This window comes from Schistocerca cancellata, chromosome 2 (genome assembly GCF_023864275.1).
Source record: "Schistocerca cancellata isolate TAMUIC-IGC-003103 chromosome 2, iqSchCanc2.1, whole genome shotgun sequence".
In the NCBI taxonomy this organism is placed as follows: domain Eukaryota; kingdom Metazoa; phylum Arthropoda; class Insecta; order Orthoptera; family Acrididae; genus Schistocerca; species Schistocerca cancellata.
Window position 1 is genome coordinate 295,193,263 of NC_064627.1, and position 495,748 is coordinate 295,689,010.

General features: G+C 40.4%; 2 protein-coding genes and 1 pseudogene across 2 annotated transcripts; 2 read left to right on the forward strand and 1 right to left on the reverse strand.

Moving 5' to 3' along the window:
* Positions 1-187,489: 187,489 nt before the first annotated feature.
* On the forward strand, positions 187,490-188,650 carry LOC126153537 (uncharacterized). The gene has a single exon (XM_049916078.1). The coding sequence runs from the start codon at positions 187,490-187,492 to the stop codon at positions 188,648-188,650; it is 1,161 nt and encodes a 386-aa protein (XP_049772035.1).
* A 46,608-nt stretch (positions 188,651-235,258) lies between these two features.
* LOC126161662 (uncharacterized) lies at positions 235,259-486,425 on the reverse strand. The gene is made up of 11 exons (XM_049917657.1): positions 486,289-486,425; positions 438,736-438,775; positions 408,097-408,317; positions 401,052-401,262; positions 378,459-378,727; positions 349,694-349,817; positions 313,136-313,374; positions 308,411-308,567; positions 267,425-267,643; positions 253,589-253,816; positions 235,259-235,859 (listed from the first exon to the last, which is right to left on the reverse strand). Exons 1-11 carry the CDS (start codon positions 486,346-486,348, stop codon positions 235,627-235,629), a joined length of 2,001 nt encoding a protein of 666 aa, XP_049773614.1. The 5' UTR covers positions 486,349-486,425; the 3' UTR covers positions 235,259-235,626.
* LOC126164341 (5S ribosomal RNA) lies at positions 282,726-282,843 on the forward strand (annotated as a pseudogene).
* Positions 486,426-495,748: the final 9,323 nt, after the last annotated feature.

Consider the following 495,748-nt stretch of genomic DNA (forward strand, 5'->3'; position numbering starts at 1 on the left):
TTCTTTGTAACGTCGGAAAGCACTACAGCTTTCACCTGATTCTGGTTCCTTTCTCCTTCCTGTTCTAGATACAATTTAATTTCTTAACGTACACAAGACAAGTGACATACACATATACAGGGTGTTACAAAAAGGTACGACCGAACTTTCAGGAAACATTCCTCACACACAAATAAAGAAACGATGTTATGTGGACATGTGTCCGGAAACGCTTAATTTCCATGTTAGAGCTCATTTTAGTTCTTCCACCTACGCTTAATGGAGCACATTATCACGATTTCATACGGGATACTCTACCTGTGCTGCTAGAACATGTGCCTTTACAAGTACGACACAACATGTGGTTCATGCACGATGGAGCTCCTGCACATTTCAGTCGAAGTGTTTGTACGCTTCTCAACAACAGATTCGGTGACCGATGGATTAGTAGAGGTGGACCAATTCAAAGGCCTCCACGCTCTCCTGACCTCAACCCTCTCGACTTTCATTTATGGGGGCATTTGAAAGCTCATGTCTACGCAACCCCGGTACCAAATGTAGAGACTGTTCGTGCTCGTATTGTGGACGGCTGTGATACAATACGCCATTCTCCAGGGCTGCATCAGCGCATCAGGGATTCCATGCGACGGAGGGTGGATGCATGTATCCTCGCTAGCGGAGGACATTTTGAACATTTCCTGTAACAAAGTGTTTGAAATCACGCTGGTACGTTCTGTTGCTGTGTGTTTCCATTTCATGATTAATGTGATTTGAGGATATGTAATAAAATGAGCTCTAATATGGAAAGTAAGCGTTTTCGGACACATGTCCACATACCATATTTTCTTTCTTTGTGTGTGAGGAATGTTTCCTGAAAGTTTGGCCGTACCTTTTTGTAACACCCTGTATACTAAGAAAGGGTGTGAATTATCCTAATAAACTATCAGATGTTACAATAGACGATCACTGTAGCAAAATTGCTTACAGTTTCTCGGCAATATTTGCGGCCGCGCGGAACAGAAAACGGCACGTACGACTAAACAAACGAAATTTGATTTCTTAATCTATGAAGAACATACGCTACATACATACATAATGTGAAAGCGTCTAAATTATCGTACAGAACTGCATTGTCACAGGTTGCAAAAGGCGAACGGTGCAGCAAAATACTGCAGTTTCTCAGCAGCACTTGCGGTCATGTGAAACAGAAACGGAACGCACAGCCAAGTAAAATGTAATTTGATTTCCTAATCTACAAATTACACTTGACACAGTTGTGATATGACGAAACTACTTTCGTCTGGCCATTACTGTGGGTTATTTGATTGGCGTGGGAGCAGGCTCACCAAACTAGAGCACATGAATTATTAGTCCACTTTATTACATGAACGAACAAAAGATTTTGTTAACTTTATCACATTTTCTTGCCACAGGAGTACTGGATAAATTACAATTGTCACTGAAAATGAAAGCATCACACGACGCACTAAGTAATAAATTGTTCACATGAGTTAAAATGTTCGACATTTACAATTGAACAAGTTCTTCTGAAATTTTAACATCTGTCATTAAAACTTCCTGGCAGATTAAAACTGCGTGCCCGACCGAGACTCGAACTCGGGACCTTTGCCTTTCGCGGGCAAGTGCTCTACCATCTGAGATACCGAAGCACGACCTACGCCCGGTACTCACCGCTTTACTTCTGCCAGTATCTCGTCTCCTACCTTCCAAACTTTACAGAAGCTCTCCTGCGAACCAGGTTTTGTCAAAAGAACCAGTCTTTTGGGAGAGGACCCCTCCGGTCTCAGAAGAAGTTGCATCCACAACTATAAACCGTTAATCATAAGAATAAATCAGATGTAAACATTGCACTATGTATTCTTTAGCGTTTGCTGAAATCTCATTGGATTTCCGTTTCACGTAGGACTGCAGCCAAGCTGTGTCGAATACTGTCAAGTACGATAATAGGAGTACGTATCGTGCTGTGAGCACGATACCGACTTAACGGTAGCAGGGACAACAGCTTTACCAGCGTATTTAACTTCCCAGCACTGGCCCGTCAGCTGGTACAGCTAGCATGTGACCAGCTGTAGTTCACACGTAAAAAGAGGCGAGCAGAGAAGTAATGCGGATACGAATGCCATTTAATTTGTAAGCAGAATGAAATAATACACTGCAAATCTCCCACAATACGCTCCTTAGACGTCTAGACGAAAACCACAACAGGTTATCGTTTTTAGCTAATATACTACTGTAATTAAAAACAAGAATGATGAAAATTCCCGACTTAACCGTAGGGTAATTCTTCTGCATAATATGTGTGTAACGTAAGAGTATTGAAGGATTTCACCGCATAGGTAACTGAAGCCACTGAAGGTATTACTTACAGTCAATCGTCAGGTAATCTCTTAGCTCCTTCCTTATCCGAATCCGCGAAATACATTTCAGTTCTGGAAGTGTCACCTGCTACGTTGATAACGAGCCTATCAACAACACAATCCAAGAAGCCAACCAGGTGCAGTATTGTCTCTTCTTCTTTTATGACGAGCCGTTCTACAGGGCTATTACAAATGATTGAAGCGATTTCAAAAATTCACTGTAGCTCCATTCATTGACATATGGTCACGACACACTACAGATACGTAGAAAAACTCATAAAGTTTTGTTCGGCTGAAGCCGCACTTCAGGTTTCTGCCGCCAGAGCGCTCGAGAGCGCAGTGAGACAAAATGGCGACAGGAGCCGAGAAAGCGTATGTCGTGCTTGAAATGCACTCACATCAGTCAGTCATAACAGTGCAACGACACTTCAGGACGAAGTTCAACAAAGATCCACCAACTGCTAACTCCATTCGGCGATGGTATGCGCAGTTTAAAGCTTCTGGATGCCTCTGTAAGGGGAAATCAACGGGTCGGCCTGCAGTGAGCGAAGAAACGGTTGAACGCGTGCGGGCAAGTTTCACGCGTAGCCCGCAGAAGTCAACGAATAAAGCAAGCAGTGAGCTAAACGTACCATAGCCGACGGTTTGGAAAATCTTACGGAAAAGGCTAAAGCAGAAGCCTTACCGTTTACAATTGCTACAAGCCCTGACACCCGATGACAAAGTCAAACGCTTTGAATTTTCGGCGCGGTTGCAACAGCTCATGGAAGAGGATGCGTTAAGTGCGAAACTTGTTTTCAGTGATGAAGCAACATTTTTTCTTAATGGTGAAGTGAACAGACGCAATGTGCGAATCTGGGCGGTAAAGAATCCTCAGGCATTCGTGCAGCAAATTCGCAATTCACCAAAAGTTAACGTGTTTTGTGCAATCTCACGGTTTAAAGTTTACGGCCCCTTTTTCTTCTGCGAAAAAAACGTTACAGGACACGTGTATCTGGACATGCTGGAAAATTGGCTCATGCCACAACTGGAGACCGACAGCGCCGACTTCATCTTTCAACAGGATGGTACTCCACCGCACTTCCATCATGATGTTCGGCATTTCTTAAACAGGAGATTGGAAAACCGATGGATCGGTCGTGGTGGAGATCATGATCAGCAATTCATGTCATGGCCTCCACGCTCTCCCGACTTAACCCCATGCGATTTCTTTCTGTGGGGTTATGTGAAAGATTCAGTGTTTAACCCTCCTCTACCAAGAAACGTGCCAGAACTGCGAGCTCGCATCAACGATGCTTTCGAACTCATTGATGGGGACATGCTGCGCCGAGTGTGGGAGGAACTTGATTATCGGCTTGATGTCTGCCGTATCACTAAAGGGGCACATATCGAACATTTGTGAATGCCTAAAAAAACTTTTTGAGTTTTTGTATGTGTGTGCAAAGCATTGTGAAAATATCTCAAATAATAAAGTTATTGTAGAGCTGTGAAATCGCTTCAATCATTTGTAATAACCCTGTATATCCCTCCAGCGTTCGGCTGCATGCGCTAGTTCCAGTACGTCTGACAGCTAAGCAGTCTGTTTACTGCTCGGGACAAATCCCACAGCTTGGCTCCAGATCAGTTCTGTTGGGTACATTGGGTACATATTCTAATGGTACAGTAGCAAACGTAAAAATGCAATATTTGTATGATGTGCTCGATGCTGTGAAAATGATTGTTTTTCATGTTTCTACGATATTTATCTACCTCTGCGATATAAAACGATGGGCATAGTCCAGATGAAGAGGATTTGGTTTTCATTTCTGCCTTAAAAAATTAAATTGTTATATTTTCTTAATTTCAAAAACATTTTATGAACCGGAACAGTCTTCCACAAAACATCAATAATTAAGAATTTGCATTTGAAATGGAAACAGAAATTTCGCATCCAATATGTAATTAGAAACAGGAAGACGTACATTATTCATAAAAAATGATGAAGAGTTTTATAATTACGAGATGTAGGTATTTCAAATTGAACAAGAAAAAAAAAGATACTCATGAGGTTTGAACCAACGCACAATTATTCGCGTGTTGGGTATAGTCAATTACGTTACCACCTTCGCTACACATTCAACCTACATTTTGTTAACAGTTACATTATATACAACCCGGGAAAACTTCAAAGCCGATTATCTCCGTAAATTTATGAAAAACGATAAGAACAGCCTGTTTCTCGGCACTTTTTAACTGTGTTCCACGCGCATGTTTCACTACGGAACAGAAAGCAGCCTCAGCCGTTTTCATACTGCGCATTAACAGGGCGACAATCAGAGTACAACGCTGCAGAGGCTGTGACTGTACACGATTTTTGAAATAAAAACTACGTAGCTGAAGCGTGATTAAGAAAAACGTTGAGGGCTGTTAATACATTTGAATATCTTAAAATTTCATTTAACGTAACTTAGTAATAAGATATCTAATACAAAAGTAGGTCCTTAGGTCCTATTTCCAAGAGCGTAACAACACCAGTGTGTGTGCTACGGCTTCTGACCAATGATCGCGTTTGTGTTTGTTTACATCAGGTTTATTCTTATGATGAACGGATTATAACAGTCCTCATCTCGATTTCAGTCAACCCATGTCCAGACGAAGGAAACAGTGCTTCATCCTGACCTTCGTACAGCCGTTTGCTCCACCACCACTGAGGTCACCTCCAGGCCCCCAACAAGTCTATTGTCAGATCTGCTATTCAGCTGCTTTTTCTGTGTAATTGACCGTTTCCGTGTGTGTGAACAAAAGACAATCGCGTTCTGCGCCATCGAAAGTACATGTAACCATGAGGAAAATATGGATATACAGGCTGCATCAGGGGGAAAGGTACATGCTTTGAGGAGTGATAGTATTGGTGATTCTGAACAAAACACTTCAAATGAACATATGCCCTTTCTTTACCAGTACTTACGTGCGAATGCAACCAAACTGACATTATGTAATGTAAAGGGGAAAATATAAAAATGCAGTAAACGAAGCAGGCGAAAGGGAACACAAACGTCTAGAAATGAGATTGGCAGGTATAGCGAACTGACTAAGCAGGAATGCCAAGAGGATAAATGCAGGGATTTAGAAAGTTGTATCACTAGGGGAAAAATAATACCGCCTAAAGGAAAATTAAAGAGGCCTTCGGGGAGTAGAGAAACAGCTGTATGAATATCAAGAGATCAGATGGAAAACCAGTCCTAAGCAAGGAAGGGAAAGCTGAAAGATGGAAGGAGTATGTAGAGGGTCCATACAAGGGAGAAGTACTTGAGGGCAATATTATAGAAATGAAAGAGGACGTAGATGAAGATGATATGGGAGATACGACACTAAGAGATGAATTTGACAGAACGTTGAAAGACCTCAGTCGAAACGAGGTCCTTGGAGTAGACGACATTCCATCAGAACTACTGATAGCGTTCGGAAAACCACCCACGACAAAACTCATTCACGCTCCGATCCGTAGAACTCCGATTTTGTTTTTCCTGATAACGACATCCTCCTGACTAGTCCCCGCCCGAAGATCCGAATGGGGGAGTACACTGGTGTCCAAAATTGAAGCAAAAACGGGAAATTTGCAAGGTTGCGTGTAGTTTGCCACGAAACAGTATTAACAGACAATAGTAAAGTAGAAACAATGTAAAGAATACAGAACGTAGCCTAAAATATTCTTCGTTTATTCGAACTTAGATTTGAACACACATTCCGACAACTGATCAATGTGGTCATTATGGGGTGTGACCACCTCTGGCAGCAACGTAGGCCTGACAACGACGAGACATACTGTGAATGATGTCATCAATCTCATTTTGAGTCAATTACGCCCATTTTTTCTGCTGCGTTGCTCGCAAGTCATGGGGCGTGGTTGTCGGATGCTGATGTGATGAAACCTGTCTCTGCAGTGCATCCCAGGCGATCTCTATGGGATTCAAATTGGAAAGAGCGAGCAGGCCCGCCATGCGTGCAGCATCTTCCGTTTCCAAGAAAGTATCAACCACCCTTGTCCTATGAGGTCGAACATTATTGTCCATCAATACGAAGTGTGGGCTCACAGTTCCTCGCAACAACCACACGTGAGGTCCAAAGATCTCGTCACGATACTTGGCAACCCTTAAACCTTACAGATTCACTCGTACAGTTTCATGGAGAGTTGTTCGAGTGGTTAGCATAATCCTTGCCCACGCCATTACGGGGATCCTCCCCGATATCGGTCTCTTTCCACACTGTTTGGGTCTCGAAATCGTATTTCACGTTCCCTCTAGCAGCGAATCCGTCGAGAATAAATCTCCAGACCAAATCGGGATTCATCTGTGGGAAGAACATTGGCCCACTGTTCGACTGTCCAGACGGCTTGTTGACAGCTCCCTCTAGAGCATCCCTTCTGTGAAGACACTTCACAGGTACACATACAGCAAGTCTCCGACAATTCTGCCAAAGCTTTCTGTACACCGTTTGCCTCGATACAACATGTCCAGTGTATGCTGCGAGGTCAGATGCAGTACTAAGGCGGAACCGTCGTGTTTTTACAGCCAAATAACGGTCTTCTCTATCTGATGTCGCACATGGTCGCCCCTGCCCTGGTCTCTGGGATACAGTTTCGGTCTCTGTAAACTGTCTCCACGTCTGAGAAACAACAGAACGATTCACTTTAAGCCAAGTTTCAACTGCTCTGCTTCCATTCCTCCTACGCCTCTCCGCAGCAGTCTGCTAGGCGTCTTCACTATGCCATACTGCACCGTCTGTGACTGTGCACACAGCGATTGTGGCTATGGGACCACCCGATGAATACCACCCCGTTTGATGGGTGCCGTGAATTCATCGCTGGCGCGGTTGTCCGTTGACCGGAATGCAATCTTCGTGCAGAACGCCATCGTACGGACATCTGTTGACAGTTGGCTTCATCATATCGTGACTTAGACACAGGATGAGGAAATAGCGGTTTGTTGCTTTAATTTTGGACACCAGTGTGTTTCACCCGAGGAATTTTTCACCCAAGAAGATGCCATAATCATTGAACCATACAGTAGAGCTGCATGCCCTCGGGAAAAATTACGGCTGTAGTTTCCTGTTGCTTTCAGCCGTTCGCAGTACCAGCTCAGCAAGTCCCTTCTGGTTGTTGTTACAAGGCCAGATCAGTCATTCACCGAGACTGTTGCCCCTGCAACCACTGGAAAGGCAGCTGCCTCTCTTCAGGAACCACACGTTTGTCTGGCCTCTCAACAGATACCCCTGCGTTGTGGTTGCAACGGTACAGCTCTCTGTATCACTTAGGCACGCAAATCTCCTCACCAAACGGCAAGGTCCTTGGTTCATGGGAGGAGGGAAGTTTTCGTACATTAACGTGCATTTAGCTTACCCCCCCCCCCCCCTGTTTTGATTAATTTCCTCGGAAACTGTTAAGAACAGCACATACGTTCATATGACTTTTTTTTATATCAGAATCGCTATCACCTCTCAAATCATGTACTTTCCTCCTGACTCATCTTGTATGAGACAAAACAAGCAAACGAGAAAATATTATGCTCAGCACAGTGTATTAAAAATTGGACGTGTGTGTACAGGAGAGCACATGGAAATAATATAATTAGACAAGAAAACGAAAACTGATGAATCTGTTAAATAAAGCGAAACGCTTCAGCTCCAAACATAATATAATATGTGTGCAGAAACGGCATAGTCTCCATAATACACTGACGGGAAAAGATCGCAACACCACGGTGCGACATAAACGAAAGTTGGTAGGTGTGTTCCTACATCTGAGATGTCTACTTACATTTCGCACCATTCACATAAGAGCTGTGATAGTAGCGCCACTCTGAGGATGCAAATCAGGTTTACTTTAAATACCCGCACCGAGTCTGGACCTGATGAGCCGAAGTTAGTGAAGAGTGCCTCTAAGGCGACAAAGGCGCCATTATCAACACCTCACTGACAAGGGAACCTCCCCATCGCACCCCCCTCAGGTTTAGTTATAAGTTGGCACAGGGGTAGGCCTTGAAAAACTGAACACAGATCAATCGAGAAAACAGGAAGAAGCTGTGTGGAACTACGAAAAAAATGAGCAAAATATACAAACTGAGTAGTCCATGCGTAAGGTAGGCAATATCAAGGAAGATATGAGCTTGCGAGCGCCGTGGTCCGGTGTGGTTAGCGTGAGCAGCTGCGGAACGAGAGGTTCTTAGTTCAAGTCTTCTCTCGAGTGAAAAGTTTAATTTTTTATTTTCAGACAATTATCAAAGTTCAGGCACTCACACATAGTCAACTTCGCTCTCCAAAATTCCAGGACATGTTCAGATTTGCTTGGACATATGCAGGATTAGACGGTCTACACACGGAAACATTTGAAAACGTAAAAAACATATGTTTTGACAGAGCGCAGGGAAAACTGTGCGACTGCGAAACTGTTCCATTCATTTGTTACAGTTTATGTGACAAACGCTTATGTTTTTATCACTTTTTTGGGAGTGATTATCACATCCACAAGAAAACCTAAATCGGACAAGGTAGAAGAATCTTTTTACGCATTCGCCAGGTGTGCAAGTTAGGTGGGTCGACAATATATTCGTCATGTGACGCACATGCCGTCACCACTGTCGTATCGAATATATCAGACGTGTTTTCCTGTGGAGGAATCGGTTGACCTATGACCTTGCGATCAAATGTTTTCGGTTCCTATTGGAGAGGCACGTCCTTTCGTCTACTAATCGCACGGTTTTGCCGTGCGGTTGCAAAACACAGACACTAAACTTATTACATTGAACAGAGACGTTAATGAATGAACGGACAGATCGTAACTTTGCGAAAATAAAGAAAGTAAAATTTTCACTCGAGGGAAGACTCGAACCAACGACCTCTTGTTCCGCAGCTGCTCACTCTAACCACGGGATCACTGCTCTCCTCAGCTCACGTTCTCCTTGATGTTGCTTATCTTGCACATGGACTACTCAGTTTGTATATTTTGCTTGTTTTTTCATAGTTCCACACAACTTCTTCCTGTTTTCTCGATTGATCTGTGTTCAGTTTTTCAAGGCCTATCCACTGTGTCAATTTATAGCTAAATCTGAGGGGGGTGCGATGGGGAGGTTCCCTTGTGAGTGTGAACGACGTCGTGTAATGGGGCTACGAGAAGCTGGATGTTTCTTTTGCGAGACTGCAGGAAGACTCGGCAGGAATGTAGCCACTGTACATGACTGCTGGCAGAGGTGGTCACGAGAATGTGAAACGTCCCCTTAGAAAAATTTATGAATTACTGTGCTGGTAAACTCCTTACGTTATTTGCTTTTCAAACAGCTGAGCAGAACTTAACCTACTCAGACATTTCTCTGTTTACTTATTCTGATCATCACTAAACTGACACACAATATATTTAGTGCAACGCAATGTGACTTTCAATAATCCCTACAAAAGAAACCTCACAAAAATCTTCGTTACTCGAACTACTGAAATACAGCGAGCGCCAATACTGCCAGCCAAATAAAAGATTCTAACTACTGAAGGCACTAACTACTGATAGGCATAGTTAGCAAATGAAAGATTTTGATAGAGAACAAACAATGTATTTACCTTAATAATGTTCAAAAATCATCATATATATATATATACAGGGTTTTACAAAAAGGTACGGCCAAACTTTCAGGAAACATTCCTCACACACAAAGAAAGAAAATATATGTGGACATGTGTCCGGAAACGCTTACTTTCCATGTTAGGAGCTCATTTTATTACTTCTCTTCAAATCACATTAATCATGGAATGGAAACACGCAGCAACAGAACGTACCAGCGTGACTTCAAACACTTTGTTGCAGGAAATGTTCAAAATGTCTTCCGCTAGCGAGGATACATGCATCCACCCTCCGTCGCATGGAATCCCTGATGCGCTGATGCAGCCCTGGAGAATGGCGTATTGTATCACAGCCGTCCACAATACGAGCACGAACAGTCTCTACATTTGGTACCGGGGTTGCGTAGACAAAAGCTTTCAAATGCCCCCATAAATGAGGTCAGGAGAGCGTGGAGGCCATGGAATTGGTCCGCCTCTAGCAATGCATCGGTCACCGAATCTGTTGTTGAGAAGCGTACGAACACTTCGACTGAAATGTGCAGGAGCTCCATCGTGCATGAACCACATGTTGTGTCGTTCTTGTAAAGGCACATGTTCTAGCAGCACAGGTAGAGTATCCCTTATGAAATCATGATAACGTGCTCCATTGAGCGTAGGTGGAAGAACATGGGGCCCAATCAAGACATCAACAACAATGCCTGGCCAAACGTTCACAGAAAATCTGTGTTGATGACGTGATTGCACTATTGCGTGCGGATTCTCGTCAGCCCACACATGTTGATTCTGAAAATTTACAGTTTGATCACGTCGGAATGATGCCTCATCCGTAAAGAGAACATTTGCACTGAAATGAGGATTGTTGGGTGAACCATTAGCAGGAGTGTACCCGTGGAGGCCAATCAGCTGCTGATAGTGCCTGCACACGCTGTACATGGTACAGAACCAACTGGTTCTCCCGTAGCACTCTCCATACAGTGACGTGGTCAACGTTACCTTGTACAGCAGCAACTTCTCTGACGCTGACATTAGGGTTATCGTCAACTGCACGAAGAACTGCCTCGTCCATCGCAGGTGTCCTCGTCGTTCTAGGTGTTCCCCAGTCGCGAGTCATAGGCTGGAATGTTCCGTCCTCCCTAAGACGTCGATCAATTGCTTCGAACGTTTTCCTGTCGGGACACCTTCGTTCTGGAAATCTGTCTCGATACAAACGTACCGCGCCACGGCTATTGCCCCGTGCTAATCCATACATCAAATGGGCATCTGCCAACTCCGCATTTGTAAACATTGCACTGACTGCAAAACCACGTTCGTGATGAACACTAACCTGTTGATGCTACGTACTGATGTGCTTGATGCTAGTACTGTAGAGCAATGAGTCGCATGTCAACACAAGCACCGAAGTCAACATTACCTTCCTTCAATTGGGCTAACTGGCGGTGAATCGAGGAAGTACAGTACATACTAACGAAACTAAAATGAGCTCTAATATGGAAGTTAAGCGTTTCCGGACACATGTCCACATAACATCTTTTCTTTCTTTGTGGGTGAGGAATGTTTCCTGAAAGTTAGGCCGTATCTTTTTGTAACACCCTGTATATATATCAATGACATCCAGTCTTACAAGTTTACTCTTTCTGATGGACACACGTCCAGATTGTCCGCTCTCAAAACTCTGACATCTCTCTTCCCCACATCCACCACTGCTGGCGGCACATCTCCAACTGCGCAACGCTACGCGCTGTTCACATCCAACTGCCCAACACTACAATAGCAAATATTCCAACAATGCAAACCAGCCACAGACTGCACACAGCACAGCCAGCGATTTTGATACAGAGCGCTACGTGGCGTTACCAACATAAAAACGTAAACAGCCTACTTACAAATGTACGGTCGCAAGATCATGCTTCGGAAGGCCACGTGGCACTACAGAGATAGAATACCATCGTATTCGGCGTACTGGCTCTGGTTGCATGTGCAGCAGCAATTTGAGCAGCAGTTGCCACCACAGTGACACATCAAACGGTTACAAATCGGTTACTTCAAGGACAGCTCCGAGCCAGACGACCTGTAGCGTTCCTCCCACTGGCTCCAAACCGCCGCCTTTTGCGACTTCAGTGGTGTTAAGTGAGAGCTCATTGGTGGGCAGGGTGGAGGTTGTAACGGAACATATTAAAGGCTTTACTGTACCGAAGTATGCGATACCCTCCAAATTCAACCAGTTTAACGAGTATTTATGATTATAGAAAAGTTATTGTGTATGTTAACAATGATTGCGTAACATGTCTCCATAAACAGTCAACCCATTAAATTATTCTGAATAACTAACCCACACAAAAGTTAATATCACTTGATCACTGATACAGCAAATGTCATCATGTAAAAACACTGAGTTCATCTTAAATAATTAATATGAAGTACGAAAAATAGTGTACAACTTAGGTATTTTGGATCTCCTTAAATAAAAATCACCCAGTGAAACCTATTTGTTCACTAGGAGCGGTTTCACTTAGTATTCACGAAATCAATCCTGTTTTAGACGAAAACCAATGTATTTCTTAATAATTCATGTTAATTACTTATTTATGCAAATTAGAGAAGTCAATTGACAAACTTCTAGAAAACGGACTTTTTGTAACAAAAGAATTATTCTGTCAAGTCAACAAATCTGTCTGTCATTTTAATAACATGTTAAATTATGTCACTCGATGCAAATTAATAACTTTTCTGCACAAATTAGGATAACAGATGTACATGTGACTTGTAAACTATATCTCTTTTTAGTAGTTCTTTGACAATGTTATAAATACGAGCAGCAAGAAGGGTCGAGAGGCAGTCGGAATGTCACTTTGGTACAGTGTGTTAGTGTGTTATTGTTTGAGGTGGATAAACAAGGCAAAGAACATGTAAAGGAAGTTGTGTTGTGTCATAGTCTTTGGTGGACAGTGGAATTAAGATGGCCACCAGAGAAATAAATATTTGAAGTTTACATATTTGTTGGTTTCGTTCATCCTTTATCATCAAAAGCACATAAAAAACACGGGACCTCATGTTTTTAACCCTAGACAACCAGAGTTAGAGCCAGCGTCAACATCGAGACACAGCAGCGATCCAGCAAGCAGCAGTGATTACTACAATGCATTGTAATGGAGCCAACCTAACATCAAGTGCTAACAAGCTCCGTAAATGGGAGTGAAATAGTGCGATTATAGCAATTAGCAATATCTACGACCAGGCAACCATTACAAGGTCTTTTGTGTTTTCTGATGACGGCTGGTTCTGCCTCGGTGACGGTGATGACCGTGTTTTGGTTACATGGAGGCCAGTTGAGGGCCTGCAAACAACCTCCTACAGCTGGAGTTATGGTCTGGGGTGTGATTTCGTATGACGACAGGAGCACTCTCGTGTTTATCCCACGCAACCCTGACTGCAAATTTGTAAGTCAATCTGATGATTCGACTTGTGCTGCCATTCATGAACAACATTTCAGGGGGTATTTTCCAACAGAATAACTCTCGCTCACATACCGCTGCTATAACGTAACATGCTGCCTTGGCCTGCTCGATCACCAGCTGTCTCCAATCGCACACACATGGGACAGCAGACTCAACTCCAGCGTCATCCACAAGTGGAGTTAACTGTCCCTCTATTGACCCACCAAGTGCAACAGGCATGCAACTCCATCCCACAAACTGACATGCACGCATTCAACATTCTGGCGGTTACACCGGTTATTAATATACCAGCAATTCGCATTTGCAATGGCTTATCTCGCACTTACCTTATACTGTGATCCTGGATTGATAATCAATCAAATATGTTAGCTAGACAAATGTATTGCCGAAATTCCCTTACTCTACATTAATTACACTACTGGCCATTAAAATTGCTACACCACGAAGATGACGTGCTACAAACGCGAAATTTAACCGACAGGAAGAAGATGCTGTGATATGCAACTGATTAGCTTTTCAGAGCATTCACACAAGGTTGGCGCCGGTGGCGACACCTACAACGTGCTGACATGAGGAAAGATTCCAACCGACTTCTCATACACAAACAGCAGTGTTGACCGGCGTTGCCTGGTGAAACGTTGCTGTGATGCCTCGTGTAAGGAGGAGAAATGCGTACCATCACGTTTCCCACTTTGATAAAGGTCGGATTGTAGCCTATCGCGATTGTGGTTTATCGTATCGGGACATAGCTACTCGCGCTGGTCGAGGTCCAATGGCTGTTAGCAGAGTATGGAATCGGTGAGTTCAGAAGGGTAATACTGGACGCCGTGCTGGATCCCAACGGCCTCGTATCACTAGCAGTCGAGATGAAAGGCATCTCATCCACATGGCTGTAACGGATCGTGCAGCCACGTCTCGATCCCTGAGTCCACAGATGGGGACGTTTGCAAGACAACAATCATCTGCACGAACAGTTCGACGACGTTTGCAGCAGCATGGACTATCAGCTCGGAGACCGTGGCTGCGGTTACCCTTACGCTGCATCACAGACAGGAGCGCCTGCGATGGTGTACTCAACGACGAACCTGGGTGCACGAATGGCAAAACGTAATTTTTTCGGATGAATCCAGGTTCTGTTTACAGCATCATGATGGTCGCATCCGTGTTTAGCGACATCGCGGTGAACGCACATTGGAAGCGTGTATTCGTCATCGCCATACTGGCGTATCACCCGGCGTGATGGTATGGGGTGCCATTGGTTACACGTCTCGGTCACTTCTTGTTCGCCTTGACAGCACTTTGAACAGTGGACGTTACATTTCAGATGTGTTAAGACCCGTGGTTCTACCCTCCATTCGAGCCCCGCGAAACCCTACATTTTAGCACGGTAGTGCACGACCGCATGTTTCTGGATACAGAAAATGTTCGACTGCTGCCCTGGCCAGCACATTCTCCACTCTCTCACCAATTGGAAACGTCTGGTCAATGGTGGCCGATCAACTGGCTCGTCACAATACGCCAGTCACTACTCTTAATGAACTGTGGTATCGTGTTGAAGCTGAATGGGCAGCTGTACCTGTACACGCCATCCAAGCTCTGTTTGACTCAATGCCCAGGCGTATCAAGGCCGTTATTGCGACCAGAGGTGGTTGTTCTGGGTACTGATTTCTCAGGATCTATGCACCGAAATTGCGTGAAAATGTAATCACATGTCAGTTCTAGTATAATATATTTGTGCAATGAATACCCGTTTATAATCTGCATTTCTTCATGGTGTAGCAATTTCAATGGCCAATAGTGTATTTTTTGGTGTTGTGATTTTTTCCGTCAGTGTATTTGTAAAATAGTGACTGCTGAAGAGAGGTTTCAAAAATAGAAAGGCAACATGGTATCTTAGGGTTAAATCTCATATCGACACGATCCCATTAGAAACGGAGCAGAAGCTTTAATTGTGGAAGATTCGGAAGGACATCGTCCGTTTCTATTCAAAGGAAACAAACTGGCGTTTTCTTAAACTAATTATCAATACGCAGAAACTAGCTACAGGGGGAATTTAGTCAACACTTCATATTACTGCAATATAAAGTAGGTCCCTAAGTTAAACTGATTATCTGTGTCGGTCTTTTATTATCATAAACAGTCGCAGTTTCTTAGCCAGAGACCAACTTGGATGGCATAAGGTTTGTATCACTAGCACACAAATATTTGTTAATACCTGCTCGATGCCTGAATGATAGCCCTACTGACTCGAAACATGTTGCTGGCAAAAAAAGGGTCAATTTTCCTTTAATTTACGTCTATGGTCACAAATTTTTTGTTAACAGATTACCGGTTTCGGTCTTTAATGACCATCATCAGATCTGCAGCAAAAATGGGAAAAACATAAATACACTCGCAAACTGTATACAGCTTAAGAACAATACATAGACTATAATGAAAAGTGGTACTGACAAAATTTACATTTGTGCGCTTTAAATATTAAGAGGCATACCTGTTTCAAAAAAACGAAGTCCTAATGTACTGCAGCCATAGTGGCATGGTCAAATGTTAAATGCCTAATCAGCACCAGCATCGTCAAATACATATAAATAACATCACATGCACGTGTCATGTGGTCAGTAGTATGTTGTTGTTGTTGTGGTCTTCAGTCCTGAGACTGGTTTGGTGCAGCTCTCCATGCTACTCTATCCTGTGCAAGCTTCTTCATCTCCCAGTACCTACTGCAACCTACATCCTTCTGAATCTGCTTAGTATATTCATCTCTTGGTCTCCCCCTATGATTTTTACCCTCCACACTGCCCTCCAATACTAAATTGGTGATCCCTTGATGCCTCAGAACATGTCCTACCAACCGATCCCTTCTTCTGGTCAAGTTGTGCCACAAACTTCTCTTCTCCCCAATCCTATTCAATACTTCCTCATTAGTTATGTGATCTACCCATCTAATCTTCAGCATTCTTCTGTAGCACCACATTTCAAAAGCTTCTATTCTCTTCTTGTCCAAATTATTTACCGTCCATGTTTCACTTCCATACATGGCTACACTCCATACAAATACTTTCAGAAATGACTTCCTGACACTTAAATCTATACTCGATGTTAACAAATTTCTCTTCTTCAGAAACGCTTTTCTTGCCATTGCCAGTCTACATTTTATATCCTCTCTACTTCGACCATCATCAGTTATTTTGCTCCCCAAATAGCAAAACTCCTTTACTACTTTAAGTGTCTCATTTCCTAATCTAATTCCCTCAGCATCACCCGACTTAATTCGACTACATTCCATTATCCTTGTTTTGCTTTTGTTGATGTTCATCTTATATCCTCCCTTCAAGACACCATCCATTCCGTTCAACTGCTCTTCCAAGTCCTTTGCTGTCTCTGACAGAATTACAATGTCATCAGCGAACCTCAAGGTTTTTATTTCTTCTCCATGGATTTTAATACCTACTCCAAATTTTTCTTTTGTTTCCTTTACTGCTTGCTCAATATACAGATTGAATAACATCGGGGAGAGGCTACAACCCTGTCTTACTCCCTTCCCAACCACTGCTTCCCTTTCATGTCCCTCGACTCTTATAACTGCCATCTGGTTTCTGTACAAATTGTATATAGCCTTGCGCTCCCTGTATTTTACACCTGCCACCTTTAGAATTTGAAAGAGAGTATTCCAGTCAACATTGTCAAAAGCTTTCTCTAAGTCTACAAATGCTAGAAACGTAGGTTTGCCTTTCCTTAATCTTTCTTCTAAGATAAGTCGTAAGGTCAGTATTGCCTCACGTGTTCCAGTATTTCTACGGAATCCAAACTGATCTTCCCCGAGGTCGGCTTCTACTAGTTTTTCCATTCGTCTGTAAAGAATTCGTGTTAGTACTTTGCAGCTGTGGCTTATCAAGCATATTGTTCGGTAATTTTCACATCTGTCAACACCTGCTTTCTTTGGGATTGGAATTATTAAATTCTTCTTGAAGTCTGAGGGTATTTCGCCTGTTTCATACATTTTGCTCACCAGATGGTAGAGTTTTGTCAGGACTGGCTCTCCCAAGGCCGTCAGTAGTTCCAATGGAATGTTGTCTACTCCGGGGGCCTTATTTCGACTCAGGTCTTGCAGTGCTCTGTCAAACTCTTCACGCAGTCTCGTATCTCCCATTTCCTCTTCGTCTACGTTCTCTTCCATTTCTATAGTATTGTCCTCAAGTACATCGCCCTTGTATAGACCCTCTATCTACTCCTTCCATCTTTCTGCTTTCCCTTCTTTGGTTAGAACTGGGTTTCCATCTGAGCTCTTGATGTTCATACAAGTGGTTCTCTTATCTCCAAAGGTCTCTTTAATTTTCCTGTAGGCAGTATCTATCTTACCCCTAGTGAGGTAAGCCTCTACATCCTTACATTTGTCCTCTAGCCATCCATGCTTAGCTATTTTGCACTTCCTGTCGATCTCATTTTTGAGTCGTTTGTATTCTTTTTTGCCTGCTTCATTTACTGCGTTTTTATATTTTCTCCTTTCATCAATTAAATTCAATATTTCTTCTGTTACCCAAGGATTTCTATTGGCCCTCGTCTTTTTACCTACTTGATCCTCTGCTGCCTTCACTACTTCATCCCTCAAAGCTACCCATTCTTCTTCTACTGTATTTCTTTCCCCCATTCCTGTCAATTGTTCCCTAATGCTCTCCCTGAAACTCTGTACAACCTCTGGTTCTTTCAATTTATCCAGGTCCCATCTCCTTAAATTCCCACCTTTTTGCAGTTTCTTCAGTTTTAATCTACAGGTCATAACCAATAGATTTTGGTCAGAGTCCACATCTGCCCCTGGAAATGTCTTACAATTTAAAACCTGGTTCCTAAATCTCTGTCTTACCATTATATAATCTATCTGATACCTTTTAGTATCTCCAGGGTTCTTCCATGTATACAACCTTCTATCATGATTCTTAAACCAAGTGTTAGCTATAGTTAAGTTGTGCTCTGTGCAAAATTCTACCAGGCGGCTTCCTCTTTCATTTCGTAGCCCCAATCCATATTCACCTACTACGTTTCCTTCTCTCCCTTTTCCTACACTCGAATTCCAGTCACCCACGACTATTAAATTTTCGTCTCCCTTCACTATCTGAATAATTTCTTTTATTTCATCATACATTTCTTCAATTTCTTCGTCATCTGCAGAGCTAGTTGGCATATAAACTTGTACTACTGTAGTAGGTGTGGGCTTCGTACCTATCTTGGCCACTATAATGCGTTCACTATGCTGTTTGTAGTAGCTTACCCGCATTCCTATTTTCCTATTCATTATTAAACCTACTCCTGCATTACCCCTATTTGATTTTGTATTTATAACCCTGTACTCACCTGACCAAAAGTCTTGTTCCTCCTGCCACCGAACTTCACTAATTCCCACTATATCTAACTTTAACCTATCCATTTCCTTTTTAAATTTTCTAACCTACCTGCCCGATTAAGGGATCTGACATTCCACGCTCCGATCCGTAGAACGCCAGTTTTCTTTCTCCTGATAACGACATCCTCTTGAGTAGTCCCCGCCCGGAGATCCGAATGGGGGACTATTTTACCTCCGGAATATTTTACCCAAGAGGACGCCATCATCATTTAATCATACAGTAAAGCTGCATGCCCTCGGGAAAAATTACGGCCGTAGTTTCCCCTTGCTTTCAGTAGTACTACTGCTTAAAACAAGCTGCCGTACAGTAGCCACAAAATATTTGTGTTGTAAGTTCACCAGATGTCGCTAATGTCGGCGTACACTAGTTTTCAATAATTAATTGAAACAGCGAAAATAAAGGGGGATACAAAAGTTGAAGTCTGTAACAAGCTTATAACGTATAAAAGGCATTACAGTAATAAAAAGCAATAAAAAGAACACGACAAAAGTAATATTGTTAAAAAGAGGAAGAGTTAAAAAACAGTGGTTGACACGTGCTCTAGTGCCAATATTCTAGATAATGACATATATATTAAACACCGTTGATAGTGTACCAGGTAATATTAAACAACCGTAAAACAAATCGCTAAAGGAGCCACAAATGAAAGAAAACAGTGCTGCACATAATCAGCGCCCTCTATTAGGGCTAACGCCAGAATTCCGCACAGGCGGGAAGTGGTTGGAGGAACGTGACCGGCAGAGGGCCTTCTCGTACCCTGCGGTACTCCGTTGCAAGAAAAGAATGATAAAATTCCGCAACAGTGGAAGGTCCACATTATCTGATTAATGTAATCTATGAAATGAATAGAGAAGGAACAAGAACATCCTAGAGTCATGCGTAAAACGTATGAAAACGAAGTCGGCCGGCCGGCCGGCCGAGCAGCAGCGAGCCAGGCTTCCGGCGGCGCTCCCCCCCCCCCCCCCCCCCCCCCTTTCGTCCACGGCCCCGGCCCCGTCCGCGCCAGCAGCAGCAGCAGCATTCCTGCCAGTCGTCGCCAGCGCCAGCGCCAGCAGCGTGGGACTCTGGTCTTCATCCGTCTTCGTTTGTCCCCAGTTTTTTCCTTTCCTTTTCGTCCTGTGCATATTTGTTTATCTCTGTCGTCATGTCAACCACCACCACAGCCATAGTTTATACTTCCCCCTCTGCCGCCACCACCACCATTACTTGGTGTGCCCAGTCACACCCCCCTCTTTCCATCCCTCCTCTTCACACTCTCCCTGCGCCCTCGCTCTTTGTCGCCCCCTCTCCAGCTTCTTCCTCTTGCTCCTCTCCCTCTGATCCTTTCCCCCCCACTCCCCCAGCCTGTCACTGCAGCTGCACTCTCCCCATCGCCTTCGCCATCACCGCCACCACCGTCTCCGGCGCCGACTGTTGCGTCCACGCCGGGACCTGCCCCTTCCCGCCACCTCCCTATAGCTCCCGTCCCTCATGTCACCACCCACCCTTCTGCCGCCGTTAAACGCCCTAGTGGCACCACCACCTCCTCCGCTCCCAAAAAGGCCCCGCCCCATCCTCCTTCCCCCTACCCCCAGGATGCCATGGATGTCTCCCCACCTGGCCCTGCTCCCTCCGCCTCCTCCTCCTCCTCCTCCTCCTCCCCCCCTCTTTATACAAATACCTCCTCTCCCGTCCCGATCCTTCCTTTCTCGAGGCCCGGAATCTCTCCCTCCTCCTCGGCCAACACTTCCCTGGTGCCCCCATCTCTCTCCTCACTCCCAGATGGGATTCCGTTCTCATCTCCTCCCCCAGCCCAACCCGCCATACTGACATCCTCTCCCGCCTCCCCGTCACCCGTTTTGGCCCCAATACCTCCCTCACCCCTGCTCCTTCTCCATCTCCTACCCGCCAACCCCAACCCCCGCGTCGCCTGCCGACCCTCACCGCCGTGATCACTCTGCTCAGTCCGTCGATCATGGAGGAGGACGTGTTGGCGGAGCTCAAGGCACATCCCTCGCTGGAGGTGCAGGCGGTCCGCCGCATTTTCAACTCGGCCGGCCCCACCCGCCTTATGCAGGTTTTCTCCGAGGACACCCCCTCCATTGACCATCTCCTGAAGGAGGGTGCCCACCTCTTCAACCAGCGCTATAAGGTCGACCCCTCTCCTTCCCATCCTCAATCCCTGCGCTGCCAGAGGTGTCTGCACTATAATGCACACCCAACAGCCGAGTGCCGCGAGGCCCCCACCTGTCCGCATTGTAGGCAAGCGCACTTCCTCTGGCAGTGCCCTAACCTTCAATCCGCTCCCTCTTGTAATACCTGCAATCTCCCCCATCCCACCTACTCCCAAAAGTGTAAAGCCCGACCCCCTCCAGCCACTCCTGAACTCACCATCCCTGTCCGTCCTCTGGACGCCCCCACCCCTCCTGACAATTCCCTTCGTTCCCCCCACCGCTGAGGACATCATCAGGTTCCTCACCATTGTCCTACAAAATGTCCACCCTTTCCAGCGCCCTCACACCCTCCATCAGGTCTCCCTCGCCGCCCGTTCCATTTTCCACTTAAAAATGTATGCCACCTACTCCAACAAACAGGCCCATTTCACCTTCTCCCATCTTGACACCCTGTCATGGCGCGACAGCACCGTATCCTTTTCAACAACATCCGCTCCCTTCCCACCAACAAGAACCTCTTGCTGCACACCTTTGCCACCCACCGCGTGGATGCCTTCTTCCTCAATGAAACTTTCCTCCAACCCCACCACACCGTTCACACATCGCCCTACCTCCTTCATCGCTCCGATAATCCCCTCCCGATTGCGCGTGGTGGAGTTACCATTGGTCACCACTGCCAGATCTCAGTTCGGCTCCAACCTCTCCTTCCCGACCCCACCGAACACCTGATCCTTAGTCTCTTCTTCCCCGGCCTTACCGTCACCTACGCCACCATCTATGTCCGCCCTAACGTCCCTATTCCCTTCGACTTCCTCTCCCACATTGACCGTACCTTCTCCTCCTACGTGATCGCCGCCGACCTCAACATCCATAGTCGTTCCGCCGCCCAGTTAAGGCGGTGGTATCGGTTCCTCTCCTCCCTTCAAGGCGGCCTCATCCCCATCCCCCAGCACACCTGTCCCGAATCCAACTCCACTTCCGATGTTATCCTTTCCTCCCCTAACCTCCTTGGCCACATAACGGTGGATGTCCTGGAGCCTATTGGTAGCGACCATCTCCCTATCCTCCTCACCGTTTCAGACGGTCGTCGCCCCCACCCCGACCCTCGTAATGCCCCTCCCTCAAAGTACGTCCATGACTATTCCCGTGCCAACTGGAATGCCTACCGGGATACCCTCTCCACCCACGTCGATAGCCACCTCTTCACCTACGACCACCCTGACGATGTAACCCATGCTGCCTCCTTTCTCCAGCAGACCTTGTCTGAGGCCATGGAGGCCCACGTCCCTACTGTCGCCATCCACCCCCACTGTCCTACCTTATCCCCACAGGCCATCCTTCTCCTCCATGAATCCCGCCGTCTGTACCATGCCTTCCTCCACACGCTTGACCCGGACACACTCCGACGCCACCGGCAACTCCAGCGACACATTCGAAATTTGCTCGCGGCTAAGAAACGCCGGGACTGGCGACAGACAAGCACCCGTTTAAATGCTACCCTACCTATAAACGCGTCCAAGTTCTGGTCAGCCTTCCGTCGCCTTACTGGAACTAAACCCTCCCCCTACTATCCTTTTCTCCATGATGACTACCCCTTCCCTGACACCCTTAGTAAGGCCAATCACTTTGCCTCTTACCTCTCTGATGTCTTTTCCATCCCCGATGATCCCCAGTTCGATTACTCCCTCTTCCCAGAAGTCCGGGATCGAACTGACACCTCTGTCCCTCCCCTCCCACCTGGTTTCCAGTACTTGGACAACATTGCACACACGGAACTCAATGCCCCTATCACTACACAGGATCTCATTGCTACACTCTGCACGAAATGCAACACTGCTCCTGGTCACGATTGTGTCACCTACCGTCACCTTCGTGAAGCTCCTGTCTCTTTCCTCTCCACCGTGGACAGGCTCTACAATGTAGTCCTGTCCGCCAGTTACTACCCAGACCTGTGGAAAACCTCCCGATTCCTGATGTTCCTTAAACCTGGTCAACTGCCATCCGCTGTCTCCTCCTACCGTCCCATCAGTCTTACCTCGGTCTTCAGCAAGGTCCTGGAATCTATCCTCACCCACCGCATCCACCAGCATCTCTGCCAGCACCGCCTCCTTCCCTTTACCCGGTGTGGCTTTCGGCTGTCCTTCTCCTCCGATGACCTTCTCCTTCACCTCACTCATCTCCTTTCCGAACAGCTTACTTCCTGTCGCTCCTCGATCTTCGTCTCCCTGGACCTCGAACGTGCTTATGACCACATACGGCATTCCGGTCTCTTCTTCAAGCTCCAAACCTTCGCCCTTCCCATTAACTACGTCCGTCTGTTTGGCTCCTTTCTCTCCCACCGTCCTTCCTACATCACCATCCATAACACAGATTCCTACACCTTTTTTCCCTCCGCCGGTGTGCCCCAAGGCTCCATCCTCTCTCCCCTTCTGTACCTTTTCTATACGGCGGACATGCCGCCGCCGTCACCCCCCATCCACCTTCTCCAGTTTGCTGATGACACCGCCTTCCTTGCCCTTGCCCGCACCCTGCAGCGCTCCCAACACCTTCTCCAATCCCATCTTGACCAGTTCACCGCTTGGTGCAACCAGTGGTTGTTCAAGGTCAATCCCTCCAAAACCCAGGCGATCATTGTAGGCAAAACCACCCCTTCCTTCCACCTCCTTGATTTCTGTCTCACTATCTATGGCTGTCCTATCGCCCTCACCCCCACCCTTAAGTACCTTGGCGTCACCCTCGACTCTCCTGGACCCCCCATCTCCAGACAATCCAAGCCAAGGCACGGTCCCAACTCCGTCTCCTCAAGCTCCTTTCCGGCCGTACGTGGGGTCTGGACCCCTCCACCATACTCCACACCTATAAATCCCTCATCTGCCCTATCCTTTGTACGCCCATCCGGCCTGGATCTCCGCCCCCCCTACCTTTCCCTTCAAATCCTTGAACGTCATTCTCTCCGCCACGCCTATCGCATCCGTCTCCTCTCCCCCACGTGGATCCTGTACGATCTCATTCCATTCCCCCACCTCCTCCTTTCCCTTGAAAGGATACGGATCCTGTAAACCTCCCGCAAACTTGATCCTCCTCACCCACTTTTCTCGCCCATCCTCTCCCGCCCCCACCCGCTGCCGCCCCTGTATTCCTGCGTCCCACCTGGTCTCCATCTCTCCACCCTCCTTACCCTCTACCAAGATGGCTTCCGCCAGCTCCCCCTCCCTGATGATGTCCTCCTCCCCTCCATCTACCCCTCCTATCAACTTTGATCCTCCCCCCACTTCCTGTGTGCTTTCCTTTAGGCACCCTCCCTCCCTTCCCCTCCCTTCTCTTTCCTTTTACCCCCATCCCCCTTCCTCCACCCCTCTTCACCCGGGCTTCCCCTCCCCCTTTCTCCCTTCCCCCTCTCTCCCCTGCCCAAGGCATCTCTGCTCTCCCCTGTCCCTCTCCAACCCCCCTCCTCTCTTGGCAGGTCCCCGGACTCGTACACGCTCAGTGGACTTTCGCGCCGGAGATCATCGCCATCAGTGTCTCGTGTGTGTGCCTTCGTTTTGTGTTTCGTGTTCTTTCGCCGTCACGCCTCCACTGTTCACGTGTGCCGTCGCAGTCATCCGTATTATGTGCCCCGTGTCAACATGTGTTAGTGTTTTTTCTCGTCCAGCGTGAACGGCTTCATGTTTATTGTTTTTTGTATCTACATTTTTTGCCCGCCGTTTTTATTGTATTGTCTGTATCACCTATATGTCATATTATTGTACCACTTAAGGCTGAAGAGCAGTGTAATATGCTGCTGACAACCCACCTGTATGAGGTGATTAAAATTACAATAAAGAGAAAAAAAGCAGTGATTAGAGTGCGTACGATGCATCATTGGAGCCCAGTGGTGGATCCGGAATCATGATATTCATCGAGCCTTAAGCGAATCTTACCTCTTAGACATGGTCAAGGAGAAGGCCCGAACCTTATTTCGGAAGTTGGATATGATAAGCGGCAGTATACCACAACCCGCAACAGTAGGTACGGTAGAACCCTTACGCAACCACAAATATAAAGTACCGAAGGCGATAGTATTTCAGCCTCCGTAAATGTTATCCCATTCTCCATAATTTAAGGACATAAAGTCCTTTAGCACTTCTACACACATGTTTTTAAGCACACACCAAAAGCAGTGAGTTAAAGGACCCTTCTGTGTGCCCAAACTAAAGCTGAAAGAAGAATAAATAAATAAAGCGAAAATTTTTGCCCTTTCCATTCCCTACAGAAGTAAAAATCAGCGAAGTTAATCAGACTTCAGCACCACCACCACACACTTAGAAAAAAGTGATTAGAATAAAACATTGTCAAATAAAAGCAAAGCAGGTATTGGGCACAAAGTCATTTTGCTAGTTACGCAGCTTTGTTGGTTCTCTATTTGATTGCTTTATAAATTTCAAGCTCCTTTAACAAATTAAGAGCACGACCTTTATCCACTCTGTGAAGAATACGCATACAACTCTCATTGCTTCCTATGGAATGACCAGTATCAGATAAATGCGGTCCCAAAGCCGTGGCTGTGAGTGTTCTTTATACCTTAATTTAAAAGAGCGGCCTGTTTGACCGATATAATATTTATCAGTTGTTGCTGAAAACATGTAATGCCTAATGTGGAAGAACAGTTAATAGCTCCGATGATAGTGGTTTGCTGACAGTCCACTGAAGTAATATCTTTTCAATCTACTGTCAACAATTACGCTCAGTGCATTTTTGATTGACGTTGTCTCATTAACTAATGGGTTTGAATTCCAGTTCTCTAACGAAATGGAAAGAGCAAAGCCTGCGCCATATCAGTCTACATTCGAAGAAGGGAGAGATGGCGCCTCCTCCGAGCCGTGCAGGCCTTCCTAAGGGTCTGCAGGCGGTGCTACTGCTGTGTGCCTTGTCTGGGGTGTCCCCGTTTCGCCCTCGTGGGTGTCTGCTCGCTGTCTGCTCCCGTCTCTACAGTTTCTCTGTCTTAGCAGTAATTCTGTACCTCGGCCCCTGTGCGTTGCAAGACTTGCATCGCTCAGTAAATCAAAAAGCGTGGCGTCGCTGGTTCTTACCAGGTTCAGTCGCCACTTTATTGATCTCCATTGCAACACCTGCTGTCATGCTTCACTGCTGGTATCACTGTAAGAAAACATTTGAGGAGCTGATTGAAGATATTCACGTACCAGAGACAGTGTTTGGATATGTCGTCAGGCCAGAAGACGGGAAAATAAAGGTTTTCCTTATTACTGTGTCATTTTTGAGTTTCTTCGCCTTAATTGCTAGCATCGGCTACTGTTACATTCGAAAATATATATTTCTTTTAATTGTCCTTGTTGACAATTCTGTTACATTTCTAGTCTTACTCCAGTTCTTGGTACTTTGTGCGACCCTCTCTCGAAACTTCAGATCTCTCAACTTCGCGCTAGTGGCAGATCTCCGTTGCGAGTGTTTGCAGCACAGACGGCTGGACTTAATAAGTCTGTTCAGAAGATCTGCAGGCCACTCCGTTTCCACAGTGAATCAATTAAATCTCGCACAGAGACACTTAGTAACACCACGCAAACGATTACTGGAGATTCAAGTTCACCACATGAAAATATGCTGTATTACCTCCTCTTTGAATGATGATTATACATTCACAATCGCTGCATTTGTAATACAGAATCTTCTAACAACCACAATATTTGTGTTCTGGGGAATTTCACTCTTTTTGATGGAATATGATGTATTTGTACTTGAAATTCCATTTATGATATTCGTCATCACAGTATTAATTCTACAAGTAATGTGCTTAGTTGTTACCTGTCAAGTGACATCATCGGAAGCAAATAAGACAGCTATATTCGCCGAAGCATTACTCATTTGGAACAACGCAGGTTTGTAGATGTACACTTTATTATTGCAACTGTGCTATATTATGTGTTGTTAACGGTATGGTGTTGGAATAGGTAATATGTTCGGTACAAAACCAGTGATTGCAAAACTTACTTTCAACTTTGGTACTCTGATTAGTGGCATATTGATATGCTCTTCAGTGTGTGACTTTATACCCACGAGTGACGTTCTAAAAGGTTCCTTCGGAAGTAAAGCTGGCTACTGCGACTCGTTAATAGCAGGAAAACACGACTGCTGTCAAGGATCGATAGAGCAGAAAGAGTTCGAGGACAAGTTGGACTATGTTTTATGACACGCTTGAGGTCAGTGAATCCCACAATCTTTAGATGATTTGTGCTATATTTGTTAAGATGATGTGTCACATTACAGGGTACATATACATAATACGTTTGTCTGTTCGACTACATGTTAGCCATTAACAGATTTTTAAATACTGTAATGTACTGGATTTACGGACAAAAACACTGCTCATGCTATGAGTGAAAACTATATGAAGTAATTCAAAACGTAAAAAGATTTGGATTTTATGCAACACACTCTTATAGAGGAACATAATGAAGTATTCATAACAAAAAGACTGTAAAAATTCGTCTGTTGCACTACACATGTTCCTAGTTTTTCAGAATAAGTTCCCGCATCACATAGAACAGGATAGACGAAAGATTATTTCGTGTCGCAACCCGATAAAATGTAAGCAGGCCACTGCGACAAACTTCTCAGCGAGTAGGAAGCAAGATCGAGGCAACGTGGACAGACGAAAATACTGTTGAGAGCGAACGTTACGACTCCAAGTAACTTGAGCTCACATCGGTAACGGTGGACGAAACCAGAATCGCCTTGCACAACAACAGATGAATAAACAGAGATTCGGATCAAAGGCCAAGTCCAGAAAATCTCGAAAAAGGCTTCGATGAGGAGACGTGAATTGCCGATCCACCCCGGAGCCGGTTATTTACTACAAGTTCTTGTAGAGGTGTAATGGCCTTCCCATGCAATCATGGAGTTGCGGATATCGCCGCCGCTCTCCAAATCGATCCACATGGTGGTGAAGAACCAGAACATTAGAATTTCAGTTCAGATTTTATATTTTATTCGCTGCCTGTCAGACATTTAGTGCTAATGGGCATACGACTGAAGGTTTTTGGGGTTGCATACTGAACTGCTCTCTTATTTCACAGACAGGCTTTTTATATTAACGAAATAAATAGAGTTTTGTAATTAATTTGTTTAAAAATATATTTTTTGTGTTTTGAAGACGGTACAGATATAAAAATCATATTCATTGACAGGCAGTGTTTGAGGTAGTTCCACTGCCATAGTTACGAGCATCGTTGTTAACTTCAAATTGTATTGAATTGTCTGTGAAAAATTTAATAAATGAATACATTTATTTTGAAAATGCGATAAAATGTATAATTCAGGAAGAACATAATTGAATGTAACTTCGGCTGGATAATACGAACTATTCTCGTTCCTTCGCTTTGCACGATACAAGTAAATACTCTCTTTCTTCAGAGCTACCCAATACTATAGCAGAATAGGAGTATGACTCTCTTCCAACCTACTGGTGAGGATCACTGCTGACTCAGGCATTGGGGACAGTCTCCCGAAGCATCACTTTCGATATTTTGGGTTCGAAGCTATTACATGACTGTTGTTGTTGTTGTTGTGGTCTTCAGTCCAGAGACTGGTTTGATGCAGCTCTCCATGCTACTCTATCCTGTGCAAGCTTCTTCATCTCGCAGTACCTACTGCAACCTACATCATTCTAAATCTGTTTAGTGTATTCATCTTTTGGTCTCCCTCTACGATTTTTACCCTCCACGCTGCCCTCCAGTACTAAACTGGTGATCCCTTGATGCCTCAGAACGTGCCCTACCAACCGATCCTTTCTTCTAGTCAAGTTGTGACACAAATTTCTCTTCTCTCCAAATCTGTTCAGTACCTCCTCATTAGTTATGTGATCTACCCATCTAATCTTCAGCATTCTTCTGTAGCACCCATTTCGAAAGCTTCTGCTCTCTTCTTGTCTAAACGATTTATCGTCCACGTTTCACTTCCACACATGGCTGCACTCCATACAAATACTCTCAGAAACGACTTCCTGACACTTAAATCTATACTCGATGTTAACAAATTTCTCTTCTTCAGAAACACTTTCCTTGCCATTGCACGTCTAAATTTTATATCCTCTCTACTTCGACCATCATCAGTTATTTTGCTCCCCAAATAGCAAAAGATCATTTACTGGTTTAAGCGTCTCATTTTCTAATCTAATTCCCGCAGCATCACCCGATTTAATTCGACTACATTCCATTATCCTCGTTTTACTTTTGTTGATGTTCATCTTATATCCTACTTTCAAGACACTGTCTATTCCGTTCAGCTGCTCTTCCAAGTCCTTTGCTGTCTCTGACAGAATTACAATGTCATCGGTGAATCTCGAAGTTTTTATTTCTTCTCCATGGATTTTAATTTCTACCCCGAATTTTTCTTTTGTTATCTTTACTGCTTGCTCAATATACAGATTGAATAACATTGGGGATAGGCTACAACCCTGTCTTACTCCCTTCCCAACCACTGCTTCTCTTTCATGCCCCTCGACTCTTATAACTGCCATCTGGTTTCCCTACAAATTGTAAATAGCCTTTCGCTCCCTGTATTTTACCCCTGCCACCTTCAGAATTTGAAAGAGATTATTCCAATCAACATTGTCAAAAGCTTTCTCTAGGTCTACAAATCCTAGAAACGCAGGTTTGCCTTTCCTTAATCTATTTTCTAAGATAAGTCGTAGGGTCAGTATTGCCTCACGTGTTCCAACACTTCTGCGGAATCCAAACTGATCTTCACCGAGGTCGGCTTCTACCAGTTTTTCCATTCGTCATTACACGATTACATCGCTCAAAATCGGACATCTATTCCTCGTGGGAGATCGGTTATCCTTGTTGAGATTATCGTAATTCATGCAGAATTGTACTGGCTCTCGTGTAAATATCCCAGTAGGTTGGTTCTCGCCTTTAAATTTTGATGTTTTCTTAATTAAATATCGAGCGAGGTGGCGCAATGGCTAGCACACTGGACTCGCTTTCTGGCGGACGGATCGTCCGCAGCTCGTGGTCGTGCGGTAGCGTTCTCGCTTCCCACGCCCGGGGTCCCGGGTTCGATTCCCGGCGGGGTCAGGGATTTTCTCTGCCTCGTGATGACTGGGAGTTGTGTGCTGTCCTTAGGTTAGTTAGCTTTAAGTAGTTCTAAGTTGTAGGGGACTGATGACCATAGCTGTGAAGTCCCATATCGCTCAGAGCCATTTTTTTCGGGAGGACGACGGTTCAAACCCGCGTCCGACCTTCCTGATTTAGATTTTCCTTGATTTCCCTAAATCACTTGAGGCAAATGCCGGGACTGTTCCTTTGAAAGGGCACGTCCGTCTTCCTTCCCTAATCCGATGGGACCGATGAACTCACTGTTTGGTCCCCTCCCCCGAATCAACCAACCAGCCCAATTCAAACTGCGCCTATCTGCCAGACCATGTCGATAAAACGTCCAGAATTCGAGAGACTCGATTTTTTCCCGGTATGCAGTTAGCTGGTTATTAAGAAGATTTAAAGAACTCCACTCTCCTATTACAAGATAAGCTTAGTTTGACCTCAGTTTGCTTATTTCGTGATGTACTTCATATTCATGTATAGTTCTGGATTTATTTGCTGCCTGACAAAAAAGTGAAGCACCCATAAGGGAATAAAACTTCATGGCTTGATAGGGTGTGTGATGTTATTTCCATGATTTAAATGCCGAACCAGATTTGCAAAGAACTTGGCTGTACGAACCCGCATATTAATATTGACATTGTGCTCCCTCTGGCTGGGATGCTTGAATCGGTCATAAAGTCGTTTTATCCACTCCTGAGGCGAGACGACCCACAAGTGTAGTAATTTGCTCTTCGTGTCCCGCTACTGGCATTGTGACAGAAAAGAGTCCGAGCTGGTTCTATTGGGAACAGATGTGGCGACCTTGGCCGCAGCTATACCTCGACATCTTGCAGGCAGTTGATAGAGACACGTTGCATGTATGGACGAACATTGCACTGCTGAAAAGTGGCACCACGATACTGTCGCACGAAAGTTAACACATGATGACGCAGCATGTCAAAAACGCAGCGTTGCGCCGTCAGATTTCCCTCGACCACTACCAGCCATGCCTTGAAGTCATACCCGATGGCTCCGCACATCGGGACGCCTGAACATTAGAAGCCCGGGATCTCTCGCCAGGTCGCCGCCATTGTCAGCGACGATTGTCATGCGGGGTAGTGGAGAACCACAATCCATCCTTCAACACAACGTGGCGCCACTCGGCAGCAACCCATGCTTCCCAGTCACAGTCACGACATCACAGTAAACGCAGACGTTTGTGTTGAGCTAACGGTAGCCTACGCGTGGGCCGGTAATTCCCTAGTCCGGCTCCTTCTAGTCTTCTGTGAATGGTGTGGGATGACTAAATGCTGCAGATGATGCTTTGCTTACTCTAGGATGGCAGGCGCAGATATGAACGGGTTACGACGTGCTTGGAGCACAATACGGCGATCCCCCTTTGCCGTGGTCAGGCGTAGTCAACCAGAATCTTGACAGCGAGTATGCCTGTCCCCACGTTCCTATGCTATCCAACATCAGGCTACTGGCACGTTAAAAAAAAAAAAGGGTTCAAATGGCTCTGAGCACTATGGGACTTAACTGCTGACGTCATCAGTCCCCTAGAACTTAGAACTACTTAAACCTAACTAACCTAAGGACATCACAACATCCATGCCCGAGGCAGGAGTCGAACATGCGACCGTAGCGGTCGTGCGGTTCCAGACTGTAGCACCTAGAACCGCTCGGCCACCCGGGCCGGCTGGCACGTTTAATTGCACGATTCGACCAACTGGAAAAATGGAGATCCACAATGAAGCTCTATTACGTGCCGGTAATGCTGTCCCATACGCGTCATCCCCTTGCCCTTTACATTGATTACTCAACATCTAATGTTTCTCACAGCCCTTAATACCTTACTAGACTTGGCGATAGCACGAAATATGAACAGCATGAACGCAGTTTGGCGGCGATTCTGCCAGTCACAGAAAAGTGAAACACTAATCTTTTATCATAAAGATTCAATCTGCTCCAGTTGTATACTTTACAAATCGTGTATTTGGATAAAATCATACGCACGACCCGGATTTCAGGACATAAATCCCATCTTCAGGCGCTACATAAAAAAAGAAAAACTAGGAGGGATTTTTCATACAATTAATTAACATTAAAATGTTCTATACAAGTGTGAACATCAGGTTATACCCTGATTCATACCAGTCGTGAAAAAAAAGTCCAGCGAATTTATTAAGTATCACGTGAGATGCCGTGCGGGTAGGGCACAAAAAAGTCCTCCGAGTCAACCAGTACCACATCGTGTAAACGCGGCCAGACCGATAAAACATGAATGTAACAGCAAAAAAGAAGAAAAAAAAAAGTCCCCAGCCTAATGTAACCTATGAACCAACTGCGAATGACTAGACACGTGGCATGGGCTTAACAAATTAAAATGAAGACGCAAAAGCCTTAGAATGCCAATTTATGCACCTCAAAAGTAGCTTACTACGTTAAGTGCCAGCGCGCCGCATATTGTGGAAGCCCAGCAAGACTCGTCGGCAGACAGCCGCGCGAAACGCAATGAGCTCCTGTGGACGCATATACGTGGTCGCCACTGGAACTAATATCGAGGGCCGAGGGACCACCGAAAAAGTCATAATTAACAAGAAGGCCTCACCCGCACGTTTGCTGTCAAACTCCACCGGGTATTAACAGCGCTAAAAGCACCTTCCTTATGCATCGCATAAGTACAGAGAAAACAATAAAAGCAAGACATGCATTGTACGATGCAGAACAGATGGTGCACGTGAACCAAGTTTCATTGACATCTGACAATGTATTTTGGATGCTTTACTTTTTCTCTTAATTGCGACACCTTTAGACTACTAACGTCCAGTGCAAAATTCTTTTGAATGCCAATTTTATTGGTCGTGTTCATTTCTGCTATAAGTGTGTTGAAGTGCTTAAGTGAGCAGTGATATTTTTAAGGGTTGGGGCTGGTTGTGTCGTTGGAGAATGATTCGCTATCTCGTGATTTTTCAGTACTAATCTAGATGCAACAGTTTCAGAAAACGTTCTACTAGCATCGATCAATTTTAGTTGTTATATTATTCTTTCATGGGGGGGGGGGGGGGCTTATATAGATCATGACATTTTTAAGTGTTGCGGGTAAGATGTTCCTCAGAGAATGATTCGGTAATCTGACTTCTGAATCATCTCGTCGCATTTTTTTGCAATGTTTGCAGGGTTACATCTGTTTGTGTCTTAGACAAATTCGAATTGTCCCACAAATCCATGTGTTTCAGAATCTGCAAAATAACTGATTCATTTGTGTCTGTGATACTAATTATTGGGTACTACAATCGTATTTGTTCACTGTGCGTCAGTTCTAATCACGTTGCAACTGAAATAGTTTAAGAGTGTGAGTTGTGGGAATGGTAAGCTAGTGAGCACACTCTCAGAAAGAGTTTCACAAAATTTTTTAACACAAACTATTTACATAAGGCACACGCTGCTAACCTGAGCATATGTAATTGTTCAGTTAAGCACTTATAAAATAGTTGTTAAAATGCATGCATGCCCAAAGGAACTTTGCATCGTAATCAGAATAACACAGGCAATGCAATATCGTATTTATCTGCCGACACCGGCCAAGCGACTTTTCAAGTACAATGTCTGACCTGTGCGGGAATATACATAATGGATGTACGAGTTCAGGTCGTAGACGCATGGTTGACGACATATGGAATTTTGGGTTTGGTCGTGAGTCGTGCACGGATAGCCAAATGGTAAGGCGACCGCTCGCGATAAGCAGGAAATCCGGGTTCGAGTCCCGGTCCGGCACAAATTTTCGTTGCCGTCATTCCATTCTACTGCAGATGATAGACCTTATTCGCAATTGCGAATTCATTTCATGTGTTTCGTAATGGCTGTGGTCGCACAGTGCCTGTTCCTCCCGACAGGCATGCATGTCCCAAGGAACTTTGCGTTATAATCAGAATTACACAGGCGCTGCATTATCGTACTTTCCCATTAGGCAGTTGAAGAATACGTCAGGATCTGCCAACCAATAATAAGTTACGATTGTTTTCTTAGGAAGTGTGAGACAAATCCTGCACTTGCCTGCATTGAATACATTCTCTTGTCTGCCTACCTACGCACCATCTAGCTAATGAGGATGGGGAAATAGGAAGGTGGGATTCACTGTTATTCGCAATGGGCGTATAGAGGGAAATTTTATAGACCTTCCAGTTGCTTTCAAAAACCTTACTGCACTTTCGTTAGGGTAAGAAATCAAAATTTATAGATAGCGGTCATCACCTCGTGTTGTTGTCTTTGAGCAAAAGGTATTAGGCAAATCTTCAGTGTTTTATGTCTCACAATATAAGCTGAGCATTCTACTGATGTAGCTGTGGTGTCCAGCAGTGAGGCTTGACACTTCATGTACTGACAACTCTCCCTGCCGTAACGCCACAATGTTAGCACGGTTTATCCTTCGAAAGACGTTGTTGTTGTCGTTGTTGTGGTCTTCAATCCTAAGACTGGTTTGATGCAACTCTCCATGCTACTCTATCCTGTGCAAGCTTCTTCATCTCCCAGTACTTACTGCAACCTACATCCTTCTGAATCTGCTTAGTGTATTTATCTCTTGGTCTCCCTCTACGATTTTTACCCTCCACACTGCCCTCCAATGCTAAATTTGTGAACCCTTGATGCCTCAGAACATGTCCCACCAACCGGTCCCTTCTTCTTGTGAAGTTGTGTCACAAACTCCTCATCTTCCGAATTCTATTCAATACCTCCTCATTAGTTATGTGATCTACCCGTCTAATCTTCAGCATTCTTCTGTAGCACCACATTTCGAAAGCTTCTATTCTCTTCTTGTCCAAACTACTTATCGTCCATGTTTCACTTCCATACATGGCTACACTCCATACAAATACTTTCAGAAACGACTTCCTGACACTTAAATCTATACTCGATTTTAACAAATTCCTCTTCTTCAAAAACGCTTTCCTCGTCATTGCCAGTCTACATTTTATATTCTCTCTACTTCGACCATCATCAGTTATTTTGCTCCCCAAATAGCAAAACTTCTCGCTTCCCGCGCCCGGGTTTCCGGGTTCGATTCCTGGCGGGGTCGGGGCTTTTCTCTGCCTCGTGATGACTGGGTGTTGTGTGATGTCCTTAGGTTAGTTAGGTTTAAGTAGTTCTAAGTTCTAGGGGACTGATGACCTCCAATGTTATGTCCCATAGTCCTCAGAGCCATTTGAACCATTTTTGACAATGGAGGTCAACTGTTTCCTTCGTTTCTGAATTGACTGAATTACTGTGTTCCTGAGGTCAATGGAGAGTTGACAAAGAAAGAAAGAAAGAAAGAAAGAAAGAAAACCTATCGCGTTATGAGAATGGTGTAAAGCTTATTTTGAGCCATGTACAATCTAACCAACACAGTATGTGACGCTTATTTCTACAGGCGGTGGCAGTGAAGAAATCTCGCAGCAGCTACGCCAGCTGTCGCAGCAGGTGCGTCACGGCCCCGTCACGTTCAGCGCGTGTTCCCTGTTCAACGTGGACGGCAGTTTGCTGACGGGATACGTCACTGCGGTCGTCACATACGCCGTCATACTCACACAGTTCAACACAGGAAGCTGTTAACATTGTTCACATTCAAGGCTGCAGTGTTTGTAAAACAGAAAATCATATTGTTGTTAATAACACGCTCCTCGTGAAACCTGTCTAGAAAGCTGCAAAGCCAAGTAGATATACTGCTTGAATACAGTCAGCCCATTAGCTGAGTGATTAGTGTTGCATTTTCGTATAAATTATTGTAGATAAATTTACATCTCTGTATGTAAAATCTCTTATTTCTCTTCATCACTGAAGAAAGAGACGTGTTTCATTGTATCAGGTACTTTACAACCTGTGATGCGACATATCAGAAGCAAGAAACATTCTATATAGTAGAATAATGAATTAATTTCATTATGTCTCATGCTACACACTAACTGCTTTTAGAAATAGTTATTCATATGAGTGTTATCATACTAGCCTTTTGCAAAAAATTCAGCAAGGCTATTTCTTTAAAATGGAGTAATAAATAAACATGGCCAGTTCATATAATTTAGTCACCACTACAATAAATTTCGTCTAGTTTCTTTGACAGATCTTTCAAAATAAAATTTAATTACTTTATATGTTCTGTTCATATCTAAGAATTACTTTCATACTGATGATAAACAGCATCAGAAATTACTAAGAGGAAACATGTATATTTTTTAATTTGTCTGGAATACAAGATTACATTCAGAGTTACTATCACTTCAGCCAAACACAAACACTCTTCCAGAATTCTTGGTCACTTTTGTCCCTTTGGTGGCCATCGCTTCTGTAAGAGCATCTGGTCGGCAAACTCTCTGCCACGGGTGAAACTCTCTAAAAGACCACATCTGTTTGTATGCAGGAGTTCTGAAATATTTCTTACACATGTGGGGTCTTGGACTAATTGTTCGAGGCTGTTTCCAGAAAATGTATGCAGTGATACTTTACAAGGCTACGTGTTAATATTGTCACTAACATATGTGTAGCTGACCCAGTTGTTACTGGGATGTTTAAAGTCACTGCTTACTACGACCATCTGCTTGGGGTATTTTGGTGCAATCAATTTAAGACTTTCTCTGATTGAGTCTACAATCAGTGTGTGAATCTAGTGTTCGATAGAAACATACGAAATCCGTACAGCAGCTTGGATTACACTTTTACGTATTAGCTCGCAATCTGACTCCTTTTAGACCTTGCTAAATCTAACGTTATTGGTTGTTGATATATATACTCTTATCCACAGATGACTCTAATCTATTTTCCAGTACACGTTTTAAGTGTTACCGAAAATTTCCCTAATCTCTACGTCTGTTTTTAACAAACATCCACTTCCTTGAATGATGTGGGGGAGGGGGGGGAGGGGGGAGGGGGGGGGGGGGACCGCAGATGTTCCGACAGTTAACAACTAATATTTTCTGCTTCACACTAGGAGATTTGTCATCAGATCTTTTGACATAATTCCTTTATATGATGGATTTTGTACTGGTGGTCTCGGGGAGTTGCTCCAAATCTAAAGACAAGTGTATCTCGAAGAATTTACGGCTCGTCACAGAACCGACAAAGTTTCTGGTTCATACCGTCCACTCAACTCCGGACTAGATGTCTGCAAACAGTGCTAGGAGCGATGCCATAAATTGACTGCTGTGCAAGTACCTCGCAAGTGAGACTAACTGCCCTTGCCAGATCCGAGCATGAGTGAAAGAAGAGAACTGAAGCCACTGACTCCAATGAGACTATTTTCAAAGTCGTAAACTACCTAGGCTGTGACGGTCCTGGGTATGAAGACTGGAAAGTGTCAAAGTTTTTGCTACCTACCGCCACACTTCACAGTTCACATAAATTTATCTAAGTGTAGAGATAAACTGTAAATGTCGTGTGAGTTGGGCCTCCCGCCAGGTAGACCGTTCACCGGGTGCAAGTCTTTCGATTTGACGCCACTTCGGCGACTTGCACGTTGATGGGGATGACATGATGACGATTAGGACAACACAACACCCTGTCACTGAGCGGAGAAAATCACCGACCCAGCCGAGAATCGAACCCGGGCCCTTAGATTGACATCCTGTCACGCTGACCGCTCAGCTACCGGGGGCGGACGTCGTGTAGAGATGATGCAGATCTTTGTTTCTCTCACAGTCGATCTCGTTAGGTCTGGGATGTCATTGGAATGCACCCTTTGAATTAACACTCTGCTTGTCGCCTTTGTGGATGAAAGACCTGTCGGAGCCGCTTCAGGGACCGTATGTGTTGCACGCCACACGCATTGGAGTTGGTAACGAAAACTTTCATCGCCGTTACGCTTGCTGTGAAACCACTTCAGCCTGTCTTTCATTATTACAGGAGAGCTCAACAATGTTACGTTCTCTTGCGATACTGACTTGCAGCCATGTATTCAAGATACTTCCTGGCAAGTATCTGGGAGCTATATTGCAGAGCCAGTCTATTTAGCAGTTATTCTTATTCCTCATGCTAACTATAGAGAGAAACTGAGGTCACAGTTTGACAGATACGATGTCCTTTAAAAAATGTACTTGTGAGTCTGTACGTAAACGGCGATTTCTGGTCCTGCACTTAAATCTTAACTTGTTTAATGACAACTTGGTAATTCAATGTGTGTACAAACCCATATGGATGTCCACATTTAGCGTGTCCTCATAATTTACTCTTCCTTTGTTCCTCCGTGCTCATCGTAATACTAGTTGCAGTATGACTTTGTGTAGATCGTATCTCAGTAGCATGTAGTGTTGCATCGTGTGTTGTCAGCTTTGGCAATATAAGCTAATGTGAGTATTAATGTCTGAGTTGTAACTTCAATGTCTTTGCTGTTTTTCGCATTAACACATAGATAATCTAAGTTGGTGTAATGTTTGGTGCAGGTCGAGCATAATTTTACTTAATTCCATCCCTATCACATCCAATGATGCCCTTCCGTGCATTTGAAGCTGTGAACTTCACATATAATCACGTAGATAAAATAGTTTCATTCAGCTCGTAAAGAAGTTCACCACTGTACGAGCACCACAGAGAAATTCCCTTGCGCATGCCACAGGTCCTGCATGCAAGCCATCACACTTCAGTGCATCAGTAAATAAACTTTTGATAGACGTCGTGAATAGGAATGCTGTGCCGATTCGGGATCAAATATGGTCTTATATGACAATGAAAAGCCCAAGTGAGCTAGAAGATCCATGAAGTCACAAGCCACATCCTCTTATCTAAGACATCATCATCACGTGACAAGCCTTGTCCCCCTTATCTATGACATCATTCACATTTCAAGAAGCCACGCTTCATTTCTTGGAACGCTGATGACCATTCAATTGAAACAACCATCACATCCTAGTACTTCACTGATAACTGAAATGCCACAGACAGTTACAATGTACAATGTAGTCCCAGAGCAGCCATCTTGGCCGTCCTCTGAAATTTTAAACGGTATGATTTTGTGTGGTATGTTGAAAAGCACTTATACCAAAAATAATGTGAAAGGTATAGAAACAGAAGACCCTCGTAAAGAGTAGAAATGAGCCCAAAGTTCCAAAGTAGGCCCAAACAAAAAGAAGAACAAGAATAATTATAAAGAGTGTAACTTGTAGTATTTATAAATCTAAAATAAGGCAGAGAACACACACACACACACACACACACACAGTGCCGTGAACTAACTTAGAGGTTAATCAGAACCTGTGAATGCCCAGAGTTCATTAGCTGTACTATACTTGACACTAGACCATCAAACTAAACATTTCCCACATCAAAACCGTTCTGTGATGATTTTCAAGTGTCACAGGGCTGAGTCAGCGTCTAAAATGTTTGCAAGACTACGTCTGCAACACAAAAGTGCAGTGTTTGTCACGTGTTAACTTTATTTCGCCCACACACAAATACATATCCGTTAAAATTGCTGCCTAAAACATGGTTCAAACTCTCAAATTAAATATGCCAATACTATTTTAATGCCTAAATAGTTACAAAACACAGGCCAAATAGGCATTTGACATTTCATGATTGGGTCTAAAAGCCGCGATGTACCAAACCAAACCTGACTGAGTTTATAATTGCGCAAAAGACATGTTGGCTAAAATACTATGCTAAGCGGCAAGCATACACACAGTCTGAATTATTGGCGGTTGCTGGAAGAAAGCAATAAATTCCATTTTTAGGCCTCCTGTTGGTGCAAGGCACAGTGGACACGCAAATTATACATTTTCACATCTAAATTGTTATATGCTGTTTGTCAAGTTTCCTAGTGTTTATTCGAGGACTAAAATGTCTGCAAAAATACGTCGGCAACACATTGTTTATGTCAGTGTAATTTCCTCATCTTGTCAAAGAAAAAAATTATCAACACCCACAGTGTTTATGTCAAGTGTTGTACGGCTAAAATACTTAGAAAGTTGGGATTTCTATCTGAAAATTTGTTATTGGTTGTTCTTAGAACTAAGTGTCATCATCTGACGTCTTTATAAGTTTTCGCTAATGATTCACCTTAGGAAGCATCATTTTAAGTGGGCGGAAGACAGCGCATCATGCCCTACATTAGAAAAACTTCATCGATGTTATTAACAGGCTACTTTTTATTTGTATTTGATCTATATCTATCTGAGGTTATGTACAAAACAATCTTTCGGGGAAGGCTGCAATATTTACTGACCAGAATTACTGTACCAAGTATCTCTAACAAGCTTACGGAGTGTATTTCTTATAAACAACTAGTAAATAATACAAAAAATCTAATCAAAATACGCAATGTAAAATTACAAAACATAGCCAAAAGACGAACCAACTGAGCAAACATCATTTTAGCAAAGAAGGCAAAAGGTGTTTTGATGGGATCTTTATTGTAATGTAACACTTTAACTGCATGTTTTCGTAGTACACAAGCACAATTTTATAATACAGGACGAAATGTTTGCTTACAACATGACCAAAGATAGTGATGGAAGAAGACATATGGTAGATGAATCGTAGCCAAAGACAACAGTACAGCAAGACAGATGCGATAGGCCCCTATCTCGAACCTCCAGTCTTTGCAAACAAAATAAAATTATCTATTAAAATAAGTAACAATTTCACACACACACACACACACACACACACACACACATATGGCACAATATCATAGCTTAATTATTCTGTGGACACTAGATCATTATACCACTCTTTGGAGTAAAATCTCAAATTAAATATTTCTACATCTAAATTTTCTGCTGTATTTATTAAAATATATGTGGCTTTGTTACTGGCTCTTCTGAAATGAATTATATACTAGTGGACGAGCGTATTCCGGTATTTGTAATATGCATTAGACTTCTCAGAATATATAAAAATTGGTTCTATAGCATTGCAAAACACACATGGACTTACAGCTTAAAGAGCGCTTGTCGAAGAGAAATACGAAAATAATGTTATTCCCAAGATACTGGAACTGACAACATCTTGCGCTCCCAAAAAGCAGTTTCAGCTAGTTCACCACTCATACCTACATTTTACCATGTTTCGTATGCATTTAGCATAGCAAAATTTTCAGAACGAGGATAAACTGTCACTCAGTTGTTAGTTGGTTTTTGTTGTTATTGTTTTTTTATTACGATTTTATTTTATTTCTGGATTTAAAGTTATACTTCCCATGAATCACACCACAATATTTTTATTTAAAATAAATATTTTACTTTGAACATAATGACTTTTGGAACATTAATCTGGACATAACGGTTTCTGGAAATGTTTTGGTTTTAAAATGATGGGTCAAATGAAAAATAACAGACATTTCATAATATTTATTCCTGTTACAAAATTATCAGTGACCAATAGAAAGAATGAGATAGTACATATCTACTAATTAATTTATTGAATAACTGCCATCGGCTTTATATTATAATAGCACATAATTATGAGATCACTACTTTTTTGCATCAAATACTGATCTGCTCCTCAGCCTCATAAGATAGCTCTCCAACATCAGATTCTTCATTCAGTTCAGCTCCAGACTGTTGTTTGAAGACATTCTTGCAGACTAATAGTTCATTAATGTCGATCCAACCTGACCCATTGCGGTTCTGTAGAAGTGCTGTTACATTTTCCCTGGAAATGCTTTGACTGATTGATATTAAGTACTGAATTTCACGTTCCATAAATATAAAAAGTTACAAAAATCCCTTTGTCATGTGGTCTCTCTGTTAGATGTCTTAATTACTCATACCGATAAAAAAATCTCGTTACACCCATACTAAACAGTTTCGTTATCTCCAAAAAGTCCTAATTCCAACAAATTTACATTGGTACATGACTGTCCATCTGTCCATACGATGGTTAAAATTGGGATCTGAATTACACAAGGGACTGTGTAACAGAAGTAATCAACATTATCGAGTCACATAGGCAAGTGAACATACAGAAAGAAAATGAGACAGAGGAGGACACAACATCTAACAAACGCTCTCTCGGCAAATCTGGTACCCTAGAAATCCGAAACATCTTGGCAGTGCCACAGTGCTTTCTTTGTAGCTAGTGGAAACACGAATAACTGTTAATAACGTATACAGTGTGCACTGACGACGCAGAAACACAAAATACTGAAACTTCCTAGCAGATTAAAACTGTGTACCGGACCGAGATTCGAACTCAGGACCTTTGTCATTCGCGGGCAAGTGCTCTACCATCTAAGCTATCCAAGCACGAATCACGCCCCGTCATCACAGCTTTACTTCTGCCAGTATCTCGTCTCCTACCTTCCAAACTTCACAGAAGCTCTTCGCAGTAATTTTTATGGATGAGAGTACGCCATGTCACTGGGCCACAATTGTTTACGACTGATTCATTCTGACAATTCGAGCAAATGATTTGGCCATCCAGATCACTCGACGTGCACTCCATCGAACATTTATGGGATGTAGTCGGGATGTAGGTTTGTGCACAAAATCCTGCACCGGTAACAGTTTCGCAATATGGACGGCTATAGAGGCAACATGACTCAACTTTTCTGCAGGAGACGTCCAACGATTTGTTGAGTCCGTGCCAAGTCGAGGAGCTGCAGTACACAGTAGGTCCGACAGGATATTGGGAGACATCCCATTACTTTTATGACCTCAGTGTGACTTAGTGTTCCATCTGAAGATGCTCTAATTCGTCCGAAACTACTCGTAACAGTCAATAAAACGTTATATAGGCTGCTCGTTCGTTACACGATTGCTTATAACTATGATATGTTACCTTTAAAACTGGAATGCTGATGTTTGCTTGGATGTGAAATTTAACTTCTCACCTTAAAAAAAAAAAAAAGAAGAAAAGAAAAGAAAGGAGGTAGTTATTCATAGCTATGTTACTAAATCAAGGCATGATATGCAGCAGGCAGCATCATTCTTGCAGGGGACACCCAACGACTTGTTCAGTCCATGACACATCGAATTTCTGCACTCTACCGGTCAAAATGAGGTCCGACACGGTATTAGGAGATATCCCATGACTTTTATCATCTCAGCGTATTGTTTTCTGTCAATTAACTTAGTTTTTTGTTTGTCTGCATCAGTTTCGTTTTTGTAGCTTAATTTAGCTACATCCTATCACTCTTTGACAATCTTTTGGCATCACTATAGCCTCCACTGGTGGTGGAATTCTAGTAACGGAGACGGAACACTTACAGCGACAGAGGAGATCATTCTTCCCTGTAATCTGCAATAATTGCAGGCAACGATTAGCATCATTTTGGCATATTGGACCGTTAGAAAGGTGAGCAAAACGAAATAAAAGTCATCTCCTCTTGGAACATTAGCTTGATACAGAATTCAATCTGAGTTTTAGTGCAAAGTGATTTTACTGGCAGGCTCCAGTGTGCCAGTCATCAGTGGTCGCTATGTGTACAGATGTAACTTACTAAAAATGTGCAAAATTGATTTGCAAGGTCGACAATCACACCAGCGTGTGTACAAACACTGAAGAGGCATACCATGTGAGATTGTGGCCACGACCTCCATAGTAAAGGGGCAAAGTGAGTTCTACACCACTTTCCATATCAAACTAATATGCTAACTAATTAAACTGAACAATTAAACAACCCTCCCCTCCATCTCTCCTCCTTCTATTGTTCTGCTAAGTGGTTTATGTCCCCCTTGGGTATGATATATAGCTCCCTGGGAGTTAATTTATGATACTTTGGGTAATCTGTCCTTCTGAGAAATACCCCACCCCTTCCCCTCCCCCTCCCCCTCCCCCTCCCTTACCCTTCTGGGGAAAGAGACAATTTTTTTCTCATCACCTTCAGAGTTCAGTTCTGAGCCACTTTTTCCCCTCCTGAGAAATCCCACAGACCTCCCTCACTTCTGCCCTCCCCACCCCATCTGCTAACTGGAGGGAAAAAGACTCAGTAGTGCTGAGCTGCTGAAGAGGAAGGATGTAAGGCACTGTCTTTATTTACTTTTGACAGTGTTATCCTGCTGCTGAATTGTCCTACAACCACTCCTACCCATCCCACATTCCACCCCCCCCCCCCCCCCGACCATCCACTTTCCATACCCATCCCCCAATCCCCTGGCACCCAGTTTTTCCAATTGTGCGTGTGTATGTTCACCTCAGAGTTTGAAAACTGACTGCTCTAGTCCACATTGCCGACACCAGAGGGTGTTCGAAACTGTCCTACAGCTGAGCCCCACTTGTGTGGCGAGAAAAAGGCTGGAGAGGAAGGTACTGTCTTTATTTTGGCAGGAAAATGTATTCGATTGATGCGATGTTGGTGTTGGACAGAAAGGAATTTCTGCACGAGCAATGCAAAGATGTGACAAGCATAGGAGAAATACATTTCACCAAATAATAGTGATGCAGTGGGATGGACTGAAGACGCACTTCATAAACCAAAAACACTACTGCATGTGATAGAGCTGTACATGTTTTTCGAAATGGCCAGTGAATCCACAGTGCAGGAGACAACTTCGTTCTATTCCACTATGCCAAACTGAACGACCCAGAGGTACTCGTCTTGGTGGATGGGCTCAATTGGGGATGCTTGAAACGATTTTTGTTCCCATTTCCGATCAAGTATGTGCTCTAGTCCACAATACCACTCGAAATTGGTAGGGAACTGTCGTACAGCCGCAGCTGGAAGAATTGCCCCTACTGATCTACAAGTGTATAACTGCTGAGGAACTTGCACACAGATACATGGTAAGAGAGGATGGGACAGCAAACTATCATTGAAATGTAGGAAGGCCAAACACACTACCACAACTGACAAAGAATGCTTCATTGCTCTAATTACACATCAAAATTGTTATGACAAAAGGCCACCACTCGTAAACAGTGGATCATAATGCAACATGCACACTAGAAATCGAGAAAAGTCATTGTTATAACACAACTATCACAGAAACTGACCCAAAGGGACCTCTTCAGGAGAGAGTGGCGGTACTGGATGTGTGCTCACAACAATGTGAGGATACTGACTGAGCAGCTTAGAACCAGTTTTGCCTCCCCTACTACCTCTCCTTGTCCCTCCCTCTCCACCCCATATAGGTTTTCCAGGTCTGTTCTATCCTGCTGCTGATGCTACACAAATAGATACATATGTTAGCCGTGATATACTGTTTCCAGTCTGCAGAAATCAGTCCCAGAAGGACAACAGACTCAAGAACAGGACACTGCCTGCAAACCGTGAAACATATTTCTTGGAAAGAATGGCCCATCTGGAACAATAGCGAAATACCTGACTGTCCGTCATGATGAGGAACTGAAAGGTCAACAGCAGTATGCTTTCAAAAGTTCTGCATGTGCTAACGGTGAAAGTGGTTCTCGGTGAAGTAAAATCAGTCTCACGTAGGAAAAACATTGAAATAATACGACCCGCATATATGACATACGCACAGATTTTTATACTAGCTGTCTCACTCTGCACCGATCTGCCCCACTCTGCACCTGACAGGTAGAGAGCAGTGCCCCGCACTTGCAGTCCTCTGCTGCTGCACGTGGTTATAGCTTGTCGTTGCTCTCATCGACCTACTTCTTTGGGTAAACTGTATGAAGTCTGTCTGGTAGAGGTTTCAGATGCTTCACTGTACCGAATAACAGCTGTGTGTGTGTGTGTGTGTGTGTGTGTGTGTGTGTGTGTGTTTGTGTATTCTAATATACACTCCTGGAAATGGAAAAAAGAACACATTGACACCGGTGTGTCAGACCCACCATACTTGCTCCGGACACTGCGAGAGGGCTGTACAAGCAATGATCACACGCACGGCACAGCGGACACACCAGGAACCGCGGTGTTGGCCGTCGAATGGCGCTAGCTGCGCAGCATTTGTGCACCGCCGCCGTCAGTGTCAGCCAGTTTGCCGTGGCATACGGAGCTCCATCGCAGTCTTTAACACTGGTAGCATGCCGCGACAGCGTGGACGTGAACCGTATATGCAGTTGACGGACTTTGAGCGAGGGCGTATAGTGGGCATGCGGGAGGCCGGGTGGACGTACTGCCGAATTGCTCAACACGTGGGGCGTGAGGTCTCCACAGTACATCGATGTTGTCGCCAGTGGTCGGCGGAAGGTGCACGTGCCCGTCGACCTGGGACCGGACCGCAGCGACGCACGGATGCACGCCAAGACCGTAGGATCCTACGCAGTGCCGTAGGGGACCGCACCGCCACCTCCCAGCAAATTAGGGACACTGTTGCTCCTGGGGTATCGGCGAGGACCATTCGCAACCGTCTCCATGAAGCTGGGCTACGGTCCCGCACACCGTTAGGCCGTCTTCCGCTCACGCCCCAACATCGTGCAGCCCGCCTCCAATGGTGTCGCGACAGGCGTGAATGGAGGGACGAATGGAGACGTGTCGTCTTCAGCGATGAGAGTCGCTTCTGCCTTGGTGCCAATGATGGTCGTATGCGTGTTTGGCGCCGTGCAGGTGAGCGCCACAATCAGGACTGCATACGACCGAGGCACACAGGGCCAACACCCGGCATCATGGTGTGGGGAGCGATCTCCTACACTGGCCGTACACCACTGGTGATCGTCGAGGGGACACTGAATAGTGCACGGTACATCCAAACCGTCATCGAACCCATCGTTCTACCATTCCTAGACCGGCAAGGGAACTTGCTGTTCCAACAGGACAATGCACGTCCGCATGTATCCTGTGCCACCCAACGTGCTCTAGAAGGTGTAAGTCAACTACCCTGGCCAGCAAGATCTCCGGATCTGTCCCCCATTGAGCATGTTTGGGACTGGATGAAGCGTCGTCTCACGCGGTCTGCACGTCCAGCACGAACGCTGGTCCAACTGAGGCGCCAGGTGGAAATGGCATGGCAAGCCGTTCCACAGGACTACATCCAGCATCTCTACGATCGTCTCCATGGGAGAATAGCAACCTGCATTGCTGCGAAAGGTGGATATACACTGTACTAGTGCCGACATTGTGCATGCTCTGTTGCCTGTGTCTATGTGCCTGTAGTTCTGTCAGTGTGATCATGTGATGTATCTGACCCCAGGAATGTGTCAATAAAGTTTCCCCTTCCTGGGACAATGAATTCACGGTGTTCTTATTTCAATTTCCAGGAGTGTACTATGGAAGGATGAGATCCTGCTGTACAGATGGTGGAGGAATAGATAGTGGATGAATTGTACACAGATCACTTACACCTTGTGGAGTAACACACTGCATGTCTGCCTAAGTGTTTCCGTTCTTAGCAGTTCACCTGCTGTAATGTTCGCTCATTTATTTAAAAAAAAAAGGTGACGAATAAACACCAGCACTTTTTCTTCTGGATGAAGTATTACCCTTGAGAATTCTCCAGATGTGATTCATATGCTTACTACAACGAGTATTGCACCTGAGCCGTGGTGAAAATTGCTGTTTTGAAGAGCACGCCGCAGCGCGTAGTGTGAAGCAGTCGCCCTCCGTTTCTGGCGGTGGCGCCGCTGTGGCAATCGCAGCTTTGGTGTCTCCCTCTGGTGGGAAAGGGGAAAGGTTGCCTGTTCACGTGCATTTAAGGGGCGCTATGAGCTCGCCAGTCACCCATTCGAGGGTTGGATTCCCTCACTTCCTCATCAAGGACTCGCACTGCCTGGGCTACTCTCAGGGTGTATCTTCGGCGTGGAAGAGCTCCAACTGTGCCTGTCGCGTTGTTGCACGTCTGCACGCCGTCACTGCTGCCCGCCGCCGCCGCTGCCGCCGCCGTCTGGTCGCCGTCGCCCGGTGCTTGCCGCCGCCGCCGCTGTCGCCGTCTTTTGGTGCTCGCCGCTTCTTCTGCCGCCGTCTTTTGGTGCTCGCCACTTCTGCCGCCGCCGCTGCCGGTGTTCGCTGCCGCCTGCAATCATGGACGCCCCAACTACCACCATCATCTACACCTCCCCTTCACCTGCCCCCACTGTAATGTCATGGAGTGCTTCCTCTGGGATTAACCTGTCTCATCCACCTCCCCTACTCACAGTCTCGTCCCCATCTATCTCCTCTCCATCACAATATCCCCACCTGTACGTCACTCCTGCTCCTACCCCTGCTACTGCACCTGCTGCTGCTCCTGCTCCTGCGTCTGTCCCTGCTCCCAACCCCCCTCCCGCTCCCGTCGCCCGCCGATACGACTTTCCCCCTCTCCCCCCCCCCCTGCGACTACCACTGCTTCCCCTGCCAGAGTCTCCACCCGCAGAGCCACAGTCGCCGCCACAGAGCGCCCTACCCTCTCATCCGGTGCTACTGCCCCACAGGAGGGCCCTGCCTCCCACCACCTCCCCATCCATCCAGTCCCTCATCCCTCCTCCCAGGCAACACCCGCCAAAAAAATCTTCCAAACGGCCCAGTGGCGACCTCTCCTCTACTCCCTCATCCAAAAAGCCACTGCCCGCCCCACCTCCCGTTGACCCCGCTATGGATACCACCCCACCTCCCTCCTCTCCAGCCCCCTCCCTGTATACCTTTGTCCTAGCCCACCCTGATCCGAAATTCCTGGATGCCCGCACCCTCACCCTTGAAATCCAGAAGTACATCCCCAGTGCATCCATCACCCAACTTATCCCTCTCAGAGACTCTGTTCTCATCAAGTCTCCCTCTCCATCCTTCCATACTGATCTCCTCTGGCACCTTCCCCGCATCACCTTTGGGCCCCACGCATCCCTCACCCCATTCCTTACATCCTCCTCTCCTTGTCAGCCCCAACCGCCTCATCGTCCGCCGACCCTCACTGCCGTCATCACAAAACTCAGCCCTGTGGTCACAGAGGCTGAGGTGTTGGCGGAACTGAGTGCCCACCCCGCCCTGGAAGTCCGCTCTGCCCGCCGTATTTACAGAGTCCGCCTCCTCCATCAACCACCTCCTCACGCAGGGAGCCCTGATTTTCAACCGCCGCCACCCTGTTGGCCCATCCCGTTCCCCTCCTCAATCCTACCACTGCCAACGTTGTCTTCTGTACAATGACCACCTCACCCAAAACTGCAAGAACCCACCCACCTGACCCCATTGTAAAGCCTCCCACTTCCTCAAACAGTGTCCCAACCTCGCCTCCCCCCCGTCCTGCAACACCTGCAATGAACTTCGCCCCACCTATTCCTCCAAATGCAAAGCCAAGCCCCCTCCCACCAACCCTGAACTCACTGTCCCCGTTTGCCCCATTGACCCACCCATCCACCCTAACAATTCCCTCCGCCCCCCTACAGCAGAAGACATCATCCGGTTCCTCACCATCGTCCTGCAGAACATCCACCCCTTCCAGCGCCCCCACACACTCCAGCAGATTTCCCTTGCCGCCCGCTCAGTTTTCCACTTAAACACCTACGCCACATACTCCCACAACCAGGCCCACTTTACCTTCACCCGCCTAGACACCCTCGTTTAAGCCCCTCTCTCTCCTTCCCGCACCCTTTTCCTCCTCAACCTCATGGCGCGTCAACAGTATCATATCTCCTCTACCTCAACATTCGCTCCCTCCCTGCAAACAAATACCTCTTCATGCATACCCTCTCCCAGCACCAGGTTGACTCCTTCATCCTTAATGAAACCTTCCTCCAACCCCACCATGTTGTAGGCATCTCCCCTTATCTCCTTCACTGCACTGACAATCCCCTTCCCCTAGCCCGAGGTGGGGTCGCTATAGGCCACCTCAGGTATCTCCCTGTCCGGCCACAACCCCTCCTCAATGACCCGACCGAACACCTTCTCCTCAGCCTATTTTTTTCCCTCCCTCACCGTCACCTGTGCCACTATCTATATCCGCCCCGCAGCCCCTCTCCCCTTTGACTTCATTTCCCATGTTGACCATACCTTCTCCACCTATGTGATCGCCGCTGACCTCAACATCCACAGCCGTGACCCTGCCACCCTTTGGCGGTGGCATCAGTTCCTTGCCACCCTCCATGGTGACCTTGTTGCTCTCCCACAGCCCACCCTTCCTGAAAGTAACTCCACCCCCGATGTTATCCTCGCTTCCCCCAACCTCCTTGGTCGCATTGCCGTTGATGTCCTCAATCCCGTCGGTAGTGACCATCTCCCTGTCCTTCTCACCATCTCCTCTACCCGTCCCACCGCTGCAGCCACCCATCGAGCTGCCTCTCCAAAGTCTGTCCATGACTACCACCGTGCCAATTGGGATGCCTACCGGGAATCCATTGCCTTACAGGTCGAAAGCCACCCCCTCACCTTTCACCACCCTGATGACATCACCCATGCCTCTTCCTTCCTTCAGAAGACCATCACTGACGCTGTGGAGGCTTATGTCCCTACCAAACTCATCCACCCTCACCGCCCTACGCTTCTGCCACAGGCTGTCCTTCTTCTGCGTGAATCCCGCAGGCTCTACCGCTCCTTCCTCTGCACTCATGACCGGGTTACTCTCACCCACCACCGGCAATTACAGCGACATATCCAGAACCTCCTTACAGCAAAGAAAACGCCGGGACTGGCGCCAGACATGCACACGCCTCAACTCCACCCTCCCTGTCAACTCCTCCAAGTACTGGTCAGCCTTCCATCGCCTTACTGGTAGCCATCCCACCCCGCATTACCCCATCCTCCATGACGATCGACCCTTTCCTGACAACCTCAGTAAGGCTAACCATTTTGCTTCCCACCTATCCGAAATCTTCTCCATTCCTGACGATCCCCATTTTGATTACTCCCTCTTCCCCACCGTCCTTGACCGCACTGACACCTCTGTCCCCCCGCTCGCCCCTAGCTTCCAGTAGTTGGATCGGTTACCCCCCTCAGACATCAACACTCCCATCACCATGCAAGACATCACACTCGTCCTTCGCTCCAAACGCAACACTGCCCCTGGTCATGATGACGTCACGTACCGTCACCTCAAGGAATCCCCTCCATCCTTCCTGTCTGTCCTTGCTACCCTGTACAATGTCCTCCTCTCCACTGGATTTTACCCTGACCTGTGGAAGACTTCCCATGTCCTGCTGTTCCCTAAACCTAACAAACCCCCCTCTGCTACCTCTTCCTATCGTCCAATCTGCCTCACCTCCGTGTTCAGTAAGGTCTTTGAGGTAATCCTCTCTCGCCGTATTCATCGCCACCTTTACCAGTACCGCCTACTTCCTCTTACCCAATGTGGTTTCCGGCCTTCCTTCTCTGCCGACGACCAGCTCCTTAACCTTACCAATCTTCTTTCCCTCCAACTTAACTCCCGTCGCTTCGCTATCTTTGTTTCCCTTGATCTCCAGAACGCCTATGACCGTGTCTGGCATCCCGGGCTCCTCTTCAAACTCCAGACCTATGCTCTCCCCAACAACTTCGTCCATCTCGTTGCTTCCTTCCTCTCCCATCGTCCCTCCTATGTGACTATCCACAATTCCAACTCCCGTACTTTCTACCCCTCTGCCGGCGTGCCCCAAGGTTCTGTCCTTTCCCCTCTCGTCTATATCCTGTACACTGCTGATATGCCCAAACCGCCCCCTCCTGTTCATCTTCTCCAGTTCACTGATGACACCGCCTTCCTAGCCCTTTATCCTACCCTTCAATGGTCCCAACGTACCCTCCAAATCCACCTTGACCAATTCACCGCTTGGTGCAACCAGTGGTTCCTCCGTGTTAATCCCTCCAAGACCCAGGCGATCATCATAGGCTGCACCACCTGCTCCTTCCGCCTCCATGATTTCTACACCATTTATGGCCGTCCTATCCGCCTCACTCCTACCCTCAAATACCTTGGCCTCACACTCGACCGCCACCTCACCTGGACTCCCCATCTCCTTACCATCCAAAACAAAGCTCACAACCGCCTCCGCCTCCTGAAACTCCTGTCCGGCCGGACGTGGGGTCTGCATCCTTCCACCATCCTTCACACCTACAAATCCATGATCCGCCCCATCCTTTGTTATGCCAGTGTCACTTGAATTTCCGCCCCTCTCCAGTTCTATAAAGCCCTCCAAATCCTCGAATGCCATGCACTCTGCCTTGCCTTCCGCATCCGCCTTCCATCCCCCATGCGCATCCTCTATGACCTCATCCCCTTCCCCCACCATCTCCTTTTCCTTGAACACATCCGCACACTATATATTGTCCGCCGCCTTGATCCCCCTCACCCCCTGGTGTCTCCCTTCCTCTCCACCCCCAACCAGTTGCGCGCCTTTACCGTTGTGCTCCTCCCTCTCTCCATCTCCACACCCTCCATCTCCTTTCCCAACACAACTTCCACAGGGCTCCCTCTCCTCCCCCTCCCTCCTTCTGAGCGGCTTTCCCCCCCTACTCCCCCTCCATCTCTTGTGCCTCCTTTCAGTGTCTCTCCGCTCCCTCCTGCCCTGTCTTCCCTCTTCCTCTCCCGCCCCACGTGTCTCCTGCCTCTTCGTGAACCCACGGTTGCCCCTCCTCTCTTCATCCCGCCGCTTCCCCAGCTGCCCCATGCTCTCCCCTCCTTTTCCATCCTCTCTGACCTGTCCCTCGGCAGGTCCCCACCTGGTAGTTTTATTCTTCATCGTGTGTGCTCCAAGTGGGTTTTAAGTGTGTTGTTTCGGAGTGTTTTTAATACTGTGGCCAACTCTTAATCTGTGCATGTGCATTCAGTGTCTTCTCTGTGTTTTAAAAATCGCCAACTGTGTTTTTTAACTTTCTGGTGGCTTTTTTAACTGTTCCCCCTGAACGTCTACATGTCAGTGTATTTTTACCTCCATTTTCTCCCCTTACTCTGGTTTATGTTCCCCTTTTTTATCTCCTTATGTTTGTATCACCCATTTTATTCTTGTTTTAGTTGTCGTGTCACTCAGCTGAAGAGCGGCGGATTGTGCCGCTGACAGCCCTTCCCTGCCCATATGGGGCAGGGGAATGAAATCACAATAAATAAAAAAAAAACAAACAAAACTCGTCAGTCAGTCAGTCTGTGCCAGTCTCTCGTCTGCAGCATTTGTTGGGCATTAGTGTCTGTCTGTCGTTCGGAGTGCTAGTATGTCTGTCGTTCGGATCAACCTTTAAAGCCAGCAAAATGAGAGTGTTTCCACTCTGCCAGTAAGAGAACTAAGCGAGTGGTCGCCCAGTCGGGGCTTAGTTCCTGCATCTGAGTCTGCGCGTTAGGCTGTCAGTCTGCTCGAGTTTGCTCTGGCAATGGTCATTGGCGGTTGGATCGATCGGTTGGTCTCTTCTCAAAATCCTCCATCACACAGACTAAAATCTCTGCAGGGATGGCAGCAATTTCTTGAATGATTGCATTCTTCAACTCATCCAAATTTCGTGGTTTGTGGTTATAGACAAAGTTCTTAAGGTACCCCCACAAAAAAAAAGTCACACACTGACAAGTCGAGAGACCTGGGAGGCCAAGGAACATTGCCAAAACGTGAGATAATCCGGCCAGGAGACGTGCGTCTAAGAACTGTCATTGAAGTGTTTGCGGTGTGCGATGTTGCCCCATCCTGCTGGATCCAAACGCGTTTTAAGGGGATTCGTCGTCTTCTTAGTTCTGGTTTCAAGAATGTTTCAAGCATACGAATGTAACGAACGGAATTAACAGTAACTGTGGCCCTGTTCTCTTCAAAAAAATAAGATCCAATAATGCCAACAGAACCAAGATCACACCAGACTGTTACTTTTTCTGAGTGTAGAGGACGCTGGTGGATAAGGTGTGGATGCTCTGGAGCCCAGTAACGTAGGTTTTGCTTATTCATGGTCCCGTTTAAATGAAAATGAGCTTCATGGCTCATCAATAACATTTCATTTTCATTCGATCCCAAAATCACTTGCATTTTGTAAGCGAAGTCTTCTTGTACAGCAAAATCAGTTTCCTTAAGTTGTTGGACAATGAGCATTTTGTAGGGATGGAATTTTAATTCTTTATGCAAAATTCGTCTAACCGATTCACGATTGATTCGTAACTCACTAGCATGACGTCTAGCTGACCGTCCTGGGCTTCTGACTGGCGCTTGCCTTACCCTTTCAACATTTTCTGGTGTCGTTACTCTGCGTCTCGGGCCAGAATGCTTCTTATCCAGTATGTTTCCAGTTGATCTGAAGTTTTCCACCCATCTGAGGATTGTGTTACGGCTCGGAACAGCTGCATGTCGACTTACATTAAACCGCGCACGAAACAATCGCTGCGTAGCAATAATAGACTCACCACTTTTCACGAAACTGTCATAGTCAAACACTCGACGTTGCAAGTCCCACTGCTCCATAGTGACTGAGTAAATGAAATGGCGTCTTGTGTGGATCAGAACTATCCCCACCACGACCACCTCCCACCACCGTGCGCCAAGTACTACGCAGTTCAAAACCGTCCGTCTCCCGAGTGTCACCCTGTATTTAATAGGGTGAAGGGGTGTACTCTAGAGATGTGGTGTTAGGCTGAAATTGCTGTATTATCCTGCACGTGAGAAAAACTACCTGAGACCAGGACATCTTTTTGTGCAAGAGGAATGCTACCAGAGCTGTGGTGTACTGTAAACGGCAATAAGACTGTTGGCCGGCCGGAGTGGCCGAGCGGTTAAAGGCGCTACAGTCTGGAACCGCGCGACGGCTACGGTCGCAGGTTCGAATCCTGCCTCGGGCATGGATGTGTGTGATGTCCTTAGGTTAGTTAGGTTTCAGTAGTTCTAAGTTCTAGGGGACTTATGACCACAGCAGTTGAGTCCCATAGTGCTCAGAGCCATTTGAGCCAATAAGACTGTTACATCTCCTTTGTCTACTGATTGTGGTGGTTACTCCCTCACAAGAAGATGTTGCTTCTTTGTGTGCACTTATCTGCAGCATAATGTGTGTGTGGTACCTTATTGTATCAGCTATCGAAAATATACAAGTCAGTTTTTTCTTCGCTCTATTTCCTCATGCGACATAGCCGCATACCACTATTACTCACGATATGCACGGCCGACATGGAAATGCGATTGAGGGTAAGTACGTTACCAACTTAAAAAGGCGTATAAAAACCGTAATTTCCCAAGCGACGGAAAAACAGTCTCCAGACTTTGTTCTAGTTGGTTGATAAGCAGCCTGAATGGTGGATGTACACTGATGATGCCTTCCTGGGACACCAGAATAGTAGAAGGAAGTAGTCTTATCATTTTAAAGTTTGTCACTGTAGTGATTAGGGTAGGAAACCTGCGGGGTGGTTGGATGTCTGACGTTGTACAAATATATCCCGCAATACAGTATTAAGAGTGTTGCATTCCGCACAAATAATACTTCGGGAACCATGTGGCTTTAACAATATAGCATTTTTAGGTGCAGAACCGCGTAATCATCTGAATGTGCGTTTATGCTCTACAATCATTTCTCTCAGCCGGTACCTTCCTGGTACTGACTCCGGACAGTGAAATAATACTTCAGAATTGATTGCACGGTTGATTTACGTGAAATGTTTCAAACTCCATCTGGCTGGAGCTCCATCAAGTATAAACCGCACGTTTCTTCTTAACCGTCTGTTATACCAACGCAACACTCTCATGTCTACTATACACCGATGAGAGGAGCTCACCTCCTCGACAAGCACGCATCTGTGGAGATCTTGTGCTTTTGGATGGGTGCCGTGGGTAAGATTGGTGTTGCAGGGAGGATTGGTTAAGGACAATGTGGGAGGGATCCGTCAATATCCGACTTTATCGTACGAATGCGATAATACTCTGGGGCGCCTATCCACAGAGGCAAATATCGTAAATTATGCACTATGATCGATGCGCTGGAAATATGAAGATAACTTCTTTGCATCGCTGTAGACGCTGTCTGGTGTACTTTGGTGTACATGGTCGAATGGATGTATTTCACAGTCATCTAGTTGCATTCGCAACCTATTATATGATACTTGCAAAATAGTAGAGGGGTGATTTAGAGATGATGCAGAAATTGGGAAGCATTCTGCCGTGTCATTGGCTGGCATTGAAATTACGGAACAACTGATATACTTCGAAGTATATGACCCAATGTATGTACTGCACAGTCATCTATCTGCTTTCGCAATCTTGCGTCTGGTACTTGCAAAGTAATGGAGGGGTGATTTAGCGGCCGGCCGTTGTGGCCGAGCGGTTCTAGGCGCTTCAGTCCGGAACCGCGCTGCTGCTACGGTCGCATGTTCGAATCCTGCCTCGGGCATGAATGTGTGTGATGTCCTTAGGTTAGTTAGGTTTAAGTAGTTCTAAGTTTAGGGGACTGATGACCTCAGACGCTAAGTCCCATAGTGCTTAGAGGCATTTGAACCATTTTTTTGGTGATTTAGCGATAGCGCAGACATTGGGAAGCATTCTACGGTGTCACTGACTGGCGTTAAAATTACGAAACAACTGGATATCTGCTACTTGTCACTGTGGAGCATGGGAATAAATGTCGAGGTCATCACCTTCAGACGGTTGTTTGGAGGCGTTCCTCAATGCTGCAGACTCGTCCTATTTCCACATGCTGCGACGCCCTCTTCATGTTTTTATTTTTCTTTTTTCTTTTTTTTCATCAATAAGACAACAGTACCTCTTTTTATTCGTATTACCTTGGGCGTTTTCTGAAAAGCACGCCGGGACAGTAATCATGAACATGACTGCAAAATGAGGAAACAATGCTCTTTGAAACGAGACACCGAGACATCCACTACGCTGTCGCTGTGGAATATAACTGTACAGGTCATCCATCACCTTTGGATAGCTGTTGGAAACGCTCTACAATACCGCAAACTGTTCCAGTTTCCATACGTTGCGATGTCTTCCACATTTTTGTCAACGAGAAACATCACCTCCCTGTTTTATTTGTATCAACCTGTGTGTTGTGGGAGCTGCATAATTTATACCATGTGACGTTCTGCTTTCAGTGAGAGCCAAGGTACTGAAACGTATTAATGTCAGTTTAGCGGCAGCTGACACAGGCCTCGAAGTCATGGTAGAAAAAACAAAGTGTATGGCGGTGTACACTGATTGGATGTGTTACAACTGTAGAAAACACTGTATTAAATTGCTTATAATGGATCAATATAGGAAACGTCTCGTGTGACTGATAGTCTGTTGGCTATGGTCTTCCTCCGGAACATAACACAAAACTTTGTGCAGATCTGTGCAAAAGACTTCGGGCAATGGTCTCCATCTTTAATGGAGCGATACGTGTGTATGTAATATGCTCGACGACAGCATGCAGACAGTACTTGTTTTTCGATATATCGTAAGAGAAAGATACGGTAAAATTTTATAGGAGGTTCTATTACAAGGAGTGCCAAAACAGGTTGAAGTTTAGATGCAGATAGTTCTCTTAAAACTACATCGATATTTGCTCATAAAACTAACAGAAATCGGCTGTATCTACTCTCGTGGAATCACGACTGTTTTTATTCCTATCGTCATTATTGCCTGTTTGAAAAATAACTGTTACCGCACGTCCTATATTATTTCATACTTCATAACCTCTAATTATAAAGTAGACACCACTTGAGTTATAGCTCGTTGTGGAACCGAGAAATGATAATTCTTTTTTTTTTAGCGACATTTGAGTAGTTTGCGTGAAACAGGCTGTGATGATCAAATTGATTAGAAAACTAGAACACGACAAGCTGCGGGTGTGTGGTAGAACCTTTACAGACATGTCGGTAGAGGTGAGTTGTGCATCAAAAATGTAAGCACCCAGATGGTAATTAGTTCCGATGTAACGGAACAGAGAGACACGTGGTAAAATCTTATACGGGGTTCTGTTACAAGACAGGCTCTCATGATTTGTTTCGTAAACGTCAATATGATATAGTGTCACGCTGGTAAGAGGGGATCTGCCATAGGGGACAAAACAGCTATGTCCTCTTGAATTACAGCTTGCTGTTGTTGAATGTAAAATGATTGTGGTCTTTTCTCCAACATCTGAGCAAATGGCGTGCAAGACTGTACTCTCTAATGTTGTTTCACATGTGTGAAATGTTTGTCATACATACAAACAGTCGGCCGGTGTGGCCGAAGCCGGCACGGTAGCTCAGCGTGTTCGGTCAGAGGGCTGCGTGCTCTCTGTAATAATAATAATAATAAACTGAGTCAAGGAATCAACGATCATCTTGAACGGATGTCTTGTGACGCCCACCCAGACCAAACGCAACGAACTATATGGGGAAAAAAGCGGTTCTAGGCGCCTCAGTCTGGAACCACGTGACCGTTGCGGTCGCACGTTCGAATCCTGCCTCGGGCACGGATGTGTGTGATATCCTTAGGTTAGTTAGGTTTCAGTAGTTCTAAGTTCTAGGGGACTGAGGAACTCAGATGTTAAGTCCCATAGTGCTCAGAGCCATTTGAACCATTTACATTCATGACTTACAGACACTGACTTAATGCGACACACGTTCTCAGGTCATGTAATTTGTCCATCGAGTTGAAAGAAATTGCTTGATATAGGTGTTTCTTCTTTGGAGTTTAATTCTAACTGTTTCTTTACTCCGATGATTGTTTCGAAATAACGAGGTCATTCTGTGGTGGTAGGTAATTTTCGCAGCAAAATAGTTGAAGTTTTTTCCTGATTTTACGCAAGGTGGACATGTCTCTGCTGAACATCTGTGATCGGTGGTGGTGCACTTCGTTGGATGTAGCAAAACGATGAGATGCAAATTGTATCCTGCAGTCGAACGTAAAAACTATACCGATTTTGGTCATAAAACTAAAAGAAAGCGAACTGCGCCTATTTTCATGGAAAGAGAACATTATCGTCATGATTGTGTTCTCTTTAATAGATGCTCGATTATAAGAGATGTGCTGTCGTTAAATACACTTGTTCTCCATCACAGAATGGCGGGCTGCTGAGGGAGGGGGAGGCGGATCTACTGCGGATGGCCGCTCTCCGATTAGGGGTGGGGTGGTCCTGCTAAATCTTCCTTTTGTGTTGGCGAAGGGCCTTCGCCTCAAGGCAGGAATGGTACTGCCAGTGACCACACAGGATGACCGTCGGCCTGGTGAGGCAAGTGACCGTGAAGTGGTGGCAGTGGGCTGCAGAAAAACCGCAAAGCGCTCGGTAGGGCAGCTGGCCGTTTCAAAAAGTGGTCTGGAGCGTTCTCCGGAATTTCGTTGTTGTTCCAGAGGGGTCCAGTCATACCGAGAAGTACGTTTAACAGATTGCAAGAAGGAGTTGCGTTGATGTTAAATAAAAGTGTTCTCCATCGCAGAACAACAGGCTATTGGAGGTGTTGGGGGGCATGCCTAATCCGTGTTGGGGTGGGACACTACGAATGTAGTGTGTGTACATACAAGGTGAGAACGTGGGTCTCGCGGGAGCCGTGCGCGAGATAGTCCCTGCAGTCGCACTGTCCTCTGTGCCCTCGGTGACTCGGATGGATAGAGAGTCTGCCATGTAAGCAGGAGATCAAGGGTTCGAGTCCCGGTCGGGGCACACATTTACACCTGTCCCCATTGATATATATCAGCACCCGTCAGCAGCTGAAGGTATTAATATATAATTCCAATTTCAATTTAATCTGTGTGAGGTCGCTGATGCAGCGGCGCCACCTGACCAGGAGGGTGGAGTGTGGGGCTAGGCAGTGCCGCTATACTTCAGATGAACAAGTTGCACTTGGGGCGGGCATCAATTTATCTCCTTTTGTTTAGTTGGCTATACATACTTTTGTGCTGGCGAAGGACCATCGCCTCAAGCGGTCAGCGTCTTTGGGGGTATGGTGGACGGCTGGTTGTGGCCAGCGACTGCAAACGGATGGCTATTGGTCGCAGAAAAACCGCTCGGCGCTCGGCCGTAGCAGTTGACCGTTTGAAAATGCCTGTGTCCCACTGTAGGCGGAGGAAGCGATGGAGGGGGAGGGATCAGCGGAGGTAAGAGGGGCCTCTAATTTTCGACAGTGATCGTACATTGAGGAGAACGCAAGTTTAACTACCGCACCCCTTGCAATCTTTTAGGATGACCATTTTCCCCAGTACATGTATTGCATTGGTTACGTGTTCTGTTTTTTTTTTTTCACGGCAATTTCGATGTGTAATTATAATAGTGGTGTATTGTCCATCAGTAGTGGTAACGTGTATTGGCCTCGATTATCTGGGCTGCAAGGTGATTGTTGAGTAGGCATCTGTAGCGAACTCTGATGTCAAACAGCCCTCAGGTATATGCTTACGGGTAATATACTTATTAATCTCCTCTCTGTCCAACACCAGCATCTCGTCAGTTGAACACATTTCCTGTCAAAAAGAATAAAGATTGTACCTTATACCCCAGCCTTTTTCCCGCCAGCTTGCAGGTGGAGGGTACAGCGTGAGTGCAGCTGCCACTAGTCTGAGTGAAATTGTGAAATGTCTTCCCAGCGGGATAATACCAGTTGTAGGGCATTGTCAGTTTTTAAACTGTTTGCGGCTTTAGGCAGTCCTTTGTGTAGTACTTCCATATAGTTGTGTAATCAATCCATGGGGGCTTAATTAAATAAAAATGCAAATAATTTGAATTTCTAGTTTTAGCTGACAGTCCGGTTATGCTGTCTCGTAAACAGTTGGCCCTGACTAGTATTAGTACGCAATCTGACTGCATAGAATAACAACAAGAAATGCAACAAAACTTCCGTTAACACAATTAATTAATTAAGTCCCCAGCAACTATAAAACGTACGAAACCAAACCACAAGTATAAATGTTCTGTGTGTGGAAGTGTGACTCAACGTACACATCTGGCACGGTTCTTCTCCAATAAGACAAGAAATTTCAAGTACCATTTATATTGAAGTAATTAAAAAAAATAGAAATACTATAATTGCACAAGAAAACCAGAATTACACTCTAATACAAGAAAACAAGCCAGATGCTTTGTTGACTGAACCTGTAATGACGCATTATTTAAGACATTGAAATAATGAAAAGAAAAGGGAATTTTTTTACCTCATATATATTGATGAAAACCACTCTGATCGTTACAATATCTCCATTTTGAACAACATCTGCGGTCTAGCCCATCAAAACTGCATAAAACATGGGACAAGCACTCTCCACTACGACATCTCGACAAACACTCTCCACTACCACCTCTCGACAAGCACCGTCCACCACCGCATCTGCACAACAACTACTCTCCACGACGACTTCACGACAAGAACTGTCTACCACTGCATCTCGACAAGAACTGCCCACCGCAACTTCTCAATAATCACTGCCAGTGGAGGTGGCGGAACAATACTCTCTGGCGCGATCTCTGGCGCTGTGGCTCAGTATAGCCACCTTTCATATGCCCTTCCTCCACGGGCTAGAATTTGATGGTATTTTTGCCAGCATTGGTGGTGAAAATACCACCAAATTCGTCCAAAAAATACAAACAAAAATAAAAGATAATATTAATACGTAAATATCACATAACTAGATAAAATTTTGGCTTTGCACTGACCTTTCAATAACCTAATATATAAAATACAGTAATCAATACAAATTCTTTCATACATGTGACTTTACATAATAGTTTACACAAGTATTATGTGGTTAAACAATTCAATCAATAGTGTCAGCACTAACGAATATGTGCAGGTAAGAGTCTCATAACATTTCACAAACAGTAATACACAAAAAATCAGTTTATACAAATATTCACATAAATGATTTCCATAGTTCAAGAAACAAGTAGTTGACAGTTCCAGCAGTAGCACCCAGCAATGGTCAACAGGTGCAAATACCAACAAGTGACATTATCTCAGTAGAAGCAGTCCATCTGTGGCACCCAGCAATGTTGAAGAGGTGCAGACACCAACAAGTGACATTATGCCAGTAGAAGCAGTTCCATCAGTGGCACCCAGTAATGTTGAACAGGTGCAGACACCAACAAGTGACATTATGTCAGTAATAGCAGTTCCATCAGTGCCACCCAGCATTGTTGAACAGGCGCAGACACCAACAAGTGACATTATCTCAGTAGAAGCAGTCCATCTGTGGCCCCCAGCAATGTTGAAGAGGTGCAGACACCAACAAGTGACATTATGTCAGTAGTAGCAGTTCCATCAGTGGCACCCAGCATTGTTGAACAGGTGCAGACACCAACAAGTGACATTATCTCAGTAGAAGCAGTCCATCTGTGGCACCCAGCAATGTTGAACAGGTGCAGACACCAACAAGTGACATCATTTCAATAGAAGCAGTTCCATCAGTGGCACCCAGCAATGTTGAGCAGGTGCAGACACCAAGAAGTAACATTATTTCAGTAGAAGCAGTTCCATCAGTGGCACCCAGTAATGTTAAGCAGGTGCAGACACCAACAAGTGACATCATTTCAGTAGAAGCAGTCCACCAGTGGCACCCAGCATTGTGGAACAGGTGCAGACACCAACAAGTGACATCATTTCAGCAGAAGCAGTCCATCAGTGGCACCCAGCATTGTTGAACAGGTGCAGGCACCAACAAGTGACATTATCTCAGTAGAAGCAGTCCATCAGTGGCACCCAGTAATGTTGAGCAGGTGCAGACACCAACAAGTGACATTATGTCAGTAGAAGCAGTCCATCAGTGGCACCCAGCAATGTTGATCAGGTGCAGACAGCAACAAGTGACAGCATTTCAGTAGAATCAGTTTCATCAGTTGCACCCAGCAATGTTGAACAGGTGCTACAGCTACAAGTGACACCATTTCAGTAGAAGCAGTTCCATCAGTGGCACCCAGTAATGTTGAACAAGTGCAGACAGCAGTCCATAATATTCACTATCACTAATCACACTGTTCATCAGAGTTTATCAGCAGAAATTAAACATGTCCTAGTGGCACCAATCATGTAGAAAAAGTGCAAGTAACAGTCCATAATATTCACTATCACTAATCACACAGTTCATCAGCAGAAATTAAACATTTCTAAGTGTCCCACATCAATGTTGATCAGGTGCAGGTGTGAACAACAGTTTGAATGCACACACAATTGCTTTTACAAAATTATTCTCAATGCTCTTACACTAAACATACAAATTATAATAAACACACAAATGATATCAGATAATTGTCATATTAACTATTACAAATGCACAAATATCAGTAAACCTATAATATTTATGTGTGTCAGTGCAAGCCACAACAAACAAGTAAAATAATATTTAGGAGATAGGTCGGTACCAATTATTTGGGATTAGGAAAGGAAAACACACAAAACACACTCACTCATTTTTCATCCACATTAAGTACTACTGTGTAATTGAATAGTGTTAACTGTGTAAATGCAATTCTGTCCAAAATTTGATGTTCATCATGTGTATCAAGTAGTAGCGGCAGCAATGTATAACAGTCAATAATAGTTAGTCAACATCATAGTCATCATGTCAAGACCAATGTTTGCCAAGCCAAATCAACTGAACAACTGTCAGTGTGCTAAGTTATGCAAATGCTTCCTCTCCCAAAAAAAAAAAAAAAAAAAAAAAAAAAGATGTATATACTGCTTAGTGATTTAACAAAGTGTGTGTGTAGACAATCTTCTTTCTACTTGAGTGTTCTAGTCTGCCAACTTCATCTTCCTTGTTCCATATAAACCAACAAAAAAATATGCTCCTCACTTACTTTACCTCTTATCCACCAAAGCTCCAATAATCATCAGCATCACATAATCTTAATACTTCAATAATACCTCTTACGTCGATACATATAAAACTTGTCATCAATATCATTTACCTTACCTCTTGTCCACCAAAACTCCAATAATCATCAACTTCACACAATCTCAATACCTCAATAATACCTCTTCAATATGTCGATACATATAAACCTTATTACCAATATCATTTGCCTTACCTCTTGTCCACCAAAACTCCAATAATCATCAACTTTACACAATCTCAATACCTCAATAATACTTCTTCAATACGTCGATACATATAAACCTTATTACCAATATCATTTCACTTCAATAACAACTCTTTTCTCTAGTTAGTCTCCTCGAACAAGTACAGATAAAATCCTAGTGCAAACTTCAATTCATCATCCCATACAATCCGAAGACACGATGTCCACTCACAACCTCTGTGTAATCCATCTGAACCAAATCTTCTACTCATTATGAATTATAAAATACATTTTGGTTACCTTGTCCATCATTAAATAAAAGAAATGCATACATGACCTCTAACAGACTTTAGTTCGAAGAACTCTCAGTACTAAAGTACGATTACGGAGTGTGAATGATCATAATATTTCACAGTGTGTACACCACTTCCAGAATCATGGCAGAAGCAAACATGTGGAGTATTTTTTGTGTCAAGTGTCACTTGCTATTTCAATTGCTCACGAAGAATGCAGTGTAATAACTGTCAATAGTCTAAACCTAGTGTTGGTATGTCATGTCGTTAGCTTCCTTCCTATTAGCATAAATTTATATAGCTTCCATAAAACCTCCAGCTCATGTGACTTCTATGACGTTTCTTGTACTAATGTCGTTCGTCGAATTATAGCAGTTCATTATCTTATCTTAAAAATATAAGGCACTGAGCGTAAGCAAAACATGCAATAGCGAGTAAATATACCAGTAGAGAACACAATGTCAACAAGTGGATGCAGCACAATCCCTACAACGAGGCTCTGCCAAGCAAACAATCTATAATTAATACCACAGTGTAACCTAAACTCTATGTTCGTACACAGTATACAAGCATTTCTATATGCTAATTAAAGAGTAGTTATGACAACAAAACAGAAATGTGTAAATATGCAATCTATACACAAAGCAGCAAGTATATATCTTACATAATAAGTAAGTCATTAGCATCATGTCACCATAAGCAAATAAATGTTCATATGTAATCTTAATAAGTAAACATGAAGGCGGAAGCAGATAAATCGCGAAGTATAAATTACATACATAGCCATATCAGCACAACTCATCAGGTGACAAATAAAATTTAAAAAAATAACAGCAGGCACATAATGAAAAATATGACATCAGTGAAAAAGCACAGCAGCCAAGCGATGCATAATATACACAAGTAACAACCCTGTTCATTAATAAAACATTGTAAAAACCACCAATGTACGTAAGCATGTCGCTTCACATAGAGCATAAAAATTAACACAAAGTATAAATCACGTAATCGCGAGCAGCAAATTATGTATAAAGTACATACCTAAGTAGAAATATGTTACCTGAAAAATAAACTCAATTAATAGTTACCTTTATAGTTTATTACTTTCTTCCTCGAAATTACATTCCTCCTGAAATTTTCTCGATAGCAATTCTTCTTAATGTAGGACACGCAGAGAATTTACCTGTAGTTCTTAAAGATTTTATACAACTGTATCCTGGAAAAACTGAACGTTAATAACATAAGTTATCAAGTCACTATAGCTTTAGACTGTATTTAACCGCAGAAATTAGACTTTGTATTTGTCTACGGCTATCAGTGCATTTGCACTATGCACTCGATCAGCTGTAGGTAAGCGTAGGTAGGAAGTAATTGTTTGCGTTCAAGGCTCCCTTGTGCATCGCGCGGACTGACTGTCGCTTTGTGTATGTGTTGCCGCTAGAACACGGCGCGGTATCCCTGTGTTCTCTGCGTGTTTACGTGTAACTGTTAATTTTCTCAAAAGTATGTCATTCCACAAAAATTTTAACGTTCGATGTATGATGTATTTCCTTAGAGAGCCGTGATTTAAGAGTTTCTACTTCAACAGTGTTATCATGAATAGTTTTTCGAACTCTATATGGACCATTATAAAGCAGAAAAAATTTGCGACACAAGCCTTTTCCTTTGTGAGACAAACGGTGAGACTTAATTAACACCTTTTGACCAACTGACAAGGTTTTTAAACGACCAGGACGTTTAGCTGATTTCTCTCTTCTAGCAGCCGCAGATGCAATATTTTGCAGAGCCAGGTTCACAACTTCAGAATGCCGCAGTTTCCGTGTGGGCGGAAAAGGAACTATTTCAGAAATGCGATTTGTTGGTGCTTTGTTTTTTAATATCAGTATAGGCAGTAAAGAAGTTGAGTCATTAGGAACTTCATTCAGAATGTTTTGAAAAATATGAAGATACTGATCCCACGTTCTGTGATTCTGATGACAATAAAGACGACACAATTTATTGATTTCCTTCATCCATCTCTCTGAAGCGTTAGATTGAGGGTGAAAAAGTGAAATGAAAATTGGTTTAATCTTACGACGCCGTAGAGTACGAAGCCAAATTTTAGAACGAAACTGTGATCCATTATCTGATATAACCTTATCAACATGACCCACTTCTTTAAGAAAATGTTTGATGAAAGCGTTAGATACTGAACGAGCTGTTGCTTTGCGTAAAGGTGTAAAACACACATATTTTGATGTCAGTTCCACTGCTACGAAAATGTACGCAAAACCATTAGTAGAACGAACCACTGGACCGAACAAATCGACTGCAGCTATGTCCTTTAATTTCGCTGGAATGATAGGAAACAACGGTGCTCTGTGAGAAATAGTTGGCGGCTTAGCCTTTTGACATAATTTGCATATGGCAAGAACAGATCGAATACGTTTTTCCATATTACTGAAGTAGCAATTTTCTCGTAATTTATGAAAGCATTTTCTGGGACCAAAGTGTGCATGACTGAAATGCGTATACCAAATCAGTTTATTAACCCACTCATCAGGAATACAAACTAACCAAACAGAGTTGTCGACCGATTTTCGTTTAAAAAGAATATCATTGCGAACTAAATAATGCTGTCTAATCGCTACGCTTTCCTTTCTCCTCCACTTCTCCTTAATGTCCTTCCAGATTGGATCCTTATTTTGCTCCTTAGCGATGTCCTGGAACGAAGAAGAAATAAAATTCTCAAACGCAACACCTTGAATATACATCAAACAGTAATTGTTTCCTTTGCAGTCCTCTTCAGCACTTTGTTTCAAACCCACAGGTGCACGTGATAAAGCATCAGCAACAATATTTGAAGAACCCTGTATGTAAACAATACTAAAATCAAATTCCTGTAGATACAACGCCCATCGTGACAATCTTCCCTGAGTTAATTTTGTTGACATGAGAAATTCCAGAGCTCGATGATCGGTGTAAACCTTAGTATGTCTGCCATACAAAAATATGCGAAATTTTGTGAAAGCCCATACAACAGCCAAGGCTTCAAGTTCCGTAATCGAATAATTCTTTTCTGATTTAGAGAGAACACGACTTTCAAATGCAATAGTTTTCTGTACTACAATGCCGTTTTCTTCTATCTCTTGAAATAAGTGTGCACCGAGGCCTTTGTGTGAGGATTCCGTCGCCAAACAAAAATCTTTAGATAAATCTGGGTGTCAAAGAAGTGGAGCAGCAACTAAAGTATCACGAAGTTGTTCAAACTCTAATTGAGCTTCCTCATCCCAACAACAATTATAATTTTTTCCAGAAAGTTCACATAAACGAGGTGTGGCCAAACTGTCCAATCTAACAAAGCGTCTAAGAAAATTACAGACACCATGGAAACTACGAACATCACGTTTAGTAGTAGGAACAGCATAATTACGAATAACGTCTAGTTTCTCTGAATCAGGAAGAATACCTTCTGTAGAAATAATATGACCAAGAAATTTCACCTGAGAACGACCAAATTCAGATTTTTCCAAGTTCACTGTAATGCCAACTCTTGCAAAAATACGTAATAATGATCCAAAATTCTGTTGTGCTCACTCCAAGAACGTTTAGCAATAAGAATATCGTCAACATATGAAGTAATATTGTCACGAAGATAAACAGGTAAGATTTCATTTAAGCTACGAATGAATGCTGCTGAAGATACAGCAAGTCCAAACGGTAATTTCCGAAACTGGTAACAGTTACCAAAGGCTAAAAAGGCAGTGTATTTTCTACAATCAGGGTGGAGTTCTATTTGCCAAAAACTTGCGCGCATATCAATCGTGGATAAAACTTTAATTCCATGGAAATGTTGAAGAAGTTCATCTAAATTTTGTGGACGGTCAGTTTCAGGAATAATAATATTATTTATCTGTCTGGAATCCAGAACCAAACGAATTGATCCATCCTTTTTAAGAACGACATGTAATGGGCTGGTATAAGGACTGACTGCTGGCTCAATAATGCCTTGATCTATCACGTATTGAAGTTCACTCTTAACCTTGTCTCTGTGAGCCAAAGAAATAGCGTACGTTTTCCCCCGAAATGGTGTGTGTTCTTTTACTTTAAATAAATATTGTAAGCCTTGTCTAGTTCCTGTGTGATGACTAAACACTGTAGTATGTTAAGTCAAAATTTGGTGCAGTTCTTCTCTTGCAACGTCATCTGGCACTTCAGCTTTCTTAACCTTCTCATTAATTAATTCTTCGCTATTAATTATATTATCCATCGCGTCTCTGTATCTAATGTCATTGTCATGAATAAACACACTGTCGTCATAATGCTCAACGAAAACACCAGAAGTAAGAAACCTTAAACATTTTGTATCTGATTCAGATCTTGCTAAACACTCGAAAAATTTCAAACATTTCGGCATTCCGGCAACAGTCAAATTCACACTTCCTTCTTTAAAGTTCAAAATTGCTTTATGTGCGTTAAGAAACTCCATACCTAATATAATTTGTGTGTTGAGTAATGGAACAATAATAAAATTAGCAGAAAATTCGTATCCTTGACAAATGAAATTTAAGTTGGTCTGTTGTTTGACTTCCACACTTTTTCCAGAAATAGCGCCTCGAATTGTAGTTTTAGAAATAGGTAACACAGGACAAGCAATAGTTCTTACACATATACGAAAAACTGATTCACTAATGACATTCAATGGGCTCCCAGAGTCTAAAACTGCAGTGAACTTATTCTTACCCACACATACTTCAATAACAGGATGTAAAAATGCGTCTACATTATTTTCCTTTTCGTCTAGCAAAATGTCTCTTATGTCTTCCAGGCGTACGTAGTGTAAAGTCGTAGTGTCATTACTTTCTGAACCGTCTATATTGCTGCCAGAAGCCGAAGCTACAAGTCATTGTCGATTGTTTGCGTCACGTCTTTGATTATTCGCGTCATTTCGCGGATCAATTTCTACGATTTGCACTTGTCTCTCTGAAGTTCTGTCACGTGGAGGATGCCACTTAGGTCCATCCTGTCTGTTAGATGCAAATTCTTGGTTGTGTCTGTTATTAAAATTTCTGTTTTCCTGTCTGTCTGCATAACTACTTCTTGTGTAATTTCGACTGTCACTTCTGAAATTACTGTTAGATCTACTACCCTGGTTATTTCTGTAGTAAGAATTTCTATTATTGTATGAATAACTTCTGTCTTGATGATACCGATTACTGTTTCCGTATGATTGATCATTCCGGTAGGAATTACCGTTATAATAATTGTCTGTGTAATTTCTGTTAGAACGTCTGTTATTGTCATAAGGCTGGTATCTATTGTCCTGTCTGTTACGTCTGTCATTCTCAAAGTTACCCATATAACGCCCGTTCCGATCACTATCCCTTTTCTCTGAAAATCTATTGCAGTTACTGTTACTGTAAAAATTACAAGAAGTCCCGTCGTCGTTGTCATACTCAAGTTCTTGTAGCAAAGTCTTAAAAGTCTCAATGTCGTCTTTACATCTTCCGGCTAAAGCAATTTGTCTTATGGATTGTGGCAGCTTAGTCAAACAAATGCGAATTAATTCAGTCGGGCTATAAGGGTTGGACAGGAACTGATTCTTTCGAATCATGTCTTCAAAGTATTCTGGCGGCGTGCGGAACTCAGACTGTTTAAAATTACGCTGCATAATAAGACTGTGTTTGACTCTGTCTTGCGTGTTTTCGGACCAATATGCCGATAGAAATGCATGATAAAAATCATTCAGATTATTACAATCTCTAATAAGTGCGCGCATTCGCGTCGCCGGTTCGTTTTCTAAATATCCACACATAAATTACAGTTTGTGACTTAGTGGCCAATTTGGTGGGAGTGCGTACATAAATTGATCTAACCATGAACATGGATGTATGTCATTCTTAGAATTGCGGAAGATCTTAAATTTCTGAAAAGTTAAGAAGTGTTTATAGTCAAAGTTTTCTCCTCGTGGCGACAATGACCTACCGCGTCTGTCCCAGTCCGAATGTCGATTATTGTCAAGTTCGCGCGCCTGGCGCTCTCTTGTTGCATCCCGTAAATGAAACAAATTACTTTCTTCAAACCCCTCTGCTATCTGTGATTCTAAATTTCTTCTACTGTCTTTTCCTACAATTTCGCCTTCGATTTGTTTGACTTGCTTTCGTAATGCCTCAACTTCCCTTTTAACGCGTTCATTAAATTTTCCCTGATTTTCAACATGCTTATTTATGTTCTGGTACTCTTCGGTTTCTGAAAATGGCAATGGAGCTGTATCATCTGAATCTCTGTCCCCATTTAAGCTAAGACTTGTCAATTTATCTGAAATCTCCTCAACTCTTTCCGATAAATCACCTATTTGTTCTTTCTGTTTATTTACGTCTTCCGTAAGTGTCGCGACTCGGGTTTCAGTATTGACACATTTATTAGTTAACTGTTCATATTGTTGTGTTAGGTTATTTAATTTGTCATTTGGTACTGATTCCTCGATTCTCTCAAATATTTCTTCCTTATCGTGTGCACGTTTTAAATTTAACTCTGAAAACTTTTGTACTATCACGCGATCTCTTTCTTCCTGTTCTCTATCCTGTTCCTTTTGTCTAATATCTACTGCAATTAATCTATTATTGTGAGAATTCAAAATCGGTTGTACTTCTTCTCTAATTTCTTTCTTTAATTCATCTTTCATGTTTTTAAAACATGTCCCTAATCGTGAGTCTAACCGTGTTTCCATTGTTCCCATATCAGTTTCTAACCGTGTTGCCAATGTTCCCATCTCTGTTTTTAATTCAGATCGTAACTGTGATCCCAGTGAGTCTAACCGTGTTTCCATTGTTCCCCTATCTGTTTTTAATTCAGATCTCAAAGTTCCCATCTCGGTTTTAATTGTTCCTATTTGTGATCCCAGATTTAATATTGCACCCATCAACTGCTCCATATTAGCCGGTTCGAAATTCTTTTCGCCCCTAGCATTTCCCGCAAAACTAACTTCCTTGTGCATAGCCATAAAGCTATCTGTGTTCGATACTATTTCAGAATCTTCTATCGTTAATCTCGTATTCTGTGAATTTTCTGATTGAGAAAAATTTTGAAATGGTTCCGGACTATTTTCCCGACTTATTAAATTGTTTTCTACTTCATTATTCATCATACTGTTCTCCTGTGTTGGCGAGTTCGCCATGTCCACAATTTCGTCATTCTGACTATCCATCATTTTTGCCTTCTTCATCGATCGCGTAATCATTTACAAAATGTACAAAACTCGTCACTATATGAAAATTACACACAATAACACTATATCTACAACAATATCATTCACACGAAATGCTTCCCTCAACCACGATTAACGAACAACTGAAATCTTCCTAACTGCACAAAATTGTCAAACCCGTATACAAGATAACAAAATTAAATTCTGCAAGAAATACCATTAGAAGAATGACAATTACCAAATCTACACATGCAATATAGACTACAATTACTAAACTACAAATTACTACAACAATACTACTGTCTCCTATTTTTACAATCAGAAGAATTCCAAGGGACGATCCTGGCGGGGTCGCCACGTGCATGGGGGCTTAATTAAATAAAAATGCAAATAATTTGAATTTCTAGTTTTAGCTGACAGTCCGGTTACGCTGTCTCGTAAACAGTTGGCCCTGACTAGTATTAGTACGCAATCTGACTGCATAGAATAACAACAAGAAATGCAACAAAACTTCCGTTAACAAAATTAATTAATTAAGTCCCCAGCAACTATAAAACGTACGAAACCAAACCACAAGTATAACTGTTCTGTGTGTGGAAGTGTGACTCAACGTACACATCTGGCACGGTTCTTCTCCAATAAGACAAGAAATTTCAAGTACCATTTATATTGAAGTAATTTAAAAAAAATAGAAATACTATAATTGCACAAGAAAACCAGAATTACACTCTAATACAAGAACACAAGCCAGATGCTTTGTTGACTGAACCTGTAATGACGCATTATTTAAGACATTGAAATAATGAAAAGAAAAGGGAATTTTTTTACCTCATATATATTGACGAAAACCACTCTGATCGTTACAATATCTCCATTTTGAACAACATCTGCGGTCTAGCCCATCAAAACTGCATAAAACATGGAACAAGCACTCTCCACTACGACATCTCGACAAACACTCTCCACTACCACCTCTCGACAAGCACCGTCCACCACCGCATCTGCACAACAACTACTCTCCACGACGACTTCACGACAAGAACTGTCTACCACTGCATCTCGACAAGAACTGCCCACCGCAACTTCGCAATAATCACTGCCAGTGGAGGTGGCGGAACAATACTCTCTGGCGCGATCTCTGGCGCTGTGGCTCAGTATAGCCACCTTTCATCAGGACCGATCTGCGTGATTAATTTCGGTAATTAGTATCGATCTAAACTTCGGTTTCCCAAACAAAATAAATAAAGTACACTAACCTAACCTTCCTTTCCTGCACCTGGACAGCTTCCATGTGTTAGGGGCTACACCTGGGCTTCCCATCCAGAAGGACCAGGGTTTGAGTTCCAGAAAGTGCACAGCCTTTTTTAATTTCCCACCAATTCCAAACGCCTCTGGTGGTATAATTGTGTTAGGGAGGTGCACTTGGGCTTTCCGTGCGGCAGGACCAGGCTTAGAGTCCCGGAAAGGGCACCAACACTTTAAATTTCTACCAATTGCTGGGAGAAGAGACATTTTCCTCAACTTTACATTTTTCATCAACTTAACAATTTTATCAGTTTTTCCATAATCATCTCATTTTATCCAATTACTCCAGTTCCAAGCTACTGGTCTGCACGACTTCTCACGTCAGTAAAACGTCTCATGGTGTCATTCTCATGATGCTATCAGCCAGTGACATTGCAGCGTGGTTCTCAGTTTCTGTATCACTCTAAACCACCCTCTCCATTTCTTTGCGAGCGCTATATACATGTGGACATACTGTGAACCCTGTTACCCTGCCTACATCACATGACACAGATACTGTTTCGTAGTTTGGGAAATAGCCAGCAGCAGAGAGGAGGTGCAAAAATTGCGTTCCTTAGCCGGAACCCTTTTAAATTCGGCAAGATTTTATTACGATTGGCCACCTATCCCTATGTGGATTGGAATTGCAAAGTGTTCTCGAAATCGTAGGTTTAAGTCGGAGGCTGAAAGATTTCACGAACAGCTCTGATGATTACCACCCCAACAAACGGAGCACATCCATAACAGCACTCTGTCCTCATTTCGAAACGAGCTGCTCCTTCGCTGAACCTATCGGCTGAGTATCCTTAGCGAAATTGTGGATGGTCTCTTTCTATGCATCTCGTAACTCTTTCTCTGTCTTTAATCAACCCTCCCTGCAACACTGTCTCCGATTTAATTTATAACTGACGAGAAAAAGTAGGCCATTATACCCTCTTCATTTGACCCCTCGTGAAGGAACATCTTTGGGATGTTTTGGAACGCCGACTTCGTGCCAGGCCTCACCGACCGACATCGATACCTCTCCTCAGTGCAGCATTAAAAGAAAAAAGTATTCATTGCACAAAAGCGTGTGGTCAGAATGACAGCTGGAGCCAATTCAAGATCACCTTGCAGACTTTTATTTAAGGAACTCAGGATATTTACAGTACCTTCGCAATACATATATTCACGTATGAAATTAGTTATTAACAACCCATTGTAATTCAAAAATAACTACAACAGTAGAAGAAAAGATGATCTTCAGTATTCTGGTTTAAATCTGACTTTGCCACAGAAACGGGTGAATTATGCTGTCACAAATATCTTTGGTCATTTGCCAAATAGCATTAAACGTCTGACAGATAGTAAGCAAACATTTAAAAACACATTAAAATAATTTATGAATGACAGTTCCTCTACTCGATAGATGACTTTTTAGATATGAAGTAATAACTGAAAAAATTTAATTGTATTGTGCAAAGAAAATTTATGCTAAACTGACAAATTCCACATTCTTACGAAATGTATTCATGATCTATGGAACAAATATTAATGTAATGTAATATAAGATTCGGTGATGACATTAGAATCCTCAGTGAAAGTGAAGAAGAATTATAGGATCTGTTGAATGGAACCAACAGTTTAATGAATACAGAATATGAATTGAGAATAAGTGGAAGAAAGACGAAAGTAACGAGACGTAGCAGAAATGAGAACAGTGAGAAACTCAACATCATGACTGTTGATCACAAAGTACACGAAGTTAAGGAACTCTTCTACCTCTACAGCAAAATAATCCATGATGGACAAAGCAAGAAGGATATAAAAAACAGACTATGACTGGCAGAAAGGGCATTCCTGACCAAGAGAAGTCTATTAGTATCAAACATAGGCTGTAATTTGAGAAAGAAGTTTCTGCAAAGGTACAATCTGAGCGCAGCATTGTGTGGTAGTGAAACATGGACTGTGGGAAAAATGGAACAGAAGAGAATCGAAGCATTTGAGGTATGGTGCTACAGAAGAACGTTGAACATTACGCAGACTGATAAGGTAAGGAATGATGTGGTTCCCCAGAGTATCGGCGAGGGAAGGAATGCGTGAAAAACACTGACAAAAGGAGAAACAGGGTAATAGGACATCTGTTAAAACACCACAGAATAACTTCCATGGTACTAGGAGCAGCTGTAGAGAGTAAAAACTGTAGAGGAAAAAGGAGAATGGAATACATCCAGCAAATAATTGAGGACATAGGGTGCAAGCGCTACTCTAAGATGAAGAGATTGACACAGGAGAAGAGTTCATGATAGGCCACATGAAACCATTCCTCATGTAGGAGTCTATGAATGCAACCCTCAGATGCATGCTTACAGGGAATAGACCTATTACACTCCTCTCTGTCCAATCTTGTCAATTGAACACATTTCCCCGCCAAAATAAAGACAGTACCTTCCTCTCTAGCCTTTTTCTCGCCAAGTTTGCAAACTCCGAAGGAGTTTGCACGTGCAATCGGAAAATGTAGGGGTAGCAAAAAGTGTGAATATGGGGCAATGGAAAGTGGGGGCGGTTGGGGGCGGCTACAGGACAACCCAGCAACAGTGTAACACTGCCAAAAGCAAATAAAGGCAGTACCTTATACATCCTTCCCTTTCAGCAGCTCAGCATAGACTGAGTCTTTTTCCCTCCAATTTGCAGATAGGGTGGAGAGGGCAGAAGTGAGGGAGGGGAGGGGAGGTCTGAGGGGCTTCTCAGGAGGGAGAGAAGTGGCTCAGAACTGAACTCTGGAGGAGATGAGCAAAAAATTGTCCCTTTTCCCAGAGTGGCGATGGAGGAGGAGAGGGAGGGGAAGGGGTGGGATGTTTCTCAGAAGGACGAATTATCCCCGGGAGATCGTAAATCAACCCTCAGGATGTCATAAACCCACTTTGATTTTAACGTCTCGTCGAGGCTGTTAGAAAATGAGCATAGAGTAGGTCTGAAGATGTTATGGAACGATTTCAATCGCGTCCTACTCAAAGGAACAGGTCCTACATTTTTCTTAAAAGATTTAGCAACAACACCGAAAAATCTGTCTGGGTGGGGTATCTAGTTAATACGATTTATATCGATATATAGAGCAATCCAGTTTTTTAAAAACCTTTTCGATGCCTAATTAAAAACCCCATCGCAGGTAAAAAATGTGTGTATATAAAAATATATATGTGTGTTTGTTCAAAATCGTGTATCTTCGAAAGTACTTGACCGACTGCTTTCAGATGTTGCCACGACTTTGCATCCTTATATATATGTGTGTGTCTATGTGTATGTAAAACTTCTTGTAAGAACTTTTCCCTGTTATTAAATTTACAAAAAATTATACATACATATATTTTAAAAATAGGTACATAAAAACACTAGCATATTCCGATGCACTGTTGGCTCAAACTTGCAAAGCATTTGGTCAAAAACTTCCGGAACAATTTCAGTTTCTATATACGTGCAAACACAGATGTTCGTTTCTTCAAAACCTCAAATCTCCGAAAGCCCTTCACCGACTGCTTTGAAATTTTTTACACAATATTGTATTCCAATACTTACGTGTTTTTACGAGTATATTCCTACGGAGACGCCATCTCGTGTACGAGTAATATACACTACTGGCCATTAAAATTGCTACACCAAGAACAAATGCAGATGATAAACGGGTATTCATTGGACAAATATATTATACTAGAACTGATATGTGATTACATTTTCACGCAATCTGGGTGCATAGATCCTGAGAAATCAGTACTCAGAACAACCACCTCTGGCCGTAATAACGACCTTGATAAGCCTGGGCATTGAGTCAAACAGAGCTTGGATGGCGTGTACAGGTACAGCTGCCCATGCAGCTTCAACACGATACCACAGTTCATCAAGTGTAGTGACTGGCGTATTGTGACGGCCACCGTTGACCAGACGTTTTCAATTGGTGAGAGATCTGGAGAAAGTGCTGGCCAGGGCAACAGTCGAACATTTTCTGTATCCAGAAAGGCCCGTGCAGAACCTTCAACATGCGGTTGTGGATTATCCTGCTGAAGTGTAGGGTTTCTCAGGGATCGAATGACGGGTAGGGCCACGGCTCGTAACACATATGAAATGCAACGTCCACAGGTCGTCGTTGAGTACACCATCGCAGGCGCTCCTGTCTGTGATGCAGCGTCAAGGGTAACCGCAGCCATAGTCTCCGAGCTGATAGTCCATGCTGCTGCAAACGTCGTCGAACTGTTCGTGCAGATGGTTGTTGTCTTGCAAACGTCCCCATCTGTTGACTCAGGGATCGAAACGTGGCTGCAAGATCCGTTACAGCCGTGCGGATAAGATGCCTGTCATCTCGACTGCTAGTGATACGAGGCCGTTGGGATCCAGCACGGCGTTCCGTATTACCCTCCTAAACCCACCGATTCCATATTCTGCTAATAGTCATTGGATCTCAACCAACGCGAGCAGCAATGTTGCGATACGATAAACCGCAATCGCGATAGGCTACAATCCGACCTTTATCAAAGTCGGAAACATGATGGTACGCATTTATCCTCCTTACACGAGGCATCACAACAACGTTTCACCAGGCAACACCGGTCAACTGCTGTTTGTGTATGAGAAATCGGTTGGAAACTTTCCTCATGTCAGTACGTTGTAGGTGTCGCCACCAGCGCCAACCTTGTGTGAATGCTCTGAAAAGCTAATCATTTGCATATCACAGCATCTTCTTCCTGTCGGTTAAATTTCGCGTCTGTAGCACGTCATGTTCGTGGTGTAGCAATTTTAATGGCCAGTAGTGTATATGTAATAAAAGGGGAAATGTTATAAAACTGTTGATGCTGATTTGTTCAAAATCGTTAATCGCCAAAAGTTCTTGGCTAATTGCCTTGAAATTTTGACACGATGTCGAATTCTAATATGGGCTTGTTTTTAGGTACCTAAGGTTTTAATGTATGTATGTTTTAATACATATAAATATATGTATTTAATATATAAAGGGAAAACATTCTTAGCAAAAATCTCAAAATGTACCTTTCCAATTTAACTCAAATTGTTTCATGTAGTGTAATAAAAGTTTAGACACAAATAGAACATACACTTTTTAATATATAAATTTATATATATAAAATATACAATAGTGAAATGTTGTTAGCAACAAGGAAAGTTGTATTTATAGCTTGTTGGTTTATAATTAGAATGCTGCTACAGAATCTGAATTTTCAGCAGTATTGAATAAGGCTCAAGGTCAGAGAGGGGGGGGGGGGGGGGAAGAGGAGATAGGGAGAGGGGTGGGAGAGAATGAACGTAGGAAACGGGAAAGAGGAGATGGATAGAGAGAGAGCAGCAAGAGATGGAGAGAAGGGGGAGGAGAAGATGAACAGAGAAAGGGGAAGGAGGTGATGGACTGAGGAGGAGAGAGGGGGCAGGTGGAGATGGAGAAAGATGAGAGAGGAGAAGATGGACAGAGTGGGAACGAGCAGGAGATGGACGGAGAAAGTGGGAGGGGGAGATGAACAGAGACATGAGAGAGAAGATTAGGGTGTACAACCAATTCCCATACGTACTAGAAACGTGTACTTTCTCCTTTCTTTTCCATTTAAGCAGGCTCAACCACAGCAAAGGGGGGAGAATAAAGCTAGTAATATGATAAATAACACACTAACAACGTGACTAGCTGAGGAAAACAAGTATAACCTAAGGTGCAAAAACAGTTGGTAAACTGCGATACTAACAAATTAGTTGATACTCCATTAATGAAATTCTCTTTCAGTCTCCTGTCAGCAGTTACGCTCAATGCGTTTTTGATCGACATTGTCTCACTAAGTGATGAGTTTGAGTTCCAGGTCACTAACGAAATTCAAGAAGCAAAGCCAGTGACATGTCAGTCCATATTCGCACAGCAGAGCGATGGCGTCTCGTCTTCGTCCCCTGCGCTGTGCAAGCTTTGTTAACGGCCTACAGCCGGTGTTGCTGCTGTCTGCCTTGTCTGGAGTGTCCCCGTTTCGTCCTCGAGGGTCACTGCTCGCTGGTTGCTCCCGTCTCTACAGTCTCTCTGTCTTAACAGTAATTCTGTACCTAGACTACTGTGCGATACAACACGTATATCTGTCAAGAAATGACGAAACATTGCACCGCTGGTTCTTACCAGGCACAGTCGTTTGTCTATTCAGCACCATGACGACACCCATTGTTCTACTTCAGTGCTGGAACCGCGGTACGAAAACGTTTCAGAAATTCATTCAAGATATTCACGTACCAGGCAACCTGTTTAGACGTGTCATGGGACCAGGTGACGAGAAACTAAGGATCTTCTTGATTACCGTGTCCTCTTTAAGTTTCTTCGTTACAGTTTCAAGCATCATTCATTATTCTACTTTACAATTCAACGTTATTTTAGCTATCTTGGCTAACAGTTTTGTTACATTTCTGGTCCTACTTCAGTTTTTAACACTTTGCGTGGCCCTCTGCCGAAACTTCAGATCACTCAACTACGCACTAGTGGCATATTTCCGTTGCGAGGATCTGCAGCACGGACGGTTGGAGTTATTAAATGTATTGAGAAGATTTGCAGGCCGCGCTATTTCCACAGGGAACCAGTTACATCTCACACAGAGACTCTCGCTAGCTTCACGTAAACGACTACTGGAGATTCAACTTCAGCACATGAAACTAAGTAGTATCACCTCCTCTTTGAATGACGACTATGCAGCGACGATCACCGTATTTCTAATACAGAATTTTATAGCGATCGTAACGTTTCTGTACTTTTTAATTACACTGTTTTTGACAGAAGGCGATATTATGATGCTTGAAATGGCAGTTACTATATGCAATACAGCGGCATTAATTCTACAGATAACTTCGTTAGTTGTTACCTGTCAACTGACGTCATCAGAAGCAAACAAGACAGCTACATTCGCCGAAGCATTACTAACGTGCAACATTGCAGGTTTGTAGACGTTCACTTTACTGTTGTAAGTGTGCTATGCAAATGATCCTAATGGTGTGATGTTGAAATGAACTAAAGAGTTGTTGGTTATACGTTACGTAGAAAAAACAGTGGTTGTGAAACCCGCTGTTAAGTTTTGCTCTCCGACATGTGGGCATATTATGTTAGCTAATGCTGTTCAATGTGTTACCTTACATCCATATGCTACTTTCTAAAGGATATCTTCTGAATTAATGCTCGCTACGACAGCTACTGTGTTTGTCATCGTAGAAAAACAGATCTGCTCTCATGCGTCAATATAGTCAGAATGTATTCGTGGACTGGTTAGGGCTATACGTTACGAAGCACAGTATGTTAGTTAGGTTATTCCATGTTACTTAGGTCATTTGTACCTTATCAGTCATAGTGTTAGACCACTTTGCAAGGTATTATGCATAATATGTTTGCCTATATGACTATATGCTAGTATCAACCGATCCTTAAGTACTGTAATGTATTAAATTTACATTCAAAAACGTTATCGTTAATACTGATTAAGTAAAACATACGTGTATTTATCCAAAACATAAAAACATTTGCGTTTTTATTCAACACTATCTACTAGTGAAATGTAATGAAGAAACCGCCACATTAAATCTATTAAAAATCTGGCTACACAAACTCTTAGTTCCTCATTAACTATTCGCACTGTAAGTAACCTCACACAAATTAGGCCGGTCACTGCTACAAACTTCTTAACGAATAGAAATCAAGTAGAATCGTTCGGCAGTCAGCTTCAAATGCCGGTTCTCTAAATTTTCTCAACAGTGTTTCTCGAAAAGTACGTCATCTTCCCTCCAAGGAGTCCCATTTGAGTTCCCGAAGCAACTCCGTAACACTTACGTGTTGTTCAAACCTGCAGGTAACAAATCTAACAGCGCACCTCTGAATTGCTTCGATATCTTCTTTCAGTCCGCCATGGTAGGGATCCCAAGCACTCCAGCAGTACTTAAGGAGAGGTCACACCAGCGCTTTGTATGCGTCCTCCTTTACAAGTGAACCACTCTTTTCTAAAATTCTCCCAATAAAACGAAACCTTCCCTACCACAGTTTTTACAAACAAGATATGAACTAATCATACAATGAAGACTTTCACGACCGGATGGTACTGTTGTTGATAATTCTTCCGGGTTATATGTCCGTGGTCCATGGAATACTTCTATTCCTAACGTTTCGTCCAATACTACGTTGGACATCCCCAGAGGTATGGCTGGTCTCGGCAGGACTCAACAGGACCAGCCATACCTCTGGGGATGTCCAACGTAGTATTGGACGAAACGTTAGGAATAGAAGTATTCCATGGACCACGGCCATATAACCCAGAATTTTCAACAAAGATACGAACTGCCGTGCCACCGTTTGCGCCGAGTATTTATATCCTGTAAAATGCTAACTTCTATCCCCAAGTGACGTGTTCCCCACAACTCATGGAGTCATGGTGGCCGAAGGCCGAACTACAGGGGGTGGAAAAAAAACACTGAAACACGAAAAACACACATATTAACATGGCTAATACGGTATAGGAAAATCATTGGCGTTTAAAGCAGCTTCCAGCCGTCTCGGAAGGACAAATACAGGTTATTTATGGTTTTCAAGGAAGTGTTATTTATGGTTTTCAAGGAAGTCTTATATTCCTGCAAAATAGTGGCAATTTCAGATAACGATGATGGATGTGGGTAGCGATCACGCATCTCTTTCTCCAAAGTAGACCCAAAAAGGGCTCAATAATATTGAGATCTCGTGACTGCCGTGGCCAGGGAAAATGCGAAAATTCATCCTCGTGCTCATACAACCAGTCCTGAACAATGGGAGATGTGTGAACAGGAGACCTGACGTCTTGGAACAGAGTAACACCATTGGGGGCCAAACATAATAGCACAGTACGGATCTGATCAACCAAAATGGACACAAAGTCCTTGACCATAATACGATCTGGGAGAGTAACCATGGAACCAATCGAATACCGCGATATGTTTGCGAAAATCATCACGGAACTCCTGCCACGTTTCTCTCTTGGCACCACCTAGTCTGCATCTCAGGCTTGCGTTGGCGACCGCCAGACGTAAACTCGGCCAGAGCTTGGAAACCGTGTGAAATAAGACTCATTCGACCAAAAGATGTTCGTCATTTGCTCCATAGTACACTTCTTATGACTTCGGCGCCACGTTTTCCTGTTATGGGCATTTGCATCACTGCTGTGTGGTTTGGAGATTCCACCTCGCCCTGTAGTGCCCAGCTCAGTGAGCAGCCTGCGTGTTGTTTTGGTGCTGACGTGGTTCGCGGCTGCTACATTCAGTTTTGCAGTGACTTTGCCAGCTGTCGTCTTCTTAATTTCCGTCACAATTCTCTTCAATGCCAGTCTTTCACGATAATTCAACGTACACTTTCGTCCAAACTGTGATTTAGCAGATGATGTTTTTCCTCTTTCCCTTTCATGAAATACCAAACACTTCGGTCATGTTGGTTACAGAAGTACCCAACATACGAACCCTAACAATTTGCCAATGCCGGCCGGAGTAGCTGAGCGGTTCTAGGCGCTTCAGTCTGGAACCGCGTGACCGCTACGGTCGCAGGTTCGAATCCTGCCTCGGACATGGGTGTGTGTGATGTCCTTAGGTTAGTTAGGTTTAAGTAGTTCTAAGTTATAGGGGACTGATGACCTCAGCAGTTAAGTCCCATAGTGCTCAGAGCCATTTGAACCATTTTTGAGCTTACATAGGTCATCATGGTTGTAAGTGTATGGTATATGGTGTTTCATCAGAGACCGATACGCTAATCTGTTCTTATCACTTAATCATCTCAACATATTAGTCGGCAATACTAGTAGCTGTGGTAGCAGTTGCATTTGTTTCTATTTTAGATTTCGTAATACGCCACAGTCCTGTACGTTCAGGATCCACAAAATAAATATGTATGTGTCTCTGGTAATAATTGTGAAGTAAGAACTTGTTTGTTGATCATCTGTCCATTCTAATCACTTTATCCGTGCAACCTGTGGATGTTACAGTTATTACAGATTTTATTTTACGTCAGAAAAGTAATGTTTTGGATTGTGTTGGTAAACGACAGGTTTAACAAATGAAGTAAACTACTCTCAAGAGCAATACAGATGGAGCTGCATAGTGCAACTTCCTAGAAAATAGGGACACACCACGAAGATCTCAGTATAGTCTATCATGTGGAGCTCACTTCGTGATTTTATTTTGCCTCATGATGGTAATGTAAAAGTTACGCGTCATTATATGTCACATATATGTCTGTGTTGTATTGACAGTTTTCTGTAAGTAACAAATAATTTCTATAAGTTGTGACATGATTACGAAAAAGTTTCCAGCGACCCAGGAAAATATTTGCTTTATTGTAATTCCGGTCTTGGATCACAATGTTTATATGTAATCAGATTATTAATTTGATCAGTAATGATCATCTTCAGACCTAGAAAATGTAGGCACATATAGATAGCTTAATTTACACAACAATCCTAACTATACGAAAGTAAATCAGACAAAAACTATAAAACAACTGCACAACATTTCCATATCTCAGTAAAAAGGTGTTACATTAGACATATCACGCTATATTGTGTGATGGTGCAGTCAAGATCAATAGCTATTTCGTCTTCGTCAAACAAATAACTTAATGGTATGTAAAGAGCACTACTGGACCGTACATACTGCCCTCGAAGACAGACCCACCCAATAATACTGTCGTGCAGAGGCAAGAAACATGCCTCCATCCAAACCCACTAGATGTCGGGATTGTTTTCACGGTTTCAAAGAAGTACATCCCTTATACTCAACTAAATAAAAATTAGTTCGCTAGCGGGCTTAAAATTACTTTCGGCAGCGGTTAGAGGTATCTGTAGATGACATCTCCGCAAAACAGAACTCACTCACCCCCTTGCTGAACCCGTCGGGTGGCATTGGTACCGGGCCCTCTCCGTAATCTACAATGACGATCATCAAGCGTCAGCCACCTTGGGCTATGTAAACAAGGTCGTTAATGCACTCCTGTGTGGTGGAGCACGACGGGAAGGAAGTCTGTTAGAACATTGTTGGAAGAAAACATTTTCACCGATAGAATTTTAACAGTAGAAAGAGAAGAGTTGATGGCATAAATATCGTTATCAACACTTTGCGCCAATAAAATGTGTTAAATTCCAATCTGCTCAGCCATCTCTCCTGTAATGAGGACATGTGACTCTGTTAATGTTGACCTGTCTGTTGGGTGATGCTAAGTCCAGCAGTTCCATTGGCGCTATTACAGACGTGGATGAAATGAGCTGACAAGAGTCTTCGTCCTTTCCCTTTTCTCGTTATCATTAAACAAAGGGAAGATACCGCAGTACTAAACATACCCATTTACAGTCATTTACACTCGATACATACACTTAAAATACAGCTCTTACACACAATGTGGGAAGGGGCCAAGATGTGCAGAGGAAGAAAACCCTTTCTGTTTACACTGGTAAAATCTCTAGGTGTCTCGGCATAATAGATCTCATGGCGCATGTTTATTAGCTGACAGACAAATCCTGCATATATAGCTGAAGATAACCCAGATTCAATTCTGTTGTTCACCTTCTCACATACCACAGAACTAGGTGGGAGGGGACTAAGCAGGTAGCATTGTCGATCGAAATGAAAGCGTAGGAGACAAACTGATCGTACAGAGGCAGCTGCATACTGTCTGAGCTGATACAGCCCATCAAGTTTCCTCCAAAACTATTGCTGCGCTTTCCTCTGGATAACTTGGAGTCGTAATTTGCGGGTACTGAACATCGACTTGTGCTTTTGACCACAAGCAGCTACTACAATACAGACCTTCAATATTTTTCTCTATTACGATAGGAGCTGACTTGTTGTACCGATATTGTTCTGGTGTCTGACAGTGCCATTGGACACTTCCTGTCATGACAACCCTTCATGCCATAATGTCACATTGTGTGCACACTAAGTTTGAAACGACCTTTCGATATATACTGACAGACTAAACAGTGGACCCAAGCCACATTGGTCATTTCTCAATTGGAGACTGTGCACTCTAGTGAACCACACTGAAAATGCAGATCCATTTTTCCTGTCATCACTGACTTGACTGACTTAGAGTACTGCTATGGCCAAAAGGGTATCGAGAAAGAGATTATCAGTTTAAAAAAAAATGTATGCAAGTCATGAGGGTGGTGCAGAACATGTCTTGAACTGTGTACAGTCTGGTCACCACAGTCTGTGACATTTATTTGTGCAGGTGGCGGCCGCGAAGAAATTTCCCATCAGCTACGCCGTCTGTCGCAGCAGGTGCGTCACAGCCCCGTCACGTTCAGCGCGTGTTCCCTGTTCAGCGTGGACGGCAGGCTGCTGACGGGATACGTGGCCGCAGTCGTCACATACGCCATCATACTCATGCAGTTCACAACAGACAGCTGTTGACATTGTTCACATTCAAGGGTAGAGTCCATGTATAGCGGAAAAATCGTGTCTTTCTAATAGCATGCACGTTGTGGAATCTTTCAAGAAAGAAGCAGAACCAAGTAGATGTACCGCTAGAGTACAACCCAACTCAGTGTCTGTTTCACCGATGAAGGAAAAAACAATGTATACTAGGCAAGTCTTGTTGGATAGTTCTGTCACCTATCCTAAGCGAGTGAGTTAGCTATGGAAGATTAAAAATTCATACCAATGTTGTCCACATTTAAATTCTCTGTAATTTGTATAAATGGTTCCTTAATAACGCTAAGGCCAGTTGTTTCCCCCTCACATCGCCAAAAATTAACTTCAACTTTCGAATTATCTGAATGACTGTCTGAGTTGATATAGCCCTCCAATAAAGATTGAGAACTTAATTTCCATGTACAGCAACATTTTCTTGTCATTTGACACCCAGCATTTCTGAATGTTGTCCTTATGATGCCGCATCTACTCTTCTTTTGTGATATTATGCATTTGTTGTAAACCCATCACTTCATTAGCTTGCAAAACTTTGGATATCAATATTCAATAACTATAAGTGGAAGCATTATTTGTCGGAATACTGATTAGTTACTTTTGGTGTCACATTTATGCACAACCAACACCCTTACATTGAGACCTTATGCATCAAGGAAATTGTGTTATACGAAATTGAAAAACAACTTCTTCATTTAGGCTATCGATTATGGCTAAACATCAGATGGGCAGAAACAACAGACAGTTTATTCACTTTCAGAGCATTACGAAGATGCTCTACCACCTCCAGTGACAAACACTAGAAGAGATGTATTACGCATTACGAAAAAACTAACTGTTAAAATTCTAATGGCTCACGGGTAATTAAGTATCAAGGAGGATCTGTACTTCCTACCAAACAGTTCTTAAGAAATAATGATGACAGTAAAATGAGGCGCAAATTAAAAATTTTGTAGACATAATGATACTCGCAGCTCATTGTGTATCAGTGTGGAAGCAGACATCAAGATGCGGCTGCACTTGGGTGAAGACAGGAGATGGCTGTTGAGCTGCGCAGTCGGTGTAACGTATTTGTACAAATTATTAATGATATATCATCTTCTCTGTATGATTAAATCTCTTATGTCACTACTATGACTGAAAACTGATACAATGTTTCACTGCATCAGGTACAAAGGAACTTGTGATACAATACCTTAAATGCTTGAAATATTAAATAATGTATAATAATGCTTTAATTCCATTATTTCTCATACTGCACACTAATTAAATGCAGAAGTTATCATTATTCATATAAATGTTATCCCACTAACCTTTTGGAATAAACTCACCAGCAGAATTATTTCTTTAATCTTGATTTATTGGTTGTTGTTCACTACAATAAATTTCAATAAGTTTCTTTTTCAGACCTGGCACAATAATTGATTTATATTACATGAATTGCTTGTATCTACTTGATAACTTCCATATTCATGGAATGAATAAAGTCAGAATGTACTATGAGAAATCCTGTATGTTTCCTACTTTGTATGTCTTGAGATTACACATATTGTCAGTCAGAATGCCTGTCAACCAATTCAACGAAACGCAAATACTCTTCAAGCTCTCCTGACGACATTTTTGTCTTGGGTGGCCATCATTTCCGTAACGGTATCATGGTCCCCAAACTAAATTTCATTGGTAACCATGTCTAAGAAATTGGGTCTGTCTGTAGTCAGGCGATGTATAATATTTCTTTCACATCTGGAATCTTCGACTAGTTGTTCAATGCAGTTCTCAAACAATATATTCAGTAATACTTCACAAGATTGTGTGTTAGTACTGCCAATAACAGATGCTTATTCTTCCCAGTCGCTAGTATGAAGTTTAAAGTCACCACCTACTACTACCCTCTCCTGGCGGTATTTCCATGCTATCTGGATTAGTATTTCTTTGGATGATTCTATGACAAATGTGTCTCATTCTTGTAGTCGATAGTAATATCCAATTAATAATCTGTCCAAAGACTTTATTTACTCTTTTTCATATTAGTTCACAGTCGGATTCGTTCTTAACCTCGCTAGACCTAATGTTTCTGCTAGCTAATATAAACACTCTTCCCCCCCCCCCCCCCAGGGAACATAATCGATCTTTCCAATACACGTTCGAAGAGTCACCAAAAATCTTCCTTTGGTTTCAGCCAATATTCAGTTTATGGATACTACTGCAAATGTTCTGACAGTCACCAACTGGTATGTCCCTATTTGATATCAGGTCTGTTGAGGTAACTGCTTGATGTGATGGCTTTTGTGGTGGGGATCTCAGGGTATTTTACCTAATCAGAGAAAAAAATTATACCTAGGTCGAAAAATCTGCAGCTCGCCACAGAACTGACTAAGTCTCTGGTTCAGGCTCTCCACTCAGCTGTAGATTTCATGGCCCTGAGTAGTCATCAGAACGACGCTGCAAATCGACAGATATGCGAGAACCTCACGAGTTAATCTGTCTGTCTTTACCGCATCCTCCGCCTGTTGAAAGAGCTAGAGTGATCTGAAGCCCCAGACAACAAACATCTTTGGTGCTGCCGCAAGCGACGACCTGCAGCTTACTGTAAACTGTGTTCATGCGTGGGCCTCCTCCATCTGGGGGACAGTTCCTCTAGCGACAGAAACTGAGTGCACATTTCGTACATTAGGCCCCCTCCTACCCAAAACTCACCAGTGGTCTTATTTCCCTAGTACACATCACACCCCTAACTTTGTAATTGCCTTAAACTACGAACCTTCTTGGTCTTGTAGCATAGGAATCAAGGGAGAGGGTGTTGTTTGGTGACCAGTATCCTCTATCTACAACACAGCTGCATACATGTATTAACAGGGTTCTTTATTTACTTAAACAGATAGCTGCTACTTAACTTTACAGCTTACATGTGTTGCGGTACTAGCTCTTCAATATTAGTCCATGTTAGCCTCACCGCTGGTGAAGTACATGTCCCACTATGCGATGAATGACAGACGCTAAACTAGACAGTGAGTTCGTGGGTCAGTGACTGAACTAGTAACTGAGCGACTGCGCTAGTGACAAACTGAGATAGAGACTGCGACTGGGACTGAGCCCTCTGGTCAGCGTTGGCGATCTAAATACTTGCAGTCGAGAGGGCGTTGGCGGCGCATCGCTTGCGAGTCTGTCTTTGGCCTCTCTCTTCATGGACGCGCTCGATCCAGCACCTACTATCGATCTTCTTGCTACATTTTTGCCGACTGGTGTGCTGGCGACAGCTTATGCCAGCACAGAAGCCCTCTTTATCTCTTTTTGTGTGGCCACTGCATGAAGAGGAGGAGCAGAAGAGAATTGGAGGCTGTAAATCCAATAAAGTTACATAAGCTGAAATGGATCTTGGGTACTAAGTTTGAAAGATGTCATTGTTTTCAAAACCTATAGCCACTATTCAAAAGATCACATTAACATGTCAATGTGCTTCTCTGTAGAACTGTATGTCCTTGAGACATGAACACAGACACATGACGCACTTCACTTTGTAAGATAGGACTGTGACGTCGAATTCTGTACTCAGAAACTTAGGAAAGCCCTGTGTGAGAAGGATGAATCTGCTCATCACGGTTCTGGATGAAGGACCTGTCAGGTTCCTCAGATGGAACGTGCTGTTTCAGCCGCCCTGTGCTTGTGAAGTTGGTAATCAACACTTTCATTATGATTACGCATACTGGTACAGGTCTACAGCCAATCATTCCTTTTAAGGGGAGAGTTCAAATGTTATGCTTTCTTGCGATATGTACTTGAAACATCTAAGGACTTCTTAAAGCCACTTTCGAGCAAGTATACAGGGTCTAAATTTCAGGAGGTAGTACATTTTTCGTGGACCCAGTAGCTTTCGCCGTTATCCTTATTCCTCTTGCTAATTATCGAGAGAAACTATGGTCACAGTGTGGCCCAGTTATTGTTATGGGCTTGTAAGTAATTAACGATCATGGGTCCTGCCCTTCTATCGTAACTTGTTTCAAATTGATAATTCAAAGTGTGCACAGCCCCATATGGACATCCTTGTTTCTAGTGCCTCATATTCATAATGTCATATATTTTCTCTTCTCGTATTTCTGTAGTACTTATAATAATTTCAGCTGCTTCATAACTTTCTGTAAATTTCATCTTAGTAACAGGCGAGTAGCATAGTTATGCCAACTGCAGCACACTTTGAGGTAACACATTTGTGAGGTAACTTGTAGGTGAGTACCATACACATGACAACACAAGCCATGCCAACTTCTATGATGTCACAATGCCCCTCCTCTCTTCTATTGTATTCCACGCTCCTTTCTTTGAAATAGACTAGTCAGAGAGTTTTAAGTCAATGCACACACGTTTACATTTTCCAACGACTGCCCAGTATTTAACTGGCCAACTGCATGTTTTCAACTTCTTCCTAAGCAACGCCCATTGTCCAATCAAAGAGGCTCAAAGACAACACACACACACACACACACACACACACACATTGGTTGTGCCAATCTAATTAATGGGAATAAATTGTATGTATTACTGTTCTATAAAAACATGTGTTAGCTAAAATAACGTGTCAGCTGCTGGGAGATTCTAATTGTCATGTAACTTACACTTCACTCAAAAACATGACTATCGACTTTAAACTGATGTGCCATATTGTTTTTTCCACACCTAATTATTGTCTGTAGTAATGTTAGACAAAACATATGATAGCTACACTAGTGAGTCAGTTACTGTAAGAGTTCACTCATTGTGCACCTTTCACCTGACACAGGAAACATGATCGTGGACTCTCAAATTAAGTAAGACCGTGCTATCTCCGTATCTGTGTTGTCTATGGTATTGTTCTGGGAATGCATGCTAACTAAAATAATGTATCCGGTACTGGATCACACCAGTAATAAAAAAGTAAAACATAAAAATTAAAACCGAACAGTCTCTAAATGGCATAGTAATATACTGTACCGATATTATGTAAGGATAAAAATATCTGACATGAAATGTTGTCCTGAAATGAAGGGATACGCTATTAATGTAAGGCTTCCTAAAATAGTAGAAGATAAAAATTTTTGGCAGAAGAACACATTAAAAATTCAGAGTGTCTCACGAACGTATGTGATGATACAAGTTTTACCTATGTGGTGGCTTTTCTAGACATAAATTGTTGTCCTTAAGTTCAGTATTTTCTATCTGAGAGAGGACTACCTTTCTAGATAAACGGTAAGTTATACACTGAAGAGCCAAAGAAACTGGTACAACTGCCTAATATCATGTAGAGCCCCCGCAAACACGCAGAAGTGCCGCATCACGACGTGACATGGACTCGACTTATATTTGAAGTATTCTCGGAGGGAATAGACACGATGAATTCTGCAGGGCTGTCCGTAAATCCGTAAGAGTATGAGGGGGTGGAGATCTCTTCTGAACGGCACGTTGCAACGCATCCCAGATATGTTCAATAATGTTCATGTCTGGGGAGTTTGATGGCCAGCGGAAGAGTTTAAACTCAGAAGAGTGTTCTTGGAGCCACTCTGTACCAGTTCTGGTCATGTGGGATGTTGCACTGTCCTGCTGAAATGCCCAGGTCCGTCGGAATGCACAACGGACATGAATGAATGCAGGTGATCAGACGGGATGTTTACTTACGTATCACCTACCAGAGTCGTATCTAGACGTACCAGAGGTCCCATATCACTCCAACTGCACACGCCCCACGTTATTACAGAGCCTCCACCAGCTTCAACAGGTCCCCTGCTGACATGCAGGATCCATGTATTTATGAGATTGTCTCCATACCCGTACACGTCCATTCGCTTCATACAATTTGAAACGGGACTCGTCCGACCAGGCAACATATTTCCAGTCATCAAAACTCCAATGCCGGTGTTGACAGACGCAGGCGAGGCGTAAAGCTTTGTTTCGTCATCAAGGGTACACGAGTGGACCTTCGCCTGTGAAAGCCCATATCGATGACGTTTCGTTGAATGGTTCGCACGCTGACACTTGTTGATGGCCCAGCATCGAAATCTGCAATTTGCGGGAAGGTTGCACTTCTGTCACGTTGGATGATTCTCTTCAGTCGTCGTTGGTCCCGTTCTTGCAGGATCTTTTTCCGGCTGCAGCGATGTCGGCGATTTGATGTCTTACCGGATTCCTGATATTCACAGTACACTCTTTAAATTGTCGTACGGGAAAATCCCCACTTCATCGCAACCTCGAAGATGCTGTGTCCCATCGCTCGTGCACCGACTATAACACCACGTTCAAACTCACTTAAATCTTGATAACATGACACTGTAGCAGCAGTAACCGATCTAACAACTTCGCCAGTCAGTTATTGTCTTATATAGGCATTGCCGACAGCAGTGCCGTAATTACCTGTTTACATATCTCAGTATTTGAATACGCATGCCTATGCCAGTTTCTTTGACGCTTCAGTGTAGTTACAAGATAGATCCACGCAATTCCACATGAGTAATTCTTCGCCGACGTTTCTCGTCCTACTCTCTTCAAAAGAAGTCGCCTGAAATGCAAGCGCGAGTCTAGCAATTTGAAAAAGTAAGACAATGCTGTTCAATATGACAGCTTCATTGGGTATAAAGAGAGAATGATATTGCAGAATACAGTATGCATGGCTATCATGAGATTCTGATCAACAGCCGTGAAGATGATCTCAGCGGACACTTTATTCAGAGATACCGCAGTTTTCACAGTTTCACATGGGGCACTTGAAACTGGAGCACGCTCTTATATTCAATGTGTGAGACAGGGATCTATTCACTCGGGAACATAGGCCAGAGTTGATAGTCGTAGAATAGTCAGAACGTCAGATTTTTGGCGTCCCTGGAATCTGAAGGCGAATTCTGTTATTATTGTCTCACATACACTGAAGTGACAAAAAGTCATGGGATACCTCGTATATCGTGTGAGACCTCCTTATGCCTGGGACAGTGCAGCAACTCGACGTGGCATTTACTCAGCAAGTCGTTGGAAGCACCTGCAGAAATATTGAGCCATACTGCCTCTATAGCCGTCCTTTGCGAAATTGTTGCCAGTACAGGATTTTGTACACGACTATGTACAATAAATGACCGATGGGATTCATGTCGGGTGCTCTGGGTGGCCAACTCATTCGTTCGAATTGTGCAATCGCGAATAATTGTGGCCCGGTGTCAGGGTGCTTCGTTATCCATAAAAATTCCATCACTGTTCGGGAATAAGAGGTCCTTGAATGGCTGCAAATGGTCTCCTTGTAGCCGAACGTAAGCATTTCCAGTCGATGATCAGTTCAGTTGGACCAGAGGATCCAGTCCATTCCATGTAAACACAGCCTACACTATTCTGGAGCCACTACCAGCTTGCACAGTGCCCTGTTGGCAACTTGGATCCATGGCTCCTTGGGGCCTACGCCACACTCGACCCCTACCATCAGCTCTTACCATCTAAAATCGCGACGCATTTGATCGGGCCACACCTTTCCAGTCGTCTAGGGTCCAAACGAAATGGTCACGAGCCCAGAAGAGGTGTTGCAGTGTGATGTGTTGTTGGCGAAGGCACTCGCGTCCGTCGTCTGCTGCAGTAGCCCATTAAGGTCAAATTTCGGCGCGCTGTCGGAAGGATACGTTCTTCGTACATCCCACATTGATTTCTGCTGTTATTTCACGCAGTATTCTTGTCTGACAGCACTGACAACTCTACGCAAACGATGTAGCTCTCTATCATCAAGTGAAGGCCGTCGGCCACTGCGTTGTATGTGGTGAGAGGTAATGTCTGAAATTTGGCAGTTCTCGTTTGTTCATAGAGGATGACGTCTGCGACCTGCATACGAGTCGCTGGTACGATGCGGCCGCTGCTGGTGGTTTCTGCAGCACTTGGGGTCCTTCGCTGCCGCGTCCAGTCTGGTCCCGCAGTCGACGATTTGGCACACTCTTGACACTATCGACGTCGAAATATAGATGCCTAACAATTTTCGAAATGAAATGTCCCGTGCGTTCCGCGTTTAAAGCTTGTTTGTTCACGTCGTGTGGCAGTAATAAAAAGTCATCAAGCATTTCATATGAATCACCTGAATACAAATGACAGCTCCACCAATGCACTGCCCTTTTACACGTTGTGTACGCGATATACACACACCAAAAAAAATTTTGTATCACCTCGGTTCCGAGAGTTCCGGAACATGTACAGAAAATTGAAATTGAGATCAACATAAACATCATTTCCGCCATTTATATTGCTCATTAAAACCACACATTGCATGTTGTACCGCCATACAGGGAGACCTTCAGACATAGTGGTCCAGATTGCTGTACACACCGGTACCTCTAATACACAGTAGCAAGTCCTCTTGCACTGATGCATGCCTGTATACGCCGTGGCATACTATCCACAAGTTCATCAAGGCACTATTGGTCCAGATAGTCCCACCCCTCAACGACGATTCGGCGTAGTTCCCTCAGAGGGGTTGGTGGGTCACGTCGTCCATAAACAGCCCTTTCAAATATATCCCAGGCATGTCTGGAGAACATGTTGGCCACTCTAGTTGAGCGATGACGTTATCCTGAAGAAAGTCATTAACAAGATGTGCACGATGTGGGCGCGAATTGTCGCCCATGAAGACGAATGCCCTGCTAATATGCTGCCGATATGGTTGCATTGTCGGTCGGAGGATGGCATTCATGTATCGTACAGTACCTCTCCTTCCATGACCAGCAACGGCGTACGTCGGCCCAACATAATGCCACCCCAAAACAGCAGGTAACCTCCACCTTGCTGCACTCCCTGGACAGTGTGTCTAAAGGCATACAGCCTCAACGGGCTGCCTCCAAACACGTCTCCGACGATTGTCTGGTTGAAGGCATATGCGACACTCATCGGTGAAGAGAACGTGATGCCCATCCTGAGCGGTCTACATCTACATCTACATCTACATCCATACTCCGCAAGCCACCTGACGGTGTGTGGCGGAGGGTACCTTCAGTACCTCTATCGGTTCTCCCTTCTATTCCAGTCTCGTATTGTTCGTGGAAAGAAGGATTGTCGGTATGCCTCTGTGTGGGCTCTAATCTCTCTGATTTTATCCTCATGGTCTCTTCGCGAGATATACGTAGGAGGGAGCAATATACTGCTTGACTCTTCGGTGAAGGTATGTTCTCGAAACTTTGACAAAAGCCCGTACCGAGCTACTGAGCGTCTCTCCTGCAGAGTCTTCCACTAGAGTTTATCTATCATCTCCGTAACGCTTTCGCGATTACTAAATGATCCTGTAACGAAGCGCGCTGCTCTCCGTTGGATCTTCTCCATGTCTTGTATCAACCCTATCTGGTACGGATCCCACACTGCTGAGCAGTATTCAAGCAGTGGGCGAACAAACGTACTGTAACCTACTTCATTTGTTTTCGGATTGCATTTCCTTAGGATTCTTCCAATGAATCTCAGTCTGGCATCTGCTTTACCGACAATCAACATTATATGATCATTCCATTTTAAATCACTCCTAATGCGTACTCCCAGATAATTTATGGTATTAACTGCTTCCAGTTGCTGACCTGCTATTTTGTAGCTAAATGATAAAGGATCTATCTTTCTGTGTATTCGCAGCACATTACACTTGTCTACATTGAGATTCAGTTGCCATTCCCTGCACCATGCGTCAATTCGCTGCAGATCCTCCTGCATTTCAGTACAAGTTTCCATTGTTACAACCTCTCGATACACCACAGCATCATCTGCAAAAAGCCTCAGTGAACTTCCGATGTCATCCACCAGGTCATTTATGTATATTGTGAATAGCAACGGTCCTATGACACTCCCCTGCGGCACACCTGAAATTACTCTTACTTCGGAAGACTTCTCTCCATTGAGAATAACATGCTGCGTCCTGTTATCTAGGAACTCCTCAATCCAATCACACAATTGGTCTGATAGTCCATATGCTCTTACTTTGTTCAATAAACGACTGTGGGGAACTGTATCGAACGCCTTGCGGAAGTCAAGAAACACGGCATCTACCTGTGAACCCGTGTCTATGGCCCTCTGAGTCTCGTGGACGAATAGCGCGAGCTGGGTTTCACATGACCGTCTTTTTCGAAACCCATGCTGATTCCTACAGAGTAGATTTCTAGTCTCCAGAAAAGTCATTATACTCGAACACAATACGTGTTCCAAAATTCTACAACTGATCGACGTTAGAGATATAGGTGTATAGTTCTGCACATCTGTTCGACGTCCCTTCTTGAAAACGGGGATGACCTGTGCCCTTTTCCAATCCTTTGGAACGCTACGCTCTTCTAGAGACCTACGGTACACCGCTGCAAGAAGGGGGGCAAGTTCCTTCGCGTACTCTGTGTAAAATTGAACTGGTATCCCATCAGGTCCAGAGGCCTTTCCTCTTTTGAGCGACTTTAATTGTTTCTCTATCCCTCTGTCGTCTATTTCGATATCTACCATTTTGTCATCTGTGCGACAATCTAGAGAAGGAACTACAGTGCAATCTTCCTCTGTGAAACAACTTTGGAAAAAGACATTTAGTATTTCGGCCTTTAGTCTGTCATCCTCTGTTTCAGTACCATTTTGGTCACAGAGTGTCTGGACATTTTGTTTTGATCCACCTACCGCTTTGACATAAGACCAAAATTTCTTAGGATTTTCTGCCAAGTCAGTACATAGAACTTTACTTTCGAATTCATTGAACGCCTCTCGCACAGCTCTCTTCACACTACATTTCGCTTCGCGTAATTTTTGTTTGTCTGCAAGGCTTTGGCTATGTTTATGTTTGCTGTGAAGTTCCCTTTGCTTCCGCAGCAGTTTTCTAACTCGGTTGTTGAACCACGGTGGCTCTTTTCCATCTCTTACGATCTTGCTTGGCACATACTCATCTAACGCATATTGTACGATGGTTTTGAACTTTGTCCACTGATCCTCAACACTATCAGTACTTGAGACAAAACTTTTGTGTTGAGCCAACAGGTACTCTGAAATCTGCTTTTTGTCACTTTTTCTAAACAGAAAAATCTTCCTACCCTTTTTAATATTCCTATTTACGGCTGAAATCATCGATGCCGTAACCGCTTTATGATCGCTGATTCCCTGTTCTGCGTTAACTTTTTCAAATAGTTCGGGTCTGTTTGTCACCAGAAGGTCTAATATGTTATCGCCACGAGTCGGTTCTCTGTTTAACTGCTTAAGGTAGTTTTCAGATAAAGCACTTAAAAAAATTTCACTGGATTCTTTGTCCCTGCCACCCGTTATGAACGTCTGAGTCTCCCAGTCTATATCCGGCAAATTAAAATCTCCACCCAGAACTATAACATGGTGGGGAAATCTACTCGAAATATTTTCCAAATTATCCTTCAGGTGCTCAGCCACAACAGCTTCTGAGCCAGGGGGCCTATAGAGACATCCAATTACCATGTCTGAGCCTGTTTTAACCGCGACCTTCACCCAAATCATTTCACATTTCGGATCTCCGTCAATTTCCTTCGATACTATTGCACTTCTTACCGCTATAAACACGCCTCCCCCTTCACTGTTCAGCCTGTCTCTGCGGTATACATTCCAATCTGAGTTTAGGATTTCGTTACTGTTTACGTCAGGTTTCAGCCAACTTTCTGTTGGCCAACTTTCGGTATGCTGTTGGGCTCACCTGTACGGCGCTGCATGGTAATGTGGTTGCAAATATGTACCTCGCCATTGACGTCGGGAGTGAAGTTGCGCATCATGCAGCCTATTGAGCACAGTTGGACTGCACGGAAAGCATTATTCAACATGGTGGCGTTGCTGTCAGGTTTCCTCCGTGCTATAATCCGTGCCGGCCGGTGTGGCCGTGCGGTTCTAGGCGCTTCAGTCTGGAACCGCGTGACCGCTACGGTCGCAGGTTCGAATCCTACCTCAGGCATGGATGTGTGTGATGTCCTTAGGTTAGTTAGGTTTAAGTAGTTCTAAGTTCTAGGGGACTGATGACCACAGATGTCCGAACAACATCGATTTGGTTCACTGTGAGACGTCTGGACACTTCCCTTGTTGAGAGGCCTTCCTGGCACAAAGTAACAATGCCGACGCGACTGAACCGTGGTATTGAACATCTAGGCATGGTTGAACTACAGACAGCACGAGCCGTGTATCTCCTTCATGGTGGGATGAGTGGAACTGATCAACTGTCGGATCCCCTCTGTCTAATAGGTGCTGCTCAAGCATGGTTGTTTACATCTTTGGGCGGGTTTAGTCACATCTCTGAACAGTCAAAGGGACTGTGTCTGTGATAAAATATCCACAGTGAACGTCTATCTTTAGGAGGAGTTCTGGGAACCAGGCGGATTCAAAACTTTTTTGATGTGTGTGTGTGTGCTTATCGCTATCCCATGACCTTTTTTATCTCATTGTATAGATCTGAACCTTTGGCCGAGAGAAACTGCTATGAACTGTAGCAGTACAACAAAGGTTACGGCGCTATTCACAAAGACGTTTAACACGTAAATCTCTCCGATAACACCACAGTGGATCACGTTGGCGACCATTACTATGAGCATAAAGGAGAGCACTGTGGCCAGAGGCAGTATTAACTTCTGGCCACCACTATGTTCGAATATAATGAATTTCCTTGAGACAGAGAAGTTGCTGTCCATGCATCAGCACGGCTTTAGAATGCATCGCTCCTGCGAAACGCAACTCGCCCTTTTCTCACATAATATCTTGCGAACCATGGATGAAGGGTATCAGACGGATGCCATATTCCTTGACTTCCGGAAAGCGTTTGACTCGGTGCCCCACTGCAGACTCCTAACTAAGGTACAAGCATATGGGATTGGTTCCCAAGTATGTGAGTGGCTCCAAGACTTCTTAAGTAATAGAAACCAGTACGTTGTCCTCGATGGTGAGTGTTCATAGGAGGTGAGGGTATCATCTGGAGTGCCCCAGGGAAGTGTGGTAGGTCCGCTGTTGTTTTCTGTCTATATAAACGATCTTTTGGGTAGGGTGGATAGCAATGTGCGGCTGTTTGCTGATGATGCTGTGGTGTATGGGAAGGTGTCGTCGTTGAGCGACAGTAGGAGGATACAAGATGACTTGGACAGGGTTTGTGATTGGTGTAAAGAATGGCAGCTAACTCTAAATGTAGATAAATGTAAATTAATGCAGATGAATAGGAAAAAGAATCCCGTAATGTTTGAATACTCCATTAGTAGTGTAGCGCTTGACACAGTCACGTTTTAAATATTTGCCGTAACATTGCAGAGCGAAATGAAATGGGACAAGCATGTAATGGCAGTTGTGGGGAAGGCGGATAATGGTCTTCGGTTCATTGGTAGAATTTTGGGAAGCTGTGGTTCATCTGAAAAGGAGACCGCTTATAAAACACTAATACGACCTATTCTTGAGTACTGCTCGAGCGTTTGGGATCCCTATCAGGTCGGATTGAGGGAGGATATAGAAGCATTTCAGAGACGGGCTGCTAGATTTGTTACTGGTAGGTTTGATCATCACGCGAGTGTTACGGAAATGCTTCAGGAACTCGGATGGGAGTCTCTGGGGGGGGGGGGGGGGGGGGGGGGGGGAAGGAGGCGTTCTTTTCGTGAATCGCTACTGAGGAAAATTAGAGAACCAGCATTTGGGGCTGACTGCAGTACAATTTTACTGCCTCCAACTTATATTTCGCGGAAAGACCACAAAGATAAGATAAGAGAGATTAGGGCTCGTACAGAGGCATATAGGCAGTCATTTTTCCCTCGTTTGTTTGGGAGTGGAACAGGGAGAGAAGATGCTAGTTGTGGTACGAGGTACCCTCTGCCACGCACCGTATGGTGGATTGCGGAGTATGTATGTAGATGTAGATGTAGACGTACAGAATATTCCACCGCTACGTCTGATACTTCTGTGTGATCAATGAGATCCACCACTACGATGACTCAAAGACAGTGAAATGGCACCGCCTCTAGTAATGCTCTTCACTGTGAAAACAAATCCGACCCGGAGCTGCGGTTGAAAATGGAGTCATTCATTGTGAGTGGCGTTTCCTGCACAGCATTGTAGCCCTGGTAGAGAATCGTCGACAGCGGGACTAGACTGGACGCGGCAGCGAAGGATCCCAAGAGCTGCAGAAACCACCAGCAGCGGCCGCATCGTACCAGCGTGGCGCTTACAGGTCGCAAACGGGAGCTGCAGTGCAGAACGACGAGGTCGTTCTTCTTACTGACCCGAAGCTCAATTCTTTCGCTGATTACAGCACGACAAGCCTCTAGTGCAGCAATTTGATGGAAATTACATTAATTGAGTGACGCACTCTGTCCTTCGCGAGAATTATTGGCGAGCTGTCACTAACTCATGCCTCCATATTTATTTAGTTTTATCTTAATTAAATCGATCGTGGAAATTATCGCTATAGTAACGGCAATACATCATTTCATTCTTCCGCTACGAGCAGTTGCAGCATGGCACTCTTCTGTGACATGAATAATCAATGAGTACAACCGATACATTTCGTGCTGAATGTAGTGAACACATATTTCGTGTAAGTGGTGTCATACAGTTCGTAAATATTTAAAGAAAATAATGTTTATGTACTACCAAGAGTACCTGATGCTAAAAATTTCGATCGAAACGATCACCATCAGGAGACATAAAATTATTAAAGCATTTTATAAGGCAGCATATTTCCTGTGGTGTTAATAAAAATAAAGTTATGCAGAGTGTGTAACTGGACGTTTTACAATTATGTAATAATATAAATGCGTTTTCCTCTTGATTACAGTGACACAGCATGTTTTTTTAATAAAATTACTTCTATTCGCATTGAGTAAGAGTGATGCCAGATAGCCTGCTGTAATTAATTTGTGTTGGCTGATGTTGATGTTCTCTGTCGAAACCGGTAGCGAATAAAGGTTTATTTTATCAGCAACTATTAACAGACCGTAAATGTCATTTTCTTTACACAACAAATATACGTCTTAGACCAGAGCACTCTGCAGCGGAGTGTGCTGTGCTCTGAAACTTCCTGCCTCCTTAAAAGTATATGCCCTGCCTGCACTCGATCTCAGGACCTTGCCTTATGTGGACAGAGCTGATACCGATCTGGCCAACAAGGGAGAAATACTCGTTCCAGAAACAAAATCCCTAGGTTCTAGCTAAGTCGTTTCTCCCACATATTCTTTCTTCCAGAAGTGCTAGTCTCTCAAAGAATATAGGGAGACTGTCAGGTTTGAAAATTAGGAAAGTGACAGTGCCAGATGTGCTGTGATGGTTGGTCCTGCATCGTGTCTGTATAGTTTAGACGATTGTCCACAAAAGGCAAGGTTATGTGTAGGAAATGCCATGAAGTAACAAAAAAGTGATACATTTGATCTAGAGACACGTTTCCATTGCCCAACAGCCCAATCTCTGTGACTATATTTACAATGCAGTCGTCATTCACGACGTAACTGGAACATGTTGCAGTCTCCCTCAGCTGCAGAGCCCCATGGTCAGCAATGTGAGATGAACAAACTTTAGCGAAACAATTGCGTCCGCAACACCTCTAGATGGTATTCAGTCTCGCCAGTGGGCAGTGATCATAACGTTTTTTGCTCATTATATACACCGCCTATCCAAAAAGTTCTGAGACTAATTTTATTCCTGGGCAGTGCAGTAACTACACTGGCAGATCTAACTAACAACTGTAAACAATACACGTGAACTCTGATAAAATTAAATTTTCCTTGAGGCAGTGGAGTCTCTTCGACAACGATAGAAGCTGAAGAAGTGAATTAAAATTGATGTCATGGTTGGGGCTTGACCACAGGTCTCCTTGCTTATTAGGTGGGTGTACTAGGGATGGCATTGGAATAAGGTAGTCCGTGCAGCGTTGTTATCTTTACTGCTGTGGTGGTGTAGTGGATACCACTTCTACGTAGTAAATAAGGAGACATGGGTTCATGTCCTGGCCATGGCACAAATTTTAATTCACTTCTTCAGCTTCTGTCATTATCGTACATGTGCATCTGATCAATCAGTTGTGAGCAGGCAGGGCTGAGTAGTGCATGTCAACATCATTGGGACACACATCACAATGGAGTAACATCCCTAAGTACACTGGCATCCAGAATTAAAGCAAGAAACTACTATTTCCCCATTGTGTGTCTAATGGACGATATAATCATACAAACTGTCAACAGATGTCCATATGATCGTGTTCTGAAAAGAAGACGACATTCCGGTCCAACGGCAACTACGCCAATGCTGACGACAGGGCACCTATCAAATGAGGTAGTTTTCAGAATGAGATTTTCACTCTGCAGCGGAGTGTGCGCTGATATGAAACTTCCTGCCAGATTAAAACTGTGTGCCGGACCGAGACTCGAACTCGGGACCTTTCCCTTTTGCGGGCAAGTGCTCTACCATCTGCCAGGAAATTTCATTTCGGCCCACACTCCGCTGCAGAGTGAAAATCTCAATCTGGAAACAACCCCCCGGGCTGTGGCTAAACCATGTCTCCGCAATATCATTTCTTCCAGGAGTGCTAGTTCTGAAAGGTTCGCAGGCGAGATTCTGTAAAGTTTGGAAAGTAGGAGACGAGTTATTGGCGGAAGTAAAGCTATGAGGGCGGGGCGTGAGTCGTGCTTGGGTAGTTCAGATGGTAGAGCACTTGCCCTCGAAAGGCAGAGGTCCCGAGTTCGAGTCTCGGTCCGGCACACAGTTTTAATATGTCAGGAAGTTTCATATCAGCGCACACTCCGATGCAGAGTGAAAATCTCATCCTGGAAACACCCCACAGGCTGTGGCTAAGCTATGTCTCCGGAATATCATTTCCTCGAGTGCTCGTTCTGCAAGGTTCGCAGGAGAGCTTCTGTGAAGTTTGGAAATTAGGAGACGAGGTACTGGCGGAAGTAAAGCTATGAGGACGGGGCGTGAGTCGTGCTTGGATAAATGGTGGAACACTTGCCCGCGAAAGGCAAAGATCCCCAGTTCGATTCTCGGTCCGGCACACAGTTTTAATCTGCCAGGAAGTTTCAAATGAGGTAGTGTTTGTTGGCTAGTCTAACATCAACAATCGCTGTGTACACGCTCACAGGCGATGCAATATGGCACAGAGGAGACGCCTACCAGACTCTCTGCAGTGGAGGGCCATAGAAAGAATGAAAGCAGGACAGTCGGATACTGATGTGGCCAGATGGCTTAATGTGAATCTTTCTGTTGTTCGTCGGATGTGGCGACAATTTATATGAGACCGAAACTGTATCTTGAAGACATGGGCAACGTCATCAGAAAGAGAAGACCATTAATTGGCCCTAAGAACATGACGGTAATGCCTTAGTACTGCACGGCAACTAGCATCTGGCCTCGCAGCATCCACTGGACGTGTTGTATCAAGGCAAAGGCTTTGGCAGACTGGTCCTAATTGTCTGAGATCTGCTGTATACGTACGTCTGACATGTCTTCGCAGAAGTGAACGTCTAGAACGGAGTCGTCAACATGCCACCTGGACTGTCGAACAGTGGGCCAATTTTCGTTTCACAGATGAATCCTAATTTGGTCTGGAGGTTGATTCTCGACGGATTCGGATCTGGAAGGAACATGGAATACGATTTTGAGACCCAAACATCGGGAAGGAACATAGAATAGGATTTTGGGACCCGAACATTGTGATAAGAGACCGGCATCGTGGAGGTCACTAGTGGTGCGGGCAGAGAATATGTTGACCACTCTAATACCTCTTCGTGAAATTGTCCAGATTAATGGTCAAAGTTTAACTGCTGTCAGGTATCGTGAAGAGATCTCGGGACCTCACGTGCGATTGCTGCGAGGTGCTGTGGACCCACACTTCGTACTGATGGACGATAATGCTCGATCTCATAGAGCAGTTTTGGATATGTATTCTTGGAAACGGAAGATATTGCACACATGGCGTAGCCTGCTCGCTCTTCCGATTTGAATACCACCGAGCATGTCTGGGCTCACTAAGGCGACGGGTTGCATTACGTCAGCATCCACCAGTCACTCTCCAAGACTTGCGAGCAGCTCTGCAGGAAGAACAGGCATTGTTGCCTCAGCATGAGAATGACGACATCAGTCACAGCATGCCAAATAGTTGTCAGGCCTTTGTTGCTACCAGAGGTGGTGACACACTGAGCACATTAGCCAGTTGTCAGAATGTGTGTGCAAAGCCGTTAAGTTGGAAAAAACGAAGAACGTTTTTGTCTACCGTTATGAATCTTGCAGTTGTTTACGTTCTATGTTCTTTACATTGTTTCTATTTTATTATCACCCGTGTAAACTGTTTTGTGGAAAAATAAACGCAACCTTGCAAAATTTCCGTTTGTTGCTTTAATTTTGGACACCAGCCTATATTTTCAAAACAGAATGTTTTCAAGAAATCTTACTATATTAATTGTGTTAGCAGCTATAAATAACAGAGATTAAACTCCTTTTTCTTGTTGAGTTCCTGCAGAATTAAGGATATTAGTTGCCAGTGGGCACTGATTTGTAACAAAGGGGCAATCTGAAAATTTATGCCAAACCAGGATTCGGACCTGGGTCTCCTGCTTGCTAGGTAGATATGCTGACCACTATACCAGCCAGACACAGTGGTCAACACAAGTGCGTGGAGAATAGTAGCATGCCTCCTGTCACACCCAAATTCTCAACTTATGCGCTCACTAAAGACGTAGTGCCTTTTGCTCATTTGCCTCATTACTCGTGGCATTTCGCGAATTCCCGTAATAATTCGAGCTTGGTGTGTACCTGCACTGAAGGGGTCATTGGCAATCCTCACCTTAATCATTGATGCCATGTCTGTCCGAAAGAACAGACATCGCATGTATAAAATGTTTTCAAGAAGAAAAAACTGAGTACAAATTTTTCCAACACACCTTCACTCCTGAATGAAAGCATCGATCCGTGAACACCTGGTGCAACTTGATTGAGACGACCGAGCGAGGTGGCGCTGTGGTTAGCACACTGTATAAGGAGGCTGTTTAGGTTTTCTTATTGGTAACGCCACGTAGCGCTCTGTATGAAAATCACTGGCTGTGCTGTGTGCAGTCTGTGGCTAGTTTGCATTGTTGTCAACCATTGTAGTGTTGGGCAGTTGGCTGTTAACAGTGCGTAGCGTTGCGCCGTTGGAGGTGAGCCCCCAGCAGTGGTGGATGTGGGGAGTGAGATGGCAGAGTTTTGATAGCGGATGATCTGGACAGAGAGAGTAAATTGTAAGACTGGATATCATAAACTGATATATATATATATATATATATATATATATATATATATAATGACTTTTGCCCGTGTGAGGTTGATAGATCCTCCATCGGGCGCCTCCCCAGGTGGCGGATAGGGGAAAGCCTCCCAGATATGGGTGGCACCGAGGAAATCAAATACTCGGGGCGGACCAAAACTATCACATCCTCGAGGATAAGTACCCGGAGTAAAAACCGGCGAAACGAAGAAAACTAACACAAAAGCCCAGACACGTCTGTGTGGTAACCACCGGTACTCTGGCCAGCGTCTGTCGCCAATGGTGCGGCTGATACGAGCTCCAGGAACTGAAAATCCCTGGTTCTACCAAACTGGCGCAAGCCAGACGAATTACAAGCATAATGGCAAGTACACCTAAAAACAACATTACCCCAGGTGGACGATCCACTCGTCGCAAGACGGCAACCAGGCACTCGGATTCTGGGGGACCTGGAGATGTACTAAAGGGCGAGTCGGAGCGCTCTGGCAAACTACCCAAGAAAACACACACATACTTTGGCACCTTCAACATACAGACACTAATACAAACGGGAAAATTACACAATCTAACAACGGAACTCACCAGTCAAAAGATCTCGATCCTAGCGCTACAAGAAACAAGATACACGGATTCAGACACAATAGACTACGGAAACTACAGATTCTTCAAGAGTGGAACCAACAGGAAAATCGGCAAAGGAGGAGCACTCCTCGGCATGGCCTTCGCAGTAAACAAAAACATCCTAGACTCAGTAAAAGAAGTCAACGCGATCAACAACAGGCTCATGACCATGCGAATCAAACACGCCAACAAGAACTACACCCTCATCAACGTACAAGCCCCCACGAACGCAGACAACAAGGACAAACCAGAAGAAACAGACAAATTCTGGGACAAGCTCGAAACCACCCTGGCAAAAATACCCCAAGACAACGCGAAAATTCTACTAGGCGATTTCAACGCACAAATCGGCAGAGAAAAACGCTACAGAAAAACAGTAGGAAATTTCCCTGCACAAAAATTCACCAACAAAAACGGCACCAGACTGATCGAACTCTGCCAGCAAAACAACCTCAAAATCATTTCAACCTCCCTGATGAAAAATCCCAAGAAACAAAAGACGTGGCGATCACCAGTCCACTCACTAGGCGAATTCCAGATAGATCACGTGGCAATCTCCCATGAATACCAGAAAGAAATCCACGACGTCCAAGTGAGAAAAGGCGCCAACATAGATTCGGACCACTACCTAACAAGAATCAAAATCAAACTCACACCAAGAAGACAACACAAAAGGAAATTCACCTCACCGAAATTTGATACAAGAAAGATCAGAGAATCGAACATCACAGAACACTGGGAAAAACAAGAGGCGAAAGATTGGACCAGCTTTAAACAAAAAATTGTGAACACAGCCAAAGAACTGATCCCGCTGACTAGAAAACCCAGGCACCCTTGGTGGAACACTACCTGCGAAATCGCCCTACAAAATTGAAGAACAGCTTTCACAAACTACAACAGCAACAAAACACAAGAAACACAGGACAACTTCTATGAAATTCGAAGACAAACATCGAAAACAATAAGACAAGAGAAACGCAAATACATAAACGATCAGCTAAACTCCATCGAAGAAGACTTCAGAAATTTCAACACACGGGATTTCTACAGGACGTTCGCCAACCAAGTCAAAGGATACTCACCACAGAACCTCTGCTTCAGAAAAGAAGACGGAAAACTGGCACTTACCAACAAAGAAAACTGTGAAGAGCTCGCGAAGTACTTTTCAAAATTACTAAATTGCCCGGAACCTAACTCAACCTTCGAACCCCGAGAACCGGCCAACGCACCGGAAGACTCACCATCACCAACAAAAGAAGAAACCCTCCACTGCATAAAGAAACTGAAAAACAACAAGGCAGCCGGTGAAGACGGAATAACGGCAGAACTGCTGAAGAACCTAGGACCAAACTCGCTAAACGAAATCACACAAATCATACAGAACACCTGGACAACCGAAATCATACCTGACGACTGGAAGACCGCACCCATTCACCCGCTACACAAGAAAGGTGACAGGACAGACACAAACAATTATAGAGGAATTTCCCTGCTACCGGTCATCTACAAAATTCTATCAACCTGCCTTCTCACCAGAACGCAAGGACAACTGGAACCCGCCATCTCGGAATACCAAGCGGGTTTCAGACCCAACAGAGCCTGCCCCGAACAAATCTTCAACCTGAAATCAATCATAAAATCCCACATGACAAGCCCCAAAAAAATCATCTGCACTTTCGTCGACTTCAAAAAGGCTTAGACTCGATCGACAGGAAGTCCCTCATCCAAATCCTCAGAGAAAAAGGCCTAGACCAGAAGACCCGAAGACTAATCGAACAGACACTAACCAATACAAAATCCAAAGTCAAATTCATGGGCGAAATTTCGGACCCCTTTGAAATCCACACTGGCCTAAGACAAGGAGATGGACTATCCCCGCTATTGTTCAACATCGTCCTGGACAAAGTAATGAGCGAATGGGAAGCTGAAGTCAGGAGACAAAACACCTGGAGACCAGTCACATTAGGAAGGAAAAGAATGGAAATCCCTTACCTAGCATTCGCAGACGACCTAGCGATACTGACCTATGACCCAACATCAGCAAAAACACAGATCGAAATCCTGAAAGAATGCGCCGAGAGAGTCGGCCTACAAATCTCTTTTGAAAAAACGCAAGTCCTAACAAGAGAAGGCGACGACATCACAACCAAGTACGGCAAAATTAAAGGGGTCACACACTTCAGATACCTAGGCGAAATCATCGAACCGACCGGAACAGAGAAACTGGCTTACGAAGACAGACAACAGAAGACACGGAAATCACTAGGCATGGTACGAAACGTCTACAACAAACAATGCATTTCCAGAAACACCAAGATCAGACACTATAACACCGTGATCAAACCCGCCGTACTGTATGCCAGCGAAACACTAGCACTCAAATGGAAAATCAAAATTGAAGAAATCAAAAAAGAAGAACGCAAAATCATGAGGAAAATTTTAGGAGGAAGACCCACACCAGATGGCTACAGACTACAGAAGAACTCAACAGTAGAAGCATATTCGAACATCGAGAACGATATGAGAAAAAGGCGCCTTAAATTCTACGGACATTTAGATAGACTCCATGAAACAAGACTCACAAAGAAAATTCTAGAACACATCAAGACACTTAAAGTCTCGACACCCTGGATGGAAGGAGTCCGAGAAGACCTACAAGCAATTGGCACCACAAACACCACAGACAGAAGCACCTTCCGAAAACACATAGACAATTGGGAAGTAAAGTCAGAAGCGCTAAAACAGCGGACCAAACAAGAATGGTCTGAGGAGAGAAAAGAGGCCCTCTCCAAGAGAATGAAGGAGTACTGGAAGGACAAGAAGAACAAGCCTTCAAAGTCATAAGCTTAACGATTTCCTTTTAGGGAAAATCCGCCAACAATAGTAATAATATAATGACTTTTGAACACTATTGAGGTAAATACATTGTTTGTTCTCTATCAAAATCTTTCATTTGCTAACTATGCATATTAGTAGTTAGTGCCTTCAGTAGTTTGAATCTTTTATTTAGCTGGCAGTAGTGGCGCTCGCTGTATTGCAGTAGTTCGAGTAACGAAGATTTTTGTGAGGTAAGTGATTTGTGAAAGGTATAGGTTAATGTTAGTCAGGGCCATTCTTTTGTAGGGATTTTTGAAAGTCAGATTGCGTTGCGCTAAAAATATTGTGTGTCAGTTTAAACACAGTCATGTATAATTTTTCTAAGGGGACGTTACAACTGGACTCGCATTCTGGAGGACGACGGTTCAATCCCGTCTCCAGTCATCCTGATTTAGGTTTTCCGTGATTTCCCTAAATCGTTTCAGGCAAATGCCGGGATGGTTTCTTTGAAAGGGCACGGCCGATTTCCTTCCCCATCTTTCCCTCACCCGAGCTTGCGCTCCGTCTCTAATGACCTCGTTGTCGACGGGACGTTAACACTAACCTCCTCCTCCTCCTCCTCCTTGATTGAGACGCAAAATGCGGACGATTCTTTTCTGGAAAAGGTCATCACGGGTGACGCGACGATGTCCTATCAATATGAATATAGAACAAAACGACAGAGTATGGATGGTCGTATGAAGGGTCACTGCCTTAACAACATAACCGACATTAAAGCCAATGTGAAATGTGAGTTGAAGAACAGTTCAAAGAAGGTTTTTTCTGACAGTTTCACTTTGGTGTATGAAAGTTGCGTACATTGCACTCCCGTATGTGACACAGCACTGAAAGACCTAAGTCGAAACAAGGCCCCGGGAGTAGACAACATTCCATTAGAACTGCTGATAGCCTTGGGAGAGCCAGCCCTGACAAAATTCTACCATCTGGTGAGCAAGATGTGTGAGACAGGCGAAATACCCTCAGACTTCAAGAAGAATATAATAATTCCAATCCCAAAGAAAGCAGGTGTTGACAGATGTGAAAATTACCGAACTATCGGTTTAATACGTCACGGCTGCAAAATACTAACACGAATTCTTTATAGACGAATGGAAAAACTGGTAGAAGCCGACCTGGAGGAAGATCAGTTTGGATTCCGTAGAAATGTTGGAACACGTGAGGCAAAACAGACCCTAGGATAGATTAAGGAAAGCAAACCTACGTTTATAGCATTTGTAGACTTAGAGAAAGCTTTTGACAATGTTGACTGGAATACTCTCTTTCAAATTCTAAAGGTGTCAGGGGTAAAACACGGAGCGAAAGGCTATTCACAAAACCAGATTGCAGTTATAAGAGTCGAGGGGCATGAAAGGGAAGCAGTGGTTGGGAAGGGAGTGAGACAGGGTTGTAGCCTATCCCCGATGTTATTCAATCTGTATATTGAGCAAGCAGTAAAGGAAACAAAAGAAAAATTTGGTGTAGGAATTTAAATCCATGGAGAAGAAATAAAAACTTTGAGGTCCGCCGATTACGTTGTAATTGTGTCAGAGACAGCAAAGGACTTGGAAGAGCAGTTGAACGGTATGGACAGTGTCTTGAAAGGAAGATATAAGATGAACATCAACAAAAGCAAAACGAGGATAATGACATGTAGTCGAGTTAACTCGGGTGATGCTGATGGAATTAGATTCAGAAATGAGACACTTAAAGTAGTAAATGAGATTTGCTATTTGGGGAGCAAAATAACTTATGATTATCGAAGTATATAGGATATAAAATGTAGATGGCAATGGTAAGGAAAGCGTTTCTGAAGAAGAGAAATTTGTTAACATCGAGTTTAGATTTAAGTGTCAGCTAGTCATTTCTGAAAGTATTTGTGCGGAGTGTAGCCATGTATGGAAGTGAAACATGGACGATAAATAGTTTGGACAAGAAGAGAATAGAGGCTTTCGAAATGTGGTGGTACAGAAGAATGCTGAAGATTAGATGGGTAGATCACATAGCATGGAGAGCTGCATCAAACCAGTCTCTGGACTGAAGACCACAACAACAACAACAAAGTGAAGCCTATGTAGAACACCTGACGCATTAAAACCACCATCTAACTTCTTCTATTTTTTGTTAGTCCAATCCCGAAATCCTTTAGACTTACGGGGTGTATATGTACCACAAATGGATAAAGAAAATGAGTGGGCTGCAGAGCGTCAAAGTTACTGGCGCCAGCGCCTGTAGATGTATGTACGAGGGTTATTCGGAAAGTAAGATCCGATGGGGTGAGAAATGGAAACCACAGTGAAAACCCGATGAAGCTTTGCACAGATGCGTTGGGCAGTGCCTCTAATTTGCCCGTCGATCGCGTCACGTCGCTCCTTTCAGTTCTGAGCACACAGTGAGCACGTAAACATGCTCAGAACAATAGTGTTTCCCGCCAAGTATGAGAGCCTGATGTGAGATTTCGCCTGATATGCAGCCCATATAACACAGCTATCAGGCATTTCCTTCTGCATGACAATTCTCGGCCGCATTCTGCAGGGGCAATGAAGACGCTCTTGCAGCGTTTTCGGTGGGGGAAGTGTTTGATCACCCACAATAGAGCCCATAATTGACCCTGCCTGAGGTACATCGCTACTCACATGAACCGCTGGCTATGAAAACAATGTTCTGGCACAGACAATGAGCTGTAGACAAGCGTAGAGAATTGGCAGGAAGCACAGACGGCTGCCTTCTATGACGAGGATATTGGAAAGTTGGTACAACGCTACGACAAATGCCTAAATCGGAGCGGCGGCTATGTGGACAAGTAGCTGGAAGGTGTAGCTAACTGTTGCAAATACACTCCTGGAAATTGAAATAAGAACACCGTGAATTCATTGTCCCAGGAAGGGGAAACTTTATTGACACATTCCTGGGGTCAGATACATCACATGATCACACTGACAGAACCACAGGCACATAGACACAGGCAACAGAGCATGCACAATGTCGGCACTAGTACAGTGTATATCCACCTTTCGCAGCAATGCAGGCTGCTATTCTCCCATGGAGACGATCGTAGAGATGCTGGATGTAGTCCTGTGGAACGGCTTGCCATGCCATTTCCACCTGGCGCCTCAGTTGGACCAGCGTTCGTGCTGGACGTGCAGACCGCGTGAGACGACGCTTCATCCAGTCCCGAACATGCTCAATGGGGGACAGATCCGGAGATCTTGCTGGCCAGGGTAGTTGACTTACACCTTCTAGAGCACGTTGGGTGGCACGGGATACATGCGGACGTGCATTGTCCTGTTGGAACAGCAAGTTCCCTTGCCGGTCTAGGAATGGTAGAACGATGGGTTCGATGACGGTTTGGATGTACCGTGCACTATTCAGTGTCTCCTCGACGATCACCAGTGGTGTACAGCCAGTGTAGGAGATCGCTCCCCACACCATGATGCCGGGTGTTGGCCCTGTGTGCCTCGGTCGTATGCAGTCCTGATTGTGGCGCTCACCTGCACGGCGCCAAACACGCATACGACCATCATTGGCACCAAGGCAGAAGCGACTCTCATCGCTGAAGACGACACGTCTCCATTCGTCCCTCCATTCACGCCTGTCGCGACACCACTGGAGGCGGGCTGCACGATGTTGGGGCGTGAGCGGAAGACGGCCTAACGGTGTGCGGGACCGTAGCCCAGCTTCATGGAGACGGTTGCGAATGGTCCTCGCCGATACCCCAGGAGCAACAGTGTCCCTAATTTGCTGGGAAGTGGCGGTGCGGTCCCCTACGGCACTGCGTAGGATCCTACGGTCTTGGCGTGCATCCGTGCGTCGCTGCAGTCCGGTCCCAGGTCGACGGGCACGTGCACCTTCCGCCGACCACTGGCGACAACATCGATGTACTGTGGAGACCTCACGCCCCACGTGTTGAGCATTTCGGCGGTACGTCCACCCGGCCTCCCGCATGCCCACTATACGCCCTCGCTCAAAGTCCGTCAACTGCACATACGGTTCACGTCCACGCCGTCGCGGCATGCTATCAGTGTTAAAGACTGCGATGGAGCTCCGTATGCCACGGCAAACTGGCTGACACTGACGGCGGCGGTGCACAAATGCTGCGCAGCTAGCGCCATTCGACGGCCAACACCGCGGTTCCTGGTGTGTCCGCTGTGCCGTGCGTGTGATCATTGCTTGTACAGCCCTCTCGCAGTGTCCGGAGCAAGTATGGTGGGTCTGACACACCGGTGTCAATGTGTTCTTTTTTCCATTTCCAGGAGTGTAAAACATTTTTGATTTTCACAGTGGTTTCCATTTTGCGACTGATCGGACCTTACTTTCCGAATAGCCTTCGATATGGAGGGCGATTACGTGATATTGTTGCCAATTTTTGTACGATGATGGAGAAGGATAAATGTGTCAGTTTAAGGTACCGGAAACGAAAGGGTCGAAAGTTATAAACGGAAACTGTTCTGATACCTCTGACAGTGGAATAAATGTACTGGTACTGTTGTTGCTGAGATTGCAGTGTAGGTAGCTTCCAGATACGGTAGTGTGGATTAAAACAAAAAAAAATATTCAGTAAACATGGGCTCTAAAATGCATACCTAAAGAGCTTCAGCACTTGTTCAATAGAGGAGACGTGTTTCACAGCAGCGAAGATGAAAGAGTGCTCATAGTTTGTCAGGTATGCATTTTAGACTGCATATTTACTGCGTATTTTTTCTTTTTTAGTCCATACTACCACCTCTAAATGTTGTCTACCCTACAATTTAGCAACAACGGTACCAGTGCATGCATTCCACGGTTGGAGGTATGAGAAATGTTTTCAGTTATAACTTTCTACTAGTTTGTTTCCGGTACCTCAGATTGATAAATTTATCCTTCTCCGTCATCGTACAAAAATTTATAACATCATCAAAGAATCGCCCAGTACACACATACATTTAGAGGCGTCGGCGCCTCTAACTTTGATGCTCTGTGGCGTCGTTGGATAACATTTCCAGACATGGGCTCCTATGTAATGCTTGATCTACTGAGTCCTCTCTACAACGTCTAGAAGTGTGTAACATGAATTGTTAAAGACCCTGTATAACGAAATATAAAAGCTGTACTAGTAGTGTTTGAGAAAACAGTTTATACAATTCTGTACAGTAAATGGCGTAACACCATTGATAAATATAGACTAGGAACAGAAGTTTGTTGCCAAGGCAGAATATTCAAAATTTCTGGGTGTGTGCATTGATGAGAAATTTGAATTGGAAGAAACACATCGATGATCTGCTGAAACGACTAGGTTAAGCTACTCATGCTATTAAGGTTATGGCAAATTGTGGTGATAAACATATCAGTAAATTAGCCTACTATGCCTATTTTCATTCACTGCTTTCACATGGCATCATATTTTGGGGCAATTCGTCACTAAGAGAGAAAGTATTTATTGCACAAAAGCATGTAATCAGAATAATAGCTGGAGCCCACCCAAGATCACCTCGCAGACATTTATTTAAGGAACTCGGGATATTCAGAGTACCTTGGCACTACATATATTCCTTTACGAAATTTGTCATTAATAATCCAACCAAATTCAAAAATAACAGCGAAGTGCATAGCTACAACACTAGAAAAAAGGATGATCTTCACTATTCTGGATTAAGTCTCACTTTGGCACAGAAAGGGGTGTATTGTGCTGCCACAAAAGTCTTTGGTCACTTGCCAAATTACGTTAAAAGTATGAAAGATAACCAACTAACATTTAAAAGCAGATTAAAAGAATTTCTGAATGACAACTCCTTCTACTCAATAGATGAATTTTTAGATATGAAGTATGAAATGAAACAGCCATTTTTTTGTTTTACATTTCTGCTTTGATAGTCCTGTGATTCGAATGGTATCTAATAAGTGATTTCGTGTAATACATTGAATCTCATAAAATTTATGATTCCATTTGTGTACTGATACGTCAAGCTTGCCCAATATATGTTCGCAATATTTTGCATTTACAAATGAAGCCACAATTAAGAAAATTTAGGTTAGCATTGTTATCTTTAAGTATTTTATATAATATGATGTATATCCTATGTAAAAGTCTTTTTTTATTGTATATGCCAGTATAAGCAAGGTTTTGTGGATAGTTACTCATAAAATTGTTAAACTTTCAATTATTAATTTGATAATTTTGCACTGCAGCTTTGTTGACTTGATTGTTAAGAAACATATTAATAGTAGGAGCGCAAGGCTTAAGGGAGTCAGTCGGACACAGTTTTGAGACGCAACCACTGTATTGTACGTCTGTGCAATAATCTAATTGTTGTAATACAGTATTGTGACTATGTAGCCTGTTATGCGGACTGGGCTCCCACTAAGAAGAAGTGGTGCAGTTTATCTTAAATAAACCAATTTAAAGCGATTTGGTACCTGGATTGTTTCATGGAATTCACACAACTTGATCCAGTTAGCAGATGTAATGGACCGAGGCAACGACTATTTCAGCAGCAACAACAGCAGCGGCGGCAGGAAGCAGATTACTCCGAGTTACACCGAACTAAGATACGTATAAGAAATCAACTGAACTATACATGTGTCACTGCAGAACTAATTACTAAACTGTAATGTTTTGGAAACTGTTCTAGCAGTAAACATTTACATTTGTCTCAAAGTAAGGTTTTGAGTGGTGTAGGCCAATGTGATCAGTAAGAAACATCCTCATGATCACACGTTTCTTGAATGTCTGTGGAACACAAGAACAATTTTTGAGGTTTTTGTGGTTAAATCAAATAATCTCTTTCCGATGTTAAATTTCCTTCCCAGCAAAATTTCACTGCCTCCCCACGTAACGTAACAAAAGAAATTTCGTTACAAGTAGTAACTGTAAAAATTAATTAATGAATTATTTTCTGTAAAGGAAACTTATGTTACAGTGACACGTTCCACATCATTACGAAATGACGTATTCATGACCTATGGAACAAGGATAATGTAGGTAATTTGTGTGTGTATATATGTAAAACCTTCTGTAACAATTCGAGTTGTTAAAAGTCGACCACCACAGCAGCTTGATATGAACACTGAAGGGGCTTATTACCCGTGATTGCGACCATAGCCTCCGCGACTGTAGCAGAGCAACAATTTGTATGTTAGTTCAGTCAACAAAAAAGGAAGCTTAGGCTTCAACGTCTCCTCAGTTAACGCCATTATAAATGCAGCAGAGTATCGGATTGAGGAAGGATATGGAAAGATATCGATCGTGTCCTATTCAAAGGAACCAATCTCCCGTTTTTCTTAAGCGATTTGGCGATAACTCTGAACGGCTAACCCGACAGGGAATTAAGTAAATAGGATTTATAGTGGCAGAAATATCAGGCACGTGTCTTTGAATACATTTTTGATGCCTCATTAATAGCTTTACCGGCCCGAAACAGGTCGCACGTAGAAAAAAACAAAACAAAAGAAAGGCGTGATAAATAATATACTAAAAACTTAAGTAGTTGCGGAGAACATGTGTAGCCCAAGGCTTCAAAAAAAAGTTGGTAAACTCCGTTAGTAGGCAATCAACTGATACTCCATTAACGTAATTTTCGTTCACTCGCCTGTCGATAGTAACATCCAGTACATTTTAGAACCACATTGCCTCATTAACTAATGTGTTTGATGTCCAAGTTGATTACGAAACTGAAGCAGCAAAGGTCGCGGTGTGTCAGTCTGCATTCGAACAAGGAGAGCGATGGCGCCTTCTACTCGCCCCCTGAGCCGTGCAGGCGTTGCGAAGGGTCTGCAGCCGGTGCTGCTACTGTCCGCCGTGTCTGGGGTGACACCCTGTCGCCCTCGCTGTTATCTCCTCGCTGTCTGCTCCCGTCTCTACAGTTTCTCTGTCCTAGCAGTAATCCTCTATCTCGGCTATTGTGCGATGGAAGAAGTATATTTCTTAAGAAACATTGAAATGTGGCACCGTTGGTTCTTGCCTGGTTCAGTGGCCTGCTTGTTCATAACCATTACTACACCTGCTGTCATGCTTCACTGCTGGAATAATAGCAAGAAAACATTTGAGGAAATGATTGAAGATATTCACGTACCAGACACGCTGTTTGCACGTGATATGAGCCCAGGTGTCGAGAAACTAAGGATCTTCCTGGTTACTGTGTCGTGTTTAATTTTCTTTGTCGCTGTTGTTAGCATCGGCTACCTTTTCACTACTGAACACCTCTTTCTTTTAGCTATCTTGGTTGACAGTTTTGTAACATTTCTGTCCGTACTCCAGTTTATGGCGCTTTGTGTGGCAATTTGCCGAAGCTTCAGATCACTCAACTCCGCACTAGCGGCAGACTTCCGTTGCAAATATCTGCCGCATGGGCGGCTGGACGTATCAAGTATTTTGAGACCTGCAGGTCATTCCGTTTCCACAGTGAACCAATTCGATCTCACACAGAGACTCTTACTGGTAACACGTAAACGGCTGCTGGAGATGCAACTTTTCCACATGAAACTAAGCTGTGTGACCTCCTCTTTGAATGACGCCTACACAGTGCTAATAGCTGTGTTTGTAATACAGGATCTTATAACGACCATAATGTTTATGTACTATTTAATTACGATGTTTTTGCACAAAGGTGATATCTTGCAGCTTGATATGATATTTACTATATGCAGCATAGTAACATTAATGCTACAAATAACTTCCTTAGTCGTTACCTGTCAGTTGACGACTTCAGAAGCAAATAAGACAGCCGTATTCGCCGAAGCATTACTAACGTGGAACGTGACAGGTTTGTAGACGTTCACTTTACTATTGTAGCTGCACTGTTGTAAATTTTCTTAATAGTATGGAGATAGAATACAGAAAAGTCTTGATGTTAACATGTTCAGTAGAAAAAGCAGTGGTTGCAAAACTTACTGCTGAATTTAGTCTTTGATTAGTATAAATACTGCTCTCAAATGTGTGACTTTATATCCAAATGAGTAGTATGGCTGTAGTGACTCCAGCGAACTTTTTTTGCATTTGTGACATCACATGAACAGATCAGTGCCCTACCATACGTCACAACACACATCTCCTTATCTATGATGTCATCACCTTTATGAATAACGTCATTCCCCTTATCAACGGCGTAATCATACTTCTCAACGACCTCACCATCGTTACGTGACAATCCACGGCCTCCCATCCTCTTATCTTGCTCATCACTCTCCAGCCAATTACATCACAGTATTTTAGTGGGTGTTAAAATGAAGCCGTCAGTCACAATGTAACTGTCACATTACGTAAGCTTCACTTGAACTATGTAAAAATGGCGCCATGTCCAAAGATGTACAGTATTCTCAAGTAAAAAAAAAAATTGTAGTCCTCACTTGTATTGCATAAAATGGCACCTTGTGCAAAGAATTTATGTGAACTCCATTTGAATTGGTGACATATTCAAAAATTTACATACGCATCTTCACTTGAATTGTGTAAATTTGTGCTATTCATCACGCACACAAACACACACACACACACACACACACACACACACACACACACACACACACACACAAACACAAACACAAATACACAGACAGATTTCAGAGGAGCTCCGAGCAAAATAACTGATGATGGTCGAAGTAGAGAGGATATAAAATGTAGACTGGCAATGGCAAGGAAAGCGTTTCTGATGAAGAGAAATTTGTTAACATCGAGTATACAGGGTGTTACAAAAAGGTACTGCCAAACTTTCAGGAAACATTCCTCACACACAAAGAAAGAAAATGATATGTGGACATGTGTCTGGAAACGCTTACTTTCCATGTTAGAGCTCATTTTATTACTTCTCTTCAAATCACATTAATCATGGAATGGAAACACACAGCAACAGAACGTACCAGCGTGACTTCAAACACTTTGTTACAGGAAATGTTCAAAATGTCCTCCGTTATTGAGGATACATGCATCCACCCTCCGTCGCATGGAATCCCTGATGCGCTGATGCAGCCCTGGAGAATGGCGTATTGTATCACAGCCGTCGAAATACGAGCACGAAGAGTCTCTACATTTGGTACCGGGGTTGCGTAGACAAGAGCTTTCAAATGCCCCCATAAATGAAAGTCAAGAGGGTTGAGGTCAGGAGAGCGTGGAGGCCATGGAATTGGTCCGCCTCTAGCAATGCTTTGGTCACCGAATCTGTTGTTGAGAAGCGTACGAGCACTTCGACTGAAATGTGCAGGAGCTCCATCGTGCATGAACCACATGTTGTGTCGTACTTGTAAAGGCACATGTTCTAGCAGCACAGGTAGAGTATCCCGTATGAAATTATGATAACGTGCTCCATTGAGCGTAGGTGGAAGAACATGGGGCCCAATCAAGGCATCACCAACAATGCCTGCCCAAACGTTCACAGAAAATCTGTGTTGATGACGTGATTGCACAATTGCGTGCGGATTCTCGTCAGCTCACACATGTTGATCGTGAAAATTTACAATTTGATCACGTTGGAATGAAGCCTCAACCGTAAAGAGAACATTTGCACTGAAATGAGGATTGACACATTGTTGGATGAACCATTCGCAGAAGTGTACCCGTGGAGGCCAATCAGCTGCTGATAGTGCCTGCACACGCTGTACATGGTACAGAACCAACTGATTCTCCCGTAGCACTCTCCATACAGTGACGTGGTCAACGTTACCTTGTACAGCAGCAACTTCTCTGACGCTGACATTGGGGTTATCGTCAACTGCACGAAGAATTGCCTCGTCCATAGCAGGTGTCCTCGTCGTTCTAGGTCTTCCCCAGTCGCGAGTATAGGCTGGAATGTTCCGTGCTCCCTAAGACGCCGATCAATTGCTTCGAACGTCTTCCTGTCGGGACACCTTCGTTCTGGAAATCTGTCTCGATACAAACGTACCGCGCCACGGCTATTGCTCCGTGCTAATCCATACATCAAATGGGCATCTGCCAACTCCGCATTTGTAAACATTGCACTGACTGCAAAACCACGTTCGTGATGAACACTAACCTGTTGATGCTACGTACTGATGTGCTTGATGCTAGTAGTGTAGAGCAATGAGTCGCATGTCAACACAAGCACCGAAGTCAACATTACCTTCCTTCAATTGGGCCAACTGGCGGTGAATCGAGGAAGTACAGTACATACTGACGAAACTAAAATGAGCTCTAACATGGAAATTAAGCGTTTCCGGACACATGTCCATCTAACATCTTTTCTTTATTTGTGTGTGAGGAATGTTTCCTGAAAGTTAGGCCGTACCTTTTTGTAACACCCTGTAAATTTAAGTGTCAGGAAGTCGTTTCTGAAAGTATTTGTATGGAGTGTAGCCATGTATGGAAGTGAAACGTGGACAATAAATAGTTTAGACAAGAAGAGAATAGAGGCTTTCGAAATGTGGTGCTGCAGAAGAATGCTGAAGATAAGATGGGTAGATCACATAACTAATGAGGAGGTATTGAATAGAATTGGAGAGAAGAGAAATGCGTGGCACAACTTGACTAGAAGAAGGGATCGGTTGGTAGGGCATATTCTGAGGCATCAAAGGATCACCAGTTTAGTATTGGAGGGCAGCGTGGACGGTAAAAATCGTAGAGGGAGACCAAGAGATGAACACACTAAATAGATTCAGAAGGATGTAGGTTGCAGTATGTACTGGGAGATGAAGAAGCTTGCACAGGATAGAGTAGCATGGAGGGCTGTATCAAACCAGTCTCTGGACTGAAGACCACAACAACAACAACAACTAGCAGGATGTCTGAGAGAAAGAAACCTTAGGCTAGTGCGAGGAAGAAAGTGAGAAATCCTCACATCAGTGATGTGGTGTTTCATAACATGCCCTGGCAGTTGCTACGAGATGATGCATCACTACTGTGTCGAATTTCACCTCTCTCTCTCTCTCCTCTCTCTCTCTTTAATAATTACTTGAATGAAGCTCAAACAATATATTATAGAGGGAATGGGAAGGAAAACTCTCAAGCAAAAATAGTGTGGATATAAAATGAATTATAAAAATGAGTAAATTCCAAAGAAACATTAGAGTCACACTTCCCTGACTGCACACATTTACATACTCAATTCATCATAGCCTATTACATACACTCTAGCTATGGTAAGGGATATTCAGAGTTTAAATTATACAATGTTTCTACAAATCACATTCAGTGTTTATGCTTTTTTCATATATACTCTAATTTCAGTTACGATTCATATTTGATATTTTTATATTTCACGAACTGAGCAACTGCTATGGCAATTTCATGATCACAAACATATGTGAAAAAATTATGACAGATAGTGATGAGGAACTTAAACCACATCCAGATTACACTTCTCCACTGGCATCGAATATGGTAAAATACAAATCATTTAAGAAGAATGTGCAATAATGCACCAAGAGAGTAAATGCAATATAAATTTTTGTTTTATCGCATTATTAAATTTTTCAAGTGCTTTCTCTAAAACTGTACATCGTACTGGAAATCAGATAAACTCAAAATAATGAGAACATATTTACCTGATTATTAATCTAGTCAATCATCCATTTGTGTATGTGAATTCACATCAGTTACAGACCACATTCACATTTTGAAGTTTTGTTTATCACTAGCTACAATTACAATTTGCACTTACAGATTAAAGTTATATTTTTGACATTCACGCAAATTTTACATTTTTTCAGATATACATGTTTTTACTTTTTAGGGTATTTACATTATTCACAATAAAATCAGTCATCCTGTTCTGGTAAACCTAGCCTGTGCCGTTTAGCACTAGAAACCACATGGCGCTTTGACTGAATTTCATATTGCAGAGTTGTTTGAACCTGAGGATCCAACACACAATGCCTGTAATCATCGATGGTCAACTCCTATGAGAATACTCTGTTACATCCTTTGTACAGTGGATTATGTGCCTCCTGACATGGCGTTGAGTGCTTGCATTTTTGCTCATAGGCTGACAAATTCAGCTACAGGTTCACCATTCAATTCAGCTTTCATTAAGCCAACTTCTTTTTTTATTTACCAGCTGGATATTATATCTGTTAATAATACGGAAACGCCATTCCTGATATCACAGTAAATGTCTGAAGTTTTACTGTGATAAATTAAGTTATCGGTGTCTGTGTAGCACAGTTTTACATAATTTGACAAAATTTTTAAGATATATATCCACAATGAATATCTATAAGACACCTTTTTGAAATATCCAAAATAGCCTTTCTGCTACATTAGGTTTCTTAAAGACTACATTAAGCCTCTTCAACCCAGTCCCCACTAAATTTCCCTTAAACATACCACTCCTCTGAAAATCTGGTTTAGCAATTCATGCAACTGTTCCAAATCTGCCTTCCTAGGATGCTGGAAGTTTTGTGTCCCTCATCTTTCACAAATTTTACATGGTTTTTCCAAAAACATTATTATTCATCAGTTTGAACAAAATTTTCTCGAAATCGTTACTTGCACTTATACATTTTTGTACATTGGTCTCATTTTTTTAAAACCAACTAGTATGTTGCAAACATTGTTTCAGATTCTTGTAGTGAATAACATAGTTTTTGTCATCAACTAAGGCAGAAATTATTTACTTTGGGGTATAATACTTGGTGCGGAGATCTGGGGTGCAAATTTCTCGACCTCCGCTATCGGGTGGGGAAATGTAGGCTCCCCCTGAATAGGTCAGGCGTGCACTACACGCAGGAAGCGGCTACAAGGGTAGCGGAGTACGTGTGGAGTGCACGTGTGGTTTTTTTAGGTTAGATAATGCCCTCCCTAGGCCCGGCAAGACGCCTCCTGTGACGCGGCAAGGTAGGGGTAGGCAAAATGCAACAGGGAATAACAATATTAATGTGCTAATAGTAAACTGCAGGAGCGTCTATGGAAAGGTCCCAGAACTGCTCTCATTAATAAACTGTCACAATGCCCACATAGTACTAGGGACAGAAAGTTGGCTGAAACCAGATGTAAACAGTAATGAAATTCTAAACTCAGATTGGAAAGTATACCGCAGAGACAGGCTGGACAGTGAAGGGGGAGGCATGTTTATAGCGGTAAGAAGTGCAATAGTATTGAAGGAAATTAACGGAGATCCGAAATGTGAAATAATTTGGGTGAAGGTCACGGTTAAAGCAGGCTCAGACATGGTAATTGGATGTCTCTGTAGGCCCCCTGGCTCAGAAACTGTTGTGGCTGAGCATCTGAAGGATAATTTGGAAAATATTTCAAGTAGATTTCCCCACCATGTTATAGTTCTGGGTGGAGATTTTAATTTGCCGGATATAGACTGGGAGAATCAACCGTTCATAACGGATGGCAGGGACAAAGAATCCAGTGAAATTTTTTTAAGTGCTTTATCTGAAAACTACCTTGAGTAGTTAAACAGAGAACCGACTCATGGCGGTAACATATTAGACCTTCTGGTGACAAACAGACCCGAACTATTAGAAACAGTTAACGCAGAACAGGGAATCAAATGGTTCAAATGGCTCTGAGCACTATGGGACTTAACTTCTCAGGTCATCAGTCCCCTAGAACTTAGAACTACTTAAACCTAACTAACCTAAGGACATCATACACATCCATATCCGAGGCAGGATTCGAACCTGCGACCGTAGCGGTCGCACGATTCCAGACTGTAGCGCCTAGAACCGCTCGGGCACTCCGGCCGGCAACAGGGAATCAGCGATCATAAAGCGGTTACTGCATCGATGATTTCAGCAGTAAATAGAAATATTAAAAAAGGTAGGAAGATTTTTCTGTTTAGAAAAAGTGACAAAAAGCAGATTTCAGAGTGCCTGACGGCTCAACACAAAAGTTTTGTTTTAAGTACAGATAGTGTTGAGGATCAGTGGACAAAGTTCAAAACCATCGTACAATATGCATTAGATGAGTATGTGCCAAGCAAGATGTAAGAGATGGGAAAGAGCCACCGTGGTGCAACAACCGAGTTATAAAACTGCTGCGGAAGCAAAGGGAACTTCACAGCAAACATAAACATAGCGATCGCCTTACAGACAAACAAAAATTACGCGAAGCGAAATTTAATGTGAGGAGGGCCATGCGAGAGGCATTCAATGAATTCGGAAGTAAAGTTCTGTGTACTGACTTGGCAGAAAATCCTAAGAAATTTTGGTCTTATGTCAAAGCGGTAGGTGGATCAAAACAAAAGGTCCAGACACTCTGTGACCAAAATGGTACTGAAACAGAGGATGACAGACTAAAGGCCGAAATACTAAATATCTTTTTCCAAAGCTCTTTCACAGAGGAAGACTGCACTATAGTTCCTTCTCTAGATTGTCGCACGGATGACAAAATGGTAGATATCGAAATAGACGACAGAGGGATAGAGAAACAATTAAAATCGCTCAAAACTGGAAAGGCCGCTGGACCTGATGGGATACCAGTTCGATTTTACACAGAGTACGCGAAGGAACTTGCCCCCCTTCTTGCAGCGGTGTACCGTAGGTCTCTAGAAGAGCGTAGCGTTCCAAAGGATTGGAAAAGGGCACAGGTCATCCCCGTTTTCAAGAAGGAACGTCGAACAGATGTGCAGAACTATAGACCTATATCTCTAACGTCGATCAGTTGTAGAATTTTGGAACACGTATTATGTTCGAGTATAATGACTTTTCTGGAAGCTAGAAATCTACTCTGTAGGAATCAGCTTGGGTTTCGAAAAAGACGATCGTGTGAAACCCATGTCGCGCTATTCGTTCACGAGATTCATAGGGCCATAGACACGGGTTCCCAGGTAGATGCCGTGTTTCTTGACTTCCGCAAGGCGTTCGATACAGTTCCCCACACTCGTTTAATGAACAAAGTAAGAGCATATGGACTATCAGACCAATTGTGTGATTGGATTGAAGAGTTCCTAGATAACAGAACGCAGCATGTCATTCTCAATGGAGAGAAGTCTGCCGAAGTAAGAGTGATTTCAGGTGTGCCTCAGGGGAGTGTCGTAGGACCGTTGCTATTCACAATATACATAAATGACCTTGTGGATGACATCGGAAGTTCACTGAGGCTTTTTGCGCATGACGCTGTGGTATATCGAGAGGTTGTAACAATGGAAAATTGTACTGAAATGCAGGAGGATCTGCAGCGAATTGACGCATGGTGCAGGGAATGGCAATTGAATCTCAATGTAGACAAGTATAATGTGCTGCGAATACATAGAAAGAAAGATCCCATATCATTTAGCTACAATATAGCAGGTCAGCAACTGGAAGCAGTTAATTCCATAAATTATCTGGGAATATGCATTGTTGTTGTTGTTGTCTTCAGTCCTGAGACTGGTTTGATGCAGCTCTCCATGCTACTCTATCCTGTGCAAGCTTCTTCATCTCCCAGTACTTACTGCAACCTGCTTAGTGTATTCATCTCTTGGTCTCCCTCTACGATTTTTACCCTCCACGCTGCCCTCCAGTGCTCATTAGGAGTGATTTAAAATGGGATGATCATATAAAGTTGATCGTTGGTAAAGCAGATGCCAGACTGAGATTCATTGGAAGAATCCTAAGGAAATGCAATCCGAAAACAAAAGAAGTAGGTTACAGTACGTTTGTTCGCCCACTGCTTGAATACTGCTCAGCAGTGTGGGATCCGTACCAGATAGGGTTGATAGAAGAGATAGAGAAGATCCAACGGAGAGCAGCGCGCTTCATTACAGGATCATTTAGTAATCGCGAAAGCATTACGGAGATGATAGATAAACTCCAGTGAAAGACTCTGCAGGAGAGACGCTCATTAGCTCGGTACGGGCTTTTGTTGAAGTTTCGAGAACATACCTTCACCGAAGAGTCAAGCAGTATATTGATCCCTCCTACGTATATCTCGCGAAGAGACCATGAGGATAAAATCAGAGAGATTAGAGCCCACTCAGAGGCATACCGACAATCCTTTCCACGAACAATACGAGACTGGAATAGAAGGGAGAACGGATAGAGGTACTCAAGGTACCCTCCGCCACACACCGTCAGGTGGCTTGCGGAGTATGGATGGAGATGTAGATTTTTCCTGGAGATAGGAAAACCTTAAATACTCTCAGGATATTAGAGATTACCTTCTAAAATGTATTCTGTGTTGGTATCGTTTGGCGCATTTTCCACATCAAACGTTTCAACAGTCTCTGGAAATATCCATACAAAACTAAACACTGGAAGATACTGTAACATTGCTCTGATGTAGAGGCTGTTGAGGTCAAAATTTGTAATGTAAGATGCTAAAGCATTATTCATGAAACTGGAGTCGTTTAATATCAGTAAGAACCTGGAGTTCTACTCTAGAAATTTTCAGCAGAGCTTCCAATGCCAGACAGGATAAAGAAATGAAATGGACAGAATCCAATTCAGTCATTTTAAAATACAGGACACAGAAGTTTTTGAACATGTCAGGCAGAACTAGCACATCAGTTTTTAAATATAAATCGGAATAATCTCTAAGTGTTTTACACCTGAATGCATTTCATGCTATGGTACTCGTCTTCCATTATCATTTGACCTACTAATAAACTTTAATACTTTTAAATTGGAGATAAAAGGTCTCTTTCTGGTTAACCAAATTAAACTTACAATCAGCAGAAAAATATGCCATCATTATCTTGAGTTCCATCTGACTTCAAGTGTGGTGTACATTTCTCAAGGGCGAATGTCAAAAATTTAGCACATCGATAATTCGGAAATTTATATTCAATTTCCTCTTTTATTGTGATCCTGCAATACTCTTCATAAATAATTTATATTCATCCACACTAGATGGCAACAGAAAAAGAAGACTTGAATTTAGTTTAATTTCTTTGTCACTATCTGTCACCGTTTGTTTGCTTATGTTCATGATCAAGAAATGGCAATTGTAATTGCTCAAATTGTGGAATGTGACTGGCACTGCATAGTGAGGCAGTGGAGAGGTACATTGCACAACTGGGCTTATTCTGTATTTTTAAACTTCTGAACACCATCATCTTGCATTTTGTCTGTAAATCTTGCTTTACTGGCATCTTGCATCTTTCAAATTTCTCGCCACTGCCATCTTGCACTTTTCAGTTTTCCACTGTCGTCATCTTGGATTTCTGGTGACTGCAGCGGCGATTAGTGGCAGACGCTTGAACTGTGGTCCAAAGAGTTGGTAGCTAGACCACTAATGTAAATTTATAAAAGATTCCTTAAGAAGCAAAGCTAAGTTATACCACTAACTTGTATGTAATTTTAGGGAAACACGAGGTTGCTGTCATAGGTCGAAGGTGAATGTTTTGTAGTTGGGATTACCTTTTATGAGGTGCATGAGATCTGTTAGTTGCTTTATGTTACTTACTAGTTAGATTTTTTTTAAGATTTCAGTCGTATTGACATATCAACTTACAGGATGCATATGCATAATGTTGCCACTAGGTCTTGTGTTTGTAGTGTAGTGGATGGTTAGCGTCTGACTTGTGTGCTGCAAACAGACAGTTCAAATCTGCCCACCAGAAATTATTTGTCATTTAGAATTTATCATTTCTTGAAGGTTCATTAACTATCATACGTTTGTACAGTTAGTATATTCTAGAACATTTGATGTTTGTATAAGTACTAGCGTTCTGGAAAATTCAGTGTTTCTATAAATAGCTACACTCTCCATGACTCCATGACTCCAATGACGCAATGTAAAAGCCGTCGCCTACACAGACAGGTACAAGCAGTACATCGTTCCTAAGATCCATATATTCGGGTAACAGATGGATTCTAAAACAGAAACTAGTCAGCTGCACATCAGGCATCTGTCATTGTCATCCAGAGACATTGCTCAGGACGCAACGAAATGGGTGAAAGGATTCGACCTAGTCGCCAAGTACAACTGGAGCAATGATATGATGTGTTAGACAAACGTATACTTTTACTCGGACGGCACAACGCAGCAATGGTTCGAGAACAATGAAGAGTATCTGAATAGCTGGAACAAATCCCAGGACGAACTGAACAAAACATTTTGTCACAATCAGCAGGTGAAACGACACTGTCATCGACAGGGAATATTTCGGCCCTCTGCAACATTTTGAATCTGAATATGACAGAAATCGACACAATCTTTCATTTTACGGAAGCAGCCGCAGAAGACATGAACCTAGCTCTTCTAGTAAAATATGTCCCAACAACAGAATAGTTCGTCAAGTGGCGCCAGCGCATCGAGAAAATGCAGCAGAAAAAGAATTGGACGGAGGAGGTACGAACGTCTCCCGACTGCTGTTGCTATGGCAGCACTGGAAGACCACCATGACATCACTTCTCTCATACGCTAGGTTGTAAGGAAAGAGGCACAGCATTTTATGTAGGACTGAGTATACAAGAAATAACAGCCTTGACCATCGACCCCTTACGTCGGGAGGTAATAGAGAATCTTGAAGAAAAAGTATCTGTTTACAGCATCGTCTCTTTCACCAGTCGACCACGCAGTGAAGAATAGGTTCGGCTAACTGGGACTTACACAGCCTCCGTCAGACGAAAACTTAGCATCCGACAACGCAGGTACAATTTCCTCCTCCACTAAGTAAAACACTCTGGAGAAGGACAAGCACATGGAGATCGGAGGACAACACTCCGATCTGTTTTCGCCGTGGGAGCTCTGGACACCTTCTGCGCCACAGCACAGAGAGAAGGCGAGTTTTTGACGACTATTACACAGCAAGACGTTAGCCGTCACAACAGTCCTAGTTACGCCAATCAACTGCTGATGACTATAGCTGACCTACGGACTAAACTCACCGCCGTACCCTAGACGACGTCGCTGCCCCAGCACGCCGTAGCCGTTTCCCGTCCCTGTACGGAGGTACCGGCCGTTCGCCTAGCGGCCGAGTCTAGGAAAACTAAACGAGGCGATGGTCTATGGAGGTGAAGCCACCATAAATGAAAATCTTCCGTGGAGGACACTTAGCGAGATGACAAGAAAGTTTATCGACGGCCAATCATCGGAGCACTAGCGGACTCAGTGGTTTCTTTTTCTCTGATGTCAAATGCTTAACGTCGCCAGTTAAAGATGTGTATGTTCCATGATATGAAAGCGATTGTGCTGTAGTTTGTAAATAGGAAATACTTCGAGCCAACAGAAAAAGGTATTGTAAAAATAACTACCCACGAACGAACACAGTCCTTCAGATTTGTCGTTTGTAGTCATTATGTTATTCTCGGATGGAACGTCTTGCAGGTATGAGAAGAGATAAGAGTTCGTGATTGACGAAGATATTAAACAAGCACACATAACTGCTCTGGGCGTTTGTTTGGCGATGAAGATGTTGTTATCCCACAATCAACAACGAGACCAGTGGCAGTCGTCGGTCGACGTGTTCAGTTAAACTATGACGCTTTTGTCGATTACTAATAGCTGCTCACATTCACAAAAGAAATATACGTGCCAGTGACGATTATAAGCATTGGAGATGGCAAAGGAGATCTTTGGTTTACTAACCTTCACGAGCAACCACAACCTACCGCTATACTTATGTGCGGAGAGACAGCAGAACAAATCCAGGAGTGGAAAATTAGTGTCATTGACGAAGAAACGTGCTGCACTATCGCTACAAACAATGCATGTGGGGAAACTGTTATCGAACCAACAGCATCTGACCTGCCTGCGGGAAAACGTCAGGGAGTGATAGCTATTCTGCGTCAATTGTCGGATGCTTTCACATCCAGAGCGGAGAAAAGACAGACCAGGCAGCCCATGGTAAAACACCGTATTAACACTGGGGATCATCCTCCATCTAGCCAGCGCTCATATACACTGAAGAGCCAAAGAAACTGATACACCTGCCTTGGAGCTAGCAGTGCAGCAACACGACATGGTGTGGACTCGACTAATGTGTGAGATAGTGCTGGAGGGAACTGACACCATGATCCTGCAAGGCTGTCCATAAATGCGTAAGAGGGTGGATAGGGTAGGGTGGATTCAGGACAGGTAGATAATAGGGCAGAGTTCATGGTCCAAGAGAGGGAGATAATTGAAATATCTATGGGAGAAGACATGGAGGGGACGCATGTGAAGGATAGATGGGAAGTGTGGATAGAGGTGTGGCAGAACACTAGAATTCGGAAAGGAAAGGGGTCATTATAGAATAACTGGAGTCAAGTTTATGGATGGTGTAGGTTATTTGCAAGTATTCAATTTGAGTGAGGAGAAGTGAGAATTTTTGTGAGTTGCTAAAGGATCCTTGTGGGGGAAGGTAAGCAAGATGGAGAGAATGTTGTTTGATTATCTGGAGGAACTTATAGATCTGAGGGGGGGCAGATATCCATATAACATTTGTGTAATAAAGGATGGAGGTGGACCAGAAATTTGTCTGTGTGAAGGACAGTGGAGGAGTGTTAGTGCTGGTTAGTACTTTAAGTCTGTTATGGGCTCTCTGCTGGATGATTAGTAGGTGAGCTTTCAATGTTAGTTACATGTTGAAGGTTAGTCCAAGTTATTTTTGTGTGTTAGCTGAATGGGATGGTTGTAAATGGTGACATAGAAGTCATGGAGATGTAAGGGGTGGGTGGTGTGTCCTATAATCTTTGCCTAGTTTTTGGAGCATTTAATATTAAGCAGACATTGGTTACACCAGGAGGTAAACTGATTGAGGTAGATTTGGATGGATCATTGGGATTTCTGAAGCGTAGCATGGAGGGCGAGGAAAATGGTATCATCAGCATCCTGAAGTAGGTGGATAGGAGGAGTGGCTTGGGGGAGAAGTGGCTTGGGCATATTGGCGGTGTATAAGAGGTAAAGGAGAGAGGATGGAATGGAACCTTGGTGGACTCCTGCAGTGGCATAAAAGGTACGGGAGTTGGTATTGTTAACAATGACATAGGATGGGCGATAGGAGAGGAAGAATGCAATCAGGGAGACATAGTTGGCTGAAAGTGCATAAGACTGGAGTCTGGAAAGCAGACTGGAATGTCTTTTGCTGTCATATGCTTTTTCTGGGTCAAAAGAGGCAAAGATGCCAGATTTACGGTTGTTGAGCTGTTGGGACAGGAGATAGGTGAGGTTCAAGAGTTGATCATCATCAGAGAAGGAGGGATGGTAGCTACACTGGGTAAGAGGAAGCAGGTGGTCTTGATGTAGGTGGCTGTGAATGTGTTGGGAGAAGAAGGATTCCATGACCTTGCTAAGAATTAATGTGAGGCAGAAAATAATACTATCATGACCAGGGGATGTGATACGTTTTCTGTGAAGTTCTTGTTTTATGTTATGTACTGTGACTGGGGTGTTTAATTCTGTTTCTGGTATGTTGTTCAAGCTGGAAGTCAGTGATGGGACTGTGGTATCCGGGCGTTCATGGACAGTAGGGAGTTGAGAGCATTCAAAGTAAGGGTTGTCTCAGATGAAGAAGGTGTCAGAAAGATAGGATGCAAAGTGTTGGCTTTGCTCACATCGTCAGATAAGGAAGGTTGGTGTGAAGGGTCGTGTAGTGGGGGATGGCATGGGTGCCAGTAAGTTGGTGTAATACTTTCTGGTACTTGGAAGAGTTAACTGGGAGTGTAACATTGAGTCTGTTGCATGTCTGGAGCCAGTCCCAGCGTTTTCTGGCATTGAGTAAATTTATAATGTGTCATGGTATTTTCCAGTGGCATGTGGGTGTATGTCAGTCAGGAGGAAGCATCTATAGAAGCAATGGGATTCACAGAGAGGGAGTATGGCTTGTGGTATGAGAGTGGGGTAGTGATGATATATGGGCAAAGATAGCATCTGACAATATCTGTTGCAGGATGGCTGTGGCATGGGATATATAAATGTGTTGCTGCAAGTTTAAGTTTAAGCAATGGCTTCCAATCTGGGTATCTATGGTTTCCCAGTAGGCATTCCAGTTGGCATGGGAATAGTCATGATCGACTTGTGGACAAAAAGTGGGATAGGGTGCATAGGTAGTGTGTAGGATATGATGAGGAGGGCAGCTAAGTGATCACTTCCAGTTGGATTGGCGACTTCTGCAGGGATATGTCCAAAGAGGTTGGGAGATGCTGGAACCTAATTGGGCACTGTGTTGGTTTCAGGGTTGGTATGTTGTGGGATGTGGACAATGTCACCTTGGAGGGATCTGGTAAACTGATGCCACTGACAGAGTTCTACAGGAGATTTACTATGGATGTTGAGGTCAGTGGCAATAACATAGTTGGATAAGGTACAGTCACTATGGGTGAGGAAATCGTAGGGGATGGGATTATTAGGTCAGATGTAGATGGTAGCACAGGTAACAATGAGGATTTTGAAGAAGAGGCTAAAGATGAGGTATTCAGTGGGTTTATTGAACAAGGATTTTGGCTGAGTGGAGATTTTCCTGTGATGGCCAGTTGCCACTCTACCTCTGGCCATGGGAGGAGGGTAGTCAGTGTGGCAGAGGATATAGGGAGAGGTACAGGTGGATTGGTGTGTTGGAGGCACATTTCATTGAGAATGAAGATATCGATGTAGTGTTAATGGGTACAAGCAGATGTTGCTCTACAGGATGCCACAGTGCTGTCACATCGTGCTGAGAGGTTAAGAAGCAGGCTGGGGGGGGGGGGGTTAGGGATGGAGAAATTTATATGAATGTCAAGATGGCTGAAAATAAAGTGGACCTATTCTTAGGAGTATGTGGCTTGATGTTCAGGTAAAATATTGTGTGAACAAAAGGGGAGATTTGCTGAAGGGTGTGGTGTTGTTGGAAGGGGTGGATATTTTGAAGGATGATGTAAGGAAACAGGTGATGTCCTCAGCAGTGGGAGGTGGGTGGAGGGAGTTGTTGGTATAGATGAGATGGTCAATAGGATGGACAGACATGGTTAATTCAGATTTGACAGATGGTCTTTTGGACTTTTGGAGATCTAGGTTTGGACATTGCTTAAAGAAATGGGACTGATTACATTGGGGGCAGGTGGGAAGATGCTTACAATTATCGCTAAGGTGGTCGTTATAAAGGAGTCATTTTGTTCAATTGTAGGATTTGGGGGAGGATTCTAGGGTTCAGTCTTGTGACAGTGGTTGCAAATGACAGCTCGCTCCATGAAGAGGTGACTGATGGTTGGAGCATACTCTATGAACACTTCCAAGAGGAAGGTGGGATCAATTGTAGATATGGTGGGTGGTGCGGATTTGCATGGATGAATTGTAATTGAGCTCAGCAAACCACCTGCTCTGCCCTGATCTCAGGGCCAAGCTACATTGAAGGTGGTTGGACGATGAGGAGGCTGGGATTGTTTTGTTGGGGTGGGGGGGGGAGGTGGGGGGTGAAAGGATTGAGAGTGGCATGAGGACCAAATGTAACATGGGGGAGTTTGAGCAAAAGGTGTGTGTGGAAGTTGAGATTGGTCCATTTGATGAGGAACACGCCTTTGCAGGGTAATTTGGGTGATAAGAATGTAGGAGACATACTTCCAGATTTACAGGGTGAGGGATTTTATGTTGATGAATTAAGGGTGAGGGTGGAACAGGAGGAAGGTGTGGACAGTACAGGGAGAGGATGCAGGGGACGGAGCAGTGTCCATGTGTTCAGTGGGGCCTGGGATGGTTTGAGGTTTTTTGGTGGTGTTGCTGACTGTGGTGCCTGTGTTGGGTTGCTTCTGAGTTTTTTGGTGACTGTGGGATGGGATGAGGATTGAGGAACTGGAAAGGGTGGAAGATGGCGCTGGGCAGGCCTTTCCAATGGAGTCAGTGCAGCTGCTGGTGGATGGTGTTGCAGTGTATGGTGTGGTGACAGTGGCTGGCGGGATGTTGGAGGGGCAGTGGTGAGTGTGGGGAAGGTTGGGAGTGGCGGATAGGCCAATGAAGAAGAGTTGGGTAGGTGAGGTGTTGTGGCGACGGGAGGGTAAGCAGCTAATGCGACTGCATATTGGGAGGGGTGGGGTGTACACATGGTGATGGTCCAGACGAGGTGCTCCATGTAGTGATGGTGGTAGCAGGGGAGGGGGGGCTGTTGTAAATTATGGTGGTGGTTGGAATGTCTACTGAGGGTCAAAGGAAGCAGTTGACTGAAGGACGATGATAATTATGGGGGCAGAGCGCCGCCGAGGCGGGTGGAGGGGGCCGATTACGGCGTTGACGTCTGGTGTGATGACAGCAGACGAGGACGGCGGCGGCAGTGGCGATGAGGGCGAAAGCGACGGTGACGAAAGAGGCAGAGAGTTGACTGCTGCGGCGGCAGCAGCTGCGACGATGGGAAGACAGCAGAACACGACTGCGAAGGCCACAAGAAAACGACGACACACAAAGAGATGATGTAAAATCACAGAAGACAGTCTCTACGACATAAACAAACTACGTAAACAAGCAGAGACGGACGCAACGTTTAGGGGAGTGGCCCTTGCCAGCCTATGCACTAAGAGTAGCAACAAATTAGAGGCAGAAACATCTAGTCGGTTAATGCTGATGGATCGTTAAAATATTTGTCTTCGATTATCTAAACCTGATGTTTCGTAAGTAAAAAGGAGGTCATTTTTGTGATATATTAATTGGGGACGACTTGCATGGCTTACTAACAGAATAAGGCTGTGAAATAAAACGGATGACAAAATCACAGGTATACATTTCGTTTCACTTTGTCTAAGCAGCGACCGTCATAAACATAAGTAAAACGATCGTCACTATCACCACAGAGGCATCACAGTCTGCACTACGTAATGTATGGTACAGGGTGGGGAGAATGAAAGTGGCCAACACGAATGGATATATTTTAAATTATTTGTGGTAGCATTAACGGAGGAGGAAAAGATCTACAGTTACTTGCCCATACAGCCGGCCGAACCTTGAAACACATTTACAGAATTCGCGGCCCTAGCTGGGCACCCAGGTTACCTGATCTGTCAGTGTGCGGTTACTTTGTGTGGGGAGCCCTCAATTCTAAGTTGAATCGCAGCAGTCATCATAGTCTTAAGGAACTGCTGCAGAGACTGCAGTAATTCCAGTAGTCCAGTCCAGATATGCCTTCAGAAAGTTGCTGACCAGGGCCCAAAAGTGTCAAGAGATGAATGGTGGTCATTTTCAACATCTGCAACAGCCTGGTTATTACTGTATCTCCTTTCTCCTGCTGTGTTTGTTTGTACTCAGAAACTCTGTTCTACGGGCCACTTTGATTTGCCCCAGCCTGTACGTCAAGGAACCAGGTAGTGGAACTGTTTATTTAACAACCTGGTTACATTATCTTTGCAGTAGGTACAACATCCCTTATCCTGTTCGTAATTCATGTAAGTCGCCAGCCAGTTAATATATCACAAAAGAGTTCTCATTTTTACTTAGGAATAATGAAGTTTATATAATAGAAGATATATATTTTAACGATCTCGTCCACAGAAGTCGGATGATTTTTGACTTGTAAGTAAGAAAATAAATCATATAATCTATGCATTAATTATATTACCGAGCGAGATGGCGCAGCGGTTAGCAAACTGGACTGCATTTGGATGGACGACGTCCCAAATCCGCGTCCGGGCATGCAAATTTTGTTTTCCATGCTTTCCCTAATTCGCTCTAGTGGCTAATGACCTCGATGTCGACGGGACGTTAAAGCCAATCTTCTTTCCTTCCTTTTTATTAATTATATTTTTTGCCCTACTTTTTTGTTATTTGTATTTTCATTTATACCACTTGTAACACTTGAAAATGGCCTAAGGCTGAAGTCTAGATCGTGTAATAAAATACAGTCACATGGCGGTTATAATGTATCTTTCTGTAAATATTATACAAATTATTGTTACACCACACATGCTCCTAGTTTTTCTTCAAAAATTCGCACACTGGATGGAAAAAAGAGAGAGGAAAAATTATTTTGTGTCGTAGCCTGACACAGAACTAACAGGTAACTGCCGCGAACCTCTAAGCGACTGAAAACCAACATTGAGGCTACGCGGATGGCTGCAAGTGCCTAGGGAGCAGAAGTTGTGACTGCTTGTAACGGAGCCCAAACCGGTACTGATCAAGGGCGCACATATCCATGACAAGGGAAGGGGGAGGGGGAGGGGGGAGGACTGCGGCCCCCCTTTAACCTTCAGGGAAAGGAAACATAGAGTGTAATCAGATGTTTATCTTTCAAGAAAATGATGGAAAAGTCGGTATTACGCTGTTTTTTTAACAAGGTCTGAACCGATCTTTTTAATGACTATTTAAAGGTCGTCATTCGTCTTCCAAAACATTGAAAACACTCCATACCCCAGATCTTGCCCGCTGCCTCTCCACCCGAAACCAACTATTGTATGGGTGCCCTTTGTACTAATGTACGAAACTACAATGAAGCTTAAAAGAAACTGGTATAGGCATGCGTATTCAAATACAGAGATATGTAAGCAGGCAGAATACAGCGCTGCGGACGGCAACGCCTATATGAGACAACAAGTGTCTGATGCAGTTGTCAGATTGGTTACTGCTGTTACAATGGCAGGATATTAAGATTTAAGCGAGTTTGAACGTGGTGTTATAGTCGGCGCACGAGCGATGGACACAGCATCTCCGAGGTAGCGCTGAAGTGGGGATTTTCCCGTACGACCATTTCACGAATGTATCGTGAATATCAGGAATCCGGTAAGACATCAAATCTTCAACATCACTGCGGCCGTAAAAAGATCCTGCTAGAACGGGAGGAAAGACGACTGAAGAGAATCGTTCAACATGGCAGAAGCACAACCCTTCCGCAGATTGCTGCAGGTTTCAATGCATTCAACGAAACATCATCGATACGGGCTTTCGGAGCCGAAGGCCCACTCGTGTACCCTTGATGACTGAACGCTCGGGACCGTCAACACCGACATTGGACAGTTGATGACTGGAAACATGTTACCTGGTCGGACGAATCTCGTTTCAAATTGTATCGAGCGATGGACGTGTACGGGAGTGGAGACAAGCTCATGCATCCATGGATCCTGCATGTGAGCAGAGGATTGTTCAAGCTGATGGAGGCTACGTAACGGTGTGGAGCGTGTGCAGTTGGAGTGATATGGGACACCTGATACGTCTAGATACAACTCTGACAGGTGACACATACGTAAGCATCCTGTCTAACCACCTGCATCCATTTCACCGTCCATTGTGCATTCTGACGGACTTGGGCTATTCCAGCAGGACAATGATACACCCCATACGTCCAGAACTGCTACAGAGTGGCGCCAGGAACACTCTTCTGAGTTTAAACTCTTCCGCTGGCCATCAGACTGCCCAGAAATGAACAATATTGAGCATATCTGGGATGCCTTACACTGTGATATTCAGAAGAGATCTCCTCCTCCTCGTACTGTTACGGATTTATGGACAGCATTGCAGGATTCATGGTGTCAATTCCCTCCAGAACTACTTCAGACCTTAGTCCAGTCCATGTCACGTCGTGTTGCGGCACTTCTGCGTGCTCGTGGGGCCCTGCAGGATATTAGGCAATTGTACCAATTCCTTAGGCTCCTGAGTGTATAACAACAGACAGCTAAAAAAAAAAGTTGCAAACCAGACACCAAGTCCAGAAACTTGGCGACGTTTGGATAATTAAGGCTCCAGTGACGAGATACGAACTACCGATTCACCCGTTGGGCCCGTATTTATCCCCTCACGTGAAGTGTTCAAAAATGGTTCAAATGGCTCTGAGCACTATGGGACTTAACATCTATGGTCATAAGTCACCTAGAACTTAGAACTACTTAAACCTAACTAACCTAAGGACTTACTTAAAAAACAACCCTCGTACTAAACGGTGAAAACTTAGGTTGAAGAATTCTATTTTTCGTGTTGTCTGGTTCCAAGGCTACAAGCAGATAAAGGAGTGTTATGTAGACACAGGCAGCAGATAATCTATTTCATTTTTATTATAATTTATGAATGAACTATTAAGTTTTAATTTTCTCCTTATGCGATGCCGTGACGAGAGCGAGAAATTACCGAATAAATCAGGTGGGGCCATCTTGCACACTGCACGCACACACAGATTGTCTAATAGGCCACGCCACATGGTAAAAGCTATATTACTTTTTATTGTCTCAGCAATGCTGTACCAGTTCTTATGAAATGTGTTTATTGCTCTTTATCAACCATCGGAGTTGCTCTTTTTAAATTTTTAAATACCACTGATCGCTTTCTCCATGTTCGATAATACTCGATATTTCGAAGCAAAGGAAATTTTACGAATAAACATAACTCGCTATTTTTAAAAAAAAGGTTTGCACAAAAATCAAAAATTTTATCACTGCTGCTATGGCAAACTGATAAACCAATTTTTTATCTGGTTGTTAGTAAACAATAAAAAGCCTGTTACAACCGTGTCTGGAACCGAGCGACCGCTACGGTCACAGGTTCGAATCCTGCCTCGGGCATGGACGTGTGTGATGTCCTTAGGTTAGTTAGGTTTAAGTAGTTCTAAGTTCTAGGGGACTGATGACCTCAGAAGTTGAGTCCCATAGTGCTCAGAGCCATTTGAACCATTTTTTGTTACAACCGTAATTCAGAAGTACAATGTCGGTTCCATTTTAACTGGCAGGTTTTTCCCATCGCTAATCAGGAGGTGTTTTATTGGAGAACGATTCGGTAATTCGAACTTGTCTCATAATCATCGTGACACATTAATCTGAAATACTGGTAGGTGTTACAACTGTTCTTTAGATTTTACAATATATTACCTAATTATGTTTCTGAATCCAGGTATCCCTCGATTTATTTGTGTCTATGTTACAATTTTGGATTACATCCGTTTATGTTGATCTAATCACTTTATAATACAATAATACAATACATATACAATAATAATACAATAATAATACTAATCACTTTATAATACAAATATAGCTACCTATAGCAACAGTTCTGCGAACGCCAGCAAAATAACGTACTTGCTAGTGTCGGATGAAGAGAGATTTAACAAACAAACTACACTCATGAGCAGTAGATCTAGAGGTAGGTGAGCTACCGCACATTGTGGAGTATAACGAAGGTCTCAGCATTTCATGATTAAATCTTGATCACAGTTGAGGTGGCATGTGGAACTCACTTCGTGTTTTTAGTGTCATCCATGGCGGTTAAGTAAAAACAGCCACAGATACCTTTGTCCTGTATGAATAGGTTTTCAGGCAACAAGAAAGGGTTTCCTTTCACTTTTGTGCACTCAGAATACAAAAGTAAATGCAATATGCATTACTAAACGTCAAACTACAGATCTAATATCGATTGAAATCCTGTTATAATGATAAAAAAAACCTCTACATTTCTCGGTAATGGCTTTTATTACAAACACAAACTCCTCGTAAAAAGGGTAGCATCATCTGTACATTTGCGAACGTGTGCGGTCTTAGATTCGTGGGGTGCGGAATTGAAAAAATTAGTCTTATTGTAAAAAGAAGTAACTTCGCTGTAAAATAAATGAAAGCAACGGTCAAAATAAAAGCAGTCTTTTTTCTATCAGACATGTGTGACAATAAAATCTGCTACTGGGTAGCATTCCATACTATGTTGCTCCAATCCATGCTTTGCACCATGCCTGGATTCTCCTTGGCATGATTGTCACATGTTGGTTGACGTTGCTGTTCAAGTGTGTCTCATTCTTCGAACGTGTGTCTGAAGTGGACCTAAAACTAAACATTGCAATCTTCAACTGCTCCCACGCATTTTCAGTCGTGTTCATGTCAGCAGATACTGCAGACCAATCCACTCGACTGATTTCGGTCTCCGAAAGAGAGGTGTTCTCAAGTTGGCGCAGTGCGATCGTGTGTTGTCTTCTTCAAAACTAACCCAACTGTCTGGCTGGACAATAGGTAGGCGATACTCCATAACCGTCAAATTACCCCCATTACGAGTTAGAGATATCCGGCATCTGCACATTATTCCAGCGCAAAGCATGAGTGAACCCAACCACTGTCGGATTGAAGAGGTACTTGGCTGACTGTACGCTATATTCTTCCGTAGCAGCGGTCGCTAATGCACTCTTGTACAATGGCACTCGACGTTTTGGTAGCCGGTTCGAATCGAGCTGACGGAAGAGGATCCTGCTGATGGAAGAGGTTTTCTACACTAGTATCTGACCAGGAGAGGACTGTGGTACCTAATCATCACACTTATTGCGAATGTTTTGGACTAAATTTCAGACCTCTCTGCAATATCTTACTTAGTGAGAACATGTGACGCTGTTGATGGTGACCATTAGTCGCCTAGAGTCGTCAAGCCTGGCGATCACATTGGTGGTATCCCAGAGATGGGGCTATGTACCAGCACTTGGTTCTATCCTCCCTCTCATCGTAACTCAAGACAAACGTGACACGACTGGTCACACACACCCATTAACAGTCACCTATTCGCAGCAGATATACTTAAGAAACCTATACATCACAATGAAAGGAGCCACTATGTGTGGAGGAAGAAAATCCTTTCCAGCTAGGTGACTGAACAACCGCCGGCCCGTGTGACCGAGCGATTCTAGTCGATACAATCTGGAGCCGCGCGACCGCTCCGGTCGCAGGTTCGAGTCCTGCCTCGGGCATGGATATGTGTGATGTCCTTAGGTTAGTTAGGTTTAAGTAGTTCTAACTTCTAGGGGACTGATGACCTCAGAAGTTAAGTCCCATAGCGCTCAGAGCCATTTGAGCCATTTGACTGAACAACCGCTCGAGGCCTCACAGTCAACAGCACCTCTTTCTTTATCCGATAACCCGGCCACAGTCATCCGGATACCATTCCAGGTGTTTGCTTGCCTTGCTTCTCGCACACCATAGTGCTGGAGGCTGTAGCAACCCTCTGGCCCTCTGTGTGCCATATAACTAACTGGAGATGTCATTATAAAATCTACTAACACACTGCTCTTGACAGAAAGGACCATATTCGTGTTCAATAAATGATTTCTGTATTTCAGCATTCCAAGCACGAATTCATCTACGAATTGGTATGCATTACTATTTGCGTTTGGTCTGCTATACATGGTATTCGGTAATCCTTGTTACAAACTTCTAGGACTTGTAGCGGGGAGTGAGTACATAATATTTTAAACAGAAACCCATGTCCGGAAACGGTATTGCTAGGTAGGTATGAAACAAGGTAGTCATGGTGGCGGATAGTTACGTGGGATCGGCTGATATCGTTTGACGTCTGTCCGGTTCGAGTCTCATCCACGTGTCTGTGAGTGTTAGAGCAACATGGTTGAGTACACCTTTGTAGAATACACCGACATGACCTTTCTGAATGGCGAGGCTCACGGTAATGGAAAAGCTGCTCTTCGCCTTCATCAAGATCGTTCTGCACAACGTCAGACTCCATCGCATACCCTTTCTGCCACAATTACGAACGGCTTCATGGGAGGGTTCCTCCAGAATCAACAGACGTGACTGTGATGCTCCAAGGAGACGCCGCACTCACAAGCTGGGAGAGGCCATACTGCATCACGTTGAAGAAAACTCCTCAACGGATACACGAGCAATTTTTTTCAGCTATTAGTGAGTGGAACTGTAAGACGAGTGATGTACTTGGCCACGCCTAATCAATTACTTGTAAAAATGGTCGCGTCATCAACATGTCTGGAAAGGATTGTAGCATCGAAACGGTACGTTACCGGACATGGGTTCCAATTCAAAATGTTATGTAGTCACTTCTCTCTGCAAGTCCTAGAAGCTTGTAACGGAAATTACCGAATACCCAGTATAAGCAGTTTCTGACGATTTCTACTGTATTATAAATCTTCAAATGATAGTGTGTATTCTCAGCGTTTTAAAATGATATTCGAGTCGTAAGTTATCATTAATACTTTTTCTTGGGCTAAAATATTTAATTCCGCTAAGTAAAATCTTTTGAAATTCAGGTAAATCTCACGGCAATAGGACAAAGACTTAACAGCGCTTCTACCAAGTGAGAAATTCGTATAATTATTTGTCCCCCTTTCCTCAAGGTTTCCGTTTAAAAGTTATATGGCTTTTCTACTTTTTGTTCAAAAAAGAATTCCTGTTATTTATTGATTAATACGCCTCTGGTCCCTCTTTCTTTTCTTTTTCTTTTACATTAACTCGTCTTTCCCTTTGAAGATAAGACCAAACTGTTACCAAATGCAGTGGATCTTATTTAAATAATATTTTTATTAGACCCAACATCTAAAAAAATAATAACTAGTCTGTTACTTTTCTTACGGCAATAAACTCTATAAAATTTGTTAGCCTTTTTGTCATTGCATTTTCTGATTTCCAGTTCACTATACAACCTATGATACTACAACTTGGCCAACCTTACAAGAAGATAATAGATATTCACCACCTTTTTAACTCTGTCCGTTATTAAAATCTTAGAAAACGTCCTCAGGAGTTGTCTCCTTTCTATACTACTGTCCCCAATGATTTAGTACACGGTTACACAGTAAATCAGTCAAATCTAAAAGCCGTAAATTCAACTAAGTACCTAGGAATTACAATTACGAACAACTTAAATTGGAAGGAATACATAGAAAAGGTTGCGGGGAAGGCTAACCAAAGACTGCGTTTTATTGGCAGGACACTTAGAAAATGTAACAGATCTACTAAGGAGACTGCCTACACTACGCTTGTCCGTCCTCTTTTAGAATATTGCTGCGCGGTGTGGAATCCTTACCAGATAGGACTGACGGAGTACATCGAAAAAGTTCAAAGAAAGGCAGCACGTTTTGTATTATCGCGAAATACGGGAGAGAGTGTTACAGAAATGATATAGGATTTGGGGTGGACATCATTAAAGGAAAGGCGTTTTTCGTTGCGACGGAATCTTCTCACGAAATTCCAATCACCAACTTTCTCCTCCGAATGCGAACATATTTTGTTGACACCGACCTACATAGGGAGAAACGATCACCACGATAAAATAAGGGAAATCAGAGCTCGTATGGAAAGATATAGGTGTTCATTCTTTCCGCACGCTATACGAGATTGGAATAACAGAGAATTGTGAAGGTGGTTCGATGAACCCTCTGCCAAGCACCTAAATGTGATTTGCGAGTATCCATGTAGATGTAGATGTAGATGTAGATGTAGATGAATACAACAGATTGTGGTAACTCGATCGAGCTTTCTTATAAAGCAACTAAAAACGATTTTTTCCAGTAGACGATGGTTTCTTAAAGTCACAGACAGGATGTCAAAATCACCTGTAAGGTTTCATATAACCCTCAGAATTTGACTCCCACTTTAGATCTTCGTGGCATATATCAGATACGTTTCAGTTGATCGATTTAGCTATGATCAAATGATCAACTTCATTGCTGGGAGTCTCATGATATAACGTTCTGTCACCATTTACCATCGACGAAATAAAGGTGTTTTTAATATTTGTAACAGTGGTTTAGTTTTTTTATGTCTATCACTGTATTTCTGGATACCCCTGCTCTTCATGATTTTTTTACTCAGATGTTGCTCATCGGTCCCTGCCTTCGAGCCACTTTCTCCGTTTGTTAAGACAGCAGCAAAACATTTTTTTACAAGTTTTAGGTATGAAACAAGCAAACTGGATAAACAAATAATCATACCGGCAAAAAATATCAATCAGTTCCTATGAGTCTGTAATTGAGGAAGTGCGGCCATCTCTCTCGTGATTAACACTTACGCTGCCGGGCCCGTCACAAGGTTTTGTACTGTTGTTGGTAACGCGCCACCAGAGGCTATTGATCGTGTGAAGACGATTAGACACCATTTGGGTCGATACAGGCCTCGAAGCTGCCTCCTGAAAGCGCGACGTCCTGCTACACTTTCCTAGTGTTAATCAAAAGCCCTCATTTGCAAGTAGTGGTGATTTGTTGACTGTCTAGTACGAAGCAAATTTCAGCAATTTGTGTCTGACAATAGCAGCTGAAAATCCCCAGCATGTCACTCTGGAGTCCATCAGTTCGCTGGGCCACTTCAGATGCTCACAACTCTTCATGCCGCGAAGTCATAATGTATGCACACCCTGCTCTAAATCTGAAAAGACCTTTCAAAGCGCATTGGCAGAAAGAACAATGTGCCCAAGCCACATTCAGCAGTTCAGAATTGGAGACTGTGCGCTGTAGTGAGCTATGCAGATAATGTGAGTTTAATTTTACCTTCATTGATTACCAGTAATAGAAGTCGTATTGAGTGAGAGGTGTCCGGTTTTTAAAAGAAATATGAAAGACGTGATACAGGCTGCCAGCTGTAATTTTAGTGTCTGGTAGCGTGCAGTAATATGTATTTCTGGCTGAAAATAGGCAGAACTGTGACAGTAATCCCTTAATCATTGATTCCTAAAGTTATTTTAAAACACCCGCCGATAATGATGTCATATCCCATATGTACAATGGCCACATTGTACTTAATTAAAGTAGGAGGGATGCCCTGAAAACATGTAAAACAATATCTTGAATCCAACGCAACGGAAAACGAGCACCACAGTATGGACTTACGGAGACAAACACAATGTTTAGCTGTATCTAATATATTTCTAACTCTATTGCCTGATGCGTCTGACTATGATCTGGAGGCCTCGAGGTTGAAGACTGAATTCTAATCTGTGGATGTACTAACAGTCACTTTTATATGAAGTAAATTTGATTGCGTAAAAGGCAGTTTTCTTAAGTGCTACTATTCCTTATGAAATGATGACTTCACAGTAACTTAGAAGGCGAAATGATGAGCATAGAGTGTGCCTCTGTGCGCAAAAGAGAAAGGATTTTATAAGCATTTATGTGATCCAACATGCTGCAATAAAGATAAGCATTGATGAGGGTAAAGAGCAAGAGACAAAATTGCTATTACTAATTCACAGAGGTTCGCAGGACTGATAAACTTACTATTTAGTTAACCGGTTTGCAAGGGGCAAAAGCAGAGCGAGAGGAAATACAATATGCTTGTATGTATTAAACCGGAAACCTAGAAATGACGGAGAGGCTTCATCCCGCAGTAGCCCTCAGTGGTTCACAGCCCCACAACAGGCGATAGCAGGCCACCTACCTCACTGATTCCAGGGTTATTGTGCGGTTCGGCCCCCAGTGGACCTCCCCGGGAACGTCACATATGAAAAGGGTTCAAATGGCTCTTAGCACTATGGGACTTAACATCTAAGATCATCAGTCCCCTAGAACTTAGAACTACTTAAACCTAACTAACCTAAGGACATCACACACATCCATGCCCGAGGCAGGATTCGAACCTGCAACGGTAGCTGTCGCGCGGTTCCAGACTGTAGCGCCTAGAACTGCTCGGCCACACCGGCCGGCGAACATCTCATATCAGACAAGTGTAACCCCAAATGCTTGTGTGGTAGAATGATTATGGCGTGTACGTACACAGAAAAGGTGTTTACGCAGCAATCGCCCACACAGTGTACCTGAGTCAGAATAAGGGGAACTAGCCCACATTCACCGAGGTAGATGGAAAACCGTCTTAAAAACCATCCACAGGCTGGCTGGCACACCGGACCTCGAATCTAATCCGCCGGACGGATTCGCGCCAGGGACCGGCACGCCTTCCCGCTCGGGAAGCAGCGCCTTAGACAGCGCGGCTAGCCAGGCGGGCAAACTGATTATGACTTACAGTCATTAAAACAAGAGAACGAACATACTGGTCAATCTAAAACAGGGCGGTGTAAAGAATTTAGTTTATCACACACGTGGCAAAGATTCCAGCAATTTTGGTATAAAGAATTGCGACTACGAACAAGATATGGTCGTGACCTAACTAACAGTATGGCTGCAAGCAATTGCATTGCATGTCACCGTCATTGCCTCGTGGTGCAGCTGCACAGCGCGTCCCCACTGGCCAACAGCGTCTCCAACACGTCCAGACTGAAGCTCGCCCCGTCTTCAGCTGCCCACCGTTCGTTCCTCAACACCTCCAAGTGGACGCACTTTAAGGCACTCATTCTGACCAGTGACATGCATAGCTTCCAAGAGCAACACAACAGTCCAGTCGGCTCGTATCAAAAAGCACACCCAACGGATCCCATGATCGTCCGTTTTGAATGACGTATTTTCTAGAAAGAACTAGAAGCTTCTACTACGAATTTACAGCAATCAGAAACATTCGGCCACGCATTCGGCGGGAAAGATCGTTCCACATACATGCTCGTAGTCACATACGCCAAGACAGAGAAGGCTGGGGTCCTCTGCCACCATTTCTCTCCTCCCTCCTATTGTCCTGCGCATTTCAACGGTTCAGCCTTCCGTTTCTAAGCTCGGAGAGAGCAGAAAATTGGCCTTAACCCACAACCAAACTAACAGAATAGATATCTTGCAAGACAGGGAGTGTTTATGAAATAGAGGCAGCTGATCATAAAGGGAGAGTTAGGATTAAATGAAACATACACCCCACAGACAGTAGCGAAGCGCCCATTAAGGCTCTAAGGCTGGGCCTACCCAAAAAATTCCAAAATAATTCGTCCAAACTGATTTTAATCCGATCTGATCCCGTACTCTCGTAAACGTTTTCAAATGTTTTACTTTTGAACTTTGCATATGCACCCGCCTGTATCGTCTGGCAGAACGAGAACCATTAACTCTTAATTTAAGTATTTATTTAAAACACAAAGAACAAGAAGATATTCATAATTCAAAGAAAATAAATATGAATGCATCATTGGATGTTGTTTCAAGATGACAGGAGAGAGCCTATGCATTTTCATTGTCCCTCAGATTAAAATTTAGAAGGCTTACATATTTCAAACGTTAGATCCGTAGCGTGCCTGTACGATTTCATATCAACAGTACTGGACGTCCTTATGGTGCAACCTCGAACATGAATTTTGTAATTAAAATGTATGGTGCAACCTCGAACATGAATTTTTTAGTTAAAATGTAGTAAGCAGTGGTAATGATTAACTGGTTAGTGAAGTATATTTCAGTGTTCCCTGTCAGGTGTGAGGTGTCATCGTCAACCTGTCTTGTCATTGTGTTGCCGAAAGGAAAACTGTAAGCTGTCTATCATTTAAATCTTTATATTGTGGAGCGTGGAACTGTTGTCTAGCTCAAAGTCCCATAGACGCGTTTATTTAATCACATGACGCACTGAATTTTTAAATTGAAAACCCTGCATTCTTCTCTCGTCTTTCTTTGGAAGATAGACTCCTAGTGGAACGACGAAAGCCGACGCCAAGTCCGTCTATTAAAAAATCTTATGGAAAATTTGTAAGATGTATCCAAACACAATGGTGCAATTCAAAACCATGGTTAACTGGCAGCGTTGTAAGAGACAATCTTTTTTTATGGACAAACTTTTTTGTTTTTATATGTATTATTTGGAACATGTTATGACGATTTTGAATGGCATAAGTGGGGAGTAGGCGAAGACAGTCTTCAAAATTTCCTTTCGAAAGCTAAAAAGCATGAATGTTCCATTTCGCCTCGTATCACAGCAGCTGTTAAATACAGTCAGCTATGCACAATAAACACTGACCGTGGTCTTTCGGGAGCAACACGCTTGGAATCTTTGAAACGCAATGAGAAGGTGGATCGAAACAGAAGTATAATGAAGAGACTTATTTCGACAAACTGCTTTTTAGCACAGCAAGAGTTAGTTCTTCGAGATCATGACGAATCCCAGGTTCAGTAAATGTAGGAAATAATTCAGAACTTTTGGATTTCTTGGCAGAAGAAGAACCATACACGAATGATCATTTAGCATCTGATGGAGTATTTAAAGCCACTTCCTCTGAGATACAGAATGATTTAATAGCATGTGTTACGGATGTTCTTAAAGAACAAATTACAAATGAAGTTAAAAATAGTCCTTTAATATCAGTACAAGCTGAAGAAACAAAGGATGTCTCAACTAGAAGTCAAATGAGTTTAATTTTTCGTTTTGCAAATAACGCATCACGATAAATACAACAGAGAGGGTTATATGACGTATCCATAGACCGAAGTACATAAGGCATAGCCACTGTTTTGTTGCAAACGCTGAGGAGTTGGAATGTTGATAAAAACAAATTAGTATCCCAAACATACGATGGAAAAATTACGGTGTCCATTCAATTGTGAAACAGTGCCTCTGCCAGGCACTTAAATGTGATTTTCAGAGTATCTACGTAGCTGTAGATGTGTCCTCATGCTCTCTTTATCCACTGCTATGCACTTCATTTGAACCTAGTCCTTGTCTATGCTTGTAAAAAAAATACGCAGTTAAAAATTTTTGTGGCAAATCAGGATTTCACGCGTTTTTTAACCGTTCCTGCTAAAGAAGTGAACTTCTGAGGGAAAGCGAATATAAACTACCAGGTCCTTTTGAAACAAGGTGGAATTTTCATTCAAGGACTGTAAAAACCATTATTTTTCGCTATATAGGACCGAGAGCAGCGCCTCGTGAGATGATAAACAATGAAGGGTGGGATGATAATTCTATACATCAGGCAATTGGGCTAAGTAGTATCCTGGATGACCAGACCTTTCTCTTTCCACTGCAGCTATACAATTGGATTTTCCAGCATATACACGTCAGACGCTGTAAGCTTGAACCTGAAAACTGAGTTAAGGCTGTTGAAAGACTAAGATGTGAGGAAATTATTATGAAATGCATAGTGGAAGCTAGGAACCTTATAAATTCAGCGGGAGTTCCTGAAATTTAACGAAACATAAGTAAGTGTTCAGAAATTGAGAAGGCTAGTATTCGAAATAACTGATACAGTAGTGGTAAACATCGAAACCAGATTCCAGTACTTCCATAAAACAGATTTTACAGAATTTTCAAATGAGAAAAAGTTTTCAGATTACAGTACGAGTAGGCCAAACAGTTTCCTTATACGTGAAGTTGAAAAACTACTTAAAATATATCCTTTACTGACAATGAAAAATTGAAAAGAGAACTTACGTTTATTTACAGCAATGAGGATAAATGTTCAAAGCTTCAGGACCTCCTTAAATCCATTATAAGGAATGGATAAAGAGACATGCTTTCTCTATGTGTGAAATTACTTTCGTTGGTTCTTGCAACTCCAACCACCACTGCGACTTGCAAAAGAAGCATGAGTACATCAGAACGCGTTAAAGCCTACCTTCGCAATATGACAAATGACAGACTGTCTAACTTGACGATTTTGGCTGTAGATAAGGGAATTGTGAAATCTTCAACCAATCGGCAGGATTTCATGTCCCTCGTCGTTGATGTTTACGTTCACAAAACGACAGCAGGCTAGAATAAATTTATAAAGAGATGTAACGGTGCATTACTACGTTACATTTCTTATGAATGCTTAACTGTTTGATATGGTTATGCATTTATTTATAACAGTTCCTGTAGAACTTTCAGTCTTCGTAGAAATATGTAACTAATTTACTTTTGCAGTGTTTCTGTTATAGAAGATTTGTTTTAAGATTTGTTTTTCTTTTTTCGAAATTCGTGATTCTTAGCGTAACCTATAAAAATGCCATGCTTTGCCACTGCCCACAGACTACTTCCTATAAGAATTAGTCCGAGTAAAATATGTTAAAGATGGCATATGAAAATGATAAAAGATTCTACCTAGTTGATAACATCAACTCTAATAAAAGATGTACTAAAATACACTAAAGAGCCAAAGAAATTGGTACACCTGCCTAAGATCGTGTAGGGCAGCCACGAGCACGTAGAAGTTTGCAGCAATACGACGTGCCACGGACGCAACTAATGTCTGAAGTAGTGGTGGAGGGAACTGACACATGAATCCTGCAAGGATGTCCATAAGAATAGGGAGGGCGGGGGGGGGGGGGGTGGAGATCTCTTCTGAACAGCACGTTGCAAGGCAGGCACCCCAGATATGCGCAATAATGTTCATGTCTGAGGAGTTTGGTGGCCACTGTTTAAACTCAGAAGAGTGTTCCTGAGGCCACTCTGTAGCAGTTCTGGACGTGTGGGGTGTCGCATTGTTCTGCTGGAACTGCTCAAGTCCGTCGGAATGCACAGTGGACATGAATGGATGCAAGTGATCGGACAGGATGTTTACGTATGTGTCACCTATCAGAGGCGTATCTAGACGTACCAGGGGTCCCATATCACTCCAACTGCACGCGCTCCACACCATTACAGAGCCTCCACCAGCTTGAACAGGTTCCCTGCTGACATGCAGGCCCATTGACTTACGAGGTTGTCTCCATACTTGTACACGTCCATCTGCTCGATAAAATTTGAAAAGAGACTCGTCCGACCAGGCAACATGTTTCCAGTCATCAACAGTCCAGTCCAAAGGAGAACTTTGGTGTACTAACCTTCACGAGCAACCACAACTTACCAGTATACGCATCTGCGGAGACAAAGCAGAACAAATCCAGGAGTGGCAGATTAGTACCATTGACGAAGAATCGTGCTCCACTACCGCTACAAACAATGCATGTGGGGAAACTGTTATCGAACAACCAACAGCATCTGACCTGACTGAGGAAAAACGTCAGGGAGTGATAGCTATTCTGCGTAAATTGTCAGATGCTTTCACATCCAGAGCGGAAAAAAGACAGACCAAGCGACCCGTGGTGAAACACTGTATTAAACTGGGGATCATCCTCCATCTAGCCAGCGCTCATATACTCTGAAGAGCCAAAGAAACTGATACACCTGCCTTGGAGCTAGCAGTGCAGCAACACGACGTGGTATGGACTCGACTAATGTCTGAGGTAGTGCCGGAGGGAATTGACACCATGATCCTGCAAGGCTGTCCATAAATCCGTAAGAGTTCAGGGCGCGGAGATCTCTTCTGAACAGCACGTTGCAAGGCACCCCAGATATGCTCAATAACGTTCATGTCTTGGGTGTTTGGAGGCCAGCAGAAGTGTTTAAACTCAGAAGAGTGTTCCTGGAGATACTGTTTAGCAGTTCTGGATATGTGAGGTGTCGGATTGTCCTGCTGGAATTGCCCAAGTCCGTCGGAATGCACAATGGACATGAATCGATGTAGGTGATCAGGTAGGTGATCAGGCAGAATGCTTACCTGCGTGTCACCTATCAGAGTCGTATGTAGACGTATCAGGGGTCCCATATCACTCCAACTGCACATGCCCCACATAGTTGCAGAACCTACACTAGCTTGAACAGCCCCCTATCACATGCAGGGACCATGGATTGATGAGGTTGTCGCCATACTTGTACATGCCCACAACTCGATACAATTTGAAACGAAATTCGTCCGACCAGGCAACATGTTTCCAGTCATCAACAGTCCAATGTCGGTGTTGACTGCCCCAGGTGAGGTATAAAGCTTTGTGTCGTGCAGCCATCAAGGGTACAATAGTGGGCCTCCGGCGCCGAAAGCCCGTATCGATTATGTTTCGTTGAATGGTTCGCATGCTGATACTTGCTGATGGCTTAGTACTGAAATCTGCAGCAATTTGTGGAAGGGTTGCAGTTTTGTCACGTTGAACGAGTTTCTTCTTTCGCCATTGCTCCCATTCTTGCAGGATCTTTTTCCAGCTGCAATGATGTCTGAGATTTCATGTTTTACCGTATTCCTGGTATTCACAGTACACTCGTGAAATGGTCGTATAGGAAATTCCTAGCTTCGTTGCTACCTCGGAGATGCGGTGTCCCACCGCTCCTGCGCCTACTGTAGCACCACAATCAAACTCACTTAAATCTTGATAACCTGCCATTGTAGCAGCAGTAAACGATCTAACAACTGCACCAGACACTTGTTGTCTTATATAGGCGTTGCCGGCCGCAGCGCTGTATTCTGCCCAATAACTTATCTCTGTGTTTGAATACGCACGCCTTTCTTTGCGGCTTCAGTGTAGATGTGCGTCTTTCAGTGAGAGTAGTACGAAAGATGTTTCGAGCAGTATACAATCTAATCGCCACTATGTGTGACACTTTTTCTACAGGTGGCGGCCGCGAAGAAATCTCCCAGCAGCTACGCCGTCTGTCGCAGCAGGTGCGTCACAGCCCCGTCACGTTCAGCGCGTGTTCCCTGTTCAGCGTGGACGGCAGGCTGCTGACGGGATACGTGGCCGCAGTCGTCACATACGTCATCATACTCATGCAGTTCGCCATAGGCACCTGATAACAGTGTTCTCATTCAAGACCACGGCGTTTGTATAACAGAAACTCATATGGATGTAAAATGCATGCACTTTGTTAAATCTGCCATGAAAGCCAGAACGCTAAGTAGTTAAATCGCTAGTATACATTCCAACTCAAAGCTAGTTGTACCTATTAAGAAAATGGCTATAAGTTAGTGTAGTTCATCAGCTAGTTCAGTAACTTAGCCTAATCGAACGAGTTAGGCATCGAACTTTTATTCTGGGCATTTAAATTCTTTGCGATTTCTGTTTTAGGCTCAGGGACAGTCTGCTATGGTTACTTAACTGGGCTATGACTGCTGCTTCCTCCAAATATTTCCAACGAAATTAGTTTTAAGTTCTCAATGACATGAATGCGCCGGCCGCGGTGGTTAGCGGTTCTGGCGCTGCAGTCCGGAACCGCGGGACTGCTACGGTCGCAGGTTCGAATCCTGCCTCGGGCATGGGTGTGTGTGATGTCCTTAGGTTAGTTAGGTTTAAGTAGTTCTAAGTTCTAGGGGACTTATGACCTAAGATGTTGAGTCCCATAGTGCTCCGAGCCATTTTTTGACATGAATGCCTGCATATCATTAAACTCCATCCATCTATCTCCCTGTGTCACCAAAGGTTTCTTTCGTTCAAGTCACCCAAAAATAATCACAAAATATCACCATACACTAGTAAACTTTCTAGTCATCCAACTACCTTGTGGTTATGTGTCTTCCATGAATACTACCCTTATATTTTTGTAAGCACTGCTGCTTCAGGCACTCTCCTTTAACGATAATGTGCATTTCTTGTAAATCCAGCACTTCATTAGCTTCCTAAACATTGGCTATCATTAATATTCAGTAATTATCTAAGGAAGCATCATTTATCAGAACTCTGAGTAACTACTTTTGACGTTGTATTTGTGTACAGCTATGATGCTGAATTTGAGTCTTTAGGCATTAAATACGAGATGCGTTCAATAAGTAGCGCAACACGCTTTCTTTCGATCAGTTTCGGTTGAAATAATGCGGAATTAATTGTGGGGCATTGTAGTATATTCCGGTTTCAGTCCCTGTAGCTTTATGATTTTTTTTTGTAAGCGGAAAGCCACGGCATCGCACGTATTCATAGGCGCTTCCAGAATGACAACAAAAACTTGGCAGTGAACATAATCATTGTGAGTCGTCGGGCGAGGCGCCTGTCATCATCGCAACGACGTCACGCAAACCTGCCCGATCCCCCCACGTGTCGGCTGGCCGCAAACAGCTGCGCTGGAACGTGCGTACACTCTCACCCCAGGTGATCAACGGATCGCAAACAAACACCACACTGCTCAACTGGACGTCTCTGTTGGTAGTGCAGACACACTCGTCCACCAGCTGGGATACTCAGAGGTGTGTGTCTCACTGCCACACAGAAGACCATAAAGAGTAATGAAGGACTATCTGTTCAGAATTGGTTGCGTATTACAATTTTTTGTCGCATATCCTCACAGGCGATGGTACATGGATTCATCACTTCTAACTGGAAACAAAACGGCAATCCATGGAGTTGCACCACACCACTCTGCACCTTCCGAATTCCATCTCTTTGGCCCATTGAAGGACGCACTCTGCAGGAAGCAGTAAGTGTATGATAGAGTGATTATTGACGCAACAAGACATTGCCTCACGTCGACCAGTGTAACGGCTCCATGTAAGCCGCTACATGGCTCGACCCCACAACTAAAGACACCTGAGTGCCCTTCCGACACTCAGGGAAGAGTCTGCTGATAATTAGTAAGACAGGGTTATTTAAATATAGACGATCATTTTAATATTAGATATGGTAATTGTCTTCAAAGTGTGAATGCGAGCGTATGGTGAGGTATGCGTGAGATGTCGGCTGTGGGTGTGCTATAGGCTTAGTGGAAGTGTAGCCAACCTCGAATCTAGTAGAGCGCGACTGCACTGGACCAGAGAGGCATAAGCTCCACGCGCGTCATTAGCGCTCGTTAGGTTGGCAAATAACCGTGTGCGGTATCTCTGAGTCCTTGCGGCCACGATGTGTGGACCCGGACGAGGGAGACCGTATTGGGGTTGTTGCTGGGAAGACCTGGGTGAGTAAGCACACTCTGCTCTATCGCTCCGATAGTTAGCGGAGATTTAGAATTCCATGTTCACTTTGAACTTGGAAGCAGCTTCCCTGCTGAGGAAAGCCGCTATGGTATTTCCTAGAATCATCTCGGTTAGGAGAGATAGGGAGATGATTTCTTTTGCCAAGTAATTTCATAGGAATTGTGTTCACTGCACTTGGGAGTGAACAGGCGCTCATTGCCGAGTAATACTCAGAATTGCTCAATTTGCATTTCAGTGTGAGTGTGAAGTATATATGCAAAGTGTATTTTATTTAAATGTGTTTATTGACTACTGATTGTGGAGAGATTGGTAACACGTGGTCCGCAGACCCCGTGCATTTCTTGGTGAGAAGCTTCAGCTCGACGTAATCACATTTCGTGATCGAGCTGGATCTTCTACGTAAATTCACGCGTGTGATTTAATTGTTCCTTCATAATATCCAGTAAAACTCGCGGAGTTAGTTAAACGTGAAGACGGGACTTGCCCGAATTAAAGTTACAGTTGGAACCATGTGCTCTCTCCCAATGTTGTCCCACTTGGTGTATGGGAACCTTCCTCTTTTATCTGTTAGATAAAATGAATAGAGTGAATGTTAGTGTGTGTGGCTAAATGATGATAGAAATGTGCAGGCGGCAGTCATTGACGATTCACGGCACATGTTAGCCGGATGTTTAACTAAGTTTACTTAGATGTTATACTATTTGTATCACGCCAGCATTCCGTGATACGTGAGAGGGAATATTTCAGATGGTAATGTTTATTGAATAAATGTGATTGTGTTATTATATAAATATGTTACAGTGACTTCTCCCAGCCACACCATATTCCCTTATCAGTTCACAGAATATTTGGTATGCGTATTTCAGTTAATCACCTGTCTATGTCACACTCATGGGCATATTTCATTTAATAAACTCTGTAAGGTGGTATTAAAACTTCATTATAATAATATTCTAATTCTAACTTCATCAAAACCACCGAATAAAACTTTAGTTTGAGTATTGATGCTTGTTGCTGCAAATGGCCGCCGGCGTCTTCTATAGTACAGGTGCCATTTATAAAATTGAGGAGGCCTGCCGAGGGTGCGGAAAGCAAGTATCATGCACCAGTGGAGTGGTACAATGTGGGGATACAGGCCCTTCCAGTAAGATGGCATAAGGCCATCTTCTTGGACGGATATTATGTTGAAAAATAGGGTTTTTAGCCAAAAGAATGGAGAATAATAAATTATGATGTAATGGAATCCTGAATAAAACGAATCTACTTTCAGAAAAAAAATTGTTGCATTATTTATCGAACGTCCCTCGTAATGCGTGGTCTCATATTGTTTTTTGTGCAGAACATGGCATACAGAAAACCAAGCTACGATTTCGTTCTCTTGTCGTGATGGAGAATTTTGTGGTGCTGTTACTTGTACATAATTGTAAATGTGTGCTGAAATGAAAATTGTGGAAGAAAACGTAAAGATAACTTCAGCGAAAGCATCTTGTTATGGCTGAATGTCAAATGCGTAAAAGCAACAGCGTTACGAAGATGCTCAATGTGTTAGTTTTGTTGGTCGATTTTGAAATAACTGTGCTGCGAGGCAGCCCAACAGCTAACACAAAGAGTATGAACCGACATGAAATTCACGTCATGAGAGATAATTACTAATTGTAGTACTGGAATTAAAGCATGAATTCTTGTTGAAACTAAATTTGGTGCCATGAACAGTCTTTCTCACTACGTAAGGAAAATACAATGCAACTTACCGATACTAAAGTCACGCAAACCATATTCTGCAGCAGACTAGGTGCTTAACAAAAAGTCAGTTGTTCGATTATTACATATCAAAGAAGTCACTTTTAAGTTACACTGATATTGTTTTACCTCTAATTTTCGTGTGGTTTATGATGATACAGTCCATCCACTAAATCTTGATGATTAGCGTATATACAGGGTGATTCATGAAGGTATGCAAGTATTTTAGTATGTTATTCCACAAGTAAACTAAAGAAAAACGTTCACGTAAACATAGGTCCGCAAATGTTTAGTTATGGAGTTACGGCAAATAAAGGTTTTGCCTGAAATTTAGCAACTATGAAGCCATCGCAAAACTGCACGAGGTTAAAGCAAAGCACGATTTTCATTTATTTTGTTGTTATTGGTCTGGTGAATCTATTAAAACATATTACAGCCGTGTATCTGTAGTAATTTTCCAGAAATTGAGAACAACCCTGTGAAACTGAAACAAGCGGCAAAATCCGTTCATACACTTGCTACTAAATGCATTGAACTCGGTGGAGACATTTTTGAACATTTATTGTGAATGTATTGTGATATTGTATGTACGCTGTACAACTTCCTTAACATTGAGCTTTGTTTTTCCGGTTTAACATGAATTCACGTGTGCTATGGTATTAATAAAAGCCCATTAACTGACACATTCATACAGTTTCAGTTAACGTTATTACCAAGATTTTTCCAAAATTAAATTTTCTACAACTTATGTTGAAAACTTTGTGCAATTGTCTGGAATTTAGAAAACAAATTGGGCCACGTAGTTTATAAATTAAAAATTTTACGAAATTATTTCTTTGCTTCTCTGGATCTTGTGGAAAACTACTGCAGATGCGCGTTTGGGACATGTTTTATTAGATGCACCAGATCAATACCAACAACTTAAATGGAAATCGTGCTTTACTTTAATCTCGTACAGTTTTGCTATGGCTTCATACTAACAAAGTTGCTGAATGTTGGGCAAAATCTTTTATCAGCCGTAACTCCGTAACTAAACATTTGCGGACGTGTGTTTATCTGAACTTTTTTCTTTAGTTTTACTTGTAGAACAATATAGTAAAATATTTACGTATCTTAGTGAATTATCCTGTTTATATTTAAGAGGTCTTGCAGGATGGAAGAAATTACTGCCTCTCCTTATGATTGCAGGTGAAAGTCATTCTTATAGATAAGAAATATTCTTGCGTCTATGATCACTCTTAATATGTATATATTTTTGCATATTTTGTCATACATAGCAGTCACTACACTCATTATCGACGCAGCCGTAAAAACTACACGCCCTTCTTGCGTGAGACCTAAAAATTGAAAACAAAAGTTGTTAAAAAATTGACTATTCTCTTGCTATTGCTCTTTTGTTACAAACATAATTTTAAAAGTCTATCTGTCGTCTTGTCCTGCGATGTACCAATTTCTTATTACTAATGAGGGAAAAAAATTATACAAATTGATAATGAGAGAAAAAATAAAAGGGTATTACACATCAATAGCCTTCAGCGACAGATGATACAAGAGAGGTGTTGTAAATTGTGGAGAAGCTTACATATTAAATTCTGTGAATGTACATTAAAAGAAAAGTCGAGAAGGATATTACTTCCTCTCACAAAGATCTTGACAAACGATCGTGGCAAAAAATGAAGCAAAAAAAGGAATATCTGAGACTTGTATTTTGATGGAATGAATAACACTGAGAGAACTATGAAGAAACGAGGACATTTTCAGCTTTGTATGAGGTGTGAGTCTCCACACTGTTACAGCTGGAAAAAAATAACTGCAGTAAATAATTGATAGTGGATAAGTCACTGTGATCACTATAACCAGCACTCAACAATTATTTTATAACTGGTTATTTCCTGGGTCTAGTGATAAAGCGAGTGACTTGCACCGAGAGGTCGTGGGCTCGAACCCTGGCCAGACCTCGGAAATATTCAGACTGCCTTTAATCTAATCTTCATTTCTCAACGACGTGACGAGCTACCAGGATCAACACATGGCTCAAATTCCACATTGAACTTTAGATCCCCTTTCATCAGTTGGATTATTGGACGCAGAAGTTGCCTAAGTGACGTATAATCGAAAGACTTGTACCTAGCCGTGGAGTCTCACTGATAGTGTTAATCGAAAAAGCGAACCGAAGACCTGCCGGGGGTGACTGCACCGTCGTGTTTACTCCCGAGTATCCGGGAGAGGTGGCAGTAGCAGAGTACACTCTGGTATCTTTACAAATGGAGTACTACCACACATAGCACGTCTGTACTCCAGCCCCTGTGTTACGCACCAAATAAACCTTGAATGGCACTGTTATCTGATAATACTATTCACACATTATCACTCTAATAGCAATTATTGATAATGTAATGCGTTTTGCCCACTTTAATTCCAATGCTTAACCATTATCACAGTAGTAATTACAGTTTTATGCACAACGTCTGAGCAGTAAAAGAAAATGCAAATGGAAGTAGTGGATTTCCATGCAGTGTTGAAGAAGGAGCATTGTCCTTCCAACGGAAAGACAGTTCTGACTCTTGACATGTAGACAGGTAATAGGCCACAACAGAGCAAACCCACAGCAGAGTCAGTCGAAGTTTTGAAGAATATTGGTAGATAGAGCAGACCCACAGTATTTCTTGTAGAGATAGTGGTATTGGTGGGCCACCAAAGGTGCAGACCCACTGTAGTCCTTGTAGAGATGGCCAGCAGCCATCCGTTGTGACTGTGCGGTTTGCACAACCACCATCGAAGAGTCTTGATACTATTGCAAGTCCATGAACCACCACTTGTGCACCAAAAAAAAAAAAAAAAAAGAGATGTCCTTAGAATCAGCAGTGCTGTTAACAAGTCCCTCGCTGAATTATCAACACACATGCGAGCACTAACAGTCCTTTTTTTAACTTTTCACATATTGTGAATATACTATGGCCAATAGAAATGTGTGCAGTGAAATGAATCCCTACTATACACTTAATTCGAAGAACTGGTGTCGAATTTTATGACATTGGAATACAATTACAAAGGTACAGAAAACACAGTTAAAAATATAATGATAACCTTAGTAGTAATCCAGGTGTTACAAAAGAGTAGAAATAAACATATACATGAGTATTATGGGAACTGTGACATAAGTAAATAAACAAAAAAATGACAATATTAACTAGCACATCAAATTGATACGTGAGCATAAAAAGGAAGCATAACAGAATAAGCAATATCTAAACTTTTTTTTCAAACCAAAGAACAGGTTGTATCTGAGGATAGCAGTACTCCTCATCATAGTAAATGCAGCAGTAAATTCTACAACATAACTGTTATCAGATAAACACATAAAGATAGGAAGAACATAGACACACAAGGTTACACATAAACACATAGCAGAATAATACAAATGGAAAGGACAGGGTCTGTTTCAGCATAACATTTGTATTTATCGTATTTCATTTGCAAACAAAACTTTCTTTACTTCTTGGAGATCTCCCTTAGTTCATCATTATTTCCAAAAAGTCCTATCTATGCATGCTTTCTGTATTAGTATTTTCACATATTCTTTATCACCGTATTTGTTTTCAAGAAAATCCTACCTAATTCTGTTGTCCCTAAGCCCTACTTGTGTATTCATATCCTCTTTCAAAATAATTGTTTCTCATTATATACTACTCATTTTGGCTCAAATCTTTTTCATATAACTTCTCAATGCATTCTTTCCCTATTCTTCATACTTAGTTTCTTATATAGTATACCCCCTTTTAAGCTAACTAAAATCTACTAGCTCAGATGCATAAACTAAGGGACAAGGCAATGCAGCAGCATGAACGTTAACACAAACAAGAATGAGAAAAACATGCAAAGTGGCAAAGCAGGCAGCAATAAATGTAAATTAGCAAAGCAAATGCAACATCACAACTAAAATGAGCTAATGTGCAGCAACAACAAAAATAAATCAGTAGTAAAACTGGCTTAACAGTGTACTACAAAGTGAAAATCAGTAGGACAATGCCTGACAAGCAGCAGCAGCAAAAGCAATAAACTATAACTAAACAAGACAAAGCTCAAGTACGAAAAATATTACCGTAAAGACAGGAAATGTCTAATACCTATGTCACATCTTAACACTTGCGTGATGCATCACAATAACTAACTCTAACAAACAAGTTACCCAGTCGTTAAAAAAATTATGTATGCAACTCCTGAGAATCGAAATGTCTATTTACATGCTGATGTCTGTATCAGTTCTCCTTACCGCACTTCTTTTGTTTCCTAGTGCTCCACCCCCCCCTTTTTTTAGGAAAGTAGATCATAAAATTATTATTTAATAGATCTATAGAAAGAAAAAATTTACATTAGTACATGTAATAAATTTTATTTTAACCAATTCGGCAGCTAGAAACTAGATATCAAATAAAATAAGCAAGTATACAGGGTGGTACATTGATCGTGACCGGGCCAAATATCGCACGAAATAAGCGTCAAACCAAAAAACTACAAAGAACGAAACTTCTGTAGCTTGAAGGGGAAAACCAGATGCCGCTATGGTTGGTCCGCTAGACGGCGCTGCCGTAGGTCAAATGGATATTAGCTGCATTTTTTAAGAATAGGATCCCCCATTTTTTATTACTTATTAGTGTAGTAAGTAAAGAAATATGAATGTTTTAGTTGGACCACTTTTTTCGCTTTGTGATAGATGGCGCTGTAATAGTCACAAAGATATGGCTCACAATTTTAGACGAACAGTTGGTAACAGGTAGGTTTTTAAAATTAAAATACAGAACATAGGTACGTTTGAACATTTTATTTCAGTTGTTCCAATGTGATACATGTACCTTTGTGAACTTATCATTTCGGAGAACGCTTGCTGTTACAGTGTGATTACCTGTAAATACCACAATAATGCAATAAATGCTCAAAATGATGTCTGTCAACCTCAATGCATTTGGCAATACATGTAACGACATTCCTCTCAACAGCGAGTAGTTCGCCTTCCGTAATGTTCGCACATGGATTGACAATGCTGTGATGCATGTGGTCAGGCATTGTCGGTGGATCACGATAGCAAATATCCTTCAACTTTCCCCACAGAAAGAAATCCGGGGACGTCAGATCCAGTGAACTTGCGGGCCATGGTATGGTGCTTTGATGACCAATCCACCTGTCATGAAATATGCTATTCAATACCGCTTCAACTGCACGCGAGCTATGTGTCGGACATCCATCATGTTGGAAGTACATCGCCATTCCGTCATGCAGTGAAACATCTTGTAGTAACATCGGTAGAACATTACGTAGGAAATCAGCATACATTGCACCATTTAGATTGCCATTGATAAAGTGGGGGCCAATTATCCTTCTTCCCATAATGCCGCACCATACATTAACCCACCAAGCTCGCTGATGTTCCACTTGTCGCAGCCGTCATGGATTTTCCGCTGCCCAATAGTGCATATTATGCCAGTTTACGTTACCGCTGTTGGTGAATGATGCTTTGTCGCTAAATAGAATGGGTGCAAAAAATCTGTCATCATCCTGTAATTTCTCTTGTGCCCCATGGCAGAACTGTACGCGATGTTCAAAGTTGTCACCATGCATTTCCTGGTGCATAGAAATATGGTACGGGTGCCGTTGATGTTGATGTAGCCTACTCAACACTGACGTTTTTGAGATTCCCGATTCTCGCACAATTTATCTGCTACTGATGTGCGGATTAGCCATGACAACAGCTAAAACACCTACTTGGGCATCACCATTTTCGCAGGTTGTGGTTGACGTTTCACATGTGTTTGCTTAAATAAGTAACTATCTGGCGAACGGTCCAAACCCTTGGATGATGTCGTCTAGGATGCTGAGCAGCATACATAGCATATGCCCGTTGCGCAATTCGATCACAATAGCCATACATCAACATGATATCGACCTTTTCTGCAATTGGGAAACGGCGGAATGTTACATTGATACCACATACTTATACGTTTGTGACTATTACAGAGCCATCAACCACAAAGCGAAAAAAGTGGTCCAACTAAAAATTCATATTTCTTTATGTACTACACGAATATGTAATAAAAATGGGGGTTCCTATTTTAAAAAATGCAGCTGATATCAGTTTGACCTATGGCAGCGCCATCTAGCGAGCCAAACATAGCGCCATCTGGTTTCCCCCTTCAAGTTAGACGAGTTTCGTTCTTTGTAGTTTTTTCGTTTGATGCTTATTTCGTGAGATATTTGGCCCGGTCACTATCAATGGACCACCCTGTATACAAGGCAAAGTATAAAGATGTCATTCACTAGCCATATGGCATTTCATAAGGCAGTAAAAAAAATCTTTCAACTAGAAAGACAGTAGTCACAATCAGGTGTATAGAAGTAAAATATTTCTCATCATTTTATAGGCATGTCAGTAAATATCAGAAACTACGAGCTCCAAACTGTAATCATATGTTTTCAAGTATGAACGTGTCATATTTGTGATGCTTTCTACAAAGAAGTGTCAATAGCAAGGTTAATGGCCTCTTTTTCTACATCTGTGCCTCCAAAAGGCACACACTAATGGTTTTTTTCCAGGCGACTGTCGCACAGCTGGGCACCCACAATGCATTATGTCAAGGTCACTTACCTTCTTTACCGAAATATTTACAACAGCAGTTTCCACTGTTAGAAATGTCTAGAAGCAAAATCTAATATATGACAGTCTCCAAAAATTTTCCGGCGGCATTGTGATACATTCAACGCATGTACATACATTTCATAACTCTTAAAGTACAATTCTTGTTTTCCAACATCCTTTTCACAAACCAGAGTCCCTAACCACTACTCATTATTCCTTACCTTATTACACATATACATATTCATCGACAATTCTTCAATATTTCATCATAATTAATATGTAGCACAATCAAATTCCTCATATAGCATCATCTCACTGATCATAAACATATCTCAACACCATAATACAAATCTTCATCGTAATAACATCATCATAACAGATCAATCACATCTTAAAACCGTCATAACTTCTTTCAGTAATTTCAAAACCTAAAAAGAGCTTCTCTGCTCGTTTCAGTAGTGTCATCTACCTCAAACATACTTTAAAGATCATGATCCCATACAAAACAAAACATTCAAAGCTCTCATAGTATCACAATGGTTCCGAAAAAATATGAACAATTCACAAAGTACAGGCAAAATACAATTTCATAAGTCTGAAGTTATCCAGCTGTGTAACTGGGTAAACATGTGTCACTGACCTAGTAAAAAGTGTTTTTCTCGCTGTTAAATAATCAGATAGCTGTGTAATTCTGTGATAGAGAAATATTGTACTGATGTGTAAAACTGAATAAGCAAATACCATATTAGTTAGAGCTCCTTGCGCTTGCCACACGTTTAGTACACAAAGTAAACATGTACCCCCCTAAAGGTTAATGTAATTATACCCTCAGATGTTACAGATTACAGCAATGGAATGAAATGTATCACCAAAAACCTGTTTTGTATCTTTGTAATTCAAAAATCTTTCAGAAAAAAATGTTTTAAGTACAAAAATTAATCACTCAAATACATGTCCTGTAGCGCTTAACTGTGCTTCTTGCTGTAAGATAATTTCTTTCATTACTTAATGATTAAAAGGTGCCAATTGTCGTATTTATCGTCATCCGTAAGCGAAGATCTATAGAAGTCAATGTACTTAACTTGTCATAAACAAAAGGGTAATGTCATGCATATAGATGTCGTAGTTATTACGTACATTACCATGACCAAGAAAGTACTGTACTGTAACGTATTGTTGTGTTGCAAAAAAGCTATCACATTGTAGCTATGCCACAAAGATTACTACTAAAACGTATTTTACTTTCCAGAAGAATGTAGAAAAACTGTGCAGATATAAAACAGATACAGCGCAAAAGCAATAATGTACATTGTGTTACTCATTAATAGCGATGTGATATAATCGTATAGCTGTCAAATAAACTAACCACTGTGTCATCTGCTATCTCTCAGAAAGTACTTTAAATCCAGAATGTCTTTTCAAGTAAACCAAAATGTTGCATTAAAATCTCATTAGCAGTATATGTTCTAAGTATGTAAGCCTTATAGTTGTTACGTAATCGTGCAACGAACAAGCAAGAATGTACACACAATAACACTGTGTCGTCTGTTCACTACAAAAAGGCATTCGTAATTACTGTCTAAATAAGTTCCCTAGGTTCTGGACTGTGTAGTTAACTTCAAAACATTGTTACATGTTAACAGTTTCTAAGTGTGACAAATCGTACTAGTAACATGAAGTGAAAATGTTATGGCAAAGACGAAGTTAAAAAGCAGATTCTCTCTCAATAAACGGTTTTACATGTGAAATGTGGTGTAATTCTTTACCTTTCTTTACGGTTCAGCACTACGCTGGTTGACCATCATCAGCACGTACGATTGCGACCTGGGGAGAGGTCTCATTTTTCCAATGTTTTGGAGGAGTACAGCGGTGTTACTCCTGGGATCATAGTCTGGAGACCCATCAGGTATGACGTGAGGTCACAGCTGATAGTGACTGAGAGAAATCTGATGGCAAACAGATACATTACCGATTCCTATATCCTTGTGTTACATCTCAGGCGACTGGAGTGTCGTGCCACTTTTCAACAGGACAATGCTGTGCGGATTGAAGCCTCGCTGCAGGAAACACTATTCCCAGCATACAAGAAGCCTATTTGCTACTACCTTCCAATCACCAACGAGAGATTGCCTACCAATCACTTAACAGAGTGGCACAAGTAACAGCTGTGATACGCTATCTTCTACCAATCACCTACCAGAGTGGCCTTCCAATCAGCCACCAGAGTAGCACAAGAATAGCGTACCGTACAGCCATCTTCTCAACAACAACCTCTTCAAATTGTCCAGTGACATCTCAGATATGTGATGTCGGTAGACACCAGATAACCGAAAACGACAGTACATAAAGAAAGACATTGACTAGTATACAGCAGTGAAACGCCCTGGAGAGGACCGCAGCAAATCGGTCGGAACGTCGACAATTTAGTTGTTTACAGCGACTATAATCAAAATTATTTTGTCCTGAATAATAATTTTGGCTGTCGGAGCACATCACCGTAAACAACTAAATTGCCGGCGGTGGAAGCCAACGAACTTATGTTTGTCATCCGTTGAGTTTTGTATGACTAACAAAAGAGTTTTGGAACGCGATCACAGAACCTGTGGTACCGAAATTGTAAGGTCATGATCTCTGCAACACACGCCGAGATGAAACTTCCTGGCAGATTAAAACTGTGTGCCAGACCGAGACTCGAACTCGGGACCTTTGCCTTTCGCGGTCAAGTACTCTACCATCTGAGCTATCCAAGCACGACTCACGCCCCCTCCTCACAGCTTTACTTCTGCCAGTAACTCGTCTCCTACCTTCCAAACTTTACAGAGGTTCTCCGGCACACAGTTTTAATCTGCCAGGAAGTTTCATATCAACGTACACTCCGCTGCAGAGTGAAAATCTCATTCTGGAAACATCCCCTAGGCTGCGGCTAAGCCATGTCTCCACTATGCCCTTTCTTTCAGTAGTGCTAGTTCTGCAGGTTGCGCAGGAGAGCTTCTGTAAAGTTTGGAAGGTAGGAGACGAGGTACTGGCAGAAGTAAAGCTGTGAGGAGGGGGCATGAGTCGTGCTTGGGTAGCTCAGATGGTGCCGGCACGGTAGCTCAGCGTGTTTGGTCAGAGGGTTAGCTGCCCTCTGTAATAGAAAAAAACTGAGCTAATAGATCAACGACGAACTTAAACGGATGTCTTACGACGTCCGCACTGAGCTGATGCAATGAACGAAAACGAACAAATTGAGAAAATAAATAAACAAAAGATGGTAGAGAGCACTTGCCCGCAAAAGGCAAAAGTCTCGAGTTCGAGTCTCGGTCCGGCACACAGTTGTAATCTGCCAGGAAGTTTCATATCAGCGCACACTCCGCTGCAGAGTGAAAATCTCATTCTGGACACTCCGAGATATCTGCAGAAAGGCGACCGACACTTGAGATATCGTGTAACACCGGTTCTCACTCATTTTTGTGTCAGCTCTCTACACCAATTCGTTTCTCACTGCAGACGGAAGGCCACTTCTCTTATCTTATCTACAATTGTAACATCCCTCTCCCACCCACCACCCCCTACCCCCCTCGGGCCACTACACGCGCGCGCGCAGGCGCGCCAACAATCGCGCGCGTGCACACACACACACACACACACACACACACACACACACACACATTCGTCTTACCAAACTGACAATTCCTTCTTCCCATAACATGTGTCCTGTCAACCAATCCCTCCTTTTAGTCAAGTCGTGCCATAAATCTTTGGTCTCCCAGTTCGATTCAGCATCTCTTTATTAGTTATCCAAACTACCCATTTTGTCTTCAGCATTCTTGTATAGTGCCACGTTCCAAAAACTTCTATAATCTTCTTGGCTGAACTGTTTAACGTCCACATTTCTTTCGAGGCTATGATCCAAGCTACAGTCCAGACAAAAACCTTCAGAGAAAACTTGCTAACATTTAATATTACATTATGTCAACAAATTTCTCTTTTTCAGTAATGCTTTGCTTGCCATTGCTAATCTGCAGTCTACATTCCCTCTGTTTCCAGTATCGTCAGTTATTTCCTGTTCAAAGAGGGAAACTCGTCTACTATTTTTGGTATTTGATTTGCTTATGTAATTCCCTCAGCATCGCCTGATTTGATTCGTCTACACTCAATTACAGTTGTCGTAATTTTGTTGATATTCAACTTACGATCTCTTTTCAAGATATACAGCACGAACTTTGCGATTAAATGGTTTAAATGGCTCTAAGTACTATGGTACTTAACAGCTGAGGTCATCAGTCCTCTAGACTTAGAACTACTTAAACCTAACTAACCTAAGGTCATCACACACATCCATGCTCGAGGCAGGAATCGAACCTGCGACCGTAGCAGCAGCGCGGGTCCCGACTGAAGCGCCTAGAACCGCTCGGCCACAACGGCCGGCTGAACTTTGCCACTAAAAACCATATTACAGAATGAATTTCATATTTAGCGGAATTTTTAATTGCGTCACTTGTCCACTCGTCTTGAATAGTTAATAAAGGGCTGTCGTATCTCTAAGCACAATGACTTACAGCCCAAGTCAGAGGATCGACTGTTCAGTTCCCTCTATCAGTCCTCACCTTTCATGAAAACGGAGATTATTTTCCTGGCAGCACTCCTACCTTGTACATGTGAGTGGTTGACGTAAATGATAAACGAATAACAGAGTAAATACAAGCTTCGTGAAACTGAAAATGTATGCACACACATGTGCAATTTTACTGTTGGCTATTAAAATCGGTATGAAGCATACTACATGCTGCAATATGCAAATGAGTGGCGTTCTAGTGCAAGCGCACGAAGTAGATAAGAGTAGCAGCGTCAACATTCGTACATAAAAAACACGCAGCGTTTTCGTCACTCAGAAATCCCATTTGAATGTCGTTTCTGTGTGAGACGCTCCTTTTATGCCTCGGATAAGAAGTAGAAACATCTACCAGTATGTGTCGGAATTCTGCGGCGGCAGGACCGTGACCTACCGAGAATTCAGTATACCGCTCTGCGATGTTGCTGCTCGCATTGTTGGGGTACTATGATTGTCATGTGAATATGGAATTTATAGGTGCAGGAGATCCGTCGTGAATGCCATGTAGCGTCTGCACGACTAGATACGACCAGAGCATAAGATAGGGATGCCGGTTATCGCTGAAACAACCGGTTTTCGGTCATACCGGTATTTTTCATGCCATTTTAACCTGACTGTTAAAACCACTCAAAATAACTAGCTTCTGAAATAACAGATTTTCCGTTTTTTATTCGTACTATTTCCTGTAATAAACGTAGAAATCCAACAGCGATTCAAAAATTTTGGCTCACTCAGTTCCAATATAAATAGACTCAAAATATTAAATTAAAGGGGAAAATAAAAGAAAACTTAGTCAGTCCACCGTCACTGCTTTTCTCGAGAACTGATAAGCAGTTGAATACTGTAAAAAGTCACTAGTATTCTTCTATTCATTGCAATTTTTTGAAACTCTGGTCAAAAATCAAAGTTGTAATCTGGGATCATACCACTGTTTGGGCATTACAGATTGTGAGTTAAAGAGCATTTCGCTCTCATCCAAGTATATGGCCGAAAGTCAGCCCTCTGGAATTGAGAAACGAACCCTGTCGTCCAGGACCATGTGCCACAAAGAGCGCAGATTCGCCACGAGATGGGGAAATTCAGAGGCGTCTATTGTGCTGAATGAGGCCTAGGCGCTGTAGTGTGACAGTGAGACAGACAAGAACCCTCATCATAGGGAAACCCCGTAGAAGGCGTTTGTGGCCAGGGAGACATAGCAGACCTAAGATCGGTCATAAAGGGAAACATTTACGAAAACTATTTAATTCTGTAATAACTCAGGGAATGAAACCACAGTAATTTTAATCTACCATCCTTCATACAATTTCGTGGTGAACCCGGTGAAACATGAATATTTATCATATCTATAATGTTCAGGATTTACTATTAAAATGAAATAAACAAGTTTTGTAACAAAGACCTGAATGTTAAAATCTGAACGCTTTGGTCAAAATGGCTCTGAGCACTATGGGACTCAACTGCTGAGGTCATAAGTCCCCTAGAAATTAGAACTACTTAAACCTAACTAACCTAAGGACATCACACACACCCATGCCCGAGGCAGGATTCGAACCTGCGACCGTAGCGGTTCGCGGTTCCAGACTATAGCGCCTAGAACCGCTCAGCCACTCCGGCCGGAGCACGCTTTGGTCGATCTTAACGATGGACATTTCACGTAGAAGCACATTATTAAAATGACAAATGTTGTAAATATCAACTCTGTAACTTTATTTGTTGAAAAGATATAGTACATTTAAATTATCAGTATTTTCAGTTAAGCATCAGTTCATCATTTCTTCCACACAAAACACATTGAACGATGACAGCATGACACCTTACTGAATCATTATGTAATATAACATTTGTTGTCAAGTTTAGTGCATAATAGTTACTTTTGTTCTTTATTTATTTATCAGAAATCACATTGGTGCAAGGCTACTGGCCGTGATATTCAAAGTTAAGAAGGAAATTGTATTCGTTTTATGTAGAAGAATTTAACGTTTATTATTTAATGGATATCATTATTACTTTATTTAGAACATGAAAGTGGCCAAGCTTTGATTATTTAAGTATGTTAAAATGTAAAATAATATAGAATATAGCCAACCAGATGGACAGCTTCAGGAAATGGAGCTGCCCTAGTCAGTTGCGCGCGGGAAACGCGACCGGGGACTGGCAGAGGGACAGTGCCGGTGCAGATGCGAAAGCGGACAGTTCTGGTCTAGACAGCAAAGGGGACAGTTCGGATTGAGACGCGAAAGCGGACAGTCGGTGTTTAGGTAGCTAGGAAGTGAAACGACTTGGAAAATTTCGTGTTGTGTGGTATCGCGGGACTTAGTCTCTGAGCGGTGAGCAGCCACGCGCCTTGTATTATATTAACTTTGAATGGTTCGTACAATTTCGCAAATTTGCCATCAGCTAGGCAATTTAACCAAAGGGTCACAAGTGTCTAATTTAGGGCGTGTAATGCGACACGTGCGGTTCAACCCCTAGACGAGTTTGAGCCAAGACATTTCGACGAAGAGGAACCGCATGTGAGCCCGAACATCTTTAGAGTGTTAGCCCGCAAGATAGTCAGTGCTAAACTGTGAAATGTGAGGTTGGAGAACTGTGTTTTTCGCGTTAATATGTCCGTTTCCGAAGGATAGAAGCAGATAAATGCATATTATGTAGACACAGTCAGCACATCAGCTACTTTTTATTCTTTTGTATAACACGAATGAACTGTTGTTACGTTTTGAATTTTTACTGTTACCATAATTTCCTTCGAGGCTGGCAGCTCTGCGCCAGGTGTGACACACCGTATTTTTGCGCTCACGTAACGACAAGTTTTTTAGATTGAAATAACTGTTAATTTAGTACAAATTACTCATTAAATACGTGTGTAAGTGAGTTTTTTTTAGCATACTGTTAAAGGTATCACTTTTCTTTACGTATTAGTCCAGAAAACGCGAAAAGATCACGGGGGCGGGTTGTGATAGTATATTTCTTTACGTTTTGGCACAATTAACTTACAGAATCCATCTTAATTGTTCTGTTTTTCTGTCAAAAAATTTAATTTGTGCGTGTCCATTAACTGTTAAGTTCATATTTCTGGAAATTAGCATAAATCTTAATTGGTTTGATTAACAGTCTTTCGCAGTTGTGAGTTGTTTACATTCTGTTTGCGCACCACAGAGCTACATTCTGTTGTGATTACGACAATTCAACGGACACTGCAGTTGAGTGAGTGCTAAGTTTTCTTTTTTTTTTCTTTATTGAGTTTCAATTCCCCCCGAAGGGGGCGGGCTGGCAGCAGCTTAGTACGCTGCTCTACAGCCTACAGACTTTTTAAAAACGGAAGAAGAAAGAAACAAGAAAAACAGGCGATAAAACGGTGACTTAAAGTGTAAAATTGCGGAAAAATGCGGAAAGTTAAAATAGAAAGCAAAAGGGGTTGGCAATGTTAATAAAATACACAGGAATCAGGCAAGTAACATAGTAGACACACAATTAAAAAACATGGCGACAGTCTGGTTTCTGTTCGCAAGAGAGAAAAAATCACACCCAGCGACAGTATGATGGCCGTTCGCAACACTTCCCAAAAGACACAACATGGAACACTCACTGTAAAAACACTCACTGTAAAACACTGCACAAAAATGGCGGCACAAAGATGACACTCCCGAGCCAAAGGTAGATGGGGGGGGGGGGGGGGCTGGAGGAGGGGGAAAAACAAGGAGGGAGGAGAGGAAAAAACGAAAAGGGGGGGGGGGGGACCAAGGAGGGAGAGGACTCATAAGGGGGGAGAGGAGCAGGGCAGACGCGAGACGGAATGACAAGAGGCAGAGGAGGGAAATGCAAAAGGACTCGGGGGATGCTAAGTTTTTGTTACAAGCGGAAATAAATAACTGTTAATGTTACATCATACACCTTAAGCGCTATCCTGTAGGCCTAATTTTTGCTGCTCATAAGTAACGAATATTCGTTTAGTGTAAAATGTGTTAACTGATTTAATTCTGTTTTTAAGCGTGTTATGTGCGTTGCAATGCGTGATAAGTGTGAATGTCGTCGCAGGAATGTGTTTTCATTTGTATGCACTTTACGAGAGATACTGTGGCTGCGCTCAATTCAAAGGTATGCTTTGGATTTCTCTAAGGCATCGATAGATGTCTCTGACAGCTGCAGCCACTTCAGCATACGAATTGAAAGGCGGAAGCAGTTTACATGTTCAGCTGGTTAGTATTTGGAAACTATCGGTGTCTCTCTTTTCTTTGAAAGTGAGTAGCTGCCCACTTCATACTCTTTATTTACGCAGTGATATGTAGTATGAAATGTACTTAAACAGCTCCCCCAATGCTAAATAAATGTGCTGGTTGTGTGCAATATGCTCTAATTTGTGCTCCAAATTACAAGTATTGCTGCATTTTCTTTCTTTGAAAGTGTGAACCTGTCAACTACATACTAGTTATTTGCATAGTAGTATGTATCACAAAACGTACTTAAAAAGAAGCGCAGAACACCTAAATACATGAGCTGGTAGTGTGAAATTTGCTCTAATTTGTGCGAAAAACTACTGCCACGAAAGTAAATTCTTCCTTTTCTCCAGAAAGTAACTAAAACAACGAGAAAAAATAGCAGCAGGAATATGCCGACACGTGTACGAGAAAGTATTTCGTCTGGATATTTGCTTTATTTGAAGACGTTCTTGTTTGGGAAAGAGATCTCCTCAAATAGCTAGCTTATAAATTTTGTTTTATACTTTAAAGGCGGCTGACAGTAAAACTGCGTCACCTTTTAATTTTTTCTCACATGTGTCCGTCCCTTTTTTTTTTTTTTTTTGTTCTCACAATGAGTGGTAGTCTGTTTTTATCAATTAATCAACGTGTTTTGAACATTCGCTCGCACCTCTGTGTTTCATGCTTAATTTGTAAATTACTGACAATTACAAGTGCAAGAACATCTCGGAAATGTGAAGATAAGTAATAAAATTTCTGCCGATGGCAGGACCCGAACCAAAATTATACTCATAGCCATTCAATTTCCTCATTTTCCACTCTCATGACATGACCCATTTTTCCATTTTTTGTATCCCCACACTCCTGTTAGCATCTAAAGCTAAAAAAAAAGAAGGAAACCTAGTGCCACCGCCACTTTTCCCTAAATGTTTAAGAAGAAATCAGAAAAGAAAAGCTCCACCACTTCAGTCGTTGGCCCTATCACGAAAGACCTCAATATCCTCCACCAAAAAAAGGAAAAGACAGGAAAGGAGGATACAAGGAAGGTACTTTTTTAATGTTTTTATTTTTATTTTCTTCATTTTTTATCATGAACGAATCTGTCTTCGTCGCACAAGCACGTCCTCGCAAAGACTGGCGATTGCCTTCGACATCAGAGCGTAAGATAATCCCGTGTGGTGGCGACACAGCAACGGATCATCGATGCACGTCTGCTTGGAATTGTGTGTGATTAACGGTTGAGGGGATCGAATCTACAAATGGAAGAAGGGACTTACGTCAGCTGCTTGCTTGGATGTTCTAGCTGAAGGGGTAGTTGTGGAAAACGCTCCGGAGAATGTTCGAGAAATATTGTTGGTTTTTTTGGGTTCTTGACAATTGCACAATGTCGGTCGTTAATGCATTGCCAGAAATCGAGGGCTGATTTGGCACCATCAACACCAAATAGGTAGTGGACTGTGTGCCCGCTAATCCAAGTCACCAAGTAGGTCTTTGCTCGCGGAAAGTAGTTCATTCCCGGGAAGAGAATCATTTGTTGGGTAATGCTGTCAGGAGTCGTGCGTCTGTCCAGCATCTGGCGGACCAGGACCAAACATTACTCGATCGCCGCACGCAAGTCGATGGCTATCGTCGTGCACGCCACACGTGGTACATAATGGTGATGGCGGCAGGTGGATCCGGTGGAGACGCGATTGGCAGACCTGCTTCCCATTAACCGTCATATACCAGGTGGACTGGATGGCAGACGCAAGAGTGGCAGCGTGCACTGCCCGCCACACGGCATTCCACCGGACGAGGGGAAGTTTTTCTCCCATCACATTCGGCGGAAGCCGCGATTCAGCGAGGCATACACTTATCTTGGCCGTCATGCAGGGAGAAGCACTGTCCTGACGTAGCTCTATTCAAGGAAGAAATAGCTCAAGTAGAAAAAGGGCGCTGGGGCATCTGTCAGCGGCACTGGCGCAATGAGTGCGCTCCGGGTAAGGGCCTTCATCAGTGAGCTGGTGAGGCATGTTGGAGTGCGTCACCACATCTTGATATGCTTGCTTACAAAGAGGGCTGCTGCTCAATGGTGGATATGACAGAGATTGAGACCTCCTTTGTCCTTCGGGAGGGTGAAGGTCTCATAGCTGACTTTAAATAGCAAGCCTTGACTCACTAAGAAACCAACACAGCCAACATGCACCTGACCATGATGACGGGATGGGAAAAGTCTGGGCCACGTGCGGGATTCGCGACGCGGCATAAACATTAGCAAAGCGGGTTCTCTGCAGCATGTCCAGGGTTCGGAGTCGATGGTCACAAAGCTCTGCTCGAATCCGGCGTAATAAGCGCCTACTGTTCAGGGCCACTCATCGCAGCAGGTCGGTTGTATAATCAATACCCAGACATCGCATCAAGTCGCAGATCCGCAGGGGAGAGACGCATTCACCGTGAGGCCCACGGTCTATAGGCAACGTGCGAGATTTGCGAACATTAGGGACGCTACCCGAAGTAGCGCCGTATAACTCCACCCACTCTTGCGCTGCCTAAACATCGTTGTTGTTGTGCAGGAAGAGGACCAGGTCGTCCCCGTAGGCCGTGCAACAAAGCGTGTGTCCGCCAGGAGCCATCCCGGTGAGGCGTTGGTACAGGCCGCAAAGTAACGGCTCCATGCCGACAGTGTACAGGGTCGCAGAAAGAGAGCATCCTTGCCGCACCGATCGTTGTACCAGGACGCGCGGCGTAAGACGACCATGGCACAGGATCCTAGAAGTCGCGCCCCACACTTGATCCTTTATGACCTCCATAAAGTTGTCTGGGAATCCCATATTCCACATCACCGCTGTTAGGTAGGAGTTATCAACCCTAACGAAGGCGTGACTGAAATCAAGGGAGGCCAGGACCTCTGTGATGTGCTGCGCCCGTGCAAGCGCTATCATGTCACAGTATCGACATAAGACAGTCCGCCTCCTAAAAAGGCCTGATCGTGGGACACCACATATCGAGCGACTCTCTTAAGACGTGCTGCCTAAAGTCGGGTAAGGATTTCATGTCACAATTTAAGAGCGTTGGGGGGCGATCGTGTATGATGGAGGTTCCACCATTTGCTTTATGGACAGGAACGAGCAATTCTTCCAGGAAGATACGCCACAGTGATGTCGAACAGAAAGTAAATTTATCCCGTGTCATATGCCTTCTGAAACTTTTACACGCCGATAACTCATTATCTGACATTTAAAACCATTAAACTTCGAGAGATCCACAGTGTGCTAGTCTATTGGAACAGCATTTATTTATAGGACGTAAGTTATAATGTGATTATAATATAAAACACACCAAATACGAGCTTGATGAAATCCAGTATGGCCTCCGACAGGTACTTCAACCAAAGTGTGCCTTTAAAGGGAACGCAGCCACAGTAGCTCTCGTAACGTATGTGCAAACAAAGGCGCGCGCCGTAAGATAGTAAAGAGTGAGTGGTACTTGTCGACTGTGGGTTGGAATTTCACTGGAGCGACTGTAGCAGGGAAATAAATGGGCGACTCAACGAAGCTCTCCCATGGAACTGTAAGCTTTGCAAAAAATACAAGAGAACCACTGAGCAAGAGACGAAGATTTGCGTCCTTCAGGCTGAATTAGATCACGCGAAATTTGAACTAGACAAGTTGAAAGGGGGAAAAGATATTGGAAACTGGGTAAAGGTAGCAAGCAATGGGCGAAAGGGGAACAGCTTTTAAATTTTCTTTTATGATTAATTCTGACGGGTTAGTGCTTGGATAACTGCTTGGGAGTAAGTCATACTTATTAAAATAATTGATTAATTTCTTAAATAAATAATATTTGTAAATACATTACCTTTGTTAGGCGCACTTGACAATGATTTCTGTGTAAGGTCCGTTCTGATTCTTTTACTCGACGTGGATATCTCTTCAAATCAAAACTTCTTTTATCGGACTTCGAAAACTTATTCTGTGTCTATTTGTGACACAGTGCTCAGCAAAAGCTGATTTCTCAAATTCTCGATTGTATGAGTTGACTGATTTCAATTGTGAATCATCGATGCTGCAGTCGTAACATACTATTATTCTGCGTCGTATGAAACCCACAGCTTTTCATTTCTGAACACCTGAAAAAAGTCGACAATATTTACACCGATTTGGTATCTTATCAGGATGTGCTTGAATATCTGTAAACCTTTCTTCAGATAGTACTTCGTTATAGATACCTGCATCATACAGAAAGTCTGCAGTTGCCAGTAACATCAACAAAAAGGTCCTAACGCACTTCCCGAAGGCATAATTGAAGTTACTTTTACTGCTGTTGGTAACTTCAAATCCAGTGTAACATGCAACTAGCAACTAATGTCTCTCAGATGGCGATTCCAGCTACTGCAGCACGTGTTGTGGACTGTGCCCTCATCCAGATGCCTTGGTCGATTTTGTTGCGTAGTCTGGTCACAGAAAAGAATTTCCGTCTGTGGCAGAGCGTCCTGATTCCCACTGTCGATATAGCAATGAAATGGGACGCCTTCTGTGAAGCGACCCCCTTGTTCTCGTAAATTTAATTTCTCGTTGCATTTAACTCCTCCTGTAGGGGGAACAGCCAGTATTAGAGATCGTAAAGGAAGACAAACTACACTTGGTCGATACTAGTGCCTCTTGACAACTAAATGTAACTACCACCAGACCGATGGTAAATACTACATACAGAGATAGGAATGAAGTTCAACCACTCTCTCTGTCGTTTCAGTGGTGAGGGAATGGTCTCCTACACAGAACTTAAGCAAATCACTTAATCTTGTTTCTAGGAAGCCATGTTAAATTAAAATCGAAACTAACAGACCGAAAGAAATTCCTGATGACACTGGCACAATGGTTAGCTGTGCAGGCCAAAATATTCAAGCTGATGTTCTCCATGCGGTGGTTAGTACAGAGGCAGTCCTCCAGAGCTACAGATTTGTTGTGATCTTTATATTCAATATAATGATGTCGACTGTGCTGGTGTACTGGACAATACAGAGCCTGACAATAAAAGTGATGTATCCAGAAGGAAGTAGGAAACGAAAAGAAACTACATAGGTTGAGAGGGTGTGTGTGTTATTTCAGTGATAATATAACAGAATCAAATTTATAATATAAGCCCACTGATGAGAATGACGTTGTCCACTCCCCTTCTCTAGCATGATTGCACATTGATTCGTTTGGGAAGCGTGCCATAAAGCCATTGTATCCTCTACTGAGGCAAGTTTTTGTAACTAGCTCTTGACACTTGCTCTTGCTTGGATAGTGGCACTGGTAGAGTGTTGACGTCCGAGCTGGTCCCACACAAGTTCTATCAGGGTCTGATCTTTGAATCTTGCTGACTACCACAGTATCTCAACATCATGCAGACAGTTCATGGAGACACATGCTATTTGAGGAGCATTTTCCTGTTGAAAATGGCACTACAGTATAGTCGCATGAGACGTAATACATGAGGAACCAGATTGTCCGTGAAGTACCATTATGTCGTCAGAGTTCCCTCGGTCACTACCAGCTGTGATCGGTTGCTCCACACACTGTGGTACCAAGAGTATCAGCACTGTGCCTTTTCAAAATATGGAGGCATCTCCTAAGGCTGCCAGAAGCCTAATTCATTGCTGAATACAATATGACGCCACTCATTATAAGTCCACGATTCCCAGTCACAGTACCACACCAAGTACAGCCGTCTGTACTGAAGTGTTACGGCAGCCTTTGCATAGGACTGTAAACCCCTAGCCCAGTTGCTACTAGTTATAGGATAAACTGTGTGTGTTGTCACAGACTGTTGCAGCACGTTCATTACTTGTTTTCGGATGGCAGGTGCAGATATTAAGGTGTTATGATGTGCTTGGAGCACAATACGGTGATCCTTGCATCTGGTAATCACACGTGGTTAACAGAAAACATGACGAAGTGTATCCCTGTTTTTTTATTTTATTTTATTTTATTTGCTTACACCTCAAGTTCCGTAGGACAAGATTGAGGAGCAAATCTTCAACGTCACGTGAAGTGTCAGTACATGGAATTACAGCATAAAAGTAATAACGGATAAAAATAAAATATTTATGAACCCGAAAAAAGTAAATCCATAAGTTAAAGTAAACGCAATCACCAATACAACAACCATCAGCTTAATTTTTCAAGGAACTCCTTGACAGAATAGAAGGAGTGATCCACGAGGAAACTCTTCAGTTTCGATTTGAAAGCGCGTCGATTACTGCTAAGATTTTTGAATTCGAGTGGTAGCTTATTGAAAATGAAAGCAAGAGTATACTTCACACATTTCTGCACAAGAGTTAAGGAAGTCCAATCCAAATGCAGGTTTAATTTCTGCCAAGTATTAACTGAATGAAAGTTGCTTAGTCTTGGGAATAAGCTAATATTGTTAACAAGAAAGGACATTGATATATATATATATATATATATATATATATATATATATATATATATATATATATATATATAGAGAGAGAGAGAGAGAGAGAGAGAGAGAGAGAGCCAATGTCAAAATACCCAGACTCGTGATCGGAGGTCGACAAGAGGTTCGTGAACTTACACCACTTATTGCCCGAACAGCCCGTTTCTGAGCCAAAGATATTGTTTTAGAATGAGAAGAGTTACCCCAAAATAAAATACCATACGACATAAGCAAAAGAAAATATGCAAAATAGACTAATTTTCGTGTCGAACGATCACTCACTTCAGATACCTTACGAATAGTAAAAATGGCAGCATTAAGTTAAAAGAGGTGCCTTGCCCATTAAAAGGGATCGGGAATAGCAGGACCTCGCCTTTCATCACATAACGTAGATTTTGCTCGCAGCTGCCATATCAGTGTGACTTTCCCTTATCCAGAAGGGAGAACTGGGGTTGAATTTCATACAGATAACCACACAAAAGAGTCGCCGGGTCATCAGAAAGGATTAGGGCCTGGCGCAAGGAAAAAAAAAAACCACCATCAAACAAAAACTACTCATTGAATTTACATTTAATTTTACCTTCTCGAAAGGAGCATTTTCAACGGGGGCTTTGCAATGCTAGTATTTCATTGACATCTCTATAAATGGGGTTAACAATTTTCATTGAAAGTCGGATTAGAAGCACAACAATTTATTATAAATCGAAATTACACTTTTACAAGCGAAGTACAATTATTGAGTGTACATATTTTGTTACATATGGATGTTAATACAAGATTGGGGGGCATGGATATGGCCTAAATTCAGCAGTCACCCACAATAATAGCGTTCGAAATGGACAAGGAAAGGTGGGAGCTGACCATTCAGAAAAGAATTTACTCTAATAATTAGTGAAAGGTAAGAGATGGGATCCTATAGCTAATACGTAAATATATTGAAAAGGCAAACTATGAACTACTTGTGAGTGCACGCTCTTAAAGCGGCTCCCGTCCGTAAACTAGTAAAATTCATAAAACTCATTCTGCAACACCCTGATTTACGAATACGAATAGCAAGAAACCCGGGCCATGCTACTTCTTGTTCAAATTAGATATCGTGTAAGTGGCAGCGTGCAAACCATTCAACGAAACATCATCACTATGGGCTTTCGGAGCTGAAGGCCCACTCGTGTACTCTTGATGACTGCACGACACAAAGCTTTACGCCTCACCTGGGCCCGTCAACACCGACACTGGTCTGTTGATGACTGGAAACATATTGCCTGGTCGGACGAGTCTCAAAAATGATTCAAATGGCTCTAAGCATTATGGGACTTAACATCTGAGGTCATCAGTCCCCTAGACTTAGAACTACTTAAACCTAACTAACCTAAGGACATCACACACATCCATGCTCGAGGCAGGATTCGAATCTGCGACCGTAGCAGCAGCGCGGTTCTGAACTGAAGCGCCTAGAACCGCTCGTCCACAGCGGCCGTCGGACGAGTCTCGTTTTAAATTGCATGCAGCGGATGGACGTGTACGGGTATGGAGACAACCTCATGAATCCATGGACCCTGCATCTTAATAGGGGACTGTTCAAGCTGATGGAGGCTCTGTAATGGTGTGCGGCGTATGCAGATGGAGTGATATGGGACCCCTGATAAGTCTAGATACGACTCTGACAGATGACACGTACGTAAGCATCCTGTCTGATCACCTGCATCCATTCATGTCCATTGTGCATCCCGACGGAGTTGGGCAACTCCGGCAGGACAATGCGACACCCCACACGTCCAGCATTGCTACAGAGTGGCTCCAGGAACACTCTTCTGGCTTTAAACTCTTCCACTGGCCACCAAACTCTCAGACATGAACATTATTGAGCATATCTGGGATGCCTTGCAACCTGTTCTTCAGAAGAGATCTCCATCCCCTCGTACTCTTACGGATTTATGGACAGTCCTGCAGGATTCATGGTGTCGGTTCCCTCCAGTACTACTTCAGACATTAGTCGAGTCAATGCCACGTCGTGTTACGGCACTTCTGCGTGCTCGCAGGAGCCCTACACGATAGTAGGCAGTGTACCAGTTTCTTTGACTCTTCAGTGTATATTGATATCTAACACATCAACAGCTTATAAAAACAGAAGAATGTATACAAACCAATACTGTTGGAATTAAATTAGAACCAGCAAATGGTTACCAGTTAAGCAATGCAGTTTAATTTACTGCAGATCGAAAGTGGAAGATATTTAAACTTAGAACACTCAAAAAACGGGAGGAGTCACACATATATCTAAAGACACTATCAAATTTTACATATATTTATAAAGAACACATTGCAAAATTTTAATGATTGTTTAGTTCTTTGCCCCAAATTAACTTGTCATCAATTTTCTTCCTCGATAAAATCGACAATTTTTTTGGCATAGACTGTCACTACCAAGAAATATCTCATCTATTCCATCCTCTAATAGCACATGTGAAAAATGAACTATGCGCTATTCAAGGATGGAAGGGTCGAAAATAATTTGAAAGTGGTGCTGTGAACTGATTGCCCAACACTGATGTGTGTATTTCAGAGTAATCATGTTGATATACGAGGGTCTGCCAAAAAGAAACCGAACTGATTTTTTGTGGGCAGAGCTTTTGTAGTACCGCGTTTTACTGCTAGTACCACATAGAACGAACATTCCAGAGTCAGCAAGCCGAGTGCCGTAGCTGAAGAAGGTCAGGACTAGTTTCGTCAGTGTTTAAAGTCACATGCTTTGTGTGATTGTCGTTGTCGTCATGGCTGATTTTCGTGAACACCGAGCGGCGGTGAAATTCTGCTTTTTGCTCGGAAAAAGTGGAACAGAAACTCTTGAAATTTTAAAAACGGCGTACAAGGACAATGCTACGTGGAAAACTCAAGTGTGAGTGGCTTTCCCGTTTCAAAAATAATGGAATATCAATTGATGACAAACTTCGTTCTGGTTATCCTTCCACGGACCAAACACATTAAAATGTTGAAAACATTCTTGCAGTCATCAACGAAGATCGACAGCGGACCATTGAAGAATTTGTGAAGCTCTCGGGAATGACTTGGAGTTTAGTGCTGTGAATTGTTACAGAAGAGTTGGGAATGGAAAGGGTGGCTGCCAAATTCGCGCCACGACTGCTGACTTTCGAACAAAAACAAGGTCCCAAAATGATCCATACTTTTTTTCGAAAATTACCACAGGCGACGAATCTTGGTGCTCTGCTTACGATCCTGAATCAAAGGAACAATCAAGTCATCGGAAGACTTCAAATTTGCCTCGCCCCAAAAATGGTTCAAATGGCTCTGAGCACTATAGGACTAAACATCTGAGGTCATCAGTCCCCTAGAACTTAGAACTACTTAAACCTAACTAACCCAAGGACATCACACACATCCATGCCCGAGGCAAGATTCGAACCTGCGACCAGTTCCGTACTGAAGCGCCTAGAACGGCTCGGCCACCGCGGCCGGCTGCCTCGCCCCAAGAGAGCTTGTCAGATGAAATCGAACTTTAAGACTGTCGATTTTTTTTATGTGAATGGATTCGTCCTTTTAGAATTTGTTCCGCAGGGTCAGACAATCACCCAGGCTTTCTACCTGGAAGTTTTGAAAAGACTGCGCAATAGTGTGAGGCGGAAGTTGCCTGATTTGTGACAGTAGGGTGACTGATTTTTCCATCGTGACAAAGCCCCTGCTCACACAGCCCTGTCTATACGACAGTTCTTGACCATAAATGGTACCCCTTTTCCTAAACCACATACTCACACGACCTTGCGCCGTGCGACATTTTTGTTTTATTTTGTTTTCGGGAATGAAAAGAGACACGGAAGGAAAGCGCTTTGCCGATGTTGCTGAGGAAAGACGACTAAGGCGCTGTCATGCATCACGAAAGATGAATTTAAACAATGTTTTAAAAAATGGAATTAAAGGAATCGCTGATTTCTGGCTTACACTGGCCTTCGATTAGGTCGTCTGTGGACAGATTGGTGTCCCCACAAGCATAAGCCAGATTCATCGTGAATACCACAGAATGGCACTCAGTGTCTCGGTTAACTCTGGCTCCACATCATGCAGGTGAATGTCGTCTGTGGTGCGGTGTCTGCTGTAAACGACGCATGGAAATTCGAAATCACAACTCAATTTCCGGTAATTAAATGCACGGAAGTTCGAGATCACAGTTCATCTTCAAGTAATCTGTTTCCGACCATTCGTAGTATTACTCTGCCTGTAACCTTTGCCTGGATTACAGCTGTTATTTGTCAGAGCAAGATGAAAAATCCTACTACCTTCTCGTGGTGTAATATTTCACTCTTCTTTCCACATTGTTGTACTGAGTCCATCTAGCCACCAATCATTGCACCACAACTAATTGTCTGTGCGACCTGTCGGTATAATACTTCAGTGTGCCTTATGCTAATGATTCAACCTTTCCCCCCAAGTTTGAAAGATGGTGATATGCTGGACGTGAATATCCTCTCAGTATGCTGTGTTGCTGTCTTCATTTGAAGAGTTCCAGTAACGTAAGAAACGCCTAGCAACCAACATGTACTCATACCGTTCTCAAACTATAGGAATGGCTTTTTTTGTACTTAAGATAATCTCTAATAAGGATGAAATTTTAATCGGCATATCCCACAGGCCTAGAAATATTGGAGCATCAGTTTGGCAGTGTGCGGAAAAGGTGCTCATGGTGTAACACAGGGGTCTCCAAACTACGGCCCGTGGGCCAATACCGGCCCGCCAACACCATCTACATCTACATCTATACTCCGCGAGCCACCTTACGGTGTGTGGCGGAGGGTACTTATTGTACCACTATCTGATCCCCCCTTCCCTGTTCCATTCACGAATTGTGCGTGGGAAGAACGACTGCTTGTAAGTCTCCGTATTTGCTCTAATTTCTCGGATCTTTTCGTTGTGATCATTACGCGAGATATATGTGGGCGGTAGTAATATGTTGCCCATCTCTTTCCGGAATGTGCTCTCTCGTAATTTCGATAATAAACCTCTCCGTATTGCGTAACGCCTTTCTTGAAGTGTCCGCCACTGGAGCTTGTTCAGCATCTCCGTAACGCTCTCGCGCTGACTAAATGTCCCCATGACGAATCGCGCTGCTTTTCGCTGGATCATGTCTATCTCTTCTATTAATCCAACCTGGTAAGGGTCCCATACTGATGAGCAATACTCAAGAATCGGACGAACAAGCGTTTTGTAAGCTACTTCTTTCGTCGGTGAGTCACATTTTCTTAGAATTCTTCCTATGAATCTCAACCTGGCGCCTGCTTTTCCCACTATTTGTTTTATGTGATCATTCCACTTCAGATCGCTCCGGATAGTACCTCCTAAGTATTTTACGGTCGTTACCGCTTCCAATGATTTACCACCTATGGCATAACCGTACTGGAATGGATTTCTGCCCCTATGTATGCGCATTATATTACATTTATCTACGTTTAGGGAAAGCTGCCAGCTGTCGCACCATGCATTAATCCTCTGCAGGTCTTCCTGGAGTACGTACGAGTCTTCTGATGTTGCTACTTTCTTGTAGACAACCGTGTCATCTGCAAATAGCCTCACGGAGCTACCGATGTTGTCAACTAAGTCATTTATGTATATTGTAAACAATAAAGGTCCTATCACGCTTCCCTGCGGTACTCCCGAAATTACCTCTACATCTGCAGATTTTGAACCGTTAAGAATGACATGTTGTGTTCTTTCTTCTAGGAAATCCTGAATCCAACCACAAACCTGGTCCGATATTCCGTAAGCTCGTATTTTTTTCACTAAACGTAAGTGCGGAACCGTATCAAATGCCTTCCTGAAGTCCAGGAATACGGCATCAATCTGCTCGCCAGTGTCTACGGCACTGTGAATTTCTTGGGCAAATAGGGCGAGCTGAGTTTCACATGATCTCTGTTTGCGGAATCCGGCCCGCGGTAATGGGCCAGACATGCGTGGTACCCGGCCCGTCGTATTTTATTTTTTATTACCTTCGAACCTTGCTTATCGGGCACATCCCATAACGAGTGATTAGCACAACGAGCAGAAAAACATAAGAAACTAACCTGCTTAACGAACGTTATTTCGCGTAAAAAATCTGTTTAGTGCTATTTTTTCAGTCTTGAATAATCATTTCAAAAACAATTTCCTGGCTTATACGTGTTGGAACATTACTTAGGAACAAGTGCAAATAACACAGGTTTGTGAAACATGTCATGTACATAAAAGCATTTAAGTAAATAAAAGAATGAAAAAATTTCAAGTTAAACAGCACATTTAAATTTAACATAATATAAAAAGTGGGGATATCATAGTATTTGTTAATGGTTGATGAGATACAATTACAGACGTGAGTACACCGTGATATTGATACATATGGCTGTAATCTTGGTGCTATAAATCTTATTTACATGTTATAGTAGTGACATTTATATGACGTAAAAATGACATAGTAATATTAACAACTGAATCAGCTACCACATATGAAAGCCATCTTAGGCAGTTTGTAACACTTGTAAGTAAACATTACAAATATGGATTGTTATACGATTATATAACTTGTTATGTATTTCACTGTTATTGTCTAACCTACTTTCAGAAAACACTTGATAATGGCACTTTGAAGGCGAAATCATGATTGTGTAAGTGTAGAAGTAACACTGTAAATAAAAAACCGTCTAATGGCGGTACTGACTTTAAAGAAATATATTATGACTGTGGCCCCGCATTATGAAAAAATTATATAGTATTTCTTTGTACCAATGTAACTGAACTGAAATTAAGTCCACAGCTCAAGGTCAAACAAAAAACAGTTCACTGCTTAATGCCTACTGCAGTGCCACTCAGTAAAGAATGGCAACAGCGGTAAGCACCACAAAAACTTCTGAACTGTACCGAGAAGTTCCCAGCGGTACTGGGGTATCAGGCCACAAGAAAACTTTCACAAACTGCAGGTAGGTCGCGGGCCTTGGTGCTCTGTGGAAAAGCCAGTGTGGCCCTTAGGCTAAAATGTTTGGAGACCCCTGGTGTAACACTTTCCGTTACAGTCAGTGCCTGCGGCAAGCGATTTGGTGCAGGCGTTAAGTCCCTGGGTACATATTCGCATGGAACAGGCTTCAGTCCCCTCTCCCCCCTCCCCCCCCCCCATGGCCATCCTGCTTTTTAGGCTTTCCGTTGCTTCCTTCAGTTGCATGAGGCTAACACTGGAATAGTTGCTTCTTTATCATCCACCAACTCGAGCTTGCTTTCTACCTCCAATGACGCCATCTTTCGTGGAACATTAAACACTTATTTCCTTTCTTCTTTTGAGTTTTGTTAATTTGAAATAATTTTGTGAACACAATAAAATAGGTTCTCATGTTACAATGAAATGAATTCACCGTTCAGAGTGTCATATGTGTTAAAGTGCCACTTCTGGTACGGGGCGGCCCCAGATCGGATCCACCCAATGAATTAAGGAGGGGGGTCGGTGGGCCGGCCAGCCTGGATGTGGTTCTCAGGCGGTGTCCCACATCCCACTAGGTGAATACTGGGCTGGCAATCAAGTCCTGCCTCATTTCCACGATTCACAAACATTTAGAAAACTTTCACTCACTTTCACATGAATAACAGTACACACAGACATATGGGCTATACACATTTCGTCCAGGAGGCAAGTAGGGTAACGATGTGGCGACAGGAAGGGCACCTGGCCACCACATAAATTAACCATGACACCTCCATTAATAACAATACCGACCCTGCGCCGTTGCAGGACAATGGCACAAGGAAAAAAGGTGTTACAATAAAAAGAAGAGTTAAGTGAGTGAAAGTTATAACGATGACATCCTTGTATATAATATTCTCTGTTTTCTTGCCTCATAAATCCCAAGTAAAATTTCGAGCTTACAACAAAATCATCCATCGCCTGGGTCCAGAGCAACTGACTGTCACGGCTGTTGTGATAATCCTTTATAAGCCGTAGGTGACCTGTTATGGACCTGGCTGGCGCCGGTTTAAATGAAACTGATGTGGAATGATGACTGCGAATCGGAAGCGTAATTAATTAAATTGTTTGCTGTTGATTCCCAGTTAGCTGGATTAATTAGTCTCTCCTGCCAATCTTATTCTCACCCTCCATAGTGGCACAGGAATCTACCTCGTGTAACATGTGCTTCTACGAGTAAAATAAAAATTTAGACATGAGGCCATAGAGGAATGGTGCAGACCAGAAGACTGATATATCTGGTAAAAATTCAGATGTATTGACCATAAAACATATGAAAAGAGAGGTAGTCTTTTATATTCTATTATGACACATAACTCAAGCAACAACGTGGCACAGAACATCTTGCTGCAGTTAAAGACAAAATAACAGGATTCACTGAACTCATGAAACAGAGTATGAAAAACTCTTCCCGCCACATTTTAGTGTGTGTGTGTGTGTGTGTGTGTGTGTGTTTGTGCCCTTCCTGCCGCCACCCCATACCCCCAGAATGGAATCAGTCTACCCCAGCAGTCTGCATCCAGTGTAAATCGTGAAATAGTGCAAACGTGTTTCTAAAGTCTGCGACACGTGTAACTGAGGCGGAACGTGGGGACCAGGCCGGTATTTACCTAGTGGGATGTTGAAAACCGCCTAAAAACCACATCCAGGCTGGCCGGCACACCGGCCCTCGCCGTTAATCCGCTAAGCGGATTCGATCCGGGGCGCGCCTACCCGAGTCCAGGAAGCAGCGCATTAGCACTCTCGGCTAACCTGGCGGGTCTAATTTTCACGTTGTATATTGTGTATATATGAAGAATATAAGTAAAAAATCACTAGTAAACTTTTATTTCAGGTATCACATCTGCCTAAACACCTTTTATATTGAGATTTCATAGCTATTACACTACGTAATTTGTAGCAATGCGATTTGTCAGTAAGTTAGACTTCTTCAGTCCTAATTATTACACATAACACGGGAGTTATATGTATAATGCTTTCTGGTGCGACCTCAGAATAGGTTGGCAGCGAGGGAGAGCTGTCCCTGACGATCAAATGCATTCGATTTGTATCGAATCAACCACCCACAAGTCAGCTCACCGAGTGTCAACTTTGCACGATTAAGGGAAAAAAATGTTACAGACGTCATTTTGAAAACTACGTTTAGCACCGCCATCTATCGGAACTTCATGAAACTACAGGCGCTGAAACAGGAATATTCCTCAATATCCCACAGCAAATTCCACATTTTTTCAACCGACATTAGCCAAGAAAAAAAAGTGCTGCATTACTTCTTGAACGCCTCTCGTACCAACATCCTGAGAAGGGAATGACGTTCATTTAATATCTCCGTCGTTTCACCAGTGAGAAAAGGGTATCTTACACAGAACTTACGTAAACTTCTTTAGTCCTGTTTGTAGCGAGTTGGTGCAGTCGCTAGCACACTGGACTCGCACTCGGGAGGACGACGGTTCAATCCCGCGTCCGGCCATCCTGGTTCAAATGGTTCAAATGGCTCTGAGCACTATGTGACTTAACTACTGAGGTCATCAGTCTCCTAGAACTTAGAGCTACTTAAACCTAACTAACCTAAGGATATCACACACATCCATGCCCGAGGCAGGATTCGAACCTGCGACCGTAGCGGTCGCGTGATTCCAGACTGTAGCGCCTAGAACAGCTCGGTCACCCCGACCGGCCGGCCATCCTGACACGTTTACTGTGATTTCCCTAAATCACCCCAGGCAAATGCCGGAATGGTTCCTTCCATCCCCGTCCCTCCCTAATCCGATGAGACCGATGACCTCGCTGTTTGGTCTCTTCCCCCAAACAACCCAACTCCTGTTTGTAAGAAGGAACACTAAATTAAAATCAGAATTAAGGTACCGAAGGGAATTTCTTAGAACACGTTGATGTTCTCCATGCAATGATAGTCTAAATCTTCCCGTGGGAGCTCTGAGTTTTGTTATTTTATCACGCTGATTGTTTCTTCCTTTATAGTTGGGAGTCAACGAAATATTTTGGCATTTGGGGGAGACAGTTATGGACTGTGCGGCTGATCCCGGCGGAGGTTCGAGTCCTCCCTCGGGCATGGGTGTGTGTGTTTGTCCTTAGGATAATTTAGGTTAAGTAGTGTGTAAGCTTAGGGACTGATGACCTTAGCAATTAAGTCCCATAAGATTTCACACACATTTGAACTTTTTTGGAGACAGTTGATGATTGTTAATCTGTGAAAAGATGTCATCACAACGGAAAACTTTTTTCTTAATGATTGCTACAGCAACTCACTTATCACATCACTCTCTCTCTGTCTCCACCATTTCGTCATATTAAAAATGGAATTGCCCTTCTCCAAACTTTTTGATGTCCTTCGTCAACTGCACCTATGTTTCTTTTCAACGTCTCTGTCTCGACAAGCTTGTGACTATCGCTTTTGAATAAGACGTTTTTCTAAACGTTGTGGTTTTTAACTTAATGCAAACATGTAAGAGCAGCCCATATAAGAAAAACCAGCAATACGTTTCACGATGTACACAGTTGAAATGCCCGAGGCACTTTCTATTAGCACTTTACTTGCACTGTAATATTACGTCTGTCACAAACATTCAAGAAAACTATTGTCAACGCCAACTGAAGGAAATACACAATAAAGAAGGTACCGCATTCCAGAAAACAGCACTGGTGGAATCTGTGCTGGCCGCCACGCGCTGTAGTATTCTCGTTAACGTCAAACAAGAAAGGGTACGAAATGTTCTGTTCACTTCTCCTGAATGAGTTTCGGTGGCAGGTCCCCACATTGCGGGCTCGTCATTTACGCCACTGGATACGGTAAATTACCACCATGTACTTCCTTTCCGTGCCTCACGGCTTCAGACAGATGTATCCAGTAAACTAGTGATCGTAGAGCATTTATTTATATGAAGCGTTCCTCTGAAGAATAGACCACACGTCTCTAAGCACTGGTACGTCCGTTTCGTCCGAAAACACGTCGCACAATTTGAGACATGTAGGAGAACGATGTGTATTGATTCACAGAGAACTTGCAGCTAATGCTCATTGTAGATTGTGTGCGCATTGCATACCAATCAGCGAACATTTAACATGTGCGTAGAAATGTAGCTTATTAAAATACACATCGGTAATCTTGCGTGCTGTTTTGTATCCATCAACACTGTTCCTTAAATTGCTCTAAAGCTGGAACTTAATCTGCTCTGACAAATGTACTACAGTACTGTCGTTTGCGTTTCTTTAATAAATGAAAACACGAATTTACGAAAAATGTTTACTTTCTTATTGGCTCCTCTTTTCTAGCAAAGCTGAGAGTCCTTTAGGCAGCAATATTTCGATCGTGAATTACGAAGTAGGTCGGATGTCACACAGCAGATAATTGTCATCAGCTTTCTTTTAACAGTAGGCTGCAATGCATGTTCGATACTCATCGTTGAGAGAGGCGCTAAAGGTGCGTATTATGAGTAAATTGTGTGTATTATGTGCATTCGTTCACTGCATTGAAGACTGCTAGTTTATGTACTTACTGGTCTACGGCCTGTCTTCCACAGAAATGAAAACTGGGAAGTGGTTACACGCACTATGGCACGCGTTTGGACTCGCATCCGCAGAAGAAAATAACGGTCCAAAAATTTTAAGTTTGCAACGCAAAAGGCACCCATGGAAGGACGTATTTAGCACTGCTGGCTTTTGGTTTGTGTTATTTTCCGTTGTTCTAATCCTGAAATTGTTCATTTATCCTCGTTCTTTCCCTCACAACTCTACATTTGGATTCCTGGCTCATGCTCTTGCTTTTACGACTATAAGAATAAAAATAGTATTTACGCTTGCAAAAAGAACTTTGTTTGAACGTGAGTTCTCTACATTATTTTTTCTAGCTCTGAAAAAATTTGATGTTATTCTACAAAGAAAACCAGTTGAAAACGTTGGGATAGCAAGAATAATCATAGCTGTCATAACGGTCTTTGTACTTGCTACCGGACTCTTGGTTTCTCATATTCGCTTTGGGAATGAGTCTGGTTACAACTACATCTTTGGGTTTAGTACGTACTTTTACATTCTTTTTATGGATTTCATGATAACGATAAAGTACATCGTCTGTGTACTCCAACTGAAGGCCAGGTTTAAGAAACTGAACGAAGTTCTTTTTGAAGTAGCTATGCCAGCGAATCACCTTGCGGCAATAATGGGGTACGGGCATCATCCACACCCTTACACAAGAAGAAATATTCATCGCATCCAACAGGCACATCTCTTCTTGCATGAGGCGGCGGAATTATTGGATAAAGAATTTGGGCTCATAATATTCTTCGATGTTGCGTTGTCCATTAGTGGCACTATATACGTTTCAGCTGGCATATTCACACTTATTATTTGTGACAGTGAAGAAGAGCATTTCTTGTTTACGTGGCCCATGTGTGTCTCCCTCTTCTGGCTGCTGTACCATACTGGGAAGCTAATGGTGCTGGTGCTGAGCTGTTCAGTGACATCACACGAGGCAGAAGTCCCTTGCGTCATCCTGATCAGAGCCGCAGCACTCCGAGGTTGGCAATCCGCTCTGCTGGAATCGTTCCTGGAGCAGGTCGCTTTCACGCCGAGCTTACAGTTCACTGCTGGTGGGTTCCTTACAGTCGACCGGCAACTTCTCGTCTCTGCACTCACTGCAACTGCCACCTACCTTGTTATTCTCACACAGTTCAATATCAGTGCATAAACATACAAAGAAGTTGTCTAATACACTGGGATGTGGCATGTTCCCAAATCGTTACCACCTTACATCTGTAGAGCATTGCAGACTATTACAACTGCTTGTTCAGGTACCAGGACGAACATATTTAGAACTGGAAAAGGTGGTCGCTGATGTCAGCTGTTGGAGGTGACACGCTTGTTGCACTTTGCTGTTTTGTTGGGGAGACTTCTAAACAAGAGATATGTTACCTGTTCTGCACATCCGAAGTTTCTTATGAGCCCGTGCTAATTTTCAAGATGACTTGCAAGGGATATATATCAAACGTGTGAGACCTCTTCCATGTCAAGACATTGATACCTTGATAAGATTAATTTGGCAGAAACAAGCATATTTTGCTAATACAGGTAAGACTTGAAAACTCTGATTACTGTCGCCTTTGAAGAAGAGATCCTGTGAAGAAGAGATTCTGCAAAGAAGAGATTCTGGGAAGAAGAGATTCTGTGAGGAAGAAATTTTGCGACAAAGTGGAGACAACCCATCATGGAGTAGGTGATGTATCTATATATATTCAGTGTTGAGTGCTGGAGAGTACTGCATGAGCAGCAGTTTCATCTTTTCCTTGTATCTCTTGTTGCAACATTGTGAATTGGTGATCATAACCCACTCCTGGAGCTCGTGCATTGCTTCCTTCACCAGAATTTTCTGAAGTCCTATCCAGTCTGCATTTTCTTTTTACATAGGTTAGTGTTGCTTCTGTCGAGGAGGCTTCACTACATTCAAAGTGCAATTTTGGCCAGTACCTAATGCATGTGGTACAAGATACCATGTGCATCAGTACCGATCCGAGGTCAAAGTCATTGTTCAAGGGTGATTCAAGTCATGCTCACCAATTACAGAACTGTAATTAATGCAAATGATTGTTGCATAGAAATTCACCTTGAGGTTCACGTAACTGTTCCAAGCGCTAGTTCAGAAAAATGTTCAAACAGCTTGTCTCCAAAATCTTCAGAATTCTGAATAAGTGTCATGAGAGATTCTGTTTCTCACATTGAATTGTCCAGTGGGATGTTAAGCCTCACCTCCTGAATACACACAGAGATTGACTTCATTTAACTGTTGCAATCCATATAAATGGTGATTGCATTTCACACAACAAACATCCGACAGTAGGAAATACATAGAAGAGGCCTCACTAGTTAAAAATAAATAAAATGTTATTTAGGAACTTTATATCAACAGCACTAAAGAATATGCTGAAACTCATTTTTGACGAAACCCGCTTGCATTTATTTTATTTATTCAAACTTAAATTAACACAGGCGGCTTTTGTGCACTTATGTGTCAAAAGTGGTCATCATATACATCGAAGTTGTACAGCACAGCACCTATGACTGAAAGTTTTTTTCAGTTAAATAATAATTTGATCCATTATTAGTCCTAAACATAAGAATTTTCCTAAATATTAAAATAGTTCGAATAAAAAAGATCAAAGAAACTACTCATTTGTATTTTTGTATCTGTTTGGAATATTTCTCTCTCTCTCTCTCTCTCTCTCTCTCTCTCTGTCTCTCTCCCCACCCACCTCTTTCCATCACCATTGTATCAGTGGTAATAGGCGCCCTGTTGAGTAGAGATAACCAGAAGAGGAAGCGTAATGACAAAAACCAAGAAGATTGGGAGCACACAATTTTGAGTAAAAAAGTTGTATTTTTGCTTGTTGTTTCATTTTGTTATGTTTTGTAACATACCTGTGACACTGTTTTAATATATCATTGCTTATACTTATGTAACACTGTGTTTTAATGCTGAAAGCTAGTATTTATCTGTGTAAAAGTAGTTCTTTCAAATTGTTAGAAGTTCGTTTATTTTGTGTTCCTATATTGGCGTTATCTGTAGAATTATTAATATATTTTGATTAAATCTGAATAATCATACTATGCCTAACATCACTGTATGGATCCATGTAATATGCAATAAAAAAAAAATAAAATCTGAAAACAGTGTACATCCCTCAGTGAAACAAACAACTAAACATTGACTGACTGAAATGATTATACCATTTGAATACAATCAATGTCATTGCTCTGACAGCATTATCAGATATTTGCCAGAGGCTACAGATGATTTTGGCCACAGTGCATACACAGAGGTCATCAGCACATTTATTGTTAATGTTAAAATCTGTGCTGTTTTTCCTTCTTATCTTTGAGTAGGCCTACCATAAGGCAAGAAAATCTTCAGAAACCATAACCATAGTTTACTTGAATGTTAGACATGAGCTATTCATCTGCCTGATAAGCATTACTTGCAAGTTAGGTTTGATGGCAGTAGGACACTTGTAAGTGTAAGAATCTAATAAAATCAAACAATGAAAACTCCAGGTTGGAATCTCAACAATATAGGAAAAAATAGATTGCTATGTGCTGAATATATGGAATGTCAAGTCGGGGACCGGTACAATTAGAGGACACTTACACAGAAGCTTTCTGACACAGCCTTTGTCAGAACAAGGAAGAGAAACATATACCTTTAATTCAAAGAAACAAGCACAGCTCAAGCACACTCATATGTACCTGAGTTGTGCTTGTTTAACGGTGTGTGTTCTCTTCCTTGTCCTGATGAAGACTGTGGATGAAAGCTTATTTGTAAGTGTCTTTTAACTGTGCCTGTTTGCAACTTAACTTGTCGTCTTTACGATAAGTAGCAAGACACTAAACTTACACACTACTTAATCTAACTTTAACTCACGCTAAGGACAACACACACACCCATGCCCGAGGGAGGATTCAATCCTCCAATGGAGGGAGCAGTGTGGACCATCACAAGACACCTCAGACTGGCCGACTACCCCGCGTGGCGATAAGTAGCAATCTATATTTTGCTACATTGTTAGAATCTGATAAAAATTCTTTATCAACACAGTTTCCTAAAGACATTATAAATGTCATTTGTTTTTTTCCATGACAGTTGTAGGTATAAGCTGCTCTGGGGTTCATATTGTGTCTATAGTGTTGCAAAATAAGATTCTGATGAGATAAACAGGGATATCATTGGCAACCACATTGGTTATATAACTGAAACCACTGTCTCCTAGGCTTTATAATTTAAACTAAAAGCTACAAAAATTACTCGTACGCATTACTATACTATCAAAGTAGTATTTAAAGCACTAAAATAAACGTTCCTCACATTTGAAATTGTGCTACTAAAATATAAGCTAGTCTGCTACCTGTTACTAGAAAGTGGAAGTATGTTACTACTGATGTCCTTGAAATTGTTAATCAAGTACAACTGCAAAAACAAGAACATAGTACCTCCAGTATTGAGAGATTCAAGTAAATCTTTTGATTATAGCTCTTGTTATATACAACTTGAAATGTTACATACAACTTGAAATGTTACTGACTGTTTGATGCCTTATAAGTCTTGTAGACATTTTTCTTCAGTCTTCCTCCCTTGATTATTTGTTGTGGTGAACAGTCAATGAATAAATGTGCACAATGCTAAACTTTACATTTTCCCTCTCTTCCAATTTATTGTCACTAAATTCAGTTTCAAAGATCAGCTAGCTTGAATGTATTAACATCAATTTTGTAACATTGATAAGCTACACCAACTGTGAGAGGTTTTGCAGAGTTAACAAGTGGCAATGACTGACAGAAATTACATAATGCTTGCTGAATACAGTCTGCCTCTGGTTTTGAGTGCCATTCCTATATAAGGATGTATGTAGTATGGGTATTAAAAAACAATAAAATACTAACCTATTACATTTTAGATCTTAATATAATAAACAGTAAAAGTAAAACATACCAAACCGCTTTAGGTAGTGAATTTATCTTGTTTGACTATTAGCTGTAGAATCAGAAATTGGCAAAATTGTAGGTAGTGTTTTATCATGGGTAACACTAGGATTTTCAAAGCTTGCCAAGAAGTTCCTAGAAAGTTTGTTTACATAAGGTGGATATTTCATAATCCAACCTATTTTTTAGTGAATGTACCAATTTTTGGAAACAGAAAAATTGGGGCTACGAAACTGTAGCACTTGATTTTGGAAACAGTTATATTTCAAGGCCTAAACATTCCAGAAAAATTATGAAAATGAGTAACTTCTTAAATATTAAGTTTTCAGGAAAAATAAAATGTTTGCTTGAAAAATGGAAATAAGAGCTTTCAAATAAGTCAGGTCAATCATAAAACAAACAGTCATTTGTTGGCTTGAGATCCAAAGTGTGTGTGATTTACAGGTATTGTAAATTTATAATATTCCATCAAAGAAAATATATCTACATAAACTATTTACACTATTGTCATCGACAGACTACTTATTATACTGTGACTAATAAGGTGTAGTAGAATAAAGTGTAGATAAGAATTTGGCAATTTTGTGTACACATTATGCATTACATCTAGGGCAGAGTGTTGTGCAATAGAACACATCACACTTTCACTTTTATCTACCTTTGTAATAGAAGTATTATACAGTTTATGATACTATTTTTAAACGATAACATTCGCATTTTACAGAAATTACAAAAATTACTCCATAAAAGTAAAGTTTTTCCTAATATTATGAATACTGTACTTAAGATTCTTTCTGTTTCATTACTACTCTACTAAATAACAGTATTAATACATGAAATCAAATTAACTAGAAGTATTATCAAAACTCAGGTACAAGTTCAATGCATTTTGAAATAGCAGCTATTGGAAACTAACACACATTTCAGTTCTATATGCGGAATTTTTCTCACCATAAAATTCTGTAACTGACAAACTAACAATATATTCCAAATACCTTTGGTCTGTTACACAAATTTAAATGAGTAGAATTCAAAATATTCCCCTATAATAAAATACAAAATAAAAATATTTGTCTAAGTATTATGTAACAGAGCAGGATGGGACCATCCTACTTGTTCTTATACCACACCTGACATTAATATTATTTGCTTTTTGCTTTTTCCTTTTATATCTCATTTTGTTAATATTACGTATACAATAGTTACTCAGAGTGTCTAGTTTCTTATTCAAATAGAAATTCATAAACTATTATTATTCATAGTGTAATTACCTAATTACAATGCTTTATTTCAAGAAATATTTGTGATTTATTATAGACCTATATACAAACTATTGGAAGGTAAAATTTTTGATGAGATAGAAGTCATTTGTTTCTAGAGTCTTACAATGCATTTGAAATACAACATTCTTCTCTTTTCTACAAATGTTCCACTTTTTCTAAAAACTTCATAGTTTAAAAACGATCATTTTCAAAATTTTTCTCTTTCAGAATGTCCCAATCTTAAAATGTAATTACTTTAAAATCAGTGCCATAGTTTTGTAGTCCTGTTTTTTTTATTTCCAAAAGTGAAAATTTTCACAAAAATAACTTGTTATTCTGTTATTTTTTCAAATTAGAAATTTTTGTATTCTTAAGAATTTTTAACAAACTTCGGGTATCTTCTTCCACAGTTAATGCTGTCCTGTAAACTAGTGCTGATAACTTTGCCATTTTCTAATAATACAGCTAGTGCTTAAACAAACTCACCTATTTGGCTATTGTAGTGTTGCCTCTTTTAATTTTTCTTGTTTTTTGTATTAATATCTAAGATTTAATAAGCTTATATTTTACATTTTTGATCCCTGTAATATGCCTATCTACAAACAGGCAATGTGTACAGTGCCTAAGTGAGAAGCTAGCAGTCACTACCCAAACAATATATGCTTCATCATGTAATTTTTAGTTCAGGTCACATTATTTAATCCTACCATAAACATCATGTTTTTAAGCAGTTTGTGTAACAATCTATGTGTATCATATGAAGGTGAACAGTACAAGTGTACAGTTACTGTGTGTCAGTCAGTTAATGCCACAATGGAAAAATGTGAAGTTACTATATCATTCAGAGTCATGCAAAGTAATATATTACTTTACCACCAGTGAACTTTGTGAAGTATGGTTAACTGTGTAGCTTACACATCTGTATTAAATACTGAGGCAGCCACATTTTACAAAGCTGATTTTAAAAAAGAAAACATAGTGGCAATAAATATAAAGGGATCAAAATTCAGATTCTGCAGTGTTGTGTGCTTTATTTAACAAATGTTCATCAGATTCAGTAATAACAAGAGAATGATTAAATAAAATATGAGACTTCAGAGGAATAATTTCAAATCAATAAAGCCACAAGTAGAATTGTAGCAAGTAGAGCTAATCTGCCTTGCTGCATCACAAGCTTGCAGAGCTTGAATACTATGAAGTAATTAACTCACTATTATCTTGATTCATATTTAAGTGACAGCAGACAATTTGATTCAGTTAAAACAGACACTCCCCTGTGAAGAAAGTAAGGAATGTGCCACACAGGTAGTACTGGTACCACTATTTCTAGAATTGTATGAGAATCCTGTGAGGAATAAAAACTATATACTCCAAATTTGGAAAGGAGAGGGCAAATGTCCCTTTGAAGGTACCCATATATCTGTTATTCAGATTTTACAACATTGGTTGATATGCATCATGGTGGTATAGTATTGCATCACACTATATAATGAACCCTAGGCTCAACACTGAATTGGCTGCATATTCAAAGGTAATTCTAATTACTACATTGACTTTGGACAGGTTCTGTGCAAAAAGGACACTAAAACTATTTAGTCTAGATGCTCTAATGATCTACCTCAGTATCTACACATACTTGGGCTAGGGGAGAAATAGTTTGAATTTGAAATATAACTAAGTGGAGTTAATCCACCTCCTACTATTTTACTCCCCTGAAGTAACTTTTTTCTTATCTTTTTTTTTCAAATTAGTTATACGCACTAGTGTCTAGTCAATGTGTAGACATTATTAATCTAAAAATGCCAAAAAAACTGTCAATACAGTGTTCCACATAATTTTATTATCTGTAATATACAGTTGGTTGGTTACAGTAGTGTATTTTGTTTTGTTTGGAACCACATTAAGAGAAATTGGTAACTGAAATTGTTATCTCAGTATGTAACAGTAAAATTTGTGTGAGCTAATCAATAATACCCTGCAATATCTTTGAGAGGATAAACACCACTCACAAGAAAGTCATGATTTTATTTCTTCTTGTAATATGTTTCAGCTTTCCAAAAACTAATCAAGTTGAAAGATATTAGTAATTAAAGGTCTGCCACACTCACAATCACTTTTGACATTTGAGCCATTATGCTTCTTAGATTCCAGGATTTGACATTATACTTTTACTAGTGAACATGGCAATGTTTCGCAATTACTCAATATGTTAGTGAATTTGATACATATCCTATACATTTCTCCCTCCTGCACACTGCCTTTGTAAATCTATGGTTTCTCCCCCTCTCTGTGTCTATTTCCCTCTACCCTTAACCTCTCACCCCTTATCGGACCTTGAGACTTGTTTACTGTTATTGTAAACTGAAACTTGATTGGAAATGAAGTCACTTAAACTGTATGGGTAAATTGGTTGGGATCATTGGTATACAAGGTATTGTTGTATCTGTAAAGACAATAGCTTCAGTGGCAGTATTTCATATAGTTTTAATCTGTGAAATGGTAGAGTTACAAAGTATTTGGCGATTCAGATTCCATAGTAGTATTCTAATCATCAACCAATAAGCCATAAATACTCATTTCCTGTTCTTTGTAAAACTGGTGGTAAGGAAGAAAGCAAATCAACACATTGTTTTGCATATAATATTTCTTGGTATACATAAGAAGCAAAAATGTATATGAGAGAAACAATTTACCTGTTTAAAAAATTTGAAGTAAATTGATCAAGAACTTCCTGAAATTTGTGATAACAGTGTTTTTCCTCTATATATTATGTACATAAACTAAGAAAAGTACCAGAGTATCATGTAAAACTTCTAAGTAAATCGGTCAAGAACATTTCAAAATTTTTGGTAATGCAGCCAACTATTTTTTGGGATTTTGGCAACAATGTTGAATAATGACTTATCGTTATGTTATAGCTGTATAATTGTCCTCATTTTTTTGAATCAGATAACACCCTTCATTCTGCAGTTAGGCCTTTAATTGAGAATTTGCTGAAATTAGCAAAAATTCTAACATGCCAATTTTACAAGTAAGTTGGTAATCTACCCCATAGGTGTAAAGTTTGCTAATTAAATAGTACTGTGAACTTTTACAGTTTTCTGCCTAGCTACCATTTAGTTAAACCAAATTATTGTTGAAGCTTATGTGTCACTACTATAATAAATTTTCATCCTGTAATTTTAGAAATTATAATGTAATTAGTGAAATTGCAAAATATCATTACACTAGTCTTTTTACACCATCTGACTACAAAAACCTAGTCTGCATACCACAAACACTATTCTAATACCTCCGTGTCACTCACTTATCTAAGAAAGTACCTTGCACACTTGGTAACTATAAATATACATTTGCATTTTAAAACTTGTGGGCAGTTTTGAACATGTGAACATCTCCATGTAAAGAGTTTGCAATTATGTGTTGGAATCCACTTTTATATTGTGAATAACAGGACATGTATGCACAGAAACTGTGATCTGTTGGCACTCCATTTCTCAACGGAAATTCAGTGCTCAAGATCATGAGCTTCTGTGTCTGTACAAAGCAATAATGAACTTTTAACCACAATCGAAGGCCAGTGAATTTACAATAGTTCCCAGTCTTAAGCCGCTTATCTATGCCTTCAGACAGAACGTTGTTGCAGCATAGTCACCTAGAATTTATTGTACAGTTCAACACTGATATCAGCCACATTTCCGTTATAAATTATGTGGTCACTGCCTGTCTGTCGCTGTTAACAGTGTGACAAATTTTATTGCTTTTGTTCAGCTCACAAAGGCATATGAATCTAATAAGGAACTCTAGAAGTAACTGTGTGACATATCACCCAGCCTTCAATTACAAATTGCTGATGTTCCTGTTTCTGACATCAAACTACATTTTGATATCTCCAGTGAACGGTCTTGCTCATTTCTGCCACCTGCTTTCTGTAGATGTGCTTTTTACAGTTCCCACAATTTATGCCATCCTGGTGTTAGAGCAGCGACCCACCTGGAATGAAAACATTTTATCTGGCCTGGACTGTAAAATTGTTATGAATGGGTTTGGGCATGCCTTAAATATCAGTGCAGTAAAATAACGTGTCATATGCATGTACCCAATGAAGAATTTCCAGAGGGAACAATGCACTTTGTCAATGTGTATATTGATCTCCTACCAATGGCCAACATTATCTACTGTCTGCCACTGGCCATTTTACCAGTTGGCTGGAAGCTATACCAGTTGACAACGTATAGGTTGAAACTATTGCCTTTGCCTTAATTTCAAACTGGGTTCCTTGCTTCGTTTGTCCACAGGTTACTATGGACAGTGAATATTGATTTGAGTCGTAGCTATCTAACCAACTCAGCAAAGTCTGTGGCTCTTCCCATCAGCAGACAACCAGTTACTAGCCAGTGAGCAATGGCATGGTTGAATGATGGTATCTATTCCAACTCCAAACACATTAGGAAATGCAGTTATAAGAAACCAACAAACTTTATTTCAATCATGGTGTGAGAGCATAACAAAGACAGAACATAATTGTTTAGAAACTTGTACAAGAGAGACTGGCTGGACCCAGGTTGGCAGCCTGTGGTGGCAATGCCTGGAGCTGCTGAATGGTGTGCTATTTGAATGAGATGTGCGCCGTGGATGTAGTGGGAGAGGTGCAATAACGAGTGGCTTACAGTACCATTCTCTAAAGAAATCAATAATGTGCTATTTATTTTTATTTATTTAGTCCTTCAAATCCTGTATGTATAGAATATATACAAGGGTATTGGACATGGTTAGGTATTTACAAGATAAAATACAGTTTGTATTGCAATCCCAAGGACTAGATATTGAAGTAATTTAGCACAGATTGATAAATACAACAAACATTACAGGCAACATACAAAGTAGAATATTAATAATGCATCTTTATTTTTGTTGTTTGGCTTTTATATATTCTGTCAAACAGTAAAAGCAATGATCAATCAAATATGCCTTTACTTCAGCCTTAAAACTACAGAGTTTAACTATTGATTTAATATGTTTAGGTAGATTATTGAAAATCTTTATCCCAGTATGTAGTGTGCCTTTTTGGCACAATGATGTTCTCACCTTCATATGAAGGTCAGATTTTTGCCTTGTATTGTGTGCAAGTATATCTTCATTTTTTTAATAAGATATCTGGGTGTCTATCGATATATTGTTTGATGAAAACTGATGTTTTGTAGATAAAAATGCAAGGAAGAGGAATAACTGACAGTTTTTTGAATATGGGTCTGCATGATTTCGTATTGTTTACCCCTTCAATAATTCTTAGTATTCTTTTTTGCATCCTGAAAAGTTTAATATTTGTTGTTGTATTGCCCCAGAAGATTATGCCATATTTAATTACAGAATGCACGTAGGAGTAGTATACATTTAACAGGCTGGCTTTGCTGCAACAAGTTTTTAAGATCCGTATCATGTGACAGGTTTTGCTTAGTTTTCTTTGCAAATATTCAATGTGTACCTCCCATTTTGTGTTGTTCTGGAGCCAGAGTCCCAGAAATTTAGTGCTGTCAGCACTTTCAAGAACTCTGCCCCTAAGTTCTATTTCTATGTTTGGGTGGTGTCTTCCTTTTACATTATAGAAGTTCAGTGCTACTGTCTTTTCTTTGTTTATAATTAGCTTGTTGTAGCTGAACCACTGTTCTACACTGTTCATTGTTTGGATGCAGAGTCTTTTAGTTTTTCTTCTGTTTTACCACTAATAAGGAAGCTTGTATCATCTGCAAATTGGAGGGTAGTTTGGCAATACTTGTTGTACATAAGATCATTGACATAGAGGAGAAACAGAATTGGTCCTAATACTGATCCTTGAGGGACACCATATTTCACATTTTCATATCCCGAATAGTAGTAGCTGATTTTGTTATGGTCAGTATATGTGCCATCTCACCAGCAGGACAACTGCATTTACCTATGGTCTTACTCGCCCTTCACACTGCTTTACCAACCAGACTTAAATTGGTGGAGCTCCTATCTGGTGAAACACTTCGACTGCATGGAGAATTCATCGATCTGAGGTCTGTACCGCTGCTGGACCATGACCCATCAAATTTCATTTGTTGCCTTAGGAACAGCATTGCATGCATTCATCCATACAAATCCCTTTGACATGGAATGGCACCTACCTACATAGATCATGTCCTGCAAACATGCAGGTATATTACGTAACATACAGACAGTGTCATACCATCTCTACATACTCCGTGCACATTCCCAAAGGGTTATCAAAAGAGAGGCATGAACAACAATGAATATTTTATTAAATGTTGAAACTACTATTATCTCAATTGACAGGGTAAAACTGACATATTTATTTCCAGAAATTCCACCTACACTTGTACACCAAAATTGGCCTCAGCCTGAAACCAAGTACTACGATCCAGAACAGACTCACGGTCTAGTGAAGCAGGGAATACAACCCGTCCGCTTTGACCAATGATGTCAGCGTTGGCCAGAGAGCACTTATTACACAGATGAAAGAGATGACAAAAATGTTCAGAAACAAAGGAATATGAGAGGCGAAAAATATAGTTGACACATATAAAGGCCAGTAGTATTTTCACGTTAAGGATATCACGTGTTTGTATCGTATTATTTCTCTGGTAAATGAAAGGGAAAAATGGATGGAAAATATTCGTAGCATAGAATACATCACGTCACATATACTACTAGCCATTAAAATTGCTACACCAAGAAGAAATGCAGATGATAAACGGGTATTCATTGGACAAATATATTATACTAAAACTGACATGTGATTACATTTTTACGCAATTTGGGTGCATAGATCCTGAGAAATCAGTACCCAGAACAACCACCTCTGGCCGTAATAACGGCCTTGATATGCCTGGGCTTGGATGCCGTGTACAGGTACAGCTGCCCATGCAGCTTCAACACGATACCACAGTTCATCAAGAGTAGTGACAGGCGTATTGTCCAGAAGTTTTCAATTGGTGAGAGATCTGGAGAAAGTGCTGGCCAGGGCAGCAGTCGAACATTTGCTGTATCCAGAAAGGCCCGTGCAGGACCTGAAACCTCCGGTCGTGCATTATCCTGCTGGAATGTACGGTTTCGCGGGGATCGAATGGAGGGTAGAGCCACGGGTCGTAGCACATCTGAAATGTAACGTCCACTGTTCAAAGTGCCATCAGTGTGAACAAGAGGTGACCGAGACGTCTAACCAATGGCACCCCATACCATCACGCCAGGTGATACGCCAGTATGGCGATGACGAATACACGCCTCCAGTGTGCGTTCACCGCGATGTTGCCAAACACGGATGCGACCATCATGATGTTGTAAACAGAACCTGGATTCATCCGAAAAAATGACGTTTTGCCATTCGTGCACCCAGGTTCGTCACTGAGTACACCATCGCAGGTGCTCCTGTCTGTGATGCAGCATCAAGGGTAACCACAGCCACGGTCTCTGAGCTGATAGTCCATGCTGCTGCAAACGTCGTCGAACTGTTCGTGCAGATGGTTGTTGTCTTGCAAACGTCCCCATCTGTTGACTCAGGCATGGAGACGTGGCTGCACGATCCGTTACAGCCATGTGGATAAGATGCCTGTCATCTCGACTGCTAGTGATACGATGCCGTTGGGATCCAGCACGGCGTTCCGCATTACCTTCCTGAACCCACCGATTCCATATTCTGCTAACAGCCATTGGACCTCGACCAGAGCGAGCAGCAATGTCCCGATACGATAAACCGCAATCGCGATAGGCTACAATACGACCTTTATCAAAGTTGTGATGGTACACATTGCTCCTCCTTACACGAGGCATCAGAACAACGTTTCACCTGGCAACGCCGGTCAACTGCTGTTTGTGTATGAGAAATCGGTTGGAAACTTTCCTCATGTCAGCACGTTGTAGGTGTCGCCATCGGCGCCAACCTTGTGTGAATGGTCTGAAAAGCTAATCATTTGCATATTACAGCATCTTCTTCCTGTCGGTTAAATTTCGCGTCTGTTGCACGTCATTTTCGTGATGTAGCAATTTTAATGGCCAGTAGTGTATATATGAGTTGTATCTCGAACCTCATTCGAACTGTATTGCTTAAGTACAGTACGGGATACAAGTTTGGCGGACGTCGATTTCATCGTTTCCATTAGCATTAGTGTTCTGTTGTTCAGCTGAACTATGTATCCCCTGCTTCACTAAACCCTAAATGAAGGACGGGATACAAATTTTACAGCTGCTGTTTATTTCGCCTCTGCTGTCTCGAACAGTCTGTTCTTAACGTAGATGTTAGTAGGCCCACAACCGATGACAGAAGGAGCTACGTACATAATATTTGTATCCCATACTTCCGCTGTCCTCTATATATGTACACTGCTAACGAAAACGTGGAAATGGACGTACGTTAGATTTGTAACCTGTACCTCAGTTGAACTATGTGAAGAGGCAACAAGACGACATAAATACAATTTGTATCCCATACTTCACTGAGGGGTACAGTTTTTTTTTCGCCTTTGACACTGATAGTGTCCCATTCTTTACTTGAGCTATATAGGGGAGAGTGGGGCACATTGAACCATAAAAAAATATTTCTCTGTGTTACTCATCCAATAATTTTATTACAGAGTTGTGATTAACAGATGTTACAGTTTAATCATTCAAGTATCAAATGGCCTTATATGATTGCATTGTCATTAATTGTTTTTTAGCTGCAGGCCTTTGTAGAAAATTTGGTAAATGGTTCATAGTGCCCCACATGTTGGGTACAATGAACCACTTTAAACAGGTTCATTGAAAGAACCTATTTAGCATACAAAGTAAGTGTAAATATACTTTAAACATAATGTGTACATATATATTACATGTGTGAATCACGTAATTAAATCTGTAGGCACACAATCATGTTACTTGTTTTGGAATTACCGAACACCAATGGACTTGAAGCTGATTCCAAATTTGAAATAAGATTTTTGTCTCTTTCTCAGACCATCAGTACCAGGTCGTGGGAGCACATAAAGTATGTTGCTATCCGGAACAAGAGCTTCATCCTTTACCTAATTCTTTCTCCTGCTCCACAGAAAATACCTTACGATTGTCATAGTTTGATGTCAATCTTTCTCTGGAACCACATTTAATGTCTTGAACATATCAATGAAGAGTTGGGTAAGGTATTAGATGAGATTTAGCTGCTTGGTGAACTGCCATGCCCTTATTAAGAACTACCTGTACAGCTTCTTGCATAACATAATGGTCAGTTTTATCTCTGTCCTTCTTCCTGCGGAATGAAAGAACCATCTTCAAACCTGATAATATAAAACAGGACTGCTGAATGTCTGTGATTAAAAAGCCTTAAATTCCTACATATGTGTTTTACCCATGCTAAGGAAATAAAGTACAGAGTGCTTGAATTGGAGAATTAAAAGATTCATGGGGCACAATGAACCATGGCTCATTGTGCCCAGGGAGAGCTTGGTTCAATGTGCCCCAACAGTACATATTTAAAACAAAGCTCATGTGAGGTTATGTATGAACATTGTTAATATTTGAAGATCTATATCATTAAAATACAGTATTGATATTGTTACAACGACTTACTTTCTCTAAAATTTGATGAAAAAGGATTGAACAAAATTCAATCTATCTATGTCCCCAAAAATTACTTCGCTGACGTGAAACTAACATGTTACCAGTACAACACTAATGGCGGGAACTAGATCCTGCAGAAAACAAGTGGCAGTTGGTAGAGCAGTACTGACAACATATGCACAGAGGAAAAAATAATTTACCACCTTATACTGAAATTATGCAACCTGATTCATTGTGCCCCGTGGTTCAGAGTGCCTGACTCTCCCCTAGCTATACACAACATTTGTATCCTCCTCTCTAGTTGACATATATTGGTAAATCTCATCAATGTTACATATGTCGTTCTTTTCGAATACATAGTGTCAGTTTAAAGGTCAACTGAAGGACGGGGTACAAATTTCAATTGTGTCGGCCGTTTTGCCTTCAATATTGCTAATACAGATTCGAAAAAAACCGTACTGATACTAGTGCTGAGAAACGAAAGAAGAACGACAGCTGCGAAATTTCTGTTACGTACTGGACTACACGAAAACATACGTATTGGTGTGATACAACAATGAAATACGTCAAAATAGTCAAATGCAGTAAAAGAAGAAAATGGAAAAGTGAACTTGCCGGACGGGAACTTCCTAAAAGAACTGAAGGTCACCTATAAAGACATAAACAAAAATCACATACCCACATACACAACAAACACAACATTACGAAAACACACACACACACACACACACACACACACACATACACGCACAGACACACACTTCACCCCCCCCCCCCCCCATCCTAATGTGAAATTAGCTAACGTATTTCGGACTATATATTTGCCCAACAAGTTTAATAAAACATTTAAACGGGCAATATGTTTGGGAAATACTATGTCTCCATGAATATTCGTCTAGGAGACTTTGAAGTGCGGAAATCTGGCGTTTCCATATCCCTACAAGAGTTTTCACAGCTGACCAATAACCCTCTATACATTTGTGCTAGCCCATGTGGATATTGATCTGAACTCAATATTGTGATTTACTGCAAGATGCTGACAATCCCTTTTCCTTAAATCCCTGTACAAAGAGAACCCATCTGAAATTACAATGGAACCATCTGCAACGTGATCTTCAATTAAGCTGACCGAAACTTCTTTCCTTCGACTAGGTACTAGTGTGAACACTACATTGTCACCCTCCTGACCTGAAACTACAGCCCCCCCCCCGCCTCCTCCTGTTGTACTTCCTTTTGTCAAAATGTGATTCGTCAGTTTCCACCATAACAGCCCCCCCCCCCCCCCTCAATGGCCCCCTATATTTCATGTATTCCCCACAAACTTCCCCACAAAAAGAGCACCAATCCACATCTGGACGCTTACTCACACGACATTCATGGGCACACAGTCACACAGGATATCTCAAACACCAACAGTAAGTGATTTTCATAATGTCTCTCAAGGAGAGCTTAGATTTTTCGAACCACGTCCCTCTACTAATGGATCACCACAACCTATCTCTGCTGCAGCGTCATAAGAATAAGTCGTGAGTACGGCGAAGAGATACACTTGTGAGGCGCACATGTTCGCCGCACTCACAACATCGAACATACTCAACAATGAGACCACACATTTGCAAAAAACAAATCGTGGCCAACACGTCTTCGCCCATAACCTCTCGTAAATCATCAGATAAATCCATGCCTACAAACGAAAATGAGATACTAAAAATTGTTCTAAAACAAAAAACTAGTAGTCCAAATTACCTCAATATCATTAAGAATGAAATTAAGTACCGAATGAATTAGAAACAACCAATTTATTTAATAAATGCACACGAAGAATATTTTCAGCAATATGTAGCGATCTTTTTTAAAATCAGATTCAGTTATTTTAATGTACAATGATACTGCTTATCCGGAACACAGAACTGTTTTATTATCTATAGCTCGAAGTGAAGACATTACTATCTATGTGTAATGTATGACGTCATTGGTCAACGGGTTGTATCCCCTGCTTCACTAGACCCAAGACTCATAACCCGACTGTTGAACCTGCTCTGGATGTCAAGTTCATTTTCCAGCAAGATCTTTGGAAGTCACTCAGTTTCTCCCTAAGGGGCTGATATAATGAATAAAACCTTCACCTGCTGCGTTTCACAGTTGTCAGTGAGCTCACAGGCCAGCCACCAGAAGTGCTCTTAACTTGGCACTGGCAGTAGTTTTGTTTCACCATGATGCAAGAAAGTACACAATGAGTACATCTTTGTTTATTAGAGACACATTGTGCTTAGCATTAATTTGCTTCAATTTGTAAGTTTCAAAGTCTTGTTTATTTGCAACGTATATGTGTTAAAATATTCATTGTTCAGATTTATGGGTGCCAATAAATTGTATCCTGAACACATATATAAGTACAATACGATATTGCAGAGCATGTGTTATTCTGATAACGATGCAAAGCTCCTTTGTAACCACCCTGTTAAATTGTTAAAAATTGTCAGCCGGAGTCATAATTTTGAAATGAGAGTTAGTATGATGTCGCGCAGTAAATATCTGCGACAGAGGCAATGGTCAAGTGCGGAAGCTAAGCCACTAAATATTAAAAGCAACGTTATTAAGGAATGCACCCTACTGACTATACAAAAAAAGAGAGACCATACATTCGTGAGTGAGTGGTTCAAAATAAGAGTTAATACTGTAATGGAAATGGGTCATATGTATAGTTACGTCGGTAAACACACAGTTATATGCGAACTTACGATCGGGATAAGGGCACATACGTTCTATCATTTCCTGTGGCCTGAGTAAAAAGAATTGTGGCAAAAATGCATTTATTCATCAAAGAAATAAAAATAATCGGACTTCTTAATTAAATGAAAAGAGAGGTTGCAGGTTCTGAATGTAGTGGCAAAAACGACCTAAATAAGGGAATTGGCATTGGCGGCCGCGAAGGGAAAGAGATGAACACATTCACGTACCTATATTGTTGAGCAGTGCCGTCGTGAACAACGTCGCCTGTATCTAAATTCTCAATACAAAACTGAAAGAATAATAATCTTCCAGATTTATACCATGGTATCTAAAGAGAAAATAGTATTGTTTCAGAATTTGCTGTCATTATTTAGCACAATTTCACTTGAAATTACAGAGCACTCGTTTATACGTCTTATCACCAGGACATGAGAACAACGAAACGTAAATATTACTAAAACAAATGAATCTTTGGGATGAGCGTCGAGTAATTATCTATACATTTATCAATAAGAAATAATTATTGTTTCTTTACACTGCCCCCTTTGGCGAATTGTCCGAAGAACTGTCAAATTACGGGCAATGAGCCAATCCACTTTACACACTGGTAGTTCTTTCACTCCTTTACACACGTACTTGAATTGCAATGTTCGTGTCTTTTAAGGGATTTCTCATCACCAGTTTACTTACATAGTTCTGGTGCGGGACCTGGCACTTAGCTAATCACTTGTTGTAACATTCGTTTCACTCGTATACTGCACATTTATAGTTCTTTTAGCAATGAAAACATATACGCTAGGATACACAAAAAATACATTAACTTAAATACTACACACAAAAATTACTGCATCGTCCTTTACATAAAATACATGAATATTACATTACGTTTTAGACACATCCATTGTTTAGATCTTTATGATTTGTTTGTAGCGTCATTGTTCCTGCATACAAATAAAATATTCAGTAGCACGCTGACAACAAAATTACATTTCACAAGTCTTTTCTGTTATTCTACAATTACATTTTTTCCTAAAAACAAAAATAAAAAAACTTCCAAAGAACGTAGTGTATTTTGATCCAGGCTGTAGGGTTAGCAAGGGTATTTGGAGTGGTAAATGTGATAAATTCTTCCTTATAGTTGCTTACACTCTCCACTGCCTCCCTGTTTTATACCAGGATCTATTTGATAATGTCCCAGTATATCTCCTTTCTTTGTTTTATATGTGTCTCATCACGGGCAAGATAAACATGTAATAAATAAAATTCACAGACATTAGTACTTAGTCTAACTTAACTCTAACATATACATAAATATAGGTGCTGATCAATGAATATAGGTGTTGTTTTTCTTTCATGAGCTGTACTGGTAATACTTTATTTAGTGGGCCAGGAAATCGTGTCTCTACATCTCTGTGCGCTATGGTGAGCGTCCGTTTGACGGCAGATTTTGCTTTCCATTCAAATTGTCCTCCTGCATCACGCCGTCGCTCAATAATGCGTCGGTTACAAGTAACCACACACGCAACAATTAGTCTGGGGGGCAGTTGTCTCCAAATGAGGCAAAATCTGTGCCGTAACTACCTGCAAGTTACTGTGGGGGAAAGAATCTCACGTGTACGTCACCCAAACTTACGTAACAACACATGATACAAGCACCACATGATACACAAATAGAACAAATCTCAATACCTGACACCACATATAAATACAAAACAGACAAGAATAACCCAAGTAATACTAATAACATTTGTAATAATGAAGCTTGGTCACTGTGCACTAGACTGTTTGTGAGTGCGTGTCAGTTACCGTACATGTTTCGTGTTTGCTTCTTGCTTCACTCGTATGTGCATGTATTAATAATCATCGTGACCTCTGTCACCTCTCAACTCTCATCACACATAAAATATCTCCCACCTATGTTGATTTAAATATAATAAATATAAGAAAATTTCAAAGAATGTACATATTTTTTCAGTAGTAATCATATCATGTTTTGATGACGTAAAACTCATGTTTCCCCTGGCGTCACTGAGCGGTATGTTGTGTGCAGCCAGTGCTCATGATAAACTTTACAGCATTGCCTGAGATAATTGTGACGTCTGTACAACTTTACTTTTTTATCGCTGAATGAAGTCTTGTAGAATTTCGATGGGTACCACCCGTAAATAATTGTGTATGACTCGGTGTCAGCTAGTACTTCCCTCCCCCCCTCCCCCCCCACCCAAAAAAAATTGCGTTTGTAACTTATCTTGTACTTATTTGTAGACGGTGTCGTATTTGCCTTATTTCACGTTAACAGATCGTACATAATTAGCGTACTTACCCCATCACATATACAGATAAAGATAAATGTATCATTGCCAGTTCACACTAATTCTCTATCATAAGTATTATCTCTTGATGCACATAACTTAGGCTAGGTTGCAGAGCAAATAGTAGATTATGCGAGAGACTTTCTTCAGCATCACGAAATCAATTCATCCTCATAAAATGTACTGTAATTAATTCAGTTCTAATCAAAGTTGCGTCGAAATTGCGTAGTGGAGTGGATACGTCGTTAAAGTTACCACGATATGCACAATGACATGTGTAAGCATATACTAAAACCGTGCCTTAGGGAGTCCGAATTTTTTTACATAACTTACCCAGATCCTTATTATCCTGATACACAAATGACGAAAAAAACTTACAACTACTTTATTTTAATACCAGGCTAATTCTTCACTCCAGGTACCTGTATTCATTAACTTAAAACTAAAACCACCATTATAAAAATATCATTCAATCAAAAACTTACAAGTACATTCTACGCTTATTTCACTAGTCACTAATTTCTGTCTGTGTGTCCTAGTGTAATTACGTATCATGTCCACATTCACTTGCTGTGAAAACAAAATTGGCATTACTCTGACAGTTCGCTTTGCTGCATGGTATAAACATAACTTACCTTGGCCAGATTTTCTTTCTCTTATTATAGAGTACATAGTGTATGTATGTGCATAAACAAGAGTAACGTGTGATTCTAAACATGGTAAAAGTTCTTTAAGTCTTGGTGTACATAAAGTCCTTTGACTTTACCGTTAGGTAACATCCGTCGTGTGTGGAATATGTACAATGGCGTAAGGGCCAGCATATTTAATTTGCCACTTAGCGTTTCTCTTAGCTAATAAAGATGATTTAACGTGAGTTTTAAGCAAGATCTTCTCTCTAATAACAAATCTGGTTACAGCGTGTAATTTCCTGTCTAAATTTTTCTTCCCACGATTGGCATTCTCTGTAATAGAAACTAGCGCTTGTCTCACCAATCATCTAAATTTACTTTTTCTCTTGGAACAGACAGGATGGGATTTACCCACTCATAGTCCTCCTTCTTCTTATGAATTAGATCCGACTGTTTGTCTGTCGTGTCGTAAATCGGTAGATTGTTTACCACCTGTTCAAAGACAGTTAAGTTCTCAATCCACTTTGATTGCTTACCGGCTACATACGTTCTCATGACTCTATTTAGCTCACGTAACATTCTTTCGATGGGGTTCGATTGAGGGCTATACTTGGATATCAAAATTTGCTGGAGCTGCTGCTCCATTAAAAATTGTTTCTAAGCCTGGAAGGTAAAATTAGTTGCGTTGTAAGATAAAATCACTTGAGGTTCCCCAGCAGAGGGGAAGTAGTCGTTTAGCATACGTTTGACGATAGGATTAGCTGCTGTAGATTTTGTGTTGGAAAATACATCATGTATGCCTATTACGAACTTACCACAACTTCAAGCAAAGCGCAGGGGTACTGTAGCATCAATACAAACTAGTTCTAGTATATTCTTTGTCAGTATAGAATGTAATACTATTTCACAGTTCTGGTTTCTAAAACTTGCTGGTGTGTCTATTAGGAAAATAGCAGTAAACATTTAACTTCTTACACCACTTGCGGGCACCTTGGTGTCCCAAGCGAAATAAGTGTGCCAAATTAAATTCTCTTCGCACACTTTGGGAATACAAACACACCACATATCGCTGTCTGGGTTTCTCCTATAAAGTAACACATTGTGATACAGTTGGTAATGCTGCCGCACATGTTTCTGTGGATTATTGCTTAACTGAAACCTTACTTTTTTCCACCACCGATACTCCTATTGCAGATTAGCCATGTTATTACACATATCCAAGGGCGTACCCAGGATCTGAACTAGGTGGGGGCAGGTCATACTAGTCTCGGGAAGTAAGGACTCGGGACAACATACAGCACTTCTTATTAAATAAAACAGTAAACCAGTGAAAACCTGCTTTTAATAAACATTTTAAATACAAGAACGCATCTGTACAATCCGAGAAAACATGCAGAATTTCTTATTAAATAAAACAGTAAACTAGTGAAAAACTGCGAATATCTTCTAGGGGGTGGGGCGACAGCTGCCCCCCACCCCCTCCCCTCGCTGGGTACACCCACGCACATACCCAAAAAATATTTTCTAAACTCAGTGTCCTTTATAAGCATAATCCTAAACCCAGTATCCTGTTTGGACCAATTCCTCGAATTCAGGTAAACCTTGAGGCAATCGTGATAAGACGTCAGCACGTATAATTTCAAAATCGTAGGCTTGTAAGAACAGTGTCCACTTTGCAAGTTGATTGTTTAACAATCTACAAGTGAGTAGAAACTTGGTGCTTGATGATCTCTGTATACTCGCACATGCTTACCAGACAGATAATAATGGAATTTCTTAAATGCCCACACAATAGAGAGAGCCTCCAACTCTCTTGGTGAGTACCTGCGTTCACATTCAGTAAGTGTCCTGCTAGCAAAACTGATATCTTTCAAATCTTCGGTGCTCCCACCTTCAGCCGTCTAAAAGAGGCAGGCATCTAAACCTAGCTTACCATAGCATGGCCGGCCGGTGTGGCCGAGCGGTTCTAGGCCCTACAGTCTGGAACCGCGCCACCATTACGGTCGCAGGTTCGAATCCTGCCTCGGGCATGGATGTGTGTGATGTGTTTAGGTTAGTTAGGTTCTAGGGGACTGATGACCTCAGCAGTTAAGTCCCATAGTGCTCAGAGCCATTTGAACCATTTGAACCAGAGCATGTTTTATTTCCTCAAAGTCGGCTTGGCACTGTTGTGTCCAAATCCACTGCCTGCCTATTTAGCAGTTGATTAGGTACAAAACAGCGGAAGAAAAACACAAACCCATGAACGCTTTTAGCTGCCGTTTTGTGCAAGGTACAGGGAAATTCTTAATCGCCAGTAATATTTTAGGGTCAGGCTTTATTCCAGCGGGTGAAATTATGTGACCTAAAAATTTAATGTTTTTCCTAACAAACTTTGGTTTCTTAAGATTCGCCGATATACCGGTGCTCGAAAATCTCTGTAACATTCTCTGTAATAGTTCTAAAAACGCTTATCCCTGGTAGATGTTGAGCTCAATATATCATCAATGTACACAGTGAGCTTGTCCAGATCAGGCCCTAATACAGTATCAAGTACAGTTATAAAGACTTGATTTGATTTGATTTGTTTTATTGAGCACCCGTTTTATCATGTACAATGATACGGGATTTGTCATGTGTCACATACAGAAAAAATATGAATAACAACATATTATGTAAAAAATATCAGTGAATAAATCTGAATTAAATATATTTGCAAAAATAATTATAGCTTACATGATATAAATTTGTAACAATATAGGACACAAGTAAGTTACATATATTCTGTGTATAATGGACAGCAACAAGAAACAATGATTATAACACTCTATATTGACAAATTAATTAATTTTTGTGTGTACATAAAATAGTCTAACCCAAGACACAAGTTTGTATAAGAGTGAATTATCAGATAGGTGAAGGCACGCTATCTTTCTGAAGAATTCATGTATTCACTAACACTGTAAAAACTATTTCTAATTAACATTCTTTTGAGTTCACTTTTAAAACTGCTCAGCTTCTGAATCCTTTTAATTTTCAAGGGAAGGGTACTATAGAGAATTTTCGGGTGGTATATTGCACTCTTGTTGTACTGGGCTTTCTTATGCACTTCTCTGTGAAAGTCATTACTCTGTCTTGTTGCATAGGCATGGAACTCACTGTTTAAAGATGAAAACTGGGGGGTGAGACTTCAGAAAGCATATACTTTCATAGATGTAAATTGATGGAAGAGTCATGATTTTATATTCCTTGAAAAATTCCCAACATGGATCTCTAGGCGCAGCTCCTTTTATGATCCTTATCGCTCGTTTTTGAATAATAAAAGACCGTTTTGCCTGACTTGAATTGCCCCAAAATATGACACCAAATCGCGAAAGACTATGCATAATATGTACACAATACTGTTTGATCACTGCAGCAATTTTTGAGCATTCTAAATACGTAGCAACATTTGCTTAATTTTTTATTGAGCACATCTATATGCTTGTCCCACCTTAGATGCTCATCTTGAGAGGCACCCACATGCCTTGCTCATACTGTGGCATCAAGCAGTCAGGCCTGCAAGATGAGTGGTCTGCCAAGCGAGTGGACTCATTCTTATTTATCAAGTAGCCTGAGCTCTAGTACTCACAATTAAGTTACAAATTATTCTCCCGTTTGAATATTACGCAATGGATAATGCACATCTGACTGTTAGTAATTTACACAACACTGACTGTTCACTAAGCACTGGCAATACGACATTTTCTTTCTTATTTAACGGCTTTTATCAACACGTGGCCATCGTACTGAATATGAATGGCGCACACATTATAAATTCTGGATATCATGACAACATACAATTCGAAGGAAAAGGCCACCATTCTTTTTCTTTTCACTATCTTATTTATTCCGATAAATTCTATAACCCAAACACACAAATTCTATAACCTACAACAATAACACATGAGAAATTCCGCCCAGTGGGCATGGCTTTACATTGGTGATTCTCTATCTTATGGTCTCGTAATTATTTATTGCTACAGTGCACTTTCTGGATAGGATGGTGGATCTTTTTCTATATCTCACACTTCGACTCTCACAACCATCATCACGAAACTTTCCTCCAGACCGAGCGGTACAAAAGGAACATGCATAACCCACTACCTCTGAAACTACCTTGCTACTCTCCCATGCAAACCACACATACTTAAATTACATGACATACACCACACTGCAACATGGAATACGACATAAGGAATAGTCACAACATTATAATCACATCACTTTCAGCTTTCCCACTCCAATTAGTATTCATCCCAGTTCCACACGACACTGCCCCACTTCGTAACTTTTCTTTCCTACTAAGAACTCTGGACGTTATATGCACATCTTCCTGTGCAATGCAAGCCAAATGGCATTGGTGGATAGACGGCTGACTCACCTTGCTTCTCTCTCAGAGTATTATAGTTTGAATCAAGCGTTACACGGAAACACAAGACGCAAAGTAATATTAAGAACATATTCATCACACACGCGAGTCCTCAACTGATACCATGGACGAGTACTTCTCTTTATCCTTTGTCTCATACATAGATTGAGACTCACACAGTACTCACCACGTGGAAGTACTCGTCTCTAATTTCAAGTCCTGCACACGCCACTTCTTAAATATTTCCAACTTATAGTACACACACTAGTAATTCAGCTTAACTTAAGCACTCGGAAGTATTCCAACTTATTGCTACACGTGGTTTCATTGTGACCGTTGGTCACTTCCGAAGATTTCTATGATCCCATTAATATTACCTGCCTGACATTTAAATCTCCCCACAAAAGTTCCTGAAATAGAGAAATTATTATTCTAAACTACTCTTAAGTATTTCAAATGCATACCATATCTCCACTCTTTTGTCCTTACGGAACACGCCTAAGACTGGTCTTACCAACACTAGGTCCAGCGGCAGAGTGCTGAAACATGGCCGTTCTTCAGGTTCTCTCGCACCTCTGCCGAAGTGGGGGAGCACCTTGCTATCGTATTGGTCAGCCACATTTCAGGTGCTCAAAGCTCAGGTAAATTTCATCTCTTTGGTCCCACCAAAGGTGACCCAAGTACCGTCTCAAAGATGATCATATATTCACATTCTCTATCTGCAGTTAGCAGATGACCATACATTCATTCATTTCACAGATCTCACCAAACTGGATGTAGGGATTTATTTTGTGGGAGTGCACATGTGATCAATTAAATAAATAAATTGTCATTCTTTCCCACACTGGTATCCGGCTTCGCTGTATTAATTGAAATTGAGTTATTATTAGAAAAAATATGTTGCTCTGACAAGAATAACGAAGAATGTTGTACCTATTTTCAATGTCGGGCGGTACTGTACCCTTTCACCAACGGCTACCCATGCAGAAAAAAATTGCACGGTACTATCCTTGCAATGCGAGGGTAGTTCCAAACATTTTTTTAAGAAAACTGTATTAGAACAAACTTAGCAAGTCATCGAAATAACAAGGTGGAGACCTTAGTCCCTGGTGACCTCAAATAGACGCCCAATGCTGTTACTTTACCAAATTATTGACACAGTTGTTGCATTATTGTGCTCTCCACAATCCGGAGTAACGTACACATACAAATTTATATCAATCCAAATGACAAATAAAACATTACATCATACAAATAAAAAATAATGGTGAGAGAAAAATATGCTTAGTTACCGGAATCTCCGTTATTTTTAGGAGTAATCCAAACTTCGATAATCCTAAAACAAATAAAAAAATACTAATTGTACTCATAAAATTTTAAATAGCTCACTGTCCAAACACAGAACAAGTAATCTGACATTCATAAATTGCGTTGTAATAATCTTTACAAGGCAATGTCTAAATACAAAACAAAATCAACAAAAGAAAAAAAATTGCGTACACTAGTTCCATGTATAATTTCAGGCTCCATACCATTACTCTAAAATATACATCAAACCTACAGAGAAATAAAACTGAGAAGAAAAACAATGATATATACCACAAGTTACATAATGGTTACGTAATATAGTTCATCTAAGACATCATGTCATACCTCATTAACTATATTCACTTAAGCAATTGCCACCACTACTCGACTGTGAGTTTAACCTTATCCTTGTCCACCAGTACAAATACCTGCCGCTGAGCTAGTAAGTCCATCAACTTTGATCAATACACGCAGTAAATAGTTAGCAATAAGTGCTTGAACCCACCAGTAGCTCTCGTATCTTACTCTACTGCTCATTTCTCTGTTGTTACACATTTAGACGACATAAACTTGCATTTCGACTAGCCTTCATTACACTTTAATGTGAAATATCACCACTGTGATAATGAAAATAAGTGGTTTCAGTCAACACACCAGCAAGATCATTACTGTCCACGCTATCAAAATGCATCAGTTAATTTCGATATCTGTTGTGCAACGCAAACTCTTGTCCCCTGTGACAACCTTACTGACCAATGCAACAAGAGCCGCTACGTTAGTATTACGCCAATGGCTGATAATTAAAACATCATTGTACCAAATATTCTAATAAACATGTTACGTGAACTTGATAACCCAGAACAACAACAACAAAAAAAACACTAACTATTCTAAACACAAATGTTAATGAAATACAATTACACTTGCTGTCCCTTCAGGAATGAAACATATAAAAAAATTTACACAATTACAAGTACAAATACATTATTCTCTATCTTGCGAGTCACAAGGAATCATTTCATTCTGTGATTTTCTTGGGGTCAAAAAAGTTGCTGACAGGTTCCCTAGAAACACTGTCTCGGTGTCAAAGCTCTCCCATGGTTACCCGGACGAAAGTCTTTAAGTCACTCAAATCGGCATTTTGAACACATTAAACACAAATGTCATAGTCACTCTCAGAGTACCATCCACACGAATCTGGTCGTCCAGAAATGGCCTTACAACTACTATTACCCACGGTTCTGTCCTTTCAGTTCATGGTGTAATTAAAAGTCGTAAGTTCCAATCACCAGCAGTTATTCCCGCACCAATTAAAGAAATGTCTCCTACTACAAATGCAAATGTCAATGACCCACTTAGGTTTCTTGCGTTCATACAATAATTAGTCACCAAACGACAACTGTCCTCTTTAAGTATACCAAGCATCCCACATGCAATTCACAAAACACACTTAACAAGTCACTGCCAAAAGTTTATGGATCCCACCGTTCAGTGGTCAAGACAAAACAAAACAATCGTCCTGTCTGCTAAAGACAAACTCTTTTCCACCACTCACGACGGGAAACACCAGTCCTTCACTTTCCACCTTATGGAGACATACGAGCAGTCATCTTGTTTCACGGCTCCACAGTCCAGTACTAGTTAATAGTTGCTGGTAAAAAATGCCCGCCGGACTCTGCCACGCGTCGTTCACTCTGCCATCACTCCGCCGCCGCGCGAGACGTTGAGTAGAAGAAACCACCTGCTGTTGCCCCCCACGGGATACTGTCTCCAGTCGTAAGGGTGGCGGAACTTATGAACGGCCAGTGGTACGTGCGTGTCGCCCCAGGCCGTTGACCTGTTGTAGCGGGTGCGTGGAGTGTGCCCTGACCGACAGTGGAGTGGGGAGCGCCGCGGCTCTGTCGCCTCTCCCATGGCGACGTCAGCTTGGCCTCCTTCATTTTTATGTAGGTACCGGCGCGTTCTGTGTGGGCACCTCAGCACTACGACACCCAATCAGTCAGACCCTTCCATGCATCTTGCAACATTACAGACAAAAGGATATTCTTACAGTATTTAAATACTCATTGATTACATGTATGATCTATTAGAAACATTGGTAATAAAAGAATCTTTGTTCTAAAAATCATAAAATCATACACCCTAGTTTTCTACACATACAACATCAACATTTATCTCTTTTCTATATACAGCCCACACTTGTGCTATTGATTGCACCTGTCGTGCCTCATACAAAAAATGAAAGTGTCAAAAAAAAGAGGAATAAGAAACAATCTATACAGCTCATAATTACAATATCAAATAGTAGACTACTCTAACATCCTATAACAGTGAAAATATTAGAAACTGTTGATTCTAAAACTACAATATACAATGAACCTTTGTGCTTGTGACAGACTGAAATTAATACCCCTTGAAAGTGTTCTAACAAAAAAATAAGAAATAATCTACACAGCTCACATTTACCTACCACATGTTGTTAAATAGTAAACTACTTTAACATCCCAACACGATAAACATTTTAGAAACTGATGACTCTAAATCTACAACATACAATGCACCTTTGTGCTTGTGACAGACTGAAATTAGTATCTCTTTATATATTTTACCTTTTATTATATATAACAACATTTCTAGGACATGTATGTACCATCCACATGATGTCAGATCCTGACCTGCCATCGAGGTTCATCCAAATCAAACAATAAAGCACAATAATGTTTTAGTTATGGATCGGTAGCATCCCCTTTACAGGAGTGTGCGTATTGATCACACTATGACTCTCACTCACCAGACATCACATTTTCCTTCTCATTCAATCCATTAATACACTATCAGAATAGGTCTAGAAGTCAGCTAACCTTAACACCACCACACTCACGACAACATACCATACCTTTGCTCCCTTATACTCAACCACATAACACATGAAGTTGTTTCGGAGATAGCATTCCAGTCTCCGAATTCGTCCTTTCACTCTGGCATCTCTCACCATCGGCTTACCTCTGCATTCACTTTACCCATTATTCATCCTGCTAAATATCAACTTAGAATTGCGACATTTCATCTAAGAACAAAAAGTACACAAATTATTCATCCTGCAAAATAACTGTACACATTCTTGGTACCGTTTTGATTAGTTATACTGGTACCAGGCTTCAACAACAAAAACAACAAAAGTTATTTTTTTTATATTGCAAATGTTATGGTAAGAATTAGATTTACACTTATATTACATCTTACATCAGTATTCCACAACGTTCACCATCTGGATCTTGCAATGGTCGCCTGGTCGTAGATATAGCTAATTGCTATAATCGCACTATTTAACTCCCATTTACGGAGCTTGTTAGCACTTGATGTTAGGTTGGCGCCATTAAAATGCATTGTGTTGTAGTAATCGCTGCTACTTGCTGGATCGCTGCTGTCTCTCGATGCTGATGCTGGCTCTACATCTGGTTGTCTAGGGTTAAAAACATGAGGTCCCGTGTTTTTTATATGCTTTTGATGATAAAGAACGAGCGAAACCAACAAATATGTAAACTTCAAATATTTATTACTCTGGTGGCCATCTTAATTCCACTGTCCACCAAAGACCATGACACAACACAAAGTAGTATTTCCGTTACATGTTCTTTGCATTGTTTATCCACCTCAAACAATAACACACAAACACACTTTACCAAAGTGACATTCCGACTGCCTTCCGACCGCTCTTGCTGCTTGTATTTATAACATTGTCAAAGAACTACTAAAAAGAGATATAGTTTACAAGTCACGTGTACATCTGTTATCATAATTTGTGCAGAAAAGTTATTAATTTGCATCGAGTGACATAATTTAACATGTTATTAAAATGACAGACAGATTTGTTGACTTGACAGAATAATTCTTTGTTACAAAAAGGCCGTTTTTTAGAAGTTTGTCAATTGACTTCTCTAATTTGCATAAATAAGTAAATAACATGAATTATTAAGAATTACATTGGTTTTCGTCTAAAATAGGATTGATTACGTGAATACTGAGTGAAAACGCTCCTAGTGAACAAATAGGTTTCACTGGGTGATTTTTATTTAAGGAGATCCAAAATACCAAAGTTGGCCACTATTTTTCGTACGTCATATTAATTATTTAAGATGAACTTAGTGTTTTCACATGATGACATTTGCTGTATCAGTGATCAAGTGATATTAACTTTTGTGTGGGTCAGTTACTCAGTATAATTTAATGGGTTGACTGTTTATGCAGACATGTTATGCAATCATTGTTAACATACACAATAACTTTTCTATAATCATAAATACTCGTTAAACTGGTTGATTTGGAGGGTATCGCATACTTCGGTACAGTAAAGCCTTTAATATGTTCCGTTACAATACCCCCCTTGGGTAATATCATTTACAGAACGTTAATGATATTAGCCGACTAGGACAAATGTGTCAAATTGTTAAAATTTGGAAAAGTACTACTTTAATAATTTTTTTTCTTTTTTTTATGCATAATGTGTATGTATACAAGGACCGTTACAACGTTTCAAAATGACTTTTTCCTGCAAATATTTTAGTTGTGTTGTTTCAAATGCACTTTGTGTTATGTCATTCAGTATGACAGCATCATAAAAATACTTAGTAATATATGAAAGCAAAAAAAATGTTAATCTTTGCTCCCAGTGAGCCACATGGGAAATGATCAAAAACAGACACAAATATATCACATGCGATTTTAAGATATATAAAAAATATATGTAAATTATTTCAAAGTCAGTTCTCATTGAGTCACAGATTAATCAAGATAATAGAAGGAACATAAATATATTACATAGATGGACAGGTCATATATCCATAGGAAAATATTGCAACTGTCTGCTCTTTTTGACCCACATAAAAAAATGAAAACAAAGAACAGAATTATAGGTATGGACATGATATATAAACACAAACACTAGAGAAGTCACATGTATGAGTATAATATGCATTTGCAAAAAAAGAAGAGTTTTTTAAATATTGTCTCCCATTGCGACACAGTCAAGATAGTACAAGAACATATGAATACCAAAATTGGACACTTAAATTGGTCACAACATAACACCAACATCAAACTTGGTGAACATCTGATTAGCTGTAGAAAATTGTACACAAATCTTATGCCTAAGAACACAATAGTAACAAAATGATGGGTTTTGCACAACAATTTTTACATTGTCTTTTATTTGGTGCAAGTATGTCCCATATTCAACAATACAAAAAGAAAGTAATAAACGTTTGTCACCTTCTTGCCCATTGCAAGTAAGGAAGATGTCTCAAAATTTAATATTCAATAGTGACAATACAAATATAAAAACATTCTCTCAGAGATCTGGAACTTTTCCATGGTCTGTAGGATGAGTGGTAGTTGCTATCTGACACACCCAGTAAAATTCTTTGCTGATAACATGCTTTATGGAAAATGGGTAAGTAACTGTATTCAAAAAGGGAAATGTGCTTAATCATGTTTATTTGGTTTCAACTCAGTGATGTTTCTTAATCCAAATAACCTTCTTGATCTGGGAAAGGTAAGTCTATATGCATTAGGATGTGGGCTTTCTTTTATTTCAAATGGACAAATGTCAATGTTTACTTTAACATATGGACAACCTAGATCAACATCTTTGTCTATTTCAGTATTTTCAAACAATAGATCATTTTCAATTTCTTTAGTTCCTAAGTCTAATGTCTCTTTCCTACACTTAGACACACCCCTCTCTGTTTGCAAAGCACTGACATTTAAACATAAACCTTTGTTTTCATCTGTTCCTTTTAACACTGTGTTCTCACTTAACAAACTACTGTTTTCACCCCCTTTTTTATAAAGTCCACTACGGATTCTTGTCCACCATGTAGGATACAAGGTTGCACTTACCTTTGCTAATTCTTTCCAAAAGGCATCTTTGTTTATACAGTTTCCATAGTTGTTCCACAAAACTTCTAAAAACTTTTCCCTTTTCTCTTGAAAACACACATTTACATTCCATCCCTTTATATTTTCTTTAATATTATTATTATTACCATTCTCATAGATTAGTGTTTCATAGTTCCCAATCGGCAATAGCTTGTCCTCAGATACACGTTCCCTAGTCTGCATTTCACTTAAATTAACCTCATTATTACCCATGTTTGTCACATCACTTACCTTTCCCACATAATCACTTTTCAATTCTACAAATACTTTTATTTCTTCCTCCACACTCTCATCAATAACATCACTTGATTTAGGATCATTATTTAAATGTCCCTCTATTCCTCCTTCCTCCTCCTCCACAACAACCCCATCTTCAGTTTCCCCCCTATGTATCTGAATTTCAGCAATTGAGTCTTTGGCTCCATTAAACACTTTGTCATCCCCCTTCTTATCAAATAAACCCCCCAAAATAGATTCTATTTGTGGTGTGTCTGACTTGTTATTAACACCAGTATCTTTTTCAGCCCAATTATGGAACTCTGCAATACCTTCAACTTCTGCACTTTCACTAACTACCTGTGCTTGAACACTGTTTTCATTAACTGTATCACTTTTACTCATAGTATCCCAAAACCTTTTATTAAATTCTAATTTATTCATTCTAACAACATCAGTATTTTCATGGTACTTACTCTTTACATTGTATCCTCTCCTTTTCCAGTTCCTGTTATGTGTTGTCCTGTCATAATATTGTCTATCCCCAAAACTACGGACATCTAGTGGGACTGTCCACCGTTTCCCGGCTGGTTCCCTCGGTCTGTCCGTTTGTAGTTGTCGTTTTGTTCACTAGTTTCAACAAACCCCCTTCTATCTTGTTCTCTTCCCCAATACCTATTTCTATCATTCCTGTTATCTCTCCTCCCTCCTCCCTCCTGTGTATTGTTTCTGAAATCATTTTCATATCTCCTATCTCCCCTATTTGGAGCATTATTTCCAGAATTTTCAAAGTCTCTCCTCCCATAATAATCTCTATTTACATTCCTGTTCCACCCCCCATACTGGTTGTTGCCAGAGCCAATACTTTGGTTATTTTCTCTTTCCAAGGCCCTATCTAATCTATCTACAAATTTCAGGAACTCTTCCATTGAATCGTCTGGTCCATGGACCAATTCCCACTGCAGTCTCTCTGGTAACCTTCTTTTTAAAACATCAATTTCTGTCATAATATCATAAGAGTTATTCAAGTGAGCAAGTATTTTCAATTGATCTCTGCAAAATTTTTGTATTCCCCCTACTTTCCCTCTATACACTAGTCCATTTAGAAATTCTGACTTTAATCTGGCTTGTATGGATTGTGACCAAAATTTGCAAATAAATTTAGCTTCAAACTCTTCAAAAGTATTCCAAGAATCATTATTCTCATTTGCCCAGGATAGGGCCTCCCCTTCTAGAAACCGTTTTACTAACTTAATTTTTAGGTTATCTGACATTCCTACAACGAACATATCCTTACATTGGTGAATAAAGTCAATAGGGTGCAGATTTTCACCAGGAAAGCATTTCACTTGGATGTGCCCATACATTGTATTTTGATTGTATATCGTTTGTTTGGACATCAATGCGTCCTCCAATTGTGTACATTTAGTGTGTATATTTTCTACTTTTGTATCTACATTAGTGGTATACAGGTTGTATTCTTGTTTAAGGTTTTCTGAAGTTTTGTCTATTCTCTGATCTAATCTTTCAACTTCAGTATCTACTCTGTTGTAGATGACAGCAATGCTGTCTGTGTTAGCTTGTATGTTTTCATTTAAACTTTCAACTTTAACTTGAAATTCTTTTCTGAAGTGTATCAACTGTTCTCAAGTGTCCTTACTGAGGGTAGTTTTAATTTCCTCACACTTCTCATTGAGATGAGTACTTAATAGATCAAAATCCAAACTTAACTTATCCAGTCTATCTGTGAGTTTCAAGCTTACCTGTTCACTTGATTGTTTAACATCCAAACGTACTTGTTCACTTGATTGTTTAAAATCCAAACTTACTTGTTCAATTGACTGTTTAAGTTGCGAGCTTATTTGAGTTGCAAACCCTGCTAGCCACTCTGTTAAGTTTAATTGTTCACTATCCCCTGGTTCAATTTTTACATTTCCTACGATCTCATCACTCTCAGGTAGAGACATGTTAACTATTAATTATTTTAAATGACAACAACAAAATACCTTGCTTTATATGCTATGATGTCGTGATCAGTGTTCTTGCTGGCTTTCTTCACTTATATTCGGTTTTATCGAAGCTGAAGTCTTGATTGATGAATTCCATTGACATAATCCAGACGTTAATCTTCCGAGCGGTGTGATGATGGTTTTTAGTAGTCGCACAAACACACTTTATTTATTTATTTATTTTTGACATATTTTCACTGTTGCCACACTGCACAAATAAACTTTTTTGGAATGCTAAGCACTTACGAAATTTATCGCTGCACTATTATCATCGATGCACTTAAAGATCCCGGACGAGCCCCCACTTTTGCAATGGTCGCCTGGTCGTAGATATAGCTAATTGCTATAATCGCACTATTTAACTCCCATTTACGGAGCTTGTTAGCACTTGATGTTAGGTTGGCGCCATTAAAATGCATTGTGTTGTAGTAATCGCTGCTACTTGCTGGATCGCTGCTGTCTCTCGATGCTGATGCTGGCTCTACATCTGGTTGTCTAGGGTTAAAAACATGAGGTCCCGTGTTTTTTATATGCTTTTGATGATAAAGAACGAGCGAAACCAACAAATATGTAAACTTCAAATATTTATTACTCTGGTGGCCATCTTAATTCCACTGTCCACCAAAGACCATGACACAACACAAAGTAGTATTTCCGTTACATGTTCTTTGCATTGTTTATCCACCTCAAACAATAACACACAAACACACTTTACCAAAGTGACATTCCGACTGCCTTCCGACCGCTCTTGCTGCTTGTATTTATAACATTGTCAAAGAACTACTAAAAAGAGATATAGTTTACAAGTCACGTGTACATCTGTTATCATAATTTGTGCAGAAAAGTTATTAATTTGCATCGAGTGACATAATTTAACATGTTATTAAAATGACAGACAGATTTGTTGACTTGACAGAATAATTCTTTGTTACAAAAAGGCCGTTTTTTAGAAGTTTGTCAATTGACTTCTCTAATTTGCATAAATAAGTAAATAACATGAATTATTAAGAATTACATTGGTTTTCGTCTAAAATAGGATTGATTACGTGAATACTGAGTGAAAACGCTCCTAGTGAACAAATAGGTTTCACTGGGTGATTTTTATTTAAGGAGATCCAAAATACCAAAGTTGGCCACTATTTTTCGTACGTCATATTAATTATTTAAGATGAACTTAGTGTTTTCACATGATGACATTTGCTGTATCAGTGATCAAGTGATATTAACTTTTGTGTGGGTCAGTTACTCAGTATAATTTAATGGGTTGACTGTTTATGCAGACATGTTATGCAATCATTGTTAACATACACAATAACTTTTCTATAATCATAAATACTCGTTAAACTGGTTGAATTTGGAGGGTATCGCATACTTCGGTACAGTAAAGCCTTTAATATGTTCCGTTACAATCTCATGCTCCCTTTATGTCCCTTCACGTTGTGCAGTTGTCCTCATCTCTTCATTCGTATTTCGGCTCTCCGTCCATCCATTACTCCATCATTTCCTGGTCTTCCTTCGCCATTCGCATCAATCTCGATTGCAGCATACACAGGCCTCTCTGCAACATACATCTAAGACATCTCCACATTATTAATTCTACTCACCTTTATTTACCACTGTTTCATCACGTCGTCACACTCCTTCACGTCGCTTCTCTCCTTAAATATTACCTATATCCACTACTATTTATCACATCGCTTCTCTCTCTATCTACCATCTTTATCCACTCATTAATCATCACGTCGTTTCTGCTTGATCCTTATTCATATGACAAAAAATACGTATATACCCCACTCTGTCGACTCCTGTTAATGACTCATTCGACCAGTCAATTCCGTCATACGTCCTGACATCCCGCCTGAAAATTCTTATGTTCGATTTGACACTGCACAACGTTACACACCAAAAATAAATACACTGACTATCTACCATAAATTGCCTACTTTCGATCTATCCTTAATGTTTCCATAATTTGATGTTAGAAATGTGATGAAGCCCATGAGATTGTTTTCCTTTGATCGTCTCAATAAGTACAGCATTTTCATGGACAATCCACCTCACTCTGAATGGTTCACTGTATGCAGTAAAGAATTTGCTAGTTAGGAATCTGTGCTTACATGAAAATTAAATGTGTGCAGAGAATATACAAGCTGGGAGAAATGGGACAGCCCAAGTGTTAGAAACTTTGGTGCTAGTGGCCTCTTTCCCTAACACCAGATTCCGAACAACCATACGCAGCACCTCATTATAACTGTCACTATGACAATGACATACTACCGATCAGATGGCAGCTAATCTAAAAACTTCGATCACAATGTTGACTTTTTACATTACGTGTTAAGTACCTGCCATAGTCAAATCGCACTAATTAAACTGGACTCATTGGCATTATTACACAACATTTTTATCAACTGGTCTTTGAGGAAACAGTCCTTTTACTTTAGTGTTCCAAATAAGAATTTGCAAATTTTGCTCTGAAAGACCAGCCGAACAGATTCCATTACTGGTGTTTTATTCTGTGATCAGAAGTATTGTATTTGCACTCCTACATATCAGTAGAGTATATCTGCTACATAGACAATTTTCAGTGCCAGTGGCAAGTGTTTTAAGGCAACATGCTAAGGGCTGATATGTTGATATGTTGGATCCATCAATCTATTACGAAAAGAAAGAAATACCAGGATTCCATGCTCTCCTGTCATTCAGGTAGTTTCTGCTATTCCTATCCTCGACTCTGCCTGACCTATGAGTCGTATCTCCATTTACGATGTTTCTCTCATTACCAAGTTCCTGTAACAAGTGCTGAAACGACGAAGAATCGTTTGAGCCTCTGCCTGCTACCGCTATATCTCTGCGCAATTTCACTGGCAACTTCGTTATACAGATCCTAATGAGCTCCCCAGGTTCGTATGGCACATCCAAATACCTATTTCGTCTCATCATTTCCTGATAGCACGCCACTGGATCTCTTATACTACCTTCGTTACAATTTGGCATCATCAATATGCTTTGCGTAACCTGGTCCTGCTTACTTTTCTTGTAGCTACTACAGTCTTTAATAACTTCCTGCACTTGCACTCTAGCCTCGTCCCTCAAATGATTACACACAAACTTCATTTTGAGGAGCGGTCCCCACGATGAAGGTAATGAATCTTGAAATTGAGACAGCCTTGGACTATACCCAGTTGGGTTTGACACTTGTTTTATCCGACACAACCGTTCTTCTAACTCTCTGAGTTCGTCTTCCTCTTTCTGCCTATTTTCCTTTTTTGAATTTATCTCACCCTCCGTCTGCAATCTACCTGGTGGTGTGTCACCTTCGCCACTGCACATTATTTGCAACTGTGCTAGTTCTTCCCTATGTTTCCTATTTATTTCTAATTGTGCCTCTTTAAACTGTAATGGTGATTGTATCTCCTCCTGGTCGGCATAAACCTCTCGCTGCGTACTGTCAGAACCTGTCTCGCCTCTTATACTGATCTTTTCTACATCTGCACTAATCTTATTCTTTCTGGCCACTACCTCCGCAACTTCATCCCTGTGTTTATTTAGCGCCACTTCTTGCCGGGTGACTTGAGCTTCCACGCTGTCTAATGCCCCTTGTTTATCTGTAAGTAAGTCCTCCACTACCTCTTTGATTCGCTCATCTGGCAACACGTCCCTACGTTCTGTAATATCACTCTCTATTGCAATTATTCGTACCTCCAAATTATTGGCTTTTTATTTCACGGCGTCACATACTTGCTTGAACGCACCCAGATTCTTCTCCCACTCATCTAACCGATTATTAACTGCGGGCAGACTCCCATCGATAACTGAGTGTAGCTTCCTCATTGCCTCTTTATTTCCTTTATCTAATGCTTCCATACTTTTCTTACTATCTTTATCCATCGCTTCCAACCTTTCCTTATTATCTTTATCCATCGCTTCCAATAGTTCCTTAATCTCCCTATCTCTCTCCTTATTATCTCTATTCATCGCTTCCAATCTTTCCTTATTATCTCTATCCATCCTCTGTAAAAACTGCAGTAGCACATTGTCATTTGCTACTTTCGGTGCGCTCACCTCGTTCGCCTGAGAAACGGTAGCTTCGCTAAGGGTAGCTACACTTTCACTGCATACCTGACCTAGTCCCGGCTCGCCTGCGTCGTCGGGAAAAGCCCCCGATTGTGGACAAAGCCCGCCGCTTAAAGGATCACCTAGCTGCGTCCGCTGAACAATTCAGCTCCTTCCAAGTGTTTGCCATTCTCGCTCATTAACCCAAGGTCGACACCTACTTCCTGCTGCACTGCTACGTTCACCCCAGAATCACTATTCTCCATGGTGACTACACTTTTTGACTGCAACCTAGTTACTACGGACATTACTCAAAAAAAAATTATACAACGATCCTCCAACCTTGGACTACGTAGCAAGCGATTACATAAAAAAATTAAAGATCCTCACCAATCCAGAAAGAAATTGCAAACGGAAAAATTTTACTTCTTAGCGCTATCACAATATATTCCATTAAAAAAATCTTAACAGCAAACCCTAACAGTAAAATCCTGGCAGGGTCGAAATTATGAGAGGCACCCACATGCCTTGCTCATACTGTGGCATCAAGCAGTCAGGCCTGCAAGATGAGTGGTCTGCCAAGCGAGTGGACTCATTTATCAAGTAGCCTGAGCTCTAGTACTCACAATTAAGTTACAAATTATTCTCCTGTTAGAATATTACGCAACGGATAACGCACATCTGACTGTTAGTAATTTACATAACACTGACTGTTCACTATGCACTGGCAATACCACATTTTCTTTCTTATTTAACGGCTTTTATCAACACGTGGCCATCGCACTGAATATGAATGGCACACACATTATAAATTCTGGATGTCATGACAACATACAGTTCGAAGGAAAAGGCCACCAATCTTTTTCTTTTCACTATCTTATTTATTCCGATAAATTCTATAACCCAAACACACAAATTCTATAACCTACAACAATAACACATGAGAAATTCCGCCCAGTGGGCATGGCTTTACATTGGTGATTCTCTATCTTATGGTCTCGTAATTATTTAATGCTACAGTGCACTTTCTGGATAGGATGGTGGATCTTTTTCTATATCTCACACTTCGACTCTCACAACCATCATCACGAAACTTTCCTCCAGACCGAGCGGTACAAAAGGAACATGCATCACCCACTACCTCTGAAACTACCTTGCTACTCTCCCATGCAAACCACACATACTTCAATTACATGACATACACCACACTGCAACATGGAATACGACATAAGGAATAGTCACAACATTATAATCACATCACTTTCAGCTTTCCCACTTCAATTAGTATTCATCCCAGTTCCACACGACACTGCCCCACTTCGTAACTTTTCTTTCCTACTAAGAACTCTGGACGTTAAATGCACGTCTTCCTGTGCAATGCAAGCCAAGTGGCATTGGTGGATAGACGGCTGACTCACCTTGCTTCTCTCTCAGAGTATTATAGTTTGAATCAAGCGTCACACGGAAACACAAGACGCAAAGTAATATTAAGAACATATTCATCACATATGCGAGTCCTCAACTGATACCATGGACGAGTACTTCTCTTTATCCTTTGTCTCATACACGGATTGAGTCTCACATAGTACTCACCACGTGGAAGTACTCGTCTCTAATTTCAAGTCCTGCACACGCCATTTCTTAAATATTTCCAACTTATAGTACACACGCTAGTAATTCAGCTTAACTTAAGCACTCGAAAGTATTCCAACTTATTGCTACACGTGGTTTCATTGTGACCGTTGGTCGCTTCCAAAGATTTCTACGATCCCATTAATATTACCTGCCTGACATTTAAGTCTCCCCACAAAAGTTCATGAAATATATAAATTATTATTCTAAACTACTCTTAAGTATTTCACATGCATACCATGTCTCCACTCTTTTGTCCTTACGGAACACGCCTAAGACAGGTCTTACCAACACTAGATCCAGCGGCAGAGTGCTGAAACATGGCCGTTCTTCAGGTTCTCTCGCACCTCTGCCGAAGTGGGGGAGCACCTTGCTACCGTATTGGTCAGCCACTTTTCAGGTGCTCAAAGCTCAGGTAAATTTCATCTCTTTGGTCCCACCACAGGTGACCCAAGTACCGTCTCAAAGATGATCATATATTCACATTCACTATCTGCAGTTAGCAGATGACCATACATTCATTCATTTCACAGATCTCACCAAACTGGATGTAGGGATTTATTTTGTGGGAGTGCACATGTGATCAATTAAATAAATAAATTGTCATTCTTTCCCACACTGGTATCCGGCTTCGCTGTATTAATTGAAATTGAGTTATTATTAGAAAAAATATGTTGCTCTGACAAGAATAACGAAGAATGTTGTACCTATTTTCAATGTCGGGCGGTACTGTACCCTTTCAATCTAACCAAATTCCTAAGAATTTTGTATTTGGCGTTTGTAGTATTTTCTGTTGGCCTAGCTCCACAGTTATATTAGGCTTCACATTATTTGAGACATGTCTGTAATTCATCCACAATGTTTTTCTCTCATTCACAAATAAACTGTTGTCCCTGAACCATTTACTTGCTTCAACTGTTGTTGTTTCAATTTTACTGGTAAGGTCAGTCTCATTCTGAGCTTTAATAAAGAGACTTTTATCATCAGCAAAAGGTACACAATCAGCTTGCGTCAAATAGTTTGGCAAGTCATTTATAAAGATCAAGAACAACAGGGGTCCCAACACCGAACCTTGTGGCACCCCATAACTAACTTCCTTATAACCAGAAAAGTATGTCTTTCCATCATGAACTATTTCTACTTTCTGCCATCTGCCAGATAAGTATGACTTAAACCATGCATGAGCAGTACAACAGACTCCATAGCAACTAAGTTTTTCGAGCAGTAGTTTATGATCAATAACGTCAAAGGCCTTTGATAAATCTAAAAAGACCCCACAATTTACTTCATTGTTATCAACGGAATTTAGGATAACTTTTAGAAAGTTGTATATAGCTCTTTCAGTTGTACTATTCTTTTGAAAGCCATTTCGTTCATTGACCAATATTCAACTTTTTTTAGGAAAGTAGAGAGTCTTCCATACATTACTGTTTCTATCATTTATATATAATATAAAATTCCAGCACTAACGTTCAACCCAAAGGGTAAAACGCATTACTTGTAGGATCTGCCAGCAAAAATAAAGACTGTATGTATACTTTCTGCCTTCAGATAACAGTGGGATCTGCCAGTAAGAACTCCGGAGATCAACACTGGACACATACTGCACACCATGAAAACGTTATTAAGTGTTCCTCTAAATTTTCGGACCGGGTGGTTACTGGGACAATAATTTTGTTAATTTCCTGGGCGAGCCTCACTGTGTTATCTGCCTTTTTTACAGCGAATAGCGGGCTGCAGCATGGTGATAATGACGTCTCAATAATATTCCAAAACAACATTCTTTTTATCTCATGAGCTACCGCCTCTCTTTGCGAGCTTAGCATGGAATATGTGTTCTTGAAAAACGTGTCATGGGGCCGAATATCCATGTGGTACTGATATGTTCTAATAACTCTGGGTCTTTTATCGAACACACATGCATAATTAAACAACAAACTTGTAAGTTCTACTTTTTGTTGCGGATAAATCTCAAAGCACTCTTCTACCTTATTTTTGGTTTCATCACACTCCACTTGTTGGCACCACTGTTCTGGGAGTCGTGGTAGTGAAACGCGTTGACCTTAAAGATTTGGATGTGTATGTTTGTACAAGGCTTACCAATCCTACCTTTAACCCTTATTAAATTTATTACACAGATCTGACCATTGATAAACAGATGACATTCCATAGATTCTAAATGTATTTTAGCACACTTTTCCCTCAGGAAATTCAGTCCGAAAATACATCGTGCTGTCAATCCTTCGATCATCAGGAAAATCGACTGGAATACGATCTACTCACTCTACACTTCGATCATGGTTTGCACTTTCGTTAGCTTGGATCTACCGCATATGGCACCTAGTATCCTTCAGTTAAGTACAGGGTAGGTTGGTAGGGCCTTGTGGCTGTCAATCTCTTTGGCTCTGAGCACTATGGCACTTAATTTCTGAGGTCATCAGTCCCCTAGAACTTAGAACTACTTAAACCTAACTAACCTAAGGACATCACGCACATCCATGCCTGAGGCAGGATTCGAACCTGCGATCGTAGCGGTCGCGCGGTTCCAGATTGTAGCGCCTAGAACCGCTCGGCCACCCCAGCCGGCAACAGTTGGTTGGTTTGAGCATACTACCATTGCATTATTCTGGGACTGACGAAGTTTTTATTGCTATTTTGCTGTATTTGACACTGGTTATAAGCGTTTCCCCACTGATTTCTACCATCCTGCCTATTCCAGTTTCGATTTCCTTTGCCATAATAATTCCTATCACCATTCTTACTCTTTCTTTTAAAGCATTGGTTGTAATTAGAATTGTAATTGGAATTAAAATTGGCTCCAGAATTCAGGTTTTGCATTTGCGCTGCAAAGGCTGGATCGACAAAAGCCGGTCGTAGCTCAGTCGCTCGCTTCGCATTGTTGACTCAGTATTCCCTTGGTGCGTCAGAGACGGACTTCCGCTACCGTTATGATAACTATTTTGGCTGTTAGGTCTACCGCTGTGCCTCGCGTCTTTATAAATAAAATCTATGGAATGCTCTTAGGTACCTGTACAACTTCTACATCGATGATAATGGGCAATTTGGCTTTCAAAATATGTATAACATCAGTATGTGAAACTGGTTCATTCCAGAAATGCGATTTGTTTAGATACTTTTCGAAGTAGTTTTGTAAAGATCCAAACTTTATGGTATTGTTCCGGAGCGAACAGCGATTTCCTCAATCGTTCCTGCATACAGTGTGACCATTACTTAGAAAGAAGAGGATTTTCGAATTACTCTAATGCTTGGCAAGTTTCAGACATTTCGGTCGCCAACAGCGAAACCATTGCCTTCAATGTATCCGGTAACATACTGAATCTTTTGCTGTTCGGACCATGCCTTGGGCAACACATTCCTGAATGAGCTGATAAAAATAACAGGATGTACTCATTTGCTTTCAGGGATAAACATCTGAAATTAGCGATGTTTTATAGGACTCTCTTCAAACCATACAATCGACAAAGTTGGTTGTACTGTTTTCTGTTTCCCGTTCACATTCTGGTGTCGTTGACTGCCATACCCCTCGTAGTTAGGCGAGTACATATTAACTTTGGTACTGAGATAGTCACTATGTGCACTGTCGTCCTTACCTGTATGCATCTTTTCACGTTCTTCCTCTTCTTCTGCGTCTCTATGTTGCGCCTTAATGTCATGAAGTTGCCTGTTAATTTGCTCTATGTCCGTCTGTAATTTTGTAACAGATGTGTTCTGTTTGGTGTAAATTGTTCCGTTGTGTTATTTATAGCTTTCTGTAATTCTTTTTCTAAAGTGCGGTTGATATGAATATCTTTCTCTTGCAAAAATTCATCAAACTGCCCCTTCTGTTTTTAGTTACCTCTTTAACTTGCGTGAAAGCTTGCTCCATTCTTGTGTTAAGTGTTGTTTGTTGTAAGTGCATAGCATTAAAGTCTTCAGTTAGTTTTCTTATTTGCTCAGGTATATGTTTTACTGTTGATTTTAATTTGTCTATATCCTGATTCATATTATTTAAATCTTCCCACATTACTTCAATCACCTGATCTGCCACTTCGGATGTTAACTGTGTTATCTGTTTTGTCGGGTTGTTATGAATTTCTGTTAGATACTTTACATCAGTTTCTAAACTGCTTATCTGTGTAGTCATTTGTGTGGTTATCTGATTTCCAAATTGTGCCAACAGATCAGTTTGCATAGTTTCGAACAATTTTAATAAGTTTGGCTCAGCTGGAACCTGCGTTAAGTGCAGAGCCTGGTATGGTTTCTAGTGTAGGCATGTAATCGCCTGCCACTTGGAAAACAGTACCACCAGCCGCTGCGACCGTGGTATCACTATCGTGTACATTTTCTACCTCAGAATTTATTAAAGCTGAGCAACAGATTCGTCGTCCGATGAACTAACCATCGTGTTAGTTCGAGACCTAAGTTCCACAGTCGTTATTTGTACACGTTAGTCAATGTACAACCAAGCTTCACTATTGCGGTAATTCGAATCACACATATACAAATCACAGATGACGTAGTGATGTCTGTTTAAATTAATGCAGTAAAAATCTCTCTGCTCAAACAACAGACTAACGATCCAGAATCCCGCACGCAACTAATAAAAATTTTCCGCCATCTTGTGATACATTCACGTATAATACATTAACAAAAACCTACAAAAATATGTAAAACAGAAATTTTGAAAAAAAAAAAAAATGCATGCTATGCAGTGGGTCTCGCAAAAAGGCAATTCTATCCCACATTTACGATCAATCAAAAGCATAGTAGTGCTGTTGCTCTTACCGTACGTATATTCTTTCGGCGGTCGGGTTTCTTGGTAGTAGGTTTAATGTTCCAAAACTTCCTTCTTTTCCAAATTTTTGGGATAAATAATTGTCAATTTTATGAACTCATTTCGGTAATAAATTTTTTGTCTCGTACGCAGTTGGCATAAAATGTAACAAACAATTGATTATAGTCACAAGCTGGAAAAAATTACTTAAATATTTCAACTTAAAATTTGTACTAATTTTTTCTGAAACAAAAGTATGGCACTCAGTCGCCATTGTAACCGCCCTGTTAAATTGTTAAAAACTTGGTCATCCACCGTCATAATTTTGAAATGAGAGATAGTATGAATGTCGCGAAATAAATGTTTCGCGTGAAGCGCCGTTACGACAGAGCCAAAGGTCAATTGTGGAAACTAAGCCACTGAATATTAAAAGTAACGTTATTAAGGAATACACCCAACTGACTACACAAAATAAGAGCGACCGTACATTTGCGAGTGAGTGGTTAAAAATAAGAATTAATACCGTACTGTCAGGGAAATGGGCACAAGTATAGTTACAAATGGTAAACGCTCAGTTGTTTACAAACTTACGTTTGGGATAGAGGCATGTACGTTCAAAGTACTGTCATTCCCCATGGCCTGGGTAAAAAGAATTATGGTTAAAATGCATTTATTCATCTGAGAAAGAAAATAGTCGGACTTCGTAATTAAGTGAAATGAAAGATTGCAGGTTCTGAATGTCGCTGCAAGTATGACCTAAATATTTAAACTGACTGGCGACCACGAAGGGAAAGAGATGAACAGATTCACGTACCTCTGTTCTGGAGCAGCGCCGTCGTGAACATCGTTGCCTCCATCTAAATTCTCAATACAAAATTAAAATCATAATAATCTTCCAGAGTTACAGGAGCTCGGATCCCTGGTATCGTAAATGAGAAAATCATATTGTTTCAGAAGTTGCCGTCATTATTCAGCACAATTTCTCTTGAAATTACAGAGCACTTCGTTTATACGTCTTATCACCTGGACAAGGGAACAACGAAAGGTAACTATTACTATAACAAATAAACGAAGAGCGTAAATCTTCTTTTGCCCATCAGTGTTAAATACTTTTCAGCTGCATCTTTGGTATGAGAGTCGATTAATTATCTACACATGTATCAATAAGAAAAGATTATTAAATTTCTTTACACTTTGGACATGTATGCATGTGCAACAAGCACTGTGGCAATGACAGCCCTTACGCAACACATCAAATGAATTCGCAATTATGAATAAGGACTACCATCAGCTGTAGAGTGGGATGACGACAATGAAATTTGTGCTGGACAGGGATCCAAAACCAAATATCCCGCTTTGCGATCGGTTGCCTCACAATTTGGCTATCCGTGCATGACTCACAGCCAGACCCATGCTTGACAATATATGGAAGGTTGGGTGTGGCTGTGAGTCGTGCACAGTTAACCAAATGGTAAGATGACTGACTGCGAAAAGTGCGGAATCTGGGTTCGAGTCCCAGTCCAGTACAAAAAAAAACTTTCATCATCGTTATTCGGTTCTACAGCTGATGGTAGTCCTTATTCACAATTGCGAATTCATTTGACATGAATAAATACTTCAGATGGATATTGCCAAAGCTGTTACAACAGCACTTTTAAAGCTATGGATCATTGCTGGTAACTGAAACAACAATTCTATGAATTCCATGTTACGAGCAATATTGACCTTTTGCCTAAAAATACTTTGTAAAAGTTGCCTTTTTTTTGTAAGAATCCTGTCAGGGAGAAGAAAAAGCTTGTTTAATGCCACAGAGTCTATTCCACTTTGTGTATTCAATGGCAAATCAAGTTCAACTTAAATATGGTGCATACTTTTGGTGGACAGAGGCATGGAACAGTGTGTGTGGGGGGGGGGGGGGGGGGTTGTGTGGGTGAAGCAATTTAGTTGTCAGTTTCTTCATTTCTTCAGTCTCATCCTGATATTTTATTTGTGTTCAAAGGTAGTTTCATAAAATACTCATATTGTTATAATGGTTCAAAGGTTTAATCATTTACTTCTATCATCACTTGACACAAGAACAATCTATTTTCTGTTCAGCAGATGATCCCTTCAGAGTACTGCAATTTTTTGCCTAGCAACATGACATCATATGATAAAAATGCTTCATTTAGAGAACATATTTTCATCCTAAATTTGTAACATAGTGGAGCATCTTAAATACCTCAGAGTTTAGAGTAATATTTACAGCATTTAAAAAACAGAATTCAAGAATTTTTAAATTTATTGTATATAATAATTTCTGAAATAATAGAGTTGCATGTAATGGTAGTCTTTTTGAGAATGAAATAAAGTAACTACAGAAAATATCATGCCATGCCTATGTAATATACTTCTAGGAGAGACAAACAAAGCAACAATGCCAGTAAACTTCCATAGGATCTTGATCCAGCAGCTTCTTCATGGTAAGTCCACTTCCAGTTTCCACACTGAGGAAAATCTGATGGAATTGATACCATCTCATCATGCCCACCAACTTTCAGTACTACACCCATACCAAGTTCTGCATGATTTGATATATGACAGTGAAAGAACCAGTATCCTGAAAACAGAAATAAGGAAAAATAAAGTTTCTGTGCTACAACATTTGAATATCCAAAAATCATGCCAGTTCAGAAGCTCGTCCCTCTTTCTGCAGTATAGTGTACTAAATATTAATCACAGAGTATTTCCTCTCGCTTACAGCATGCATTCACTCTGTATGACACAACACTTTGTGACTAATATTATATTCTGAATGTGGCTTACAACATAACAATCATCAGAGTAACATACAAAGAAGCAGCTGTACAATCAAAAGAGCAACGGGTATGACCATCACTGTAACTGGAACTTTGTTTTGGGTCATCAGTCTTCTGGATGCTTTGATACGGCCTGCCACGAATTTCTCTCCTGTGCCAACCTCTTCATCTCAGAGTAACACTCGCAACCTACATCCTCAATCATTTGCTGAATGTATCCCAATCTCTGTCTTCCTCTACAGTTTTTGCACCCTTCAGCTGCCTCTAGCATGATGGAAATCATTCCCTGATGTATTAACAGATCATCCTGTCCCTTCTCCTTGTCAGTGTTTTCCAAACATTCCTTTTCTCTCTGATTCTGCGCAAAATTTCCTCATTCCTTACCTTATCAGTCCACTTAATTTTCAACAATCGTCTGTAGCACTACATCTCAAATGCTTCAATCCTCTTCTCTTCCGGTTTTCCCACAGTCCATGTTTAACTACCATACAATGTTGTGCTCTAGACGTACATTCCTAGAAATTTCTTCCTCGAGCTAAGGGCTATGTTTGATATTAGTAGACTTCTCTTGGCCAGGAATGCCCTTTTTGCCATTGCTAGTGTGCTTTTAATGTCCTCCTTGCTCTGTGGATCTTTGGTTATTTTACGGCTGAAGTAGCAGAATTTCGTAACTTCATCTACTTTATTACCATCAATCTTTGTGTTATGTTTCTCGCTGTTCTCATTTCTGGTACTTCTCGTTACTTTTGTCTTTCTTTGATTTACTCTCAACCCACATTCTGTACTCATTAGATTGATCAGTTGATTCAGCAGATCATGTAATTCTTCTTCAATTTCACTAAGGATAGCAATGTCATCAGCAAATCGTATCATTGGTATCCTTTCACCTTAAATTATAATTCCACTACCGAATGTTTTTTTTTTTGTCCATCATTGCTTCTTTGATGTACATATTGAACAGTAGAGGTGAAAGACTACATCCCTGTCTTACATAGTTTTTAATCCAAGCACTTCGTTCTCGATCGTCCACTCTTATTATTCCCTCTTAGCTCTTGTACATATTTTTATTACCCATCTCTCCTTATAGCTTACCCCTATTTTTCTTAGAATTTCGAACATCTTGCACCATTTTAGATTGTCAAATGCTTTTTCCAGGATGACTAATCCTATGAACATGTCTGGATTTTTCTTTAGTCTTGCTTCCATTATCAATTGCAATGTCAGAATTGCTTCTCTGCTGCCTTTACCTGTTCTAAAGCCACCATATAGCCCATCCTCAGTTTTTTTTTCCATTCTTCTGTATATTATTCTTGTCAGCAACTTGGATGCTTGAGCTGTTAAGCTAATAGTGCGATAATTCTGCACTTGCCACGTCTTGCAGTCTTCAGAATTGTGTGGACGATATTTTTCCAAAAGTCAGATGGTATGTTGCCAGACATACATTCTACACACCAATGCAAATAGTCGTTTTGTTGCCACCCCCCCCCCCCCCCCCAATAATTTTAGAAATTCTGATGGAATGTTATCTATCCCTTTTGCCTTATTTGATGTTAAGTCCTCCAAAACTCTTTTGAATTTTGATTCTAATACTGCATCCCTTATCTCTTCTAAATCGATTCCTATTTCTTCTTCCATCACATCAGGCAAATCTTCCCCCTTATAGACACTTTCAATGTATTCTTTCCACCTATCTGCTCTCTCCACTGCATTTAGCAGTGGAATTTCTGTTGCACTCTTAATGTTACCAACCTTTGTTTTAATGTCACCAAAGGCTGTTTTTACGTTGCTGTATGCTCAGTCTGTCCTTCTGATGATCATTTCTTATTTGATTTCTTCACATTTTTCATGCAGCCATTTCATCGTAGATTCCCTGCACTCCCTATTTATTCATTCCTCAGCGACTTGTATTTCTGTTTTCCTGAGTTTGCCAGAACATTTTTGTATTTCCTCCTTCCATTGATCAACTGAAATATTTCTTTTGTTACCCATGGTTTCTTCGCAGTTATCTTCTTCGTACCTATGTTTTTCTTTCCAACTGCTGTGATGGCCCTTTTTAGAGATCATTCCTCTTCAACTGTACTGCCTACTGATCTATTCCTTATTACTGTATCTAAAGCCTTAGAGAACTTCAAGCGTATCTTGTCATTCCTTAGTACTTTCATATCCCACTTCTTTGCATATTGATTCTTCCTGACTAATGTCTTAAACTTCAGACTACTCTTCTTCACTACTATATTGTGATCTGAGTACGCCTTAAAATCCAGTATCTGATTTCGAAATTTCGTCTGACCATGATGTAATCTAACTGAAATTTTTCTGTGTCACGTGGCCTTTTCCAAGTATATTTCCTCCTCTTGTGATTCTTGAACAGAGTATTCACTATTACTAATTGAAATTTGTTACAAAACTTAATTAGCCTTTCTCCTCTCTCATTCCTTGTCCCAAGCCCATGTACTCCTGTAAAATTTTCTTCTAGTCCTTTCCCTACAACTGCATTCCAGTCCTCCATGACTATTAGATTTTCATCTCCCTTTACATACTGTATTAAAATTTCAACATCCTGCTCATGTACTTTCTCTATCTCTTCATCTTAAGCTTGCAACGTCGGCTTGTATACCTGAAATATCAATGTCGGCGTTGGTTTGCTGTCGATTCTGATAAGAACAACCCTGATGCCTTTATGATGTCATAAACCTACTCTCAGAGCAACACTAGTAATCCTAAAAGAAATATTTATTTATTTCATGTTCTGTAGGTCTCGTATTGTGAGCACCTCACATGAGATGGGGATCGAGTCAAACATACAAAACAACAAACATACAAAAAGTTACAAAACAGTCTTCATTAAATTTATAAAAAATGTTCTACATAACTGCATATAGTTAACACAAAGTTTAGAGGAAAAACAGATATTGTACATATAACAGCATATTTCTTTGAGTGTAAATACAAAATTTCATGTTTTAATTTGGAGAAAAATTGGAAGCACATTTCTTTGTTAACAAGATGGAGTATTCTATCTAAATGCTATTTCCCTTTTTGCATCATAAAACGCTTCTAATGTATAAACAGACATATTTAACAAATATTCCTTTAGTTTTTCTTTTAAAAAGAGATTCATTTTCTCTCAAACAGGTCAGGGAGAACAACTGTCAGGTTCTTAAGTTCACAATGAAGACTTTCTTTCCCTCTTGTATTATATTTGCGATAGTTCCTATTTGAAGGAAATTGTGCAGGGTTCTTAATTACAAAACACATCAGCGAATACATGTACTGGGATGCAGTGGTCATTATTTGCGGCTTTTTCAAAAGGTTACGGCATGATGTCCTAGGTGCTACTCTGCACATAATTCTAATAGCCCTTTTCTGGGCCACAAAAATTTTCTTTGCCAAAGCTAAATTTCCCCAGAAGATAATTCTGTAACACACAATGGAGTGAAAATACCCATAGTATGTGGACTTAATAGTCGTTAAATCTCCAATGGAAGACATCATTCTGATAGCATACATAGCCGAGCTCAATTTTTTAGGGTCTGTTGTATATGGAAGGACCATTTCATTTTGCTATCGATATGTACTCCGAGAAATTTAAACACATCCATTCTTTCTATTCGCTGATTTCCACATTTTACATTTATTTCTCTCACTTTTTTTGTTATTGTATGGAACTGGATAAAATTTGTCTTATTTGAGTTTTGAGAGACACCATTAACACTGAACCAGTTAATCACTTCAGAGAGTATGTTTTTAACTGGCTCCTCGAAATTAAAATCTGATTTTCCACTCATGAAGATGGTGGTATCGTCATCAAAAAGAGTAAATTTGCAAGGCAGGCTTGCACACAATGGTAAATCATTTATAAACATCAGAAACAACAGTGACCCCAGAATTGAGCCTTGAGGCACACCACAACTAATAGAAGTCCATTCAGACTGAGCGGAGGTATCCATTGACTCAACTTTCTGTTTTCTTTCCTGAAGATAAGATTGCAGCCAGTTACCTGAGACACCCCTTATTTCAAGTAATTTGGCTTTCTACCTGAGAATGTGGTGATCTACACAATCAAATGCCTTTGATAAGTCACAGAAACACCAATTCTTATCATTTTTTTTCATTTAGACATTCAAGTACTTCATTTGTAAGTGCATACACTGCATCCTCAGTTGAACAGCCCCTCTGAAAGCCAAACTGGCTCTTGTTGATAAGTCTGTTCATTATGAGGTGTTCAGTAATTTTATTGTGCATTAATTTTTCTAGAATTTTAGAGAAGGCTGTTAACAGTGAAATAGGGCGGTAGTTAGTGAGCTCAGCTCTATCACCCTTCTTGTGTAGGGGCTTCACAATGGAACACTTGAGTCTTTCAGGAAAAATGCCTTATTGAAATGATGCATCATATGGCACAGAATATCACTAATCCATATACATGCAAATTTCAATAAATTATTGGATACATTATCTACTCCTGCAGAGTTCTTACACTTTAATGACCAGATGACTGTTTGAATTTCCTCTACAGTGATAGGATTAATGTACATTTCTGGTATTATGTTGGAGTATGCATCCTGACAAAGTCATAGCTTCCTCAACAGACGGCCTACAGCCAATTTGTTGGGTTACTGACAGGAAATGTTTGGTAAAAATTTCAGGCACACTTTTCTGATTTTCTATTAAGTTACCCCCATGCCTCATTTTTAGGTCATCTGTGTCACTTGTTTTTGTCTTTGTCTCACTTTTTTAAAATGTTCCAAATTGTTTTCATTTTATTATTAGATTTATCTATTTTCTCCTTATCCAAAAGGGCTTTTGAATTGTGTATTACTTTCTTCAAAATTTTGCAGTACAATCTATAATGATTCCATTTTTGTGTATCATTAGCTATTCTGATTTTCGCATAAATTTCTCTCTTAGTCCTGCATGACTGTTTAATACCTTCTGTGATCCAAGGCCTACTTACGGAATTTGGATTAATATATTTGATTCATTTCTTTGGAAAAGATTCTTCGAAAAGGGCAGAAAAATCATTTATAAAATAGTTAAATTTGTCATTAGCATTATCACTGTTATAAATAAAGGACCAGTCCATTAGCTGCAACTTACAGTTGAAGGATTCTTTTGCCTCTTTGTTCATTATTCTTATACATTTCCACTGGGGAGATAGTTTAACAATATTGTTAACGCTGTAAATAGTGATTAATTGACCATCATGGTCTGTGAGACCATTTATAACCTGGTTTACATTAATGTTCAGGTATCTAGTTCATTTAAAAATACATGATCTATCATAGTTTGGGAATCTGGTGTGATTCTAGTGGGAAAATTGATTACTGAATTCAGATTATAAGTGGACATCACATTCTAGAAGTTACTTCTATTGTTATTATCAGTCAGACAGTCTACATTAAAATCACCTAAGGCTACAATATCCTTTGTTTTTGGATAGGAAACTGACAATACCTGGTCCGTGAGACTAAAAAACATTTTTATATTTCCTGATGGTGCCCTGTAAACAGCCAGGACTATTAATGAATTTTTATTTCAGTAGCACATGCTTCAAAATGTTGGTCCATACAGTATTTTGTAATGTCAATTACTTTCTAATCAAAATTTTCCTTAACATATATTGCCACTCCCCCCATTTCTTTATTTACTCTACAGTATTGGGTTGCTAAGTTGTAACTTGATAAAAAGGGCATGATGCAGTTGCTAGTAACATTGTGCTAAGTGAAGCACAATATCTGGGCATTATTTATACAGTCTTTCTCATTAATGTTGATAAGCAATTGGTCTATTTTGTTAGGGAGGCTTCTCACATTTTGATGAAAAATTGATAACCCTACCTACTTTATTTTGTCAGTGCTGGTATTTCATGACTGAGATTCCAGAGGAGTCTGCCTAAAGTCATGTGGTAGTAAACATTTGACACTGTTTAGGGTATTGGCTTTTTCTTCTTCAGGCCTGCACATAAAAAATCATTGACACCATTCTATCTGTTGTAGTTGTCTTCTCATTTGTGGTTGCTGGTGATACTATTGGCTGCCTGGATGATTCTGCCATCGCTGGGACTGATGCTCCTGTTAATGTAGCTTTTGTTGACTTCATCTTTTCAGGTAGACCTACTGCTTCTGTCGCTGTTCTCTCTGTTGGCATGTTAGCAGGAGTTGTATTTACAGTACCATTGCTTTTGAAGAGGTAATCAATTGATACTGATAACTGCTCGACTGTTTTTGGATACATCATTGGGATGGCTGTATTGTGAAGACTGTTATCTTGCAACTTCTGTTCAGATGCATTCCATGTTCTCTGTAGTTTGCACCTTTGAAGAAAGTCCACACTAAGAAAATGTGCATTTGGGTACATTTTGCAGATCTTGTGGAACTGCCTGTTTGCCCTTTTAATTTCGAAATTTACGCAGGAAGTAGTCATCAGATCGTGTCTGTGAGGTATTCCAGTTACAATCACAATGCTCTCTCTTGCAGAATGTAAAACTTGCTTCAGGTTACCGATAGCAGACCCAGCTAGCACTCAAGCTTATTTCAAGGTGGATATTGAGTTTACGTTCAGTTGAAAATTCAAGATTGAAAAATTAACCTCTTCCACAGCTTGTTTCAAGGTGGGTATTGAGTTTAGGTTCAGTTGAAAATTCAAGATTGAAAAATCAACCTGTTACACAGTTTACATCAAGCTGTAAAAATTTAGCTTGAATTAAAATAATTTTCCCAAGCTTGAAATAAACTGTAATTTCCCTGGAAGGCTGTACAGCAGATGCGCGCGCAGCATAGCTTCCATAGACGTCCACGGGAAGCGCCACAAGCGTTTATAAGCCGTGACGTAAGGGTGTTGTGTGTGACGTCATGACGGCGCGGAGTTTGGTTTGAGTGTGGCTGTCTCCAGTTCTGTTTTATCTTATTTTATTTACTTTTCTGAGCCTTGCTATGTTTACGGCCATTTTACCTTTGTGACGCGCGTTAATGGTTGTGGTTTGTTGACAAGTTTGTTTTATACTAGAAAACAGTTCGGTACGTTAATGTTACAAATGTTAAATATTACGTAACGTAAAGTTACGTTTACGGCCATTTTACCTTTGTGACGCGCGTTAATGGTTGTGGTTCGTTGACAAGTTTGTTTTATACTAGAAAACAGTTTGGTACGTTAATGTTACAAATGTTAAATATTACGTAACGTAATTAATTAGGGTCAATAAATTCAGATTAATATTTATATAGCTTAAAACAAGCTGTAAATACCAGGCTGTATTCCACGTGTGTAGATACAGCTGGAGCCAAGCTTGATAAGTCAAGCTTGAAATATAGCTTGAACTCTGCCAACTTTGATGTTTATTTCAAGCTAGAATCCAGCTAACAGGCTTGAATATTCCAGCTTTGATCAAGCTTATATACTTGAACTTTACAGCTGGAAGCAAGTTTGAAACCGGCTTACTGTGCTATCTGGGGATGCTACTTCATTTCTATAAACATCATTGGCTCCCCCAATCAACACAATACTTTTGTTTTGGTTTCTAAATATTCCTGATCGATACTTTTGATAACTTCCTTCATGGGTGCCCCAGGTTTAACAAAGCCACATGCTTTCACATTGAGTTCATAACGAAATATTTCTAAGAGATTTCGTTCATGACTGCCAGAGTAAATAACTATTTCTTCACTTTTACCAAACATCTGCGACTTCTTACACTTTTCTTGTGCTAAATTGTTCACTTCAGATTTTTCTACAGCTGCGGTGTTTGCATCTGAATGTAAGTTCTCACAGTCAGTACAACTTAAGTGGTCTGGAGGTCGAGTTTTAGAGTTTCTTATATTGGCTGTTTTTCTTCTCTAGTTCCTCACATCTGGTATGTAAAGCGCACATTTCACTTAAAAGCACTGCAATTACGTCGTCTTTACTGTCTCTTTTGTGTATACTGAGAGCAAGATTTGCATTGATACATTGCGAACAAAGCCATGTCTTTAAATTGGGATTGATGTTTACGCAGTTAAAATGGTACACAGTTCTGCAATTCACGCACATTATACTTTTTTCAGCACGCTTCTGACAATGGCATACCTTCTAGATCGGCGGAACTTCACGAATTGACGAGCTAGTCGCACGCGCAATTTTTCTATCACATTTTTCTGCTCTAAGTGCTTCTTTCTACTACTTTTGCGACAATATAGCACGCCACACATAGCTGATCACAATACAAACCGAAATTATTGCAAGACGAACACTTTTCTTCGTTTACCGAGCATTTATTTTCGGAACTCACAAACTCACTTTCCACCACCGCCGCCATCTTGCCAAGATATCTGTGGCAGGTATGTCCTTTTCAAGTAAGACATTCTGACCTTCCCCCTCTTTAAGTGAGAGTGACTTCAGAGACACATTTTATTTTGTAGCTCTCTTGCATGTTGTTTAAGTGGCAATTAAGCTGTCACACTACTACTCTACAATGACTTTTTCCCTTGAAAATAAATTATAACTGTCAGTAGTAATAAACAAAGGATAATCAAAAATTGCAAAGAGCAAACATAACATCAAAATGGTCCCTGTACCACAGCTTACACAAATCTTTTCTAGTGACAATTTCAACACAGCCCCCCTGCTGTCAAGTGGAGTCCCCAGAATGTGTAGGTATTTGAAATGCTCTCATTGACCTGCCCTGGCGTGATTTGCTGGAGTCTTCGGTGTCACCTCTTGTCTTGTCTGGAGTGGCATTAGCTGTGTTTCCCCTGCTTGTTTATCTTCTGCACCCTGTACTGATGCTCCCTGTACTGATGAAGCAGGTGCCGGCTATGTCTGATCCTGTGTCTATCTCATCGTCTGATGCGAGGATACAAGCCAGTTTCCCTCATTTGAATGATACTGCCTCTACTTACTGTCACATTTCATGCACAATGTAGGCTCATCTCATTGTGACACTTTGTGTGGCCCAGTGTGTGTTGATTGCGAAGGGGGCATGCACACCTGCCCACAGAATTACATGTGAGCATGTTTGCAATTCTTTGTGGATGAAAATATCATTATCTCAATGCCATGATGCTGGAAGGGTTGTAACTTTGCAATTTGGCTCTACATTTGTCGAAGCAAATATGGTAAATTTGTAGCTTCCAGTCCAGGCCATGAAAAAAAAAAAACTACTCTGTTGGTAAACGTAAAGCCTCTCCCTACAACATCTCCACTGTGGAGCATCTCCACATGCAGTTCATAGGCTCCACAAAATCATAGGCAGTGTGGAGGTCCATCTGTTTTTATGGTACACGAGTGCAGCCTTTAATGTTCTGCGCCACCACTCCACAATCCCATTACTCAATGCATGGTAACTAGTGGTTCAATGATACCAAAATCCACACAGATTGTATAGCTCATGGAACAGGCTGAGTCAAATAGCTGTCCTTGATCCATGGTGACATGTGACAGGTACCCGAACCACGGTATTTGTGCTGATGACAAGCCTTTGTCTACCATTTCTGCTGTTGTGTCTGCAACTGGTGCTGCTTCATCTCACTGAGCATACCTGTCAATGTCAGTCAGTAAGCAGTGATATCTTTCAGAGAGGGGCAGTGGTCATAGATATCTCCCACATAGCATGGTAAGCCGGTTTCAAACTTGTTTCCAGCTGTAAAGTTCAAGTGTATAAGCTTGATCAAAGCTGGAATATTCAGGCCTGTTAGCTGGATTCAAGCTTGAAACAAACATCAAAGTTGGCAGAGTTCAAGCTATATTTCAAGCTTGACTTATCAAGCTTGGCTCCAGCTGTATCTACACACGTGGAATACAGCCTGGTATTTACAGCTTGTTTTAAGCTATATAAATATTAATCTGAATTTATTGAACCTAATTAATTACGTTACGTAATATTTAACATTTGTAATATTAACGTACCGAACTGTTTTCTAGTATAAAACAAACTTGTCAACAAACCACAACCATTAACGCGCGTCACAAAGGTAAAATGGCCGTAAACATAGCAAGGCTCAGAAAAGTAAATAAAATAAGATAAAACAGAACTGGAGACAGCCACACTCAAACCAAACTCCGCGCTGTCATGACGTCACACACGACAACACCCTTACGTCACGGCTTATAAACGCTTGTGGCGCTTCCCGTGGACGTCTATGGAAGCTATGCTGCGCGCGCATCTGCTGTACAGCCTTCCAGGGAAATTACAGTTTATTTCAAGCTTGGGAAAATTATTTTAATTCAAGCTAAATTTTTACAGCTTTATGTAAACTGTGTAACAGGTTGATTTTTCAATCTTGAATTTTCAACTGAACCTAAACTCAATACCCACCTTGAAACAAGCTGTGTAACAGGTTGATTTTTCAATCTTGAATTTTCAACTGAATCTAAACTCAATATCCACCTTGAAATAAGCTTGAGTGCTAGCTGGGCTAGATATATGTGTGAGAATAGGTCTGTTGTGTTTGGAAACTCTCTGACCTACTTCTGCACACGGGTGCCCGTGTCCCATTGCTGGCACAATATCTTCTCCCTTGCCCATTTGTGGCAATCCTTTTTTAATGCTGGGCCAAATGAATTTATCAATTTTATGCTCATATTCACGGGGCAGGGTGGGTCAATTTATGCACACTATCAGACAACATCTTGTGGAGGCCATCAGGGGTAAAGGGGGGTTGGTATGGCTTGACACACATCACACCAAATCAGAACTTTTGCCCCTGCTGACCATATGTGCTAAATTTGCAGTCCTGTAGAGCTGTTTTGCAAATAGTCCTGCAATCGGCTATGGGTAGTGTGTGCTTTGGTGAGTTGCTCATAATCCATAGTATGTTTGATGGCTCCAATGCCAAAAAAATAAATAAGTAAATATTGGCTGCTATGTTCACAGCTCCTCTAATGTACCTCAGACCTGTTGTGAATTGGCTGATGAGCTCCAGCTGTTGGGACTGAATTGAGGAGCAGCTGTCTTTGTATGTACTAAAAGCAAAAGTTATTGGTTTATGATCTGTATGTATAGAGTATGGTTTTGCTTTCACATACAAATATGTTAATATTGTTGCAGCTGCAGATACACTAAAATTAAACTTCTGTAGCTATTAAATTGTAAACTATTAATGTAGCTAGTAAAAACAACACTTAAATAGTAATAACCTCTTTTTAAAGTCAACATCATAAGGTGCTATGTTTTGTATAATCACTTATGTCATTCTGGTCTTTGGTTATTATTTTAAGTCTTTCTGCACATTTACATATTACTTTTTACCTACTTTTGTTTTTGTCTACTCTATTATTTTCTCTGATGGAATTTTATTTTTTGCTTCTAAAAATTTTTCCCAAATAAGCTCTTTTCTTGTAAATTTTTTATCATTGAATGTTAAGTTCTGACACAATGTTTCTGTTTTTATCCTCTTGTTTTCCTTTTGATATAATTTTTATTGTGTCTCTTTTTTCATATGTTATCTATTCTAGTAATAACCCACTGTTGTTTATGTTACATACTATGACTCCCTGTTTCCCCTCTTCTGTTACTACTTCATATACTGTCCAAAATGTGGTAGCATTTCACTAACGTCAGAAGCCCTTGAATTTCATATGTTGTACTCTTTTATTAGGTAGCACACTACCTGTATGTGACCACTTTGATTAGTTTTTTATTTTTATTGTTTTAAAAGGGAAAAGGTGGTATCCTTCCACTTTTTGTCCTTTTTTTCTTTGCATCCAGAAAATAAATTTCACTTTAAAGACTCGTGAGAAAGTTTTCTGACTTTCTTATTAATTAATATTCATTCATTTGTAGTCAGTGTTAAGCTTCATTTTAGTGCCTTTTTCATTGGATGAGTAATGGCAGTGCAAGAACTGCGACAGCAAATATTTGATTTAATGTTTGCAGCACTCAAATAAATATTCAGTAACCTGTCTCAGTATTAAATCCTATGGTCTCAGAAGCCTATCTGCCCTTTATTTGCTCTTTACTATGACATGTAGGTTTATAGGTGACACACCTCTTCCTTTGATAGATGTCCATTATAACACATTTCGTTATCCTTCCAAAAATTTATCCTTGTCGGTACTAATAGTTCGGTCTTGATTATTAGAAACCCAAGATTTCATCAAATTCCACATGATTTGATGCTTATTTATGGCTGCCCTGTCAACAAGAATATTGTTTTCACTTTGACAACTTATGTTGCATTCCACAAGACATCTCTGTGTAACTTGTACAAACAGGAATGTTTAATAACTGGAACACTGGAAGAGCATTATTTATAAATAATTGAAATAGGAACAACTATAGAATGCTAGCAGGCAGACATGGTTAAAAATTTTAGAAAACTTCAAATTCAGGAATTTTTGTAAAAAAACTGTCACCTCAGAAGACAGACAGGAAATAGGAACAAGATAAATTATGGCACACATTTAAGAATGAAGAGGAAAATAAATTCTCTATGACTGAATTCTCTCCCTTTTTCTTATGTGTCAATCCTATGTGAAAAATCTATTAAATGTATAAAATGCAGAATATGAATAATTAGTATTATTTATTTATTTATCTCTTGTTCCGGTGATCCATGTTGTGACACTATCACAGGATATGGAACGTGTCAATTTTACAAGCTTTTGGCCAGAATTTATAGTACTACATAAAACAAAAACAGTAAACAGTAACTTAGGTCCCACTACAAACATACATTTTAGAGATAGATAAAGATTACAAAATAATAAGTGTTACAGAGAAATAAATATTGCAAAATATATGTTTACAATAAAAATATTCGGTATTACAAATACAAATTTGGGCATACATTTGCAATTTACAATACAAGAAATGTTAAACACTGTAGTTCAGGAACTCTTCTAATGTATAAAATGATCCTTGCAATAGGAACTGCCTTAAGGTTTTTTTAAACAGGAGATCATCATCTACCAAAAACTTAATTCGTGAAGGGAGGGCATTAAAAATCTTATAGCCACTGAAATGGACTCCTTTCTGCACCATACTTAGATTTGGCTGTTCATAGTGGATATCATGTTTCCTTCTAGTATTGTGACTGTGATATGCACTATTCAGCTTAAAGATGGATTTTTCTTTCCTTATGAAGCACATCAATGAGAATATATATTGCGCAGTGGATGTAAGTATTTCAAGCTTCTTAAAAAGATTCCTGCATGTGGCTCTAGGATGGACTCCACACATGATCCTTATGGCTCTTTTTTGTACACGCAGTACTTTTTTAGCCAGTGGCTGATTTCCCCAAAATATAATTCCAAATGCCATAATTGCATGAAAATAACCATAATACGCTGACTTCATGGTTTCCATGTTTCTATAAGAAGAAACAATGCACAATGCGTATGTTGCTGAACTTAATAGAGACAGAAGATGGGGGTCATCATACATGATGTGACTGATGTGAAGGCCGTACTTTTCACTCAGTTGCATCACATGTAATATAGCATGTATCTGAATATCTCTCTTTAGAGGTTACATGTATGTCTTTTCGCCAATAGCATTCATAGGGACCAGAGCACAGTGTGTTTAATCTCTGATATTTCATGAGTCCATTGTAACTCTTCTCATGTAAATGTTTCTGGAAGAGAGAGCCATAATATAATCATAGTTAAGTACTAGCAAAGAGAAATACAACTTGGGCATGAAAATCGTGATATTTTTTCACAAAACATGAGAAGAACCTTTAAATCAGAATGAAGAATCTTTACTGCTAGTACACAAAGCTGATTGGCCAAAAGGTATATGTTATGTATTATGTTAATGAGAACATCATCTGGAGTTTACAGAAGTTATCCTCGAGGTTACAGACTTGTGTAATATTATTATAGAGCTAATAAAAGGAATTGGCATCAGCTATACACACAAGAAGCAAAGTCGTCTTTAAGATGACAGTTGTTAATATTTACTACATTCAACAGCTCTTTCAGTGCTGTGGCACATTATAGCACATGGGAACACAATACATTGTAGGCGTAATTGTATAAAAACTGTCATCAGTGGATTATTTTAACACAGTAGAAACAGATTTCTACAGTGTTAAAATAAGTGGCTAGAGGACAAATGTAAGTCTATAAAAGTATGTATAACTATGGGAAAATAGATACCACCTATAGGAACATTAAAGGGGGCTTTGGAAAAAAGAGAAGCAGGTATATGAATATCAAGAACTCATGAAAAAGTGCAAGTGATGTGTTATAATAAATGTGGGTGAAAAAACATTGGAAATCAGCCAGCTGGAGCAAGAGGACTGAATGAACACATCTCTAGTACCACACATATGGACTAACAACACTGGAAATCATAAGTAACAACAAACAATAATTTTAACATCACTATATTTGTGCTACAAAAGTTTCTAATCTAAAAAACATGAGAAGAACATGACAGAATGTAGCATAGTAACATACTGTAACTACCACATAATACATTTATCATATATCTAAAAAGAAATATGTATTACAGGCCACTGAGGATGCTTCACAAGTAAAAGAAGCAAAACACGTATGGCAAAATGCAAACTGCCTTTCATTTAGTGGCATAGACAGAACACATCTCCATAAATTCTGCAGCAACTAAGTAATGATGGAAAACAAAAAAATGATGACCAAGAACTTAGAAAAACCAGTACTAAGCAAATAAGGGAAAGCTGAAAGACAGACTGAATGTATAGAGGAGCTATACAAGGGAAAAGAACTTGAAGGCAATATTACAGAAATGGAAGAGGAAGTAGTTGAAGATGAGATGGGAGACATGATACTGTGGGAAGAATTTGACAGAGCAGTGAAAGACCTAAACTGCAGCAAATCCCTCAAGTTGACAGTGTTCCCTTACTGCTGGTATCTTGGCGAGAGCCAGCCATGACAGAACTATTTCACCCGGTGTGCAAGGTATATGTGACAAGGGAAAGACAAAGAATTAATAATTCCAATTCCAAAGAAAGCAGGTGCTGACAGGTGTTAATAATACAGAACTATCAGTTTAATAGGTCAGGTTGCAAAATACTGACATGAATTATTTACATAAGAACAGAAAAATTCTTGGAAGTCAACCTTATGGAACATTTGTTTTAGTTTTGGAGAAATGTTGGAACACATGAGGCAGTACTGGTACTATGACTGATCTCAGATTATACAGTAAGGAAAGAGAAACCTACACTTGTAGCATTTGTAAATTGCAAAAAGCTTTTGACAATGTTGGCTGGAATACACTCTTCAAATTTCTGAAGCCAGCAGGTTTAAAATACAGGGAGAAAAGGCTATTTAGAAGCAGATGGCAGTTATGAGAGTCAAAGGATGTGAAAGGGAAGCAGTGGTTGAGAAGGGAGTGGGACAGTGTTGTAGCCTGTCCCCAATGTTATTCAGTCTGTACATTGAGCAATCTATGAAGGGAAGCAAGGAGAAATTTGGAAAGGAAATTAAAGTTCAGGGAGAAGAAATTAAAACTTTGCATTTGCTGATGACATTGTTATTCTGTCAGAGACAGCAAATGACTTAGAAGTGCATGTGAATGGAATGGACAGTGTCTTGAATGGAGGCTATAAGATGAACATTAACAAAAACAAAACAAGGCTAAAGGAATCTAGTCTAAGTAAATAATGTGATGCTGAGGGAATTAGATTAGAAAGTGAGAACTAAAAGAAGTAGATGAGAACTGGTGTATGGGCAGTAAAATAATTGATGATGGCCAAAGTAGAGAGAATATAAAATGTAGACAGACAATGGCAAAAAAAGCATTTCTGAAGAACAGAAACTTGTTACCATTGAGTGTAAATTTAAATGTTAGGAAATCTTTTCTGGAGGTATTTGCCTGAAATCTAGCCTTGTACAGAAGTGAAATATGGATGATAAGCAGTTCAGACAAGAAGAAAATATATGTTTCAGAAATGTGTTGCTACAGAAGAAGGCTGGAAATTAAGTGGGTAGATCATGCACGTTTGAGGTATTGAGCAGAATTGGGGAGAAAAAATAATCTGCAGCATATTTGCCAGAGGAATAACACTTAAAGAACTTTTAATTCATAGAGACTGGTCATCATTTGAATGAAAATGTCTAATATTAATAAATGTGAAATTGTTTAAAATTTAACACAAGGGCATTGAATTCATCATTAGACTGAATAACTCCCATTAAAAGTAATTTCAGATTATGAGACTGCCATTCTGTGTGTGCTCCTGAGGAACTTCAAACAACTAAGTAATTCAATGATACAAGGGATGTGAACAATGTGGCAAGGGGCTGGGAGTGGGAGTGGCTTAGGTATGACCTGAAATACTTTGTAGGCTGGATGGGTGGCAGAATACCACTTCATGAGGTGTAGGAAGGATTATGGATAGGATATACACTATTTTCAGGACAGTCTAAGCCCAAGCAATAGACATCAGTCAGTTGCCCCAGTCTGGAATGACACTGGGTCACTTTTCTTTGTGGTGAGGGGGGGGGGGGAGGGGGTGATCCTTCTCAGCCACTTCTTGAGATTGATGGCAGGATTTGGGATGTGTGAGGATATGGCAGGGTAAATCTGTCAGTGGACTGTATTTGGGAGATAATACCTGTCTGTGAAGGCATTCAGCATACTGGGCAGGGCAATAATCATCACTGCAGTTGCATGCTCAATGGGTAACCAGCCCATATGGTGAGATTTGTTTATATATCTTCCCCTCAAAGGAAAAGTAATTTTGTGTGAGTATGTTATTAGTTAGATATATAAGGAATAAGACAGTGATCTTGGAGTTGGAAGGACATCAAGACAATAGTGTTCAATAGCAGGAAGGTCATGGGCATTGGGGGTGTTGATGTATATGGAGGTGATGTCAATAGTGATGAGCAGTGATCTAAGTGGTAATGAGTGAGGATGGATGAGAATCAGTGAAATAAGTGGTTCTTATCTTTGATATGATAGGCTATGCTACAAACAGTTTTTAAATGTACTGCCCACATCATTGTCATTGTGTGTTGCATGAATTCACTGGCTGCAGTTCCCTCTTGTCGCATTCCTATCCTAACTACCTGCTGCTTCTCTCTCCCACATTTCTATCTTGTACACTAGTAGCCTCCCTCCAACCTGTGAGACACACTTTTCCAAACCTCCTTTCACTTCCTGCCTCCTTTCTCCCCTTGCCCACTCCACCCAGCACAACCCCTCATCACAATCAACCTGTCGTAATGCAGTCCTGGCATTATATATTCAGCCAGCACAATGTAGCTCTGTGTGTGTGTGTGTGTGTGTGTGTGTGAGAGAGAGAGAGAGAGAGAGAGAGAGAGAGAGAGAGAGAGAGAGAGAGAGAGAGAGAGGGGGGGGGGGGGCATGATTTAAAAGCCAGTGAAGTCTTCATTCTTTTTTGTGAGTCTGTCAATGAATTATTGCATTTACTCCTAACTATTCACTCTAGGAATGGGCTTTTCAGCGAAGATATAGTTCCCTTATTGTGTAGTGTCATTAAGAACATTATGTGTTACTCAAAAGAAATAGGATAATCTTACCATTAACAGCTTATGTGTCACAAGACTTATATAATATATGCATACTGTTTTAGGGAAAAAAAAGGAAAAAAAGTGGTCTTACCTGGATTGTCTGCTATGAATCTAATGACCGTATAACCTCTCATTGGAACAGATATAGTATCTTTAAGAGGTGCTGTTTCAAGATTCTTGTGTATTGCCCCCTTTTCATTCATTTCTTTTACTCGACCAACTGTCACAGGTCCTTCTTCTTCTTCTAGAGGTTCCATAGCAACCACGTGGAAATGATAACCATGCATGTGAAATGGATGGTCTTGATCTCTGATGACACCTTTAAAAAGAGGAAAGGAAATGGTAACAATCCAGCCAGTTCCAAAAAAGATCTGCCTGACAGCAAAAGTAACTCTAATAATGAAATGTCAGGCAGATTAATTAATACAATAACTTTGATAAGGAATACACTATTTAAGCCCAAATTTAGAGGATGCTAAACTTTAATAATAAATTTTGCCGACATAGTCTATGGAGGACAGTGACCTGTTGTTATATTTATACTAAAATGAACAGTCAGGATCACAATAATATTTCTTTATTGACTGGTTTTGGCTTACACAAGCCATCTTCAGATATTTGTGTGTGTGTGTGTGTGTGTGTGTATGTGTGTGTGTGTGTGCACGCACGCGAGCAAGCGCTGACTGCCCTCGGATGACGTACAGTCATGGTACCAGAGATCCAAGGAGCTGTCAGCACCTGCCATAACTGAAGATGACTTGTATAAAAGCTGAAACCGCTCAATAAAGAAATATTATTGTCATCTCAAATGTTCATTTTAACATAAACTTGAATAATGTCAATAACATTTTCAAGCAAGTGATGCAACAAAGATACCAAAATCATAGAGTATGACAGCATCTAATTCAATATTGTACTTTTAAGGAAGATACATGAGTGGTGAATACAATCAAACTGCTGAAGCAGTTTCCAAAAATGAGTGACTATTAGAAGTGATGGGAAGGTATCCATTACCAGTACAAACTTGGTATTGTCACAATTATCAATAGAGTTAAAATGAGGATGTTTACATACAGTGAATGTTTCCATACAGTGATATTTTCCACTTGTAATGTGAGAGTTATTGCAAATCAGTTTCTTGGCTGCATACTTTTGTATATTTTTCCCTTAACTGTTATTGTCTCTTAGGAGAATGAATTCAGAGAAATATAGTCTCCCATAAATGTAATTCCATAGTCTACCTGCTTGCAGCTGCAACTGATGAAAATGCATTTAAGAGACTCATAGGGGAGTGTGCTGGCTTCAGTTCCAAGTGCAATCTTGTGAGCTCTTTGGATTATAAGGGCTGTCTGTAAGATCTTACGTATAAATTTGTATCAGGTAGGTTTACAGCTGCTGAATGCTACACAGTCTAACTCAGTGATTTCTAAAGGCTTAGACTTAGTTCCTGCCACGCTAAGTAGCATCTCTGGCATCAAGTTTCCTCCAGCCAACTTGATCGGCAGCCAGGTTTTCAGCTTCTTCCCATTTTATCTTCATGCATTGAAGACCATTCACAAAAGACCATTTCCAAGTGATACAAGGTCTTTCTCTACTTCTGTATCCCTCAACTGATTTCCACAACAGTGCTCAGTCAAGAATTCATACCAAGTGAGGTGGTGCAGTGGTTAGCACATTGGACTCACATTCAGGATGACAATGGTTCAAACCTGCGTCCGGCCATCCTGATTTAGGTTTTCTGTGACTTCCCTAAATCACTTCAGGTACATGCCAGGATGGTTACTTTGAAAGGGCACAGTCAATTTCCTTCCCACCCTTCTCGAATCTGATGGGACTAATGACCTCGCTGTTTGGTCCCCTACCCCATATCAACAACGAACCAAGAATTCATCCATCTGTCACACGTAGAGTTTGCTTTACAAGCTTTAGTCTTCTTTCAGCAACAATTTTGTGTAGGCTGCATAGATCACTTCATCTCACACTTTCATCAGTTGAAATGCTGTCACAATAACTGATTTTCAAAGTTTGCTTCAAGAATTGTTGGTGAAAAACAGTGAGCTTGCGTGCTGATTTTAGCGACATTTTCTAGATCTCATAAGCATACACTATCAGATTACAGGTATTTGGACACCTACTAGTGGACGTTAATGTAGGATATGTCCACCCTTTGCTTTTATAATGGCCTGAACTCTTTTGGGGGAACTTTCAGTGACATGTCTGAATCTGAGGAGGAGTGGCAGCCTATTCTGCCTCAAGAGCTGGATCCAGAGAAGGTAGTGATGCTGGGTGGTGAAGAGAATTTGACAGTCTAACTCATCTCAAAGGTGTTCCATTGGGGTCATGATGGGCCTCTGGGCAAGCCAGTCCATTACATGAATGTTATTGTCCGCAAACCATTGCCTCGCAGATGCTGCTCTATGACATGTTGCAATCTCATGATGATACAGTCACCATCCCCAAACGGTTTCTCTACTACATAAAGTATGCAGTGCTGTAAAGTGTCTTCATATCCTTCTGCATTTAGTGTTTTATGAAGTGCAATAACGAGACCACACTCTAACCACGAAAAATACCCCATACTGTAACACCCCTCTTCCACACTTCACTATTGGCACTACACGTGATGGCAGGTAAAGTTGGATTTGGTGAATGCCTGAATTCACCAAATCCAAACCCTTCCACCAGATTGATACAAGGTATAGTGTGATTCATTACCCCAGGTAATTCATTCCAGTCATTCACTATCCAGAGATAACACTCTTTACACTATGTCAAGCAATGCTTAGCACTGGCTACAGAAATGTTTGGCGTTTAGGGATCTGCTTGATCATTGTATCCAATTCTTTTAAGTCTCCTCACACAGTTATTGTGGTAGTTAGACTGCTAGTAGCACTCTGGAACTCAAAAGTGAATCCTTCTGATTTCATGAGATTTTCTACGATCACCCATGATCCTTGAAAGTCCCTGTCCATCAGTACATGAGGTCTGCTGGTCTTGGTTTAGCTATGATTGCTCCTTTGCTTTTCCACATCACATCATATCATGAACAGTCAACATTGGCTGTCCTGGATGGATTTGTTGCTCAGGTAACATTCAAACACTAGTACACATTTGAGTCAGTGAGCTCTTCTGACCAATCCATTCTGCTGTTATTGCTTCTCTACTGCTGGGTCTGCCTCTTGTAGCACCTAGTGGTCAATTCTGCATTACATAGGAGTGTCTGGATACCTTTGATCAGATAGTGTATATGGCCATCAGTAAGTTGGAGTACAGTCAAAGCTTTATGGATATACTTGGAGAGTAATTCCCATAAGAACATCTTTTACATTTCACTGGCTGACTGGCACAGAATCTGTTACAAGCTACTTCTAAAACAAAACATTCTTGACAGGAAAATAATGATTATTTAATAACGTGTTTCACTCTCTTGGAGTATCAGTAGATTATCTGCAATGAATGGGAAAAAGGAAGATATTAATAATGAATGGAGCATCATCCTATCATGCACCTCTACTATCTATCTACCTAATTATTGCTTGAGCCTTGCCCCATGGTTATGCAGGCTCGGCCGTGGTTAATTGGATTTAGCATGTTAATGTTAAGGGGTGGCCGGATGCCCTTCCTGCCACCACCGCGTATTCCCTGGTCTGGAAGTATTGTACCCCAACTGTCTGCGTCTAGTGTAATCCGTGGAATAGTGCGAATGTGTTCAGATGTCAGCGAGCCATGTAACTGAGGCGGAATGTGGGGACCAGCCTAGTATTCACCTAGCAGGTTGTGGAAAACTGCCTAAAAACCACATCGAGGCTGGCCGGCACACCGGCCCTTATCGTCTACCGGGCATATTTGATCTGGGGCCAGTGCACCTACACGAGTCCAGGAAGCACTGCAGGTATCATGCACCTCTGCAAGGAGGAAATAAGTAATTGAAATAAATGTTGTAAAGGAAAATTTAGGTAGTATTCTGCAAATAAGCATCCATGCAAGATAGGGCATGGACCTGTGGGATGAATGTAGTAGTAAGAAAGTGTGAAAGTAATAGGTAAAATGGGCAAAGAGCACAAAGAAGCCAGAGCACCAACTGTAAACTTTACTTTAAATACACCAGTAGCCACAGATGTAGAACTGCAGAAATAGGACCATGCTTACATATGTGTACAAATGTGGCATCATCTGTATACAGATTAGTAGTTTCATCAAAGCAGACATGTAAACATATCCACTGAACTGGAGGAGAGACTGTACACAATGTGAAGTTTAGTAAGGGAAAACTTCACTTAGGTGGCACAGATATATGTAACATAGAAATTACAGCTTTTAAGATACAGTCAGCCGTTATGATAAAGAGCAACAATGAAAATCACAAATTTTTAAAGGAATTTTGTAACAATTTAAAGGAATTACAAATATACTGAAGAGCAATTTGGATACATAGAAAGAGAGTTGATGTAGAATTAGTAATGGACAGTGCATGTACTGACATGAACCATCAGATAAGATAGGTATAATTATCTGGTAGGAAAATAATTGTAATTAGGATTACAGTAAATAAAGAAAAGTGCAAAATTCAGAATTAAAATGCAAAGCCCGCAACATGGGTGGACAAGTAAGCAAGAAAACAGCACTCATCCAAGTTGCTAATAGTATAAATTCGTACCACTTCAGGCAGGGGAGTTGCCTTCATAGTCTTGGATGTCATTGAATTTATAGCACATGTTTAGCATAAGTTAAAATTCAGTAGTAAGTAAGAAACACTTATTCTTTTGTTTCCTCAAAAAAAAAAAAAAAAAAAAAGATAAATAAAAAATAAAAAAATCCTGCCCCAAGACATAGGCCTCCAAATATAACATTGTGAATGCCATTTTGATGATGCAAATTTTGGAAATTTTTTTAAAATGCTGTATCTCTGGAACAGTTCTATGTATTTTGTTGGTTTTTTCTATCTGAAAGATAGTTGCTTTATGATTATAAAGAATTCCTCCATTTGAACTTATCGATTAAAGTCCTTTCACCATAGCAATCTGAACTTTTTTTATAATTTTTGGAATTTTCTTTTCTTTTTTTTTTAAAAATGCCTATCCATAAAATCTGGATTTTTTTTCTGTTGATTAGTACCATATAGTTCCACATTCCCTGAAAAGGGGAGCTTCCACTTTTAAGTTGAACAGGTTTTATTTTAAAAATAATTTTTTTTAACTCTCAAGAGTAATGTATGTCTTCACTGAAGTTGTTTCGTACTAATTTCTTTGTTATAATGTGTATCCTATTGTCTTTGTTGCAGTTGTTTTTTTTTCACTTTCATTGTTGCAGATATTTCTTACACTTTGATGTAGTTTCTTGGTAGTTTCTTTGTCATGGTTGTTCATTGCAGGTTTCTGTATTGTAGTTGTTCAGTGCTAATTTGTTTACTGAAGAGGCTTCTAAGAAATCTGAGACCATCCAGGGAGTTCTGTGTTTTCGTGAGAAATTTGCCAGTTGACACAGGTGCAGTGTGTTTTGCAAAAAGAACTATTTGAAATGTCTTCTGACTGGGGCCACAGGAGAGTGAAGTGTGCTGACTATCTGCATATCCAAAAAAGAGTGATATATTTGACAAACAAAAAGACAGACTTCGTACGTGTTGGGAATAAGTGTTCCCATTTGAAGACTCTGTTTCAAAGTGAAGATGTTTCCAGTGACGACTTTTTGTGTTTTGATACAATAACAACAATGATAGTATCTGAACAAGGTGAGGCCTCCCATGGTGCAGATAATAAAAATTAAATACCCTGAATCAGTCAACTACTGGGGCAGGCGTTGGTCCTGCTAAGAAACCGTGGTCAGTGAAGTCAAGTCATAAGCTCTATGCATCAAGAAAGCACAGAGAAATTGCTAAAGCTATGGATGAATACACTACAGAAAAACTGATCACACTCTTCAAAGTAGAAATTCCATCTTCAGAAGAAAATGAACCAAAGCACTCTTGCATCTCTTGCCAGGAATTTTTCACAGATATCAATTCAGATGTTTAATATTGTACATCCTACAGCAAAAATGTGCAAGTTTTAACTACTGTTCAAGAGACATTTTCAAAGAAAACAATTTTGAACCATTTTCCATCAGTGTCAAAGTACATGGTAGACAAATCAAGAAATGTGAGGTCTGTAAAAGGACTCTTTAGAAGACCAGATCCCTATTATGGCCATGATGTAGAAGCTGCTCAAGTTCAAATAGTGCAGTCATTTTATCTAGAAGATAAATGGGACTGTTCTTGCCAGAGTTCCAACAAAAAAGATGCTATAACTGTAATAGTTGAATGTCAAAAAGTTGTGAAAGTGAAGAGGTACATGAATCGCAGTATCAAAGATATTTTTGCAAGTTATAAGAGCAACTATACAACTTCACATATTGGAAAATCAAAATTTTATGCACTATGAACTAAGTGGGTAGCTTCACACCCACCTAGAGACGTCTGTTTATGTGTGTACTGTGCGAATTTTGAACTTCGTGTGGTAACTCTGAAGAAATTATTGGAGCACGTGACATATGACACCTTGGTTGGGCATGTGAAGTCGTTAGTAGTCTGTGACATAAAGCAAGAGACTTGTTTGTCTCAAGAATGTGGTGACTGCCCAGGAAAGGGAGGACTGTCTTTACAGACACTTGGCCTGGAAGACATAGCAGATAACTCTGCAGAAATTACATATGTGACATGGGAGGAAAATAAACTAATTAAGAAAATTGTTGTCATTGACAGCTTCCTTAATGAACTTGGTAAATGGTCGGTGAAAGCAGTAACACACCAGCATCTGAAGAAATTGCAACAGCAACACATTGCAGAAGTGAAAGGTTGTGTACAGGCTGAAGAACTATGTTTAGTGTTTCACTGTGATTTTGCTGAGAACTGCTCTGTAATTCTCCCACAAGAAGTAGAAGGGCATCATTGGAGTAATGACCAGGCTTCAATTTTTACAGGAGTGGCATATTTTCAAATCAAGACCATAAGTGCTGCAGTTATAAGTGATTACACAGGGCATGACCCAGCACATGCTTTGCTAGCAATGCACAAAATTCTTCAACTGCAAACAAGGACAGAGAAGATCATCATTATTTCTGATAGTGCTCCTAGTCATTTTAAAAATCATTACCAGCTGTTTGAATTGAGTAAGTTGCTTGTGCCAACTGAATGGGCATACAGCGTTACTGATCATGGGAAGCGACCTTGTGATGTTGTAGGTGGCCTGCTGAAGCACCATGCTACAAAACATAATCTTTCCAGACCAAAAACAGCTACAATTCAGAATGCTGAGGATTTTACAAGAGTTGTGAAATCTTCCACATCCACAGCCCTCATTCTTTTGTCCAAAGAGGAAATCGAAGAATTCCATGAGCAGGAAAAAGAAGAATGGTCCAAACAAACTACTCCTGTTAATGGAATTCAGAAGACACATTTTTTGACTCAGAGTGATGGGTGATCTCATATTGCATGCACTTTAAAGACCAAGAAAGAAGAAATTTCATTTGTTCAGCCAACACCTCAGAAACCGCAGGATAATATTCAGATTCACAGCCTGAGAAGGGGGATGTTTGTGGTGTGTGTGTATGACTGTGACTGGTGGATTGCTGAGGTTATAACACCAGTTATGAGTTAAACGAAATTGTAGTGAACTTTATGCTACCACATGGACCAGCTGCTGGATATAGGTTTCTGGCTGAAGGACAGAAACAACTTCATCAGTGCTCACTTCCTGTTCATAATGTTTTGAAGATTGTGCTCCAGTTCCTATTGGTTCAACAGGAAGGCATCACTCTATATCAAAGGAAGATAATGAAGTAGTGGAACAAATTTTTAGTTCACTAACTGGCTAATTTCAGTACAAAACAGAGTGCACAGAAGTTGTATAAATTGAAAACTTTAAGTCTTTGGACCGTTCATATACATTTTGGAACCATTTAAAATGCTTGAAAAATGAGTTTCTTACTCATCTTCCAAAACTAAAACTATGTTAAGGAAGTCTAGGTTTTGATTTTCGTTAGCCTGTTATGTGATAATGTGGTAACAAAACAGGTTTTATGTATGGCAAAAATTTCAATTGTTTATAAAACCTGTATAACCTAAAAGTGGAAGCTCTCCTTTCCAGGTAATGTAGAACTATAGGTTGCCAATCAGTAGAAAAAAAATCAAAATTTTATGGATTGGCATTTTTGAAAAAAAAATTTTTTCCTTACATTATAAAAAAATTGAGAACGCTATAGTAAAAGAACTTCGACAGGCAAGTCCAAATGTAGGATTTCTTTGTAATCATAAAGCAACTATCTTTCAAATAAAAATACCCCAGCAAAAATCTAGAACTGTTCCAGAGATACAGCATTTTAAAATGTTTTCCAAAATTCGCATCTTCAAAATGGTATGGGCAGTCATCTTTGGAGGGCTATATCTCGGAACAGAAATTATTTTAGAGAAAACAAAAAGATACATGTTCCTTACTTAGTCCTTCATTTTAACATATGCTAAATTCAATAACATCCGAGACTATGAAGGTAAGATTTTTTTCCTAGCCTGCCTGAATAGATGTGTACTATGCCTATACTAAATGAAAAATTTAAGAAAAACAACAGTAAAAAACACAGAAGTTCATTGTGGCAATCAAAGCATAGTCAAAAGCCATAAAATAAAAGGAAGGCAAATGTAGCTAAGTGAACATTTTAAAAACTGACAATATTGAGTGATGATGGGATTCACTTTTCCTGATCAACTGATTGTTGAAAAGCAGTTCTTTTATAGTATGTGAATGTTTAACTACTTTAATTTCTTCAAGGAAACTTAGCTTTTTGTCTTTATGAGTGTAGTGTAAGATCCACAGATTGTCAAGTGTAATAGGTTAATGCCCATCAGTCTTGAGGTGCTCAGCAAAAGCAAACTGCCATTGGACCTGAGCTATCCTTGTTCGTAAAACCTAGTTCTGAATATTCTACTGGTTTGTTCATATGAGTCATTTGACCATCATTACATTCTAATTTATAGACACCAGGACACACATGTTCCCGTGTCTGAGAAAGACATTCCCAAGATTGCAATAATTACACCTTTTGGCAATAATTACACCTTTTGGTTTATGTGAGAGACCTTTGATCTCAGGAATTCTGCACAAACCTGGCAGAGATTCACTGATTCTGCACTATGAGGATTGCCACATTGCTTCACTTACCTCGATGGTATCCTCATCTTTTCAGAAATGCCAGTATTACACCAGCAGCACCTTACTCAGGTTTTTGAACATCTTGCTACTTATAGCATCATCCTAAACATGTAAAAGGACATGTTTGGACAACTGGAGGTGACTTTCTTGTAAGACATCACATTTCATTAGAAGACTCTTGCCCACTACCGAAGAAAGCTGAGGCCATGTTAAACATCCCACGATCAGCTACAGCAAAAGAGCTGCGCAGATTCCTTCACATGCTCAATTTTTATTGATGCCATCCACGGCATGCCGCTGAAGTTCAGGAACAACTTACAGCTGTGCTGTCAGGTCCCAAGCTGAAGGGCAAAGCATTACTGCAAAGGACCCCAACAATGAGAAACACATCTGAGGAAGCCAAGAAGACTTGCCGATGCTGCACTCCTCGCACACACTACCACAGATGTGCCCCTGGCATTAGTTGTTGACGCCAGTCAAACAGAAATAGGAGCAGCACTTCAGCAAGATGTCAGTGACAAATGGCAACCTCTTGCCTTCTTTATGCATAAACTGGCACCAGCACAGCAAAGATAGAGTGTATATAATTGTGAGCTGTTAACCATGTATGCAACAGTTAGGGACTTCCACACCCAATTGGAACCAAGAACCTTCACCATATACAGGGTGTTACAAAAAGGTACGGCCAAACTTTCAGGAAACATTCCTCACACACAAAGAAAGAAAATATGTTATGTGGACATGTGTTCGGAAATGCTTACTTTCCATGTTAGAGCTCATTTTATTACTTCTCTTCAAATCACATTAATCATGGAATGGAAACACACAGCAACAGAATGTACCAGCATGACTTCAAACACTTTGTTAAAGGAAATGCTCAAAATGTTCTCCATTAGCGAGGATACATGCATCCACCCTCCGTCGCACGGAATCCCTGATGCGCTGATGCAGCCCTGGAGAATGGTGTACTGTATCACAGCCGTCCACAATACGAGCACGATGAGTCTCTATGTCTGGTACCGGGGTTGTGTAGACAAGAGCTTTCAAATGCCCCCATAAATGAAAGTCAAGAGGGTTGAGGTCAGGAGAGCATGGAGGCCATGCAATTGGTCCACCTCTACCAATCCATCGGTCACCGAATCTGTTGTTGAGAAGCGTACGAACACTTTGACTGAAATGTGCAGGAACTCCATCGCACATGAACCACATGTTGTGTTATACTTGTAAAGGCACATGTTCCAGCAGCACAGGTAGAGTATCCCATATCAAATCATGGCGGTGAATCGAGGAAGAACAGTACATACTGTCGAAACTAAAATGAGCTCTAACATGGAAATTAAGCATTTCCGGACATATGTCCACATAAAATCTTTTCTTTATTTGTGTGTGAGGAATGTTTCCTGAAAGTTTGGCCGTACCTTTTTGTAACACCCTGTATACTAATCAGAAGCTGCTCACATATGCCTTCTGGCAAAACAATGACAAGTGTTCACCAAGGCAATTTAGCCAACTGGAATACGTAACACAATTCTTGACCAACATGCAATATGTCACAGGCCTCAATAATGTGGTGGCTGACTCCTTGAACAGGTTAATGCAGTCACAGAGACTGTTGATCTGTCACACCTATGTGACGTTCAACATACCGATCAGGAGCTCTGTAACCTTCTGCATGTTTCATAGACTGGCCTGCAGCTCAAACTTGTCACTGTACCTGAAGCAAACAAGAGACTATTGTGAGATTTCTGTGGGAAGGAACCACCCATATGTGCCAGCGGGACAACACAAATTGATTCTCCATGGCCTACATGGCCTCTGCCACCCAGGCATCAGAGCATCGATGAAACTCATTGCCTCCTGTTATGTTTGGCCAGGTATCCAAATGGACTGACAGCAGTGGGCCTGCTCTCGCATAGCATGCCAATGAAGCAAGGTTGTTACACGTCACATGCATGTGCCCTTTGGGAACTTTGTGGAGGTCACTGAGAGATTTGCGCACATTCAGTTGGACGTTGTGGGACCCCTGCCACCATCAGAAGGACAGTGATACCTATTAACAATTATTGATAAACTCACGCATAGACCTGAAGCAATCTTGGTTGATAATACCTCTGCTGAGACACTGGCTGCAGCATTTATGGCACAATGAGTTGCACAATTTGATTGTCCACTACAAATAATAAGTGATAGAGGGCAATAGTTTGAATCTGAACTTTTTGAGCAGGTAGGCAAATTATGTGATGCAAGACAGCATCTGACCACAAGCTACCACCCAATGAGCAATGGGATGGTGGAGCACTGGCACTGCTCCTTCAAAGCAGCACTCATGTGCTAGGATATGAATTGGACCACAACCTTACCCGTTGTACTTCTCAGCCTATGAACAATACACAAGCCAGAACTGGATGCATCACTGGTGGAGCTTGGTTATGGAGAGACATTGTGTCTATCAGGGGAAATTGTTGAACCAAGAGCATCGTCAGGAGATCTTTTCCATCAACCAGAATTAATAACTCGACTCAGAGAATGCGACCTCAACCAGCATCACACCATGAGACACGTCCTCTATTTGTGCATGAAGAATTAACAGACAGCACTCACGTCATGCTTCGACAAGATGGAGTTGAAGCACATCTCGCACTGCCATATACCAGACCTCATCACGTACCTCCCTCTACAGCTAAAATAATGGACATCCTTCTAAAGAACAAATGTAGTGCCATCTCCATTGATAGTGTCAAGCCCGTGTTTGTGTTTGATGACTCTTTTGACACAGCTGTGCCTTCTACAACCAGCCAACCACCTTCCTTGTCTTCTACGATCAAACCATGATCTGATGAACCACCAGTGCCTCAGCTGTCTCGCCACATGTGGTCGGGCCAGCACATCAATTTTTCATTGAGATTTCTTGACAGTATCGGGGCTGATGGAGGCAGACTATGCCCTGCGTCTGTGCAGGGGGCTGATGTGGTGATGGTGGAGATCACATGTTCCGCAGTGCGATCAGCTGATCACCAAATTACATCAAAGAAGTTGGCATGCTCACTGCCTGGGGTACTGATGTGTGTGCTTATTCCATGCCTAAGAAGAGAGACTATTGAACTTTTTTATACTATTATTTCATTGTTATCTGTGTTAGTGACAAGGTTACTTATCCTTTCCTTATCAGTCCCAATAACTGTTCCTGTTCTCAACGTAACGACTTTCTTTTACGTAGTTGAGAGTGGAGAGTTTTTTAAACATGGAAGAAAGAATAACGTGCCCATTTGCTGTGTGCTATATGCCCACATATCACACGCAGTTTAATGGCCATCTTGTAGCCCTACAAGATAAGCTTCAGGTATTATTCCATTGATATTTAAGCAGTATAATGCTCCTCCTTTTATGCTCCAGTTGTTTACAGTGCTGGAGAAGTGCAGAGCAAACCCATTCATTGCTCAAATTAGGTTTGTGTCTCCATTTTTACTAAGAAATGAGTAGTAGTAGCAGTGAAGCAGGAAGCATTGGAAGTGTACAGATCAATCCTATTTATTGTTCTGTCCCATTTCACAGAACAAATATTTGTTCAATGCAGCATTTTCCATTTTGGAAGCCAGCCTGTTCTTCTCATAGCCAACAGTCTGCTGCTTCTTATATCCTTTTAAGAATAACAAGGCAAAATACCTTGTCTGACACTGAGAGAAGCATGATACCTCTCCAGTTTGTACATTTGGTTATATTTCCTTTCCTTGGTAGTTTAACAATGATACCATGTCTCCAGTCTTCTGAAACTTTCCTTGTTCACCAATACATATTGCTCAGCTTAGTAAAGGTGATGAATTAAGTCCGGATATCAATGTTTCAGAATTTTGGTTGAGATTTCATCCAAACCAGGCTACTTAATTATTTTAAGTGTTATGATTGCTGTGCCCATTGCTGCTTTTGCGATATGACCTGTTTTTATGATAGCTTTTGTGTTTTTGGCTCTCTTGTTGTAAGCATTGTGTGGGTTGAGCAGGTTTAAGGTTTCTTTAAAGTACATCAGGTAACTTGTTCATCTCTTTTTGTGAGCAAAAGTTTACCATTTTTATCCTTCATGAGGCCTTAAGAAAAACTAGTTCTCAAACAATATGGTATAATTTCATAGTGTCATTTTGAGAGACAGCATTGTGCAGCTCTCTGCTAGAACTGTTGTACTCTGTATTTCAAGTAAGCACGTTCCAAAATGTGCTTCACTCATCATTTAAATGTAAAAATCAGCATAAAGGTGCACTTTTACTACAAATGTGGGTTTTAGCTACTGATAAGCATCAAAGGAGTGCTACATATGTAGACATCTAAAATACCACAAGGTGCAGTTTAGATGTGTACATTTTTACTTGGAACAAACCTGTTTGTAATTTTATTTTTGGCAAACCTGTGTGAAATGCACATGATACTCTCCACTAAGATGTTAACATGGGATAAGTAATAAATACACAATGGAACATGTTATACAACCAAAAAAGTTTTCAAAGATTTGAAGAAGATAGTCTTATCTGTTGAAATCAGTCAATAAAAACAATTTTGGACACAATCTTGGATATAAAAATTTCTTTAGAGAAAATAGATGAAAGCTGATTGAAATAATTTTTTTTTCATAAAAGATGAGTAGAAATGGAATGCTACATTCTTTAACCAACAATTTGTAGTGTTTTACATTGACATCTAAAAGGCATTAGCATAATCATACCTCCTTTCATAAGGGAAAAAATGAATACTGTACTCACTTGTGTCTACAAGCACTATTTCCACAAGGTCACCTAAATCAAATTCGATAACATATGGGCAGTTACAGAATTCATCATAACAGTCACTACTCTCAGCTTGTATATTTGGGCAGAACATTTCAGAAGATATCAAGTTTCTCTGGGTCAGCAAAGGCACTGGTGGATATTTGAATGTAACGTTGTTTACTTGAGGATATGGACCTGGTATCTCCAATGAATCTGTAAAATTAAGTAATACAAATAATGGCAGTTCCATGACACAAAATATACATGTACATAATACATCCACAGTTTAATGAGGGCGATTTAAGTTGCTCAATAGTCCACAGAAGCATAGTCCCTTATGCCTACAAGTGTAAAATAGGTAACAGTGAGTAAATTTCATAATTTATATTTTGATTAATAACAATATAATAATTTCAGTACTAAATATGAAAACATGTATATTCCAGTTGGTTGATCCAGCTTCCCCAGTCAGTGACATAAAGCAAAATAATTTCTTAATATGTGATCCACTATTCAGTTTCCCTCAGATATTTTGTAAATCCTGTCTCTGTTTATCAGACTAGTATGCTGTCATTAATTGATTATTAGCATGGTGCTCCTGTGAGAGAGATACCACAGCATGTTTTTAATACTTATAAATTAAAAGATCAATGTAGAACAATAATGGGAATTCCTGGAAATATTTGAAAGAGGGTGTTGCCGCAAGTGCAGGGAGTTGTAGCACAGCACTACGTAGTGTGGTGGTAATATTAAGGAATAAGGAATGGACAATGGGTTCTAGATAAGTAAAAAGAGACCAAAGGTAAAAGGGTATGGAAGGAAGAGACCCAAAATATTGAAAAAGGAGGTGTCGCTGCAAGAGCAGGGAAATGTAGCGCAGCCCTGTTTAGTGTGTTGGACCATTACAACAGCTGATATTCAAATTGCACAAGGATCAATGTAGATTGTAATGATCCAGATCCATTTGAGAAGTGAAGAATACTTTTCTTAATTTTGTATGTATGATGAATGATTGCACCATATGGTGATACTAAGGCTAATCTTTGTTGTGACAGTGGAAAGCCAAAGAGGGAAAACATTTTGAGGAAGCCCAATGATTGGTCCAAGTGGTGAATAGGGGAACTCAAGCTTTAGAAGTCAAGTTCACAGAAATTACAAAAATGGTATGAAAGAATCAAACCAAAAAGACATTTAGAAAGATATGGTAAAATTAGCCCAAATAAGTGTTTGTAAAGAGATTTCAACAGTACAGAACAAAATCTATAGAAGGAAAGCTACAGAATAGAGACAGGGCCACAGAATTCAACAGCCAAAAGACAGGTGCCATGTGATGTCGTTAATGCAAGCAGTTACATGCTCAACAGAGAGATGAGGATGGCACACAGTGAGGGTCAGACATGCATAAATTGGGACTGGGGTTTAGACCTTGGTAAATTCTACTGAATACCAAAGAACAAAGTTATACATCTGTAATAATTCTTGGAAATGTTGGCAACAATCTTTCTTAAACCTGTGACAAGTTGCTATGCCGTGAAGCATGAATGACAAGCAACGAGTTGGGACTGTGTATGTTGATGCAGAGTGGCAAAAGCGAAAATGATGACTATCCTGATCAAGAAAAATTTTGAGTGATTTCAACATTGACTGTGGGTAGTACTCCAACTGTGATTAATAGCAAATATTCATGAAAACACATGCACTGGAAACAATATGGAGCTTGCCACATTATGTCTGTCATTCAACAGAGATTGGTTCTGTATTGATGGTAAACAGTACCAAGCCAGCTTGCTCCATCATGTAATTTGATCTCTGTTCTGTATTGATGGTAAACTGTACCAAGAAATCAGTATAATTGATTCAAGATGTTTAAACTGTGTTTTTGTTGCCATAAATGTTAGTCCAGTGTTGTTCAAGAATATTCAAAGGTTTTTCAATCCCCAAAACTGCTAAGAGCCCTTTCTAATACACGGATCAACAATGAAAGCTACGAATTCTGAGTGATGCCAACTGCTGTCACTGTCAACACAGTGTGATGCTGACTGCGATATCTTCAAGCTGTGATTACCCACTAAATGAATGTCCAGTGCCAGTGAGACTATACTGAGAACATTAGCTTCTGGAGGAGGAATAGTAAAAACTAATTAACTTAACATTCACAACTGCAGGTAGTTTAACAAACCAGTAGTCACTGAACTTCATACAGTGTCTAATATAAAAGCCATCTCTAATACTGCTACTTTTGAAAGCCCTTGACCACTGTGACATCCTGCAGTTTGTTTTAACATAAGCATTGTAATATAGTTGTGCACCTATGGGTCCAAACTCTCTGAGCTTAGGAATTGAAATTTTGGCATTGGGAATGCTAAGGTGAATGCAGACACAAAGTAGAGCATGGTGACAGTGCTGTTTGACTACTGAAGTTACTAACTTTTTGATGGTCAAAATATCCCAGAGAGTTCGCTGGACTCACACATGATGTGTGTATTGGAGAGTGGAGTTAGGTAAGGGCTCATGGAGAAGGAAAATTAAATTGGAGCCATAAACACTCAGACAAGAGATATACCCACAACAGGGGCTGGCCTGGGCAAGGGTGACCACACTGATGGCACAAACACAGAGTCATATATTCATGCAAAAAAGAATCAACACAAGTGACAACATATCAATTACTTGATTGATTCATTTCATAGCATTTTCTAGTTAGTTCAGAATGTGGTGCATTGCAGATTATGTGATCTGACTGGACAAAACGTTTGTCTCTTGCTCATGTTGGTTTTCACTGAATGAAGTATGATACACAAGGAATAATTAGTGTACAGCCACAGGAGGTGTTACAAGTAACGACTTATGCAGCACGAGGGTCTAGTAGTTAGACGGCTTATGTGCATCAACATTTTCAGATTAAAACATATATATAGATAGGAGGTCAATATAAATACTAAACAGCAGAAATCTATTGATCATAGGGCTGTAAGTGAAGAACAAGGGGCAGTCGATTCAGTACAAACAAAAGACGAATCTACAGGGTGGAGAAAAGTCGTGTCACGAAATTTTAACCCTGGATAGCTGATGCCATTAGGAACCAAAATTACCAATGTTTTGTAGGTTGACAATGCACCATTTTTAAACTATGGAAACTTTGCACCACACGCTCCAGTTGCCTGTGGGATTGCCCTGTTGCCATTTGTTGGCTGACGGGCAGCGCTATGGTTGTCGGTTCACACATACAAATGTCCCTCACCCCACCACAGCCCCAATGTGATACGAACACATGTCAAATAGGTTTTGCTGTTAGTCACCAGCTCACATAAGAGGTATTCACATGTAAGTTTTGCTTAGGAGCACACACACATCACCTGCAATTTAGTCATACAGTAAGCATGGCTGCGCAGTATTCATTTGAAGAACAATGAGATATGGTTTTTGTTTATGGACTAGCCAACGGTAATGCTCATGAAGCTCGAGGGTTGTAAGAGGAATGGTACCCAGCAAGACACCACCCACACCCACAAACATTTACAGTAACTGAACCCAAAACTTGGTGAAACAGTCTTGTTAGTGGGTTATCATGGTGATGCTGGAAGACCTCGAGCATGACAGGATGCTGCATATGAAGAGTGTGTTCTTGAGCGCTTGAAGGAAGCACCTACGACAAGTACTTGAGCGGTTGGACATGACATGTGGGTCACTCATTGGTTAGTCTGGGAGGCTTTGGGGAATGAAGGCCAGCATCCATTTAGTTTCCACCCTGTCCGAGACCTAAATCCTGTGGCGGATATGAGTACAGGCTAGGGTTTTGCCTGTGGATTTTATGACATTTTGCATGAAATCCTGACTTCTCTGACTTTGCATTGTTTATTGACAAGTGAACCTTCCACTAGGATGACCTTTACAGTGCTCGAAACGTTCATTCCTGGGCAAGTGGAAATCCTCACATTACTCTACCCGGTTGCTGTAAGATGTTCCCCTGGACATATGGCTATGCATGTGGTTGCAGCATGATGGGGCGCCTGCACATAGCAGTCATGCTGCATGCGGATATTTAAATGAACTCTTCGACAGCTGGGTAATTGTCAGAGGTGCTCATAGGACATGGCCCACGTGATCACCAGACCTCATGCCGCCGGACTTTTTCCTGTGTGGACTCTTTAAGGTTCTAGTTCACCTATCTGCATGCAAACCACCCAGAAATGAAGATGAACTAGTGGATCACATTCAGCATGCCACCAGTCACATCAGGGCAATGCCAGGAATCTTTCAAAGAGTTCTGCAAAACACTGTTTGACATCACAAAGCTTGTGTCGTGTCAGAGGGTTGCCAGTTCAAGCACCTGCTTTAAGTAAAAATGTCCTAGTTATAAAAAAAGGCCCTTTTCAGGGCTGACACAATTTGTAAAAGACTAACAGCTGTTGATGGGTTTGTTCCCAGTACGTCTTATCATGAAACTACAATGGATGTGTCGGGACCCCAGCGGATTCGCCTCCAGACCCCCAGAGTGGAAGACTGGCGTGCTACCAGTGAGTGTGCTGGCCACCTAGGATACATCATGATCCCTGGCAGGCAAAGCATTCACAGTCATGCATTATCCAGAGCATCCAGCAACAGGGCAATCCAGCAGCCAATCAGAGCACATGGTGCCAAGTTTCAGTCTCAGGCAACTGAAACAAGTAGCAGTGGCAGTGTGGTTTCAGTTGCCTGAGCCTGCAGTCATGTGTGAGTTGCATTTGCATAAGTGTGTGTTTGCGTTTGTGTGGCTATTGTTGACAAAGACCATTGGCCGAAATCTTTAAGTGCGAAAATCCTTTTGTTGTGTCTATCTGCGACTCAGCATCTTTGCTATATGGTGAGTAGCAACTTTCCTTCTCATGATATTGTTACATTACATCCTGGATTTTCCATTGTTCAATGTTAGTAATTTTTGTTCCTACTAGCATCAGCTATCCAGGGTTAAAATTTCGTGACTCAATTTTTCTCCACTCTGTGTACTAGGATACAAAGACAATTCATTTTTTAACATTGTTATCAAAAACCTCAAAAAGTTCTTGACTGAGTTACATCAGTTTTTTTCATGGTATGGTCATAAATGTTTGGATGGACATAGTCTCCACATTTCCTTAATGTATTATATAAATATAAATAAACTATGTGGAGGGGAAAGATTGTTAGCAAAAAATATCAGAAAATTCTTGGCCAATTTACTTCAGATGCTTACATGATACTCTAATAAATTCTCAGACAGACATATGCTAAACACTTCCTTAATATGTATGGTGTATAAATATATATGTACTATATAAAGAGGAAATGTTGTTAGCAAAAATCTCAGAAAGTTCTAGGCTGAGTTACAACAAATTTTTAGACAATACTCCAATAAACATTTGGACAGTCATAGACTATATATTTCTTTAACATATGTGGTGCATAAATATGTATACATGATATAAAAGGAAAGTGTTGTTAGTAAAAATCTCAAAAAGTTCTTGAGTAATTTACTTCAAATATTCACATGATACTCCAACAAAAATTCAGACATACAAGGGCTATGAACGTCTTTAGAACACCTTCATATGGTATATAAATATGTATCTACCATATACAGTGGCTATGCTTCTCCAAAAATTTCAAAAGTTCTTGACACATTTACATCAAATTTTTACATGACACTCTAATAAAATTTCAGATGAACACAGGCTACAATTTTTGCTGTGCACAGTTTTTTATTATGCTGTGCTGTAAAAATGCATGGTTTCATCTTTTTTCCCACAGTCAATTTTAACTACAAAAGCAGCATCATTGAACATTAGACATATTTTTGTCCAGTACATATTTTTCTTTTTATATACAATTTTAAACATAAATTGTACACACAATGTGCTGTTTTGTTGTCTTCTTTTCATAATCTGCTTCAATAGGAGAGAGAAAAGTTGTATTTATGGCTTATTGGTTTACACCTAGAATACTGAATCTAAATCATTAGAAAATTTGTAATCCTACCCATTCACAGGTTACAACTGTGCGATATAATATCATTTGAAGCTACTATCCCCACAGATGAAGAAGCAAGGGAGGTCTTTTATATCCCATATACAATTTACCCATTGATTTTAAGTGACTTGAATTCCAAATCAAGTGCATCTTTGCTATTACAATAAACAAAGCTCACAGTCAGAGAGAGAGGAGAAGATGAAATGGACAGAGAGAGAGGGAAAAGGAGATAAGGATATATATACAATTCCCAATTCCCACACATATTTATCAGATGTGAAACATTGATGGGTTTGCTAGTAGGATTATATGGATGAAAGCCAGGGGGAAATAGCAGGAGAATCTGGCAAAACAAAAAAGAAACTAGATGAGGGAAGAGAATTTTAGTATGCTAACCCAAGAAGGGAGGTAAGTAGAAAAACAGGCATGTTGATGTTATTTCAATGATTTACACAGTTGAAATCAGAAATAAGTCCATAGAAATATGTCAGATTCTCTGAGATCACAAATGATAATCATCTCAGAATCTCTTAAATCAGAAATAGGTTTGTTGCAAGCAAGCTGAGAATCTTTGGCATCAAAACTGCAAATAAAGACAGAATCTTTGAAATCAGAAATGATGTTCTAAATACTGGCTAATATTCCCTGAAGAAGGACCCATGAGCCACGCAAACAGATTTGGATTCAGAAATAATGTTAATTGTGAAGGAAATTAATCCTAATGTGGGGGAGACAGATTAATGTATCAGGTCATCAGTAACTGAAATAAACGAAGTCAGAAAATGACTTTCCAGAGCAAGTGGTAGAAAAGGAACATGAATACTATGCCGTAATAGTACAGGAAACTGGCAAGAACAGAATGAGATAGACAGTGATTATGACACTCGAAATGAGTCAGATGAGAATTCTAATGATGATTATGGGAAGAGTATAGTATTGTTGGGAATGCAGATAAAAGGTAGGATATATTGGCGTATCGCAAGACTTCAATAACAATATGGGGATAAAGAGTCTTAGAGAATATTATCAAGAACAGAAACGTGCTAAATTAGTTGTTATGAAGGAAAGGATGCCACAAAGTAAAGAGTTAACAATGATGTTAGTGGTTGATCCCAATAAGCATAAAGGATGATGATGATGATGATGAAGTTTGGTTTGTGGGGTGCTCAATTGTGCAGTCATCAGCACCTGCACAAAGTCCCATGTTTTACACAATCCAATCTAGCCACTCTCAGAAATGATGATGACGATGATGGTGATGATAAAATGATGAGGACAACACAAACACCCAGTCCCCAGGCAGAGAAAATCCCCAACCCAGCCGGGAATCAAACCCAGGACACAATAATCCAGAGGCAGCAATGTTAGTCACTAGACCAAGAGCTGCGGACGAGTATAAAGGAAAACAGCTCTGTGAGTTCACTGCTTAAGTGAACATGTATGTGGTATACACGGCTTCCCAAGGAGATTGCAGTTTTATTTCATCGTGGTTATCTGAACAGCAAGCTCTTTTCTTTCACTGTAGAATCTATCTCTAAAAATGACATATGAGCAACCGAGAGGAGAGTAACAGCAATCAAGAAAATCTAATGGGTCTTAACAGAGGGAAGAGAAGACAAAAAAGTTGGTTTGGTTAAAGAGCTAAAGTTTGCAACATCTGGAATAGAAGAGGAAGAAGTTGAGACAGAAAGGGTAAGGTTTAATAGTTATGTTAGAAAATTGCTGCATAATCAAAGAAAGCTTCATCACAGTCAAGGGAAGTCAAAACCTACCAGACAAACAAAAGATAAACAAAACAAAAGTGAATGCAAGAAGAGCAATGATAGAAATAGAAGAGTACAGTTACCTTGAAAGTACATTTTGTCAACTAATCTAACTAAAAACCCTGAGAGGTTTTTGTTTTATGTAAAATCAGCAAGTGTTCAAAATCATCTATTCATTCACTCAGTGAGCATACAGGTACCCAAATCGAAAATAACAGAGAGATGGCAAAAATACAGTATTCAGTCCTTTGCATATGTTTCCTTGTGAAACTCAGCTCACTCTGTTCCCCCATGAGATCCATAGCACTGTAGACAACAGTGCCCAGTTTGATGCCATGCTCCTTGACTTCAGGAAGGCATCTGAAAGCATCCTGCACTGCCTTTTAGTGAAAAAATATGAGCTTACTGAGTATTGTATCTGATTTGTGACTAGATTCAAGACATCCTTGCAGATATAACTCAACACGTCACTCTAAATGGAATAAAACTGACAGGTGTAAAGGTAATTTCTTGAGTACCCAAGGAAGTGTGATAGTACTGTTACTGTTTACAACGTATATAATGATCTAATAGAAAGCACTGGAAGCTCTTTAAGACTGTTTGCAGATGATGTAGTTGCCTCTAAGAAAGTAGCAATTCCAGAAGACAGTATGATTTGCAGAATGACCTACAGAGGAGTGACGAGTGGTGCACGCTCTGTCAGTTAACCCTGAAAGTAAACATATGTAACATACTGCACATACATAGAAAATAATCTACTACCGCAAAGTATACTGTTGATGACAAATTACTGGAAACAGTATCTACCACAAAATATCTAGGAGTAACTATCCAGAGTGACCTTCAGTGGAATGACCATGTAAAACGAATAATAGGGAAAGCAGATACCAAACTGAGAGTCATAGGAAGAATCTTAAGAAAATGTAACTCATCCATGAAAGAAATGGCCTATAATCCATACCAATTCTTGAGTATTGTTCATCAATTTATGACCTTGCACAGGTAGAACTGATAGAAGGGATAGAGAAGATCCAACAAAGTGCCACGCATTTCACCATGGGATCTAGTCAGCACAAGAGTGTTATAGATGCTCAATCAACTCCAGTGGCAGACACGAAAACAGAGGCAATGTTTTTCACAGAGAGATTTACTTTTGAAATTTTAAGCTGGTACCTTCAGGAAGGCCAGACAACATATAACTTCCTCTCACATACATTTCTTGAATGACCACAATGAGAACATTTGAGAAATTAGAGCTGATACAGAGGCTTACTGACAGTCATTCTTCCCAAGCACTGTTTGCATGTGGATCAGAAAAGGTGGGATCAGTTAGTGGTATCAGAGGTACCCTCTGCCACACACCATGAGGTGTTCTCGAGTGCTGATGTAGAAGTACATGTGGAAAAAGATCACATAATGGCTAGGTGGTTTCAATTGAGAAAAGAAATAATTAAACATCAATAAAAAGGAGAGAAGATTAGAATTTAACATCCTATCAACAGCCTGGACACTAGAGGTTGAGCATGAAAGGATAGAGAAGGAAATCAGCCATAACCTTTTTAAAGAGACCATTCCAGCATTTGCCTGGAGAAATTTAAGGAAATCATGAGCAACCTAAAACTGGATGGTTGGCCTGGAATTTGAAGTGTTATCCTCCTGAACGCAAGTCCAGAGTGCTAATCATTGCACCACCTCACTCAGTGACATCAGTAAGAAAAGGAAATGGTATTTTTATGTTATGAAAGGATAAAAGAGGAACCTTATTAATAAATGAGATCTCAAAGAATTTTAGAAATGAAATATGTGGATTAATGTCAATATTAAGATGGAGAAAAAAAATGCACTGGGAAAAGACAGAGGAACTTAAGAAATAAAGATGTAATAATGAAGTGAAAAAGGAACCTATAGAGGAGAATAATGTAGCAAAATGATGAAACTAAGGAACAGATGAAGTCTGAAGAATAAAGAAGAGTTAAAAGAGTAAGTTCACAGCTAAAAAAGGAATAGGGAATTGTGTAGTAATGATGATGGCATCCATGAAGATGTCAGAAAATAATCACAGAAGAAAACTAACATGAATAGAAAAAAGAGGGAAGGAATAATAGAGGTTCAACAAATGAAAAGAAGGTAGAGTTGCAAGGAGAACCTTTCGGGATGTGGGTACAAAGGGAAGAACAAAATGGGAACCATGGAGGGGATCATTATGGAGAGCAGCCATTGGGTAGTTAGAGCATAATTAGGATAACAGGTAGAAATAGAAAGTAAACTGAAATACAGAAAACCAAAGTAACAGAAAGTAAAGAATGAAGGCTAATCCACAGTGCAGACTGGCAGCATGACCAGGTTAAAGTACATTAAATGACAGTTAATATACAAAAGTAAGTGAGCCCCTATCAACCGAAAGTAGCATAACATTCAAAGAATATGAACAGGATCAGTAGAGTAAGTATAATTGCATAGTGGAGGGCTAAAATTAGCAGTTTAGTGGGAGAATACATGTTGTAAGTAACTGTGGTGAAAATTCCATTCTGTTAACAGCAGGATTATTGGTCGTTACATGAAATGAAGACTTTAGGCAAGAGAAGTACAACTTCAATGAACTCATTTGCTTCTTCTGTTCAAGAATGTGTAGTAGGGTTTTGGGTTTAATTAGTACATTGTTACTGTTTATCTGAGTCTAATTAATATCTATCCTTTTCTATTTTTTCTTGTTGTTGTTGTGGTCTTCAGTCCTGAGACTGGTTTGATGCAGTTCTCCATGCTACTCTATCCTGCGCAAGCTTCTTCATCTCAGCGTACCTACTGCAACCCACATCCTTCTGAATCTGCTTGGTGTTTTCATTTCTTTTTCTCCCTCTACAATTTTACCCTCCATGGTGCCCTACAATACTAAATTGGTGATCCCTTGATGCCTCAGAACATGTCCTACCAATTGATCTCTTCTTCTAGTCAAGTTGTGCCACAAACTCCTCTTCTCCCCAATCCTATTCAATACCTCCTCATTACTTATGTGCTCTACCCACATAATCTTCAGCATTCTTCTGTAGCATCACATTTCGAAAACTTCTATTCTCTTCTTGTCTAAACTATTTATCGTCCATGTTTCACTTCCATACATGGCTGCACTCCATACAAATACTTTCAGAAAAGACTTCCTGACACTTAAATCAATACTTGATGTTAACAAATTTCTCTTCATCAGAAACGCTTTCCTTGCCATTGCCAGTCTACATTTTATATCCTCTCTACTTCGACCATCATCAGTTATTTTCCTCCCCAAATGGCAAAACTCCTTTACTACTTTAAGTGTCTCATTTCCTAATCTAATTCCCTCAGCATCACCCGACTTAATTCAACTACATTCCATTATCCTCGTTTTGTCTTTGTTGATGTTCATCTTATATCCTGCCTTCAAGACACTGTCCATTCCGTTCAACTGCTCTTCCAAGTCCTTTGCTGTCTCTGACAGAATTACAATGTCATTGGTGAACCTCAAAGTTTTTATTTCTTCTCCATGGATTTTAATACCTACTCCGAATTTTTCTTTTGTTTCCTTTACTGCTCGCTCAATATACAGATTGAATAACATCGGGGAGAGGCTACAACCCTGCCTCACTCCCTTCCCAAACACTGCTTCCCTTTCATGTCCCTCGACTCTTATAACTGCCATCTGGTTTCTATACAAATTGTAAATAGCCTTTCGCTCCCTGTATTTTACCCCTGCCACCTTCAGAATTTGAAAGAGAGTATTCCAGTCAACATTGTCAAAAGCTTTCTCTAAGTCTATAAATGCTAGAAATGTAGATTTGCCTTTCCTTAATCTAGCTTCTAAGATAAGTCATAGGGTCAGTGTTGCCTCACGTGTTCCAATATTTCTACGGAATCCAAACTGATCTTCACTGAGGTCGTCTTCTACTAGTTTTTCCATTCATCTGTAAAGAATTCACTTTAGTATTTTGCAGCCATGACTTATTAAATTGATAGTTTGATAATTTTCACATCTGTCAATACCTGCTTACTTTGGGATTGGAATTATTATATTCTTCTTAAAGTCTGAGGGTATTTCACCTGTCTCATACATTTTGCTCACCAGATGGTAGAGTTTTGTCAGGACTGGCTCTCCCAAGGCCGTCAGTAGTTCTAATGGAATGTTGTCTACACCTGGGGCCTTGTTTTGACTTAGGTCTTTCAGTGCTCTATCAAATTCTTCACGCAGTATCATATCTCCCATTTCATCTTCATCTACATCCTCTTCCATTTCCATAATATTGTCCTCAAGAACATCGTTCTTGTATAGTCCCTCTATATACTCCTTCCACCTTTCTACTCTCCCTTCTTTGCTTAGAACTGGGTTTCCATCTGAGCCCTTGATATTCATACAAGTGGTTCTCTTCTCTCCAAAGGTCTCTTTAATTTTCCTGTAGGCAGTATCTATCTTACCTCTAGTGAGGTAAGCATCTACACCCTTACATTTGTCCTCTAGCCATGCCTGCTTAGCCATTTTGCACTTCCTGTCGATCTCATTTTTGAGACATTTGTATTCCTTTTTGCCTGCTTCATTTACTGCATTTTTGTATTTTCTCCTTTCATCAATTAAATTCAGCATCTCTTCTGTTACCCAAGAATTTCTACTAGCCCTCGTCTTTTTACCTACTTGATCCTCTGCTGCCTTCACTACTTCATCACTCAAAGCTACCCATTCTTCTTCTACTGTATTTCTTTCCCCCATTCCTGTCAATTGTTCCCTTATGCTCTCCCTCAAACTCTGTACAACCTCTGGTTCTTTCAGTTTATCCAGGTCTCATCTCCTTAAATTCCCACCTTTTTGCATTTTCTTCAGTTTCAATATACAGTTCATAACCAATAGATTGTGGTCAGAGTCCACATCTGCCCCTGGAAATGTCTTACATTTTAAAACCTGGTTCCTAAATCTCTGTCTTACCATTATATAATCTATCTGATATCTTTTAGTATCTCCAGGGTTCTTCCATGTATACAACCTTCTTTCATGATTCTTGAACCAAGTGTTAGCTATGATTAAGTTATGCTCTGCGCAAAATTCTACCAGGCAGCTTCCTCTTTCATTTCTTAGTCCCAATCCATATTCACCTACTATGTTTCCTTCTCTCCCTTTTCCTACTCTCGAATTCCAATCACCCATGACTATTAAATTTTCATCTCCCTTCACCACCTGAATAATTTCTTTTATCTCATCATACATTTCATCAATTTCTTTGTCATCTGCATAGGTAGTTGGCATAGAGACTTGTACTAGTGTTGTAGGCGTGGGCTTCGTGTCTAGCTTGGCCACAATAATGCATTCACTATGTTGTTTGTAGTAGCTTACCCGAACTCCTATTTTTTTTATTCATTATGAAACCTACTCCTGCATAACCCCTATTTGATTTTGTATTTATAACCCTGTATTCACCTGACCAAAAGTCTTGTTCCTCCTGCCACTGAACTTCGCTAATTCCCACTATATCTAACTTTAACCTATCCATTTCTCCATTTCTCTTTTTAAATTTTCTAATCTACCTGCCCAATTAAGGGATCTGACATTCCACGCTCCAATCCGTAGAACGCCAGTTTTTTTTGACCTGATAACAGTGTCCTCCTGAGTAGTCCCTGCCCAGAGATCCAAATGGGGGACTATTTTACCTCCGGAATATTTTACCCAAGAGGACACCATCATCATTTATCCATACAGTAAAGCTGCATGCTCTCGGGAAAAATTACGGCCGTAGTTTCCCCTTGCTTTCAGCCGTTCGCAGTACCAACACAGCAAGGCCGTTTTGGTTAATGTTACAAGGCCAGATCAGTCAATCATCCAGACCTTTGCCCCTGCAACTACTGAAAAGGCTGCTGCCTCTCTTCAGGAACCATACGTTTGTCTGGCCTCTCAACAGATACCCCTCCGTTGTGGTAGCACCTACAGTACAGCTATCTGTGTCGCTGAGGCATGCAAGCCTCCCCACCAACGGCAAGGTCTATGGTTCATGGGGGGAATTTTCCTGTAGGCAGTATCTATCTTACCCCTAGTGAGGTAAGCCTCTACATCCTTACATTTGTCCTCTAGCCATCCCTGCTTAGCCATTTTGCACTTCCTGTCGATCTCATTTTTGAGACGTTTGTATTCCTTTTTGCCTGCTTCATTTACTGCATTTTTATATTTTCTCCTTTCATCAATTAAATTCAATATTTCTTCTGTTACCCAAGGGTTTCTACTAGCCCTCGTCTTTTTACCTACTTGATCCTCTGCTGCCTTCATACTTCATCACTCAAAGCTACCCATTCTTCTTCTATTGTATTTCTTTCCCCCATTCCTGTCAATTGTTCCCTTATGCTCTCCCTCAAACTCTGTACAACCTCTGGTTCTTTCAGTTTATCCAGGTCTCATCTCCTTAAATTCCCACCTTTTTGCATTTTCTTCAGTTTTAATCTACAGTTCATAACCAATAGATTGTGGTCAGAGTCCACATCTGCCCCTGGAAATGTCTTACATTTTAAAACCTGGTTCCTAAATCTCTGTCTTACCATTATATAATCTATCTGATATCTTTTAGTATCTCCAGGGTTCTTCCATGTATACAACCTTCTTTCATGATTCTTGAACCAAGTGTTAGCTATGATTAAGTTGTGCTCTGTGCAATTCTACCAGGCGGCTTCCTCTTTCATTTCTTACCCCCAATCCATATTCACCTACTACATTTCCTTCTCTCCCTTTTCCTACTACCTAATTCCAGTCACCCATGACTATTAAATTTTCATCTCCCTTCACTATCTGAATAATTTATTTTATTTCATCATACATTTCTTCAATTTCTTCATCATCTACTGAGCTAGTTGGCATATAAACTTGTACGACTGTAGTAGGCATGGGCTTCGTGTCTATCTTGGCCACAATAACGCGTTCACCATGCTGTTTGTAGTAGCTTACCTGCATTCCTATTTTTTATTCATTATGAAACCTACTCCTGCATTACCCCTATTTGACTTTGTATTTATAACCCTGTATTCGCCTGACCAAAAGTCTTGTTGCTCCTGCCACCGAATTTCACTAATTCCCACTATATCTAACTTTAACCTATCCATTTCCCTTTTTAAATTTTCTAACCTACCTGCCCGATTAAGGGATCTGACATTCCACGCTCTGATCCGTAGAATGCCACTTTCCTTTCTCCTGATAACAACGTCTTCCTGAGTAGTCCCCACCTGGAGATCCGAATGGGGGACTATTTTACCTCCGGAATATTTTACTCAAGAGGACACCATCATCATTAACCATACAGTAAAGCTGCATGCCCTCAGGAAAAATTACAGCTGTAGTTTGCCCTTGCTTTCAACCGTTTCTATTTTTTATCAGATGTAATTAATACCTAGGTTTTGTCAGTGCTTTTGTGTTTATAGAAAAAGCAGACCGTCAATAGCTTGTGGGTTTCATTAACACCCGTCTTGATAGTTTTTCTGGGACCTAATCAATACCTGTTGTATTTTATGTCTACATTGTATTGAGTCTAATTAACACCCAGCTTTAGACATTTTTGGGCAATGGCCTTGCCACAGTGGATACACCGGTTCCCATCAGATCACCGAAGTTAAGCGCTGTCGGGTGTGGCTGACACTTAGATGGGTGACCATCCGGGCTGCCAAGTGCTGTTGCCGTTTTCTGGGTGCACTCAGACTCGTGATACCAATTGAGGAGCTACTCGATCGAATAGTAGTGGCTCCGGTCACAGGAAACCATTGTAACGACTGGGAGAGTGGTGTGCTGACCACACACCCCTCCTAACTGCATCATTAGCTGAGGATGACATAGCGTTCAGATGGTTCCGATGGGCCACTTGTGGCCTGAAGATGGAGTGCTTTTAGACATTTTTGGGTTTAATTAATACCTGATTTTTTTTTTCAAATAACTTGTATCTGAAGTTTAAGTAATAATCAGAAATTAATAGTGTGATTTTAGGTGATCCGTCGATTTGTTGTATCCATTTTTTGCACAATATTTCAATGACCAACCCAGATATCTTCTTCAGGTGCTGCAAGTTTCACTGTTATGTATACTCACAGCATCTGTAAAAGACAGCTGGGTTAGTCAGTGAAGTATTGTACAGAAAATAGAAACAACTTGGCAGAACATCCAGAACCACACAATCAATCATGCCAAGGAAACTTGAGAGTTCAAGTAATTAGAAAGTTCAAAATTTTGGAAGGACTTCTAAATCAAGAAGATTAGTATAAATGTATTATACTGTTGGAAACTGAGTTTTCTGAATATTAGTTTGAGAGAGTGTCTTAAGGCAGATAAGTAAGACAGTTTGATGGTTTAATGTTTATTGTTTTGTTGAAACCAGGAAGGACAGGCTGTATAAATTAACCTAAATACATTACCTCTTGTTATTATGAGAAATAATTATATGAAGAAATGTGGGGCTATATGCAACTATGATGCTTCATTTGAGAGGTAACAAAAATTCTTAATTTTATGTGAATGAGAAATGATTGCTCCATACGGTGGCATAGAGGCCAATCTATGTTGTGGCTTCAGTGGAAAGCTCAAGTTGGACAACATTTTGAGGAATCCAACTGACTGGTAGAGATCAGTTCAAAATGTAAAAGTGAAGTTCACATAAATTATAAAAATGGCATAAGAAATCAAACCAAAATAGCAGTTATGAAGAGATGGTAAAATTAGATTACAAGTATGTGCAAAGAAGATTCTGGGCAGTACAGATGAAAATCTATTGAAGAAAATGTGTAGAAACAAGTAACAGCCACAGAATTGAATAGTTAAAAGCCAGGTGCCATATGGTGCTGCAAACAGGAGTGGTGACATAGGTCTCAACACAGGCAATGACAGGACATTGTGAGTGTCAGACATGTTGCCTCATGAGTGCAAAAACTAGTTCTGTAACATAATATTTAGTAAATTCTACTGAATACTGATGTATGAAGTAATACAAGTGCAGTAATTATTACAAGTATACATAACAAACTTTCTTTAACTTGCAAAATCACTGTAAGCCGTAAAGTATGGATGACAAACAGTAAATCAGTAATGAACACATTTGACATGGAGCAGTAAAAGTGAGAATAATTAATATCCTCACTGAGATCAATTTTGAGAGATTTCAACATTAAATGGGCTGGCATCGCAACTGTGGCCAATAGAAAACATTGACGTTGGGATGTATTGAGAACAATCTGCTCACATTGGTCAGGATCACATGACTGTCACACAAGTACAGAACTTATGAGTTCAGGAGTGCTATATTCAGTGGCTCACAGGACATCAGTGACCCCATGTACAAGCATTCAAAGAAACAGACGTATTGTTAACTTGGCTACACAGACTCATACAGCCATATTACTTAGCTTAAATTAGGAAACAGGCTTCTTTGCCACAATACAGGTGTTTACATAGACAATGCAACAGGAACTGGACCGCCACTATCAACAGGGCAACCATTTTTAAGACTCTCTTGACATGGCGACAGAGAGAGAAGTGTTGAAAGTGGTATACCTAACAACAACATTAGACACAGGACTGGCACAATATCACTTTTTCCATATGATTCCACATTCTGCAAACAGCGTCAAGATGGAAACATCTGTGTGTGGAGGCTCTGAGGAGAATGAATGTTGCCAAATTACATTCATCTGCATATAGGTTCAGCGCATGGTTTGGTAGTGTGAGAAGCCACTGATAACCCATCACAGTCACCTATGGTTCACATACCAAATAACTTGGAAAGCACCCATTATATTTTTCATGAGTTAATGCACATGGTTGTGCCACATTTTCTAGATCTTCCTGACGCTATCTTTCAACAAGATAATGAAAGCCAACATGCTGGGCATGCTGTTCTGATCTACCAGAATACAGAGGGTGTTTGACTGTTTGTGCTGACCAGTGTGTTCTCTAGATATCTTACCCACTAAAAATATCTGGTCACGGGTTCCTAAGAGACTAGCAATTTGCCACTTACCAAACACAGTGATCAAATTTGGAATACATTTGAACTAGCATGGAATGACATACATGTACGAGGGCTATTCAGAAAGTAGGGAACATTTTGGGATTAAAAAAAACTAAATACAAGGAATACAAGCAACTGACATACTACTTTTCCACATAGTCACCAAACACATTGAGGTGTTTATCATAGTGGTGGACAAGCTTTGAAAGACCTTTGTCGTAAAATTCTGCTGGCTGAGACTTTAGACAGTGAGTCACACCCACCTGGAGTTCTGTGTCGTCATCAAAGCACTGCATTGCAAGCCAGTTCTTCATCTTGGGAAACAAGTGGAAGTTGCTTGTTGTAAGATCGGGGCTGTAGGGCAGATGAAGGAAAATTTCCCATTTGAATGAATTAAGGAGTTCTTTAGTGTGGTTTGCCATGTGAGGTTGGGCATTGTAGTGCAAAAACAAAATTTTGGATGTCAGCTTTCCTCGGTATTTATTTTGAACTGCTCTTCTAAGGCTGTGTAAAGTTTGACAGTACTGGGGAGAATGTATGGTTGCTCCACGTTTGAGAAAATTAATGAGAAGCACACCTTGCCTATCCCAAAACACTGTTGTCATCAACTTCCTTGCTGACAAGGTTTGCAAACATTTTCTTGGTTTTTGGGGGGACCTTGTGTGCCTCCACTTCGTGGACTATAAGTTTTTCTTGCAATGAATGTGTTTCACCCAAGTCTCATCACCGGTTATGATTTGATCCAGTAATGAATCACCATGTTTGTGGTAGGTCTGCAGAAATGACAAAGTTGCCCCCATTCATTGTTCTTTATGGTGCTCTGTAAGCATTTTGGGCATCCATCATGCACAAAATTTGTGATAGCCTAGCTTTTGAGTGATGGTTGTGAAGGGACGGTTTTCAGGAATTGTTTCATCAACTTTAGCAACAAGATCATCGGTCACAAATCTTGGGCGTCCACTTTTCTCTTCATCATGAATGTTGGTTTGGCCATTTTAAAACCGAATGCACCATTTCCGGACAGAACATTCACTCATTACATTGTTTCTGTACACTTCGCACAGTTCACAATTAATTTCTATAGGTTTTAGGTTTTTTGCCAAGAAAAACCTCATCACAGACTGCACCTCACAACTGGCAGTATTTTAGATTGCAGCGCACATTTTGAATTTGAATATCGAAAAAACCAGATGCACAGAGACATTCCTGCTGTCACGGATGGATGCCGACTGAGCTGCTGAGCACACACATACCAAAATATATGCGATAGGCGTGCTCCTAGTAGTGTCAGATGGAAATGTTTCCTACTTTCTGAATAGCCCTTGTATCTGTCATCCAAGTGCAGTTTGACTAGATGCTCAGCTGGGCTAGAGCTGTTGTTGCTGCCAGCGGTATGGACTAAATTTCACATTCTATAGACTCCCAAATAGCCTAAACATTTATTAATATATTTTCTGACTATACTGTAAATGCAAAATAAGTAAAATTTTGTTATTTGTTATCCTTTCCAGTGTTTCAGTTTTAGTAGACAGCAGTGTAAATGCTTTACTGAACAAATGAATGTGTATGGAATAGCTTGAGAGATCACATGATGGCGTCAGCAGGGTAAGCAAAGTCTTTTTGCTGTAAAACAACTGCCAAGATGTTGGAATGGTTGGTTCAAAAGTGTGATGTTCAATTTTTGATTAACTGAAAGTAGTGCAGATTTATGTCTGTGTTATACATTACCAATGGTGACTGATTTGTTACTGGAAACAAGAAGAGCTTCATCAATGATTTTTCCAACCATGCTGCAGATGGAACTAAAGATTACAACAGAGGCTCTCAGATACCTTGAAAATGTTGATAAAATATGATTAAAATGCTTGTTTTAGCAGTCGAAATGCTTATGCAGGAGGTATTTTCCATCAATTTAATAAGGCAGAAGCAAATTCTGCCTAAACATCAATTAAGAAGCACGTGCAGGTGGAAAATTTAAGCTCACTATTGAGAAGCAGTGGGATGCTTGATGTGTTTGGCACTAGCACACGTTCAAACATTGGTAAAAGTTACATCCTGGACATCCCCTTGCATTTTTAAATATGGCGTGGACATAAACATTAGGCTTCACTACTGGTAGATTTGTTACCACAACCAGATTTTCTGCTTTCAAATTCGTTTCCTTCACTAACAATCAAATTGTCATCTTCTAACCTAACCATGGCCTCAGACTGTGCTAAGATCAGTCTTTCACCACAACCAAAATTTCAGTGTGTGTCCATTATGTAACTTAGCCCAAACATCCATCTTTCTGTAAATTATGTTTAAGTAAAAACCAGAAGACAATCACTGGTTAATGGTTAAAAATATTTTTAAATAAGTCAAATGGATGTTGTAACCTGGACTTAGGTAGAGAGCTGCTGAACTGTCAAGAGAGCTCAAAGTATTTGTAGGTGCTAATTATGTCACTGAATCACCCACTCGCCATCCAGTCAGTGGAATTCTCTTCACAAACAGCACTGGAACAGAAAGCTGGACCAGTAGGCAACAAGACTGTGTGTCCCAATTAAAATTGAAGCTGAGTTTCTTGCTTTCAGTGAAGCTGTAAAAGAAGTCATATGGCTAGATCATCTTCTCAGTGAATTTTCAAAATTGAAAACTGTGTCCATACTTTGAATGCACAAAGAAAGTGCAAGTCAGTTGGCCATAAATAGTAAGTTTCACAGATACTCAAAGCATATAGATGTATGTTTCCACTGTATATGAGATATATTTCAGAAAGGTAAATTGCACACTGAACCAAATGAACACTGAGCATCACACATTATTACAAATCCATTCAAGTGTGTGACTTATGAACATTTACAAAAAGGATCGTTGCTACTCACCATATAACGGAGATGCCGAGTCACAGTTAGGCAAAACAAAAAGACAGTCAAAAAGTGGTATTTTGCCAACAAGGCTTTTGTCGAATAGAGACATCATACACAAACACTAATCCAAACATAAATCACACACGCATGATACAGTCTCTGGCAGCTAAAGCCAGACTGCAAGCAGTAGCACCTGATGGCAGAGGTAACCGGGTGGGGGTAAGGAGGAGGTTGGGGCATGGAGGGGGGAGGGATAACAGGGTAGCAGGGTGTGTGTGGGGGGGGGGGGTGGAGGGGGGGTTACAGTAAAGTGCTGCTAGCGGGAGTGTGCAGGGACAAGGTTGCGAGAGGGTAGGGCTGCTAGGTGCAGTTGGGAGATTAGGTGGAGGGCGGGGTTGGAGGGGCTGGGGGTGGCAGAAAAGGAGAGAAGTAAAAGGAGCGGGTGTGTTAGTGGAACACAGGGCTGTGGAGTGCTGGAATGGGAACAATGAAAGGGCCAGATGTGTAAAGGTTCAGGCCAAGATGGTTATAGGAACGTAGGATATAGTGTAGGGAGAGTTCCCACATGCGCATTTCAGAAAAATGGTGTTGGTGGGAAGGATCCGGATGGCACAGGCTGTGAAGTAGTGATTGAAATTAAGAATGTCATGTTGGGCAGCATGCTCAGCTACAGGGTGGTCTATTTGTTTCTTGGATGGAGTTTGTCAGTGACCATTCAGATGGACAGACAGTTTGTTGGTTGTCACGCCCATGTAGAATGCAGCACAGTAGTTGCAGCTTAGCTTGTAAATCACATGGCTGGTTTCACAGGTAGTCCTGCCTTTGATTGTATAGGTGATGTTTGTAACCAGACTGAAGTAGGTGGTGTTGGAAAGATGTGTGGGACATGTCTTGCATCTAGGTCTATTACAGGGATATGAGCCATGAGGCAAGGGGTTGGGATCAGGGGTTGTGTAGGGATGGATGAGGATATTATCTAGGTTTGGTGGGCAGTGGAATACCACTGTGGGAGGGTACCACCCAACCTTCTCCAAAAACAGATCCCCCCAACTGGCCACAGAGGATCATTCCCCTCATGACTCAGTACCACCCAGGACTGGAGCAACTGAATTGCATTCTCCACCAGGGTTTCAACTGTGACCTAAAATGAGAAATTCCCTGCCCACTCTCATTCCCATCCAACAGTGGTATTCTGCCATCCACCAAACCTACACAATATCCTCATCCATCCCTATACGATCCCTGCTGCAAACCCCTTGCCTCATGGCTCATATTCCTATATTAGAACCTTGGTGTACAGGTAGCACCTTTGAGTAGTAATCAAAATGTCATCAGCTTAAAGTTTGATTAATAATCAGCATTGGAGACCGAAGACTTCCGGCATAAGAAGCCATCCTTATTCCGGCAATGGCCTTGTCAAAGAGGGTGGAGCAACGGATAGAGGTTCAGGGCATTCTCTTGTCCTTGGCATGGGAAATTGCCCCTAAAGGTGGAAGAGTCCGTAACGATCAATGGCATGAGGGTGCAGAAGACAATGGAAACCACTGCATTAAAGATACACAACACGTATCCACAGGACATGTGGCCAGTAACTGAAGAAGTGTCATGATGATCTCTGCATTGCCAAAATATACCAGAATAGTCCCCCATTTGGATGTCCGGGAGGGGACTGCCAATGGGGAGGTGATGATGAGAAAAAGATTGAATAACCAATGAAAGGATAATGTTCTACAAGTAGGGTCATGGAATCTCAGAAGCTTGAACATGTTAAGGAAGTTAGGAGATCTGAAAAGGGAAATTCAAAGGCTCAAGCTAGATATAGTAGGGTTCAGTGAAGTGGAATGGAAAGAAGGAAAGGATATCTAGTCTGACAAGTATAGGGTGATATCAACAGCAGCAGAAAATGGTATAATGGGAGTAGGATTTATTATTAACAGAAGGTAGGGCAGAGCGTGTGTTACTGTGAACAGTTCAATGATAAGGTCATTCTTATCAGAATCTACAGCAAACAAAAACTGACAATGATAGTTCAGGTATACATGCATATGTTGCAAGATAAGGTTGAGGAGATAGAGAAAGCATATGAGGATATTGAAAGGGTAGTACAGTATGTAATGGGAGATGAAAATCTAATAGTCAATGGGGGACTGGAATGCGGTTGTAGGGGAAGGAGTAGAAGAAAAGGTTACAGGAGAATATGTACTTGGGACGAGGAAGGAGAGAGGAGAAAGACTAATTGAGTTATGTAATAAATTTCATCAAGTAATAGTGAATACACTGTTCAAGAATCACAAGAGGAGGCGGTATACTTGGAAAAGGCCAGGTGCTACAGAAAGATTTCAGCTAGATTACATCGTGGTCAGACAGAGATTCCAAAATAAGATGCTGGATTGTAAGGCTTACCTAGGAGCAGATATAGACTCAGATCACAATGTAGTAGTGATGAAGAGAGGGCTGAAGTTTAAGAGATTAGTCTGCAAGAACCAACATGCAAAGAAGTGGGATATGGAAGTACTAAGGAATGATGAGATATAATTGAAGTTCTCTAAGATACAGCAATAAGGAATAGCACAGTATGCAATACAGTTGAAAAGGAATGGACATCTCTAAAAAGGGCAATCACAGAAGTTGGAAAGAAAAACATAGGTACAAAGAAGGTAACTGCAAAGAAACCATGGGTAACAGAAGAAATACTTTAGTTGATCAATGAAAGAAGGAACTACAGAAATGTTCAGGGAAATTCAAGAATACAGAAATACAAGTTGCCAAGGAATGAAATAAATAGGAAGTGGAAGGAAGACAAAATGTAATGGCTGCATTAAAAATGTGAATAAATAAAAAAAGAAATGGTTGTGGGAATGACTGACTCAGCATATATGAAAGTCAAAACAACCTTCGATGAGATTAAAATGAAGTGTGGTAACATTAAAGAGTGCAATGGGAATTCCACTGTTAAATGCAGAGCAGAGAGTGGATAGGTGGAAAGAGTACATTGAAGGCCTCTATGTGGGAGAAGATTTGTCTGATGTGATAGAAGAAGAAACAGGAGTTGATTAAGAAGAGATGAGGGATCCAGTATTAGAATCAGAATATAAGAGAGCTTTGGAGGACTTAAGATCAAATAAGACAGAAGGGCCAGATAACATTCCATCAGAATTTCTAACATCTTTGGGGAAAGTGGTAAGAAACCAACTATTCAAGTGTAAAATGTATGAGTCTGGCAACATACCATCTGGCTTTTGAAGAAATATTATCCCCACAATTCTGCAAGATCTGGCAAGCGTGAGAACTATCACACAATCAGCTTAACAGCTCATGTATTGAAGTTGCCGACAAGAATAATATACAGAGGAATGGAAAAGAAAATTGAGAATGTGTTACATGATGATCAATTTGGCCTTCAGAAAGATAAAGGCATGAGAGAGAATTCTGACTTTATGGTTGATAATGGAAGCAAGACTAAAGAAAATTCACAGGATTTGTTGACCTGGAAAAGGCATTTGACGATGTAAAATGGAGTAAGATGTTCGAAATTCTGAGAAAATAGGGGTAAGCTATAGGGAGAGATAGGTAATATACAATATGTACAAGAGCCAAGAGGGAATAATAAGAGTGGATGACCAAGAATGAAGTGCGCAGATTACAAATGGTGTAAGACAGTGATGTAGTCTTTTGCCTCTACTGCTCAATCTGTACTCTGAAGAAGCAATGATGGCAATAAAAGAAAGGTTCATGAGTGGAAATAAATTCGAGGAGAAAGGATAGCAATGATACAATTCACTGATGACATTGCTATGCTGAGTGAAAGTGAAGAATTACATGATCTGCTGAATGGAATGAACAGTCCAATGAGTACAGAACATTGATTGAGAGTAAATTGGAGAAAGATGAAAGTACTGAGAAGTAGCAGAAATGTGAGCAGCAAGAAATGTCACATCAGGATTGATGTTCATGAAGTAGATTAAGCTAAAGAATTGTATCTAGGCAGCAAAATAATCAATGAGAGATGGAGCAAGGAGGACATCGAAAGCAGACTAGCCCTGGCAACAAGGGCATTCCTGGTTGGGAAAAGTCTACTAGTATCAACACGGCCCTTGATTTCAGGAATAAATGTCTGAGAATGTACATTTGGAGCACAGCATTGTATGGCAGTGGCCGGCCAGAGTGGCTGAGCGGTTCTAGGCGCTACAGTCTGGAACCGCGAGACTGCTACGGTCGCAGGTTCGAATCCTGCCTCGGGCATGGATGTGTGTGATGCCCTTAGGTTAGTTAGGTTTAAGTAGTTCTAAGTTCTAGGGGACTGATGACCTCAGAAGTTGAGTCCCATAGTGCTCAGAGCCATTTGAACCATTTGTATGGCAGTGAAACATGGACTCTGGAAAACCAGAACAGAAGTGAATCGAAGCGTTTGAGATGTGGTTCTACAGACAAATGTTGAAAATTAGGTGGGCTGATAAGGTAAGGAATGAGGAGGTTCTGCACACAATGTGGGAAACACAGGCAAGGAGAAGGGACATGATGATAAGACATCTGTTAAGACATCAAGGAATGGCTTCCATGGTACTAGATGGAGCTGAAGAGTACAAAAGCTGTAGAGGAAAATGGAGATTGGAATACATTCAGCAAATACCTGAGGATGCAGGTCCAGTCTGGTCACAAACATCACCTATCCTACCAAAGCCAGGGCTACCTGTGAAACCAGTCATGTGATCTACAAGCTAAACTGCAACCACTGTGCTGCATTCTACGTGGGCATGACAACCAATAAGCTATCTGTCCCTATGAATGGCCACTGATGAACTGTGGCCAAGAAACAACTGGACCACTCTGTTGCTGAGCACACTGCTCAACATGAGATTCTTCTTTTCAATGACTGCTTCACAGCCTGTGCCATCTGGATCCTTCCCAACAACATCAGTTTTTCCGAATTGCAAAGGTGGGAGCTCTCCGTGCAGTGTATTCTATGTTCCTGTAAACCTCCTGGCCTTGACCTCCATTAGCCATTGTCCTTACCCATCTAGCCCCTTCCCTATTCCCATTCCAGCATTTCGCAGCCCTCTATTCCACCATCACATCTAGTCTTCTTACTTCTGTCCTTCTCCTCTATTCCCTCTCCTCCACACTCTGTCTAACTTCCCAACTGCACCTAGCTGCCTTACCCTCTCGCCACCTCATCTTACTGCCCCCTTCCCCCCTGGCCTATCCTGCTATCCCTCCCTCTCCATGCTCCATCCTCCTCCTTACCCACACCCAGTTGCCTCTCCCATCCTGCACTGCTGCTCGCAGTCTGGCTTCAGCTGGCAGAGACTGTGGTTACGTTTGTGTGAGTTGCATTTTCATGTGTGTGTGTGTGTGTTGTCTATTTTCGACAACTGCCTTGTTGGCCTAAAGCTCATTTTGTGACAGTCTTTTTGTTGTGTCCATCTCTACTATATGCTGAGTAGCAGCTATCCGTTTCATAATATTGTTACATTCCACCCTGGATTTTCCATTGTTTGACTTATGAACATTTACATTATTTACTCAGCTTGGTATAGCATGGTATAGGGTCAAACATTTGTGGTACCAATAGTCAAAAGTTTTAGGCAAAGTGTTAGAGTACCATTTGTATGTATCAAAAGGAAATTTCTCTTGAGAAAACTGTAAAACTGTGAGACAGAATTACTGGTCAGTATTTACCTTCAAAACAAATGTCAGTAATGCTGATAGACACATGTAAAATTACATACACTGCCGTAGTTTCCTTCCTTGGGAATAAGAGAGGGACAGGTTGGGGAAGGTTAATAAAGAAAGGCTGGTCACTCAGACCCTGCAATTAGAGGAAGCTACCTTTGTGGGACCCTCTCAATATGGGTCATGATTAGCCTGTATTTCCTTTCTAACCTTCTCCAATCCATCCTTGTTCTTCCCCTGCGGAAGGAACTACAGTACCTTATCAAAAATATCTTGACACATCTATATAATATGGAATTGACCACTAGATGCCATGAGAAGAGGATCCACTGGTACAAAAGTAGGTAGAAAGCAGGCAGAAAGTATTGTGTTGTCAGTAGTGATGCATCAACAGCAAGAGTGGGTTGGTCAGGACAGCTCAGTGTCTTCGAACCTTGTCTAATCACTGGATTCCATCTGAGTAATAAATTTATAAGAGACATTTCAGCTCTTCTAAAACTGTCCTATTTGAGTGCTGATGAAATGTAAATGTAAAGGAATGAACACACCTACTCAAGACGAGGCAGATCTTATGTATTGATGGACAGGGACTGTGAAGCACTGTGGAGGGTGGGTGAAAACAGTCACATGAAATCAGTGGAAGGAATCACTCATGAGTTTGACAATGATAACAGCAATCCAGCTAGCACAATGACTGTGCATAGGAAATTACAAAGAATGGGGTACAATGGGTGAGCAACTCCTCATAAGCCACATGTTTCTGTAGTCAGTGCTAAGCAACATTTGAGGTGGTGTAAAGTGCAATGCCACTGAATAGTGGATGACTGGAAACAAGTGATTTGGATTAAAAAATCATGCTGTACCCTGTGACAGTCCAATGGAAGGGTTTTGATTTGGCAAATGCCTGGAGAACATTATGTGCCGTCATGTGTAGTGCTGACAGTGAAGTATCAGGGAGGAGGTGTTATGGTAAAGAGGTGTTATCATGATTAGGGTGTGGTACTTTCATTGCACTTAAGTAAACACTACATCTGGAAGGATGTAAACACATTTTACAGCACTGTCTATTGAATTACAGTAGAGGAACAGCTCGGGGTCAATGATTATTTCTATCAACATGATAGTACATCCTATCATAAAGCAACACCTGTGAGGCAATGGTTTGTGGACAATAACATTCCTGGAATGGACTTGTGTGCCCAGAGTTCCAACCTGAATCCAGTGGACCACCTTGTGGTGAGTTACAATGTTGAATTCTCCAGACTCAAGCATCCAAAATCACTCCCATCTCTGGTTTTGGCTCTTGAGGAGTAATGGGCTGTATCACAGATCGTTAACATAAATCAGTCTCCATGTGCTGTTTTTTTCCACTATATACTAGTAATCAGCTGAAGTCTGCCATCTGCTCTACCAATATCTGAACCTATGTGACTGTTCCATTTCATATCCTGACAATTATTACAATCACACATTTGTACAACTTAATCATTTCCAGTTGTGACTCATTGATACCCAGTCATAGGATATTAAATCTTTTTGTTTTGTGAAGTGCAAAATTTTAAATCTTTTAACATTTAAAGCAAATTGCCAATTATTGTACCACTTTGAAATATTATCAAAACTTGACTGCACATTCATACACTTTTTTTCAGATAGTACTTTATTTTAGGTAACTACATCATCTGTAAAGACTTTGAGATTACTATTAGTATTGTCAGCTGAGTCACTAATATACAGCATGAACAGAAATGGTCCAACACTCTTCACTGGAGAATGCGTGAAGTTACATTTATATCTACTGAGAAATCTCTGTCAAAGATAACATGCTGTGTCCTCCCTAACAAGAAATCCTCAACTCAGCCACATATTTTGTTTGATGTCCACATAGCACAGTTTCATTAACACATAGTGGTGTGGTACTGAGTCAAATGCTTTTTGAAAATAAATAAATACTGCATCTACCTGGTTGCCTTCAGCCACAACTTTCAGCATTTCCTGTGAAGAAAATGTGGTTGTTGTTTTGAATCAATGGGCGGAACACAGTAACACATAACAGAAAACAGCATTCACATTAGCTTTCAAGCACACCAGCTCTTTTCATAGTTATACTACACATATTCACAAGTTCAACCAGACAGCTGCACAAATGTTGACTCTTATGGCTACAGCAAGACTAATTACTGATACTCATCTGCTGAAATGGGAGGTGTGGAGAGGGTAGGAAAGGATACAATAATGTGACAGTGGGAAAGGTCTTTGGACAGATGACTTCATGGATGTACAACATGTCAAAACGAACATGTGTAGGAAGAGGGAGAGGGGGAAAATTGAAGGGGGGGGGGGGGAGGATAGGAAGTTGCAGATGAAGAGGGGGGAAAGGGAGGAGAGACAGAAGAAAGAGGGGTTGAAAAGGGGGAAAAGAGAGAGGGGGGAAGGAGATGGAGAATGTCTGCATGGAGGGAGGGGGGGGGGGGGAAGAGTGGCAGGGGAAGGCAGTGCATTATCTGAATAGAGAAGGAGTGGTGTGGACAGAATAGAGAAGGGAAAAGGCAAGGTGAGGCAGTGGGAACAGGATAGTGTAAATTCATGCTCAGGGCATTGCGAGAGCACAGGATGTATTGGAAAGACAATTCCCATCTGCATGGTTCAGAGAAATCTGTGCTTGAAGGGAGCATCAAAATGGCCCACATAGTGAATCAGCTGTTGATGTCACTTGTGTTGTGGCATGCATTTGGATGGTCAGGTTTGTGATTGCCACAGTTTGGTGGTGGCCATTCATGCAAGAAGACAGTTGGTTACTAGACATGCCCATATAGAATGCTTTACAGTGATTGCACCATAGCTGATATATACCATGACTGCTTTCACACATGGCCCTGCCTGTTATTTGGTAGGAAATGCTTGTGACTGGACAGTTGTGGAAGGTGGTGAATGGGTGTATGGGCAGGTCTTGCACCTCGGCCAATCACAAGGGAATGACCCATAACGTGCATGATTGGGAGTAACTGGAAAACGAATGGATAAGAATATTCTGTAGGTAGGATGGGTGGGCAAGTGAGTAGGATTTTGGATGGATATCCCTCATCCCAGGACATGCCAGAAAGTAGTTGAAGCCCTGATGGAGGATGCAATTGATCTTTTCAAGCCCCAGGTGATCAGAAGAGTGCTGATTAGTGGTTGGTTAACAGGTTTACTGTTGTCAGAGGAGCAGATTGCGTGGGAGACTTGTTTATAGATGAGCTGGATAGGATACTGTTCATCAGTAAAGGCTCTGGTAAGATTATTGGTATATTTCAACATATCCTGCTTTTCACTGCAGATGTGGTATGCATGCATGACAAGGTTATAAGTAAAGACTTTTTGACATGGAATGGGTGACAGCTGTCAGAGTTTTGGTACTGTTGGTGGTTGATGTTCTCGATATGGACAGATGTATTTACGGAGCCATCTGAGAGGTGGAGATCAACATCCAGGATGGTGGCTTAGTGAGTTGAGAAGGACCAGTTGAAACAGATTTGAGGATAGGTGATGAGGTTACAGAGGAAAGAGCAAAGATTGTCCTCATTTTTTGAGTTCAGACCATGAAAATGTCATCAATGAATCTGAACCAGACAGAGGTTTGAGGTATTAGCTGGACAAGAAGGATAATTTCATATGGCCCATAAATAAGTTAGCATAGAATGGTGCCATGTTAGCACCCATGGCAGTATCATAGATTTGTTGGTAGAGCTGGCATTCAAAAGTGAAATTATCTTGAGTCAGGATTTGGTTGGCATGAGGATTTGGAAAGAAATGGTGAGTCTGATAACAGGAGGATGTTAGGGAAGGTAGTGTTCCATGGCCACAAGGCCTTGGGCAAGGGGGATGTTGATGTACAATGATATCACATACACAGTGACGAAGTTGAATGTGACATCCTTGTACACCAACAGCCCCCGTGTCCCTGGTCTTACCGTCATGAGCCACTACGTTTCCCAACGTCCTCTTGATACCAAACTCAACACCAGTTTCAATTGATAAGCCATATGATCATACATTAATAAGCATTGGTATTTTACTGAGTCAAATGCTTTTCAGAAGTCAAGAAATAATGCTCCTTCCTATTTACCTCACTCCATGGCTTTCAAGATGTTACGTGAGAAAAGTGCAAGTCGGGTTTCCCATAACCTATGTGTTTGGAATCCATAATGGTTGGAATGAAGGGAGCGATTCTGATCGAAATACCTCATTGCATTTGAGCTCAGAATAGTTTTCAGGACTTCACAATGGGTGGATATCAAAGACATGGTATTTGTCTTGCATCACTTGTGCTACCCTTCTTAACTACTAGACATAGTTTTTTTGTGTGTGTTATAGAAACCTATGATATAATATGGTTAAATGAGGACCAAACTCAGTCACAAATTCTGTATAGAATCTGGTATGAATTATCAGGTCCTGGAGTTCTGTTCAATTTTGGCAATTTCAGCTGTTTCTCAATGCCATTCAGCTAATATTTACATCAGTCACCATTGCTACAGTGCAAGATTTAAACTGAGGCACTACTCATGGACTATGCATCATAAGGACTCTCAATTTGGGGTATAAAGATTTTTAAATAATAACCTAACATGAACAAATAAATATCATGAATTTTATTTCATATTTTACATTGTAATAACATAATAGCAGCAACAACAACAAAAATGGAAATCACAGTCACTTTAATAACATAATACAATGCTCAAGTGCCCATTATCTGCCACAATACACATTGTTGTCACTTGTACAAGGACAAACAGGCAGAAAACTGTGTCAACAATGCAATGTTTTAATTGTTTGGAGTCTGCAGAAACTGTTCATAGAGTTTATCTTTGAAATTATTCCAGTGAAAAGAATTCAAATCAGGTTAACTTTGGCAAATATGTAACATACTTTAGAATGTTACAGATGGTGGCCACAGTAAGTGTTCACAATGTACCATTGCAAAAAATTGTGTATTGGGCAGTGAAAAAGCATATGTGTACAAAGTGTAAAGATGAAATTATGAAGCTGAAAGAATGTATTTCAAGTATGTAGTGTGTTATTGGTGAATGAAAAATGGATATCTCAAAACTCCAGGAAGAAAAAATTTTGTTGCTATCAAAGCAAGACTCAGCAAATTTTTTGCAAAATAGTTCAAACAAGTGAGAATGGTGGACAAAAGTGTCATATAAAAACAACAGGCACAAAGTGAAAACTGTTAAAGACAGTGTAGTACATAAAAATTTAGTGAATCCCAGTCACTTTCAAATAATTTCTAATATGGACTGCACAAAGCTGTGAACAGTCTGTAGGGAAGCAGCCTACTCACGCCATATAAAATTCACATCAGTCTTTCCATTGTGTGCCAGCCAGTCTGCTGTAATTAGCTCTGACGTCATAAATGTTGTGCAATACTTTAAAAATCAAGTAAATAACCTGAAACGTTTCTAGCATGTCAGGAGTAATACTAAATCAATATGTGTTAAATGTCAGTTCAATAACTTTAACCATTTTCGAAATTTGGACTTTTTCTGTAAAAATCATTGGCGCAACAGAAAAGAGCTAGATACTTAAAAATTTATATCTGGATTCATTTTGCATAATAATTTAGTAGAAACAGTATTCTGGATCTCACAAATTAAAATTTTAGTTGAAATTCATGATTTTCTGCTTTTTGTCTTAAAAATTAAGGAAGCAAGATAGATTAAGTAGGCGAATAAATAAGGCTAGGATGTTTAAGCAGAAGGGAGATCCGCTATAATCATAAATATGTGAGAAGTTTCAACTGAATAACTATAAAGCTATAGCGATAGCATATCTCCAAAGGGCAAGTTCAGAGCTCGCCTACTGCGTGTAGTGTAATTAAATTAATTCTCTCGCCCATACGCGTAACCATGAAATCGTTTTCGAGTGAAGTGTTAATTCTGGGATGACTTTAATGATCTATCTTCCGTTTGTGTATGTTGTATTTTCACATGCCGCCGTGGGACAGACATTCTACCATTGTTTAGCGTGGCGTTTGATGAACATTATCATCAAATTATGGCGAGCATTCACTTAAACATTTAATTTGAACAGTTATAGTTGAATCAGTGCATTAGACTCTGAACTGCTCTGGTAGTTGGATTGTGTGGATTCTTTTTTTTTTTTTTTTGGTCTGTGACTTTCAGAATATAGTGAATATTTTAGAGAGAATCGTTTTTGATTATGAATCCCAGACAATCTCCTAATTCCTCAGAGCTATAAGCTGTAGCTATAAGTGTATTTCTCAGATGAAGTGGGCACTAGGAATTCTAATTACAGGCTTCACGTTTTTGCTAATCATTTTCTAGTTGCCAATATTGTAGTTAGAGAGCCAGTGTTGAGAACGGCAAACAACAGCATTAAAGACTGCATAAGTAATAGGAACATCATTTATATAACAAATAATTCCACCTGCCGCCCCACAAGTCTGTCACCACTTGGCAAGACTGAAGATGGTGCACAACAACATAAGATAGGAAAGCACTTTACTATGGAAAATTAACCAACGTAACATGAATGTGAACAGTATTCATTTACTGACTATTAGAAATTTTCCTCAGGTATCATCATCTCTTGTTGATGAAAATAATGACTTAGAAAATGTGGAACAATACACCTCTGGTACCTGTAGTGATTACAGACCAAATAATAGAGAACTTCCTGTAACAAGTGAATATAAAATTAAAAGTTAAGCTGATAGTCGAGGGTGAGTAATTGCTCTGAATTGCGAAGTATATGTAGACATGAGATCAACAGCAGGTCCAAATTTATGGCAGCAACTGCAGTCAGTCACGAAAAAATTTCAGGTCTAAACAGTTTTTCTTGTGGGGCAAACAATGCAGCAAAGAGGAATGCAAAATGTTTCATGCTTTCCCTTAAACAGAGGTTTCACAAATTCCGAAATACGAATTTGATCATTTTCTCTGTACACCATCATCATGACCTACATAACTGGTCCTCTGTGAATAAAGAAGTAGAAAAGAGGAGTAAGACTGTGCAAAATTTATGGAAGGAATTTAAAAATGAAACAAACATTGATATAAGCACCCTAGGGATATGATTTCATACAGCACAGGGTTTCCACATCAACAGACTGGGAAATGCTATTTGTTAGTGGCAATTCTCCGATAAAGTTTATATGAAATTAAACACGAAGTGAGGTGTTAAGCAAGTTATACCTTTGAAAGACGAAAGTGATGTGTGTCTAGAATTTAGCTTGCAATATGATGAAACAGTAGTGATTTTTTTTAGCAGAAGCAAACATTCCAGCAGTTCCAGCTTAGACAGTTACAGTGTGTGTAATTTTTATAGGACTATGCCACATGCAGATGAGTACTTGCTTGAGAAAAAAAAACAGTGATAAAATATTTACATTGCTGCAAGTCAGTGCTGTTGTATAAGAAATAAACTATTAGAATTAAATTATTTTTGTAGAATTAAGTATTTAGATGTAATATGTGTGCTGAAATACTGGCTAACAGAAAATCAAATTGATAGTTTTGTTCCTCAAGGATATGTTGTAGCTGACATAATATATAGGGACAAAAGAAAAAAATGTGGTGCTGGAATTTAGGGCAAACACAGTCAAAAATTTTCAAAATTATGACTACACCATATTGTTCAGAAATAAATGCTGAGTTCGGTTGTCAAAGATCGACTGAAGAAAATATAATAATCATTAGCCTGTATAGGTCTCCAAATGGAGATATGAATGTATTTTTTGAACAGTTAGTGGTTATGAGATTTATTAAGTTTAAAACAAAAGTTGTTATCTATGGATATTTTAATATTGAAATGGGAACTTCAAAACAACAAGACTTTAGAACATTCTTTTAATATTTTAAGATCCTTAAACTTAAATTTCATGAATAAGTGTCCTAATAATAATGCATGTCTAGGCAATGTTATTGTTAATTTACACAGAGAGGAATCTGTGGCTAACCTGGCTGACGAAGTTTTTTCAGGTTGTGTTCCATTGCTTTTAACACTTTATCATAAGCAACCAGTCTATCTCAATGAAATTAGTGTGGCATTGGTTAGAAGTCAGAGGTGAGCACATCATGTTATTTACTGAACGCAAATTGGGAGTCTGTACATGAGGTCCTTTTTTTAATAAAAAATAAAAAGAAGAGCTGAAAGCAATTTTGGTGATTTTTTTAAAATATGGAAACTTATGGTATTCACATCCCTGATTAATATAAGTTAGCTCCTTCAGTAAATATAAAAATACAAAAAATTACTGGTATAGAAAAGAATTGAGAGAAATTAGAGAAAACATCCTCATACCATAGGGAACGCACACACTGATGCAATGAAAGTCATGGGACAGTGATATGTATATATACAGTTGGTGGTAGTGTCACATACATGAGATATAAAAGGGCAATGCATTGGTGGAGCTGCATTTGTACTCGCGTGATTCATGTGAAAAAGTTTCTGACATGGTTATGGCCACACAAAGGGAATTAACAGACTTGGAAAGTGGAATCAGACATTCAATTTTGAAAATCATTAGGGAATTCAATATTCCAAGATCAACATTGTCAAGAGTATGCCAAGAATACCAGATTTCACACATTGCTTCTCACCATGGACAACGCAGTGGCCGATGGCCTCCACTTGACAACCAAGAGCAGCGGTGTTTGTGTAGGATTGACAGTGCTAACAGACAAGCAACAGTGATTGAAATAACAGCAGAATTCAATGGGGGATGTACAATGAACATATCTATTAGGACAGTGTAGTGAAATATGGTGTTAACGGGCTACGGCAGCAGACGACCAATGCGAGTGCATTTGCTAACAGCAGAACATTACCTGCAGTGCCTCTCTGAGCTTGTGACCATATTGTTTGGACCCTTTATGACTGGAAACCCGTGGCCTGGCCAGATGAGTCCCAGAATTCAGTCTGTAAGAGCTACTTGTTGGTTTTGAGTGTGATGCAGATCTTAGGAAGCCATGGACCCAAACTGTCAACTAGGCACAGTGCAAACTGGTGGTGGTTCCATAATGGTGTGAGCAGTGTTCACATGGAATGGACTGGATCATCTGGTCCAAGTGAACTGATCATTGATGGAAATGATTATGTTTGGCTACTTGAAGACCATTTGCAGCCGTTCATGGACTTCATGTCCCCAAACAATAATGGAATTTTTATGGATGACAATTCACCCTACCATGGGGCCAAAATTGTTCGCGATTAGTTTGAAAACCATTCAGGACAATTCAAGTGAATGATTTGGCCACCCATATTGCTCAACATGAATCCCATGGAACATTTATAGGACATAATCAAGAGGTCACTTCATGCACAAATTCCTGCACTTTTGCAGTTATAGACAACTGTAGAGGCAGTGTGGCTCAATATTCCTGCAAGGGCTTCCAATTACTTGTTGAGTCCATGCCACATCAAGTTTATTTGTAATAAATGTATAGAGTTTCTCCAGATTTCCTCACAAGTTATCCCTGTATTCCAAAAAGATGATAAACAGCTCTCCCAGAACTACTACCAAGTTTCTGTTGTGGCAAAAGTAGCAAAAATATTTGAATAATTCATATACTTATAAATAAGTAATTATTTTGAAAACCGTTACCTCCTTGGCAACAATCAGTATGGATTTTGGCCAGGTAAAAATATTGTTGCAGCTGTTTTGAAAATTGTTGATCAGTCTTTAATAGCTTTCAAAAATAAGAAGATGTAATCACTTGGATTATGTGATTTAAGTAAAGCATTTGACTGCATCCCTTTTAATGTATTACCAATAAAACTGGAATATTATGATGTACACAAATCTACATTGAAACTTCCTGGCAGATTAAAACTGTGTGCCGGACTGAGACTCGAACTTGGGATCTTTGCCAATCGCGGGCAAGTTCTCTACCATCTGAGCTATCCTAGCATGACTCATGACCTATCCTCACAGCTTCAGTTCTGCCAGTGCCTTGTCTCCTACCTTCCAAACTTCACAGAAGCTCTTCTACAAATCTACATTATCAGTAATTGCTTCCTAGCTGAACAACAATTAGAAACAGACATTCCTCCTCAGTAGAAACTGGTAGATGTGTTCCACACAACTCTGCTCTTGGCTCTTCTTTTTTGTTGTGGCTATCAATGACCTGCCCCACTGTGTATCACAGTCTGTAATCTGCCATGCTGATGATACATGTTTAGTTACTTTGCAACACAGCATTCCAACTCTTGATAATTTTACCCAAGAAACTCTTGACCCTGTGTTAAATTAGTTTGCAGCCAATAAACTTGTTTGTGATTCAGACAAAACCCAAAATCTTATGTTAGTGTTGTTAAAAAGTGTAAAAAATAAACATGTCAAACTCCTAGGAATACATACTGATGCCAAACTCAGTTGGGAAGAGCATATCAGGCAAGTCTGTAAAGATATATCACCTGGAAACTGTGAGATATGGTCAGTAATAATTGTCCCAACATGGCATATTTCACACTCCTTCAATTGCATATTGTATGGCCTGCTCATATGGGGACATTCTTCTCAAATCAGTAACATATTTTGAGTAAAAAAAAAACTATCTGTATAATATGAGAAGCTGGTCCTGTAGACTGTAACAAAGCTGGTGGATCCTTTCCAGGTGTGTGTTTGTGTGTGGATGTGTGGCTGGGTGTGTGTGTCTGGGTGGGTGTGTGGGTGTTCATTTATATGACATGTATACAGCACCTAAAAATTTTGAATACTGACTTAGGGTTTATCCAACTTACATTTATTACATATTACCTTTTGTTATCAGGAGATAGTGAGCTAGCTAGTATGTCTAGAAACTGTGCTAATTACAAAATATCATTGTTCAAGTGCAAACATGTAGCTGATTTCCAAACTTTTGATAACATAGATGACAAAGCTATGTAAATAACTATATACAACCAATGATGAAAATATGATAGAAATGTTTGCACTCATTTAGTTTTAGAATAATTAAGACACTTAGTAGGAACATTGTTACTGAAATGGAATCCCATACTTAGACAAACTAGTCAGCATAATTCAACAGAAATTATTGTTTTATCTTATTGTCATTGTCAAAATTAATATTCCTCCAGTGTTTAGTTGTTCAGAAACGTATAGTTTTAATTGAAATTTATGAAAATCTAGTAAATACCAATAGCTAACTGCAGTTTTAATTGTTGCAAAATTATAGAAGAAAGTTGTTGTAAGCCATTTTAAGTCAGTCTTCATTGAGTTTATAAGGAGCAAGACCTATGCTCTTAAATGTGGGACAATGTACTGCAGAAAATGTAGAGTACATTACAAGTAAGAAAATGTACTTTGTGTTATATCTAAAGTTTGTACCCACGAGTTTAATCCCTGATTCAGGACTGTTTTTAATGGCTGACTGTGAACTTGTAATTAATTTCATCTACAGTGTAAAACTTCAACAATAATTAATGCAGATGGTAACATTAAGATCAAACTGTGAACTATGTTTTTTTTTTTTTTTAATGATAATTCCTATACACATCATCCCCATACTATTTGAATGTTGGTTCTAAAAGACAGTGATTTAAGAATTTTAATTTGTGACTGTGAATTATTTCTTTGCCTCACACGGACTTTTGTGAATAATTACTTCAGTATTAGGTTACAGCACTCAAAAAAACAGTAGTTTGTCCAATGTCTAAGTGCAAGTAAAGGATCTGAATTGCAAATTTTCTGTGTGGACTACATTACTAGTTGTATATTGTCCTCACCACCAGTGTTTCACAGTTTCAGTGGATGTGTAACTAGTGAGGACATCCTTGTACAGGTAACGGATAGACTACAAGAGTACTCTCACCCTGTTTTTACTAAGCTTAGGATACTAACAATTGTGAATCTGTATATCTGTGAGTTTGTACTCTTTGTCAGGAAGCATTAAAGAATGTGTTATCAGGGAAACAATTCACAAACATGATACTCAGATTAAGGTACAAATTAACATGCCAAAGCACAGGCAAGCATTAACAGGAAATTTCCATAAAGTGAATGTCCACAAAATTTTTCATAAGATTTCTGTTGTTATTATTTAAAACATTCAAAATAAAACTATATGACCAGTTGAAAAAAAAAAAACAATGTTAGAATATAAAAGAGTTCTAGGATATGGATGATACTGACATTAATATTTAAGATTATAGCTGTATACAAGAAATTTTGTTTGTACATGTAACGTGAACATGAATTTTAATATCCAGATTACGACTTTAAGTTTCTATCACTGAGAAGGCCTATTCCACTGTATTTCATCAATGACAAACAAATAATCTGAATGCCTCCTTATCCTATCCAGAGAGTAGCGCAGAGCTAGATGAGCAGTGAACTGGGCACTCAGTGTACTAGTATCACATACATCTTTATACACTAAAGTACCAAAGAAACTGGTATAGGCATGCATATTCAAATACAGAGATATGTAAACATTCAGAATACAGTGCTGTGGTTGGGAACACCTATATAAGACAACAAGTTTTCTAGTGCAGTTGTTAGATCAGTTACTGCTGCTACAATGGCAGGTTATCAAGATTTAAGTGAGTTTGAACATAGTGTTATAGTTGGTGCATGAGCGATGGAACACAGCATATTCGAGGTAGTGATGAAGTTGGGATTTTTGATATGACCATTTCACAAGTGTACAGTGAATATCAGGAATCCAATAAAACATCAAATCTTCAACATCACTGTTGCCAGAAATAGATCCTACAAGAACAGGACCAATGACGACTGAAGAGAATCATTCAGCATGACAGAAGTGCAACCCTTCTGCAAATTGCTGCAGATTTCAATACTGGGCCATCAGCAAGTGTCAGCATGTGAACCATTCAACAAAACATCATCGACATTGGCTTTTGGAGCTGAAGGCCCACACACGTATCCTTGATGACTGCATGACACAAAGCATTATGCCTTTCCTGGGCCCCTCAACACCGACATTGTACTATTGATGACTGGAAACATGTTGCCTGGTCAGACGAGTCTCATTTCAAATTGTATTGAGCAGGTGGACATGTACGGGTATGGAGACAACTGTATGAATCCATGGACCCTGCATATCAACAGGGGACTATTCAAGCTGGTGGAGGATCTGTAATGATGTGTGGCATGTGCAGTGGGAGTGATATGGGACCCCTGATATGTCTAGATGTGACTCTGAGAGGTAACACATACGTAAGCATCGTGTCTGATCAGCTGCATTCATTCATGTCCATTGTGCATTCTGATGGACTTGGGCAATTCCAGCAGGACAATGCAACACCCCTCACGTCCAGAATTGTTACAGAATGCCTCCAGGAACACTCTTCTGAGTTTCTACACTTCCAATGGCCACCAAACTCTCCAGACATGAACATTATTGAGCTTATCTGGGATGCCTTGTAATGTGATGTTGAGATCTCCACCCCCTCATACTCTTACAGATTTGTGGACAGCCCTGCATGATTCATGGGGTCCATTCCCTCCAGCACTACTTCTGACATTAGTTGAGCCCATGGCATGTCATGTTGTGGTAGTGTGTGTGCTTGCAGGGGCCCTTCACAATATCAGGAAGGTGTACCAGTTTCTTTGGCTCTTCTGTGTATTTCAAGTGGTACCATCTCTAGGGAAGTAAGTACTGTTCTGGTAAGAAATTGTGTACATCTGTTAATGCTGAGTTTGCCTCATTGAAGTGAAACCCAACTGCATAGCCTAATAATCCACTGCAAATGTTCACACTAAACAGCCTCTGATGTTTAACCTACTCAGCCAGTGCAGTGACATATGATAAGGATGGAATTTGTTTGTCAACGAAATGTGGATCAGACTTATTTCAGAATATCTCACAACTTCTCTGGAACTAGTGTGTGGATTTAGAGAAAATACAGCTATAATATCTACTTGCTTCATTTTGCTCATTGCAGAATTCTTCTGACAAGTTGTTGTTTGTGACAATAATTCAGACTGCCATCCAGGTTCCTCTCACCAATACCAGTTTTTCTGAATTGCACAGGTAGGAACTCTCCCTGCAACACATCCTTCCGTCCAGTAACCTTCCCTGTGTCAACTTTCACTATTGGCTATCCACCACATACCTCTTACCTTCACTGCTCCCACTCCAGCCCTGATAGTCATTTCCCCTTCTCTACTTTTGGCCCCTTCTCTCTGCCCCCCCCCCCCCTCTCCACCGCCACCTGATGCTGCACCTAGTGGCCTATTATCCCATCTGCACACACTCCCTCTTCCCTGCCCCACACCTCTTCTCTATCCCACTACACATTCCAGTTAAAATCACTGTTCACCTCAGACACAGTTGCAGTCAGATGTTAGCACCTGAAGATGACTATGGCCATGTGTGTGTAAGCTGCAGTTGTGGTTGCACTTTGTTTTGCCTACATCTGATGAAGGACTTTGTCCAATAGCTAAATATTATCTAGAAATCTTTTTTCAGTGTGCCTGTCTGTCATTCAGTGCCTCCTGTATATGGTCAGTAGCCATCTGCCCTTTTACATTGTGATAAATATTCATCTAAAGCATTTCAGGAAATCAGATGTCAGAAGCTTTCACTAGCCTACATCAGAAATGAATCGAACATATTCCTTTAATTCATGGCTGTGAAAGGGTCTAAATGAGAAGATATGATTAGAATTATTTTGGAATTCTGAAAAAATACAGCACTCTTCATATCTACATTGCTGTAATTGAAATAGATAACTGAAACTCACCATAAGATTTGAAATCAAAGCCCAAGTATACTGTTTTATCTGGATCTCCACTAACATTCATTGCAGAATCAGTATCAATGTTTGTAAGATCAGAAACTCTAATAATAGTTCGGTTTGCAAGGTAATCAGGCTTAGTTTCCTGAACTGGGTTGAAAAGCTGAAAAATTAAAAATAAATAAGTCTTGATCCTTAGGGAGTTACTTAAATATTATTCATAAGGCTGCCATATGAAATTGTTTTTTAGTTCACTATGGAGATTTAGACTCAACCATATCTATTAAAATAGGTTACTATAGACTGAAACATGGTAGTCTATTGATTTAGACAAATAAAAGCCTAAAATTTAACTGTGTAATTATGGATTTAAACGAGCTACATGTAAAATCAAATCTTGAGGCTTTAGCTGTACTGTAGTTGTGATTCTTCAAGTTTTTCTGGCATAATAAGTATTGCATGAGGTTTAAGGACTGCAGCCATATTATATTAACATCTTGCATAATGTAGGTGTCATCTGCCTGCAGTCCTAAACCCGTATGATGTACTGCATTTTCACTTATTATTGCCTTCTCAACAGTAATAAACATTTGTTCATTTAAGGCCCTGACAAACGTGTAATGTTCTCTTTGTAGGTAACAACACCTTACTAATAATGTATGCTAATCTAATGTTCACTGCACAGCAGTATAATAGAAAATGAAACTTTTAGGTAAACATAAGACACTCTTACTGAGTTAAACTAGTATTTTTGATCACAAAGAGCTGTTTTTCAGGCCACCTCTAAACAATAAGACAGAAACTGGGTAATTTAGCTGATCAGGGAAGAGTTACTTGGTTCATTAATGAACAAAAGCTAAACCAACTAAAATCCAGATTAAACTAATAGACTGAAATGAATCAGTCACACATGCTGTGACAGCTAATTAGTCAACCCATAAATTCTTAAATTTGCTAACTTAAATCTTTGGAAAAATATGTTATAAATGCTATAAGAAATACAGCAATCAGAACCCTTCTTCCACATCAGAAAGTCTAAAATTCATGCACTTGCTGCAGATAAAAATACACACATCAAAAAAAGTTTTGCATCACCCTAGTTCCCAGAACTCCTGAAAACAGACATTGACTGTAGATATTGTATCACAGACACAGTGCCTTTGACTGTTCAGCAATGTCACTAAACCCACCCAAAAGATGGATACAACTATGCATGAGCAGCGCCTATTAGATGGAGGGGGCCCGACAGCCAATCAGTTCCAGTCATTCCACCAGGAAGGAGGTACATGGCTCATGTTGTCTGGTAGATCAACCATGCCTAGATGATCAATACCGTGATTCGATACCATCCACGTTTTTACTTTCTGCCAGGAAGGGCTCTCAACAAGGGAAGTGAGATGTCTCAGGGTGAACCAGAGTGATGTTTCCAGAATGAGATTTGGACTCTACAGCAGAGTGTGCACTGATGTGAAACTTCCTGGCAGATTAAAACTGTGTGCCGGACCAAGACTTGAACTCGGGACCTTTGCCTTTCGCGGGCAAGTGCTCTACCAGTTTGAGTCTCGGTCCGGCAAACAGTTTTAATCTGCCAGGAAGTTTCACATCAGCGCACACTTCGCTGCAGAGTGAAAGTCTCATTCTGGAAACATTCCCCAGGCTGTGGCTAAGCCATGTCTCCGCAATATCCTTTCTTTCAGGAGTGCTAATTCTGCAAGGCTCGCAGGAGAGCTTCTGTAAAGTTTGGAAGGTAGGAGACAAGGTACTGGCAGAAGTAAAGCTGTGAGGACACGGAGTGAATTGTGCTTGGGTAGTTCAGATGGTAGAGCACTTGCCCACGAAAGGCAAAGGTCCCGAGTTCGAGTCTCGGTCCGGCACACAGTTTTAATCTGCCAGGCAGTTTCAAAGTGATGTTGTTCAAACATGGAGGAGATACAGAGAGACTGGAACTGTCGATGACATGCCTCGCTCAGGCTGCCCAAGGGCTATTACTGCAGTGGATGACCACTACCTACGGATTATGGCTCAGAGGAGGAACCCTGACAGCAATGCCACCATGTTGAATAATGCTTTTCATGCTGCTACAGGACGTTGAGTTATGACTCAAACTGTGTGCAATAGGCTACATGATAAGCATCTTCACTCCCGACATCCATGGCAAGGTCCATCTGTGCAACAACGACACCATGCAGCACAACACAGTTGGGCCCAATGACATGCCAAATGGTTCACTCAGGATTCGCATCATGTTCTCTTCACTGATGAGTGTCACATATGCCTTCAACCAGACAATCTTCAGAGACGTGTTTGGAGGCAACCCAGCCAGGCTAAACACTTTAGACACACTATCCAGCAAGTGCAGCAATGTGGAGTTTCCCTGCTGTTTTGTGGTGGCATTATGTGGGGCCAATGTATGCCGCTGGTGGTCATGGAAGGTGCCATAATGGCTGTATGATAAGTGAATGCCATCCTCTGACCGACAGTGCAACCATATTGGCAGCATATTGGCGATGCATTTCTCTTCATGAACGACAATTCGCGCCCCCATCATGCACATCTTCTAAATGACTTCCTTCGGGATAACTTCATCGCTTGACTAGAGTGGCCAGCATGTTCTCCAGACATAAACCCTATCGAACATTCCTGGGATAGATTGAAAATGGCTGTTTATGGATGACGTGACCCATCAACCACTCTGAGGGATCTACACTAAATCGCCATTGAGGAGTAAGACAATCTGGACCAACAATGCCTTGATGAACTTGCGGATAATATGCCATGACAAATACAGGTATGCATCAATGCAAGAGGACATGCTACTGGGTATTATAGGTACCGGTGCGTACAGCAATCTGGACCACCACCTCTGAAGGTCTCTCTGTATGGCGGTACAACATGCAATGTGTGGTTTTCATGAGCAATAAAAAGGATGGAAATGGTGTTTATGTTGATCTCTATTCCAATTTTTTGTACAAGTTTTGGAACTTAGGTGATGCAAAACTTTTTTTGATGTGTGTAGTACAGGAATCTTAACCCTCATATAGTGTGATAGGCTACATCATGGTTAAGTGGATAAAGACATTCACATACTTTTTAAAAATAATTATAAATTTGCAATTAAGAAAGCAAAGTGCATATCTGATGTTGAATACATTCTTAATTTGTTAAATAAATATAAAACAGCATGGGAAATTATCAGAACAGAGATAAATTACTAGCATATTGTAAGGGAAATTCTGGCAGAAGGTAAATAATTTAGGAGTAACGGAGACTGCTCATCGTGTAGCATAAGCATTGAGTCGTCAACACTTTTGCTCAAAAGAGAAAGAAGGCAGGAGGTTTTATGATTAGAAATGCAGGAAGAGGTAGTGGTAGGTGCACAGGCTAGGCACATGACATGTAGGTAATGGAGCTGGTGAGGAGCAGCGCACAATGATGTTACTGCGGAGGCATGGATTGGGAGAGTGTGACAAGACATAGGAAGGGGAAACTGTTGCACAGAGGGTGTGGGGACAGTAGAGTAGTGGAGGCTGAGGCCAGGATGACTGGGAGAGCAAAGAATTAGTTCAAAGGATCCCTCTCATCTGTGAGCTTCAGAAATGCTGGTGCCAAAGGGAAACACCAGATGGCATGGGTTGGGAAGCAGCCATTGAACTTGAGCATGTTTGGCTGAAGAACTCCTAAAGAAGAAGCTGATGGTAGTAGGAACAAATATCTACCATTACAAGAAAATTTTCCAATTCGAAAGCAGTCATAAAAAAAATTCTTGCTGATGACCAAACAAACATTAGCAACCAAAAATTACTAAAGAAGCAAAACATCTAATGGATAAATAGTAACCTCCCTCCAGCCATCATAAGAACATTATCATCTAAACCTGGCAGACATTCCCACTAACAACCATCTACTCCACTACCATCATAGATTAGCAGTTGCTACAGCCACAAATAGAAACAAAAGATGATCGCATTCTGTGCAGTCGAAGCAACGTACATGTAACCACAAAGTGAATGTGGATGTATAAAAGGATGCAAAAAAAGAAAATATTGTATCTATTGTAGTGCAGTGTGTTAAAAATCAGGTGCCTATGTATAAGAGATCACATGAAATAATGTAGGAGGGGAGAGGAGGAGGGACTAGTTACTAAATAAGTTATTTTCAACATGAGAACTGTTAATGATCTCATTAAACTGATTTTTAAATGAAATCTCAATTTTTACAGTGAATACTGATGGTCATTTAAACTAAGCAATTCATTTATAGTACAAATAAGACTTTATATAATTGCTGTGACTGTGAAAGAGAGACTTCAAAAACAAAAAAGCAAGATTTATTCTCAGTCTTGTTTATGAGCCACTTGATGGCTCAATGCCATTATTATTCTGTGAGTAGTTATCTTTACTCCTGAAGCAATTGACACTCATATCCTTCCCATTTTATCAGAATGTCACTTTTGTTATTTTTCCTAAACAGCTGCCAGAAGAGGAGCAACAGCACTGTGTTAGTGCTTTCCCAGCTTCTAGAGACAAATATGCAGCTTTGTAACATATCAGATGCATACAGTTCTCATTGTCATTTGAAAAAATCCAAACAAAATGGAAATTAAGGCAGATATAGTCACGAGTGTATTTTAAGAGCATATTTTTTTTAATGTAAGCATTAATTTTTTCTTGTTCAGCAAGAATAATGATGCTGATAATGCTAACAATGATGCTGTTGATAAAGGAAACTAACCACTCCAGAGGCATAGCCTTCTTCATAAGAAGGAATTCCATCAGGTAGTGTTGTGGTCACAGCTGCATCGTCATAATGTAGTACGGCCTCTGCATGAGCTTCAACCGTCTTGCCAGAAGATTCTTCAGTTTTATGGCAATCTCCCATTCCACGGAATCTCATCCAGTAGTTTTCTGGTGCCTGATTAGCCTCAATCACAAAATCATAACGCTCACCACCATTTATTATAAAAGAGTCCACTGCAACAAACAAAAGAATCATTAGTGACAGCAGTAATATAGTACATCATATTATGTTGCAGAAAGTACATACTGGAGTGTAAAAATCACTGTGTGTGTGTGTGTGTGTGTGTGTTTAAAGTTCTTTCGAAGTTAATCTTAACTAGTTAACGCTTGCCGTGACAGATACGTAACACATAACAGGATGTGAGGCCAAATTATATGTCAAGTGGAAAGGAAATCACATCACAAGAAAGACAAAGCTATAAAAACAAAGAAAGTTAACAATTCACATATAGCTCAGTGATGTGTTACGCAAAACAACATGTAAAAGCACAGAGATGTTACTACCTTCTGAGTACACCTCTTTATCTTGTATAAGTACATTCTCACATACACACAACAAGACAGACACCAAAATGCATCCACCCAGCAATTCGTATACAATCAGTGTTACTGTCATCATTAGTGGATACATTTAGGTATGTTTGAATATCTGTGTAATTGGGTGTGAGGCTGTGTACATACATTCACAAAAGCTAGTATGATCTTCGTGCTGTTACATGTTATATGAACTACCCCTCAATCAGCTACAGGTGAATGGTTGCCTTCCTTCATTTTTGTTTGTTTCTGTCTTAAAATTTCCTCTACAATAGCAGGACAAGGTGTACTTCTCTGTTAGATTGCTGAGAAAATTAATCACATTCACTCTAAGCATATTACTACCATAAGATGTTGTAATCCTTGAAAAGCAGCTGCTCCTTAAAAGCTATACATTAATTACAAATGTTTATCAGTAATATCAGAGGACAATTATTTTTTCTGTCATAACACAATGAAATGATGCCTTCTAAGCATAATGATGTAGCACTTGTGTTATGGGCCATTATGCTATGCATGGACTACAAACAGTTTAAATATAGTGGGGTGAGGGTGCAGGAACTGGATCCATAGGGTAGAATAGCTGCACCTGCCATTAGTTGTTAGTCCACTCTTCAAATAATATTTTTCCTTTCTTTTTTCAGTTATAATCTTAATGCATACACGAGTACATGAACTTTGTGTGCTCAGTTTCACTAAACTTAATTATCCATTGCAAAGTTTAAAGATCACTGAGTATAAGAGTATAGTTAGTGTCAAGGAACTATTTTCTTTATAAATTATTTGAAATTCATGATTTTCTAAATTGATGAGCTATTCAAAATTCAAACCCACTAACAACAGATTGTTACAAGACTGACTGTCTTACCTGAAAGTCCTCTTTCAACACTTGGCAATGATCATCTCACTTACAACAAAAACTGCTTATTTAAAAAGTTGTATTTATTCAAAATTGTTATAGTTCAGATGTTCAAATTTAAAAATGCAGTCTTGTTAGAATTCCACTGTTACGGTTTTGAAGCCCTGATTTTTCTGATTGAAAGAATATTTAGGTTGCCTAAATTAACATGTAGTTTGTAAAATATTTCAATTAGAAAATTGAAGTTTCCAGAAAATTCTTGGTGGGCTTTTGAAATCCCAGTGTACATTAAAACCTCTGCTTCTTATGCAGCAGCTTTTGTAATCATATTGAGCATATAATTTCATGGCTGACAATGAGCCTTGCTTTCCAAGAAGGAACCATAGGTAGTATCTACTATGGACCATCAGTTGCTTCCTTAGACATTCAAAGACAAACAACTAAAATGTATCACTTAAATGTCGAATGTGGTATTCAAGAATGGCAAAGTCATAGTGTCTGGATCCAAAAATCATTAGAGGGCTAAAGCCTCATGATAAAGAATGGTTAAAAATTAGGGGGATGGATGTTCCTGAAATAGATTACAAACTGTGCAGAGCAAAAGCCATTAATTACTGTGTCTAGATGATCACACTTTAGCAAAAAAGTGGCAATCTTTGGACATTAGCAAATACTTCACATGTAACTATGGAGAAGCCTAACAAAAAAAAAAAAAAAACTTGCAAATCCACAATTTATATGCCACAACAGCATATGTTTCAAAATAATGCTACCATCTGAGAGTGACCGGTGCTTAGTTAGTATAGACTATTTAGTTTAGGTATTTCCATACAGGTTTGTGTGTGGACAGGAACTGTAACAGTATATACAGGGTTATTACAAATGATTGAAGCGATTTCACAGCTCTACAATAACTTTATTATTTGAGATATTTTCACAATGCTTTGCACACACATACAAAAACTCAAAAAGGTTTTTAGGCATTCACAAATGTTCGATATGTGCCCCTTTAGTGATTCAGCAGACATCAAGCCGATAATCAAGTTCCTCCCACACTCAGCGCAGCATGTCCCCATCAATGAGTTCGAAAGCATCGTTGATGCGAGCTCGCAGTTCTGGCACGTTTCTTGGTAGAGGACGTTTAAATACTGAATCTTTCACATAACCCCACAGAAAGAAATCACATGGGGTTAAGTCGGGAGAGTGTGGAGGCCATGACATGAATTGCTGATCATGATTTCCACCATGACCGATCCATCGGTTTTCCAATCTCCTGTTTAAGAAATGCCGAACATCATGATGGAAGTGCAGTGGAGCACCATCCTGTTGAAAGATGAAGTCGGCGCTGTCGGTCTCCAGTTGTGGCATGAGCCAATTTTCCGCTGGCTACGCGTGAAACTTGCCCGCACGCGTTCAACCGTTTCTTCGCTCACTGCAGACCGACCCGTTGATTTCCCCTTACAGAGGCATCCAGAAGCTTTAAACTGCGCATACCATCATCGAATGGAGTTAGCAGTTGGTGGATCTTTGTTGAACTTCGTCCTGAAGTGTCGTTGCACTGTTATGACTGACTGATGTGAGTGCATTTCAAGCATGACATACGCTTTCTCGGCTCCTGTCGCCATTTTGTCTCACTGTGCTCTCGAGCACTCTGATGGCAGAAACCTGAAGTGTGGCTTCAGCCGAACAAAACTTTATGAGTTTTTCTACATATCTATAGTGTGTCGTGACCATATGTCAATGAATGGAGCTACAGTGAATTTATGAAATCGCTTCAATCATTTGTAATAACCCTGTATGTATATTGAGCACTGCTTATTAATTATTTGCATCCTTTCGAACTATTAGTATTGATATAATTCTAATAGTGCACAACGACCTGCCAGGTTAGCCAAGAGCGCTAATGCGCTGCTTCCTGGACTCGGGTAGGCGCACTGGCCCCGGATCGAATCCGCACGGCAGATTACCAACGACAGTTGGTGTGCCAGCCAGCCTGGATGTGGTTTTTAGGCAGTTTTCCACATCCCGCTAGGTGAATACCAGGCTGGTCCCCATGTTCCACCTCAGTTACATGACTCGCATACATCTGAACATGTTTGCACTATTCCATGAATTACACTAGACGCAGATAGCAGGGGTATATTAATTCCGTCACAGGGGGGTACGGAGTGGTGGCAGGAGGGCATCCAGCCACCCCTTTCCACTAACCTTGCCACATCCGTTCCTAACAATGCCGACCCTGCATCGGCACGGTACATGGCACCAGTGAAAGAAAGAATCCTTATAGTGTACAATAGTTTTAGCAAGCTTTACCAATAGTTACTGTCACAATTCATTAGATTATCATTCTAGACAGCATAAGTTCCTCTTAAATACTCTTAAAATTCAAATTAGACTTTATTTCCAATAAAATATAAATAGGGACTCTGTAGGCTGTTTACAGAGACAGAGAGAATTAGCAATAGAGCACAAACAGGTAAAAGCTATGTTGGCTGGAGTTGCAATTTAAAACAAAAGATCAAAGTAAACAAAAACAAAATTGTCCTCTTAATTTACCGGTAAGGCTGCAGTTGGTATGCATTGTTTCTGTGATTAGTTGGCAATATGTTGGTTGCTATTGAAAAAAAGTATTAAGTCAATAATTTCTTGTAGTCTTGCGATTTAATGTACTATTTTAAGCAAAAGGAAATTCCCAGATTTTATGAGTTATCTTGACTGTTTATGGGTGCAGTAGAGCTGGGAATCTGGAGAAGTAAAAAAGTGGTAATTCGCGAGTGTGAAAAGACAGCCTTTTCTGTATTAGATATGTGTATCATGTGTTTCAGTATGGCTTCATCAGCAGTACACCAGCTGCTGTGACCGAGCAGTTCCAGGCGCTTCAGTCTGGAACTGTGCAGCTGCTACAGTCGCAGGTTCGAATCCTGCCTCAGGCATGGATGTGTGTGATGTCCTTTGGTTAGTTAGGTTTAAGTAGTTCTGTCTAGGGGACTGATGACCTCAGATGTTAAGTCCCATAGTGCTTGGAGCCATTTGAATTTGAATCAGCAGAACATGCAGCATTAAATGGTGTGCCAAAATTAACAGATGCTGCAAGTTTTCCATTATGGGACTTGGAAATGAATGTGATGTTCATGGCCAAGGATCTCAGTGGTTATTACTGGCAATATCAAGAAACCTGAAAATGTAAAAAAATCAAAGTGAGGAAAAAAGACCTACCTTCAAAACACTATATTTTGAGAACCATGGCAGTCAATATAAAAATCAATGAGGCCTGTGAAACATCTAAAGAAATGCAAAATACATTTGGAAATGCTTGTGACTCTACTAGCAAAGAGCAGAAAACTTTGGAAAACCTGAAATCAAGACTTAAATCTGAAAATATAACATGAAGAAAAATATAGAAGAAATGTATGTTGTATTAAAAGCTACAGCCTACAAGAAAAAGGATCAGAATAAAAAAAATCGAGAAATCAGTAAGGTGCTTTGGATGTGGAAGTTTGGGTCACTGTGTAATTGCATGAAAAAAGAAACTTTGTGATAACAAGAAAGAAACACAGTGCTCTACAGGTGGTAAATATCATCTGGGAGAGTTTTGGGCAGTAAAGGTACTGCCTCCATTTAAGTACCGCAAAAACACAAATTACTGATCTGAGAAATGTTACTACAAAGATAAGCATCAGAATACAAAAATAGTACCAAAGACAGTTTTTCTTTCAGAAGTGTTATTCACAGAAAAATAAGAAAAGAATATTGATAAAATAGATACCAAGTTTGTTGTAGACATTGGAAGTAATGAGCACATGTCACATGAAAGCGAAACTATGTCAAATGTGAAGATTGCTACTGGAAATTTTGTGTTTTCTATCTTGTTGGTGACATCAACTCACAAAAGATGTTATTGACAAATGTGTCACATGTCCTTGAACTATCAAGAAACTTATTGTCAGTAAATGCCATTACCTAAAAAGGGAGAGCAGCAATACTTGACAAGAAAAATGTGAATATTGTGAAAGATGGAGACATTAGTTTGGAAGGCAACCACCAGAAAATGGACTGTACATCATTGACATCAAAATGTTCTGTAAGAAAGAAAGCACTAATGACATATAAGAAGAAAACAATTCAATGACAAAACTAGGGCATCTAAGTTACAAGTATTTGAAGAAAATACCAGAACTCTATTATGGTGTGGACAAAATTGTGACAGAAGAGGACATGCCCTGTTGCAGAACAGATATTATGGTGAAGAAAATAAGAAAACCACTCAACACTGTGTGGCCTCAGAGCAACTAGACCTCTTGAGATTATTCACATTGGCGTATATGATAAAACATGCCCTCCAACTTATCTCAGTGAAGAACGTTCTTTGATGTGTCTCGATGATTATACGTATTTCTTGAAAATCTATCTTTTGCACACATCAGATGAAACAGAAGACTGTACCAAGTAATAAGTAAGTGAAAGCTCACTTTACTTTGAAGACAGAAAAAATAAGATGTGACAAAGGAGGCAAGTATAGAAGTCCTTTTTTTTTTCAAGGAATTGTGTAAAAAGTAAAGTATAATGATTGACTACACAATTAAAGGATATTCTGAATGGAATGGTAAGAATAAATCCTACTATCATGAACACAATAAGGGTCATGTTGTTTGATTCAGAAGTCAGAAACAAAATGTGGGGCTTTGGAGTCTTGACTACACTTACCTCATAAACAGAAGGAAGACTATTTAGTTGTTTGGTCCAAGAAATCATTTATAATGCATTGAATGTATATACGATAATGAGCATGGGCAAATATAATTAATTTATGATTACAGTAGTCATTGTGACAATGTGGTCAACACAACAAAGTATTTAATAATATAAATTGACGTACTACATTGCTTCTTTATATCACAGCAGTAGTTATGAAGTCAGACTTTAGGATCAATGCAAGGTAAATTATAGTATGAAGTGACATAAAATTTAATTAACAATTTCTACATCTACATCTACATATATACTCTGCTAGCCACCAAGCGGTGTGTGGCGGAGGGCACAATTCGTGCCAAAGTCATATTTCCCCCCCTCTGTTCCACTCGCGGATCGCGCGAGGGAAAAATGACTGTCTGAACGCCTCAGTATGAGCTTTTATTTCCCTTATCTTTGAATGATGATCATTACACAATTGGAAAGTTGGTGGTAATAATATATGCTCTACATCCTATGTGAAGATTGGATTTCAGAATTTAGTGAGCAGCCCCTTCTGTTTAGGCATTGTCTATCTGCAAGTCTGCCCTATTTCAAACTTTCTATGAGATTTGTAATGCTCTTGTGATGGCTAAATGTACCAGTCATGAATCTTAACTCTCTTCTTTGGACCTTCTTAATCTCTTGAATCAGACCCAACTGGTAAGGGTCCCATACAGAAGAACAGTACTCTAAAACTGGACGATTTAACATATTGTAAGCTATTTCCTTTGTTGAAGGACTGCATCGCTTCAGCATTCCACCAATAAACCACAATCTAGAGTTCACCTTACCCGTTACTTGTGTAATCTGGTCATTCCATTTGAGATCATTTCAAATAGTCACAACCAGATACTTGACTGATGTTACCGCTTCCAACGGCTGATCATTTATATTGTACTCATATATTAATGGGGATTTTCACCTTGTTATACGCAGTAGGTTACACTTACTAATATTGAGAGATAACTGCCAGTCATTACAACACGCATTTATTTTCTGCAAATCCTCATTGTTTTGTTCACAACTTTCATGTGATACTACTTTCCTGTAGACTACAGCATCATCAGCAAACAGTCTAAGGCCGCTGTCAATACCATCAACCAGACTGTTTATGTAAATCATAAAAGGCAGAGGACCTATTACGCTGCCCTGGGGCAGACCTGAAGTTACTCTTGTTTCTGTTGAAGTTACTCTGTTCAGGACAACATACTGCTCCCTGCCTGTTAGAAAACTTTCTATCCAACTGCATATGTCATTGGATAGCCCGTAAGTGCACACTTTTTGTAGCGACAGTACAGAACTGAGTCAAACGCCTTTCAAAAGTCGAGAAATATGGCATCAACATGGGAACCTGTATCTAGAGCCTGTTGCATATCATGCACAAAGAGGGTCAGCTGTGTCTCGCGTGAATGCTGTTTCCTAAAACCATGCTGGTTTCTGCAGATGAGCTTCTCAGAGTCTAGAAAGGTCATTATGTCTGAACACAAAATATGTCTTGTAAATGAGGTTTACTTATTATGGTGCTCCAGAAATTTAGAGATAGAGTAGGAGTGGTCAAGAAAGAATTGTCTCAACTTTACCTCAGATGCATTAAATGTCGGTATGCATTTTAAATAAGTTGCATAAGTTTGTACTTACTGTGTTTACATGTAAATTCAGCTTCTGCTTGGTTTAACATGTGTGTCTATCATAGTTACAGTTTTCCCTTTTGGAAAAATTAATATTTAATCTCAATATACAAACAAGGTGGAAGTCCTGTGGAGACATATTGATGACACAGATTGATGGTTGAGGAATCTATGCGAGTGCATGGAGTTTAGACATGATCTGCAAAACCTTGTATTTTCAATTATTTTTAGTGTATCTAGTGACTCATATTCATTACTGATCTCTTGCAAGAAAGTTAAAATAAAGTATGTTGCATCATTACCATTCATCACCATGAGTAAAATGAGTAACTACAATGGTGACTCCACATTTCAGAGATTAATTCATCCATGCCATGTAACACAGTCTTCTCCACAATTGCACATTTCACCTACACCAAAATTGGTACAAATACCAACTTCCTGTGCAACTCTTCGTAAAGATGCTTCATTCGAGTGGAATCCATCTTTCAGCAGAATGGCGTGCACAACGATGAAGACAAACTGAACCTTATCTTTGCCAACATGGTCGAGGAAGTAGTGCAGGGCTTGATATTGTAGCTAGTCGCTGCACAATCAGATCAAAGCTTTAAAGACAGTAATAAGGCACCTGCCAATGCTGAAGGAACAATGTATGCTATGCATCCTAATGAACAAGCCACTGGAAATTTAAGCTCAAACTCCTCAGAACAGTTGCAGCACCTGTGTAACTTGGGGGCCGGGTGGTGGGGGGTGGGGTGGGGGGAGGGGGTCAGCACATTTTTCAGATGATGCATTACGCACAATATGACTCTACAACCTTCCATCTATGAAGAGTATCATTTTGTTGGTATGCAGCAATATCAACTTTAGGAAAGAAAGTGTACCAAGTTTTTCATATTGCCCCAAGTACACTCACTCAGAATAAGAGTGCAACAATGAGGTCAGATCAGGACACAAGAAGAGGATATCACTGTCTGCCAATGCAAAAACTGTTTTCACCTGCACAACAACACAAAGAAAAGCCAAGGGTTGACAAAAGTCATGCTTTGGTGCAAGTACCATGCCAAATTCAGGGATCGGGCTAAGAAGTGTGAACAACTTTAATGTTACCCAAATGCCAAAAGTGACCCATAGGGGCATTATTAGCTGCAAACAAAGTTCAGTCACCCCAAAGATACTAATGAATGTGAGTGCAGTAAAACTCCAGCTCCTCATGGTGTGAGTATCGGGAAGTATCAAGTGCTTCAGGAAAGTGTATATTTGCTAAAGAGATAGTGAATGGCACTGAATATTTAATTGACAGTGGTTCAGACATTAGCATCATGTCCTCATGGTGCACGTGGTCTACATTTCATCATCAGGGGTGCACACTAAAAGCTGCAAATGATATAGTCATTCTTACCTGTTGTACAGGTTGCCTGCCAGTGGACCTCAGTCTGCAAATACATGGCAAATGGAGATTTACAGTTCTGCAGTCTCTTGCCCTATCTTAGGGGTGGACTTCACAAATGCTTTACACAGTGCAATGATTTTCAGTGCAATTGATTGTGACAACGCTTATACACAAATTCCACTAGCCCCCTTTGACATTCCTAAGATGGCTGTCATTATCCCCTTCAGGTTATCTGAATTCCAATATATGCCTTTCAGATTGTGCAACACAGCCCAGACATGGCAGTACTTTATAGATGAGTTATTGAGAGATCTGAATTTTTGTTTCACACACACACACACACACACCCTAAGGTAAGTCTTTCCGCTCCCGGGATTGGAATGACTCCTTACCCTCTCCCTTAAAACCCACATCCTTTTGTCTTTCCCCCTCCTTCCCTATTTCCTAACAAAGCAACCGTTGGTTGCGAAAGCTAGAATTTTGTGTGTATGTTTGTGTTTGTTTGTGTGTCTATCGACGTGCCAGCGCTTTCGTTTGGTAAGTCACATCATCTTTGTTTTTAGATATATTTTTCCCACGTGGAATGTTTCCCTCTATTATATATATATATATATATATATATATATATATATATATATATATATATATATATATATATATATATATATAAAAAAACAAAGATGATGTGACTTACCAAACGAAAGCGCTGGCATGTCGATAGACACACAAACAAACACAAACATACACACAAAATACTAGCTTTCGCAACCAACGGTTGCCTCGTCAGGAAAGAGGGAAGGAGAGGGAAAGACGAAAGGATTTGGGTTTTAAGGGAGAGGGTAAGGAGTCATTCCAATCCCGGGAGCGGAAAGACTTACCTTAGGGGGAAAAAAGGACGGGTATACACCCGCACACACACACATATCCATCCACACATCTGTTGTTGAAAATTGCAACTACTGTAATTTCGAAAGCTTGTCTGCCTGAAAATGTACTGTTGTCCCAAGCATATTGCAACAAACGGTGTATTTCTATCGCTGCTTGTTTAGTTTTTATTGCCGTTTCAAATATACCGGTCATTTTTGAAACACCCTGTATATATATATATATTTAAAAACAAAGATGATGTGACTTACCAAATAAAAGTGCTGGCAGGTCGACAGACACACAAAAAAACACAAACATACACACAAAATCCAAGCTTTCGCAACCAACGGTTGCCTCGTGAGGAAAGAGGGAAGGAGAAGGAAAGACAAAAGGATATGGGTTTTAAGTGAGAGGGTAAGGAGTCATTCCAATCCCGGGAGCGGAAAGACTTACCTTAGGGGGAAAAAAGGACAGGTATACACTCGCACACACACACATATCCATCCATACATACAAGACACAAGCAGTCTGTCTTGTATGTATGGATGGATATGTGTGTGTGTGCGAGTGTATACCTGTCCTTTTTTCCCCCTAAGGTAAGTCTTTCCGCTCCCGGGATTGGAATGACTCCTTACCCTCTCACTTAAAACCCATATCCTTTTGTCTTTCCTTCTCCTTCCCTCTTTCCTGACGAGGCAACCGTTGGTTGCGAAAGCTTGGATTTTGTGTGTATGTTTGTGTTTTTTTGTGTGTCTGTCGACCTGCCAGCACTTTCATTTGGTAAGTCACATCATCTTTGTTTTTAAATATATTTTTCCTTCGTGGAATGTTTCCTTCTATTATAACCATATCATATATATATATATATATATATATATATATATATATATATATATATATATATACAAAAATGATGTAACTTACCAAACGAAAGCTTTGGTATGTTGATAGAGACACTAACAAACACAAACACACACACAAAATTTAAGCTTTTGCAATCCACAGTTGCTTCATCGGGAAGAGGGAAGGAGAGGGAAAGATGAAAGGATGTGGGTTTTAAGGGAGAGGGTAAGGAGTCATTTCAATCCTGGGAGTGGAAAGACTTACCTTAGGGGGAAAAAAGGACAGGTATACACTCGCACACACACACACATATCCATCCGCACACATGCATACCAAAGCAGACTCTGAATGTGGCTCTCCAGAAGGGATACGACTTCCTCAAATCCTGCCCCGAAATGAGATCCATCCTTCATGAAATCCTTCCCACTCCACCAAGAGATGAAGCAACCGTGGGTTGCAAAAGCTTGAATTTTGTATGTGTGTTTGTGTTTGTTTGTGTGTCTATCGACATACCAACACTTTCGTTTGGTAAGTTACATCACAGGGAAACATTCCACGTGAGAAAAATATATCTAAAAACAAAGATGATGTAACTAACCAAACGAAAGTGTTGGTATGTTGATAGACACACAGACAAACACAAACACACACACAAAATTCAAGCTTTTGCAACCAATGGTTGCTTCATCAGGAAAGAGGGAAGGAGAGGGCAAGACGAAAGGATGTGGGTTTTAAGGGAGAGGGTAAGGAGTCATTCCAATCCCGGGAGTGGAAAGACTTAGAAGGGGAAAAAAGGACAGGTATACACTTGCACACACACACATATCTGTCCGCACATATACAGACACAAGGCTTTGCCTTTGCCTTTACATATGTCTGCTTGTGTCTGTATATGTGCGGATTGATATGTGTTTGTGCGCGAGTGTATACCTGTCCTTTTTTCCCCCTAAGGTAAGACTTTCCACTCTCGGGATTGGAATGACTCCTTACTCTCTCCCTTAAAACCCACATCCTTCCGTCTTTCCCTGTCCTTCCCTCTTTCCTGATTAAGCAACCGTTGATTGTGAAAGCTTGAATTTTGTGTGTCTATCGACATGTCAACACTTTCGTTTTTGTAAGTTACATCATCTTTGTGTGTGTGTGTGTGTGTGTGTGTGTGTGTGTGTGTGTGTGTGTGTGTGTGTGTGTGTGTATATATATATATATATATATATATATATATATATATGAAAGAAAGATGATGAGACTTACCAAACAAAAGCACTGGCAGGTCGATAGACACACAAACAAACACAAACATACACACAAAATTCTAGCTTTCGCAACCAACGGTTGCCTCGACAGGAAAGAGGGAAGGAGAAGGAAAGACAAAAGGATTGGGTTTTAAGGGAGAGGGTAAGGAGTCATTACAATCCCGGGAGCGGAAAGACTTACCTTAGGGGGAAAAAAGGACAGGTTTACACTCGCACACACACACATATCCATCCACACATACACAGACACAAGCAGACATTTGTAAAGGCAAAGAGTTTGGGCAGAGATGTCAGTCGGGACGGAAGTACAGAGGCAAAGATGATGTTGAAAGACAGGTGAGGTATGAGCGGCGGCAGATTGAAATTAGAAATTAGCGGAGATTGAGGCCTGGCGGATAGCGAGAAGAGAGGATATGCTGAAGGGCAAGTTCCCATCTCCGGAGTTCTGACAGGTTTGTGTTAGTGGGAAGTATCCAGATAACCCGGACGGTGTAACACTGTGCCAAGATGTGCTGGCCGTGCACCAAGGCATGTTTAGCCACAGGGTGATCCTCATTACCAACAAACACTGTCTGCCTGTGTCCATTCATGCGAATGGACAGTTTGTTGCTGGTCATTCCCACATAGAACGCTTCACAGTGTAGGCAGGTCAGTTGGTAAATCACGTGGGTGCTTTCACACGTGGCTCTGCCTTTGATCGTGTATACCTTCCGGGTTACAGGACTGGAATAGGTGGTGGTGGGAGGGTGCATGGGACAGGTTTTACACCGGGGGCGGTTACAGGGGTAGGAGCCAGAGGGTAGGGAAGGTGGTTTGGGGATTTCATAGGAATGAACTAAGAGGTTACGAAGGTTAGGTGGACGGCGGAAAGACACTCTTGGTGGAGTGGGGAGGATTTCATGAAGGATGGATCTCATTTCAGGGCAGGATTTGATGAAGTCGTATCCCTGCTGGAGAGCCACATTCAGAATCTGATCCAGTCCCGGAAAGTATCCTGTCACAAGTGGGGCACTTTTGGGGCTCTTCTGTGGAAGGTTCCGGGTTTGAGGAGATGAGGAAGTGGCTCTGGTTATTTGCTTCTGTACCAGGTCGGGAGGGTAGTTACGGGATGCAAAAGCTGTTTTCAGGTTGTTGGTGTAATGGTTCAAGGATTCCGGACTGGAGCAGATTCGTTTGCCACGAAGACCTAGGCTGTAGGGAAGGGACCGTTTGATGTGGAATGGGTGGCAGCTGTCATAATGGAGGTACTGTTGCTTGTTGGTGGGTTTGATGTGGACGGACGTGTGAAGCTGGCCATTGGACAGGTGGAGGTCAACGTCAAGGAAAGTGGCATGGGATTTAGAGTAGGACCAGGTGAATCTGATGGAACCAAAGGAGTTGAGGTTGGAGAGGAAATTCTGGAGTTCTTCTTCACTGTGAGTCCAGATCATGAAAATGTCATCAATAAATCTGTACCAAACTTTGGGTTGGCAGGCCGGGGTAACCAAGAAGGCTTCCTCTAAGCGACCCATGAATAGGTTGGCGTACGAGGGGGCCATCCTGGTACCCATGGCTGTTCCCTTTAATTGTTGGTATGTCTGGCCTTCAAAAGTGAAGAAGTTGTGGGTCAGGATGAAGCTGGCTAAGGTAATGAGGAAAGAGGTTTTAGGTAGGGCGGCAGGTGATCGGCGTGAAAGGAAGTGCTCCATCGCAGCAAGGCCCTGGACATGCGGAATATTTGTGTATAAGGAAGTGGCATCAATGGTTACAATAATGGTTTCCGGGGGTAACAGACTGGGTAGGGATTCCAGGCGTTCGAGAAAGTGGTTGGTGTCTTTGATGAAGGATGGGAGACTGCATGTAATGGGTTGAAGGTGTTGATCTACGTAGGCAGAGATGCGTTCTGTGGGGGCTTGGTAACCAGCTACAATGGGACGGCCGGGATGATTGGGTTTGTGAATTTTGGGAAGAAGGTAGAAGGTAGGGGTGCGGGATGTTGGTGGGGTCAGGAGGTTGATGGAGTCAGGTGAAAGGTTTTGTAGGGGGCCTAAGGTTCTGAGGATTCCTTGAAGCTCCGCCTGGACATCAGGAATGGGATTACCATGGCAAACTTTGTAAGTAGTGTTGTCTGAAAGCTGATGCAGTCCCTCAGCCACATACTCCCGACGATCAAGTACCACAGTCGTGGAACCCTTGTCCGCCGGAAGAATGACGATGGATTGGTCAGCCTTCAGATCACGGATAGCCTGGGCTTCAGCAGTGGTGATGTTGGGAGTAGGATTAAGGTTTTTTAAGAAGGATTGAGAGGCAAGGCTGGAAGTCAGAAATTCCTGGAAGGTTAGGAGAGGGTGATTTTGAGGAAGAGGAGGTGGGTCCCGCTGTGACGGAGGACGGAACTGTTCCAGGCATGGTTCAATTTGGATAGTATCTTGGGGAGTTGGATCATTAGGAGTAGGATTAGGATCATTTTTCTTCGTGGCAAAGTGATATTTCCAGCAGAGAGTACGGGTGTAGGACAGTAAATCTTTGACAAGGGCTGTTTGGTTGAATCTGGGAGTGGTGCTGAAGGTGAGGCCTTTGGATAGGACAGAGGTTTCGGATTGGGAGAGAGGTTTGGAGGAGAGGTTAACTACTGAATTGGGGTGTTGTGGTTCCAGATTGTGTTGATTGGAATTTTGAGGTTTTGGAGGGAGTGGAGCTGGAAGTGGGAGATTGAGTAGATGGGAGAGACTGGGTTTGTGTGCAATGAGAGGAGGTTGAGGTTTGCTGGAAAGGTTGTGAAGGGTGAGTGAGTTGCCTTTCCGGAGGTGGGAAACCAGGAGATTGGATAGTTTTTTAAGGTGGAGGGTGGCATGCTGTTCTAATTTGCGGTTGGCCTGTAGGAGGATGCTCTGAACAACTGGTGTGGATGTGGGAGAGGAAAGATTGAGGACTTTTATTAGGGACAGGAGTTGATGGGTGTGTTGATTGGCTGAGTGGATGTGTAGGTGAAGGATTAGGTGGGTGAGGGCAATGGATTGTTCGGTTTGGAACTGTTGTAGGGACTGATGGAAAGAAGGGTTGCAGCCAGAGATGGGAACTTTAAGTGTGAGGCCTTTGGGGGTGATGCCAAATGTCAGACAAGCCTGAGAAAATAAAACATGGGAGTGTAATCTGGCTAGGGCGAAGGCATGTTTGCGGAGGGAATGTAAATAAAACTTAATGGGGTCGTTGTGGAGGTGTTGTGAGGGTGACATGGTACTGGAAGGTGGAAAGTGGAACACGAGGCTGAAATGAAAATGAAAATAAATATAAAAATATATGGGGAGAGATAAAGGTAAAACTAGAAAGCAAATGGAGATCTCGTGTGAAATATTTTTCCCACATTTTAGTTTCGTCCACCTATGCTCAATGGAGCACGTTATCATGATTTCATACGGGATACTCTACCTGTGCTGCTAGAACATGTGCCTTGACAAGTACGACACAACATGTGGTTCATGCATGATGGAGCTCCTGCACATTTCAGTCGAAGTGTTCGTACGCTTCTCAACAACAGATTCGGTGACCGATGGCTTGGTAGAGGCGGACCAATTCCATGGCCTCCACGCTCTCCTGACCTCAACCCTCTTGACTTTCATTTATGGAGCCTTTGAAAGCTCTTGTCTATGCAACCCCGGTACCAAATGTAGAGACTCTTTGTGCTTGTATTGTGGACGGCTGTGATAGAATATGCCATTCTCCAGGGCTGCATCAGCACATCAGGGATTCTATGCGATGGAGGGTGGATGCATGTATCCTCGCTAACGGAGGACATTTTGAACATTTCCTGTAACAAAGTGATTGAAGTCACACTGGTACGTTCTGTTGCTGTGTGTTTCCATTCCATGATTAATGTGATTTGAAGAGAAGTAATAAAATGAGCTCTAAAATGGAAGTAAGCATTTCCGGACACATGTCCACATAACATATTTTCTTTCTTTGTGTGTGAGGAATGTTTCCTGAATGTTTGGCCGTACCTTTTTGTAACACCCTGTATATATATATACAAAGAGGATGTGATTTACCAAACAAAAGCACTGGCAGGTCGATAGACACGCATACAATCACAAACATACACACAAAATTTAAGCTTTCGCAACCAACGGTTGGTTCATCAGGAAAGAGGGAAGGAGAGGGAAAGACGAAAGGATGTGGGTTTTAAGGGAGAGGGTAAGGAGTCATTCCAATCCCGGGAGCAGAAAGACTTACCTTAGGGGGAAAAAAGGACAGGTATACTCTCGTACACACACCCATATCCAACCGCACATACACAGACATTTTGAAAATGTCTGCTTGTGTCTGTGTATGTGCGGTTGGATATGAGTGTGTGTGTGAGTGTATACCTGTCCTTTTTTCCCCCTAAGGTAAGTCTTTCTGCTCCCGGGATTGGAATGACTCCTTAAACTCTCCCTTAAAACCCACATCCTTTCGTCTTTCCCTCTCCTTCCCTCTTTCCTGATGAAGCAACCGTTGGTTGCGAAAGCTTGAATTTTGTGTGTATGTTTGTGTTTGTTTGTGTGTCTCTCAACCTGCCAGCGCTTTCGTTTGGTAAGTCACATCATCTTTGTTTTTAGATATATGTTTTCCCGTGTGGAATGTTTCCCTCTATAAGGTAAGTCTTTCCGCTCCCGGGATTGGAATGACTCCTTACCCTCTCCCTTAAAACCCACATCCTTTCGTCTTTCCCTCTCCTTCCCTCTTTCCTGATGAAGCAACCATTGGTTGCGAAAGCTTGAATTTTGTGTGTATGCTTGTGTTTGTTTGTGTGTCTATCAACCTGCCAGCGCTTTCGTTTGGTAAGTCACATCATCTTTGTTTTTATATATATATATACAAGGGGCATATACAGTTGCTATTTCTACACCTCCAGCAGTAAGGTGTTCTCCTAAATGCAAACAAGTGCACATTACAGAAGCTGTCTATTAAATTTTTAGGGATTATGTGTCAGCACAGGCTGTCAGCACAGGCACAGGCTCCCAGACCACATTCAGGCAATTTTGAAGGTGCCTCAGTCAAAAACTTATAAAGAATTAAGACATTTTGTAGGCATGATAAACTTTTACTGATGGCATTTGACAAATGTTGCACAAATCCAAGCCTCTCTCTATGCTGTTTTTAAAGGTAAATACACCACTGGCAGATGCTCAGTAGCATGAACACAAATGATGACCGAAGCCTTTATCAGATTTAAGGACACATTCGCAATGGCTACCTTACTCTTCCATTCAAGTCACTCTGCACAATTATCTTTATCATTAGATGCTAGCCAGATGGCCATTGGTGTAGAGTTAAAATGGATATTGGGAACTTGTCAGCTATCAGAATTTTTTCCTCATAAACTTACACACACTCAAACCCTTTGGTCAGCAATAAACAGAGTTACTGGTAACATACAATGTTATAAAATACTTCTACAGCAAAGTTGAAATGGGAACATTTACCATCTTCAGTGATCATTGACCTCTCCTTGTAACTTACCAGAGAATTACTCAGCAAAGCTTACCTTGCCGCATAAGACATTTAGAGTATATAGGGCAGCTTCCTATGGACATTCACGAAATACCCATGGTTGTGGATTACCTCTCATGGGCATGCGATACTATCAGTGAAGCGTCATGACCAGACATTGTTGATGTTCCGTGCATGGATCCGGAACTACAGATACTATTTACACAGTGGTAATACTGTTACACATTTAAGCAAATTTTTGTTCTAGCATTGCAAGTTGCCTTATTGTATGATACATCACAAGATCAATCACGCCCATACATTTTTGCGACACATTGTGAGCAAATATTCCACACTGTTCATGATCTTTCTCACCCTGGTGTTCATGCTTCCACACGCAGCACAGTGAATCAACTTTTTGCATGACCAGGAGCTGATAAACAGTGCTGCCAGGTAGCATGAGCATTTTTACATTGCTAACAGAACAAAGTCAGTCAGTATACCTTCACATCTGTTGGAGATACAGTTACCCCAGTTACAAGAGTTATGCATGTGCAGCTGGGCATCATTGGGCCACACTCTTACTCCTCTGGATGCAAGTTATTGTTGATGGTAACAGACTGCTCTACCTGTCGGCCAAAAACTACACCAACTACCAATATTTCAACTGAGATGATGGCCAAGTTCCTAATCAGGGGCAAATTATTTAGGTTTAACCTGAGTGCCTCAGTAGTTAGGCTTTTGAATCTCTGTGTATTAATCTAATTTATTAGACATAGTTCCTGCATTTTTGTCAGGGTCTACAGTAGATTTCCATAGCGCAAGTCAATAGTCATTTGTTTGTTTGTTTTGAGAGCTAGTGACCGCTTGTTGGCATTAGTCACCCAGCCAATCAGGCAGCAGTAGCCGGCTGGGATACAAGCAGCAACAGGGTAGTAACCAATATTGTGACTTTTATGAGTTCTTAACTAGGAGCGAATTTTGTAATACCATCTGTGTGCTTTAATAGTTTAGTTTCTTGAGATTGTGTGTGTTAATTTAATACCTAATAGCCACTGTTCTTGCATTTTCATTTGTGTCAGAAAGTAAACTGATTTTGTGACATATTACAAGTTCCTAATCAGGAGTGCTTCGGTAGTTAGGTTTCTGAATCTGTGCATATTAATCTAATTTATTAGACACAGTTCCTGTGTTTTCGTTAGGGTCTATAGTAGAATTGTGCAGCATTTGCCGATAGTCGGTTTATTTGCATAGTTTAGTTTTCCATGGTCTTTTGTATGGACAGGGAGTACGATTGTTGTGTGCAGATGGGAGCTGAGTTGGTGACACTTCATTCTCAGCTTCAGGCTATGATGGCTTTGGTTACACAGCTGTAGGCTGCAGTGGATGGGCACCACTGTTGTGGGTTGGCTGTGGGAATCCAGTGAACGTCCAGCACGTCTGAGTCCTCTGATCGGTCCTCGCTGGTAGCCAGCCCAGTTACTGCTTGTACTGAGAGTGAACCCTCACCTGTGGTCGAGTGGAACGTCGCCCCGGGGCATAGCAGGTGGTGTAAGACTTCCCAGGCTGCCGCGTGTAAGGCCTCCCTGGTTTGTCTGACAGACAGGTTCCAGGTGCTGTCTGTGGCTGACACTGTCACTGAGCCAGATGCTGTCACCTGTCCTATTTCAGAGGAAACCTCTCAGCCTGCAAGATCCGGTCAATCACAGTGGGTGAGATTATTGATAGTTGGGAGCTCCAACCTTAGCAGCATTATGAGGCCCCTTAGGGACATGACTGCCAAGAATGGAAAGAAAACCAATGTGCATTCTGTGTGCATACTGGACGGAGTCATTCCAGATGTGGAACGGATCCTCCTGGATGCCATGAAGAGCACAGGGTGCAGCCAACAGCAGGTGGTTGCTCACGTTAGTACCAACGACATGTGTCACTTTGGATCAGAAGAGATTCTCTTTGGTTTCGAGCAGCTAACAGAAGTGGTAAGGCTGCTGGTCATGATTGCAAGATGAAAGCAGTCCTGACCATTTGCAGCATAGTCAACAGGACCGATTGTGGACCTCTGGTCCAGAGCTGAGTGAAGGGTCTGACTCAGTTGCTCAGATGGTTCTGTGACCATGTAGGCTGCAGATTCCTCGACTTGTGCCAAAGAGTGGTTGGGTTTCGGGTTCTGCTGAATAGGTCAGGTGTCCACTATACACAGGAAGTGGCTACACAGGTAGCAGGGGCTGTGTGGCGTGGACTGAGCAGTTTTTTAGGTTAGAGAGTCTTGGGAAAACACAAGAAGAACTTCAGCCACAAAGAGTGCAGGCCGAACACAGGAATAATGTAGATACCATTGGTATAACAGTTGTAAATTGTTGTAGCTGTGTTGGGAACGTACCAGAGCTCCAAGCGCTAATAAAAAGCACTGCTGCTCAAATTGTTATAGACACAGAAAGCTGGCTAAAGCTGGAGATAAGCTCAGCTGAAATTTTTGGGAAGAACTTAACAGTGTTCTGAAAGGATACGCTAAACAGGGTTGGCGGTGGTGTGTTTATTGCTGTTAGAAGTAGTTTATTTTGTCGCAAAATTCAAGTACATGGTTCCTGTGAGTTAGTATGGGCAGAGGTCATTGTTGGCAACAGGAATAAAATAATAATTGGATCCTTTTATTGACCTCCCAATACAGATGATACAGTTGCTGAAAGGTTCAAAGAAAACTTGAGTTTGATTTCAAACATGCACTCAACTCATATGATTATAGTTGGTGGTCACTTTAAATTACCCTCGATATGTCAGCAAAAAACACATTTAATTCCAGAGGTATGCATAAAACATCATCCAAAATTGTGCTAAACGCATTCTCTGAAAATTATTTTGAGCAGTTAGTTCCTGAGCCCATGCGAATAGTAAACAGTTGTGGAAACACACTTGCCCTCTTAGCAGCAAATAATCCTGAGTTAATAATGAGCATCAAAACGGATACAGGGATTAGTGAACACAGGGTTGCCATAGCGAGATTGAATATTGTAACCCCCCAAATCCTTCAAAAATAAACCCAAAATATACCTGAAGCTTCCTGACAGATTAAAACTATGTGCCGGACCGAGACTCGAACTCGGGACCTTTGCCTTTGCGGGCAAGTGCTCTACCATCTGAGCTATCCAAGCATGACTCACGACTTGTCCTCACAGCTTCAATTCTGCCAGTACCTCGTCTTCTACCTTCCAAACTTCACAGAAGCTCTTCTGCAAACCTTGCAGAACTAGCACTCCTGGAAGAAAGGATATTGCATAGACATGGCTTAGCCACAGTCTGGGGGATGTTTCCAGAATGAGATTTTCATTCTGCAGCAGAGTGTGCGCTTATATAAACTTTTAATCTGCCACAAAGTTTAATATCAGTACACACTCCAAGTACACACTCCACTGCAGAGTGAAAGTCTCATTCTGGCAAAATTTACCTATTCAAACAGTAGATAAAAATTCACTGGATGCCTTTCTGAGAGAAAATCTCCATTCCTTCTAAATTAATGGTATTAGTGTCGACCAGATGTGGCTAGAATTCAAAGAAATAGTATTGACAGCAATTGAGAGATTTATACCAAATAAATTAACAAACGACAGAGCTGATCCTCCTTGGTACACAAAACGGGTAAGAACACTGTTGCAGAAACAATGAAACAAACAAGCTAAATTTAAACAGACGCAAAATCCCCAAGATTGGTGATCTTTTACAGAAGTTTGAAATTTAGCATGGACTTCAATGTGAGATGCTTATAACAGTTTCCACAATGAAACTTTGTCTCAAAACCTGGCAGAAAATCCAAAGAGATTCTGGTCTTATGTGATGTATGTTAGCGACAAGAAACAATCAATGCCTTCTCTGCGTGGTAACAATGGAGACACCATCAAAGACAGTGCAGCCAAAGCGGAGTTACTAAACACAGCCTTCCAAAATGCCTTCACAAAAGAAGACAAAGTAAATATTCCAGAATTCGAATCAAGAACAGCAGCCAACATAAGTATGCTGATGCATTAGCTCCATACTTAACAATCATATACAACCATCCCAGTGACTGGAAAGTTGCACAGGTTACACCAATATTCAAGAAAGGTAGTAGGAGTAATCCTCTTAATTACAGGCCCATATCATTAATGTTGATGTGCATCAGGATTCTGGAACATATATTGTGTTTGAACATTATGAATTACCTCAAAGAAAATGGTCTATTGACACACAGTCAACATGGGTTTAGAAAACATCATTCATGTGAAACACAACTAGCTCTTTACTCACATGAAGTGTTGAGTGCTATTGGCAATGGATTTCAGATCCATTTCGTATTTCTGGATTCCCGGAAGGCATTTGATACTGTAGCACACAAGCAGCTTGTAGTGAAATTGCATGCTTATGGAATATTGTCTCAGTTATGTGACTGGATTTGTGACTTCCTGTCAGAGAGGTCACAGTTCATAGTAATTCACAGAAAGTCATCGAGTAAAACTGAGGTGATTTCTGGTGTTCCCCAAGGTAGTGTAGTAGGCCCTTTGCTGTTCCTTATCTATATAAACGATTTGGGGAACAATTTGAGCACCCATCTTAGGTTGTTTGCAGATAACACTGTCGTTTATTGACTAATAAAGTCATCAGAAGATTAAAACAAATTCAAAACAATTTGGAAAAGGTCATCTACATGAGTGCTAAAAGGAATTCATTAAACCTTGGTTACAACTTAAATTGGAAGGAACACATAGAAAATGTTGTGGGGAAGGCTAACCAAAGACTGCATTTTATTGGCAGGACACTTAGAAAATGTAACGGATCTACTAAGGAGACTGCCTGCAGTATGCTTGTCCATTCTCTTTTAGAATACTGCTGCGCGGTGTGGGATCCTTACCAGATAGGACTGACGGAGTACACTGAAAAAGTTCAAAGATGGGCAGCACATTTTGTAAATATGGGAGAGAGTGTCACTGGAGTGATACAGGATTTGGGCTGGATATCATTAAAAGAAAGGTGTTTTTCGAGGCGACAGAATTTTCTCACAAAATTCCAATCACCAGTTTTCTCCTCCAAATGTGAAAATGATAAAATAAGGGAAATCAGAGCTCTTATGGAAAGACATAGGTGTTTGTTCCTTCCAAATGCTATACGAGATTCGAATAATAGAAAATTGTGAAGATTGTTTGATGAATCCTCTGCCAGGCACTTAAATGTGGTTTGCAGAGTATCCATGTAGATGTAAAGAATTTTTTTCATGTGTGGATCACCAGATATGGAGTTCCAACAGCCATGGACCATGGCTGTCAGTTGATTGCTTGCATTTTACAAAACTCACAAAAATACATTGAATCTCCCAGCTCAAGACTACAAACTTCCATCCTGTGAGTAATGCAACAGTGGAGTGGGTGTGCGGAACACTGAAAGCAGCACTCATGTGCAACAACATTATCTGAACTGATGCATTACCTGTCATAGCAATCCACTTAACAGCAGCTATTAAAGTAGACTTCAATCTGAGTCCAAGTCACCTAGTTTACAGACAGCAAATTTATGTACCAGCAGACCTCATAGAGTGCCAGGAGGTTACAACTCCACCAGGGCACATACTGAAATAGTCCACACAGACACTGCAGCACACAATGTATTGACTCATTCCAGCAGCACCATCCATCGTGGGGTCCAAGCAAATATCTTTTTACAAGGATCTCCAAAACTGTTCACACTTGTGGTTGTGAGTAGGTGCAGTCAAGCCACCACTGTGTCTCCCATATATGGGGACATATCAAATATTACACCATGGCATGCACCCTGTTATAATACTGCAAGATGGCAAGCCACATCAGTGTCTGCTGAGAGGGTGAACTCTACTTATGTCAGTCTCCTGAGACGACACATGTGGCTTTTCCAAGGCAAGGCCCACCAAACAAACGACCCTCAGAGAACACCACCACAGCTTCACCAAATCAGTCTGTCAACAATGCAATCCCATCAGCAACATCTTCAAGGTGCAGTTCACCAACATTCAAACCAGATATTATTACGCAAGCAGGTTGGAAAATTAAACATACCAACCAGTACATACCAGGCGCCCTGCTCTTTGGCCCAGCAAGGATATATGTCTGAGAGACACAAGCAGAAGAGCCTCTGCCAATATCATTTTCACCACCTTTGGCAACCATCTCCATTTACAGCATCAAGACCTTTTACAGGTATGTTCACTCATGCAGGGTGGAAGATATGCCCCAAAACTCTATTCCCATTGCCCTCAGATTCTGCAAGCAGAAAGTGGGGTCAGTGGTAGCCAGTTGTTGCCTCATTTTAGCAGAGACTCAGGACTCAGCTGGTAATGACACTCCCATATGGAAATGGTACAACTGTGCTCTACCCTGAGCAATGTCACACAACCAGTTGTCCACCATTCCATTCTCAAAAGAGGCGGGGGCTACTGTGGCGGCATATCGGAGACACAGATTGGCAGTTAAGGAATTGACATGAGTCCATGGAGTTGAGAGATGGCTTTATATTTTAGATTATTTTTAGTTTTTCTAGTAACTAATATTCATTACTGATCTCTTATATGAAAGCTAAAAATTATTTTTAGCTTTTCTAGTGAGTAATATTCATTACCGATTTCTTGTGTAAAGTTAAAAAAAAAATCTTACATTGTTATCATTTATCATCACTCCTTACTTTAGGGTAAAATGAATAACTACAGTCCTGCAACAGTTGATGTGACACCAGCCCAAATTTGGCATGGAAGAAGAACCACATTTGTCAAGATTGGGTATTTTTCGATGTGTGGTGTTCATAGAATGACTTGTGTATTTAAAACAACTGAGTGTATGAGGTGAATGACTGTCCATGTAGAATATATGGACAATGGCTGTGTCATATGGAATCCTAAGACTGGAAAATCTTCTGAAGCAAGATATGTTGAGACAAAAATGAGGAAACCAAAGAATAAGGTTTAAAATGGCTCTGAGCACTATGGGAATTAACTTCTAAGGTCATCAGTCCCCTAGAACTTAGAACTACTTAAACCTAACTAACCTAAGGACATCACACACATCCATGCCCGAGGCAGGATTCGAACCTGCGACCGTAGCGGTCGCGCGGTTCCAGACTGTAGCGCCTAGAACTGGTCGGCCACTTCAGCCGGCAAAGAATAAGGAGTAAATGCAACTGCAGAGAAACAAATTTTGGAAGAGCAGGAATGAAAAAAAGACTATGAAGAAGAAAAAGAGAAGATTTTGAAAAAGAAGAAGAAAGAATGATTAACCAGAAGAGAAACACCAGAAGAAGAATCCAAGATGTCAAATAAATTTGCCAAAGAGATATGACAATTATATCATGCTCAGTTCTATAAGTGAAGAGAAAGAATCATTGAAGAAAAATAAAACATGGACTCTGGTGCATAAAGACCCCGCACATGTAAAAAAATAATTACAGGAAAAATGGATTTTCAAGAAAAAGAATAATGGAAAGTACAAAGCTAGGCTAGTTGCACGAGAATGTCAGTAGAATCAAACAAATTGAATTTTAAAGATTTGTTTACGTTTGCTGTACAAACAAATTCCCTAAATTCCTATTTGCACTTGCTGCACAAGAAAATTTGGTAATTATGCCGTCTGATGTCAAAACAGCCTTTTTTTAATGGTGATCTGAAACGACAAGTTTTCGTGGATATTCCACATAGATACAAAGCACCCTCGAAATTTTGCCTGCTTAAAAAGGCAGTATATCGATTGAAACAAGCTCTTCTACAATGTAATAAGAAAAAGAAACTAAGTGAGATTCTTAAGAATGAAAACTCATACACCTGCAATATGACGAATGTATTTTCAAATCAGATACTGAGAAGAAACTGTGTCTTACTGTACATGTTGAAGACAGGATTCTATTTTGATACGACACCTGTCAAATGAAAAATCTCCTGCAAAAAACAGAAAAAAATTTTGATATTACAACTGGTGAAAAACCAGAAATATATCGTGGATGTGAAATCAAAAGAAGGTATTTATATTCCTCATGAAAAAGTGCTAAAGAAGTGGTGAAAAGGTACAGAACGGAAAAATCAAAAACTGAAGCAACTCCAACTTCAATCAATGGAGCAAAGTCAGATGTTCCATACTGTGATGCGATATGTATTTTATTGTATTTAACATGGAAAACAAAACTGCACTTGGCATATGAAGTGAGGTATGAAAGCAGATCAATGACTAATCCAGATCCCACATACACTCAAAATCTGAGGAGAACTTTAAGATATCTGAATTCAGTGACAAAGAATAAAATATTCTACTCATCAGAAAAACAAGAACAAGAAAAGTGACTTACTATGATGCAGATTTTGACAAGAAAGATAGAAAAAACACTACAGGATATATGTTTTTGTACAATAATGATCCAATGCTGCAAGAAACAGTGTGTAGTTGCACTACCTATTATAGAGGCAGAATACATGTCTGCTACTCAATGTTGTCAAGAGGTGGTGATTTTGAATACTTACATAATAGAATTGTTAAATAAAAACAGCAAAACAACACTTTTTGTGGATAACCGAAGTGCAATAGAAATTATAAAATCAAGTTAAATGTCAAGAAGAAGCAAGCACAGTGATGTGAAGCATCATTTCAGCAGTGATGAATTGAATCATAAAACAATGCCAGTTCAAGTACACCTTGCTGACATCCTAACTGAACCTCTTCAAAGTATTGCTTTTGGAAGACATTGAAAAGTTGATGTTTAATTGAAATGAAAATCTGCTGTTTGTTTAACAGACATATTTTAAGAGATGTGGTTACAAATGTTTTATGAGCTAATAACATATTGCTTTGTTTAAGTGAGTGTGTTGTGCTTTAAAACAATATGTGCCTGTTAATGTAAGACTACAGTCAGTAAACACTGTTTCTGTAATAAGCTGGCATTATGAGGAAGTTGCTATTTTTTAAACAAAAAAATTAAGAAATGGTCAGTCATTCCATGTAGCCTTGTGCTTTAATGTACTATTTTACATAAAAGACAGTTTCCATATTTTATGAGTTACCTTGACAGCTGGTTTATCCTAACCAGAGGGTAAATGGTAGACAGTGGTGAGGATGTGGACCTTTAGGTGAATGGAATATGTGGGTACTTGACATACTGCTCATACTGCTGGCCTCGTACACTTTAGAAATAGATATGAAGTGTCACCCATTGTCAAAATGATGACTGAAGCAGTAAATGTTAGGACTGGAATTGACCATATTGCAAGGTCCAAACTTAAACAGAGGGAGGGATTGATTGTTATTGGTAGCTCCAATGTTAGGTAGATTATTGTGCCCCTCACGAAAGTAGCAGATAGTTTTGGAAGGAAGTCCATTGTAGGCTTGATCTGCTTGCTGGAAAATTCAGATGAGATGTGGAGAAGCCTCTATTGGCAGCTAATGAATAGACTGAGAGCAACAATATGCAAGCTATCGCTCATGTTAAACACTCAATGCACACGTTGTTTGGCTTCAGTGGTTATTAAGGATTTTTATATTAGAAGGGTTTACTGAATATGAAAGCAATATCATATCCACCAAGTTCTCATAAAACCCCTGAAAGGTTTGATTCTACACAAAGTCAGTTAATGGAACAAAGTCATCTATCTTAATGCTTGTAGACCATGATGGCACAAAAATGATTATACAATAAAATTGTGGTCAAATTTCTAATTCTGTCTTTTGAAACAACTTCTCTGAAGAAGATTACAAAACAGTTACTATATTTGTGTGTAGCATGAACTGCAAAATGACAGACATGAAAATACGAGGGGTAGTTGCATTGTTTATGAAACATTTTACCTTCGAGAACTGCTCATCCACATGATAATTATTGCTACAATCTGAAATGAAGTAAGTGTATGTTACTTCACTGCTTTCCTAGATTCAATCTGAATTTCATGTGCATAATTTTAGGCATGTCAAAAGTAACTACAGTTACTTTAATTTTTACCTAGATTACTTTCCTACAAAAAGTAACTATTCTCTATAGTGCATAATTTTAGGCATGTCAAAAGTAACTACAGTTACTTTAATTTTTACCTAGAATGGAAAAAAATGGAAATGAAGTCCCATGATTCTTTACAGAGCATAGGGGAACGATGCGGGAGAGCCTCACCGCCGTGCTAGGGAAGGTCCTAATGGAGGTGGTTTTGTCGTTGCCTTCCTCCGACCGTAATGGGGAGGAATGATGATGATGAAGACAACACAACAACACCCAGTCATCTTGAGGCAGAATACTTTCCTACAAAAAGTACATATTCTCTACACTTTTAATTTTTTGAATAAATGTCAAAGATAAACGAAACCTATGACAGAGTTTAATAGAACTCCTGAAGTATGTCTGGAATGGTTCTATGAATTGAAGCATGAAGATCCTGACAGTGTTACTGTTGACTGAGAGAATGAGGCTTGTGTACATGAAAGTGGTCATGATTCAGGAACAGAACAAGCAGTGTTAGAAGATGATGAATAGGAATCACAACAAGAAGTAATTCAAGAGGACATATTTCTTTTAGGTAAAGATGGAATAGCTAAATGGAGGAAAGGTAAATATCCTATCAGTATTAGAATGAGATCCTGTAATATTATTATGCTTTTGCCTCGACTCAAAAATGAAGCTTGTATAACAAAGACAGAAATTATTGCTCGACAGGTACTTGTCGGTGCCGTTTGACCGCTATGTCTACTTTCTTCCCATGACTGATTTTAACCTGCACACACAAACATGTGACACGAAGTAAGTAGGATTCTACCATCCCACACTCATATCTAGAATATCATGTGTTTGAGATGGTGGAAGGCTGAGTGGTTCTAGGATTTTCACAGAAATTCTCGGATCACTACAGCTGCTGTCCCTCTTGAGGAACCACACGTTTGTCTGGCCTCTCAACAGATACCCTTCTATTGTGGTTGCGCCTATGGTATGGCTATCTGTATCGCTGAGGAATGCAAGCCTTCCCACCAACAGCAAGGTCGTGGTTCATGGGGGGAATATATAATACCTTTAATTCATATGACAGAATTTTATGAGTTGCTTTTTCAGCATACTGCTGTGATTTTTCTCTTGAACTGTTTGTCCCTATATATTCTACTGCATTTAAGAAATGATTATTAAATATATTTGCTGCCTGTGATTCATCATTAATAGCCATTCCACTCAGGTCAAAAGTGATGTTATCTTGTACTGTGGTTGGTTGTCCTGTCTCTCACTTCACCACATTAAATATAGCCATAAGTCTACTGTTGGAATTACTGATTTATGACATCATGTGCATGTGCCTTGTTTTTTTAATAATCTAAGTAATTTTGAGTAGTTTTTGTACTGTGCAACTAATGCAGGACCTCTATTGTTTCTTGCCAACAGATACATTTCCCTTTTCCTTCCACAAGATACTTTAATCATTCTAGTGATTGACAGTTTTTTACATGGCTGTTTAATGTCCTTTCTGATTATCTTATGAACTACATTATTTTCCAATAACAAGGAGAATTTATCATGGAGTATATTAAATTTTATGTTAAAAATTGTTACAGTATAAATCCCATGTGATTCTCGGAAACTGTTCTTAAAAACATTTGTCTTGGAGTTATTAATTAATCTAACAAATTTACAGTGAGGAGTATATTTACTTAAGGCACTATTTCATTCATCTTAACTAACTGTGCATCATAATCAGAGAGAACATTTGTTACTGGGAAAACTGTTATTTTCTTGCTTTGAGCTTCACCAAAGAAAACATTATTAGTTAGTGTCTTACTCTCTTTATCCACCCATTTTGGAAAGTTAATTACTGAGATCCAATTGTAGGATCCAAATAAGGTTTCTACATCATTTTTCCCATCAGAATCATTTAGAAAATCTGCACTAATGTCACTACAGACTATTAACTGCTTGCTGCTGTCTGACAGTTAGCATAGTAAGGAATTCAAATTCCTCACAAACATTTAAAAATTAGCCAGTGGTCAACTACATAAAGTTACAATTAAAAGGGAACTATTTTTCAGCATTAATTCATAAGCACACATTTCTATATGCTGATCGCCAAATAATCTGCTTGTCTCAATGTTATTGAACTTGTATCCAGTTTTGCCACTGTTTGGTTTAGGAGAAATCAAGACTCAATATACTGTAGGAATATGTTTAAGAAAGAGTAACATTTTTCATTAACACTGTTTACTTTATACATTCCTTTTCAGTGTTCTCACCGTAATTACTCTCTAATCACTGAAATTGAGTCATTGTTTATGATTACCAATACAGTACTTTCCTGCAATGATCTGTATCTAAATGGTCACTAACTTTTATTGTTAAATGTCCACCATGACCTGATAAACCACTGAATATAGGTTTTGCAGCTAAACTACTGAATGTTGATAGGTCTAAAGACAAACTCTCAGTAGCTATGCATTGTCCTTTAGTCCTCATAGGAAATTTTACTGTGGATAATAATCTAAAGTTGAGCTTTAGTGTTTCATGTCCACTATACTGATAGTCAAGAAGTTTTTCAACACAGTACTCATTAGCTCGAATAACCTGTGACTTACCATCATTTTTGAAGATATACCCGTTTCACCTTTTTGATTTGTTTGTCTATTTGTATACCTCTTGCCACTCTATCTGCAGGTGTGGGTAACTATTTTCTTTGCAAAATAGCTATGTAATGAAGTAAATATTAAGCTATCAACATGAGATAAACATGGGCTATACGCAAAGTAGGATTATGTTGTGATAGTGGGTGGACTTAGGAAAAATAGCATCTGCAATGAACCATACAAATGTTGGCTTGGTTCCTGCTTTCATGCGGTATGATCGAACCCAATCGAACAGCTCTGTCAGGAGGGTTAATATGGAGCTAGATCAGCTGCTTTGGGTGGCTACTTTGTCAGGCATAGGTTTGATTCCTGTTGATGGTATTGGTAGGTGGGACTTCACAAGACAAGGCTTGCATCTCAACAGGAAAGGGAAGGGTAAGCTGGCTGGGATGATAGCAAAATCTTTGGGGGGGGGGGGGGGGGGGGGGGTACTGAATCTCATGAGAGTACTTTTTTAGGCTAAGATCAGTGTCCAATCATCCAACATTGATTGAAGTTAAGCTTAATGAGAAGTTCAGACAGGCAGGTACAAGAGATATTAAAATATCACAAGATTCTCACAACAGCACAGTGAAAAATAATATTAGCGTGTCACAAGATTCTCAAAAAACCACAGTGAAAAATATGTTAGTATATTGCATCAGAATATCAGGGGATTAAAAAACAAAGTAGATGAGCTTCTTGTTTGTTTGGAAGATTTAGAAACTGAGGTTGGAATAGATGTACTACGCATGTCCAAACATTATATAGTCACAGGTATGGAAATGGTAAATGTAGGTGGATATAAGCTTTCAGAACATGTAAATAGAGACACTATGGGGAGAGGAGAAGTTGCCATATTTGTTAAAATCTGTTACAGTGAGAAAAATTTGGAAACTAAAAAATTTTGCATAGAGCAACATATAGAAGCATGTGCATGTTAGCTTAAACTAGATAATGGCACTTTTATAATCATATCCTTGTATAGGTCTCCATTGGGAAATTTTCAACTATTTTTGAAAAACTTGGATTCTTTGTTGTGCTATTTGTCAGAGAGAGAAAAGAAAATTATTGTTTGTGGGGATTTCAGTGTAGATTTTCTGAAAGAGTCCAATAGAAAGCTTGACCTTGAAGTATTACTTGGTTCTTTCAATTTAACATCAGTTATTGATTTTCCTAATCAGGTGGTACAGGAAAGCAGTGCACTGATAGATAATGTTTTCATAGACCAAGATAAATTTAATCAAATAAAAACTTTTCCTATTAAGAATGGTCTGTCTGATCATGATGCACAGCTAGTTACAGTATATGATATAGCTCCATACAGTAATGCCAAACAGTCCTCCAAAATATTGTATTCAGTTAACGATTTAAAAATTCAAAATTTTAGGGAAAGCTTACAACAGTTAGACTACGATGAGGTGTACAGGGAACCTGCTGCTAATTTAAAATTTAACCTACTTCATGATACCTTTGTGAGTATATTTGAAAACACTTTCCCTAAGAAAACAGTGAAATATAATTGTAAGAAACCATGCACAAAGCCATGGCTTACTAAAGAGATAAAAATATCTTGTAAACAGAAAAAGGAAATGTATCTTATAGCTAGGAGGAGTAATGATCCCAAAACAGTGAAACATTATAAAAACTACTGCACCGTATTAAGAAAAGTTATTAAAAAGTCCAAAAGGGTGTGCATTGTGTCTGAGATTAGCTCATCTGACAATAAAATTAAAACAATTTGGAATATTGTTAAAAGGGAAACAGGACAACTGAGGGCACAGGAAGACTGTATTCTTTCAATTTGACATCAGTTATTGATTTTCCTAATCAGGTGGTACAGGAAAGCAGTGCACTGTTATCAAGAAGTCAGAAGTAGAAAACATTTTTAATTATCATTTTTTTATGTGTTGTAGAGAAAATAGGTTCCAGTTATTCAATAGAAAATGCAAGGCACTATAAGGAAGAGGCAATATCTATGCAATTTGATGAAATTGAAATTCAACCCACCTCTCCTATGAAATTAGGAAAATAATAAATTCACTCAAAAGTAAAAGCTCACATGGAATTGATGGCATTTCCAACAGAGTACTAAAAGCTTGTCCCAACAAATAAGTAGGATTCTCAGCCATATTTGTAGTAGCTCACTGAAACAAGTCATTTTTCCAGATAGTCCAAATCTCACTTCTGACAGCTTTATCTAAAATTCTTGAAAAAGTAGTGTATTCAAGAGTAGCATCACATATTTGTAAAAATGAAGTACTAACAAAATGTCAGTTTGGTTTTCAGGAAGGAAAATCCTATATATGCTTTCACTGATCAAATACTAAATGCACTGAATAACCAAATATCACCAATTTGGATATTTTGTGATCTCTCAAAGGCTTTTGATTGTGTGAATCATGAGACTCTTCTAGATAAGCTAAAGTACTGTGGTATGAGCGGGACAGTGCACAAGTGGTTTAATTCACATTTAACTGGAAGAATGAAGAACATTGAAATTAACAGTACAGATAGTCTGCAAAAATCAGCAGAGTCCTCTAACTGGGGAGGTATCAAGAATGATGTCCCACAGTGTTCAGTCTTGGATCCCTTTTGTTCTTAATATATACATTAATGACTTGCCACTCTATATGCATGAAGATGTAAAGCTAGCTCTTTTTGCTGATTATACAAATATAATAAACACACCCAACAAGCAAGAATCAGCTGAGGAAATTGTAAATAATGTCTTTCGGAAAATTATTAAGTGGTTCTCTGCAAATGGACGCTCACTAAATTTTGAGAGAATACAGTTTATACAATTATGTACAATAAATGGCATAACACCATTGATAAATATAGACTATGGATGGAAGTCTGTTGTGAAAGCAGAATATTCAAAATTCCTGGGTGTGTGTATTGATGAGAAATTGGGCTGAAGTAAATACAACGATTATCTGATGAAACGGTTAGGTTCAGCTTCTTATGCTATTAGGGTTCTTGCAAATTTTGGTGATAAACATATCAGTAAATTAGCCTACTATGACTATTTTCATTCACTGCTTTCATATGGCATCACATTTTGGGACAATTTGTCATTAAGAGAGAAAGTATCAGAATAATAGCTGGAGACCACCCAAGATCACCTTGCAGAGATTTATTTAAGGAACTCGGGATATTTACAGTACCTTCACAATACATACTTATGAAATTTGTCATCAATAACCCACCCAAATTAAAAAATAACAGCAAAGTGCATAGCTACAACACTAGAAACAAGGGTGATCATCACTATTCTGGATTAAATCTCATCTTGGCACAGAAACGGTTGAATTATGCTGCCACAAAAATCTTTGTTCATTTGCAAAATAGCATTAAAAGTCTGACACATAGCCAACTAACATTTGAAATATTAATCAATTAATTAATTAATTTGTGTAAAGAAAGGTAAGGTTAAAGTGACATGTCCCACATCATTACAAAATGTCGTATTTATGATCTAAGAATCTATGGAACAAGGGTTAATGTATGTATGTATGTGTGTTTGTATGTGTGTACGTAGATACGTATGTTTGTATGTAACTGAGGAGCCAGCAGCTTTTTTTTAAAGTTCCAGATTTTTATCCAAATTGCATCACTAAATTTAGCTAGAATAAGCATGACTCACACCACTAAGTATAGTGGTAGTTTGTTGTTAATACAGTTTGTCTCATGAAAAATACATGAGAGTTCTTTTATGTGTTGGAATCTACAGAACATGATGAATGAAAGAATAAATGAAACCAAAGAGCAATTTGAAAAGGAAATTAAAGGTCAGGGCAAGGAAATTTAAACATCAAGGGTCACTTTGGCAGAACATTTCAGCACCAAGGGAACTGTTCTTACATGTCATAAATGCCAGCAAAACATGAAACCTTATAAGAAGCTTATCATTTGCTGATAACACTATAACTTGGAAGAGCAGTTGAATGGAATGTACAGTGCTTGACAAAGATAATGCAATGTAGTCAGTTTAAATCTAGGGTTGCTTAGGAATTATATAAGGAAATGATGCACTAAAAGTAGTAAATGAGTTTTGTTATTTGGGCAGCAAAATAACAGATGACAGCATATAAAATGCAGACTGGTAATTGCAAGAAAAATATTTCAGGGAAAGAGAAATTTGTTAACGTCAAATATACATGTGAATTTAAATGTTTGGAAGCTATTATGGAACTATTTGTACAGAAAGCAGCCTTGCATGAAACTGAAATATCGATGATAAACTGTTTAGACGAGAGCATAATTAAAGTTTTTGAATAGTGGTTTTACAGAAGAATGTTGAAGAATGGATGGGTAGATCTAATAACAGATGAAAAGGCACTGAACCAGATTGGGGTAAAATAAATTTAGGCCACAACTTAAATATAAAAGAAGGGATCCTTTGATAGGGCACACCTTGGGGAATCGAGGTATAGTCAGTTTGGTGGAGGAGGAAACTGAGGGATAAAAATTATAGTGGGAGGACATTGTTTGATTTTTGTAAGCACATTCAAATAGATGTAGGTTGGCAGAGATGAAGAGGATAGACTAGTAGAGGGAGTTGTGTCAAACCAGTCTGACTGAAAACTACAGTGACAACAAAGATGCTGTTAATGAAATAGAAATTGTATGGAATAGGCAGAACTGCATCAGTGACACTAATAGCTTTATGAAATTTATCAAGTTAAATTATGTATAGATATGCGGTAACTACCAATGCCAGATTAACAATAAATTAGATTTAGCAAGAATGTTGAAGACTTCACAGAAATATTCCCTGGAAAGAATGCAGTATGTATACATTAAAATTTACACATACACTATAGATCATCCAGTTTCCAAATCATAACCCCTAAGCAAGATGCATGTGTCAAAGGAAAGTTACACCTCTGGCCCAATGTTTTAGTGACAGATAGAAGTAAGTCTACTACCAAAATATATGTTGATGCAAGTTTGAATACAAAGGACACTAAAACACATCATATATAATTTTTTAATGTACCCTGGGAGATTAGTGGATTAAAGAGCTCCACTTCCTGTGGACAATTTCAGCAGTCTGAAGAATATATATGGGTTAAATATGAAATAGGGGAACAAAAATAAAGATCATAACTTGCAAAACAAATGAGTTTATGCAACAACTGAACCTCTATTTGTTTCATCAATAGTAGATAGAATAACTAGCTGTACCCTTGGAAAAAGCTACATGTCATTTTTCAGTGAAAATCAATAAATTTATCAGTGGTCTTCAATATTATTTTGACATTGAATTATAATTTAGGATACCAATGGTTATGAAGATCTGGGTCTTGTGAAATGTAACTACTGTTCAACAAATGTTTGAGTTAATCATTCCATTGAAAATCACTATTATCACATTTCAAAAAAGATTGTATTGCAGGAATCTTCAGATTTCTATTGGTTTGTTTTTTCTTGCATGTTCTGTAATTTAGAAAATTTCAGAAATTTCAACAGTAGCAAGATGATACACTTACCACATGTACTTTCAACTCTCTGTTCTTAAAAAACGTTAGTATTCCCTACAATATTATTCACAGTGAACAACAGGATGGCAGTTAAAAGGTGAATGGCAATTGTTTCTTGACTCATTGTACTGAAAGTCATTAGGAAAGCCTCACTACAATGCCACATCATTACTTCCAGTACCGATACCATAATTATTTAAATTTTTTCATAATTTGTTGGGATTTGTGCTTGTTCACATGTATTTTTCTTATCAGGTGTGCTACCATACCACCAATGTTTCCCGCATATTCCAACCGCCTATAGGTAAAAAAAGTTTCAGAAAAATATGATGTAAAACTATTTATCTCCAATAAAATATGTGACACATTAAGTGAATAACTATATGACAAATTACAACACTTGTTCTGAGAATAAAAATAAGGTGAACAATTTATATAGTAGACTTCGGCTGTTCCAAAGGGTTGACTGACAAAAATAACTTTGTTGTTAACAGATAAAACGTTACAAAAAAGTAAAACATCACAAGTGAAACTAAAGAGGTAAGTGGAAGAACTATAACTGTGTAAAGTAAGATATTTGAACAGGGTGAGTGAGAAAACAGTAACTGAAATAAAGGAGAAATAGGGCATGTTAGTCGAAGTGGTAATTTAGAAAGTGGTCTGAATGAGATTATTTGCAGCATCTGCAGTTGTGCTGTAATCCTGATCAGTTATATATTCAAGTATGTAGAACAACTCATGCCACCTTTATGGCTCTGCTATTTTAATGTCAAGCGGTGTAAATATAATACTATAATTTGAGCTCCACCATATAAATTAACTTTAGAATAAAAAATTTTAAGCTTAAATGTAATGATATAGTACCTTCAATAGGTTCAAAATATGAGCTTTCACTGCCAATGACCAATAGTGTATGATTGTCAACTGATACTTCAACTGGGCAGTAGAGAGCTGCATTGAACATAAGCCGGAAGCGGTACCTGTAACCCTGAAAATGAGATGAAGACAACAGTTTTATCTGCTAAATACTTAAAAGAAGTAAAAGTCATTGATTTTGATGGCTTAATAACTATAAATTTTCCAGGAAATCAAGAAAACTTTAAAATACATTATTTTCATATAATCCCTCACTGCTCTGGACGCATATGTTTTTCATTACCTATAAAGATAACAACTCATTCATTTGACTGTTGAACTTAAACAGAATTTAATAATGAAAATATATCCTCTTTTTCATAAAAGTACATAAATTAATTCAGCATAAAATACAACATGTGCAAATGCAAAAATACACTCCTGGAAATGGAAAAAAGAACACATTGACACCGGTGTGTCAGACCCACCATACTTGCTCCGGACACTGCGAGAGGGCTGTACAAGCAATGATCACACGCACGGCACAGCGGACACACCAGGAACCGCGGTGTTGGCCGTCGAATGGCGCTAGCTGCGCAGCATTTGTGCACCGCCGCCGTCAGTGTCAGCCAGTTTGCCGTGGCATACGGAGCTCCATCGCAGTCTTTAACACTGGTAGCATGCCGCGACAGCGTGGACATGAACCGTATGTGCAGTTGACAGACTTTGAGCGAGGGCGTATAGTGGGCATGCGGGAGGCCGGGTGGATGTACCGCCGAATTGCTCAACACGTGGGGCGTGAGGTCTCCACAGTACATCGATGTTGTCGCCAGTCGCCAGTGGTCGGCGGAAGGTGCACGTGCCCATCGACCTGGCACCGGACCGCAGCGACGCACGGATGCACGCCAACACCGTAGGATCCTACGCAGTGCCGTAGGGGACCGCACCGCCACTTCCCAGCAAATTAGGGACACTGTTGCTCCTGGGGTATCGGCGAGGACCATTCGCAACCGTCTCCATGAAGCTGGGCTACGGTCCCGCACACCGTTAGGCCGTCTTCCGCTCACGCCCCAACATCGTGCAGCCCGCCTCCAGTGGTGTCGAGACAGGCGTGAATGGAGGGACGAATGGAGACGTGTCGTCTTCAGCGATGAGAGTCGCTTCTGCCTTGGTGCCAATGATGGTCGTATGCGTGTTTGGCGCCGTGCAGGTGAGCGCCACAATCAGGACTGCATACGACCGAGGCACACAGGGCCATCACCCGGCATCATGGTGTGGGGAGCGATCTCCTACACTGGCCGTACACCACTGGTGATGGTCGAGGGGACACTGAATAGTGCACAGTACATCCAAACCATCATCGAACCCATCGTTCTACCATTCCTAGACCGGCAAGGGAACTTGCTGTTCCAACAGGACAATGCACGTCCACATGTATCCCGTGCCACCCAACGTGCTCTAGAAGGTCTAAGTCAACTACCCTGGCCAGCAAGATCTCCGGATCTGTCCCCCATTGAGCATGTTTGGGACTGGATGGAGCGTCGTCTCACGCGGTCTGCACGTCCAGCATGAACGCTGGTCCAACTGAGGCGCCAGGTGGAAATGGCATGGCAAGCCGTTCCACAGGACTACATCCAGCATCTCTATGATCGTCTCCATGGGAGAATAGCAGCCTGCATTGCTGCGAAAGGTGGATATACACTGTACTAGTGCCGACATTGTGCATGCTCTGTTGCCTGTGTCTATGTGCCTGTGGTTCTGTCAGTGTGATCATGTGATGTATCTGACCCCAGGAATGTGTCAATAAAGTTTCCCCTTCCTGGGACAATGAATTCACGGTGTTCTTATTTCAATTTCCAGGAGTGTATTATCCATAAAATGGAAGTTAAGACAATAATGGAAATAGATTGCAAACTATCATTTCATAGATATGACACCACTAAACAACACCTGAAAATAGAAATTAAATGTTCATTAATTTGAATGGATGCTAGTTTGATATTTAATGAAAATAATCTTCTTGTAATCCAAATAAAAATGGTAACAAAGGAGGTTCATCTTATTTATTTTTAGTCAGTGAAGAAAATCAGCAAGCATGGAATTAGGTAACAGGAAGTAGGAATAGCTAATGAAGACATGGAAACACATAGAGGGAATTTAAAAATGTGACTTTTGCTAATAAAGGTAGTAGTAAGTATTTCATACAGCTCTTTATTTTCACCCTACCACTTTGGGTAAATTATTTGTTAATTGTAATACGATTAATGCTTCAGAAAAAGTATATAGGATATTGAAATTAAATGTGCTGTGTGATGTTAAGCACACAATTTCGCCAAAAGATAACAGTGAAATGTCTTTTAAATCAAGATTCAGATTCAGATTCTTCATTAGCTATTGACCACATGTAGCAGAATGGGCTTCACATTATATACAAAAGCAATTGCTGCATTAATAACTGGTCACATTGCAAGTACAAATAATTTATCTTATATTAACCTGTTGTACAGAATGATAATCCTGATCCTAAAACTCAAATCCTATATTACTAGTGCCCAAGAATTCTTTTAAAAGCAGAATGGATTGTTTAATTACGATTTGTACAACTTACTTCTAAAATTATTGAAAGGTGTATTCATTACTCAATGTGTCAATTAATGAAAAAAGTTTCAAAAAGTTCACTTTGTGTTAACTGCTCATTTTTGTCAGACTATGTCTAGGAATATCAATACTCATCTTATTTCTGGCATCACGACAATGTATGTTCTCTCTGGTATCAAACCCTGCTATATATATCAATGATACAGAGTTACAAAGATTTATCACTGTCATCATTTTGGTCTTAGTGAAAAAAGGGCAGCAGTGTTCTCTTGTACCAGCCTTACACATTATTCTCAGCAACTTTTATTGACTCAGTAATACAGTATATCACTGACATGGCAGGAGTAACCCCATAACAACAGCCAGTAGGATATATGAAACTGAAAAAGTTCAAAGTAAGCTATCATGAGATATTCATTTCTCACTAAATCAGTCAATTTCCATATGAGATAGGACACCCTTGATATCTTTCTGCAGATATGATTAATATGGGGTTGCCAGTTTGGTTTGGCATCAGTACGTATTCCAAGCAGTTTTACAGATTTTGCTTCCATGTCTTTATTTAGTACAGCAGCAGGTGTTGAGTTTTCTCTGGATTGCACAGTAGTTTATTAGATGTGATCCAGTTTAGTATTAAGGAGAGTGTGCCCTGTGATTTCTGGCATAACCTTAACCTATCTTGATCTGTGGCAAGTAAAGTTGTGTCATCCACATGGCAGATAACATTGAAGCCGAACATAATGTGACAGATTGTTAATTGCAGCAGTGAAGAAGAACAGCCCAAGAATAGAGCCTTGAGGCAGACAAGATATGACTTTCTTCAGGGAAGTACGCTTATTTTCAATTGACACAAATTGGCTCCTTATATTTAGAAAAGACTTAATTATTTCTAATACTGTATCATATATTCCATTATACTGTCATTTGGCTAGTAAGTTATCATAGGGGATGCAGACAAAAGTCTTACTCAAATTGCATAGCTCAAGAGATGCTGTATTCTTATTTTCAAATGCAGATCATGTCTGAGTAACAAATTCAAGGACTGAATAAGTGGTATTTTTTCCTTTTTGAAAATCTTGCTGTCTACTACAAAGAAGCTTACGTTTTTCAAGTAGTTGCTGAGATGTATGTGAAAAATTGCTTCAAATATTTTGGAGGACATTGTAACAATATATATTGGCCCATAATTCTCAGAGAGATGCTTTTCCCCCTTTTTGTATGTAAGTATAACTTCTGAAATTTTGAGCTGGTTGGGGAGAACTCCAAACTCAGGCATTTATTCATCATAAAAGCAGATGGTTTGCAAATAAGAGGTATTATCCTTTCTATTGTGTAGCAGTCCATGCTTTTTGAGTTAGAAAATTTTGAAACCGCATTTACTGTATCTAAGGGTGTGACAAGATCCCAAAGGAATTCATGTCCTCTAGGAAGCTGACCAGAAAGTATATCAGTTTCAGATGTTTCTGACTGGTTAATTTTACATCTTAATTCATTTACTACAGTAATAAAGTATTTATTGAGCATTTCCAATACATTCATCAGCTATGCTAACAATTTATAGGCCTCTTGAGAAACTAACTGTAATATTGTGCAAATGGGTATTCCTTAGCATTGTGCTATTGTTAGTACAATATAATAAATGTTTTTGAATTGGACTTATCTGAGCCAGACAACTCTATGTTGAAATCCCCATTTCTCTGCCTCGTGATGACTGGGTGTTGTGTGATGTCCTTAGGTTAGTTAGGTTTAAGTAGTTCTAAGTTGTAGGGGACTGATGACCATAGATGTTAAGTCTGATAGTGCTCAGAGCCATTTTTTTTAGCCAAATCCCCATATACTGCAACATTAGTTTCAAGTTTTAAAATTTTTCTTATCAAGTGTAGAGTGAGCTGATATTACACAAGTCATCCCCCTAAAAATGAAATAACTGACACAAAGTCATATAGAGTAGACGCTACACTTTTCAAGTTAATTACGCAATATTTATTTTTACGTGTGTGTTTGGTACATTGTATTTTTACTATGTGTATCTACATTTGTGATTATGTTTCTCACTGTCAAACTTAACTTTTTATCATTGTTCAATACTATTTAAAGTAATTTAATGACTGGCAGATGACAAAGTGCATTTCATTTCAAATGCTAAATTACAAACTTATGCACTTTGATATTCAGTGTAAACATATTTCAGACCAGCCAATTTAGTAATTTCAAATCCTGGAAGGCAGAAATTCAATTTTTGCATACAAACACAAATTTACACTAAAGAAATCTCTTGAAAACAATGTTAATCAAAACATAATTGTCAGTCATTAAAAACGTAAATATTTCAAACTTTCACAACTTTGGCTTGATTTTAAAGACATCTTTATGTCTGACTTAATAACACTTCAGTATCAGATGTTCATAAAGGAAGGCAACTAGAATACTTACATAGTTTACTTATAATTTGTGAATTTTGAAAGCCAATTTTTTTAAACAATTTTACAAATTTTTGTAGTAAAAAATTAATATTCAACAATTCCAAATTCTTTTATGCAGAACTTACTGACACACTCAAAACTTCCTGACAATATAATTTTTCATTATAAGCCTTTAAATGTGATAATAATAACAATGTATACAAAGTTTTTGAGTGTTATTCGTGTCTATAAGAATCAGTGCGAGTCCAGTTTATGATTTAGTTTTGTAACAGTTGGAATGAGTTTCTGAAACATTTATAAGACAGTCCTGATACAGAATTTTATGAGTTTGAAGCAGTTTTGTGCCAGTTTTGAAGTAGTTGTCTCTGATGTTTTTTGATGAAAATGTATATGTGACCCATAAAACAGTGTTTCATTCCGTAGCTTGCATTTTGACCTGAACTTCTTGTTGGCCCAGGACAGTGTGCCAACTTCAGCAGTTAAATATTTAATAAATTGTATGCACTCCTCTTGTCATAAGCTTATCTTTCCTGAGTCAGGCTCCAGCTCTCGGCAGATGTATGAGTAGAACTGCACAGTGGAAAGTTAAAAGTTTATCTTTTTCTGTGTTTTTTTGTAGCATATTTATTAAATTTCATACATATTTTTTCTGTTTGTGGTTTAATCTCACATTTCTGTAGGTGTAAGTTCATTCAGCCTGTAGCACAGAAGTTACTGAACAGTTCTTTAATGCATCAGCGTCTATTGGTGACAAATCAGCAAGGTAGCAAGTTGCATGTCTAGAATTCTGTCTGCTGTTGTACTTTACTTCTTCTAGTCATGCTAGGATGCTGTGTGCAGATGCAGGAGGAGCTGGCTACAGTCTACGAACAGCTGAATGTGCTTTTGGATATGGTTAGTCACCTTCAGGCTGCTGCCTCAGTGTGTAGCAGTGGCGGAGTACCTGGCAAGTTGCATGGGACACCTCAGTTGTTGCTTGTTTTGCTTATGGGTTCTGCTTTTGAGACACCTGCTAGTGCACCTGATGTGGTGGATCTGGAGCCATCACAGCAGGGTGAGTAACGCATTCATGTCGCTTGAGGCGGAGGGCCAATGTGGAGGCCAGTTGCCTGGCCTCACCCATTCACACTGTGGACAGGTGGCCGCTACGTCAGCAGGGTTTGAGCAGGTACACAGGAGGAGAGGTTTACTAGTTCTTGGGAGCTCCAATTTTAGGTGCACTATGGAGCCCCTTAAGCAGAAAGTGTTCAGGGCTGGAAAGAAAGCCAAATTGCACTTGGTATGTCTGCCAGGGGGTCTCATCTGAGATATGGAGACAGCCTTGCCTGCAGCTATCAAGTGTGCAGGGTGTAGTCGTCTGCAAGTTATGGCTCATGTTAGCACTAATGATGCTTGTCACATGGGTTCTGAGGTGATCCCCAGTTTGTACAGATGGCTGGTAGAGATGGTGAAGATTGTTGCCTTTGCATGGGTGGCACAAGCAATTTGCAGCATTGTTCCTAGAGTTGATTAGGGTCCTTTCCTTTAGAGCCGAATGGAGGATCACTCCCCTTGATAGGTCAGGGGTGCACTACACAAAGGAAGCAGCTACTCGGACAGTAGAATACTTGTGGAGTGCACATGAGGGTCTTTCAGGCTAGGCAGTAGTTTAAGGGGCTCTGATGAACACTCGCCGGTCGATATGCAACAAGAGAAGTCAAATGGCATTCAGAATAAAGACATTTTAACTGTCATAATTTTATCAGTAAACTATCTAAGTATTCATAATAAAGTTCCTCAATTTACTCCCTATCAAGAAAGTTCTCGCCCTGAAATTATTCTTGGGACTGAGAGCTGGCTGACACCTGAATTGGAAAGGTCACTGACTGAAACCTGAATTGGAAAGGTCTGAGATATTTTGTGAATCATGGAATGTATTTCAGAAAGACAGAATGGTGGCCATAGGAGGGGGATTATTCATTGCAGTTGACAAAAGTACTGTCTCCAGTGAGGTCAAAGTTGAGTGTGTCAGTGAAGTTATCTGGTCACATGTAACAGGTGTAAGTGAAACCATGTTAATTGTTGGATGTTTTAACTGACCACCTGATTCTGCTGTGACAGTTCTAGAGTCATCCAAAGAAAGCATATGTCAATAACGTGTTAATACACAGATCATCCAGTACTAGCTGGATGTGACTTTAACCTACCGAATAAAGAATGGTATGTCTATGGATTCATTGTGGGGGTACAGACAGATAGTCATGCATCTACATCTACTCTACATCCATACTCAAGCTACGTGATGGTTTGTGTTGGAGGGTACCTTGAGTACCTTTATTGGTTCTCCCTTCTATTCCAGTCTCATATTGTTGGTGGAAAGAAAGATTGTCGGTATGCCTCTGTGTTGGCTCTAATCTCTCTGATTTTATCCTCATGGTCTCTTCGCGAGATATACATAGGAGGGAGCAATATACTGCTTGACTCCTCGGTGCAGGTATGTTCTTGAAACTTCAAAAAAAGCCTGTACCGAGCTACTGAGTGTCTCTCTTGCAGAGTCTTCCACTGGAGTTTATCTATCATCTCTGTAACACTTTTGTGATTACTAAATGATCCTGTAACGTAGCACACTGCAAAATGCTTTTGAACATGTTTTCTGAAAACTGTCTTGAGCAGCTAGCTCAGTAGCCCACACACAATGGAAATATCTGGGACCTTGTAGCTACAAATAGACAGGACCCTATCAACAATGTCAGTGTGGGAACAGGGATTAGTGATCATGATGTCATTATAGCAACTATGATTACAAAAGTTAATAAATCAGTCAAGAAGACTAGGTGAGTGTTTCTACTAGAAAGAACAGATAAGCAGTTATTAGCATCTCACTTAGACAGTGAACTGGCATCACTTAGTTCCAGTAGAATGAATGTAAAGGAGTTATGGGCAACATTTGACCAGATTGCAAATCATGGTCTGCAGCAGAGTTATGCACCTAATAAATGCATAAAGAATGGAAATGGTCCGCCATGATTTAGCAATGAAATTTGGAGGATTCTGAGGACTCAGAGGCTGTTGCACTCTTGATTCAAATGGGAACACACATGACTATGAGCAAAGATTAGTAGAGATTCAGGCATCTGTGAAAATTTCTATGCATGAAGCATACTGCAACTACTACCATCACACCGTAGCAAAAGATTTAGCAGGGAACCCAAAGAAATTCTGCTCTTATGTATAATCACTAAGCGGGTCTAATGCTTCCGTTCAGCCCCTTGTTGACCAGTCTGGTGTGGTAGTTGAAGATAGCAAAATAAAAGCTGAATCATACAAACATATCATCAATTGACCATCAGACAGACTCCTGTATGGACAACATAGTAATAATCATCTCTGGTGTAGAGAAACACCTGAAAGATTTGAAAGCATATAAATCAGCAAGTCCGGATGGAATCCCAGTTTGATTTTACGAAGGGTATTCTACAGCACTGGCCCCATACCTAGCTTGCATTTATTGTGAATGTCTCACCCAACTCAAAGCCCCAAGCAACTGGAAAAGGCGTAGGTGACTCCAGTATATCAGAAGGGTAAAGGAACAGAAACGCAGAATTACAGACCAATATCCCTAGTTTCTGCCTGCTGCAGAATCCTTGAACATATTCTCAGTTTGAATATAATATACCTTCTTGAGGATGAGAAGCTTATGTCCACAAATTTGCACTGTTATCAAAGGCATCACTTGTGTGAAACTCAGCTTGCCCTTTTTTCACATGATATACAGCGTACTGTGGATGAAAGGCAATAGGTAGATTCCATATTTCTAGATTTCTGGAAAAAATTTAACATGGTACCTCATTACAGCCTGTTAACGAAGGTATGAGCATATAGAATAAGTTCAAATATATGTGAGGGGCTTGAAGACTTCTTAAGTAGCAGAAGCCAGTATGTTGTCTTAAATGATGAGTGTTCATTGGAGACAAGGGTATCATGAACAGTGTCCCAGGGAAGTGTGATAGGGACTGCTGTTGTTCTCCATATACATAAATGATGCCCCGTTACAAGCATCTATGATCATGCCTCTCTTCTTCCCCTTAATCATTCCATAAAGGACCTTCTTACTGTTTTCACTGTCACATTCCATCATATTTGGCCACTCTTTTATTCAGTTCTTCTTCTCCCCTGTTACCTTTCACTAGGCTATCTTCTTCTTCTCAGTGTATTCCGTACTTGCTTCCTCTGCTCTCCTGAAACCATATATGAAATTCTTTATCTTTGCATCTTCCTCCTTTACTCTACTATTCTACCAGGGTGTTTCTTTCAACCTTTTCTTATCACTGGTTCTTCTACACACATTTTCTGCTACTTCCATCGTCACTGTTATGAACCTTCCCCATTCCTCCTCTACTGACTGCATTTCATCCCTTGGCACACTGCTCCTATTTTCTAAAATTCTCCTTTGCATTTCACTTCTTTCAGCTTTTACATCTTATCATTCTTTTGTATATTTCTGCCCCATTCTTCCTTCTTATCATTCTTTTCTGTCTTTCTGTCCCATTATTCCGCTTCAGTCTCTTTTACTGCCCCTACTAAAAGATGATGGCCACTATCTAGGGAGCATTAGTGCCTAGCTGCTTTGTCCATTAAACCCTTGGAATTTCAATGATCAAAGTACGAGGGCAGTTCAATAAGTAATGCAACACATTTTTTTTCTCAGCCAATTTTGGTTGAATAAACTGGAAATTTCTTGTGGAATATTTTCAAACATTCCCGCTTCGTCTCGTATAGTTTCATTGACTTCCGACAGGTGGTAGCGCTGTACGGAGCTGTTAAAATGGCGTCTGTAACGGATGTGCGTTGCAAACAACGGGCAGTTATCGAGTTTCTTTTGGCGGAAAACCAGGGCATCTCAGATATTCATAGGTGCTTGCAGAATGTCTACGGTGATCTGGTAGTGGACAAAAGCACGGTGAGTCATTGGTCAAAGCGTGTGTCATCATCGCCGCAAGGTCAAGCAAGACTGTCCGATCTCCCGCGTGCGGGCCGGCCGTGCACAGCTGTGACTCCTGCAATGGCGAAGCGTGCGGACACACTCATTCGAGATGATCGACGGATCACCATCAAACAACTCAGTGCTCAACTTGACATCTCTGTTTGTAGTGCTGTCACAATTGTTCACCAGTTGGGATATTCAAAGGTTTGTTCCCACTGGGTCCCTCGTTGTTTAACCGAACACCATAAAGAGCAAAGGAGAACCATTGTGCGGAATTGCTTGCTCGTCATGTGGCTGAGGGTGACAATTTCTTGTCAAAGATTGTTACAGGCGATGAAACATGGGTTCATCACTTCGAACCTGAAACAAAACGGCAATCAATGGAGTGGCGCCACACCCACTCCCCTACCAAGAAAAAGTTTAAAGCCATACCCTCAGCCGGTAAAGTCATGGTTACAGTCTTCTGGGACGCTGAAGGGGTTATTCTGTTCGATGTCCTTCCCATGGTCAAACGATCAACTCTGAAGTGTATTGTGCTACTCTTCAGAAATTGAAGAAATGACTTCAGCGTGTTCGTAGGCACAAAAATCTTCTCCTTCTTCATGACAACGCAAGACCTCACACACGTCTTCGCACCCGAGAAGAGCTCACAAAACTTCAGTGGACTGTTCTTCCTCATGCACCCTACAGCCTCGATCTCGCACCGTCGGATTTCCATATGTTTGGTCCAATGAAGGACGCAATCCGTGGGAGGCACTACGTGGATGATGAAGAAGTTATTGATGCAGTACGATGTTGGCTCCGACATCGACCAGTGGAATGGTACCGTGCAGGCATACAGGCCCTCATTTCAAGGTGGCGTAAGGCCGTAGCATTGAATGGAGATTACGTTGAAAAATAGAGTTGTGTAGCTAAAAGATTGGGGAATAACCTGGCGTATTTCAATGCTGAATAAAACAACCCCTGTCTCAGAAAAAAAATGTGTTGCATTACTTATTGAACTGCCCTCGTATAGAATAGCTGTAAATTGATTTTTGGGAACTATGCAAATGATGTACATTGCACAGATTTCCCAGTGACATGACTTTTTTCTGTGTTCATTACTATTACAAACTGTATGCTGACTAAATTTGGTTACACTCAAATGTTTTTGTGCAAGTCGACAAGTACACTCTCCTATGACACAAGGCGTTGGACTGATGAACATTCTGCAGTTGGTACTGGATTAGACAGTTATTGGACACAGTATGTTGCAAGATAACAGATAACAAAGCACAGAAATTATTTAGTTGACATCAAAACCTTCAAACAAAGTAAACAGATGATAACTTTAAAGTAATGCCTGATCAATGTTTAGCATGAACTGAATGCTAACCAAAAACCTTTTTGAAAGTTACAGTATATGAAATGAGATGATGTTTATACCTTTGATGAATGTGTGCTGTATATTGAATTACATGTGTGCTGCCATGTGCAGAGCCCTCATAATAAAGTTACACCCAAATGTTACACTCTTTCTTCCCAAGTGCAAACTGAGGATTTTGGTGATGTCCAACTATTTAGAGAATGGTGTATGAATATATTATGATCTCAGAAACTATATATGCATTTTAAAAATGACTAGGTTAGATTTTTCTACCTAGTACAGACTATAATTATGAACAGATACTTGGGTTTTGAAATGTGTGGTGTTTCAGGAAATTAGAAAAGCTTATGAAACCATTTTACACAACTGCATTGGGAAACCCTCAGTTATGGGTACAAGAGTCTTTCTGAAAACTATGCAAAAATCTTAATGGCTTGTCAAATCAATTAGTGAAGTAGTCAGCTTATTTATAAAAGGTAGGCCACTAAATCTGCAATAGAAAATGTTGCTAGTCACAAAATAAAATTTTGGTTCTGTCATTAGTTAATTAGTACCACATAAATTGAAATAAGTTGCTGAAAAGTCAGAATGCCAGTCTTTCTAATGAGTGTTGTTGTTGTTGTTGTGGTCTTCAGTCCAGAGACTGGTTTGATGCAGCTCTCCATGCTGCTCTATCCTGTGCAAGCTGCTTCATCTCCTTGTACCTACTGCAGCCTACATCCTTCTGAATCTGTTAATGTATTCATCTCTTGGTCTCCCTCTATGATTTTTACCATCCACACTGCGCTCCAATACTAAATTGGTGATTCCTTGACGCCTCAGAACATGTCCTACCAACTGATCCCTTCTTCTAGTCAAGTTGTGCCACGAACTCCTCTTCTCCCCAATTCTATTCAATACCTCCTCATTAGTTATGTGATCTACCCATCTAATCTTCAGAATTCTTCTGTAGCACCGCAATTCGGAAGGTTCTATTCTCTTCTTGTCCAAACTATTTATCGTCCATGTTTCACTTCCATACGTGGCTACACTCCATACAAATACTTTCAGAAATGACTTCCTGACAATTAAATCCATACTCGATGTTAACAAATTTCTCTTCTTCAGAAAGGCTTTCCTTGCCATTGCCAGTCTACATTTTATATCTTTTCTACTTTGACCATCATCAGTTATTTTGCTCCCCAAATAGCAAAACTCCCTTACTACTTTAAGAGTCTCATTTTCTAATCTAATTCCCTCAACATCACCCGAGTTCCTAGTTCCATTATCCTAGTTCCATTATCCTAGTTGTGCTTTTGTTGATGTTCATCTTATATCCTCCTTTCAAGACACTGTCCATTCCATTCAACTGCTCTTCCAAGTCCTCTGCTGTGTCTGACAGAATTACAATGTCATCGGTGCACCTCAAAGTTTTTATTTCTTCTCCATGGTTTTTAATACCTACTCTGAATTTTTCTTTTGTTTCCTTTGTGAGTGATGTTACTATGTCTATAAACACATATTAGCTCACATGAAAACTACAGAGGCAATTAGTAGTAAAAAGTTCAGTTATTCATGTCTTTTTGTTAACAAGGTTTCCGATACAAGTAGATGAATCATTCAAATCACCACACTGAAAGTAATGACTCAAATAATGAATCTAAGTGCAGAAAAGCTTAGTTAAGATTCTTAAATATTTGAGCACCTAACATATGTATACTCCTTCAAAAATGTAAAGAAATTAAAAAATAAATACTGGTAAAGACAAAAATTAATTATTGGCCTATTTCAAGGACTTTGGCAGATATTTACCTTAAAACCTGTCACTGTTCTGTTTGTGTTCTGGTCACATATTCTGTACTCTGTCACAGATACACTTATCTTGGCTGATCATGACTGCGGGTAGTATGTCGCACCTGGTATACACTGTCTGTTATATCAGCGTATTGTCATTGCTGTACAAAAGCGAAAAGTCTCCCAGCCACGACCAATTTGTGTTCCATCATTTTGCTTTCATGCAAGATCATTGTCAACTGAATATGAGGCAGTAGTTTGAAGAGTCACTCTGTCTACAATGTGTTGTCTGGAATGAGAGTCAAGTTGATTTTTTTTTTTTGTACAGAGATGTCTCCAAAGTTGATATAGTGTTGTGTGGTCCAATCTTTCCTTGTAAATTACTTGTTGCAACAGTTGTTATGGTGTCTTGGTGAGGCAGTCAAGTAAAGCTCCCTTCATGCTATTGAATTTGCCATCAGCTGGAGGTGCTTGTATGACGTTGCTGATGATGTGAACATGCTGTTGCTTAATAGGTCCATGAACTTAGGAGTATCATCAAAGATGCCATGGCTGTGTAATATGTAGTCAACGACAGTGAACCATGTTGCTGGGTGTTCCAGCTGGAAGGGTTGTATTTTATGGTGGAAACTCAGTTTTATTTATGTTCCACAGAAAGTTTGACATTGATGTTGTTTGGGTCTGAAGCTGTGTCAGATGAGGTCCCTGAGAGCACACACAATGTGGATGGCATTCCAAGAAATTTCTCAGGTGGCCCAGCCTACTGGCCCCGCATGAGATTACAAACAAATTCGGCTGGGCCATGCCAGGTGCAGATGAAACAATAAAACCACGCAAGGCGATGCTGTGTAGACCTGAAGTAGCTGGCAGAATATTGTCTTTTTGGCGTGAGGAAAGTCAGAACTCATCAATGAAATTGCCAAGGAGGTTGAAAGTCATTACACATTATTCATGCACATGTTCATCAAGTCAATGGTACGATGTGGCAGACCATCACTTTCATGTTTAACATACAAAGTAGGCTGATCTGGGTGGAATAAAACATTATGGGGATCACTGTGGAATTCACCATTTTGCCCAGGTTGTTCATAAAGGTGGTGACTGTGGGATGGCTCCTTTGTCAAAGCAAACACAATCTGACAAAATACACTTATTATGTTGAAGTAGCTTCTGTTATTCATTATAGGTCACCACTGTGGGAATTCCAACTTTGAATGCTCACAGGAAGAAGCAGAATGCAAGTAGATGAATGCAAGCAGATGCAATTAATGTGCACTTTATTACTAAACACAGATATACAAAGAAATGTGTGTGCACGATACAACTATTCACAATATAGTGAGCAAATTGACAGTATTCTCGCTGTGGGACACTAAACTCTTTGCCAAAATGTCATGTTTTCTAATATGTTACATCAGCAATGGTCAGGTCCTACAGACACTTTTATCACTGGAATTATTGAGCTCTGGTCCCTGCTTTTCTTTAATTTTGGTCTTGTATGTTTTAGCGGCAAACAAGACTGGAAGTGTAGTAGGAATATGTGTAAGAAAGCGTTAAATATTTCATCTGTATTTTCTCTTCTCAGGCTTGTTCCCACCATTTCTAATTAAACACTGTGATTGGGTCATTGTTTATGATTCTTTGACACAATATTTTTCTTCCATGACCTGCACGTAACTGCTCAGTATACTTAATTGTTAACATTTGTCCATTAGGATTACATAAAACAATGTGTATTGGTTTTACATTTAAATCACTGAAGATTCTTATCTACAAACAACTGTTGCATGTCAACTTTGTATAGGGCAGTAAAATGGGTAAAACTTTTCAGAGTCCCAGAGCGAAGCCATCTTGTTACATTACTACAATGTTGAAATGAAGTGGCCACAAAGAGAACATTTCGCCACTGAAACTGAGTCAGGGCAATATTTCCTGCTTGTGCCCTGTAAACTGTCTGTGCTACAAGTACGTACAACAACAATTCTTACAAATACATCATAACACTCAGAAAGATAGTAGATGACTAAGTGGAAATGTCACATATTTGTATCCAAAACACTGACTTTTAGCTGGTATGTGCAGAATGCAAATGCATTATATCAATCAAACTTAATTACTGTTTTTTCTATTGTATAATAGAATGTTATGTGCTTCTGATCTATTTTTATCAAGCAACTTTTTGTATCTGATAGAAAACGTATGAACTTATGGTCTTATATATATTATATACACAATGTCAGTCAGCACTCTCGTATATAAGAGGCCTGACTGACATTGAAATGTCCAAGTGATCTGTCATTATTTTCTGCCCTCCCTGAAATCCTATTTGAAGAATGAATCTGTAGGTTTAAAATGCAGGAGTACTGTTTTTTTATACATTTGTTTTTGGTATATGCATTTTTATTGAGTACATTAAGTGTTGAAAGTAAATACTGACTATACTCCCTCAGACACCGATACATCATTGTTATGCACATCATCTCAATAGAAGATATATAAGATTGCTAAAAAGTACTCCTTACTGTTACTGAAAGACGTTCATTACATCAGAGGAGCTCCTTATTTTCAACCACTGCCCAGCTTTACTGATGTCATAGTTTGGAGGAAAGTTCTTATAATGAAAGAGGCATCCATAAAATAACAAACTTCACTCATACTCACAATGAAAGATTCTTGCATAAAATAACAAACTTAACATATTATTGACTTAACTTCAATATTAATTTATTGTTTTGAAGTAGGTGTACAGGAAAGTAATCAGAATTTGCAATAAAATCACAGATAATTGGCTATTTTTGTCAGTTACAAACAAGCAATAAGCTGAGATAAACAGTGCAACGTATGCCATTTGGAAATTCTTGTACTCAGTACCTTACAGTGGAATACTTTAGTTTCTGTTAATTCCGTAAATTCAGTTATTCTGTTTTGTGAGAGGCTAGATTCTTGAAGTTTGTTGCTTCAATTTCTGCCTACAATGGTAGATCAGAAGGCTAAAACAACCTACAAATAATTTTGTGTGTCTGTTCAGCCACTCCTCAAGTTTTTTGATCTATAAGACCATGAATTTGTATACAGTAGATATTTGGAAGTTAATGAATTTGTAGACTTCAAAATTGCAAATTGTTAATGAAACAGTGCCGTGTAATAGACAAATTACAAATTATGACTGCCATCTTCACAAAAGTTGTCAATGAGGCACTGTTTGGCAGAAAGCTACAGATTTAGTTGAAACAATATATTTAAACACATGTAGCACTTAAAAAGGCATGTTTCCCAAAACAGAAGTTGGATTGTTGTCACACATTCTTCCCGTATTTATCACTGAAGTGCACAAGTGGATTTAGGGGGAAGCTGAAATATTACCAGTCTGTTTGATGCCTCAAAACTCTTGTGGAATATTATCAACCCAGCCCTCTTTAGATAGATTATTAGATGATTCAGGTTAATAATGGTCAACACAACACAGTCAGTTTTACTTTTTAGTTTGTGGTGTCTCTGGTGCAGAGTGCCCTATCTTTGACTCTTATTTCTTTGAACTGCTTTTGTTCTATGTCTTCTCTCGACACACAACTTGTGTTCTGCGATGTTTCTTCTTTCTGTCTCTGTGTTTAATAAATGTATATACGATTATTAGTGTGTGTTATTACTGACCAACCATATGTGACACCCACAATGGTGACCCCAGCATTGTCATGTGACCACGAGTTATTTTGTGCTTGTTTTCATCATTAACAAACTTCATGTGCCAGCCATGTTATTCTCACCACACTGGATCTAGCAGTGTGTTTCTGTGCCAGTGCCATGCACCCTATTACTTGTGCTTGTGACCACGAGTGGTCAAGTGTACCTAATGCGCATTTGATTAAAAGTGAACAATTATTTAAGCCCGGCCATACCGGCGGCCAGCTAACCTTAACTGGCTCAACATGGCCACCGTCTAGTGCAGCAGCACAACAACAGCCACAACATAGACAGTGCACGCTGCCTAATGACATCGTGAACCATCATCCAGTAAAAGACGTTGTGGTTTACCCTTCATCTATGCAGCTACCTTCAGGTTGGTTTGACGTGCAGATGAAGTTCCAGAACTGTGATTTAAACATTCTTATATGCCTAGTGTCATAGCACCCCACCTGTACGTCGTCTCGGTGACGCCAGCGCCTAGACTGCGCCAGTTTCTGTGACCACTGCACTACAACTGCGGCCCCCCAACCCCGTTGCTGCACTGTGACTGCTGTCTGCTCACTGTCGCAGCAGCACCGGCCATTAGACCCACACCGTGCTCTTTGTTGGGCATGCAGTTTGGACACATCATGCCTACTTTTGCACCCATGCCCTCCACACCGTGTGCTGCATGTGGCCGCCTCCACGCACACCTCAGGCGATGCGCCGGTCACCACTACTGTACTCCCAGTGTAAGAGGCATCCTGCCCTGCTTGCACAGCTCTCTGTCTGCCGGTGTTGCCTCAAGATGTGGTACCTGGAAGGTTCCCCAAGCTACCTGCATTGCAAAAAGATAACCCTAAGACTTGGTTCACATTAGTGGATCACCTTCTCGACATCCACGGCATTTTGGACGATGACACATGTTTCGTCTGCCTGGTGAGTCACCTCCAACACTCATCCGGACCTCATAAGCGATCTGCTTCTCTCACTGCCTGCCTCGCACAAGTATTCAATGGCGAAAGCAGTGCTCACCCTCCAGCAGACATTATCCAAGGCTATACACCACATTATTCATGATAAGCATCTCGATGACAGCACTCATTCACAGCTTTGGTGGTGTCTACATGCATTGATGATCAAGCATTACCTGATGCCGTGCTTTGGACATTGTGGATAGCCAAAATGCCTTTGGATCTACAACTTCATCTGCTGTCTCATGCTGCCAACCCACTCGAGGTTTTTTTACGCATGGCAGATTGAGCTTACACTATTATTCATCACTGACACTGCCTGTGATGGACGACATCTCCATTACGCTCAGTTGGCACGCCTGCACCTTCAGTTCTGCACCCTGCCGGCAGAGGATAGCATGCTCACCTCGGCACCTCAGCTGCCAGTCATGAGCTGCCACCTAGCGGCCTACAGGAGGTACTGCCTGCGGCCTCCCAACAGCCGCTGACCTCGCCCGAGCAGCAGTCTGATCGGCTACCGGCCCTCTTCCACTCCGCACTGCCTAGCCTACCGGCCTATCCACAGAGCTGATACCATGCTACTTATGAGGATACTACCCGCAACTGCCGTGCGCCTTACGCCTACCTAAACGATTCCGGCGGGCACGTTTAGGTGCCATGTCCCACAGCGTTCCTTCGTGGCTCCTACCACCGACACTGCACCACTCGCTCCAGCAAGGCGACACCTCTATGCCACAGACATGTCATCGGGCACTCGCTTTTTCGTCAACACCAATGCCGATGTTAGCATTATCCCAGCCAAGCATGCTGGCGACACATTTTCACCTGCTAACCTCACCTTGATCACCACCTATCATTCTCCTATTGCGGTCCATGGCTCCACCAAGACGTCACTTTGCCTATCACTGGTCCACACCTTTCATTGGGCATTCCACATTGCCAATGTGGATGAACGTGTGTTCGGGTTGGATTTTCTACACCATTACGAACTTTCACCAGACCTGCAGGCTGTCGCACTCTGCCACACATCTGGCTCTACTGTTCTCTGCTCAAATGAGTACAGCACGACTTCGCTCTCCACCTCCTTGGCTACGCTTTCCACATGTGCATCATTGCTTGAGTGCATTATTACATGGCTCTCTAACCTGTCAGAAGTGCACTCCCAAATCGACTATCTCCACATCCAGAATGATGTGTTATGTACCTGCATTGACTCTGCTTCCACTGAATTGTCACATGCATGACACGTCGCCTTTCTGCAGAACTGCAATGCGGTGACCCAAGCACGCCTCTACTGTGCCTTCTTCCCAGTCTGCTCCTGTGTCAAGCATTCCTCCACCTGCTGTCATTTTCTCACTGCTGCAGATGAATCTAAAAGACGTATCTCCATGATCTGCTCCTGTACCGTGTCTTCCATTGCTGCCTTCAGCCAATGCACTGCTTACGCCGCCACAGTTCAGCAATGTCAGTGAACCGACATTGCCTGTTGACCCCTTCCTGACCCCTCTTGCCAACCTCCATTTGCAAGTATCAGTCATCAGCAATGGCACTTGTCATAGGATTCGCACCACAGGTGGCCCACCTGTTTGTTATAAGGCCAGTCGCCTTAATTCTCCCAAACTTCTGCGCACCAAGGAAATCGTTCGGGATATGTTGGCTTCGGGCGTGCTCCGGCCCTCCAATAGCAACTGGTCTTCACTTATTCACCTTGTTCCTAAAAAGGAGAGCACCTTATGGATGTGTGGGGACTACAGGTCCCTTAATGCTTGCACTATTATCGATAACTGCCCAATGCCTCATATCCAGGATTTCACGCAATTACTACATGGTTCTAAGTTTTTCTCTGTTTTAGATTGGAAGACGGTCATCATCACACCCTTCGGCCTACTTGGATATTGTTACATGCCTTAGGGATTGAGAAATGCAGCACAGACATCGCAGTGGTTCGTTGATTCCATTTTGCCACCTCTGCCATTTGCTTATGCTTGCTTAGATGATATACTGATCTTTTCCTCCTCTACTGAGGAGCATGAAGTTTATGTTGATGCAGTCTGTTCGGCCCTCGCTGCCAATGTCGTGGTGATCAACCATGATAAATCTCAACTCTGTTCCACATCGGTTACCTTCCTAGGCCACACTGTCTCTGCCGATGGTATCTGACCAACGAGTTCTCGTGTTGAAACTATACTTGATCTTCCTCTTCCTCAGGATTACGTTCAGCTCCGTCATTTTTTGGGTATGGCAAACTTTTACTGCCGCCATATTCCTCAAGCTGCTTCCATCCAAATGGTGCTCACCAACGCTCTCTCTGGCAAAAACACCACAGGGAAACGGAAGTGGGACTGGACCAAACCCGTGCTCGACACCTTTGGTAACCTTAAAACTGCCCTCGCCAAAGCCATTACACTCTCCCACCCTGACCCTGAGGCCCGTGTTTCAGTCACAACTGATGCCAGTGACTCAGCTGTGGGCGCTGTTTTACAACAACGCACCACTGACTCAACCCAACCGCTCCATTTCTTTTCCAAGAAACTGACTAAGAGCCAGTGTAAGGGGTTGACTTTCGATCGTGAGCTTCTCGCTGTGTACGAGGTGATTAAACACTTCCATAGTGATGTCGAGGAGCAACCTTTCATGATCTACACAGATCACAAGCCACTCATACGCTATTTGTAACCCAGCTCAAGAGCTTCGCCGAGGTATTTCCGCCATATGGACTACATCTGTGAGTCCTCTTCCGATGTGTGCTATATCTGCGGTGTGGAGAAAGTTGTGGCAGACTATCTTTCCTGCATCTGTGTGCTAACTGCACTGCTTACTCTGGCAGAGCTCACCTGACTTCAGGCCAAAGGCAATGATATACAGATATTAATATCAGATAATGTGTCATCGCTCTCTGTCCAACCCCATATCCTACATGGGTCGACGATTTTTGTCCTTTGCAACACCTCTACAGGCACTTGCCGCCCCCTGGTTCCTACCACCCTTTGTCATGGGTTCTTTACTGCTGTGCATGGCTTGGCCTACCCTGGAAAGTGAGGAACAACATGGTTGGTTACTGAGCACTTTGTCTGACCTGGCATGAAACATAACTGCCGCACTGGGACCCATGCGTGCGTCCCGTGCCAGCACAGCAAGGTCAGCAGGCATGTTCAACCTTCAATGGGCAAGTTTTATTTTCCAAAGAATTGCCTTCAGCACGTCCACATCAACATTGTTGGCCCCCTCCCCCCTTCCAAGGCTTATAGATACATCTTACCGATCATCGACCATGTGACCCACTGAGTTGAGGCAGTCCCTCTTATTGACATCATGGCTGAGACCATCGCTTACTCTTTTGTCTCAGCATGGGTTGCTTGTTTTGGCTGTCTCTTGTCTCTCATGACCGATCGGGGATGACAGTTTGAGTCTGTCCTCTTTGCATGACTGCAAACTCTGCGGTGTTGACTAATTCCACACCACGGCTTACCACCCACAGGCAAACGGCCTGTTCGAATGGTGGCACCACACTCTCAAGGCTACACTTCTGTGCCACATTGGCTTATGGTCTGAGGCCCTCCCTTGGGTCATGCTGGGCATTCACTCGTCCCATAAAGATGACTTGCACCCATCGCTCACTGAGATTCTATACAGCGAACCCCTGCTCCTTCCCGCACAATTCGTGGAAGATTCAGCGGCAGCCGATACTGTGGATCTTCCTGTTCTGGTTGGACGGGTTCATGTGGATGTTGAACACCACCAGACCCCCTTCCACGCCCTCACTCCACCCCGCCTGTGTTCATCCGCAAGGACCTTGCCTCGTGTGAATTTGTGATGTTGCACGATGACACAGTGTGACCGGCCTTGTAGCCACCTTATTCAGGCCCTCATTGTGGGATATGTCGGGTCACGAAAATGTTTGAAATCCACCTACAAAGATGACCACAGACTGTGTCTGCTAATCTCCTGAAACTGGCATGGTCACTAACTGACCTGCATCCTGACACTGTCGACCTGCCTCCCGATGCTGCTACCCTGCCGCCTAATGCTGCTGACCAACGTCTCACTGCCTGTGCAACCATTGGACGCACAGGACTTTTGCAGCGCAATTTCTGATGCGCATACTTCTCGTGCTGGCCACTGGCATGAAGATTATGAATTCGAGTGATGAAGCTTCCCTCTGCCATGCTCTGCACTACTGGGGGGGAAAGGGGGGGGCCTCAGTGGCATCGCTGGTGCAGAGCACACTATTGTTGACTTTTATTTCTTTGAACTGCTTTTGTTTTATGTCTTCTCCTCTCGGCGCGCAACTTGTGTTCTCCCGTGTTTGTTATTTCTGTCTCAGTGTTTAATAAATGTATATACAATACTTAGTGTGTGTTATTAGTGACCAACCATATGTGATAACCACAAGTTCATTCATATTTATTGTCACTTAACCCACAATGATCAGCATACTTATAATGTGATACAGATTTCACAACAAATATCACATAGCAACATACACATGAGTAGTTTGACGAAATTCATGTATGGCAAAGCTGACTAACATATATGTTTGCTTTGTAGTGATTGTGCATTGTGTATCAAATTTGCTCAAGGCCCAAAGTGTTTATGCTAAACAACATTATTGCTGACATTCATTTATTCTTTGGTTTTGCAATCATTCCTTGTAATGATTCTTGCTTTATGTTCTCAGACTGTTTTACACTTTTGCATGCTGGGTTACTAAATGTTGCAATAAAGCAGACTTACACCAAACTGAAACATTTTTGTTGCTCCCCAGAGTATACAGGAGTTTTGTATGTCAAGCACAAATCAACCATGCCAGCCACACCATGTGCCATCTGCACATTGAACCACAGTTCCTCATCAAGTGTCAAGCATAAAACAATAGCACCAGCCACACTGCACTCTGTCTTTGTACTGAATTACAGTTTTGCAATGTTGGATCCACTATTGACTGTTGAAAAGCCTCCGAGTATGCTGATTAATTGGGTCACAGTGAAACCACCACCATTCTAGCAGTAAAATCCTGTCTTATAGTTTATGCAGCTGTGTAGTCCATGTGTGCTAGCAAATTTGGTGTACACCAAGTATAGTTACACCATCACTGTGTTAAACAAAGACATGACTACGAGAGTGCAGGACATTTTGGCTTTACCACCAAGTACTGACCAGCACTTGAACATCAAGAATGCCCTATCACTTGCCTGTCACTGTCTGAAGCAAAGTGTCTAGAGGAGTTAGTGGGTACCAAGGAGTTAGGTGACTGCACTCCCTCGCATTTGGTGCACTGGCTATGGCTCTAGGAGATAACGCTATCAATGAGGATATCAGAGGCCTTTGTGCCTATCATCAAATGCACAGAAGACATTCACTGTGTGCCAGTGATTTTTATGCACTTGCACAAACAGTAGACCACATTGCAGAAATGTATCTATCCACAGGTATAGCAGTTACTGGCTCACAGTCAGATAATACTATCAATTCCCTAAAGGCACACATTGCTGAACTCACTACATACATCATTGGTCTGGAAACACAGCGTTCCAGTTGCCAGCCATGATGTCACTGCTCACCAAGAACTGCTGCTGATAGACCTCAGCCAAGAAGCTTTGGTGGTTCCACCCAAGAGTTTACTTTATGCTTGCACAAGGAATCTGCCACCTGTCAAGCAGTAGCTGGGCCTCACCACTATACATAGATGCCAAGAAGGTTACTGGATGGTGTCCATGTGATGCTCACTGGCAGCTCAGTGTTAGAACAATTACTGATAGCTATCCGGCCCTGCACACTGAACACTTTGCATTCAACATCCACATCAGGGATGTCTCTTCCATATAAGATGTGTTACATACATTTTACTAAATACCTTTTTGTTCCAAAAGACAGAGGTAAAACTGCTGTCTGTACTCCATTTGGTCTCTCTGAATTTATGGGAATGCCTTTTGGACTATGTAATGCTGTGCAGACCTTCCAGCATTTTATGGATGAAGTTTTATGAGATCTCAACTTCTGTTATGTTTATAATGATAATGTTTTGATGACGTCCATTTCAAAAACTGAACACCTGGAACATTTATGCCAGACCTTTACTCACTTATGTTCACATTGATTACCGATAAATCTGTCAAAGGGCATCTCTGATGCACCAGAAGTCCACTTCCACCCAAGGAATGTGGCCACCACTGGAGAAAGTAGAAGTTATAACGAACTTCCCTTAGCATATTACTGCCTGTGAGTTGCAACGATTCCTTGGCTTTGCTAATTTCTACTTCTGTTTCATGTGCAACCATGAACTCTTGGCCACCCACTTTTATAAGGCTCGCCAAGATCAAGTGACAGACTACTATGGACAAGTAAATCTGAGATGGCCTTCAAAAATGTGAAAACTTGCTGAGGCTGGGTTGTTAACACACCTTTCCCCATAATCGCCACTCACCTTAAAGGTTGACATGTCTGTTACAACAATAGGTGCCACATTTCAACAAGTAGAAGCATATTCTTTAATCAAGAAGTTCCATCATGTACTCAAAGGTCAACACTTTACTCTCATCCCTGACCACAAGCCACTGATGTACGCTTTCTGTCAGAAACCTAACAAAGCATTGCCACATCAACTGCACCAGTCTATATCGAACAATTTATGACTCATATAGTCAATGTTAGTGAAAATGAATGTACCAGCCAATGCCTGTCTCATGCAGAAGGAATTAAAGGTGCAGTTGATTAAGAAGTAAGTGCTTTGGCACAGCAATCCAGCAATGAGTTCCAATATTTACTGGCACAACCATGTAGTCTGCAGCTCCATTATGTCCAAGTACCTCCACCAAACATGCTGTTGTATTGTGATGTCTCCATGCCATAGCCATGATCATTTGTGACTGTTAACTTCCAACAACAGAAAATCATATCCTTACATGATTTGACTCATCCAGGGGTCTGATGTATGATGAATTTGCTTAAAAGAACTTTTGTGTGCCGATCATCTGCAAAGACTGCGAGACAACTGTGCACCAGTGCATGGCCTATCAGCAGAACAAGATCATTCGCTGTGTCAGTCAGTGCACCCCTTTGCACATTTGTCATACTTAACCAGTGATTTGACTATGTACTTATGGCCACTGTCAGACTCTAACATCATCTGAAGGATACATTTACTGACTAACTGCCATTGACCCATTCACTCATTGGCCTGAAGTCTTCCCAAGACTGACATTGCCACCAAAACAGTTGCAACCACATTCTTTTGTGGATGGATTGCTCATTTCAGAGTGCCCCTTCACATTACCACTGACCAAAGAAGGTGGTTTGAATCCTGCCTGTTTAAAGCACTATCCTCCCTGTTAGGCAGCAGATGCAAACAAAGCTTATCACCCGGCTCTGAATGGTTTAGTGGAATGTCTGTACTGATAGTTAAAGGTACACTTTCACTGCCACAAATTGCAGTGTTGGTTGGAAACACAGCCGATCATCCTCCTGGGCCTCTGTCCATCCAACATGGATTATGTGAAATCTACAGTAGCAGATCTTGTCTATGGCCGACCAATATGAGTGCCCAGTGAGTTCCTCACAGGAGCTCCCACCCACTGTGTCAAGAGACCTACAGACTCACCACCCTTTTGTCTTTGCTGAACTCTGCAAATGTAAGCAAGTTTTTTTTTCTTTTTTTTCCACCACAATGCTGTCTGCAAGCCTCTTCAGCCACCATATGATGGACTATGTCCAGCCCCCAGCAGAGATGACAAAACATTTAAGGTTGATGTCTTGGGTACCCCAACAACAATCTCTGTTGACCTTCTTAAACTTGTGTTTGGCACTGCCTACGGTGATGCTAGTGATCGTCTGATACTCCAGCCACAGACAGGACAGAATCACCTGCCACTCCACTGCCCTTCATGGACAAACCATAACCGACATCAAATGCTGACCCTGACGCCCTGGCTGCAGCAAATCATATTGTCACACGATCTGGGCACCATGTGTGCTTCCATCAAAGATACCATTAGCACTTGGGGGTTGGGGTGGTGGGAGGGGGTTATCTGCATTGTGTATCAATTATGGGGGGAGGGGTGGAGGATCTGCATCACATGTCAAATGTGCTCAAGATGCAAAGCCTTATCGATTGTTAGCTGCAACAGACAAAAGGTGTACTTTATTGGTGCTGCATATTTTAGTGATTTTGATCGAGATAAATTCATGCTCCAGGGTTCTTCTTCAGAATGCAAGTGTAGAAGTGCACAGAATCAGCTAAGGGAAAAATATGCACAATACACACATTCATTTATAGGTAAAAGCCAACTTAGGAATTTTCCTCTGTGTCATTTTTTGTACAAGTTTGTGTGCTGATTTAGAGTTCTAGATTCACATATTTTATTATTCACATTGATTCTGCGTAATCTTTCATTGACTGTATCAACACTTGTTTGCATTGTGATAAATTGTGAAATTTCTAACATTTGTGAGTGCCCTGATAAACTTGTACCGTTATTGTTAATTGCCGGCTTAAACTCAATTGTGCTCTTTTAAAATTTTTGAGTACAATAGGCCTAAAATTGTTCTCTAATTACATTGTACAATTATGTGAGGAATAGGTTATTTTGAGAATTTTTGGAAGCTTACAAAACTATATTTTCTTAAGTTACCAGTATGAGTGTTTTGGAGATGTAATTTATTTTGTAGCAAAATCTGCATTTGTGTGTCACAGTTCTGCCAATGAATACATCACCCTTGAACTTCATTACATATTGACACGAATAAATGTGCATTTTTGAGAATTTTCAGAAAGTGCCATTGTCTTTTGCATAATCCACCACCAGTTTGTAGTAAATCAGAGTTTTTGATTTAGTTACAGAAGCAGATTTTCTAAGTAACACATTCTGTTACATTTAGTTGTCCCTTAAAGAGAAGTAGCCCTGTATATTACCTTCAATTTGCAGATTGTGCTTCAGAATGGTGAATAAGGGAAGAATTTATGGTAAAAAGGAAATTTCTAGTTTCAGACACATGACTCTTTAAGTACAATCTATGTTGTTTCAAGCAAATCTTTATCTTTGCATCAAGTAACACATTTATGGCTCTTGTGATCTACTGGTCACAACTTTGTCACATTGTACTATCTTCTCAGCAGCTTGTGCTTCTGTTGAATTTAGATTCATTAGTAGTCAAAACATCAGTTGTACATAAATGCAGAATTTTACATATAAACGGCCATTTTGGATAGTAGAACAGATGCACATCTGTATTTTAAAATAACTTTTACTTCGTTGTAGTTGTTCAAGCTATTTTCTTCATTAGTGCCATGATTTCAAGACATTATCTGTGTAATTTTACAATTTAGACTTTTTCTGTAGCAAAAGAATTATTAATCATGCCATCGGTCTACTTTAACAAAACCTGCTTTATGCTTCCGGCTGATTTGTTGCTGGCTGGAACACATGAAGGATAAAAGTCTTCACTTACTTCAATGAATAAACAGCCTCACAGGACATTATTTGGTTGTAGAATGTCTAAAAAGATTCAATTTGAATGCCACTTTTAATAGTACTGCTAGAAATATTACAATCTCACATGCTGTAGGAGTACTACCCATTTTACTGTCTCATTTCTATCCTTTGAACTCATCATATTATGAGGGACAATCAATAATTACAGAGACAAATTGGTCTGGGGAAAATATGTTAGTAGGGCAAGTTTGGTACTTTTATGGCTTTAAGTTGGCATCACTGGGATGAACCCTAATCAGCTGATGTATGAACATTGTTTTGCTTATAACCTCAAAAATACATTTCAAGATGGCGAGTCTGTTTGAAACACCCACATTAGTTGAACAACATTCTGTTATTTGTTTTTTACTTGCAGAAGGCAAGAAACCAGTGCATATATACTGTAGAATGTCTAAAGCTTATCATCAAGGTTGTATGAATCACGCAAATTTTTACAAGTGGGTAGAGCAGTTTAAAAATAGTCGCAACTCAGTGACTGATGAGCACCATTCTGGTCAACCAATTGCAGTTTCAACTCCCTCACTTGAAAGTTTAATTGATGACATTATTCGTGCTGACCACCATGTGACTGTGGAAATGATAGTTGATAGGTTCAAGTTAGTACTGGTACAGTTCATAACATTATCTGTAACCAGCTGGAGTACCGCACAACGTGCAAGATGGGTCCCAAAGGAGTTGACGTGGCTACACAAGGAAACAAGGTTGAGAGTGTGCACGGGAGCTAAAGGAACATTATGAAATACAAGGTGAGCACTTCCTCAATAAAATTTTAACTTGTGATGCAACTTGGGTTCACTATTATCAGCCAGAATCAAAACGACAAAGCATGGAGTGGAAGCACACCAACTCACCTGACAATAAAACATACAAAACCCAAGTATCAGCAGGAAGTCATGATGACATTTTGAGATGCTGAAGGTCCAGTTTTTTGTGATTATCTCAAAGAGCAACACACAGTGAACAGCTAATACTACTTGGATTTGCCTTTAGACGAGGTGAAGCCAGCCATGAGAGAGACATCGTGGATCTCAGAGGAGAGGTACGATTCTCCAGCAAGACAATGCACGTCTTCATATTACTCAACTAACCCATGATACCATCAACAAAATGTGTTGGGAAGTACTGCCTCATTCACCTTACAGTCCTGATTTAGGACCTAATGATTTGCATTTGTTTGGTGCACTGAAGGTGGCATTACGTGGGAAGAGGTTCCAGGACAACAAGGACATAAAAAGTTTGTGGGAAATTGGTTAAAACATCAAGATAAAGAGTTCTTTGTAGCCACAATAAAAATGCTTGTAGCCTGTTGGAACAAATGCATAAATGTTGAAAAATATAAAAAGTATTGTTTTGTAAAAATAAACACTTTTTTCTCCAGACCAATTTGTCTTTTTAATTATTGAATGACCCTCATACAAAACAGTCATCAACCTGCCACAGTCGCTACTTGAAGCTTTTAGTATGATTTCATAAATGGCGTTTAGAGAATTGGCAACTTCTAAAAGCAAGGAATGTTTTTGGCTTACCTGTGAAACATTAAACACCTCTCTTGGCATTCTGAAGTTTTCATTATCAAGGAAATTTCCTTTTCCATTTATAATATAGCCATTTCCAAAAACGCTTTCATTTCTATTCAGTGCTGTTTTAACCACATCCCTTGTTGGTTGACTGAACCAATGCCAAACAACAATTGTGTGTTCTGGTAGGTCATAGTCATAGGTGTAATTATTGAGTTCTTTGGATGGAGGTTGGCGAATAACCATAGCTCCAAAGAGCCCATCAGCCTCTTCAAAACCTGTCAAAGAAAAATTGATTTATTTTGATTTACCGTAATCTTAATGTCTTACTTATATCTCTGTAAACTAACCTGTACATTTAAAAATGAGTTGCTTTCTATCAAGAGATTAGGATGTTCACATACGAAAACACATATAGTTGTGAGTCCACAGAATAATTTAGAGATATTTTATGCAGATATCACAAACACAGATAAAGGTTAAAAACACAGATGGCAAGAAGCACTGAGGTAGCAACAAAGAAGCAAAATATATTGCAAAATTCGTTATGTTATTCTAGTTTGCCTGAGGAAAGTTCTACGAAGCAATAACAAAAATTCAACACCTTCTTACTGTCAACTGTGTATGGAAAATGGCAAATTCATTTACATATTTTTTCAGCTAATAGTTTATTACATCATTCACAGGAACAGATGTCTACAAGATGATAGTGCATGAGCACCATGTATTATTCTTACAGCATGTTTTAGAACAAGAAGACTTTCTCCCTTAAGAGGTAAGTTACCATAGAACATTGTTCCATATGACATTACTGAATGATAATATGCTAAATATGTTAACTTATTGATTTGCTTCCCTCCAAGATTTGCAATAATTCAAAGTGAAAATGTAGCTGAACTAAGTTGATTTAGGGATTCAAAAATGTGCATTTCCCAGTTTAAGTTTTCATCAATATGGACACCTAAAAATTTTGAAGTTTCCACCCTATTTATTACTTCTTCATTGTGTGTTTCATTTATAGTTGGTGTAGCACCTCTGGATGTGGAAACTGAATATTTTAAATCTTTCTGAAATTGAGATTGAGCTTCTTTACAGAAAACCAGTAAATAATACTTTTTTGAATATTATTTAGCATTTCTTCTGTTGCTGTGTGTATGTTTGGGTTGAGTACAATACCAGTGTCATGTGCAGAAAGAACTAATTCACTTGTTTCTTAGCTGAAAGGTCATTTACATACACAAGAAACAATAGTCAACCTAAGACCCTAATCAGAAGAATCTCTCCTCCTTCCGTTATTAAGTACAACTTTCTATTTTCTTTTGGTTAGATATGACAGTATCCGTTGGTTGGCTGTAGCATCAATTCCATAAAACACCAGTTTATCTAGGATATTTTCGTAATAAGCAGTCAAAGCCTTAGAGAGGTCACAGAAAATACCAACCAGCACTTTTTTTTTGTTTAATTCCTGTAGAATTTGGTGAGTGAATATGTAAGTAGCATTCGCACATGAGCAACTCATCTGAAATCCAGATTTACCGAGTAGATTCTTGTTGCTCAGGTGTAACATTATTCTAATATAACCACCTTCTCAAAAATTTTGAAGGGAGATGTTAGTAGTGAAACAGGTCAAAGGTTATTGTCATCTCACATCTCACCTTTCCTTCTGAGAGGTCTAACAATGGTATAACAATCTTTCTGAAAAAATGCCCAGAGTTAGTGATGCATTGCATTTCAGAAAAGACAGTACTTATTGTGTGGGAAAAAGTCTTTAATATTCTGTTGGAAACACTATCAAATCCAGATAAGCTTTCATTTTTGAGATATGTAATTTACTCACTTTCAGAAGTAGAAGTGTGTGAGACACACTGCTCTGATTTTCTCTGGAACTATTTGTCCCTACATTCTCTATTACACTTAAGAAGTGACTATTAAACATACCTGCTACTGGAGACTGATAATTTATAGCCCTTCTGTGGCATGTTGTCCTGTCTGTTGTCACTACATTCATTATAGACTTACATCTGTTGGAAGGATTACTGACTTCTGACATAAAGTGCATGTTACTTGATTATTTAATACCATATCTTAGAAATTTTGAATAGGAATCACTGCAGTAATTTTACTCATTCCTACCAACAGATACAATTCCCTTTGTTTACTTACTTACATTTAACATTACTGAACTCAGATTTCTTCCAAAGTTATCACATTATCACAAATTTATACAATTTTATAGTAGAATAAAAATAATATATTTCTGAATATTCTTTAGTTTGATGTATTTTGTGTTTTTTTCTTTTCCAAAGTTATTTTGTTTGACAATGAATGAAAACTGTGGGAGTTGCCAAAAGGAAAGTAAGCAGTGTCGGGGCTGCAGCAAATGGTTTCACTGGGAAGAGTGGGAGGGGGGGGGGATGTAGTGGGGAGAACTCTGGCTACATCACTACTGAATATCTCTCTTTAAACAGCAAAATACAGTATCTGTCAAGAATAGATTGATAGAGGAGCAAAACAGGATGATCTCTGCCCTTCAGGCACATTTAGAACAAGCTAGGAAAGAACTAGTGAGATGCAGGAAGGCAGTGGTGAGGGGTGATTGGAAATTGGCAGGTGGTAGGAAGGCTAGGAGGAGGAAGAGGAAGACATGGTCTGAGACTTTGGTGTGCTTACAAAAGTAACAGGTTCCAGCTGCCTGAATTGAGGGGAGAGGAGCCTCAGGATGGTGCAGAAGTAGTAAATGTGCAGCAGACTCTGCCCATATGTAGGAATCCTAGTAATACCAAAAGAGGTAGAAAGAAGGGAGTTCTACCACTAGGTAGCCATTACAGCAGGGATGGGCCCTCAATTGCAGGACAAATTCAGGGAATATTAACAGTTTACAAGCATTTTTGAGCCAAGTTCTAGGTTGAATAATATGATTGAGGGATTAAGGTATTTTTGCAAGGATTTCACAGAAGAAGATCATACAATAATAATGTGTGGTACAGGGAACAGCTTGAAAAGGGACCTGAGCAAGATAGCTTACCAAACCAGTGGCAACTATCTGTGCATGGTTGAACTGTTCCCCTGCCATGATCAGACTTGTCTTGTCAGTACTGTGTAGTGAGTGAGTCAGTGTGGAGCTGGAAATGATGCTGATGACTGCTGACCAGGCACACACTGCACTGGCTCCAGTGGGGACTATCAGGAGACAGGGTTACTTTAGGTATGGTCTGCACCTCAAGCAGACTGGTAAGGGGAGTTAGATGAGGTCAGTTAGTTGGAGTTCAACAGGTGGGCATGGGGCCACACATGATCAAATGCCAGTTGTCATGGGTAGGACAACTAGCTTTTTTTGGATAAATCATAGCAACTCATCTCAATGGTAAGAAATTTTTTTCATTGTGCACACATACAACAGAAAATATCACACCTGATGTCCACTCACCAGTTGTCAGAGTGAAACAGAAATTATAAGGACAAACACCACAGAATTTTGCCCAGAATTATCTGTTGTTCAACAAAACACGCAGTCTGTTAAAAATAAGGGACACCTATTTGAAGCTGAATTGCAGTCTTTAAACAGCACAGTGGTATGCATACTCAGCAATATTGTAGAGACACTGAATTAGAGCATATAGTGCTATTGTCATATTAAATGTGAAAATGGAAAATGTTCTAAGTTTCTGTTTTTCAAAAAAGCATTTTCAGTGGTATTATGGTCTTGGTACTCTGTAGCATGTCCATAGACTTGATCCAGATGTCAAACAATGGAGAAATCTTTAAAACATACATTAGTACATGGTGCATGGCCTTTGTGCCAGACTGTGCTTCCCTCTCCAGTTCAAAAATTTAAAAGGTATGAGTAATGGTTTTAGTTGTCTATAGTTCTACTAGTTAAAAACCTAATGCTGCATTTCTGTACTTGTATAAAATGTAGTACCTCAGTATCAGTGGCATTTTTGAGATGGTGACCGTGTACAAAACACAAGTTGATTCTTGTAAAGAAGAAAACAGCAACCAGCCACTGTTATCATTGCTATTTATTTACACAAATAGTTCCTTTATCGGTTTCAAACTGACATGTTCATATTCAGATCACTGTACACATTTATATTATATCTTTTGTTGTTTACATTAGTTTTTGAGAAAAATCGACCAAGAACTGACGAAAACAATAAAAAATCTGATATAATCATGAAGAGCCATTGTGGCGGTACATGTAGCTAGTCAAGGTAGCAACATGTCCAACTTCCTTTCTACTGTGCCAATGGAAGATGGTCAAGGAGAAACCTTAATTTTTGGTAGTAGTGGTACAGGAAAGACTGCACACTGTTTGCACATTTTTTATTTAAGTGCAGATACAAAATGCAAATGTAAGCACAGTACAGCTACAAGGCATGAAGGAGTGTGAGTATTTTACTGGTGAGTAAGGAGCGATTTACACCTAGATGTCATGACTTGCATTGCCATGGACACCATTGAAGAGGAGGTCAGGAGGATAGTGGCTACTGTTCCAGAAAGAAAAAAACAAAATAAGACTGTGTGGAATTACCTAATTAATTACTGACTTACTTCTTGACTTTGGGTTGCTAATGATCTGTCTGATCATTTTTGTTATTAAGAGCTTAAATGTGAATATTTAATTGATATGTTGAAAGTATTTTGATGTCTGTTAAATACAGAAGGATTTTGAAAAGAAGTGGTTAAATGATTTTGTAACTAGTAGGTAGCAAACATAATCCTCCATTATCACAGCACTTTCCTGCAGATGGTGAAAAAGTTCAATATAGTTATGAGTGGCCCTGCATAACAGGATCATAACTGCTAGGAGTGGCACAAGTGCAGAAGGAGAAAATTTAAAGGTGAAGGTAATTATAAACATAAGACTGACAGAACACATTCACAGAATTGGTGCCCTGGATAAGTACTTTCCAGAAGCGAATACCAGTTCTGACATTCCACAATCTGAAGATGGCAACAGCACTATTTGTGCAAATAAGCAGCATTGTTTATGGATGCCAGTTGTGTTTTTTTCTTTGCAAGAGTCAGCTTATAAAAATTTTCTTATTGGCATGTAGTACCAGTCAGTTTACTGGTAAGGCACTTACAACATTCTTATAAAAGTATTTATGTTCTAAATTATCCCATTATTTTTTGCATTGAGCAGAATCCCTTCTCTGGTTTTTTAGATACAAATCATTCATGCACAAACAGAAATACATTGTTTTTAATTCACCTGACAATTGTTGGATTTGGCATTTATAAAGTTTTCCATTTCCACTCTTAATATGAAAGTACAAGTTGTTGCTGCAGAACTGCCTTAAAGGGTGGAGAACCATGTCTTTATATCAGAAGTGGCACACATTTTATACCAGTTAATGTAGATAAACACTTTCAATTATCAGATGCTGAACTAACAAAGCTAGGCATCCATAAAAAGCTAACTCTTCTGTGCATATACTGTTCACCTAGTGGTAATCTGGAAACTTTCTTCAACAAATAATCTGAAACTCTGGGAAAAAAATTCTATGGAGACATGAATATCAGTACAGGCACTGAGGGTGAAATTAGTAATAACTTCCCAAACATGGCGTAGTACAAATGGTAAACACTGCTGCTATAGTGGTATCAAAAAGTTCAGCATCAATTTTACACCATTTACTTACACACACTGACATGGAAATTGTGTAGTATTTTTAAAAGGTTTTACATATCTTATTTTTACTGCAGGATAAAATCTGTCAGGATTCATTTTCATTAGAGACTCCACACATGGCTAAATCCATTATAATGCTGTACACAGAACCAAGACTGAAAAGACGAGTTGTGTCCAGCATGTCATGTACCACAAGACTGCTGGTACTTCTCTCCCTACTGCCATGTCAATGGAAGCCAGAATAGTGGTTTCCATGCTGACAGTCCGTTGTGCTCCAGACAACGGATATTTATCTTGCTGCAAATGAGCCCATTTCCTGATTCAATGTACATGCAGTAGTTTATTATCCTGTACCACTGGGTGGACAATCTATCACTCTCTTGGATGAAAGTCATGTGTGACTTGGCTATAGAGCTCCTGAATGACATTGAGTATGGCCCTCCTGAATACTTCACTTCCTTATTCGCATAACAGTCATTAGATCCCAACCAGTGTGAGCAGCAACATCGTGAACTAATAAACAGCGCCCTCAACACTTCACAATTCTGCTGCTGTCAAAGTTTGACACTTGCTGGTAGACATTTATCCTTCTTACATGACACTTAACACAATCTTCTCACAAATACTGTAACTAACTTTTAATTGAGATTACTCAATGAGAAACCTGTTGGATAATATTTCCTTATATCCAGAATGTGTATGGCAGAACTCCTACTCACATTGTATGGTTGTGCTGTAATGCTTATCATTTGGATATTCAAGCTTGTAGTACACTTTATACCAGTCTGTGGTTTTTTGTATGGCACCTTTATGGTGTTGCAACTGTAATGGTAATGTGTGTTTCTAATTCAGTTGCTAATGAGTGTAATACAGCTAATAAAAATTATTTAACAAAAGTGGTGTGAACACTGTAGCAGAAACTTAAAAAAAAATGATTCAGTTCATTAAACAAGCAAAATAAAAATGAAAATTACATTTTATCAGGAAATTATATCCAATAAGTGATTTTGTAGCCACTGTAACTGCCACAGTGTAATAACGGAAAGTCTCTGGTAGAATATAAATAATGTATGAATCAAAGTAACAATACACTAAACGGTTGACATGCTGAGTCATCAATAAGCACATAAACAAGAATCGAAACATTGCTAGCTTTCAGATGAAGCCTTCTTCAGATCTATAGAGTACACACAAACAAATATACAACTCTTCAGCTATTGTTGTGGCTGGCTACATTGAGCCAGCACTGTAACTCAACTGGGTGAAAGGTTGTTCTGGGCAGAGTATGTGAGGAGAGAAAGGAGGCAGGGAGCAGCAGGAGGAGGCTTAACTCTGAGGGAGAGACAGAAAACAAATTGGACTAGAGTGTGGCACTCGTGAGCTTGTTATGGCCATAGACAGGAGGAGCTGTGGGCAGAGCACAGTGATGTGGAGGATCAGATTATGAGGGGCAGATACAACAGAAGAAGAGGGAGACTACAGATAGGAGAGTGTGAGTTCAAGTTGAGTGAAGTCAGGGTCTTGGGGCAGGGGGAAGAGGCGGTTGTGGTGCAGGACATGGTGTAACATATGACTCTGTCAGAGTGATGTGTAACCCTTTGTATACATAGCCAACAAATGATGGCTGCAATAGATGAAACCATAAAATAATTTGGTATTTAAGAATGGAAAGCTTCTTTGTGGGTTTTTGTGATCTGTTTTGCATGCTTATGTGGATGTACACCATGTGTCTTCAAAGTGGGACTGTGATCACATTATTACCATGAATTGCATTACCTATGTGAAGTTGGTGTCTCAGTTCTGACTAGCACATTGGACCATTGAATAAATGCATGCGTTGTGACAATGATGAATGATGTCGTGGCAGAACAGAAGACGTGGCAGAACAGAAGACGTTTAGAGAACTATCTTGTTATTAGTCGAATCTATGATCTTAAAATTTTGTATTTGGACAATATTTCCCTGTTGTTAACCACTGACTTACAATAAGTGATTGTACATTGAGATACAATATAAACATTTGTGAAAAAGAAGTATATTTTATTCCTTCATAGAAATTTGAAATTGCTCAAAGATTCTATGACTTCAGCACAAGAATAACTGCACCAGTGACAAGTTCAGTAGAGTTCTGCCAACACAGTCCATGAAGAAAGTTATTTTACAGGTGCAGCATTTCAGAACTGCAAGATAACAAATCTTACTCTAAACACACATATATTTAAAAGGGAACATTGTAGGGGGTCTAGCAGAGATTGAGGCCATGAGGATTATGGGATTGTAGGATGTGAAGCATGGGCAACTCTCATTTATGTAATTCATAGAAGTTTGTGTTTGGGGGAAGGATTCAGATGGTACTGTTATTACTATAGTGTTACATTTGTAATTGCTAGCATTCCATACTTCATTATGTTTCAGACTTATATATGTTTCTGTATGAAATTATATATTTGCTGATGACTCCACTGTCATTCTATCCAAGTCCAAATAATGACTTCTTCCACAACTCTGTTGTTATTCATCTCAGCACACTCTTAAATCTGTTGCCATCTCTGTTAATTAGTATTTATATTCTATTTTTCTAAAGGTTTCATTTTTATTTGAAGAGAATGTGATGTGATTGAAATTTTTGCCATTCTACTTCATTCTCACATCACTTCATAACCACTAATACTATACAACTCTATACTGGGGGTGGCTCATTGCAGTGGACTGCACATCCTCCACTGTTTTCCAGCAAATTGCAATATGCATCCTAAAATTTAAAACTGTACTTTTTAATTAGTAACTTTTAGATTTGGTCTTTCTCAATATTTTCATTTAAGTGATGATTACCAAGAACTCATCCTATTTGTGTATTCATGAGACATTAAACATCCCATAGTTAGCTGCAGCTGATACTGCCACTTCAGCCCTTGGGACTCATTCATCCTGCCCAGTGTCTCCATTTCCCCTGCAGCTGTGACGGATGACACTGGGCTGCAATAAATATGCTCCTACCTGTTTACTATATGCTTGATGTGCCTCATCTAGAGTGAAGTGTGAATGCACATTGTGTTTATATTGTCATTTGCTTCCATATATTTTTAACGGTGTGTAATCAGAAGGTGAAACTGAATAATATAGTGCAGTATTTAAATCTTTTTGCTTTGGAGAATTAAGACTGCAAAAAATTGACATGGGAGACTGACACTAACTGGGGACATTATATGGAGCACAATTATATGACAGAAGCATTATAAAGGGGGCTTTAATAACAACATAAGTATTAAAAATCTGAGTACATCTGTTAATGTCAGTTAAAAAAATGTGCTTTCCTATTTTTGTGCTTCCTATTTGGAATGAAGGAAACAGCAAATATTTTTTGCATAGATTGTTAAGAAAAAGATGTCATGAAAAAAGTAACAAGAATAAAGCAGCATGATAATCATATGCAAAAAAGAGTAAACCTCACTAAGATCATTAATTGTGTGAAAGCAGCCATGTCATATACCAACTCTACTGCAGCCACTGCACAGCTTTTTATATTGGTATGACAACCAACAAACTGTCTGGCAGAATGAGAGGCCACTATCAAACTGTGGCCAAGAACAAAGCTGACCACCTGGTGGCACAACATGTTCAATTTCAATGGCTGCTTCACAACCCACACCATTTGTATCCTCCACTCTGCCACCACTTTTTCTGAACTATACAGCTGGGAGTTGTCCTTGCAATACATCCTTTGTTGCCATAACCCCTGAGGCCTTAATCTCCATTAACATGCTGTCACCAAACCATCCACCCAACAGTTTCCCCTTCCTCTGTCCTATCTCCTCCTCCACATCACCTTTATTATGCACTACTCCCCACCGGCTCTGGCACTGAGCATCACATGCCTAGCCCATGTACCTGCTACCCCTCCCTGCCACATTTGTAGCCAGCAAACCAGTGTCTCCCTCTGAGCTATTCGTTATTCACTCCCAATGATTCTTCCTGCCTCCAGCTTTCCTCTTCTGCTACCCACCTCTGCTCCATCAACCACACTGCTGAACTGCAATCCCTGCCTTGTATGTCCAGCTAGCATTACTTAGAGGCACAGGTGTGTGCATGTGTGTGTGGGCATGCACCTCTGTGTGTGTGTGTGTGTGTGTGTGTGTGTGTGTGTGTGTGTGTAGGCGCGTGCACTTGCAAATGCTCGCATGCGCCATGCCCAATCACCAAGCAGAGTAAATCTCTGACCCAGGCGGGAATTGAACTTGGACTTGCTGTGTGGCAGTCAAATGTACTGAACACTAAGTTAACAGGGCAGACAACTAAAGTGATTAACTGTGTTATACATCTACATTCATTTACCCATATGAGAGTCTCCTGTGTCTCTTCTAAGTCTACACCAGTTGCTATTGTGCTATTTGATTGTGTAGAGTTAAACAGTTATGTTTTATTTATGAGTCTATTGCTAGTCAGATAAAGTATATGTATTGATATTTATGTTTTGGCAGTATATGGTTCTTGCAGTAGATACGAGGGCGGTTCAGAAAGTAACCTCCGATCAGTCACAGTGCGGGTTGTGGGGGGAGTAGCGACGCCATCTGTGCGTTCACGCACTCAACAGGTCAGTCGGCGTCAAGCCGTGGTCGAGTGAACGTCGTACCTGCGCTAGTTTAGTTTTTGTGGCAGTTTGAAATGTGTGCTGCAATAGAAAACCCCGCCAAATGTGAAGTGCGTGCTGTCATAAGGTTTTTTACAGCCAAAGGATATTCTGCAGCAGCTATTCATCGTGAGCTTTGTGCCGTGTATGGACCAAGAGTTATGAGTGAAGGAGTTGTCCGTGAATGGGTACGTTTATTTAAAAGTGGATGAGAAAACGTTCATGATGAAGAGAGGAGTGGTAGACCATCATTGGTGACTGACGAACTCGTTCAGACAGTTGATGCAAAAGTTCGTGAAAATCGACGTTTCTCAATGTCGGAGTTGTCTACTGGTTTTCCACAGATTTCTAAGACTCTCTTGTACGAGATAGTGACAGCAAGATTGGGTTACCGTAAGTTCTGTGCACGATGGGTGCCCAAAATTCTTACCGACCACCACAAAACTCAAAGAATGGCCCTTTCTGTCACGTTATGAGGACGAAGGAGAACCATTGTTAAACAGAATCGTGACCGGTGACGAAACCTGGATTAAGTACGTGAACCCTGAGACAAAAGAACAATCAAAGATGTGGGCACATTCAAATTCGCCTACCAAACCAAGAAAAGCCTCGCAAGATTTTTCTGCCAGAAAACTGATGGCAACGGTGTTTTGGGATGCCAAAGGGGTGTTGTTGGTTGAATTCATGGAACGTGGTACGACCATTAATCAAGACGTGTACTGTAAAACAATAAAAAAGTTACGACGGGCTATACAGAACAAACGCCGTGGTATGCTGACTTCCGGTATCGTTTTTTTGCACGACAACGCCCGTCCTCACTCTGCTCACAGAACAACGGCCCTTCTTGAGTCCTTCAAGTGGGACGTTATCAACCATCCACCTTACAGCCCAGACCTGGCGCCAAGTGATTATCACCTCTTCATGCATTTGAAGAAATGGCTCGGGTCACAGCGGTTTGATGACGACGAAGAGCTCAAAGATGCGGTCACAGGCTGGCTCCAGGCACAAGCGGGTGATTTTTATGCAGAAGGAATTTCAAAGCTTGTGAAGAGATACAATAAGTGCCTCAATCGCTATGGAGACTATGTAGAAAAATAGTGCAAAGATGTAGTTGTAATATGCATATATTGAAATATTTTTATTTAACTTGGTGTATTTTTTTAAATCAACCGGAGGTTACTTTCTGAACGGCCCTCGTATTTGATAAAATTAATTAAACTTTATAAACAATAGTTAACATTATAGATGAGTAGTACTTTTGGCCATTAGATATTATCCCTGATTAAATAAGCTGAAGATCCATGGATTACAGTTATATAGTTTAGTTTTTAAATAACTTTATTTAAACTAGTGATAGATGGGTGATGCTATCACAGTAAATAATGAAAAAGTGTTAAGTACTTGAAGTGAATAAAAAACAGCATTTCGCTCAGTTTGTCAGTTCAGCTCTGAGTTAAACTAAAATCTTAATATGCACAATTAATATTTTTGCAACAGTGACAAAACTCACTCCCATATTTGAACAATAATAGACATGATGGCACCAATCAAAAAAAATGATCAATTATTGATTAAAGTATATAATTGGATAGATAAAAAAATCTACTCACCAAGCAGCGACAGAACGCACGCATAAAAGACTGTTGTGATTGGCAAGCTTTCGGAGCCACTGGCTCATTCTTCAGGCAGAAGGGTTGAAGGGGAAAGGAAGAACGGTGAAGGAAAAGGAGAGGTCTAGGAAAAGGTAATAAATAATTCCTGGAATTCTAAAAAATTCCCCAGTTTTTCATGGTTTTTCTCCCAGATAAATTTTTCACATGTTTTCCCCTTATTTCTTGATTGTCCTGGAGTGTATACATCCTGTCCTGGCATCAATGTGTGCTATAATCCGTTCATCATAAGAATAAACGTGATGTAAACATTGCTCTATATATTCTTCCGTGTTTGCTGGAACCTCATTGGGTTTCCGTTTCACGTGGAACTGCAGCCAAGCTGTCTCGAATACTGTTAAGTATGATAATAAGGGTACGTTTTGTGTGGTGTGTTACACACACATCAACTTAGCGATAATACGGGACAACAGCTCTACTGGCATATTTAACTAGGACAGCATTGGCCAGTCAGTTGGTGCAGTGACATGACCAGCTGTAGTTCGCACGTAGAAAGAGATGAGGAGAGGAGCAATACAGCTTTGAATGTCATTTAATTTTTAAGCAGAATGAAATAATACACTGCAAATCTCTCACAATATGCTCCTTAGATGACTAGACAAAAACTGGAGCATGATATCATTTTTAGCTGACATACTACTGTTATTAAAAACAAGAGTGATGAAAGATCCTGACTTAACCACAGGTTATTTTTATGCATAAGCTGTGTGTAAAGTAAGAGAGTATTGAAGCATTTCACCATGTAGTTAAATATTGACACCACTGAAGGTATTACTTACAGTCAGTCATCTGGTAATCTCTTAGCTCCTTCCATATCCGAATCTGAGAAATATATTTCAGTTCTGGAAGTGTCACCTGCTATGTTGATAATGAGCCTATCAGCAACAGAATCCACGAAGTCAACCAGGTGCAGCATTTTCTCTTCTTCTTTTATGACGAGCCATTCTGTATCCTACCAGCGTTCAGCAGTGATGTGTGAAAAAGCTGTGTGCGTTAGTTCTAGTATGTCTGGCAGCTTAATGGTACAGTAGCAAATGTAAAAATGCACTATTTGTATGATGTGCTCGATGCTGTCAAAATGATTGTTTTGCATGTTTCTACAATATTTATCTACCTCTGTGGTATAAAACGATGGACATAGTTGTTTCTCATTTTTGCCTTAAAAAATTAAATTTTATGTTTTCTTAATTTAAACAACTTTTAAGAACAGTTTTTCATAAAACATTGGTATTTAAGAATTTGTATTTGAAATGCAAACAGGAATTTCACGTCCAATAAGTAATTAGAAACAAGAAGATGTGCATTATTCATAAAAAAATGATGATGAGTTTTTATAACTATGGGATGTAGGTATCTCAAATTGAACGAGGAGAAAGGTGGGGGGGGGGGGGGGGGGGGGGGGAGAAGCCAGCTACTGGAGAGATTCGAACCAACACACGAATACCATTTCAGATTCCATTGCACTACCAACTGCACCTCATGTTCGTGGTGGATTTCATACTCAACTGCATTATATATCACGCAGTGAAAACTTCAGAGCTGATTATCTTCATAAATTTATGAAAAATGTTAAGAACAGCTTATTTCTTGGCACATTTTAACCATGTTCCAAGTGCATGTTTCACTATGGAACAGAAAGCAACCTCAGCCATTTTGATACTGCACATTAACAGTGCAACAATCGGAGCACAATGCTGTAGAGGGTGTGACTGTACTCAATTTTTGAAATAAAACGTACATAGCTAAAGCATGATTAAGAAAAACGTTGATGGCTGTTAATACATTTGAATATCTTAAAGTTCCATTTAACGTAATTTAGTAATAAGATATCTAATACCAAAATAGAACCTACTTCCAAGAGCGTAACAACACCAGTGTACGTGTGCTTTGGCTTCTGACCAGTCATAGCATTTGTGTTTAATAACGTCAGATTTACTCTTATTATGTATGATTGTAGACCCTAGCTACCGTAAAGATAGGCCAACCCAAGGCGGAGGAGTGGTCATATACATAAAAAGAGGGATCTCCCACCACCAGGCATTCATATCAGCTACCAATAAAATCGAAGCAGTGGTCGTAGAAGTAACCACTGCCATCAGACCCCTAACAATTGTTGCAATCTGCCAACTCCAACAAGATGAGATAGACGAGGGAGACATAGATGCTCTAGGGCAAATTGAAGGCAAACTCATAATAGGGGGCGCCTTCAATGCCAAACACCCTGATTGGAACTCTAGAGTAACCTCCAGAGTAGGCGTCGAACTGCAACGACTAGCGAGCGACCACCACTTCGAAACATGGGGTCCGGTTGAGCCCACACATATTCCAAAAAATGGAGGTAGGCCCAATGTGTTAGACATAGCCCTCACTAGGAGGATCACAGGGTTTGTGGCCTCAAGGACAATCAACAGAATGTCCTCCAATTGAAACCCAGTGATTTTAGAGGTCAATGTGGGAGAATGGGTAGCACTCCCACGGTACCAGATATCCTACAAACGTACAGACTGGGAGCAATACCAAGAAACTGTCGCCTCTGATATCATTCACGTTCCGCCACCTACTGCCAAAACAGTAGAACAAGTGCTACAAGACCTAACAGGAACCGTCTTGCAGGCAGTAAAGGATGCCACTCCTCCACAAAGGGATGGCCTGCCTCGACAAGTACAACTCCTGGAACACTTACTAGTGCAAATCTGTCACAAGAACAGAGTGGCAAAAGAGTGGAAGATCACCAGAAATCAGGCCACCAGGAGGCTGCTCAATCATCTACAGAGAGAGCTGAAGGTCCAATGAGCACAGAAACCAGCAATGGCAAAACCGCTTCACAGCCCTCAAAATAGACGATCACACACTAAGGCAAGCAACCAAACAATTTACCAAAAGACGTGCTAGGTTGCCGCCACTGCACAGTGAGAGGGGTCTGGCCTACAGCCATGCTGAAAAGGCCAACACCCTCGCCAACACCTTTGAGAAGAAGTTTCAAGCGGGAGAACCACATGATGAAGAATATGAAGAGGTTGTCTGTCGTCAACTGTCTGTCTTCCTCAACACTGAGGAGGACCCAGAGCATGGACTCCCACTTCTCGCCTCCAAAGACATGGCAAAACTAATTAGGTCCCTCCCTACAAAAAAGATGCCAGGACACGACAGTGCAATCAACCAGGTAGTTAGAAATCTCCCGCCCTTGGTATCGAACACCTCATGAATGTCTTCAACAAGATTACTCGTACCCACAAGTTCCCAGCATACTAGAAACACGCGGAAGTGGTCATGATACACAAACCAGGGAAAGACCCTTTATTCCCGCCACACTACAGGCTGATTAACCTCTTGCCAAATCTCAGCAAGATCTATGAGTGTCTCCTGCTTATTCCCATACGAGACCACATCACCAGTGAGCGACTTTTGCCAGATTTCCAATTCGGATTACGACAGAAGCACTCCGCCCCACAACAGATCATGAGACTGGAAGAAGCAGCCAAAGAGGGCTTCAACCACAGAGGCTACTGTGGGATGGTGCTACTTGATGTAGTCAAAGCCTTCGACTCAGTATGGCATAAAGGGCTACTATACAAGTTATACACACAGGGATTCCCTGAGAGCATAGCCAGGTTAATCCAGAGCTATCTCATGAATAGAACCTTCTCTGTCAAGGTAGAAATAGCCACCTCCATTAAAAGGCACATTCCTGCTGGGGTGCCACAGGGATCAGTCCTGGGGCCCGTTTTGTACAGTCTGTACAATGCGGACACTCCCACGGCCCCCACGCACAATACGCTGACGACACCACCTTTTACACTCGTAATGCGAATAAGAACCTGGTCATTCATAGGCTAAAAAGGGTTTTAGATAACACAGAAACCTGGGCCCATTGCTGGCACATCACCATAAATCCTGAAAAGACATAGGCTATGCTGATCACCTGGAGACTCAGGAGACGTGGATGCCCTCAACACAACACCCCCCCCCCCCCCTGTCCCCACCTTCACCTGCACCTACATGGATCCCAACCCCCCTGGCACGGATCTGCCAAGTATCTCGGCCTAACCTTGGACTTGAGACTAACGTGGAAACCCCATATAGACAAGATCCACAGGAAGGTCTGCGCCAGAATGTCCATCCTATACCCAGTCCTCAACACAACCAGCTCCCTTCCTGCTCTGTAGGACTTAACGTCTATCAGGCCCTTATATGGCCAGGAATGGAGTATGCATGCCCTGTCTGGGGATATGCGGCGAAGCAGCATGTGGACAAACTCCAGAGGCTGCAGAACAGCTCCCTCAGGAGGGCACTGCACCTACCCATGGGATTCCCCACCAGCGATCTGCACGCCGTTGCTGAAATCCCACTCCTCAAAGAAAGATTCCAAGATCTGGCAAGGGCTTTCTACGAGAGCTCTTCCAGATCTGGAAATAACCTCATCCATTCCTTAGGTCAGTATGACATCTCCCACGATAAGCACAAATGCCCCATGACAATCTTCGATGTCAAAGTCAAAGAGAAAAATCCCAAAACTCTCCAATCCTAATACCAATCCTCAAATCTTAAAAAACCCAACATCTCGCCAACCTCAGGCAAGTACTAGATCCACCAGAACAACACTACAATCCACAGACAGCCAAAACAATCAAAGATAATCACACACTCACAACACACATTGTGGTGTAAAAGCCAACAGGCTATAAACTCCTCCATACACTTCCCCAAGGAGGGGAAAGTAAAAGGTGTGCAAGCAAGCAGATCCTGTTCCACACATCCATCATCATGGAAGAAACTTTCATTACCATCAGTTTAATCAAATAAATGTTAGGCTACCAATTCAAGTTTAAAAAACTTAGAAAGCAGTAGTTTTATCCAGACTTGGAGCTTTCCTTTTTATTTACAATGTTAAATTTTGGCTACTTCAAAGACAAATAATTAAGGAGTGTTGTAACAACAACTGTATGAAAAGGATAGTTTGCTACCCACCACATAGAGGTGTTGAATCAAGACAGGCACTATAAAACTACTGCTACTCATCTAAGATTTCTGACAAAAACTTCTTCTGAAATAAAAACCATACACACATTCACACAAACACAACTCTCATACAGATGTCTAGTGTGCTCACTTGTTATTAATGCAGCATACTAATTTGTTATTAATACAGCATACAGACTAACAAGGAGACCACACATCAATCAGATTTTTGTAGTTTTTTTTATATATATGGTACATAGCTGAAGTTCAGAACTCAAATATCAATTAACCTAAGTAGTTCAATGCAACTGTAAAAAATTCTTGATAAAATCGACTTTTAAGTTTTCTGAGCATCTTTAATACCCTAAAGCAATGTTATATTTTCTGACATGCTGTGTGGCACTATGGTACAATGCTCATTGTCATGTGGGCAGCCTGCATAATGAGCAGCAAAGGGTGACCATACCTGGGGGCAAGGGATGCTGTACCACACCTCAGAGACAGGAAGAAATATAATGTAGTCAGGTGCTTTTCTTTCAAGAAAATTATTTAAAAGTCAGTATTATCCAGGTTTTTGACAGGATTGGAACTGGAACTTTTTTATAGCTACTTACAAGTTGCCATTCATCTTCCAAAATATTATAAATTCTTCGTATCACAAGGTTTTCACCCCCTTCTCACCCCTACAAACCATCATATGGGTGCCCTTGCGAACAGCCTGCTCAGAGGACAACAACTGCAGTCAGAAGAAGCACCTGTCATCATCAGCCACATCCCTTTTAAATTGCAGTGCATCAAACAGCTGATACAAGCAAAGAGCTACACACTTCTCACTGTGTCTAATCCAGACCATAGGACAACATAGAAAATATGTCACACTAAGGGGGAACACTAGCAAAAGCAAAACTGAGATAAAACTTTGAGTTCTCAATTGACCACAGGGCTGGGAGGAGTTCCCAGAACATGCCATGCCAGCCTATGCCAAGTACTAGTGGTGCAAGGTAGTACAAAAAACTGTACCCACAAAAGAAAAGATGGCACAGATCAACCTGCAAAAATCAGAGAACTACAAACTTGCAGTGAAAGGACATGTTAGAGCTTCACCTTTCATGGAGGCAAAGCAGCAAAAGAATGGTAGCCCATATTAGTAGAACTGATGACTGAACCTTTTAAGTCATGCCACTCTCTGTCCCTGTTGCTAAAACTTTTCTGATGCCAAAGCAGATTGCCACAATGTGGACACTCGTGACAACAGCTCATGCCCTTTTCACCGAACCACAGGCAGACAAAGTGAGCTACTTGATTGGTTTGTGGGAAGAGCATAAGAGCCCAAAATGGCACAGGAAGTACTGGGAGATGTTTCAGAACTTATTGAAGATTCAACTGGATGCTGCCTTCTGCAACTCATGACTGCTGGCACCCATCACAACACCCACACCCTCTGTCGCTGCCACAATCCTCCCACCTTCCCACACCCAGCAAAAGTGATGTACTTTGCTTACCAGTGAAAGTGTTTCATCTCTCCCAATTTAAAAGCATATGTCATGTCCTCAACTGTAATTTTGTCTTTTCTCATCTTCAAACTTAATATGTGACAAAACAAAGTCCACTCATCATCACTACCGATTATCAGTGCATTTAATTTATCTTTTCTTTGTATAAATGTGTATTCAGTCAGTGTTTCTTTCTATAAATGTGCTCTCTCTTTGTCTACTAATTCTCTTTAATTCAATTAGTTTTTGTCTAAATATAATATGCCACATTTTTTAATGTAAGGTCTCTCTCCCTACATTGGTTTCCATAAATTTGACTCCTCATTGTGTTAATGTAAAGTGCCTCTTTTTCCTGTCAAAATGTATTGTTTCAGTATCACCTAGCAGTTTACACTAGAATTGCCACATGCTGTCATACTAAAGATATTTTTCTTTCAAGTTACATTAATCATATACAATGTCGTGTTTTGTCCCTCTGAAATATAACTCAGCATTGTGATATATTTTGCAGTTCATTGGTGATAAATACATGATCCTTCAAAAACCAGTTAAAGCATAAATTGTCTCTCAAATAAATAATGCTGAAAAAAAAAAATTAAAAAAAAATCAGCTATTATCTCCCCCAACGCCACAAACCCAATCTCATGTTTCCCTACTGGTTGTCCCATTGCAGCTGGGAACAATTCTGCTACAGCATGAACCTCTGCCTCTGTTGATGAACATCTCCAAATTATTGTCAGTAATCTCACAGCATATATTCAAGACACAATATACTTCCTTCACTGCCTTTCCACAGTTCTGTTCCATTATCAACAGACCACTTGTTTGTCACTGTGGGTGAGCTGTTCTTATAAACCAACATCCCCATGCCCATGGTCATGTGGTTAAGGAGCACAACTTTCTCCACCACCCTCCTGACACCAAACACACCACTTCTTCCTAATCCTCCTGGCCAACCACATTCTGACCCACAAATATTTCACATATGAAGACCAAAACTATAAAGAAGTCTGGTACTGCCATGGCTACTTGCATGGCACCATCCAATACCAGCTTATTTATGGGCATCTGGAAGAATCTTTCTTATGCAGTCAACACCTAAAATCTCTTGTCTGGTTCTGATTCAGTGATGACATTTACATGATCTGGAGTCATGGCAGGGACATTCTCTAATTGTTCCTCCATAACCTCAATACTTACTTCCAAATCTGCTTCACTGGTCCTTCTCAGCTCAATAAGCCACCTTTCTAGATGATGATCTCTGCCACTCAGATGGCTCCATAAATACATATGGTCATATCAAGTGCACCAATCACTAATAATACCTCCACTATGATGGCTGTCATCTGTTCCATAAAGTCTCTTCATTACAGCCTTGTCACCCATGGATGCTGCATCTGTAGTGAAATGCAGGAGTTGTTGAAATATACTGATAACCTTACCAGAGCCTTTATTGACAGACAATTCAGCTCATCCATAAACAGATATCCATGCTATCTTCTCCTCTGACACCAGTAAACCCATTAACAAGCAACTGATTGGCACTCGCCTGATCACCCATTGTCACCATGGCCTTAGAAAACTGAATAACATACACTCCTGGAAATTGAAATAAGAACACAGTGAATTCATTGTCCCAGGAAGGGGAAACTTTATTGACACATTCCTGGGGTCAGATACATCACATGATCACACTGACAGAACCACAGGCACATAGACACAGGCAACAGAGCATGCACAATGTCGGCACTAGTACAGTGTATATCCACCTTTCGCAGCAATGCAGGCTGCTATTCTCCCATGGAGATGATCATAGCGATGCTGGATGTAGTCCTGTGGAACGGCTTGCCATGCCATTTCCACCTGGCGCCTCAGTTGGACCAGCGTTCGTGCTGGACGTGCAGACCGCGTGAGACGACGCTTCATCCAGTCCCAAACATGCTCAATGGGGGACAGATCCGGAGATCTTTCTGGCCAGGGTAGTTGACTTACACCTTCTAGAGCACGTTGGGTGGCACGGGATACATGCAGATGTGCATTGTCCTGTTGGAACAGCAAGTTCCCTTGCCGGTCTAGGAATGGTAGAACAATGGGTTCGACGACGATCACCAGTGGTGTACGGCCAGTGTAGGAGATCGCTCCCCACACCATGATGCCGGGTGTTGGCCCTGTGTGCCTTGGTCGTATGCAGTCCTGATTGTGGCGCTCACCTGCACGGCGCCAAACACGCATACGACCATCATTGGCACCAAGGCAGAAGCGACTCTCATCGCTGAAGACGACACGTCTCCATTTGTCCCTCCATTCATGCCTGTCGCGACACCACTGGAGGCGGGCTGCACGATGTTGGGGTGTGAGCGGAAGATGGCCTAACGGTGTGCGGAACCATAGCCCAGCCTCATGGAGATGGTTGCGAATGGTCCTCGCCGATGCCCCAGGAGCAACAGTGTCCCTAATTTGCTGGGAAGTGGCGGTGCGGTCCCCTACGGCACTGCGTAGGATCCTACGGTCTTGGCGTGCATCCGTGCATCGGTGCGGTCCAGTCCCAGGTCGACGGGCACGTGCACCTTCCGCCGACCACTGGCGACAACATCGATGTACTGTGGAGACCTCACGCCCCACGTGTTGAGCAATTCGGCGGTACGTCCACCCGGCCTCCCGCGTGCCCACTATACGCCCTCGCTCAAAGTCCGTCAACCGCACATACGGTTCACGTCCACGCTGTCGCGGCATGCTACCAGTGTTAAAGACTGCGATGGAGCTCCGTATGCCACGGCAAACTGGCTGACACTGACGGCGGCGGTGCACAAATGCTGCGCAGCTAGCGCCATTCGACGGCCAACACCGCGGTTCCTGGTGTGTCCGCTGTGCCGTGCGTGTGATCATTGCTTGTACAGCCCTCTCGCAGTGTCCGGAGCAAGTATGGTGGGTCTGACACACCGGTGTCAATGTGTTCTTTTTTCCATTTCCAGGAGTGTATTTCACCAGAGCATGGCTACCTCTTGCCATGCACTGAGATGGGGGACATTCTACCAAAAACTCCTACCCGACCTATCTACAGAATATCCTTCCCCATCCCTGTTCGAATCCTGCTCCCAGTCCTGCATTCAATGCATCATTTCCTTATGATCAATCAAGGTGCAAGACCCGTCTCGCACAGTCATCCACCACGTCCTACTATGCTCCAGTCATAGTCATTCCCTTCCCAATAAAATGCAGAGCCACATGTGAAAGCAGCCATGTTGTATATCAGTTATGCTTCAAGTACTGTAGAGTATTCTATGTGGACATACCATGTAACCAACAGTCTACTCACACAAATGGCCACTGCCAAACTGTAGCTAACTGTGATCTTAATGATGCAGTTCCAAAAATGTTGCACATCACAACATAAATTATTTCAACAACTGCTTCTCTATGTGGACCATTTGGATACTACCTTTCATCACAGGTTTCTCTGGACTGTGAAGGTGGAAACTGTCACTAAAGTTCATTCTGCCCTCTCACTATCCTCCTGGCCTAATTCTCAGCTAACCTGTTTTCCACTGTCTCAGTATACCTGTTCCTTTTCTTTTCTGTCAACACCACTCCTTCCCTGTCCAGATCATGTATTGCCTTCTCCCACCACTTTCCACTCTGCCACTCCCCCCTCCCCCTCTCCCCAGATGTGGATATTCTCTCTCTTTCTCCCCCCTCCCTCTCCCTCCCACCCCCTTTTCCACCCCACCCTTTTTTCCTGTCTCAGACTTCATCTCCACTTCCCTCTTCTTTCCACCTCTTCCTTCCACCCTCCCATCCTTCACCCCGCTATCTCATACAGGCTCTATTCCCTGAACTCTTTTCATCTTGCTGTGCAGCTGCTGAGTCATCCATTGAAACATCTTCCTCACACTACACACTACCCCCTCCTTGCCTTATGCAATGTTCCCTATCCACTATCCACCTCCACCTGCCCAGGCAACTGCTCTCAATAATCAATAATCACTGAGGGCATGAGTGTGTAATTGGATGTCTGTGTAGTTGTTGGTGTGAATGCAAGTATTTTCAATAAAAAAAGTGAAAAAGCTTGAAAGCTAGTGTGAATACTGTTTTCTCTTATGTACTTCTCCGTGCCACACATCAGTCTGCTATAGATGAATGGTTGCTTTTCCCTTATTTTACATACTGTTCCATCAAGGAATTCCCATTCTTGTTACACATTTTATGATAATTTACCTATGTGTGCATGCCAAAGATGAGTTCCTGCAACATCAGCCTTAAAACTGTATTGAAATTCATTATATGGCTGAATAGGACATTGTGTGATGTAAGGAACACCATCCATATATTGTCTTCCACGTTGCCGTAGACCATGCCAATGTATCACAGAACCCTCATTATCAAAAGAATTGAGGACATTGACTACAACAATGTCATTATGGCATACCTGAAAATACGGAAAAAATGTCAAATTCAATACATACATCATTATTGCACTTTCAAATATTGTATCGATATCTCTTAAAAAATAGGATTTCAATACACAATTAGAGGCAAAATTTACTGAAAAGATTAACTTACTTTAAAACTCAGTTCAAATTCTGAATCTGTAAGGTAAATACAGCAACAGAAAATCCAGGTCAGAATATGAACAAGCAAAGTAGACGCTATAGTTGCTGGCAACGATAAGACACATTTTTACTAGGTATGTGAGAAAAGCAACAAGAATGGTTTTTTATCCACAAAAGATTTTATTGTACTTTTTTCATACAACATTGTTGTCCCTTTCAAAGTAGTTCCTTTTATCATTATTCCCAGTCTTGGTAACAGCTCTCAAAGGGTTCAATTGGTGGGCCTTTAATATGTTGGTCACATTGTCTTAGATGTTCTCCAGAGTCCAAAAATGACTCCTTTTATGACATTTTTCAATTCTGGGAAAAGAAAAAAGTCACAAGGACTCTGACCAGGTGAATAGGGTGGCTGTGGAACAACAGGTATGTCTTTTGAGGTGAAATATTCTTTGATGGAAGAGGCTATATGGTATGGGGTGTTGTCATGGTGCAGCATCCATTTGTCTGCAGTGTCCAGTCCAACTTGATTCACCATTTTCCTGAGCCTTTCAAGGACATCTTCGTAAAACACTTGCTCGACAGTTTTTCTTGGAGGAACAAATTCTTCACATATGATACCCCTGCTGTCATAAAAGAAAATCGGCATTGTCTTGAGCTTTAGATTTGCTCATTCAAGCTTTTTTCAGTCAAGGAGATGTCTCAGTGTGCCATTCCTCACTTTGCCACTTTATCTCAGGATCATACTAAAAAATCTAGGATTCATCACATGACTGAACCATTCACGGCCATTGGAAGTCCTCTCAAGAAGATCAACTGTCCATCTGCTCAGTTGTGAGGTTTTCCAGCACTATTTTGTACAAATCTTTTGTATGTGCGAAACTTTGGACAAAATTTGATATGTGGTGAAAGTGTTTAAATTTAACAGGCCACCTATCAATCTTATTGTTAAACATCAGTCTGATCTAACAAGAGCATACATATGTTTGACATTTTCATCTGCTTTTGAAATTGAAGGTCTCTCTGAGTGAGGTTAATCTTCAATGTGATCTCGGCCTTCCAAAAATGATTTATGCCAGAGAAAAACTTGTGCTCTTAATAAGAAATGTTCCCCAAAGGCTTGCCTCAGCTTTTTAAAGGTCACACTCATGGATTTCCCAAGTTTGACACAAAACTTGATGGCATAATGTTACTCTAAATTTCTCTGTTCCATTTTTGTACCACACAATGAAAACACAGCTTGACTAATGGCACTCTCAAAATTCATGTGAAGACTCTGCAGAGCTGAAATTTGGACTGAGAATGTGGAAGAGATGAGCACACTGGTCTACAAAAGTAGAACAACACAATGTTGCCAGAGTGCTCACAGTGTTGCCAGCCTCATTATATTTCTCCATCACCTCATATATGCTCTTGACACTGCAACTAACACTGTGACATTAGAAGTTGTCAGGATCATGGGTTTTGAATACATATAGTTATAGTAAAATAAGAATTGGATTTATCATCTCTCTTTGTTTTCACTTTATTTTTTAAAATTGTTTGAATTTATAGAATTAAAAATTACAGTCATTAAGACAACACAGTCATTGGCACCTTCTGGAACATGCTGCCATAAAACTTGTATGGAATGTACCACAAAATGATGAATGAAATTCCTACAAGAATGATGAACATTACTTACGTCCACCAGAACACATAGTGATAACTAAGGCAGTCAGAAGAAGCCTCACTGTTATCTTTACCACATGAACTAAAAGCACACTTCAAGCACAGTTGGCAAACATAAGGTATCATCTTATTGGGGATATGCACTTTATGAATTTTTGGCACATACCTCTCTTGAAACAGCTTATTGCACACTGAAATCTATTGGTTCCACACCATTCATGCATTCATAGCATGCATGAGCAACTGATGGCCCGCAGGCTTGATCGAGTTTGCAGTTTGTTTCAATCTGACCTGTGAGGTGCTCATATTGCACTCTGCCCAGGATGTATTTTTGCATATTTCTGCCAACAATTGGCTTGCCTCAGGTTCGCAGCTCATACAGACCAGTGAAAAGTTTTGCTTCTCCATGCATGCACTATTCAATTTCCCTGCCACTGGATTTGAGCAGCACTCAAATGAACTTTCTGTGGCCAAAAATTCCAAAGTTACTCCCATCTGTTTGTTGACTGGCAATGCCTGTCTCTTTGCTGTATTTTGTTTTTCTGTTACTTCTGGTATTAACACTAGTAAATAGTTCTTGTGCATTATGGACATATTATAACACTGTAACTGTTGAAGCTGAAGGTAATTTATAATGAATTGGCTGCAGCCAGTTGCTTTTATAAGCATCTATTTTTCCATGCTGCCTTTTCAAGATGCGTGGCATCCCAGTTTCAGTTGTTTACATATATTTACATGTTGTGAACATTGTTTCTTTACTAACAGTGTTGCAGAATTCTGCAATGGAAGTTTTTAAAACAGCTATTGTAAAACATCATAAGGCACAATGTTCATGATATGTAAATAAATTTAAACAGTATATATGAAGATGAGGTACACATAAAAACAATTTGCTGTTGTGGCACATTGGGAAAAGAGTGTGTTTCATATTGTGGCTTTACCCCATAAACATTAATGTCACAGACACAATGTTTTTGACTTTGTGCACCAAGAGCACTGCTATTTTGTCACATGACTAGGCAGCCCATGAGCTCAAGTAAGTAGGTTAATCAGGCATATGGGTCACCAAAGGTTGCCAGTGGCTGATTCAAAGCATATCACTCCTTTATAATTGTAGGTGACACTATTGTCACCTACAGAACACTTTTGCTTCCACTTCACATCTCTCTTTCTCTGTTTTCCTATTTAGTTTAGCATCAATTCATTCCTCTCGTGCTTTTTCTTCTTCTTTCATGCTTAACAAGTTCTTCTGTTTTTGTAAATAAAGCTTTCCAAGATTTGTATGTCATGACAAAATGCATCTCTGCATTTGTCTTAAATTTTCTTTTTAAAGTACTTGGTCAGTCCAGAATCTCTTTGTGGTGGAAAATTATCTTCATCACTGGGACAGTTTTCTGTTCCTCGTCAGTTCCTTGTAACAATAAAAAGATTAATGTTCAAGAGCAGATGTATCTGTGTTTCTTCACTGCAGATAAGCACGTTTAAACCTTTCTTCTTCTTCCTTTTACACATGGCTAGGACCAGCCTCAGCACATGTATTATTTAAATGGATGACCACTTCAGATGAAATCACTGGAATTTACACAGCTACAATAAGTCTCTGAAGGGATAATTCTGCACCATTTGTAGGAAGCATAATTAGCATTAAGGTCTCTTATGAGCCCTATTTCAACCATTTCTTTAAAATCCACAAGTGTTAGGACCTTGATGAAAAGTCCAAAAGGCCACAATTCAGTCAAATTCTTCTCCATAAATTTCATAAGACCAGTGTTACCTGGATTCCACAAATAAAAAGTGCATGTTCAAAAGCTGTTTCCAGAAGAGCTTTCTAGCTCATCATTTTCCTCAGTCGCACATAAAATTTGATAAATCCATTCTTTGGTTAATATTTTGTCAGGATTTTGACTGAATGTAGTAAACATCCCCCCTCAAAAAGAATAAACATGGTGCTAAAACAATTACTCTGTCCATTTGTAAATCATGGCAAAATGTATGTCTATAAGTTCTTAAGGCAAACATCTAAAAGGCAGATACATAGTCTTCACATCTGTAAGAGTATGAACAACAAGCCTGCTACAAAAGCTGTCTTAGAAGTTATATTCTCTGACCATATTATGCATAACATTTAGTCCATGAAGGACTATCTCTTAATTCTTTCAGGGATGCTGCAACCCAGTTCCTCTTTTCTATTTGGGTCTTGAGGAATGTTCAATACTAACCATCATCTTTTACCTGTGATGTAATGGTTGCTGTGATGTCACAGTTTGATGTGTATTTTGAATTTAATCTCTAATGTACCTTACATTCTATCGATCATAATCTTGTTCGTTTGTACAGAATCTTTGTGTGGGATTTGAAATTGCTTTTCACGTATTACTAGCATCATGAAATACAAAGGCAAGTGTGGGGCCAAATTCTGCTCATGATTTTTAAGATATGGAAATTAGTGAAATGGGGAACAACATATTCCTCATGTCTGTTTCACTATTGTGAAATTGGCTGATGAACTGAGGGAACCAATGAAAGTCATGAGTTTCGCCAGACAGTACAATTTGATTTGGTGCTATTGCAAGTTAGTATTTGTGGCGATGATACAACATTTTCCTTGGTTTCGAAGAAACATGCAAGTAATTTTTCATGCTTTCCCGGCGATCTGTTGACATCTTGGATATTCGGGAATCCAGCCGGATGTTCGCGTCGTTCTCGAACGATATTTCAACAGTGTGCCTCGCTGTCTTCTTCAGGTGCTACCTGAGACAGTCTGAGGTAGCACCTGAAGAAGACAGCGAGGCATGCTGTTGAAATATCGTGCGAGAACGACGCGAACATCCGGCTGGATTCCCGAATATCCAAGATGTCATGCAAGTAATTTGTTTACGTGGCACCCTGCCAAATATCGTGTGTGGCAGTCTGTTTGTTAGATGGGTGTGGTTTGAGAAATCAAGGTTTCCAATGAAAAGTATTGTATTACTTCCTTACTTTTTTTGTTTAAGAATTCCTGTATGGATTGCAGCTCATGAGACAGAAATGGACCATAAAACTGTTATAGACTGGAATTCGCTTTGCCGGGAATTTGTTTGGATTTTGTTATGAGAAGGGGCAAGGTTGGTGGATTGAGTGTTATTACAGAAATCGACAAATCACAATTTCTAAGAGAGTGATTACCTCATGAGTCAGTAGAACAGCTTAATGTCACAATAATGGGTTGGTTTAACTGGAGATCTAGGTTATGATGGAGTGTGATGATTTTTATGTGCATTAGCAAAGCCAACGAACCTTGCAGTGGAAAGGCGACTGTGGTGACACACTGACCTGTTGCATAATCTGAGGTCTAGGCTAGGTTGGAACTCAACAGTTTGGTTGTGAGTTGATGAAGCCAACAAATCTGGCAGCAGAAAAGATTTCTGTGGTGACAGACTGGTCTGTAGCACAGACCACGGTCTGGGTTAGGTTGGAATGCAACAGTTTGGTTGTGAGTTGGCAAAGCCAACAAATCTAACAGCAGAAAAGATTTCTGTGGCAACAAACTGATCTGTAGTGTGGCCCAACATCTAGGTGAGATTTAAATGCAACAGTTTGGTTGTGAGTTGAAGAAGCCAATGAATATGACAGCAGAAAAGCTTTCTGTAGTGCCAGGCTTATCTGTAGTGCAGCCTGAGGTCTATGTCAGGTTATAATTCAATGGTTTGTTGTTAAAGACAAGAAAACTATATGTTGGCAGAGACTCTCCTGTAGTGTACCAACAGATATGTGTCAGGTGTAACGTTAAATTTCACTGAGGTGTTGAAGGAAACGAATGACAACATGGGTGTATGGTGCCTGGTTGATCTGCATCATATGTCATGTTATATGGTGCTCTTCACAGTATCCTACTTGTATTTACAGCTTTACTGTTTGTTTGGACTATGTGGTTCAGTTACGGGTTATTAGTAGAAAATTGCAGCTGATATTATCTACGAATGAGTACAGTCGTCATTGGCTGAGAACATACTAAGGATTTAACATTATCAGTTTGTTCGTTATGATGTTAATCCCGAATATCATTCTGTTTACAAGTAATTATTTATTAGAAATATTTTGTTGTTTCTGAGTATAATATGAGCTACAGTTATTTGCGAAGCAAATATTATTTCAAAGAATCATGGGAGCCATTATCAACAGTAGCAGACTTTGGAAAAGTAGCTGAGCCTGTACGTGTTTTTTAGTTTGCTTTTTCATATGATAGTTTTGGCTCTTTCATTTAGTAGCATGTTTTTTCAGTTACATGGGCTGTATTTTGAGAAAATTAATGTGTGACTTTTTATTTTTGTTGTTTCCAGCATTTCTAACAGATACCGGTAGGTAAGTTCTTGGTTAAGAGTTGATTTAGTGCACAACAGTTCATCTATAGTATTTGTAAATTCATAATGAAATGACCTTTTCATTTCTTTCCACTTCATATTTTATGTTCTGATGTCAATTATAGCAACAGAGTGTGTTTTTACGATAGCGCCTACTTGATTCCTTTTTTGTTCTAAAAAGGATTTCTTTAATTAGAATATTCATAATACAAAGTGTTTGTCTTGCAAAGTTGTCAATCTTTTTTACTCACTGTTTCTACCCATTATATTGAAGAAATCTGCATTGATATGACATCAAGTTGGACATAATATGTACGACATTTGTTGCATGTTTTTTACGTCTCTCACCAAAGCCAACTACTCATATCCAAGACTCCTCTTTATCCTTTTTTTACTACTATGTATCTTTGGCTTTATGTTGTGAGTAATTTTGGTTCTTAATGCTTGAATAAGGCAAGAAATCAATTCCTTTTCTCTCATTTGTCACATGAAGATGTCTCTGAAAGCTAAGAGTTACTGCCTAAAGGCCATTTCTGTATTTATTACCTCTCAGTAGATAGACTGTTTGATCATTTCTGTATTTATTACCTCCCAGTATATTGATTGTTTGGTTGTATCTCTACCTTAAACTTACAAAATTCCAATCTGAAAATAACATGTTTGAAGCTTTCTTATGTTAGTGAGTTTCTACAGGAATTTTACCAATATTGCAGGCCCTGGTATGCGCTGGTTAACAACTGACACAGAACGCACTGCACCACCAGCTGTAATACATCCAGGCTTGCTGCAGTCTTCTTCAACATTTGGGCAGTCTCCACATTGTATACTCATTGTTGTGAATAAGCTAACAGTAAAATTGTAGTGACATATCATAGGATCTTCATTTTCTTTGCATTCTCTGAAACAGGGATGTGCTGGTCCACCTGAAATAAAAGAAAATATAGAATAACAAACAACTGAAGAAAATGCATTGGAATCAAAAGCTAGCTTAATATTCTTTGTGTACAGCTCCAAATGGAAAACTGTATATAATGAAGTGTCTTTAATATGTTACATAAATGTTGTTACTTGTAGATTTGTGATTTTTCATGAAAATGATGGTAGTATATAAAGTTTTACTTTATGATCAATTTATGAGATATTTTGAAGATAAATAGACCTTTATGACATCGTTTATGTTCAGAAGATCTAAGAATTGGAGAACTTTCCAGTAAAAAGAACACAAAGGATGTACAGCACTAATATGTCAACAGAATTAATATCAATATGCATGCTGTAAGAGCAGAGTTCTTATGACATTAATTGGAGGGATGAAACTCAACAGAATTTCTAAAGATATGATTTCTGAATCGTAAGGAATCTGCTAAATTTGAGTGTTGTACAAAAAGAGTTATTAATTTATTTTTGTAGTAATGCTGGTTTTTGTCTGTAATGTTTGAGATATCCTTTACTGCTGGGTGGACTGGTGCTCCTATTATTTAAAATGAACTTCATCCACTTAACACTCATATTAAATACTTGCTTTTTTTAAATTCAGAGTTTCTATATATTATTATCCATTGTATTCATAGAACTGAAACTCTTGAAGAGATCAAGACCACAGTTGATAGTCATTGACTGTGTACAGAATTTATCAAAATCTTTCTTTTATTCATTCAGTCATACATCTTATACCATAAATCCCATCATAAAAGAAAGCCTGCAGCAATGCTGAGCAATCAAGCTGTACATTGACAATCAGAATCAGCCACTGGAGGTTAACAACAAATTATGACTAGTGCTAAACTTCTCACTCTCATAACAAAGATACTTACTTCTAGATTACTTTAATATGAATATTAGGAAAAAAGCTGCTACTGTGGAAAAGCTGCTCCTTACGTTACTCAGCAGATGTTTTTGTCCAGTCTGCAGACAAAACATTTACACTGCTGACCATTACATCACCAAAAATGATAGGAAATAACAAAATTTACCTATTGTATGTAAACAGCATAGTAGGAAGAATACCTTATTAAATTTGATATTGGTTTGTGGTGTACCAGGTGTGAAATTTAATACACAAAGCTGCCACTTCTGGTAACAATAATGGCCCTAATCTCACAGGGCACAGAGTTGAACTGAGCTTGGATACATCATCCCATCATATTCCAACTCTGTGCCAGACTTCATCAGTTGGAATAGCTGATGAGTGGTGGCTTGACATTCTCCCTGCAATCTATGATCACAGGTTTTCAATGGGTGAAAGGTCAGAAGAAAATGATAGATAGGGCAGCAGTCAAACACCCTCTGTGTCAAGGTAGGTCAGAACAGCAAAGGCAACATGCAGACTCGTATTATCTTTATTAACTGTAACCACATTGGCTGAGTGCAAGGACTGTGACTGTGTGAAATAATTATTTGTGGTAAACTGCTACTATTCACATTTATACAGACTGCTCTAAAATTCCCCTTACAAACTTCTAAGGCTTGTAGAGGGAACTGAGTAGACAATATTTTGAATTGGAACCCATGTCTGGAAACATATCGTTTCCATGCTATAGACTTTTGAAAACATGTTTGCTTTGTAGCTATGCAACAGTACAACAGCGTAGTCACAGTGAGGGGTACTTGTGTTGGATTGGCTGATGTCATTTGTCATCTTTTCTACCTCTATGACTTGGTTCAAGCCTTCAGCCTCATTCATGTGTCTAGGAGTGTTAGAGCAACACAGTTGAGTACACATTTTTCAGAACACACTGACATTATCCTTCTGTGTGGTGATGCTCATCGTAATGGAAGAGCTACTCATCACCTTTTTTAAGATCTTTGTCCATAACATCCTGCTCTATCACATATCCTTTCTACCACAATTATGCAATGGCTTCAAGAAAGCCTTCACCATCAGCAGGTGTGACTGGGGTGCTCTGAGGAGATACCACTCATCTGAACCGGAAGAGGCTGTACTGCATCACATTAAAGAGAACACATCAATGAGTACATAGGTAATTATTTGGTTATTAATAAGTGGAACTGTAAAAAAAAAGATGTGCTGGGTCATGCATAATAAATTACTTATAAAAATGATCACATTACTAATAGGGTTCCAAATGGTTGTAGCACAGAAACAGTACATTTCTCGACATGGGTTCTCATTCAAAATATTATCTACTCAGTTTATTCTACACGTCACTGAAGCTGTAAGGGGAATTTTAGAGCACCCTGTATTTATTTAAGTTTATCTGAACATAACACTACATGGTTTGAGTATTTTCTGCTTATCTTTAGGTGTGTATACATACACACCAGGTACTTGCTGTGTACGATGATGAAAACAGCAGCATGACAACATTCATTCTCCTTGGAACCTCCACACATGGATACACACATCACAATGCAACACACAGGACTGGGACTCATTTGAAATAATAAAATTGATGCAACTCCTGTGTCCCATGTTATCATTGCACTCACGAATGTTGCTCTATGTGCTGCTGCATCACGCGAAGGTGCAACAATGTTCACTGTGCTCTGGGAGTCTTTGATGCTCTAGATGTTGTCACACTATCTGTATGAATATTTGCCTTGCTGCAAACAAGCTCTTTTCTTGAGTCAAGATATCTGATGTGATTATAGAATCCAGCATGGTCAAGTGGACAGTATGTCTGTCCTCTCAGGCTCAAGCTGTGCAGGGCCCCTGTGATCTTGGTGGGCATTGACGATGGCCCCCCCTGAATCAGTCAATTCCATACTCACAATCAACGCCATCAGTGATATCACTGAACAATAAACCATGGGACACATCCTGCTGTTTTCAAATTCTGACACTTGCTGGTAAATGGATCTCCTTCTTACTTGAGGCACAATATGGTCTTCTCACAAACAGCCAATACAGAAATGTGATTTCTGAATGTGAAACTCAGTACATAATCTTTCTTTATATATATATTATGTAAATGTATTTTGCTGAAATCTTAATAATTTTCATATGCAACCAAGAAAAAAACTTTATGGCAATGGCAGTTTGAGATTTGTTGCGTGCTATCACAATAGTGTTGCTGTTTTAATCACGACAGTGTTGCAGTTTGAATGGCTTGCTATGTACTTTACACTGACCATGATCAGCTGTCTACATACTGACAGTGTAATATCTGTTTAATATAAGCACTGGAGTTGGGTAGAGCTTAAATCCCTAAAAAAAATTCTATGACTTGAAGCAGGGAATAAGGAGGAATTCTTTTACTTTTCTTTTTGAATGTCTGAAGATTTTCATTCTCAGACCTTGTGTCTATGGGTAAAGACTCTTGCACTAGAGCATTAAACTCTTTCTGAACCATAGAGAGGGATAAATAGTCTAAACGGATATAATTTTTACTTCTTGTATTGTGGTTGTAAATTACACAGTTCATCCTCTATTCACTCTTGTTATTAACCATAAATACCATTAGTAGTACATGTATTGCACATAAGAGTAAGAATCTCTGCCCCATTAAAATTTTCCTGTATAATGTTCAGTTACCAGCTTCATACAATATTCTTACAGCTCTTTTCTACAAAATAAATACTTTTTTGACTTTGGCTGTAACATCTGAGAAGATGAAAAACAAATAGTCAATTACTTATTTGATCACTACACAGAAATTTATAAGGCTGTTAGTGTAGATGCAAAATTTAGCTGTTTCATAGACATATTGCTTCAGCACTTTGAGACTTGTTTTCCCCTAAAACAAGTAAAGGTAAAATTGAATACAAGAGACGTTTAAGGAGGGATAACACTTGAGATTTAAGTATTTTGCGTTAGGAAAAGAGAGCTCTACTTCATCCAGAAAACAAGCTGTATTCAAGAACTGAAACTCCATACCAGGATTTCTGTAGTATACTCCAGTTTTTTTAAAAAAAAGTGATACATAGTTACTTTGGTCAAACAATGTGGACAAGACAAAAACAATTTGGTACACTATTCAACAAGAAATGAACAAAAATAGTGATCAAAACAAAACTGAAATCCCAGAAAATAGCTCTGGTTGAAATGGCAGCTTTTTCAAATCATTACACACCAAACTGAATTAATGTTTGCTTACAGCAGAAGCAAATGTTGCACTTATTAATAAAAAATGAAATACAGATGCCTTGACTTTACTTGACAAAACATTGAATGCGCCAACGGAAGACATTAACTTCAAAAATAAGGCCACTGAGGAGATTATAGAATTCACCAGATCACAAAAAGTAAAAATTCTAGTGGTTATGAGGGTGGTTCTAGAAGAATATTAATGTCTTGTGCTGAATTGATGGGATTATGATGAAGCTATTTTTGTAAGCTATGTCTCAGAGTATATTTCCTAACAGAAGTAAGATACTGCAAACACTTGCATCTATAAAAAGAGCGTTAAGCAAACCATCTTTAATCACATATCCATTTCACTCACTCCAGAATTTTAAAAAGTATGTGAGAGTGTGGTCTATGATACAATATGAACTCTTTTCACTGGGTAGAACTTGTCAGCTGCCTCTCAGTTTGTTTTGTGTAAAGGACTCCCCACACAAAAGCAATACAAGACTGCACAAATGAAGTGATAGCAGGTCTAAACAAGAAAAATTATCCTTTTGATGTATTTTGTGACCATGCCAAAACATTTGTAGTGCCCCGGTACACAAAGTTCTAATTGGAAAACAAAAGTGTTATGGCACTAGTGACAGCCCTCTTGCATGATGGAGTCTTAATTTCGTGAAAGAAATGAGGTCTCACTGAGAGACTCAGAATTAAGAAATGTAAAATGTGTAGTGCATAAGGATCAGTACTGGACCCACTCTTGTTCTTAACCTACATTAATGGTCTTGCATAACTTTAAAAGGCAGTTTTAAGACTGTAATGTTTGCAGATGACACAAACATACTAATCAAGGGTCAAACCTCAACCTTACCAGACACAGCTCAGATAATTTCTGAATGAATGGTTCACAGACAACAGTTTAAGTCTTAATCTCACAAAGTCTCATGTTATGCAGTTTCAAACAATTAAATTTTATCTGCCAGCACCAGAAGTAGATACTAACAGTTATATATTTAGTATCCTATAATGCTGATATTGACTGGGAGTACAAAATTTAGCTGTACATGAGTCTTTATCCTCATGTCATATCTATGTGAGGTGCCAGTTGTGGGTGTGCTGGGGATACCCTCTAGAAAGCCAGTGCTATCAATGTACAGCCTCCAGTTGCACCTCTAAAGTCACATGCAACTCGACTTGCTGTCTGTCTATGAAACTACTGGTTGTGTGCCAAAAGAGTACCATTATAATGACACATCATTATTATTTGGCCTATTCTTTTGGAATTGTGTCTTGTTACCATGGACTTGGCACATGATGACGTGGGGTTGTATCTATTTTTGGTTTTACTGCCAATCTACTTTGTCACTCTATCTGCTGGCTGAATATCCTACAGCTTTTGCATCTCATGGTACAGCAGATTCACCAATTCAGCTCCTGCCTTTCGCAGTTTCATACTGCCCCAGGGAAGACACCAGAAACAAGTCTTTCTAACATGAGTGATAGAAGAAATGGCAGTGAGACAGCAGTAGTAAATCATCATAGCCACAGCCTTCTACTACTTTCAGTGAAGCCTAGAAAACACGGGAGAGTTGTTTACAATGTTCATTACTCTCTTTCAAGCCAAATGTTATTCATAACTCAGTTTATTGGTGTGCTTTATTGATGTTTTCCAATAGTTATTTATATATGAACTGATTCAAAATTTGTGGCCTCTTGTAGATCTCAGAGCATTAGAATTTCCTGTTTTCTGTGATTTGCTGACATAACATTACAGTCAGCAAACTCATATTATAGTTGCTAGGTTCATATTCAAACTACTGTAAAACAGCCTATGCAACACGAGTCACAGAATTGCAAGGCATATCCTGCCAGTGTAATTTTTTCTGTTCAGCTGGCAATGTGTAATGCACAATCTCTAATGTACCTGTATGATGTTGATTGCCAAGTAAACACAAGACAAAAACGTTAAGATGAAAGCATTAGAATCTTCAGATTCTTCACTTGCTGAGGTCTTACAAAAACTTTAGGCATTTACAATTGTCACTTCCACTTAGGAAACATTTGAAAACAGTATTGATATCTGCTGACTGTCCAGTAGCCAATGTTGTCAATCAACTTACAACACATAATAATGGTCATCATCCTTAGATTCATTAGTTCTAAGTCTCTCAGTATGGAATAAAGAACCAATAATTTGGCCACTCCTGCATTGGTAGATGTTTCAGTGTAGTAGCATATAGTTCACCATCATCAGCATGAAGGACAGTGTCATAGTTGCTCCTCCACATCATTGCCTTAAGTTAATAAATCATGTGGTGAATGCTATACAAAACATGAATGCTACCAGTTTACATATTATGGTGCAACGTGCAATCCATGCCACAAATCAGGCCTCTTTGGCAATGTGTACCTGAGCTAGTGACCATTAACATTGCACTGCCTGCCACACCATTACACTTTCAGCACCAGCATATGGAACTCCTACCATGCCTATGATTCATCTAATTTTCAACAGCTAGCAGAAAGAGCCCCATATGGCCACAGGGAACATGGTTCCACTAATTATCTGGTACCCATGCCATCTCATCAGCATCCCTCAGCTTCAGAAAGCAGAGATGAAAATGTTATCATATAGTAATCAGAGGTGCCATATAGATCATATAGATGACAAATTAAGAGTCCAGTAATTTACTAGCAAGTAACTCTCACATTAATGGTACTACTAGTTAGTTCTCCATTCCATCAGAACTACTGATGGCCTTGGGAGAGCCAGTCCTGACAAAACTCTACCATCTGGTGAGCAAGATGTATGAGACAGGTGAAATACCCTCAGACTTCGAGAAGAATACAATAATTCCAATCCCAAAGAAAGCAGGTGTTGACAGATATTAAAATTACCAAACTATCAGTTTAATAAGTCACAGCTGCAAAATACTAATGAAAATTCTTTACAGACGAATGGAAAAACTGGTAGAAGCCGACCTTGGGGAAGATCAGTTTGGATTCTGTAGAAATGTTGGAACACGTGAGGCAATACAGACCTTACGAGTTATCTTAGAAGAAAGATTAAGGAAAGGCAAACCTACATTTCTAGCATTTGTAGATTTAGAGAAAATTTTTGACAATGTTGACTGGAACACTCTATTTCAAATTGTATAGGTGGCAGGGGTAAAATACAGGGAGTGAAAGGCTATTCACAATTTGTACAGAAACCAGATGGCAGTTATGAGAGTCGAGGGGCATGAAAGGGAAGCAGTGGTTGGGAAGGGTGTGAGATAGGGTTGTAGCCTCTCCCTGATGTTATTCAATCTGTATATTGAGCAAGCAGTAAAGGAAACAAAAGAAAAATTCGGAGTAGGAATTAAAATCCATAGAGAAGAAATAAAAACTTTGAGGTTCTCCGATGACATTGTAATTCTGTCAGAGACAGCAAAGGACTTGGAAGAGCAGTTGAACGGAATGGACAGTGTCTTGAAAGTAGGATATAAGATGAACATCAACAAAAGCAAAATGAGGATAATGGAATGTAGTCAAATTAAGTTGGGTGATGCTGAGGGAATTAGATTAGGAAATGAGACATTTAAAGTAGTAAATGAGTTTTGCTATTTGGGGAGTAAAATAACTGATGATGGTCGAAGTAGAGAGGATATAAAATGTAGACTGGCAATGGCAAGAAAAACATTTCTGAAGAAGAGAAATTTGTTAACATTGCGAATAGATTTAAGTGTCAGGAAGTCTTTTCTGAAAGTATTTGTATGGAGTTTAGTCATGTATGGAAGTGAAACATGGATGATAAATAGTTTGGACAAGAAGAGAATAGAAGCTTTTGAAATGTGGTGCTACAGAAGAATGCTGAAGATTAGATGGATAGATCACATAACTAATGAGGAGGTATTGAATAGAATTAGGGAGAAGAAGAGTTTGTGGCACAACTTAACAAGAAGAAGGGAACGGTTGGTAGGACATGTTCTGAGGCATCAAGGGATCACAAATTTAGCATTGGAGGGCAGCGTGGATGGTAAAAATTGTAGAGGGAGACCAAAAGATGAATACACTAAGCAGATTCAAAAGGATGTAGGTGGCAGTAAGTACTGGGAGATGAAGAAGCTTGCACAGGATAGAGTAGCATGGAGAGCTGCATCAAACCAGTCTCTGGACTGAAGACCACAACAACAACAACAGTTAGTTCTCCAGTGGAACAAAAATATTCAGACTACATACTCTTGATTTATTTTAGTTAAAGTAGCATTAATGTCTGCAATAATTCCATTAATTGATTATGAAAACTTTGTGCTGGTCAAATGTAGTTATCTGAACCATCTTTTGGGCACAGAAAATATTTTATAGTGAACATTACATTAAAACTATCAGCGGAGCCACTCCTGCCAAGCATGGCTGATTCCATTCACTATTATGCAGCCACTGTTCTGCCAAGCATGGCTGATTCCATTTGCTATGTGTGAAGTCATTCAGATATATTTACAAAGGCACCAAGAATTTTGGGTTATCACACCCATACTGTATAGCCAGTGTGTAACATCACTGGTTGCTATTAGAAAGCCTACTGGTTCATTTCATATATGCAGTGATTTTAAAGTGACAGTATCCTTCAGTTTATTTTTCTGTACTTTGGAAAATGTTCTTTTAGGTGCGTCAGATTTGATATTTTGTCTGCATATCTGCATAGCTTCAAACAATTCCAATACATGACAGAGTCATAGTGTATCATCAAAATAGCATCTACACAAGACACTCAGAATAAGCAATGGGGTGTAATTCAGTTTCAGGTTACAGAAAAAGAAACATCCATAAATGTTTGTGTGCAGTGTATGTTAATGATGTAGTTCGGAGGAATACTGTTGGGTGATGAGCAAAGAGAGTTAAAGTATTATGAAGTGCAGAAACTGAACTAAATTATCAGCCATGTTCAGGACATCATGTCACAGCCACTGCTCCTGACATGGTGAATTTCACAGATGCCATTGTCTGTTCAGACAGCACAACAGTTCACCATAACCCAACAACTGTCTCTACAACTTTCAGTGAAGATTATAAATGGGTGTGCGATGACTGAGGAACTTGGATATTAAAAGGGATGCTCAAGGTGGATGTCATGAACACTTACAACATGTCACAAGATTCAAAGGAAAGGCATTTCATCTGAACCGTTGGAGCAGCTATAGGCCACTGGAAAGGCCTTTCTGTCATGGATCATTACAGGTAATGAAACCTGCATGCATTACATTGAGCTGGAAACAAAAAGGCAGTCACTGGACTGGGAGCAACTGAAATCACCAAAAAAGAAAAAAAAATTGAGGCAGTTCCCACTGCTGGTAAAGTCATAATGACAGTAATTTGGGATAGTGATGGTTCAGCCTCTTGGATTTGTTGTCAAAAGGGTCAACCATTAATTCAGGGGCATATGTGAAGTCTGAATATAACCATTTCCAACAAGTTCAGACTGACAAGAATCCAAAATAAATCATATTTCAGCATCACAATGAACAACTATACGTAAGACCCAGAACTTGGAAACGCATCACCAAATTTGGTTGGACATTATTGTCTCACTCACCTTACAACCCAGATTTGGTGCCCTCAGACTTCCATCAGTTTGGGCCTTGTAAGAATTGTCAATGTGGGACATGTTATGAAGATTAAAGGATATGGGACAGTAAATCACACAGTGAATATGTGACTACAACAAAAAGACAAGAAATTTTACCAACAGGAAACACATTCTCCTATAAGGCAACGCAATTATGGAATGTGGTAAATGTAAAAGAAATGTTGACTGATATGGTCACCCAATTTTAGCTCTAAAGAATAAATATGTTCTAAGAAATAAGTTGTGGGCATTTTTTATTGAACTCGTAATGTTGATCTTCATCAGATCCTATGACAGAAGCAGATGCTGGCAAAAGTTAGCTATGGCTCAATTTTTCTGTACAGTCAATCTCATGGATGCATATTTACCAATTTCTTAGGCATGGAGTAAACAAAGCTCCTTGTTCTTAATAGGCCATTCAGTACAACTATTTCCTATTTGGAGTAGCTACGGCCACATTATACCCCAAAGATATCTCAAACATTTAATGTGGGGCATCTGTAATTGTGATAGTTATGTAGATAATAATGAGGTAACAGGACCTACATGGGAGCAACAATTGCTTAGCCTCCAAGCACTGTTAGACTATTTACCAAATACAGATTAAAATACCAGCTTGACAAGTGAGTTTTTTTCAGCTGAGCATGTAATACCTAGTACATGTATCAAGTAAAAAAGGAGCTCACACCCACAATAAAAAATGTATTCATTTATGACATAATGGTAAAAATTATAATCATTCCATGGTAATCTAAACCATAAAGACAAATTATATCCAGGGTGACATAAATTGTACATTTGCTGAAGTGACTCTGTTGTAAGGGTATAATATTCATGGGATGTTCCACATTTGAACAGTATTCATGCAATTAAAAATGTGGCTGAGGTCTACATCTACATCTACATCTACATCTACATTTATACTCCGCAAGCCACCCAACGGTGTGTGGCGGAGGGCACTTTACGTGCCACTGTCATTATCTCCCTTTCCTGTTCCAGTCGCGTATGGTTCGCAGGAAGAACGACTGCCGGAAAGACTCCGTGCGTGCTCGAATCTCTCTAATTTTACATTTGTGATCTCCTCAGGAGGTATAAGTAGGAGGAAGCAATATATTCGACACCTCATCCAGAAATTCACCCTCTCGAAACCTGGACAGCAAGCTACACCGTAATGCAGAGTGCCTCTCTTGCAGAGTCTGCCACTTGAGTTTGCTAAACATCTCTGTAACGATTACCAAATAACCCTGTGATGAAATGTGCCACTCTTCTTTGGATCTTCTCTATCTCCTCTGTCAACCTGACCTGGTACGGATCCCGCACTGATGAGCAATACTCAAGTATAGGTCAAACGAGTGTACTGTAAGCCACCTCCTTTGTTGATGGACTACATTTTCTAAGGACTCTCCCAACGAATCTCAACCTGGTACCCGCCTTACCAACAATTAATTTTATATGATCATTCCACTTCAAATCATTCCAGATGCATACTCCCAGATATTTTACAGAAGTAACTGCTATCAGTGTTTGTTCTGCTATCATATAGTCATACAATAAAGGATCCTTCTTTCTATGTATTCTATTACTCTAACATCTGTAGACGTCTCTCCATTGAGAACAACATGCTGTGTTCTGTTTGCTAAAAACTCTTCAATCCAGCCACACAGCTGGTCTGATATTCCATAGGCTCTTACTTTGTTTATCAGGTGACAGTGCGGAACTGTATCGAATGCCTTCTGCAAGTGAAGGAAAATGGCATCTACCTGGGAGCCTGTATCTAATATTTTCTGGGTCTCATGAACAAATAAAGTGAGTTTCCAGAATCCATATTGATTCCTACAGAGTAGATTCTGGGTTTCCAGAAACAACATGATACGTGAGCAAAAAACATGTTCTAAAATTCTACAACAGATCGATGTCAGGGATATAGGTCTATAGTTTTGCGCATCTGCTCGACGACCCTTCTTGAAGACTGGGACTATCTGTGCTCTTTTCCAATCATTTGGAACCTTCGGTTCCTCTAGAGACTTGCGGTACATGGCTGTTAGAAGGGGGGCAAGTTCTTTTGCGTACTCTGTGTAGAATTGAATTGGTATCCCATCAGCTCCAGTGGACTTTCCTCTGTTGAGTGATTCCAGTTGCTTTTCTATTTCTTGGACACTTATTTCGATGTCAGCCATTTTTTTGTTTGTGTGAGGATTTAGAGAAGGAACTGCAGTGCGGTCTTCCTCTGTGAAACAGCTTTGGAAAAAGGTGTTTAGTATTTCAGCTTTAAGTGTGTCATCCTCTGTTTCAAATCCATCATCATCCCAGAGTGTCTGGATATGCTGCTTCGAGCCACTTACTGATTTAACGTAAGACCAGTATTTCCTAGGATTTTCTGTCAAGTTGGTACATAGAATTTTACTTTCGAATTCACTAAACGATTCACGCATAGCCCTCCTTACACTAACTTTGACATTGTTTAGCTTCTGTTTGTCTGAGAGGTTTTGGCTGCATTTAAACTTGCAGTGAAGCTCTCTTTACTTTCGCAGTAGTTTCCTAACTTCGTTTTTCCAATCCCTCACAGTTTTACTCAGCACGTACCAGTCTAAAATGCATTTTACGATTGCCTTGAACTTTTTCCACAAACACTCAACATTGACAGTGTCGAAACAAAAATTTTCGTTTTGATCTGTTAGGTAGTCTGAAATCTGCTTTCTATTACTCTTGCTAAACAGATAAACCTTCCTTCCTTTTTTTATATTCCTATTTACTTCCATATTCAGGGATGCTGCAATGGCCTTATGATCACTGATTCGCAGTTCTTTGCTTACAGAGTCAGAAAGTTCAGGTCTGTTTGTTACCAGTAGGTCCAAGATGTTATCTCCACGAGTCGGTTCTCTGTTTAACTGCTCGAGGTAATTTTCGGATAGTGCACTCAGTATAATGTCACTCGATGCTCTGTCCCTACCACCCGTCCTAAACATCAGAGTGTCCCAGTCTATATCTGGTAAATTGAAATCTCCACCTAAGACTATAACATGCTGAGAAAATTTATGTGAAATGTATTCCAGATTTTCTCTCAGTTGTTCTGCCACTAAAGCTGCTGAGTCGGGAGGTCGGTAAAAGGAGCCAATTATTAACTGAGCTCGGTTGTTGAGTATAACCTCTACCCATAATAATTCACAGGAACTATCCACTTCTACTTCACTACAGGATAAACTACTACTAACAGTGACAAACATGCCACCACCGGTTGCATGCAATCTATCATTTCTAAACACCGTCTGTGCCTTTGTAAAAATTTTGGCAGAATTTATCCTTGGCTTCAGTCACCTTTCCATGCCTATAACAATTTCAGCTTCAGTGCTTTCTATCAGCACTTGAAGTTCCAGTACTTTACCAATGCAGCTTCGACAGTTTATAATTACAATACCAATTGCTGCTTGGTCCTCGCATGTCCTGACTTTGCCCCACACCCTTTGAGGCTGTTGCCCTTTCTGTACTTGCCTGAGGCCATCTAACCTAAAAAACCACCCAGTCCACACCACACAACCCCTGCTACCTGTGTAGCCGCCTGCTGTGTGTAGTGGACTCCTGACCTATCCAGCGGAACGCAAAACCCCACCACCCTATGGCGCAAGTCGAGGAATCTGCAGCCCACACGGTCGCAGAACCATCTCAGCCACTGATTCAGACCCTCCACTCGGCTCTGTACCTAAGGTCCGCAGTCAGTCCTGTGGACGATGCTACAGATGATGAGCTCTGCTTTCATCCTGCTAGCGAGACTGGCAGTCTTCACTAAATCAGATAGCCGCCAGAAGCCAGTGAGGATTTCCTCCGATCCATAGCGCACCACATCATTGGTGCCAACATGAGCGACCACCTGCAGATGGGTGCACCCTGTACCCTTCATGGCATACGGAAGGACCTTTTCCACATCTGGAATGACTCCCCCCCCCCGGTATGCACATGGAGTGCACATTGGTTTTCTTCCCTCTCTTGCTGCCATATCCCTAAGGGCCCCCATTACGTGCCTGACGTTGGAGCTCCCAACTACCAGTAAGCCCACCCTCTGTGATTTCCTGGATCTTGCAGACTGAGGGGCAACCTCTGGAACAGGACAAGCAGCCATGTCTGGCCGAAGATTAGTATCACCTGGAGACAGAGCCTGAAACCAGTTCGTCAGACAAACTGGAGAGGCCTTCCATTCAGCCCTCCGGAATGTCTATCGCCCCCTGCCACACCTCGAGACGACCTCCCACTCTACCACGGGTGAGGGGCCAGCCTCAATGTGGGCATTATCCCAGGCAGCCACAGCCGTAGTCTGATCGGGGGATGCGTGGCACAAGCTGGCCGTCCCTGACAAATCCCCATCCAGACCCCATTAGTATACCATACTAATGACGACAGAAGAAGCTGGGTGCCAGTTTATCATTCTGCCCTCACTCTGCTCCATCCATCTCTTGTGTCACACAGCACACTTGACAATACCAAGAATGAAGACACTTATGCATCTATGTGAGTGCTGGGCCAGAATCTGTGTGGCAGTAGAACATGCAATCCAATCGTGTCACACTTATCCCTGAAACCAGTCATCACTGACACTGAATTTCTCCACTTGGTCTAAACCTACTCAACCATGAGTGAGAACTAACAAAGATTTTGTCAGACCTCTTAAGGAGCAATGTATCATTGTGGCATCAGATATGTCCAGCATCCCATCATCTTAAATCACTACCCTATCAAAGTATATTTCAAAATTAATAATTTAGTGGATGAATGTAATGGCATAAAATAACATTTTTAACAGCTCATGCTAGTGATGAAGAAGGCAATTTAAAGATAAAACTTGTGTATTTTGCTTTGGTAGCAAGATGGTCCTGAGTCTTTCATAGAGTAAAATTATGCTACATGCTCCTACTTTTGTTTATTGTGACAGTTGAAAATGTACAGTCAGTCAAAAGCCAATAGCGAAGTTCCGACTAACAACTCTTTCAGGGCTCTGCCTCCACCATATACATGTTTCCTCAGCAATTCCTATTATATATTTATTTATTACAATATCAGTCACAGTTGTTTTTATTGCTTATAGACAGTTTCATAAGAGATTTCCTCATTTTCAAGAGATTTCTTCATTTTTACAAACATAAATAAACGTTTTCCTCTTATACAATGTTTGTTAAGTTTGATACAATAATTTTTACACTTTTTACAGGCTTTAATACTTGTCTGTGACAATAAAGCAATTTAATATAGAACTATATTTCTAATGAATTTTAGTTTAATAAACAGACAAATTTATGGAAAATTTTAGGATTTACATTACATAAACAATGTAGTTCCCAGTACTTGCATATTTCTATATGACATTATTAATGTCTAAAATTGTAACTAACAATTTGTAACAAAGAAATAAGGCAAACTTCTTTAATCAGTGACCAAAAGAGTCAACTCTCTACTCAAAACTCTATGACACTGAAGTATTGTATGAGGGCTATTCAAAAAGTATCTGACATTTATTCATAAAATCAGTCTTTAGTCAGATACAATTATTTGCTGCTAGTCTCCCCCCCAAATAGTCCCCTTCAGCTTTTACACATCTCTCCAAATGGTGCTGTCACTGCTGGAAGCATCACTGGAAAGTGTCTTTTGGTATGCTGCACAGCTGCTCCATCAAATTCAGCATAGCATCTTCCCTGTTCTGAAATCTGATCCCTTTCAGAGTATTTTTCAGTTTAGGAAAAAACCAAAAGCCATTCAGTGCCACGTCAGGGAATATGGAGTCCTACAAACCACAGCCTTGTTGTGTTTCTACAAAAACTCTGAATTAATTGAGAATGATGTGCCGAAGCATTATTCTTCTGGGGTGTATTCATGATGGAAAAAAAGGTGGTCAGCATGCTTCCATTGCGACAATTGGAACTTTTTTTCTGGGTCATACGCATAAACTCAGGAATCATCACGAGTGATCACTGTGGTAAGAAAGTAGCACTACTTTTCCTCAACAGCAGTGTTCAATACAAGTAATATTTTTCAAATTTTGGATGGGTCAATATTATCTCAGCTGTTTTTCTGAAAAATTTCATATAATTTTATACACAATATTTTATATTTCAAGCTAAAATTTATGAATAGGAATTATTATTTTGGATGTTATAAACAATGAATACTAGTTCTGAATGTACAATTAAAATTATTTTTTTTAGAAACATTTGAAATTATGAATTATTTGGCACACTTAAAATTTCTATTATTAATTACACAATCTATTACTGTTTTTATGTTTATTTCTGGATTCATTTATGAAATAATAGTTGAAACTAACAGAAATTCATTTGCCAAGAAAAATTGTAAACCCTTTGGAATATGGTTATTAGCGCAGAGTGAAGTAGTAATAGTAAGCATGCCTCTGAAGTGATCAGACCTATTTTTCTATTTTTGGCAAAAAATGCAATTACGCCTTTCTTAATGTGAAAATTCAAAAGACTGTGTGATATACTGAAATGTAACAAAATAGATTAATGAAAAAAACAAAAATTCTGCAGTGACAATCTTCAAAATTATTTAGATCATTTCAACTATGAGGACCTAAAATGAGAAAGTTTCATTTTCAAGAATCAGACCCCTAGACAAGAAGAATTGGAGCCAGATCAACAAGAAAAGATAAGCAAACAAAACGTTTATTGTAATCTTTCTCCTCTCAAATCTTCAGAAAAAACTTTGCTCATTGTGGACAATAGCTACAATATAGGACAAATTTTCCTGAGATCTTCATGGGCTCCAAATTTTCATTAAAATGAAATGAATGGATCCAGTACTAATTTTAACCTTGTCTGCAAGTTCTCTGGTTGTATCCTGCATCACCAGGGTCTTTATGTGATCAATAACAATCCTATTTGCAGATAATGAGGTAATAACTGAATGTGCTTCACTCTTTATGTGGTATCCATAGCTTTGTCCCCCAACACTTGTCAAAACTTGCAGATTGTTTCAGGTTGAGAATTTCCAGACTTAAAACAAAATTTGATGCCATAATATTGTTTCACTTCTTCTGTCATTTTGCCCATAACACAAAATCTGATGACTACCATTTACATGTGTTCTCAGTGACTGGGGTTCTCCTCCATAACTGAACACTCAGTGAGGTGGATTGCCATGGAAGGAATTGTGTTCAATTAGTGGCCGGGTCAGAGATTTTCTCTGCTCAGGAACTGGCTGTTGTGTTGTCATCATCATCATTTCATTGACATTGACATGCAAGTTACTGGAGTGACATCAACTGAAGAAAGACTTGCACCACGTGGCCGGGCTCCCTGAAGGTGGGGCTTCCAGCCTAGCCACATTCATAAAAAAACCACATACATAAAAAACTACAATGACTTTTACTCTTGGTTCTGCTATACCCAAAACATGGTGAATGGTTGCACAAAGTTCACAGGATGTGTGATAGTTGTTGATTCGCATTTTTATCTATGGTGTCACCAATGTGTTTGCAAGCTTCTTCAAACAATTAAAGTGGCTCAGCTGAGTATTGCCTTCATAGGAATTGTGAAGAGGAAACACATTCACCCCACTTATGTCCAACATGTGGAAAAATAATGCCATTGGCCATCATTGGAAGAGGCTTTGACAACCAGTGATATTTGTTTCAACTAAACATATTTGTAGCAGAACTTGTAGCTTAAGATTCTGTCTCTACACTTCTGTCTTCATCACTTTGATCACCTTTTTCTTTCAAGGAATTCTCAGTGGCAAAACAAATTTATCTTCACTTTTACACTGTTCCTACTCTGAATTATGTTCACTTTCAATTTTGTTGTCACTATTCAATCTGACTTCACTTCCTGCACTGTCCTCAAACCTTTTTAAAACAGTATCCTCAGAATCATCAGACAAAGACTTGGCTACTGAATCCATAACTCAAAGTCCCAGGTGCAGTTTCAGAGACAGCTAGCATGAAAGAAGCAATAATAGTTTGGTCTGCATCACATTCAAGTGACTAATGACAAAGGGAAGTACAGCAGCTTTGGGGAAGAACAACTTGACACGACTGTATCTCCTGCTTCACCTCCATGCTTTAGTAATGGAGTAACAATAAATGCTAGTGGTCTGTGAGGCCACACCTGGGAAGCTAATGGTTAAGCTGTATCCATGTCAGCACCTTCAGATTACATTCACATGTTGTACCAGTGAGCACTAGCAACATACTGTCTCTGATGAGTGGCTTTAGAGTTTTGTGTAGCCCTCCAAATCATTAATTGCTATCTGTTTATGAAGATACTGATCATTAACCACACCAGTCCCTTAATATGTTCCTCTCCCATCTTCTCAGAGACTCCTCTTCTGCCAAAGCCACTGTCCATGTTTCAGAGCCCTGCATTATCACCAGTCTTATAACTGTTCGGCAGACAGTCACTTTACATTTTCTACTCAGTATACATGACTGAATAATCTTAATCAGGGCCCAGTAAGATCACTTTCCTGCAGCGATTCTTGCTTTTATTTCTTCACTTATGCTGTTATCATAAGTTACCAATGCTCCCAAGTACTGGAACTTCACACATGTATCATATTGGGCCCAATTCAACTCGATGTATTTCTCTTTAATAGAAGTGTTTCTCCTGGAAGCAGAAGATACTATGTTTTGGTGTAATTTACTCAAGGTCCCAGCTCTTCTGCCTCCTTTTTTAGTCTGCCAAATGCTTCTTCCAGGCCCTACAATCTTCTTGACAGCATACATACATCATCGGTATATGGTAGGGTTTGGTTCATACAGTCAAAGTGAGTGCCACCTGGGTTATTTATCACCTGCCTTCTCATCATTCTCTCCAACCCTTTGTTTAAATATAATGTGGATAATGCATGACCTTGCCATAACTCTTGGTTAACTTTAAGTTCTTTAGGGAGTTTTCCTTCTACTTTCACATAGCATTTTGTGCAGGTGAGGGTCATTTGTACCAATCTGATTAGGTTATGTGGAAATTCCATATGCATTATGGTCCGATATAGCTTTTTCCTTTTAATGCTATCATAAGCTTGTTTGGAATCTACAAAGAGCTGATGAACATCCACATCATATTCATAACACATATGTCTTATGTTGAAGATATGATCAGCCATTGTTCTGCCCTGTCAAAAACCACACTGGTAATCTCCAAGTATCTCTTCTGTAATTGGAGCAAGTCTCATAGCAAAGACTTTGGCTAATGCTTTGTAGACAATACTGAGTAAAGCCATGCTATAGTAATTTCCACTGTTTGCTTTGCCCTTTTTTTGTGAATTACGAAAATAATGGCCAAGTTCCGCTGGTCTGGCATCACTTCTTTTCCCCATGTTTCAATGATCAGCAGGTAGACAAGCCTCATCAGATATTCACCCTCAACCTTTATCATCTCTGCTGAAACATTATCATTCCCTGGAGTCTTATTATTCTTCAATTCTTCAGGATTTTGATTGCCAACATGACTACCTCTGTTGGTGGTATGGGTACAGGTATTTCATCTAGGCTATCATTGTGTTGTGGTTGGTCATCCTCTATTCCATTTTCTTCTGGTATTACCATCTGTGTGGTAGTGTTCAACAGTTCACTGAAATTCAGTCCACTGGTGAAGAATCTGTTCTCCTGCTATAATATTTCCTTCTTCATCTCTGTGGACTACAATATGAACTCATTCGTAGAATTTTCTTGCTTCTTTGTCATTATATTCTTCTTCTAGCCCTGTAACCCACTTCTTCTGTGAGTCTTATTTCTTTTGTTTACAAATTCTGTCTGCCTCTTTCCTTTCCTCCATTAATTTTGTATTAGCTCTTGTTGCCGTGTTTATCATTTTCTCTCTTGCATCATTTCTCTCTGTCACTGCTTTTTTACAATTTTCAACAAACCTTCCTGCCATTTCCAACATTTCTTCTGTAGCCAAAACTTCTTCTACAGTGTCTTGTAAAACATTTTTCATTATACTACATTTCTGTTTGACACTTTCCAAGGTCTGGTTTTGTTTAGCCTCAAACTTCTTATACAGTGTCTTGTAGAACATCTTTCATTATACTCCCTTTGACACTTTCCAAGGTCTGGTTTTGTTTAGTCTCAACTTCTTCCGTGTCATACAATTTGGATATTCCCTTCTCTTTTAATTTGGAAATGTTGTATCTTCTTGGAGCTTTCCACTTTACTCTGGATATAAAGACTGAAATGTGTTGTCTGTATTTCACTCTTATCATATAATGATCTGAGTCACAGTCAACTCCCCTAGAACTATCAACCTCAAGGATGTCAGCCACATGTCTCATGTCAATTATCACACTGTTGATTAGATTGAAAGTGGTACAATCTTGTGATCTCCATGTGGCTTTCCCTACGTTCTTTCTCTGGAGCCATGTACTCTTCACAACCATTGCACTGCTCATGGCAAAGTCAATAAGTTTTTGTCCATTTTTATTTGACGTATCATGCAGGATTACCTTTCCTATCTCTCTAAAGGCTTCTTCTTTTCCCACTTTTGTACGGAAGTCTTCTGACACTATCTTCATATCTTGCCTTGATAAACCTTCTAATTCCTGTTCTAATCAACCATGAAATTCATCTTTCACTTTGTCCTCATCACCTTCTGTAGGTGCATACACACATACAAAGTGCATATCCTTTCATTTAAATGTTAAAATTCAGAACTGCTGCTTTATGCTTATTTTCTACAAGAAAGCCTTTGCCACCTACTGTAATACTGTTCCCTCCACTATACAGAATTGTGTAGTTGCCACTTCTTGGGAAACCATCTCCTATGCATCTGATCTCTTAAACTGCTGCAACTGCTATGCTGTATTTCTACATCTCTTGTGTGAATCTATGTAGAGCTTCTGATTTGTTCAAAGTTCTCACATTCAAGTACCGGTAGCAAATATGAGGTAGGATTGGAAAGTAACGCAAAATAATTTTTTTTCTTCCTTGGTATTGCAACTGGAATGTTGAAATTTCATGACAATATAATTTGAAGTTTGTGCTACAGAGGGTATTTTGTTTTCATGTGCAGTGAGTTAAGTCTGAACTACAAAACTAAAATGGTGTGCATGTTACTATCATCAGCTTGTGAAGAGCAACAAAGTGTGTTTCAATATTTGTGGGCCAAGGGCATAAACTGAGTGGAATTCACAGGGGCATACATGACCTATATGTGGATGACTGTAGAAACCATAGCAATGTTTTCAGGTGGTGTGCATTCTTCCAAGTGAGCTGTGTGAACCTTAGTGATTTGCCATTCCCTGGAGAGCTAGTTTGAAGTTTGTGCTACAGAGGGTATTTTGTTTTCATGTGCAGTGAGTTAAGTCTGAACTACAAAACTAAAGTGGTGTGCATGTTATTATCATCAGCTTGTGAAGAGCAACAAAGTGTTTTTCAATATTTGTGGGCCAAGGGCATAAACCGAGTGGAATTCACAGGGACATACATGACCTATATGTGGATGACTGTAGAAACCATAGCAATGTTTTCAGGTGGTGTGCATTCTTCCAAGTGAGCCGTGTGAACCTTAGTGATTTGCCATGCCCTGGAGAGCCAGTAACAGCTGCAACCATACAGAATGTTGGAGGCAGTAATTTTGAATGACTATTGTGTGCAACTGTGAAACTTATGGCAGCTGTTCATTTCCTATGTTGCAGTCTACGATATTGTTCATGACACACTGAAATGTCATAGAGCTAGTGCTCAATGGGTGCTTAAGAACCTGATAGACAACCATAAGGGTGAGTGAATGATTACATGATTGGATCACTTAACACATTACAGCGCAGAAGGGACTGACTTTCTGAAAGCAATCATCATTGATGACGAGTCATGGGCATACCACAACATATCCTAACCAAGCCGGCCTCTATGCATTGGAAACACATTGGTTCCCCAGTATGAAAAATAATCAAAATGATGTAATCTGTTAGGAAAGTGCTTCTGACAGTGATCTGGATTGTGCATGATGTGTTATTTGTGGACTTTGCTCAACACAAGACCACTGTCAATGCTGCAGCCTTTATTAAAACTTTGGTAAATTTCTGTGATGCCCTTCATGACAAACATCACAACATTAATGCTGATGGTGTCAAATGTGACAATGCTCACCCACATGTTGCAGCTTGTGTTTGTGAAAAAATTGCCAACTTTGGGTGGGAGGTGCTCCTGCATCCATCACACCTTGTACCATTGGACTTTCAACTGTTGGTCCCAAGAAGAAATTCCTGGTTGGCCAATGCTTTGTGACAAATGCAGAGGTGAAATCAGTAGCTCATAGATGGCTTACTCCAACCAAATGGACGTCTACAAAGAGGGCATATTGAAACTGATACTGTGATGGGAGAAATGTGTTGAAAACATTGGTGACTATGTAGAAAAGTAGGTGAAAGATGTAAGTTCATTTGCAATTTTTTTTGTTTTGTTACATATTAAACTTCTTGGTAATAAAATTACTTCTTATTACATTCTGATTCCTGCTGATATACAGGGTGTCCCACACAAACCCCCCTGATTTCAAAGACCCAGGAAAAAAAACCACTGTAGATATGACAATGAAAAATGCGCCACATTGTAGAGCATCTCAAAGAATTTATTTATTTATCATCAATACACCCCTACATGTGAGCAATTTGTAGCATGAAGAATATTGAGTCTATATTCAATTTCTTGCCAAGTTCTTTGGAACATTTCCTCTGTTTTTGTTGCAATTGCATTAGTGATATGATGTTGCAACATAAGAGTATTGTCCACTTTGGTCACATACACGCGGTCCTTCACGAATCCCCAAAATGAAGAAATCAAGTGGTGTATTGTCAGGTGAACTTGGTGGCCAGGCGATGAGTCCTCCGTGTCCAATCCAACAACTAGTAAATTTCCTATCCAGGAATTTGCCAACAGCCATTGAACAATGTGATGGAGCTCCATCTTGCTGAAAAATGGTGTTGGGTTGCAAGTCTTGTATCTGAGGGTACACAAACTGTCCAGATACACTGTTTGTTCTGAAAAGAAGAACAGTCCAACAATCCTGTCGTGCATTAGCCCTCACCAGACGTTGTTTAGTTTAGGGCTGTCACGATTATGTTCAATGACAACGTGCACATTTTGTGAACCCCAGATCCAAGCATTATGCCTATTAACCTTCCTGGTAAATGAAAGGTTGCCTCATCTGAGAATAAACATCTTTCCAGGAAGCTGGCATCCATATCAATACGCTGCAGCATATCCACAGCAAATTGCTGTTGGCGTGGCTTGTCGTTCAGTGTCTGATGTTGTAGAATTTGGACTTTGTAAGCACAAATACAAAAGCACTGGTGAACTAGACAATGCAGTGTTGTTTGAGGTACTTCAAGTTGTTTAGATCCTTGAGGAATTGATTTACATGGGCTTCTGAAAAACGTTTGTTTGATATCCTCCACTGTCTCTTCTGAAACTATGGAACGTGCACTGCCAGAATGTTTCAGAATACTTCCTGTTGCCAGAAACTTCCTATACAATTCCTTAATTGTTTTCACATCAGGTGGATCACATTCATACATACAACGATAATTTCTTTGCACAATAATCAGTGATTTTGTTTCTGCAAATCACACTACTGCTTGCGCACGGTGCTGTCGAGTCACCATTTTCACTTCATGTGACCATGCTGTACTCTGGTGACAATACTTGGCACTTCCGATGGGGGAATTAAATTCTATGAGATGCTCTACAATGTGGTGCTTTTGTCACTGTCATGTCTACTGTGTTTTTCTCTCCTGGGTCCTTGAAATCAGGGAGGTTTGAGTGGGACACCCTGTATGTCAGTTTTCTGTTTGTGTCATCCCCTTCCTTGCATGGATTGTTCCTCATATCATCAGTATGGCTGTTCCTGTCTTTGAGATATGTAACAGCATGTCTTTTCTGACATTGGATCATCAGCCCATGGTCAATACCCAACCTGGAGGACCAGGATTTGTACGAGGTTTACTCCTTTAGGGAAGCTGGCTTCCCCATGCCTCTCAAGACCTCCTTATCCTATGTTGTAGGACACATTGCATCTGAATTCTCTGTCAGGACCATTCTGTCTTGGGTGACCCTGCCATTATCTATGCTACCAATGACAAACTCCCTGAATTCATTCGAGCATGTAAGCCCTGCCGCCCATCACTGGAGATGCCTTCAACAATGCAGTACCTCCCCATAACAGTCCCAGTCCCAGTAAATGCAGCATCACCTGCGACTATGTTCTCACAGTTTTCTCTTGGCATTACAGACATAGTTTATGTTGCCTTTGTATGTTTTTTGTTTTTACGTGTTCTACTGACCTACTGTGGCACTCTAATAGCTAGTTGGACTGCCTCAAGGTTCAGTATCTCATACTAATGTAGAGGAACTGCTTTGACAGATTTATTTTCACAGTTTTGCTTCTGTATGAAAGTCACCGCACACAACAGTTCCCATCATGATCAATAGAAAACTACACTAGACTGTAAAGTTCTTTTGGGTCCAATTGTACAAAAAGTTAATAAGGAATCAACACAGATAAACTGATCAGTCAGAGCAGTTCAGCATCTCTCAATGTTGTCCGCCCCAATAGCTGAATGGTCAGCGTGACGGATTGCCGTCCTAACGGGTCCAGGTTCAATTCCCAGCTGGGTCGGGGATTTTCTCCACTCAGGGACTGGGTGTTGTGTTGTTTTCATCATCATTTCAACCCATCCAGTGTGCAGGTCGCTCAATGTGGTGTCGAATGTAATAAGACCTGCACCAAGGTGGCCGGACCTGCCCTGTAAGGGGCCTCCCGGCCAATGACGCCAAATGCTCATTTCCATATTACATCTCTCAGTGTTGACCTGAAGGTGAGAGTGTTTGCTTAGTTTGCATATGTTTACTTGTTGTTGTCTTACAGAATTATCACCAGAGGCTGCACACATTAAGTAAATAAGGTGTTAACTCAGCAGAAGCATGCAATAAAAATACTGATGACGACCATGCCTTTTCTAAAAGCAATTTTAACAAACTTAGAATTCTATTACTCACTTCCCAATACACTTGCTCCTTAAAGGCTTTTAATTGCTGCTGCTAAAAATTTGCTTTTACCTAGACTCTGATCTTCACTATCAAATTATGAGACACAAAACTAATTGTCGCTTGGAATTAGCCTCTTTCTCCTAGATTCTGAGTAGAGTTACATCATATGGCACATGGATATTTGATGGGCTCTCAACTAACAGAAAGCAAGAACTTGGAAATCCAAACAAATTCAAAAGAAAACTTACCTCATGAACCACTCTTTCTAAGATCATTCGAGTATCTAGATTCAAAGTCTGAAAAATTCTGTTAACTACATGGCTCTTAGCAGGAAATGTAGCAAGGTAAGAATGTACTGCAAAAAGGATTCAGTACTTAAAGTTGTAAGTAACAATTTTCTGTGAAAAATACCATTGTAATCAAGTAAATTTTCAGCTAACAAAATGACATAAACAACTGAGGAGGTAGCAGCTTTTTCTTTTTTCTTTTTTAAAAAACAAACAGCAGCTTCCTTTGTAATTTACTTGCTTAACCATAGCTGTCATAAATATGAATAGCATCTAGCAGTATAGTAATAGTTTATTCTTAATACTGAATACAGATATGATCTGTGATTTAATTCTCTTTTTTGTAATGTATATCTCAACACATTGCACATTAATGAAGATTCTTCTTCTTTATGGGATCTATGGAGTACAAAGGACAAGTAAATGAATTTATTAATTAATCCCGTCTGTATATCAACACAATGGAAAGATTTCTAAGTGCAAATCACATAGAACGGAGCTTTTTGCTTTGCATAACCCTGTGCTGATGAAACCTTACTTTATTAACCATCTGGATGTCTAGGAATTTCACACATGGAGCCTCATTTAGTATGTGCCCATTATCTATAAGTGATCCTTTATGTATTACCAATATATTCAACCTTCATTATGCAAGTATTGTACAAAGCCTCATAAAAACTCAAAGACAAACAAAGATTAAACATAACATCTGCACAAATCCTAAAACTATGTTCTTATACCCTGTAAGTGTACAAGAAGTACAGAATGCAATCAACAAACTAAAAAATAAATTGTCTTGTGGCACTGATGGCATTCCAGATAAAGTACTTAAACACAGCATAAATATTGCTCGCCCCCTTGTAGACATAATTAATGCCTCTTTCAGCACTGGCTCTTTCCCTAAAGAACTAAAGCTGTCAATAAAACCATTATATAAAAATGGTGATCCTAATGATGTAAAAACCTTCAGACCCATATCCTTGATATCCTGCTTCTCAAAAGTTATTGAAAGAATAATGCATGAAAGACTCTCCACTTTCCTGAACACAAGTAGAATATTAGTCAGTGAGCAAAATGGCTTCAGAAAAAATAGTTCAACTGAAACAGCTGTATATAATTTCCTAAAACTTCTCCTGATCTCTATAGATCATTACAAAGTAAATTGTGGGGTGTTTCTAGATTTATCAAAGTCATTTGATGTTATTGATCATGAATTATTGCTTGAGAAACTATGGTGTACATAGTACTGTTCACGGCTGGTTTAAATCATACCGGTCAGACAGATACCAGAAAGTAGAAATAGTTTACAAAGGAACCTCTTACTTTTCAGAATATAAGAACGTTAGTAATGGAGTGCCACAAAGTTCTGTGCTGGGACCCCTCTTGTTCTTGATTTTCATAAATGACCTACCAAACTGTTTAACACTAGCTAATGCTGTATTGTATGCAGATGATACAAGTCTTTTTATTAAAGCTCAAAATGAGACTGACTTGCAACACAAAGTAGAACTAACAAAATAAGAAGCAGGAAAATGGTTTAGAGATAACTGTTTATCTGTAAATGAGAAAAAAACAGTATGGATGAATTTCAGCCATGTATTGAATAAAGTAAAGCCCAATATAGTTTTGAAACTTGGTGAACGGAAGATTTTACAAACTTCAAACACAAAATTTTTAGGTATATGGTTAGATGAGCATCTAAAGTGGGATAAACATATTGAAATGCTCAATAAAAGTCTAAGTAAATGCTGCTATATACTCAGAATGCTAAAAAAATGCTGCAGTGAAAAAACAGTAATATGTGGTTATTATGCTCTTATGCATAGTCTATTGTGGTATGGTGTCTTATTTTGGGGTAATTCAAGTCTGGCAAACTGGTCATTCATTATTCAAAAATGAGCATTAAGAATAATGAAAGGAGCTGCACCAAGAGAGCCCTGCAGGGAAATTTTCAAAGAATTTCAAATAATGTCACTTCCATCTTTATATATCTATGAAAGTATCTGCTTTTTCAAATCTCACCCCCAATTTTCTTCTTTAAATAGTGAGTGCCATGACTATCCAACAAGACACAGGAATGATTTCCACAGAGAAACACACAAAACAGCCCAATATCACAAAAGTGCAATATATCACCCCAAAATCCTTTTTAGTGCTCTTCCCTTAAGCATCAAAAAGATAGAAAAGTCTTACATTTTTAAAAAGAGCTTAAAAATGTTATTAAGATAATGTTTTTACAGTGTTTCAGAGTACATGGATTTTCAGAAGATAGTGACATAGTGGTCAATGATAATGATAATTCATATTTGAACAAATGTATGAAAATAGTCTGCCTGTACACACAATAATTAATTAATTATTGTTTGTTCTGTTATTCTCTACTATAGTGGTCAATGATAATGATAAATCATATCTGAAAAACAAATGTATGAAATAGTATGCACTATAAATAATTAATTAGTGTTTGTTTTGTTATTATCTACTATACGCTGCATGAGATATATATTTATATATGTTTCACCACCGTAGGCCTATGTTATTAATTTACTGTATAATTACAAACTCATATAATGTAACATGACAACTCCTATATCATTGTATATGATAAAATGGATGCTCAATAAATAAATAAATGAATCTGTACATCTGTTTCCTGTAAATCATTTTGCTTTGTTAGAAATTGCATGAGTCTTTGTAACATTAAGACTTAAGATGTTTTCTGTGACCTTGTTGTAAGCCAGTTTTGTTGTTCTCCTGGCTATATCTGATAGGAACGTGTCTCAGTCCTTTATCTGTATCCTTGTGTCATCAGCAAATATTACAGTTTTTCAATATTCCACAAATGTTCCAGGTAATTCATTTATGTAGATAAAACATAAAATCACCAAACCTTGTGGGAGAGCATATTTAATGATTCCCCATTCCTAATTTAGTTTTATTCCCATTCCACCATTTGTTCCCTCTGTTTGGTCACATAAAGAAAATACACCATTAAAGGTAGGAGAATGTCTTTAATGCCACGTCATTTTAGTTTCCATAGTAGAATTTGCCCTAATCCATTTAGTAGCAGAGCTGCCATTAAGTTCAAATCTCACACATTCAAAGTAGGCAGGGGAAGCACCAAAGTTCAGATTTTGTACACTGAGGAGCCAAAGTTATGTGATAGTGATGTTGGCATACACAGGTGGTGGTAGTACAATGTACACAAGGTATAAAATGGCAGTGCATTGATGGAGCTGTCATTTGTACTCTGGCAATTCAAGTGAAAAAGTTACCAATGTGATTAGGGCCATATGACATGAATTAACAGACTGTGAATGCAGTAGTGAAGCTAGATGCATGAGACATTACATTTCAAAAATTGTTAAGGTATTCATTATTCTGAGATCAACAGTATCGAGAGCATGCCAAGGATACCAAATTTCAGGCATTACCTCTCACTATGTGCAATGAAGTGGCTGGTAGCCTTCACTTAATGACCAAGAGCAACGACAGTTGCATAGAGTTGTCAGTGCTAACAGACAAGTAAAACTGTGAAATAATTGCAGAAATCAAAGTGGGATGTATGACAAATGTATCCATTAGGACAATGTGGTGAAATATGGCATTAATGAGCTGTGGCAGCAGGTAACCAACATGAATGCCTTTGCTAACAGAATGACATCATCTGCAGCACCTCTGCTGGGCTCGTGACCATATTGGTTGAACCCTAGAAGACTGGAAAACTGTAGCTTGTTTAGATGAGTCGCAATTTCAATTGGTAAGACCTGATAGTAGGGTCTGAGTGTAGCACAGACCCCATGAAGCCATGGATCCAAGTTGTCAACAAGGCCTGTGCAAGTTGGTAGTGGCTCCATAATGATGTGGGATGTCTTTACATGAAATGGGCTGGATTTTCTGGTCCAGTCATCATTGACTGGAAATTGTTATGTTCAGCTACTTGGAGACCATTTGCAGTCATTCATGGACTTCATGCTCCCAAAAAACAATGGAGTTTTTGTGGATGCCAATGCGCCATGTCACCAGATCACAACTGTTTACCACTGGGTTTAAGAACATTCTGGACAGTTTGAGCAAGTGATTTGGTAATCCATCAAACATTTCTGGGACATAACCAAGAGATCAGTCCATACACAAAATCCTACACTGGCAACACTTTCTCAGTTACGGAATCTCTTGCACGTTCAGTTTCTGCACTATGCTGGGCAAAAGGAGGTCTGACACAATATTGGGAGGTATCTCATGACTTTTGTCGCCTCAGTGTACTTCAACAGTGAGATTTGGTGTGAATGTGCAAAATAACAGAATCGTCATACATAGCTCCTTGTATCTTTAATGGTTGACATATTTCCAATGTTTACTTTTGTCCATGATCAGAGAAAGCTAGGGGCTACTGCTTCTTTACTTTTTTCTGCTTCTTCATGCATATTTTACCACTTATTTCAAATACTCTATAATCTCTATACATTTGTCCCCTTTTTAACATCATGCTAAAATCAGACATGAAAATGTCTTTCCAGGTTGTGCTCAGTTTCGTTGATCCATATATTTTTTAGTTGTTGTCCTTGACAACATTTTTTATTTAATTTATCTTCATCTTAGGTTTTCTTCTCTACATATTTTATCACATCATATACAGTTTTGCACTTCTGTTTTTTCTTTTTCTTTTATGAGACTCTTGGTAATAAAGGTGCATGATGAACATACTTGTGCCATAATAAACAAATTGAAGAAAACAGCAAAACAGTAACTATAAAGATTTATTGCAGCGTGACATTACTAAAATCCGATGAGTATGAATAACTTTTGCTGAAGAAAATTCAGCAAGGTAAAAAGTGTAGGAAAAGGAATGTCAAATGATCTTACATTATAAGAAGCAGATTACATGAAATAAACATGACAATACTGTTAAGTTAACCTGTTATTATTGAAGCTAGCATAATCCCTGTAGATATAATTTCACAGTTCCACATTCACATCACATTCAATCATGATATTGAATTACCAAGCCCAGATTTTTAATTTAAACTCAAGATATTAATGATCACTATTCCTTAACACAAAATTGCATGCAGAAATATACAAATAACACACTCCGCTACTTTTAAATTGTCACTGTCCACACACCTCAGTTCCATTCTTTCTCAGTTAGAACCTCCTGAGTACTACTACAACTATTCCTAAGTGCAGAAAGTGTAGGAAGTCAAAGATATCTCGAAACTTATTGGCTACTTATAGAGATTTTACAAAAAATATAGCACAATTATTATATGTAAAGATCAATATTTGGGGCGGGGGGGGGGGGGGGGGGGGGGGGAGGGGGGAAGGGGGGGGGAAGGGGGGGGCAGCTGACAGAAGATGAGAGGCTGATGCAAGGCATTACAAGAGAAAAGCAGTTGATATAAAAACATTATTGCTAATTTAATTTACATACCTGAGATTGTATAATCATCAGAAGATAGTTCCTTTCCATTCTGAAACAAAAATAATATGATACTGAATATAATTTTATTCTCTTTAGTCGAAAATAAATTATATCTACATCTACATACACACTTCACAAACCAATCCTATGATGCATTGCAGGGGGTATCTTGCATCACAACTAGTCAGTTTCTTTCCTGTTTCACATGCAAATGGAGTGGGTGAGAAACAACTGTTTATAGGCCTCTGTACAAGCACTAATTTCACTATCTTGTCTTTGTCACCCTTATGCAAAATGTACATCAATGGTAGTAGAATTGTTCTGGAGTCAGCTGCAAGTGCTGGTTCTCTAAATTTTCTCAACAGTTTTTTATGAAAAGAACATCATCTTTCCTCCATGTATTTGTATTTGAGTTCACAAAGTATCTCTGTAATACTCGCGTGTTGATTGAACCTACTGGTAGTAAATCTGGCTGCATGCCTCTGAATTTTTTCAATGTATTCCTTTAATCTGACATCATGTGGATCCTTAACATTTGAGCAGTAATCAAGAAAGGATTGCACTGGTGCTCTATCCATGATCTCCTTTATAGGTGAGTTACACCTTACTAAAATTCTGTCAATAAATTGAAGTTGACCATTCGCCTTCCATATTACTGTCCTTACATGAGCATTTCATTTCATTTTATTTTTGCAGTGTTAATTAATTGACTTGACTGTGTCAAGCAACTCACCTTTATTACTATTTTGGAACATTAACAGAATTTCTTTTCCTTCTCATTTGCTTTTACAATTTGCCATTCATCACATTAATTAGAAATTGTTTCTAAGTCATCATGTATTCTTCCACAGTTACTCAATGATGATACTTTCCTGTATATGACATTACCATCAGCATACAGTCATAGATTGCTGCTCACCATGTCCCATCCCAAAATTTATGCATAAATAGAACAAGAACAAGAATATCACATTTAGCTGGAGCACTCCTGATGATACCTTTGTCTCTGATAAATACTCATCATCAAGAACAATGTGCTGGATTCTATTACTTTAGACATCTTAGATCCATTCACATAGCTGGGAACCTATTCCATATGCTCAGACCTTCAGCCATAGCCTGTAACAGCACACTGTATCAAATTCTTTCTGGGAATCTCGGAACATGGAATCTGCCTCTTTCTCTTCATCTATGGTTTGCTGCTTGTCATGTGAGAAAAGGGCAAGCTTTGTTTTTTTATGAGTGATGCCTTCTAAATGTGTATTGATTTGTGGACAGAGGCTTTTCTGTCTCAAGGGAGTTTATTATATTCAAACCTAGAATATTCTCATGATTAAATGGTAAGGCCAGCATTGTCATTTCAAATAAAAGCTGTGTCCAATCTGTTCTGGTGGTTTCCAGCAGGTTTATTAAGGCTTTTTCAAGGTAAATTCTTCAGGTAGACAGAACTGCTTGGCAAAGTCAATTTAAGTCATTCGAATCCAAAAGGGTGTGGAACAGCAGAGTGCATTTGTCCCCCTCCTCACATACAGTCACTATATACCTGAAATTCTCTCTCTCTCTATCCCTCTCTGTCTCTCTCCATCTCTCTCTCTCTCTATCTATCTATATCTCTCTGTCTCTGTCTCTCTCATGCAGTTCACAGGAATTATGCTGATTTTGTGGTGCTGTGGCAGTTGTGGTGCTGTTCTGCAGTCAAGATGGATGCAAACCTTTACTGAACAGTGCCAAAATAGAGTTCCTGATCTTTTCTCTGTCATTTTCTCATACAGCCCTTATTGAGCTTCACCCTGGTGCTTGTATTCCTAGCGCAATGGAAACAAGGCAGCATAATCTTCTATTTCAGATTTTTAATTTTAATTTTGAGCCCAATATTTTAGAAATATTGCTATTTTCTAACTTTATTTCATAGCACATTGAATAATCTTGATTTAATAACGTAATTTCAGATTGCTGAATAAAAAAATGGCATCTATATTCATAACAGGATATCCTTCATTTATGTATCAAAGTAAACTGCCATAAACATATTAAATGGATAACTAACAATGGTTTAAGATACAGTAAGTTTTGTGTACATCTCATAAAATTTAGTTCTTGGGATACTGCATATTTTCAAACTTTCTGAATCAGTTACACCAAAACTAGAAATTATAGAATCTTGTCCCCTATTGCAATAACTTCTGTGGGCACCCACGATTACTGTAAAGAAACCTATTTGGAAAGAGAAACTGTACAGAGGACAAATTAAGTTTCTTTCATCAAAACACAAATAAATAAAAAAGAATATATTATCAACAGAGCAAGTGAAATTTTAAGTGAAACATCAGTAGATTTGTTATACTTGTCAGAATATCACTTGTAAATAATAAACTGAATAGACAAATGTGGTTGGAGACAAACTGACATGTCATTGTCAAAGTTGTAAAAGACAGGGAAAAAAGCTTATGACCATCACGTGAATTGTCAGTATGTTTCCTCACTTTTCACTGAGCAGGTGTGTTATACAGGGGTTGGACAAAAATATGCTAACACTATGAGCAATATATTGTGGGAAATACATTCCTCACTATTTCACTACACATGAGCTCAACTTGTGCTGTTCACTCTCACACATAGGACTGGGTCTGCAGAGTGAAATAACAAGACACAGAAATGTTTTGATGGTCCCTTATTGGAACTGTACACAACTATATATAACATATAGTAGAATTACATAGGATAATGTACTAACTTCAGATGTCTTAGAAAAATGCTACTTCTCTCCTCATGGAAACTACTGTACACCTGGTTCTGGTGTCCATACCAAAGTGAACCTAGATACTAGCTTGAAAGTGTCCATATCATATGACATAATACCCTTCGATGTACACATGATTGCAGGAGGCTGTTTGTATTGGTTTAGAGAGGGCAGATGCAAACCATGAATAAGTCACGGTGGGTGACATAGAGTGGGTGCTTGCAGTTTGAGGTGTAAATAGCGTTTATCACACACAAGGCTATCAACAAGGCACTCACATTCATGGCAGTCTCTGTAACGTAGACATGTACATCAGCACATAGTAATAATCATACTCAGCACACGCAATGTTATGGTGACAGCAAAAACACTATCATGCATTCGTAATACTAGACGAGGTTGTTGATGTGACCATGGATGAATTTACTCTAAACTTAATCATATGTGATAGAAACAATATAATTAAATACTCTTGCTACAGATGTGAGGAAATGGTGTGCTATCCATGAGGGTGTACTCACTAACTAATGCCTCAACACACATGAGACACAAAGGAAAAGCACAGATTAAAGGACAACCATGTATGAATTTATAATAATTACAATGGGAGCAAGGCAATATGATTAAATACTCTCACTATCATTGATGAATAGAAAATCCCATGCTGTTGCACATATGCACTGTTTTGATAATACGCCTGGGAAGAGTAATACGGTCCATGAGGCTGTAGTCATTAATACAAGGGACTCCATGAGGTGGATGTAGTAAGCTGTTAAAATGAAGCTGCTTGGCAGTGTGTACAGGTCAATTGCAAAACATGGTGTGTGTCAAGAGTACATGAAGCACTCTGACACTAGCTCTCAATACAGCTCACAGATACCAGCAATTACAATTCAGTCAAAATGTGTGGTATCGACCCACAAGCATTGTCTTCTCTTGACTTATACCTATCAGGAGCACTGTTGCAGTAAGCCAACAAATGTTCATTCTTTTAACACAAAACACAGTGGAATCAACACTCAGAAAAATGTTATCTCATTTAAATGAAGATGGCATTTGGGCATGAGAAATGCTTGTCAGGGAGCACTTTATGCTGTATGCCTTTCTGGGAAAAACTCCAAGCTGCATCAAGGAAGTGCAAGATGGACAAAGACTCCAGCTCTTGGGTCCACTTTCACTTGTGGCCCAATTCTGCTGCTGATATCTGTTGAAGTAGACAGCTTATGGGCATGTATGTACTGCAGTGCATCACTGCGGTACACTTGAACATAAATGCATGTGCTTGCCAAGCCTGAAAGTTGTGCTGTTGTTGATCAGGAATGGCACCTGTGCAATGTCCTGAATAAATTGCAAGTGTCAGTCATGTTCAGAACAGTGTTCTGTGTAGTTGCGAGTACTTTGAGTCAGAGCTAAGTGAATTTTAACGAGGGTAAATTTTGCTGCTCATATGGCGTGTGCTTCCATAACTGATGGAGTCAAAATGTTTGGTGTTTCAAGAGGCACTGTACGGAAGATTTATATCACACCAGGGAAAGTGGAGAAATATCATCTGCTAAGTAACAACATGAATGAAAGTTTGTGTTAAGTGCTCATGACAGATTGTGATGGAAAATAAGAAGATGACAGCTGCAAAAGTCACTGCAGAACTGAATGTTATATCATGAACCCTGTCTGCACCAAAGAGACACCAAGGCAGCTCCATAAGCATGGAATAAGAGGGTGAGAATGATAGAAATGCCCATTAACTGAAAAATGTAGTGCAAAAGCCAAAAATCCTGGACTATGGAGCAATGGAAGAAAGTCATTTGGTAGGATGAATCTTCTTTCACATTGTTTTCAAAGTCTGGGCAAGTTATTCTCAAAAGAGTGAAACATATTGCAGGTTTGGTGATGATATGGGCAGTCTCTCATGGTACTGCATGGACCCCATGGTTGCTCTACAAGGTTGGATTACTGTCAGGGTGTATGTGACTATTTTATTTTATGATGTCCATCCCAGTGCACAATGTTTGTTTCCCACTTGTGATGCTGATGCTGTGTTGCAAGATGTCAAGGCCCCTGTCCACACACCTTGCATCCTCCAGGTGTGATTGTGTGAGTACAAGGCAGAATTGTCACGTCTGCCCTGACCACCACAGTCAACAGATATCTATATTATTGAGTCTTCATGAGCTACTTTGGATGTAAGGGTGCAGCATCACTATCCACTTCCATCATCATCACCTTATCTTGACACTATTCTGCAGGAAGAATGGTATAAGATTTCCTTGAAAACCATACAGTACCTGTATTTAACCATTTCAAGATGACTGGAAGCAGTTTTGAATGCCATGGGTTTTCTACACCATGGTAGGTATGGTAATGTGTTGTGCTTTTGGTGTTTCCATATTTTTGTCAAGTCTCTGCATTTATACAACTGATATGTTCCACATCATAGAGTTTTGCATTTGTGATCCATGGGAAACACAAATAATTAAACTATGTTCACTAAGTGGTGCCAAAACATTAGATTTGGAAATACACATACGAGTGGTGCTGACAGTTTAGACACTACATAAAGGGTGTTTCCTTTAAGCTTTTAGAGAGATTGTCCATAACATTAGGTAGATTGTTTATTACTTTCCTGCCTGACAGCATTGATCAAAGAGATCTAGTGTTGTTAATGTTTCGCTCCACATTATTTATCATAGTAATTTTGCGAATAAGGATTGAATGTCATAACACAACAGCCACTGATAATTTTCCCTTTGACTCAAATACCTTCTGCAATTTTAATATGAAAGAAGTAGTATCTGATATATCTCACCATGATGTTCCAGTGTTGATAAACATGCCCAGCAGTAAGAAGTGGGGAATAGATTTACAAAGTAGACAATGTTGATAAAAAATGTAACTCCTTTTTAGATAACCATCTTAGATTGATGTGTTGAGAAGTAAGGATTGATGTTGTAGAAGTAAATGAAAAATGAGACAAACATAGATAAAACAAGTTCAAAAATTAGTGGCAGAATAATTAAATGAAGAAATTCATCACTGACTATTCATAGTAGAAGAAAAAAAGGAAAATTAAGGTTCAAACATTCCACTGGCAACAATGTATTAGATACAGAGTGCAAATTCAAATTGGTGAAGGATAGGGAAGGAATTTGGCTACGCCCTTTCAAAGGAACTACATTAAGCATTAAAGAAAATCGCAGAAATCCTAACTCTGTATGGGTGGACAGGGATTTGAACCTTCATCTTTCTGAATATGAGCCGATTTTCTTCTCCATTGTACCATCTTACACAGTTGTTGCTGTGCTATCCAAAAGGGCAGAGACCAGGAAATATAAATATATACATATATGCACCTTGACATCAAAATGATATCTTCCGTGCTAATGTACTCACTTGCCTGAACCCTTCTGGGACTTAGCTGAACAACTGCAAGCATATAAGGTTTAAGGGACAGAGAACACTACATCTTTACTGTGCAGCATGTGGGAGTTTGGGTTGAATGGGAGGCATGCTCAGATGGCCAAGGCAGTTAAGCAACTGTACTGGGTTTGAGTCCTATCTGGCACAAATTTCCATATGTCACTGTTGCATTTAATGCAATGTCCACATGTAGCTGAGATCTGAATATTCCTCTTTCATTCTTCAGATGTGGCTGCTGAATTATGCAAATTCTAGCTGTTCTTTCAGGCACATCTAAAGGATAGACACCACAATATAAATATGTACATATATGCACTTTGATGGCAAAATGATATCTTCCATGTGGGTGCATTCACTCGTCTCAACCCTTGTGGACTCACCTGAATGTTTGTGAGCAACTAGCGAATAATGGATGGAGGACACAATATTTCTAGTATGCGGCATGCAGAAATTTGAGCTGGGAGGGAGGCATGCTCAGATGACCAAGGCAGTTAAAGGCAAAGTTTCTAACGAAGCAGAGCATCCAGGTTTGAGCTCCAGTCTGGCACAAATTTTCACATGCTGCCATTGCATTTCCTGCAGTGCTCATGGTAGCCCAGATCTGGAAATTTCTCTTCCATTTTACAGGTACGCCTGTTGAATCACACAAATCTGTCTGTTCTTTCAAACATATCCTAAAGAACTAATACCACACATATAAATATGTACATGTCTGCACTTTGATGGTGAAATATCTCCTATATGGATTCATTCAATCGTCTGAGGCCTTGTGGGATTTGGCTGAAAAGTTGTGAGCAAAAAAGAGGATAAAGGACAGTGAGCACAACTTACATAGTATGTGGCACATGGGAATTTGGGCTGGATGGGAGGCATATCGAATGGCTAAGAGATTAATGCGACCATTCTACAGGAGCAGAGGATCTGGGTTTGAGGCCCAGTCTGGCACTAACATTCATATGCTGCCATGGCATTTAATGCAATACCCATATGCTGCTGAGATCTGAAAATTTCTTTTTAATCCTATTACATACATTCCCAGTTGTGTAGCAATAAATATTTATTAGTGGTCATTTTCACATACAGTATCACTAAATACGATAGATAATGGATAAATCAATACATTAGAATTAGGCACCAGATTCTCATGAGTAATACTTTAAATAACTATGTGTATTAAGTATCTACTTTAATTCTGAATTAATATAAAACTTAAAATTTACATTTAAATAAATGATATAGAAAAAATTAAACAGGAATGAATTATATAAGATGCCCTTGTATTCTGTAAATGAGAAATTGTAAATATGATTCTAAAGATATAATAGGGGGAAGCATTCCACATGGGAAAAATATATCTAAAAACAAAGATGATGTAACTTACCAAACGAAAGCGTTGGTATGTTGATAGAGACACAAACAAACACAAACACACACACAAAATTCAAGCTTTCGCAACCCACGGTTGCTTCATCAGGAAAGAGGGAAGGAGAGGGAAAGACGAGAGGATGTGGGTTTTAAGGGAGAGGGTAAGGAGTCATTCCAATCATGGGAGCAGAAATGAGATTATCCTTCATGAAATCCTCCCCACTCCACCAAGAGTGTCTTTCTGCCATCCACCTAACCTTCATAACCTCTTGGTTCATTACTATGAAATCCCCAAATCACCTTCCCTACCCTCTGGCTCCTACCCTTGTAACCGCCCCTGGTGTAAAACCTGTCCCATGCACCCTCCCACCACCACCTACTCCAGTCTTGTAACCCGGAAGGTGTACACGATCAAAGGCAGAGCCACATGTGAAAGCACCCACGTGATTTATCAACTGACCTGCCTACACTGTGAAGCTTTCTAAGTGGGAATGACCAGTAACAAACTGTCCATTTACATGAATGGACACAGGCAGACAGTGTTTGTTGGTAATGAGGATCACCCTGTGGCTAAACATGCCTTGGTGCACGACCAGCACATCTTGGCACAGTGTTACACCGTCCGGGTTATCTGGATACTTCCCACTAACATAGGGTGTCCATTCGTCCCGTTTTTCCCGAGACAGTCCCGTTTTTTACCAAAATGTCCCGCTGCCCCGAAAGTTTTTTTGGGGATGCTCAAATGTCCCGTTTTTTATGATTCCGCTTAGCTAGAGTATTTTACGCTACTGGTTGTTTCACTTGCTATTAACTGCACAACTATTTGCGCTAGGAAACGTGTGATGACTTTCAGCATACCTCAAACATGTACTGAACTGTCAAAAATCACAAGTAATTTTAAACACACTATAGGTTACGAATAACAACGAAGATTCTACTCTTCTAAATCGATCCACTGAATCCGTCCTTTCGGTCCAAAGATACTCTACACCACTGATACTTGATCTCTGGCTTTTGCCACCACACTGTTAATGTTTTGCACTGTGCAATCACTGTTTCATTATGCCAAAATGAAAGAGTAATTTTAACAGCAATATAAAAAGTGAGTTTCCTTTTGACACTGGTAGTGGAGAAACTGTAGAATGTATGCAGTGCAGATCAAAATTTGCTATTGGTCATGGTGGAAGGTCTGACATTGTGAATCACAATAAGACGAAGAAACATCGCATGAGTGATTAAACGAAAAGAGCAAATATATGCATGAGTGACTACTAAGTAAACTTAAAATCAGTAATAGAAATGGATAGGCAGTTGGCAGCACAAGGAGCTAAGTTTACATACCACAGTGCAATGCATAACCACAGCTTTAAGTCAATGGACTGTACTACAGCAGTTGTTAAAAAACTTTTCAATCCTAAATTCACATGTGGACACACAAAATGTAATGCAATAATTTCAAATGTTATTGCATCGTATGCAGCTCAGCAGGTTTTACATGAACTGAAAAGTGCTCGATTCATTTCTGTAATGATTAATACATTAAATTACCTGGATTTGAAGTTGGTCCCTCTCCTTATCAGGTATTTTCACCCTGAAAATGGCATCACGGTGAAAGTGTTCGAATTGGTTAATTTACCTGGAGAAACTTCAGATTTACTTCAGAATTATGTGCTGGAGGTTTGAAACAAATATGATCTTGAGGGAAAGGTGACTGCAGTTTCTGCAGACAGCATTAACACCAATTTTGGTGGTAAGCAGAGGAAAGGAAAAATCTTCTTCTATAAACTGCACATGTGGTGCACAATTCTTTACAAACTGGCTCAGATTGCCTACGCATCGACTGCCAATTAATTGTAAACAAAATCTACCAGCATTTCCATAGGGGTATATACAGTAAGGGTTGAATCTCTGAAGTCATTCTGTAAGTTTACTGAAACTGAATACAAAACTGTACTTGGGTACTTGGGCACAGCAAGACAAGCATTGGAAAGAATTGTAGATATATTTCCTGCTTTGAAATGATATTTCATTTCCCTTGATAAGTGTCCTGTTATCCTTAAACAATTCTTTGATAACCCTGTGCCTATAGTTCTACTACATTTTCTTGTTAGCCATCTAAAACCTTTCTCCACAACAATTAAATGTATTGAGAAACAAGAAATCACAATACTGGAAGTTTATCAAGAAATAAACAAATTATTGGGCAAATTACAATAAAGAAAATCTGAAAGATTTCTCACATTCTTTGTACATGAGGCTCTAAGAAAGCTGGAAGAAGAGGGTGAAATTACTGTAGAACAATTTCATATTTATGCTGACATCTTCTATGACCCTTGCACTGAGTATATTAAAGAATGGTGTTCACCATTTCTCAAACTTTTAAAGCATTTGACTGGGTTAATACTGAAAAGGAGCAGCTACAGTGGAAGGATATTCAGGACTGTTGTGTTCCTGTTGATGAAGATGAACTGTTCGATGAATTTTCATGTGCACGGAACTTCATACAAAGTGAAGAAGGAGACAAAGAAAGTGTTAGTGCAACGTGGTGTAAAATATTTGCTTATTTCAAAAGTAAAAACATTAACATGAAAAACATGATTCATTTGGTGGAGTTTTGTCTAGCAATTCCTGGGTCAAATGCTGCTGTGCAACGTGTGTTTTCATTAGCGAGCTCTTTGTAGTCAGACGAAAAAAATAGAATGAAAGTTGAAACAGTGAGGGCCTTGCTCATTGTCAGAACACACTTTAATGGTGTATAGTGTACTGACTTTTATGATAAGATTTTAAACGAAAATGCACTTCTTGATAAAGTACATAAAAGTGAAAAGTACGGTGATAGTGTGGCAGAATAATTGTAAAAAGTGATTTGGGATCATCTGAGTGCACATTGTAAAGGTAAAATTATATGTGTATTAAATTTAGTCAATACAATATTTATGTCCCGTTTTTTTTCTTCATTGTCCCAGGTTTTTCTCTAATTTATTTTAAATGTTCCCTTTTTCATTGAAAATGAAATGGACACCCTACACTAACACTAACCTATCAGAACTCTGGAGATGGGAACTTGCCCTTCAATATATCCTTTCTTTCCATTACCCACCAGGCCTCAACTTCCACTAATTTCAAGTTGCCGCCACTCATACCTCACCTGTCACTCAACAACATTTTTGCCTCTGTACTTCCACCTCAACTGACATCTCTGCCCAAACTCTTTGCCTCTGTATAAGTCTGCTTGTGTCTGTATATGTGTGGATGGATATGTGTGTGTGTGTGAGTGTATACCCATCCTTTTTTCCCCCTAAGGTAAGTCTTTCCGCTCCCAGGATTGGAATGACTCCTTACCCTCTCCCTTAAAACCCACATCCTCTCGTCGTTCCCTCTCCTTCCCTCTTTCCTGATGCAGCAACCGTGGGTTGTGAAAGCTTGAATTTTGTGTGTGTGTTTGATTCTAAAGATATTTTGATAAGCAAATTTATGTTTGTATTTGTTGCCTCAGGAAGTTTGTTAAAAAGTTTGAAATTCAGGGGAAATGTTTCCTTCTGGCTGAATAAAGTAACAGTGTGAGAAATGAAGATTTTTGTTAAAGATACTGTGTTTGTGAATATCACTGGTTATTAGAAACCTTTTGTCTCTATCAATTAGATAACAGTTTTAAATAATACTAACATTTCTCTAATATAATTATGTGGTAGGGGAAATATATTTAATGCGGGGGGAGGAGACTCATGTAACCCTCATTTTCTTTTATTCATTATAGAACTAGGTCTAAATAGGCACCATATTTTGCAATAAATTTCTATGCACTGTAATTAGTTATTTCGAAGCTCCACAGATCCCAATGTCAATATTTCACATGTGATGTGGATGGAGTCAGTCACTTTACAAATGTCATGCTGTCATGGAACATGGTTCTAGTTGCAATGTAGGGGCAACAAATGCTAAATTTTTAATATTTCACATAATTATTCACCAAATTTAAAACTTTAAAATGTTGTAATCTACTCATCAAGAGGTATTATGTTAAAAGCATAACACAATAAGACAAGAATTACAATTGTTTGTATTAAGGCAGCATAACTGCTGGTGTGCAAATATACTTGAGAATGAGAGCACTTGGCAACTTCCAACAAAGTTGACACATGATTTCAAACCTTTACAAAACTATTTCTCACTGAAGATCTCACAAAATTGTGAAAACAAAAAAGTTTTATCACTTACAACATTTGCACTGTTCATGCACTCAAACTTCGGCATTAGGTCTGACATTTCTCTTTATTACTTCTTTACTGTTACCTCTGTTCAGAACACAGTTTACATATAGTATCCACAAATGTCGCAGAATTTACCTGCAAAACTGCACTAAAGAGCCAAATTACTTAATATCATGTAGGACCCCTGCGAGCATGTAGAAGTGCCACAACTCAATGCAACATGGACACTGAATTCATAAGAGCTACATTTAAGTCCGTGATTTAGAAAAACAGGTCAGTGAGAAGAGAAAGTGAAAATATGCACTGATATTGAATCCCTTGCTCTCCAGCACATGGAAGAGCATTCTAGACACCACCATCAACCTGTTGACATCCTACTACCATCTTGGTGCACCACTATCCAATACCTATCCAATTCACAGTGTTCCTTCTTGTCAACCCCTCATAGCTCCCAAACTCTGCGTAGCTGACCTTTTCAGCTTGCCACAGCCTCAAAACTTCCTATCAACCCTCCATTAAATCCAGAGCTGAAAACGTTCCAGAACACTGTTGTTAACCTTTCCACAAAAATCCTCAGACCCACGGAAGTTTGAGTCTTATACAAGGCCCTACCTTTAACCATACAGCCAAATTGAACCATGTTAGACTTGTCAAAGACCTACTCTTTTTCTTCCGACCCCTGCAATGGAAATACTTCATTGCCACTAATCCTTCCACCCAAAGACACCCTAATATGATCACTGAACCCCGCCTCCCCAGTTCACACAAGAATCCAATCGTGATCCCCCCCCCCCCATCTAACTACACCCTGGTCCTCTTCCAGGAATTCCATAGCTCACACATGGCCTCACTGTCCTTCCGCAGGTCCCTTCCTGAGAAAACCAACTTTCAATGGGAGAAAGAACAGCCATTCACAGCCTCACAGCAAATCCTGACCTATTCATCCTACCTGCAACAAAGGTTACACCACTGTCATTAAGAACTGCAGCAACTACCTGGAGGAAGGCCTTTGCCAGTTATCTGACTCATCCATCTATAAACTTTGCCAGAGTGATCCCATCCCAGAAATTCAACATAACTTGCCTTAGGTTCTTCCCAGAACCTCTCCCTTGAATCCACTTTCTTCTTCACCCCCTATGACACCCCAAAAAACCACCTTCTACATGCTTCCCAAAATGTATAAACCCAACAATCCTGTATGGCCCTTTGTAGCTCATTATTGTGCTCCCATACTGAAGGAATTTCGGACCTCTTGACCAACACTTCCAACCAGTTGCCCAAAATATAGCCTCCCATGTCAAAGATATCAACCAGTTTCTTTTCTGACTTTCCATCATTCCCACCCCTTTACCTCCTGGTTTCCTTCTGGTCACTGTTGGTGCTACTTCCTTGTTCACCAACATCCCTCATGCCCATGGTGTTTCCACTGTTGAACATTATCTTTGTCAATGTCCTTTAGACCCCAAACCTAGATCAACCCTCTTGCACCCTACTAACTTTATCCTAACAGGCAAACATTTCTCATTTGAAGGGAAGTATACAAACAAATCTGCAGCACAGCCATGGACAACTGTATGGAACCCTCCTATGCCAACCTGTTTAAGTTGCATTTAGAGGAAATCTTCCTAGCCTCCCAAAACCCCAAACCCCTGGTTTGGTTGAGGTTCATTGATGATATTTTCATGACCTGGACATAGGGCCAAGACACCCTATCCTCATTCCTTCACAACATAATCTCTCCTGTCCCATCTACTTCACCTGGTCCCCCTAAAGTCAGCATGTCACCTCACGGATGTTTAAGTCCTCCTCTCTGATGGCTCCTTCCACACCTCTGTCCACATAAAACCACCATAGGACCTGCTTTTCAACAGCTGCTATCCGTGCCATGCCAAAAAATCCCTCCCATACATCTGGCCCACCTTGAGATGTCATATCTGCAGTGACAAGAACTTCCTTGCCCAGTATGCTGAAGGTCTCCCAGAGGCCTTCACAGTCAGGCACTATCACCCAGACCTAGCCCAAAAACAGACCTCCCATGCCATTTCCCTATGCACCTACAATCCTCCAACCATCCCCCAAGAACCAGCTATTAAGGAGTGCCCCCTATGTTACCCAATATCACCGCTGATTGGAACAACTAAACCACATCCTTCATCAGGGCTCTGATGCCCTGAAATTAAAGATGTACTGGAATTGCAAAACTATTGTGTAAATATTTGCAGTTAAACTGTAAGACTACGAGTATTAAATGAAAAAGGAATTGCTTTGCAACACTGCCCACATAGACATAAGACACTTGATGTTCATGAAAAACTTAATGTAAATTATTCTGTAACATTGCCTACGGTCCTCAAGAAAAGTGCTTCAAAAGTTATGGTGGATACATGGAAAGCAACTGCTGTCTGCTGTTATTGTTTGGTACATCTCTCATGTGTGCTGGGATCAAAGTGGGCAACTGATTGTGCAATCCCCAGTGATCCGATGTTCATATGTTTTTCTTTAGACCACTGTTTCTGTCAATATCTGCAATCTGTTTGCAACTATGTTCATTGTTCGTAATCCCATTCAGACTTACAATGAACATTTGTGTATATGTATTTGAATATTCTCTGTATAATTTAGGTGCAAAAGGGCACTACACACTGAATTGGAGAAGCTTCGAGTCATCATCAATAGGCACACACAGAAGAGGAATAAAACTTTATTTAGCTAGAGTATAAACACACACACACACACACACACACACACACACACACACACACACACACACATCTTTGCCCCTACAGTGTGCTGGCTACAGCACTCACAAACTCAAAATCCTTCAAGTGGGGAGGGAGACAACAAACTCCACCTCTAAGTGAATAGAGCAGGTATTACGAACCTGTTTTTTGAGCTTCCACAGAAGCAGTAATGTGCACAATGCAGGTAATCATCAATTATATACTTTATGTTATCAAAACTGAGATTAATATTTGTATTAAATAAAATTATGTATAAGTAGTACAACTTATGACACAAGGTGTGGAAACACTGCTTATTGTTTTCATTAATTGCAGTGATGGTTCAACTCACCTTTACACAAAATTGAGTTAACTGAGTTGAAAATTTGCATAAACTGAGTTGAGATAAAACAGCTGAAGTAGCATACAGTGCCATTCTCCTCGTCATGTCTGTGCAGATTGCAATTCAGGTCAGTTAACCAGCCCTAGCTTTATGGATCCCACCCCCACTATCCATATGGGACAGTGGCACACAAATCAATAGATGTGAAGAACATGAACAGACAAACAAACGATTACAATTTCAGAAAAACTGAATGATTTATTCAAGAGAAAGAGCTTCAGAAACAGAAAGTCAAAAATCTGTTGGTCCACCAAGCAGTTATTCAGCTTGGCAAGGACACACATACAGAGGAGCAAGGGGCCACTGTCCCCCTTAGCTCTCGGGGAAAGGAAAAGGATAGTGCAATCAAGTGTTGTTTTTTCTCCATGAAAATATTTTAAAAGTCAGTATTACACAGGTTTTTAACAGGGTTGAAACTGGAATTTTTTTATGGTTCCTTACAAGTCACCATTCATCTTCCAAAACATGAAAAATGTATCAAGCCCCCACTTTGCTCCCCCCACCCTACTCCTTATAAACTATATTATGGGCACCCTTGTGGCTTGGCATTGATTGACGGAGTTGTTGCATATCCTCCAGAGGGATATCGTGACAAGGTTTGTCCAATTGGTGCATTATATCATCAAAAGGGGTTTACAATATTGATGATGTGCCAATGTGCTTTAAAGGTGCTGCATTTGACAACATACGGGGCCCGGCTGTGAAAAGAAATGGCCCCCGATTTGATCAGTCCTGGTTGTTGGGTCTTAGAGTGGACAACAGTAAGGTCAGTATCCCACTACTGTCCAGGGCATTTCCAAACATGTTTTCACTGGGCATCAGGGCTCAATTCAAAATAGGACTCATCACTGAAGACAACTGTGCTCCAGTCAATGAGATTCCACACAAGATGTCTCTGGAGATGCCCTGACTGTGGCAGGATACCAACCTATCGCCCACCATACTGCCTGCAGTACCATTTTATTTTATACGAGGATTTGGTATTCTGTGCCCTGTTTTGTTGCCCTTCAAGGCAAGCCATTTTGGGCTTACATTTCAGCAAGATAGCGTCATCCCACATATGGCATGAGTTTTGCCTGTCTTTGCACATGGCAAACTTTTCCTTGGTCAGCAAAGTTGCTGAGTCTTTCTCCAATTGAAAATGTTTTCAGTGCTAAAGGTGGGACCTCCAATCATCTCAGAAGTTTTGTGATCTAACATGTCAGTTCCACACAATTTGGCACAACATCCATCAGGAACATATCCATCAACTCTGTGAATCTATACCAAGCCAAAAACTGCTTGCATTAGAGCCAGAGGTGGACCAGCATGTTATAGACTTGCTCAATTTGTGAAGCTCTGTCTCTCAAATAAATCATACAAGTTTTCTGAAATTTTAATCATCTGTTTTTATTAACTTGAACATCATGTCTATCGATTTCTGTCCCATAGGGATAATTCCTTCATGGACTTAATGCAAAACCTTAAACATGCTGTATTGATTTTGACAGCTGCCAGGCAATTGTAATGTACCCAAATGGATGTTCATGATTATGACTGCATACTGCAATACAGGCAGGATCTATCCACATGAGACAGTGACACACAAATCAGTAGATTTCAGAAAAATTGAATGATTTATTCAAGAGAAAGAGCTTCAGAAACTGAGAAAGTCAATAATGTGTTGGTACATCTATGGCCCTTATGCAAGCAATTATTTGGCTTGACAAGGGCACCCATACCCGGGGACAAGAGGGGGCCGCCGTCCCCCCTGGCTGTCAAGGGAAGCAAAAAGATAATATAATCAAGTGTTTTTCTACAAAAAAAATGGTTTTAATGTCAGTATTACACAGGTTTTTAACAGTGTTGAAACAAGTCACTGTTCATCTTCCAAAATATTAAAAATATTTCACTCCCCCACCTACTCCTCAGAAACTATAGTATGGGCACCCTTGTGGCTTGATTGATATAGCTGTTGGATGTCCTCCAGAGGGATATTGTGACAAATTCTGCTCAACTGGTGCATTATAACATCAAAAACTGCACCTTGTTGGAGGGTCCTGCCCATAACACTCAAAACGTCCATTACTTGCTGTGTTTCGTTACCCTTCAGGTCAGCAAACCTGGGCTAACATTTCACCAAGATAATGTCCTCCCTCATATGGCACAAGTTTCTATTGCTTGTTTTTTTTGCATGTCAAACTTTACCTTGACCAGCAAATTTGCTGGGTCTCTCCCAATTGAGAATGTTTTGAGCATTACAGGCAGGGCCCTCCAATCATCTCAGAAGTTTGGTGATCTAACACATCAGTTCCACAGAATGTGACATGATATCTGTCAGGAGGGCTTCCAGGAACACTATCAATCTATACCAAGCTGAAAACTGCTTGCATAAGGGTCAGTGGTGGACCAGTGTGTTGTAGACTTGTTCAATTTGTGAAGCTCTTTCTCTTGAATAAATCATACAAGTTTTATGAAATTTTAATTGTATTTGTTTTTATTAATATGTATGCCACATCTATTGATTTCTGTCCCATTGGGATAATTCCTTCATGGACTTCTGAGAAACCTGAAACATACTGTATAGATTTTGTAATTTAGTCAAATGGCTGTGCATGATTATGACTGTATACTGCAATACAAGCCACAATACTGGATCTTGAGTTTGAAACTTTGAAAACAGACTTATGGAACATTCAAAATTTGCAATATAAATTATGACAGCCCTTGGTCAATCATAAGGCAGTCAAAAGTCTTTTACAAGTGAGTCTGCATAGTGCAATACAGGTCACAATTTTGTGTCTTTCTACACTTACATACATACTCTGCAAATCACCGTGAGGTGCATGGCAGAGGGTGTGTCCCATTGTACCAGTTATTAGGGTTTCTTCCTGTTCCATTCATGAATGGAGGATGAGAAAAATGATTGTTTGAATGCCTCTGTAAAGTAATTATTCTAATATTTCCTCACGATCCCTATGTAAGAATATTCTTAGAATAATGATTTAAAGCCAGTTCATGAAAATTTGTTAATAGACTTTCTCAGGATAGTTTAGGTCTATCTTCAAGTCTGCCAGTTCAGTTCCTTCAGTATCTCCGTGACTCTCCCCCAGAGTTCAAACAAACCTGTGACCATTTATGCTGCTCTTCTCTGTCTATGTTCAATATCCCCTGTTACTCTTATCTGGTACTGGCCCCACACACTTGAACAATATTCTAGAACTGGTTTCTCAAGTGATTTATAAGCAGTCTCCATTGTAGACTTATTGCACATTCCCATTATTCTACCAATAAGCTGAAGTCTGCCACCTGCTTTACCCTTGACTGAGCTTTTGTCGTCATTCCATTTCATATCCCTACAAAGTGTTACATCAAGGTATTCGCCTGAGGTGGTTGATTCCAACAGTGATACACTGATATAATGGTCAGAGGATGCTATGTTTTTTCATTTTGTGAAGTGCAAAATTTTACATTTTTGTACATTTAAAGCATGTTTCCAGTCTTTGCACCACTTGAAATGTTATCAAGATCCGACTAAATATTTACGTAGCTTCTTTCACATAGTACTTCATCGCCTGCAACAAGTCTGAGGTTACTATTAATATTATTTACAAGGTTATTAATATACAACATGAACAGCAAGGGACTCAGCACACTTCGTTGGGCACACCTGAAGTTACATCTATGTCTGATGATGGCTCTCCATCCAAGATAATATGCTAGGTCCTCCATACCAAAAAGTCCTCAAGCCAGTCACAAATTTCACTTGATACCCCATATGATCATACTTTTGATAATAAGTGTAGGTACAGTAGTGAGTCAAATGTTCTTCAGAAATCAAGAAATACTGCATCTACCCAGTTGCCTTGATCCAAAGCTTCCAATGTGTCATATGAGAAAAGTGTGAGTTGGGTCTCATGTGATTGATGTTTTTGCAATGCAGGCTGGTTGGCATGAAGGAGATCATTTTGTTTGAGATACTTCATTATATTTGGGCTCAGAATATGGTCTCAGATTCTACAACAAATTCATGTCAAGCACACTGGACAGTAGTTTTATTGACCACTTCTACCATCCTTCTTGTAGATGGGTGTGACCTGTGCCTTTTTCCACAAACTGGTCATAGTTTTTTGTTCGAGGGATCTATGATGATTATAATTAGAAGAAGGCCTATATAAGCCAGATTTAAGTGTAGAATCTGTCAGGAATTCCAAAGGGGCCCGAAACTTTGTTCAACTTTAACAATTTCAGCTGTTTCTCAACACCACTGACACTAATACTTATTTCATTCCTCTATTCAGTGTTATAAGAATTAAACTAGGGCAATTCTTCTTTGTAAAGGAACATTTGAAAATGGAGTTAAGCATTTCAGCTTTTGCTTTCCTATTCTCAATTTGAGTTCCTGTCTTATTGACTAGGGCCTGGACACTAACTTTGGTGCCACTAACAGCCTTTACATACTACGAGAATTTGATGAATTCTGTGAAAGATCACTTGACACTATCCTGGTAGTGTAGTTATTGAAGGCATCACACATCACACTCTTGACAGCCAAATGTGTTTCATCCAGTATCTCTTTATCAATAACCCTATGCCTTCTTTTACACCTGTTATGCAGTAATCTCTGTTTCTTTACAGTGACTCCAGATGATGGAGGTCCTGTCACATTATGAACTGTTCTGTTGGGTACATATCTATCCAGTGTATGGTCAACTATTATTTGAAACTTGAGCCAGAGTGCATCTACAGGCTCCTGCCCTGTGCTGAAATTTTCAAGTTCCTAATTGAGGTATGGCTTTTTTATCTAGTTCACTGAACATATTCCACGTGGGAAAAATATATCTAAAAACAAAGATGATGAGACTTACCAAACAAAAGTGCTGGCAGGTTGATAGACACACAAACAAACACAAACATACACACAAAATTCAATCTTTCGCAACAAACGGTTGCTTCGTCAGGAAAGAGGGAAGGAGAAGGAAAGACGAAACCTCTTTCCTGACCCACAACTTCTTCACTTTTGAAGACCAGGCATACCAACAATTAAAGGGAACAGCCATGGGTACCAGGATGGCCCCTTCGTACGCCAACCTATTCATGGGTCGCTTAGAGGAAGCCTTCTTGGTTACCCAGGCCTGCCAACCCAAAGTTTGGTACAGATTTATTGATGACATCTTCATGATCTGGACTCACAGTGAAGAAGAACTCCAGAATTTCCTCTCCAACCTCAACTCCTTTGGTTCCATCAGATTCACCTGGTCCTATTCCAAATCCCATGCCACTTTCCTCGATGTTGACCTCCACCTGTCCAATGGCCAGCTTCACACGTCCGTCCACATCAAACCCACCAACGAGCAACAGTACCTCCATTATGACAGCTGCCACCCATTCCACATCAAACGGTCCCTTCCCTACAGTCTAGGTCTTCATGGCAAATGAATCTGCTCCAGTCCGGAATCCCTGAACCATTACACCAACAACCTGAAAACAGCTTTCGCATCCCGCAACTACCCTCCCGACCTGGCACAGAAGCAAATAACCAGAGCCACTTCCTCATCCTCTCAAACCCAGAACCTCCCACAGAAGAACCACAAAAGTGCCCCACTTGTGACAGGATACTTTCCGGGACTGGATCAGACTCTGAATGTGGCTCTCCAGCAGGGATACGACTTCCTCAAATCCTGCCCTGAAATGAGATCCATCCTTCATGAAATCCTCCCCACTCCACCAAGAGTGTATTTCCGCCGTCCACCTAACCTTCGTAACCTCTTAGTTCATCCCTATGAAATTCCAAACCACCTTCCCTACCCTCTGGCTCCTACCCTTGTAACCGCCCCCGGTGTAAAACCTGTCCCATGCACCCTCCCACCACCACCTACTCCAGTCCTGTAACCCGGAAGGTGTACACGATCAAAGGCAGAGCCACGTGTGAAAGCACCCACGTGATTTACCAACTGACCTGCCTACACTGTGACGCATTCTATGTGCGAATGACCAGCAACAAACTGTCCATTCACATGAATGGACACAGGCAGACAGTGTTTGTTGGTAATGAGGATCACCCTGTGGCTAAACATGCCTTGGTGCACGGCCAGCACATCTTGGCACAGTGTTACACCGTCCGGGTTATGTGGATACTTCCCACTAACACCAACCTATAGGAACTCCGGAGATGGGAACTTGCTCTTCAATATATCCTCTCTTCCCGTTATCCACCAGGCCTCAATCACCGCTAATTTCAAGTTGCTGCCACTCATACCTCACCTGTAATTCAACAACATCTTTGCCTCTGCACTTCCACCTCGACTGACATTTCTGCCCAAACTCTTTGCCTCTGTATATGTCTGCTTGTGTCTGTATATGTGTGGATGGATATGTGTGTGTGTGTGTGTGTGTGTAAGTGTATACCCGTCCTTTTTTCCCCCTAAGGTAAGTCTTTCCGCTCCCGGGATTGAAATGACTCCTTACCCTCTCCCTTAAAACCCAAATCCTTTCGTCTTTCCATCTCCTTCCCTCTTTTCTGACGAGGCAACCATTGGTTGCGAAAGCTAGAATTTTGTGTGTATGTTTGTGTTTGTTTGTGTGTCTATCGATGTGCCAGCGCTTTCGTTTGGTAAGTCACATCATCTTTGTTTTTAGATATATTTTTTTTCCCCACGTGGAATGTTTCCTTCTATTATATATATATACCTAAAAATAAAGATGATGTGACTTACCAAATGAAAGTGCTGGCAGGTCGACAGACACACAAACGAACACAAACATACACACAAAATTCAAGCTTTCGCAACAAACTGTTGCCTCATCAGGAAAGAGGGAAGGAGAGGGAAAGACGAAAGGATGTGGGTTTTAAGGGAGAGGGTAAGGAGTCATTCCAGTCCCGGGAGCGGAAAGACTTACCTTAGGGGGAAAAAAGGACGGGTATACACTCGCACACACACACATATCCATCCACACATATACAGACACAAGCAGACAATGAGATAAAAGATATTATTCAGGTAGTGAAGGAAGACGAAAATTTGATAGTCATGGGTGACTGGAATTCAAGAGTAGGAAAAGGGAGAGAAGGAAACATAGTAGGTGAGTATGGATTGGGGGTAAGAAATGAAAGAGGAAACCGTCTGGTAGAATTTTGCACAGAGCATAACTTAATCATAGCTAACACTTGGCTCAAGAATCATAAAAGAAGGTTGTGTATATGGAAGAATCCTGGAGATACTAGAAGATATCAGATAGATTATATAATGGTAAGACAGAGATTTACTGCTTGTGTCTGTATAAAATTAACTATTCAGGCAATTCTGCAGAAGTTATTATGTCAATTGGAACCATGAGAACCTATGATATCAAAATGTCAATTCAAGAATCAACCCCTAGACATGAAGAACTGGTGCCAACTTTGAGAAAAGAAGATGAGTAAAAGAAAAGTTTATTGTAAATATTACTGCTCTTGAAGCTTATTAAAGAGTTTATTACGAAGTCAGTGACAATCAACAAATGAGGGAGCGGTAGATTAAAATGTCTTACCATCCCCACCACTATCCAAACTGTAATCTTCCCAATTGATTGTGGGATTCATCAACAATTTTTTTCAATTTTCCTACCTCTGTTTCTAAATTGAAGAGAAGAACAAAATATTTTATGAGTTGAAAGTGTATTAAACAATGAATTGTTTAATAAATGAGTTAAATGAATTATTAGTCATTACTCTGTGCATCTCTCTTTCTATACAAAGTGGTCTACCAGTAATAGAATACACATTTTAAAGTTATTGGGACCAAGTGCAGAGCTGATTCGCATTATTCTCCAATAGACTTGCAATTGAAAGTAACCTCTTCTTGCCAGGAGTTCTTGGGGAGACATCTGGGTGATTCCTCAGAATCTCTCTAATTGTAGCAACACTATGCACTTTCTTGCCAGTGTATGATGCAGCTGTGAGGGAAGACTACGTAATGAGATGTAACACTTATTTCTGAGTTTGCTCAGCATCACAGCACTTCACCACATTCAGCGTCATTTTCCAATACTTGTAGCTAATGACTGGCTTTCTTTTCTGTATTGGAGTAGGAGGTAATTCCAATGATCATTACTCATATTCAAAAACTTGCAATGAAAACAGTGTAACAGAACACAGACATCAACAACACAGTTAAGTGACAAAGCAGATGACAATGCATTCAACACTGCCTAATAGTATGTTGCACAGTTGGCAACAAAAATATATAAATCACAACAGGAGAAAACCTCACAACTGCTGCAAATTGCTTCTGATCAAGAAGTAGGGAATTTACATGCACCAAGCTATAGTTCCACACATGAAATATATTGTAACATAAACAGTCAAAACATAAACAAATACTAGTCCATATAATGGAATTTAGTGTAGCATGCCAGAAACAATGTTTTCTTTGATCTGAACCAACACAGCAAAGTTGCAGACATCAATATTCCATTGTTGCAAAACATGTTTAAGACTCCCTGTAAATGTAGTGTTACATTACAGTAAAAAATCATTTCAAACTAAGCTTGCTGGTTATTGTTTAATTTCTGGATCTACTATGCTACAAGTATTAGCAGTTCACTTGAAAAACTGAGGTGAATAATCCTCAACAAAAAGATTTCTGTTACGAAGACAGAGAAACCTGGGATAGCCAACCTTAGCTGCTAATCAGCATAACACACGTAGAATTGTAATAGGCACTGTAAAATACAATGTTGCTTACAGTGTGCTGCCTGCACTGTATGTTGCCTCTGCTTCTCTTCACCGCCTGCAGCAATCACTTAACTAAATGACCACAACATAATTTGCTCCAAGAATCTGCTGTAAAAAGGCCAAGTTATATTGTGCATAGAGCAGTAACAACACTAAAAAAAATTGTAGATGAGCTAACCACCTCTAATTACAGACCTTCTTCCAATCTTTCAAACATATTTGAGAAAGTTGCCTATGATGGAATGTTGACACTAACAAAAACAAGGAAATGAATGAAACTTAATCCATAGCTGCATTAACAGTATGGTAAACTATCACATACTGCTTAGTGTTATTCACATTTCTGTCATGTAAATTTAATCAAGTAAATTAAAAAGAAAGTTGCTATGTACCCAAATCTGTAAATATTACTTGCCTTGCATCTTTACAATGAAAACTGACACTTACCATGTAGCTAACAGAAGTTTTTAATCCCTGAATCTAGAAATAGTGGTTAACGGTGTATGTTTTTCATTTTCTTTTGAACTGATAGAAATTCTTAATTTCTTACATTGTGGTGGATGGAATCTTGTCAATATCTTACCACCAGAGTTCATAACTCAATTTGGAACCCAGACAAGAAGATTCATACAGTATAAATCACAATTTAGCTGAAACTGACTTTTATTATCAGCAACAAAAACCATTGTGAAGTAACTGGGGAAATGGGTATAAAAATAGCAGGAGCCTTAAAAACAGTTCTGCAAGATGTATGGTTATCTATTTTACATATTATTCTTTCTGCTTGCTTCTACTAAATTAACACTTTATTTGCTTTTGGTGCACTGCTGGAGAAGATAATTCCAGAAAGTAACAGGCAGTAAAAATTGGAAAAGCCAACAAGCTTGTCTTTAGGTCAATACAATGAGAGATGCTTCTAAGGACCTAATACACTGACCTGAGTTTGTGATTAATTTATCTGATAGTTGACTTCATTTTAACTTGTTATCCAACTGGACCCTGCAGAATTTTACACACTGTGTTTCATTTAGTGCATGACTATAAATATCTACATCTGGTGCCAACAGGTCAGCTGAACTGAGATAGTGCAATATGATTCTCTGTGAATTTAAGACTTAAAATGTTAACTGGAAACAACATGTATGCTTGTTCACTGTCATGTAAGATATATCTGCTAATGCTGATTTTGGGCCTTTGAATGGTGTGCTTGTGTCATCAGCAAACATTTCAGTTCTTGAACTACCTTTTAAATATCATTTACATAGGTTAAAGGCCTTAGTAATGATTCTTGCACCACTCCACATGTTATGCTCTCGTATTGTGAGGTTAGTTTCATGCCTATGATACAGTTTGTATATAATACTCCATGCTTTCAGTTATGAAGGTGAGTCTCTATCCATGTAAGGCGGATGCTGTTAATGCTGTAACACTTTAGTTTGCCAGTCCACACAATCAGAGGCTATGGCAAGGTCACAGAGTGGACCCTCACCAACAGGATCATGTTTCTTTCTTAGATCTGCTAGCACTGCATTTGTGAAGTAATGCTTTCTCAATGGAGACTTCTTTATGGAAGTCAAACTGAGAGGCAACTAACAAATGGTTTTCAGTTAAATGAGTTAGTATTCCACATAGACCACTTCCTCAAACATTTTGGTATAAAAATAAGTGAACATGAGATAGAGAGGCAACTGAAATCACTCAATAGAGGAAGGCTACAAGATCTGACAGAATAGCAGTACAAGTCTAAATACAGTATGGAAAAGAAATTGCACCTCTTCTAGCAGCAGTGTACCATAAGTCTTTGCAGGAGTGAAGTGTTCTTGATGATTGGAAAGAAGTACAGGTCATCCCATTTTCAAGAATGGTCATCTAACAGACACACAAAACAATAGGCCTATATCTCTGACATTGGTCAACTGTAGAATCATCAGGAACACTTCACTCCTGCAAAGACTTATGGGACACTGCTGCTGGAAGAGGTGCAATTTCTTTTCCATACTTTATGTAGACTTGTACTGATATTCTGTCAGATCTTGTAGCCTTCCCCTGTTGAGCAATTTCAGTTGTCTCTCTATCTCATGTTCACTTTTTTTTATACATACAGTTTGTGTTTTGTGTGATGATTTGTAATCAATCAGTGACTTGGGGGATATATCCTGTCAAACTTAAACTGTTGTACAAACAGCCATCTACAAAACTAGTGGTTAGTAAACCACCTCCAATTACAGACCCATTTTACTCTTTCCATTCTTTTATGCTTCTATATTATGACATATCTGGATAGTGGAAATCTTCTCTATAGGACTCAATATGGGTTTTGAAAACAACAACTGTGTGAAACCTAGCTCACTCTGTTCATTAATGAGACATAGAAGGTGGTGGATAGCAGTGCACAGATAGAGGCTGTGTTTCTTGACTTCCATACAGCATTTGACACAGTTCTCCAATGCATCTAATGAACAAAATATGAACAAAATATGAACATACAGAATATCAGATCAACTGTGTGGCAGGATTGAATAATTTTTAGCTAACAGAACACAGCATGTCATTCTCAAAGGGGATAAGTCTTCAGACATAAAAGTGATTTAAGATGTATCTCAAGGGTGTGTTATAGGTACATTACTTTCTACTGTATAAATGGATGATGTAGTAGACAACATAGGAAGTTCCAAGAAGATATTTATGGATGATGCTGTTACATACAGAGAAGTTGCAATGCTAGAAAATTGTAGCGAAATGCAGGAATCCTTGCAGAAACTTGATGCTGGTGCAGGGAATGGCAATTAACCCTCAACATAGACAAATATAACGTATTTTGTATACATAGTCAGAAAGACTCATTACTGTATGATTACATGTTTACCACAATCACTGGAAGCAGCTACTTCCATAAAATTCCTAGGAGTATGCATACAGAGCAGTTTAAATAGGAACAACCACATAAATCTAATCACACAAAAGGCAGATTCCAGGCTGAGATTCATTGGATGAATTCACAGGAAATTTAATCCATGAACAGAGAGGTAGCTGACAAAATCCTCATTTGAGCAATACTCAAATATTACTAATAGTATGGGGTACCTATCAGACCGGATTGATAGAGGAAATGGAGAAGATCCAAAGAAGAGCAGCACATTTCATTACAGTTTCATTTAGTAAACACAAAAGTGTCACAGAGATGATCAACCAACTCCAGTGGCAAACACTACAGGGAGCATGCTACATCATGGATTGGTTTACTGTTGACATTTTGAGAGTGTGAATGCCCAGATGAGTCAACAAATATATTGCTTCCTCCTATGTATATCGCATGGAAAGACCATGAAGATAATATTAGAGAGATTCAAGCCCACATAGTGGCTTACTGGCAATTGTTCTTCCTGTAAACTATCCACAATTGGAACAGGGGAAGGTAGAAGTGATACTGGTACATCAAGTACTCTTTGTCACACACTGTAAGGTGGCATGCAGTGTATGGATGTAGATGGCTTAAGAGTAATCCTATGAAATCAGTTCAGATTTTAATAAAAACTAAACTAAACTAAACTCTGCCCAAACAGGCCTCGGAAGGCCCAAAGGTACCGACTGGTTGCCATGTTATCCTTAGCCCACAGGCGTTACTAGATGTGCATATGGAGGGGCATGTGGACAGCACAACACTCTGCTGGCCGTACATCAGTTTATGAGACCAGAGCTGCTTCTTCACAGTCACATAGCTCCTCAGTTTGCCCCACATGGGCTGAGTCCACCCCGCTTGCCAACAGCCCTCAGCAGACTAGATGGTCACCAGTCCAAATTTTAGCCCATCCCGACAGCGCTTAACTTTAGTGATCTGACGGGAACCAGTGTTACCACCGTGGTAAGGCCGTTGGCCAAGATTTTAATAGTCAAATTGAAATAGCATCACAGTGAACTGAATTATTACTTTTTAGTGATCTGATTGATTTGTAATTTCCTTAGAAGCTGTATTTTTGAAACTTTGAAATTTTAAATAAGAGACTGTATTCACTAGCATATGCTGTTAGGATCCTCACTCAAAATACAAGCTGATCATCAGTGTTGACAATTTATCATTGGAGTATACAGTCACTACTTATGTATGGAATAATTTTTGAGGCAATTCCACAAATACTACAAAAGCATTTAAAATGCATAAAAATATTATCAGGGTGATAAAAAATGCTAAATGTAAGGATTCCTGTAGACCCCTTTTTTAAAACTCTGAAAATATTCCCACTGCCTTGCTTGTATATATACAAAATACTAATTTTCACAAAAGAGAGCATCTTAAAAAAGGAAAATCTCTTCAAACACAACTATGATATACACACATATGAAACTAGACAGAAGATGAACCTACAAAGGTACACAGTAAATACAAACTTATGCAAAAGAGGAGTGTATCATTCTGGAGCTATGTTATATAACCATATGCCTTCTTACCTAAATTGCATACCAACATTAAATGCATTTAAAATAAAGTTAAAACAGTTCTTGCTTGACCACTGTTTCTATTCTTTGTCTGAGTTTATGGAACATCATAGTAAGCAAACGTCATTTACCAAATTTCACTAATTGTCAATTCATAATATAGTTTACATTGTGCTTATCATGTCATCTCACTTAATAACCACTGTTATCACATGTAGAAGCAATGTAGTACACCAACCTACATTATTATGCATTTTTATTATGTCAACAATGTAGTCAAAATGACTACTGTATTGTAAACTAACTAAGTTTACCACTGTCCTATATCACATGTACATACAATGTATGGAACTGATTCTTGGACCAATAATTAAATAATACCTATTGATGGCATATGCATGGTCTGCACAAGTATATCTAATGCTTCTGTACTGGGTTTGTTTATTAGTGTATTGCAGTGCTTGCTGCCACTGCAAGGAAGCTGTCATTGAATTTAGCAGCCAAATTTGAAAGTGTCACTATTTCTAGCACAGCTCTTTTGTGTGGGCTCTATTTTATGTAGGTCAATGTCTGGTGTTTCTTGTTTAACAGTATTCCAAAACAGTTTCGTTGACTGTCTGGCTGGTTTTATTTTTTGAGTGCAGCACATGAGTTTTGCTTTTTTACTGTCTGACTGGAGGATTGTACAACACATGTGCTAATGGAGTTTGAAATCTGGACTACAGTTTGTCCTCTGAACTAAATAAAGTTATCTCTTCCCAGAACAAGCTACCCAAATTTCAGAAAATATCCACCCATTACCTTCCTTCTGTTCAATTTTGGCCTTATGTTTTAGAATAAAACAAGACTCAAAACACTGTAGGAATATGTTTTAAGAAACAGTTGAATTTTCCAGTAATACTGTTTTATAAGTGTGTTTCCAGCATTTTTCTCATGATTTCTCTGTAAACACTTTGACTGAGTTATTATTTATGATTCTGCAACATTATACTTCTCTTTGGTTATGTATACCAAAATAACCAGTATATTTTATCAAGAGCTGATCATCATGCTCCCATAAATCACTGATCATTGGACTCACAGCTAAATCACAATGGATTGTTGGATGTACAAACAAACTGTCAGCAGCTGTTGAACTATGCACTGCAATACTAGTAAGGAACTTTCCTGTGGCAAATAATCCAAAGCTGAACATCTACAACTCTATGTGCTCTCTGTCAATATTACCTAACATGGAATTAACACTAAAGTTTCTACAAGCAATGATTCTCCAGTTAAGTCTCCATAAGTTTATTAAATCTGTTTCTATCTGTTTTATGAAACATAAGATACTTCATCCTGCTGGCCTTTAAACTGCCAGTACTACAAGTTACAGTTCTACAAGCTGATCAACTGTTGTGGTACAGTGTTCAAAAAGCCACACAACACAACTGTGAATCTGAAGGGTGTGGGACATAACTCCATCTTTTGCATATATAGTCACTCCAACTTTCTTGTTATTGATTCTATCATAATATGATAGTTCCTTTTTTCCATCAAGACAAATCTGTTCAGGTTCAGTGATTTCCATGTGATGTTCTGGAATGTAAGACAAGTCTGCTGAAATTCCATCTATTCTGTTCCTGTTGTACATCTGTAGTGATTAATCCCCATTCTGAAGATGTGAAGATGCTGTTTCATTGTGTACACTGCCCAAGTTTCTCAATGTGACTCTCGTAATGCTTTAATTCATCAGTGTACATGCAGAAATACAAGGGAACTTTGAAAAGTGAAGTACACATCATTATGGCATGCCAAATAAACTTGATTGAATACCACAAAGCACATCAAAGTGACAAAAGTAGATAACTATTTTTCTATTGTCACCAAGTCCCTGTAATTGTTCAGTTCCTCAACAACAGAAAGCCATCATTGGTCATAGAGCAATTCAAGAACTGCTATGTGAATGTCCTTGAGTTGGAAATCTCTCCCCTCCTCCACCACCACCAAATGTTCTTTCAACTTGCAGAGAAGACAGAAATTGCTTGGAGCAAAATCTGGACTTCCTTATCAGCATCACTCATGTCTGTGCAACCTTGGTCAAATTATTGGTACCATTTCACTACAACCATGCACAATACTGCATTATATGGTGAATTTCATGGTGAATCTGTATGAAATTTAGGTGTTTTATCCACCAGACCTGTAATGCCCCATGTACATCAACTTCGGAGTATGTTCCACGTTGACACACAATTTCAGTCATATTCTGTGATGCCCCTGTTATCCATACCATAACAGATCTGTGTCTGTAGGAAACAAGGAATATATACTCTCTTCTGACACTCCTCCACTTTTGTTGCGCAAAGATTTTACTGTGGGGCAACATGTGTAACTTACTTTTTAAAATCCCTATACAATTCAATTTTGTCACATGATGACATGGCTGGAGACTGTGGCTGTTATTTGAAAACAGATGTTGGTGTTGGGACAGCAACAAAATAAAATGTGATACATGCCCAAAATTCTACATTAGACAGACAGGCAGATGCTTTGAAATTAGATACAAAGAACACACTGAGCTTTAAGAAATGAAAACTTGAACAAATCTGCATTTGCAGCCCATATTGCTGAAGTTAACCATTCAGTGAGAAACATTGAGAACAACTTAAAATTTTAAATCTAGCAGAAAAAGGAGCCACTATGAATACATTAGAAGAAATAGAAATACACATACACAAAAAAGCACCCCAAACTATATCCTTAATGAACAAACAGAGTTAGCTAACACGCCTTTCCTGAAAAATTTCCAAAATATTTTCCAACCTCCAAAGCAAATAATATTCCTACGCCTATCTGCAGATCAAGTAGCAAATTTATATGTTACTATAATGCTCATGGTGCTAAATGTAATGAAATAATGTACTGTTTTACCTATACAGTACTTTTAAAAAAAAGGAGGAACAACTTCTTAATTAATGTAACAGAATCAATGTCACTGTACTAGTGTAAAAAGCATTTCAGTTGCATAAGTGAATATATGATCCTTTTCCAAACGTAGAATGTCTTCAAATGTTACGATATATCATAGCATCTTTGATATTCATATGTTTGTAAGCTCTTTGTATGTATCAAAACATGTGGTGCATAGTAGAAATCTTTTCAGTGACAAGTCTAAAGTGTTCAGTAAGAAAGATTTACGTGTGCAACAATAAGAATGCAGTGGGAATGTATCCACATTTGTTGAATGAATGTTATGAAAACAAACACTCCAAACTGACATCTCACATAAGTCACATCCAACGAAAATCTGTAAAGCAACCATCTGTGTGTGGTGTGCTTATAATTATGTATTATTTATATTTTATGACAATTAATCTGTAAAAAACGCACCACATGTTATAAGGAAAGGGTGTAAACTGTCTGAAGATGAATCATAACGATTCAAAACTGGTAATGGTACCCTTTGAATAAAAGAACAGAAAGTAAATTTGTGGCTGGTTGCTGTCCCAACACCAACATTTGCCCTATACAATTATATGTGGGTTGGCTGAAACATAATGCCTCCACCTTCATAACTCTTCAACATTTGGCTGCATTGGTATGTGGCAGGTACTGGCTCGTTCTGTAGCCTCTTCTCTACAGCTCCAGTTGGTGGGAAGTCTTAGCATTGAACAGTTGTTTTGTTACAGTGTTAAGTATGGAACGCTGTGCAGATGGTCAGTCAATGCGATTTAAGCAGTATGCAGTCTTTGAATTCTTGACAGCAGAAGGTGTCACCCCAAAGGAGATTCATCAGAGAATGAAAGAAGTTTAAGGAATTTGTGTTGATATGAGTACTGTGCATCATTGGGTGAATGCATTTAGAGATGTTGAGGTGGGAACATCTGACCTGTGTGAAAAACAAAGAGTTGGATGTCCTGTGATACCAACTACTGAGTTTCATAAGAAAATGTTGACAGATTGATTCAGGATGATTGCCGTATCACTTAGAGAGAAACTGCAAGCACAATCAGCATTTCACAAGAACGTATGGGTCACATTATCACTTTCCTTGGCTATCAGATCTGTGCACGATAAGTACCCCAGATGCTGACTACTGAAACAAAAGCGCACATACCTGAAATTTGCCAGGAACTCCTCTTGCATTATGAGAATGAAAGTGATGCCTTTCTCCATTCAATTTTGACAAGAGACAACCTGCGGGGGCATCATTATGCTTCTGATGAAGATGTTGAGAGAACTGTGAGACTGTGGTTGCAGAAACAGTGTCAACTTCTTCCATGAAGGCTTCAGAAAACTTGTTCTCATTGGCAGAAATGTATACAATTGACTGGTGATTATGTGGAAAAGTGAATATTGGTAATTAAAGATCACATTCTAAGGATTATTTCTGCATTTGCTTTATTACAATATTCCCATCCAAACCCAATTAATGAAGGTAGAGGTATTACTTTTCAATCAACCCTCATACATGAGTTTTCCAACAGCAGCAATTCACAAGCACATGCATCCAGTTGTTGATGTAAGTGGAAATTACTAGTTTCAATAGGCATGAACTTCATGTTATTTTTTACATACAAGATGACTCCATGCTTCTCTGTATTTTCCCTAGAGATATACACTCTTAATAAATAGTTTTCTTTGTTTAAGATGTGGATTACTGAATTTACTTGGTGCTCAGACAAACAAACATGTTCCTTTTAATGGTCTAGATCAGGTGAAGATACAAGAAATTCATTAACCAGGTTTTAGTCCTATAAGATTATGACATATTACAGTGAGTAAATTCAAACAAGTTTCTTTAGTGCATCTCAACCTCATTTAAAACTTTCTATCTTAATGCATTATTGACCCTAAAAAGGTATCACTTCTCACACCTGTAATCACAGGAATTCCACCACTGGTGACGGTCTCCCTTTCTCCTCATTTCCCCCTCTTATATTTTCAGCTGTCAGTTCATCTACTGTTTCTATCTACCTTTCTCCTTCCTGCTAAGGTGAAGGCCATTTCCCACCTCCTAAGAGCAGCAACTGCCACAGAACTGATGTGAGTGCCACCTGATGTCAGCAGCAACCTGGTCAATTTCTGGTTTTCTTATCTGTCAACTCAGTTTATCCAGGATTGTTGATGCTACCACAAAACCTCAACATAACTCACGTTCATAAGTGGAAATGCTAAGCCTAGTTTATTACAATCACTGTTAATTTTATATTCTATATTCTCAGTTGGGCTACTGCCTGCTCCCTCAATTATCAACATCTGGCCCTCCTTGCTCAAAGCCTTGGTCACTATCTCAATATTTTCTATTACACGGTCAAAACTAGTACAAGGCTATATAATTAAATAGGAGCAGGGTCAAGTGATTAAGGCATCTTGCACCAGGGAAAAATTGCTACCTAACTTTGAAGATAGACTGTATCCAAAAGTGTAAACCCCACTACCACAAAAAATTTAAAATAGTCCACTTTTTTACTCATAACAGAAATCAGATATAGATACAATTTGCTCAAAAAATAAGTCATTGAGAGTACAGAAAAAAAACAATCAGGAGTTTTTAAACAACAAAAATGAAAACAGTAATAATATGAATTAAATTAAGTTCCTAGATAGTAGATGTGGCCAAAATAACATGTTTCAAAAATGTAAAATCCAAGTTATGATCAAAATCATTATGCTGCTAAAAGGAGCCAATTCTTTTGGTAATTGTTAATTATTCTGACAGAGTACAGAATTTCTATGCCAACTTAACAGAACTAACCATGAGTAATCTTAGTCATCATTCAACAACCTAGACATATTTTTGGCAGATTTAAGCATGCAATAGTCATGCTCATCTACTAAAAATGAAAAGAAATTTACTTACAATTACAGACAATTTTCACTTGTTGTAGTGCCTTCAAAAATGTTGAAAAAATGGACTGCAATTGAACACTTCCTTGTTTTCACCCCACAGGATACTAAATGCCTCTCAGTTTAGTTTTAATCAGGGATTGTCTGCAGAGGAAGCTGTTTATCTCAAAAACAAAACCCTCACATAGATAAATAACCAAAACTGTTTTATTTATATACTCTGTGCCTTCACCAGTGTCTATGATTGTGTGGATTTAAAATTTGAGTAAACCATTGCAGCATTAACTGTACTCCTCCTGAAAGTGGAAAGCAGGCTGTCACATTGAAAAACCACAACATGGAAATAAAAGGTAATACAGAATAGAGAGACATAAAATTATGAACCCTATAAGAGTCTCTATTGCATCCATTTCTGTTTGGATCCTACATAAATCAACTTCCTAAAGCTTCAGAGGTGTGTTCAAAGGCTGTTATATTTGCTTTATGTGCATACAATAAATAGGGTTGCTGAATGGATACAAGGAAGGACAGCATGAATGGTCATAGATTTGTTTTATACATGAATGAAAAAGCTGAACTGGCAGACAACTGAAGATACAGGCCACCTATCCACAGGAGCCTATTTATAAAGTTTCAAGTGTCAGTATTAAGTGAGGAATCTAGCAATATGATATAGTCCCATATATGTCACTTCCATGGAGACCAGAAAGGCAAATTTATACTAATTACAGCACACAAAGTGGCTTTTAAGCATTCATTCTTCCTTGACTCCAGACTTGTATAGAATGGGAAGGACTAATATGTGACACAATGGAACATACCTTCTGCCATACCTCCACCGTGATTAAGAAACTGCAAATATGGATGTAGGTGTAGATCTTAAAAAAAGCTATCAGTAGAGGGTAGGGGTTCTGTTTACAGCTGAAAGCATCTCATGGCAAGTGGAACACATTCTATATGACTATGTTGAGACATTGCAATTGTTGCTGCCCTATCAGAAATATCCAGCAGGTATCGTCAAACTGGAAATATAGACAAACTTAAACTTTCACCCAGTCTGAATAGATTTGGTCAGAATATATGTGATCTGAACCACTCTTCAAATCAATTTAAACAACATTGTTTTCAAGGATAATGTCAGATTCAGATAGATTCTGTTGGAAAGGTTTTGCATAATTGCATTTGCGTGTGTTTGTAGTTCTTTTTCTTGTTTATGCTCACATTCTGACCACTGGTGCTTAGAGTTTATTTATGTGAGCACAGCTGTTTGTCTTTGTCTTCTCTGCAGTAGTAGTATTCTTTGCATTGTTCTTGCTGCATGTGAAAAGTCATCCATTGTAAAGAAAGCCAGTTATTTTAATTAGTAAAGTAAGTTCATACACAGATTTATTAATCTCTCTTAGCAAACCTTCACTATCCACATCAGGTTATGGGTGCAGGCATTGCTTGGTTTGCATGAGGAAAGTTGTTATTTGATGTAAATTTCCCCTATCTTGGCTGTGACATGTTCAGATGAAAAGAAGGGAGAAGGACTCTCCAATGGCTGATGTGTCTTCATAATACATCTCAAAGCTGGACACGAAACATTATCAGATATGGAAATTCCAGATAACTGCTATCTTAAAGGCATACAGAATTCTCAATGTTGTAATTGGTACTCAAGGTCAACCTAATGAATACAACTATGCTGCCTTGTAAGCATGGGCAAAAGAAAATGCAAAAGGTATGTTACTGATTTCCACACCAGTAGACAATACACAAATGCATGGTCTGTTGGTTTGTGAGACAGCTCACAAACTGTGGACCAAGTTGAGATCGGATGTCACATTCGATGAGGTTAGCAACAGCTCGGCATCTGCACAACAAGAAGCTGGACACGAAACATTATCAGATATGGAAATTCCAGATAACTGCTATCTTAAAGGCTTACAGAATTCTCAATGGTGTAATCAGTTTCTGGTCCTGTCTCAAAACACTGGAACAAAGCAATTGAAGAAGAACTGAAAGCTCATGGAGACAACAAAACTGGAGGATAGTTCCTAGAACTAATAGCCAGAGAGTTATTGACTCAAATTGGGTGTTCAAGGTTTTATTTGACACAAATGGTAAGATTATTTGGTACAAAGCACTGCTGTGTGCAAGAGGTTTCAAACAGGATTATGGTGTTAACTACAATGAGACATTTTCACCAGTGATACAATATGATTCACTCAGAGTTTTCTTGGCAATTGTCACAGTTCAATGTTCGCACAGCATTTCTGTATGTAAAACTTGAAGAAGAAGTTTACATGGATATACCTGAGGGAATGGTGGTTCAAACAGAGAAACCTGTAGTTTGCAAACTTGAGAAATCACTGTACAGACTTAAGCAAGCTCCTTGGTTTTTGAACAAGAAATTTATAGACTTTCTTTCACATTATAGGTTTCAAGCAACTGATGCTGATCCTTGTTTATTCAGTGATGATGGTATCTTGTTAGCATTATTTGTAGCTAATGGTCTTATTGCATCAAAGTCAATGGAAGCAATCCATAAAGTTGTTGCATCACTAAAAGAAGTCTTTCAAATCACTGTAAGTGAAGGTCGTTGCTTGTTGGAATGGAAATTGAGCGACATTGTGTGGCAAAGAAATGTTTTATGTCAACACCAGTATGTGAGAAGAATGCTTGAGAAATTGAATGGAATGTCTGAAGCAAAAGGTTTAAGTGTTCCTGCTGATACTCATGTGAGTCTGTTACCTAATGATGAAGAGTTTAGTGGTGGAAAGTACCGTATTGTGAAGTGGTTGGATCTCTTATGTCTTTGTCAGTTTCTCTTGACCAGATATTTCATTCACAGTGAACAGTGTGAGCATATTTTTGAACAGCCATACTTATGCACATTGGCAAGCAGTGAAAAGAATTTGTAGGTACTTAATTGAAACACCAGATTATGGTACAGAGCACTCAAACAGTGCTAGCAAAATGCAGCTGTTTGGTTTCTCTGCTGCTGACTACACAGGTGATCTTACATCACAAAAGTCAACAACACGATTTGATTTTCTTTTGGCTGGTGGTCCTGTAACCTGGACTTCTCAGAGGCAAAAGGTTGTTGCTCTAAGTGCAACTGAATCTGAATATGTAGCTGATGCTACTGCTGCTAAGGATGCAGTTTGGCTGAGAAATTTACTAGGTGGCCTGGGAATCAAGTGTAAAGAACCAACTATGTTACAAAATGACCACCAGAGTGCAATCAAGTTGTCAAAAAATCCTGAATATCTCATTCGCACCAAACGTATAGATGTACACTATCATTTCTTATGTGAAAAAGTGCAGTATAAGGAGAGAGAAGTTGTTTATGTGTGTATCAAAGAACAACTTGCTGATTTGTTGACTGAAACATTAACCAAAGAAAAATTTGTAAATTTGTGCTCAAAGCTAAAAGTTGTTAATTGGTAAATGCAATCATTTAAACAGTGGGAGTGTTAGAAAGGTTTTGCGTAGTTGCATTTGTGTGTGTTTGCAGTTCTTGTTCTTATTTATGCTCACATTCTGACCACTAGTGCATAGCATTTATTTATGTGTTTAGTTATGTAAGCACAACTGTTTATCTGTGTCTTCTTTGCAGTAGTAGTATTCTTTGTATTGTCTTGTTGTATGTGAAAAGTCAGTCTTTGTAAAGAAAGCCAGTTATTTTAATTCATAAAATAAGTTCATACACAGCTTTATTAATCTCTCTTACCAAACCTCCACTATCCGCATCAGATTCTATAATGACAAGAAATAAATTTTTGAAAACCAGATTCTAAATTGCAAAACATTTGCAGGGGCAGATATGGACTCTGACTTTAATGTATTGCTATCAACTGTAGATTAAAACTAAAGAAATTGCAGAAGGGTAGGGAATTAAGGAGCCAGGACACAAAAAAGTGAATGAATCACAAGTTCTTGAGAGTTTCAAAGGAAGTATAAAGCAACAACTGACTGAAAGAGGAGAAAGGAATATGATGGAAGACAAATGATATGTCTGAGAGATAAAATGGAGAAGGCAGCAGAGAATCAAACTGACAGAAGACAAGGCTCAATAGAAAAAAAATATAAAAAAGAAGCAGGCGAAAGAGAATACAGAAATCCAAAACATGAGACTGACAATAAAAGCAAAACTAATATGCAGGTGTTCCTAGACAATAACTGCAAGGTAGTAGAAGCATGTAAAACTACGAGGAAAATAGCTGCCACTTATAGAAAAATTAAAGAGACCTTTGGAGAAAAGAGAAGCAACTGTATAAATATCGAGAGTTCAGATGGATAACCAGTACTGTGCAAAGAAGGGAAAGGTGAAAGGTATATATAGAAGGTCCATATAAAGGAAATGAACTTCAAGACAGCATTTCAGCAAGGAAAAAGGATATAAACAAAGATGAAGTGGGAGATACAATAATCAGGTAGAATTTGATAGAGGACTGACCATCACAGTTTCTGAGAGTCTTTGGCAAGCTAGCAATGACAGAACTGTTCTACCTGGTGTTCAAGATATTTGAAACAAGATGAAGTACCTTCAGATTTCAAGAATAATGTCATAATTCCAATTCCAAAATGGGTCTGGTGCTGACAGGTGTGAATACTACTGAACTGTCAGGTTAATAAGCAATGATTGCTAAATACAGACATGGATTATTTACAGTTGATTGGAAAAGCTGGTAAAGGCTGACCTTGGGAAGGATCAGTTTGGATCCCAGAGAAATGTAGGAATAAGCAAGGCATACTGACCCTATGATTTATCTTGGAGGATAGGTTAAAGAAGAACAAACATATGTTTGCAGCATTTGTCAGTTTAGAGAAAGCTTTTGACAATGTTAACTGGAGCACACTTTTTCACTTTTTGACAGTCTGAAAATGTTGCTTGTTTGTTGTGGTCTTCAGTCCTGAGACTGGTTTCAAGCAGCCCTCCATGATAATCTATCCTGCGCAAGCTTCTTCATCTCCCAGTACCTACTGCAACCTACATCTTTCTGTATCTGCATAGTGTATTTATCTTTTGGTCTCCCTCTAGGATTTTTACCCTCCACGCTGCCCTCCAATACTAAATTGGTGATCCCTTGATGCCTCAGAACATGTCCTACCAACCAATCCCTTCTTCTAGTCAAGTTGTGCCACGAACTTCTCTTCTCCCCAATCCTATTCAATACCTCCTCATTAGTTAAATGATCTACCCATCTAATCTTCAGCATTCTTCTGTGGCACCACATTTCAAAAGCTTCTATTATCTTCTTGTCCAAACTAATTATCGTCCATGTTTCAATTCCATACATGGCTACACCACATATAAATACTTTCATAAAAGTATACTCAATGTTATACTTTCATAAAAGTATACTCAATGTTAACAAATTTCTCTTCTTCAGAAACGCTTTCCTTTCCATTGCCAGTCTACATTTTATATCCTCTCTACTTCAAACATCATCAGTTATTTTGCTCCCCAAATAGCAAAACTCATTTACTACTTTAAGTGTCTCATTTCCTAATCTAATTCCCTCAGCATCACCCAACTTAATTTGACTACATTCCATTATCCTCATTTTGCTTTTGTTGATGTTCATCTTATATCCTCCTTTCAAGACACTATCCATTCCGTTCAACTGCTCTTCTAAGTCCTTTGCTCTCTCTGACAAAATTACAATGTCGTCAGCAAACCTCAAAGTTTTTATTTCTTCTCCAAGGAGTTTGATACCTACTACGAATTTTTCTTTTGTTTCCTTCACTGCTTGCTCAATATTCAGATTGAATAACATTGAGGATAGGCTACAGCCCTGTCTCACTCTCTTCCTAACCACTGCTTCCCTTTCATGCCCCTTGACTCTTATAACTGCCATCTGGTTTCTGTACAAATTGTAAATAGCCTTTTGCTCCCTGTATTTTACCCCTGCCATCTTCAGAATTTGAAAGAGAGTATTCCAGTCAACATTGTCAAAAGCTTTCTCTAAGTTGACAAACGCTAGGAATGTAGGGTTGCATTTCCTTAATCTATTTTCTAAGATAAGTCATAGGGTCAGTATTGCCTCATGTGTTCCAATATTTCTATGGAATCCAAACTGATCTTCCCCCAGGTCGGCTTCTACCAGTTTTTCCATTCGTCTGTAAAGAAATCGCGTTAGTATTTTGCAGCTGTGACTTATTAAACTGATAGTTCGGTAATTTTCAAATCTTTCAACACCTGCTTTCTTTGGGATTGGAATTATTATATTCATCTTGAAGTCTGAGGGTATTTCACCTGTCTCATACATCTTGCTCACCAGATGGTAGAGTTTTGTCAGGACTGGCTCTCCCAAGGCCGTCAGTAGTTCCAATGGAATGTTGTCTACTCCTGAGGCCTTGTTTTGACTCAGGTCTTTCACGGCTCTGTCAAACTCTTCATGCAGTATCGTATCTCCCATTTCATCTTCATCTACATCCTCTTCCATTTCCATAATATTGTTCTCAAGTACATCATCCTTGTATAGACCCTCTATATACTCCTTCCACCTTTCTGCTTTCCCTTCCTTGCTTAGAACTGGGTTTTCATCTGAGCTTTTGATATTCATACAAGTGGCTCTCTTTTCTCCAAAGGTCTCTTTAATTTTCCTGTAGGCAATATCTATCTTACCCCTCATGAGACAAGCCTCTACATCCTTACATTTGTCCACTAGCCATCCCTGCTTAGCCATTTTGCGCTTCCTGTCGATCTCATTTTTGAGACGTTGGTATTCCTTTTTGCCTGCTTGATTTACTGCTTTTTTGTATTTTCTACTTTCATCAATTAAATTCAGTATCTCTTCTGTTACTCAAGGATTTCTACTAGCCCTCGTCTTTTTACCTACTTGATCCTCTGCTGCCTTCACTATTTCATTCCTCAAATCTACCCATTCTTCTTCTACTGTATTTCTTTCCCCCATTCTTGTCAATTGTTCCCTTATGCTCTCCCTGAAACTCAGTACAACCTCTGGTTCTTTCAGTTTATCTAGGTTCCATCTCCTTAAATTCCCACCTTTTTGCAGTTTCTTCAGTTTTAATCTACAGTTCATAACCAATAGATTGTGGTCAGAGTCCACATCTGCCTCTGGAAATGTCTTACAATTTAAAACCTGGTTCCTAAATCTCTGTCTTACAATTATATAATCTATCTGAAACCTGTCAGTATCTCCAGGCTTCTTCCATGTATACAACCTTCTTTTATGATTCTTGAACCAAGTGTTAGCTATGATTAAGTTGTGCTCTGTGCAAAATTCTACCAGGCGGCTTCCTCTTTCATTTCTTAGCCCCAATCCATATTCACCTACTATGTTTCCTTCTCTCCCTTTTCCTACTACCGAATTCCAGTCACCCATGACTATTAAATTTTCGTCTCCCTTCACTACCTGAATAATTTCTTTTATATCATCATACATTTCATCAATTTCTTCATCATCTGCAGAGCTAGTTGGCATATAAACTTGTACTACTGTAGTAGGCATGGGCTTTGTGTCTATCTTGGCCACAATAATGCATTCACTATGCTGTTGATAGTAGCTTACCCACACTCCTATTTTTTTATTCATTATTAAACTTACTCCTGCATTACCCCTATTTGATTTTGTATTTATAACCCTGTATTCACCTGACCAAAAGTCTTTTTCCTCCTGCCACTAAACTTCACTAATTCCCACTATATCTAACTTCAACCTATCCATTTCCCTTTTTAAATTTTCTAACCTACCTGCCCGATTAAGGGATCTGACATTCCATGCTCCGATCCGTAGAACGCCAGTTTTCTTTCTCCTGATAACGATGTCCTCTTGAGTAGTTCCCACCTGGAACCTCCGGAATATTTTACCCAAGAGGACAGCATCATCATTTAATCATACAGTAAAGCTGCATGCCCTCAGGAAAAATTACGGCCGTAGTTTCCCCTTGCTTTCAGCTATTCACAGTACCAGCACAGCAAAGCCGTTTTGGCTAGTGTTACAAGGCCAGATCAGTCAATCATCCAGACTGCTGCCCCTGCAACTACTGAAAAGGCTGCTGCCCCTCTTCAGGAACCACACGTTTGTCTGGCCTCTCAACAGATACCCCTCCATTGTGGTTGCCCCTACGGTACGGCCATCTCTATCGCTGCGGCCGCAAGCCTCCCCACCAACGGCAAGGTCCATGGTTCTTGGGGGGATTTTGAAAATAGCAGGGGTTTAGTACAGGGAGCTAACCGTTATTCACAGTTGGTATAGAAACCAAACTTTAGTTAAGAGCTGATATACATAAAAGTGGTGCAATGGCTGAGAAGGGGGTGAGACAACATTGTAACTAATTTAGCCTTCCAACTTTGCAGTTCTGAACTTTAGGTCAATCTCCCTTTTTAAATGTCTGTATTCCCTTTTGTCTGTTTCATTTGCTGCATTTTCATATTTTCTTATGTTATCAATTTAAATTCAGTACCTCAACTGCTATCTAAGAATTTTTATTTGGCTGTGTTGTTTTGCATATCTGATTCTCTGCTGCCTTCAATATTTCATTTTGCAAGGCTACTCATTTGTTTTCTATTGTACTGTGTTCTTGTGTTTCAACCAGTTGTTGCCTAATGCTCCCTTTGAAACACTTGAGAACCACTGGATCTTTCAGTTTATACATTTCCCATCCTTAATTTCCTGCCTTTCTGTAATTTCCTCATTAAGGAAGTTGTGAAAGAAACCAAGAAGAACTTTGGGAAGATAATTAGAGTTTAGGAATTAAAACATTGAAGGAATTAAAACATTTTTAAGTTTGCTGATGCCACTGCAATGCCCTCAGAGATGGCAAATGTCATTGAAAAGCAGTAGTTGTGAAGGAAAACAAGGAGAAAGTTTGAAAGAGAACCAAGGTTTCAATTGAAGCAATTAAAGCATTTTTATTTTTTCTGGTGACCCTGTAATTCTGTCAGATTGGAAAATGACTTCAAAAAGCAGCAGTGTTTCAAAAAGTGGCTGTAGATGAACATTAGGGTTCATTACATGTTAGAGGCTGCTACTCAGTTGGCTGACTGAGGGTGGAGTATAAACAAGGGTCTTTTTATCTTAGGCAGCTCGCCATCCAGTCAAAATTATGACAACTGTAAGAAACTCCAAAACAGTTCTATCAGACTAAAAGAAATGCACTCCACTGATGAAACAATTGAATTTAAATCACTGAAACATTCACAATGAAGTCTCAGGGTTAGTAGCAGTCCTAAACTGCAATGAGGCCAATGTAGTACTAGATACAGAAAAACTGTTAAATCCAAAAATGGACACAATGAGATTTTTAGGAAAAAGCCAAGTCGGTATTAGAGGGATAACCTAATGGGAAATGGAGTTAGTGTGTTTGCTGCAGTAGACAGCAAACTTAAATCCACCAACATAAAAACTAAGCTGCATGCAAGATTGTTTGATAAAGATTCTGTATCCATGGTGGGGTGGGCATAAACTTGTAACTGAAACTTATTAATGATCACTTGACTCACACCAGCATGCAAAACTTTAGAGAAAACCGTAGCTTCTTAGTATGTTTGTATCCCAATCACATTGTCTTCATTGGGGAGATGTCAATTACCTAAGAATCCCATGGGATAATTATAGTTTTGTAAATGGTGAGTGTGACAAGACATCCAATGAAACATTGTTAAATGCCTTGTCTGAAAACTTCCTAGCATGGATACCATCGTCTGAGGTTACATTAGCCCACTGTTCCATCTTCTTTGTTATGTTAAGCTTTGATTAGTTGATACAGTGCTGGTAAACTGCAGCATAATGTTTTTAGTAGATGCAGCTCATGTGTGACTAAACCAATCTGATGTTATCATATTTTGGAAACTGTTTACATCTGCAACAATTTTTCAGAAAATTGGGATGAAGTTACCTTTCCTTGGGATAATGTTGCCCCACACGTTCAAATTTGTTCACAATAAGCTAAAAATGTACTGAGCCCATGTTAAACCAACCAAAAATGATAATATGTTTACTAAAGTTCAGTATTTTATTTATTTTCAGAAGCTGAGTTAAATAACTCAAACAATGGCACAACAAAAAGACTCACAATTATAGCTTTCGCCTGTTAAGGCCTTCGTCAGCAATAGACACACACACACACACACACACACACACACACACACACACACAAACACACACACACACACACAAACGCAACTCACACAAACGACTGCAGTCTCAGGCAACTGAAACCAATTCAGCAACTCAGCATCTCCGCTACATGGTGAGTAGCAACTTTCCTTTTCATAATATTGTTACATTCCATCCTGGATTTTTCATTGTTTGATTTAAAGAGATAAAATAAACAGCAAAAAATTCTAATTACTTTATTTTTATTAGGTTCTTTCTAAAGAAAACCACAATTTAAATTGTAACAAAAAATGATTACACAAAGCTGTGCAGTTCAGTAACAGAAAATAGGTTCCTTTAAGAGATTTTATGGGTTGTTTTATTTTGTGCAACGTCCTCCCAGTAATACACCTTCTTAGCATTAGTTGAAGAAGTTAAATACCCACTTATTTTTTCTCTAGCAGTTCTAAGACTGCCTCTCCTACCATGTCAACCTTATATGTGATGACTGGTAAGTGTTCTAGAAGCTTCTGCCTATTTATTGAGACAGTATTATGATTTTCAAACCGGGAGATAAGGTTTTGTACTAAGGTCTCTCTTAGGCCATTAACCATTTCATTTAGTAGCACAGGAAACTCTTATCAATGTGTTGGGAAATAATTCTGTTTAAAAGAGTAATACATTTTTAGAATAAGTCCTGGCAGGTAACAAAATAACCAACTCTTCAGCCTAAAATTGTTAGGACCACTTAGGACAATGTTACCCTATTGGAAATATAGACTTTACTTTGTGCCAAAATGAAGAATTTCAGAGTTTTTGTTTCACACCTAAGTCAAAGCAAATGCAGCAATAACAAAAATTCATAACCAACTGTAAAAAGACAGATGAGCAGATGAAAGCTCAAACATCACTGTTCTGCCTCGTCTAAAAGACCTTTCACATAACAACAGCAGATGTAGTAGCAGATTTTTGAACTGCATAACGAATGCATAAACAACATAGTTAGTGCTGCTACCCATTGTTTACATGAAGAAACATGGATATCTGTTTATATAGGTATCACTTGTGTGTGACAGAAACTTTATTTTACTTTGGGCCAATGTTACATACAAAGGGGCAATGTTACCCCAGATAAGAGTAGTTCAGAAGCCCACTCATGATGGAAATATACTCGCTCTAATGGCAATAAAAAGACCTGACTGCTCTGAGGATGCTCTTACTGAAACTGTTACCAGGCAGCCATCATAGAAACAATGATAACTGAAGAACAAAGAGTAGGTCAGACAAGCAGGAAGATTCACATGTCAGTTTCAGACTTAAACATCTGGGCAGAAGCATGTAGAAGAATTGTGACTGAAATGCAAAAGAATAGTTGGTCATAAACTGGATATACATGTACCTAGAAGAGTAGTTCATGATAGTACCGACTCTCCATGGCATACAGCTATTGTAAAGAAATTTCTATAGAAATAGCAACTTCTGCACAAAAGGTGTACAACAAAATATATGACCATTGATTGAGAGATGCTGAATGAAATGAATTTAGCTGTCAAGAGGGCCATACATGAAGGATTTTTTAAAAGATCTCTTACAAAAGCCAAAGAAATTTTGGTCATACGTAAAGGTTTTTTGTGATACCAAAATTAGTGTTCACACACTCATGGATGCACAGCATTGAAATTAAGGGCAGCAAAGCAAATGCAGAAATTCTGAACTCCATTTTCAAATGTTCCTTTACAAAGGAAAACACATGAACATTGCCCCAGTTAATTCTTGCAGCACTGCATAAAATGAGTGAAATATATATTAGTGTTGGTGGTCTTGAGAAACAGCTAAAATCACTAAATCTAAAGAAGACCACATAGCTTGATGATATGCCTGTCTTGCAGTGAGTAAACAACAATTTTTAATAAATAAAAAAAATTTAAAAATAAAAATAAAAAAGCTGGAAATTCGTAGAACAAAAGAACTGTGCCCAGCAAGTGAAAGAAAGCTCAGATCACACTTGTGTGCAAGGAGGTTAGCAAAAGTAATTCACAAAAGTACTGTCCAATCTCATTGATAGCCATCAGTTGTAGAATATTAGAACACATTCTGAACTCAAACATAATGAAGTTTCTCAAACGGATTGACTTTGTCCCTGCCAACCAGCATGGATTCTGAAGTTTGGTTTTACAGGATTGGTGTTAATCCTGTAAAACCAACTTATGCTTTTTTCTCGTGTTGTTCTGAAATCCATGGATTGAGACAATCATGTGGACGTAGCATTTCTTGACACCTGAAAAGAATTTAATGTGGTACCATTCCAACTTTTGTTAATAAACATATGACTGTATGGGGTCTCAAACTAGAGTTATGACTTGATTCAGGATTTCTTGGTAGAAAGGACACATATGTTATCTGACATAGAGAGTCATTTCCAGAAAAAGAAGTTACATCAGGTGGCCCAAGGAAGTGTTTTGGAACCCTTGTTGTCCATGTTGTGTATCAATAACCTGAAAGATGATATTAGTAGTAACTTCAAGCTTTTTGCGTGTGATGCAGATATCTACGATAAAGTACTCTACTGTCTGAAGAAAACTACACTAACATTCATTCAGATCTGGATAATATTTCAAAGCTGTGCAAAGATTGGCTACATGTGAAATAGTGTACTTCACAAAATGCGAAGCACAGCATCACATGACTGCAGCATTTATGAATTACAAACGGCATCAGTTGACTCATGCAAATACCTCTGTGCAACAATTTGTGGGGTTATGAAATGGAATGAGCATATAGTTGAAGTTGTGGATGAAATGGATGACTCACTTTGGTTCTCTGGCAGGGTACTGAGAAAATGCAGCCCTTCTACAAAGGGAACAGCTCTCAGATTCCTTAGATCTTAGATTATTGTTCATGTGCGTGAGAACCATACCAAATAGGACTAACAGGATATATTGAATGTGTACAAAGAAGTGTGGCACAAATGGCCACATATTTGTTTGGCTCATTGGAGAATGTTATAGAAATTTTGAAAAACCTGAACTGACAGCTCCCTGAAGATTCATGTCAGTTACCCCTTGAAAATCTAGTACAAAATTTTGAGAACTCATTTTAAGTGAAGAATCCAGACATATGTTTCAGCCTTGCATACCATTCCCTTAGGGATAAAAAAGACACTATTATACTAATTCAAGAAACATAGAGGAATTTAAGCAGTCATTCTTCCTATGCTCACCATGCAAATAGAATAGGACAAAATTCTAACACGTGGCACCATGCTAAGTATCCCCTACCATACACTTCACAGCAGTTTGCAGAGTGTGTATGTAGATGTAGATTTAGAGTAAAAGTAAAATATTGGTAATGGAATGTAGCTGAATTAAATCAGATTGAAGAGTTCCTTTCTCAGAAAAATATCAGCAATCATTCAAAATATTTTAGGTCAAAGTCCAGCAGGTTATTGGTGTTAATATAGAAGACTGCTTACATTATGGACCATATTGTGTTACAAGAAGTAGCATCTAATCCATAAGATAAAACCGGATAACATAAGCAGCAGATTTATTGAAAAACATTGATTTTTAACATAATGCTGTGAGATAGTTACGTGTAAGGAGAATGACATTTGCAGAAGAATGAAAAATGATGTTACAATGCTCAGCTTACTATTAAAATAAGACAAAGTGAATTTCAAAGTATACTCACAAATCCTAAAATCATGGAGTAGTGAAGTACAGTTGTTACAAAAATTGCTAAAATCTTCATACTGCTTTGAAGTCTCACCACACGCAAAAGAAAAAATACCTTAAGGAACAGTTAATCGAAATGCTGCAACTATCCAATGTGAGCTTTATTTAAAGATATGTGCAACTTATGTAGTCATAGAGATAACAGATATTTTATCATTTGGATTTTATAAAACAATGATTGACAGATGGGGCATTACATGAGTACTTCAGTCATGATAAAAGTCATAAGATAAGTTACTCAATAACACTTCAAGTTATCAGCAATTGTAAATGAGATGAAGAGATATACAAGATCATGCACAGCATCAAGAAAGAAAAATTAATGTGTAGTGTTTTGTTAATGGAAGATGGAAATAAAAACCGAAAAATGTTGTTAAGAAACTGATTATACAAAATGTTAATAATCAGTTGATAAAACAAGGGAATGGGAACTGAGTTTAATAGTTCCAGATGTGTCTCTTAATTATTGAACACTTTAGTCACTGGTAAGTAGAGCACTAAAGTGGAATTTTTTTTTCCTTTATAAATTGTGTGTAAGATGACTTCTATCAACAATTCATATATTACAGAAACAGATGGAAGAAACAAGGCAGTAGTCCAGTGGCATGCAACATGAGAAGACACCTGAATTTAATGAAAATCCCATCAAATTCTGTTCCCAAATGTCAACTTCTTAATTTTCTTATGTGTATGAATTGTCACATAGATTTTAAGCAGTGAATAAAAAAGGAAAACTAAAATAATTTACATTCCAGTGACAACAGGTCATTAATTCACATAAGTCAAGGACAGTGAAGGAAATTGGCCACCAAGTGTAGTGAAGGAAATTGGCCACGTTTATTCCAAGAAAACAATACCAGCACTGATTTTAATCAATTTAGGGAACCTATTGGAAACCCAAAGCTGTACTTCCCAGTAGAGATTTGAAAGCTAATATTCCAAAATCTGATTCCAATGCTTTACCACTGCATTTACTTGAGTAATAAGCAGAGAACTGTGTATGGAAGATTAAAGTTGGCAGGAGTCACTACATCACAGCAATGTTCACATATCAAACCTAGAGAGTTGATACAATATATCACTGATACATATACCTTGTAAAACTTTAGAAGGCATTCAAAGGTCAAAGTTATGTCCTTCTCCATTATTCACCATTGAATCTGAATGCATGCCACACAAAACCACAAGGGTACATTACACTTATCATAACAAAAGTCTTAAAATGTAGTGTTTTCAAAAGATTTATTGAAATTGGACTTGTTCTGTTCACTACTATATCTTTGATTGGATACATATGTTCATGTTCACAGAGCAAGCTGGATTTATGAATCACTTCACACTGTCAGAAGAACCCTTAAACAAAAACTGCAGCTTTGATTACTATTCACATAATAAAACTCATTGGAGTTTCATTTGGCTGATCTGAACACACATAAATAAGACAGAAACTGGCCCTAATCTTTCAGATACAGTTCTTTACCAAGGCTAACCAACTAATAATGACAAATACATGTTCCTGCACTACATCTGACTGAGGTGTGCTTACGTCAGGTAGGGTAGGTGAACTGTGATTTATTCATCTTGTAACATACAATTTTCAAATAACTTGATTTGATGTGTAGGAAAGATATTGAGAGTTTCAATAAGAAACTATTTGATAGAGAAATACAAAAGTTTATGGTACTTTACCTACATACCGGAGAAACTGCTACGCAAACACACACTACACTCTTCAGTATACAAAAATGTAGCTGTTGTTGTCTTCAGTCCTGAGACTGGTTAGATGCAGCTCTCCATGCTACCCTATTCTGTGCAAGCTTCTTCATCTCCCAGTACTTACTGCAACCTACATCCTTATGAATCTGCTTAGTGTATTCATCTCTTGGTCTCCCTCTATGATTTTTACCCTCCACGCTGCCCTCCAATGCTAAATTTGTGATTCCTTGATGCCTCAGAACATGTCCTACCAACCAATCCCTTCTTCTTGTCAAGTTGTGCAACAAACTCCTCTTCTCCCCAATTCTATTCAATACCTCCTCATTAGTTATGTGATCTACCAATCTAATCTTCAGCATTCTTCTGTAGCACCACATTTCAGAAGCTGCTATATTCTTCTTGTCCAAACTAGTTATCGTCCATGTTTCACTTCCATACAAATACTTTCAGAAACGACTTCCTGACACTTAAATCTATACTCAATGTTAACAAATTTCTCTTCTTCAGAAACGCTTTCCTTGCCATTGCCAGTCTACATTTTATATCCTCTCTACCTCAACCATCATCAGTTATTTTGCTCCCCAAATAGCAAAACTCATTTACTACTTTAAGTGTCTCATTTCCAAATCTAATTCCCTCAGCATCACCCAACTTAATTCGACTACATTCCATTATCCTCGTTTTGCTTTTGTTGATGTTCATCTTATATCCTCCTTTCAAGACACTGTCCATTCTGTTCAACTGCTCTTCCAAGTCCTTTGCTGTCTCTGACAGAATCACAATGTCGTCGGCAAACCTCAAAGTTTTTATTTCTTCTCCATGGACTTTAATACCTACTCGAAATTTTTCTTTTGTTTCCTTTACTGCTTGCTCAATATACAGATTGAATAACATCGGGGACAGGCTTCAGCCGTGTCTCACTCCCTTCCCAACCGCTGCTTCCCTTTCATGCCCCTCGACTCTTATAACTGCCATCTGGTTTCTGTACAAATTGTAAATAGCCTTTTGCTCCCTGTATTTTACCCCTGCCATCTTCAGAATTTGAAAGAGAGTATTCCAGTCAACATTGTCAAAAGCTTTCTCTAAGTCTACAAATGCTAGAAATGTAGATTTGCCTTTCCTTAATATATTTTCTAAGAGAAGTCATAGGGCCAGTATTGCCTCACGTGATCCAATATTTCTGCGGAATCCAAACTGATCTTCGCCGAAGTCGGCTTCTACCAGTTTTTCCATTCGTCTGTAAAGAATTCATGTTAGTATTTTGCAGCTGTGACTTATTAAACTAATAGTTCGGTAATTTTCACATCTGTCAACACCTGCTGTCTTTGGGATTGGAATTATTATATTCATCTTGAAGTCTGAGGGTATTTCACCTGTCTCATACATCTTGCTCACAAGATGGTAGAGTTTTGTCAGGACTGGCTCTCCCAAGGCCGTCAGTAGTTCCAATGGAATGTTGTCTACTCCTGGGGTCTTGTTTCGACTCAGGTCTTTCACGGCTCTGTCAAACTCTTCATGCAGTATCGTATCTCCCATTTCATCTTCATCTACATCCTCTTCCATTTCCATAATATTGTTCTCATGTACATCGCCCCTGTATAGACCCTCTATATACTCCTTCCACCTTTCTGCTTTCCCTTCCTTGCTTAGAACTGGGTTTTCATCTGAGCTTTCGATATTCATACAAGTGGCTCTCTTTTCTCCAAAGGTCTCTTTAATTTTCCTGTAGGCAATATCTATCTTACCCCTCATGAGACAAGCCTCTACATCCTTACATTTGTCCACTAGCCATCCCTGCTTAGCCATTTTGCACTTCCTGTCGATCTCATTTTTGAGACGTTGGTATTCCGTGTTGCCTGCTTGATTTACTGCTTTTTTGTATTTTCTACTTTCATCAATTAAATTCAGTATCTCTCCTGTTACTCAAGGATTTCTACTAGCCCTCGTCTTTTTACCTACTTGATCCTCTGCTGCCTTCACTATTTCATTCCTCAAATCTACCCATTCTTCTTCTATTGTATTTCTTTCCCCCATTCTTGTCAATTGTTCCCTTATGCTCTCCCTGAAACTCAGTACAACCTCTGGTTCTTTCAGTTTATCTAGGTTCCATCTCCTTAAATTCCCACCTTTTTGCAGTTTCTTCAGTTTTAATCTACAGTTCATAACCAATAGATTGTGGTCAGAGTCCACATCTGCCTCTGGAAATGTCTTACAATTTAAAACCTGGTTCCTAAATCTCTGTCTTACAATTATATAATCTATCTGAAACCTGTCAGTATCTCCAGGCTTCTTCCATGTATACAACCTTCTTTTATGATTCTTGAACCAAGTGTTAGCTATGATTAAGTTGTGCTCTGTGCAAAATTCTACCAGGCGGCTTCCTCTTTCATTTCTTAGCCCCAATCCATATTCACCTACTATGTTTCCTTCTCTCCCTTTTCCTACTACCGAATTCCAGTCACCCATGACTATTAAATTTTCGTCTCCCTTCACTACCTGAATAATTTCTTTTATATCATCATACATTTCATCAATTTCTTCATCATCTGCAGAGCTAGTTGGCATATAAACTTGTACTACTGTAGTAGGCATGGGCTTTGTGTCTATCTTGGCCACAATAATGCATTCACTATGCTGTTGGTAGTAGCTTACCCACACTCCTATTTTTTTATTCATTATTAAACTTACTCCTGCATTACCCCTATTTGATTTTGTATTTATAACCCTGTATTCACCTGACCAAAAGTCTTTTTCCTCCTGCCACTAAACTTCACTAATTCCCACTATATCTAACTTCAACCTATCCATTTCCCTTTTTAAATTTTCTAACCTACCTGCTCGATTAAGGGATCTGACATTCCATGCTCCGATCCATAGAACGCCAGTTTTCTTTCTCCTGATAACGATGTCCTGTTGAGTAGTTCCCACCCGGAGATCCGAATGGGGGACTATTTTACCTCCGGAATATTTTACCCAAGAGGACGGCATCATCATTTAATCATACAGTAATGCTGCATGCCCTCAGGAAAAATTACAGCCGTAGTTTCCCCTTGCTTTCAGCTATTCACAGTACCAGCACAGCAAAGCCATTTTGGCTAGTGTTACAAGGCCAGATCAGTCAATCATCCAGACTGTTGCCCCTGCAACTACTGAAAAGGCTGCTGCCCCTCTTCAGGAACCGCACGTTTGTCTGGTCTGTAATTACCTTGTTGAAACTGTGAACCTGACTTCAATAACTCTTTCAATAGAACAATTACACTTTTACACTAGATGAGTAAAGATTGTTCTTTTCAGTGAACCATGTTAAATATATTACTGCTTTTTAATTTATTGCAGATGTTAACCCCGTACACTCAAATGTTTGGGCATAGGATTTTAAATGGTCTGTCGGTAATGTAAAATGTTCTCCGCAGTACATGCTGTGGGTTTGGTTGAAACAGGAAATATTTAGTATATATCAATATTTATATAAGAATAACAACACAACAAATATGTAAATCTACATCTTCATCTACATCTACGTACATACTCCGCAATCCACCGTATGGTGCATGGCGGAGGGTACCTCATACCACAACTAGCATCTTCTCTCCCTGTTCCACTCCCAAGCAGAACGAGGGAAAAATGACTGCCTATATACCTCTGTACGAGCCCTAATCTCTCTTATCTTATCTTGGTTGTCTTTCCACGAAATGTAAGTTGGCGGCAGTACAATTGTACTGCAGTCAGCCTCAAAAGCTGGTTCTCTAAATTTCCTCAGTAGTGATTCATGAAAAGAATGCCTGCTTTCCTCTAGAGACTCGCACCTGAGTTCCTGAAGCATTCCCGTAACACTTGCGTGATGATCAAACCTACCAGTAACAAATGTAGCAACCCACCTCTGAATTGCTTCTGTGTCCTCCCTCAATCCAACCTGATAGGGATCCCAAATGCTCAAGCAGTACTCAAGAATAGGTTGTATTAGTATTTTATAAGCGGTCTCCTTTACAGGTGAACCACATCTTCCCAAAATTCTACCAATGAACCAAAAACGACTATCCACCTTCCCCACAACTGCCATTACATGCTTGTCCCACTTCATATCACTCTGCAATGTTACACCCAAATATTTAATCAACATGACTGTGTCAAGCACTACACTACTAATGGAGTATTCAAACATTACAGGATTCTTTTTCCTATTCATCCACATAAATTTACATTTATCTATATTTAGAGTTAGCTGCCATTCTTTACACCAATCACAAATCCTGTCCAAGTCATCTTGTGCCCTCCTACAGTCACTCAATGATGACACCTTTCCGTACACCACAGCATCATCAGCAAACAGCTGCACATTGCTATCCACTCTATCCAAAAGATCATTTATGTAGATAGAAAACAACAGCGGACCTATCACACTTCCCTGGGGCACTCCAGATGATACCCTCACCTCCGGTGAACACTCACCATCGAGGACAGTGTACTGGGTTCTATTACTTAAGAAGTCTTCGAGCCACATATTTGGGAACCAATCCCATATGCTTGTACCTTAGTTTGGAGTCTGCAGTGGGGCACTGAGTCAAACACTTTCCGGAAGTCAAGGAATATGGCATCCATCTGATACCCTTCATCCATGGTTCACAAGATATCATGTGAAAAAAGAGTGAGTTGCGTTTCACAGGAGCGATGCTTTCTAAAGCCGTGCTGATGCATGGACAGCAACTTCTCTGTCTCAAGGAAATTCATTATATTCTAACTGAGAATATATTCAAGAATCCTGCAACAAACCGATGTTAAGGATATTGGTCTGTAATTTTGAGGATCCGTCCTTCTACCCTTCTTATATACAGGTGTCACCTGTGCTTTTTTCCAGTCGCTCAGGACTTTACGTTGGGCGAGAGATTCGTGATAAATGCTAGCTAAGTAAGGAGCCAATGCAGTAGAGTACTCTCTGTAAAACCGAATTGGAATCCCATCAGGACCTGGCGATTTATTTATTTTCAACCATTCAGCTGCTTCACAACCCCAGGGACGTGTATCACTATGTCCTCCATACGGGAATCTGTACGAGACTCAAATGGCGGTATGTTTGTACGATCCTCCTGCGTGAAAGATTTCTCAAATGCTAAATTTAAAATTTCAGCTTTCATTTTGCTGTCTTCCTTTGCCAGGCCAGACTGATCAGTGAGTGACTGGATGGAAGCCTTCGACCCACTTACCGATTTTACGTAAGACCAGAATTTCCTTGGGTTTTCAACAAGATCTTTTGCTAAGGTATGACGGTAGTAGTGGTTGAATGCTTCATGCATTGCTCTTTTTACAGCAGCATGAATCTCTACTAACTTTTGCCTGTCCTCATTCTCCTGATCTTTCTTGTACCGTGAGTGCAACTGCCTTTGCTTTCTGAGCATTGTGCGAATTAAGCTGTTAAACCACGGTCGGTCTTTTCCATCCGTAACCCACTTTTTCAGCACATACTTGTCCAATGTGTGATTTACAATGTCTTTAAAATTTACCCATAATTCTTCCACGTCCATCGTACCGGAAGTAAATGAAGTTGATTCATTTACTAAGTGGGATGCTAACAACTGCTTATCTGCTCTTCCTAGTAAGAATACTCTCCTAGCCTTCTTGACCGACTTTTTGACTTTTGTAACCATAGTCATAATGACAACATCATGATTACTAATCCCTGTCGATGAGGTCTGGTCTGTTCGGGGCTACCAGATCTAAAATATTTCTATTACAAGTTGGTTGTCAATTTGGCTGCTCAAGACAGTTTTCAGATAATGTGTTCAAAATTAATTCACATGACGGCTTGTCTGTACCACCTGTAATGAATGATCCAGGTACTTCTGCAAACAGAATGTAGACTCCCTTTGAATGATTCTAGAACTGTCATGGTGGAACCTGGTGGCCAGTAATAACCCCCCACAATTAACTTTATTTCCCCTAGCCCTGTTAAACGTGTCTAGATAACTTCACAATCACACTCTACTTCAACCTCAGTAGACATAATATTTTTGTCAACTGCAATGAAGACACCACCTCCTCCAGTGTCTAATCTGTCTGTATGGTGGGAAAAGACAGTATTTCTAATTTTTTTAGTAATAGTCAACAGGAAACTCATTGTTTGACAACATACATGTTCCTGATTATTTTCTTTTGTAATATTAGAAGTACCATAGCATTTACTGAATTTTCCCAGAAGAGTATGACACAACAAGAAGTGGATCAAAGAGGAGAGTAGGGGAAGGGAGGAGAGAGAAAAGGAGCAGTGATGGCTGAAAGGGAGAATAAGTAAGGTAACTCGATAAAGATGTAGCACCAGTGACGAGGAAGGTGAAATTTTGTGCAACGTATGATAAAATACAACAGGTGCTGATTGAGGTCACATTGATCATAGGACCAAAGTGTTGTATGTATAGTTCATATTTACATAGTTCTGAGGGGATCTAAATGGTAAGAATTGTGAAACAGCCACTGCTGTTGTGTACAATGTGTTCTGCCACTGAGTGAACAACAATGTTCCTGACCACATTTGGGCTCTGACCATTCATTTGGGAGGGCAGCTGATTGGTGCTCACATCCACATAAATGCTATGCAGAAGCTACAGCCAAGTGGCTGTATGTCATGACTGCTATCACAGGTGTACTTCTGGTATGGTAGGATATGCCTGCAACAGAACTGGGATAGGGTGCACTAGGTGGGTTCACAGGACAATTCAAGCACCTGTTTCTCCCACAGAGATATGATACACATGGCAAGGGGTTGGGAATATGCATGTCATAAGGGTAGACCAGGGTAATTTACAGCTCAGGCAGAAGGGGGAATATTGGTTTTGGATGGATGTTCATCATTTCAGGACAACTGAACAGCTAGCAGAGAATGTAGTTAATTTCTTTGTTTGAGGGTGACATTGGTTAATGAGGGAGGGCTGAATGTTTGCAGCTGTGTGGTTGAGATGATTGGAGAATTATAGACAAAAAAAAAATCTCCAAAGTATCTGTACAGGTATCAATTAGTGCATTCAGCAGTAGACACTGTAGTTCATTCATGCATTTATTCAGACATTCATTAACTCATTTACATTCCATTTTTGGTATGAAGAAAATAAAGACAGCTACTGTACTTTAAAACACTGCCCTTCCTGTTTCACTTCTTAGCAGCTGTCATACCTACTATTTATGTAAGTTTTTCTGATGTCAGGAATTACTATCAGTTGGCTACATGATTGAAAAGTTAGAAACTTGTTTAATATGAACATTAGTCTCACCCAGAATTTACATCCACAAATACTATGACAAATTGTAGAAACAGTGACAAAGAAGCCACTTGTTGACTTTTTTCAAAAATGTGGGACTTTCCAATTTCCTACCTAATGTCTAAATGCAATGGGCTGCAGACTTTTGCACCATAATATAACACTGCTTTCTGATCCCTAAATAGTTACATATAGTATATGAGGAAATTATTAGAGTTTCAAGAAATATGGTTGAAAATTTCACTGTTGATCCTAAATTTCCTCTTATTATAGAGAATAAGAGTTCTGGTGTAAACTGTAAGAATCTCTATGACACTGAAGAGGCTTTTACAAGATAATGTACAGCCACTACTCCCCATCCTATTTTGTATATTATACACCAATAAGAAAAGAAATATTATGATCTGTGGGAGGAAAAAAGTGTGTCCACAAATGCCACATGCATCAGCTACC

What these genes read in the sequence shown, in the direction of transcription:
- LOC126153537 (XM_049916078.1), top strand. Translation starts at nt 187,490, where the DNA reads ATGAAAACTGGGAAGTGGTTACACGCACTATGGCACGCGTTTGGACTC.
- LOC126161662 (XM_049917657.1), bottom strand. Translation starts at nt 486,348, where the DNA reads ATGAAGATTTTAGCAATTTTTGTAACAACTGTACTTCACTACTCCATG. An exon ending in TGATGATTATACAATCTCAG is followed by an intron (nt 408,318 to 438,735) that starts GTATGTAAATTA and finishes CTTTTATTTCAG; the next exon opens with GTGGACCAGCACATCCCTGT. An exon ending in ATATTTTGAACCTATTGAAG is followed by an intron (nt 313,375 to 349,693) that starts GTACTATATCAT and finishes TGTTTGTTGCAG; the next exon opens with TGGACTCTTTTATAATAAAT.